Consider the following 576,716-nt stretch of genomic DNA (forward strand, 5'->3'; position numbering starts at 1 on the left):
TTTAGAAGGCAAATTAGGAGAATATCTTTATGGTATTCTAAGGGTAAAGGAGGGTTTTCTAGGCCAAAATATGAAAACATAAACCACAATGAAAAATTGAAAAATTCAATTTGGTTAAATATCTTTCAAAAGACACCAAATAAGGAGTAAAAAGAGGTAATAAAGATGAAAAAGGTATTTCAGCACATAAAATAAAATACCAAAAAGTACTAACATCCAGACTATATTAAAGTGTACTATCAATAAGAAAAAGACAGCATGGTCCAATAGAAAAAAGAATGAAAATAGGCACTTCATAAGAGAGCCTCAAATTCACTAGTGTTCATCCTTTTCTAACAATCAAGGAAATATATATTAATATTAAAATTATAATTTCCTACTCATTGGATGGGTGAAAATTTTAATTCTGATAAATGCAGATGGCAAGTGCATGGAATAATGAGCCCTCTAATCCACTGTAACTTGGAATAATGTAATTATGCAGAATATAACTTGGTGTAAACATTTTACAAACACTTTGGCATTACCTAGTAAAGCTAAAATGTGCATATCTGGAATCCATTCCTTATACTTCTGAGTATGTAACCTAGAGAAACTCTGCTATGTATGTTAAAGACATGTAGAAGGATTTCCTGTAGGCTTCCCTGGTGGCTCGGAGGTAAAGAATCCGCTTGCCAGTGCAGGAGGTACAGGTTCAATTTCTGGGTTGGGAAGATGCCCTAGAGAAGGCAGTGGAAACCCACTCCGGTATTCTTATCTGGGAAATCCCATGGACAGAAGAGCATGACAGGCTTAGTGACTAAACAACACAAAAAGAGACGAATATCCTAGCAGCATTGTTCCCGATAGCTCTGACTGGTGACCTTCCGAATGTCCATAAAGAGTAAAATAGACAGACTATGGCTTATTTGCTGCTAAGTCACTTCAGCCGTGTCCAACTCTCTGCAACCCCATAGACGGCATCTCACCAGGCTCCCCCGTCCCTGGGATTCTCCAAGCAAGAACACTGGAGAGGGTTGCCATTTCCTTCTCCAACACATGAAAGTGAAAAGTGAAAGTGAAGTCGCTCAGTTGTGTCTGACTCTTAGCGATCCCATGGACTGCAGCCCACCAGGCTCCTCCATCCATAGGATTTTCCAGGCAAGAGTACTGGAGTGGGCTGCCATTGCCTTCTCCAATGGCTTATTTATACAGTGGGAAAAACACAGCAGAGAAAACGATTGAACTACTATAACATGGACAATTCTCAAAAACAGAGTGATGATAAAAAATATAACAAAGCATGAAAATGTAGCAAAATAATCTAAGACTACAAATGGGATGATTCCATTTATGTAAAAAACCAAAAACTGGCCAAACCAAGTATTATACTCTAAGAGATGCATACACAGTTCGCAAATTATAAAGAAAAGCAACAGGGAGAGAAGGCAGGGCAACTGGAGAGAGGTCCACAGAAGCCCTAGGATACTTGATAATGTTCTGTTTCTTATTCTGGGCAGTGGTTACACATTTCACCATTATTTTAAACATTTACAGATAAAATTTATTCATTTATCTGTGGTACATCCTGCAATTAAATAAAAACTCTACTCTGTGGTATTATGGCAAAGATTAAAAAGATTAAATGGCCCACGACACACTCATGGTGCCAGGCATAAAAGTGATCAATATAATACGTGTGTAAATTTTTTTAAAAAAAGAATAAAATCATTCTTCCCTGAGCCTTGGCAAGGGTGGGGCCGGACGGCACAGAGGAGTCGGCTGTGAACAGCAGGGCAGTCTGCTGGGCCCCAAGTGAGCATGCAGAGCCTGGACATCGGCTGGAGCCCATCCAGTCCCTGAGGAGTCTGCCAAGTGAGGCAGGCAGACGCATTCCAGAGGATGGCATGTTTACAACCTCTTGGCCCAACACCACTGTCATAAAAGCAGCCAGCTAAAATGCCGTTCTTCTTATCTACAAATGAGCCCCAGGACATTACACCCTTCCTGGAAGAAAATACTGTTTTCTAAGAGAAGATGACCTGAAGTCTCTACAACTTCTCTCCACCCACCAGCCCTGTAGAGATTTTACAAGGAGTAATGTGACCACCTGGCGATGCTTTTCTACCTCACCATGGGTGTATGTGTGTGTGTTAGTTGCTCAGTCCTGTCTGACTCTTTGCTAGCCCATGGACTGTAGCCCAGCAGGCTCCTCTATCCATGGGTTTCTCCAGGCAAGAATACCAGAGTGGGTTGCCATTCCCTCCTCCAGGGAATCTTCCTGACATGGGAATCGAACCTGCATCTCCTGCATTGCAGGCCGATTCTTTACTGTCTGAGCCATCAGGGAAGGGAATCTCAGACACACTGGCTGGAGGCCAGGCCTCACTGTGAGCCCTCCAGGTCTTTTAACCAACGTTCAGTGAGCATTGATAACGTCAGGACACTTTGCTGGATGCATGGTGTTACGGGTTGAATTGTGTCCCCTTGAATGTTTTGCAGTTCTAACTCCAGTCCCTGTGAATGCAACCTTATTTGAAAATAGGGTCTTTGCATGTGATCAAGTTAAGATGAAGTCATGAGGGAGGGCGCTAATCCAAAGTGACTGGCTCCTTATAAAAGGGAAATTTGGACACAGAAAGACCAGTCACACAGGGAGAACGCCATGTGGAAATTAGTGTTCGGCTGCTACAAGCCAAGAGGCTACCAGAAGCTAGGAGAGAGCCTGGAGCAGATCCTCCCTTCATGCCTTCAGTGGGGCGTGGCCCTGCGCAGACCTTAAGCTCAGACTTCTAGCCTCCAGAACTGTGAGACAATATGTTTCTGTTGTTTAAGCCACCCAATTTGTGGTACAATATTTTGGTAACCTCAGGCTGTGCTGTGCTTAGTTGCTCAGTCGTGTCTGACTCTGCGACCCCATGGACTGTAGCCTGCAGGGCTCCCCTGTCCGTGGGGATTCTCCAGGCAAGAATACTGAAGTGGGTTGCCATGGCCTCCTCCAGGGGATCTTCCCAACCCAGGGATTGAACCCAGGTCTCCCACACTGCAGGTGGATTCTTTACTGCCTGAGCCACCAGGGAAGCACCAGGAAACTAATACAAATGGGCAGCCATGAAGATGAAAAGGATAGGACTTCCTGCCCTCATGGAGCTCACTGTCTCTAAGGGCATGGGAAGAAACAGTTGTATTTCAAGCCGAACGAAGTACATAAAATAACAAAAAGCAAGGACACTGTTCTGGTTGTGCAAGCTGGAGAGTAATGCCAACTGTAGAATGCAAGGTGAAGCTTCACACTTTGATTTGTTTATTCTTTTCCCCACATTTTCATTTATTCACAGGGAGCTGTCAATTATATTAATCAAAAGTATAAGCTTTGGAATCACAAGTTCAAATTTTGCTCACTTAGTTTTTAGTGATGTGATCCTGGGAATGTTATTTGTTGTTGTTATTATTCAGTCACTAAGTTGTGTCTGACTCTTTGCAGTCTTGTGGACTGCAGCACACCAGGCCTCCCTGTCCTTCACTACCTCCTGGAGTTGGCTCAAATTCATGTCCGATGAGTTGGTAATGCTATCTAACCATTTCACCATTTCTGTCGCCCCCTTCTCCTTTTTATATCTTCATTAAGGCTCTTTTTCCCCAATCTGTAAAATGAGGATAATCATACTTAAATCATAGAGTCATTATCTTTGTTAAATAAACAGTATATTGGAATCTATATATGCATATATCATATATATATATAATATGTATAAATATTTCAGTACAGTGCCTGACACACAGGAAGTGGCATAAATGGAGTTGATTATCTGCAGCAGAGGCATCAGCAGTTCTATTTATCCACAAAATTCATTGTGTCTGCTATGAGTCAGTCAACATGTTTGGGATACAAAAGTAAGGCAATTGTTCCTGCCTTCAAGGCGTTCACAGTCAAGCTCCTTCCTGTCACAGAGACAAATGTGGAAGCAAACAATTACAAAATAATAGAATAAGTAGTGGTAGAGGTAGATGTCAAGGGAGAACCAAATCTGGGGTGTCTCAGTGAGGGATCAGGGTAGAGGCAAAGAGGTGATGCTTGAGTTGGGCTCTGAAGGATGAGTAAGAGTGTGTTGAGGAGAAGGCCATTCCAAGGAGAAGGAAGGAGTGTGTACAAAGAAGCAGAAACAGGGAAGAATGGGCAACCACGTTTGGAGAAGGGCAAATTGTTTGGTACAATGGAAGCAGAGGAGCCTGGAGGTGATCGTGGAAAGATGGGCAGGGCCATGTTACAAAAGCTCTCTATGCCAGTCAAAGGAGTTTGGACTTACATCTCTAGGCAATGAGAGCTTTTGAGAGACTTTTTGTTTTTTAGTAATGGATGCTAAGTAAGGGTAAGCTTTTAGACATGGTCCTCTAGCATTAGTGAGAAGGTGAGAAAAGAGGCAGGGGAAACCAGTTAGGAGGTGATCATATTAGTCAAGACCACAAACTATGAAGACTAGCGCTGAGTCAGCAGTGGTGGGTGGGCTCGGGAAATGGGAGACAGTGTGAGCTGACATCTGTGATGCCTTGTGGCTGCCCTTCATTTTTTAAACACTCTTCCAATGCTTCGGGAATTTCCCAGGAAGCCTTCCTGACAGATGAGGAACAGGCATGTGATCTAGGCTTTGCCCATTAGTACCTGATTTTAAAAAAGAGGGACGTGAAGAAAGAGATAACAGGGAACACATTCTGCAGAGGAGAGTGGGGGCCACTGGGTTTTGAGAGACAGTGGTCCTAGCTATAATTTCCCACTCTGGAGTTTGTTGTGATCTTTGGGGCCTGGGTCAGCGGTGACAGGTTTCCTCTGGACAGCTTGGCAGGGTGATTTGGGCATTGCTCTTGTCTGCAAATCTGCCAAGTTGGACCTTCGGCCCTCCTGAAGACGCTGTGTGCTACCTGATAGTTTAGTAAGTGCTTTTTGATTTTTCTTAAAGCAGCTAGAGTGGATTCTGTTGTTTGTGACCAAGAACACAATCTGATACCAGCAGAAATGATGGGATTTGGTGATAGACTGGGGATGAGAGAAAGGGTGAAATCTAGAATGACACCCCGAATTCTGTCTTGAGGGCCTAGATGAATAGTAGTGCTGTCAATCATGCTTGGAAATGACAGGGGATGAATGGAAGGAATAGTGAGCTCAGTTTCCATGCTGAGTTTGAATTTCCTTTTGGACTTGTGGGTCGTGCACAGCAAGTTATATGGATCTGAGTATCAATGAGAAAGTCTAAAAACAAATTGTGGACTGGTTGTTGTTGTTTAGTCACTCTGTTGTGTCCAACTCTTTGTGACCCTATGGACTGTAGCAGCCAGGCTTCCCTGTCCTTCAGTATCTCCTGGAGTTTGCTCAAACTCACGTCCATTCAGTCGGTGATGTTGTCCAACCACCTTATCCTCTGTTGTCCTCTTCTCCTCCTGCCCTCAGTCCTTCCCAGCATCTGGGTCTTTTCCAATGAGTCAGTTCTTCACATCAGGTGGCCAAAGTATTGGAACTTCAGCTTCACCAAATCAGTCCTTCTTTATGGTCCAACACTCACATCCATACATGACTACTGGAAAAACCATAGCTTTAACTATACAGACTTTTGTTGGCAATGAGTCTGATGTCTCTGCTTTTTAATATGCTATCTTGGTTTGTCATAGCTTTTCTTCTAAGGAGCAAGCATCTTTTAATTTCATGGCTGCATTACCATCTTCAGTGATTTTAGAGTCCAAGAAAATAAAGTCAGTCACTGTTTCTATTGTTTCCCCATCTATTTGCCATGAAGTGATGGGACCAGATGCCATGATCTTAGTTTTTTGAAAGTTGAGTTTAAAGGCAGCTTTTTCACTTTCCTCTTTCACCTTCATCAAGAGGCTGTTTCTTTTTGCTTTCTGCCATTGGGGTGGTGCTATGTGCATATATGAGATTGTTGATATTTCTCCTGGCAATCTTTATATTCATTCAATAAATTAATATAAATTGAACACTTACAATCTACCAGGCACTGGGGAAGCACTTGTGAATAAGACAATTATGAAAGTTAGTCACAGAGTCGGATCCAACTCTGTGATCCCACAGACTGTAGCCTGACCTGCTCCTCTGTCCATGGAATTCTCCAGGCAAGAATTGAAGGGGGTTGCCATTTCCTTCTCCAGGGGATCTTCCTGACCCAGGGATTGAACCTGGATCTCCTGCAGATCCAGGTTCTGCAGGAGAGAATCTCCTAAGGCAGATTCTTTACCAACTGAGCCACTAGGGAAACAAGACCATTATAAAATTTAAAATTTATAATCTAATAGGATAAATAAAAATAAGTAAACATAAAATACGATTTTGGAGTGATAAATGTTCACAAAGAAAAACAGAGTAAAGCAAAGTGGTAAAGAATGATGGTTGGAGGTGGGGTTGGAACAGCTCTTTCAGAAAGGGTGTCCAGGAAGTTGTTTCTGAGGAGGTGCCATTAAAAGGAATTAGGGAGTAGGTCCTACAAAGGTTCGAAGACAAGGAGAAGCAATCTGAATGAAGCAGTGCAAAGGGAAGATAAGCATAGTGTGTTTTAGGGACAGCAAGAAGGACCATGTGAGCAGAGGAAATGAGCAAGAATAGAGGGATAGAGATTGCTCTTGGAGAGGTGGTCGGGGACTAGTCGTATGGAGTTTACATTGTTGACCATGTTGAGGGATTTGTATCTTATTCTAAGTTTGATGAGAAGCCATTAGAGAGTTCTGAGCAGGGAGTGAAATGATGTCACTTAAGCTTTTAATGACCACTGCTGCCATTTGGAGTAGAGTCTTCAGGAAACAAGGGCCAAAGAGGGTAGGTCAGATGCAAGGCGAATGCAGGAATCCAGGCAGAATGATGGCAGCTTAGACTCAAGAGGTGATGAGAATGACAGGGTGATGAAAAATGTTTGGATGCTGGATATCTTTAGAAAGTACAACCGATGGGACTTGCCAGTGGAATTGCTGTGGATATTAGGGAGAGAGAGATCTCAAATGACTCTCATGTTTTTGGCTTAAGGAATTAGGTGACCAGTGGTATGATTTAACAAGGTGGATGAGAGCCAGTTTGGGGAGCAGTGGTGTAAATCAAATATTTCATTTTGGACTTAAGTTGGCGACGTCTATTAGATATCAAAATGGAAAAGTTTGGGGCAAGAATGATCGATTTGGAAGTCATCATCTCAGAGACAGTATTTAGCCATCTCCCTTCCCTCTCTCCCCCATAAATCTCTTGCCAAATCCCCCCTGAAACCTTGAGGGAAGCCTCCTGTTGTGGGTGAGTTATGGGAGGAATCTTCATCGTTCCTCTCTGGCATAAGTCTTTTCCCAGAAGGTCTGTGCTGAGTCTACCACAAGTAAAATGTAGAAAATAGGAAAAACAGAAAACCAAGGCAAGAAATTTTAAAGAAAAGTACATTGCATTGGGTTGTTTCTGTTGTTCAGTCGCTGAGTCATGTCTGACTCTTTGCAACCCCATGGATTGCAGCACGCCAGGCACCTCTATCCACCTCTATCTCCCGGAGTCTGCTCAAATTCATGTTCATTGAGTCCGTGATTCTATCTAACCATCTCATCCTCTGCCTCCCCCTTCTCCTGTTGCCTGCAGTCTTTTCCAGCATCAGGGTCTTTTCCAATGAGTTGCCTCTTTGAGTCAGGTGGCCAAAGTATTGGAGCTTTAGCATCAGTCCTTCCAATGAATATTCATGGTTGACTTCCTTTAGGATTGACTGGTTTGATCATTACATTGCATTATGAGTTTTACATTTTTAAGTTGAGTGCATACATAATATATGTGTGCTACATGTTTTAGGCTTGAATCCTCTGTAAGGTAGCAACTGTTTTGTTTTGTGACTTCTTGAGAAGCAGCTTGGAGAAGTGGTTAAGATCACCGGCCTTGGAATCCCACTTCTTGTTCCAATTTAGAATGCATAATCTTGGTTTTGGTCTATAATCCCAATCTTGGTCTAGTTTGGATCCTTTCATATCCTTATCTATAACATGGAGATTATAATAGAACTACAGGTTTGGGGCTATTGTGGAGGTTAAATGACTCTGTAAAGCCCTTGGAGCGGTGCCCATGTTGAATGCATTCAGTAACCACTCAGTTCAGTTCAGTTCAGTTGCTCAGTCGTGTCCGACTCTTTGCGACCCCATGGATCCCAGCACACCAGGCCTCCTTGTCCATCACCATCTCCTGGAGTTCACCCAAACCCATGTCCACTGAGTCGGTGATGCCATCCAACCATCTCATCCTCTGTCATCCTCTTTTCCTCTCACCTTCAGTCTTTCCCAGCATCAGGGTCTTTTCCAATGAGTCAGCTCTTTACATCAGGTGGCCAAAGTATTGGAGTTTCAGCTTCAGCATCAGTCCTTCCAATGAACACCCAGGACTGGTCTCCTTTAGGATGGACTGTTTGGATCTCCTTATGTCCAAGGGACTCTCAAGAGTCTTTTCCAACACCACAGTTCAAAAGCATCAATTCTTCAGCACTCAGCTTTCTTTATAACCCAACTCTCACATCCATACATGACCACTGGAAAAACCATAGCCTTGACTAGACGGACCTTTGTTGGCAAAGTAATGTTTCTGCTTTTTAATATGCTGTCTATGTTGGTAACCACTAACTGTTAGTATTATGTGTTTTGTAGGAATGTAGGCCTGCTGTGAACCCCATGTAGGAAATGCTCAAGCACAGGCTAAAATACTCTTACTGTTAAAGTGTTGTAAGGGAATACAGTACTGGAATATGAGGGGACAAGGGTGTCTGGATCTAACATCATCTTAGATTATTTTCCATTCTATGAAATAATTCCTGTGCTGCCTGGGAGCATAATATGTGAACCTGAGGACAAAGAATGAGGCTGGTGAACCGGGAGCTTCTCAGGGCCCTTTCAATGCCACTGCCTTTCTTGAGACACTTGTCCTCATCTCAGGTGCCAGATGGCTGGTTGTGCTGCCTGCCTATGTGGGTTCCCTGCTTCTCCATTCCTCCTATTTAGTCAAGTCCCTTTGCCACATAACCCCTTTCTCTATCAGCTTGAGAGATAACCCATCTTGATTCTTCAGGTGAGTCTTTGATAGCTAACTGGCCGTAAGGATGCATCTTTCATCTTTCCTTTCAGGCAATATTTAGCATTTTAGCAAATACTACTATGATGAGGTTGCACAGGTGAATGAGATGGGCACACCAAGCCAGGGAGGGGATGGTAGAGCCCACAGTGGACAGTGTAGTGGGATTTGGACAAGTCCCTATGGTCCACCCTGCGGGAGTCCTTAGAAGAGTTATTCTAGAACGGATTGAATTCATCTAAACTCTAAGCTCTGAAGAATAGAAAATGAAGTTTGTACACCCAGTGCGTTTCACTATGCCTGTAGCAATGGGACTCTAATTTCTCTGGAGAGAATGGATAAGACCTTTCAGGCTAGTAACAAGGATAATAAAACTCTTTTGCAGCTATGTTTGAGTGCTGTGCTGCTATTCTGAGACAGGCACCATATACCTGTGCTTGTCTCAGAAAATCCAGGTCAGTATACGTGGTTTGCATTTTTTTAAAAAGAACATAATAGAGCCTAACCATAACAGTGCCTCCCGCAGGTGATTCCTTCCAGACGCAACTGGACAGGACAGCACTCTGCTCTGCCTCCCCCTCACTGAGACTGTGAGAGGGCTGGTCCGTGTCTCAGTATTTAATGGTGTGAGGGGTCTCACTAGGGGAAATGTCACCACTTTGAGTCTTTGTGTAAGTAAGTGAGCAGCCAAGAAAAAGCTCCCATCCTCTGTCTGAGAGGACTTGACAGCCAAGTGTGATGAATGGTTCCTGACCAGATCCTGAGTCAGGAATAAAAAACTGTCAGAGAGATTTTTCAACTATTGAAGAAAGTTGAATATGGATTGTATGTTAATTAGATCCTTACTATTTAGAGTCTGGGCACTGACCAGCAGTGGCAGCACCTGGAAGCGTGTTAGAACGCAGCTTCAACCTCAGGTTGTCTGTATGCGCATTAAAGGTTGAGAAGCATTCTATTAGAATATTAGATGATACTATTAAATCAGTTTAACACTTCTTTTTAAGAAGTTCTTTATTTTTAATTTTTAATTGAAGCATAATTAATTTTCGATATTGTGTTAGTTTCAAGTGTACAGCAAGGTGATTTAGTTATGCATATATTATTTTTCAGATGATTTTCCACCATAGGTTAGTATAAGATATGGAGTATTGTTTCCTGTACTATACAGTAGGCCTTGGCACTTACCTATTTTATGTAAGTAGTAGTATGTGGGAGCCTGGTGGGCTGCCGTCTTTGGGGTCGCATAGAGTCGGACACGACTGAAGCGGCTTAGCAGCTTCAGCAGTAGTATGTATATGTTAGTCCCAAACTTCTAATTTATGCCCCCCTCATCCCGTTTTATAACCATAAGTTTGTTTTCTATGTCTGTGAATCTATTTCTGTTTTGAAAATAAGTACATTGGTATTAGTTTTTTAGATTCCACAAATAAGTAATATCATATGATATTTGTCTTATTCTGACTTACTTCACTCAGTATGACAATCTCTAGGTCCATCCATGTTGCTGCAGATGGCATTATTTCATTCTTTTTTTATGACTGAACAGTATTACGTTTCTTGGTTGTGGTATTACTACGTCAGGGGAATGCTTCTGTGTGTGTGTGGAGGGGAGGAGCATCTGGGTCATCCAAGTAGCATTCAGAGGCATGTCCGCAACCCAGACCAAAGATGAAGCCTTCAAGGGAACTGGATCCTAGACTCTTGCGAGGCACCGTGGCTTGTTCTGCTAGAGCCGTTTAGAGTCTTTTACTAGATGGGATAGCCCAGACATGGAGATGGGTACTACACAGAGGAGAGAAGAATGATGGAGGCAGGCTACCCCCATGGGAAGAAATTCCAACCGCAGAGGCACTTGGGGATTCATTCCCAGTGTGTGACAAGGCAACGAGGTTAGGAGTTTGGGTGTGTCCCCTTAACTCAGTGGAGAATTTTTCCCCTGTGTTGGATGACACAGCTGAAAATTCCTTCCTTCATATGTTATAATTCCCTTTGGTTTTCCCCAACCCTTTTCTGAGGTCTGACAACACCCGTACAGTGCTGTGCATCAGTGCCCGGGGAGAAGAGACCTGACTTGTGTTCACAGCCCCCAGTGGAGGACTTTGCAGAGGGAGCAGTGTCCTTCCAGGGGGTGGGGGTCCCAGGGTTCCGAGCTGCATTTTTCAGAAGGGGAGGTGAGCTGCTGCCAGCTCCTGGGTCTCAGTTAAGTATCTCTGTCTCCTCTGCAGGTCTGAATTTTGTATTCAAGATTATTAACTTGGAGACCTTTTCTGTACTTGCCAAATCACATAAGGGAAGTGGTGAGGATGGACCTCCCCCAAGCCCCATATGTCTGTAGCTGTAGAGGATTTGATTCATGCTGGGCGTTTATTTCAAATAAAGACTAGCACAAATGGAAAAGATCTGAGAAACTGCCTCCTCCCATTGTTTCCAAATTCCACTCAGGTTTGGAACTTTTTTGAATAATTTTCATTTTGAAACTTGAAAAGGTAGAAGAATCCAGCCTCCTTCTGCTCGTAGGAGACATAGATAAGCATCTCCCACAAAGGTACACGATTATGTTACCCTTCTGGAATCCTGGTAGCCAATTCAAGTTGTTTTTGAAGCACAATGCTACCCATGAGGCCTAAACTAAAAGAACCAGACATTCCAGATTGACTCAAATAATTCCATTTTTTAAATGTAATGTTCTGGCACCTCTGTGATTTCCATATTTGTTCCAGTTTTCATCACACCCTGTGATATTGAATGGCAAGATCAAGAACAAAATGCTTCTCTGAATGACTCAGCTGCCTTCCTACCTTGTGGCTGTCAGGTGTAGAGCACAGTTTATCAGGAATTAGAGGAAAGCAAAATTTAGAATTTATTTCTCTTTGAGAATTTAGAGAATTGAGAATTTAGTTTTCTTTCAACAAATATAAAGAAGGTAAAATTTGTTATGTGGTTGTATGGGGAGGGAAAATCTCATTAGAAAATAAAAAACAAAGGAAGGAAATCCTCAATAGAAACTATGGATCTTTGATGACTTTTTCATTTCTGCATGATTTGAGATTTAGAAGAGCCAAGCTGAAACCTATTTTGTTCCTCACTCTATCTTATAATTCGAGGGGAAAATGACATTAGTAACTATTGGACCCTATTATTCTCCAATACCCAGTAATTTAGCTTTGCAGGCAAGTCACAATGCAAGTCACCCCAAGATAAGTCTGTTTCATTTCCTTTGGAACTGTTTGTAAACATTCAGAGCTCAGAACTGGGCTGTCCACGCCATGGTCCATGCAGCATGGCTGTGTTGTCTCTGACTCTACAGAACAAGAGTTTATACAGTTGAATTGGAAAACAGCTCTCCTGTGCTATGTCTAGTCCAGTCTGTGTAGGCCAGGCTTTATCAGTTTTGGGTACTCTGTGTGATAATTACTCCTTGCCAAACACACTTGTCTGAATTATTCCATGAAACAACTTGATAAATGGGTTTATCAAGCCCATTAAGTCTTGAAGAACTTAAATTAGTCCCAGATGACTCTCTCTCCAGTTAAAAAATGAATTTAAACAAAATCTGAATGTAAACATATTTTTAACTCAGTTCTATTTCAACCACTGAAGCACATTCTGGCAGTAAGCACTGTATCTATTTTTTTGGCATTTATGACTTTTGCGCTTGTTGGAAACAAACAAGATCTCAGGTGCCTATATCTATTTTTTATATTTATGACTCTTTTGTGTTTGTTGGAAATGAACACGTTCTTGATTTTTTTATCTGTAAAATAAAATAATAACAGCTGCTTCATAAGGATTTTAAGATGATTAAGATAGTAGACAAAGTGATTTCACAGTATGAGGTACATAGTGAATGTTTAATAAATTTAATTCCTTTAGTTCATGGTACATGTATAATGACTATCTGAAAATAGAGAGTTCCTAGGAAATTATTTCACAAGGTGAAATGGCAAAAAGTGAAAAAGCAATTACCTTAGGGCACATCTTGCTAAGGAGGCACAAAATAAATCAAGATATCCTCACAGACAGTTCAAAGCTGTGGCATTTTTTTTAATTGAAGTTTGGTTGATTTACAATATTGTGTTTGTTTTGGAAATACACCAAATGATTCAGTCATACATACATGTATTTCTCACTTTATTTTCCATTATAGGTTCTTAGAAGATACTGAATATAGTTCCCTGCTCTATACAGTAAACTCTGTTGCTTATCAGTTTTTTGTATAGTAGATGATATCTGTTAATGCCATGCTTCTAATTTTATCTCTCTCCCCATTTCCCCCCTTGTTAACCATAAGTTTGTTTTCTGCATCTATAAGTCTGTTTCTGACTGATATATAGATAAATATTATATGATGTAACTTATCTGTGGAATCTAAAGGATAATCCAGAAGCTATGGCATCTTGATGTTGAGATGCTGAGTGTAGTTTCTGGGGAAGGAGCTCGGCAGGGCCACTTCTCACCACTTGAGCTGGGTGCTACTTTTATCAGTCTCTGCAAGTCAGACACTGAAATGTATTTTTGCTTTTCACCTTTTTTCATAAAAGCAAAAAAATCCTCCTCAGATTTCTTTTAGCAAAAACAGGTACTAACTTAGGCCTTTTGTAAAAGTGAAATGATGTAAAGTCAAGTTTTGAAAAGTGGGTAAGACCTGCGTTAATATCCATTGGTTTTCAAATTAACATTTGTCTTTCATTGAAAAATAATGAGGTTTTTTTAAAAAATTCATTTATTTTATTTATTTTTGGCTGCTCTGGGTCTTCATTGCTGCACACGGGCTTCCTCTGGGTGTGGCAAGCAAGGGCTACACTTTGTTGCGGTGTATGGGTTTCTCGTTGTGGTGGCTTCTCTTGTTGCCGAGATGGGCTCTAGAATGTATGGGCCTCAGTAGTCGTGGGGCACGGGCTCAGTTTTCCTGTGGCACATGGGATCTTCCCAGACCAGGGATCAAACCTGTGTCCCCTGCACTGGCAGGTGGATTCTTAACCACTAGACCACCAGGGAAGCCCAATAATGAGTTTTAATGGCAATCAAGAGCTAATATTTTGTGCATTAGTTAAGTTTTAAAATTGAAGGCTGTTCCTGATCTGCTTTTAAAGCCCTCTGCTTCTCTGGTCCTATTCCACACCACTTCTTTCCTGCCTCCAACTCACCGGTCTGACAGAACCATGTACTAGTCCTGATACATTCCACAGTTTCTTTTCCACCTTTACTGAGATAAACTGACATGCAGCATTGTGTAAGTTTCAAGTGTATAACACGTTGACTTGATCACTTGTATATTGCAAAAATGCTTACCAGCACAGCATTGGGTAGGGTGTGCCACCTGCATCACGTCCTAAACGACCATTTCTTCTTTGCAGTGAGAACATGTAAGAGTCCCTCTCTCAGGAGCTTTAAAGGATGTAATACAGTATCATTAAATATGATCACCGTGCTATGCATTCGATCCTTGGAACTTTTAATGGCTTTACAACTAGAAGTTTGAACTCTTTGACCAACATTTCCCTCTCTCCTACCACCCCATGCCTCTGGTAACCAGTATTCTATTCTGTTTCTTTGAGTCTGAGTTTTAGAGTTCACACATATGTAATAATCAGATAGCATTTGTCTTTATCTGGCTTATTCTGACTTAATTTCATTTAGTATACTGCATTCAGGATCCATCCATGTTGCCATAAAGGATGGATCTTGAACGCAGTATGCTAAATGAATCCATTCTTCTTGTGGTTGAATTATATATATATACATACACATCTTCATATCCATTCATCTGTTGATGGACACAGGTTATTTCCATATCTTGGCTGTTGATTGTAAAATTTCTTTCTTTTTGCTTAATTTATTTAATTTTTACTTTTTTTGGCCACATGGTTTGGCTTGATTCAAACTAGGGATTGAATCTGTACCCTCTGCATTGGAAACACAGAGTCTTAACCACTGGACTGCCAGGGAAACCCCTGACTCCAGCCCCATAGTTGCTTATATCATTTTTCACCTGTCAGTTAACTTCTTCCCTAGTTTTCTTGATATGATCCTATTCTTCCTTTAAAGTAATCACATCTTTTCTTCTACAAAGTCATCTCTGATTTCCTTAGTACAAAAATAATCTCTTCCTTCTAGTCATTCTCATGGCATTGCATATTTTTAAAATAAAAATTTAAACATAGAATAGGATTAGATTTATAGAAAAGGTGTGAGGACCGTGTAGAGAATTCCATATTCCTCTTAGCTAGTGTCCCTTAACGTTTACACCCCACATTACTGTGGTACATTTGCCACAACTAATTAGCAGCATTGGTATACATACTGAGCACTTGCATCTATATTGTAACTGACTCGTAACTGTGAACTCCTTGAAGTCAGGCCCCGTGGCCATTAACTGTTCCATTTCTGTAATACGCACTGAGCCTGTTTCCCGCTGAGCACTGTGTGAGCGCCAGAACAATACGCGGCACATGAAAGCAGAGCTGTCCTCGCTCCTTTACTTGCCTACCTCAAGCAAAGCCCTCAGTTTGTCTGTTTATTTAAATCAACTTTTTGTTGGGGTAGAACATCCATGCCGAAAAATGCGATCATAAATTACAGAGCTCATTGGATTTCCACAAGCGAACACACTCATATAATTCACCCACATCTTCAAATAGAATATTTCCAGCACATTTTCTTTCCTCAGAAGTCCCCCGGTATACCCCTTCTGGTAACTGCTGCTTTCCATTTTTATGTCTGATATTGCCCTCAGTTTTATTTTAACAATGGATTCACAATCACAGTATCTTGGTATAACCCACTTTTATATTATCATATCCATGCAAAGTGGCTTGAATCTATCTATTAAAAAATTAACTGCTTGATTAAAGGAAGTACAATGAAGTAGCTTTCCCAACAGCCAAACAATGTCCATTGTCTTTGCAGTTTATATAGTTTCTGCATCAAGGTCCAGCTTATGGTTGGAAGTACCCACTCTGGCTGAAGGACAATTCCAGGCTGACAACATCAGTCAGGCCAGTGTAGGAAGTAGGACATAAAACCATTTTGGTTTCTGTTCCCTTAGAAACACATGGAACAAAATAGAGTTTGCCAAATGGAAATATACAAAACCACCGGGGAAATAAATGTTATTTTTAAGCTTCTAAGAGGCTATCACAAATAACTGGGAGGAGAGTGGAAAGAATTCAAAATGCAGGTGACCTTTTAACAGGCAGAACACAGCAGGGTCAGCAAGTGCCTAGAGAATGTTGTGACTTGGAGAAAGATTCTGAGAGCCCAGGCCAAGAGGGACTGACCTCACTGGACATGATGAGAAGTAACTGTGAAGGAGCTGGCTTTTCCCTAGTCCTGTGAGAGCCAGACAGCAAAAAGGAAACCATCCTCCAGAAATGGAAGCTTTGAAAACCACTGGCTACTAAAAGAGGACCAGATTTTGAGATCTGGGAGCTGGTGGGTTTGCTGCTGGAAGGCAGGTCTGGAGTGTTGCCCTCCAGAAAGCTGGTTCTCCTCTCCTCTCAGAGCAAGCACCATGGTGGTGGGTCTTAATGCTGCCAGTTGGTCAGTCTAGCTCTCCTCTCAGAGATAGCATTGAGGAAACGGACTACACTGGACACAGAGCTCTCGCATAAAGGGAAAGCGTCCCCAGACCAAGCAATGAGGGAGAGGGAAAGCCAGGGCTGCTCCTGGCTTTCCCCTGGGTTACAGACAGTCATGACCAGGCACGGCTGGGACCTGCAGTGTTCTGGTCCTCACACAACTAGTAGGGTGGTGTGCCCATTTACTAACTAGACTCACAAGTGACACAGTGCATAAAACCTGGGAGCAAGGGCCCTGGGAGGCTGAATTTACTCCCCAGCTGCCTTTGTCCCACTATCTCCTGCTCCTATCACGACTTGCAGGCAAGGTGACTTGCAGGAGGTAAAATAGAAGTAGGCTTATGCAGGAGCCCACAGAGAAGTTTTGGATGGCTCATGGGTTCTGCTTATCCCAGCTATCTGGAATCTTACAAAAACATTACACCAGTCTCTCATAAAATGGAGCAGGGACTTTCCAGAGGGCAGATCACAGCAGGGCAGTAAATGCAAGTGGTGATTCTCTCCCTTCACTTAGACCAGCTCTCCCACCTTTTTTTCTCTGATTTTATTATTATTTTTTTAAATAATACATTGGAGCTTGTGACCAACAGAATTAAAATAGATCATTTAATAACTGTTCTAAAAATAATCAAAAGATGCCTGCTCCTTAAAAGAAAAGCTATGACAAACCTAGACAGTGTATTAAAAAGCAGAGACATCACTTTGCAAACAAAGGTCTGTATAGTCAAAGCTGTGGTTTTTCCAGTAGTCATGTATGGATGTGAGAGTTGGACCTTAAAGAAGGCTGAGCACTGAAGAATTGACGCTTTCAAACTGTGGTGTTGGAGAAGACTCTTGAGAGTCCACTGGACAGCAAGGAGATCAAACCCGTCCATCCTAAAGGAAATCAGCCCTCAATATTCATTGGAAGGACTGATCAGTTCAGTTCAGTTCAGTCGCTCAGTCGTGTCTGACTCTTTGCAACCCCATGAATCGCAGCACGCCAGGCCTCCCTGTCCATCACCAACTCCCGGAGTTCACCCAAACTCAAGTCCATCGAGTCAGTGAGGCCATCCAGCCATCTCATCCTCTGTCGTCCCCTTCTCCTCCTGCCCCCAATCCCTCCCAGCATCACAGTCTTTTCCAGTGAGTTAACTCTTCGCATGAGGTGGCCAAAGTACTGGAGTTTCAGCTTTAGCATCATTCCTTCCAAAGAAATCCCAGGGCTGATCTCCTTCAGAATGGACTGGTTGGATCTCCTTGCAGTCCAAGGGACTCTCAAGAGTCTTCTCCAACACCACAGTTCAAAAGCATCAATTCTTCGGCGCTCAGCCTTCTTCACAGTCCAACTCTCACATCCATACATGACCACGGGAAAAACCATAGCCTTGACTAAACAGACCTTTGTTGGCAAAGTAATGTCTCTGCTTTTGAATATGCTATCTAGGTTGGTCATAACTTTCCTTCCAAGGAGTAAGTGTCTTTTAATTTCATGGCTGCAGTCACCATCTGCAGTGATTTTGGAGCCCCCCAAAATAAAGTCTGACACTGTTTCCACTGTTTCCCCATCTATTTTCCATGAAGTGATGGGACCAGATGCCATGATCTTCATTTTCTGAATGTTGAGCTTTAAGCCAACTTTTTCACTCTCCACTTTCACTTTCATCAATAGGCTTTTTAGTTCCTCTTCACTTTGTGCCATAAGGGTGGTGTCATCTGCATATCTGAGGTTATTGATATTTCTCCCAGCAATCTTGATTCCAGCTTGCGCTTCTTCCAGCCCAGCGTTTCTCATGATGTACTCGGCATATAAGTTAAATAAGCAGGGTGACAATATACAGCCTTGACGTACTCCTTTTCGTATTTGGAACCAGTCTGTTGGTCCATGTCCAGTTCTAACTGTTGCTTCCTGACCTGCATACAGGTTTCTCAAGAGGCAGGTCAGGTGGTCTGGTATTCCCATCTCTTTCAGAATTTTCCACAGTTTATTGTGATCCACACAAAGGCTTTGGCATAGTCAATAAGGCAGAAATAGACGTTTTTCTGGAACTCTCTTGCTTTTTTGATGATCCAGCGGATGTTGGCAATTTGGTCTCTGGTTCCTCTGCTTTTTCTAAAACCAACTTGAACATCTGGAAGTTCATGGCTCACGTATTGCTGAAGCCTGGCTTGGAGAATTTTGAGCATTATGCTGAGACTCTAATACTTTGGCCACCTGATGTGAAGAGCTGACTCACTGGAAAAGATGCTGATGCTGGGAAAGACTGAAGGCGGGAGAAGGGTGTGACAGAGGGTGAGATAGTTGGATGGCATCACTGACTCAGTGGACATAACTCTGAGCAAACTCTGGGAGATAGTGAAGGACAGGGAAGCCTGGCATGCTGCAGTCCACGGGGTCACAAAGAGTCAGACAGGAATTAGCGACTGATCAACAAAAAATAATTAACCCCTTATCTCCACAGGGAGTTTTCCCCATAGTTGCCATATTACTACCTTCTTGACCTCTCTTTCTCAGCGGAGTGGAGGCTGCATCCTCTTCTGTTGCCAGCCTCCATCTCCATTGCAAAGCCCTGTGACCTCTCACTTCACAGACACAGAAAGCTCATCCTGCAGCCAGCCCCCACCCTAGTTCCCCACCCTCAGCAATATGGAAAAGGGCGGATGTTTTCAAGTTCTCTCTCTTTAACATATACTGGATGAAATTCTTAGTTTGGGTTTGTATGTTTCACCAAAAACCAATCCCAGGCAGACATGAGAGGCTGCAGAGTTGGTCTACCTGTTACCTGGATTCCAGTAAAAGATGGAGGCATCCTGGTGGTGGTTTAGCCACTCAGTTGTGTCCGACTCTTGTGACCCCACGGACATCCCACGCCCATGGGATTCTCCAGGCAAGAATACTGGAGTGGGTTGCCATTGCCTTCTCCAGGGGACCTTCCCGACCCAGGGATTGAACCCGGGTGTCCTTCACTGCAGGCAGATACTTTACCAACTGAGCTATGAGGGAAGCCCCATCCTAGATGTCCATAAATAGAAATAATATTTTCGTATCTGAGAGTACATCCACTAAGGAGGTTCTAAAGGAGCTTTACAGAAATGTTGGCTAATCCAAGCACATGGACTGTATCTGCTCCCACATTAAGTTAAAAAAGATTCAAAATTATTTCCTTATAACACGACTGCAGCTGGGCAGTGTTTAACGCCTGAAAATCTATTGCAAAGAAAGACAAAAAAGGCTGGAAAGAAACGCATCAAAATGAACAGAGATGGAGCCCGCAGGGTGAGCCGTTGCCTGATTACCTTTTCTCTATAATTTTCCAGCCTTTGAAATGAGCATGTCCTACTTTTATAACTATGAAAAGAAGCACAGAAAGTCTTGAACTTTGCATTTAACCAGTGGGCCAAAGCAATAAAGAGCAGAGGCTCCGTGGCGGGGCACCCAGCGCTCCTCCGGGCCGCAGGGCGGAGTTGGCTACCACCGTCGGGGCGGGGCGGGGTCCCGGGACCGCCTGTGGGGCTCAGGACCCCGCTCTGCGCCGGAGCCTTCAGAGGGGAGCCTGTTTTATCTCTGCGCACCTATGACGTCACCCTAGGAAAACCAGAAAGCCCCGATTAATCACGAAGTCACGACTAATCCCTGAAAGGAATTCGGGTCGGGGTGAGATGAGAGGGTGCCCCAGACAGCGATGTCAGACGCTGCCGCGGGGGCCGCCGTCCGGACAGCCACGCCCCCTCCCCGGCAGGCTATGCGCATGCGCAGCAGCCCGCAGGTCGCTGGCCGGCCACCTGCTCCCTCCAGCCAGGCAGGTTTGCTCTGTACTAATACCGTGCTTGACCATCACCACGGTGCTGAGACAATGGTTTGGCCACCATCTGCAGTAGTATCAGAGCCCCAAAGCGTAAATTAAATCCTGGACCGTAACTGGAATTCACTTGGAGAGAGAGGCTTTTCTTATTTTTAAAGTATAGGGTTTTATAGCTACCTGCTTTAATGAGATCTGTATTAGAGTTCCATATTACTCATGACTTGATTTTTATTAAAATTGTTTTAACGATTTCCAACCATTGTTAGCCCGCTCCGTTAGCCAGTTGCTGGAGGATGGCCGGGCTCTAGGATCCAGAGTTAGGGTGCAGGCCTGTGTTCCCCAGGAGCCCTTGCGGGGAGGCACCGCAGCAAAAACAGAATGGGCACCTAGCAGCATTTCATGGAACAGGGCTGCGGATGCCTGGAGAGGCTTGCCAAAGGATGGTGAACCTTGGATGCTGACTGTTTTCCTTGGAGATGGTCCTCACACTGGTCTTGCTGAAAAGCTATGTCCTCTGGGAGAAAAAGTGATCAAAGGATTCTAGGGATTCTGGGATGTCAGTAAAGACATCAGATAGTGAAATATGTCGTTCTTATGAATGGCTTTGTAAAATCTTCTGAAAAGAATTCTGGGTGAGGTGACACACTCTTTTCAGGCCAGTCAAGCAAAGGGCTTGATGCATTTTAAGTGGGAAGCTACTGGACTCTGCTCAGGAGGCAGTGCTGGGAAGAGTGCCCAGGAGCACAGGGAGTGAGGGACACTTCCCTTTGCCTTCACAGCGTCTCATCTCACAGCAGACTCTTCCATGAACTTTCCTTGTGGGCAGTCTTGAAGGAGCTCCTACTGGAGTCCCTGCAGCTCAGTGCCCCAGCTCCTACACCCTGTGTGTGTTGTCTGGTTTATCAGGCACATGTTAAACTGTGAGCCATACTATGAACCACACCAGTGAGCAGGGTGTAGGCAAGTACCTGGAACTTGGGGATGAGTGGAGTTAGAGCTGGAGTTGGGGTCCACATGAGCAGCACTGGTACTCCTAAAAAATGCCCATAAGTGCAGACTGCCCTGCTGATTTGTTTTAATCACGTCAGGACTTGACACGATCTTTCTGTTTTCTTCTTTCCTTCTTCCTCTCTCTCTTCCTCCTTCCCTCTCTCCCTCCCTCCCTCTCACTCACACATACTCTCTTTCTCATTCACACACGCACTCCCTCACACACACACTCATACACTCACACACACACTTTCTTACACACATATACTCTTATTCACTGTCTCACACACACTCTGTCTCTCTCACACACTGTCTCATGCACACACACACTCTTTCACTCATTCTCTCACACAGTCTCTTTCTCACACACTCTCTCCCACACACACTTTGTCTCTTTCTCACTCACACACACACTTTCTCTTTGTCACACCCACTCACACTCTGTCTCTTTCTCACTCAGGCACTCTGTCTCTCACACACATTCTCTCATTCACACACACTCTCTCTCTCACACACACACACACACACTCTCTCTCTCTCTCTCACAACAGAGGTCTCACTAGGCTTGCTTTATGAACTTCACCAGCACGCTCAGTGCTGCATCACGTTAGATTGCCTTGGCAGGGAGACAGGTGTTTATCTGCTTTTGATCACTGTTGGAGTCTCAGGCCTTTAAATCTTTTGAACTTAGATCCATTGTTCCACACTGGCTGCTACTGATTCTACAACCCCAGTGCTTTCTTGATTATATTTATTTGGCTAAAAGGTGATGCCTTTTCTGCCTCTTGGACCCAAGGGGCTGGGGATGTGGAGGAGGGTTCCCAAGCCATAATCAGTAGCTTGAGTCCCTGTGACCTGTTTGGAGCTTATAGTCAACATCTAACTGGGTTCAGAAGTAGCAGTGGGTTTATGTAGCTCAGGAGAGATATGCCAGTTCAAAGGTGTGGGAGGAAAAGATAGGGATGTTTGGTGGCTACTAAAATCAGAGCTTCTTAAACTGAGGTTATCATCAGAATTACCCAGGAAACTTAAAATAGAGGCTTCCAGGGTTGGGAGTGGAGCAGACATCTGTGGTTTTCAAAGCTCTTGGCTGATTCTGATATCAGGTAAGGCAGGGCCCACTGGTTTGTGGGCTACTGTGAATGAGGGGTAGCACTCAGCTTAGGCAACACAGTGTTTCTGGGGGTGAGGCTTCTAATCAGAAATAATGAGGTTTTGGAGATATATTTAGCCCAGTTTTCCAAAATTAGCCTTACTGTTGGGGATGACCTTAAGACTTGGGACTCAGCTGAAGGGATCTGGGAAGAGGACCAAAGTACCTACCTCCTGAGTGATTAGGAGGCAAAGGTTTGCAGGTCCCTAAGCCTAAAGGAAAGGAGTTTGGCTTAGGTCAAAGAACCATCAGTCTTTTGAGGTAAACTGTATGTCCAAATTGCAGATGAGGAAACCAAAGCTCAGAGCAATTAGGTGAATCATCTAAGGATTCCCAGCTAGTTGGTGGCAGAGACAGCGTTTGACCTTTAGGCTGTTTGATTCCCAAATATGAGTTCTTTTGATGTCAGATTTCATTTCCCTTTTCAGAGGCCTTTTTAGTCCAAGAAGGGAGTTGAACATAAGTTGAAGAGTTGGGGTAGTGGAGGTGAGCAAAATTTAAGGAACGAATGATAGTGCTAAAAGACGCAAAGAGCGTTTATTTTGAAAACTCACAGTGGGGTTATTGTTTCAATTAGGTTCTCCATAGTGTGAGATTTTAGTATATCCATGATATCTTCAAATCAGCATGAGTATTAGGTAGGGGCATAATAAACCAAACCAGTGGAACCAAAGGATGCTTAGGTTCTAAATTTTAATAAACAATTATTCATACCTTTCCAGAATCACTTAAAAGGAAACTGGTATAACTTTGATAATACAGCCCTCACATTTTAGCAGTGTCTCTACAGTGCTCACCGTCTTGGTTTGAGAAGGAAGTCGGCAATGACTTGGAGACCATGCCATACTTGTAACATGGGCTTGAGAGTCCAGAGCGGGGAGAGTAAAGGAAATGACAAGGCACCCTTTGGAGGATGAGGACAGAAATCCATGTAGGAAAATAATCACACCTTGGGGATCATGAAGGGTCTGTAAGTACTACCGATTACTCACCAGTTGTAAGATCTCCCAGCATTAATCCATCTTGGCAGTGGGAAGGATGTTACCAAATGATTACATTGCCTGCTGGCTTCTTCCAAACTCCTGGCTGGAAAAAAAATGAGTGAATATTCACTCTGGATGATGGAATTGTTTCTTGTATAGAGTCTACCTCAAGGAGGTCCTTCAAACAAATAAACTGGGATTTGAAATTTTATTTTTTTGTTGACCACATTCCAACAAATTCTGAAGCATCTAAGTCGTATCCTGGAAGCAGTTTCCTTAAATTTAACCAGACTCATGTCAGGCCAATGACCACCGAGGTTATATTTTAGCTTTATATTTTAAATACTCTGGAAATGTCAAACTTGGCCCCATCATATTGGATGAGACAGAGGGAAAAAAAAACTTGGTTCTTGAAGGTGCTGCAACATTTTTAGGTCAATGTTTACTTAACTTCCAGCACATAACATGATTGAGAAAAAGTGCACTTGCAGAAAAACAAAATAAAAAATATTTTTCCCTCTATTTGTAGGAGATACTTTATTGAAAAGCAGTAAGGATAATGTGGGATAGAAGACAAGAGGAACTGCGTTCAGGTGCTAGAAGAATTCTTTGGCTACTATGGATTTTGAAATGGCTAGCCCTTCTTCAGGTGATACTTGATGGGATTGTCAGGGGCAAAAAAATAGCCCTGTTATTAACTAGCAAACCTCGGGAGACACTAAGTGTCTTGGATAAAGGAGAGAGAGAGGTAAGTGTGCCATTTTAGCATATTACTAACCCTTGTCAGCAGAGAGGAGGTTTTCTTTAAAGAGAGGCACTAAACACATTTTCACATTATACCTACAGAGAGGGTCCCCCGGAGCCAAAGGCAGGTTGCCATCCAGGAACATAGTATTCTCCCAGCTCAGCAGGTCATGAGGACCTCGTTCTTAAACCTGGGACTGTTGCCAGCTTGTGGAGAGACACTTTGGCTACTCATATAGCTCACAGGCCTGGGAAGAGTGTCTTTGTTCCACATCTTACTGGGTGGCCATGAAATTGTAGGCCTGGTGAAAAACCATCTTCCTCAAAGTGCTGCAGATGGTTGGGGGCCAGAGGCAGAGGGCTGTGGTCCCAAACGGTGATGCTCAGAAGCCTCTTTAGTTATCGTAGAGTCTGAACTTCCAGGCAGATCTATTTCTTGAACAAGCCATGGGCCTCTGCAGGTGAGATGGAACATCGGATGGCCCAAGTCATAAATGACTGTTTTGTCACTAAATCGGCTAGCTTGTGCCACAAGTTTTACAGGCAGACAAGTATTTGATGAGTATTCGTGGTGGGAAAGTGAGGTGGTACAGGCTAAGTCATGTGGAACAGGCAGCACTTTTAGCTTCCACCTGTTAAATGCCTTGGCTCTGAAGGCCATTTTATCTCAGGGAATATTTCAGACCCAGCATCTAAGGTCAGAGTTAAAAAAAAAAAAAAAAAAAAAAGGAGGAGCAGGACAAGAACTGCTGGTAGGAAAGGGAGAGTCAGGATTAAGAGGTGGGAGGAGAGAGTTCCAAGAAGGTAGTGTTAAAAACCCTGTGAAGTCAAGCCCCAACAAGGGTTCTCCTCCCAACCCCTGGTGTTGTTTGAACCAACAGAAAGAGACCAGGTTTGGTTCAGAAGCAAAGGAAAGCTGTCTTCTTTGATCAGAGGATGTAGAGGCAGATAGATGCTCAGGCTCTAGAGCACATGCCGTGGGATAAAAGAGGATCATTGGAAATGAATCTTCATTTTAACCTGTATCAGAAGGCAAGGGCTTTTTATAGTCTGAAAGTTCCTAAGGGTTTTCTTTTGTAATCCTAGCTTGTCCTAATTCTCTCCCATTCCCCATGGTTGCAGATGAGATTTGAAAGTGGCAGGAGAACGCTAAGTGGGAAAGAATCACTACTCAAGTCAAAACTACTTGAGTTACATATGAGACCCTTGATTGTTTCCAAAGCATCATTCAAAGCACAATAAAAGTAAGTTTGACTTTTAATTGTTACACCTTAGGTAATGAAGGGCCCCTAATAAGGTTCTCCCAATTTATTCTCATTCCTATATCCTTGGGGAAAAGATTTCTGAGAGTGAGTTGAGCTTAAGGCAAATGAAGCCATAGTACCAGGGGAAAAAATCCACTAATATTTCTTGTAGCAGATTTAGTACTGCCAGAAAAGGATACCTAAGGGATTATATGTAGAGAACAAACACGGTAATCTTGATGTTATGATGGGGGACATTTCACTGATTAACTTTTTGAATAGTTTGCTATCTACTAACTTTGAAGTATTTCTTACAAAAAGATGGCTGTGGGAAGGTTATATTCAAACACACCTGGATAAATCACCCATTGTTTTGGTGAACTCACCTGTTTTTTCTATCTGATAAGTTACCCAGCCTTGGAGCACTAGAAATACTTACCGAGATCATTAATTATATTTCCCATCATGGACACACTGTGTTCAGGAAGGGCTGTCGTGGCCACTGCTGGGAACTGAGAACAGACAAGCTGTCCCATTTGTCTTCTGCACTTCTAGCTTGATTGCATAGGTGTGCTTGACTTTATGCAGTTTCTGTGAAACATTCTGCATATCATAGAACACAGTGAATTTACTTAGGCACTTATTACATAAAGGAAGGACTAAGGGATGTGAAATAATTTTAATCTACGTTTTACCATTTTAAATTTGCATTTCCAATAGATGCATTTCATTCTCTAGCTTTCTGCTTTAGGGCAGCATCTAAGTCTGATTTTCAGGAAACAGGCATTAGAAGTGTTGGGGAAGTTTGTTAAAAATCTAACAGAAAAAGCAACAGATGCTTGGGCTCCCACCCCAGATCAACAGACTTGTCATTTCAGAGGTCTGGGAAATTGATTTTAACAAGCTTCCTGACCCTTCCACCTCCCCCATGGTGATTTGGAACACATCAATATATTTATGGTCTCACATTCTGTGTTGTTTCTCTGGTGGGGGAAGGAGGAAGGAGAGAGAGATGGGAGGGGAGAGAGGGAAAGAGAGAAATTCTCGGTTTTGCTCCAAACCATGGACAAAGAGAGAGTAACCTCTGTTGAAAGGAGGGCGGAGAAGGGGACGGCAGAGGATGAGATGGTTGGATGGCATCACCGATTCAATGGACATGGGTTTGAGCAAGCTCTGGCAGATGGTGAGGGACTGGGAGGCCTGGCGTGCTGCAGTCTGTGGGGTTGCAAAGAGTTGGACGCAACCACTGAACAACAACAACAAACCTCTGTTGATGGTTTCTTGCCTCCTGAAATGAACAAGGAAACAGTTGAAGAAATCCTGGGTGTTTTTGTAAAGGGCACGCGCTCGTTGGGTGGGCTGATAAACCTGGGGCTGAAAACATTTGAAACGGCAAATTTTCAAAACCATGAATATTTGGAATTTTTAAAAATAAATAGGAGCACACTATCACAGTTACCATAGTTTGAATCCTAGTAATTTAGAATTTGTGATTCTTTAGAGATAAATATAAACTTGATTCTTGTCAAATAAAATATTTGGAATTTTAAAAAATCTGCAGAATATCCAAACCAAGAGTCAGTGTTCCAAGGTTTCATAAATTAAGGATTTTAAAAGATATATAAATTCTTGAATTCAGCCATTAATTGTGCCTGTTAACAGGATTTTATAATGTTAACTAGGTAATATAGGTTATATTTATAATTTCTCTTAATCTCATCTAATTTAGTCATACCTCTATAGATCTTAGTTTACATTATATACTGTATAAAGGCAAATTACATCAAAATATTGTCTTTTTTGGCTGAAGTTGGGTCTACCTAACAGTCTTAATTTAGCATTCTCAATCCTTGCATGAAATTGGATTTGAAGGGAAATCATTTAGGTGGCTCTAAAAGGAATAGGGAGCGTTGCATAAGAGTTGTGTTTGTGGTCTCCAACCAAGTTCCCTCTGCCTGTGGGCCCAGCTCTGGCCTCTGGGTGGAGGTGCGTGGGGGAGGTCTCTCGGGGATTCCGTCTTGGTTCACTACTGTGGCGAGGCTGACGGCATGCTTTCCCAGGCCTGGAGGCTTCCAACCTTGGGGTGATGTGCAGTTTCACTCCCTTGTCTAGCCCATCATGACTTCCTGTTCTTTTTCTGTAATGTTTTTCAGATCCGCTCCTTCCTGTTTCTTTCCCCAGCCTGATTCTGGTCCAGGCTCTAATTACCTCACACACACCTGCACTCTACTCACATCCTCTTTCCTGTCTGCAACTTTTCCTCTCACCATATTTTTTTCTTCACATGGTTGTTAGAATCCTCTTCCTTAAGCATCCTTTCCATCACACGCCTCTCCCAGCAGCTCCCAGTTGCGTCAAATGCAAGCTCCAGTCCTCTCTCATTGCCCAGACCATTATCTCCTTGACAGCTGGACCCCACTCCAGCCAAACAAATGTCCTGACACGATGTCTATACAATGCTACAACATCTGGTTAATTCAGTCAACTCTGTCAGATCTTCAGTTAATCATCTGGATGTTTTGTCTACAGGACGCCAAACATCTGGATTGACTGAAGAAATCTATGCTGATAGAGTTTTTTTTTTTAAACTGAATTGACCAGATGTTTTGGCATCATGTAGACACATCACTGTCTCCTGCATTTGTCTTAATGGCTTGTCTGCATAACGTTCTCTCCACCTGCAACATGACCTGTCTCCTCAATGCCATGTTCTCCCTTCCTTCCAAATTATGGTCAGAATTCCCTCCGCCACAAAGCAGTTCTAGACTAATCCCACTAAACCACAGTCTGTGTTCATTCTAGCACTCACTTCATTTTTACACATATAACTCTTGTCAATTGAAGTCACTGTGTTGTGTCTTTCTTCTGGGCTGTTAGCCTTCTTTGGATTGTAACCCTATAGGTATACGAGAGGTGTACTGTAAAGCAGTCTGGTTTGTATAGCAAGAGGCGTGGTAGTCTAGTGACCAACTCAAAACTCTGGGTTCAGTCTTGTTTTAGATTTCAGCAAGCTGCTTTGCTTCATGTGTGACCTGGACACATTACTTAACTTTGCTAAGCTTCAAGTCTCCTCCTCATTTGTAAAATGAAGACAACAGTAGAGCCAATCTCATAGAGTTGTTTATAAGGATTAAAAGAGTTAATACAGATAAAGTACTTAGAAGAGTGTCTGGCATAAAGGAGGCATCCATTAAATGTTAGCTGTTATCATTATATGCTTTATAAAGCTTGGTTTTTGTGTTTATCCCTTCTTTTGACTGTGACAGGTAGGTAAGGCAGCTGATACTGTTCCCATGTGAGAGGAGAAAAGTGATATTAAGAGGTTATATTGTTTTTCTGTTAAATCAGTTGCATGTCTGAAGCCTTATACACATTACACGTCTGGCTTTCTACATATTACCTATTGGCCCTCGGCTCCCTCCCATCTCAGGAGTTAGAATATCGCTTTCTATAAAGAGCATGTACTCAAGGAAGCCATGTATGTTTTCCTACAGACCAGAGGTCTCTCCAAATGCTCTTTGGATCTGTGCCCACCTGTGACAAAGTATCTTATAGTAGAAAGAGAAAAGGACAATGTAGTAAGTTTTCCTAAAGTTAAATTTCTTCAAATGTTAGAGCTGTTACTGAACTGAAGTTATAACCTTCCTTCATTTTTAGTATAAAAATCTCCTAACTTTCTGAAATGATGGTAATCCAGTTCAGTTCAGTTGCTCAGTCGTGTCCGACTCCTTGCGACCCCATGAATTGCAGCACGCCAGGCCTCCCTGTCCATCACCATCTCCTGGAGTTCACCCAGACTCACGTCCATCGAGTCAGTGATGCCATCCAGCCATCTCATCCTCTGTCGTCCCTTTCTCCTCCTGCCCCCAATCCCTCCCAGCATCACAGTCTTTTCCAATGAGTCAACTCTTCGCATGAGGTGGCCAAAGTACTGGAGTTTCAAGGCTATGATGGTAATATTAAGTGATAAAATACAGATTAACACTATATAACGTTGGTCGCTCAGTCATGTCCAACTCGTTGCGACCCCATGGACTGTAGCCCGCCAGGCTGCTCTGTCCATGGGCTTCTCCAGGCAAGTATACTGGAATGTGTTGCCATTTCCTTCTCCAGGGCATCTTCCCAACCCAGGGACTGAACCTGGGTCTCCCACATTGCAGGCAGATTCTTTACTGTCTGAGCCACCAGGGAAGCCTCAGTACTATAATGGATCCTGTTTTTTTTTTTTTTTGGAGGGAGGGTTATTCATTCAACAAATATTAAGCGTCTGTGTTTGCTAGGCATGGTTCTAGGCACTGGATCAATAGTAAAACTGACCAAACTCCTTGTCCTCCTAGAGGGCATTCTGTGGTGGGAGATTATGATAAAAACAATTAACATCTGTAAAGCTTAATTTCTCATCTGTAAAATGGTAACAAGAGTTCGTACTTCCTCCATAGGGTTGTTTGTAAGAGTTAAATAAATCAATAAGGAAGAGTGCTTAGGAGTTTGTAGCGCCATTGAATATAACTACAGTGGGAGACGTAGAGAAACTGAGCATGCGGGGTGGGGATGGGTTGCAATTTTAAAGTTGAGTGGGTCACTGTAGGCCATAATGAGAAAAGGGCCATTTGAGCAGACTTGAAGGAGATGTGGGAGTTGGGTGTGGAGGACAAGAGGTCAGGCGGAGGAACTGGCTAGTGCACAGCGCCCGAGAGGACCGCATCCCGCTCGTTGGATGCAGCACCGCACACATGGTGTGGTCAGTGCAGTGACGAGGAGGAGTGTACTAAGCGGGGAGTCAGAGACTGAGGGAGGGGATGGTGGTCCTCCAGAGCCTTGTAGGCCATTGTGAGGCTGTGGGTGTTACTGTGAGTGAAATGGGGAGACGCTGACAGAAGTTGTAACAATATGACTTATGTTTAAAAGGGTTCACTCGGCTGCTGTGTTGTTAATAACTTTAGGGAAACAAGGGTGGAAGCAGGGAGACTGGTTATGGTGCTGTTATGGTGTCCACACGAACGCTGATGGTCCCTTTGACCAGGGTCGGTAACAGTGGGAAGTGGTAAAAAAATGGTGAAATTCTGGGTATATGTCAATGGTTGAGCCAACAGATTATCATAACAGACTGGATACAGGGTGTGAGATGAAGACAGGAATCCAAACTATTTGGCCTGAGCAACTAGAAAAGTCTCACTGCCAATGGGGAAGATGGGGGAAAGTGCAGGAGAAGCAGATCCAGGGGAAGAAGGGCTCAGAGGTGTAGACAGGTTCAGCGTTGGACATGTTGGCTTGATGACACATGAAATCCACAAGATGGACATTAGGAAACTTCACTCCGAAATGGACCCACACCTCACATGCACAACTTTTCTAAATTAATTTAAAAATCACTAATTGAATTTCTTGGTTGCTTGGGAGATAGTACCCATTCTTAACTACTGTATTCATTTACACCAATAATATAATAAAAGTTTAGAGCAGAGATCACATTCCTCTTACCCTAAATAAAATACTTCCTCAAAAATTGCAAATTAAAGAACAATTTAATATCTGTAAAGCTTAATTTCTCATCTGTAAAATGGTAACAAGAGTTCGTACTTCCTCCATAGGGTTGTTTGTAAGAGTTAAATAAATTAATAAGGAAGAGTGCTTAGGAGTTTGCAGTGCCATTGAATATAACTACAGTGGGAGATGTAGAGAAACTGAGAAACACATAATACAAAAAAAAAAGGTAGTTCACAAATTTTAAATTTATTCATAAGCAGTGAGAACTAGCCATAGAATAGATACTACTTTAGAGTAGTCATTTATTTTCTATACATGATGCCTTTCATTTCAAATATGTTTTCAATACATGATGCCCTTTGTTTCAAATATATTCTTATTAAAGCATTTGAATAACAAAGCTCCAATTATATTAATCAGAAAACAAATGAGAAAATCACATAAGAGTTTTCTGCTCTCAAAATTATCCTGATTATTAAAAAGTACTGGAACTGCAGCAATGATTATCATTTCTGGCATCATGGAATGAGAAAACAACAATATTCTAAAAGATTAAGAACACCTTCTTTTTGACTGGTGCTGTGAAGAAAGCCTTCAGAAGATGTTCTTACTGATCAAGTAATGTGAATTAATATCATGATCTAACCTTAAAGGAATAATCCCCAGCAGATGTGGAATAGAGAGACCTGATTCCTGTCTGCATTTCATTTAGAAGCTGGTGTTCTCTCCAGGTAGGATTCTCCAACCTTAGCCCAAAATATCTTCCAAAAAATTTAAATGATGAATTTCTACATTATCACTTACAGAAAATAATTCAAAGAAATGTAATTACATTTCCTTCTCCCTCTCCCTTTATTCTGTGAGATTTGGACTAAATTGAGGCAAAAAGATGAGCAGAGGGAAAAATAAATGTGAGCCAAGTGACTTCAGAAAACTCTCTCAGCAGATAACCTAAAGATGCAAACTCTTCATGAAAAGTATAGGGTGCAGATGTTGCTACAGTTTAGAGCTTCACCAAATTGTCTGAAGTAATCACATAAAAGAGAAATACCCCTGAAGACTGTCATCTTGGAAAAAAGGTTAAAAACCTTTGTGAGTTCTTTAGGGCCAGCGCAAGAGTTACTGTAGAAGTTCTTGTTTAGCAATGAAACAGAATGGGAGAAATAACCAGTTGTAGCCGAGAGCTACCTTTGGTGGCCTGAAATCAGCCACGGTGAGAGTATTTACACCACAGAAGTTGGCAAATGATGCAAATCAGGGCTTTGCTTGCCTTCTGTTTTTTACGGAGCCAGTTAAGCAGCACACCATTGAAAACTGCCCAGGGATTAGCACAGCCCTTAGAACCTGTGACAAAGATGTTCGAGTATGGCTTTGCAAGGAAGATTTTGAGGAATAATGACTATTCTTTCCACAAGCATACCTCTTATGTGGACTTTTAATACTCGACTTGTTAATATTGTTTTATTTCTCTAGGAATTTGGATTTCATTGAATCCTTATTAGAAAGGATTTCTCTAAAATATGGCTCCTATTTCGCCTTAATTAAAAGCTAAAAGAATGGAGATAAAATATATATGGGACAGGAAACCCTCCTGGTTTCTAGGAAGCAGAAGTGGTATCGCAGGATAAACCGTAGTCACTGGAAAGGCGTCAAAGCCATAGAGACACCAGACCTCCCTGTTTTTTTTTTGTTTTTTTTTTTTTTTGTGAATGACGGTGTCAAAGAATGTAACCCCTCTTAACTTCTCTACACCCAGTATATACAAATTGCTTATATAGATACAACCCTCAATGGTAACTCACTTCACACATCCATTTTCTTTCTTGTTATCACCAAGATTAAACAGCATGTTGGGGCAATATTCTGCATTTATCTAACCTTTTCACTCAGGCCACAGTGATACAACAGCACAGGTTTATGTACCTCACACGTCAGATCCTATCAAGAGACTTGGTAGTGACAGTTGATAAGGACACCATAGTTTATTGAACTGGTTCTAAAAACAACAGCAGCAAACCACTTATCTCCTCACACTTTTTTAATGACCTTGTTCTATGGCGTCCCTGTTTTTAGAGGCAGCAGACGTATTACTGACTGCGTGGCCTCGGAGCATACAGAGAGCTGCGGGCATGTGATAATGTACATTTTGCTATTATATCATTAAGAATTCTAGAGATCTGCATTTCTTCAGTTACCTACTGAGAAAGGGGAGGTCTAGAGTGAATTTTAACTTTCACCTTGCCATAAGCTTTAACCAATGTGAAAAAAATGGCTTGTCAGGAAAATGAGGAAAAAAAAAATTGCTGGGAGTTGCTTTTGTCTCTGCTCTCTACAATGTCCAGCATCACCAAAGACAGGGAACAAGAAGGCTACCAGACTTCACTGTTTCAGGATAACACATCCCTAGAGGATGCATATAGAGAAAAATAAGCCCAAATAAATGTAAAACTAGAATGAACTATAAAGGCTAATTTTCTTACATATTTTCTCTTTTTTCTTTGAATTCATTTTTTTCTTTTTCTGCAATTCGCATGGCCCAAACAGACTCTTGAGAGTCCCTTGGACTGCAAGGCAATCCAACCAGTCCATTCTAAAGGAGATCAGTCCTGGGTGTTCTCTAGAAGGACTGATGCTAAAGCTGAAACTCCCGTACTTTGGCCACCTCATGTGAAGAGTTGACTCATTGGACAAGACCCTGATGCTGGGAGGGGCTGGGGGCAGGAGGAGAAGGGGACGACAGAGGATGAGATGGCTGGATGGCATCACCAACTCGATGGACGTGAGTTTGAGTGAACTCCTGGAGTTGGTGATGGACAGGGAGGCCTGGCGTGCTGTGATTCATGGGGTCTCAAAGAGTCGGACACGACTGAGCAACTGAACTGAACTGAAACATGTTCCTGTGACATTTCCAAAGATTTTGCTATAAGCACATTTAATATCATATATAACAGTTTAACCATGTTCTTAAGCTTTTCAAAATTGCTATTGCTATTATTTGGTTAAGTTCAAAGTCAGTTTTATTATCATGGTGAAATTCTGATTAGATTCTAATCTCTGTAGAATTTCAGATCTTTCTGCTCCTTGCAGCTAAAGCAACATAAGGAGCACTCAGCCAACCTGTTTTAATTCTGTCATTCAGTTCTCTTTTTCAGCCTATAAATACTAGTCTTCCGGTTGCACCCCAGAGACCTGAGGTTCCTTCTGTTTTGGAGACAAAACCACACTGTTTTAGGTGGACACAGTCTTGGAGGAATGATAGAGAAAACCTATGGGGGTACTTCAATACAAACAGATCTAGTGGTAATACTTTTCAACAGTAACCAACAGAGACTTCGTGAGCTGAGAAAAGAGCCTTTTGCTTTGTGAACCTCTGTAATACAACTGCTGTTACAGTGATGAGGGAAAGACAGGGCACATTTCCAAACACTGGCTTATTTTTTGGTGACTTTGCATCTATTTCCCAGAAAACTTTTGTCATATCCCTCTCCTCTTTGAAACTTTCTCCTACTTCTGTGCAAAAAAGAAAGGGATTGTCCTTCTGTCTTCTCACCCCAGGTTCTAGATATGATCATAAAGAATAAATTATGAAATATTCCCGGCATACCAAAATGTATAGAGAAAAATATAGCGAGGATTGACTACCCAACATCTATCTTAATTAAACATTACAAACCTAAGTGAATCTCCCTGTGTATTCCTTTTGCCTCCTTAGAGGTAAACACTATTTTTTTGTTTTTATACTTTTGCTACATGTGTACATCCATAAATAGTATATAATCGTGAGTTGCACATTTTACATTTTTATATGGGAGGTTTCCTTTTCCTCACATTATTTTTAAGAGAAACTAATACACAGAGGTCTGGTTTATTGATCTTTACTGCTTACAAAGTTTTCCACAGCATGGATATACAATAACTTATTTAGTCTTTGGTTGATACTTCAATGTATATTTAGTACAGTTCCCTTGAGCAGTGTGTGAGAATTTCTTTAGGGGGCAGACCTAGGATTTGAAATTTTGGATCACTGGATATGAACATGTTAAACTTCACTAGATATTGCCAGTCTCAAAGACTGGATCACCAGCAGTGAAGCTGGAAGGTTGTTTAACAAGCTCTCTATGATCAGAGTTTCACATTCAGTCTAGATGGGGGCAGTGGTGGTGGGTAGTACGGCAAGACTTTGCTTTTCTGACGTGGCCGTACGTGAGGCTGCTGCTGCCACAGCTGTAGTGTCTGGGACTATGTTGTTGAGGAACTGCTGTCAAGAAAGCCTGCGTGTGTGTGCCGAGTTGCTTCAGTTGTGTCCAACTCTGTGCAGCCCCAAGGCCTGTAGCCTGCCGGGCTCCTCTATGGAAAACCAGGCAAGAATACTGGAGTGGGTTGCCACGCCCTCCTCCGAGGGACCTTCCCGACCCAGGGATTCTGCCCGCATCTCTCTACATCTCCTGCTTTGGCAGGCACATTCTTTATCGCTTCTGCCACCTGGTAGCTTCATAAAGAAAGCCTATTGGGTTCCACTTCAAAAGAGAGAACTGATGAGACACTCTGAAAATACGTAGCTGGTAAGGTTTTATTAGGTAACTGAGCGTTAACCTGTGGTAATAATTTTGGCATTCAGATTGTAGAAGATATTGACTAAGTAGATAATATAGAGTAAATAGTCAGCATGACCGATTGTCATAAAAGGCTAAATTCTTAATGAGTTCTGTTGCCAGGATGGGGCCTCTGTACATGCTCCTGCTGTTGCTGTGCTGAGAAGGGCAGGTGGATGGTGTCAGGCCATGGTCTGCAGTGAGCTTGGCTGATATTACGTGGTGTGGTCGTGTCTTGACTGCATTAAGCCCAGGTACTGACCTAGACGCAGGTGTCAACGTTCACTTAGGGGTTCCTGAAGATTTAAGGCTAGTAAGTCTTACTGACTTGGCTATTTTTAGATATTTATATGCAAAACAAACCTACCAATCTTTATATTACATAATTTAACAATTATATTTCAAAGATAGCAGAATGCCAAGGAGGTTTCCCTTAAATATTCTTCCTGTAAAACTTTTATAAAAAAATCTTGAAAACAAAGGCTTCACAGATTTTAGGGTAAAAAGATACAAACAGGCTTGCGTGGTCTGCAGATGGTTAATATGTAAACTGGAAGGAAAGTGATTTTATTTCAGATTTAGTAATACAAAAGGTCAATTAGAAAAAAGAAAAAAACATATACCAGTAGCCAAAAGCATTTGCTTACATCATTCCACAATTTACATAAGAAGATAATTGCTTTTCAAAACCAGACAACAGGTTCAAAAATACTTCTTTTCACACCCTTAAGTGATGCTGTTGGGAACAATGGCTATTATAAGGCCATTTATTGTGGGCACATTTCCAGCGAGTTCTGGTTATCATTACTCTCATTTTATCTTCTTTCTTTTTTCTCTCTCATCAGCTTTTTGCTTTCTTCCCTCCTCCTTTTATTCACTGGATTCCGAGGATCATAGATTTCAAATGTGTCTGAGTCTTGCATGCTTGCATCTTTAACTTTTCTGCTTTTATCCTCAAACTGAAGTACATGCGACATCCTAGAGTGGGAGAGAGATGGTTAACTGATTTTGGCATAAGAACTGAAAGAAGTTCTACACTACACTTGTCTTGGCATAATGAACCAAAAGGCTACAAAACATCAAGATGGGTTTATTGTTTACTGGTGCTTAAACCACATGGAAACCAACTTCTCAGAAAACACTTAAATTTGAAAAACATGTCTGGAGTTTGTTTTGTTGGTTTGTATTTCTAGTAGTGAGTCTCTGTGCTTCAGACTTCACTTGAGGTTCCTTCTCTAATGGGAGGTTAAGAGTTCTACCCAGAAGTCTTCCTTCAACTAAACTCAGAGAACATTCTGTCAGCTTCCTTTAAAGAGCACACTCACTGAGCCAGAGTGAGCCAGATTGCAAAGCAAAACCCTGACAGTAAACCAGCCCTATCTGATTTGTTTTGTTTGCAGTAGTTAAATGGGTCAAGTAGGGAATGTGTTCAGAAAATTCCTGTTCAAATGGTGTTATGACTCCCTTTTCTGGGGAGTTGCTGAGTTTTAAAAAAAATTTGTACAAAAAGAAACTGAGCTTTGGGCACAGATCCATGAATTAATTTCCTCCTCTTACTGTTGATTACAACAAATCTAACCACCCTGCTTCCCTACTTTATCAAATGCTTACTGGTCTTAAGGTATCAACATGTGCTTGAATCCTAAGTGGTCATAAGTTGGCCATGCTTAGCGGCACAGAACTGTGTAAGTGATTAGCTCTGCCCCCATTAGGAGGTGTTGGGAATAAATAGGGAAGTCCCAAACCAGATTCTAGGGCAGCTGAATAAATTTGGAAAGAAAAAAGTTCAGTTTTTTGATATATAAGTAAAACTACTAAGGCTTCTTTTTCTCAATAGATATTTAAGCAATTTTTAAAACAGGCATACCCAGCACTTTTCTTTATCACAGCAGATATGGCTAAATTGCCTAAAGGATTAACACTCCCCACATGTCAGCTGTAACTTTCAGATGAAATCCAAATATTATAGTGATTTCTTTTTCCCTCTATAAGCAGACTGGGCGATAGGTACTAGCAGAAATTCCCACACCCTTTCTTCCTGCAGTACCACAAATGCAGGGTGAAGTTTACTTGTGTTAAGAATTCCCATGGATATACTTAGATTTTTGACGAATTCTAAAAAGATTTTGTGAGCAAAATGAAATGTTACAATATTAGTGATACTACAACTGCAAAGAATTCAGTAGGGTTGACTGTCACAAGTTGACAAGCTATATATTACCACCATTCACACCTCTTCTTTCCCAGAAAAGCTTATTAGAATGCAATGAGTACAAGTGATATTATTATATGGATGACCTAGAGTCTAATTTTGGAGACAGCAATGGCACCCCACTCCAGTACTCTTGCCTGGAAAATCCCATGGACGGAGGAGCCTGGTGGGCTGCAGTCCATGGGGTCACAAAGAGTTGGACAGGACTGAGTGACTTCACTTTCACTTTTCACTTTTATGCATTGGAGAAGGAAGTGGCAGCCCACTCCAGTGTTCTTGCCTGGAGAGTCCCAGGGACAGAGAAGCCTTGTAGGAGGCCGTCTATGTCGCACAGAGTCGGACACGACTGAAGCGACTTAGCAGCAGCAGCAGCAGCAGCAGAGTCTAATTTACTAACTGAAGTAAAGCACATTTGCATTTCTGTACTTTACTATTAATATATTATTTGCATTAGATTTCATAACAGAGTCACACATGAGAACTGCTGATTTTTTATACTTTCATGGCTTTAACCTTGGAAACAGCCTTATTTAGAAAGTGCATTATAGGATTATTGCTTATTAGATGGAATCCTCCGAGTATGATTTTCTTATGCTTTCAATGTTCTACACTCTTTAAGTATTAGCATCTGAGAATAAAACAATCCTGAACTCCTAGCAAAGGGCAATTAGCCATGGTAGCAAGGGACCATTAGAACCAGACTGAAGTGATCAAACAGGATTTAATCAATTAATGATGGCCTGTGTAGGCCAAAATGATCAGTGGTAACTCATTTCAGTAAATATACCTCTGAAAAGCCAAAAAATCAACGACAGCCTCATGCTTTTGAAAGTTGGCCAGTCAGTGGCAGAACCACACCAGTGAACATGCTTCAGAAAGCCCGCCAATCAGTCACCAGCAGTCTCTCCTTAATAGTGGTGCTTCGGAGGTTGTGATCAACCCTGAGACCATCCCCAACCCCAAAACTCTGCATAAGGTTTGCAACCTCCTTTGCTCAGAGACTGTGCCTAAAAGCAAGCTCATTCTTTCTTAATATGCTTTTTTTCCCCAGATGCTGAGAGGTGGTCTTTTTCTTTTTCTTTGATACTCCTTACAATCTATGCAGCATTCCCTACAGAGTGTGCTCTTCAGAACACTGCTGAGGACTAGGGTTACAAGTGTGGCAAGACTATCCTGTTACAGGTCCTTGTCACACGCTATGGGGAGCCCAGACCCTAAGACTATACTTTGCTAAGTACGCAGCAGCTTTCCAAATGACTTGGGCTGAGGCTAAGCCCAAACCAGAAAATAGCTGGAATCATATTCCCTTTAAAACAATTTTATTCGATACTCCTATATTAATATAAGAATACAAACCCCACTATCCTAGTTAACTTAATACCTTTCCATATATACATTCTTCTATTTTAAAAATTAGTCCTTTCTCTGCCCCAAAAGACAGATGGTGTTTTTTTTGTTTTTTTTTTTGTATTATCTACTTCTAGTAGGGGTTGTCCATGTTTCAAAAATGACTTTATCAGAATTTGTCAAGTAAAACCATTACAAGGCACCCTCCTTTCTATGTCATGAGAGAATCTTACAACTATTGAATTTAGTTGGCTTTGGTGTTAAGAAATAAAATCTAGACATGTGAATAATAATACCACAAGAGTCCACAAAAAGAAACAGATTTTCCTACAAATCTGAAAAAACAGAAAGCTGTAAATTAAAGTAGCTGTCATTTTCAACTGTTTGTTTCATACACCACTGCACTAAACAAGGCCAACATTTTGATTAATAACAAACCTAAATCCAGAGGAAAGAAGGGGCTATCAGCTTACAAACTACTTCAGCTTTAATATTATACTATTTAGCATGGCTGGTTACTCAGCAATAATATTTAATCTTTAATCAAAATAAAAACATAATCAAAATGCTTCTCCCATTTATCTTTCAACATGCTTTGGTCACTTCATTTTAAAAAGCAAAACAAAACAATTACTATGATTTTCAGCATAATAAACTCCTGACCTGTGTGCCTTCATAAATCACAGACTGCATGAATTGAAAGCATGCCCACATTTTACAGTCTCCTATGAGAATACACACGCAGACTTATTATACAGACTTAATTCAAGTACATAAGGTCTGGTAGTTTATAGCCCTGTATGTACTAATAACTCAATACTATCCACTCTGTGGCTGCTCATAGAATTGGGCCAACAAGAGCAGTCAAGTTTTTGGAATTACACACATCATTTACATATGAAAATTTTAGAGCTTGTTCAGCTGAAGGCAAAGACAAATATTTAGTTCTCATTAATTAATAATTTTACATAAGATCAGATTCTCAAGGAAGAACATTGACTTTAGTGTTATAGAAATGTGGAGGCTTTCCATTTCTACAGAGGCTGCGTCTGACAGGTGTATGGTCAGGCCCTTCAAGATGGTGGGTCTCTTGCTTTCGATATAGTCCCTGCTTTACCACGTGACCCATCTTCCCGCTCAACCCCAGAGCCTCAACAGTACCCACTGCATGTGTGCCCCCGTCCCAGGTAGTGACTGTTCTAGTGCCGAGAGCAGAACCACTCCACCAAGCGAGGCCATCAAAGGGGAGCGTCTTGCCCCCTTGGCGACTGTTAACCTGAGGGGCTGGCAGAGACTTGCTCCTCTGCTGGTTCTCCTGTTAACTGGTGAGCCAGTCTGACATCAGTTTCCCCTGTAAATGGTAACCTCCTTCTCCCCCTTGGTAGCTAAGACTGCTGCTGCCTCCTGCCTGCCATCTGCCCGTGGGGTAGGGTGTCACTCCACGACCTTGTGCTTCTGACTGGTAAGATTCCCTGTACAGTACATCTTGGATGACTTTGTCACTGTTTCCAGGTTCTTTCTTTGGTCTCACGGGTGGGCAACTAAAAAGCTCACAGGCCAGTGGGGTGCGGCCCACAAACAGGTAAGTTTATTTTTCTTTTTTGTATGAGACTGTGTGGAATTATAAACAGAAGTAAGCTAGTGACTCTTCAAAAGGGACCTGGACCCTGACCAAACTGACATCTGTTTTTAAAGCCTCTTATATAATTGTGAACTAGATTAAGGTGTGACAGCCGTTCACATTCGTTGGGAAACGAGAGGCCCTTATTCTCAGACAGAGAGTAAGGAGTATTACATCACAAAATTCCAGTGTTCACAACTCATTTCTGACTGAAATGCATTTATGTTTAATATAATGTAAACAGCTATCTTTTTCATTAGAAATTCTATAAACCACTCTTTCCCATTACCAAGTCTCCCTAACATAGGAAATCACCACCCTACCCTGAGATTGTTGTAGGTGTCTGTACTATTTCTCCTTTTTCTAACCTCCAAAGGTTCTAAAATAATCTTTCTTATGTTGTTGTTGCTTAGTCACTAAGTCATGTCCAACCTTTTTGCGGCCCCGTGGACTATATAGCCTGCCAGGCTCCTCTGCCCATGGGATTTCCCAGGCAAGAATACTGGAGTGGGTTGCCATTTCCTTCTCCAGGGGGTCTTCCCAATCTAGGGATCCAACCCATGTCTCCTGCATTGCAGGCAGATTCTTTACTGTTGAACCACCAGTGAAGCCCTAATCTTTCTTTTTTTTTTTTTTTTTTTACATTTTATTTTTTTAATTATTTTTTTTAAATTTTATATTTTTAAACTTTACAATATTGTATTGGTTTTGCCAAATATCGAAATGAATCTGCCACAGGTATACATGTGTTCCCCATCCTGAACCCTCCTCCCTCCTCCCTCTCCATACCATCCCTCTGGGTCGTCCCAGTGCACCAGCCCCAAGCATCCAGTATCGTGCATCGAACCTGGACTGGCGACTCATTTCATACATGATATTATACATGTTTCAATGCCATTCTCCCAAATCTTCCCACCCTCTCCCTCTCCCACAGAGTCCATAAGACTGTTCTATACATCAGTGTCTCTTTTGCTGTCTCATATACAAGGTTATTGTTACCATCTTTCTAAATTCCATACATATGTGTTAGTATACCGTATTGGTGTTTTTCTTTCTGGCTTACTTCACCTAATCTTTCTTATACATTTTCTTTATAGCATATCCTTTGACCAGAAACTATCAGCTATTGGATTCCACTGAAATACCTTAGCCTGACCTTAAAACCCTTGGACAATGGGATCTTCCTATCTCACCAACTTTATTTTGTTTCTTTCATCAACTTTTCACCCGCTTACTTGAGTTTGAACATCAGTTATTTCAGACAGTTTGTCTTTTTCACAGCTAAGTTCTCTCTCTCTGCTGGGAATCAAAGCCTTTAGATCCTCTGTACTGGCCAGGCCCTCTGGCTGGAACTGGCTGGTTTGCTAAACTAACACTTAACCTCCTTTCATGGGCAGGGACTGTTTTTTATTTCTATGATAAACTTCTAAATGTCTAACAGGTTCTGCAGAAAGTCTGGGGCTCCGCACAAGCCCACCTTTTTGTGATCTCTCATAGCTCGGCTCACATTGATGGCTGCTTTTCCACTGCTCTCAGATCAGTGATGGCTCGTTTTTATTCCATGCAGACTGTGGTGGGAGCATGTCTTACGTTCTTTCCCATTTCCTATGGTACGGTACCTAATGTAGGTACCTGTAGAACTAGACAGGATTTCTTTTAAAACAGTGTTCCTCAAAGTCTAATCCCAGAGTTCTGCAACAAACATAGGTTGCACATTACAATCACTTGGGTAGTTTTTAAAACTATCAATGCCAGACCTCGTCATCCCAGGATGAGGCCTCAGCCTCAGTAATCTAAAATTTTTTTTCCTGGTGATTTAAAAATACAGCCAAAGTTAAGACCACAGCATTAAGTTTAAGAACCTTTACATGTTCAGACTGATTGATTTCATCAGCCATTTGTTCTGGTCCCTTCAGAGAACATTAAGAACAGCTGGTTCCTGATGACAAACTACTCACATACTTAAAGAATCTTAAGTGACTTCTGAGCCTATTTTAACTGAATAATCTCAAGTGTATCATCCATTTCTTAAATATAGTGTGAGGGAACGGCAAGGAGCTATGCTGAATTATTCATTCAACAAACACTGGAGCCTTTTTATGTGTGACACCTAGTGTCAGACACTAGGGAAATAAAGCCGAACATGACCCAGGCTCTGCTCTCCTGAAGTGAACAGCCTGTTAGGGGAGATGAACATACTGGCACCAGAACAAATGTACGTTTTGGAACTGTTTGCAGAGTGTGAGGCAACAGTAAGAAGAGCATCGTCTTACATAGCAGTCTATGAAGAGCTTTCATGTGTCTGGTATTATCTTCACAATAACTATATGGGGTAGGTGGGAAATATGTTATTCACCCAATTTAACAGGCAACCTGAGAGATCTGTGGTCAAGAAACTTGTAGCTGATAAGTAGTTGACAGGATGCTTGATTGAATGTCTTTAGAGGTAACAAACGTTCATCTTGTGAAGAAGTATTTAACTTTAGGAATAAATAAAAAGTTGATTCAGTGCTAAATCTAGTGAACAGGGTAAAAAAAAACTCAGATCAAGTAGTGCTTATTTCAGAATACAATATTTTGAAAAGGCAGCTATGCAGGATAGAGGGGCGGGCTGGGCGCCGCGGCCGCGGCCATGGAGAAGCTGCGGCGGGTCCTGAGCAGCCAGGACGACAGGAGCAGGGCCTGAGCGCGCAGGTCCTCGATGCCTCGACGCTTAGTTTCAACACCAGGCTGAAGTGGTTTGCCGTATGCTTCGTCAGTGGCATCTTCTCCTCCATCCTTGGAACTGGATTGCTGTGGCTCCCTGGAGGCATAAAGCTTTTTGCAGTGTTTTATACTTTTGGAAATATTGCTGCATTAGCCAGTACATGCTTTTAATGGGACCCGTGAAACAACTGAAGAAAATGTTTGAATCAATGAGATTGCTTGCAACAGTTATGCTTTTGTGTTTCGTGCTCACCCTGTGCGCTGCTCTTTGGTGGCATAAGAAGGGGCTGGCCGTATTTTGCATTTTGCAGTTCCTGTCGATGACCTGGTATAGTCTGTTGTACATCCCATATGCAAGGGATGCAGTAATTAAGTGCTGTTCTCTCCTGAGCTGAAAGCTGTTTGAAAAGAAGGAAACTGTTTGAAAAGACCTTTTGAAAGCTGATGTTCTGTTTTTGGTGCGATGTCCTTTTCCTGATACAGTGATCACTCCAGAACAACTGCCCTGACCATCTAAGACCATTTTGTGTACTGATAAAACTACGTACCCATTAAACTGTTAAATGCTTGTGACAGTAATTTCATTATGTGCCATTAATATGCTCTGTCAGAGACGAGGAGATTTTAATCATTGCCAAGTGTAAATGATTTTTAGCCAGTTTTAAAATCTTTTTTCTAAACAGCATTTGAGATGTGAATATTTAAGGATAAACCTACGCTGCAAGATATATTCAGCTTTTTTGGTGGTTTTTAAGGGTCTACATTTTGAAAATATCTTTTTAAAATAAAAACTTTAAATGTGAAAGCTTTTACTTTAAGCTAAACCGCTTTATTGTATATAATAAAAAATAATATATAAATCTTCATAATTTTGAAATAAACCCACACTTGGAAAAAATAAAAAAAAGAAAAAAGAAAAGGCAGCTATGAAGAGCCAAGAATGATAATATGTGCAGCTCCCAGGCTGGCCTTTAATGCCATTAGAAAAGAGGTTCCCAAAACGTCTTGAGCCATATGAGAGCCTCTTTGGGAAAAGGCACTTCTCTGTGAGGTGAACATTTGCCTTTTTTTTTTTTTAAAGGGGGCAGTTAATTTTCACCGGAAGTTTTTATGCCTTTATTGCCTTTTCTCACTCTTCTCTGAAATTAGTCCCAATTTCTCCATAATCTTCCTAAAATGAGGACCTCCATTGGGCTGGAGGTCCAAGAGGAGCAAGAGCCCAGGACCCCGGCCTGACCCTGAGGGAGTGGATGTCTGCAGTGCCACAGGCCCCGGCTGACCCTGTAGGCCGGATGTCTGGCAGTCTCCTCTCAGCCATCCAAAGTCCTAAGGAGTGCCTTGTGATTGATGATATCCGGGAGGTCTTTTCTATTACATATATATTTTTCAAAAATCAGATTTAGCCACAAAAACTGCCCCGTTCCCACTGTCTAAACAATAAAACCCAAATTTCTTATGTAGCCTCGATGACCCAGCTTTTGTTCCTCTCTAAGCTACTATGTCATCTTCACATCTTACGCTCCAGACATCCCGAATTACTTTCTGTTCCTCTGCAGAACCTGCTCTCCTGCCTCCTTGCCACCTCTGTATGGTGATATACTTCTCTCCCTGCTTCAACTGAGGTATCATCCCTCTGAGAACCAGTCCATGATTCCTCTCCTGCTCTTTTTCAGGAGGGTTAAGGTCCTCTTCCAAGCCTTTCAGCCTCCCTCACTAGACTGAAGAAAGTCTGTTTTATTGACTTCTGTACCAGCACAGTCACCAAGACTTCACAAAAAGGATGCCCTCAATAAATGCTAAATAAACACGTTTCTGGATAGCCAGTAACCTCTAAAAACCTGGCTTTATTCACCTTTCTCCTTGAGTATTAAAAGGTAATTCCAAATTTTATAGCAATTACAGTTGACCCTTGAAGGTTTGAAAATCACAGTCCACTTATATGCAGATTTTTTGCAGATACTTTAGCACTGTCTGATCTGTAGTTGGCTGATTGTGCAGATATGGAGCCACTTATTTAGAGGAACCAGGTATGTGGAGGGCCAACTATAAATTATAAGTGGATTTTGAACTGTACGAAGGGTGGGTGCCTTAAACCTCCACATTGCTCAAGTTTTAACTGAATGTTTGTAAGCCTTTCACTTTTCCAGATTAAGTAACAGTTTCAGAAGTATAGGTATTAACTCTTCTTTAAATGTTTGATGGAATTCACCTGTGAAGCCGTCTGGTCCTGGACTTTTATTGGGAGTTTTAAAACCACAGATTCAATTTCAGTACCTGTAATTTGGTCTGTTCATATTCTATTTCTTCCTGGTTTAATCTTGGGAGATTGTACCTTTCTAAGAATTTGCCCATTTCTTCTAGATTGTCTATTTTATTTGCATATAGTTGGTTGTAGTAGTCATTTATGGTCCTTTGTATTACTTTGGTGGCAGTTATAACTTTTTTTCATTTCTAGTTTTGTTCATATGGTCCCTCTCCCTTTTTTTCTTCATGAGTCCGGCTAAAGGTTTATCAATATTATCTTTTCAAAGAACTGGTTTTTAGTTTTGTAAATCCTTTCTATTTTTTTAAGTTTCTACTTATTTCTGCTCTGATCTTTATGATTTATTTCCTTCTACTAACTTTGGGTTTCATTTGTTCTTTTTCTCCTTGCTTTAGGTGTGAGTTTAGGCTGGTTGGGAGTTTTCTTTGGTTTCTAAGGTAAGCTTGTGTTGCTGTAAACTTCACTCTTACAACTGCTTTTGCTGCATCCCCTAGGCTTTGGATCATCACGTTTTCATTTTCATTTGTCTCCAGGTATTTTTTGATTTCCTCTTTGATTTCTTCAATGCTCCATTGGTTGTTTAATAGGATATTGCTTAGCTTCCATATTTGCATTTTTTTTGCTTTTATTTCCTTATATAGTCAATTTTTAATCTCATAGCATTGTAGTCGGAAAAGATGCTTTATGATTTCAAGTTTCTTAAATTTTGACAATTTCCATGGCTACTGGTTGGATGTTTTGTAGGATGCCCCATCACTGAAATTTGTCTGATTCATCTCATGAGAAGACTGGGCTTTGAGTTACTGGGATAAAGACCAAGATGTAAAGTGCAATTATCATTACATCATATCAAGGGTACATACTATCAACATGATTTATAATGCTGATATTGACCATGACCACATTGCAGAGGTAGTACTTGTCAAATTTCTCCACTGTAATCTTTTTTTTTTCCTTCTTTCCATGTTGAGTTCTTTGGAAGCAAGTTCACTATATGCAGTCCACAGCAAGGAGTGAAGAGTTATACTTACCTACTCTTTTTATTAAAATTTTTGTTTTCTAACTTGTTATTTCAGAAAAACGGTTGATTTTTGTGTATTTATTTTATATCTGGTAATAATACTGATTGCTTAGGACTGCTGGTAGATAGCTTTGGATTTTCTTAGATCTGCAAGTAACTTGTTTTCCTCCATTTCGTTTTATAGATAAGCAACTGAAGAAAAGCTATTAAGATTATTTACCAAACTGAAGCCTGATTTCCAGTTCATGCCTAGAAATCTGTCTCATTATGTCCAATACTTTTACAGGTACTTTTGCTTCTATAAAAAAAAGAAAGACTAAAATAACTTGTTGAGGATTTAGGTAACTATGCTAACAAACATTTGGTACTTATTACAACTTTAAGAAAGTACAAGTAGTATAAAAATTGCAAACTTTTAGATTTGCATCAAATGAATTAAAACTAGTTATATTAGGAATAATGAAATTATCAACCACAGATATCACAAATCTTTTTCTTTGAGTCTCAGTTCATTTTGGACACTTAAAAATATAACAGGCATTTTTGTTTAAATATTGACATTTTCTTATGATTCTCAGTTCAGTTCAGTCACTCAGTCTGAAATAACAAGTTAGAAAACAAAAATTTTAATAAAAAGAGTAGGGAAGTAAACTCTTCACTCCTTGGTGTGGACTGCATATAGTGAATTTGCTTCCAAATGATTCAACATGGAAAGCAGGAAAAAAAAAAAAAGATTAACTTTACAGTGAAGAAATCTGACACAACTTTGTGACTTTGTGACCCCATGGACTGCAGTAGGCCAGGCTTCCCTGTCCATCACCAACTCCTAGAGCTTGCTCAAACTCATGTCTATCAAGTCAGTGATGCCATCCAATCATCTCATCCTCTGTCATCCCCTTCTCCTCCTGCCTTCAGTCTTTCCCAGCATCAGGGTCTTTTCCAATGAGTCATTTCTCCCCATCAGGTGGCCAAAGTATTGGAGTTTCAGCTTCAACATCAGTCCTTCCAATGAATGCCCAGGACTGATCTCCTTTAGGATGGACTGGTTGGATCTCCTTGCAGTCCAAGGGACTCTCAAGAGTCTTCAACACCACAGTTCAAAAGCATCAATTCTTCGGCACTCAGCTTTCTTTATAGTCCAACTCTCACATCCATACATGCTGGTGCTGCTAAATCGCTTCAGTCGTGCCCAACTCTGTGTGACCCCATTGACGGCATGACTACTGAAAAAACCATAGCTTTGACTAGACGGACCTTTGTTGGCCAAGACCAAGATGTAAAGTGCAATTATCATTACATCATATCAAGGGTACATACGATCAACATGATTTCTAGAATAAATTTAAAAACATTAATTGGATAATACTAATTAGATGCTTTCATTTCTGCATTTTAACTCCAAAATGTAAAATTAAAGTTAAAACCTTATGAATTTTTTATTTTTAGGATTTAGTGCCATCACTAGTTACAAACAACTTATGGCTCTCGTTTTCACAAATGTTCAAAGCTTCTATAGGGATTATTAAGAAGTTAAAGGGTTAAAAAGTACCAGTTTTTAAAGTATCTTTTTTCAGTATGAAGTATATAGAGATCATAGTAATTCATAGGAAGAGACAGACAAAACATAAATGAGTCCAAAGACCGAAGTATGTATGTTTAAAAAGAATTCCTGGAAAATGAGGTCACTAGCATTCTTTATGAACAGCAGAGCAGGATGGCACAAGACAGATGCCTGAGAAACAGAAAAGACTAAAAAGCAAAAAAACTAGGAGGAAAAAAATGTAAGAAAACTCAAAGAGGGGTAGAGAAACAGTGACTAAAGGAAGCATAGAAAAATGCAGATAGAAATGTCCAAAACTCAAGAGTTTTGGAAACTGACAGAGGAGGAAAAATAGGAATAAGCAAAATATAGTAAAACAGAACACTAGGTAAACCAAGCAAAGAGGAAAATAGACGCTGGCCTTTGAAAAAGAAAACAAGGATGAAAGCCAGTGGGTTTTCTTTTGCTGTTCATTGTTCACATGGGAAAACTTCCTTTGTTCTGAGTTTTGAATGAATATTAGTATTTCTCCTTTAGTTTAGAATTCTGAAAAGCTGGCTTTAAAAATGTATTTTGTTTCCTTTAGTTGAAAAAGAGAAATTCCACAATATTATAGAGTGTCTTTAATAAATACTGCATATTGTTGAGGCAAATATAAAATATGTAACTTTTAAAATATATTCAGCAACATGGGAAAGCAGTTTCTTGGCTTTCTGGACTATCTAGCATGCTTCACACTCAACAGGACACAGGTGGAAAGATTTAAGAGGCTTTCCAGAATAAATCTGTAATATGTATTTTTACACTTGCCATGAGATTTAACCAACTGCTCAGGCAGTAACTTTAAAAAAATTATTTAATTGTAGGGTAATTGCTTTACAATATTGTGTTGGCTTCTGCCATGCATCAACACGAAACAGCCACAGGTATACACACGTCCCTTCCTCTTGAATCTCCTTCCCACCCCATTCCACGCCTCTAGGTTGTCACAGAGCATCAGATTTGAGCTTCACCATCATAGAGCAAATTTCCACTGGCTATCTAATTTTTATCTATACATGTGATGATGTATATGTTTCAGTGCTCCTCTCTTAGTTCTTCTCACCGTCTCCTTCCCTGCCCTGTGTCCACAAATCTGTTGTCTATTGTCTTTGTCTCCAAGGCTGCCCTGCAGATAGTTCATCAGTACCATCTTTCTAGATTCCACAATGGGTACATATTCAGTTTTGTCTGACTCTGTGACCCTTTGGACTATAGCCTCTCAGGCTCCTCTGTCCATGGGATTTTCCAGGCAAGAATATTGGAGTGGGTTACCATTTCCTTCTACAGGGGATCTTCCTGACCCAGGGATTGAATCCATGTCTTTTATGTCTCCTGCATTGCAGGAGGATTCTTTACCTGCTGAGCCATTCCATACATATATATGTGTGTAACATTTCAGTATGTCTCTTTTTGACTTACTTCACTATGTATAATAGGATCTACGTTCATCCACCTCATTAGAACTGACTCAAATGCATTCCTTTTTATGGCTGGATAATATTCCATTATGTATATGTACCATAACTTCTTTATCCATTCCTCTGTCCATAGACATCCAGGTTGCTTCCAAGCACTATTGTAAATAGTGCTGCAATGAACACTGGGGTATATGTATCTTCTTCAATTATGGTTTCCTCAGGGTATATGCCCAGTAGTGGGACTGATGGATCATACGGTAGTTCCATTCAGTTCAGTTCAGTTCAGTTGCTCAGTCGTGTCCGACTCTGTGCGACCCCATGAATTGCAGCACGCCAGGCCTCCCTGTCCATCACCAACTCCCAGAGTTCACCCAAACTCATATCCATCGAGTCAGTGATGCCATCCAGCCATCTCATCCTCTGTCATCCCCTTCTCCTCCTGCCCCCAATCCCTCCCAGCATCAGAGTCTTTTCCAATGAGTCAACTCTTCGCATGAGGTGGCCAAAGTACTGGAGTTTCAGCTTTAGCATCAGTCCTTCCAAAGAAATCCCAGGGCTGATCTCCTTCAGAATGGACTGGTTGGATCTCCTTGCAGTCCAAGGGACTCTCAAGAGTCTTCTCCAACACCACAGTTCAAAAGCATCAATTCTTCAGCGCTCAGCCTTCTTCACAGTCCAACTCTCACATCCATACATGACCACTGGAAAAACCATAGCTTTGACTAGACGGACCTTTGTTGGCAAAGTTATGTCTCTGCTTTTGAATATGCTATCTAGGTTGGTCATAACTTTCCAAGGAGTAAGGTAGTTTCATTCCTAGCTTTTTAAGGAATCTCCACACTGTTCTCCACAGTGGCTGGATCAATTTGCATTCCCATCAACAGTGCAAAAGTGTTCCCTTTTCTCCACACCCTCTTCAGCATTTATTGTTTATAGATTTTTTGATGATGACCATTCTGACCAATGTGAGGTGATACCTCACTGTAGTTTTGATTTGCATTTTTCTAATAATGAGCGATGTTGAGCATCTTTTCATGTGTTTTAATAGCCATCTGTATGCCTTCTTTGGAGAAATATCTATTTAGGTCTTCAGCCCACTTTTTTAATTGGGTTGTTTGTTTTTCTGGTATTGAGCTGAATGAGATACTTGTATATTTTGAAGACTAAACCTTTGTCAGTTGTTTCATTTTCAATTGTTTTCTCCCATTGTGAGGGTTGTCTTTTCATCTTATTTATTGTTTCCTTTGCTGTGCAAAAGCTTTAAGTTTAAATTAGATCCCATTTGATTATTTTTGTTTTTATTTCCATTACTCTCCGAGATGGGTCCTAGAGGATCTTGTTGTGATGCATATTGAAGAGCGTATATTTTCCTCTAAGTTTCTGGCCTTACATTTAAGTCTTTAATTCATTTTGAGTTTATTTTTGTGTATGGTGTTAGGAAGTGTCCTAGCTTCATTCTTTTGCATGTAGGTGTCCAGTTTTCCCAGCACCATTTATCGAAGAGGCTGTCTTTTCTCCATTGTATATTCTTGCCTTTGTAAAAGCTAAGGTGCCCATAGGTGTGTGGGTTTATCTCTGGGCTTTCTATCTTGTTCCATTGGTCTATATTTCTGTTTCTGTGCTACTACCATACTGCACTATCTTGATGACTTTAGCTGTGTAGTATAGTCTGAAGTCAGGCAGGCTGATTCCTCCAGTTCCATTTTTCTTTCTCAAGATTGCTTTGGCTATCTGGGGTCTTTTGGGTTTCCAGATAAACTGTAAAAGTTTTTGTTCTAGTTCTAAAATGTCATTGGTAGTTTGATAGAGACTGCACTGAATTTGTAGATTACTTTGGGTAGTACAGCCATTTTCACAATATTGATTCTTCCAAGCCAAGAATATAGTCTATCTCTCCATCTGTTTGTGTCATCTTGCCAATAACTTCTAATATATGGTCTGTGAACTAATAAAACATAGGGAAGAGGGCCTTTCCCAATCAAAAAGGCCTGGTAAGCAGCTGCGATACATGGCTATCTGCCTGTGTCAAGACAAATCCATGAACAAAGCAAACTTCTCTAATGTGATAGAAACTTATTTCGGAGCAGACATGAAAGCAGAGTAAACACAGAAGAGTCTTCTTCATCCAGAAGAAAAGGGCAGAAAAAGAGGTAACTTCAGGGATTGGACAGAAGGCTTATTACAATTTGAATAATCACCTTTCCAGGGTCAGCAACTCTGACAAAGACTTATTTATAAAAAACCATGTTGGTCTTCAGCAGCATTATTTATAGTCTTGTATAAAATGAACACTAAATAGGGAACCTGGTCTATAATCATATTCCTTCTCTCTTCATTTTATTACTGCCTTAGAACTTGGTTAAGAGGGAGAAATGGAAGGAAAACATTCACATTACACTGAGCTTATAATTGTATAATCTCCAAAATAATGATATTCTGCTTTATATTTAAATTGTATTTACCAGTGAAACCCCATCCCCTAATTTCTTTCCAGCACTGGCATCAAGGAAAAAAACCCCAACATTTCATTTATGAGGTAGTACGCTTTTACCATAAAAATATCAGATATCAATTTTTCTCAGAATATTAAGAATTACAATAAAAACTAAACACTGTAACTTGTGGGCTAATTAGGTAAAGGTCACAAAAACTGTCAAATATTATAGAAATGCTATAAATTCCAATCATCATCTCAATATACTGACAGTAGTCAAACATAGACAAATGAATTCTTAAAAATATCAGGGACAACACTGAATGAGAATAAAATACTTTCTGGAGCACTGATTGTTCCAGACACCGTGCTAAATCCTTCAAAACCAGTATTTCACTTAATCCACAGATATACCTATCAGAAAGGTACTCTTATTATACCCAATTTACACTTTAAGGAACAGTCTAAGAAAGGATATATAATTTGTCCAAGATCACACAGCTAGTAAACTTCCAAAGTAGCATTCAAAATCAGGTCTAACTTCAAACTCCATAATCAACCACTCTATTTATATTTTTAAGAAAAATTACAGATAAATCACAGGTACTTCTTGTTCAAGTTAAACAACATTTTGAGTAACCTGCTGAATTATAATTCTTCAAATAATATAGGGATTATAATAGTAGGGCCATGAATTTAACATTTTCCATGATCTAAAGATGGTCAGACAATTTTTGATCAAGAATTAAAGTCCTGAAGTCACTTGTCTGACCTAGTTACTACAGTTTGAAACAATATTGCCTTATTAGAAATATGAAAAATATGCATTGTTGAAATACAAAATCACAAACAAGGTAATGTTTTTGAAAACAAACAGAATCAAATCACTGAGTCAAACATGATTGGCTATTTCTGAAATCTACCACTTCCTAGCTATGAGATCTTGACCAAAGTTAGGTAACCTTTCTGTGCCTCAGATTCTTCCCATAGAATCTGGGCCTAAGAACAATATCAAACTTACAGGTTTAAAAAAGATAGGTGTTTTGAAAATATTCAATAAAAGTTAACTTCTTACTATGGTTTACTTCTACTTAGAAAAATAGCTCAAGCCCACTGTTTTATTTATCACGGTCAAGTGAACTATCTGAACACAAAGAACAGAACATTATTATTATATGTAACTTGATTATCCACTACTGCCAGAGAAGAAAAAGGGTATTAATAGTCCAAAATGTCAGGTGGTAGAAAGATTATTAGTGAATGTCTTTGGAAGTGAGTTCTGTGACTTGCGTTTATGCATGGCCACCCTAGATGCCCTTGGAGTTCACGCCTTATAAAACATGAGTGAGAACTGTCTGCCTTCTGCCTTTGTTGAGCCTTTGTGCTCAACTTTGTGTTCAGCACCACGGAGATGGAAAAATTCCGATCAAACTTCTCATAAAAACTTTTATATACCTATAATAGAAAATGGCAATCAAATATCCTAGATTTTGTTCTTTTTATTCCTCACACTACTTATTTTCTGCACGCAATCTTTTCCATTACTTTGAAGGGAGGGGGTTTGCCTAGGATTGGTTACTTCCTTCTTGGCTCTAGGGCCACAATTCAGGTAGTGGCCACCTGTTAAATAATGAGGGCTTTTTACTGATTTCATGGTCAACTGTCTTAAGGTTTCTCCAGGTGTGGTTAACTAAAACAAAATAAGAACGTAGCACACTAACCAGTTGTTTAAGCATTTACAGTAAAAATAAAAATGTTGAACAATAAAGTCCAACTTGCTTACCAAATATTAAATAGTATTACACTGCTACAGTATTGAGGTACTGACACAGGAATAGATAGAAAAATCCATGTACAATAATGAAGCTGATCCAAAAATGTACGTAAGACCTATTCCATCATAAAGGACATGTTTAATGTCGGTGGGGAAACATAGGACTATTCAATTGTGGAGATTAGTAATTTAGGGGAAAAAAGTTGTAACATTAACCTAATATAAAACACCAAATCAATTCCAGATAGATTAAAGATGTAAAATTAAAAATAAAACCATAAAATTACTCGAGAAAGATACAACTAGGTATTTATAATCCTGGGATTTTTAAAGGCCTAAAGATGAAACCGGGCAGAAAACATGGAGAAAAAGATTGGCAGATTTGGCAATGCAAATTTAAAACTCTTCAAAACAAAACAAAAACCTCTACAAACAAACTGTAAGGCAATAACAAACTCGTAAAAATATTTAAAGCAAATAATATCATTCTTAATATTTAAGAGCTTTTGTAAAACAATAAGAAATGTATAATCATCTTAGAGTATACAACTAACCATCACCAAAACAACAATGAAATATAAACGGCTAGTTAACATATTTAACAAGTTCACTTTACTGGTAAACAAAGAAACAGAAAATAATGCAGAGTAGAAACTGGCAAAGACTACTGTATCTGTTTCCTGGGATATACTACAGCACATACATAAATAATACCTAGAGTATGGAGAACCCAGCAACTTCATACACTGCTGTACAGGCATAGATGACTCAATTTTCTGGAATTCAATCCAGCAAAAGTGTCATCAAAGGCATACCTGAGCTGCCAGAAATCAGAGAGTGGTTGGGTGAGGTGACTGGCTGAAAAGGGGCATGAGGAAACTTTCTGGGGTATTGTATGTGTTCTGGATCTTGTTCTGGTGGTGTTTACAATGGCTGTATATAATTATTAAAATTCTAAAAATGAACAATTAGAACTGTGAATTTTTTAATCTGTAAAATATTCCTCAATTAAAATAAAAAAATGCATACCTGGCTCAGCAGTTTAAATTCCTTTAGCCTCAGAAATAACAGTGGATACACAAAATTTTAACTACTGGATTATTCACTGATGAAAGGCTTATAATAAAAAGGTGAGTGTTCTTAGTCTAGACAAAAGCATAGTGATGATTACCTGTGGGACATAAGATTAAAATGATTTTTTCTTTTCTTTTTCAATGTTTTATAATTCATTGTCCATGGGGTCACAAAGAGTCAGACATGACTGAGATCGACTGAATGACAAACAACAAAACTCTTTCTTATGAAAGAAAATGACACATTGTTTAAAACTGCCTTTAGAGAAATACAAACAAGACTATGTACAATTTATGTATAGTCTTTCCTTAAATTTTGCCTGAAATCCTACTACTTGGGTTTTTCTATCTTGCTTTAAGCATCATATAACTTCAGATATGGTTTGCTGAGAATTTCTTGATTGCCTGTGTACAATGGCAACTTCCAGTCTCTCATTTTCTACTGGCTTTATTGCTGTTTGAAACTACCATTGAGAAATGACTTTTTAACTACATTGTACTAATCCCAAGGACCTAAAAAGAAAAAAAAAATTATTTATTTATTTGGCTAAACTGGGTCTTAGTTGCAGCATGTGGGATCTAGTTCCCTGACCAGTGACTGAACCTGGGCCCCTTGCCCTCTGAGCTCGGAGTCCTAGCCGCTGGAGCACCAGGGAAGTCCCTTAAACTTACTATTCAATAGAAGTAAACTGCTTATGCCTATATAGTTTTCTTTGTTCCAAAATGCTGTCCGTTGTGGGGGGGGGGGGCGGGGGGGAGTTTCTGGAGAGAGTCTACAATCTATGACTGTGTATTCCCACTTTCCCCCTCTTTTTCTATGAATGCCATATTTGCATTAGCTGAACTCTGTCCACTTAAGCATTTTATAATCTGGATTCAGCTAAAGAACCTGCTTGACTATACTTATCCCCTTTTCTCAACAGATTTTAGAATAGAACCACTGAGCACTACTGGCCAATTTAATGACTATGTCTACATTCCTTCTAGGTCACAGATAACATAAGTAAATGAACATTTGCCTTTTCCTTATGTTATTTTTTCTTTGAGGTTATTACAATGAGAGGACTGTATAGCTAACATTTTGCCAGTTTATTTAGTTTGTGTTGTCTGGGTAATTTGGCAGGCTTTATCAATACTACCCTGGTACCAAGCACCCTCCTTCTCTCACACCTAACATTTCCCGAGCATTTCCTAAGAGTCAGGCAATCTGTTGACTACTTTACATTAATTAGCTCATTTAACTCTAATAATAACTCTGAGGTATGTATTGTCATCTCTATTTTACAGGTGAAGAAATTGAGGCTTGCAAGAGAGGCTGCTTGCTGCAGTCATTGTGAGAGGAGAGATTTGAACCAGGTGCTATAATTTAAAAGCCCACTGTATAATTAGGAAATGATTCAATATATGGCATTACAGACAGCCTCCATGAATGTATTTTTTTTTAAAGGAACATGGAAAGTATTCCAAAGATGAGAAGGGTGATACACTCTGTAACCAGCTCCAGAAGACAGATATTATTATTTGGAATCAAAAGTCTCTGAAAGTCATACTCATCCTACTAATTATTATGATTTCTTCTCATCCTGCAGATTATTACTTCATGTTCAAATGACTGTTGAGAGGAGCTGGTGTTCTGGAGGCAGGATGGGCTCTTAAGTGTGACTGACAGCTTCACTATTTATTACTGTGTGATCTTGGACAAATGATCTGTTTGAGCCTCAGTTTCTTCATTTATGGGATGAAAGTAATACTAACTATCTGATAGAGTTAGAAATAAATCCACCACAGTTGCTCTCTAACCTTAGAGTCTTATGAGGCTCTTGGGAGGTTTGAATGAGGGAAGATAGCAGGGTGCCTGAAATGTAGCACATGTAAATATTTGCTTTAAGAATGAATTAGTGGGATCCAGAGCCACCTTAATCTCCTACTACCAGTGTGTATGTATTTGTGTGCTCAGTCAGGTCTGACTCTTTGCAACCCCATGGACTGTAACCTGCCAGATTCCTCTGTCCATGGGATTTTCCAGGCAAGAATATTGGAGGGGGTTGCCGTTTCCTATTCCAGGGCATCTTCCCAACCCAGGGACTGAACCTGCACCTGTTGCATCTCCTGCATTGGCAGGTGGATTTTTTTGTTTTTTACCACTGTGCCACATGGGAAGTCCACTATCAGTAGAAGAGCAAAAACAAAAAACCATAAAAAGGATGTATACTTACTGATTGTCAGATATTTTGTGTAATCTTACTGATTAATCTGAATAACTGATAATTGGCTAAAAGTATACTTAACAAGTGGTTTTAAAAGAAATGAGATTTCACATTAAAGTAACCCTGAAGATATCTCAAAACAGAAAGTCTATGGAAACATAAACACTCCACAAGCAAAAAAAATAAATAAATAAAAATAAAAAACCACCCCAAAAACTGAATCTAGACAGACCTTACACCCTTCACAAAAATTAACTCAAAATTGATCATAGACCTAATGTAAAAAGTATAAAATGCCTAGGAGATAACATAGGAGAAAACCTACATGACAGTGGATATTTTAGATACAGTATCAAAGGTGTGATCTATGAAAAAAAATGTATAAGCTGGACTTCCATTAAAATTAAAATACTTCTGTGAAAGACAATGTCAAGTGAATGAGAAGACAAGCTACAAACTAGGAGAAAATATTTGCCCAAGATACATCTGATAGAGAACTGTTACTCAAAATATACAAAGAACTCATAAAACTCAACAATTAGAAAATTGATTTGTTTGCTAATTAAAAAGTGAGCAAAAAACCTTAGTATCCACCTTACCAACGTAGATATATAGATGGCAAATAGCAAACAAGATGATGATCAACATCACAGGTCATTGAGAAAGGTAAAAAGAAAGTGAAAGTGCTAGTTGCTCAGTTGTGCCCAACTCTTTGCGACCCTGTGGACTGCAGCCTGCCAGGCTCTTCTGTGCATGGAATTCTCTAGGCAAGAACAGTGGAGTGGGTAGCCATTCCCTTCTTCATGGATCTTCCCAACTCAGGGATTGGACCCAGGTCTCCTGCATTTCAGGCAGATTCTTTACCAGCTGAGCCACCAGGGAAGCTCTGGTGATCATGCAACAACTGGATACTACTCCACAGCTCAGTCAGTAAAGAATCCCTGCAATGCAGGAGACCTGGGTTCAATTCCTGGGTTAGGAAGATCCTCTGGAAAAGGAAATGGCAACCCACTCCAGTATTCTTGCCTGGGAAATCCCATGGACAGAGGAGCCTGGTAGGCTACAGTCCATGGGGTCACAAGGGTCAACACGACTTAGCAACTAAACCACCACCACACTTATCACAATGGCCAAAATCCAAAACACCACCAAATACTGCTGAAGACATAGAGCAGGGAATCCTATTCATTGCTGGTGAGAATACAAAATGAAACAACCACTCTGGAAGATAGTTTGGCAATTTCTTACAAAAATAAACGTACTCTTACCATACAATACAGCAATCAGGTTCCTTGGTATTTATCCAGAAACATGTCTACACAAAAACCTACACATAGAGGTTTATAGTACCTTTAATTGTAACTGTCAAAACTTGGAAGCAACCAAGATACCCTTTAGTAGGTAAATGGATAAATAAACTATGCTACATTTAGACAATGGAACATTATTCATTGTTAAAAAGAAAAGAGCTATAAAAAATATCAAAAGACATGGAAGAACTTTAAATATATACTGCTAAAATGAAAGAAAACTAGACATCAAATTGCCAACATTCCCTGGATCATGGAGAAAGCAAGGGAATTCCAGAAAAACATCTACGTCTGTTTCATTGACTATGCTAAAGCCTTTGAATTTGTGGATCACAACAAACTGGAAAATTCGTAACAAGAGATGGGAGTACCAGGCCACCTTACCTGTCTCCTGAGAAACCTGTATATGGGTCAAGAAGCAACAGTTAGCACTGGACGTGGAATAACTGACTGGTTCCAAATTGGGAAAGGAATATGGCAAGGCTGTATTTTGTCATCCTACTTATTTAACATACATGCAGAGTACATTAGGCAAAATGCCAGGCTGCATGAATCACAAGCTGGAATCAAGATTGCCAGGAGAAATACCAACAACTTCAGATATGCTAATGACACTCTAATGGCAGAGAGTGAAGAGGAACTAAAGAGCCTCTTGATGAAGATGAAAAAGGAGAGTGAAAAAGCTGACTTAAAAACTCAACATTCTCCATTGCTGCCCTGAAAATAAATTCATCAGTGCCATCTCTTCAGATTCCATATATATGTGTCAGTATACGATATTTATATTTCTCTTTCTGACTTACTTCAGACATACAGACCTGTGGGACACTGTAGGAGGAAGGGAGGGAGAAGGGGAGATGTATGGAGAGCGTAACATAGAAATTCACAATACCATATATAAAACAGATAGCCAATAGGAATTTGCTGTATGACTCAGGGAACTCAAACAGGGGCTCTGAAGCTGAAGCGTGGGTTGGGGAGGGAGATGGGAGGGAGTTCCGGGAGGGAGGGGACATGAATGTACCTATGGCTGATTCTTGTCGATGTAAGACAGAAAACCACAAAATTCTGTAAAGCAATTATCCTTCATTAAAAAATTAAAAAAACAAACTCAACTTTCAAAAAACTATGATCATAACATCTGGTCCCATCACTTCCTGGCAAACAGAAGGGGAAAAAGTGGAAGCAGTGACAGATATTATTTTCCTGGGCTCCAAAATCACTGTGGATGGTGACTGCATCCACAAAATAAAAGATACTTGCTCCATCCTTATGGCAGAAAGCGAAGAGGAACTAAAGAGCCTCTTGATGAAAGCCAGACATCCTCGAGTCCAAAGTCAAGTGGGCCTTAGGAAGCATCACTAAGAACAAACTAGTGGAGGTGATGGAATTCCAGTTGAGCTATTTTAAATCCTAAAAGATGATGCTGTGAAAGGGCTGCACTCAATATGCCAGCAAATTTGGAAAACTCAGCAGTGGCCACAGGACTGGAAAAGGTCAGTTTTCATTCCAATCCCAAAGAAGGGCAATGCTAAAGAATGTTCAAACTATTTGCACTCATCTCACATGCTAGCAAAGTAATGCTCAAAATTCTCCAAGACAGGCTTCAGCAATATGTGAACTGTGAACTTCCAGATGTTCAAGTTGGATTTAGAAAAGGCAGAGGAACCAGAGATGAAATTGCCAACATCCACTGGGTCACAGAAAAAGCAAGAGAATCCTTAAAAAAACATCTGCTTCATTTACTACTATAAAGCCTTTGACTGTGTGGATCACAACAAACTGTGGAAAATTCTTAAAGAGATGGGAATACCAGACCACTTTACCTGCTTCCTGAGAAACCTGTATGCAGGACCTGTTGCAAACTGGTTATCTGAAGAGGCTTTACAAATAGCTGAAGAAAGAAGAGAAGTGAAAATCAAGAGGGAAAGGGAAAGGTACTAAACACAGAGTTCCAAAGAATAACAAGGAGAGACCAGAAGGCCTTCTTCAATGAACAGTGCATAAAAATAGAGGAAAACAACAGAAGGGGAAAGTCTAGATCTCTCTTCAGGAAAACTGGAAATATCAAGGGAACATTTCACCTGAAGATGTGCACAGTAAAGGACAGAAACGGTAGAGACCTAGTAGACGCAGAAGAGATCAAGAAGAGATGGAAAGAATACACGGAAGAACTGTACAAAAAAGATCTTAATGAGCTGGATAACTACGATGGTTTAGTCAGTCACCCAGAGCCAGACATGCTGGAGAGTGAAGTCAAGTGGGCCTTAGGAAGCACTGCTGCCAATAAAGCTAGTGGAGGTGATGGAATTCCAGTGGAGCTATTCAAAAGCCTAAAGGATGATACTATCAAAGTGTTGCGCTCAATATTTCAGCAAATTTGGAAGACCCAGCAGTGGCCACAGGACTGGAAAAGGTCAGTTCTCATCCCAATTTCCACAAAGGGTAGTACTAAAGAATGTTCAAATTATCAGACAATCACACTCATCTCCCATGTTAGCAAGATCATGCTTAAAATCTTGGCGAACTAAGAACTTCCAGACAACCAAGCTGGGTTTAGAAAAGGCAGAGGAACCAGAGATCAAATTGCCAACACTTGCTGGATCACAGAGAAAGCAAAGGAATTCCAGAAAAACATCTACCTCTGTTTCATTGACTACGTGAAAGCCTTTGACTGTGTGGATCATAACCAACTGTGGAAAGCTCTCAGAGAGATGAGAATACCAGATCATCTTACCTGTCTCCTGAGAAACATGCATGGGTTGAGAAGCAACAGTTAGAACCCTGTATAGAACAACTGATAGGTTCTGGATTGAGAAAGGAGTACGACAGGGCTGTCTGCCGTCACTCTGTTTGTTTAACCTATACCCTGAGCACATCATGAGAAATGCCGGCCTGGATGTGTTACAGGCTGGAATCAAGATAGGCAGGAGAAACTCAACAGCCTCAAGAATGCAGATGATACCACTCTAATGGCAGAAAGCAAAGAGGAACTAAAGAGCCTCTTGAGGGTGAAGGAGGAGAGTGAAACAGCCGGGTTAAAACTAAATATGAAAAAAATAAGATCATGGCATCTGGCCCCATTACTTCATGGCAAACAGAAGGGGAAAAAGTGGAAGTAGTGACAGATTTCTTCTTCTTGGGCTCTAAAATCACTGTGGATGGTGACTTCAGCCATGAATCAGAAGATGATTGATTCTTGACAGGAAAACGATGACAAACCTAGACAGCATGTTGAAAAGCAGAGACATCACTTGGCTGACAAAGGTCTGTATAGTCAAGGCTATGGTCTTCCCAGTGGTCACATATGGTTGTGAGAGCTGGACCATAAAGAAGGCAGAGCACCAAAAAATTGATGCCTTTGAACAGTGGTGCTGGAGAAGACTCCTGAGAGTCCCTTGGACTGCAAGGATATCAAACCAGTCAATCTTACGGGAAATCAACCCTGAATACTCTTTGGAAGGACTGATGCTGAAGCTGAAGTTCCAGTATTTTGGTCATCTGATGAGAATAGCTGACTCACTGGAAAAGTCCCTGATGTTGGGAAAGATTAAGGGCAGAAGCAGGATGAGGGCGTCAGAGGATGACATGGCTGGATGGCATCACTGATGCAGTGGACATGAACTTAGACAAACTTCGGGAGATGGTGAAGGACAAGGAGGGCTGGTGTGCTGTGGTCCATGGGGTCGCAAAGAGTCGGACACGACTGGGTGACTGAACAAGAACAACAGTACCAAGTCTAGGTCAACGTGTTGGGCACATTTACTTCAGAAAGCACCACTTTGGTACCACTTGAGAACAAGGATCACAAACCAGGATCTGGAATAAAGCTTCCCAGGACCTACAGATTGGGTCATACCCTCTGATAAATGAGGACCACTGTGACACACACAACGACTAAAGGTGCTCGAACTCAGCAGTTCTCAAAATGTTGGGGGTCACTGTGCCTGCAATGTCAAAATTATTTTCTATGAATACTAAGACATTATTTATCCTAATTATTCTCATCCTCTCATGAACGTGCAGAGAAAATTTTCAGAGAACACATGATGTATTAGATCAAAACAGAGTGGAATGCAGATATGAGAACCAGCTCTTCCTGTTATGCTGGACATAAGAGATATGAAAAAATGTAAATAAATACCACTCTTTTCAGTTTTTTTGCGGCTGAGAATATAATTATTTTCTGCTTTGAAAATATAATTATTCTTCATAAAAGTACATTACTTACGTTAAATGTAATAGGTTCATTATTGTTATTTTGAAGTGATTTAAAATTTCTATTGTTAATTCCTAATAAGGTAAATATCAATAAATATATTTCACATAAACAAATGCTCTTTGGGGTCCTCAAAATTTTTTAAGAGTATAAAAGTGGCCCAGAGACCAATAGTTTGAGACCTGCAGTTCTACTTATCACTCAAGGGTAAAGATCTCTTAGGTGGCTAATCTGGGCTTTCATTAGCCTCATAGTCTCCTTATAGCTGCATCTGTGTTTGCCTACACCAACTTGGCTTCCCTGGAAGCTCAGCAGGTAAAGAATCTGCCTGCGATGCAGGAGACCCTGGTTTGATTCCTGGGTTGGGAAGATCTGCTGAAGAAGGGATATGCTACCCACTCCGGTATTCTTGGGCTTTTCTGATGGCTCAGCTGGTAAAGAATCCATCTGCAATCTGTGAGACCTGGGTTTGATCCCTGGGTTAGGAAGATCCCCTGGAGAAGGGAGTGGCTACCTACTCCAGTTTCTGGCCTAGAGAATTCCATGGACTTATAGTCCATGGGGTCGCAAAGAGACATACATGATTGAGTGACTTTCACTTTCAGACGGCTGAACAGATGGTGGAGTAGAAGGACTTGCCCTCATCTTATCTTGGAAGAAAAGCTTGCTCCTAGGAAGAAAAGCTATGACAAACCTAGACAGCATATTAAAAAACGGAGACATTAGTTTGCCGACAAAGGTCCCTATAGTCAAGGCTATGGTTTTTCCAGCAGTCATGTATGGATGTGAGAGCTGGACCCTAAAGAAAGCTCAGCACTAAAGAATTGATGCTTTTGAACTGTGGTGTTGGAGAAGACTCTTGAGAGACCCTAGGACTTCACGGAGATCAAACCAGTCAATCCTAAAGGAAAACAGTCCTGAACATTCATTGGAAAAACTGATGCTGAAGCGCCAATACTTTGGCCACCTGATGTGAAGAACTGACTCCTTAGAAAAAGCCCTGATGCTGGGAAAGATTGAAGGCAGGAAGAGGAGGGGGCAAGAGAGGATGAGATGGTTGGATGATATCACCGACTGGATGGACATGAGTTTGAGCAAGCTCTGGGAGTTGGTGATGGACAGGGAAGCCTGGCGTGCTGCAGTCCATGGGGTCGCAAAGAGTCATACATGACTGAGCGATGAACTGAACTAACACCAAGTTATTACCCTTGCCTGGCAATGTCCTGCTTGAAGTGGGGAATATAATTAAAATATTCATTTGTTGTCACAGCACCTTTCATTCAACACATGACCAAATCATACACAGTATGCATTACATTTGTAATTTAGTATTACATATAAAAGGTGTTTATAGCTTTGCTAGTACAAGGAATGAAATGAGGCTATATCCTTTAATGGTATCTTATAGTGAGGTCCAAATTGGTCTAACAGTTTCTAATCTTTTTTTAACATCTACATTATTAAATTTTCACTGTGTTGGATACTCAAGACAACTGGTACTTGTTGCTTCTACGCTATGCTAACGTGGTTCTCAGAACTCTAGTCTTTAGCAGAAACAAACTGTCTGGCTGATAGACAAAACTGATTTTTAATGCAAGCCAAAGTGTAACAATAAAATGGGAAAAAAATTCTAGATCCTAAAGTTCTAACACAAAGGATTATCTTGAAGACTTTTTCAGAACCAAGAACAAGGATACTTGGAGCTGACAATCTTGAGGAGTTATGCTGGAATATGTACCAGCTATTGATAAATTAAAAACAGAAGCAAACCAGACTGAGTATTTTTTAAAAGTTTACAAGGGAAAAGCATTTCTTCTGAAATGTTATACTCTTTCACTAAGCGTTGCAAAGTACCATAATTAATTCTTACAATTCTAACAGTCCTAAAAACAAGTCATAAAAAAGATATTTACTTAGGAGTATAAATTGGAATGACATTTTGCTAGGGCCACTTGAAAATATTTAGCAGAGTCTAACATGCATACCCACTGACTAAGCAACTCCAGTTTTAGAAATTTATCCTGAGAAAACTGGCAGTGACACAGATATAAGGATGTTCATTACAGTGCTGTGTATAATAATAAAAACTGGAAAGAGCCTAAACATCCAACAACAAGGAACTGACCAAGTAAAACGTGGTTCAGCATTTAAGGGAATACTATATGGCCACAATACAGAATACAAACAGAACATCATAAAGTTTTATATCACAAGGGAAAGTATTTATTATACATAGCTGAGGGGACAAAAAGCAAATTATAAGACTGTAGCATTATATAATCTCATTTCTGCTGAAATTATGCATAAGTATGTGGAAGGGCATATATACATGCATAAATTAATACCACTTGTTGTTGAGTTTGGGATCACAGGTGATTTACTTTACTTCTTTTGAGGAATCTATACTCTGGTTTTTCTACAGTGAATATCTTTTCCTTATATAATAAAATCTTTACTTGAGGTGGTGATGGTGGTTTAGCTGCTAAGTCATATCCAACTCTTGTGACCCCGTGAACTGTGGCCCGCCAGGCTCCTCTGTCCCTGGGATTCTCCAGGCAAGAATACTGGAGTGGGTTGCTATTTCCTTCTCCAATTTACTTAAGGCAACCATTGAATTGTTAGTGTTTTCCTATTCTTATATTATTGAATATTGTGTGTACTAAGGGAAAGTGGTGAAGGGAGAGAGAGAAGAAGAGAAAAAGGGATGAAGGCAGATAGATGTTTATACTGTTTATTATTTTATCATGTATATTTGTGTTTTTTTTTTAATTTTATTTTATTTTTAAACTTTACATAATTGTATTAGTTTTGCCACACATCAAAATGAATCCACCACAGGTATACATGTGTTCCCCATCTTGAACCCTCCTCCCCCCTCCCTCCCCATACCATCCCTCTGGGTTGTCCCAGTGCACCAGCCCCAAGCATCCAGTATCGTGCATCGAACCTGGACTGGCAACTCGTTTCATACCTGATATTTTACATGTTTCAATGCCATTCTCCCAAATCTTCCCACCCTCTCCCTCTCCCACAGAGTCCATAAGACTGTTCTATACATCAGTATCTCTTTTGCTGTCTTGTACACAGGGTTATTGTTACCATCTTTCTAAATTCCATATATATGCGTTAGTATTTGTTGTGAAGTGTTATGTTAACCATCTGGAAAGAAGTTTCAATGGAACACAGTAGTGAATAGGTAATGTTCACAAGACCGCAGTCTACTCTCATAGACTTAATTTTTCCCCTCCTCTTGGAATGCTAATTTTGTTGCATAAGGAGCAGGTGGCTTTCTGTTTTTTTATAAGTCTCCCTACTGCCTTGTCAGATACAACTCTCAAAACTTTTTTGGGAGCTAACCAAGCTTTATCTAACTAAACTCAAAATGGCATATGGACTTCATCTACATGGTCATACAAATCCTTTGGCTGATAACTCCTGCTATGTATCTAATTGGTTTTATAAAATCCATGTTTGAAGTTGGTTTCTATATCTAGAAGAGTGTGTGATGTTATGGGATGTAGGATGGGAAGAAGGAATGTCATGGCAAAGAGGTTCCTTTAGCGGCTACACTAGAATCTGGTGCCCATCACTGCCACTATCAAATATTGGCAGTCTATATCCCGACAAAGGAAGAATGCTAATCGTTCTGAGTGAAAAATTTCTATCACGCATTTCAGCTTAGATCTACTAATAACACTTTCTTAAATGCCTTGTTAGACAGTGAAATCTGGGAATAATTATCAAACACCATATACGGTGTTTACAATAGAATCATATTTCTTTTCTTTCTCTCCCTTTCCCACTTTTTTTTGCATAAGAAGTAGAACGCAGCTGAATGGTACCCAAATGTCTGTTGTATACCATGCCAATACAGCAGCTCGGCCAAAAATGCGAATAGAACAGTTTGCCAAGTAAAAGAAAACATAACAAATTGGTAATGGTTTCTATCTTGACAGAAAATGAAAATGATCCCTCAATGTGTGGTCACTCATGCGGACACATAAAAATGTCTCAGAAGCAATCATTTTACCTCAGCTGACAGGCCCTGACAGTGTAGCACAGCACTGGCTGGCTTTCACTCCTTAGAAAAGTGGCAAGCGTGGCCCACAGAACAGTCTGGGAACCACGTAATTTATGCATAACACACATGCATATGCCATGCACTCATAAGATTTGCTATAAATCATTCTGAATATAAGACATCTTTTCCTAGTGGAATATATTTTGTGAGAGATGATCTAAATCACCAGGGATTTGATAAAGCTGAACTGGTTCATACTGGTTTATTTATGATCAGAAGTGATGCCATTGCTTATCAGGTTACAAAATTTCAATAGTTTACACTGCAACAGAAAGGCGGTAGATAAGAGCCCCATATATTTTAATTAGATGTTAGATTAAAAAAAAATACAAAAAGTGTGTAGGTACATAGTGTAGACTTCTGACTTTCTGGTTGCTGCTGCTGCTAAGTCACTTCAATCGTGTCTGATTCTGTGCAACCCCATAGACGGCAACCTACCAGGCTCCCCCATCCCTGGAATTCTCCAGGCAAGAATGCTGGAGTGGGTTGCCATTTCCTTCTCCAATGCATGAAAGTGAAAAGTGAAAGTGAAGTCGCTCAGTCGTGTCCGACTCTTCGTGACCCCATGGACTGCAGCCCACCAGGCTCCTCCGTCCATGGGACTTTCCAGGCAAGAGTACTGGAGTGGGGTGCCATTGCCTTCTCCAGACTTTCTGGTTAGGTGACTCTAATTGGAAGCAGAAAGGAACCCCTTGAAGACCTGGCTATGGTTCCTTTATCCTAATGCCTCTTCCTTTACCACTTATTTTTGTTTCCTAGACGGAGAACTAGCCAATATCATTGACCTGTGATTATTCCCACCGCCACCCCCAATCTGGTGAAGTTTTCCCATTTGTTTTAACTTTCTAATGAGGGTGTTAGAATATTGATTGTATTGTGAAATCACATCAAAAATAAGAATGACCCTTTCAAAAACACTATTGATATCTGATGCTAATGAGGGATTCAAAATGAGAGGATATGGAACCAAGGGACTAGGAAGAACCTTGGGAAGTTAAATGGTCTTGCCAAGTTGAAAGTAAATTTGAATCCTGTGGGTTATGAGTTTCAAATGAAATTTCTGGGTTTAAATTTGTTGGTGACTTTCCTGTTCAATAAAAAAGGACTTAAATGGCTTATAAAAAGGTTAAAAAAACTTATTGGGCATCAAACTGCTCTTACAAAACACCATCTTGAGGAGTTAAGTGTAAATGAATCAGAAACACATGGATCATATTTCCTTAAAAAATGCATATGGATTCAAAAATAAGAGGAAGAGGACTTGGCAAAACACTTTTTTTGTGTGGTGGCTGAACCCGAAACATTTGCAAGATATTTTGAGACATTCAAGGAATCCAAAATAAAACTAAACCTGTCCAGTCATACAAAAAAACAGAGAGTTCTGTGCAATGTGCATTTATCTCTGTGGGTCACTCACCACTCACTGAGCCTTCACCTTTGGCAAAGAACTATGGGATGAGCCAGCTTCTGTCTTAAGCAACTTTGAATTTAAGTATAAGCAAATACACATAAGCAATAGAAACCTATTATAAGAGACTTAGGGTTTTACAAACATTTGGCATCATAACCCAAATCATACAGAAATTACAGACTGAGAAATACACAAGTGCTTTCATCCCATTCAACTCATCATCACCTGGTCCTTTTGATTAAAGTTAGATATAGTTGCAGAGTCTTACTTGCTTAAATGTTTTCTTAGCAAGTGTTTTTATGTCCTTTTAAATGTGTGTTCCAGCCCTCTTTCCTCCACCCTCTAGATTTGTGAGTGCTCAACAAATCTTGCTGACTGGTTTCCTGGAGCATGGGAGTGCTGAACAGTGTTTTGAAAGGGGGAGAGATGCTGTTTGGCAGAGGGGAGTAAGGCTAGATTCTGGGTTGGGGGGATGGCACACTGCGACAGTGCAGAGGCTCCAGAGAGTGAGTCATGTGTGGGGGTGACCACTGGCTTGCTTGCAGCAACCTGCCTGAGCCAGGGTGTCCTGGGAGGTGGAGGCAGTTAGGTGTGGGGAGGCCTAATATACTACATGTGAAGTCAACTGGAGGACAGGGGAGAATGATAAGAGAAAGCACAATTCTTTTTTTTTTTTCCCTCCAATATAGGATAAAGTGCTAAAGCACAGGACATTAATCTCTTTATTTCTTATCAGTGTCTTTTAAAACTGAAAAATATCCAAAGATAAAAATGAGTTAACTGTGTATGTATTGCTAGGATCCAGGAGATCATAAATTTGAAGAGGAACTTAGTAGGATTATGAAATGGACTAACGAGTTCTAAAGTGTTTGTGGGAAAGTGTAAAAAAATTAATGACTCGGAATCTTTTAAGACTGTTTTCTAGTTGTTAAACGTGAGTCTTATCTCTCCCATGATATTAGACAAGTATTTAGGGCAAGGATAGTGTCATATATTTCCTGTGTATATTCTACTGGATAATACAACAGTGGGAATACACAAAGCATTATGCTTACTGAACTGAAGTGGAGTAAAAGGAGGTTGAGACCATATAAGATGAGGATATAATTGAATGTAAAGTCTGAAAAAAAAGATGCTATAATAGAACTGTTTTAACAGTGTCTCTGCTCTGAGTCCATTTGTTCATAGTTAATATAAAGAAATCAAAGGCCTTACCATCCTTCATCATCTTCTACTTCTGTTTCAGAAATGTCATTTTCAGGAGTTTCAGCAATTGCTTGAGTGAGTTTAGATTTAAACTGGTTCAGCAGCGCAAGAGTCTGAAATAACAATTAGGACTGCTAAACTTCCTGATAAGGAGAAATATAATTTCAGAAGAGACACTTAAATTTAGTAGAAGAGAAAATATCCTTCCATAAAACAATTTTCTAACTTTGAAGGAAAATAATAAAACTGCCCTCCAATTATAACCATGATTAATATTTACAAACCTTGACATTGCCCTGTTTGTATTTGCACTGACATTTTCCCCCAGGAATATGTGACTATTTCTGATTTGGGGGATATAAACTTGTTTATATAGAAGACATTTAAACTTTAAAATGCATGCTTACTACGAGCTAAGTTTTTAGGGTACACAGGATAGGGAGGTATTAATACTTCACTAAGAAATGTGAAATCAAAAACAAAACACCAACAACAAACAGTACTTTTCACTGAACAAATTTCCAAAAATGTAAAGATGTCGATGTTGGGAAAGGTGAAATGAAAGAACACATTAATTGTTGGAAGGTGGGTAAACTGGAGTGACATCTTTGGAAAGTTTTTTATACGTATCAGAAACAATAAATGCTCGCTGCCTTTGATTCAGTAATTCCAATCCTGGGAATACATGTAGAAAAATAATCTGAAACACCAAAAATGGCTTATGCAAGAGATGTACATTGCAGCAACATTCATACAAGTGAAAAAGGAAATGTTAAATGTCTACTTATAAGAAAATAGATAAATTTGGTAAAAAGCAGTGAATGTGTGATTACACTATTATTAAAACTATATTCATGAAGTATTCTATTGTTAAGTGAAAGAAGTAGGATATAACCATCACGTTGAGTATATTTTTACAAAAAAGGGACCAGTCCTCTGATTTTTTTTTGACTCCCATGCCCTTTACAGGTAAGAGGAAACAACAAGTGCCTGAAATATTAATCATATTGTCTCCAGCTATACCTTAAGAATTTGTTTCAGAATTTGAGCAGAGAAATCAGAAAAAAAATTCTACAGTTTTAGAAGGTACATAATTGTGAAATGGGATAAAATACCACCTGTCTAAAAAAAAAATCAAGTTTCTAATTAAGACGATGGCACAGTGAAATCAGTACTGAAATACAGTTGGCCCCAAACAGCATAAGGGTGCCCGCCCTCTGAGCAGCTCAAAATCCGCCCTCTCTCTACTTCTGTGGTTATGCAACCATTCGTGGTTAGTCCAGGACTGTAGTATATATTTATTGAAAGAAATCTGAGTATAAGTGGACCCATGAAGTTCAAAGCTATGTTGCTCAAGGGCTAACCGTACTTACATTTACAAGGGAAAATGTGTAATAGTTCAATGTGTAAAAAACAGATATAATAGTCATGGTAACTTGGAGGCTCCAGAATTTATCTAAAATATCATTAAGACCACAGTTTATGAAAAAATTAAGTAGGTGTTGGTGGCCTAGAACCTAAGCTTGCTAAGACAGGTGGTGTCAAAATAACTAAAAGAAACAAAGGAAATTATTGTTAAAAAATGATAGGGAAAAGTGCCTTATATGTTTTTGTAAGATTTAATGCCTGCATAGACAATAGCTGAAAATATACACATTACCACAATGGCTGAATGAGATGAGTTTTAAGGTAAAACTATAAATTCCTGTAGAATATCCTCATAAGCATTTTAAGGGCTGCTAGTGAGTTAGGGTTTAGATATTTTATTTGTTTCTAAAGTAGTAATTAAAGGATTAAGCTCTTCAAACAATGTTAATAAAGAAAATATCCTTTGTTTTAAAACCTTATTCATTAAAAAAAACCCGTTCTGCCTACAAACTTTTATTGTATTTGCTTTATAATATGGAAAGAAATTATTGTAGAAATATTAGAAAACACAGACAAGCAAAATAAAAATATCTACTATCCCACCACTAAGAATTAGTAACCACTGTGGACATCTGGTATATATCCTACAGGGCTTCCTGTTTCTCTGTGTGTATATGTGTATGTGTTTATATATTTATATATTTCATAAACACATATCTCTACATGGATGTATCTACAAACATGTATCTCTATCACTTAAAAGCAAACCCCATCAATTTTTAATGGTGGGTTTTCACAAATTTGGAAATGTCTTCTCTGGGGACATAAATAAAAATGAAAACAAAGGAGACTTCTTAGTGGAATGATTTTAAAACTTCCTAGAAAATTACTAGACATGGATCTTATTCTTTTGAGGTGAAAGTGGCAAGACAGTCTGTTTTTAGAGCCAACTAATGTGATATTGGCATTTGCTCAGAGGAGAGCTGGGAATACGACAAGCAAAACACCTTTCTTTTTGTTGTTCAGTCGCCAAGTCATGCGTGACTCTTAGTGACTCCATGGACTACAGCAGACCAGGCTCCCCGGTTCTCTCTATCTCCTACCTAGAGTTTGCATCGATTCATGTCCACTGAGTCAGTGATGCTATCTAACCATCTTATCTCCTGCAGCCCCTCTTCTCCTTTTGCTGTCAGTCTTCCTCAGCATCAGGATCTTTTCCAATGAGTGGGCTCTTTGCATCAAGCAGTGAAAATACTGGAGCTTCAGCTTCAACATCAGTCCTTCCAGTGAATATTCAACATCAGTCCTTGCAGTGAATATTCAACATCAGTCCTTCCAGGGTTGATTTTCTTTAGGACTGACTGGTTTGATCTCTTTGCAGTCCAAGGGACTCTTAAGAGTCTTCTCCAGCACCACAGTTCAAAAGCATCAATTCTTTGGCACTCAGCCTTTTTTATTGTCCAGTTCTCACATCTATACATGACAACTGGAAAACCATACTTTTGACCATACAGACCATTGTTGGCAAAGTGATATCTCTGTTTTTTAATATGTTGTCTAGATTTGTCCTAGCCTTTCTTCCAAGGAGCAAGCTTCTTTTAATTTCATGGCTGCAGTCACTGTCCACAGTGATTTTGGAGCCCAAGAAAATAAAATTTTTTACTACTTCCACTTTTTCCCCTTCTATTTGCCATGAAGTGATGGGAGTGAATGCCATGATCTTCGTTTTTTGAATGCTGAGTTTCAAGCCAGCTTTTTCACTTTCCTCTTTTACTTTCATCAAAACTCTCTTTAGTTCCTCTTCACTTTATGCCATTAGAGTAATATCATCTGCATATCTGCAGTTGTTGATATTTCTCCCGGCAACCTTGATTCTAGCTTTAATTCATCCAGCATGGCATTTCATATGATGTATTCTGCATATAAGTTAAGTAAGCAAGGTGACAATATACAGTCTTGTTGTACTCATTTCCCAATTTTGAACCAGTCTGCTATTCCATGTAAGGTTCTAACTGTTGCTTCTTGACTTGCAAATAGGTTTCTCAGGAGACAAGTAAGGTGGTATTCCCAGACAAATAAGTCTGGTATTCCCAACTCTTTAAGAATTGTCCACAGCTTGTTGTGATCCACACGGTCAAAAGATTTAGTTTAGTCAATGAAGCAGAAGTAGATGTTTTTCTGGAACTTGCTTCCTTTCTCCATGATCCAATGAATGTTGGCAGTTTCATCTCTGGTTCCTCTGTCTCTTTGAAACCCAGCTTGTAAACCTAGAAGTTCCTGGTTCACATACTGCTGAAGCCTAGCTTGAAGGATTTTGAGCATTATCTTGCTAGCATGTGAAACGACTGCAAATGTGCAGTAGCTTGAACATTCTTTGGCATTGTCTTTCTTTGGGATTGGAATGAAAACTGACCTTTACCAGTCCCATGGCCACTGCTGAGTTCTCCAAATTTTCTAACATATTCAGTGCAGCATTTCACATTCAGCATACCAGTCAATTTTACAACATTATCTTTTAGGATTTGAAATAGCTCAGCTGGAATTCCATCATCTCCACTAGCTCTGTTTGTAGTAATGTTTCCTAAGGTCCACTTGACTTCACACTCCAGGATGTCCAGCTCTAGGTGAGTGACCATACTGTTGTGGTTCAGCTCAGCTCAGCTCAGTTCAGTCAGTCAGTTGTGTCCAACTCTTTGCAACACCATGGACTGCAGCATGCCAGGCTTTCATGTCCATTACCAACTCCCAGAGCTTGCTCAAACTCATGTCCATCAAGTTGGTGATGTCATCCCACCATCTCATCCTCTGTCATCCCCTTCTTCTCCTGCTTCAATCTTTCTCAGCATCAGGGTCTTTTCCAATAAGTCAGTTCTTCGCATTAGGTGGCCAAAGGATTGGAGCTTCAGCATCAGTCCTTCCAATGAATATTCAGGACTGATTTCTTTAGGATTGACTGGTTGGATCTCCTTGCTGTCCAACGGAATCTCAAGAGTCTTCTCCAACACCATAGTTCAAAAGCATCAATTCTTCAGCACTCAGCTTCTTTAAGGTCCAACTCTCACATCCATACATGACTACTGGAAAAATCATAGCTTTGACTAGACAGACCTTTGTTGGTAAAGTAGTATCTCTGATTTTTAGTATGCTGTCTAGGTTGGTGATGGCTTTTCTTCCAAGGAGCAAGCGTCTTTTAATTTCATGGCAGCAGTTACCATCTGCAGTGATTTTGGAGCCCATAAAAAGAAAGTCTGTCACTGTTTCCATTGTTTCCCCACCCATTTGCCATTAAGTGATGGGACCAGATGCCATGACCTTAGTTTTTTGAATGTTGAGTTTCAAGCCAGTTTTTTCACTCTCCTCTTTCACTTTCATCAAGAGGCTCTTTAGTTTCTCTTCGCTTTCTGCCATATGGGTGGTGTCATCTGCATATCTGAGGTTATTGATATTTCTCCTGGAATCAATCTTGATTCCATCTTGTGCTTCATCCAGTCAAGCATTTCGCATGATGTATCCTGCATATAAGTTAAAATAAGCAAAGTGACAATATACAACCTTGATGTACTCCTTTCACAATTTGGAACCAGTCCATTGTTCCATGTCCAGTTCTATATGTTGCTTCTTGACCTGCATACAGATTTCCAGAAGGCAGGTCAGGTGGTATGAGAGTATTCTCCACTAAGAATTGTCCACAGTTTGTGGTGATCCACACAGTCAAAGGCTTTAGAGTAGTCAATGAAGCAGAAGTAGATATTGTTTTGGGATTGTTTTTCTGTGATCCAGCGGATGTTGGCAATTTCAACATCTGAAATGGCTCCTCTGGCTCCTCTGCCTTTTCTAAACCCAGCTTGAGCACCTGGAAGGTCTCAGTTCACGTACTGTTGAAGCCTGTCTTGGAGAATTTTGAGCATTACTTTGCTAGCATGTGAGATGGGTGCAATTGTGTGGTAGTTTGAGCATTCTTTGGCATTGCCTTTCTTTGGGATTGGAATGTAAATTGACCTTTTCCAGTCCTGTGGCCACTGCTGACTTTTCCAAATTTGCTGGCATATTGAGTGCAGCACTTTCACAGCATCATCTTTTAGGATTTGAATTAGTTCAGCTGGGATTCCATCACCTCCCCTAGCTTTGTTTGTAGTGCTGCTTCCTAAAGCCCACTTGACTTCGCATTCCAGGATGTCTGAGGTGAGTGACCACACCATCATGATTATCTGGGTCATGAAGATCTTTTAGGTATAGTTCTTGTGTGTATTCTTGACACCTGTTCTTAATATCTTCTGCTTCTGTTAGGTCCATGCTGTTTCTGTCCTTTATTGAGCCCATCTTTGCATGAAATGTTCCCTTGGTATCTCTAATCTTCTTGAAGAGACCTCTAGTCTTTCCCATTCTATTGTGCTCCTTTATTTCTTTGCACTTATCTCTGAGAAAGTCTTTCCTATCTCTCCTTGCTATTCTTTGGAACTCTGCATTCAGATGGATATATCTTTCCTTTTCTCCTTTGCCTTTAGCTTCTTTTCTTTTCTCAGTTATTTGTAAAGCCTTCTCAGACAACCGTTTTGCTTTTTTGCATTTTCTTTTTGGGGATGGTCTTGATCACTGCCTCTTGTACAATGTTACAAACCTCTGCTCACAGTTCTTCAGGCACTCTCTCTATCCGATCTATCCCTTGAATCTATTTCTCACTTCCACTGTATAATTGCAAGGGATTTAATTTAGGTCATACCTGAATGGTCTAGTGGTTTTCCCTATTTTCTTCAATTTAAGTCTGAATTTGGCAATAAGGAGTTCATGATCTGAGTCACAGTCAGCTCCTGGTCTTGTTTTTGCTGACTGTATAGTGCTTCTCCATCTTCAGCTGCCAAGAATATAATCAGTCTGATTTCGGTATTGACCATCTGGTGATGTCCATTTGTAGAATCATCTCTTGTGCTGTTGTGGTTATCTGGTCATTAAGACATCTTTTTTTGTAGTTATCTGGGTCAGTAAGACATACACAGTTCTTCTGTGTATCTGTGCCCCCTTTTCTTAACCTCTTCTGCTTCTGTTAGGTCCTTGCCGATTATGTCCTTTATTGAGCCCATCTTTGCATGAAATGTTTCCTTGATGACTCCAATTTTCTCGAAGAGATCTCGAGTCTTTTCCATTCTATTGTTTTCCTCTATTTCTTTGCATTGTTCATTTACAAAGGCCTTATCTCTCTTTGCCATTCTCTGGAACTCTGCATTCGGTTGGCCTTTCTAAACATTTCCTATTTTCAAGATTGGACTTTCTCTAGTTGCATTTGAAAGGCAAGACAGATACTAGCCAAAAAAGCAGACACTGTGAAAAGAAATGGAAGAAAACAGGATCTGCATGGAGGTATTAATGTTTGGCATCCAGAGGAATCAGTCTTCTGGCTCCTGCAGGAGGAATAAAGGACTAACCACTAACCACATTCTCTTTAGCACAGAGTGAGCCTTCCAGCTGTGTTGATGAAGAAGATGTGTTGATGGCGCCTCCCCTGGTAGACCTTTTGCACACATGTGTATACATGGGTCTCTCAGATGGCCTTTGTTCCTCCAGTCCTGCCCCAGGTCCTCTACTCTCCATACAGCAACCAGGCTGGAGGGATTTTCCCAAACTGCAAATGGGATTATAATACCTTCTTTCTTCAATGTCTCCCCACTGCTTTTAGGGTAAATCTCAACTCCTTCATATAGCTCAAAAATATCGTGTGTGAACTGGCTCCTGCTCACCTGTCCAGCCTCATCTGTTTCTTTCTCTTAGTTTAAGTTCCAGTCATATTTAACATCTTTTCGTTCTTTGCAAAGAGGTTAAAGACTTCTCATATAGTATTCTTGTCTAGCCATGTATCTTCTTAGTAACCCTCAAGTTGACAAATCATTTTCTCAGGGAAGCCTTTCCGGATTCTTATGCCGTATTATGTGATACCTTTACATAATTTCCTATATCTAACCTGTCATAATGCTCATCCCCTTTTATTGGTATTACTTGTTTAACTGCCTTTTTTTTTTTCAGATAGCTCAGAGAAGATAGGGATGTTTCTGCCTTGTTTACCACCAACTACAGTGATTAGGACCTGGTAGAATTTTAATAATTATTTACTAGGAGGAAGAAAGAGAAATGCAAGAATAACAGTGATCCTTAACATCTTTTGCTAATACATTCAGAGGACTTTGTGACTCCATGAAAACAAGTTAATAAAGCACTTTTCTTAATTTCATTTGATGTGCCATTTCTTTTGAAAATTGCACATAAGTTAGTTCTCTGTAATTATAATTTCCTATACCTGAATTCTCGTTGAATTTTCCCTATGATTATTTTCACGCTAGGCACTGATGCGTGATCTTCCTTACCAGTAATTAGGTGTCATTTATAATACAGTTCCTGATTAGATTAATTTATTCAAACAGGCCTGGGCTTTTTAATTTACTTTTATTTTGCCTGTTTTATTTATATGCCTAAAATGATGTGTTCTCATATATATATGGCAGCACCAAATATAAGTAATTTTGGTCTACCCCCTATCTTTTCAACATAAAGGGCTGCTCAAGGGCTCTACCTCACCAAGTGCCAAGTGCTGCATGGTGCTGACCCCCAAGTTGTTGAGCTAACTTCCTATCTTTTTTATTCTTGATTTCTGACAATCTTCTTATATTATTAGCTAAAGATTCAGGAATTACTTTCAGTAAAGAGAGTTTTGCAATATTGTTTATGGTAGACGTTAACTAGCAGACCAAGTGCCTTATTTATAGGCAGTGTACTATTTCAAGCGAAGTTGGCTAGGCAGCAGGTGAGATGCTGAGCCCTTTATCATTTATAATTATGGTCTCATAATATTCACTTAGCAAAGATTCTATCTGAGTATCTGGTAATATGTGGTTTTACCAGGTTCCTGTGTTTAATTAGGGAGGACTTCCCTGGAGGCTCAGACGGAAAAGAATCTGCTGGCAATGAGGGAGACCTGGGTCAATTCCTGCGTCAGGAAGATCCCCTAGGATACCTAAGGTCTATAGCAGGTACCCATGATTTAAGGCATCCCAGGTGGCGCTAGTGGTAAAGAACCCACCTGCCAATGCGGAGACATAAAGAGACCTGAGATCAATCCCTGGATGAGGAAGATCCCCTGGAGGAGGGCATGGCAACCCACTCCAGTATTCCTGCCTAGAGAACCCCCTGGACAGGGGAGTCTGGCAGGCTACAGTGCATGGGGTCGCAAAGAGCCGGACATGACTGAAGTGACTTAGCATGCATGCACAAAGTTAAAACTTGAAAGTCACAGGCTTTATACCTTTCTATCTGGAAAGAACTCTATCATCTGGATCTTTGCTTGAATGGCCAAGGTCCTGGTCACCTCACCATATGTTATATATACTTTTTCATTTTTAAGACGTAATGTTTTCCCTCATGTATAATCAAAATAGGTTCTGTTAACAATTCCTGCATACAATTAAAAGGCAATGAATTGCATATGGATTTTGGTTTGTGAAGTTACCTGGTCTTCCCGGGAAGTTCCCGTCTTTGCCTGCTGCTTCCTCAAAGTTTCATACTTTTGCTTTTCTCGTCTGTATTCTGCAACAGCACCATCTGGAGCAGCCTCTTCCTCTGAGGAATAATAGACTAGTTTTAGAATAAACAGTAAAAAGGCTGTATGGATTCATACAGAAGTCTATGAATGTCTATTGCTGAAGAGGAGGTCAGAACCTGGGACTGGTTTTCCTCCATTTAAAAAAAGAAAACAAACAAACCAATAAACTCTACAAACTCCACAATGATTTCCTAGATTAGAAGGTGATTGATTTTAATTAAACAACCAATTTTAATGTCTTTATTTTATACTGTACTATTACAGTTATTCTCACTTGTAATTATTTGACTAAAACATCACCTATCTCACCTTTAAAATAAGATATTCCTAAAATTCAGCAATACCATTTCATATTATTCCTTTGCCTTATAAGATATAATCATTCAATATTGGTTGATTTTCCAATTACTTGCCATTTCTGCTCCCCTAGTTAAAACAATAACAAAACAACAACAAACAACTTCAATTTAATAGCATCATAAAATATAAATATATCTAACAAAAAATCAGGACAGTTGCCCAGAAGCAGATAAAAGTAACCTTTTCTAAATTAGAAATGAGAAAAAAAAAATTATGGATTTGATCCTGCAATAAATTCCATACAAAGATTAGTTAACATCTGGGTTCACAGAATACAGTGTTGCCTCAAAAAAAAAAAGGTACCAATATTTTACAATACATACATTTATATATATTAATGAAAATTTGTGACTTAAGAAAAAAAACCTATATCTTCTCATCTTTGGCTGACAAACCAAGATGAGCCAGTTGTAATCAAGAATATCACAAATGGTTCTAGTCAAACCTTGGTTTGTTGCTTGCCTCTTTGTTACCTAGTTTGAGAAGCATAATTAATGTGTAATATATTTATAATCAGCCATTTTGTTCAAGAGATTATCTAGTTAAAAAAATGTGTGAACTAAGAAAAAAGGGATCTTCTTATGGTTACCTGATATGATTTTGATGTCAAAGGTTACAAAGATTCAATTTTGTGGGATAGGAAGGTTCTGGAGATTTAAGGCACAGCATCATCTCACACACTAGTAAAGTAATGCTCAAAATTCTCCAAGTCAGGCTTCAGCAATACGTGAACCATGAACTTCCAGATGTTCAAGCTGGTTTTAGAAAAGGCAGAGGAACCAGAGATCAAATTGCCAACATCCGCTGGATCATGGAAAAAGCAAGAGAGTTCCAGATAAACATCTATTTCTGCTTTATTGACTATGCCAAAGCCTTTGACTGTGTGGATCACAATAAACTGTGGAAAATTCTGAAAGAGATGGGAATACCAGACCACCTGACCTGCCTCTTGAGAAATCTGTATGCAGGTCAGGAAGCAACAGTTAGAACTGGACATGGAATGACAGACTCGTTCCAAATAGGAAAAGGAGTATGTCAAGGCTGTATATTGTCACCCTGCTTATTTAACTTCTATGCAGAGTACATCATGAGAAACACTGGGCTGGAGGAAGCACAAGCTGGAATCAATATTGCTGGGAGAAATATCAATAACCTCAGATATGCAGATGACACCACCCTTATGGCACAAAGTGAAGAGGAACTAAAAAGCCTATTGATGAAAGTGAAAGTGGAGAGTGAAAAAGTTGGCTTAAAGCTCAACATTCAGAAAACTAAGATCATGGCATCTGGTCCCATCACTTCATGGAAATAGATGGGGAAACAGTGGAAACAGTGTCAAACTTTATTTTGGGGGGGCTCCAAAATCACTGCAGATGGTGATTGCAGCCATGAAATTAAAAGACACTTACTCCTTGAAAGGAAAGTTATGACCAACCTAGATAACATATTCAAAAGCAGAGACATTACTTTGCCAACAAAGGTCCATCTAGTCAAGGCTATGGTTTTTCCAGTGGTCACGTACAGATGTGAGAGTTGGACTGTGAAGAAAGCTGAGCGCCGAAGAATTGATGCTTTTGAACTGTGGTGTTGGAGAAGACTCTTGAGAGCCCCTTAGACTGCAAGGAGATCCAACCAGTCCATCCTAAAGGAGATCAGTCCTGGGATTTCTTTGGAAGGACTGATGCTAAAGCTGAAACTCCCAATACTTTGGCCACCTCATGTTAAGAGTTTATTCATTGGAAAAGACACTGATGCTGGGAGGGATTGGGGGCAGGAGGAGAAGGGGATGACAGAGGATGAGATGGCTGGATGGCATCACCGACTCGATGGACTTGAGTTTGGGTGAACTCCGGGAGTTGGTGATGGACAGGGGGGCCTGGCGTGCTGCAATTCATGGAGTTGCAGAGTCGGACATGACTGAGCAACTGAACTGAACTGAACTGATGGTAAATACAGTTAATAATACTGTATTGTATACCTATAATTTGCTAAGAAAGGTGATCACTACACATACGCAAACAAAGTGTAATGCTGTGAGGTGATGGATATATGTTAATTAGCTAGATTGTAGTTATCTGCTGCTGCTGCTAAGTTGCTTTAGTCGTGTCCGACTCTGCGCGACCCCATAGACAGCAGCCCACCAGGCTCCCCCATCCCTGGGATTCTCCAGGCAAGAACACTGGAGTGGGTTGCCATTTCCTTCTCCAATGCATGAAAGTGAAAAGTCAAAGTGAAGTCGCTCAGTCGTGTCTGACTCTCAGCGACCCCACAGACTGCAGCCCATCAGGCTCCTCTGTCCATGGGATTTTCCAGGCAAGAGTACTGGAGTTGGGTGCCACTGCCTTCTCCAAAACACTTCAACATGGTACACACAGCCAAACGCAATGATTATCTGCAACACACACCCGACTGAGTGAAAACATACAGTCAACTCTTGTATTTCCTAATGGGGCATATTATATCAGTATGAAGCACTTCTGTTTATAGTGTGATCAAATGTTCACAGCACATTCATTTTTCATGTTTTTATTCCTCAGTACTATACTCTGAGTAATTTCCTTAGCTTTACTTTAGTTCACTAATTCTCTGTTTCAGTTCAGTTCAGTCGCTCAGTCGTGTCCGACTCTTTGCGACCCCGTGAATCACAGCACGCCAGGCCTCCCTGTCCATCACCAACTCCCGGAGTTCACTCAGACTCATGTCCATCAAGTCGGTGATGCCATCCAGCCATCTCATCCTCTGTCGTCCCCTTCTCCTCCTGCCCCCAATCCCTCCCAACATCAGAGTCTTTTCCAATGAGTCAGCTCTTCGCATGAGGTGGCCAAAGTACTAGAGTTTCAGCTTTAGCATTATTCCCTCCAAAGAAATCCCAGGGCTGATCTCCTTCAGAATGGACTGGTTGGATCTCCTTGCAGTCCAAGGGACTCTCAAGAGTCTTCTCCAACACCACAGTTCAAAAGCATCAATTCTTCGGCACTAAGCCTTCTTCCCAGTCCAACTCTCACATCCATACATGACCACAGGAAAAACCATAGCCTTGACTAGATGGACTAATCAGTTTTAAGACATTAACTGAGTTGTTGATTTTAATAATCATATTTTAAAATTCTAGATATTCTATTTCCTTTTCAAATTGACCTATTTTTTTGGATGGCCTAAGTCTTTTATTATGATTTTTATATATTTAAAAACTTCTTTATCTTAAACACACTTGTTATGTTTTATCTTTTGGATTATTCTTGGAGTTGCTTTGTTATGGCTTCTGACTCTCTCCCCACAGTGGTTATTTCTCCATGCGTTTTCTAATTCTTGATTTTGAGTGTTCCTATAGCTAGAGCTGCATCTTCATCATGCTCCATAGGAATCCCTGGCACCCAGGATTGTGTCAGCATTCCTCCAGAGAGCTTCTGCATTTGTTTATACCAGGAAATTAAGGGGTTCCATTCGTGCACAGCCATTTTCCCTCAAGTTAATTTCCTGGCTTAGGATTTCTGTACCACATAGGTAGTGTACATTCAGACTTTATAGCTGTGCCTGGTAGAGGTTTAGAGTTTTGATTTTTTATGACAGACTTTTTTTTTTCCTTCCATATATAGTTTTGAAAACTGACGAGCTTCTTTGTGGACTTCGTGACCAGGAGGACAGTTTTTCTAGCTTCTTCTTCTGTTGATCCAGGACTGTATCTCTAAGTGTGATATTAAAACCGGAGCTTCTAGCTATCAGAGCCCACATCTGGTTTCAATATCCCTCTGGGCAACTGCTGTGTCAGTTTGAGCATTTAATGCTCTAGCTAGGCCTCCCCTTTGTTTCTGCTGCTGCTAAGTCACTTCAGTCGTGTCCGACTCTGTGTGACCCCATAGACGGCAGCCCACCAGGCTCCCCTGTCCCTGGGATTCTCAGGCAAGAGTACTGGAGTGGGTTGCCATTTCCTTCTCCAATGCATGAAAGTGAAAAGAGAAAGTGAAGTCGCTCAGTCGTGTCCGACTCTTAGCGACCTCATGGACTGCAGCCTACCAGGCTCCTCCGTCCATGGGATTTTCCAGGCAAGAGTCCTGGAGTGGGGTGCCATTCCGCCAACCCCGTCTCTGTCTCTTTCAAGCTTAGCTAAGTATTTATTTTTTAATTGGAGGATAACTGCTTTACAATGTTGCACTGGTTTCTGCCTTACAACGTCAATCAGCCTTCCTGAGCCTCCCTCTCACCCCGCCTCCACTCCACTCTCTGTATCAGCACAGCGAGCCGGGCTGCCTCCCTGTGTTGTACACAGCTTCCCACTAGCTGTCTATTTTACACACGGTAGTGTAAACATGTCCAAGCTACTCTCTCACTCTCTCCTTCCCATGTTGTGTCCATAAATCCATTCTCTATATTTGTGTCTCTATTCCTGCCCTGCAAATGGGTTCATCAGTACCATTTTTCTACATTCTGTATATATTTAGCTAAGATTTAAATTGGGCTGGATCATATTTTATCTAGCATTTCTATATATTTGGAGAAAGATGTTCTGTTTTAACTCAGTCCATGTGGCCAGAAGAAAAAGTAGCACATTCATGGTTTCTCTGGTGGCTCAGACGGTAAAGAATCTGCCTGCAATGTGGGAGACCTGGGTACGATCCCTCAGTTGGAAAGATCCCCTGGAGAACGGAACGGCTATCCACTCCAGTGTTCTGTCCTGGAGCATTCCATGGACAGAAGAGCCTAGCAGGCTATAGTCCTTGGGGTTGCAGAGAGTCAAATATGACTGAGCAACTTTCACTTTCACTTTGAATGTCCCAGAATAAGCAAAAATTGAGTAAATGACCGGATGATGTTAGTGACATAAAATTATCTAATAACATAGAAAAGGGGCATGAAAAAAAATCAGTTTCTTTAAGTACACAGTGCTCCACATCTAATACCTTTCTTAAAAATCTTAATATATGCTGGATAATTTATAAATAATAATGCAATATGACAACTATTTGTCATTAACTGAAATCTCAACAAAATGTATGCTAAATAACTAGGAATGAAGAATGGGGGAAAAAAGAACATTTACTACATACCTACTATATGTTAGGTACCATGCTACGGTTCTTTGACTCTCTATGAAGAAAGCATCTATAAACCTATTTTACAAATTAGGAAACAGGGTTAAGACCACGATTAGAATATACTAAAGCTGTAACTTGAACCCAAGTTTCTCTGGTACTAAAATCCCATACTGTGCCCTACTGTCTTCAATTAAAAGTTCAGTTCAAAAACAAAATTTAATGTGTTCCCATTGTATGCCTGGCTTTTCATTCTAGAAAGTAATGTAACAGGTAAAGTAAAAATAATATATGTAAAAATAGTTAAGAAATCAAGCCACTGATTATAAGTATTATGTTGCTGATTCTTGTTTAGAATATTAGCCACCAAGAGAGGGTTTAAAGCTTACCTATGCTATTGTTAGGGTGGCATTATCTATACTATCTTAGCGTAGGCATATCCTATGCTATTATTAGGAGCATACCTATGCTCCGAGAGGAGCTACCACACACCAGAGGTCAGGGGCAGCAGCCGAGAGGAGCAACCCCACATCCAAGGAGCAGCGGCACAGGAGGGCAGAGAGGAGTTACTCCACGTTCAAGGTCAGGAGGGGCGGCCATGAGGAGATACCCCTCTTCCAAGGTAAGGAGCAGCAGCTGCACTTTGCTGGAGCAGCCATGAAGAGATACCCCACGTCCAAGGTAAGAGAAACCCAAGTAAGACAGTAGGTATTGCGAGAGGGCATCAGAGGGCAGACACACTGAAACCATAATCACAGAAAGCTAGCCAATCTGATCACATGGACCACAGCCTTGTCTAACTCAATGAAACTAAGCCATGCCGTGTGGGGCCACCCAAGATGGGCGGGTCATGGTGGAGAGGTCTGACAGAATGTGGTCCACTGGAGAAGGGAATGGCAAACCACTTCAGTATTCTTGCCTTGAGAACCCCATGAACAGTATGAAAAGGCAAAATGTTAGGATACTGAAAGAGAACTCCCTGGGTCGGTAAGTGCCCAATATGCTACTGGAAATCAGTGGAGAAATAACTCCAGAAAGAATGAAGGGATGGAACCAAAGCAAAAACAATACCCAGTTGTGGATGTGACTGGTGATGGAAGCAAGGTCCGATGCTATAAAGAGCAATACTGCATAGGAACCTGGAATGTTAGGTCCATGAATCAAGGCAAATTGGAAGTGGTCAAACAAGAGATGGCAAGAGTGAACGTCAACATTCTAGGAATCAGTGAACTAAAATGGACTGGAATGGGTGAATTTAACTCAGATGACCATTAATCTACTACTGTGGGCAGGAATCCCTTAGAAGAAATGGAGTAGCCATCATGGTCAACAAAAGAGTCCGATATGCAGTACTTGGATGCAATCTCAAAAATGACAGAATGATCTCTGTTCGTTTCCAAGGCAAACCATTCAATATCACAGTAATCCAAGTCTATGCCCCAACCAGTAACGCTAAAGAAGCTGAAGTTGAACGGTTCTATGAAGACCTACAAGACCTTTTAGAACTAACACCCCAAAAAGATGTCCTTTTCATTAGAGGGGACTGGATTGCAAAAGTAGGAAGTCAAGAAACACCTGGAGTAACAGGCAAATTTGGCCTTGGAGTACAGAATGAAGCAGGGCAAAGGTTAATAGAGTTTTGCCAAGAGAACGCACTGGTCATAGCAAACACCCTCTTCCAACAACACAAGAGAAGATGCTACATATGGACATCACCATATGATCAACACTGAAATCAGATTGATTATATTCTTTGCAGCCAAAGATGGAGAAGCTATATACAGTCAGCAAAAACAAGACCGGGAACTGACTGTGGCTCAGATCATGAACTCCTTATTGCCAAATTCAGACTTAAATTGAAGAAAGTAGGGAAAACCACTGGACCATTCAGGTATGACCTAAATCAAATCCCTCATGATTATACAGTGGAAGTGAGAAATAGATTTAAGGGACTAGATTTGATAGACAGAGTGCCTGATGAACTATGGATGGAGGTTCGTGACATTGTACAGGAGACAGGGATCAAGACCATCCCCAAGAAAAAGAAATGTAAAAAAGCAAAATGGCTGTCTGAGGAGCCTTACAAATAACTGTGAAAAGAAGAGAAGCAAAAAGCAAAGGAGAAAAGGAAAGATATACGCATCTGAATGCAGAGTTCCAAAGAATAGCAAGGAGACATAAGAAAGCTTAACTCAGTGATCAATGCAAAGAAATAGAGGAAAACAACAGAATGGAAAGACTAGAGATCTCTTCAAGAAAATTAGAGATACCAAGGGAACATTTCATGCAAAGATGGGCTCGATAAAGGACAGAAATGGTATGGACCTAACAGAAGCAGAAGATATTAAGAAGAGGTGGCAGGACTACACAGAAGAACTGTACAAAAAAGAGCTTCATGACCCAGAATCACGATGGTGTGATAACTTACCTAGAGCCAGACATCCTGGAATGTGAAGTTAAGTGGGCCTTAGAAAGCATCACTACGAACAAAGCTAGTGGAGGTGATGGAATTCCAGTTGAACTATTTCAATCCTGAAAGACGATGCTGTGAAAGTGCTGCACTCAATATGCCAGCAAATTTGGAAAAGTCAGTAGTGGCCACAGGACTGGAAAAGGTCAGTTTTCATTCCAATCCCAAAGAAAGACAATGCCAAAGAATGCTCAAACTACTGCATAATTGCACTCATCTCACATGCTAGTAAAGTAATGCTCAAAATTCTCCAAGCCAGGCTTCAGCAATACGTGAACCATGAACCTCCAGATGTTCAAGCTGGTTTTAGAAAAGGCAGAGGAACCAGAGATCAAATTGCCAACATCCTCTGGATCATTGAAAAAGCGAGAGAGTTCCAGAAAAGCATTTATTTCTGCTTTATTGACTATGCCAAAGCCTTTGACTGTGTAGATCACAATAAACTGTGGAAAATTCTGAAAGAGATGGGAATACCCGATCACTTGACCTGCCTCTTGAGTAATCTGTATTCAGGTCAGGAAGCAACAGTTAGAACTGGACATGGAACGACAGACTGGTTCCAAATAGGAAAAGGAGTACGTCAAGGCTGTATATTGTCACCTGGCTTATTTAACTTATATGCAGAGTACATCATGAGAAATGCTGGGCTGGAGGAAGCACAAGCTGAAATCAAGATTGCTGGGAGAAATATCAATAACCTCAGATATGCAGATGACACCACCCTTATTGCACAAAGTGAAGAGGAACTAAAGAGCCTCTTGATGAATGTGAAAGAGGAAAGTGAAAAATTTGGCCTGAAGCTCAACATTCAGAAAACTAAGATCACGGCATATGGTCCCATCACTTCATAGCAAATAGATGGGGAAACAGTGGAAATAGCGTCAGACTTTATCTTTTTAGGTTCCAAAATCACTGCAGATGGTGACTGCAGCCATGAAATTAAAAGACGCTTACTCCTTGGAGGAAAGTTATGACCAACCTAGATAGCATATTCAAAAGCAGAGACATTACTTTGCCAACAAAGGTCCTTCTAGTCAAGGCTATGGTTTTTCCAGTGGTCATGTACGGATGTGAGAGTTGGACTGTGAAGAAAGCTGAGCGCTGACGAATTGATGCTTGTGAACTGTTTCATTGGAGAAGACTCTTGAGAGTCCCTTGGACTGCAAGGAGATCCAACCAGTCCATTCTAAAGGAAATCAGTCCTGGGTGTTCATTGGCAGGACTGATGTTGAAGCTGAAACTCCAGTACTTTGGCCACCTCATGGGAAGAGTTGACTCATTGGAAAAGACTCTGATGCTGGGAGGGATTGGGGGCAGGAGGAGAAGGCGACGACAGAGGATGAGATGGCTGGATGGCATCACTGACTCGATGGACATGAGTCTGAGTGAACTCTGGGAGTTGGTGATGGACAGGGAGGTCTGGCGTGCTGTGATTCATGGGGTCGCAAAGAGTCGGACACAACTGAGCGAGTGAACTGAACTGATGCTATTGTTGTTGTGTTAGTTGCTCAGGTGTGTCCAACTCTTTGTGTCCCCATGGACTGTAGCCTGTGAGGCTTCTCTGTCCTTGGGATTTCCCAGGCAAGAATACTGGAGTGGGTTGCCATTTCCTTCTCCAGGGGATCCTCCCAACCCAGGGATTGAACCTGGGTCTCCTGCATTGCAGGTGCATTCTTTACCCTCTGAACCACCAGGGAAGCCATTACTTGTGCTATAGTGTTAGCATGAAAAAAAGTGTGAAAGTGAAGTCACTCGGTTGTGCCTGACTCTTTACTACACCAAGGGCTATAGCCTGCCAGGCTCCTCCATCCATGTGATTTTCCAGGCAAGAATACTGGAGTGGTTTTCCATTTCCTTCTCCAGGGAAGCCTGCATAGTATTAGAATAACAAAATTTAAATATATTAGTGATCTCCAAAATAATATTAGAAAATATATTTAAAAGGGTTTGGTGACAAGAATGTCCAACAACACTATGACAATCAATTTACTATTAGAGCAGTAGTTTACTAGAGCACGAGAACTTAGCTAGTGTCCCATGTGGATTAGAAGCATAACTTGGGCTAAAACTTATGTTCTGACTCTGAGATTTGGTGACATTAATACTGCACTTTTCCTGCTGTGTGTTATAAAGAATGTCTCTAACTCTTCCCTAAGAACTAGTCAGAAACATAATCTTTGTTCCACTTGACTCTCTTCATTACAAAACTATTTTGTTCTGAGCAGAAAGGGGTGATGATTACTCAATTATTGGTTACTTAGCTAATGAACCAATGGTATCTGTCTACAAATCTCACTTCATAGATAAAAGGGCTTATACCTTCTACTGTCTCAGTACTAGAGTTCAGGCAGCTGAAAGCTTCAAGTAGGTGCATATTCATTCATTAAAAAAAAGTTTATTAAATGATTATTATGTCATAAACTGTTAATAAAGCTACTTATGATTTTAAATAGCCTTCCCCGATGGCTCAGTGGGTAATGAGCCATCCTGCTGTGCCTGCAATTCAGGAGACACAGGAGATGTAAGTTCAATTCCTGAATCAGGAAGATCCCTTGAAGAAGGAAATGGAAACCTACTCCAGTATACTTGACTGGAAAACTCCATGGACAGAGGAGCCTAGTGGGCTGCAAAGAGTTGGACACGACTAAGCAACTAAGCATGCACATGATTTTTAAATAGATCTAGACTATTTCAAGGAAATTTTTGAAAAATTCCCATAATAAAAACTTTTATATAAAGAAAGGTGATATGTTAGTGATAATAGTAAACAACATCTGAAAAGAAAAGGGACACACTTTAATGAATATGAATATGGAAAAATACCAAAGTTACTAACACCTAATTGTATCTCATCACACTGGAAGCTACAAAGTATGTTTTTATCAAATTTTATATATACCTTAAATTAATTCTAGGAAAAGCACCAGACTTGAAAATAGCTAACATGATGCAAAAAAAGGAAAATAATAAATAACATGATAGCTAACATTTCAAGTACTCACTAAGTGCCAGATACTGGTACCTTGAATTACTTGTTTAATCCTTATAAACAACACATTATTAACCTATTCTGCTGAGTGGGTTATAATTGGGGATTATAAACATGGGAATAAAAACCAGGCAGTCCAGCTCTAAAGTACAATCTCTTAACCAGTGTGGTTATTTTTTCTTCATGTCTGAAACTAAAGAAAACTTAGAAGAAGATATTCCAGTTTGACATAAAAAGGCATCATGTCACCATACTGGAAGTGTCCTGATGAAATATAAAGTCCTACCAATAAAGGTCTTGAATTCCTCCCAGACCATAATAAATAGGAATTGTGATATGCCGAACAGTGGGTCAATGAAAATAATTTCCATCTAGAAAGAGTCCTTTATGGCTTTTCTTGATTCCCCTTAATTAATCATATATTTCCCTCATTTGAATTTTTAAACACTTTGTAGCTCCTCACTTAACTATATCATAAATCTCTTTGTACTGCCCCTTCAGCTATAAACTCAAATGGCAGGGAGAGTGCCCTGTTTGTGGGCTAGTATATTCCCTGCATATAGTATGTATTCAATAGATAGAAGCTGAATGGACAAATAAACAGTGTGCTCATTTTTAGATCTTAAATTACAGCAGTGTCCATGGTTGCCTTGTAAGCTCTTGCTGGATGGAAGGCTCCTTGAGGGCCTTGTAGGGGCTTTGGGCCCCTAGTGTACAAACATTTTTTCAATAGATAGTTGCCTAATTAAGTTGAGTTGTAAGGAATTAGATAATTTCTATGCTTATTAACAGAGGTGAGAGGAGTAGAAGTCAACCTGAAGGCAGTTATCCCTCATGAAGCCCTTGAGCACTGAGCTTTCTGGGCAGAATCTCTGTAAGAGCTACAGCCAATCACTGAAGCTTTATACCATCTCCTTGAGGAGCTACTGGGGATAAACTGCATATCTTCCACCTCAGTCAAAATGCCTGTTTTTTTGGTTTATTAAGAAAATCCACTATAGAAATGATAACACTGGGAATATTCAGTGACATTAAAATGAGAGCTTATATGTAATATAGCCATAATTATAATCCACAATATTTATTTATTGTACTAATTTTGTTTTAAAGATAACTGAAACTGCTTAGATGGTATCTTTAAAAGGTGATAAGAAGAAAACTGGTTTATCCAATGAAACTGCTAATATAAAAACTAATTCACAATGAAGAATTTATTTAATGGAGTATCTACATTTATGAAGACTAGGCAGAAATTTAGGCAAAGACTGGGCTAAAAGTTTAATTTTTTTCTGTATTATGTGCTGAAGTAAGAAATCTACAACTTATTAATTTCATTTAACTAATTTTTATTTTCAGTATATTTTAAATTCTACAAATCAAACAATGCTGGCTCCATCTGGTGGGCAAAATAAGCCTCTAGAACTTCATGAAAATTAGTCAAAAGTGATTAAATAATTTAGGTACTATGTGAAATAATATGTTTCAATATTGAATACTACACATTGAGGTATGCCTCAACACTGAATGTTAAGTGGAATTATCTACACTTACACTGATGTAAAACATTTTTCTTTCTCTGTTGTTCATCCTAGCCTCATTTCATCATGTATTTTGGAGCTTAAAATAATTCTCCAAAGTAATATAGGACTACCTTCCTCTGTGTTTTTCTATCAGATGATTTAAGAAATATAAAGGCAACACATTATAATACAGTTAAATTTATCCACATTTTCAGACTGTTTTATATTTTCATTTGGAATATAACTATATATATATATATATATATACATTTTTTTTTTTTTCCCATTTAGGCACTTCCAGGAGGGGTGACTAGTGAATATATGACAGTTCATATCTAGGGGTCTATATGTTCATGTTCTACTAGCTATTAAATCTTAATTTTTAAATTTAGTACAAAAGGAATATGTGCAGAAACACAACACAAAATATCAACACTAAGAATTTAAACAGTAATAACTTGCTTATTTTACAGATGGGAAAACTGAGGTTCAGAGAGGTTAAATGGTTGTGCTAAGCTGAGAATATCAGAAACCAGATTTTCTGATAACCCAATGCTGTTTCCCCTATCTATACATTGCTATGTGTACTTTTTTTTTTGCAGTGCATAATCACTGCAGATGTATTTCATTATAGTCTAATAACCACTTTCATTTATATACAGTTGTCCCTCAGTATCTGTGGGGAACTGGTTCTAGGACCCTCAACATCCAGACTAAAATCCAAGGATGCTCAAGTTCCTTATATAAAATGATATAGTATTTGCATATAAATATGCATATCCTCCTATAACCTTTAAATTATCTCTAGATTACCTAAAACATTTTGTGTGCTAAGTTGCTTCAGTCGTGTCTGACTCTTTGCAACTCCACAGACTATAGCCTGCCATGCTCTTCTGTGGGATTCTCCAGGCAAGAATACTGGAGTGGGTTGCCATTCCCTTCTCCAGGGTGTCTTCCTGACCCAAGGACTGAACGAAACATGCATCTCTAACGTCTCCTGGATAGGCAGGCAGGTTCTTAGAACAATTAGTACACTGTAAATGCTATTGTAAATAACTGGTATACAGAAAATTCAAGTTTTGCTTTTTGAAACTTCCTGGAATTTTTAATCCCCCAATACAGTCTATTCTTAGTAATTTAAAAAACTTGTTTTTGAAAGTCTCATGTATGTTTAGTCACTCAGTTGTGTCTGACTCTTTGCAACCCCATGGACTGAAGCCCACCAGGCTCTTCCGTCCATGGGGGTTCTCCAGGCAAGAATACTGGAGTGGGTTGCCATGCCCTCTTCCAGGGGATCTTCCCAACCCAGGGGTCGAACCCAGGTCTGCCGCATTGCAGGTGGATTCTTTACCATCTAAGCCACCAGGAAAGCCCAAGAATACTGGAGTGGTAAGCTTAAGTTTCACTCCTTTCCAAATACGAAATTTTTTCTCTTTTTTTTTAGAGAGAGTATATTGATTGTCAAGTCTGTAATTCAAATAGCAGTCATGTTGGAAATAACTTATAGTCATACAGCACATAAATTAATTACCACAACACATATACTAAAAATCAATTCAAATAATGTTAAATTAACTTTTCTAGTAAATTAAGAGGTAAGAGAACATAGATTGGTAAAGACAGGTTCTGATTACTAAACGTTAAACTAGTGTTTAACATTTCAATTAGGCTTAATTGTCTTATATTTTACTAATAAAAGTTTTTAATTATATGACTATCTGATAAGCTTTTCATCAGATGCTTCTCCATTCTTATTAATAATGATCACAAGAAACAAATACAATATATAAATAGTTACTGAGAATTACTGATGGGCATAAACGACTTCTCTTCTGGGGGCTCCAGCTTCCCACCTGTTGGCTACAGCCTGTCCTCCTGTTCACTTTTACCTTATTCTGCCTCATATGGATCTCAGGACTAGCACATGGTTGACTGATGTTGCCTCCAGACCCCTCAACAGAACAACACTTTGTACTTCTCCAGATGGTATGACACACAATTCTTGTAATTTGATGGGCATTTTGACAACATCCCTATGTTGCCCTGTTATTCTGAATGTGGAAACTACAAATTATTAACACAAACTCTGTCGTAGCAATAAGAAAAAAAAACCTGAATATTTAAAAATAAAAAGATTTCATAAAGTAAATCAGTTCAGTTCAGTTCAGTTGCTCAGTCGTATCCAACTCTCTGCGACCCCATGAATCGCAGCATGCCAGGCCTCCCTGTCCATCACCAACTCCCGGAGTTCACTCAAACTCATGTCCATCGAGTCGGTGATGCCATCCAGCCATCTCATCCTCTGTCGTCCCCTTCTCCTCCTGCCCCCAATCCCTCCCAGCATCAGTCTTTTCCAATGAGTCAACTCTTCGCATGAGGTGGCCAAAGTACTGGAGTTTCAGCTTTAGCATCATTCCTTCCAAAGAACACCCAGGACTGATCTCCTTTAGAATGGACTGGTTGGATCTCAAAGAGGATACTAAAGAAATAACTGCTATCTAAAATCTCCTGAGGCCATGACTACCCTAGCAAATTCAACTGTGCAGAATAACTTAATTGCTAACAGTACTTAAAAGAGGATTCTATTATTTTGGAGCAAACTGATGAAGTACTTTTCTTCAAGTTAATTATGAGAGTTTCTAAACTGGTCGAAATCCTCCTTAAATCACTTCATGTGTGGTATGACAGTCTTCTTCCTGTCCTCTGTGTGACTGAGGAAACAAGCAATAAAGTGGCTGCTAAAATACAGCATGGCTACTACTACCAGCACCACCGCCAGTTTTTAGGACCTAGCTTGTCTGAGATGCTCATAACTCTGTGCCTGCTTTCTCACTTAAATTTGTGCTGTAACAACAGAAGTATGATCATCTCATACTCCTGTTGAAGTATAAAGAAACAGAGGTTCAGAAAGTTTAAATATGAAGAAACAGAGGTTCAGAGAGTTTAAGTAATTTGCCCATGGTTATATGACTAATAAATGATAGAGCAAGAATTTGAAATTAGGGCTGTTAGACTTCAAGGTCAACGCTTTTTCTAGCCTATTATATGGCAAACCGTCATGGTGGGGGCACCGTCACACATGAGAGTGAGGGAAAAGAAGACAGTTGTGATGTTGTAGAGCTTGTAGGCTGGAAAATGGATAAGACATACTCTTCAACTATGCGATGGTGCAAATGACATATGAAAGGTCCTGATAAAGTAATTATGAAATTTATGCAGAGGAGGGAGAGGGAAAAATTGGGTGGTGGAAGCGGAAGTGGACTGGGCCTTAAAGGAGTAATAATATTTAACCACAGCAGGTAGAAAAGACACCACAACCACAGCACGAAAGCAGCATTGCGCAGGATACACATGAGGAAGAGGAGTAATATTTTGGGGAAATGAAGAATGGGTAAATAAAATGGGGAATAAAGAAAATAAGTTAAAAACCTGATCATGAAAGGAATTTGAACTCCCCTAGGGGACGCAAGAAGGAAGCCACAGTTTATACCGTGCAGGTCACAAGTGTTTGTGAGCCTTTTAGAAAATGAAATGGAGTGTGCCGAACCACCATAGGCTGTTAAGTTGTTAGAACTCATTTCTAAGAAGCTTTTTAAAAGGTATTTTCTTATTATGGTACTAGTTTGAGTTAGTTGATAAAATTACAATCCCAAGTTTCCTGACATCCACACTTCCCTAAATCAAGGAAAACAATGCATTTCCCAAATTCAGGGATGAAGAGAGCAAAGGCAAGTGGGTAAGAGAGAGAAAGAGACAAAGAGAAACTGACTCCCCAAATCTTATAGGATTTTTCCCTAATTATTTTAGGAAGAAGCTTTGAAAAATATCCTGGAAAAATACGTTTTCCACATCTATCAGAATAATTTAATTTAAATGTGAAAATATGTGCCATTATTTGAAAGGACCATACTCGGTATTTCTGGCACTTCAGTGTCTCAGATTTTTTTTTTTACCTGCCTAGACTGTTGTATAATCTGGTTCAGATTTTATCCGTTCTTCCCAACCCCCATTTCTAATGATAGTTCTAACAAGGTATATTTAATGAAGTGAGAGTAGAAAAAAAGATGATCAAATTATGCTTCACCTGAAGTTGACTCTGTCCAAATATGCTTTCTGGAACCTGGGGTTAGAGGGTGAATTGGATGGGGGGCATTTTATTCAATCTTAGTGGTAATGCTATAAATTATAGGCCAGTCCTCTGTCTGCTGATTCTGGCTTCAAGCTAACAGGTCATATTGCTTGTGGCTTCTTTTGTTTTATTTTAAAAGGAAACAATGCTTTGCAGTTTTATAGTGGAAAGAATATTGGACAGAAGATCTGACTCCTCAAATCTACCGTTTAAGTTAGGGTGAATACTAAGTATCTTTAATACTGGTTTCTTCATTTGCAAAATGGGACACAATACTTGTTTAATCTACTTTAGTCACAGAACTAAGTGTAATGGGGCATGTGACAGGATTTTGTAAACTATTCATGTTATATAAATATGAGGTATTATTATTTGGCAGAGAATACAGAATACCACGTTTTATGCCTATAAGCTACTTTATAGTTATGGTTCCCTTCAAATGACTAAATCTCAGTTGAAGAAGCGAGGAACAGATACAATGTTTTTCATTCTATTAACATACTTGTTTGACTAAAAATATTTTTGTATATTAAATCATCTTTTCAAAGCACCAATAAAACTTACAATTGGAAGAAATGTAGAGAATCCTTGTGATGGGCATTATCAGAACAATTTATATTTTTCTAAATTTAAATGTTCAGGTAGTATTCTTGTTATGAGGTTTACCCATAATCCTGAATTTGCTTAAGAATAAGCAGTATCTGCTGGCATGCTGATAGGATGGAAAATGCTTTGCTACTCCTACCTTCTGAACAACAACTCCTATATTCAACCTGTTTTGTTGCTCAGTCCCTAAGTCGTGTCCGACTCCCTGCAACCCCATGGATTGCAGCACTCCAGGCTTCCCTGTCTTTCACTATTTCCTGGAGTTTGCCCAAATTCATGTCTACTGAGTCAGTGATGCTATCTAACCGTCTCATCCTCTGCCGTCCCCTTCTCCTCCTGCCCTCAATCTTTCAAAAGACCCAGCATCAGGGTCTTTTCCAGTGAGTTGGTTCTTTGCATCAGGTGGCCAAAGCACTGGAGCTTTAGCTTCAGCATCAGTCCTTCCAATGAATACTGAGGGTTGATTTCCTTTAGGATTGACTGGTTTGAATCCTACTGGTTTTCAAGTGAGACCAATTTCAACTCTCCAACTGGCTTGAGAGTTAAAAGGACTCTCAAGAGTCTTCTCCAACATCACAGTTCAGAACTATCAATTCTTTGGCACTCAGCCTTCTTTATGGTCCAACTCACACATCCGTACATGACTACTGGAAAAACTACAACTTTGACCTGTAGCTGACACTTACACAAATAGGGCTTTCCATGTGCCAGTTATTTTAAGTGCTTTGTGCATAATAACTCATTTAAATATAATAGGGAAGAAGCTGCCACTAGAAAGACAAGGGCATTACCTTTGGAAACCTACCATTTTGGAAAAAGCGGAAAACTGAAAAAGTACATGATGAGTGAATGTTGGTGAGCTCAAACTGAAAAGGGCACCAAAGTTAGATCCAACCTGTGAGTTCACTGAGGGCAGTGACTTTTCTGCTTTACTTGCTGATTTATGTCTAGAGCCTAAAACAGAGCCTGTATGTTTTCAGGCATTTGACAAATATTGTTCTAATGAATAAATTTTTTTTAAAAAGGAAAGTCATATTTCAGAGGAAAGTGGATTCTTAAAGAAAATAATTGAGAGTGGGAAATGGTAGTGTGTAAAAGCAGAGTAGGCTGAAAAACCAGTCCTCTTTGTCTCAAACCACGGAGAGCTGTAATCTTTAGGTGCTCTCTTAGGCTTGGTGTCGCTGAACATTTCTTATATGGTACCCACAGTCAAAAAACAATCAGGAAACCTAGGACATATAATACTCATCAAGGTAGTTTATCAACTAAAGTTAGTCTCTGAATTCTACAGTATAAAAACACATTTAATGGAGGAAATAAAATGATTTAGAAAGTACCTAAGTTTTCAAATGGTATTAATTAATCCTTTAATGAATAAGGATTATTTTGGTTTGTTTGTCTGATTAATTTCATAAACCGAAATCGTTACCAAAGCAATCTTACACTTTTTTTCTTGGTGAAGTGGAAAATTTCTCACCCTCTTATTTTGGATTAGAACATAATTACAGACACATTCTCACTGATTAATTTTTTTTAAATCTCTGGCTTAGTCACAAAAGAAAGTCAACACATTGAATGGACTGGGTTCAATATTTTGATTTAGCAACTTTACATTCTATTCCCAGCTTTGTCACTCACTGAAGTAAAGGCTTGAGTCAGCCTCACAAATGCTTTGTCTTTATTTTATTAGACGGTAAACTCAGTATTAATTACTATCGGCTTAAGAGTATATAAGGTAGTAAATTCATTACTGTGATATGCTTGTTAAAATACCTAGAAAAATGAGTGTGTGAATAATAGAAAAATAAACAAGCTAATCTTGAGAAATATTTCTGAGGAATTAAGTTGATTGGATTCTATCCCAGTAGTCTGCCCAGAGTCTTCACAAGATACCACAGACTAGGAAAGCCTTTGGCTGTAGTAGGATAAATATTACAACCCTTTTCTCTTCAACCACAACCAAACTGGTAAGAACACACATCATTTTCCTTCTGTATTGCTTAATATTGAACTCAGCGCAATAGGAAATAAAAGTGTGAGGGGCGTCTCCACGGGTTTTGTAGACGAGAAAGTACAAAGGACTTATTTTTCATGTTGTCTTCTTGTAGCAGACTCAGTCTGTCTCCTTAAATCACAGAAAATCCTGCAACTAAGATGTTTAGAAATGAACCAGAAAAGAGTGGTTAAGTAGGAAATTAATGCTGCTAATTCTCGGTTGGGGTTATTTGAAAAAAGTCCAAACTATAAGGGGGTTTCTAGAAAGTATTCTAATACCGCGTCTAACGTACACTGCCAAATAATAAACTTGACCCTTGAACAGTGTGGGCAGTTAGGAGTGCCAGTCCCCCAACAGTTAGAATTCTGAGTACAACTTTATAGTCGGTCCTCCATATCCGTGGTTCCACCTGTACAGATTCAACCAATCACACGCTGGATGCAGCCACGGAAAAAATAATGAATAAATAGAACTGTACAGTTTAAACCCTTGTTATTCTAGGGTCAACTGTAATAATAAAACTATAAATTTACAAAAATTATAGACTTTTATAGAATAAAAATTTTATTTAATATTCCTTCTTAGGTGTTCATATTATACATATATATAAATATATATATATATAATATAGGTGCTCAGTCACTAAGTTGTGTCTGATTCTTTGCATCCCCATGGACTATAGCCCATCAGGCTCCTCTGTCCATGGGATTTGCCAGGCAAGAATACTGGAGTGGATTGCTATTTCCTTCTCCAGGGGATCCTTCCAACCCAGGGATGGAACCTATGTCTCCTGTGTCTCTTGCTTTGGCAGGCAGATTCTTTACCACTGAGTCACCTGGGAAGCCCTCATATATACATACACACACACACACACACACACATATGTATATATGTGTCATATATATACATATGTGTCATATATATACACACACATATATATGTGTTTGTGTGTAGAGAGAGAGAAAGAAGACGAGTATAGATATTCTACTCTCACTAAGCCTTAAACTATCATAGTGAGGGACAAGATAAAAATGACTGCCTGAAAATTCCTTTCCACTTTATATTTCAGACACACAACTTCCAAGACAAGAAAAGGTGCCATATTTTCTCTTATTTCCATGTATTTGCATGCACTGTATCTTCTATCTAAAACACTGTTATTCAGCTAACTTACTCACCTGATCTAGTAGCCTCAAAAATCTGTAAAAGTAAGAGGTTTCCAGAATAAAGATGACCCACTGAGAGGTGGAAAAAAAAAAAAAAAGTAAGAATGCTGTTTTTATTTCATTCTATCTTTTAAACATTTTGGTATATGTTATATACAGTACCTACTGAATGAATATGCAGTAGCACCTACATGAGTCATAAAAAAATGACTTTAAAAACATATATATTGGAAGTGTTCATACTTTATAAGTGACTAAAATGTCCATTCAGTTGACAAATTAACAAAATGTGGATTAGCCATAAAATTGAAACCATAAAGAGGAATGAGTTACTTGATATATTCCACAATATAGATGAACCTTGAAAACATGATAAGTGAAAGAAACCAGTCACAAAAAGCCACATATTATATGACTCCATTCATATGAAATATCTTTAACAGAGAAGTCTATAAAGGCAGAAAGTAGATTAGTGGTTGTCTAGGTTTGGGGGAGGGGAGGCTGAGGTTGTCGCAGTCACTAGTAAAGACTATATCTTCTTTTAGACATGATGAAACTGTTCTAAAATTACAGTGATGTTTGAAGAGATTTATGAAAAAAATGCTATACTGGTAACTGGTAGTCTGTCTCTTTCATCTGCTAAAACTACAAACCCTATATCCTCACTGTACATCACAGATTAAAATACTTTTAAGGTGGCTTAAAGAATTAAAAGTATAAATAAAATAATCGAATAAACTATAGGAAGATATGGAGGAATACTTAAACCATCTTGATCAGACACCTGCGGAGTTTAAAAAAAAACTGACACTGGGTCTCCCTTCCTGAGCTTTAGAATTTTCAGGTGATTCTAATGTGCAGAAAAGTTTGAGGACCATAGGAAGTGATGAAGGAGAGATCACGAAAGGCATCTTAGAGAAATGGTCTGAAATAACAACTTGGGTATGGAGGCAATATCCACTACAAATAGAAATCATTTCAGGAAGAGGAAGTTGGATGGGAAATAGGTTGCTTTGCAGAAACATCAAGCCTGTGTGGAGCACAGAATCCACAGTGAGAGATGAGACTAGTGTGGCAGGCAAAGTTTAGTCCACGTGGAGCCTCGTATGGAATAAAAAGGGTTTCATCCTGTAGGAAATGAGACGCCATTAAAGAATTTTATGAAGGGGATTGACACATGATCAAGTTTGTGTTTAAGAAAGCCACACACAGAATGTATTGGCAGGATCTGAGATTAGCAACAGAGATCTGTTGGCAGCCTGTTAGCAGGTTGTTAAAATAGCCCAACAGAAAAAACCGTGGCTAAAATGGTCAGGGTAGGACATAAGGTGTGGACTTAAAACCTGCAGTAAAAGAGGTGGAATTTGCAAGAGAAATGTACAAAGAACAGATTCATTTTGAGGATATGGCAGTATTTTGAGATCTAAATCTAATTCTTTTCATTTAGGAAAAAAAAGGCAAACACTAATTCCTCACGGACACATGATAAATGATGTTTTTTTCTAAAAATACCTCTAGGTATCTAGACAATAAAACAGTTTCTAAAATAATTATCCTTGAGGTCATGGATTTCACATTCATTTTCAGAAATCTTAATTTGTTTATTTGCTAAGTAAAATAATGAATTTCCCTGAAGTTATAATTCTACATTTCCCAAATTTCTTAAAAGAAAAATCAAATCTTAAAAAGAAACGAAAACACCCACTAGGTAAAATTAAAGCCATTTTGTAAGGTACCATCAGCTCTAAAGTGAGATTTCAAAAGTCTTCCACAGTAGGTTGTTGATCACATTAAAGTTACGGGTTTTCAAAGTGACACTGTTTTTTGATCTTATTTCATCAAAATTATGTAGTATTCATGATTTCTCTGTCATATAGGTTACTTCATGTTTCTTCAAGGTTCTATAAATTATCAAATTAAACTACTTAACTCATGTTACAGAGATTAAACATAAGAATGTGCCCTTTTGTCCAGTTAGACCCATTTCTTCCTTTCTCTCTCAATGAGGAACCTTTTTTTTGATTTTAGTATTTCTCACTATTCTGAATGCCTCTAAATCTTATAGTTCAGTTCAGTTCAGTTCAGTCGCTCAGTCGTGTCCGACTCTCTGTGACTCCATGAACCGCAGCACGCCAGGCCTCCCTGTCCATCACCAATTCCCGGAGTTTACACACACTCATGTCCATCGAGTCGGTGATGCCATCCAGCCATCTCATCCTCTGTTGTCCCCTTCTCCTCCTGCCCCCAATTCCTCCCAGCATCAGAGTCTTTTCCAATGAGTCAACTCTTCCCATGAGGTGGCCAAAGTACTGGAGTTTCAGCTTCAACATCAGTCCTTCCAATGAACACCCAGGACTGATCTCCTTTAGAATGGACTGGTTGGATCTCCTTGCAGTCCAAGGGACTCTCAAGAGTCTTCTCCAACACCACAGTTCAAAAGCATCAATTCTTCGGCACTCAGCTTTCTTCACAGTCCAACTCTCACATCCATACATGACCACAGGAAAAACCATAGCCTTGACTAGAAGGACCTTTGTTGGCAAAGTAATGTCTCTGCTTTTGAATATGCTATCTAGGTTGGTCATAATTTTCCTTCCAAGGAGTAAGTGTCTTTTAATTTCATGGCTGCAGTCACCATCTGCAGTGATTTTGGAGCCCCAAAAAATAAAGTCTGACACTGTTTCCCCATCTATTTCCCATGAAGTGATGGGACCAGATGCCATAATCTTCGTTTTCTGAATGTTGAGCTTTAAGACAACTTTTTCACTCTCCACTTTCACTTTCATCAAGAGGCTTTTTAGTTCCTCTTCACTTTCTGCCATAAGAGTGGTGTCATCTGCATATCTGAGGTTATTGATAATTCTCCTGGCAATCTTGATTCCAGCTTGTGCTTCTATCAGCCCAGCATTTCTCATGATGTACTCTGCATATAAGTTAAATAAGACGGGTGACAATACACAGCCTTGACGTACTCCTTTTCCTATTTGGAACCAGTCTGTTGTTCCATGTCCAGTTCTTTTTTTTTTTTTTTTTTTAAATTTTATTTTATTTTTAAACTTTACATAACTGTATTAGTTTTGCCAAATATCAAAATGAATCCGCCACAGGTATACATGTGTTCCCCATCCTGAACCCTCCTCCCTCCTCCCTCCCCATTCCATCCCTCTGGGTCGTCCCAGTGCACCAGCCCCAAGCATCCAGTATCGTGCTTCGAACCTGGACTGGCAACTCGTTTCATACATGATATTTTACAAGTTTCAATGCCATTCTCCCAAATCTTCCCACCCTCTCCCTCTCCCACAGAGTCCATAAGACTGTTCTATACATCAGTGTCTCTTTTGCTGTCTCGTACACAGGGTTATTGTTACCATCTTTCTAAATTCCATATATATGCGTTAGTATACTGTATTGGTGTTTTTCTTTCTGGCTTACTTCACTCTGTATAATAGGCTCCAGTTTCATCCACCTCATTAGAACTGATTCAAATGTGTTCTTTTTAATGGCTGAATAATACTCCACTGTATATATGTACCACAGCTTTCTTATCCATTCATCTGCTGATGGACATCTAGGTTGCTTCCATGTCCTGGCTATTATAAACAGTGCTGCGATGAACATTGGGGTACACGTGTCTCTTTCCCTTCTGGTTTCCTCAGTGTGTATGCCCAGCAGTGGGATTGCTGGTCATAAGGCAGGTCTATTTCCAGTTTTTTAAGGAATCTCCACACTGTTCTCCATAGTGGCTGTACTAGTTTGCATTCCCACCAACAGTGTAAGAGGGTTCCCTTTTCTCCACACCCTCTCCAGCATTTATTGCTTGTAGACTTGTGGATCGCAGCCATTCTGACTGGTGTGAAATGGTACCTCATAGTGGTTTTGATTTGCATTTCTCTGATAATGAGTGATGTGGAGCATCTTTTCATGTGTTTGTTAGCCATCTGTATGTCTTCTTTGGAGAAATGTCTATTTAGTTCTTTGGCCCATTTTTTGATTGGGTCATTTATTTTTCTGGAGTTGAGCTGTAGGAGTTGCTTGTATATTCGCGAGATTAGTTGTTTGTCAGTTGCTTCATTTGCTATTATCTTCTCCCATTCTGAAGGCTGTCTTTTCACCTTGCTAATAGTTTCCTTTGATGTGCAGAAGCTTTTAAGGTTAATTAGGTCCCATTTGTTTATTTTTGCTTTTATTTCCAATATTCTGGGAGGTGGGTCATAGAGGATCCTGCTGTGATGTATGTCGGAGAGTGTTTTGCCTATGTTCTCCTCTAGGAGTTTTATAGTTTCTGGTCTTGCGTTTAGATCTTTAATCCATTTTGAGTTTATTTTTGTGTATGGTGCTAGAAAGTGTTCTAGTTTCATTATTTTACAAGTGGTTGACCAGAGTTCCCAGCACCACTTGTTAAAGAGATTGTCTTTAATCCATTGTATATTCTTGCCTCCTTTGTCAAAGATAAGGTGTCCATATGTGCGTGGATTTATCTCTGGGCTTTCTATTTTGTTCCATTGATCTATATTTCTGTCTTTGTGCCAGTACCATACTGTCTTGATAACTGTGGCTTTGTAGTAGAGCCTGAAGTCAGGTAGGTTGATTCCTCCAGTTCCATTCTTCTTTCTCAAGATTGCTTTGGCTATTCGAGGTTTTTTGTATTTCCATACAAATTGTGAAATTATTTGTTCTAGCTCTGTGAAGAATGCTGTTGGTAGCTTGATAGGGATTGCATTGAATCTATAGATTGCTTTGGGTAGTATACTCATTTTCACTATATTGATTCTTCCAATCCATGAACATGGTATATTTCTCCATCTGTTAGTGTCCTCTTTGATTTCTTTCACCAGTGTTTTATAGTTTTCTATATATAGGTCTTTAGTTTCTTTGTTGCTTCTTGACCTGCATACAGGTTTCTCAAGAGACAGGTCAGGTGGTCTGGTATTCCCATCTCTTTCAGAATTTTCCACAGTTTATAGTGATCCACACAGTGAAAGGCTTTGGCATAGTCAATAAGGCAGAAATAGATGTTTTTCTAGAACTCTCTTGCTTTTTCAATGATCCAGTGGATGTTGGCAATTTGATCTCTGGTTCCTCTGGCTTTTCTAAAACCAGCTCATCTGCACACCAAATTTAGCACTTGAAATATCTATTAATTGTGAATTCTGTTTAATTATGACTATTAATTATTAAATTGTCTATTAATTATAAAATATGTTTCTCATGAATAGTCTTGTTCTACCCAGCACAGGTTAGCTATTTTAGAACAGGGGGAAAGAATTTTGTGGAGTTTTCTTTTTCCTGGTTTCAGTTCAGTTCAGTCGCTCAGTCATGTCCTACTCTTTGCGACCCCATGAATCGCAGCACGCCAGGCCTCCCTGTCCATCACCAATTCCCGGAGTTCACTCAGACTCACGTCCATCGAGTCAGTGATGCCATTCAGCCATCTCATCCTCTGTCGTCCCCTTCTCTTCCTTCCCCCAATCCCTCCCAGCATGAGGGTCTTTTCCAATGAGTCAACTCTTCGCATGAGGTGGCCAAAGTACTGGAGTTTCAGCTTCAACATCAGTCCTTCCAATGAACACCCAGGACTGATCTCCTTCAGAATGGACTGGTTGGATCTCCTTGCAGTCTAAGGGACTCCCAAGAGTCTTCAACAATATCACAGTTTCTGGTTTAGCACAGCACTATTAGACATTTAGTCTAATGCACTGATGATGAACTTTTTAGACTGTGACTTAGCACAGGAAATAAGTTTTTCACCTTAATTCTATACACATGTTTGGTATACATAACTAACATATAAAACTGTATGTATAAGGTTGAACCATATGAAATCACTGGTATTCTATTGTTTTACCCACAAAAGAGGCAATTTCATATTGTTACTAAAATATAATGAAAAAAATAAAAATTTCATAAAACACTATTTACCCTTAATTACATGTGATGCACTCTGATGTTTTCTTGTTCATGCCATTCCATTAAACCAAAATGTTGATTAAGACACACTATTGATTTCATGACCCTCCCAAGTGAATTATCAACTACAGTTTGAAAACCCCTCCTCTAGCCTCTAACCTACTGTTCAGGCCTGCCTCTAGCATAAGACTTAGGCTTACAGGATAAAAAGATCTTGAGAGACTCACAAGTGGCCTAGGGCAGCAGGGTAAAGATGAAGCAGGTCAGAAAGCTGGTGCAATTGCCTGGAAGCTCTCTGTGCATCCCTGAGTACTTAGCAGAACTGGCAAGGACCATACAAAACAGACAGAATACAGAGATTGGAAAGCTTGATTAAATCCTTTCTGACTCGACACAACTAAACTGATCACGTAACCGGACTGTGATTCAGCATGGTTGACTGGTAATGTGCAGAAGGAGGGCTATCCCTTGGCACACAGTGATAACTTTATAAGGCTCTCTCCAAAGCCCTTTCCTGAATCCAAAAAAAAACTTTACGTGTAATGCCAGATTTTTCTTCCACAAGGAGAAGAGGCCCATAGGGAATAGCTCTGTCTGACACTTCTTTCCTTGCTTTTTAGAAGATCATCATTTTGTTGGATGAAATGAAACTTTCCATGCTGCATAACATGTTCTAAAAGTGAAGCTTATCCAGTTCTGTTAATAACGAGTGAAACAGTACAGATGATAACAGATTGCAGACATACTGCTTATATTCTGATTAGGCTTTTAGCTTATTAAAAATGATGTTTATACAAAGATCTTGTACAAAAGCTTAATTATTAACCATTTTGTCAATGAAAACCCAAAAACATGAGTTCTTATCCAAATGACTCAACTATTATCAGACAGATGCTGATATGTGCATGGGCAAGTGTCACTCTCAGCTCTAAGGCTTCAAGCAAGAGCACAGGCACTCAGGCTAACATGGGAGCAATGGGAATGCATTAACCTGCTCTTTGGTGCTTGAATCATGTGCATTCATACCACCCCCTCTCACCCTTTATGTTACCAGCAGCTTTATCTGATGGAACAGTGTTGACAGAACTTGAATTGGTGCCAGGCCTACTGATGAGAAAAGGTGGAACAGTCGCTGGCTGGAGGGAATGTTTCCTTTTTTGGAAGTAGCAGTAAGATGATATATGAAAAAATGGTTGAAATGGATTATCACAGTTTTCTGATATAAAAAAAAATGTTTTTAGTTTTTAGAAAACAAAGAATCAAAGAAAGTCAAATAAATGTTCAGTGTATACAATAAGGCACTAAAACACTGAGATGAAAAATATAAATCTAAAGGAAATAACACCTGGCCACATAGATAAGCATACTAGAACTGAACTGAGTTCTAGCTCATGCAAGACTGTTTGGTCCTTTTACTGTTTATCTCAGCAGATAAAGCATGACAATAGTAAAGATAAGAATGCCAAGTCCTAGTCAGTTGAGAGGCCTGACTACTCATCATGCCAATCAAAAACTACAGACCTATGATGCCAATATAAAAATCAGAGAGAAAAGAAATTTCCTGTCTAATTTTGGGAAGGAAGAAAAACCTGAAACAAGTAAGTTTTATAACTGTAAATGCTAATAATAATAAGAGCAAATAGCAGTTTTAATAATAAGTATCTTTTTTTTTTTTTTTTTTTTTGCTGCACTGCATAGCTTGCGGGATCTTAGTTCCCTGATTGGGGACTGAACCTGGGCCCTTGGGAGTGAAAGCTAACCAATGAACTGCCAGGGAATTCACAATAAGCATCTTAAACCCAGCACATTCTTAAGTTCCAGACCAAGAGAATGCTTTCATCTGCTCCATCCTGTAATCTCATGTTAGAACTTAAGTGCATTCACTGTGTCTTCTTCACTGAATAGTAATCCTAAATGTCCATCACTCTCTTCTCCACAAGTTTTGTAAAACTGAATATGCTTAATCACCATGCAATGATAATAATGGATAATGGCCCTGATGTCCACCAAAAGGAGTTGCAAAATTCAGAAATACATTTTGAAATGTCAAACAGGGAATAAATCACAATCAGGATAGCTTTAGTGTTGGATATTTTATTATATGCACTTATTCTATGTTATACATTATGTAACATGTACACATTTATGGTATATATGTATGTACATACACAGAGCTAGTCTACTAGTATCATGGCATATTTGAATACTGTAAATAATTCCTTCTAGGTGAAAAGTTTACAAATACCTTTTCCTCTAATGTCTAACAAAAAAAGGTGACAATTATGCCTGTTCACCTTACTTCACTGGTTAAAAATAACAACATTTGCTGAAACAGATGATTTCTCGTGGGGAAGTGAAGGGAAGGAGGTGGGCAAAATATGGAGGAATCTGAGAGCAAAGCCTATTGTGCATACTGTTATGTAAACAGTACACACTGACAGTAAATAAGATAATCAGTAACCAATGGACAAATTACTACAAAAGTCCTTTCATCCAAAATATAGAAAAGAATAGGCTCATATTAAATATTCAGTATTCCTGTTTTTTTCATTTTGAGACAACAGGCAAAGAAAAAGGTAGACTCATAATCACTTTTCTGAAGGTCAAGGCTCTCTTGGCTCGCAAGCATGACGCCTTATTCCACAAAATACCATACTAGATATTGACTCTTATGATTATACAGTGGAAGTGAGAAATAGATTCAAGGGATTACATATGATAGACAGAATGCCTGAAGAACTATGGATGGAGGTTCATGACACTGTATAGGAGGCAGGGATCAAGACCATCCCCAAGAAAAAGAAATGCAATAAGGCAAAATGCTTGTCTGATGAGGCCTTACAAATAGCTGAGAAGAGAAGAGAAGCAAAAGGCAAAGGAAAAAAGGAAAGATATATCCAACTGAATGCAGAGTTCCAAGAATAGCAAGGACAGATAAGAAAGCCTTCCTAAGTGATTAATGCAAAGAAATAGAGGAAAACAACAGAATGGGAAAGACTAGAGATCTCTTCAAGAAAATTAGAGATACCAAGGGACCATTTATTTCATGCAAAGATGGGCACAATAAAGGACAGAAATGGTATGGACCTACAGAAGCAGAAGATATTGAGAAGAGGTGGCAAGAATACACAGAACAACTATACAAAAAAGATCTTCATGACCCAGATAATCCTGATGGTGTGACCACATACCTAGAGCCAGACATACTGGAATGCAAAATGGACCTTAGGAAGCATGAGTGAGTGAGTGAGTGAAGTCGCTCAGTCATGTCTGACTCTTTGCGACCCCATGGACTGTAGCCTACCAGGCTCCTCTGTCCATGGGATTTTCCAGGCAATAGTCCAAGAGTGGATTGCCATTTCCTTCTCCAGGGGCTCTTCCCAACCCAGGGATCGAACCCGGGTCTCCCGCATTGTAGACAGATGCTTTACCATCTGAGCCACCAGGGAAGTCACTACAAACAAAGCTAGTGGAGGTGATGGAGTTAAGTTGAGCTATTTCAAATCCTGAAAGATGATGCTGTGAAAGTGCTGTCCTCAATATGCTAGCAAATTTGGAAAACTCAGCAGTGGCCACAGGACTGGAAAAGGTCAGTTTTCATTTCAATCCCAAAGAAAGGCAATGCCAAAGAATGTTCAAACTACAGCACAATTGTGCTCATCTCACATGCTAGCAAAGTAATGCTCAAAATTCTCCAAGACAGGCTTCAATAGTATGTGAACCGTGAACTTCCAGGTGTTCCAGCTGGATTTCGAAAAGGCAGATGGACCAGAGGTGAAATTGCCAACATCCGTTGGATCATGGAAAAAGCAAGAGAGTTCCAGAAAAAACATCTATTTCTGCTTTATTGACTATGCCAAAGCCTTTGACTGTGTGGATCACAATAAACTGTGGAAAATTCTTAAAGAGACGGGAATACCAGACCACCTTACCTGCCTCCTGAGAAACCTGTATGCAGGTCAAGAAGCAACAGTTAGAACTAGACATGGAACAATGGACTGGTTCCAAATCAGGAAAGGAGTACGTTAAAGCTGTATATTGTCACGCTGCTTATTTAACTTATATGAAGAGCACATCATGCAAAATACCTGACTGGATGAAGCACAAGCTGGAATCAATATTGCTGGGAGAAATATCAATAACCTTAGATATGTAGATGACACCACCTTTATGGCAGAAAGCGAAGAACTAATGAGCCTCTTGATGAAAGTGAAAGAGAAGAGTGAAAAAGTTGGCTTAAAACTCAACATTGAAAAAACAAAGATCATGGCATCTGGTCCTGTCACTTCATGGCAAATAGATGGGTAAACAGTGACAGACTTCATTTTTGGGGGCTCCAAAATCACTGCAGATGGTGACTGAAGCCATGAAATTAAAAGACGCTTGCTCCTTGGAAGAAAAGCTCCGACCAACCTAGACAGCATATTAAAAAGCAGAGACATTATTTTGCCAACGAAAGTCCCTCTAGTCAAAGCTATGGTTTTTCTAGTAGTCATGTACAGATGTGAGAGCTGGACTATAAAGAAAGCTGAGTGCTGAATTGATGCTTTTAAACTGTGGTGTTGGAGAAGACTCTTGAGAGTCCCTGGACAGCAAGGAGTTCAAACAAGTCAATCCTAAGGAAATCAGTCCTGAATATTCATTGGAAGGAGTGATGCTGAAGCAGAAACTCCAATTATCTGGCCACCTGATATGAAGAGCTGACTCACTGCTAAGACCCTGATGCTGGGAAAGATTGAAGGCGGGATGAGAAGGGGTTGACAGAGGATGAGATGGTTGGATGGCATCACTGACTCAATGGACACGAACTGGAGTAAACTCCGGGAGTTGGTGATGGAGAGGGAGGCCTGGTGTTCTGCAGTCCATGGGGTCACAAAGAGTCGGACACGTTGAGCGACTGAACCATGGAACGAGGACTGCAGTTGCTGCCAGGAAGTTTAGGTCCTACCAGTGTGTTGCTGCTCTTGGGGAAAAACAGGTTAACTTATCTGAGCCATAATTTCCTTGTGTCAACCTGTCCCACCTTCCTCTTGGGTTCTTGTAAGAGATTAAGGTGGAGGAGAAAAGGAAAAAGGCACTAAATTATTCACAAGTACAGGCTTGTGTTAGACACAGTTGATTGCCCAAGCAATAAGCCTACTCTTTTTTTTTTTGGCTAACAAAATCTAGACCTGTTTTGTCAATAGAATGCTTAGTAATGGAGGACAAATCATGACTGTTTAAGCCAGTTAGTTAATCTTTCTTTTTCCAAATATCGTTTTTTGAATATCTGTTGTTGTTCAGTCACTCAGTTGTGTTTGACTATTTGTGACCCCATAGACTGCAGCAGGCCAGGCTTCCCTGTCCTTCACTATCTCCCGGAGTTTGATCAAACTCATGTCCATTGAGTTGATGATGACATCCAACTATCTCATCCTGTCTTACTCCCTTCTCCTCCTGCCTTCAATCTTTCCAAGCACCAGGTCTTTTCCAAGGAGCCAGCTCTTGACATCAGGTGGCCAAAGCACTGGAGCTTTAGCTTCAGCATCAGTCCTCCCAAGAATATTCGGGGTTGATTTCCTTTAGGATTGACTTGTTTGATCTCCTTGTTGTATAAGGGACTCTCAAAGTGTTTTCTCCAGCACCACAGTTCAAAAGCATCAATTCTTCAGTGCTCAGCCTCCTTTGTGGTCCAACTCTCACATCCATACATGACTACTGGAAAAACCATAGCTTTGACTATATGGACCTTTGTTGGCAAACTGATGTCTCTGCTTTTGAATACAGTATCTAGGTTTGTCATAGCTTTCTGAAGGCCTACCACAAGCCAAACACTGTTCTAAGTGTTAGGAAAATAGTAAGGAAAACAGACAAAAATTCTGGTGGGAAAGACAGAAATCAATAAATAAGTAAAACATACAGTCTATCAGAAAGTGGTAAGATAGTTCAGAGAAGAAAGAAGTAGGGAAGAGCAGTTAGGAAGTGCCAAGTAAAGGTGGTCAAAGAAGGTCCCAGTGAGAGTATGATCTGATAGGTAAGGGGATGAGTCATTGGAAGCCTGGAGGAACTGCAGTCAAGACCAGGTACGAGCCCATACAATGGCCCTGTGGCAGGAAACAATCACCAACATGAACTCAGATCAACAAAGAGGCTGCTGTGCCTAGAACAGAATGAAGGAGAGGGAACTACGAGTAGGTGAAGTGAGACAGGTAAAAAGGAGGTGGGGGAACAGATGAGGCAGACCTTTGTAGGCAAACACTGAAGCTTTGGCTTTCAAGAAATCCATTGGTAGGTTTAAAAAAAAAAGGAGTGATAAGATCTGACTTACGCTTTGAAAAGACCATTCTGGTTAACATGTTGAAAACAGACTTTCAAAAGCAGAGAGGAGTTAAAAAACAACTGTACTAATTTAGGTAGGAGATGACTGTGGCTCCCACCAAGGTGGTAACCGTGGAAGCGGTCAGATTATATATCCTAGATTTGCTGACCAGATGGAAGGTATAAAAGAATGCGAGAAGTTAAAGATGATTCTAAAATTAACTGATATAGGGAAGATTTCAAGAGGAGTAGGTTTGGGATATAAATTAGGGGTTCAATTTGGGACAGGCTAAATTTAAGATAGTTACTACTACTTTTCGAATTATAAGTATATAGATGATATTTAAATCCATGAGACTTACAGCAAAGAAGTAAGGCTAGAAGAGAGAAGAAATTGAAGGCTAAGTAAAGGTGACTAAAAGAAGGGGAAGTGATCAACAGTGCAAAATGCTGGTGACAGATCACTTAAGAAGAGGGCTGAGCCGCTGACTTGCAAGGATGAAGTAAGTTTAAGAGGGAATGGCAGAAGAGGAATTGGAAATGGCAAGCATATACAGTCTTCCATGGAGTTTTTCTGGAAAGAGGAACACAGCTAAAGAGCATTAGCTAGAGGGAACTATGGGGATAAAAGTTTTTGTTTGTTCTTTAAATGGGGAAAACACTGCACATTTTCACGCTAATGGTAAATGATCCAGTAAAGAGGGAGCAGGATAGAAGGAAGAGAACTGTTGGAGTATATCTGCAAGTGGGCAAGAGGCAGCTCTGGGTAAGAGGTAGATCTGATAGATAGCATGCTTAAGAGGTAGATCTGATAGACAGAGTGCCTGAAGAACTATGGATGAAGGTTTGTAACACTGTATAGGAGGCAGTGGTCAAAACCATCCCTAAGAGGAAGAAATGCAAAAAGGCAAAATGATTGTCTGAGGAGGCCTTACAAATAGCTGAGAAAAGAAGAGAAGCAAAAGGCAAAGGAGAAAAGGAAAGATATCCATCTGAATGCAGAGTTCCAAAGAATAGCAAGGAGAGATAAGAAAGCCTTCCTAAGAGATCAATGCAAAGAAATAGAGGAAAACAATAGAATGGGAAAGACTAGAGATCTCTTCAAGAAAATTGGAGATACCAAGGGAACATTTCATGCAAAGATGGGCACAATAAAGGACAGAAACAGTATGAACCTAACAGAAGCAGAAGATATTAAGAATAGGTGGCAAAAATACACAGAAGAACTATACAAAAAAGATCTTAATGAGCCAGATAACTAGGATGGTGTGGTCACACATCTAGAGCCAGACATCCTGGAATGAGAAGTCAACTGGGCCTTAGGAAGCATCCTTAAGAACAAAGCTAGTGGAGGTGATGGAATTCCAGTTGAGCTATTTCAAATCCTAAAAGATGATGCTGTGAAAGTGCTGTCCTCAATATGCTAACAAATTTGGAAAACTCAGCAGTGGCCACAGGACTGGAAAAGGTCAGTTTTCATTTCAATCCCAAAGAAAGGCAATGCCAAAGAATGTTCAAACTATGGCACAATTGCACTCATCTCACACGCTAGGAAAGTAATGCTCAAAATTCTCCAAGACAGGCTTCAAAAGTATGTGAGCCAAGAACTTCCAGATATTCAAGCTGGATTTATAAAAGGCAGAGGAACCAGAGATGAAATTGCCAACATCTGTTGGATCACAGAAAAAGCAAGAGAATTCCAGAAAAACATCTACTTCTGCTTTATTGATTATGTTAGCCTTTGACGGCATGGATCACAACAATTGGAAAATTCTTAATGAGAAGAGAATACTCTCATATTACCTTACCTACCTCCTGAGAAATCTGTATGCAGGTAAAGAAGCAACAGTTAAAACTGGACAAAAAACAACGGACTAGTTCCAAATTGGGAAAGGAGTACGTCAAGGCTGTATACTGTCACCTTGCTTATTTAACTCACATGAAGAGTACATTGTGCAAAATACCTGACTGGATGAAGCCCAAGCTGGAATCAAGATTGCTGGAAGAAATATCAATATCCTCAGATATGCAGATGACACCACCCTTATAGCAGAAAGCAAAGAGGAACTAAAGAGCCTCTTGATGAAAGTGAAAGAGGAGAGTGAAAAAGCTGGCTTAAAACTCAACATTCAGAAAACTAACATTATGGCATCCAGTCCCATCACTTCATGGCAAATAGATGGGGAAACAATGGAAATAGTGACAGACTATTTTCTTGGGCTCCTAAATCACTGCAGATGGTGACTGCTGCCATGAACTTAAAGGATGCTTGCTCCTGGAAGAAAAGCTATGACCAACCTAGACAGCATATTAAAAAGCAGAGACATTACTTTGCTAACAAAGGTCCATCTAGTCAAAGTTATGGTTTTTCCAGTAGTCATGTATGGATGTGAGAGTTGGACCATAAAGAAAGCTGAGCACCAAAGAACTGATGTTTTTGAACTGTGGTGTTGGAGAAGACTCTTGAGGGTCCCTTGAACAGCAAGGAGATTAAACCAGCCAGTCCTAAAGGAAATCAGTTCTGAATATTCGTCGGAAGGACTGATGCTGAAGCTGAAGCTCCAATACTTTGATCACCTGATGCGAAGAACTGACTCACTGGAAAAGACCCTGATGCTGGGAAAGATTGAAGGCAGGAAGAGAAGGGTAAGACAGAGGATGAGATGGCTGGATGGCATCACCGACTGGATGGACATGACTTTGAGCAAGCTCCGTGAGTTGGTGATGGACATGGAAGCCTGGCGTGCTAGAGTCCATTGGGTTGCAAAGAGAGGACATAACTGAGCGGTTGAACTGAAGAGGCTGCAGGATCTAGTGCAGAAGTGGAGGAGTTGGTCTGGAGTATGAACAGCTACAGGGCGACAGGCAAGCAAATTGCACAGATACAGGTGTGTTGGTAGCTATGATGGTACACATTTTCTTCTAGTTGCTTATAGTAAAAAATCTCACTCCTCTTTGGTAGTGATTAGTCCTATAGGTCTAGTTTTGACCAATGGTATGCAAAGGGACATCTGGCAGGGGATTCTGGGAAAGATTTTCTTTCCCATAAACAGAAAGGTCCAAGATAAGAAAGGCCTTTTACATTTTCCCTTCCTTCTTACCTTGGATGCTATTTTATGAAGATATAATGCTTAGAGTTGGTGTGGACATCTTATTACTGTGATGGGAAATCCACTATGTATGTGCCGGTAACTTTGCAAATGTGTGTATACAGTAAGGTCCACTAGGGCAGAGGTCTTTTTCTGCTTCCCCCAACTCCAGTTTGATTGAGGTGTAATTGACAAAACTGTATGATACTTAGGGTGTACAGTGTGATGATTTGACCTATCTATACAGCAGGTCAGGAAGCAACAGTTAGAACTGGACATGGAACAACAGACTGGTTCCAAATAGGAAAAGGAGTACGTCAAGGCTGTATATTGTCACCCTGCTTATTTAACTTATATGCAGAGTACATCATGAGAAATGCTGGGCTGGAGGAAGCACAAGCTGGAATCAAGATTGCTGGGAGAAATATCAATAACCTCAGATATGCAGATGACACCACCCTTCTGGCAGAAAGTGAAGAGGAACTAAAGAGTCTCTTGATGAAAGTGAAAGAGGAGAGTGAAAAAGTTGGCTTAAAGCTCAACATTCAGAAAACGAAGATAATGGAATCTGGTCCCATCACTTCATGGGAAATAGATGGGGAAACAGTGTCAGACTTTATTTTTCTGGGCTCCAAAATCACTGCAGCCATGAAATTAAAAGACACTTACTCCTTGGAAGAAAAGTTATGACCAACCTAGATAGCATATTGAAAAGCGGAGACATTACTTTGCCAACAAAGGTCCGTCTAGTCAAAGCTGTGGTTTTTCCAGTGGTCATGTATGGATGTGCGAGTTGGACTGTGAAGAAAGCTGAGTGCCGAAGAATTGATGCTTTTGAACTGTGGTGTTGGAGAAGACTCTTGAGAGTCCTTTGGACTGCAAGGAGATCCAACCAGTCCATTCTGAAGGAGATCAGCCCTGGGATTTCTTTGGAAGGAATGATGCTAAAGCTGAAACTCCAGTACTTGGCCACCTCATGCGAAGAGTTGACTCATTGGGAAAGACTCTGATGCTGGGAGGGATTGGGGGCAGGAGGAGAAGGGGACGACAGAGGATGAGATGGCTGGATGGCATCACTGACTGGATGGACGTGAGTCTGGGTGAATTCCGGGAGTTGGTGATGGACAGGGAGGCCTGGCGTGCTGTGATTCGTGGGGTCGCAAAGAGTCAGACATGACTGAGCGACTAAACTGAACTGATACATTTTAAAAGGACTCCAGAGGTCTTCATTTTGTTACCTGGTGTATCCAAGGTGTCCAAAAAGAGTGTCTGGCACATAGTACACACTCAATACATATTTGTTAAATAAATGAAGTATTATCAAATGGGTCATGCTTTTAAGAAACTCACTGTATATTGATATATACTAGCAAATAAAGAAATAATTACACTCCTATGCTCTAAGTGGTATAATAGGGGAAAGCGCTAGATGTTAGCTAACCTTGATTCTGTAAGGAAATGAACTTCTTTGCAGATTGTGAAAATAAGATTCCACCATTTGAATGTTAATTAGAAAATGTTTTGCCTCATATGAATATTTTGATAATTTCTTTATAAAAATAAATTGAAAAGAAATTTATTTTATATAATCCTTATATTTTTCCTTAGTAAGACACAACTAGGGCCATGATCTAGGGGAACATTTGTTTTATTCATTAACTTCATTGTTCTCTCTTGTCTCCATCTTTTTTTTTTTGACCTAGGAATACAGTCACACTGATGAAGCACTTGACCACAGCTATCACCAGTTTTTATTGAAAAGCACACAGGATGCCCTGTTTTAAACATTTAAGAGGTTCAATGTCTGCTTTTTTCTTTAGAAGAGTTATATTTCTCTGTTCCATGCCAGCATGCTTTTTCCTCCTTTCATTTTTAGCAGATAAAGCATTATCTTTTTCTTCTGGAATCATTTCTGTGTACCTGAGTACAATCCTTTATTATACAATAGAAGATAAAGTATTTACAATTTTATTATAGGAGCACAGATGTGGCATTATATATACAGGAATAAATTAAAGCTGAAGTATCCAAAGCTTGGAATAAAGTCATATTTTTGCTGCTGAAGGCAAGAAAAATTATTTAGTCTACAGTAATGAGTAAGTAGCAGCAAAACAAATATTTGGTTGACTGTGGAAAGCCAATGTTTTCATTACTTGTTACAAGCATAAAAGCTAAAAACAGGCTGACCAAGCACATTCTAACAGCAAATAACACATGCATTCATCAATTCTCTTGTATATGTATTATAAAACTATGATTCCTAATTTCTGGATTTATATGTAATGGAGGCATAGTTGACTTTGCCTTAAATATAGTATATGCTATTATGCATATATGCATACATATATATTTATATTGTCCATTTATTTTTAAGATCGATTGCCAATTTTTTATTGGTAGAAGACACAACACTTCCTGCCCTTAAAAGTGCTTCCGTCTAGTACAATATACTTAGCATATTAACAAACTTGTTAATAAATTATTTATCTACACATGTAAATAACTCCTTTGATAATCTGCAAAATGGTCATATTTGCTGAATGCTTGCTATGTTAAGAAGTCTGTAATTGGTAATTTATATATATATTACTTAAATTGTTGTACCTAATTTATTTATTATATTCAGATCTTAAAGATAAGGAAACCGGCTCAGAAATAACTCACTTTTCCCCAAAGGTTGCCCATCCCCCAAATCAGAGTCACGAAGCCTGCATCTATCTGAGAATTCTGTAAAATCATATTCCTGACAGTACAGCAGGGACAAGCAAATAGTTCAAGTAAAGGACATTACATATAGTGCAACATACATACATTTATTCCTTCATGCAAAACTACAAACATATAGCATATGCAAATGTAACAAAATGTAACCTACAGGCAAATCAAAGTAAAAGATGTATAAAGAATCACTGTATTCTTGTTCCTTTTTCTAAGTTTAAAATTTTCAAAAGTAATCATTTCTTATGATTCGAATGCTTAATCCCTGTGATCTTTGGAAAATCAGTTTTTCTAGGCTTTAATAAAGAGATTTAATTCTGTTCAGCATATAGCCAATGAGCATCTCATTTCTAAAACCTCATGTCAGGTCCTACAGATCAGCTGGAGTAATGTTCTGAGTGTGATACCCAGACTGCACTTGCAGTATCAGCTTCACTTGAAAACGATAGAAACTCAAATTCTTCAGTTCCACCCTAGACCACTTATGCTCTACAGAACATAAGAGCAGTAATAGGGAATAAGATGCTAAACTGTTTGAAAGTAAGATTATGGAGAACAGCAGTAGATGATTTTACACTTTTTGGTACACAATAAGACACTACAGAAGGCTTGTGAGCAGAGGAATAATACAATAATTATATTAAGAAGATCACTCTAGTAGTAGTGCATAGAATGTATTACTTCTGGGAGATTCGGGAGGAAACAAGCACTGTTAAGTTTTTTCTAAGTGTGGCAAGAAAGATGTATTAAGAAGCTAAACTAGCCTATGGGACTAGAAGGGGACAGATGAGAGATTCCACAGTGGGTGAGTGTATAAGACCAGCTGATTGGCTGAATGTGGCACAGGCACAGGGTAAAGAACTGAGAGAAGAGGTGAAGAGGTAAGGGAGAGACGAAAGGGAGCAAAGGTTACTGAGATTTCACGCCTGGGTGGTTGATAGAAGAGTTTGGATCCAGATGAATTCAAGAAAACTTCCTATAGCTGGGCCTTTTAAAGGCCAAGATCCCAGCCTTATAATCCTATAAAAGCATGTTCTTCTAAACAGTGTCAAGTAAGGAAGTGGTGATTCCAGCCTTAAGATTCTATAAAGCATGTTCCTCTAAACAGTGTCATGTAAGGAAGTGCTTTTCAGACGTGCAGATTTTAGAGATCTAAAAACATTCCAAACAAACGTAATGGATGAGTTGCTTTTTAATTTCATAAATTAAGAACTCCAAAAAAAACCCCCCAAACTTCTTTTAGCTGTTGAGAGTGAAAGCTGGTAAAACTACTTTGGATAAAAATGTCAATATTCAGGGGAGGTGTTCACATTCTGCTGAACATGGCTTGTGTACTGGGTATTTGCTTCTCCCTCACTGCAGGCAGGGAAGCCATCAGGGAAGCCCCATTGCTAAGAACATACATCAGCTGAATCAGAGCTCTGACACCTTCTACTTACTGGATTTGGGACCTAGAGTTCAGTTTCTTCATCTGTGAAATGTAGATAATAACAGTGGCTACCTATTGTTGTGAGGATTAAATAAATTAATATGTATGAGGCACTGAGAACAGTGCCAGGCCCAGCGCATGCCAGTGGTAAACACTGCTGCCAATAGGATCATCAAGATGCTGACAACCTAGATGGAGCAATTCCATCCCAAGGCCTCACCGAGAGAAACTCTTACTTATGTGCACAGTAAATGCTTAAGGGTGTTTTCTGCAGAATGTTTAAAATAGAAAATATACGGAAAGAATGTCAAAGTCTATGAACAGGTATAAGCATTCAGTGAATACATCATGTAAAATGAATAAAGATGTAGTACATCTAAAAACAGACAAGTATGGAAAGCATAATGCTAAGTGAAAATATAAGGTGCTACGGGATACACAGCATTTGATAATGCTTATTTTAAGGGGCATACTAACAATATTATTATTTTTAATGACTATAAACAAATATATGTAGTAAAAGTTTAAAAATATGCACAGGAAGGAAACACACTTACTTCTGGGTGGTAGATACTTTTGAGGAGGGAGAGAAACTAAACTGCAGAGTACATATATATACAGATGACTTAATATATGTAAATTCACATTAAAAAACCCTCTAAAACAAGTGTGAAAAAAATATTCTGATTAGTTAGGTAAAATATAGGTTAAATCCTCGTACTTTTCTGTATTTTAAAAATATTTCATAAGGTAAAAGGGAAAAAGCAGAAGAAAAAATGGCATCCCATCAATTTGAGTAAATTTTCAAAACTCACATCTTAATGAAATGTAGAAGAATTAGAAAAGCTGAAGAATAATATAAAACATATTTTTATACAAAATCATCAATTTTTAACATTTTGCCACAGGTTTTATTATTTTCTCTCCCTTTGCATATATACATACATATTTTCCCTCAACCCCTTGAATGTAGTTTACCATGGCCCTTAATATTTCAGCTTGTAATTATTAGAACAAGGATGGAACTAAAGCATGATTATCAAATTCAGAAGATAAAAGTTGATGCAATACTTTAATACACCATCCACATTCCAATTTTGTCAAGTACCCAATAATGTCCTTTTTTAGCATTTTTTTCCTTTGTTTCAAGTGCCAGTCTAAGATCATGTACAGCATTTAGTTTAATGTCTCTTTACTCTCCTTAGCCTTTCTTTGTATTTTATACATGGACATTTTTGGAAGAATATAGGGCAGTTGTTCTTTTTAATAAACAAGTTTGGGTTTGTCTGATGCTCCCTTATTAGAATTCAGGCTAAAGCACCATATGAGGGACTTTTCATCCCTCTCAGGGTATCTTTAGGAGATACATGGTGCCCCTCACGGCTGCTGTTAATTCTGAAGAGCCAATCAAGGGCTTCCCTGGTGGCTCAGCTGGTGAAGAATCTCCCTGCAATGTGAGAAACCTGGGTTAGATCCCTGGGTTGGGAAGATGCCCTGGAGAAGGGAACAGCTACCCACTCCAGTATTCTGGCCTGGAGAATTCCATGGACTGTAAAGAGTCAGACATGACTGAGTGACTTTCACTTTCAATCAAGGTGTTATTTGATTTCTCTAGAGAGAAATAATGTATGTATTTCATATTGCAACTAATAAGCAATCAGTGGGAAGATACTTTAAGATCATGCAAATACATCGCTCTTCAGCAAACAGTCCCCGTACATTTAGTAGCCTTTGATAATTTTTAGCCAAACCCATCTTAACTATGAAAACTGTAATCTTTCAATTCTACCCCTCTCTGCACATCTACTGTTTGGCATCTTACTATAAGAAGACTTTCTTTTGCTTCTAAGTATTTATTTACTCATTTATAGCTTATGGACTCACAGATATTATTTTAAATTTCATTCCTGTTCTAAATTACTATTTTTTGCATTTTCTTTTTTTTAAAAAAATATTTATTTTTGGCTGTGCTGAGTCTTCACTGCTGTGCAAGGGCTTTCTCTAGTTGCAGTGTGAGGGCTTCTCACTGTAGGGCTTCTCTTGTGAATCCCAGGCTCTAGGCGCTCGGGCTTTGGTAGTTGTGACTCACGGACTCCAGAGCTTGGGCTCAGTCGCCCCTAGGCATGTGGCATTTTCCTGACCAGGGACAGAACCAATGTCCCTTGCATTGCAAGGCAGATTCTTAACCACTGGACCACCAGGGAAGCCCCATGTTTTTTGCCTTTTCTTATTAAGGTAAAAATCCACATAAAATTCACCATGTTTAAATGTATAAGTCAGTGATTTTTAGTACAATCACAATATTGTACAATCACCACCACTATATAATTCTAAAACAGTTCCATCACCCAAAAAAGATATGGTACTTTTTAGCAGAAACACTCTGAAAAGTGAGTCACAATTTTCACCACCCTGCAGCCCCTGGCAACCACTAATCTTTTTGTCTCTATGGATTTGCCTATTCTGGACACTCCATATAAATGGAATCATACTACGTGACCTTTTGTGTCTGGCTTCTTTCATTTAGCATAATGTTTTTAAGGTTCACCCATGATGCAGCGTGTGTCAGTACTTCATTCCTTTTTATGGTTGAATTACATTTCATTACCTGGATATACTATATTTTGTCAGGTTGTTTTTGTTTGGTTTGTTTCCACTTTTCAGCTATCATGAATAATACTGCTGTGAACAACTGTGTACAAGTTTTTGTTTGAACTCTTGTTTTCAATTCTTTTAGGTATGTACCTAGGAATGAGATTGATGGGTCATCTGGTAATTCAACGCTTAACTTTTTTGAGGAAGTGTTAAATTTTTTCTGCAGTGGCTGTACCGTTTTACAAGCCCACTGGCAATGTATAAGGGTTCCAATTTTTCCATATCCTTGCCAAAACTTCTTCCTTATTCCCTCCCTCTTTCCTTTCCTTCCTTTCTCTTAAAATTAAAGACATCCTAGTAGGTGTGGAATAGTACCTGACTGTGGTTTTGATTTGCATTTCCCTGATAGCTAGTGATATTGAGTATTTTTCATCTTATTGGCTGCCTGTGTATCTTCTTAGATTAAGTGTTTTGCCTATTTTTACATTGGGCTATTTACCTTTGTGTTCTTGAGTTGTATATCCTCAATTAGCTGCAGCTCAAATTATTCCACATTTGACCTGGGAGTAGGGAGGGGCCTTTCAAGATGCCCTCTATGACTTCTTGACGCTTGCGTAACAGGTGATCCAGGCTTGAGAATACTGCTTTTCTCCAAAAAGCTCTGGCTCCTCTCAGTGGGAAACAGTATTAGAAACCAATAACCGGGTGCTAGATGTGTTCATCGCTGTTGATTCTCTGCTTTCAGTTCTTTTTTAGCAATCATAGGTGGGAAATACACATATCTATGTGTGTGTATATATATATATGAAATTATGAGTTTATGCAAATTCAGTCCCTCTCCCAAAGTGTTTATCTTCCCTCTTTCTGTATTTTTTATTTCCTTTCTTCTCTGATGAGAATTCTGGCTCCCTACAACATCAACATATGCATTCATTTACTAAATCTCATTCATAAACAGCTTTATAATTAGTGGGTCTATAGAACAACAAAAATAAAACCTCCTAAGAAGAGTTCAAAATTTGCTGGCTAGTCTCATCTTCCCCTGAGACCAAACATAATATAGTCAAAATACCAAGTTCAAAGTTTGAATTAATTTTCTCTTTCTTTTATCCTTCATCAGTGTAATGTTATTCATTTGACTTATAGTTGGGTTTATTTGTGTCTGTTTACATTCAGTTTTAGTTTTTCTTTTTTCTTCCTATGCTTGCTGATTTAATTTAATTTTTAAAATACATAGAACATGAGTATATTTCCCAAAGTCAAAACCACACCAAAAGACAAACACAGAGCAGTATATTACTGCCTCCCCATCTCTTCTACCCATTCTTGCTCTCCTACTCCTTACAAACAACAAACTTCACTGTTTTCTAGCTTATCCATCCTATGCTTTTTTTTTTTTTTTTGCAAAAGTAAGGGTGTATGTGTATACTTATTTCCTCATTTTTCCCTCACATAAAAGTAAATATGTGGGAAATGCATAGCATATACTTAGTTTTTTCACTTATTTTCAAAGAATAAAAAAAAAAGTTTAAGACTCTAAAAAGGTATTTTCAAGGATTCCCCTGGGAAGGAAGTAGTAAATTATGAGTTTTCCCCTAGTAATCCCTTCTCAGCATTAGCTTTGCAACACAGAGATTGCTAAAAGAAAAACAAAACAACTTTGTGACAATTGAAAACAATATTGTCATTACCTATGATTATACTGGATATCTGGACTTTTAAATGTTTATTTTTGCTATGGAAGAGTAAAAAAATGTATTTCAGAGAAGCAACTGGCATGCCTGTGTTGTAAACCTGAAGAAGCAATAGTGATAAGAAAAAGACTCAAGTTCCTCAAGAGAATATGAGAACTGAAAAAAGGCAATGAGTATGGATGACTGTTGACTTTTAAAAGGACAATTTTTGCAGCCACTATGGAAAACAGTACAGAGGTTCCTTTAAAAACTAAAAATAAAGCTACCATCTGATCCAGTAAACCCACTTCTGGGCATATATCCAGAAAAGATAAAAATTTTAATTCGAAAAGATATGTGCACTGCAGTATTCACAGCAGCACTATTTACAATAGCCAAGACATGGAAGCAACCTAAGTGCCCAGCAACAGACAACTGGACCAAGAAGACGCGGTATATATACACAACGGATATTACTCAGCCATAAAAAAGGATGAAATATTGCCACTTGCAGCAACATGGATGGACCTAGAGATTATATTTACTATAGTATACATATTATACTAATGAAGTACATCAGATAGAAAAAGACAAATATATGATATTACTTATATGCGGAATCTAAAAAATAACACTAACGAATACAAAAATAAAAACAGACTCACAAACAGAAAACAAACTTATGGTTAACAAAAGGAAAAGGGAGGTGGGGAGGAATAAATTAGAAGTGTGGGATTAACAGGTTCAAATTACTACACATAAATAAGCAACAAGGATTTACAGTATAGCACAAGGAACTATATTCAATCTTGTAATTACCTATAATGGAAAATAATCTGGAAAGATATATATGTGTGTACATATATATACAAACTGAATCACATGCCGCATACCTGAAACTAACACGATATTATAAATAAACTATTTTTAAAGTTCTTAAAATGTTTGTCAGTCAGTTGTGTCCAACTCTGCGACTCCATGGACTGTAGCCTGCCAGGCTCCTCTGGTCCATGAGATTCTCCAGGCAAAAATGCTGGAGTGGGTTGCCATTCCCTTCTCCAGGGGATCTTCCCAACACAGGGATTGAACCTGGGTCTCCTGTATTGTAGGCAGATGCTTTACCATCTGAGCCACCAGGGAAGTCAATAATTCTATTTAATAAACTATACTTTTTTTTTTTTTAAGGACAATTTTTTTCATACAGTTGTAAAGTTAAGAACCTAGATCCCAAGAAATAATTAGAAGCCTTAAAAAGAGAAAGGATTTTTAAGATTGCTCCTTTCAGAAGTAGATTAACAGTGGAAAACAGGATTGGAAAGGAAATAACAAACTTCTTCTTCCACAGAAGAAACAAAGTTAAAACATCATCTTTAAGGTCAGGGGAGAAATGAGCAGATACCAAAGGGAAAAAAGCATATGGATGTGGAGAGACTTTTGCAGGAGAACAAGGACTGAGAAGATAAAAGTTCCTGAAGATCGTGGGGCTGGGAAGATAGGTGGTTAGCCTTAAAAAGAATTAGGGTCACCTTGTCATGAGTCAAAAGAGTCTGGAGAAATATGTGGGGAAACAAATCCTGTGATGGAGAGGAGTGGAGTTGAGGAAGCTCATATCAGATGGTCTTCTGAAGAGAGTAAAGATGAGGTAATCTGTGAAAAGTTGGGGCAGGGAGGCAGCGTTGACACTATGATGTGAGAACTGTGGAAAATGCTTGGCAGAGAGAGAGGCTACACGGAGAACTCAGAACAGAACGAACAATATAAATATGACAATCTCTGTACTGGAATTTATTCAGCTTTCAGTTTAATAATGTAAAGTACACTTACCTACATTAAAACCAGGAATGTCAATAACAAGTAAACTCTTTCAATTTTTCCCTATTTCAGTGGAACATTTGCCAGATACTAAATTGATGTGACTGCTCTGAAATTGCTGCCATCTTTTTATTATTGGACTAAAAATTTTAAGCTATCCCATAAAATCACAAACAGTATATCAACTCAACAAAGAGTTGAACTTTTAAAAATATGGCACTTGCTAAGTCTGCATTAGAAATATGCGTATTTGTGATTATATGCACACATTGTATTTACATGTTATTTTAAGCTTGTAGTAATAACTAAAGAATTCTCTTCACTATTATAAGTACTTAAAAGAATGAACTGATTTAAAGGTTAATGTTCAATAAACATTGCTTTTACACAGTAAAACACCATTCTTTGAGAACAGTTTTTAGGAATGTCTCGATTTTTAGAGCCAAAAAAAAAAGCTGACTGCTCATAAAATAAAATGGTGGTGAATCCCAGTTCAGAGAGAGATTAAAAAGTGAGAAAGTTAAAGAAACTGAAAAAACATTCTGTGAGATAACTCTGTGAAGCAAGTAGCATAATATGCTTTTTTCCTACTTTGTTTGAAGTCTGCCATATAATAATTTCCGTTCAACACTCCTCTTACAACGCAAACATTAAAAAAAAAACAAAAAACAAGCAAACTTGCTGGCAACTTAAAACTAGTAGAATTGTCACTGTTAGTCGCTTAGTAGTGTCTGACTTTTTGTGACCCCCATGGACTATAGCCTGCCAGGTTCCTCTCTCGTGGAATTCTCCATGCAAGAATACTGGACTGGGTCATTACCTAACATTATAAAGTATATTTGCTTCATTACTGCCTATCCCAACTCACCATTGCCTATCCCAACTCACCCCATGCCTAACTAGAATGTAAGTCCCCTGAGAACAGATACTTACCATTTTATTCTTTGTTTTCTCAAGAGCCTTGAATGTTTAGACTATAATAAGTACTCAATAAATATGGATTAAGAGACAAAAAATCTGGAGAAGGAAATGGCAACCCATTCCAGTATTGTTGCCTAGAGGATCGTGTGGATGGAAAAGCCTGGTGGGCCGCTGTCCATAGGGTCGCACGGAGTCAGATACGACTGAAACGACTTAGCATGTATACATGCATTGGAGAAGGAAATGGCAACCCATTCCAGTATTCTTGCCTTAAGAATCCCAGGGACAGAGGGGCCTGGTGGGCTGCCATCTATGAAGTTGCACAGAGTTGGACACGACTGAAGTGACTTAGCAACAGATAGAAAATCAAATATAGAATCCTAATGCATATAAAGGAAAATGTAATCGTAAGGAAAAAAGGTTTATATGATATAACATCAGCCCTGTGGATACTAGGAACTGACTATGTATTTGGTTTATTAGATCACTGCTAAATATCTACGATACAGTCAAGAGTATAAATTGCTTATTAAAGATTAACATTTTCTTTTGCATAAAATAAATGGTTTAAAGCTTATGTATATTTAATGAAATTATGTTTAATTAGATGAAAGAAATATTTATTGTTAGTCTTCAGTATACATGATATGGATTGATACAGAAGATTAATACAAGGCAGAATATGGTAAGTATAATAAGAAATTTACTGATATATCCAGGGAAATGTATTTTGAAATGTCTGAGGTGTGGAGCTAGAAATAGACTGGTGAACCAGCAACCGTATCTTTTGTGGGATTTTGATTCGAGTCTAAGGGAGTTTGGGAAAGGTTTGTAGGTGGAAGAGTGTTTGAGATGGGGCATGAAAGACAATAATTTCAGAGACTAAAATGGTGGAAGAATGGTGCAACAGAATTGTATAAGCAGTAAGCACTTTGACACAGACAAAGGGTGGAGGGTAGTCAAAGATCCCTGAGGGCGGCTGGGGGAGAAGATGGAATCTGGGGAAATAATGGAAGAAAAGACTTCAAATCTGTTTTACAGCAGATTCTGAGTGCATATAATTTTCTTGAGAACAGGATGGGCATAGAGCGAGAGTTTTTTTGGCTTAGCTTATCTGACTTAATCCTCTAGACAATCATGTGAGACTGGTATTATCATTGTGGTGGGCAAACTGCTCCCTGCACCCCTGAGTCCATGTGACTCTAAGGGAGCTGATTCTATCTATGGCGTGAGAAATGGCATGTGCTTCAGGACTGCTCAATTAAAGCCTTTAGTTCTACAACTACAGTAATCATTATAGTATCAGCAGCAATGAGGTGGTGTGAGATTTTTGTTGCGACCTCTGGGAAAAAGGCAAGCATCCTCTGTCCACTGGATTAGATTCAGGGAAGATATGGGGAGCTGATATGACTATTCAAACCCACGAGGGGGAAAACCTGAATGGCACAAATAAAGTGTGTATATGAGGACGGAGATGGGGATGTGAAAGCAGAATGAAAAGATGGAGACATAGAGAAATCAAGGTCTACCTGACATTATTTTAGCCTCTGATAAAGCTGTGCCTGAAATCAGTTCTATCTATAGCTCCAAAATACCAAGGGAATATTTCATGCAAAGATGGGCACAATAAAGGACAGAAACAATATAGACCTAACAGAAGCAGAAGATATTAAGAAAAAGTGGCAAGAATACATGGAAGAACTATACAAAAAGATTTTAATGACTCAGATAACCATGATGGTGTGATTACTCACCTAGAGCTAGACATTCTGCAGTGTGAAGTCAAATGGGCCTTAGGAAGCATCACTATGAACAAAGTTAGCAGAGGTGATGGAATTCTAGCTGAGCTATTTCAAATCCTAAAAGATGATGCTGTGAAAGTGCTGCCCTCAATATGCCAGCAAACTTGGAAAATTCAGTATTGGTCACAGGACTGGAAAAGGTCAGTTTTCATTCCAATCCCAAAGAAGGGCAATGCCAAAGAATGTTCAAACTATTGCACAATTGTGCTTATCTCACATGCTAGCAAAGTAATGTGCAAAATTCTCCAAGCAAGGCTTCAACAGTATGTGAATCAAGAACTTCCAGGTGTTCAAGCTGGATTTAGAAAAGGCAGAGAAACCAGAATTTAAATTGCCAACATCCAGTGGATCATAGACAAAGCAAGAAAGTTCCAGAAAAACATTGACTTCTGCCTTACTGACTAGGCCAATAGTCAACTGGAAAAGCCTTTGACTGTGCGGATCACAACAAACTGTGGAAAATTCTTCAAGAGATGGGAATACCAGATCACCTTACCTGCCTCCTGAGAACTCTGTATGCAGGTCAAGAAGCAACAGTTAAAACCAGACATGGAACCACGGACTGGTTCTAAATTGGGAAAGGAGTATGTCAAGGCTGTATATTGTTACCTTGTTTATTTAACTTACATGCAGAATACATCATTCGAAATGCCAGGCTGGATGAAGCACAAGCTGGAATCAAGATTGCTGGGAGAAATACCAATAACCTCAGATATGCGATGATACCACCCTTATGGCAGAAAGTGAAGAAGAACTGAGGAGCCTCTTGATGAAAATGAAAGAGAAGAGTGAAAAAGATGGCTTAAAACTCAACATTCAAAAAACTAAGATCATGGCATCCCATCCCATCACTTCATGGCAAATAGGTGGCGAAACAACAGAAACAGTGACAGACTGTATTTTCTTGGGCTCCAAAATCAATGCAGATGGTGACTGCAGTCATGAAATTAAGAGATGCTTGCTCCCTGGAAGAAAAGCTATGACCAACCTAGACAGCATATTCAAAAGCAGAGACATTACTTTGCCGACAATAGTTTGTCTAGTCAAAGCTGTGGTTTTTCTAGTAGTCATGTATAGATGTGAGAGTTGGACCATAAAAAAGTAGAGCACTGAAGAATTGATGCTTTGGAGCTGTGGTGTTGGAGAAGACTCTTGAGAGTCCCTTGGACAGCAAGGAGATCCAACCAGTCCATCCTAAAGGAAATTGGCTCTGAATATTGGAAGGACTAATTCTGAAGCTGAAGCTCCAATACTTTGGCTACCTGATGCAAAGAACGGACTCATTGGAAAAGACCCTAATGCTGGGAAAGAGTGAAAGCGGGAGGAGAAGGGGACGACAGAGGATGAGATGGTTGGATGGCATCACCGATTGGATGGACGTGAGTTTGAGTAAGCTCCAGGAGTTGGTGATGGACAGGGAAGCCTGGTATGCTGGAGTCCATGGGGTTGCAACGAGTTGGACATGACTGAGGGACTAAACTGAACTGCTAGCTCAAATATAAGCTTTTTAGAACGTCAATAAGCCTGATTAACTATTTGACACCGTAAGATTCCCAACTGATAGAATGTCATTTCCATTTTACAAAAGAAGAAACTGAAGGACAGAGAAAGTAAATAATTTGTCCAAGGTCACATAGGGCTTAAATAAATAGATTTATAGCTTAAATTCATATTTGATGGCTTCAGGCCCATGTTGCTAACTATGAATTTTTTATTTTGTATGTTTTCATATATATGTGTATATATGTCTAAAAAAGAGAGTGAGGAGAGAGAAAATCAGGATTTAACTTTAGTTTATTTTGGTATATAAAAATAATACCTGCTACTCAGTGAGCACACTATGCCTTTACCTAAAATTTCTCTAGGTGCCAATCATTACCAGCTTGTCCATATCTATGTCTAATGGGATCTCCTTGTCCACAAATGCAGCCCCTTCTATTAGCCTCAGAGGCTAGAGTCAGGGGCAGCATGTGACACATGCATGCTCCCAAGGGACTATGACTTGTGTAGCTACTCAAAATATGTGATAGGCCAATCAGGCTCCTTTCTTGAAAATATGGTGAGACTGAGCCAGTTGGTGGTAGGCAAAAAGATGTGCATATTCAGAGTTAGGATGGGCATTTATGATACCATGTGCAACACAGAATTCTACAGGAGATGAAAAAGAGAAGACTGAATAGAAAGAACAGTACAGGGCAGATGTAAAAGGAAAGGCAGACACACAAAGACGAAAGGAGACGGCATATCTCTAGGAGGTCAACTTCCGTTTCTGGTCATATTCTGTTCGGTTTCTATCTCTGGGTATTCATGAGATTCCACTGTATGCTTACAAAAATTTCCTTTTCACTTAAGCTAGCTTGAATGGTTCTTGATGCGTGAAACCAATAAAGTATAAACTAGAACAAAAGGTCATCCAACTGAATTATCACAGTGAATTACCCATGAAGTAAGGTATTTTCTAGATTTAAAAAAAAAAAAAAACTGGGGTTCAGCGAGTAGAAGTAAATTTCCTAAGAAAAGCAACTAATATGAGATGAAAGGACAGGTAAAGTGTGCAGGGCTGCCTGTGGGCCTCAGGAGGAAGGGCAAATAAGAGATGGAGGATGAGTCAAGAAGTGGAAGAAGCCAAAGATGATACTAAGATTTTTTAACTTGGATGACTGAAAGAACAGTGGTGCCATTAATAATACTAGTAGGAGAATTAGGTCAGGGGCTTATTTTTGTGGAGAAGAAAATACATTTAATTTTAGTCACTATTAGTTTTACATGGGTCTGAAGCTCAAAATTTTGGAATTATTTTAAGTAATTGACTTCGCTGAGGTCTTTGTAAAACTAAGTAAATCATCATATATATAGACAAAATTCAGTACTGCACAAGTACAAAGCTTTAAATTAAGAGATAAACACCATATTTAATCTTAAGAAGAGACTGCTTTAGATTTCTAGCCAGCTTTTACAGTGACAAATTTACTATACCCAAATGACAAAATGGAGCAACAAAATCAAAATGTAGTTATTTAGTTCTATATAGTCAACAGCATGTGTGCACACCCTCAAACAAACATTTATATCTCTAAAGGATATAATAATGTTTTAAACTGTACAGCAAAAATATATGGATATAATGAAAATGACTTGTTTTTATACCTTCCACTTCTCCATGGAACTTAAAGTTCTTTAACAGACATTATCTCACTGTTTTAAGAACTGTTATGAAACAATATGACATTTATACAACACTATTCATTCTCAATGATCCCAAAGGGCTTTACAAACCCTGGAAGAATGACTTTGCTCATGTTCAATACATAACCTCTGAGGGATGGAGGTGGGGTGGGTGGGAAGAAAAGTGGACAGGACTGTGGTGGGTATGCTGTGGAACAGAGCAGTAATATTAAACAACCATTTAAGAAAAGAAGCGAAAGACATCATTAGACTGAAACCAAGAAGAAACAAGCAGAAAAGATTCAAGGTAAGACTGCATTACACTTGTTAAATTAAAGAAAAATATTACTACCAACTGGTCTTATTTTCATATTTTAATCTTATTAGAATGACATATAGATATCTTCAAGATTTATTATTTAAAGACTTCTCTCCTCCTTCCCTCTTTTTTTGGACTGAGACTAGGATGCCGAAAAACAAACACTCAGCTGGAAAAACAGAAAGTGTTTTTTTGTTTGTTTTGAATTTACCAGGTGTATTAGTCAGGGTTCTCTAGAAAAGCAAAACCAATAGGATTATATGCAGTAAGACGTTTACTATAAGGAACTGGCTCACAAGATTATGGAGGCTACGGAGTTCCAAACCTGCAGTTGGCAAGCCTGAGATCCTGTCTGAGTCTGAAGGTCCAAGAACCAAGAGAGTTGATAGTTTAAGTTCTCATCTAAAAAAGTCACAGGTTTGAAACTGAAGAAGAGCTGATGTTTCAGTTTGATTCTGAAGGCAGGAAAAGACTAGTGTCCCAGCTCAAGGTAGTCTGGGCAGGAGTTTTCTCTTACTCTCAGGAAAGTAGGCCTTTTTGTTCTATTCAAGTCTAGAACTGATGGATGAGAGCCATCTACATACACTAGGGAGGGCAATCTCCTTTACTTCTCTACCAATTCAACTGCTAATGTCATCCAAAAACACCCTTACAGACACACTCAGAATAATGTTTGACCGAGTATCTGGGCAATTTGTGGCCCTTTAAAGTTGATACATAAAATTAAACATCACATCAGATTAAGGGCCTTTGTCCTTTCTATGACAAAATTAACAGAATTCAGCTTTCATATTACACATGCAGTCCATGTAATAATGCATATACAGAAGATACTGCCAGATGCCCTACTTGGAACAAGGAAATATGTTTTCCTGAGGTACTAACGCTGAAAGGCTACAGTACCTCAGTGTGGCCTCCTCTAGTCATAATCACACCAAGGGGACTACAGAAGATGGGTGGTACCTTGGTTGGGCACATGTGTGGAAGCAGAGGGGATTCAGGGGAAGAGCTGAACATCACAAAAAACTGCAGAACTAATCTCCCAGCACCAAGTCATATGCTTATGAGGGAACAGATCCAATTTTCTGGAGGAATGCGAACATAAGCCTTATAGGCAACTTTGACTATCCGTTTAGCTATGGTAAAAAGGGGAGAACATTCTAAAATACTAGCTGAGGTCCAGAACCTGAAGATAACCTTCCAACACACAGAAAATCCTCTACACTATTACTGCCGCTATCAGCACTGCCACCAGAGCTACCACCAAAGATACTGTATCCCTTACATGCTCAAACCTAACAATAAACAAATGAAGACACCCATTCACAGAGGACGAAACTGAGGTAAGAGAGGCCAAGTGTTGTAGGTATGCTTTTTGTTTGCCTAGTGTATTTCTGACCGCTTCCTCTGATAACAGATCCTGCCCCTGATGACAGAGTGACACACCAATCAATTGATGTCTGACTTCTGGCAGGTGGGTACACAAGAAAGCTAGAAAGAAGCTAGGGTGAGTCGTCTGGTGATAGATCCTGATAAGAATCCAAGACGTCCTGCATCCAATGCCTTTGGTCTTCTTGCCCTTCCTGAAGCTTGGCTATTCAGTGTGCTATCTCAGTATCCTATTCTGTGGTTTAAATTGTAGTTGGGTGAGACCAAGAACCTTAAGTAATACACAGATATACAACTTATCCAAGAGCAGGAGGTATCAGTGGAAGAGCTAATTCTCAAAACTAGATTCTTCTAACTTCAAAGGTTGTACTTTTAACCATGACACCTTTCTTGTCTTTCAAAATTGAAATCCTATAGTTTTATCTGCCACCAAAAGAAACTACAGCATTTTTCTGATCATGTATGTATCTTGGCTTCTTTAATAAACTTTTTGAAAACAGTTAACCTAACATGGAAAATCTTGTAAAATCACTCTGAAAAATACAATTTCATTTTATTGTTGAAAGGGCAAATCTTTAGTAGGCATATTTGAGTTGTGTTATTTGAATACTATATAAAAGAGACAGACAAAGTAAGAAAATGATACTTGAGCTGTATCTCAACCAGTGAGAAGAAATAAGAGCAAAACCGTCAAAAACCTTCATAAGTTGAAAACCACAGACCTTCTCCTGCAGGTTAATACAATGGAATACAGGTTAATACAATCAAATATTCAGATTCTGCTGTTTCTACAACTGTATGAAATGGGCTAGATGAATCTCTCTGAGTTTCAGTTTCCTTCTTTATAAAATGGGGATACTAATACCCATCTGTATAGGGTTGCTGTGTGATAACTAAACTCAGGTAAATAACATATAAAGCTTTCTAACATACAGCCTGGCACACGGTAAGCATATATGATATGGTAGCTGCTGTTACTGTTGTGGCTGTCATTAGACTGAGTCAGGTGAAGGTGGTTAGAGGACTGTCAGGACAAGGATGTTGAGAAGGGTACAGAAAAACTGTTGGAAACCAAAAGCACAGAAGTATCTAATGGATAGGAATTTTTAATTTGTTGTCAGTATCTCTTGGATATGCACATATGTGTGTGGGGGTGTAATCATATTTATTATAACACAGACATTGAAAAATTCCAGATGTCTGGTGCTGCTCTATCAAAATCCTAAAATTGAATTCATGTGAGTAGGTCTAGAACCTTATAGTGGACAGAAGTGGGAAGGATTTTGAGGAATTTGTTAATGAAAGCTTCAAAAATCCTGAAGGAACTGTTTGTAGAAGCACAATAATCTCTGAGAATACCACTGGTGAAGGGTTAAAGCAAAATGAGTGTACAAGTTCATAGAAACTCTATTCAAACAGTCAAGAAGTAGGAAAAACTCAAAGGGCCTCACAGGTGACCCAGTGGTAAAGAATCCGCCTGCTAATGCAGGAGACACAAGAGATGCAGGTTTGATCCCTGAGTCAGGAAGATCCCTTGGAGTAGGAAATGGCAACCCACTCCTGTATTCTTGCCTGGAGAATTCCATGGATAGAGGAGCCTGGCGGGTTACAGTCCAAAGGGTCACAAAGAGTTGAACACAACAGAGTGTGTGCGCGCACGCATGTGCACACACATGCGTGTGCACACACAGAGGAAAAAACTCAAAGGTCTGTCAACTGATTAGCAGATAAACAAATTATGGTATATCTACTCAATGGATTATTTAACTGTCAGTAAAAAGGAATAAACTACTGATACATGATACAATATGGATACCTTGAAAATACACTAAGGGAAAGAAGCCAGTCATAAAAAACTAAGGAAAAGATTTCTATATAAAAAATTCAAAAATGAAAAATAAGTAAGCTAAACTTCATCAAAATTTAAATTTTGTTTTTTGAAAAAAAAAAATTAAGAGAATGAAAAATTAAGTCACTATCTGTGAGAAAACATTTGCAAATCATATCTCTGATAAAGGACTTGTATCCAGCATATATAAAGAATGCAAAATCCAGTAAAAGATAACAATAATAAATGGGCAAAAGATTTAAATAGACTTTTCACTGTACTGATGGCAAACAAATATGAAAAGATGCTTAACATCATTATTAATTAGAGGAATGCAAATTAAACCACAAGGTAACATTACAAATTATTAGAATGACTCAAATTAAAAGTGACCATACCAGTGTTAATGAGGATGTGGAATAAGAGTGTATCTCACACATTACTTGTAGGAACGTAAAATGGCACAATTAGTTTGAGAAAGTTTGTACGTGAAGTGTGCTAGTTCTTTATGACCCCACGAACTGTACCCTGCTAGGCTCTTCTGTCCATGGAATTCTCCAGGCAAGAATACTGGACTGGGTTGCCATTCCCTCCTCAGATCTGCCTAACCTAGGATTAGAACCTGGGTCTCCTGCAATGCTGGCAGATTCTTTACCACCTAAGTCATCAGGGAAAACAGTTTGGCAATCTTTAAAAAGTTAAGCATACAAAACATAAACCTATTGCATGACCTAGTCATTCTACTTCCAGATATATATCCAAGAGAAATAAGACCATACAGCTATATAAAAACTCACAGTAAAAACAAAAACAAAAACCCTAGTGGCATATCTATATCATGCGCTACTTACTATTTAGTATAAAAGGAATAAATTACTGATACATAAAATAACATGGATAAATCTCAAAATACTTATGCTGAAAGAAGCCATGCCCCAAAAGGGTACATTATGTACAAAATATACAATTCTATTTAAATAAAATTCTAGAAAATACAAACTGCTTTATAGTGATAGGAAGAACTTGAGTGGTTGTCTGGGGATTCAGTTCAGTTCAGTCGCTCAGTCATGTCCGACTCTTTGCGACCCCATGGACTGCAGCACACCAGGCCTCCCTGTCCGTCACCAACTCCTGGAGTCTACCCAAACTCATGTCCATTGAGTTGGTGATGCCATTCACCTATCTCATCCTCTGTCATCCCCTTCTCCTCCTGCCTTCAATCTTTCCCAGCATCAGGGTCTTTTCCAAGGAGTCAGTTCTTCCCATCAGGTGGCCAAAGTACTGGAGTTTCAGCTTCAACATCAGTCTGGGGATTGGGGAGGGGATTATCAAGGGGCATGAAAACATACTGGACCTTGAAGAAAATATTATTCTGATTGTGGTGAAGGTTTCACAGGTATACTGTTGTTCAGTAGCTAAGTTGTGTCTGACTCTTTGTGAACCCCATGGACTACAGCCTGCAAGGTTCCTCTGTTCATGGAACTTTCCAGGCAAGAATACTGGAGTGAGTTGCCATCTCCTTCTCCAGGTATATACATATGTCAAAACATGTCAAACTATTAACTTTAAATTATTCCTTAATAAAGCTATTAAATTTTTTTCTGCATTCAAATTAATGTTTGTGGATTCTGTTTGTGACTGGGTCCTTTCTGATACCCACTCAATTTAAAGTAGCTCTCTGGTCAGTGTTTACACTACCCTGTTTTATATTACTCTCTTAGCTCTTACTATCTACTTTATTATTTGTTCATCTGTACTCTTCATTTTAGCATGTTAAAAATATTATCCTGAGTTTCCTTCACTCTTATTTTTCTCTTTCCCCTTACAAGTTATAGGATTATCCATTTAGATAGAAAAGTCAATTTCATTCATTCCTTCTGCAAATATTTGTTGAATACTTTTTATTTTGCGAGTCACTGTGTCAAGTACCAAGCATAGGGAAGGGATGAATCAGCTATGACTCCTGCCTGGCAGGGCACCCTTCCAACTATTGCTGTACTTTACTTCATTTTATGGTGAAATCTTAGTTCTCTCTCAAAATCTGGCTCAGATACTTGGTCAGGTTTTTTTCGACCAAATGGATTACTGCCTCTTTAGTTCTTCAGGCTTTGGTTTATATTATGTAACAGAATTTGCTGATTTTCTCCGTGAATTTATTCTCTCCTTTTATCTTTTAGTGACAGAACCAGCCCTCACCTCCCCAGTCCTAACCTTAAGTTCTAATCAGGCATTTGGCCACTCAACTATAGCTTTCTGAGAGCTGGGTATGGCCATGTGATTTCAGGACAATATGATATGGATAAAAGTGCTGTGTGCAACTTTTGGGTCAATTTTAAGATGAAGCCATTTGTCTGGTATTTGATTTTTCCTCTTCCCTCGTTAGAACACAGACATAAAGGTGAGCAATGTGGACAATGAAAAATCAAAATGAAAAGAAACTTGGTTCTTGAATCACTTGCTAGCCCTCAAGTGTTCACACATCGATGGTCTGCACGAGAGAAATAATCCCCAATTATTTCTCTGTGTTTTTGAGTCCCTGTCTGCTTCTCTCTCTCACTCTTTTTAATAGCAGCTTCTTTTGTAGCGAATAAAAGCAGCACTGTTAATAGAAACTTTCCCCTGTGGAACTCCTTGTACAAAGTAAGTAGATCTTATTTTCTCAGGATTGGAAGGACATCCAATAAACACCAAGTGACAAATGTCTAACACAATATCATCAAATCAATTTCCTCGTTATCTACCATGTATTATATAAAGGACTAAGAAGTTATGCCAGGAATAATTTATTATTGTAACCCTGTTTTAAAAACTATTTTGTTGATCCTGTTCTTTATTATTTCCTTTTTTCCACTTCATTGTGTTAATTTTGCCTGCTTCTTTTTCTTTTTTAAAGCTTCTTTACATGAGAAGCATTTTTAGTAATTTCCTAAAATAGTACAAGTTTCTGAAGCTATGATTTTCCTTCTAAGTACAGCGATAGACACATCAACATATTTGGAAATCATTAACTTCAGAATCAGTTGTTATTAATTCTTAACAACTGGATTTTGTCAGAGAAGGTAGGCTGTTTGAAAACAGTCAACTGAAACCTTTCTAACTTTCTTCAAGGGTGTTGGCAAAGACTGCATTCTGAAGCTGCTGGGTACAATATTCTCTATAGGTGTATTATATAAAGTAGGTTAACTGAGTACTCCAAATCTATAGTTTCATTAATTTTTCTATATGCTTTTAAAATCAGTTATTGAGAAAAATGTATTAAATTCTCCCACTATGATGAACTTATTTACTTATTATAGGTCTACCAATTTTTGCTTCATACATTTTGAGTTTGTGTTACTGGGTACACTCAGGTTTAGGACTGTTAAATCTTCCTGGAAAAGTAAATTGTTATTAGGTAGAGACTCTCTTTAATCATACATTTTGCCCTAAGAATTAGATTGTAAAATATAAGATGTTTCTCAGGTAAATAATACATGATTAAATTTCTTTTTTCAACCCAGTTTGACAATCTCGATCTTTTAAAGTAAAGTATTTGACTTTTTGCATTATTTCAGTATAATCACTAGTATATCTTTATTTTATGCCTACTATCTTATTTTGTACCATTATTTTTAATATCCTATCCAGGATGCACTTCTTTTTCTCTTTTTTCTTGCTTCCTTTTGGGTTCGATTTTTCCTTAATCCATCTTTTTTCTCTACCAGTTTGGTAGTTATTTTTCCATTCCTTTTATCAGTTTTCTTAAAAATATTAACATGTATATTTACTGTGTTCAAGTCTAAAAGTTAATTTGGGTCTTTATCTTCTTCCCAAATAAGAACCAATACAGGGACCATAGAATGCTTTTCCAAACTTCCTTATCTGCTCCTCAAACTTATATGCTATTGTTATTATGTATTTTAATTTTATTTTTATTGTTAACATAAGACATTATTGTTATTTTATTCATTCAATGTTTCTTCAGATGTACTCATATATTTATTACTTTCCACAGTCCTTTTTCTTTGCACTACAGATTTTCCATATGGGCTCACCTTTTGCCTAAAGTATGTCCTTTAGAATTTCTTTTAATGACGGTATGTAGGTAGCAAAGTCTCTCAGTTTTGAAGAACATTTTCCCTCAATACACTGAAGATTATATTCTTACGTCCTCACTTGTTGCTGTTGAAAAATCAGCTCTTCCTTTTTAAAAGATGTCTTTTCTCTACTGCTGCTTTTAAGATCTCTCTGTGATGAATGCTAGGAAGTATTAACTTGGTGTGTCTAGAACTGGATTTACTTTTATTTATCCTCTATTCATTTTTTTAAAAAAACTTTACTCTGTGAATTGATCTCTTTCATTAGTTAAAGAGAATTTTCAGCTATCATCTCTTCAAGTTTTGCCTTTGCTTTTTGATCTCTTCCTAGAATCTGATTACACATTTAGTAATTTTCTTTCTCTTCTAGGACTATCATTTGGGGCTGAATTTTACATAATGTTTTCAGATCTATCTTTCAGTTCACTAATGTTCTTTTAAGCTGTGTCTAATTTGCTAAAAACAAAAACAAAAACAAACCTCCTGAGTTTTTAATGTCAACAATTATATATTTTTTTCAAGGAAATTAACCTTGTTTGTTTTAAAATTTGTTTGTTCTTAATTTATCATTTCTTGAAATACGTTACATATACTTAACATTCAATGTCGGAATGAAGTCCCAAGAATCCGCTCCGGGGTCTGATTCTGTTCTCTGTTGTTTCTATCAGGTTTTTGACAGGATGCCTGGATTGGTGTGTGTCTGTTTGTGTTTTCATTCAAAACTACTCTATTTTCTTTTGAATTTTAAGAACAGGGGATGAAAGCAGGTTCCTCTTAAAAAGATTTATGCTTTCTTCTATCAGACTTAATGCGGGCACTAAGAATCCAGGACTATTCCCAACTACATTCTTCAATTGGCACTCCAAACTAATGGGAAGACTGCCTTGTGGCTAGACTTCCTAGTAAATGCTCTTGCCCCAAAATACTCTGTGACATGACTCAAGACAGGTAGTTTTCCTTGTAGTCTTCTGATGGGGGATAAGGTGATTTTGTTTATTTCTAATTCTCCCTGCCATTAAGGATGAGATCCTTTGGGCCCCCCCAACTACATTAGTCAGAAATAATTAATTAGACATTAGTCTTCTATTAGTCAGCCTCTGCCTTGAGAAGGGCTTGGGTTTTATGTTCTCTCTTGGTAAGACCTCAAAAAACAATGCTTCAGTTCACCCAGTTTAGCAAATGTCATTAGAGTTACAGTTAGACCTGGTGCCCCACTTACTTCTCTTACCTCACACCTTTACTTATTTACTGGTTTGAGTATTTCTTGGGGGCTTTTTTTTTTTAAAAGCTCATAGGAGCATATGAGAAGTTTTTTGTTTGTTTTTTTTTAATAGTATATCCAGGATTTTTAGTTGTTTTTAGCAGTAAGATCAGTTTGAGCTCAATCTGCTATGTTGTTAGAAATGAACATTTTCTACAACATTACAATTTTTGTCACTCATTCAAAAATCACATGTTTCAGTCTTTGAAAAGGCACAACAAGTATAATGATAAAGTGCTCTTTAAAGGACTCTAGATGTGTTGAGAAGATCTTAGAAACAATTATTAGCACTAAAGCCAAGGTGAGTTTTAATAAATAACAATTAAAAATTTACAGACTGTACCTACTCAAGATTGGATCAAACTGAAAAACAGAGGTGTAGACAGAGCACTGGACTGGAAACCAGGGGACCTCAGCCCCAGTCCTACTACTGGCCATGTGGCTTTGGGTAAGCCCCTTAACGGGCTGGCCTTTGGCTTCCTATGGGTTTCCTGGTGGCTCAGATGGCAAAGAATCTGCCTGCAGTGCAGGAGTCCCGGCTTCAATTCCTGGGTCGGGAAGATCCCCTGGAGAAGGGAATGGCTACCCCCTCCAGTATTCTTACCTGGAGAATTCCATGACAGAGGAGCCAGGTGGGCTATACAGACCATGGGGTGGCAGAGTCAGGCACGACTGAGTGACTAACTCTTTTGATTTGTTATATACAATGGAGGGGTAGGACTGGATGTTCCTCTCAGAACCAAACCTCTGTGACTGCACAGAGCTATGTGATGTAGAGTATACTCAACATAGAAGTTTCTGATGTCATGGCATTGCTTACGGCTAGCCTACTTTCACATTTTAAACATACTGCAGCATGTTTTTAAAAAGCTTACACACTGGTGAAGCCATTTAAAAACATCAATATAGACTACTTTTGTACTTCAAACAAATTCTTAATGATTCTTAATATTTTGACATCTTAGTTCTGAGAACTTCATTATTCTCTTTGTCCTATCTGGTATTTCAAAATTTTTAATGTAGCTATTAACATAATTTATGGATTATCTAGTTTTTGCATGAAAAATTACTATTACTCAAAAGCTGCATCTGAATAATCTGCCAGGAGTTTATGTGAAGAATTTTGAAAACAGAACCATTTAAAACTGTCAGCATATTGCATTAATCATTAAAAAAAAAAAAACTGACCTAATACCACACAGATTAAATTGTCCCAAGTAACTTTTAATGCAACATATTCACAGGTTTACACTATAAAGTTGTGAAAAGAATATCTTTTTCAAATTTGATTAAGTGCTGTAAGATGTTGAAGAAACTCAGCACTCAAATGAGTTATATGTTTGATGTCATTTTTGGCAAAGCCTCAGAAAATGTCACATAAAAGAAAAACATCTTACTTAAAATAAGGTCTTGACAGCAGTCTGGAATAGTTAACAACACCATTCCCAAATGGAATTGCTGGTTATAATCAAACTTTTAATGACGGTATTAGTTCCCGCTTCGAGAAAATTTAAATACCCAAACAAAACAAAATAAAATAACAATATGTGCACGCACACATACACAGCCCTCACCTCTTTTATTTTCTAATGTGGACAAATTTTTAATTATTTCAATTCAAGCTCCAAATATCTTGCAGATTTATCAATGGCCACTTGGGAAATGACAAGATGGCAATCTACCAGGCAATGTCAGTCTTCTTGCTTTAACTTATGAGAGGTATAAATAATTCCCATCAGCAGTGCAGATGGAGTCCCTCACATCTTCTAAACCCTAGAACTGATAACAGTGGGAAATTTTCATCTCTCATTTACATTTATACAGTCTTTATCATCTTCTAAAGTCTACACTATCAGATATGAGAGAATGAAGAGGAAGAAATGCCCCTAAAAGCAAGTTGTCCATTTAAAAGTTAACAGTCAATTCACTTGGAAAGTTTGAAAAATATATATATTACAAAAAAGATTATGATAAAATAAGATTATGGAAAACAATACACATGTGTTTCTGGCATGAAGATTAAAAAGTACAGAAAAATAAATATCACAAAGTTAACCATGGCTATCTTTGGAAGACATATTATGGAGTGGTCTTTCTTTTTCTCATTTATACTTTTCTATATTTCTGCTATCTTTGCAAAGGACATACATTACTTTTACAATTGGGAGAAATAACATACTTTTTTTTTCTTTTTAAAAAGAGACAGTTATGGCCAAAGGTTAATACTTACCTGAATCAATTAACAAACCTATATTTAAAGGGTTACGAATGGCATTGATATTAAAAAGGAAGACAGATTGCAGTTACTAAAAAAATAGCTTAAGGTTTTTGTCAAATTTCCAATATTGGAATTACGTCAATCACCAGGCAAAAAGAATGCTTATTAAAAAACTATATTAAGACAGCGAAGGGCAGCAAAGACGTATTCCTAATACACTGGTTTTTAAAAGTACCAAGAGATGAGAGTCCTAAGTAACTGCTAGGAGGTCTGCAAGATGGCACAGAATTCAAGAAAATAAAATTAAATATGCCCACAATGTATAATTTTAAAGCGCAACAAGATTTGTTCATGGTGGCTAGTGAAAAGTCTGAGAAGGACTGTCTAAAAAAGAATAGAGTTCACTATGGACTCACAAATTAAAGACAATCATCTCTTACTTTATAAAAAGATTGAATTCTTGGGCTAATTGTGAGGGTATGTACATCTTTATACTTGTTACATACTTTTAATTAAAAGTCTTTATTATTTTAAAAAGTATATTTTTGAAAAACATACTGTTAAAAATAAACATGATTTCTGGTACGTAAAGGTAGTAAACTGCATTCAATAAGATTTCACTTGACAGACTGTCCTGACTATAGAAGGAAGCTTCATTTTTCCAGGACTTCTAGGAAATGAAGGATTCCACACAATTAATTATTTCAGATAAAAAAAAATCTTATCTTTAGCTGATTAAAATAATTAAAAACAGTTTTTCAATCAAGTTAGAACCACTGCCCATTCTCTGCCTTATTAAATAGTAATAAACAACATCTAAACTTTTCTTAATGAATCAGGGTTATTAAAATGAGCATCAATAATTTGAATATTGACATACTTTCAAATATAGTGAAGTATCATCTATAGTAAATATGTCCATAACATTCCACTACCATCTTTTTGTATTTCCTTACTTAATGTAAAGTGTTCAGTATCAACTCTTACTGCTACCTGAATGGATGTCCCCAGCTGTATCTTTATCTCTCACTTTAAAAAATTTTATTTTCTTTTTAGTTCAATAAAATAGTAGGCTAGGAAGATCCACAGGGCAGTCCTGCTCTGGGTTTTCCTTTGCTTATTTATTTTCTAGTCCTTGAGATATACTTTACACAACATCAAATTTTCCCTTTTAAAGAGGACTGTCCCACACTTGTATTATTCTTTAACTTTTTTTGAAATGTAAAATCAGATAAACAATTGTTAGTACCACGCTCAAAGTAAGAATCTATAGACTATTACTGACGGTGGTACTGAGAGGCTTTCTATAAGTCAAGGGCAAATATACTTTCACTTTTCTGTGTAAATAACATTAAAAGTTAACAATACAGTAAGAGTAGACTATGGGAAAAATAGGTCTGATACTTCTAGCCTCCAAGAAAAAAAATGATGACTTAAGACTCCCTGAAGAGAGTTAACTGCTGTGGCAAACAGGACCAGTTTGCTCAGAGAGGAATTAATTATACATGGTATAAGGCACAACACAGAGCTAACATTCCACAATGGTTTCTGTTTCTTATAAAAACCAAGATTAAGCTAGTTTAACATAATATGTTAGAGAGATGAAAAGTAGTTAAAAAAAAAAAAACCACCACACTATATACTTTCCCAACCTATCAAGCCTGAAGGGCCTTAGTCTGACTTAATCCAGCATTAAAAAGACAGTTTGAAGAAACCTGAAATGGCCCAGTGCAATTTGAGAGGTACTAAGCACCTCAGGGATGTGTTTCATGAGGAGGCTTTAAAATTCTTTCTTGATTTACAAGCTCAGATTGCTCTTCCTCCTCTAATTTCTGGCACTAGTCATACAGCAGGTATTGTGTGCCTGGAACTTTGAAAAGAGGATCTGACACCTTATCTCCCTAAAGCTGATTAGATAATATGTCCAAACATGTATCTCTATGTGACTGTGTTCAGTTTGGTACTGGTTTTGATATGATGAAACTTAAAGAAATCTGGAAAGGACTTAGAGGCATAATTTAATGAAAAGGATTATATAGTTTATTAAAGAACTTGACAGAGCCAACCCAGGAAACCAACTCTATCTCCAATTAACTATCAATCTTACTTGAAATTTATTACCCCCTACAAAAATCCTATGCACAGGCCCGGATGATTTACAGTGGGACTAAAGAGACTCCCAGGCTGTAAACAGACTGTCCTGCAGTACATCTCTTTTGACACCGCCGGTATCTAAAGTAAAACACCACATTCCCTGTTTACTTAAATTGGGATGTTAGAGCCTACTGCAGATTCTGTATTCAACTAAGAAATGTAACTGTTTTGAATTTTAGAATCAAATTTCACATTACTATACAAATTCTCATTATATGACTATAATAGTGGCTTTATTCCTTCACATTCTAGTTCTCTAATTTACTGAAACCTTCTTTTATACATTATCTGAAGCCTTTAAAAACTAAATAGGTGGCAAAGCAATGGCAAAAATTATGAGGTTATATTTATGTAGTGCTCTTCTTCATACATAGAGGCATAATTACATCTGTTACCTGACCATATCTCTGTGATAGAAGAAAGAGCAGAACTTGAGCTTTACTGGGAAGACTTAAGGGAAAAATGGATGGCCCCATATTCAATTTTACTACATAGGGAAGCTTTTTACTACACTAGTGTTAAAAAAGATTTATACATTGACTCATTTATATGTACATGCTTTCATACTAGGACAGAGATGTTAAGAGGCTTCTGGTTTACAGATCAATATTCTTTTCTGGGGAACAGCTTTGTTGAGGCATAACTAGCATACAGACGAGCTGTGCATGCTTGAACATGCACAGTTTTATTGGTTGGACACGTGCATATACTCATGGCCACCATCACTACAATCAGGTAATATAAAAACGGCAATGTATTTAGAATGCTTAATTGTATGTGGCCCAAGGTATTTATCAATGTAAAAGGAACAATGACTTTTAATTATTTTATTTTCTGTCATAATGGAACTGAAGGAATTAATAAAGAATAAATACAGTAAAACATTAAAAAAGCAGACCTTATGTTAAGATTATATAAAATCTTATCTTAGATTTTCTATATGGAGAAACAGATGGATCCTGATTTCAAAGTAACTTGCCTCAGGTAATAGAATAGATTTAGAAGCAAAACTGGTTAAAATGAAAAAAGTGCAAGTTAAAGTACTAGTTACTCAGTCATGACCGACTGTTTGCAGCCCGCCTGCCCCTCTGCCCATGGAATTCTGCAGGCAAGAATACTGGAGTGGGTTGCCATTCCCTTCTCCAGGGGATCTTCCCAACCCGAGGGATCAAACCAGGGTTTCCCCCATTGCAAGCAGATTCTTTCCCGTCTGAGCCACCAGGAAAGCCCATGGTTAGAATATAAATTCCCAATTATCTATACAGATCTGGCTAAGGATCTAGCTCAGGAAATTCGACAGAGATGATAAAACTAAGGGAATTATTACTCCCTGATCAAAGGTGATTTCCTAAGATGACAGAAGCCCTGACGAGAGCACCGCAGCTACTAGAGCGCCTGCCTGCGCGGGAGACCTCCGTTCACACACGACAAAACTCGGGAAAGCAGAGCACAGACAAGCACGCAGGAGCTCCCCTGTTCTTATGGGTCTCTTGCCAAGTGCTTTTAGTGTGGAAGTAATGCATTAAATTCCAAAAGAAGGTGGCAGTAGTCAGCAAGTATTAGACTTGCCAAATCAATTCATAAAATCAGGAAATACCACTACTGGAAGCTTTACTTAAGAATGCAAATATGTAGTTCACACACACATACTTTTTAAGAAAGAATATAATTTTAAAAATACAACTGTGAAAACACAGTTAAGGAAAGCTCATTGTGAGATTTAATTTATGTCATATTTATATGAGCTATACTGATTAGAGTCTTTAATTCTAACACCGTATTAAAATCCATATTTTCAGTTTGTAAGTCTGGACAGAGAACAAAATAAAACCACGAATAACTATATTTCTCTTACAAATGTAAAATTATTATTTTTATATAGCACTGTAAATTTATTAAAGGTCTTCTGATTACCTAATTCGGAGAAAGCAATGGCACCCCACTCCACTACTTTTGCCTGGAAAATCCCATGGATGGAGGAGCCTGGTAGGCTGCAGTCCATGGGGTCGCGATGGATATAATATATTATTATACATATAATATAATATATATTATAATATATATAAATTTATATTAAATAATATATGATAAAAATAAATATTTTCATTTCAAATAAAAATAATTTTTATTATTTCAAAATAATAAAAAAATAAAAAAATTTTAGCTCATTTTTAGCCCATTCTGAGACTAAAAGAAAAATGACAGCAACCAAATGATCACAGTTTTAGAGAAGCTAATTTTAACTGTCTTTTAGATTTAGGGAAAATCCAGGTATTTCTAGATGATACAAGAAAAATTAAATTCAGAAAATTACCAATATAATTCTCTAATTACAGCATAAAAAGAGTTTTAATCTGGTTAACTTTCATATAAACAGACTGAAATAAGCTCCAGAAGACTCTTTTTTTTGTGTTAAGAAATCAATGTTTTAAGACTCAAATCTTTCTTTACCTAATTGTATTAAGTATTTCAAAGGCAGATAAATGACAACAGCACTGTTTACATCTAATATAAGTCTTAACCATACAGCTCTATTTCAGAAACTTCCTACTGCAGTTCTCTCACTTCTTTGAGATCATAAACTACAAAAGCAAGAACCATCCATTACCAACTTCACAGTACATCATGGACTTTGAGATGGAGTGTGGGAATAACAATTACTAGCTCAGAAAAGTAAATGGCAACCCACTCGTGTTCTTGCCTGGAGAATCTCAGGGACAGGGGAGCCTGGTGGGCTGCCGTCTCTGGGGTCGCAGAGTCGGACACGACTGAAGCGACTTAGCAGTAGCAGCAGCTCAGAAAAGAATAAAAAAATAAAGATCTTCCCAGTTAAAAGGAATTACTTTCATATATTTAATATGAGTGCTTTTTAATTATAAGAAACAATCTCCTGGGAAAATTATACACAAACTTAAAGCATCCTTATTGTACTTCTTCAAACCTCAATATTGCCAATATATCTTCTTTCTATTCTGGGTCACATTTTACCAATATGATCTAGTCACATATACAAGTTTATCCTTTTTTTAAAATTCAGTCTATAATTTGTGTCATTTGGATGAGTTAACTTTTTAATAATTTGTTTCATTCAAACATATTTTGGCAATTTCAAGCTCTTCATCAAGTACCTGCCTTTACTACAATAGTCATTGGGAACATGGTGCAAATCATCTAAGAACTTTGAGCTTTAGAGGCTTATGTGGTATAACTTGTGTTACTTAAAATAAATAATAATCACATGGTCAAATGCTGTACCACTGTTTGGTATTGGAATGTGTATTCTTTAAGGTTAGATGTTACATCTTATGCTTTGATTTATCTCCAGTCACTATTACAGAACCTAGTATCAATTGATAAAATTATTCATGCTTTCCAAAAGCATGAGAATACACAAGATACATGCACAAAGCAAATTTATTAAGCCAAATTTAGTGTACATTATTAAAGATAACAATTAAATTTCTGATCATGTTCACCAAATCTACAATGTATTTTACTATTATGAAGATAAGACAGATTTGAGGGTTCCAACTGCTATTTTGGAAACTGAACATTACATGTTTCATAGCTGAAATAGTTTAAAGATCTTCAGTGCAATAGCTTTTCTGAAGCTGTTCTAGCTTAATTAAAAAAAAAAAAAAAACACAGTACAATAAAGAAATATTTAACCTCTGTAAAAAGCAGGGTATTATTCTGATAAGCTTTTGATCATTTTTATCAATGTTTTAGATTTTCTGTACTTAAATAAGAGCAAAATAAATAAAAAACAGGAATTCGTATTTAATACTATTCAAACAATGTATGAATAATGTTTACACAAGTGCCAAATGTAGGGCCTAAACACTTTTATTAAATGTTTTAAAGGGTATGCAATGTTAAAAAAAAAAAAAAAAGAACACTCTATCCTGTGCACTTCTAGATATGTGCTATGACAACATAAGTTTTACCTGATGTTAAGTACTCTCTTTATTAAGGAACAGTAGTTATGATCACATTTGATTGAATGTCCTTCTCGGACAAAAGTCCTAAGTGAAACAATTTTATTTACTAACTAGCCAAAGTAATAAATACCACCACCACTCAATTCAGGAAGGAGAGAGGGAAGAAATACCAAGTGAAAATATAAGCTTGATAACCGTGCTTACCTTCACTTCTTTTTTCTGCTTGATTTGCGGAATTTTCTGCTTTCTTCTGTTTTGCTGCTAAGAGTTCCCGCTTTAATTGTCTTGCTTCTTTTCTGAGCTCTTCACTACAAATCAAAAACAATTGTATAAGTTTATAACAGACTGAGAAAGTTGTTTAGCAAAAAAACCTAAATCCAGTTGTCATGTACGGTAAGAAAACATGAATAATATAATTCATTTTGTTTCTGTGTATGTGTATTTATGGTATGGAAGTGAAATGAAGTGACAGTCACTCAGTTGTGTCCGACTCTGTGCAATCCCATGGACTGTAGCCTGCCAGGCTTCTCTGTCCATGGATTTCTCCAGGCAAGAATACTAAAATAGGTTGCCATTCCCTTCTCCAGGGGATCTTCCTGACCTAGGGATTGAACCTGGGTCTCCCTCACTACAGGCAGATTCTTTACCATCTGAACCACAGGGTGTGGAAACATACTTAAAAGATATATTAAAAGTTGTGATTTCACAAAAGCAATATATTGTGAAACTGAAGTCTCTCAGTTGTATCCAACTCTTTGTGACCCCATGGACTGTAGCCTACCAGGCTCCTCCGTCCATGGGATTTTCCAGGCAAGAATACTGGAGTGGGTTGTCATTTCCTTCTCCAGGAGATCTTCCCAACCCAGGGATTGAACCCAGGTCTCCCGCATTTCAGGCAAACGCTTTACTACAAAATATAGGGGCATTCCAGGTGGCACAGTGGTAAAGAATCCTCTTGCCAATACAGGAGACCCAGGAATGGCAGGTTCGATTCCTAGGTTGGGAAGATGCCCTGGAGAAGGAATTGGCAACCTACTCCAGATTCCTGCCTGAAAAATTCCATAAACAGAGGAGCCTGGTGGGCTCCTCCATAAGGTCGCAAAGAGCTGGACATGACTGAAGCAACTTAGCATGCACACAGGCATGTGCTATGAAATATAGCCCCCTTCAAGTATATCAAACAGCTGATGAGTGATAAATGAACCTTTGTTCTCCTTCTAATTTACTTTCAAATTTAACATTCTAAATTCAGTTTAATAATGCATGGAGATTCCAAATCAAAACAAACTTTTTAATATAAATACTATTCTCTAAACCTGGGCATACACAAAAAATATCTGACTTCAAAACTTATTGAATTCCTGAATTGGTACCAGTAACTACCACTTATCAAGCAATTATTACATGCTAGGAACAATGCTAAAATTTTTCTTAAACTCAATTCATTTCTAACCCTTTTTTATTACATGCTAGGAGCAATGCTACATTTTTTAAAAAACTCAATTAGTTTTTAAACCTTTTGATACCACAATTTGCCAAATAATTTCCTCTTCTGTGAAACCTATCAGGCTGAGATAGTTTGATAATTAATACAATCATATATCAAAGGCAAATGAAGATGTAAGTGCTGGCTTTACTGCAACACTTACATGTTATGTGACTGGTTTCTACAAGCCACTTTAGGGCAGGAGATTCAATTTCAAGCCTTGGAAACAATTATTAACTGCTCATGTCATGAACCCTGTGAGTCACTCGCAAATAGTTAAAACTATGCATTTTATATCTGTGAATGTCAGGCATTCACTCTATTTTCAACACGCTAGAGTGTGTCATGGAGACTGAGAACACTGTAGCCCAATTCTGGAAGTCTCTAAAGACTCTGGTTCTACGCTGATTCAGCCTTTAGTTCAGTTCAGCAGTTCAGTGCTCAGTCATGTCCGACTCTTTGTGACTCCATGGACTGCAGCACACCAGGCTTCCCTGTCCATTACCAACTCCTGGAGCCTACTCAAACTCATGTCCATCGCGGCGGTGACGCCATCCAACCATCTCATCCTCTGTCGTCCCCTTCTCCTCCCACCTTCAATCTTTCCCAGCATCAGGGTCTTTTCCAATGAGTCGTTCCTTCACAACAGGTGGCCCAAAGTACTGGAGTTTCAGCTTCAGCATCAGTCCTTCCAATGAATACCCAGGACTGATCTCCTCTAGGATGGACTGGTTGGATCTCCCTGCAGTCCAAGGGACTCTCAAGAGGCTTCTCCAACACCACAGTCCAAAAGCATCAATTCGTTGGCACTCAGCTTTTTTTATAGTCCAACTCTCACATTTATACATGACTACTGGAAAAACCATAGCTTTGACTAGATGGAACTTTGTTGGTAAAGTAATATCTCTGCTTTTTAACATGCTGTCTAGGTTGGTCATAGGTTTTCTTCCAAGGAGCAAGTGTCTTTTAATTTCATGGCTGCAGTTACCATCTCCAGTGATTTTGGCGCGCCCCCAAATAAAGCCTTTAGTGCTTCCTCCTAAACCCCAAGTCTCATATTTTTTTACTCCTGTTCTGTATTAGAGTCACCAAACTGATGGGTTTTATAATGTGTGTGATTCAGTTCTTTTCACTTTTTTCTGTATCAAACACACAGCCCTATTTGTATGTATCTGCATGACCTCCAAGGTCCTCAATTCTGAAACTTCCCTCTCTGATCACTATGCTTTTAGCTTTCTCAGTCTTTCATTCCTACTGAACTTAGGCTCACTCTTCTATGAATGAAAGCCAACTCCTTAATCACAGTTTATGGTCCGCCAGTGTTATTCTAACCCAATTGGCTCTCTGTGCATTCTGATGCTATGGTCAGTCATTTCCCCCATGTCCTCACCAGGACCCTTAATTTTCTTGTTCGTCCTGTTGGATACATCATAACCATCTAGAAGAATTGTTAAAACATGTTCAGGGAGACATATCTCCAGGAAATATGATTTCTTCAGATGTGAGACGTTGCCTGGGAATTTGCTCCTGTGCCAAGTTACCAAGGTGACTCTAACATGCTCTCAAGTCTGGGACCCAATGCATTAGGACCTTACTATAGAAATTATCTTCTCTTTCTTAACAACTTCAAGCACTTCTACTTACTGATCCTTTCATTCGGCCAACAGCATACTCAAATTTCCCTGTACTCTGCTCCAAACAAGAGATTATTATCTTTACAAGTGGACTCCTTGCCTGAAAGAACAGCTTATATACAGAGTCTAATTCATCAAGCTCTAAGTTCTTAATCGCTTGCAATCGATCCTTCTTGTACTCGACTGAAACTGGTTCTATATCAGTCAAATTCAATGGCCTTTTCTCAGTCCTCTTCTTCCTCTTTGGCCCTCCTATCATCCAAAGATATGAACTACTTCCTTCTGAAATTTTCTGCTAATCAGACTATGTACCACTTTAGAGTCCTGATTCTCCATTTCTCCTCTGAATTACTCTTTCTCTTCTCACACTGTAATTGTCGTTTTCCTCATTTCTATACCCTGTATGCTGGCATTTTATCTAATCTTATAAACTATCACTTTTATAATAGGATATTTCCAAATCTAGATGTCTCCCCCTACACTTCTATCTATTACAAATCTCTATGTAAATTAGTACTGTCCAACAGAAATATAAGCCAAGACACACATACAATTTTGTTTCCTAGCACATTTTAAAAACTGGTAAAAAGAAACAGGTTAATTTTAAAAACATATTTTATTTAGCTCAATAACTCAAAATATCCAAAGTATTATTATGTTAACATGGAATCAGTATAAGAATATTAATACACTATTTTACATTTTTTCTGTACTAACTCTTCTAAATGCAGTGTGTATTTCATACTTAGAGGACGTCTCAATTCAAACTAGTCACAGGTCAAGGGCTTAGATCCAGATGTAGTTTGAGGCTAGATGTTACAAGAATTACAAACTCTCTATGTCCAAACTCCAAATCATCTTTTCCCTGGTCAAATCTGTTCCTTTTCCTGAAGTCCCTATTTGATCATGAAACCGATTGTCTTCTAATGACCAAACTTTAAACTTCCCCTGGGACTGTTCACCCTCCCTTTCACTGAATCGCTGTCCAAGTATGTCATTTTCCGATCTCTCTCTCACATGCAACTGCTCTTCTTGACTCTCACCATCAATGCCTGGGTTAGGCTCTCATGATCTATTTCTCAGATAAATGTAATTACTTCCTATTTCTTGAAGTTATATGAAAACAGAAAATAGCAGCCACATCATTGCTCCATCCACTAAATACTAGCTTAAGTTTTTTTTTTTGGTAAATAATTCAGGAAATTCAGATGATATTTTCTGAAGACTAAGGTGAGGGAAGATTATTTTGAAAGCTGAAGAAGTGCTGCATGACAGCCAAACAAACTAGTTATCATGGTGATCTGAAGTATGCCAAGAATGAGGGACAATGAGAGTATAAACTATTGTAGAGCCAGTAAAGCAAAGATATCAAAAAGACTAACACAGATATTAAAGCACAGATATTAAAAAGATCAGAAAGTCCTGATTTAAAACCCAATTCCATTACTTATTGTCTGGAAGACCTGACAACAATTATTTAAGTTCTCTGAGATTCAGTTTCCTCAGCTATAAAATCAGAGTTAGGTATTTAAAATATTGGTCATTCAATACATTTTCAACAAATGATGGCTATTATTATTCAGTTCTGTTAAAAACAGTACCACAGTTAAGGTCTGTTTGTCAAGTAGGAATATTTTCTTATATTATTTATTATAAACAAATGCCACCTCTACTGCATATGAAGATCAACTCTGTTCATAATTTTTAAAAAGGGTAATAAATGTTTAATGCCAGATTCTAAAAATCTACTCTTAAATAGACAAAGATTGAGATATACTGCTGAAGTAGCCATAATAATAAACAAACTGAACAATGATGAATAAGAACTCAAAAAAGACAAAGAAAGAAAGAGGTTTTTGTCTATATACATAAAACTATGTTTCATTATACTGAATTTCTCAAGTAATTAAAAATTTACAACACTGTCAAAATCTTTCAAGACTATTCAAACAACACCATTTGTTAGTACACATGGAATCCATAACTCTTAGAATGAAGTACATGTTTTTAACCTAGTCTTTAGATAGCAGTCTAGTTTTAGGGGACCCAATCTTATATTCTATGGAATATAATTTTATCCATTGGTAACAGAATATATTTGAACCTGCAAAAAAAAGAATGAAAATTGTAAGCCTGGACTATATGTCACCTTACACTGCTTACAAAGCAAGAATACAAACTATGGGCTTGCTTGAGTCCAGGCAGCATCTGTTTGGCTTCCTCAGAGCCTAGTTTCCACTTGTATGATAAAATAAATACTTCTATAAGCTACTGTTAATTTTATGCTAATTAATTTTTTTCCTACTAGATCTCTAATTTGGATTCATTTTAATTTTAACATGGCTTTTATGACATCAGCATCAGCTAATTAGCCATCAGTTAATAATTCATCATATATATTTTTTAATTTGGTAAATCTGTATTATCAGTTCAGTTGAATTCGGTTGCTCAGTCGTGTCCAACTCTTTGCGACCCCATGAACCGCAGCATGCCAGGCCTCCCTGTCCATCATCAACTCCTGGAGTCCACCCAAACTCATGTCTATTGAGTCGGTGATGCCATCCAGCCATCTCATTCTCTGTCGTCCCCTTCTCCTCCTGCCCTCAATCTTTCCCAGCATCAGGGTCTTTTCCAACAAGTCAGCTCTTTGCATCAGGTGGCCAAAGTATTGGAGTTTCAGCTTCTACATCAGTCCCTCCAATGAACACCCAGGACTGATCTCCTCTAGGATGGACTGGTTGGATCTCCTTGCAGTCCAAAGGACCCTCAAGAGGCTTCTCCAACACCACACTTTAAAAGCATCAATTCTTCGGTGCTCAGCTTTCTTTATTGCCCAACTCTCACATCCATACATGACCACAGGAAAAACCATAGCCTTGACTAGACAGACCTTTGTTGACAAAGTAATGTCTCTGCTTTTGAATATGCTATCTAGGTTGGTCATAACTTTCCTTCCAAGGAGTAAGAGTCTTTTAATTTCATGGCTGCAATCACCATCTGCAGTGATTTTGGAGCCCAGAAAAATAAAGTCTGACACTGTTTTCACTGTTTCCCCATCTATCTGCCATGAAGTGATGGGACCGGATGCCATGATCTTCATTTTCTGAATGTTGAGCTTTAAGCCAACTTTTTCATTCTCCTCTTTCACTTTCATCAAGAGGCTCTTAGTTCTTCCTCACTTTCTGCCATAAGGGTGGTGTCATCTGCATATCTGAGGTTATTGATATTTCTCCCAGCAATCTTGATTCCAGCTTGTGCTTCCTCCAGTCCAGCGTTTCTCATGATGTACTCTGCAGAGAAGTTAAATAAGCAGGGTGACAATATACAGTCTTGATGTACTCCTTTTCCTATTTGGAACCAGTCTGTTGTTCCAGGTCCATTTCTAACTGTTGCTTCCTGACCTGCATACAAGTTTCTCAAGAGGCAGGTCAGGTGGTCTGGTATGCCCATCTCTTTCAGAATTTTCCAGTTTATTGTGATCCACACAGTGAAAGGCTTTGGCATAGTCAATAAAGCAGAAATAGATGTTTTTCTGGAACTCTCTTGCTTTTTTGATAATCCAATGGATGTTGGCAATTTGATCTCTGGTTCCTCTGCCTTTTCTAAAACCAGCATGAACATCTGGAAGTTCACGGTTCACATATTGCTGAAGCCTGGCTTGGAGAATTTTAAGCATTACTGTACTAGTGTGTCAGATGAGTGCAATTGTGTGGTAGTTTGAGCATTCTCTGGCATTGCCTTTCTTTGGGATTGGAATGAAAACTGACCTTTTCCAGTCCTGTGGCCACTGCTGAGTTTTCCATATTTGCTGTGCAGCACTTTCACAGCGTCATCTTATCTATAAATAGTGACTATATTCAGCCTATGTATTATAACAAGACCAATGCAAAGATTAATGATTAAAATAAAAGCACTATTAGGTGCTTAGGGCTTCCCTGGTAGCTCAGCTGGTAAAAAATCTGCCTGCAATATAGGAGACCCCAGTTCGATTCCTTGGTTGGGAAGATTCCCTGAGAAGGGACAGGCTACCCACCTCAGTACTGTTGGGCTTCCCTTGTGGCTCAGCTGGTAAAGAATCCGCCTGCAATGCGGGAGACCTGGGTTTGATCCCTGGGTTAGGAAAATATCCTGGAGAAGGGAACGGCTACCCACTCCAGTATTCTTGCCTGGAGAATTCCATGGACTGTATAGTCCATGGGGGTCACAAAGAGTCGAAAAAGACTGAGTGACTTTCACTTTCATTAGGTGCTTAGAACATGTGCTTAGTTGCTCAGTCATGTCTGACTCTTTGTGACCCCATGAACTGTAGCACACCAGGCTCCTTTGTCCATGGGGATTCTCTAGATCAGAATATTGGAGTGTGTAGCCATGCCCTCCTCCAGGGGATCTTCCCAACCCAGGGACTGAACCCAGGTCTCCTGCATTGCAGGTGATTCTTTACTGTCTGAGCCAGTAAACACCAGGGAGGCCCAAAGTGTTTGTCCCTCAGTCATATCTGACTCTTTGTGACCCCATGGTCTGTCCATGGAATTCTCTAAGCAACAATATTGGAGTGGGCTGTCATTTCCCTCTCCAGGGGATCTTTCAACCCAGGGATTGAACCCGGGTCTCCTGCAGGCAGATTCATTACCATCTGAGCTATGAGGGAATTTTTTCTTTTTTTAAATAAGAAAATATACTACAACCAATTCATGACTATTAAATTATATAAGCAATTTAAAGAATTAAAACTTTAAATAAAAATCAATGATTTTATGTAAAATGATATTAATTACTATACTGTTAAAGATATACTCTCTAATCTCATTGATGGATGTTGTCTTCATCTTAATGCCCATGTCCATTCCAAAAGATTAAATAAAACTTTTTTTTTTTTTCTGATCAACAGGGGAGTTAAAATTATTTTTATTTTTTTCTAATTTTTTTTTACATTGACCAAATCATCCAGTGCAAATTTTTACTTTTACCACTGGAAAAGAATCAAAACTCTTGCAATTTAACTTCATCCCCTTGCATTGTATGTTACATGCTATAAACTTAAGAATGATTATGTTTTCAGTGATTCCAACACCTCCATATGTCAGTGTATAATACCATAGACACATAGTTAAGAGAAAGAGAAATATATGAAAATAAAATTTAATAAGCAGTTTAAAACATCTAATACCATACATGCACATGTACATAACTCACTCCTGCTTTGAAGAGATATTAATAAAATGATATTGTATCCCCTAGAAAGAGGGACCCATCCATCACACAAAGTGTAGTTTGTGATTCTGTAGCAGTTTGGGGAAGCAGCTATCCACCCCAGCTATCCACACAACATCCCATTTGCTTCTATAACTGAGGTAAATAAAAAAAACTTTTGCATAAAAAAAAGAGACATGTTTCAGAAGACCTAGAACCAACATCATTATATGGTTACAGGAAAGCAATTAATTCTCTTCCTTTATCTCAGTTACATCATAATCTAAAAATAATCCGAGGAAGGTATAAATTAATATTTTTGAAATGGATAATCAACTATAAATGTAAAAAGTGATTGTACTCTGCATATCATTCTATTTCAATTCCTTTGGTTTTAGGATCTTAAGGCCCATTATCTAAAGAAATGGTGAGAGGTCTTAGACACAAAGAAGTTGAAGTGTAGAGATAGTAAGAGTTTTTTATTTTTTTCAATATTGCCTAAATCAATTACAATACTATAAACACGATACAGACATCCTAATTCTTTATGCAGTTTTCCCCTTAATATGTTTCCTGCCCACTGAATGAAAAGTACATTTAGACTTGAATACGTTATTTTTGAGCTGAGTATTTTTCATGCAACAGAACACACTATGAATAAGTAAGTAGGCAGTATGTTTACATTTTTATCAGACGGTTTGTATTACTTTATAAAAGGTAGAATTCTTGCAATTTTTAAATCATACAACTTTTCAGCTTGAGATTGACGATTTAATATGGCAATGATATGTATCCTGCATAATTTTCAGTCAGTTTTTATTTTTTCCCAGATGCTTTTCTCATTTTCTCCAGTTTCCAGGAATGTGCCTTAGGAAAATTTTGAGTTATATCTGTTCTTTTTACTTATGGCATGAGAAATATTATCTTACTATAAGGGTGGTGAACTCAAACACTGAACTCTAATATTCACTTTAAAAAAAAAAAAAGGTAAAATTATCAAGACCTGAGTACTTGACATGCTTTTGAAGAAAACTTTAATCTACAAAAATAAAATGGAATATGTATATATATCTTACATAAGATGGTAAATGAATTTGCTTAGAGACCTTGTTAAGCAAGCTGACCGCTAAACACATGTCCATTACAGATCATTGCTTCTTGGACCATGGATGTAGTATTTGCAGTTAGCTTAAGCCTCCTATTTCCCAACATCTGATAAGAATTCATAACACATGGAAATGATTGCAAGCTAAACAGTACAACCTTCATGGTTTTTAGTTTGTCGCTTTAATCACAAAGATACTGAATCTCTTTGTAATGAAACAACAGCTTGGCTGTTGATGAAATCATAAAATGGCCATAATGAAAGCCCATCCTAAGTATTAAAACTATAAATGTATGACATGATTTTTAGTATGGTATCATCAGCAAGAGCAGAAAGAGCAGAGATGCAGGTTAAACATGTATCAGGAAGTATAATATGCTATAGTTTATACATTAATTTTGAAAGTATATACAGGAAATAAAAAATCAAAATCAAATTAAATCACAGAACCCCTGATTTGTGTGTACAAAGTTCTGTTCTACCTGTTACTAGCAATATGGGCTTAGACAATTAAACTAACCAATGTAAATCTGTTTTCTCATCTTGAGAATTAAGGTAAAGTTGTAAGGAAGAAACATGATTCCATGGAAATTACTCAGTATACTTTTCATGGTGCTTGGCTCAGAATATGTGCCCAACATGAGTTTGCTTCTTCAATTACTATCATTCTTCTCCTCTCCAGTACTAACACTACTATTCTTACTATTTACGGATCAATTACTGACAAAATGAGATCTCAGGCTAACTGAAGAGTTTAAAAAGGCAAATCTTTCCATTTTTCTCATGGATACACAGCTTTTAAAAGCTTACTGATAAGTTTTGTGTGTGTGTGTCTGATGTACTGCTTGGATTAAATATCATATGCTCTGAAAATGAGGAATATAAAGTAGAAAAAACCCCTAAAAATTACTAAATTCTCACATCTTAATTGTGGTTACTAAACACTTGGAATGGAATCGCTTATTGTCATCCATTATAGTCTAGTCAAGAAGATAAGGAATAAACAAGTCAACAAGGAAATGTATATATGTATGTGTGTGTGTGTGTTTACACACTTACAATTTCTATGAGGGAGATTAACACAGAATCTACATTATTTTAGTCTAAATGATCCTAGACGTATCTATCAGAAGATAAAATTTAATCTGAGAGATAATGTTCCACGTGCCCTTTTATAATCTGTTATACCACTATGTAGGAAAAGAAAGACTATAATGCCTATCCATAGGTACATAATCCCTACCTATATGTACACTGAAATTTGAGAAGAAGAAAGAATTTAAATGCATCTGCAACTAGCCTTTAGACTTACAGTCATATTCCTTTCATATGAAAGATCACATTTATTTTTAAATAAAAAGTTTAGATATCTGATACAGATTGTCAACCTCCTTCATATCTTAGAAAATCTTATTGTCTATTCCAGAACAAACTAAACAAGAGTAAACCCTGCACTAAATCATAAAATATCCAGAATAAGCATAGGTGATAGTGTTATTCTGTCTAAATACCAAGTAAAAAATTCTAAATCAAACATGTTATTTCACAGGAAGAACTTGGCTTAGCCAGTATTTCAGAGAAGTGGAGTAAATCTGTTGTGGCAGAAGTTCGGTCTTTAGCCATATGTCTATTCCATAATCCAACTTTATAGAATGACATTAAATCAATATGAAAAACAAATGAGGTTTCTAATTCCAGTAAGGCAGAATACCAGGTAACCCAAAAACTCTCTTACAATCAAATACCTAGGAGGGCTGAATAACACACATTAAAAAAAAATACCTTTAAATGCATAGCTTAGCTCACTAAAAACCAAGGGGTTGAAAACCAAGGGGAAGACTAAAAACCAAAGAAGCACTGGTACTATTATTGAGACATTGAGTTATTCTACCTAGGAATGTGGGTTTAACATGGGGTTTTAATCATGAACTAGAACTCCTATACAAAAAGCTAAACATTCTCCACTCACTGGAAGGGTGGGAATAAACACATCAACTATAAAACAGAGAAAGGCTGCAATGAAGCTTGTCTGCCTCAGGTCTATGTGCATAAGTAGGCGTTCAAGCTAATGAATATTCTCAGGGTATCTAAGGAGTATTTTCAATTAAAATCACTAATATTGTATGGTACTCTAATGTACCTGCTTGAACTAAAGTGAAATCCTCTCTGAAATAAAGAATCTTTAATTAGATATCACAGAACTCTAAAAAGTTCTTAAAAAATCAGCTCTCAATAAAAAGAGTTCATAATATACAAGGAAACAAGGCATTGTTTGTAAGAATAAAAGGAACAATAAGTAATAGAACCTGACTCTCAAAACTTCAGAAACTGCAAAAATAAAACAAATATGTTTATTATATGAAAAGAATGAAAGAGAATAAAGAACTGAATATGAGATCTACAACAGTAACTGGAAAAAGAATAAAAATACTTTCAGTTCAGTTCAGTCGTTCAGTTGTGTCAGACTCTTTGAGACCCCATGAATTGCAGCACGCCAGGCCTCCCTGTTCAGCACCAACTCCCGGAGTTCACCCAAACTCATGTCCATCGAGTCGGTGATGCCATCCAGCCATCTCATCCTCTGTCCTCCCCTTCTCCTCCTGCCCCCAATCCCTCCCAGCATCAGAGTCTTTTCCAATGAGTCAACTCTTCGCATGAGGTAGCCAAAGTACTGGAGTTTCAGCTTTAGCATCAGTCCTTCCAAAGAAATCCCAGGGCTGATCTCCTTCAGAATGGACTGGTTGGATCTCCTTGCAGTCCAAGGGACTCTCAAGAGTCTTCTCCAACACCACACTTCAAAAGCATCAATTCTTCGGTGCTCAGCTTTCCTCACAGTCCAACTTTCACATCCATACATGACCATTGTAAAAACAATAGCCTTGACTAGACAGACTTTTGTTGGCAAAGTAATATCTCTGCTTTTTATTATCCTGTCTAGGTTGGTCATAACTTTCCTTCCAAGGAGTAAGCGTCTTTCAATTTCATGGCTGCAATCACCATCTGCAGTGATTTTGGAGCCCCCCAAAAATAAAGTTTGACACTGTTTCCACTGTTTCCCCATCTATTTCCCATGAAGTGATGGGACCAGATGCCATGATCTTCGTTTTCTGAATGTTGAGCTTTAAGCCAACTTTTTCACTCTCCTCTTTCACTTTCATCAAGAGTCTTTTTAGTTCCTCTTCACTTTCTACCATAGGGCTGGTGTCATCTGAATATCTGAGGTTATTGGTAATTCTCCTGGCAATCCTGATTCCAGCTTGTGCTTCTTCCAGCCCAGCGTTTCTCATGATGTACTCTGCATAGAAGTTAAATAAGCAGGGTGACAATATACAACCTTGACGTACTCCTTTTCCTATTTGGAACCAGTCTGTTGTTCTATGTCTAGTTCTAACTGTTGCTTCCTGATCTGTACATAGGTTTCTCAAGAAGCAGGTCAGGTGGTCTGATATGCCCATCTCTTTCAGAATTTTCCACAGTTTATTGTGAAATAATAATAAATTCATTCTTCTTAATATGTTCTGCTTCTGTTAGGTCCATACCATTTCTGTCCTTTACTGAGCCCATCTTTGCATGAAATGTTTCATTGGTATCTCTAATTTTCTTGAAGAGATCTCTAGTCTTTCCCATTCTGTTGTTTTCCTATATTTCTTTGCATTGATTGCTAAGGAACGCTTTCTTATCTCTCCTTGCTATTCTTTGGAACTCTTCATTCAGATGCTTATATCTTTCCTTTTCTCCTTTGCTTTTCGCTTCTCTTAATTTTTGGCCTTGGAGTATGGAATAAAGCAGGGCAAAGGCTAATAGAGTTTTCCTAAGAGAACACACTGGTCATAGCAAACACCCTCTTCCAACAACATAAGAGAAGACTCTATACATGGACATCACCAGATGGTCAACACTGAAATCAGATTGATTATATTCTTTGCAGCCAAAGATGGAGAAGCTCTATACAGTCAGCAAAAACAAGACCAGGAGCTGACTGTGGCTCAGATCATGAACTCCTTATTGCCAAATTCAGACTTAAATTGAAGAAAGTAGGGAAAACCACTAGACCATTCAGGTATGACCTAAATCAAATCCCTTATGATTATACAGTGGAAGTGAGAAATAGATTTAAGGGCCTAGATCTGATAGATAGAGTGCCTGATGAACTATGGAATGAGGTTCGTGACATTGTACAGGAGACAGGGATCAAGACCATCCCATGGAAAACAAAGGCAAAAAAGCAAAATGGCTGTCTGGGGAGGCCTTACAAATAGCTGTGAAAAGAAGAGAAGCGAAAAGCAAAGGAGAAAAGGAAAAATATAGGCATCTGAATGCAGAGTTCCAAAGAATAGCAAGAAGAGATAAGAAAGCCTTCTTCAGCGATCAATGCAAAGAAATAGAAGAAAACAACAGAAAGGGAAAGACTAGACATCTCTTCAGGAAAATTAGAGATACCAAGGGAACATTTCATGCAAAGATGGGCTCAATAAAGGACAGAAATGGTATGGACCTAACAGAAGCAGAGGATATTAAGAAGAGATGGCAAGAATACACAGAAGAACTGTACAGAAGAGATCTTCATGACCCAGATAATCATGATGATGTGATCACTGACCTAGAGCCAGACATCCTGGAATGTGAAGTCAAGTGGGCCTTAGAAAGCATCACTACAAACAAAGCTAGTGGAGGTGATGGAATTCCACTTAAGCTATTTCAAATCCTGAAAGATGATGCTGTGAAAGTGCTGCACTTAATATGCCAGCAAATTTGGAAAACTCAGCAGTGGCCACAGAACTGGAAAAGGTCAGTTTTCATTCCAATCCCAAAGAAAGGCAATGCCAAAGAATGCTCAAACTACCGCACAATTGCACTCATCTCACATGCTAATAAAGAAATGCTCAAAATTCTCCAAGCCTGGCTTCAGCAATATGTGAACCGTGAATTTCCTGATGTTCAAGCTGGTTTTAGAAAAGGCAGAGGAACTAGAGATCAAATTGCCAGCATCCGCTGGATCATGGAAAAAGCAAGAGAGTTCCAAAAAAACATCTATTTCCGCTTTATTGACTATGCCAAAGCCTTTGATTGTGTGGATCACAATAAACTGTGGACAATTCTGAAAGAGATGGGAATACCAGACCACCTGATCTGCCTCTTGAGAAATCTGTATGCAGGTCAGGAAGCAACAGTTAGAACTGGACATGGAACAACAGACTGGTTCCAAATAGGAAAAGGAGTACGTCAAGGCTGTATATTGTCACCCTGCTTATTTAACTTCTATGCAGAGTACATCATGAGAAACGCTGGGCTGGAAGAAGCACAACATGGAATCAAGATTGCCGGGAGAAATATCAAAAACCTCAGATATGCAGATGACACCACCCTTATGGCAGAAAGTGAAGAGTAACTAAAAAACCTCTTGATGAAAGTGAAAGTGGAGAGTGAAAAAGTTGGCTTAAAGCTCAACATTCAGAAAACGAAGATCATGGCATCTGGTCCCACCACTTCATGGGAAATAGATGTGGAAACAGTGTCAGAATTTATTTTTCGGGGCTCCAAAATCACTACAGATAGTGACTGCAGCCATGAAATTAAAAGACGCTTACTCCTTGGAAGGAAAGTTATGACCAACCTAGATAGCATATTCAAAAGCAGAGACATTACTTTGCCAACAAAGGTCCCTCTAGTCAAGGCTATGGTTTTTCCGGTGGTCATGTATGGATGTGAGAGTTGGACTGTGAAGAAGGCTGAGCACCAAAGAATTGATGCTTTTGAACTGTGGTGTTGGAGAAGACTCTTGAGAGTCCCTTGGACTGCAAGGAGATCCAACCAGTCCATTCTGAGGGAGATCGGTCCTGGGCGTTCTTTGGAAGGAATGATGCTAAAGCTGAAACTCCAGTACTTTGGCTACCTCATGAGAAGAGTTGACTCATTGGAGAAGACTCTGATGCTGGGAGGGATTAGGGGCAAGAGGAGAAGAGGAGGACAGAGGATGAGATGGCTGGATGGCATCACTGACTCGATGGACGTGAGTCTGAGTGAACTCTGGGAGTTGGTTATGGACAGGGAGGCCTGGTGTGCTGCGATTCATGGGGTCACAAAGAGTCGGACATGACTGAGTGACTGAATTGAACTGACTGAGTGCAACTATTCCAACAATGCTAAATAACAGGTCAAAGTTAACTTTGAGATATATTTCTACTAAGATACTGTCCACTAGGTCCTTACCATATTCTGGCATATGCCGTTGCATTGAATATAAATCAGAAGACAAACCAATTACAGGTAGACATTATATGAATGGGTCAGAAGGTAAGAGGAGTAATAGCAGCAGGAAGAAGAAAAGGACTGTGAAGCATTTAGTTGACCACACAGTCTGAGTCTACACTATGATGTGACTGCCAAAAATGGTTATGTTCACTAGGTCTAGGTGGTGCTAGGCGGTAAAGAACGTTCATGCCAATGCAGAAGACATAAGAGACATAGGTTCCACCCCTGGGTCGGGAAGATCCCCTGGAGAAGGGAATGGCAACCCAGTTTAGTATTTTTGCTTGGGGAATCTCATGGACAGAACAGCCTGGCAGGCTACAGTCCATGGGGTCACAAAGAGTCTGACACAACTGATATGACTTAGCACACAAGAGAAGTACAGTATTTACACCTTGTGTAACTGTTCTGCAGTCCTTGAATGTTCTTTTCTCTTTGCTCAGTCTTTGTTCTCTTTGCTCTTCAGCTTTTGAGGATTCTATTTCATATATCCTTTAGCTCAGAGATTCTTTCCTGAGTCCAGTCCGCTAACCAGCCCATCAAAGGCATTCTTCATTTCTCTTACAGTGTTTTTGGTCTATAGAATTTCTTTTTGGCTTGTTCTTAAGATTTTCATCTCTCTGTTAATGTTGTCTATTTTTCTTTCATGCTCTCTACTTTATCCATTAAAGCCTTAAGCATATTAATTGTAGCTGTGTCAAATTCTCAGTTTGATAATTCCAACATCCCTGCCATGTCTGGTTCTGATGTTTGCTTTACTTCTTTAACTTGTGTTTTTGCCTTTTGGTATGCCCTACACTTTTTTCTTGATAGCCAGATATTATGTACCAGTAAAAGGAATTGCTGTAAATACAACTTGAGTAATGGCATCTGGTCCCATCACTTCAAAGGAAATAGATGGGGAAACAGTGGAAACAGTGTCAAACTTTATTTTTTGGGGCTCCAAAATTACTGCTGATGGTGACTGCAACCATGAAATTAAAAGATGTTTACTCCCTGGAAGAAAAGTTATGACCAACCTAGATAGCATATTCAAAAGCAGAGACATTACTTTGCCAACAAAGGTTCATCTAGTCAAGGCTATGGTTTTTCCTGTGGTCATGTATGGATGTGAGATTTGGACTGTGAAGAAGGCTGAGTGCTGAAGAATTGATGCTTTTGAACTGTGGTGTTGGAGAAGACTCTTGAGAGTCCCTTGGACTGCAAGGAGATCCAACCAGTCCATTCTGAAGGAGATCAGCCCTGGGATTTCTTTGGAAGGAATGATGCTAAAGCTGAAACTCCAGTACTTTGGCCACCTCATGCGAAGAGTTGACTCATTGGAAAAGACTCTGATGCTGGGAGGGATTGGGGGCAGAAGAGAAGGGGAGGACAGAGGATGAGATGGCTGGATGGCATCACTGACTCGATGGATATGAGTCTGGGTGAACTCTGGGAGTTGGTGATGGACAGGGAGGCCTGGCGTGCTGCGATTCATGGGGTCGCAAAGAGTCGGACACGACTGAACGACCAAACTGAACTGAATGTAATAGTGAAGTATGGGGAAAGCGCGTGTGTCCTATGATTAGGTAAGTCTCTTAGTGATACTATGCCTCTGGATTGTGGAATATAGAAATTTGTCTTAGGTTTTTTCTCCTCCCTTAGGTAGGGACCCAGGATGGTTAGGATGGGCTGTAGCTGGGTGTTTCTATTCTCCAACACGGAGGGTTCGAGCCACCTGAAGCTGGCCATTTCCCTTCTCCCAGGTCCATTAAGCTCTGATAACCTGCAGCAAGTTGCTGCTGCTGGTGCTAAGTCGCTTCAGTCGAGTCCGACTCTGTGCGACCCCATAGATGGAAGCCCACTAGGTTTCCCCGTCCCTGGGGTTCTCCAGGCAAGAACACTGGAGTGGGTTGTCATTTCCTTCTCCAGTGCGTGAAAGTGAAAAGTGAAAGGGAAGTCGCTCAGTTGTGTCTCACTCTTAGTGACCCCATGGACCACAGCCTACCAGGCTCCTCCGTCTATGGGGTTTTCCAGGCAAGAGTACTGGAGTGGGGTGCCATTGCCTTCTTCTGCAGCAAGTTGAGGTCTAGTTAACTGGTTTTCCCTGAAGGAAAACAAAAAGAGTGCTCTGGCCTAAGTCAAAATGGTTCCTTTCTTCCTCCTCGTAAACGAAGGAGTAGAAATTTTATTTCTGTGATATTTACTATGAGGACCTAGTCAAGCATTCAAAAATAAATCTCACAATATTGTGCCCCCCACATGACCAGGTGCCCCTGGAGTTTTTAACTCTCAGACTTTTCCATGCTAAGCCTCCATCAATTTGTCAATTATATTTCAGGTTTCATATTCTAGCATTGGTTCCAATGCAATTTCTGCTTGTGCTCAGATAAACTGGCTCCCTGTATTCAACTATTTCTCTCTCTAATCTTGGCCGGCAGCAGTTTGCCCTGTGTCCTCACCTCTTTTAGTGACCCAAGTAGAGGGAAAGGAAGTTTAAATAGATAATTTTATTAAAAAAAGACTATTTTATTGTACTTGAATTTAACACAAAAATACTAAACAGAAGTAAACCAAGAAATTTCTAATTTTTATATAAATGTTTGGCTACCCACTCCAGTATTCTTGGACTTCCCTTGTGGCTCAGCTGGTAAAGAATCTGCCTCCAATGTGGGAGACCTGGGTTCTACTCCTGGGTTGGGAAGATCCCCTGGAGAAGGGAAAGGCCACCCACTCCAGTATTCTGGCCTGGAGAATTCCATGGACTACAGTCCATAGGGTTGCAAAGAGTCAGACACAACTGAGCGACTTTCACTTCTTTGTCTCAAGAGCTTTCTTAAGAAATGTCTCCATTTTACAGAAAAATGTTATGAAATTACTAAGAGAATAGAGTCATTTTTTAAACTACATGATTTAATTTTAGTTTATATTGATTAACATCCTGCCCTAAAGGTTGAGGAAATTAATATACTTAACATTTTTTTTCTACTTTTTCCTTCCTTCATTTTCCAATTTGGATTATGTTAGTGTTTTTAAATTGTCAAAGTCTACAGAATCTGTGCACAAAATTTTCAGAGTTGTATAGCCTTAGTTTTCTATTTAAATCGATTCATTGTTCGCCACCATCTCTTTTACTCCAGTACCTTTCTCTGGTCCTGAGTTCAAGAGATGGTTGAAATAAAGTTTACTTACTGTTAATGAGTCATTTCTGGATATTTTTCAGTGAGATGTCATTTTGGGCTTCCTATTTCCTCCTGTCTCTGATATACTGCCTTCATTTTTTATGAGCAGGCATCATTTTTACAAAAAATATATATAAAATATATATATATAAAAAGTTTAATAAGGTACATTTATCACAGTTTCTAACACTGAGTATACTATGTAGTATATACTAAATGAAAATAGTCATAAGTTAAGGGGAAAACAGTATCAGAATACTAATCCTGGAAACCACCAGAGGGAAGTGTGGAAGCTAGAAAAGAGCAGAAATTTTGTGAGAAGAAAGACATCTCAAATGTAGCACACAGGATAAAAATTACTAAGAAAAAGACATTATTTAAAATAATGTCTACCTAAAAAAAGATGAGGTCGTTTTAGTGAAGGTCATCCTTACTCAGTGACATAAAAGCTTTACACAAATTGTTTATTACAGATTTCCCATTTCCCCCAGTATTCTGAAGTCTGCTTTCCTGACATCAAAATGATTTCAACATTACATAAAAGAATGAAAATGTAAACAAGTGATTTTAAGTACAAAATGGACTATATGACTATATAAGGAAAAGAAATTGAGGCAAAAATTTTTCTGGCATTCAGCTGGACTTATTTATCAGTATGAATCAGAATTATATAAATTGGCTCCTAGAAAATCATCAGGTTTTATACAGTGTTCCACAAACGGACTTGCATGGAGGTGTTCCTCTCACATCACTGAAACTTTCCACATTTTAAGTTTAGGGACAATTGGCCCCGCCTTTCTTATAGCATGCAGAGATGCTGAGGTCTCAGTTTCATCTACAAGTCCACTTCACATGCCTCTGGAACCATTTACGTGGAAGACAAAAGTACAATGTGAGCTAGCATTTTCCTGGCTCCAAACTAGAACCAGGATAACTTTTTAGAGCTCAAATTTGATCTCATTGCTTCCATGTTACACAGCACCCCTTAATTCTCAAGGTCCATATTCATTAACTCTACTACAAGATTCTTCACGGTTTCAGCTCTGTTTTATTCCCCAGCTCCAGCTCTGGTGCCTCAGTCCCTATGTGCATCCCACACATTCTAAAATCTGACTACAGTAGTTCCTAGAATGTATCATAATCTTTGACATCTACTCCTCACGGCCTACAATACTCCTTCCTCTTACATCCTTCCTCCACATAACTCACATTTGTCCTCAGATCTCAGCTTTCATGCTGAGACTTCTGAACTCCTGATACTGGTACACAAGCTGCCTCTATTTTATCCTTACTGTCACACTTACCATACTGTATTTTAACTTCCTATTATTTCTTTGTAATCTCCATTAGTCCAATAAAATTGAGTCACTTCACTTTTACAAACCTAATAACTAGCATAGAATCTGACACATAAAGCAGTATTCAGCATTCAGAAAACACATCAAATTGAACCAAATTGCTGGTGGCATTAATTTTTCTTCAAAACTGCCTAACACAGCAATTTATCTTCATTTTGGATAGGTGAAAAAAGTACATTTAACACTAAAAAAATAATTTCTCTTAATTACTGACAACATGAATCAGTACTTCATCTGTGTACCCTTGAACTCAGCAATTCCAGGCATTCAATTAAGGGCTCCAAAGTGTTAAAGCACCTGGACCAATGCAAAAAAAAAAATGTTCTGGCTGTTAATTAAAACATCATTACAAATGGGAAGTGTCTACTTAAAATAATTAGACTATATAATATAGATTATATAATAAAGATAAAGAATCATTCAATTTATATAAAACCATGTGTTTGTGTGTGCATGCCAATCCGTGTTCAGTCGTGTCTGACTCTTTGCGATCCCAGGGACTACAGATTGCCAGGCTCCTCTGTCCATGGGATTCTCCAGGCAAGAATACTGGAGTGGGCTGCCATGTGAAAGATTTGAAAGTAAGTTTACCAAAATGAAAACAATAATTAGCTCTGTTACACTGTAATACCACATGACTTACTGATTTTTATAAACTCTCAATTTTGATTATAAGGAAAAATCTATTTCTATTAAAAAGAATAAAGCTTCTTTTTTAGGGGAATTATTTGAAATAATTTTCCCTGAACATCTTTGGTATGTATTATGCTTCATTGTTCCTTCCTTGATCTTCTTTAAAACAAAAAAAGAAGTAAAATTAAAAATTATAACTAAGAACTTAAATTTAATCAACTGAAACTTCTCTGATGTACAGTACTTTGAATGCATCATTCTGACCAATTTAAGAATCCATCTGTTAGAACTTTCTGATTTCCACAACAGTCACACTGCATAATCTCAGATATTTAAAGCTTATTAATAAAATATAATAGTACAGAAGAGAAGACAGAGTTTGGCATATTTGAATGCTTATACAATGTTTAGATTTTCTTATTTGTAAGACACATTCTACTATAGGGCATATTATAATTTGTACTAAGTAATAAATTGACTATCACACAATGGCATTATTGAGATTTTTAGAAAAGCTTTCTTAAAATTTTCATTGCAATTTTATTACCTGTCACTATGGATAAATAAACTTGCTGTACGAATTTTATAAAATTATGAACCCAATCGGAGAAGGCAATGGCACCCCACTACAGTACTCTTGCCTGGAAAATCCCAGGGACGGGGGAGCCTGGTGGGCTGCTGTCTATGGGGTCGCACAGAGTCGGACACGCCTGAAGTGACTTAGCAGCAACAGCAGCAGCATGAACCCAAATTACTCAAAACCTTTTGCTCAAATTTGATTTCACCTCTCAAAACTAAACATTTTGGGACCTACACTGAAATATGCTTCTGATCCACAGCCACTAAGAAGGTGTTTGGAGAATGAACATAAACCTTAATATTTTTTTAAAAGCTTCTTTCCTATCCTAAGAACCATGGGGGAAGGGAATGGAGGTTGGGGGAAGGAGCAAAAACCAAGACAATAAGGGGAAAAGAGGAAAAAAATACTAATACTTTTAATAGTAAAAAGTAAAGCTCTAAATTTAGGGGAAAAACCCACTAGTTTTCTTTCCTTTCTGGCTATATAATACACACAGTACAGTATGAAAGTATCACATATCCAATAGGCACTGAGCCACAGCAAAGGCTATCAATCTGTGTTTCCTGACTTTTGTAAAAACTCTCACCTACACCTGTGAGATTAATTAGTATGCAGATTCTCGACTTCTAGAACCCTGGCTGGTATTTAGCTGAAAACACGCTGCATCCTCAGAGCAGTAGTGTCTGGATGCAAGAACTGACTCACTTCCAGGCTATTGCTGCAAAAAAGGTCAGTTTTTCTTTTCTGCAAGTCGATGTAAACTTTACCTCTCTATGGGTTTCCCACTCTGTTACTACCTGGCAGACAAACAGGACCAAAAAACTTGCTTGAACTGTGCTAGACCAAGCAATCAGGAAAATAAGGACAAGATGTGAGCTAGAAAAAGCACTTTGGAAACTACTTGCACCTAATAAAAACATATTTTTAATTCAGCTTAATGTGAAATCCAAACTAGCTCAATCTAAAAGGAAAAGATGCTTTATTTATACTTATGTGAGTTTTTTATTTAGGCTTGATTCATGATTTATTAATAAAAGCTGCCATTTTATAGAATAAGGTGTACATTTGGCCATCACGTACCCCTCCTGCTTTACGTTAAACCAATATGAGATGTGTGGCAAGATTCAGTATTTGTCCTTCAGTTTAATTCAGTTCAGTCGCTCAGTCGTGTCTGACTCTTTGCGACTCCATGGACCACGGCACGCCAGGCCCCCTTTCCATCACCAACTCCTGGAGTTTACACAAACTCATGTTCATTGAGTTGGTGATGCCATCAAATCATCTCATCCTCTGTCATCCCCTTCTCCTCCTGCCCTCAATCTTTCCCAGCATCAGGGTCTTTTCAAAGAGTCAGCTTTTTGCATCAGGTGGCCAAAGTACTGGTGTTTCAGCTTCAACATCAATTCTTTCAATGAACACTCAGGAATGATCTCCTTTAGGATGAACTGGTTGGACCTCCTTGCAGTCGAAGGGACTTTCAAGAGTCTTCTCCAACATCACAGTTAAAAAGCATCGATTCTTCGGTGCTCAACTTTCTTTATAATCCAACTCTCACATCCATCCATGACTACTGGAAAAAACATAGCCTTGACTAGATGGACCTTTGTTGGTAAATTAATGTCTCTGCTTTTTAATATGCTGTCTAGGTTGGTCATAACTTTCCTTCCAAGGAGTAAGCGTCTTTTAATTCCATGGCTGCAGTCACCATCTGCAGTGATTTTGGAGCCCAGAAAAATAAAGTCAGCCACTGTTTCCACTGTTTCCCCATCTATTTGCCATGAAGTGATGGGACCAGATGCCATGATCTTAGTTTTCTGACGTTGAGCTTTAAGCCAACTTTTTCACTCTCCTCTTTCACTTTCATCAAGAGGCTCTTAGTTCTTCACTTTCTGCCATAAGAGTGGTGTCATCTGCATATCTGAGGTTATTGATATTTCTCCCGGCAATCTTGATTCCAATTTGTGTTTCTTGCAGCCAGCATTTCTCATGATGTACTCTGCATAGAAGTTAAATAAGCAGGGTGATAACATACAGCCTTGACGTACTCCTTTTCCAATATGGAACCAGTCTGTCGTTCCAGGTCCAGTTCTAATTGTTGGTTCCTGTACTGCATACAGATTTATCAAGAGGCAGGTCAGGTGGTCTGGTATACCCATCTCTTTCAGAATTTTCCACAGTTTATTGTGATCCATACAGTCAAAGGCTTTGGATTAGTCAATAAAGCAGAAATAGATGTTTTTCTGGAACTCTCTTGCTTTTTCAATGATCCAGAGGATGTTGGCAATTTGATCTCTGGTTCCTCTGCCTTTTCTAAAACCAGCTTGAACATCTGGAAGTTCATGTAGTGTTGAAGCCTGGCTTGGAGATTTTGAGCATTCTTTGGCACTGCCTTTCTTTGCATTTAGAATGAAAACTGCCCTTTTCCAGTCCTGTGGCCACTGTTGAATTGTCCAAATTTGCTGGCATACTGAGTGCGGCACTTTCATAGCATCATCTTTTAGGATTTGAAATCGCTCAAGTGGAATTCCATCACCTTCACTAGCTTTGTTTGTAGTGATGCTTCCTAAGGCCCACTTGACTTCACATTCGAGGATGTCTGGCTCTGGATGAGTGATCACACCATCATGGTTATCTGGGTCATGAAGTTCTTTTTTGTATACTTGTTCTGTGTATTCTTGCCACCTCTTCTTAATATCTTCTGCTTCTGTTAGGTCCATACTATTTCTGTCCTTTATTGAATCATCTTTGCATGAAATGTTTCCTTGGTATCTCTGATTTTCTTGAAGAGATGTCTAGTCTTTCCCATTCTTTTGTTTTCCTCTATTTCTTTGCACTGATCACTGAGGAAGGCTTTCTTATCTCTCCTTGCTATTCTTTGGAACTCTGCATTCAAATGGGTATATGTTTCTTTCTCTCCTTTGCTTTTAGCTTCTCTTCTTTTCACAGCTATACAATTGTAAGGTTTCCCCAGACAGCCATTTTGCTTTTTTGCATTTCTTTTTCTAGGGGATGGTCTTGATCCCTGTCTATTGTACAATGTCACAAACCTCCATCCACAGTTCATCGGGCACTCTGTCTATCAGATCTAGTCCCTTAAATCTATTTCTCACTTCCACTGTATAATCATAAGGGATTTGTTTTAGATCATACCTGAATGGTCTAGTGGTTTTCCCTACTTTCTTCAATTTAAGTCTGAATTTGGCAATAAGGAGTTCATGATCTGAGCCACAGTCAGCTGCTGGTCTTGCGTTTGCTAACTGTATAGAGCTTCTCCATCTTTGGCTGCAAAGAATATAATCAGTCTGATTTCAGTGTTGACCATCTGGTGATGCCCATGTGTAGCGTCTTCTCTTGTGTTGTTGGAGGAGGGTTTTGCTATGACCAGTGCCTTCTCTTGAGAAAATTCTATTAGCCTTTGCCCTGCTTCATTCTGTACTCCAAGGCCAAGTTTGCCTGTTACTCCAGGTGTTTCTTGACTTCCTTCTTTTGCATTCCAGTCCCCTATAATGAAAAGGACATCTTTTTTGGGTGTTAGTTCAAGGTCTTGTAGATCTTCATAGAACCATTCAACTTCAGCTTCTTCAGCATTATTGGTCGGGGCATAGACTTGGATTACCGTGACACTGAATGGTTTGCCTTGGAAATGAACAGAGATCATTCTATCGTTTTTGAGATTGCATCCAAATACTGCACTTCAGACTCTTTTGTTAACCCTGATGGCTACTCCATTTCTTCTAAGGGATTCCTGCCCACAGTAGTAGATATAATGGTCATCTGAATTAAATTCACCCATTCCAGTCCATTTTAGTTAGCTGATTCCTAGAATGTCGACGTTCACTCTTGCCATTTCCTGTTTTACCACTTCCAATTTGCCTTGATTCATGGACCTAACATTCCAGGTTCCTATGCAATATTGCTCTTTATAGCATCGGACCTTGCTTCTATCACCAGTCACATCCACAGCTGGGTATTCTTTTTGCTTTGGCTCCGTCCCTTCATTCTTTCTGGAGTCATTTCTCCACTCATCTCAGTAGCATATTGGGCACCTACCCACCTGGGGAGTTCATCTTTCAGTGTCCCATCTTTTTGCCTTTTCATACTGTTCATGGGGTTCTCAAGGTAAGAATACTGAAGTGGTTTGCCATTCGTTTTTTTCCAGTGGACCACATTTTGTATTTGTCCTTAATTTTGTCAATAAACTAAAATTTTCTCTAATGGAGTAAATTCATTAAAAAATTATAAGCAGTAAAGTAATATGATCAGAACTTCACACAGTTACTTTTATCTTTCTGTCTATTCCAAAATGTTCCAAGTGCTGTGCTAAGTACATCTATATACACTTTCGCCTTTAGACCTCACATCAAACCCTATAGAGGTTTTATTTTACAAGTGAAGACTGGACAGAGGGAATGCTATGGGGAATTGAACAGAGGGAATGATATATGCAAAGATAATGAGGCAAGAAACCACAAAATAAATGAAGTAACATTTCAGCTTACCTAAAAGATAGTGCACAATAACTTAAACTGCAAGTCTAAACCTGGGATAATAAAAATGACATATTTCATACATACTGCATTCTCAATGCCAAAAGAGTCTGACTGGACAGATAAGCTTAACGATCACTTAAGATAACAGTGGGGTCAGGTGGAAAGTGTTTTCAATGGAATCTAGTTTAAACAGTGGTTCTCAACTGTTAGCACACATCAGAATCACCTGAGGGATTTCTTAAAACAGACGCTGGTCTCTACTCCCATGCTCTCTGCTTCCTTAAGTCTGAGGTGGGGTCTGAGATTTCCATTTGCAACAAGTTCCTTGGGGAAGATGCTGCTGCTGGTCTGAGAACCATACTTTGAGAACAAATGGCTCATAGAAATGTCACATATGCAAATCTTCAATTTTGTTAATATTAGTTTAAATTTGAAAATAAATCTAAGTCAGTTATTGAATAGAACTAGTTGCTTTGTTGTTCCTCAGTCACTTAGTTGTGTCAGATTCTTTGCGGCCCTGTGAACTGTAGCATGCCAGGCTTCCCTGTCCATCACCAACTTCTGGAGCTTGCTCAAACTTACGTCCATTGCGTTGGTGATGCCATTCAACCATTTCATCTTCTGTCGCCCCCTTCTCCTCCTGCCTTCAGTCTTTCCCACCATCAGGGCCTTTTCCAATGAGTTGGCATTTTGCATCAGGTGGATCAAGTCTTGGAGCTTCAGCATCAGTCTTTCAATGAATATTCAGGGTTGATTTCTTTTAGGATTGACTGGTTTGATCTTGCTGTCCAAGGGACTCTCAGGAGTCTTCTCTAGCACCACAGTCCAAAAGCATCAATTCTTTGGCGCTCAGCCTTCTTTATGTTCCAACTCTCACAACTATACATGACTACTGGAAAAACCACAGCTTTGGCCATACAGACCTTTGTTGGCAAAGTGATATCTCTGCTTTTTAATACACTGTCTCAGTTTGTCATAAGTTTTCTTCTAAGGAGCAAGTGTCTTAAATTCATGGCTGCAGTCACCATCTGATGTCACTTTGGAGCCCAAGAAAATAAAGTCTGTCACTGTTTCCATTCTTTCCCCATTTATTTGCCATGAAATGATCTGATCAAACTTTAGTATTTATAGCTGGGACAAAAAAACTTCAGAGGCAACTGGGAAATGGAGGGTAAGTACATACATATAATTTTGCTCCCAGGTAAGGTCTTCAATAAACAAACTGAGATATTTTCCAGAGGCCAGAGGGAACACAGATTGCCTCTACATGCTTCATGCTCTTTCACTGTCACCGTTAACATGGAGAGCTTTCAGAATGGCTTTTCTAATATGTAGTTTAAAAGAAGGTAATACATTTGGAGTAGGGAGAGTAGTCTTCCAGAGTCTTGGTAATTTCTTGATGAATTTTCAACATTACCATTAGCTTTATAAATGTTACTGCCCCCTGGTTTTATGATGTGCATTCAGAACTGGCAGTATAATGCAAGTACTGGCTCAGAAGGATACAAATCTGGTACATGACACAGCAGTGAATGTCTACAACTAATGTTAAAAACAGAACAAAGAACAAAAACAAATGGGATCTGGAGGTATCTCCTAAAATACTTTCATTCTCTTCTCCCTTTGATAAGCTTCCCTAGTTCTGGGTGAGAGAAGGTTAGAGTTAGAGGTAAGTCCTAATGTTCTGCATTGAAAATAACCTCCAACACTCAATATACTATAGGAATCTTGACACGGGATCACTGTCATTCAGTAAGTTCACACATCAAGTGTACTTTATAAGTACTGGAATATTATCACTGAGAGTACCTTCTCATGTCCCACTGATTTGCAAAGTAATTCCTTATAATTCACACTGGAGGGCTCTGCTAATGCCTAACAAGGTTTTCTTTATCAGGACCCCTGACTTAGTCTGCAAATTTCGACTCTGCAATCTTATCACATATTTTAGATTCTGAGTAGCACTGCTTGCCCAGCTGTTAGGATTAAGTTAATGATAAATCACTGGCTGCTTTCTTAGATTTCATCTCCTCTCAATATCCACGTGAAAAGGGTGCTCATAAAATAGAAACTTATTCTTGTTAAAGTGCAAATTCACACTTTATAATCCTGAAAATTTGTAACATATCTATTTACAACAACATCAACAATACCAAAAGCAAGATTCAAATGTATTCCATTTATAAGTTCTATATGGTAAGTTCTGGAGAAGGAAATGGCAACCCACTCTAGTATTCTTGCCTGGGGAATTCCATGGACAAAGGAGCCTGGAGGGCTACAGTCCGTGGGGTTGCAAAGAGTCGGACACAACTGAGCGACTACACACACACACACACACACACACACACACACACACGGTAAGTTCAGAAGTTTTGCAGTCAGAAATATATATATATATGGGTTCAAATTCAGACTCAAAAGCTCATGATCTGTGTGACATTAGGGAAGTTTATATAAAATCCCTGACGCTGCTTCCAAGGAGTACTGGACCACAGTATTGCTGGGAATTCTCAACAAATGTTGATTCTTCTTTTTCCATTCTCAGACTAACCCAAACTGTTTCTCTTTTTTGCTAGAAGCTACTGAATTCTATTTATCCATAATTCTTAGGTTTGTGGAATGTTTATAAAGCACTTTAGTAGAAATATCTAAGTAAAAGTGTCATAGCTTTTCCAACACTCCTGCTCATATCTTGTGGTGAGTGACCAAAAGTGTGGGCTCTAATCTATTGAACACTCCACCTATCAAGAGCAGGATATATGTTTTACTCAAGTGCATATTAAACATTCTCAGGATAGACCATATACCAGGTCATGAAACAAGACTCAATGTAGTTGTTAAAAGAAGTGAAATCATACAAAGTATGTTTTCTGAACACATGGAATGAAATTAGAAATCAGTAACAAAGAGAAATTTGGAAAATTCACAAATATGTGGAAATAAACAAAGTAATCAATGAATCAAATTAGCCCCAGGCAAATTAAAGTTATTTGAGATTAATGGAAATGAAAATACAACAAATCCAAATTTGTGGGATACAGCTAAAATAATGTTCAGAAGGAAATTTACAACTGTAAATTAATAGTAAAAAAGATGTCAAATCAGTAATATAGAACTGGAAAAATAAAAGCAAACTAAAACCAAGCAGAGGAAGGAAATGATAAAGACTAGAGCACAAACTAATGAAATAGAAGATACAGAGAAAATCATCTAAGCCAAAAGTCAGTTATTAAAAAGATTAACAAAATTGACAAACCATTAGGTGGATTGACCAAGGGGAAAAAAGAGACAAAATTCAACTGATTGAAATCAGAAATGAAAAAGAGGCTATCACTACTGACTTCACAGAATTAAAAAGGACTATAAGGGAATGCTATGAACAATTGTACACCAACAAATTGGGTAACCTAGATGAAATGGACAAATTCCTAGAAAGACAAAAAATTACTGAAACCAAAACAAGAAGAAATAAAAATTGGAATAGACCTATAACAAGTAAAGAGACTGAATTAGTAATTGAAAAATTTCCCACAAAGTAAAACCCAGGATGGTTTCAATGGTGAATTCTTATAAACATTTAAAGAATATTGATTCTTTACAAACATTGCCAGAAAACAGAAGAGATAGGAACACTTTCTAACTCATTCTGTCTTACGCTGATACCAACACCAGACAAAACTATCACAAGAAAATTTCAGATCAAAATCTTGTGGATACAGATTCTAAAATCCTCAACAAAAGTAGCAGATAAAAAGAATTATAATTATGATCAAGCGAGATTTACCCCAGGAAAGCAAGGTTGGTTTACCATCTAAAAATCAACTACTGTAATATGCAACGTCATATTCCAATCAATGGAATAAAGGAAAAAAACCCATATTTTAATCTTAATAAATGCAGGAAAGCCATTTGAAAAATCTAGAACCCTTTCATGAAAAAAACACTTAACTAGAAATGTAAATGAACTTCAATCTGATAGTGTGTACATAAAACGTACACAACTATCATCACATCTAAAGGTTAAAGACTTAATGTCTCTCCCTAAGACCAGAAACAAGACTAAAATATCTGATCTTGCCCCTTCTATTCAATATTGTATTGGAGATTTAGCCATTAAAATTAAGAAAGAAAAAGAAATAGAAGACATCCAAATTGGAGGTGATGTAATTTTGCATAGAAAATCATAAGGAATCCATAAAAATAATATTAGAACTAATAAGCTCCACAAGACTGTAGGATACAAACATTCCCAAGTGGCACTAGTGGCAAAAAACCCACCTGCCAATGCACAACATGTAAGAACCATGCTGATCCCTAGGTGGGGAAGATCCCCTGGAGGAAGCAATGGCAACCCACTCCAGTATTCTTGCCTGGAAAATCCCATGGACAGCAGAGCCTGGTGGGCTACGGTCCATAGGGTCACAAAGAGTTGGACATGACTAAAGTGACCTATCATGCAAACATGCTATATATTAGCAATGAACAACTGAAAAATGAAGATAAAAAAAATCCCATTTATGCATCAAGAATAGACTACTAAGGAATAAATTTAACAAAAGAAGTACAAGGCCTGGATACTGAAAACTAGGAAACACTGTTCAGATAAATTAGTAATTATGTAAATAACTGGGAAAAACCTCCGAGATTCCTGCATCTGAAGATTCTTCATATTGATCTATAGATTGAACTCTATCCTTACCAAAAATGTAGGCTCTAGAGTCAGACTGCTGAGATTTAAATTCCAAGTCAGTCACTCACTAGCTATTTTCATTTGGATGCAGAGTTCCAAAGAATAGCAAGGAGAGATAAGAAAGCCTTCCTCAATGATCAATGCAAAGAAATAGAGGAAAACAAAAGAATGGGAAAGACTAGACATCTCTTCAAGAAAATCAGAGATACCAAGGGAACATTTCATGCAAAGATGATTCAATAAAGGACAGAAACAGTATGGACCTAACAGAAGCAGAAGATATTAAGAAGAGGTGGCAAGAATACACAAAACAAGTATACAAAAAAGAACTTCATGACCCAGATAACCATGATGGTGTGATCACTCATCCAGAGCCAGACATCCTCGAATGTGAAGTCAAGTGGGCCTTAGGAAGCATCACTACAAACAAAGCTAGTGAAGGTGATGGAATTCCACTTGAGCGATTTCAAATCCTAAAAGATGATGCTATGAAAGTGCCGCACTCAGTATGCCAGCAAATTTGGACAATTCAACAGTGGCCACAGGACTGGAAAAGGACAGTTTTCATTCCAAATGCACAGAAAGGCAATGCCAAAGACTGTTCAAACTAACGCACAATTGCACTTATCTCACACGCTAGCAAAGTAATGCTCAAAATTCTCCAAATCAGGCTTCAACAGTATCTGAACTGAGAACTTGCAGATATTCAAGCTGGATTTAGAAAAAGCAGAGGAACCAAAGAGCAAATTGCCAACATCCATTGGATCACAGAAAAAGCAAGACACTTCCAGAAAAACATCAACTTCTGCTTTATTGACTACGCCAAAGCCTTTGACTGTGTGGATCACAACAAACTATGGAAAAGTCTTAAAGAGACAGGAATACCAGATCACCTTACCTGCCTCCTGAGAAATTCGTATGCAGGTCAAGAAGCAACAGCAAGAACTGGACATGGAAGAACAGACCGGTTCCAAATCATGAAAGGAGCATGTCAAGGCTGTATACTGTCATTCTGCTTATTTAAATTATATGCCATGTGCATCAGGCAAAATGCTGGGCTGGATGAAGCATAAGTTGGAATCAATATTGCCAGGAGAAATATCAATAACTGCAGAAATGCAGATACACCACTCTTATGGCAAAAAGTGAAGAAGAACTAAAGAGCCTCGTGATGAAAGTGAAAAAGGAGAGTGAAAAACTTAGCTTAAAGCTCAACATTCTAAGATGGTGGCATCCAGTCCCATCTATGGCAAATAGATGGGGAAAATGGAAACAGTGGCAGACTGTATTTTCTTGGGCTCCAAAATCACTGCAGATGGTGACTGCAGCCATGAAATTAAAAGCGCTTGCTCCTAGGAAGAAAAGTTATGACCAGTCTAGACAGCATATTAAAAAGCAGAGACATTACTTTGCTGACAAAGGTCCATCTAGTCAAAGCTATGGTTTTTCCAGTAGTCATGTTTGGATGTGAGAGTTGGACTCTAAAAAAAGCTGAGCACTGAAGAATTGATGCTTTTGAACTGTGGTATTGGAGAAGACTCTGGAGAGTCCCTTGGACCGCAAGGAGATCAAACCAGTAAGTCCTAAAGGAAATCAGTCCTGAATATTCACTGGAAGGACTGATGCTGAACCTGAAACTCTATTACTTTGGCCACCTGATGCGAAGAGCTGACTCACTGGAAAAGACCCTGATACTGGGAAAGATTGAAGGCATGAGGAGAAGGGGACAACAGAGGATGAGATGGTTGGATGCATCACTGACTCAATGGACATGAGTTTGAGTTAGCTTCAGGAGTTGGTGATGGACAGGAAAGCCTGGTGTTCTGCATTCCATGGGGTCGCAAAGAGTCAGACATGACTGATTGAACTGAACTTGAACTGAAAGGTGGTTTAATTCCTAGGTCATGTCCAGCTCTTGTGACCCCATGAACTGTAGCCCACCAGGCTCCTCTTTTCATGGATTTCCCAGGAAGAATACTGCAGTGAGTTGCCATTTCCTTCTCCAGGGCACCTTCCCAATCCAGGGACTGAACCTGGGTCTCCTGCATTGCAGGCTGATTCTTTACCACCTGAGTCATCAGGGAAGCCCCTGGGGTAGGTAACTTAAATTTTCTAAGCCTCATTTCTTCAATTTGGAAATGAGATTAACAACAGTACCTGCTTCATAAGGATGTTCTGAATAATATATGAGATAATTATAAAGTGCTTTTTACTGCTTTAGCACACTGTAAGCCTTAAGTAAACATAAGCTAATATGATACTCTTAGCCTAGTAATTCTTTTCTGGTATTTTTTCCTATTTTGGACCATATAATAAGAATCAACCAGTGAATTATTTCCTCTTGTCATTTGCTACTTGGGAATTATACTTCTGGGGGTTCAAAAGTTAATGTGATAACTTGGAGATAAAAATCACTGGCCTTGGTCTCAACCACATATTCAAATTATACCAGCAAAGTTTGTGTACATACTGAAGTCTCAGAGAATGCAGGGCAGGGGCTTATCACCTGTTCCATGGATGAAAAAATTGATGCTCTTATTAAGAAAGCTTCTTGACAGACAGAAGATGGGACTTGAGACTTCTTGGTCTCAAGTTCCAAGAACTTAGAAATATTTGTTATTTATGTGTGTGATTATTTTAACCAAGTCTTTCTAACATACTTTGGTTATAATGACTTGTTTTGAGTTCCAAACATTTTAAATCCAGATTGACTTTCTTACAGTCACAATATATGACAGATGTATCTGGAAGACTTCAAAATAAGAGGAGCTTTTTAGAAAATGATTCTAAATGTACAATTCTGTTAAGATTAGTATTCCAACAAGATATTAACTATTCATGTTATCAGTATAAAAATCTATGAGTCATAAACAATACTCATAAAAAAGAAAGCCAAGACAAACAAACAAAAAACTCATTTGCCATCTCTAGAGGTGACTATTTGAGAAGGAAATGGCAACCCACTCCAGTATTCTTGCCTGGAGAATCCTGGGGGCAGAGGAGCCTGGTGGGCTGCTGTCCATGGGGTCACACAGAGTTGGTCACAACTGAAGTGACTTAGCATGCATGCATGCATTGGAAATGCAAATGGAAACCCACTCCACTGTTCTTGCCTGGAGAATCCCAGGGACAGAGGAGCCTGTTGGGCTGCCATCTATGGGGTTGCACAGAGTCGGACATGACTGAAGTGACTTAGCAGCAGCAGAGGTGATATTACACTTGTTGCTAGAAAGTTTGATAATGAAAGGAAGGAAATAAGGATTTATCCTGTCTTTAGTAACAACATCTCAAACTAACCAATAGCTTCAGCTAATGAGTGAAACCCCTTTTTTATAAAAGATGGCAAGCTAATAAATATAGAAAGAATGATAGAAAATCATTATTTTGTGACTTCTACTGAAGTAATGATTCAAGAAAAGAATTACCAATGGATATGAAAAACTTTACTAGATTACTTGAATACTAGATATTCATGTGATACCAAAGTATCACCTCATAGAGAATATGCCAGGAAAAACATAACTTTACAATACAGTAGGCTAGCTATAAGTACCTAAACTTACTTCATCAATCTTGAGGAAACAAGAGATAACCAGATATCACATCCAACTAAGGCCCCAGATACAGCAGAAAAGAATGAATGGTCCCTTTTGTACCCTGTCTAAACTTCTGATGAGTAGAATTAGTTTTTTGTCTTAGTCACTAGGTTTGGGAATAGTTCCACACAGAAACAGATAACTGAAACAGGATTCTACTGCTACTGCTACTGCTAAGTCACTTCAGTCGTGTCCGACTCTGTGCGACCCCATAGACGGCAGCCCACCAGGCTCGCCAGTCCCTGGGATTCTCCAGGCAAGAACACTGGAGTGGGTTGCCATTTCCTTCTCCAATGCATGAAAGTGAAAAGTGAAAGGGAAGTCGCTCAGTAGTGTCTGACTCCTAGTGACCCCATGGACTGCAGCCTACCAGGCTCCTCTATCCATGGGATTTGCCAGGCAAGAGTACCGGAGTGGGTTGCCATTGCCTTCTCCCTAAACAGGACTCCAGTATGGTGCAAAGTCATTTATATACTGATAACATACCAAGAGTACTCATAAGTTAGCAGTGATATTTTTTGAAGGAATTAACCATTATTAATCAGTCCAAATGGTGCCCACAAAGAGTTGGATCAAAATACCTGAGGTTAAGAGGAAATACAAATGTTTCTATTACAACAGTTTAAAACATACTATATTATACATGTAAAATACCCATTCAAAAATTTGACGTGAAGTTTTAAGCTATAAAGATTTATGCCGTTAATATTAACAACATTAAAAATAAAAAGACTCCAACGAGATCCTTGCACTGAACATACTCAAAATAAAGCACAGGCAAAGCATCCAAAGGCAAACACTGAAAATCAAGCCTTAAAACTTCAAACCTGGGCTAGCATTTTAGCCTTATCTGATGACACCCATCACACCATAGTGGTCTGCTTTAAAATTGCATGAAGGGTAGTTCATGGGGTGATATAGACACATAACCTCAACAGACAGGGCAGGCAAAAGCTCTATTTAGACAGATGTTAATGTCTGATGCTTTATTTATCATAAATGTTCATGATTTTTGCATTTTATTCATATTGAGGGTTTAAATACATTTAAAAATCTAGTATTATATTAATTTATAATTTTCACCAATAATATTTTAATTCATTTAAATATCAACAAATGATAAAACTGTTAAAATGTGACAGTTTATTAAAGTTAAGAATGTAATAATGGTAGGAAATATGACAAAGCAGTTAAATGCATGGTTATCTGAAATGAGACTACTTGATCTGGAATGCTGCTCTGCCACTTTTTAGTTTTTGGCCATGGCTGCTTAACTCAAAAGTAGGTCTATTCTTCAATATCTGCAAATCAATCAATGTAATACACCACATTAACAAATTGAAAAATGAAAGCCGTATGATTATCTCAATAGATGCAGAGACAGCCTTTGACAAAATTCAACATCCATTTATGATCAAAACCCTCCAGAAAGCATGAATAGAAGGAACATACCTCAACATAATAAAAGCTATATATGACAAGCCCACAGCAAACATTATCCTCAATGGTGAAAAACTGAAAACATTTCCCCTAAAGTCAGGAACAAGACAAGGGTGCCCACTCTCACCACTACTATTCAACATAGTTTTGGAAGTTTTGGCCACAGCAGTCAGAGCAGAAAAAGAAATAAAAGGAATCCAAATTGGAAAAGAAGAAGTAAAACTCTCACTGTTTGCAGATGACATGATCCTCTACAAAACCCTAAAGACTCCACCAGAAAATTACTAGAGCTAATCAATGAATACAATAAAGTTGCAGGATATAAAATCAACACACAGAAATCCCTTGCATTCCTACACACTACTAATGAGAAAATAGAAAGAGAAAGTAAGGAAACAATTCCATTCACCATTGCAATGAAAATAATAAAATACTTAGGAATATATCTACCTAAAGAAATAAAAGAACTATATATAGAAAACTATAAAACACTGGTGAAAGAAATCAAAGAGGACACTAATAGATGGAGAAATATACCATGTTCATGGATCGGAAGAATCAATACAGTGAAAATGAGTATATTACCCAAAGCAATCTATAGATTCAATGCAATCCCTATCAAGCTACCAAAGGTATTTTTCACAGAGCTAGAACAAACAATTTCACAATTTGTATGGAAATACAAAAAACCTCGAATAGCCAAAGCAATTTTGAGAAAGAAGAATGGAACTGGAGGAGTCACCCTGCCTGACTTCAGGCTCTACTACAAAGCCACAGTCATCAAGACAGTATGGTAGTGGCACAAAGACAGAAATATAGATCAATGGAACAAAATAGAAAGCCCAGAGATAAACCCACGCACCTATGGACACCTTATCTTTAACAAAGGAAGCAAGAATATAGAATGGAGAAAAGAATCTCTTTAACAAGTGGTGCTGGGAAAACTGGTCAACCACTTGTACAAGAATGAAACTAGAACACTTTCTAACACCATACACAAAAATAAACTCAAAATGGATTAAAGATCTAAATGTAAGACCAGAAACTATAAAACTCCTAGAGGAGAACATAGGCAAAACACTCTCTGACATACATCACAGCAGGATCCTCTATGACCCACCTCCCAGAATATTGGAAATAAAAGCAAAAATAAACAAATGGGACCTAATTAAAATTAAAAGTTTCTGAACAACAAAGGAAACTATAAGCGAGGTGAAAAGACAGCCTTCAGAATGGGAGAAAATAATAGCAAATGAAGCAACTGACAAAGAATTAATCTCAAAAATATACAAGCAACTCCTGCAGCTCAATTCCAGAATAAACAACCCAATCAAAAAATGGGCCAAAGAACTAAACAGACATTTCTCCAAAGAAGACATACAGATGGCTAACAAACACATGAAAAGATGCTCAACATCACTCATTATCAGAGAAATGCAAATCAAAACCACAATGAGGTACCATCTCACAATGGTCAGAATGGCTGCTATCAAAAAGTCTACAAACAATAAATGCTGGAGAGGGTGTGGAGAAAAGGGAACCCTCTTACACTGTTGGTGGGAATGCAAACTACTACAGCTACTATGGAGAACAGTGTGGAGATTCCTTAAAAAACTGGAAATAGAACTGCCATATGACCCAGCAATCCCACTGCTAGTCATACACACCAAGGAAACCAGAATTGAAAGAGACACGTGTACCCCAATGTTCATCGCAGCACTGTTTATAATAGCCAGGACATGGAAGCAACCTAGATGTCCATCAGCAGATGAATGGATAAGAAAGCTGTGGTACATATATACAATGGCGTATTACTCCGCCATTAAAAAGAATACATTTGAATCAGTTCTAATGAGGTGGATGAACCTGGAGCCTATTATACAGAGTGAAGTAAGCCAGAAAGAAAAACAGCAATACAGTATAATAATGCATATATATGGAATTTAGAAAGATGGTAAAGATAACCCTGTATGCGAGACAGCAAAAGAGACACAGATGTATAGAACAGTCTTATGGACTCTGTGGGAGAGGGTGAGCGTGGGATGATTTGGGAGAATGGCATTGAAACATGTATATTATTATATGTGAAACGAATCACCAGTCCAGGTTCGATGCATGATACAGGGTGCTCGGGGCTGGTGCACTGGGATGACCCAGAGGGCTGGGATGGGGAGGGAAGTGTGAGGAGGGTTCAGGATGGGGAACACGTGTACACCCATGGTGGATTCATGTCAATGTATCACAAAACCAATACAATATTGTAAAGTAAAAATAAATAAATAAATAAAGTTAAATTAAAAAAACAAAAACAAAAATAGGTCTAGTTATAGTAACTCTTGTAGGGTTGTGGAGAGGGTTTAATGAATTAACATGGAAGAGTGCATATATAACATGGTGCCAAATAAATATCTGTAATTGTTATTTACTTTACTGACAATAAAATGTTGATGCTACAGTTTCAAAATTCAAAATTAAATGAACAATAACATTGGATAGCATTACTGACTCAATGGACATGAATTTGAGCAAACTCTGGGAGATGGTGAAGGACAGGGAAGCCTGGCGTGTTGCAGTCCATGGGGTCAAAAAGAGTTGGACACATCTGGGCAATTGAATAACAAAGACGACTCTCTGGAAAAGGTCTCACCAAGAATAAGAAAATCAACATAAAGGACTCAGTATAGTCCCTGAGATAGAATAAGTACTTAACAACAAGCATAGAATCCTATCAGGAAAGGATCTTAAGGAATCATCTGATTCTGCTTCTAGAATGTGTTGCCTTCTTAATGCTCGAACACACAGCAGTACCTTCTTCAGACAAAGTCCCTGTAGAAACTTCATCATAGTTGATAGGTCTACTTGCCCCCACTTTAGTGATGTTGGTATTCTACTCTGAATTCTAATCATGTCCTATTCTTTTTCGAAATTTTTTTCTTTTCTATGAGATATAATTTAGATAAAGTGTAATGAACTGTATCTTAAGTGTATACAGTTTAATAAGTTTTGATAGATGTTTACACTGAGGTAACCCAAACTCTTGGAGAAGGAAATGGTAACCCACTCCAGTGTTCTTGCCTGGAGAATCCCATGGACGTAGAAGCCTGGTAGGCTGCAGTCCATGGGGTCGCACAGAGTTGGACACGACTGAAGCGACTTGGCGGCAGCAGCAACCCAAACTCTTAAAATGTTTCCATCATTTCAGAAGTTCCCTTGTACCCCTTTGCACATAATCTCTGCCACCCCCACCATCCCTGCGCACACCCACTGCTCTGGTTTTCTAACACCATATGTTAGATTGCCATGTTCTAATAATTCATACCAATGGAACTCACGCAGTACGTTCTCTTCGGTGTCAGGCTTCCTTCACTCAGAACAAAGCACTTTTTGAGATTCATAGAAAATACTATAGTGTGGATCAGTAATTTGTTTCTTTTTTATTGCTGAGTGGTAGTCCATCAAGAATATACACACTTTGTTCACCACTGATTGTGTTGATACAAATTTGGATTGCTTCTTGTTTTTGGCTGTTATAAATATAGCTATTATGAACACACCTGTACAAGTGTTTTTTTGTGGATAAATGCTTTCATTTCTCTTGGATAAACAACTGGCATGATGGAACACAGGGTATGTGCATGCTGAACTTTATTAAAAATTCTCAAATTGCTTGTCATATTTCATACTCCCACCAGTGACTAGTTTGCTGCATTTCTGCTAAACTTAACAGTTTTTCAGTCTTTTTTATTAGTCAATCCAGTGGGTGTTATCTCATAGTGGATTCATTTTGTTTCCTTTAAAATGATGTTGAACGTTTTTCCATGTGCTTACTGGTCATTTGTCTTCCTGTGAAATGTCTGTTCAAGTCCTTTCCTCATTTAAAAAACTATCTTCTTATTTTTGAATGGTAAGATTCTAGATACAAGTCTTTATCAAATATACATGTTGCAAATATTTCTCCAAATCTGTATCCACCTATTCATTTTTTTTAACAATATCCTTTGATATGCAGAAAATTTTAATTTTGTAGAAGTCCTTGTTATTCCTTTAAAGTGCAACTGATACTGAAATTATATAATGTGAAATCATAATTCTAATCATTATTTATTAAATCCAAAAGAAAATGCAATGAGGTCCAAGATGAATTTCCAGTACCACATCTGTCACTGACCTCTGGTCCACAATTTCCTCTATTATTTTGATACATTTGACCTGAGTGGCTTTCCATTTTTAAGGCTTTTTTCCCCCCTGACTTAATAAGGCTATTTTAAATCTAACCTCTAGTATTTTAGTAATGCTACCTTATGTGTACAAATATACTGAATATTAATTTGACTCCTTTTTTCAAAGTCAACAAATTAGATATTCACATGGATCAGGCACTCAATATACCCTCCAGGTTGCCAAAAAGTGCTAACAGTTCCTCTGTGGGTCTGATTCTTAAGTTACCTAACAGTAGGTCCCTGTCAAGGTATCCACTTTCATAGGCTTTGTATTGCTGGATCTTTTAAACCTGGTAGTCATCAAGTGAAACCCTGACTGAGTGTATTCTGCCCACACATAGGCATTTATCCTTGTCTCTATTTGGACAGTAGTAGAACACTAGTCAGTGAGAAAATGTAGTGAAAAAAAAAAGCACAATCTCAATATTTTAGGCAGTGATGAATAAACTGAATACTGAAATTTAAACTGACAATAAATAATAAATTGTTTTATTCTTTAAAACAATATATCACTCAGCTATTAACAACTTACTCAGAACTTAAGTAAGAGCTTACAATATCTCTAATCTGAGACTTTCTCAGAAAGAATGGACTGAAAAATGCACTGTCAACTGACACTTTTCTCTTTGCCAGTAAAATATTACTATTCTGTATAGGCTTTTACATATTTATAGATCTTTATCAACATACCTATATTTTCAACCTGGACTATTTACATTAGCTAACAGCATTTGGTCCATCACAAACTGTTATTATACAGAGATCATTTACAGAAATAAGAAAACAATGTATATTTGATTTTCAGAATTATTAAAAAAATGGAGTTGATTATACAAAAAGGCTGTGAAAAGGCAACTAATAAGTCCATTTCTACTGCCTCCAACTATCCCTTCAAACGTATATCTTTAACAATGTCTACCTCTTAAAACTACCACTGACTTAATATGATCTTTCTTCTAACGAATGTGATATCCCTGAATGAGCCAAGTCCCTAATTCTCCCTAGAATTACATGTTGCAATTAGAGCAATAAGAGAACCTCACAAACTTACCCCAAATATTGTTTTATTTCAGCAGGCACAAAAACTTGTTGAAAAGCTAAATGATTAAAAACTTAGATTAAAATCTAGAATACACACACACACACAACACACTAAATTTCTTTAAGTATGAAAGTGGTATAACAGCTTTCAAAATATATAGGAAATAGTTTCAAGAAAAAATTAAAAAGCTCTCTTTAAATTTTACTATAAATGCTTTATAATATTTCTTCCTATTAGGAAAACTATTTTTATTTGCTTTTGAAAATATGCTCTACAAACGCTTTAATTAAAGCATAAATATATAAACATTAACAAAAAAGTTAAAACAATTAGAACAAATCAATCATGTCTATAAGTACTGACATTAGGTGGTGTTATTCTTATTGTTTAACTGCTAAGACATGTCCGACTCTTTTGCGTACTCATGGACTATAGCCTGCCAGGCTCTGTCCACGGGACTTCCCAGGCAAGAATACTGGAGTGAGTTGCCATTTCCTTCTCCAGGGGATCTTCCTGAACTAGGGATCGAACCCAAGCTCCTGCATTGCAGGAGGATTCTTTACCATTGAGCCACTTGATATTAGGTGGTATGTGCACCTACTAAATTGGCTCATTACAGGACACATTTTGCTTTTTAAAGAGAATGTGAGGTATTTGTTTAAAAATTATTAATGTTGAAGACTTCAGTCATCTAAAAAACTACAAAATCTGCATTCAAAAAGAATAACCTAAAAACTTTTGGACTAAAGGGGATGGTGATGATAATAATTCCCTGTAAGCCAAGCTTCCTCCTGATAGCTAAATTTATGTTTGGCCTACTCTTATTACGGATTTCTTACAAATAGCCTTTTTCAGTCTTTGCTTCTCTCTTGGGGACCTAAAACAAGACTACATTAAATCAAGAAAAAGTTTTTTTCTATCAAAGTGAGCGTGAGTGAAAATGTCTGAATAAAAATGGTTACTCCCAAGTGTTCAGTCTGATAGTTACTCACACTTCCATACCCTTGTTTGCCTTGTTCTATTAAAATAGAAAGAAGAACCTGACAGAGCTTTCTGAAGAATCTTTTCGTGTTCAACCAAATATTATTTGTGAAATGGTCATGATGGAACACTATTTAAGTAGGTACATTATTACCACATTACTCCCAACTGCTCACTGTGTAGGCTTGCTTCAGTCATTATTCAATAAACATTTATCCCTGGGAGGTTAAAAGACGTTCCACTTGCTTGAGCCTCATAGTACTTGGTTTTGATTCATAAATAGAGTATAACTATACCTTACACATTTCTTATATTGCTCTCAAAGAAGCAATAAATTAATTGAAACCTCCTCATTTTAAACATAGACCAGAGCCCTGCTCTATGTCAACCCTAACTATACAAGGTGAAACAGCTACAAAGCACCTGCTTATTATGCCAAAATGTTCAGAAAAGATATATCTTTTCTACTTGCAAAAGTCTCAGAATGTTGATTTCACTCATTGCTAAGAAAATACTACTTAAAACACCCTTCTGCAATAATTACTTAGGAGTGAAAACTTTCAGCTCTCTTACTTCCTTATTTATTCCCAAACCACTTTTTTCAAATATGATAACAATCATAAATCTCTTTTTCAAAAGGCCAGCAACTGGTAATTGTTAGACCGTTAATACTAAGGTTACCAAGCATTTACTCAAGATAGCAAAAGTTTAAACATGACCACACTAACTATAAACTTGGCTCAGAGTACCAGTGATCTCATATCAGCCTGTAGGCACTGCAGGGGAAGAAAGGAGAAGAGAAAAACTAAACACTACAACTCCAAATGTAGTAAACCAGATTCTTTTCTTGACAAGATTCTTTAAAAAAAAAAAAACACACACACAACTCCAAAAACCTTAATTCCTAGATACAGTTAATAGTTTGCTTGTAGACTAATCAGTGTGTTTGTCTTTCACAAGTGTTATTTTAAAAGTGCTAGAATAAAAGAACGAAGCAGACTGCTAAAACCAGGAGATGGATTATGACCCTAAGCTTGGATATTGATAGGTATTTATGAGAATAACACATATAAGTTAACATCAGTGCTGAAAATTGGAATATTAATAGAGCAACAGCTATAAGAAGAACTAAGATGTGGCTTCCTTAGTCTATCCTGGAACAGAGAATATTGACTCTATTAATATTTTTTATCCAAGATCAACTTTATAAAATGAACATTTTATGAAAATATGAGTTTTCATCTCAAGCATGAATTTTTACAAAGTAGGTGCTATGTGTAGGGTATTGCACCAGGCACTGAAGTCAAAATTGTCAGTACTCCTCACTTCCATAAGAATGACTATTATCAAAAAAAAAAACCCCAAACAGAAAATAACAAGTGTTGGCAAGAATGTAAAGAAATCAGAACCCCTGTGCACTGTTGGTGGGAATGTAAGAGTTCAGCACTATGGAAAACAGTATGGCAGTTCTTCAAAAAACTAATAAGGGTAGAATGACCTTATGACCAAGCAATCCTACTTGTGGTTATATACCCCAAAGAACTGAAAGCAGGATCTCAAAGAGGTATTTACACACTTATTTTCCTAAAATAGCATTATTCACAATAGAAATCCAAGTGTCTGCTGATAGATTAATGGATAAACAAAATGTGGTACATAAATACAATGGAATATTATTCAGTCTTAAAAAAGAGGGAAACTCTGACACATCAAGGAACCTTGAGGGCATTAGGCTACGTGAAATGAGCCAGTCACAAAAAAACAACTACTGTGTGATACTACCAATAGGAGTCAAGGTTACAGAAACACAAAGTAGAAGGATGGTTGCCAGGAACTTGGGAGGAAGGGAAAATTGGGAACTATTTAATAGGTACAGACATTCAGTTTTGTAAGATCAAAAAGTTCTGGAAGTTGGTTATACAACATGAATCAAGTTAACTCTACTGAATTATACACTTAAAAGGGTTATGGTGGTAAATTTTATGCTCTGTTTTACCATATCTAAAATTTTTTTTTAAAAAGTGAGTTCCAAGAGAAGGAAAGGCAAAATTACATCAATACTTTGTGTAAGACAGTGCTCAATAAACTAAGTCAATTAACTTCTTGATGATATGCTGAAATAAGGACCAGAAGTTTTGCACTGCTTCCTCAGAAGAAAGCAGGGATTCACTGTTCGACTCAGTAGGAGCCTTAAAGTTCATTTCTTAAAAATGAAAAAGTTCACTCTCTCCCCATTCACACCCCTCCCCAGCACTTCTGGCAAAGGGCCGTTAACTTCCATTTGGACCACTGTAATGCTTTGTGATATGGCATATGTGTGTGCTTAGTTGCTTCAGACATGTCCAACTGTTTGTGACTCTGTGGACTGTAGCCTGCCAGGCTCCTCTGTCCTATTTTGAGCCTGGTCTACCTGTTACAGGACTTCCCTGGTGGCTCAGCTGGTAAAGAATCTGCCCACAATGGGGGGGATCCGGGTTCGATCCCTGGGTTGGGAAGATCCCCAGGAGAAGGGAAAGGCTACCCACTCCAGTACTCTGGCCTGGAGAATTCCACGGACTATATAGTCCTTGGGGTCGCAAAGAGTACAACTGAGTGACTTTCACTTACTATCTATTACAAAGTTTTTATTTATTGTTGAACCCAAAACTGCTTCCTAGTAACATTCATTCATTAGTTCTGGCTCCCGCCTTAGGAATTCTAGAGAGGACAGAAATAACCTAGTTCTTTCATATGAACATCTTTCAGTATAAAGGGGTTGGAGACAATGCCATAATACCATAGTCTCTAGTTTCTTTGCCTACAAGTTCATTAGCCCGTTGCCCTCAAGGATGGGTAATAGGACCCATATAATTCCAAGTCATTTTCTCTTAAAATAGAGTTCAAAATGTTCTAATTAGAAGTTCAAAGAAATGTTAGTTCATTTGAAATCATTTATAATTTTAGGTTTTCCTTCTATTTGGCAATGCAAGCCTTTAATCACCAACAGGGTTTTTTCTTCAGACCCTGAAACTCCATTTGGCTCTTTTGTCCTTCCTCCAAGTAGCTCCCAGGTATCTATAAATGCTGTCAGCAAAGTGCTTTAGCCCAAAGGTTGTGACAAAAGCACAATATCTTATTAGGAGCCATTTGCTTCGTTTTCGTTTGTGTTGGAGATTTTAGGTGTTCAGCACTTACACAATCTAAAGTGATTAAGAGGATTTTTGTCACTGTGATCATTGGGTTCATTTGTGTAAACAAGAACCAATACTAGGCATTAGTTTGCAGCCCATCTAAATTACTGAAGCACTCTAACCAATTACTTTTGCATTCCACTCTAAGGAAATCTCCTGTATTTCAGTACTAGTGAAAGTTTATTTCAGGAATTTAAAAAAGTAATTTAGGTAACATTATCATGTCTTCAAAATTATTCTGATGGACTATGCTGTCTAAACTATATTGATAGACTGTGCCATATACCAAAATAATTGCTTATAAACTTTTTGAAAAGTCTACCTTCATGTACTTAATTGAAATTCTATTAGCTTCTAAAAGGGTCGAAATTTACCTGAAAAGGGAAATAAAAATAAATTCAATAAATTAAATGCAATTAAATTCATATAATTAAAATTTATGTTTCTCAAAAATTTTCCAGTAAATTTTCTTTAAAAGAAGAAAAATCTATATAGGTACTTGAATGGCTACAACTACGTTTCCATTTTGATTTTCCAGTGCTATAAAAAGTTCTGCTAATATTGAGAAAGAGACAAGCAACTAATTTCCCTTGTAAAACACCTGTGACCTTTCTCAAATCAAAATCTATGAGTTCCTTTCATTTTCAACCTAGAAAACAAGGTTCTTCTCTTCTGACAGAATTCCTTACTGGGATAAAGGGTAAAAAGAAGACTGATTCCTGACATATTTCTCCTAGAATATGTCATTAATGGAGTCTGTTTGAGACTAAACTTGCAAATGAAATGTCTTTGTACTTTAAAATGTTTCAATATTGTTTATTTAGTGCTAAGATGCTAAAAAGAATGTTCTCTCATAAAAGTAGCAAAACTTTGATTCTGTTTTCTCTTGCACACAAAGCTATCTTCAACTTTTTTTATTGTGCTGAATTTGGAAGTCTATAAAAGGCTCTCTTTGTTTCCTGATAATATGTAGTAGTGGTCTTTCAAGAATCACAAAATAAATGAAAACAGCAGAAGCGTTAAAAAATCTTAGCAAGCTTCAGAGTTCTCTTCGAAGAAGTAAAACTAAGGTCTGGCAATAATATTTACTCTCTTCCTTTTTACTGACATATACAACTGACCGCCAATAGATGGAGGTTTTCTAAGAAATATCACCTCATAGAAACATGGATTCATCAAATAATTTCTGTACAAGACTTTGAAAAACTAAACTTCATAACATTAACATTAATGGAAATTGTTCTCATGTAAATGATCCCTTTAAAGTGAACCATTACAAAGAACTTGATGATTGAGATAGGGTTTATTGGCAAAGGCATTTTGGGATTAGGATTTGAGAAACTATACTAGAACTCAGCACCTGCTATGCGAAGGAGTTGTAGATTTAATTCTGTTGGCTGTTGGGAGCCATTAAAGAAATATGATCAAGAGGAGCTGACACGACTAGAACTGTGTTTTAGGAAAGTCACTCCATCAACACAGTAAAGGCCAGATGGAAGACTGAAGGCAGGGAAGCCAGCGGCCAGATGGAAGACTGAAGGCAGGGAAGCCAGCTAACTGCAATAACATAAGCCAAGGGCCAGCAGTATTTCTGTAAAGGACCAGATAGTAAATATTTTTGGCTTTATAGGCCACATGGTCTTGATCACAAGTACTCAACTCTGCCCTTGTGGTGTAAGGCAGCAACAGACAAAATGTGAACAAATGAGTGTGGCTGTGTTCTATTAAACCTTCTGCCAACTAAAGAATGGCGCTAGCCATCCGCTCTGCAAGGGTTGAGTCACTAGCCAGTGCAGTCGCTGACCTTCAACACACCCTGGAAGGAGTTCAGGGTGGAGATCAGGAATGAGGTACTCTGTGCTCTGGTGAAACTGGCAAAACAGGCCTTCAGATAGTTAGATATTTTCAGGAGAAAATTTTGTGAGTTAAATTTCTTGCATCCTCCCATATTTAGAAAAGCACTAAGATCATTAACAGAGGTATCTGTGCCTCGTGACTAGCAGAAACCTCTTACTGAGATGTATTTGGTTGCACGCATCCATTTGCCAAAACCACATATATGCTGACCTCCCGCCTTCCTTCTTCGGAGCAGTTCCTCAGACCTATCTGAGAGGCTGTCTCCTGGGATACAGTCCTCAGTAAGTCCTCAGTATAAATGAAACTCACAGCTCTCAAATTGTGTTTTTTATTTCAGTCAATACTTTCAGAAACAGGTGACTCACAAATAAGTGGCAGGATGGATTTAGTCTGTAAGCTGTAAATTTGCCAATCTCTGTTCTAAGTAAAAAATAAAAACTAGAACTTGGCAAGTACAGTGGCAATGAAGACATAAAGAAATCAATCTTAAGGATTTAAGTAGAAGATCTGGTAGGTTTTGGAGACTGACTAGATGTAGAGATAGATATGAGAGGAATAAGAGTCTAGGATGACATCCAAATTTCTAGTTTGGTCATCTAGGTGGGTAAGAACATAGTCACTGAGAGAGGGAATCTAGGATGGGAAGTAAATGTGGTAAGAATTACTGCCATTGTGCTGCTTTATATTATGCCTCCAAAGGTCTGTATAGTCAAAGCTATGGTTTTTCCAGTAGTCATGTACAGATGTGCGAGTTAGACCATAAAGAAGGCTGAGCACCGAAGAACTAATGTTTTTGAACTGTGGTGCTGGAGAAGACTCTTGAGAGTCTCTTGCACTGCAAGGAGATAAAATCAGTCAATCCTAAAGGAAATTGGCCCTGAATATATTCATTGGAAGGATTGATGCTGAAGCTCTAATACTTAGGCCACCTGATGAGAAGAGCTGACTCATTGGAAAAAGACCCTGATGCTGAAAAAGACTGAGGGCAGGAGGAGAAGGGGATGACAGAGGATGAGATGGTTGGATGGTATCACCAACTCAAGACATAAGTTTGAGCAAACTCCAAGAGACAGCAAAGGACAGGGAAGCCTGGCATGCTGTAGTCCATGGGGTTACAAAGAGTTGGATGTGACTTAGCAACTCAACTGATCAACAAGAACACTATGGCCAAAAGAAACATTCTCCAACATAAATCTGATCATGGCACTCCCCTGCTTAAAACTCAACAGCTCCCCAACAATGTATAAGTCCTTTTAGGATCTAACTCCTATCTGAAAGTGAAAGTGAAGTTGCTCAGTAGTGTCCAACTCTTTGCGACCCCATGGACTGTAGCCTGCCAGGCTCCTCCATCCACGGGATTTTCCAGGCAAGAATACTGGAGTGAGATGTATGGAGAGAATAACATGGAAACTTACATTACCATATGTAAAATAGATAGCCAATGGGAGTTTGCACTATGGCTCAGGAAACTCAAACAGAGGCTCTGTATCAACCTAGAGGGGTGGGGTGGGCAGGGAGATGGGAGGGAGGTTCAAAAGGGAGGGATATATGTATACCTATGGCTGATTCACATTGAGATTTGACAGAAAACAACAAAATTCTGTAAAGCAATTATCCTTCAATTAAAAAAAAAAGAAAAAAAATACTCAAGTGGGTTACCATTTCTTCCTCCAGGGAATCTTCCTGACCCAGGGACTGAACCTAGGTCTCCCTCATTGCAGGCAGACTTTTTATCATTTGAGCCACCAGAGAATCCCATCTTGTTGACAAATAATAACAAGCAATTATAGTAGCTGCCTGTTGCCTGATATAGCATACACCACTACCTTCAGCTGAAAAAAACCTGCTCCATAGAAAAACTTATAAATATTATGCCAAAATATGAACAGTTCTATACAGATCAGGAAAACTTTTTTAAACAAGTTTTTGTTTTCTGAAATGTCTTGAATTAGTACATATTACACCCCCCCTTTTTTTTTTTTAATGAAAAGTGAGAGAAAGTTAAAACACATACAAGAGCAACAACAAAAATTCGCTTTTCTGGCAACTCCTTCTGTTAAGTCCTTTCGAATGCTCCATCTTCGCATCTATACCCTTTCAGGACAGGGCTCTGGGGCAGTGGAGTCATTCCTCCCCATCTGGCTGTTCTCCGGAACAGCCTGCAGAGTTCAGTTCTCTGCTTGGCACACTCAGTTACTTGTTCCTACCACACTAACTCCCAGACCCAGACTGGAGATTTGGCTCAGGAGGGGGTAGGCCTGAAGGGCTATGTCCCTGGCAGGGAGCTCATCTGCAGGAGTTTCCTCCCAAAAAGAATCCTGTGAGATTAGGTCTAAGAAAATCTGTAATTTGCAGTCTTCTGGCCACAGATGGCCCTGCTCAGGCAGTTACCAGGCCTCTGGTAAGAAGTGTCAGGAATCCTCTTTGACTCTATCCCCTTTGGGCACTCAGTCGGCGCCATGTAGAGTTGCCATTTCTTCTTTCACAATCAACTTTCCCCCCATCTTCTCCTTTCTATGTTCTTTTCAAGTGCTTTAATCTTTCCTTTGTATAACTGCCCCAGATTCCTAACTGATCTTTTTGCCTCCAGTCTTCCACTGCTGTAATCCATCTTATGAGTGTAGCACTCAGAAACCTTAAATAGCCCTCCAAAGAAAGCTGAAACAGTCTGCCTCAGACTGCACTCCAGACTAGCACTTCTTTCCCCAGTATTTGTCCATGAAGATAGCAGGGTCTCTCCCAGCTCCCTCACCAGACCTTGTGTTTTCCTGCTTTTGGGTATTTTCTCAAATCCCCTCCAAAAAGGAGTGGCCTGTCTTTATCCCACTCAGTTTTTTTTTGTATTTTTTTATTGAAGTATAATTGGTTTACAGAATTTTGTTGTTTTCTGTCAAATCTCAACATGAATCAGCCATAGGTATATATATACCCCTCCCTTTTGAACCTCCCTCCCGTCTCCCTCCCCATCCACCCCTCTAGATTGAAACAGAGCCCCTGTTTGAGTTTCCTGAGCCATACAGCAAACTCCCGTTGGCTATCTCTTTTATATATGGTAATGTAAATTTCCATGTTACTCTTTCCATATATCTCACCATCTCCTCCCCCTCCCCATGTCTATAAGTCTATTCTCCACTGTTATCCTGTAAATAAATTCTTTAGTACCATTTTTCTAGATTCTGTATATATGTGTTAGGATACAATATTTATCTTTCTCTTTCTGACTCACTTCACTCTGTATAGTAGCTTCTAGGTTCATCCACCTCATCAGAACTAACTCAAATGCATTCCTTTTTATGGCTGAATAATATTCCATTGTGTATATGTACCAAACCTTCTTTATCCATTCATCTGTCGATGGACATCTAGGTAGCTTTCATGTTCTAGCTATTGTAAATAGTGCTGCAATGAACAATGGGATACATGTGTCTTTTTCAATTTTGGTTTCCTCAGTATCCCACTCAGTTTTTAAGGTCCAGCTAAATGCTATCTACTCTGTTAAGCTCTCCTTGTTCACAAGAGTCAACCTGAATTCTTTCCAACACTGCCTGTATAATAATACTTAACTCCCCAACTTCTGTCTCCTATGTCACTATACTACATTTTACTAAAGTTATTTTACCCTCATCTTCTTCATTATTGGAATCATCACAGAGATCAACATAATTCAACATACAGTAGATGAATGCTGAATTAATGTTTCTTCTCAACAAATGTTTTAAGGACCAAGACTTTGTCTTCACATCTCTAACCTCTGCACATCTAATTAAGGATCTGATGAAGGTACTTAATCGATATAAGTACTTCACTTTTTCACTCATTTAATAAATGTTTCCTGAGCACCCAGTGTATGTCAGGCACAGAGGTTAGGAGTTCACAAAGAGGACTGAACTAAAATTATAAAAATCGTCTGTGACATAGGAAGATGTGCCTGTGACACAAATCTCTTAAAATACTTGTAATTTGCTGAATGACGGGGTGATAGAAGTGTCTTATACAGAGCTCCTAAATTTCTTGGAACTTCCTGGGTGACAGGAGTATCTTTTGTTCTAATGAGATGATTGTTGGCGGGCTAACTGGACAGCCTCAGGATAGAGGCTGGCACCAGAAAGGTCAAACCATGATTAGAAGCTTGGAACTTTCAGCTTCACCCTCCATCTTCTAGGGAGGGAGGAGGAGCTGGAGATTGAGTTAATAATCATGCTTTTGTAATGAAACCTTCACAGAAACCTCTAAACTTCAGGTTTCGGAGATCTCACGGGTTGGTGAAAGCATCTATGCGCTCGGAGGGTTATACCCTCTAAACTCCATGAGGACAGAGGTGCCTGTGCTCAGGACCTTCCAGATCTCATGCGATGATGATCTCCTCTGGCAGTTCACCTGTATCCTTTAAAAATCCTTTATAACAAATCAGTAAACAAAAGTATTTCCCTGAGTTCTGTGGGCTGTTACAGCAAACTACTGAACCTGAGAGAGAGGTAAAAATGTGGGTGCCTCAGATTTGTAATGAAGTTGGACTCTCTGTGGGTAATCTTCAAACCCACAACTTGCAACTAGTATCTGGAATGGGGGAACAGTCTTGTGGGACTTTAGTGTAAAAAGGCTACAGCATAAGAAAATACATGACTGGGCAAGATGGAAGTTGGGGAGTAAGCATATATGAAACCTGTGGAATGTGTGCTAAGTCGAGGTATTAAGTATCAGAACTGAATTAAATTGTAGGACACCTAGTTAGTGTTGGTGGAGAATCGATTGCTGTGGAAAACCACACATTTGGTGTCAGAGGTGTGTGAGAAATAGTTTTTTCTTTTATGGTGCCATCTTGCATTATTTTGAAAGGTTATTTTCCTATTGAAGAAGAGAGAGACCAGGTAGCTTCTTTTCTTCTTGAGTCAAGTTTTCATAATATGAATCATTATTTTTCAAAAATACCCTAGGCACATATGACCACATCAAATCTGAGTATAAAAGAAATTCTAAACCGAAACAAATTATTGTATAAATTTGGTCCGTTTAGATTAGTATAGTTCTATTCCTTTTCTTTGATGCAAAAAATCAAGAGCTTACTAGGTTATTTTAAGATTCAAAGTTATAAATTTCAGGTTTAATACTTAGGAGGAAGTGGGTCTTCCAGAACACTTGTAAGTAAAGAGACAGAGGACACCTGTGTATTAACTCTGATTCCGCCCTCTGAATGAGAAAATGTCCTTGCTGACACTGAGTTTGGTTCAAGAACCAGGAGTCTGGTAATTATAAACATTCCCTTAAAAGGAAGCCCACAGATGGTCAGTTTAAGTTCTTCTGGAATAGTGATGAAAATGGAATAGCTCCCAGATCGTTAGTTCTTTTAGAAGAGTGAATCTAAAAGGGTAGTGACATAGAAATAAATGAACTTTTCCTAATTCAAGGATATTACCTTGCATGTACATTGTTATCAGCAACTGCTGATTCCTATTATGAGCTAAAAGAAGCTATGCTGAGATACGTTACATCTGCTTCTGCCCTGACTTTACTTCTGATAAGACACTGGATCTTTGGTTAATTAAATTAGGAACTAAAGCTAAAAAGCACACATGTATGTATATATGTTAACCTCCTGTCAATCTAAAACCCACCCAAAACACTGTACTTAATTTAGAGAAAAACTAAGACAGCTTTGACTAAATAAGTAATGTTACTTATATTACTCAGGAATAAATCAATTACATGACCAATAAGAATTGCAGAGAATGATCATTTGATAAATTGAAAATAGTCCTTCTAGAACAGATAGTTCTCCTACTCAGGAAACAAAATGTACATAATTCAGGAATCTCTAGGAAAAACATAGTAAGGCGCTTTTTGAGAGACACTTCAACTTTTTAGAAATGATACCTCAAAAGAGACAGAAAATGTCTTTTGACATTAAAAATGTCTTCCAAAGGAAATACTATTAAAAGTTTTCAACTTCAAAAATACTTTGAAAGGAAAAGAGTTCCTAGAACCAGCAACAACTACTTTAGATTTTATATTTTGGAACAAGTTCAGCAAAATTACACACTAAATAAGTTGTAAAGTTGTAAAACTAAATAAGAAAGATCCCTGTGAGCAGTTTTCAGGGTTTCTGTGTTTTTTTTTCAATGTCCAACATGGAAAAGAGTGGTAAACGGATTTTGTTGAGCCTGGATTTCTCTCTTATTGGTCTAGGCACAAGCTGTTTTGCTATACAGTAACAGATAAGACTAACATTAAACACGACTTCACTGAAACCTTTTCTGGTTTCCTTATGAAAAAGAGACTGATTAAAATCTCCTGAGTTCTGAAACCAAATTTGGCAGTTCAGTAGCCAAAGTAAGCAATGGAGTCACATTAAAAACTTATCAGTGTACAAAGTTCTTTTTAAAAGTTAACTAAAATAAAGTAAGCTATTGAAGATTTTAACATCTCTAAAATACCAGTCCCAACAATCAAAAATGTAGTTACATATGACAGAGATTATAATGGTGCTGTTTTACTCCAAAGGTATTAGAATTCCCTCCTGAAATAAAGTGAGCCTCTGATATATCTACTTCTATGTAAACAAAAAAAAAAAAAAATTAAAAAAAATTGTAAACCTTAAAAGCTAAACCTCATTCCAAAAGTGCAGAGGAAAGACAAATTTTCTGAGGCTTTCTCATTTTTACCTGAAAAAGTCTTGAGCTTGAATGACTTGAGAACTGCAATTAAGTACACCCACAACTGGCCCACTGCAGACATGAGTATTTGTTTGTAACATTTGGTGGGGATGAAGTGGCAAGCACAAAAGCCATCCTTTTGAAACTTTTCCTGGTGTATGGAAAATCTTAGTTTCTCATGTATGTAAACCAGTCCTGTAACTCAGATAAATACAACTTTTTTAGAATAGAAACATTACAGCAGCCTTGCTTTTCCTTAGCTAAACTTAGAATATTCAATGATGGGCACATTTTCTGGGCTCCACCTTCTGCAAACAAATTTAAAAGTAGTGAAAAGCAACCAAGGCTTTACATCACAGAATAACAGATTTGGGAACAGAAGACTGGAGAAATGTTACAAATAGTACAGTTACCCTTTTGGGTGATTTAAACAGTAAGATTTATGGTCTCTTTCTAGTCTAAATTTTAAACCATGGATTTTGTCAAAGGTTAGTACTAACTCACATCAAATTAGGCTTGATGTGAATGGGCAACTCACTCCTGACCACATACTAAAAGTAAGATGATTTGCCTTATTTTTTTTTAAAGGTCACATGTCTGGGACCACAGCAAACAGTATTACTATTAAAGGGAAAACTCCATGTGGTTCCAAGAATAGCAAAAACATCTTCACAGAGGAAACTCTTGATTAGCAATTGAATGAAAGTAAAAACATAACAGTTAAGTGAAATCTAAAAATAGAACATACCACACAATGCAATGTAAGCCCACAGCAAACAATCTGTGCTATTTGTGCCTGATTGTTTCAGATTCACTTCTTTTCTCCTTCCTGTCCATTGTCTTCTAGAACCACCAAGGAACATTAGATTACTTCAAAAGTGTAGGATTTATTTTTGAAACAAAAATGGTACCTCATTTTGAAACAAAATGGTACCTCAGCAATATTCAACTTAAGTCCTTTGCTGAAGGTTCACCAGATTCCACTATCATAAATCAATAAGAATAATATACTCTCAGTTGAATGCCTTAAATATTATGTCTTAAATATAATTAAAATAATTTGAATACAGTATTCAAATATTTGTTAAACTGGATGTAGGATATAATTTATAAACTAGTTTGCTTAACTCAAGATGGAAATACTTAATGAGGTAATTTACTATCTATTTTCATCAAAATTAAGCTGGCAAGTTTTAAATTTTTGTTTGGGTTTGATTGTCCACATTTCAACAGTACCAAGAATTAAGATAAGCTCACAAAGAAATAAGAGATCCAGAAGCAACATATATCAGGGCAAAATAAATCTTTTTTCCTTAGGCAAGAATACAGTGAATTCATGTTGATATATGGAAGAAACCAACACAACATTGTAAAACAATTATCCTCCAGTTAAAAACAGAGTCAAAAACAAGAAAAAAAGAACACAATGGTCTCTCTCATTAAAATTTTTTAAAAAATTTTTATGCAGTCCCAAAGGGTGCCCCCAAGATATTTTTTAATGACAAAGGAAAAATAGTAATTTTATAATAGAAAACCTGGGCCATACCACCTTGACGAAATAGTTAGGGATAGTACCATCAATAAAAAGATCTATGGGTATCCTGTACTCCTAATATGACACTTTTTGATACTCTTGCTTAAAATGAATAACCTCTGGCTACTTATGAGAAAACATCAAACAAACCCACAGTGAGGGGCATTACAAAACAGTTTATCAGAACTGTTAGGTAGTTAGAATAGGGAAAAGGAGTCCAAAATGGCAGTGGCTAAAAGACAAGGAAGAGAAAAGCCCATGAAAATAGAACAGAGGAAGGTCAAAGGAAGGTCCAAGGACCAGAGTGAGAACTTCAGGTAGGACAGCACTCTTGACTAAGACCAATTTGCATAGAGCAGGCCCAGGGGGAAGAAAAAAACATAAAAAGAGGAGCCAAAGGGCTCGCTCTCTCTCTCCCACGGGCTGGGGCGCTCTTCTCTTCGTGTCTTTGGATCAATGTGCCCTCATGCCTCAAGATGGATTTTCCTGCTATTTTCTAAATAAAATAGAGCTGTAACACTGATTTATCTAAGAGCTATAACACGGCCCATTCGAGACCAGAGAGCTATAACACAGTCTGTCCAAGACCCGAGAGCTGTGACACGCCGAGGGGGCTTTAACGTCCGTTGCTCCAAATCTTTGTTGTGAGGAGACAAAGAACTAAGGAGCATACACTCACCTGACAGAACCCTTCAAAAGTGTCAAGGTTATGAAAGACAAAATGAGGTAGAAGAACTCTTGAAAATTGGAGGAGGCTGAGGAGACACAGAACTAAATGCATTATGGGATTTTGGACTGGATCTGGTAACAGAAAAGGACATTAGCAGAAAAATAAATAAAATTCAAATAATGTCTGCAGTTTAGTTTTAAAAAATAATAAATCAAAAACTTAAATTTTTAATTTTAGGCAGGGCATACAACGTCTGAGCTATCTTCTCTGGCCCTCTCTAAGCCGTGGAAGGTCAAAGCCTAAGTACACTGTAGTGGATCATGAACTATTTGTTGAATGATTACATCAAAACTGAATTTTATCTGTGACACTGTTTTATAATGACCTGTTATGAATTTTAAGTTCCCTCTCTACTATAAGGTTCTTAATTTTTTATCTTCTATATAAAAACTAGATTTGAGACACAAAGATAAAACAGATATTTTAAATATCTGTTAAAAGTGTAAGTGAATACTGTTGAATGTCTGATTTTAAATAGAAACCTCTTCTATTGTAAGGATAACCACAGGCTATTAGAAATTCTTGAATTGGGATTATGTTTTTCTGAATGCAAATATATTGTGTTCATATGATTTTTTTTAAAAAATAGGATATACTGTATAGCACAGAGAATTACTGACATTATCTTGTAATAACCTATAATGGAGTATAATCTGCAAAAATAATCACTATGCTATACACATGAAACTGCATATTATAAATCAACTATACTTCAATAAATTAATATAAAGATATCCTATAAAACAAGTCACTAAAGAAGTCTGATTAATTTTGCTAGAGGCTAAAAATCCATAGAAGTTTAGAAGAAAAAATAAATCACTGAAAGACACTCCTATACAATGAAAAATGTTAATATAAAATCTAAGTTATACCAAAAACTGAACCATCAATTTATGGCAAACTATTCCTTCTAATAGAAATGAATCTGCATTACCTATATTTAGCGAGATAACATCATAGAGAAATATACAGCTATTTCCACTGCTAATTTACATAATGGAAAGTGGAAAAGTTTACTGTTTCCAAATCCCAAGCCAAAGCATATAATTATCTTTGCCAAACATTCAGCAATCTACAGGCTCTGAATGCATAAGATATCCATAGCCAGTATGACATCTGTTTTATGGACAAGCATGTAAATGGGAAGGAGGAACACAGATTTAGCCTATAATCCTTTAAAAATGTGATTTAGACTTTACATAGAAAACTGCTATTCATTTATTCAGTAACTTTTTGAAAAGTAAATTCTTAAATTACAATATTGGAAGATGTCTACTAGTCAAAGACACAAGGTTAATATATACTAAAGAAGTTGAGTGGAAATATCCTACTGTTAGAAAAGTTTCTTCATTCTACTATTTATGTGCCTGAAAGAGTAGTGTTTTATTTATCAAAATAAATAAAATTACTAGTAAATCTAAAAACCATAAGAAATTGCACATTTATTACAATGTTCTCCATTTCTGTTTTGTTAATTCAGGTTTTAAAAGAGTGTCTCTGTGCTGTTAAGAGGGGGACATATGCAGGCTCCAGAAACCGTCAGTTGTTTTGGCGGTGGGAGCTTGGGGAACTCCCAGAATTGCAAACTCTTTTCCTGTTCTACATCTGAATCCAAGGACAATCTTTAGAAACAATTCTTGCTTCACCAAATATGAAGCTTGCTTTTGGAGATGGCTCAGGGGAAAGGATTAAGAGCTTAGGTGTACACAAGTCTTGAAGCATAGTATAAGCAAATGACTGGGAAACTTTTGGACCCCAGGTATAGAATACATATGTGTCCTTGGAGTTTACGAAGAAACTTTAATTTCAATCAAAGCAAACAGCAGAAAATACAAAAAAGGGCATACATCAGTAAAAATCAAGCTAAGATATAAATGCTTGGAAATCTCTCCATTTTCCTTTTGAATGTGTCACTGCATTGAGTATTACCTTTTGGCCAGACTGAGAAGAGTGATTATCATCTAGTCTAACTTAGAGTGAAAGGCGTTTCATAGAACGCCAAAAACCAAATTATAAACATGAGGTTAAAACAAAATATAAAAGTATTCCAGACCTTTTGTAGGGTCTTAGCAAATTACATCAAAGTTGCCTTGTTTAAATAGAAAGTTCCTTTGTATTATGATATGTAGAAGAATACTAAGTTTGTAAGAGGAGACGTAATAGAACTTTATATAAGAGTTCATTTAAAGTTCGAATAAGAAAAGAACAAATGTTTGTTTCTGGTTATAAAGATGACAGAAAAAATTGTACTTATTACTCTTTTATGTAAACAGATGCAATTCGATAAATACTGAAAATTTTCAAAGAAATAATTTGATTTTACTTTCTTTAAAATTTGAATATAAATGATACAATATTATTTCCTTTAAAAAATGGCAAGGGGCAAATTTTGAGGTTGGTTCCCAAAAAAATTCACCATTGATTTTCCTCTATCTCATGTTCAGTGATACTAAACAAATTCATGTAACTGTTATTTACTATTCTAACAGAATAATTTCATTTGATGTGACTGATCATTAGCATAAAGGGTCCTGTTGGCCTCAAAAATACAGTTAAGCTAATTTTACATTTAATCAGAAGTTACAGCAAGTGTATTAAAAAAATACAGGCAATCAATAGCTTGTATATTCTGGATATATGATGAATTTAAATTAAGCAAAGACTAACTTTGACTATATTCAGAGACTCAACATTTTCCTCCTACATTGTGTAGCCAAGATGACAATTAGCCTCTTAGTACAAAGCTCTGAGTGAAGGCCATAGGAAAGACAGAATCAAAACTCTGAGTATGTCACAGAGCTAACAACTTTCAAGTAAAATCCAAGTTGCAAAAAATATATGAACTGAAAGCAAAAGCCTACATAAAGCAATACAAATGGTCGTTTAACTACAAGACTAGCCGAGTTGTGCTATTGTTTAACACTGAAGGCCAAAACAATTCACCAACCCCTTTAATACCACTGAAAACACCTCTTAAGGCCACTTAAGATGCAGAAGGAATCATCTCAAGAGCACACACTGATCAACTGATATTAAGAGAATCCACTTACAGCATATAAATGGAAGCATTTACTCCTCCATGACTGCTATCAAACAATCCAAAGAACGCTCTTCAAATTGAACCAATGTCAAAAAAATACATAAAGAACTGTCTCTGAGCATCTTCAGAACTAAAATGTGTCATCTATTTGGTTTAAGTATGAGCTGATTTGAAAGCAGTGAGATGAACCCGGAGTTTCCAAATATCCAGAATTAATGGAATACCTATATAAATCTGTAAAATATGAAAATATAATTTGCAAACCCATAGACTTACTCTATGCCAGGCAGTGGTATAAAAGCTTATATATATTAACTCATACCCTCCCACAAACCGTATAATATCACACTATTATAAATTCACTTTACAAATAAAGCTGAAGTAATTACTAGTTCTCGATCTCTAGATCTTATGGCTAGGCAGAGCCAGATGCATCTGAGTGTGCACGATGCCTTAAAACCACTACATGAGCAGTTCTCAAACTATGGTTCACAGACCTTGAAAAACTATAAAACCATGTGAAGAGTCTGTGACCTCAAAAGTATTTTAGTAATACTAGTAAGATGTGATTTTCCCTTTCCAATATGTTGACATCGGCTTTACTGATGGTACAAAAGTGACTGTAGGTAAAACTGCTGGAACCATGACATGATCAAGGCAGTGGCAGCACTAGGGTATAAGTCATTGTAATACTTGTCACTGCCAGGAACTCAGTGAAGAAAACATTTTTTAAACCAGCTTCACTTATGAATACCCTTGATGAAACAGTAAAAATTATTAATTTTATGAAACTTCAACCCTTGAGCACAATATTTTATGTGATGAAACTGAAGTATTGCATACAGCACTTTTTCTGCATATAGAAATGTAGCTGTTCTGAGGAAAAACATGCAGTTATTTGAATTGTGAGGTAAAACAGTTTTGTTTTTTCAAATAATATACCACTTTTATTTGAATGAACAACAGACAAACTGGTTATTCTGATCTGGGAACAAAGTGATACTTTTACTTCAAGGAAAAGGACTGAAGATGGTAAATTTGTTGACAATGATAAAATCTGAGTTTTCAAGGAAAAGAAATTGAATTTTAGAAAACTGAGAACCACACTATCACTATACTGGGAGACTCTGGAGATCAGTGACCATATTAATGAATGTGATTTTTTTTTTAAATTGCATGGCAAACTGTATCAACATTGGTAGATCTGCATTGACTAACTGGATCAACACTTTCCAAATAATCAACGCATAATATTAAAAAAATCATGCATGGTAAAAGATCCATTCAAGGTGCAAATTAAACCAATGGGTTTTAAAGTATAGTAGATTATGAAGGATCTACTGGTTTTACATTAACCTATAAAAAATTAATACTTCTTAAGTTTTGAAATATTATCAAAGAATAACCATAATTAACTGAAAGGGCTATTAAATACTCATCTCTACTCAAACCATATATCTGTGTGAGAACATATTTTCCTCCTATAATTTAACTAAAACAACACACAACAGACTCAGTAAAGAAGTAGACATGGGACTCCAGCTGCCCTCTATTGAGCCAGTCATTAAACAGATTTGTAAAAGTATAAAACAATTCTACTTTTCTAACTAAATGTTTTTTTTTTTAATTTAGGGAAATAGGCTTTTTTTTCCTAATGTGTTATTTATGTTAAAATAAAATGAAGTTGACTATTGCTATTTTAAATTTATATTAATAAATATTAAGTTCCTTGGGGTCCTCAATAAATTTTTAAGAATATAAAGGATTCTGAGACTAAAAGTTGAGAACTGCTACACAAAGCTGTACTGTCACTATTCTATATGTGTGAGTTTGTGTGTATCCATGTACACGTTAGGGGATACAGGGAAAACAATAGCCCTTGGCTGCTCCTATATTTGCTACCCAACTTCTAGAGCTTTGTTTTGGTTGTGAAGGATGATTCTCTATTTCCCTATGGGGAAGAGCGTGAACGGACCACAAACATGAAAATAATCTTAGCAACTGTAACTCTATAACTCAAGAAATTGTTATTCAGCATTAAAATAAAAGTAGTGTTCTAAGCAGAAAGTAGTAATAGTAATTAAGAAAGCTGTGAGGGTCAAATGGCCAGCAAAACTATATAAGCACTCCTGAATATTTGAAAAAACACAAAATTAAATGTGTGATTCACAAACAGATCATATTTATAAAGTAAGGCAAATACTTACACAAGCATAACATAATGCAATATACCATATGTTCAAATCTTATCCATCTCTGAAGATCTAGCTGAGATATAAGCCTCTTAAAATATGCCCTAAAGACATCAGATGCTAAATAGATTTTAACAAAAAATAGGTGAATAAACTGATTAAAATGATTCTCCTTCCACAGACCTGCCATTGAAATTATTGTCAGGATATATTTACAATTGTGCATATGCGCCTTACATGTAGTTCTAAAGGCATTTTATAGATTTTACACATACACACTAATGCATATGTATGCAAAGTTACATATTTATCCCTTAACATCTTTGTTTCCCTAGTGGCATTCCAAGAGATCCCAAATTAAATTTCCCAAATTAAGAAAAACCAATTACAAGTTATAGCCTGCTTCTACAGGAAAATTTTCTTCAATTCTAAATAAAAAAAACAAACAAAATTACAAATATGATCCATTTATGAATCAGTGAGCACCCTGACATTGAGCCAATAAATTCTAAAACTGGAAACTGACTGAATTTCCTGGACCCAACAAATAATCTAACAAAAAAAGAATGAAACATATGAGTCATAAAAGGTACAGGTGAGTCAGGTTTTTAGAAAACCCAAATCAAGAAAGGTAATTTTATTAGTCCTATTAACAGCTTAATTATTCTTTTGTAATCAAATTTATCTTAAACATCAGAATACTGAAAATCACACTTTCATTTCACACCATCACTGGGATTATCACTTGCCTAATTCATAGATCCAATATTCACTCATTCTTTCACAATGGCTGAATAATTTATTATATACCAGATGCCACTGGTAGAAGTTGTGACTAGTTCCTTAGGTGGTTTCCTGGCCTTTTGCTCGTGTGTACTATTTAGGGAGTAGAGGAAAAATAATGTGAAACTTACCAGCTGCTTCCAGAATTTAACATGTTGCAGTAGTCTGGTGAGTGGTTTGGAAGCTTTCAGAGGGAAGCACATGACAAAGTATGCCAAATTGACATTCAGGCTCACTGAAACTGCTTAGGTTGTCCCTAACAAATGATCTTGATCTAGTCACTTAACCTCTCAAAGTTTTATCTGCTAAATGAGGAAGCAGAATTGTAGCTCAGCTGGTAAAGAATCCACCTGCAACACAGGAGACCCTGGGTCAGGAAGATCTGCTGGAGAAGGGATAGGTTACCCACTCCAGTATTCTTGGGCTTCCCTGGAGGCTCAGCTGGTAAAGAATCTTCCTGCAATATGGGAGACCTGGGTTCGATCCCTGGGTTGGGAAGATCCCCTGGAGAAGGGAACAGCTGCCCACTCCAGTATTCTGGCCTGGAAAATTCCATGGGGTCGCAAAGAGTTGGACATGGCTGCACGACTTTCACTTTCGTGGATCCTCCAGTTTTAAACTTACATAGTTCTATTTAGGTGCTGTGAACATTTGGCTTAGAACTATTGAGACAGGAGATTATATGCTTCTTAGTAGGAAAATGAAAGTAGTATAAATGACTCATCCTAGCTATTTAAAAATGTACTATACATTATTCGTGTTTTCTTAAATTAAGAAACTAAACAGTAAAATGAAGAGTATTCAGAAAGAATCACTCGAAAGGTTCTGAAAATATATTAGAGAATATCATTCTAAGTACAAAGTTTCTTGAAAACAGAAAAAGAAACTATTATAACTGATGTAATTTTAATGACTATGATTTACTGACTGCTTACTAATTCACCTCATCATATAACAATCTGGTAAAAAAGATATTTTAATTCCTATTTGAAAATGAAGAAACTGAGGCTCAGATTAAATAATTCATCCAAAGACACTAAATTAAATAATGGCACCACTGATATTCTAATCTGGGTCTGTCTGACTATAAAGCAATACTCTTCCCACTATAACAACATCATGCATTTCAATTCCCACAAATGAGTATCTTTTTTATAGTCAAGCTTTAATTGCTAAGAGTAATGGGAAAAGGAACAACATGGAAAAATAAATCCCACACACACATGGTATCACACTTTATGACATGGAACGAATTCCAGTAAAACGAGTTCCAGGGCTGGGTGAGATTCTAGATCGGACGGCTTCTTAGGCCATTTTCCAAGTCTCGAATCTAAGCAGTCTTCTTCTTTCACTGAGGCTTAAATAGGTTATCTAATGCATTTTCCCACTCAGACATAAATGTATGATTTATATACATCAATCGTAGATTAATCACAAATAATAAGCACATGATTTCAAGAAGTAATAGTGGGGATCTTCTAAGAAAAGGATCCAAAAACTTGCTGTTTTAAAACTTTCTATTTTCTTTCATTGGGTTTGTTTAAAAGAAAAACATTGAAAACTCAAAAGACCATTCTAACCCGGGCTAATAATGCTTTCTTAAAGATAGGAGAAACTTGCTCCAAAGAAAAATATACTGATATGATTTTTCATTTCCATGAATTTTTCCTGTTCCTAGGGTACAGCAACAAAATTACCACACACACACAACACACACAGTATTCTGAAAAAATTAAGTAGGACAAATCCAAGAAAATTTACCAACTAAAAATTTATTCTTTTATAATCAAGAAGAAGCTGAGAAAGATTTCTAAGTATTATAAAAGTATTATATAAGATTAAATTGAAAGCAAAGACATGAAACCAACAGTTGTCTTATATTATGAACTACCGCAAATAATCAAGTAGTAAGAACTGCAGTTAAAATAACTATTAAGTTATTAATTGAAATAACTAATGAAGTAGAAAGTCAGAACTTATTACTCCATCTTTTAGTTTTTCAGAAATAGGATAATTTCCAAAAATCTGATAGGTCAATGAAATTTATAAGCTACCAGGTATAATTCAAACATTAAAAGGCATCTAAGGTCCCATCAAAAATCTTGGGATCATTTATAGAACATTCCAAACAACCACAGAAGGATACAAATTCAAGTTCACATGGAACCTAAGCCAAACACTGGACCAAAAACCAAGCCTCAATAAATGTTAAGGAACTGAAATCTTACAGAATATGTCCTCTAACCACAATGAAATCAATTTAGACATCAGTAACAGAAAAATATCTGGAAAATTCCCAGATATTTGAACAATAAACAGCACACTTCTAAATGACCCATAGGTCAAAAAAGAAACCACAAGGGAAATTAGGAAGTATTATGAACTGAATGAAATTGAAAGCACAATTGTTATCAGCCCAGGTTTGACCAGTCTTCCCTGGTGGCTCAGACAGTAAAGAATCTGCCTGTGATGCAGGAGACCTGGATTCGATCCCTGGGTCATTGATATCCCCTGAAGAAGGGAATGGCAACCCATTCCAGTATTCTTGCCTGGAGAATCCCATGGACAGAGGAGCCTGGCGGGCTATAGCCCATGGGGTTGCAAAGAGTCAGACACAACTGAGCAACTAAATTACTAGGTTTAACCAGAGAAACAGAACCAGTAGAATTTCTTCTTCAGGGAAGCCTCAGCTCTGCTCCTCAGCTTTTCAATTGATTGAATTAAGATTCCCAGATTATTTTGGATAATCTGCCTTCAATCACTGATTACTGATTTTAATAGTATCTACAGAATACCTTCACAACAACACCAACTGGAAACAGTGGCTGACTTTATTTTGGGGGGCTCCAAAATCACTGCAGATGGTGACTGCAGCCATGAAATTAAAAGACGCTTACTCCTTGGAAGGAAAGTTATGACCAAGCTAGACTGCATATTAAAAAGTAGAGACATTACTTTGCCAACAAAGGTCCATCAGTCAAGGCTATGGTTTTCCAGTGGTCATGTATGGATGTGAGAGTTGGACTGTAAAGAAAGCTGAGCGCCGAAGAATTGATGCTTTTGAAGTGTGGTGTTGGAGAAGACTCTTGAGAGTCCCTTGGACTGCAAGGAGATCCAACCAGTCCATCCTAGAGGAGATCAGTCCTGGGTGTTCATTGGAAGGACTGATGTTGAAACTGAAACTCCAATACTTTGGCCACCTGATGTGAAGAGCTGACTCATTGGAAAAGACCCTGATGCTTGGAAAGATTGAGGGTAGGAGGAGAAGGGGATGACAGAGAATAAGATGGCTGGATGGTATCATTGACTCAATGGACATGGGTTTGGATAAACTCCGGGAGTTGGTGATGGACAGGGAGGCCTGGTGTGCTGCGGTTCATGGGTTCACAAAGAGTTGGACACAACGAGCAACTGAACTGAAAGGTCTATAGCCTACCCAAGTTGATAGCTGATGAAACTGACAATCATAACAATATGTTAAAATCAGTGAGATCCAGAGAAGGTCATGCTTAGAGGGAACATTAGAGCTTTTTATAATAGAAAAGAAATTCCAAAATCAACTATCTCAGCTTCCAGAATAAAGAAGCTAAAAAAAAAACAAAAAACAAGACAATAACAACAACAAAGAACAGACAAGAAGAAAAAGAATGAGCAGATTAAATAGAAAGTAAGTAAAAGAAGGAAAGTGGAAAGCTACTTGATTTCAAAACTATTTTATATTATAAATCATGTAAATAGGTATCTCAAAGACTTTTAATCACATATGCAATGTGACAATTTGAAAAATTCTCAGTTTCAACTTCTCCTTGCTTACCATGCTCCAGATACAACTTTCACAGAAGTTGAAATGTGGATGCATCCTTGAAGGTAGAATGAAGTTCAAGCCCTTTGTTTTCAAGAAAAGACACCAAAGATCAAACAGCTAGGGAAAAGTTGAGCAAGGACTAGCACCTGATTTTTGAAACGGATTCCCAGAGTTCTTCCCATTGTAATTTGCAATCTCCCAGTTGCTTTACATGTCACTAAAAATCTGCCACATCTAGGCGACTATGCTACAGTAACCATCAGGAAAATTACCACCATATCTATCTGCTCATTTTCTTTTACTTCTTAAATTTATCCACAGGACAGCACATAAAACACCTTTATGCATATTCTTTCTGGAAAATCCCCTACAAAATAAACATATTTTTTCAGCTGAGAGATTAGAAAAAGGCACCTATTTTCTGGAGTCCAGGTGGCCCCTCACCAGTGCACAAGGCTTGAAGTGGAGCTCCAGCCAGATTCCAGCCCATGTTCACACTCTCTGGCTAAGTCCTCTTTTTCAGGTTACAATGGGTAAAACTGTATTCAGTAGTCCTACTTAATCATTTGCTACACTATCAAATGCACAAAATCAAGTAATGTCATTCCATAAAAATACGCCCTTCATAAATGAGTTGAATGTATATAAAACAAAATTAAAAAAAGGAAAAAACCACATTTTAAAACTCTTAAGCTGTATCTTAAAACTCTTGGCATACAGAAGTTCTAATATTATAAATATTCAAGGAGAATCTCAATGGTAAGAGTTAGACAGAAAAGTTTATTAACAATATTTCATTTTAAAAAGTGACATTTTATGTTTGTTTTATTTAGCTAGATTTGAAGTGTTTCTGTAAGTGCTATATTAAAAATCACATGGAAGGAAAAAATAAAGCAACATGTTTTCCTAAGCAATAAATGTCATCATTGCAAGGACATTTATCTTTCTAAAATAAAACAGTTGCATATACTAGCTAAAGTTAGAATTTTATCTTCTAAATTTGCTTCCTTAAGTGAACAAGTCCATAATCACATTTGTAGACACATGCTATTTTTGTTTTATGAAGTTGTCATTAAGTTTTTATTATAAACAGGATGTTCTCAAAAATAATACTTCCATTTTTATAAACATTTAAAATGAAACAAATGAAATAAAAATAGTAATTAACAATTTCAGTAAAACACATTATCTTAGAAGATTTCTTTTACTAGCAAAATTACTCCTACAATCCACTTACTGCAGTTTAGGTTCTGACTATTGGCAATATAAATGGCCTTAAAACACACCTTCAGGAAAACTAATTAACTTCATCTGACTTAACAATCAGAGAAGGCAATGGCACCCCACTCCAGTACTCTTGCCTGGAAAATCCCATGGACGGAGGAGCCTGGTAGGCTGCAGTCCATGGGGTCTCACAGAGTCGGACACAACTGAGCGACTTCACTTGCACTTTTCACTTTCATGCACTGGAGAAGAAAATGGCAACACACTCCAGTGTTCTTGCCTGGAGAATCCCAGGGACGGGGGAGCCTGGTGGGCTGCCGTCTATGGGGTTGCACAGAGTTGGACACGACTGAAGTGACTTAGCAGCAGCAGACTTAACAATATTTTACTTGGATTTTCTGTGTATTCAGAGTACTCTGTCTATACCATTTGGAACTTTTCAATGTATTACTTTCTTAAGTAATTTCATGTGCTCGTCATTTACAGAGCATGAATTAGGCAATAATCGCATCTGATGCAGACAGAGTACATGCTCGGTAGTCAACAGAGGGATGTAGGAGGTTAGACAACCAGGATGTTTATGAAGAACAGCAGTGACTAATTTTCTTTCTAGGCAGTCTTGGCTTGTCTCTCTACTTTGTCCCCATGGATCTCTTCTACCCTGTTGGTGTCATACCCTTTAAACACATACATCCCCTTAAACACTACTCTGGCTGCCATCCATGCTTAATAATTATTGTCGATTACCTGACAAATTAATTTTTCATTTTATTTTAAAATATGCCATGGTTGGAAGGAGTACCAAAAGGTGGGCTGTCCTATGCTCATTAAAGACAGGGTTGGATTGCAAGGTAGCAAAGGCACTTTAAACTCTATAGTCATGAGCCATCAATAGCATCATGTTTTAAAAGTGGTCTCACATGCAGTATTTCATCTGATCTGACCACAGTCCTACTGAGACAGGGAGGGCAGGTACTAATCACATTTTACAGGTGAAGAACAGATTCAGAAAAGTTGACTTGTTCAGATCTCACTTAGAGTAAACAAAGCAATTCAGTATTGTTTAAATTGTCATTAAATTTGAGTAACTTTCAATATGGGTTCTCTGGTGGTATGGAGTGAAGTGTGAAATGAAAGTCACTCATCGTATCAGACTCTTTGCAACCCCATGGACTATATGGTCCATGGGATTCTCTAGGCCATAATACTGGAGTGGGTAGCCTTTCCCTTCTCCAGGGGATCTTCCTGACTCAGAGACTGAACCTTCATCTTCTGAATTGGTAGGCAGATCCTTTACCACTGGCCACCAGGGAATTCCTATCTATATTTGATATCATATTTCAAATGATTCTGAGAATGTTTTGATCATTTGGAATTCTGAGGAAATTAAAGACACTTTCAGTCTAGAATGCTGTTGTTATTCTGCCAAGAAATACACAGAGGGAATACACAGAGGGAAGCCCTCTGCTGGCTTACTGGTAAAGAATATACCAGGAGGAGATGCAGGTTCGATCCCTGGGTTGGGAAGATCCCCTGGAGGAAATGGTAACCTACTCCAGTATTCTTGCTTGGGGAATTCCATGGACTGAGGAGCTTGGTGGGCTACAGTCATTGGGCTAGCAAAAGAGATGGACATTACTTAGTGACTAAATAACCAGAACTTTGATTATTCAAATAAAATTTTTAGCACAGTGCCAGAAATAAAACTTGTTTTTATCTTGCCATTAGGCAGATTCATATATTGCCTTAAACTGCTACCTCATTTACTATAGGCACTCATTTTCCAATTATAAAAAGTAAAATAAACATGACTACCAGCTATAGTAGTCTCACCAAACTCTCCTTTCCAAAAATGTATAAATCCAAAATTTACCTAACCTTAAATCTTTCAAACTGATATACTTTGGTTGAAAAAAAAGAAATTGATCTATGCTTATCTGTACATTTGAATTAATACAAAAGGCAAGCAAAAATGAGTTATATTTCCACTTTGCTGTCCTGGAAGGTACCTCATCTATCCTAAACTATCTTTCCAGCTTTATTTCCAACTATATCCTCTCCTCTAGACACAACAGATTGTTCCTCAAATACACTCTGTACTTTTCTCAGTTTCCTCTACTGGAAATGTCCTTTCCCACCCATTTCCTCTTATTCAAACTCTACCCCTTCTTCAAGGACTGGTATTAATGCTATCTACTTTACATACATGCAGACTTCCTGACCCCTAAGTCAGAATTAATCTCTCCCTCCTCCATGAGGCTACTGTACTTTCTCTGGACCTCTGTTTTATACTGAGTTCATTGTGTTTTATAGTTCATGGCTATATATCTGGCTCAGCTCAGAGCTTGTGGCAAGGGAGTATCTTTCTTTAGTTTTATACCTACCACATGCATACTGTAGATGTATGAAAAACTGTTTTTACCTAATGCAAATTACTTAGCAAACAGAACATTGTCTTAGATCAGGCTTTCATCATATCTCACTTGGACTTGGTCTAGTAAAGCAGTCTCCTGGTCAGTTTCCTCAACCTCTAATTCTGGCTTTCTCCACTGTATTTTCCATATTACTACCACAGTGGTCTAAGACAAAAACCTGATTATGTCCCTTTCTAAATTTACACTATTCCCCACTGTCTAAAGGAGATCTTGACATGACCCTAGCCTACTTCTCTTCCATTCTGCACTGTTAATTCATGCAGATGTGCATCCATGTTTACACATGTTTCCATATTCATCAGAACAGCAAATTCTCACCTATACCCTTGTAAGAACATCTACAAGATCCATCATTCTAACAGCTCATTCTTTATGCCTCATCTCAGGGGAGGTATAATATGGCAGTTGAGTTAAACATATCTGTGTTTAAATCTTAGATTGTCCTTACTTGGGAGAGTAATTCTGAGTAAGTTAAACTTTGCAAATACAATTGAGGGAAGACTGGAAAACTCTCTAGCTTCACCATTCTTTTCCTGCTCTCTTTGCAATACAACTCTGCTCTAGTGGTTAGATGGGCAACATCAACATTTACTGTAAAATACAAAAATAAGAGCCAGCATTAAAATCTAAGCTCTAGGTTCCTTGTCAGAAGAAGTATTTGCTTTACTTTAAAACAAATAAGATTTAAAAACAAATAAGCTGTACTCTTTGTTTTCTTCTAGCTCCTTATTCACTGTATACTAAAATATGAAGTAACAAAACAGAAAATTTCAAATTCTTTTCCAGCTACAATAGCTGTTCATCTCTGCAAGGATGTACATACTGTACATTTTCATACATGTTTGCCTCATATATCTTTGGTGAAGTCTGTTCAGATCTTTTGTCCATTTCTTAAATTGCTTTGTTTTCTTATTTTTGAGTTTTAAGAGTTCTTCATATACTCTGGATACACGTTTTTTTTATCAGAAATGTAATTTGGAAATATTGCTTCCCAGTCTATGGCTTGTCTTTTTATGACCCTAATAGCATTTTCTGCAGAGCCAAAGAATTTAAATTTATTAGTGTATTTCATGTTTTTTGTATCTTAAAAACTCATTATCAAATCCAAGTTCATATGGGTTTTTCTCCTTTGTTTTCTTTCAGAAGCTTAGAAGTTTTACATTTAGTTTTATGATTTTGAGTTAATTCCTATTTAAATGTGTGTATGTGTCAAGATTCACTTTTGGAGCATATCGAATTCTATTCTATTACCATTTGTTGAAAAGACTACCATTTCTCAATCAAATTGTCTTTGTACTTTTGTCAGAAATCAGAAAACTATATTTGTATGAATCTATTTCTGGGTGCTGTATTCTGTCCCATCAATCTCTCTCTACCCTTTAGCCATCTATTATTTCTTCCTCTTTAAGATTTAATAGGTATGCAATGCTCTAGATTTGGTAAACAGAATATGCTTAATTAAGTATCCCTTCTAGTTCAAGGTTCGTGTCCAATGTATTTTAGTTTGATTTATGAGTTTCTTTCCATCCTAAGAATAAAAAAATGGAAATCTAACAACAATAACAAAAAGTTGACCTAAGCAGAAATTGACTAATGTGTAGCAGAAAAGTAATGTTGTAGCATGCAATAATATACTAAGGCTAGGCAATTGTGCTACCTAGAAACCGGGAGTTTTTCAACATTAAAGGGCCCAGATGAGGTAAATCCCTTTGGCATAATCTTGTTTCATATTAGATTTATAGCTCTATAGTTGTTTTAATTGCTTGCACTTTGTTTTAACCCGGTTTAGATGCCAGATGTTCATCTATATTAAACTTCAACAGTTATAGTGCTATAAATAAAAAAGAGTAACTCAAAAATACATACATTACAAACATTCTTAAAATGTTACTTTAAAAACTTTTAAAAAGAACAAATTAATCTTCTCATACGCAAATATGCCTTATGTGCTTTTTGTGGTGGAACAGTCATTTATCAGTATTTTATGAAAAGTACCTTGAGTTAGTAGGAGCTTTTACACGTGGTAAAAGGCTATTACTTAAACTCCATGAATTAAGATAATTCTAACATTTCTCCATTTTATGGCTCTAGCACCAAAGACCCAAAGCAGTGATGCTGCATTAGACTGCAGCCCCACTCCAGAGGCCAAGGTCCTAGGTGTTTAATTTTTGTTGAAGGCTGTGTGTAAGTACTATAGCAGGTGTTATGTCTCTTTCTTCCTAGTGCAAACTGTTGCTATTCAGTGGCACAGCTTAGAAACAGGGTTAGCTCCACTGGGAGAAAGGTTCTTCTCACTTTGTCTCTCTACAGGAACCACTGTCTTCTGCAAACATCTGAGCTTAACATTGAAAAAGACAAATAATCTATATTTAAACCTGTTTTTAATCTTTTTACCTTTATTCATCTATACTTTCAATACATAGGAAAACATTAAGTAACATTTTTATCACTAGTTTACTAAAAAACTGTGAGCAAAGACTTAAATATTTACTAAAATGTAAACACATTTTGTTACAAAATTCATTGCATACCATACAGTATCACTTAAAACAATAAAAAGTATCATGATGAGCATAAAGTCAAGTAATTAATACTGATGATAACTCTGCAATGTTATCCTGGCCTTCAAATTCTGGGCTATTCTCCAGAAGCATCAAGATTAGACATTCTCACCTTCTATCACATGAAATATGCTTTCACAGGTCAGCCATAGATCTTTTTTCCTACATGACTAGGCAAGTACATACAAATTTCATCTAAAATTGAATCTTACCAAAGAGCAGCAAGGATATAAAATAGAGACTATAACACTCAAGTCTTTGTATGAGGCCTACATGATTATCTTTCTGAACTCTTTGAAGTCCAGCCAAGGGTTTTTCTTTTTAACTCCCTTACATAAAGCCCGACTTTAAGACATTTCAAGTTACTGTCAATACTGCGAACAAATAAGCACATCCAGAAATTTTCTATTAATCTGTAATGATTAATAAAATCATTGATAAAAAGGTAAATGCTTATCTAAAAGGAAAAAGAAACTGGCAGGAAGTCATTATATAACTTCTGAAGTTTAAGAAAACATTTTCTTAGGATCAAGAAAATCAAATATACAGCAAAGAACAAATCTAACTTCCTATCTGTTGAGTACATATATACCTTTGATCTAATGAATTTCTAGAACAAATTGAAAACACAAATTAAAAAGAAAGGATTTAATACTTAAGCTTGCATGCCGATTAATAACTGCCTTTGACCATAAGAAAAGTACTTTTCAGTAGGAACAGAATCCTATCCACTATCATATAATAAACTCGAGACTGTTTAAACAAGATAAATCTTTAAAGAAGCAGCTAAATCAACAATATAAATTTTAAAATGGAAAGCAAACTGTGCTGACATTACAAAATTTTCAATTAGTGATACCATAAAAATGTATTAAGAACCTTTAACAAAAAAATGAAGTAGAAGATAGGCTTATATTCACTTCCTTCCTGTCTATATTCCCACCTGAAAGGACCTACCCTATTAACAGCCCTGGAAGAAACAGGCTTACTATATTTATTGACTTACTGAAAAATAAATCAAATAGAAAATTACATTAAAAATCTCACATTAAGCCACTGAAGCTGTACTTCAAAGTAATACTGGGAAACCTATTTCAGGTTTGACACTCACATGAAAGTGAAAGTGTTAGTTGCTCAGTCGTGTCCAACTCTTTGCAATCCCATGGACTATAAGCCGCTGGGCTCCTCTGTCCAGGGAATTCTCCAGTTAAGAATACTGGAGTGGGTTGCCATTCCCTTCTCCAGGAGATCTTTCCAACCCAAGGATCGAACCCGGGTCTCCTGCATTGTAGGCAGATTCTTTACCATCTGAGCCACCAAGAAAGCCCTTAACACTCACATAGGTGCATTTGTATAGTACACACATTGAAATCAATATAAATGCACACTTACATTGAACAAACTGATACACATGGTATTGCGATATCTAAATAACAAAAACTAAGGAAGGAGAAGAGATCAAATTTTTCTAACACATCAAAATTGGCAAAAAGGAAAGAACTGTAGTGAATTCTGTGAGATTCTTCTTCAAAGTACATCTTTACTGAAGACTTTTATACCATGTCTACTCTTAAAAAGACAAGCTTAAATAAAGGCTAAGATTCAATAAGGCTAATAAAATAGAACAAAATCCACTTGCTTAGAAGATTAATGCTGATGAAACACTAAAGTAATCATTCTTAAAATTGTAGAACTTGTAGAAAAAGTGACTTTGGTGGGGAGAAGAAACCCTCTAACTCCCTAGAGTGCCCACTGTCTTCTACAAAATCTGAGCCTGAAAAGGACAGATAAGTTAGTTCCAAACTTGCTTTTTAAACTTGTTTAGTTTTATTCTCTGATGCTCCCAACACTGCAAAAACATTGAGTAATGTGTATTTTCATCACTAATTAACTAGCTTCAAAAACTGTGAGCAAATCGTATTAGACCTACTGCACGAGTTTTGTTTTTTTGTTTGCTTTTTTGAGGGGAGCAGGTCCTAGCATTTGTTGTTGTTTAGTTGCTAAGTTGTGTCCGACTCTTTTGTGACTTCGTGGACTATACTCACGAGGAGGACCATAGCTCCTCTGTCCATGGGACTTCCCAGGCAAGAATACTCTAGTGGGTTGCTATTTCCTTCTCCAAGGTCCTAGCATATGCATTTTGTAAAAACCAACCAAAGTTTAAAAATCTGTCCCCAGGTCATTTGGGTATGTGTCATCAGTAGGGACGGAGGCAATTATTTAAGCAGTGTGGTAGCCTCTCTGACAAGATGACACTTGAATAAGGAGCTGAATAACTACTAAGAGGAGGAACGGTTACTAAGAATATCTCAGAGAAGAAAGTTTCAAGCTGAGGCAACCCCAAGTGCAGAGGCTTGAAAGACGAATGAGCTTTACGTGTCTGGAACAGCAAGAAGGATAATATGCCAGGTGTGAAGTGAGCAACAAGAGTAAGGTGGCTAACAGCTTGGTAATAAGTGTAAGAAAGTGAGGACCAGAGAAGAGAGCGGGGTGGGGGGGGGGTTGCCTTCGCTAGAAGATGAATTCAGATGTAGATAAGTAGATTTTGTGGTGGGAAAATGAGAAAGTTCTCCCATTACTTCTGTTTCTGTAATGAAATAAGGAGCAAGATGATTCACCAAAAAGTAAGAGGAGGGATGGACATGTTGAGTGTTATTGATTGAGATAATTCTCTTCCAGGAACAACAAGAAAACCAACTAAGAAAATTATCTGAAATAATGAAGCAGCTATTCATTTCCTCCCTTCCCACATTCCCACCTTAGAGAATCTGGCCTACTCACAGCCCTGGAAGAAAGAGTCTTACACTATCAGCTAGACTTAGGATCTTCCACACTTAATAGAAAGCTATAACACACCTAGACACCCTACTAAAAAGCAAAAACATCACTTTGCCAACGAAGGTCCATATAGTCAAAGCTATGGTTTTACCAGTGGTCATGTATGGATGTGAGAGTTGGACCATAAAGAAGGCGGAGTACCGAAGAATTAATGCTTTCATATTGTGGTGAGGGAGAAAACTCTTGAGAGTCCCTTGGACAGCAAGAAGATCAAACCAGTCAATCCTATGGGAAATCAACCCTGAGTACTCACTGGAAGGACTGATGCTGAAGCTCCAATACTTCGGCCACCTGATGCAAAGATCCAACTCATTGGAAAAGACTGTGATGCTGGGAAAGATTGAAGGCAAGAAGGGGACGACAGAGGATGAGATGGTTGGATGGCATCACCAAGACTCGATGGACATAGGTTTCAGCAAGCTCAGGGAGTTGGTGATGGACATGGAAGTCTGGCATGCTACAGTCCATGGGGTTGCAAAGAGTTGGATACAACTGAGCAACTGAACTGATGTCTATTTTTGTGTTTTCTGCCAGGAGGAGGATGGATAAATTTATTACACAGGCACAGGTGTTTATGGCAATTCCTGGATAAAGCACAGAGGCTGTAGTAGATTTTGTTACTGTTTCTAAGCACTTGGTGAAAGGTTGATACTTTACCATGTGGACATCAGGCTTGGCTATATCACTTGCTCTGGCTAATAAAATGGTGAAGTGATATATGCCACTTCTAGGTAGAAGCTTTAAGAATATGATCCCTTGTCACTCTTTTCCCTCTACCATGCTTCTAAGAAAGAAGCTGTTCCTTCATCCTCTATCCCTGAATGAAAATGATAATGGAACAGATGTACAGATCTCACCAAGATGTAGCTAGAGCAAGAAATAAACATTAATTTTAAACCAGTGAGATTTGGGAATTGTTTGTTACTACAGCATAACCTAACCTAAACTGACTTATTTTTGTTCGGTTGCTCAGTCATCTCTGGCTCTGCAACTGACTTAAAAGGGGAAAGTGAAAGTTGCTTCATTCGTGTCCAGTTCTTTGCGACCCTATAGACTGTAGCCCACAAGGCTCCCCTGTCCATGGAATTCTCCAGGCAAGAATACTGGAGTGGGTTGCTGTGCCCTTCTCCAGGGGATCTTCTAGACCCAGAGATCAAATCCGGGTCTCCTGCATGCAGGCAGATTCTTTACCGTCTGAGCCACCAGGGGGAGCAATTAAATAAGAAACAATTCAGTAGTATGTTTGTGTGTTGAGACATCAATGTATAACAGAAAGGACTAATAGGAGAGAAACAATAGGAACATCCAGGGTTCCTGTCTCAATTCTTATCACACTACTTAGCCAATTATCCAAGCCAGAAAACAATCATCTGAAATATATCTTTTTCCTCCAAGTCTCCTACATCCAATCTATTACCTCCTTAATGTCTCTTGTATCTATCCTCACAGATACTATCTTAATTAGCCTCTTACTACCTTTCCCTTGCACTAATGTAAAAATCCACTAATTTGCCTTTCTGCTTCAGTCTCCTTCCTCTAATCCACTCCCTACATTTATACAGAGTAATACATATTCCTAAAACGATATTGCCACTTTGCCAGAAACATACCACATGAGGCACACTTCAGCTGGACACACATGAGTCAACCCTAGCCAACCCCTCTCCAGGCTCCATAAAGGTATCAAACCACTGCAGGTTCAGGTACAGGTTTTGCCACTTTTTGGCCACAAGTCACTTAACCTCTTCAAGTACAATTTTTTTTTTTTCTTTGTAAAATAAGAATCATAATGTTACTCACAGCTTTGTTCTCAGGATTAAATTAGAGAAATAAACTGAGTTGGCAAAATTTATTGCCTGGCCACACCGTAGAACAATAAACACATGTGGAATAAGAGAAAAAATCTCTGGCTGTGAAAACTTCACAGCTCTTATTGGCTTATCTAACTGTCTCCCTTTTCTAGAAACTAAGCAGCTTGAGAAGGGGCTGAGCCTTTCTCATCTGAGCATCCTGGGACCAAGCACAGTGCCTGGACTAAAGAGGAACTCAAAGTATTAAAGCTAAGTGATATCTGAAAGTGGATAACACACCCTGAATGGTTAGAGAGGGGAACAGAGAGAAAGGCTGAAGTCAGAGTGAATAAAATCATTAATAATCATATATCTTCCTCAAGTCCTTGTGTAACTGCATATGCTTTTAACTTTGTGCTAAACAAGAACTTGGCATCTTGGGTGGCTATTCTCTTCTGTATTTAACCAAACTACTCTTGCCAACTTCATTTACAGGTGAATTCACAAAGTCCTGATAAGGAAGGTAGGAAAGCAATGAATGTTTAAAAATTCTTCAGTGTGACTACACTGAACATTTCCTCAAATGCTGGATAACTTAAAAGAATGTTTTCCCGCACATAATCTCAATGCTACATTTCAAATGTATAATTCCACTGCCTATACACAATTGATACCACAAGATCAATAGAATGTAACTCTCAAGGGTAATACAAATCAATACATTCTAAAGAGATGCAATTACTTATTCTCTATTTTAACAGGAGAATCTCCCCCCATATGTACATTTCCCTGTTTTCTTTCTGTCATACAAAACCTAACTGTAAAAACAGCAGGGTGGTTGTATTTCTGAAGTGTATAAGTGAAGTTCAAGGACTTTTTTGGTTTTATTTTGAAAGTGATTCCTTGGATATGGATTAAGGTTATCAATAAGCTATCTGGGCATTTTTAAAGTGGTATTTTATTTCAAACTGCCCAAGAAACAGTTTTATCCAAATTCTTGCTATAAATACCCAAAAAGAAGAAAACTGGAAGCTCACCAGAAAAGTCAAATGATGGTATAGTTTATAACTATTTCATAATTTAAAAAATAACAGGTAAAGACAATATGATAAACCATCTAGTTCACATAAGGAGATTATACAACACTAATTTAGATGATTTGACAATGCTAAAATGTTATTTCTTTTAGAAAGTGGTTCCAAAAAATGGCCTATCTTACTAGCATTTGGGTGGAACTTATGAGATTGCTGTATTTGACCATTCTTGATCTACAAAAAAGGCAATTATATATTCAATCCTTTTTAATCCTGGTATTTTAAACTTTTCCTGAAATATACATTGCCTACTTAACATCTATAATATTTCACATGCACTTCCATTAGAACACATGCCATACTGAATTGTAATTAACTGTTTATAATTCTCACTCTTATGCTACAGTTGTGAACATTTGTGGGCAGAAACCATTTCTCCTTTGTTTTCATGTTCCTGGGGCCTGGCACTGTCTGGCATATAGCAGTTCTTGCACAGTAACTGACAATAAGAGAATAGAAGGATAGATTAAGAAAGAACATATAAAAAAGAAAAGTCAAGTTCTAGTAAAAGTTAGTATGCAAACTAGCTGCTACCAGAGTGCTCCAAAACTTAACATCTGATGTTAAACCCAAATATTTTCTGAAAATACAGTATTTAAACCACTACTACTCCGTACCAAAGAAATAACACTTGCAAATTTTCAGAGACCACTTATCCAGTATATCTTACATTTCTTTCTTTTCTTTTTTTACTCTCTGCTTCAGTACAATATCTTGGGGCAATAGAAGGTGAAAAGAAGAAGAAATGCTCTAACTGGTTAATTTCATTCCTTGCTTGCAAAAGTTCTGAGATCAGCAGGGGGACTTCTTAGAGATCATGGTTTTAATGATTTACATAGGATGGTTAGAATGTCTCTGGATTTCAATCTTTGTTACTGTATTATCTTTTAAATTCTGTACTATCATTTTTAAATGTGCATTATCTTTTAAATTTTTGAAATTTAAATATGACACTATCTTTTTGAATTCACTAAAGTAAACTTATGTACTGAAGACAGCTATGTACTTCCTCAAGTTTGATCATAAAGTCAGAGAAAACAGAATACAAAGTATATTAAGACTCAAAAACTTCCCTAAAGCTCAGGGAAAACATATTAATATTTTTCAGAAGGCCAGAAATATTGAGGAAATAAAAGTATTCAAAGTGCCATAAGAAAATGTGGTCACATATTTCAAATTCAACAAAAGGAGACTTACTGTGTAAGGCTAAAATTAGCAACAGCTTATTTGGGTGTTCACCCAGGCCAAAGGAGGTATTTCTGACTGTATTATCCCTTGTTTCATAATTTAAAGTTCAACTCATTAGTTTTCAAACTCAATTTAGATATTTATATCTAAATTTTTGATACTATCAGATAAGATAGTTCATATTCAGTCAACCTAACACAGCTTATGAATAGAACACAAATTAACTTGACTTTACCAAATAAGAGAACTGTTTTTATACAAAAGGAATAGTGCCACAGTTGACTTAATGTGACATAACACAGCTGACCAAACGAGAACCTCTGCAAACACCAAAACTAACATTACTCCAGTTAACCTTGAACAACTACTACAGAAACTAATAATGGCGATTTCAGGGTATGTGTCAAGATTTCTTTCATTTATATTTTAATTTGATGAAAATAATATAGAAGTAAGAGTAATCACAATAAAATTAGAGATGATAGAAATTACACAATAAAAGAAAGGATTTCCATGATGACTGTAATCAGCACAACAAACCATTGATTTCTGACTATCCAGTCTGCTTGTTACATCTGATTTTACTGTTTAGCCATTTATTATAAATCTATACACATATGCAAAAAAAGAAGTAGAGCAGACAACTCAACTTGGTTTATATGATTAACTTGCGGCAGCTGAGCTCCACCTACAGGCAACAAAAGGATACTTGAGAAAAAATTTTAAAACAGGACTTCGCAAAAGACAGGCTGCAATGCCTTTCAGTTAATCTTGAGTGCACATTAGAATAACCTGTGCTTTCTAAAACTTCTCATGGTCCAAACATTTTGATTGTCTTGATCGAGGCGGGGTGGGGAGTGGGGGGGGGGGGCGATTGTCCTCAGGTGATTCAAATATATGGAAAAGATTGAGATACTGATTTGGGTTTTTAACAGCACACATCTTAAAAAACATTAGGAAAACTCAGTATCATTCTGTTTCTTCTAAAATGACTTCCCACTATACTGACCCTTTTACTTTTTCAGAGATTAAATTGAGTTCCATTGATATTAATATTTTGTCTCTGTCAGACTGCAAAAAAGACTTGGAGGTGATGCAACATTTTTTTTTTTTTTTAAAGTCTAGTGCTTGGTGGGGATTACAGTTCTTAACCCTAACTGCACACTAGAATATATGGACAGATTTTACAAAGTATTATTGCCCTAAATTAATGTTATATTCTCAGAAGTTAGAAAAGTAGTTACTGTTAGGGAATAAAGGAAGAAATAACCAGAAAACGGCAAGAGGGAGAACTGTGGGTAATGGCAATTTTGTTTCTTGAACTGGGTGATGGGTATAGGGGTGTATTTGGTTTGTAAACATTCAGCAATATGTGCACTGTGAAATATAGTTCATACAGATAAATTCTGTATGTATATTATATTTAAATTGAAAGTTAAAATGTTAAAAAAGGATATGCTTAGACTTCACTTCAGACTAAATCATTCAGAATCGCTTGGAGTGGGATCTGGCTATCAATAGTTTTTCTTTTTAACATTTTTCCAGTGAATCTAATGTGGAGTCAGGAGGTGAAAACCACTCCCCTAATGAATCACAAATGCATTCATTCATTTATTCACCCACTCATTACACAAACTTTAATGACTAATTAATTACCATACACTTATTACATAAGACTCAGAGGACCTAAAGATAAAGAAGAAGATCTCTGAAGGAATTCACTCTAGGCAATGGATAGAAGGCAAACCAATAAATCTCATGTGATAAATCTCTTGTGATAAATACAAGTAAGTCACTTACAAGATCTACAGAAATGATTTGTCAATGAAGGATTCATTCCTTTCTATTGTTCATTCATTTACATAAATATTTGTGTCCTTATGCTATTTGACCACATATAAATGGACATAATCTCTGCCTTCAAGAAAATTACAGTATAAGGCCACACAAAGAAGAAATAGATGCTATAGGAATACCCTGGGAAACACCCTGGGGAGTCGGGAATTGCTGACCTTGGAGCTAAGATGATACAAACTTGAACTAGTCCAGTGGCACTGGTGGTAAAAATTACTCTTCCAGAGGAGTGCTTCTCAAACCTGAATATACAATCACTCTACTAAAATGCAGATTCTGATTTAAAAAGTGTGAGGTGGGGCTTGAAACTTGGCATTTCTATAAAGATCCCAAGTGAAACACAATTTAAGTGGCAAGTTCGTGAGGAGGATGGTTTTTAAGAGGGAAAAAGCAAAAAAATGCCAAATTCCACAACAGACACTAGGAAAAACAAAAACTGGAAAGTAGTCACTAGATGTATCAAATACATGGCCTTAGGGAGAGCAGTTTCAGGAGAGTGATGAAGGAAAAGCTGAATGATGTGTATTTAGAAATAAATGGGAACTAAGGTGGTGGGGACAGGGAATAAAATTAGTGGTTTTCTTTTTTTCACTCCTTAAGTCTATCCACAAGTTGAAGAAAGGCAAGAGTGAGAGAGAAAACTAAAAACAAAGGAAAGAGGATGGAATCATTTTCAATGGGTAGAGGGATTCCTACCTTAACAGTAGAAGAGGAGGAGATAAGAACTGATCTGAATAAACAGGGAAAAGAATATGAGTTGAAGAAGGTACTCCTGTTTCATAGAGCAGAAAGCCAGGTGATCTGATGAGAGAGAGTGAACCTGAGGTTGAAGGGGAGCACCAGCGGCTGGGTAATGAAGATGCACTGGAGGCACAGCTGAGGCTGGACTTGTCCCTGGCTGTGTGGTTCTGCACAGCAGCATTCAGTAGTCAAGGCAGAGGCTTAGAGGAAGTGGACTGGTTAAGAAAGAGACTATACACCGAGAAAAGGAAGGAAGCAAGAGACAGAGATCCTCAAGTCAGAATGAGTACATGAAAGAAAAGAAAGGAGAGAAGGTAATAAGAGCTTTGGATTTTTTTCCCCTCTTGAACCCCTAAGTATTTTTCAACAGAACAATTAGGAAAATATTCCACTCTGTAAATCTGCTAAAAATTATATTGTGAAATATCATTCCTCAGCTTAAATATTAAGTACTCAAGAAGTCTGCTTGTAGGTTTACCATCCAAAGTGATAAACAGCTTTAACAGATTCCAGATGTTTCTTTACCACAAATTTTCAGTAAAATCACACTTTGAATGGCTCTAGCATAAAAAGTTGATCAAGGCTAGTCTAGTCCTTGATCATACTGCTCAAATCAGAAAACGACTGAAGGATAATCGAGTACTTCAAACACATGCAGGTGAAAAGTTTGTATATACTAAAAGAATTGCTTTTTGAATAGATAATGATTTCACATTGACATCCTACAGGGCTGGCAACTATCTTATACCCATTATAATTTAACTTAGGCTGAGCAGGGATTTTCTTTTATTAATAAATACAATTATCCTTTTTTTAAACCACATTACAATTTTTAAAGACTCTTAGAAGTTTCCTTCTCTTTTAACATACAATTAACTTGAGACAAACTATAGTGAAGCTGGTTTAGCTGACCAAAACCGCTAATGATTTTGAAATTTTCTTCCCCTCAAAATAAGTGGTCATGAGACAATCATGGATGTTTCTAGACAAGAGAGAAAAACTGTATTTTCTCTCTGAAATTCTGTACTTTGTCCTGACCTCCTTATTTTTCTTTCATTTCTCTTTGTAGGGTAGGAGACACAGGATAAAGGAGGGACAAAGCAGGATGTGAATACTGAAAACTTGGGGGAAGAGAAGAATAGTTATAAATAGATGTTTTGTACTTACTATGGCAAGTTTTACCAAGTAAGTTTTATTTATTCTTACAGAAAATTCAACTTAGTTAAACTTTAAGTTATATTAATTATAGGGTATATAAGTATTTAAAATTGTATTAAGGCCAACAAAACAGAGTTGAGGACTTAAAAAGCACTTAAACATGACAAATATTTGGTTCATCTATTAAAAACTCAATGTATTTTTTGTAACATTAGAAAGCTAATCTTTTAGAAATCAGACTTAAACTGCAAAATTCAAACTTAAATTGAAGAAAGTAGGGAAAACCACTAGGCCATTCAGGTATGACATTAATCAAATCCCTTATGATTATACAGTGGAAGTGAGAAATAGATTCAAGGGATTAGATCTGATCAACAGAGTGCCTGAAGAACTATGGATGGAGGTTCATAACACTGTATAGGAGGCTGTGATCAAAGCCTCCTTAAGAAAAAGAAATGCAAAAAGGCAAAGTTGTCTGAGAAGGCCTTACAAATAGCTGAGAAGAGAAGCGAAAGGCAAAAGAGAAAAAGAAAGATACACCCATGTGAATGCAGAGTTCCAATGAACAGCAAGGAGAGATAAGACAGCCTTCCTAAGTGATCAATGCAAAGAAATAAAGAAAAACAACAGAATGGGAAAGACTAGAGATCTCTTCAAGAAAATTAGAGATACCAAGGGAACATTTCATGCAAAGATGGGTGCAATAAAGGACAGAAATGGGATGGACCTAACAGAAGCAGAAGATATTAAGAGGTGGCAAGAATACACAGAAGAACTATACAAAAAAGATCTTCATGACCCAGATAATCACAATAGTGTGATCACTCACCTAGAGTCAGACATCCTGGAATGCCAAGTCAAGAGAGCCTTAGGAAGCATCACTATGAAAATAGGTAGTGGAGGTGATGGAATTCCAGTTGATCTATTTCAATCCTAAAAGATGATGCTGTGAGAGTGCTGTACTAAATATGCCAGCAAATTTGGAAAACTCAGTAGTGGCCACAAGACTGGAAAAGGTCAGTTTTCATTCCAATCCCAAAGAAAGGCAATGCAATTAATGTTCAAACTTCTGCACAACTACACTCATCTCACACACTAGCAAAGTAATGCTCAAAGTTCTCCAAGCTAGGCTTCAATAGTATGTGAACTGAGAACTTCCAGATGTTCAAGCTGGATTTAGAAAAGGCAGAGGAACCAGAGATCAAATTGCCAACATCTGCTGGATCACAGAAAAAGCAAGAGAGTTCCAGAAAAAACATCTACTTTTGCATCATTAGCTATGCTAAAGCCTTTGACTGTGGATCAAAATAAACTGTGGAAAATTCTTAAACAGATATGAGTACCAGAGCACCTTACCTGCCTCCTGAGAAATCTGTATGCAGATCAAGAAGCAACAGTTAGAACCAGACATGGAAGAAAGGACTGGTTCCAAATTGGGAAACGAGTACCTCAAGGCTGTATATTGTCACCCTGCTTATTTAACTTATATGCAGAGTACATCATGAGAAATGCTGGGCTGGATGAAGCACAAGCTGGAATCAAGACTGCTGGGAGAAATATCAATACCCTCAGATATGGAGATGACACCAACCTTATGGCAGAAAGCGAAGAGGAACTAAAGAATCTCGTGATGAAACTGAAAGAGGAGAGTGAAAAAGCTGGCTTAAATCTCAACATTCAAAAAACAAAGATCATGGCATCTTGTCCCATCACTTCAAGGCAAATAGATGGGGAAAGAATGGAAACAGTGACAGACTTTCTTTTCTTGGGCTCCAAAATCACTGCAGATGGTGACTGCAGTCATGAAATTAAAAGACGCTTACTCCTTGGAAGAAAAGCTATGACCAATCTAGACAGCATATTAAAAAGCAGAGACATTACTTTGCCAACAAAGGTCCGTCTAGTCAAAGGTATGGTTTTTCCAGTAGTCATGCTGGATATGAGAGCTGGATCATAAAGAAAGCTGAGCATCAGAGAACTGATGGTTTTGAACTGTGGTATTGCAAAAGACTCTTGAGAGTCTCTTGGACTTCAAGGAAATCAAACCAGTCAGTCCTAAAGGAAATAGGTCCTGGATATTCATTGGAAGGACTGATACTGAAGTTGAAGCTCCAGTACTTAGGCTACCTGATGTGAAGAACTGACTCACTGGAAAAGACCCTGCTGCTAGGAAAAGACTGAAGGCAAGAGGAAAAGGGGATGACAGAGGATGAGATAGTTGGATGGCATCACTGACTCAACGGACATGAATTTGAGCAAGCTCCAGGAGTTGGTGATGGACAGGGAAGTCTATTGTGCTGCAGGCTATGGGGTTGCAAAGAGTTGGAACTGACTGAGTGACTGGACTGAAAGGAACTGAAAAATCAGGAAATGCATCTCCTGAATAAGAGAGAGAAATAAAGTATTCTTGATTATATTCATGATCATCCAACTAAAAGTTTGAGCTGATAAGAGGCCCGTCAACTCCACGGGCCTTATATAAGCATATATATGATCACTAAAATCTTCATCCAATAGTGGCCCAAAGTTAATCAACTATATTAAATTATTCAACAATGATTATTTGAGCATCAGGTGAATTTTGCCAGAAAAAGATATTTAAAGACTTCTAAGTACCATTTCTGAATGCAAAAGGTTATACTATCAGTGGAAATTTCTGGGCAAGTACTTTTCTGGTTACATAAAGAAAAAATTTAGAGATCTAAGTGATGATAATATGAAAATGTTTTTTATTTGTAGTTTTTCTGTGTGACGTTGAGAAACATAATAGAATAAAACAATGTTGTTTATAGGGAGTTACACCTATCTTACCCCCAACTGTAGGTCATTCAAAGAAAACAAACACTACCATTTTTTAAAGCTATATTATTTTATATGTGTAACAAAGTTGTAATAACAGAATTATAAAGGAGAGCTTTTCAATTAAGCTGAATTTCAGGAGAATAAAATGTTGAGTCACAAAATTTAACAAATCTTTAAAATGAGACATGTGCTGAGATTTATTTTATGATACCATCAAGGTTAGGAGGGGCAGACAGTATAAATCAGACTTGAAAAAATATTAAGAGTATTTTCAGGGCCACACCCTTCTTAGTCATTTTTGACAAATTTCACTCCCCTAAATCTGAGGACATTTTTTTGTTTTGTATAATGACTTAACTTATCTTGTTTGTTTTAAACAAATGCAGTCTTTCACATATAGCTAATATTTTGCTTACCTCAAATATAAAAAGAAAAAACTTAGAGGCTTTTAAAGAAGAGGTCAAAGAGAAATAAAGCAGAATTTGACTCTTAAGACCATTGATGTAAATAAAATTGGTCTATTTTCTTTTCGGCCTGAGTGGGATAATTTAGGACAACTGGTATATATATCAAACACTATGAAAACAACATTTTAGAAAGTAAGTTGAATAGAGGACTCAATCTTAATTTTAAATGAAGTATAAAAGACAGAAACTCTGATATTTCAACTGCTTGACTCACCTGCGGCTAACTGGTTTCTTCTCCACTTCACCCTCTCCAGCTCTCTTAACATTCTCACTTGTGTCCTTTTTTAACTTTTTTGCAATTCTTTCTCTCATCTGGTTCTTCTCATCACCATCAACATATTCATCATGCTCTGCACCTTCATATTCTCCATCCTGTAAAAAGTGAAATGTAGTATTTACTGGGCATTCCAATTTCTCCTTTCGCTTCCAGAGGTCTGTCTCAGACTCTCCTCACTGCATTTTAGGCCAGTTTTTTTTGTTTGTTTCATTTTGAACTAGTAAGGGCTCGAAGAATCTGCTACAGGTGGGAATACCCGCTGGGGTCTGCTCTAAGTATACCATAGCCCAGCAAGGGTTGCTGCTCAATCCACAACCAGTCCGTCTGTGCAGCTGACTGTGCTCCTGCTGGATCACCCCAACTTTTCTGTTGATCTGTTGTACATTCTTGTTCTTCCCCAGGAGGCAAGGTGGCTTCTGGAGGCAGTTGGCTAGCATACTGACCTCAACCACGTATTAATGCAAGTAAAAGAGGTGGAGGTAAAGAAGCTGATATTTCCTCCTACAAATTAAGACATAGCAATCACTCCTCTCTCAAAACCCTGCAATGAGTCCCCAACTCTACCAAGACACTATACAATCTGTAGCTCCTTGACATAATCTCCTACAATTCCAGGCCAGCAACATAGCCAACTCTGGAGTTGCTCTTCCTTCCAACCTGCAACTCTTATTTTATGAATCTGCGTTGCTCACTCTTTCATCTTCTTCAGGTCTCTGGTCAAATTTACCCTCTCAGTGCTCCTTCTCTTGATCACCCTAATAAAATGGCAGAAACACGCTCACCCACTGTGGTCTCTATTCCCCTTCCCTGTTTTTCCTCAAAACATTTATAACTCATTTGACATACTATATATTTTAATTATTTATATGATTATTGTCTCCAATGATCAAAGGAAAGGCTCCATAAGAGCTAAAACTCTGGACTGTTGTGCTTATTGCTAAATTGACAACTTGCAGAATAGCTCCCTGGATTAACAGAGAGAGAAGTGGAGAGAAAAAGGAAGAGAGAAGGAGGGAAGAGGGTAGAGAAGAAGGAAGAAACTACCCAAGTTGATCTTTTTCTCTTGTGATTCTCTGACCAGGTGAGTCTTGGTGAGGCAGGATTCTTAACTTGAAGCCTGTGGACCCTAGGGCAGTGGTTCTCAGGCTATAAAATGTGGATTGTTTCTAATCTCTGTAGATAGAAATTGTGAGTGTTTTCAGTGAGATGTTTAAGACTTTCTTTAGCTTTAAAATTTCATAACCATTGACCCAGGTCTTCCATGCATGGTCCTCAGGAGACAGAAAAAAATGCCATGCAAATTAGTAAAATTTTGTTTGTGGATGCAGTGTTTCCTGGGTCAGAGGTCCACCATTTTAGTGACTGCAAAGGATCTTGGGACACTAAACAGGTTAAAGATCACACACTATCCTTAGGTGACCTTACCCCTGCCAAGACCATAAGAACGTACGGATAATTTTACATCAGGCCTTGGTCCTACCTTCCAGATCCATATTAACGTTACACAGATGTCTCCAAGTTATCTGAATCACAAAATGTACATTATTAAGCACATTATTTTTCATCATTCTCCCCATTTGTCTTTTGTACCCATCTAACAAGCTGACCAAATCAGAAAGCTTATGGTTGTCTCCCTGAGAATAAGTCACCTCTTAGACCTCTTTCAAGTCTGTCTGTCTCCCATCTCACAGCTGTGATTTTCTATCAGCTCTCCTCTCAACAGGACTTCTCTGGTGGTTCAGATGGTAAAGTGTCTGCCTACAATGCGGGAGACCCAGGTTCCTGATCCCTGGGTCAGGAAGATGCTCTGGAGAAGGAAATGGTAACCCAGTCCAGTACTCTTGCTTGGAAAATCCCACAGATGGAGGACCATGGCAGGCTGCAGTCCATAGGATCGCAAAGAGTCGGACACGACTGAGCAACTTCACTTTCTTTCTTTATTTCTCCTCTCAACATAGCTCCCTGACAGTTCTCAATGAGTCCTGCCTATTTCTTCTAATTTTTCCCCTCTAACTTTGCCAACACGGATCTTCCTAAAATGCAAAGTTGACCACAGCACTCATCTTTTTAACTAATGCCCTTCAACTGTTTCTCATCATTTTTAGAATGAAATTTAAACTCCTCACCATAGTCTATGAAGCTCTCTACTCTTTGACTTCTCTCCACCTCTCCAACCTCACCATTCTCCTTCCTGTCACTAAGTTCTGGTCACTTTGGTCCATTTTCAGCTCCTGAAACACAACAAACTCTCTCCTACTTCAGAGCCTTTTATAGATGTGGCTCCCTCTAACCCTCTTCCCTCCTGCTCTCCTCACAGTGAGGTTCCTTCTCAAACTTTAACCTTAGTGTACTTCCTAAATAAGATATACTCTCTCCTAGTTACTATGTGTTGCTGCTGCTGCTAAGTCGCTTCAGTCATGTCCAACTCTGTGCGACCCCACAGATGGTAGTCCACCAGGCTCCCCCATCCCTGGGATTCTCCAGGCAAGAGTACTGGAGTGGGGTGCCATTGCCTTTTCCAGTGCATGAAAGTGCAAAGTGAAAGTGAAGTCGCTCAGTCAGGCCCGACTCTTAGCAACCCCATGGACTGCAGCCCACCAGGCTCCTCCGTCCACGGGATTTTCCAGGCAAGAGTATTGGAGTGGGGTGCCATTGCCTTCTCCAGTCACTATGTGTTAACATATGCTGTTCTCTAAGCTAGAGTGATCCCACCCTTTACCAGTTTCTTTCTCGAACTAGTTAACTCCTAATTCTCCTATAAGACACAACACAGCATCATCTCTTCCCAGAAGGTTCTCTTGACCAGGTTAGACAGTCATTCTTTCTCCATTACACACAGAGAAAATGCTGTCTTTTGAATATGATAATAGATGAAGCTGTGTTCTTGCATGGACAGTTATGTGTTTCCTTCTGTACAATGCACAGATCAATGAGTTTTTATATCAAGTGGCAAATGAATGACTTGAAAAACTTGATCTCTTACACATAAAGGAAATCTTGCCTTATCAGCTCTAATAGCCAGTACAAGTAATGCAAAGACGTCAAGACAGTTTTAAGAGAGAATGTTCTGAAATGTTTGTATGAAGAAGGAAACTACCATAAATGACTGATTCAAGCATTCCCCATATATCATATAGGATGTTACACATCAACATTTAAGCTTCTCATAATAAAACAAAATCAATGACATCTAAATTTTGAGTATTCATGTAACACTATGTGAGATGGAGAAAAAAACAGGCTAGAAATTCATATATAAGATTCTGATTTTATAGGAAAACAAATACATAAATTTACTATGAAGAAAATTCCAATACTGAAATACATAATTTATTTTCCAAATCTTTCAAAAATTTTTCAAATTTTTATATATTTATAAAAGATAATATATAGTACCTTTTAGGAAAAATAATCATTTGTAAAGATTTTGAATTTTCTATATACTGTTCAACTATATTTATACTAAAATTAAAACTCACATCATCTGAATCTTCTGCTGCATCCCCTTTCTCACTACAAAAAATAAGAAAAACAAATTTTAGCTTCAAAATGAAACTAGTAAAATTATTCAATTACCCAAAAATTTATATTTTGCTATGATTAATAGCTCAAAAATACTTCAACACAGGAATTTCAGAATGGCATCATAGAGCAAAGAGAAACATTCTGAAAGAAAGTTTTTTTTATAAACAGAATAGAAGGTATGCTCCATTAGCACAAATACAAATTCTCTAGAATTTTTTTTTTAAAAAGCAAATAACCAATAGTGCTATTTTTATGAACAAAAGGCTGCAGAAATTAATTTCTTCTATTGGCTTTATGTCTTCAGGCTGAAGAAGACAAGTCCTTCAAATACAAGTATGTTAAGAAGAGACTGTTTCAATGTACAATTTCTGAAAATGAGCTAAACTCAGTACCACAGTATTGTAGTCCACCTTTCAATCACTGGTCCAGTAAATCACATATAATTACATTTAACAGTCAGACATTTTCCCGTACCAAAGCGAAGCAACAAAAACAGTAAGACAGTTTTCTGGTAACTCCTGAAATATGTATGGAATAATACTCAGTGAACTGGTCCAAAATGTGGTGATTTCCTCACAAAACCCTTCAAATCTGATTTGCTTACTCATGATTCTGAGACAAAAATGATTAAAGAAGAAGATTAGTAAAAAAAACTTTGAATTAAACATTAAATCATTAAAGTGGACAGCTCTCTAGTGTTCAAACTACCCCAAGATTTAGAAGTTTAACAGGTAACTTTAATTAGCTCAACAAAGATAGATCGATAGCAAGAGAGTGAATGTGACCAGAGTGATTCTCTCTCCTTTATGCTAGTAGCTCTATTACCCCCATTACCAAAACACTTTAGTTTTTAGGTTGGGCTGACAAAATTTGACTTAATGAGAACTGACTGCTTCCTCACAAAGGGAGCCAGAAAATTATCTGAGCCAAAAAATAAGAGCTTAGCACCATACTAACCTTTCAACAGCTGGAACAGAGCTGAGATGTGGATCATCCTTAAGCAAGTCATGACTACTTTTGCTTTTCCCCTTCATGCTCTAGAAAGAAATGTACAATGTAATCATGAGTGGAGGAAAAAACAGTTTTCCCAAAGGACAAGTTAACACATTTACATATTATCTAGTACTGCTATTCTGTGATTAGTAAAAGATACATGTTCCTGAAAAATCTAAGTAGAAACAAAAGCTTTTTAAAATAGCAATCTTATTCTCCCATAGACTAAAATTATTATTTGAAAAGCATCTCTCCTTCAAAAAGTGTGACACAGCCTTAAAAACAAGTTTATTGATTACTATTTCCAAACACTAAACACTCTTTATGATTTCTTAGTTAATTTTTGATTGATATATTAAAACTCAGAAGACAAATCACAAGAGTAGTTTGAAATAAACACACACTATTATTCTTCAAATATACTGTGTATACTGCTGCTGCTGCTAAGTCACTTCAGTCGTTTCCGACTCTGTGCAACCCCATAGACGGCAGCCCACCAGGCTTCCCCGTCCCTGGGATTCTCCAGGCAAGAATACAGTAGTATAGTATTCTTGCACAGAACACTTTTAAAATGTACCCAAGCAACCAGATGAGAACATCTATAAAATACTACTTAGCATATGTAAAAGATCTTTTCATGTATGACTGCTCATTGGTGACCTAATATTAAATAACTTCAAAAGTCATATTCTCAGTAAATTTATACTTTAAATTTATATAAGACATTATAAGATAAGTAGAACTATTTAAAAACGGACAAAATAATGTCATTTTTGGCAGTAGGGATGGGCCTAGAAATTTGTAAAATAGACTAATAAGAACCTACTGTATAGCACAGAGAACTCTACTCAGCACTCTGTAATGACCTATATGTGAAAAGAATCTAAAAAAAGAGTGGATATATGTGTATGTATATCTGATTCACTTTGCTGTACACCTGAAACACTACACTATAAATCAAGTATATCCCAATAAAAATTAAAACAAGCTACAACCATTATTCTAATTTATTAAATATATACTTGTGTCAGGCACTGAGCTACAATACAATATTCCCACATCTCAATTCCTCTTGTCACCAAATCAAAGTAGTAAGGTAGCCATTATCAGCCCCATTTTACAGATAGAAAATAGACTTAGATTAAGTAATTCAGAAAGCTAGTGGTAGAAGATCTAGGATTTAAATCCTGGTCTATCTTACAATGATATATTCCATTTTTCTTTTCCTATAGGCCCCTATGGACCCAGAACAACTGGCCTGTTTCAGAGCTGCAGACTATTGTACAAGCTTCCTCACCACAAGGTGAGAAAACTTTAAATTCATACTTTCTATCTTAAGGTGGAAAGCTGCTTACCATTCCCATCCCTCAATTAATCATGTCTGAGTGACCAGTATGAGGTTAGAGTTGATAAGAAAAAAAGACAATTTCTATCTTGAAGGAAGTTTTTATTTTGAAAAATTCATTACAAAATGTGTTAACTGAAATTTTAAAATGTCAAATACAGAGAGGTGAAAAGACCTTTTCCCCTTTATCCTCATTCTTCACTGCTTAACAATTTTGAGAATAGGCTTCTAAATTTGACAGGCCTTACTTTGAAGCAGATGTATACTTTCTGAAATTTATTTCCATGATAAAAATAATCTATTTTAGAATTTTTCTGTATTAACATGGAGTACTCCACATTTTAAAGACCTAATCATTTTTTAGATGTCCATTTAAATATACTTATAGTCCAGTTTCACTAGGCAAAATAAAAACTTTTCTCAATTAAAGATACTATTATCTGTACTTTTAAAAAGTCACAGAATCTGATATGCAATTAATATATATTTCTAATTCCATAACCTTACGAAAACCAAGAAGTAATAAAAAGACAAACATCAAAGAATTACTTGATGTTTGTCTAACAATGTAAACTGTCCAAAAACTGAAGGTGGTATAATAGAAAGAACACAGGAAAAGAGGATAACAGTTAGACCAAAAGAATTTCAAAATCTAATAATCAGTAATTCTGTGGGCTTTAGGCCAAAACTTGTACCATTTAGGGAAAGAGAATGACCTCATCAGACTTCAGAACCTATGCCTAAAAACTGGAAATAATAATAATAGCAGTTTTGTTACATGAGATATGAGTACAAAAGTGAACAAATGAATATAAAATGACCTCAACTAGAATAAAACACAAGCATCTTATTTTCATGTTTTCCTTTCTAAAATTTCTTCCTTCTGCACCTCTAGCCATCACTGTTTATTTTCATTTACACTAAGAAATAGTTCCTTATCAATTCTCCCCATGTGCTTCCTTCATGGAGTCACAATTACAGACATAACAGCCAGAGGAGGCCTCAGACTCTCTAGTCCAGAAACAGATAATAGATCAGGAAATGAGAGTTGCACTAATACGTAAGAAGAGTAAGATTAGAATTCAGGTCTCCAGGTTCTTGGTCCATTAATAAGCTATACTATTCCATTTACTTGTAAATATTAGTTTATAAATGTTAGCTTAATTAACATTTTTTAAAAATGGGTTTTTGAACTTCCCCGATGGTCCAGTGGTAAAGAATCTGCCTGCCAAAACAGGCGACACAAGTTCAATCCCTGATTCAGGAAGATTCCACATGCGCTGCAAGTACTGAAGCCTGTGCACCCTATAGCCTGTGGTCCACAACAAGAGAAGCCAGCGCAATGAGAAGCCTGCACACTACAGCTAGAGAGCATCCCCGCCTGCAGCTGGAGAAAGTTCACACACTGCAACAGAGACCCAGTGCAGCCAAAAACAGATAAATAAAATTTCTTTAAAAATGGTTTCTTGTTTATCTCCTAAAACTTAAACCAGCTTAAAGGAAAAGAAGAAACTTGTCTTAACATTAACTTTATTTTATTTTTTTTGAACAGAACAAGGCGTTTTGATTTATTACTCAAAAATGGTTCATTTTTTATTTAGCTTTCTGACTCTGCGCTTGTGCTTTCAATACTTTCACAACAATCTTCTGCTCTTCAATAAGGAAAGCGCGCTTGATCCTGTCGCGGACACATTTAGCACACATGGAACCACCATAGGCTCGGCTGACGTGTTTCTTCGTTTTAGACAACCTCATGAGAACTTTTGGCCTCACGGCACGAACGCCTCTCAGTCGGCCTGGGCACACACCACATGCAGATTTTGGTGCTTTCCCAACCTTCTTGGTATAAAGGTAAACAATTCTATTACCAGGGGTTCGGGACAGCCTGGTTTTGTTAGAGGCTGTATTGTAGGACAGCCTACGCCGGTAGGTCAGACGCTGCACCATCCTGAATGCCTTTAGATACCGTGCCCCTAACATTAACTTTAAATAAGACTTCACAATAGAAGGAAACTGATTAATATGAATAATTATTACCATTTCAAATTTAAATTAATATTTTCAATTAAACTAGTAGAGAAATGTATGATCAAAAGCAATTTTTTAGATGTCCATTCCCACTATAGTAGACTTTGAATCCTGCAGGCCAAGAAAATAAATAGGAGATAGGCTCTAAGAGGGTAAAAATGAATTCAAATATTTCTTTCATGCCTATTCTTTCTGAGACCCATTTTAAGGTTCTTATTTATACCATCAATAATAATTTTAGAGAAAGAAGAAACACCAAATATACTTTAAAATAATTTTTGAAGACGTTACATAAAGGCAGCTGGCTCATTAATTGGTTTAGGGGCTGAAAAAAATACTAAATATATTTAGTGAGCACAACAGAAGAAGCTCCAAGGTAAATTCAAAACCATAAGCAAACCTGAAAATGGACATCAAAGGGGATTTGGGAAAGTTATATTATTATCTGCTACTTCTTATCAAGAGCACAGAGGCAGTGAAAGAGTGGGAACTAAATACAAGTAGAAAGAACGCAAGAGGCATAGTGGTCAAGAAGTTGGAAGGTCTGAGTGCCAATTTCTAACTACTTCAGTGTGATAGTTAATTTTATGCTATGTACCCAAGCTGTCTATTCAAACACCAGTCCAGATGGTGTTACAAAACTAAGTATTTTTTAAACATGTGATTAAACACTTAAATCAGTAGACTGAGTAAAGCAGATTATCCACCAAAATGTAGGTGGGCCTCATCTAATCAGCTGAAGGCCTTAAGAGTAAAGACTTTCCCAAGAAGAAGCAATCTGGCCTCAACACTGTAACACAAAAATTATGCCTGACTTTCTAGCCTACAGATTTTGGACTCAAGACTATCACAGTAACTCCTCCTTGAGTTTCCAACTTGCTGGCCTACTCTACTGATTTTAGACTTGCCAGCCCCCATAAACATACAAGCCAATTCCTAAAATTCAATCAATCTATCAGTCTCCATCTCTGCTTATATATATATATATATATATATATTAGTTTATATGATGAACCCTATTAACATTCTTGTGACCTTTAGTACAGAACCAGAAAACTTGACAGGAGGAAAAATCTTTAAGCCATTTAATCTAGTCTCCCACACAATGCAGGAATCTCCTTGACATCACTGACTAGTCAACCAGTATCTCCACACTGGAAAGGAGCTTAATAACTACACACATACATACATGAAAAATCACCCCTTTTTAAAGGAGTTCTGTAATTGGACAACTCTTTCTCTAATTGGAGAAAAAGAAAATCTATGTTTAATTTTCAACCATCCAACTAATCCTATTTCTACCTTCTAAAACTAAAAATGAACCATAAACAAGTGCTGTTAATAGGAATACTCCGCACAGTTTTGTTTAGATACAAATAGGTTGTAGGCAGGTAACAGCCCCTAAAGATGTCCACTTCCTGATCTTCAAAACTTGTGGGTAAGTTACTTAACTTGGCAGTAGGAATTCTGTAGGTAAATTAAGAATTTTGAGATGAGGAGATTATCCCAGATTATCAGGGTGGGTCCAAGGTAATCACAAATCTTTATAAGAAAGATGGAAGCAGGAAAGTCAGGGGCAGAATGATGAAAGATAAGAAAGTCTTGACCTGCCTTGACCTGCTATTGCTGGCTTTGAAGATGAAGAAGACATTAACCAAAGAATATAGGCAGTCTCTAGCAACTGGAAAAATAAGGGAATGGATTCTCTTCAGCTGCCAGAAGGAAGGCAGCCCTGCCAGTACCTCATTATCTAGGCCAGTGAAGCCTGTTTTGGATTTCTGGCCTCCAGAACTATAAAATACTAAATTTATTTTGCTTTGAATCATTAAGTTTATGGTAATTTGCTACAGCAGAAATACAAAGTGATTACAAATACATCAACATTTTTAAAAAGTGAAATATAAACAACTAGAAAGATAAGTAAATTAAAGTTTAATACAATTTAATGAGAAAAAACATTTTATAAAATAGACTGGGGAACTCCCTGCTGATCCAATGGTTAGGACTCCACATTTCAACTGCTGAGAGTGGGGCTCAATCCCTGGTCAGGGAACTAAGATCCCACAAGCCATGTGATAAAAAAAACTATTTAACATTTCCGACAGCCTCTGTACAAAACTTTCCAGGCTATGCCTAACCCACCTGGAAACTATAATCTCAAAGGATAAATGAGAGTAAGACAAAAATATTATCACTTTATTCTCAAAAGTGATATATTTATCAACATACATTTTTCTGGGTAAGAAAAAAGCTTTTTTTATAAATTTAGGTTCGAAATTAAAATGCTAACATATCTTGAAGAAAAAATACTGTGTATCAATATGAATGTGGCACAATTTAGTAACTATTTTCAAATTTAGCTATTAAGATATTTTTTTACTAGACCTACCATTTAACTTGCCTCGGGAAAACTACTCATCTGATCATAAGTTTTATTAGAAAAACATTTTCTGACATTCTTGTTTAAGCTATACACAAAAATTCAGAAGCAAACTTTACCAACATGGACATTTGAATGAAACTATTATTTAATAAAGCAATATAAAGGAGAGTATCTTCCAGATAAAAACCTTTCAAATATTTGAAGCCTAGGCTTACATTTTCAGTTAGATTTTATTTCGCCAATGTATATCCAGTTATTCAAGCATTCCCTGAGGAACATGTTTTTGGCATTATGCCCATCCTCCTCATGACCCTCCCTTCCTCTGGATACATCTAGTTTGTCAGTATCCTTAAAGGTGTTCAGAACTGAACAAAATGCTGCAAATGCAATCCCCCAAAATGCAAAGAATGTTAAATTCCTTATTCCAGAGACCTTACTCTTAATAATTCAATAAGGCTTACAGGCTATTAAGTCATACCTATTTAGCTGATTTCATTAAACTAAAGCACAGAATATACATGTACTCCTATTACATTTCAACTTACTAGTTCAAATAATTAGGCACAGGTTGACAACAAAGCACTCTTTGGGCAGAAGTATTCAATCAGCTCTAAATCCATCTGACTGTACTATCTCCCAGATCACATTTCCTCATGTTGTCCACAAGCATATCATTAGAGACTCCGACAATGTGCTTTCCTGAACTCAAGATACTTGTTATGGCATCCTCCTATCATGCAATCCTATCAAAAAGGAAATGAAGTCAGTCTGGCAAGTCACTTAACCAGAGTCTCAGTTTCTTCATCTATAAAGAAAGGAAGTTGGACTAGATCCCTTTGAGCTATAAAATTCTATTATTCTAAAAGAGATTTTATCAGGTAGTAGAAAGATACTGAAATAAATAATGAAAGAAAGCTAACCCTTGGGAGAGAGGCACCTTCTCATGAATATTGAGTGGGGTGAAGCAGTGTCTGTAATCCCACACTGATAATCCATAAACCAGGGGGACTCTATCTTATTTCTTCTTTCACATAAAGTAAAGCCTCAATTCAGACTTTACCAATTATTAACTTGTGATGTTAGGTTCTGGGATAAAGATTAACACTGTGGAGCCACTGAAAGAAAGAAACTTGATAAGCAAATGAATAATGAAACAATTATTTTCAAGCCCTCTAGAAATACTTAATTTCATGCAACCTCTGAAACTGCAAATTGCTCTTAGTCACTATAAAAGACACTGACTTTGGCTCTAGTTATCGATATTTAAAAACAGGCTAAATTTTTAAAAATATACCATTTGGTCACACTCTTCCAAAATTCAAGCTAGCCTTCCCTTTTCTGATCCAAGTTTCATTGTCCCTAAAAGGCAAAATGTATTTGAAGGCTGAAGAACAGTACAAAAGCAAAATAAACAAAATATATTTCTATTTCTGTTCTCCCTAGAATTTAGCTCTCTACAGAAATTTCCTCTTCTTTAAGCCAGTAAATGTCAACAATTTTTGGTGTTGTTGCTCTCTTTTCTCAAGCTAAACTTACCCATGATTCCATAATATGAATAGACAAAACAGCTAAATTCTGTATGCCAAAAGATTCTGCTCGTTGTTTCAAGACCCACTCACATATGGAGAATGAGTCGTTAGTGGGTCACGATGTACAGGTGTACACCCATGCTCTCCCAGGCTGCTCAAGCTACTATCAAGGACCCTGTGGGAGTGCACAGGAAGGGCCCTGGGCCAACTGTGCTGTGCTCATGACTTCCTACCTCAGGAAGCTGGTGAAGTTTCTCAGCAGCTCTCTACCTGAGTGCAGGGCAGCAGCTTCTGCATGATAATCATGATCATATTAGTGACTGATATTTTTTAGCTCTTTGAGAATAAAAGACAACTTCTAGAGTACATTGTTTAAGACATTTGATTTTCAAAACCACTTTTCAATTGCATGACCTATCAAATTAAGGATTATCTGTATCCTTATTTCACAGCTCTAAATGGTATCTATTATTTCCATGCTACATGCTACAAAGAGAAAAATGGAGGCTTAGAGAGACTTAAGTTATCCAAGCTGCTGCTGCTAAGTCGCTTCAGTTGTGTCCAACTCTGTATGACCCCATAGACAGCAGCCCACCAGGCTCCCCCGTCCCTGGGATTCTCCAGGCAAGAACACTGGAGTGGGTTGCCATTTCCTTCTCCAAGGCATGAAAGTGAAAAGTGAAAGTGAAGTCACTCAGTCGTGTCCGACTCTTCGCAACCCCATGGACTGCAGCCTACCAGGCTCCTCCCATGGGATTTTCCAGGCAAGAGTACTGGAGTGGGGTGCCATCACCTTCTCCATAGTCACAGACTATCTGTAAAAATGAAGTGCCAATATGAGTTTGTATGATCCCAAATCTATGCTATTTCTACTGCAACACACAGCCACTCAAAGATGACACAAAGTTTACTGTGAAGGAGCTCAGAGCCTAGGACCCTACAAAATTAATAAGGCAGAAATAAAAGGGTGTAATGTTTGAATACAGTTGAATACAATATTCAACAAGAGTAAAGTCATACATTTCTTGCATCATAAAGTAAAAAGAATGTGTTTAAAAGGAAAATACAAGAATCACAAGGTAGAAATTAGATCAGAAAAAGAAAAGATGAAGAAAAACTGGGAAAGACATTTAGAAAATATAGTATTCTACATGCTGAAGATAAATATGGCTCTGACATTGAGAAGTGGAATAAGCTATTACATGCAGAGGAAAAAAAACATGAACAAAGACACATAAAGGAAAATACAAGGCATATATGTAGAACAGCAAATAGTTCGGATCTGCTAACACAGTGTGTCCTACATTTTCCAGGTAAGATTTCTACTGAATTCATTAAAAATACAGATTCCTAGGTTTCTCCCCTAGAGATTTTGAATCAGTAGGTCTGAGATGGATATAGGAATTTAATTTTTTTAAAGTACTATAAGTGACTTTTTATTAGTGAGGAAGTTTAAGAAGCATTACCCTAAAGGACAGAGTTGGTAAAGAGGAGTCATGAAAGTAGAAGCCTGAAATAATAGGCCAAGGAACTTGGCTTTATTTTTATAGTCAACAAAGAGCAGCTATAGCATCTTTATCAGGCTTCAGGAAGACTATTCTGATAGCAATGAGTGGAAGGGATAAAAAGAGAAGGGAGATGAGGGATCAGTCTGCAGACTAGGGCAGCGGCACAGCCTAGAGATAATGAAGGCTGGAATAAGAGGAGTAGTAAAATAAATTAAAAATAAGATTTGAGATATGCCACAGATGAAAATTGGTAGACCTAATGCAACTAACTGGTTGTGCAAGGGAAAAAGTAAGAAAAACATCAGAATTAAATCTAAAATTCTTCTTTAGGGGACACTGATACCAAGGAATTAGAAAAAGAATTCACAGAACATGGAGAAGTTTGGGAAGAAAAGATAACGAATTAAGCCTTGGCTAGGGCTTGGGTAACTAGTGAGAAATTCTAATACAGAGATGTCTACTAGGCAGCTGGAGAAAAATAAGTCAGCCTAGAGATACAGATTTGAGAGTCAGAAACAAACAGTTGATAATTTTATCACATAGCACCCTCAATTAAAAAGTCGGACGAGAGAAATGTGATGGCACAATACTAGTTATTCTTCTTATTTGATAATGGACTGTGGGCTGCGATGTTCTTGGCAAGAAGGAAAGATTTTAACTGGTCTTTCTACAGTTTAAAGTGTTTTACACATTTAAAAGAAAACTTAAAAAGCAAGCTACAACTGTCCACAGTGGATTCTTTCACATTTCAACCTTCAGCAAACACAAATTGCTTTTGCAGTGGCCAGTTCACTATAATCAGTAGAAGTCAAAACATGTATTTTTTTTTTGTTTTTAAACTTTGTGCAAAAAGCAAGCAGCAGGAGGAAGATATGCTTTCAACATTTAAGACATGTTGTTACCAACAGAAAAAATTCAAACTAATTTCCTAGTAAAGTCAATCTCAGTAATTGTGCACAAATCTTACTTTAGACCAGAAATTTAATTCAACAAAAAGACTGACAGAAAAATTCCTTTTGACTACCTACTCTTGCTACATGGCTGCTAAACTAGTACCACCCAGGGCCCTGCAGAAGTTAGGAAAGGGCGGTGGGCTGACTGCACTGAGCCAGCTGTCCCTAACCCCAGAATGCTGTGCTATCAGTGAAAGTTTCTGCCAGCCATTTAAAAGGAGGCAGCTTTTGCAGTATTCAAAACCACACTAGATACTTTAATAGCTACAGAAACTCAAGTCAAAATTCAGATTCCATGACTCTTAACTGGACAAGAAACTTAGTATCTGAGTATTGATTTTGCCATTTATAAATCAGGAATAAAATCCATATGACATTATTATTATAAAGATTACATAAAATACATAGCACAGATAAGAAAAGAAATCATTACAATGAAGGATAATAAGTGCTTTGATGGCTCAGCTTTAGGAGGGAAGTACAGGCATTAAGAAGTTAACAATGAAACTAAATATTACAAAGGAAAAATAAAAATTAGTCAAATAAAGGAGAGCATACACTCCAAGCAAAAGAAAAAACAGGCCTGGGAAGATGCTGCAGAAGGCATGGATATACAAGGAAACTGGACATCTTCAGATAACATCAATGAAACGGAATCCTGGCAATTCTCAGATCTAACATTCGTGATTTTTTCCATTTACAAAAATACCTACAGGATCACGATATACAGTGAATCTTTCATTTTGATTAGGGACAAATGTGAATCATGAATAATATAAGACTAGTACACTGACATCTAAAGATGACTTCTCAGATTCCGGGCTGACAGAGTCAGTCAGTTCAGTTCTGTTCAGACGCTCAGTCATGTCCAACTCTTTGTGACCCCGTGAACTGCAGCACGCCAGGCCTCCCTGTCCATCACCAACTCCTGGAGTTTACTCAAACTCATGTCCATCGAGTTGGTGATGCCATCCAACCATCTCATCCTCTGTCGTCCCCTTCTCCTCCCACCTTCAATCTTTCCCAGCATCAGGGTCTTTTACAGTGAGTCAGTTCTTCGCATCAGGTGGCCAAAGTATTGGAGCTTCAGCTTCAACATCAGTCCTTCCAATGAATATTCAGGACTGATTTCCTTTAGGATGGACTGGTTGGATCTCCTTGCAGTCCAAGAGACTCTCAAGAATCTTCTCCAACACCACAGTTCAAAAGCATCAATTTTTCAGTGCTCAGCTTTCTTTATGGTCCAACTCTCACATCCATACATACTGGAAAAACCATAGCCTTGAGTAGATGGACCTTTGTTGGCAAAGTAATGTCTCTGCTTTTTAATATGCTGTCTAGGTTGGTCATAACTTTTCTTCCAAGGAGTAAGCATCTTTTAATTTCATGGCTGCAGTCACCATCAGCGTGATTTTGGAGGGCCCCGCCCCCAAAATAAAGTCTCTCACTGCTTCCATTGCTTCCCCTTCTATTGGCCATGAAGTGATGGGACCAGAAGCCATGTGCTTAATTTTCTGAATGTTGAGTTTTAAGCCGACTTTCCACTCTCCTCTTTCACATTCATCAAGAGCTCTTTAGTTCTTCTTCACTTTCTGCCATAAGGGTGGTGTCATCTGCATATCTGAGGTTATTGATATTTCTCCCTGCAATCTTGATTCCAGCTTGTGCTTCATCCAGTCCAGAGCTTCTCTTTACTCTGCATATAAGTTAAATAAGCAGGGTGACAATATACAGGCTTGAGGTACTCCTTTCCCAATTTGGAACCAGTCTGTTGTTCCATGTCCAGTTCTAACTGTTGCTTCCTGACCTGCATACAGATTTCTCAGGAAGCAGGTCAGGTGGTCTGGTATGCCCATCTCTTTCAGAATTTTCCACAGTTTATTTTAATCCACACAGTCAAAGGCTTTGGCATAGTCAATAAAGCAGAAATAGAATGTTTTTCTGGAACTCTCTTGCTTTTTCGATGATCCAGCGGATGTTGGCAATTTGATCTCTGGTTCCTCTGCCTTTTCTAAATCCAGCTTGAATATCTGGAAGTTCATGGTTCACGTACTGTTGAAGCCTGGCTTGGAGAATTTTGAGTATTACTTTGCTAGCGTGTGAGATGAGTGCAATTGTGCAGTAGTTTGAGCATTCTTTGGCATTACCTTTCTTTGGGATTGGAATGAAAACTGAGCTTTTCCAGTCCTGTGGCCACTGCTGAGTTTTCCAAATTTGCTGGCACATTGAGTGCAGCACTTTCACAGCATCATCTTTTAGGATTTGAAATAGCTCAACTGAAATTCCATCACCTCTACTAGCTTTGTTCAGAATGATGCTTCCTAAGGCCCACTTGACTTCACATTCCAGGATGTCTGGCTCTAGCTGAGTGATCATACCATCCTGGTTATCTGGATCATTAAGATCTTTTCCTTATTGTTCTATGTATTCTTTCCACCTCTTCTTAGTATCTTCTGCTTCTGTTAGGCCATACGATTTCTGTCCTTTATTGTGCCCATCTTTACATGAAATGTTCCACTGGTAGCTCTAATTTTCTTGAGATCTTTAGTCTTTCCCATTCTGTTGTTTTCCTCTATTTCTTTGCATTGATCACTGAGGAAGGCTTTCTTATCTCTCCTTGCTATTCTTTGAACTCTGCATTCAGGGTATATCTTTCCTTTTGTCCTTTGCCTTTCATTTCTCTTCTTTTCACAGCTATTTGTAAGGCCTTCTCAGACAACCATTTTGCCGTATTGCATTTATTTTTCTTGGGGATGGTCTTGATCCCTGCCTCCTGTGCAATGTTACAAACCTCCGTCCATAGTTATTCAGGCACTCTGTCTATCAGATCTAATCCCTTGAATCTATTTCTCACTTCCACTGTATAATCGTAAGGGATTTGATTTAGGTCATACCTGAATGGTCGAGTGGTTTTCCCTATTTTCTTCAATTTAAGTCTGAATTTGGCAATAAGGACTTCATGATCTGAGCCACAGCCAGCTCTTAGTCTTGTTATTGCTGACTGTACAGAGTTTCTCCATCTTTGCCTGCAAAGAATATAATCAGTCTGATTTCAGTATTGACCATCTGGTGAAGTCCATGTGTAGAGTCTTCTCTTGTATTGCTGGAAGAGGGTATTTGCTATGACCAGTGTGTTCTCTTGGCAAAACTCTATTAGCCTTTGCCCTGCTTGATTTTGTACTCCAAGGCCGGATTTGCCTGTTACTCCAGGTATTTCCTGACTTCCTACTTTTGCATTCCAGTCCCCTATAACGAAAAGGATATCTTTTTTAAGTGTTAGTTCTAGAAGGTCTTGTAGGTCTTCATAGAACCATTCAACTTCAGCTTCTTCAGCATTACTGGTCGGAGCATAGATTTGGATTACTGTGATATTGAACAGTTTGCCTTGGAAATGAACAGAGATGATTGTGTCATTTTTGAGACTGCATCCAAGTACTGCATTTCGGACTCTTTAGTTAACTATGATGGCTACTCCCTTTCTTCTAATGGATTCTTGTCCACAGTAGTAGATATAATGATCATCTGAGTTAATTTCACCCATTCCATTCCATTTTAGTTCGCTGATTGCTAAAATGTCGATGTTCACTCCTGCCATCTCCTGTTTGACCACTTCCAATTTGCCTTGATTCATGGAGTTAACATTCCAGGTTCCTATGCAATATTGCTCTTTACAGCATCGGACTTAACTTCCATCACCAGTCACATCCACAACTGGGTGTTGTTGTTGTTTTGGCTCCGTCTCTTCATTCTTTCTGAAGTTACTTCTCCACTCTTCTCCAGTAGCGTATTGGGTACCTACCCACCTGGGGAGTTCATCTTTCAGTATCCTATCTTTTTGCCTTTTCATACTGTTCATGGGGTTCTCAAGGCAAGAATACTGAAGTGATTTGCCATTCCCTTTTTCAGTGGAGCACGTTTTGTCAGAACTCTTCACCATGATCAGTTCACCTTGGGTGGCCCTACACAGCATGGCTCATAGTTTCACTGAGTTAGACAAGGCTGTGGTCCATGGGATCAGATTGGTTAGTTTTCTGTGATTGTGGTTTTTAGTCTGTCTGCCCTCTGATAGAGAAGGATAAGAGGGTACAGAGGCTTCCTGATGGGAGAGGTGACAGAATAGTTGGTGATATTGATAAGAAATTGAAAAAGGAAGTTATCATGTGAAAATGAATTTAGTTTTGATATCTAAAAATAGTGATGTTTCCTAAAGGCAACACAGAATGAGGGATAAGAGCCCAGGGGAAATATTTGGCTTTGTCTCCTACAGTTCAGAATGTTATTAACAGTATACAAGTGGTAATTGAATCTACAGTATTAAATAGATCAATCAAGGATACTGAAGACAGTTAAAGAAAAAAAATTATGACTAAATTCTTACTTACACATGCCCATTTTAATTCAGTTTTAATGCAAGAGGTATAAGTAGAGTGCTTACTGTGTGCCCAATAGCAGCTTACCAAACCAGGCTCAATGATGAGGGAAGCATGCAGATAAAGAAGTAAAGACAAGGGTAAAAATAAGGTGCTTTTAAGTTGATGCTATTGTCAGTGTTAGTAAGAAATAGGTGACTGTGTTAAGTGAGAAAGGCAGTACTAGGTTATAGAGTTTTAATTACATACTACAAAAAAGACTTTGAATCTTATCCTTTAGGTCTCAGTGTTCACTAACTGTCATGAAAGGATGAGATGAAAATCTAGGAGAGTAAAAATCCTTGAAGATGATTTTCTTGGGGCATATTTGTCAGAATCACTGCTTTAAACAATGGTACAGCACTGTAAGTGTTTCAGCAATGAGTACCGTGATGAAAGGGATATTGAGGAAAACCATACTTAAAGGCCTATGGGAAGCATTGGTGGGGTAAAGGCCAGGAAGCAATGTATAACCTGAGACGTGGATTTTATAGAGACAGCTGTAGGTTCAGCTCCCAGCTCTAGCAACTTACTAGGTATGTGACTTTGAGCAAATTACAACCTATTAATACTTAATTTACTCATAGGTAAAATGGAAATAACAATACCTACCTTACAGGGCTGTGATGGGAATTAATGAAAAGAATAAATATATATAAATTATATTAAAATGAATATAAGAGCTTTGGTCTGTCACTGTTTATTACAGTAATATTAATAACAAACCATCTAGTAATCCAATTAAACCAACAGCAATTAAAATCTGAATCACGACATTAAATCATTCTTTAACCCCAATTTGTAACTGATTTTTAAAATGCCAGATTAAAAAATGTATTTCAAATCATTTCAGAAGTTGCAAATATTACTGACCACACAAATCATTTTATGAATCGGTTCAATGAACATTTAAAATTTGCTGTAAAACATGTAAAACATGCTGTCCTATATATAGCAGTAGATACAAAAATGAGTGAGAATATAGACCCTAATCTCTTTTACAATTCTGAACAAAGGGCAAATTAAGAGTTTTACCTGACTAACTCGATTCACTTCCTCCTCTTCTTCCTCAGCTTCCTCTCCAAATGAAAGTAAACTAAAATTTCTATTGAAAAAGAAAGAAGGAAAAAAGAATGAAATAAAATTAGAAAGAAAAAGTTAAATGAAACTTATAAATATCCTATTTTCAAAGCAATAGGACACAATTTATAAGAAGAAACATTCTCTCAACAGACAATATTACTTAGTATTCAGGGGAAATACACTAAGGATATATATTTTTAGCATAACATTAAATGTTTAGTTCCAGATGTTTTATATATTGTTGTTGTTATTCAGTTGCAAAGTCATGTCTGACTCTGCTAACCCATGGACTGCAGCACACCAGGCTTCCCTGTCCTTCACTATCTTCTGGAGTTTGCCCAAATTCATGTCTATTGAGTTGGTGATGCTATGTAACCATCTCATCCTCTGCTGCCCCTTTCTCCTTTTGCTTCAATCTTTCCCATTTCACATACTAGACTAAACTAATGACCAAAAGCCTATCCCGAAAACTACCATTAAATACACTAAGTCCAGCATGACAGAAATAATTAAAGCTTTTTGTGGGTTTCCCAGGTGGCACGCACAGTAAAGAACCTGCATGTCAACGCAGGAAACATCAGAATCTCAGGTTCTATCCCCAGGTCTGAAGATCCCCCGGAGGAGAGCCCAGAACCCCACTCCAGTGTTCCTGCCTGGAGAATCCCGTGGACAGAGGAGCCTGGCGGGCTACAGTCCACAGGGTCGCAGAGTCGGACACGACTCAGCAACTCAGCAAAGCACAGCATATTATCAAATAAGGATTGCTAAAAAACTAATAAACATACAGCTCTGAGGGTACTATAAATGGGAAGCAATTTATCTAGTGTCTGCCAAAATAATTTCAATATTTTAAAATTAGTAAGTTACACAAAATTATGGGGGGAGGGCAACAAAGTTAGCTAAGCAAACAGTCCGTGGGAATAAAAAACTAACTTTTGTCTTTTTTGACCCTTCAGATTAATACATCAAAAGGAAGATAAATAGTAAGCTATTAAAACTCCTCTGAAATACTGGAAAAACAAAAGATCAGGCAATAAAAGGGGAATTTTCATTTCAAAATTTACTTAGATATAATCAGTAACTATCACATCACCCCTAACATATTTGCTATGAATTAAAAACAAAATATCCAACTTTTGGCTTTGCTGTCAAGATAAATCAGCGATGAAATATTATATCTCAATATAGTAACAGTTACTTTTCACCCAGATACAAATTAGTAAAAATAAATTAATACAAAATAAAAAGAAATCAAATAAATATATAGTTGTGTAAGAAGTTATTTTGCCACAAGATATCAACTGCCTATTAGAGTCTGGCTCATATTTGACAGTTGATAACAGCAACTTAACTTACATTATAGGATATCAAAGAAAGGAAATGAATATGTATTGAATACCTACACTTGAATACCTACACTATAGGGTATTTTCAAATTCCCCTTCTCATTTAAACTTTGTAATAAGCAGTTGCTATACTATAAATCTCCATTTTATAAGATGGGGAAACTGAAGCTCAAAGATCAGTAGACTTTGCTTCCTATAACTGCAGTAGGCAGGATTATACTTAAAGCTTTCTGAATCTGACACTTATATAAGTACAACAAAATCCCTAAAAAGGATTCTACAGTTCAGTAAAAGAGAAAGTTGAAATCTAACTCTCTGATACCTATTTTAATAAAACAGACAAAATTAATAATGTAAAGAATATTACTCACAGAAATACTGAAGAAATTTCTGTTATTAGAGAACTATCCTCAGGAATTAATCCAGAATACAGAAAGAACTTTATGTGTAAATATATTTATAATAAGGTTATTTTAATAACATCAAAAAAAGGAGTGAGAAAGTTAAATAATATTAACCATGCAGTCATTAAATCCTTCGTACTTTACTTTCTAACTTCTTTATCCTGAGCATGTATTATTGGAAAAACAAGTAAACAAACAAAAGTTTCAACAACTCATTTATATAAATAATTCTTGTGGTGGTCATAAATATTTATCTATTTATTAATAGATTTCATCAGACATCTCAGACAATACTTTTTTAGCTTAAGGTTTTAAGTTATACACTCTATTTGAATATACGAAATGTACATCTAGAAAAAGAAACACACACAGATAATTGAGACATACATACTGGTCCACACTGGCCTCCCCCTAATTACTAAATAATTATTACAGAAGGAAACAAAGTGAACTAAATAAATCAGTGTTGCTTTTCAAGTTGAGGAAAAAAATCTTTCTATTCTGATTACTTTGTGCCTTTGGGTTTCAATTTCTTTACTTCCTCCTCTGGTTTCTCTTTTTTCGGCTTTTTTATTTCCCTTGGAATGATGTCATCAAAAGGATTAAATAAAACCTACGAAAAGACATATTTTGAAAATATTACTCAATTTTTTTAATTTCACAAAAAAATAAAACCAATATTTAATTATGGTGCCATTAGTATCTATAATTTCTCCTCATAGAACCAGTATAATGATATATATACTTCCACTTACATGGCCTCATTGGATTCTCCCAGTAATCCAATGTGCTACTAAGGAAAAAATGTTTTATACTTATTTAACAAAAGGGAAAGACAGTCAAGAAAACAATATATAGTTAGAGAGACAAGCTCAGGTATTTTTTTTTTTAACTCAGGTATCCTTACTTCAAATCAAATGTTCTCAGGTCCTTGTTTTCTCAATGAAGGATCGCTCTTAAATTACCAAAGACAACACTTCACTGGGCTAAATAAACCTAATTCATCCAGCTTTTCACTATGGAGTTTTTCATTCATTGGATTATCAGCTTAAGTTTCATCCTCAAATTCAAAATCTTCCATTAAAAAAATTCTTAATCAGAAATTGTAACTAAATTACAGAGCTAAAATCCAAGTTGTGATGTTAATTTAGTATAAAGCCTTCACCTGATAACTGAACACAAATATTCAATTTCTTTTAAGTGACAAAGTAATATATCTCTAATAATCATGCTCATACCTCACAACTTCTTATTTTATGTGGATTTCGTGGTCTTTCTTCATCATCAATGTCTACTTCTGTCAGGCGTAGCATGTTATATACTGTATCCCCTGTAACCTATCAAATAAAAAAGGAAATTTAATTGAAAATTATTAAATTCATTCTTTGAAATCAGGGAGGACTTTTGAAAATATTTTTAAAGTAATTAAAAAGGCATTTCATATTGTTACATAAGATTATATGTATTAAACAGTGCAAATAAAGCAACATAATCCTAAGGGGAAAAGGTTTGACAAACTTTAATTCCTCAATAAGATTTTTGGGAAATTTCCAATATATACCTAATGTCAGTTTTTACTAAAAACACAATGCCAAGTAACTTCCTTCTGAATGACAACGTTTTGTTCAAACATTATAAACAAATTTAGACTTTAGAAGAGGGAAGAACAAGCAAATAATAAAAACAATGTGGTAAGTGCTTTGAAGACATTATCATGCTTAATCCTCAAAACATCCTAAAAGTAGGTACTATCATTATCTTTCTTCTCTAGATAAGAAAATTGAGGCTGAAAGAAGTTGTAGATCCGACAGTGATGGCCTTTCTGACTTCTAACTACTATGCTATACTTTGCCTCTACTGTGTGAGTTACATAACATCGGTTGTAAACAGTGGTGCAGAAGGACAAACTAAATATCATTTTATTAAATACTTATTTTTTTAAATAACAGGGAGGAAAATCCATGAGTGTCAGACAACCTGTGTTGGAGTGGCTCAAAAGTATTAAGCAACAATACTGCATTCCATGTTTTTGGCATGACTCCTTTCATTCAATATTTAAAAAACTAAAATAATACCAGTTTTCCAGTTGTGCTGTTTGTTTTTTTCCTTTTCATCGGCACAAAATCCAGTTTTGTCTGGGATGTGGGGAAACCCTTCTAACTGAACCAGCAGAGGGAGCTGATACACTAGTGATGCCTAATATGCCTAACACTTGGGGCGTCTGAGAGCATGTTCATGAAAAGGGAGAAGCAGGAGAAAAAACAACCCTGCAGAATCCCTTTAAAAGAAAACTATTGAAAATTCTATGGAAGTGACCATCTCTGATATGGTGTTAAATGTCAGCAGGATTAAATAGGTACTATTCAAAGTAATATTTCAGGTAAGCAGTTTAAATGTTAACACAACTTCCACTTTAAACTGAAGGGAATTCATTATTAACAAAATAAATTTTAAACTACTAAATGTTATTATCTAAATGTCTTTCTAAAAACATTAAAACATATCAGCTGAGTGACACAGCAGTTAATAATAACGATTAAAACAATTTTAGAAAAAATAAAAATTTTAAGTTAAAAATCAATGACTGGCCTGAAACACACACAGAAAAACTCAGGTGGTCCCTCACAGCTCATTATAACAGGAATATGGAGCATTTCACCATTTTTAGAAATAATAAATAAATATCCTAGGGAATATTTTTATGAAGGCAGCTCTTAGGTAAGTTGATCACATACATCATAGAAGCCCAAGATAACTGCATACAAACCTTTCCAAAGATGGTGTGCTTATTGTTAAGTTCATCAGCTCGACCCAGGGTAAAGAAAAACTGGCTGCCATTATCGTGAGGGCCAGCATTTGCCATGGCAACCAGTCCTCTACGATTAAAACGCAACCGTGAGTGGAATTCATCCTGAAGCATTTAAAAAAAAAAAAGATTTAGTGAATGTCCTCAGTTATAAGGCCCTTCATATTTCAGCTAACAAACAATGTCCCACACAACTTCTACTGATTTTCACATATAATCAAATCCAATATCTACAGTTCCTTCACTCTACTAATCTTGACTTTACTCACCTGTGTCTTCTAAATATACTCAAACACACATTTTTTGTGGAAAGTTGCCTACTTACACTGAGCAAGGGTACTCAAGGGGAATGGATTTCTGAGACATTTCCCTATTCTTCTCATCCCTCAGAGCCATCTAAGCTTTTAGTTCAGTTCAGTTCAGTTCAGTCACTCAGTCATGTCCAGCTCTTTGCAACCCCATGAACCTCAGCACAACAGGCCTCCCTGTCCATCACCAACTCCTGGAGTTCACCCAAACCCATGTCCATTGAGTCGGCGATGCCATCCAACCATCTCATCCTCTGTCGTCCCCTTCTCTTCTTGCCCTCAATCTTTCCCAGCATCAGGGTCTTTTCAAATAAGTCAGCTCTTCTCATCAGGTGGCCAAAGTACTGGAGTTTCAGCTTCAACATCAGTCCTTCCAATGAACACCCAGGACTGATCTCCTTTAGGATGGACTGGTTGGATCTCCTTGCAGTCCAAGGGACTCTCAAGAGTCTTCTCCAACACCACAGTTCGAAAGCATCAATTCTTCTGCGCTCACCAGTCCAACTCTCACATCTGTACATGACCACTGGAAAAACCACAGCCTTGACTAGACGGACCTTTGTTGACAAAGTAATGTCTCTGCTTTTTAATATGCTGTCTAGGTTGGTCATAACTTTCCTTCCAAGCTTTCAGAACCATCTATTTCTTTTTTCTCCAGGATAACTACTTTTGAGTCATTAAAGAGGCTTCAACGGGCTTCCCTTGTGGCTCAGTTGGTAAAGAATCTGCCTCCAATGCAGAAGACCCCAGTTTGATTCCTGGGTTGGGAAGATCTGCTGGAGAAGGGAAAGGCTACCCATTCCATATTCTGGCCTGGAGAATTCCATGGACTGTATAGTCTATGGGGTCACAAAGAGTCAGACACGACTGAGTAACTTTCACTATCACTTTAAAAAATAAGCCACATTATTAAATCTGAATTAATTGTTAGGGCTTCCCTGTAGCTTAGATGGTAAAATATCTGCCGGCAATGCAGCAGACCTGGGTTCGATCTTTGGGTTGTGAAGATCCTCTGGAGAAGGGAACGGCCACCCACTCCAGTATTCTGGCCTGGAAAATTCCATAGACTGTACGGTCCATGGGGTTGCAAAGAGTCGGACATGACTGTACAACTTCCACTTCACTTCAGGAGCTTCAACTATTCTCTTCTTGATCTTTTTCTGAATGTCATGAAACAACTGTTTTCTTATTTTAATTCAAAGAAGCTAGTGTGATTGTCTTAGGTGCTTTACTATGCTTTTTAAAGTTTTAAGTTGAAATTTCTTTGAACTGGGACTGGTTCCATTTGCCAGTTTTCAAAAAAAGCTGGAGCAAGCCATTCTAAGGTGGTTTTCTTGCTAGGGTAGGGCTACCTAACATTTATACCAGTCTCTTAGTTAATAGAAGACCTGATACTAGACTCACTTATAATATAAACATGTTTTATAATCAATGCTTTTCAGAAAGAAAGTTCTTTTCCTTTAATAAATTCTTCTCAAGAGATCTAAACTCAAAAGATCCTAACTCTGTACACTGTATTAAAAATGACCTAACTGAAAAATTTACCAGGCTTCCCTGGTGGCTCAGTGGTAAAGAATCCACCTGCCAATGAAGGAGACATAGGCTTGATCCCTGGTCCCGGGAAATTCCACATGCCATGGAGCAGCTGAGCCGGTGGGCCACAACTACCGCGCCTGTACTCTGGAGCCTGGCTACTGCACTGCTGAACCCATGCACTGAAAGGAAGAGAGCCCCCGCCCACCACAACTAGAGAAGAGCCCACACAGCAGCAAGACCCAGCACAGCCCAAATTAAATACAAGTAATTTAAAATTTTACCAACATAACTGTATTACCTGAATAAAATAAGCAAAAGTCTCAATTTAGAAAGGAATTGTCACAAAGAGCTATTCTGTTAACCAAATAATAAAGGAATGCTTCCTACCAGATGGAGGCTCTAAAATAATGAGATATCTCAATTTTGTAAAATATAAAATAGTCTAACAGTGACATTTGAGATTTTTAAAACTATTTCACATGCTCTAAAGGCCATTATCATATGAAAATTAAAGCAAACAGTTCAAGTATTTTTCTCAAGAGTCATATAGTAGCCCAGTATAAAATTAAAGGAAATTCCAGACAGTCAAATTCACATATTTTAAGAGCTACTAATGTTTACTAATAGAACATAATATTGATACCATAAGATTGATAAATAACCCAGCTTTTAGCCTTTACTTGAACCCACCATTATCCTTAATATCTTAAATATGACATTATCTCTCTCTTTTTAGATTTATGTTGGCAGTTAACAAAGCATTGACCTATTCTTGATTAAAACTTACATCCTTTTCTAACATTTTTTATGTTGCTTCTTTCTTCTATTTCCCCGTGTTATGGCATGCATTTTGTGATTTCTTATTAAGGCATCCAGTTTGTGCTACAAAGGTCTACTGTGTACAGTTTAAAATGAATTCTGCTCTGGACTGAATTATGTCCTCCTGGAGTTCATGTTGACACTCTAACCTCCAATGTGACTGTACTGAAGAGGAAAAGATACCAAAACGCTCTCTCTCCACCATGTAAAGACACAGTAGAAGCCAGCCATTTGCAAGCCAGCAAGAGAACCTTCACAGGTGGTGAATGCTAGTACCTTGATCTCAGACTTCTTAGCCTCCAGAACTATGAGAAATAAATTCCTACTGTTTAAACCACCCAGACAGAAGTACTTTGTTATAGAGGCTCAAGTAAATTAATATAAATTCTACGTATTGTTAAAATAAAATGTTTTAAAATCAGATGGTGTATGCAATGTTCTAGAAATGTTTTACATGTGCAAAGTTACAGAGATCAGATAGTCAGATATCAGGAAAAATGTTATACAGTCTTTTCTCTGATTCACATTATTCTCATTACCACCTTTAGCTCCACCTGAATTCAATCTAGCATAAAACTCTGTGATAAGACAACTCAGAAAGAAAGCTTAATGGGGTAAGTGCTGCACTTATTCTGTATAATCCTAAATATGTTATAGACCCAATTTTGCGTACTAATGTAAAATGCATTTTCTTCTGGGGCTCAATCATTTCAATTAAGCAATCCAAACTGACTTGAAAATAAATTGTAAAATCCAATCTCACCTTGAATGGGACTCCATAGATAGATTCTCCACCAGTCCCTGTGCCAGTAGGATCTCCCCCTTGGACTATAAAGCCAGGCACAACTCTATGAAATATGGTGTTGTCATAATATGCTGGAAGAAAATAAAAAAGAGTTTACCATTCTCTGTTATTTCAGCGTTAGTATTAAGAAATGCAACAGATTTCTGAATGTTAATCTTGTATCCTGCTACCTTGCTGAAATCATTTATCAGTTCTAATAGTTTTTGTGTGGAGTCTTTGGGGTTTTCCACATAAAGTACCATGCCATCTGCATATAATGACAATTTTACCTCTTCCTTTCCAATCTGGATAACTTTTATTTATTTTGCTTGTCTAACTGTTATGGCTAGGACTTCTAATACTATGTTGAATAAAAGTGATAAGAGTGGGTATCCCTGTCTTATTCCAAATTTTAGCAAGAAGGCTTTCAGTTTTTCACCATTGAGTATTATGCTGACTGTGGGTTTGTTACAAATAGCTTTTATTATGTTGAGATATTTTCCATCATACCCATTTTGGTGAGAGTTTTTATCATGAATTAATACTGAATTTTATCAAATGCTTTACTGAGATGACCATGTGGTTTTTGTCTTTCTTGTTGACAAAACAGTGCCTTTTAAAATCACATCAAAAAATAAAATAAAAATACCCAGGAATAAACCTGACCAAGGAGGTGAAAGACCTATACACTGAGAACTATAAATCACTGACAAAGAAAATCAGAAATGATTCAAAAAATGGAGATATCCCACACTTGTAGGTTAGAAGAATTAACATTGTTAAAGTGGCCATACTACCCAAACCAATCTAAACATTTAATGTGATCCCTATCAAATTATCTATGACATTTTTCACAAAACTAGATCAAGTAACCCTAAATTTATACGGAAACACAAAAGACCCCGAAATGCCAAAGCAATCCTGAGGAAAAAGAACAAAGGTAGAAGCATAACTATCTCAGACTTCAGACAATACTTCAAAGCCACAGTAATCAAAACATGTGGTGTTAGCACAAAAACAGACATATAGATCAATGGAATGGAATAGAAGGCCTAGAAGTAAATCTACACACTGTGGTCAATTATCTTCAACAAAGGAGGCAAGAATAAACAATGGACTCTGTGGGAGATGGAGAGGGTGGGATGATTTGGGAGAATGGCATTGAAACATGTATAATATCATATATGAAACGAGTCGCCAGTCCAGGTTCGATGCACAATAATGGATGCTTGGGGCTGGTGCACTGGGACGACCCAGAGGGATGGTACGGGGAGGGAGGAGGTTCAGGATGGGGAGCACGTGTATACCTGTGGCAGATTCATGTTGATATATGGCAAAACCAATACAATATTGTAAAGCTAAAAAATTTTTTAAAAAATTAAAAAAAAAAAAGAATAAACAATGGAGAAAAGACAGTCTCTTCAGAAAGTGGTATTAGGAAAGCTGGACAGCTGCATATAAATCAATGAACTTAGAAAACAAACTCAAAATGGCTTAAAGACTTAAATATAAGACATCACACAATGAAACTAGTAGAAGAGAACATAAGCAAAACTCTGACATATCCTAACAATGTTTATCTAAGTCAGTCTCCCAAAACAAACAAAAATACAAGCAAAAGTAAACAAATAGGACCTGGTCACTTATAAGCTTTTGAACAGCTAAGGAAACTGTAAACAAGATGAAAAGACAACCTACGGAATGAGACAGAATATTTGCAAAAGATGAGACTGACAAGGGATTAATTTCAAAAATATACAAACAGCTCATACAGCTTAATAGAACCAAACAACCCAATCAAAAATTGGGCATAAGATGTAAATAAACATTTCTTCAAAGAAGACATACAAATGGCCAACAAACACATAAAAGGAAGCTCAACATCACTAATTATTAGAGAAATGCAAACCAAAACCATAATGCGGTATCACATCACACCAGTCAGAATAGCCATCAAAAAGTCTACAAACAATAAATAGGTGTAAATGTAAATGTAATAAATGAGATAGTGTAGAGAAAAGGAAACCCTCTTACACTGTTGGTGGAAATGTAAACTGGTGCAGCCACTATGGAGAACAGTATGGAGGTTCCTTAAAAAACTAAAAATAGAGCTACCATGTGATCCAGCAATCCCACTCCTGTGCATATATCCAGAAAAGATAAAAACTCTAATTTGAAAAGATACACACAACCCCAATATTCATACAGCATTATTTACAATAGCCAAGACATGGAAGCAACCTAAGTGTCCATCGACAGATGGATGGGTAAAGATGTGGGAGATAGATATAGCAATATATATATATATATATCAGTTCAGTACAGTCGCTCAGTCATGTCCAATGCTTTGCGACCCCATGACGTGCAGTGCGCCAGGCGTGCTTGTCCATCACCAACTCCCGGAGTTCACTCAAACTCACGTCCATCGAGTCGGTGATGCCATCCAGCCATCTCATCCTCTGTTGTCCCCTTCTCCTCCTGCCCCCAATCCCTCCCAGCATCAGAGTCTTTTCCAATGAGTCAACTCTTCGCATGAGGTGGCCAAAGTACGGGAGTTTCAGCTTTAGCATCAGTCCTTCCAATGAACACCCAGGACTGATCTCCTTTAGGATGGACTGGTTGGATCTCCTTGCAGTCCAAGGGACTCTCAAGAGTCTTCTCCAACACCACACTTCAAAAGCATCAATTCTTCGGCACTCAGCCTTCTTCACAGTCCAACTCTCACATCCATACATGACCACTGGAAAAACCATAGCCTTGACTAGATGGACCTTTGTTGGCGAAATAATATCTCTGCTTTTCAATATGCTATCTAGGTTGGTCATAACTTTCCTTCCAAGGAATAAGCGTCTTTTAATTTCATGGCTGCAATCACCATCTGCAGTGATTTTGGAGCCCCAAAAAATAAAGTCTGGCACTGTTTCCCATGAAGTGATGGGACCAGATGCCATGATCTTCATTTTCTGAATGTTGAGCTTTAAGCCAACTTTTTCACTCTCCTTTCTCACTTTCATCAAGAGGCTTTTTAGTTCCTCTTCACTTTCTGCCATAAGGATGGTGTCATCTGCATATCTGAGGTTATTGATATTTCTCCTGGCAATCTCGATTCCAGCTTGTGCTTCTTCCAGCCCAGCGTTTCTCATGATGTACTCTGCATAAGAACTTAAATAAGCAGGGTGACAATATACAGCCTTGAGGTACTCCTTTTCCTATTTGGAACCAGTCTGTTGTTCCATGTCAAGTTCTAACTGTTGCTTCCTGACCTGCATATAGGTTTCTCAAGAGGCAGGTCAGGTGGTCTGGTATGCCTATCTCTTTCAGAATTTTCCACAGTTTATTATGATCCACACAGTCAAAGGCTTTGGCATAGTCAATAAAGCAGAAATCACACGTATATCAATAAATGAAATATTTCAATCAAAGAATGAAATAATGCTATTTGCAGCAACATGAATGGACTAAAGATTATCATATTAAGTGAAGTCAGAGAAAGACAAATATCATATATTATCACTTACATGGAGAATCTAAAAAATGATACAAATGAACTAATTTACAAAACAGAAATAGACTAGCAGACGTAGAAAACAAACTTACGGTTACCAAAGGGAAAAGGGGGTGGAGGAAGAGAGTTTGGGGACTTCCCTGGTGGCCTAGTGGTTGAGAATCTGCCAATGCAGGGGACATGGGTTCGATACCTGATCCAGGAAGATCCTACATGCCATGGGACATGCACCACAACTACTAAGCCTGCGCTCTGGAGCCCACAGGCTACAACTAGCAAAGCCCATGTGCCCTAGATTTCATGCCTCACAAAAGAGAAGCCACTGCAATGACAAGCCTACACACTGCAACTAGAGAGCAGCCCCTGTTTGCCTCAACTGGAGAAAGCCCACACACAGCAACGAAGACCCAGCACGGCCAAAACTGAATTAATTTGAAGAAAGAGCTTGTGATTAGCAGATACAAACCACTATAGAAAAAATAACAACAGGGATCAATGGATAACACAGGACAGTATTCAGTATCAGTATTCAGTATCCTGCAATAACCTATAATAGAAAAGAATCTGAATCTATTTACCTATATCTATATCACTTTGCTATATATCTGAAATTAATATACTTTAATAAAATGAAAATTTATCAATGCCTAAAACTAAGTGTATCTATAATTAGAGTTAACACAACTGGTCACAAGATTTTTTTTCCCCCAGAATGTTAAATAGGCTCCTAAACCAAAATCTTCTCTTCCCTGCTGCTGCTGCTGCTGCTAAGTCACTTCAGTCGTGTCCAACTCTATGCGACCCCATAGACGGCAGCCCACCAGGCTCCCCCGTCCCTGGGATTCTCTAGGCAAGAACACTGGAGTGGGTTGCCATTTCCTTCTCCAATGCATGAAAGTGAAAAGTGAAAGGGAAGTTGCACAGTTGTGTCCAACTCTTAGCGACCTCATGGACTCCAGCCTACCAGGCTCCTCTGTCCATGGGATTTTCCAGGCAAGAGTACCGGAGTGGGGTGCCATAGCCTTCTCTACTTACTATAAAATATCTAACACAGTTTCTACAGAAACCACAGTATTGGTTGTTTTGGATGTACTTCAAGGATTCTCTCAAACTCTGGATACAGTTTTCAAAATAAAAATTGAAGAGGTTTTGGTATAGATCTGTGGTTCTCAACTAGGTGTAGGAGGAGCAGCAATTTTTCTCTGTGGCACATATTTGTCAATGTCTGGAAATATCTGGCTGTCACACATGGGAGATGTTACTGGCATCTAGTAGGGAAAGGCCAGGGATACTTGTAAACATCCTACAAGGCACAACAAATCCCCACAACAAAGAATTACTAGCCCAAAATATCAATAGTGCTGGAGATTGAGAAACCTTCATAGAGATAAATAGCCTATTTCTTAATTCTCCCTCGTCTCCCCGCAGAAAATTAACTTACACAAACACTATACAAATCCAAAATATATCAAAATTACTCACCGACTGTAGGTCTGGCACCATCAGTGCACCCTTCTCAAGAAAAAGTCAATAAATAAAACGAGTAATCAACACAATATATAATTGAGTCACTGGAAAAGACTGATGCTGGGAAAGATTGAGGGCAGGAGGAGAAGGGGACAACAGAGGATGAGATGGTTGGATGGCATCACTGATTCAATGGACATGAGTTTGAGCAAGCTCCAGGAGTTGGTGATGGACAGGGAAGCCTGGTGTGCTGCAGTCCACGGGATCTCAATGAGACGGACATGACTTAGTGACTGAATAACAAATCAGACTCCCATTAAGTTTGCTAAATGACTGAAGATATTATTTATATTTATATATAAATACACTAAAAAACATATGAGATCATATATGATCCCTTAATTGATTGAGTTGGAGTCAATTATTGAGTGTAGTTATAATTTAATCACATGCTGATGACCAGAGATGGAACGAGCACAGTTCCCTAAAGACTTTACTGAGCTGCAGAACTTCTTGACACCAGATTTCTTATCAAAGAGAATGATAAATGTCTCCATTAATTAAATCATTTGAGTTGAATCTTCTATTATGTGAAACTGAACCAACCCAATTCATTCAACAACAAATACTTATCAAGTGCCTACTGTGGACCAGGCACTGTACTGATACAATTATTGACATAATCCATAAAATACCAATTACATGAGTACTTTGTGACACTTTATTAGCCAAAACATGACTATGGTTTACCATAATTCATAAAATACTATAATACTTTGGCTTGTTCACAGACACCCTTATAATTTTTCACATAAACAAGCTATAACTGGAAATAAAACTCACATTTTAAAAAAGTAACAACAAAGTAACAAGTAATCTAAAAACTGTATCCAGTTTGGAGGATGGATTGGAAGAAATAGAAAGGAAGATTAACTGATTTTTTTCCCCAATCCATTCTGAGTGAAGATCTGTTGCACTACATTCATAAGAACTTCCAAGTATAGATAAGTTCTCTTTGGCTACAAACAGAAATTGTAAAAACCAAGACGTCTAAAAGTATTTCTCCTGTATTCCTAAGTAACCATTTACTCTGATTTACAATGTGTATTTCAGTTAGGAATTGTAAGTCTTGCCTCTCGTTGGCTGTAACCTGAAAACTCAATTTTCTTAAAAAAAAATTTAAATAATTGATGTACAAGATTACAGTAGTTTCAGATGTACAACACAGGGATTCAATATTTGCATATATTGTGAAATGTTCACAGACAATAAATCTAGTTAACATCTACCACCACATAGTTACCAAATTTTTTTCTTGTGTTGAGAACTTGTAAGATATACTCTTTTAACAACTTCCAAATATGGAATAACTATAGTCAATATGCTGCACATATAATTTTCTAATTATGAAATCAACAATATAAATTACTCATAGTGCTATGCTGAAGATTAAATAATATGGAGGCAACCTATAAATTTTCAAGTTCAACACAAATATGAGATCAAACTTTAATATTTCCACTTAAATTCTACAAATCCATATTTAAATTTGAATATAAAACATACCCCAGCCTACTCAAAAAATAAAAATAATCAATTATGCCCATAATATGTAAGCAACAGTTTTTAGCACATGATCAGATTTACTTTTTCAAAGGATCACTTAAACTCCCGTAAGTTACAAGGCTGGATAGAGAGCAACTGTTGTCCAATCAAAACACAACTATGGCTTATCTGGAGACATACAGATTCAAGAATTCTCTAGAACAGGATCTATTAAGACTCCGCAATCTATTTGAGATGATGGAAGAGGGAAATGAAAGAGGTCTTTATTGTGTTTTCTCATTTTAAAATTACCCATCTTTCCTTTTCGTATTTCCTAGTAAGTCTTTCAGTGACGTTGGATTTTAACTTTAAACTTTTCTTTATTTTCCTAATTATATTCTTGTCGAACAAATGAAATTATTATAACATTATATATATTGAGTATAAATTTTCTATAGTTTCTCTACACTTTAATTTTGTATGCTATCATGCCTAAAATTCCAAATTTCCACATAATTTCTATATCCATTATTTCCACTTCCTTGTAATTTATTAATAATCACTGTTGAACTGTGCCTGCCTACCCACCTGCCAAAGCAGGAGACTAAAGAGACACGGGGTTCAATCCCTGAGTCAGGAAGATTCCCTGGAGTAGGACATGGCAACCCACTCCAATTTTTTTGCTTAGAGAATCTCGTAGACAGAAGAGCCTGGTGGCTATGGTCCATAGGGCTGCAAAGAGTCAGACATGACATTGAACTATGCACTTATAGCTTATCATGTGCTATAAAAGACCTTGCTGTTTGCAATGTTTGACATCCTTCTTAAATGTTTATGTATCATTCAATTAGTATTTTCAAGAGGTCTTACTATTTCATTACGTGTGTTCATAATAAACTCCTGAATTTTCTCCACTACTGAAAAAAGCAATTTACATGTACGTCAAACAGAAAATGAAGTTTCTATTTGGATGCTGAGTCTGCTATTGTCATTAAGTCTTGTATTTCTGGCTATAACAATGTATGGGTATAATAACATATTCTGACTAGTTATATTTCTGCTCAAGCACATATAGGAATTTACATTGCATTTTAAAATCATGTATATGTGTCTCTTTTAGAATTTGTGTGTGTGTTTACTTCTGCAAATATTATCTTTAATAACTTTTTACTTAAAACTCCTTTATGAGCTCTCTATTTTAGCCTCTTGGGTTTTTTTAAACAAATATTTTAATTTTGTAAAGATATTTCTTTTAACGTCTTACTATATACTTAAATGTTTGTAACTTCTAAAGAATTTAAAACTCTTGCTAAAGGAGGAAGAGGATAAAAGATAACTGATGAAGCATGGACACTGAGGAGACATGGCTGAAGTAAAATTTCAAAAGAGTTAACAGTCACATAAAGTATAAAAATTTTGATTTTCCTATTTACTTCTCTTTTTGCTCCCCACTTTGCTTTTCAAACCTAAAGTTTTATTTCTTCCTCATTTTTCAGAAGAATTAACCAAATTATCAAAGATAACAAGCTTCCCTTCTTCTTTAACCTACTTTTTAAACTTGTAATTTTTAAAAATTTTCACTCATTAAAAAAAAACTTTTTTGGTTACACCACATGGCATATGGGACCTCAGTTCCTCAACCAGCAGTCAAAACTGCACCCCTGCACTGGAAAGGCCCGATCTTAACCACTGGATCACCAGGGAATTCTTGAACGGTTTCACTCATTTTTGAGTGCTCACCTAACTATCTTGCAAAGATCTGAAATCCAAGATTAAGTCTGTGTAACTGTAAATCTTTTGTTTTCATAAAGACTAAAAACTACCCCCAGACACAGAAAGACAAATAGTTAATTTTTTCACTTTTGTGTGGAACCTAAAATAAAGTTCAACACACAGAAACAGAGTAGAATGATGGTTGCCAGAGGCTAGGGGGGGATGGGGAAAACTGGGAGATGATGGTCAAAAAGATATAAATTTTCAATTATAAGATGAGTAAGTTCTGGGGATCCAGTGCACAGCATGGTGATTATTGTATACTAGAAATTTTTATTAATAGTATTGTGTGTATTAGAAATGTATACATTTCATATTCTCACCACACACACACACACAAAGGTAACTATGTGAGGTAACAGATATGTTACTTGATTATGGAAATCATTTCATAATGTATACATTTATTAAATTACCACATTGTACACTATTTAAAAAATCATGTTGTACAACCTAAATGTATACAATTTTTGCCAATCATACTTCAATAAAACTGGAAAAAAAAAATAAGAACTTCTCTTTAACTGTGAACACCATTTTAGCTGAAGGCCGTATCTCAGGCTGTGCTCCCACTAGCTTGCGTTTATTCATTTGCTCTTTAATTTTGGAAACCATGGCCTTTTTTTTTTTTTTAAATATTGATATGACCATTATAAGATCTAGAATATTGTGACTTGTTTAAATCATATAGGCAGAGAATTAAAATGAGGCCCTCTGAATTAAATTTTTAAAACCCTGACTTTATTCATTTGGGAGCATCTTTATTTAAATTAGTTTTCTCAAGTTTCTTGTTAACCTTTGCAAAAATTCCATTTCACACCTTTTCAGTTAAAAGAATTGCTCTAGTTATTTTTTTATTATTTTCCTTGTCTTTTTTCTTTCTACTTGTATTCTCATAAATAGGGAAATAATTTTATTGATGTTGTGATTAAGTTTCATCATCACCTAACTTAAGAACCTTATTTCTTCTTTCATTGTTATATTATATCCAGATGTTTTCTGTTTCTTCTATTCACATGGTCATGGATTATAATTTACCATCTATTCTTTCTAATGTTTTTATACTTTCAATCCTCTGTAAAATTTGAGCTTAATATTCTTCAAACTTCTTTCCAGAAAAAAATCAGACTTTTCTATGTCTACTGTGTTTCTCAGCTCTGTAGACAGTTATTTGAGGCTTCTCTGACTGAACTACCTGTCTGACTCAATTTCCTTCCTGCCTGCCATAGTAATTATTAATAATGGTCTTTACAGATGTCTTATTTTCTCCTTTTCTTTTTTGTCAGCTCAATTTTTCTTTTCTTTTTTGAGGTGCTGAAGGAGGTTGTTTTGTTTTATTGTTTTGGTCTGGGTGTTTTTATTCTTTAGATCTTCCACTGGTAATAATTATCTATTTGGAGAGTTCTCACTGCATCCTACTACTGGTTATTCTGTTGTTTTCTTTCACATCTTGCTTTAGACTCAGAGCGTTGCTTTCTGATACCTTGACTAACCTTCTCTTTTCCTAAAAATCAGATATAATTTAGGACAATGATTTGCCACCACTGGAGATATCTGAAACTATATGCAATGTATACTGAAAGTCAACATGTTATAAATGTTAGGGATATTTAGCTCTAAAAGGGAATATTCTAAAGGGGAAAACACTCAAGTGAATGTAATTCTGTAAAGTTTGTTAAAAAGAAAGATAGTCACTTTATTACTCAAATCTAAGAGTTACTAGTGACATCGGTAATAGCATCACTGAATGTTGGATGGAAGGCTTTATGAAGCAAACAAAATTTTTAATACGCATGAAAAAGCAGATTGGGAATTCCCTGGTAGTCCAGTGGTTAGGATTTGGCACTTTCACTACTGGGGCCCCAGGTTTTACCCCGGCCCTGGTCAGGGAACTAACATCCCACAAGCCACACCACATGGCCAAAAAACAAAAGAACAAGTGGGTTAACTTGAACAGAAAAAGAAGGGAAGAGAAAGTATTCCAAAAACGCATGTGAGGATATGAGAAGATTTCAGGAAATGAAGGAGGTTATAAGTGGAAATGGGAAGGACCTGCTCAGGAAATAAAGGTAGTAGTCAACTGAGATCACATGGTTATTCAGTGCAATGAAAAATGAAGTTGGAAAACTAGGAAGCCAAGCTGCCTGAGGATTTAACTACCAGATGAATTAAACGTGAGGGTAAAGAGATCAAAGATAAGAAAATGGAAGACCAGGTAAGAGGCAATTACAATCACATGGGTAACAGTTAGGCAGTTTGGGGAAGAAACTGGTAAATTTGGTTTTATACTATTTGAATTGTAGCTGACAGTAGAAGATTTAAGTAGAAAAGTCCACCAGGCAATCAGATATGTAAATTAGAGTTCAAAAGAGGAGAAATGGTTGGAATTCTACATTTGATGGTTACATGGTTGGAAATTAGCTCAGTTGGTAAGGAATCCACCTGCAACGCAGGAGACCCCGGTTTGATTCCTGAGTGGGGAAGATCCGCTGGAGAAGGGATCAGCTACCCATTCCAGTATTCTTGGGCTTCCCTTGTGGCTCAGCTGGTGAAGAATCCACCAGCAATGCGGGAGACCTGGGTTCGATCCCTGGGTTTGGAAGATACCCTGCAGAAGGAAAAGGCTACCCACTCCAGTATTCCTGCCTGGAGAATTCCATGAACTATACAGTCCATGGGGTCTCAAAGAGTCGGACATAATGGAGTGACTTTCACAACTTTCACTTTCACTGGTTGGAAGTAACAATTAAAGAAAAAAGATAATACAGAACTAAAAGCATCTTAGGGAGTACCCACTTTTAGAGGATGAAAAAAAGAAGTGAGATAAATTTCTGTTAAAGATGCAGAGATTTACTGACTGGTGGCAGGGGGTTGGAGGGATTTTTATTTCCTCTCTCAATTTCCTGACACACAGCTCAAACCCACATTGCTTCTATCAACTCTGATCATTCATTACCACTATTTAACATGAGTCTTCAATGTTGTGGGAAAATACACTGCAATTTTTAAATTAACAAAATTTCTTTTACAGAATAAAATTCAAGAATTATGATTACCTTCCAAACAAAGCTGGATGAAATTTCTGCATGCTTTAGGAGCTTCTTTTGACCACAACTCTATATCAATATCTCCAGCTGTAGTTTTCAATAAAACCTGTAGAAAGCACATAAAATCATTATCGTTTTGCTTCATAATGAGTTTATTGGCTGTTCAACATAAAGTATTCACTACTGAATTTTCCATTTTAAAACAAACATGAGAAACTTTGCTTGGTTTCTGTTGTTATACTCAAAAACTTCAAATAATCAGTACAAGTTACTCTATTTCTATCTTTTAAATACTATTTTCAGAAATAATTTATGCTTTATGGAAAATTTAGCACAAATATTTTTTAATCACAGAAACAACTGCATTCATTTAAAAATCAATGCTGTAAACTTGCTTTAATTTTAAAAGTTTTCCATATCATTTCTTCCAATAAAATTGGTAAAGCAAATTAAGACATTAAAGAACAATGATCCCATGAAACTACAGCACTATAAGACGATTTTACAATTATTTTTTAACATATGAACAGTTGATCTCTTCACTCACAATCACGCCATTTCCAATTTACAAAGGAACATTCTTAATCCAATTCTGGGTTGTATATTAGGGACCAAACCTGTATCTCCTGTGTCTACTACGCTGGCAGGTGGATTCTTTACCACTGAGCCACCAGGGAAGCCTCTTAAAATTACTATCGACAGTAAATGAAATCCGTTGATAGTCTCCTTTCCACAGCTCATGAAGGCAGTTACTCCTTGGTGCAAGCAGCCATCTTGCAGGAACCAAAATCTCTACTGAGTCCACAGGTAGAAAAAGCTTATAACAATCTTATTAATAATTACAAACAACCAAAAAGAACAGAAAGCTCTAAATCTGAACACCCTGGCACAGCTGAATCCAACTGCTCTAGTATCACTTCCCCCACACACCCAGCCCTCAGCAGAACAGAGTCCACTGTCAATCGCTGATTAATGGTCCATGACATATGACCATCACCATCACTTTTGCTACAACTGCCTTTCAGTTTCTGCTTCAGAAGCCCAAATTACACTGCCATAATTTATATAACATTGATGAATGTATTGTATCTTTTTGGGCTTTTACTGGCTATATAGTTCTCTTATAATTATGCACCTGGGGGTGGAAGAGGAGACAACATCTATACTGTAGTAGATTTTAAAATGGTTTCCTTAACCCTTAAAGCACATGGACGCCACCAGATGGTCAACACCAAAATCAGATTGATTGCATTCTTTGCAGTCAAAGATGGAGAAACTCTATACAGTCAGCAAAAACAAGACCAGGAGCTGACTGTGGCTCAGATCATGAACTCCTTATTGCCAAATTCAGACTACCTCTGAGACATCACAGGTTTGGTTTCCCACCACTACAACAAAGTGAATATTGCAAAAAAGTGAGTCACATAAAGTTTTTGGTTTCTCAGTGCACAGAGAAGTTATGTTTACTCTATAATGTATGCAACAGCATTATGTCTGAAAAGACAAAGCGTAAACCTTAATTTTAAAATACTTTATTATTAAAAACTGCCAATCTACATGTAAGCCTTTAGTGAATCATAATCTTTTCACTGGTGGGGGCTTAAAATGTTGCAAGTATTACCCAAATGTGACCCAAAGACACAAAGTGAACAAATGCTGTTGGAAAAATGCTAAGAGGCTTGCTCTTATATGTATAAGTGCATCACTTTGCTGTCTACCTGAAGCTAACACAACACTGTACATCAACTATACTTCAATTAAAAAAAAAAAAAAAGAATAACTGAACAACCAAAATGGATCACTGAAGAAATCAAAGGAAAAAAAAATACCTAGGGACAAAAATACCACATATCAAACCTTATGGGGTACAAGGAAAGTGTTTTTAAGGGAGAAGGTCATAGCAATATGGGCCAAACTCAAGAAACAAAACAGTCCAAAACAATCTAACTTTATACCTAGATGAACTAGAAAAAGATGAACAAATGAAGTCAAAGTTAGAAGAAAGGAAATAATAAAGAACACAGTATAAATAAATGAAAGAGACTAAAAAACAATAGAAAAGATCAATGAAGCTAATGGCTAGCTCTTTGAAAAGAGAAAAAAAAAAACTGACAAAACTTTAGCCACACTCACAAAGAAAGAGAGCTCAAATAAATAAAATCAGAAATGAAACAGAAATTACAACTGATACCATACAAACACAAAGAAGCAAAGAGATACTCTGAACAATTATATGCCAACAAATTGGACAACCTAGAAAAAAAATGGATAAATTCCTAAAAACATACACTCTTCCATGAATGAATCATGAAAAAACAGAAAATCTAAATAGACAGATTACTAGTAAGGAGATCGAATCAGTAATCAAAAACTGCCAACAAACAAAAGCACAGGATCAGATGGCTTCACTGATGAATTTTTCTAAACATTCAAAGATTAAATATCTATCCTTTTTAAACTCATTTTACAAAGCTAGCATTACCCTGATACCAAAACCAAAGACACCACAAAATAAGAAATTACTAGAGCTAATCAATGAATATAGTAAAGCTGCAGGATATAAATTAACACATAGAGATCCCTTGCATTCCTATACACTAACAAGGAGAAAACAGAAAGAAATTAAGGAAACAATTCCATTCACCATTGCAACGAAAAGAATAAAGTACTTAGGAATAAATCTACCTAAAGAAACAAAAGACCTATATATAGAAAACTATAAAACACTGATGAAAGAAATCAAAGATCACAAAGATAGAGAAATATACCATGTTCATCAATATAGTGAAAATGAGTATACTACCCAAAGCAATCTATAGATTCAATGCAATCCCTATCAAGCTACCAATGGTACTTTTCACGGAACTAAAACAAATAATTTCACAATTTGTATGGAAATACAAAAAACCTCGAATAGCCAAAGCAATCTTGAGAAAGAAGAATGGAACTGGAGGAATCAACCTACCTGACTACAGACTATACTACAAAGCTACAGTCATCAAGACAATATGGTACTGGCACAAAGACAGAAATATAGATCAACGGAATAAAATAGAAAGCCCAGAGATAAATCCACGCACCTATGGACACCTTATCTTTGACAAAGGAGGCAAGAATATACAATGGAGAAAAGACAATCTCTTTAACAAGTGGTGCTGGGAAAACTGGTCAACCACTTGTAAAGGAATGAAACTAGAATACTCTCTAACACCAAACACAAAAATAAACTCAAATGGATTAAAGATCTAAACGTAAGACCAGAAACTATAAAACTCCTAGACAAAAATATAGGCAAAACACTCTCTGACGTAAATTACAGCAGGATCCTCCATGACCCACCTCCCAGAGTAATGGAAATAAAAGCAAAAATAAACAAATGGGACCTAATTAAACTTAAAAGCTTTTGCACAACAAAGGAAACTATAAGCAAGATGAAAAGACAGCCTTCAGAATGGGAGAAAATACTGGAAAAAGAAGCAACTGACAAAGAATTAATCTCAAAGATATACAAGCAGCTCCTGCAGCTCAATTCCAGAAAAATAAACGACCCAATCAAAAAATGGGCCAAAGAACTAAGCAGACAGTTCTCCAAAGAAGACATACAGATGGCTAACAAACACATGAAAAGATGCTCAACATCACTCATTATCAGAGAAATGCAAATCAAAACCACAATGAGGTACCATCTCACAATGGTTAGAATGGCTGCTATCAAAAAGTCTACAAGCAATAAATGCTGGAGAGGGTGTGGAGAAAAGGGAACCCTCTTAAACTGTTGGTGGGAATGCAAACTAGTACAGCCACTATGAAGAACAGTTTTTAAGGAGATTCCTTAAAAAACTGGAAGTAGAACTGCCATACGACCCAGCAATCCCACTGCTGGGCATACACACTGAGGAAACCAGAATTGAAAGAGACACATGTACCCCAATGTTCATTGCAGCCCTGTTTACAATAGCCAGGACATGGAAGCAACCTAGATGGTCAGCAGACAAATGGATAAGAAAGCTACATATACACAATGGAATATTACTCAGCCATTAAAAGAATGCATTTGAATCAGTTCTAATGAGGTGGATGAAACTGGAACCTATTATACAGAGTGAAGTAAGCCAGAAAGAAAAACACAAATATAGTATGTTGATGCATATATATGGAATTTAGAAAGATCGTATCGATGACCCTATATGCAAGATAGCAAAAGCGACACAGATGTAAAGAACAGTCTTTTGGACTTTGTGGGAGAAGGTGAGGGTGGGATGATTTGAGAGGGTAGCATTGAAAGATGTATATTATGTGAAGTGGATCGCCAGTCCAGGTTCGATGCATGAGACAGGGTGCTCAGGGCTGGTGCCCTGGGATGACCCTGGGGGATGGGATGGGGAGGGAGGTAGGAGGGGGGTTCTGGATGGGGAACACATGTGTACCTGAGGCTGATTCATGTCGATGTATGGCAAAAGCCACTACATTATTGTAAAGTAATTAGCCTCCAATTAAAATAAATTAATTAATTAGAAAAAAATAACAAAAACAACAACAAAAATAAAGGCCAGAAAGTAAAAGAAAAAAAAAAAGTTCATACTACCCAAATAATCTATACATTTAGTGTGAAAGTGAAGTCGCTTCAGTCGTGTCCGACCCTTAGTGACCCCATGGACTGCAGCCTACCAGGCTCATGCGTCCATGGGATTTTCCAGGCAAGAGTACTGGAGTGGGTTGCCATTTCCTTCTCCAATGCATGAAAGTGAAAAGTCAAAGTGAAGTCGCTCAGTCGTCTCCGACGCTTAGTGACCCCATCGACTGCACCCTACCAGGCTCCTCCATCCATGGGATTTTCCAGGCAAGAGTACTGGAGTGGGGTGCCATTTCCTTCTCCAACATTTAGTGTAATCCCTATCAAAACTCCAATGGCATTTTTCACAGAACTAGAACAAATAATCCTAAAATTTGTATGGAACCACCAAAGACCCCAAATGGACAAAGAAGCCTTGAGAAAGAATAACAAACCCAGAGGTATCATGCTCCCTGATTTCAAATTATACTACAAAACTACAGCAATCAAAACAGAATGGTATTGGTATACAAAACAGAGGCATAGATCAATGGAACAGAACAGAAAGCTCAGAAATAAGACTACACTTTCATGGTTAATTAGTTTACCATGGAGGCAAAAATGCATAATGCGGATAGGATACTCTCTTCAAAAATCTATCCTGGGAAAACTGAACAGCTGCAAGTAAAAGAGTGAAACTGGACCACTATCATATACTATATATAAAAATAAACTCAAAATGGACTCAAGACTTGAATGCAAAATCTGAAACCATAAACATTCCAGAATAAAAGAGATGCAGTAAGATGCTTACTCCTTGGAAGAAAAGTTATGACCAACCTAGATAGCATATTAAAAAGCAGAGACATTACTTTGCCAACAAAGGTCCCTCTAGTCAAGGCTATGGTTTTTCCAGTGGTCATGTATGGATGTGAGAGTTGGAATGTGAAGAAAGCTGAGCGCCGAAGAATTGATGCTTTTGAACTCTGGTGTTGGAGAAGACTCTTGAGAGTCCCTTGGACTGCAAGGAGATCCAACCAGTCCATTCTGAAGGAGATCAGTCCTGGGTGTTCTTTGGAAGGAATGATGCTAAAGCTGAAACTCCAGTACTTTGGCCACCTCATGCAAAGAGCTGACTCATTGGAAAAGACTCTGATGCTGGGAGGGATTGGGGGCAGGAGGAGAAGGGGATGACAGAGGATGAGATGGCTGGATGGCATCAATGACTCGATGGATGTGAGTTTGAGTGAACTCTGGGAGTTGGTGATGGACAGGGAGGCCTGGTGTGCTGCGATTCATGGGGTCGCAAAGAGTCAGACACGACTGAGCGACTGAACTGAACTGAACTGAACTGAAGAGCCTTTGGTAGTGGTCTTAGCAAGTTGCTTTTTTTTTTTGATCAGATTTCAAATCCAAGGGCAAAAAAGGTAAAAATAATGAAATGGGACAATATGAACAAACAAGCTTCTGCACAGCAAAGGAAACCATCAACAAAATGAAAACATAACCTACTGAATTGGGAGAAGATATTTGCACATTATATATCTGATAAAGGGTTAATCTCCAAAATATAAAGAGAACTTATTAACATATGTAACAAAAAAACTGTTTAAAAACCACATATAAGGATCTGAATACACATTTTTTCCAAAGAAGACATACAGATGAGCAACAGGCACATGAAAAGATGCTCAAAATCCCTAATCATAAGGTAAATGCAAATCAAAACCACAGTGAGGTATCACCTCACACCCAACAGAATGGTTATTATTAAAAAGATAAGAAATAACAAGCATTAGCAAAGATACGGAAGAAGGGAACATCTGTGAACTGTTGGTAGGAATATAAATTGGCATAGCCACTATGGAAAACACTGTGGAGGTGACTCAAAAAATTAAAAATGAACTACATACTAACCAGCAATTCTACTGTTGAATATTTATCCAAAGAAAAAGAAGACACTAACTAGAAAAGATATATGCACCCCTTCGTTCACTGCAGCATTATTTACAAAAGCTAGCAAATGAATTTGCAAAGTGATGCTCAAAATTCTCCAAGCCAGACTTCAACAGTGAGTGAATCAAGAATTTCCAGATGGTCAAGCTAGATTTAGAAAAGGCACAGGAACTAGATATCGAATTGCCAACATCCACTGGATCATCGAAAAAGCAAGAGAGTTCCAGAAAAACACCTACTTCTGCTTCATTGATTATGCTAAAGCCTTTGACTGCGTGGATCACACACATCAAGACTGCCGGGAGAAGTATCAATGACCTCAGATATGCAGATGACACCACCCTTATGGCAGAAAGTGAAGAACTAAAGAACCTCTTGATGATAGTGAAAGAGGAGAGTGAAAACGCTGGCTTAAAACTCAACATTCAAAAAAAGAAGATCATGGCATCTGGTCCCATCACCTTCTGGCAAATTGATGGGGAAACAATGGAAATAGTGACAGACGGTTTTCTTGGGCTCCAAAATCACTGCAGATGGTGACTGCAGCCATGAAATTAAAAGACGCTTGCTCCTTGGAAGAAAAGCTATGATCAACCTAGACAGCATATTAAAAAGCAGAGACATTACTTTGCCAACAAAGGTTTGTCTAGTCAAAGCTATGGTTCTGCCAGTAGTCACATACGGATGTGAGAGTTGGAATATAAACAAAGCTGAGCGCCAAAGAATTGATGTTTTCGAACTGTGGTGTTGGAGAAGACTTTTGAGAGTCCCTTGGACTGCAAGGAGATCAAAGCAGTCAGTCCTAAAGGAAATCAGTCCTGAATATTCATTTGAAGGACTGATGCTGAAGCTGAAGCTCCAATACTTTGGCCACCTGATGTGAAGAACTGACTCAATGGAAAAGACCCTGATGCTGGGAAAAGACTGAAGGCGGGAGAAGGGGATAACAGAGGATGAGATGGTTGGATGGCATCACCAACTTGATGGACATGAGTTTGAGCAAGTTCCTGGAGTTGGTGATGGACAGGGAAGCCTGGCATGCTGCAGTCCATGGGGTCGCAAAGAGTCTGACATGACTGAGTGACTGAACTGAACATATGGAAACTTAAGTGTCCACTGATGACTAAGTATAAAGAAGACACACACCAGAATACTACTCAGCCATAAAAAAGAAAGTAATATTCATGTGCTACAACATGGATGGAGCTTTAAGAGTATTATGCTAAAAGAACTCAGTCTGACATAGAAAGATAAATACCACGATTCCATTTGCATGTGGACTCTGAAACAGAAACAAATAAAACCCAGACTCTTAGATACAGAAAATAGTCTGGTGGTTGCCAGAGGTAAGAAACAGTGAAAATGGGTGGGAGGTGAGGGGTAGAATAGGTGAAGGGAATCAAGAGGTACAAACACCCAGTTGCATAATAAGTAAGTCACGGGGATGAAAAGTACAGCACAGAGAATACAGTCAATAAAATAGCATTAACTTTGTATGCTGACAAGTGATAACTAGACTTATTGTGGTGACTGACCATTTTGTAATGTTTCAAATGTTAAATCATGTTGCACACATGAAACTAATAATGTATATCACATATACCATACTTCAATAAAAAATAAAAATAGGGATAGTAATATCTTCATAGGTTTGTTGTGAGGACAAAATGAATTATTATACACAGACTGCTTAGAACAGTATCTGATAGAGTAAATGCTCAAAATATGGTCACTATAATTGTTGTAATTATTATTTTTATAAAAATTTTTGACAACAGTAAACTTATAAAAGTAAGTTTATACGGTAAAATCACATTATGGTTGGGTCACCTTTCTAACCAGGTTTTCTTAATCTTTTCATTGGTAAGCTACTGAATTAAAAAAGAAGGTACATTGCTCCTCCTTCGGCCATGCATTCCATTTGGCCTTAACTACTCTGTCATGTGTCATCACTTCATGGGAAATAGATGGGGAAAGAGTGGAAACAGCGTCAGACTTTATTTTTTTGGGCTCCAAAATCACTGCAGATGGTGATTGCAGCCATGAAATTAAAAGACGCTTACTCCTTGGAAGGAAAGTTATGACCAACCTAGATAGCATATTAAAAAGCAGAGACATTACTTTGCCAACAAAGGTCCCTCTAGTCAAGGCTATGGTTTTTCCAGTGATCATGTATGGATGTGAGAGTTGGACTGTGAAGAAAGCTGAGTGCCGAAGAATTGATGGTTTTGAACTGTGGTGTTGGAGAAGACTCTTGAGAGTCCCTTGGACTGCAAGGAGATCCAACCAGTCCATTCTGAAGGAGATCAGCCCTGGGATTTCTTTGGAAGGACTGATGCTAAAGCTGAAACTCCAGTACTTTGGCTACCTCATGCAAAGAGTTGACTCATTGGAAAAGACTCTGATGCTGGGAGGGATTGGGGGCAGGAGGAGAAGGGGATGACAGAGGATGAGATGGCTGGATGGCATCACTGACTCAATGGACGTGAGTCTGAATGAACTCCGGGAGTTGGTGATGGACAGGGAGGACTGGCATGCTTCGATTCATGGGGTCGCAAAGAGTCAGACACGACTGAGCGACTGAACTGAACTGAACTGAACTCTGTCATGTATCAGTGGCTCTTTTTCTTAACGCTTACAAGTAAGACAATACTGTGATAACGTTTCTTAAGAATAAAACATATGGGTTAATATAAAATGTAGATTAAATCATCATAATACATGGAAATTTCATTTTCAGTAGATAAGGAAATTTCTGTCAAGGGGTACTTTCTAAGTTGATACTACTCTTTGTAGAGAGAAATTTTGTCCCATTTATTTGGAATATCTCTGAATCCTTTTAGTATGTACCACTAAACAAACATTCATTGAGCAAACTTACTACATCTGCTTTCAATTCTTTCCAGGGCAAAATTATTTTCTTTTAATTTTTAATTGGAGGATAACTGCCTTACAATATTGTGTTGGCTTCTGCCATACATCAACATGAATCAATCATGGGTATACAGGTGTGCCCTCCCTCTTGAACCTCCTACCTTCCACCACATCCCACCCCTCTAGGTTGTCACATAGCACTGGTCTGAGTTCTCCACGCCAAAATTCTTGCCAAGCTGTCTATGGTACAGAATTTTGAAGCTTCAATTCGTTTTATTCTATAAAAAGTCCCAAACTGGTTTTGAAGGAAAACTTGGGCTATGCCTGATATTCTTTCTCAGTCCAATTCTGTTCAGAAGGACAATGTTTAACACAGTTTGCATACACTAATTTGCATGACTATTTCATCAATGTGTATTTCACTCAACTTAAGCTGTGATAATAGGGACAATGCTGGCTTTTCTTTCCACTCCCCAATTTCGCTGACAAAGCCCAGATCAAAAGATACTTCGTCCACGAAGACTTTCTCTACTTTCCCAGTTGCTAACTTCTCAGTAATATCATAGCAAATGCTCCTCTGTCCATTAGAACGCCTCCCAAACATACCATCCATATCATTAGGTTTTTCTTTACCTGCCTGTCTCTAGAACTAAAACCGTTAGCTCTTCTAGGGCAGCAACAGGTTTTATCCACCCATCTTTGTATTCCCCGCACCTGGTGCCTAGTAGGCATTCAATCAATAAGGAACTGTAGAACAAATGGAGAAATAGCGATCTCCAAGTTTAGCAAAAGAATGTCAATTTTTAAAACATACTTGGCTTTTTACCTACGACCCTAGAAAACGCATGCAGAGTTAGGCTGAAGTAAAACAAAAAACAGTAGGGCCAGGAGGTTGGTAGATGGAGAAATACTGTTGGTCCCACTTGAGGACTTTTTCAATTATGTGCTGAGAAGTGTCAGCATATGGCTTTCAATGCAATCCTGCTCAGAGACAGAGGTAAAGTTTTTGTAATCTCTTCCAACCCTACAACCCCAGAATTCCTTTAATCAATGAGGTATCGCTTTGGGGAGCCCAGGTACCCTAGGTGAGACTCACCTTCCCGTTCGTGGGAGGCTCCTGGATGTAAATGTTGCTCATTCTGGTCAGTACTCAGGAATCCGCTCCTAATGGGGATGAGAGCAAACCGCCGGTAACTAGAGCTGGCCACCTATCGGTACACTCTTCCTTAAATTGGGAAGTCGCGGAAAGCTCCAGCCTGTCAATATCCCGCAAGACAGTAGCACCACACCAAACAACTAGCTCTTCCCAAGCCTAGGTCCTCACGGACGCCGCCATGTTCCTCCCGGACCCGAGCACCGCTAATCCTGAAAAGGGGGATTCCAATGGCGTCCAGGGAATTGAGAAGAGACTATTAAACTCCTATAGATTAAGTTAACTTGTATTCCAATTTTTAAAACAACAGTTCGTAAGTCTTGGTGTTGTTTACTTCACTACACGCGTGTGCCCGTCTCATTCACCCCCTCGAAGCTGGCAGTAATGGTTCGCGCCGTGTGTGGTGTACAAAACGATTCCCCCGGAAACGGCATCAGCAGCCACTTGGTTCCGCAATCTCCAGGGGCTTTTAGGGCCTTCCGTTACTGTCAAACCCGGGTGCCGCGGCGGGGGTGGGAGAAAGACGGCCCCCTCGTTGGGTGTTGTCCTCGCGGCCAGCGGGAAGCGAGCGAACCCTCAGAAGCCTAGGGGTTCTGCGACCCCTCTTACCAACGCCATGGCAATTCCAGGTAAAGACCAACCGCAGGGGTTTGGGCGAGGGAGGGAGTAAGTAGGGTAGGTTAGTGTGCTCTGGGTTAAGGAGTAGCGCCCAAGGGTGGAGGCGTTAAAATGATCAGGTTCGTTAGGTTTACAAGAAAAATTTTACAGTCCAAAAATAAACTCTAAGGGAAAGAAAAGAAGAAAGAAACGATCTCCCCCGCAGCAGCCCAGCTCCCACTGCCCAAAATGGACTTACAGCGAAAGTATATATAGGGCGGAGTGGGGGAGGGGTGTTTGAGACAGACTCCTGTCTGTTGGCCTAGGAGGCATTTGGCCCAGAAAAACTAACCTCAACTTTAGTATGGTTTGAAAATAAAATTTGAGGTGGCAACACTTGGCGGACCCAAGTAGCCGAAGGCATTGTTTGCACTGGAAGTGTCAGGGCTGAAATGAGCCTCTGGGGTTCCACTTCTTTCTCTTCCTCTTACCTGTAGTAGCTGTGTGGTCCTGAACCCGTCTTTTTGCCCTTCTGGGCCTGTTTCTGCAACTGTTAAAACAAAAAACAAAAAACAGGGGGATGTGTTGATTTATACCTGTGGTTCCTTCCAGTTCTCCTTGCAGGAGCTATTTTGAGAAATATACACCACCACCACCCCTCCCCCACTCAAACATGTAACTTGGAGATTCACTGTATTTAGAAAAGACTCAGAATTGCAGTGGTTCAGAAGCCCTAACTTTGTTTTAAGCTCCCCTCCTCAGTATTATTTGATCACATTTGTTCTGTGGCAGCCTTTGCTGAACTCTGTTTTGCACATAGCTGTTATGCATGGGAAGCTTGTGCTGTTCTACCAACTGCAGTTTTGGGAGGATCACACTGGGCACTGTTGTCAGTTCAGTCGTGTCTGACTCTTTGCGACCCCATAGACTGCAGCATGCAGGCTTTCTGTCCATCACCAACTCTGGGAACTTGCTCAAACTCATGTCCATCGAGTTGGTGATGCCATCCAACCATCTCATCCTCTGTCATCCCCTTCTCCTGCCTTCAATCTTTCCCAGCATCAGGGTCTTTTCCAATGAGTCAGTTCTTCGCATCAGGTGCCCAGAGTATTGGAGTTTCAGCATCAGTGTCATTCCTTCCAATGAATACTCAGGATTGATTTCTTTTAGGATTGATTGGTTTGATCTCCTTGCAGTCCAAGGGACACTCTATAGAGTCTTCTGCAAGTTCAAAAGCCTCAATTCTTCGGCGCTCAGCTTTCCTTATAGCCCAACTCTCACATCCATACATGATTACTGGAAAAACCATAGCTTTGACTAGACGGACCTTTGTTGACAAAGTAATGTCTCTGCTTTTTAATATGCTGTCTAGGCTGGTCATAGCTTTTCTTCCAAGGAGCAAGTGTCTTTTAACTTCATGGCTGCAGTCACCATTTGCAGTGATTTTGGAGCCCAAGAAAAGAAAGTCTGTCACTGTTTCCATTGTTTCCCCATCAATTTGCCAGGAAGTGATGGGACCGGATGCCATGATCTTCTTTTTTTGAATGTTGAGTTTTAAGCCAGCTTTTTCACTCTCCTCTTTCACTGTCATCAAGAGGCTATTTAGTTCTTTGCTTTCTGCCATAAGGGTGGTGTCATCTGCATATCTGAGATTATTGATATTTCTCCTGGCAGTCTTGATTCCAGCTTGCACTTCATCCAGCACCATTTTGCATAATGTACTCTGCACGTAAGTTAAATAAGCAGGGTGACAATAAACAACCTTAACGCACTTCTTTCCCAATTTTGAACCAGTCTGTTCCATGTCTGTTTCTAAGTGTTGCTTCTTGACCTGCGTACCGGTTTCTCAGGAGGCAAGTAAGGTGGTCTCATATTCCCATCTCTTAAAGAATTTTCCACAGTTTGTTGTGATCCACACAAAGGCTTTAGCGTAGTCAATAAAGCAGAAGTAGATATTTTTCTGGAACTCTCTTGCTTTTTCGATGATCCAGTGGATGTTGGCAGTTTGATCTCTGGTTCCTCTGCCTTTTCTAAATCCAACTTGACCATCTGGAATTTCTCAGTTCATGCACATTGAACCCTGGCTTGGAGAATTTTGAGCATTACTTTGCTAGCGTGTGAGACCAGTGCAATTGTGTGGTAGTTCGAACATTCTTTGGCATTGCCTTTTTTGCAGATTGGAATGAAAACTGACCTTTTACAGTCCTGTGGCCACTGCTGAATTTTCCAAATTTGCTGGCATATTGAGTGCAACACTTTAACAGCATAATTTTTTAGGATTTGAAATAGCTCAACTGGAATTCCATCACCTCCACTAGGTTTGTTTGTAGTGATGCTTCATAAGGCCCACTTGACTTTGCATTCCAGGATGTCTGGCTCTAAGTGAGTGATCACACCATCATGGTTATCTGGGTCATTGACGTCATGTACAAGATGAAAGATACACTTATTCATAGACCTGACAATTTTTATTAAAGGCATATTGCATGCTAGGCTCTGTACTAGGCCCCGGGAATACAGTTGCCCTTCGCACAGGACTTACAATTTAGCAGTTAAAAGAAAGTACTAGAAAGTCAGACAGTGGTATGACAGGGAACACACACAGCCTTGAGAAGCACATAGAAAGGGCATCTAATAGGAGACTGGAGAGTTCAGAAGGACTTTCCAGAGGCTATGGCATTTAGGATGAGACCTGAAGAATTGTGAGAGGGGGAGTTATAGCCGGAGAGACCAGATATGCAAAGGAAGAGGAAATGTGTGAGAAGATGTGCCCTTTGGATGAAACTCAGAGTACTAACAGAGAGAAGTGAGAAATTAACTGGAGACAGAACAGTAGCTAACATTTACTAAGCATTTGCTGCATGTCAGATGTGTCAGACACTGTCTCAAGCATTGTATTTTCCTCTTATTTAACATTGGCACCCACAGTGTGAGATAGGTATTACAATTTCCATTCTTCAGTTCAGAATGCTGAGGGACAGAGAAGTCAAGTGAGTAGCTGAGACAGCTAGGAAGTGATGGGTCAGTGCGGTTCCTCGGGACCCTGTGTGCTTATCCATTTTGCCATGTTTTAGTATAATTACAAGGCAATTTCCCATTCATAGAGGATGTTTTAAGCCATGAGAAGGAGTTTGGATGTTTCCCTCAGGACCACAGGAAGAGATTTAAGGATTTTTAAACGTACTCACGTTTTGGAAAGTGCATCATGGCTGCACAGTAGATTAGAGGAGAGCTAGTTCGGAGGCAGAGTCACCAGTTCAGAGTAACTCTGGTAAGTTATGATGATGCCTCACCAGATGGCCTCAGTAAAAAAGACGAGAAGTAGATAGATTAGAGATATATTTCTGGTGGTAAAATCACTGATTGATTCATGGTAGGTGAGTAAGATTGGAAATGAGATACACCTGAGTTTCACCAATAGGCAGTTGGGTGGGGCTATTTCAGGCAACACCTGAGAAGGAACAGTTTTTAGCTAGATGATGTGTTCAGTTGGGTCTTGTGTTGAGGTGTAGTCATGGAATGGAAATATCTAATAGACACTAAGAGAGAAAATCTGTATCTTAGGAAGGAAAACAGAATCAAAGAACAATTTGGTGTCATCCACACACTTATAATAGGCCAGGGGAATGGAAGTCTTTGCCCAGGTGGAATGTGTAGAGTGCGAAGGGAAGGTCTGTGGGTGGAGCTTGGAGAATATCAATGTGTAAGGGGCCAGCGGAGAAAGTCCAATCTTCACAGTAGATTGCCTCGGCATCCTGATAAGCTGAGTCAGCTCTGGTGGCCTTTGCCACACACAGCTGCATCCTGAGTTGACCTGCTGCCACTGCTGGTTTCATTATTTGAGCAAGTGTTTTGAGCACCACTGTGGTATAGGCACAGTGGGGGACACGGTGTCACAGCCTGGTCCTCAGAAAACTTAGGTCAAGTAATGAAATGTAATGCACTGCTTAAGAAAGAGGACAAAAGTGATTAAAAAAAAAATCCTTATTGAAGTTCCCTTAAACTTAGACCAGAGTTATAGATATGTTAACCTTCTTTCAATTCAAAATAATACTTCAAAGTGTAATCATCCTAAATTGTACCATTAAGTTAGATGGTAAGACATAGGTAAACTGTTTAAACCCAGGAAAAAATTGAAATAATAAGCACGACAGCACTGTGAAAGCACAATGCAAGTGCCATTAGAAAATACAGAAAATGTGAAGGTAATTTCTTGGATGATTGATCCAGATAGTGTATTACACAAAAATAGGGCTCCAACGATTCTGATCATCAAAAAGGACAAGAATGCTCTTTTATTTTTAGGTATAATGCTCATACAGATGTTGTTGTTCAGTCGCTTAATCGTGTCTGACTCTTTGCGACCCCATGGACTGCAGCACACCAGACTTCCCTGTCCTTCACTGTCTCCTGGAGTTTGCTCAGATTCATGTCCATTGAGTCAGTGATGCCATCAAACCATCTCATCCTCTGCTGCCCTCTTCTACAGCATGGCGTTTTTTGGGTGGTCCTGCTAGTGATTATTACAAAGTATGACTATAAAGTATCAAGGTCAGTTTCCACAAATGATAATCAGCCTCACCTATTTTATGGTCACCTGCTTCAGCTGCTTTTCCATAGCAGTGTGTGTAACCATTCTGTAGGTGACACAATGAAATGTATACTTTGTTACTTAGTGAAATTATGGACTCAGAATTGTTATTAAGGAAAGGACATTGTAACACAATGAAACTCAGTGAAGTTGTGGTTTAGTCCCTAAATCTTGTCCAACTCTTGTGACCCCAGGTTCCTCTGTCTGTGGGATTTCTCAGGCTAGAATACTGGAGTGGCCTGCCATTTCTTCCTCCAGGGGATCTTCCCATCCCAGGGATTGAACCCACGTCTCCTGCACTGCAGGCAGCTTCTTTACCGCTGAGCCACCAGGGAAGCCACTAGTGAAGTTTGCTTTCTTTTGAAACTGCTTTTATCATTTACATTCTTACATTCATGTTAATAATTAACCATTCCCAGTGAAGAGTTACCTGGCAAAAGTGGCAATGTATATTATTGATGTAGGTAGCGGGAAAACTTTTCTACACCTTGAAGTTCATATGTACATAAAAATTTTGAATACTTCCATCGCCTCAGGAAGTTTCCTTGTGTCTCTGTCATTTCCCCCTACCCAGCAATCATTGTTTTGTTTTCTTTTGTCCTTTAATTTCTTTTCTTCTAGAGCATATCATGTTTCAGATAGGCTAACGACAATAGTTTCATAGCTGGCAATTGGGAGCTGTAGAAATTACCAATTCCCAACTGATGAAGTATTTTCTTAAGTTTATAACCTCAAAGCAGCAAAAATTTGTTGAGAACCTCCTAGCCACTCTACACCATGCTAGGCACTAAGTTGTATACAAAATGTAGCATGGCCCAAATCTGGAGAATCTGGCCTTTTTTGCTCCTGTAAGTTCCCTGGGAGGGGAAGGACTCCTTACCACTCAACCTCAGCAGAATTCTAGATTCAGAGGAAACCTGTTAACATATAATAATGCAAGATATAAAGACCTCTACAATTTGCTCCTAAAATCTTCAGTTAATGAAATTTTATTGAAAATCTGCAATATAGCTTCTCTGAAGAATTTGCAGGTGCAATCATTGCCTTTTGTCTACGAATACTTGCATGACAGCAACCCTTCTTACTGTTGGGTTGGGTTTGTTTGAGGGAGGTTTCTTGGTTTGGTTTTTGAGAAAGCAACTCATTCACATGTTTTAAATTTTAGAGATATAAAAGGTCTGTAGTGACATGTCTCTCACCCTTTCCCCCCTGGAGCCAGGACTGCTTTCTTCAGGTAACCAATATATATCCTTGCAGAGACATTTTTTACATGTCTGTATCTATTGATGTAATGTATATAAAATGTATATTATGTATAACTGTGCAGGGGTTTTCCTTCCTTTTATACAAATGGCAATGTACCATAAGCACTATTCTATAGTTTACTTTTTTCTTTCAGAGATCATTGCATATCATTAAGTAAACAACATCCTTATTCTTTTATACCAAAATTGATGACTAGGTTACTTCCACTGTTTTACTATTACAAATATGCTGCAGTGAATAACTTTGGGCATAAACCTGTATGCATTTGTGCAGGTAAATTGAGGATTAATTCCCAAATATGGATGTGCTGTATCAAAGGAGTATGTACTTCAGTGGTTCTGATAGATTTTGTCTGCTTACTTTCCATAGAGAGGGTACTGATTTATACTTGTACCAGCGATACACATATGTATATTCCCCGCCACGCTGTCTTCAACCTTATCAATTTCTGCTGTTCAGATAAGTGAAAATGGAATCCCAGGATAGATTTTAATGTACATTTCATTTATCATGAATAAGGCTGACAATCTGTCCATATGTTTCAGAGTTGTCTTTATTTCCTTTTCAGTGAACATTCTGTTCAGTTCCTTTGCCCATTTTTTCCCTGGTGGCTATTGGTCTTAATGATCTGGTGGGTTAGAGTAGGGATAACTGCCCTTTGTTGGTACTAGGAATTGCAAATATCTTTTCCCATTTTTTTTTTTTTAATGTGTATTTTGAGTTTGCTTTTGGTAGTCTTCACCATTCAGATTTTGTTATGTAGCCAGATTTCTGAGTTTTTATTTGATGGCTTTTGGATTGTAGGTCATGATTATTTAATGGCTTTTGGATTGTTGAAACATTTTGAGGGAAGCAGGGTTTATTATTCTCAAAATTTGAAGAGGAGTGAAACAGAGAACAGCATGGGAACCTAAGTGGGGAAATGGAAAACTTATCAGAGTCAGGGCCTCCCTTACAATCCTGCTGTTCAGTTTGACACAGATCTCGAGTACTAGTATATCAACAGAGTTGATCCAGACAGCAGAAATTGACTTGTTAATTTAGGCAGAAAAGGGAAGATAGGTTCCAGATAGAAGGTTCAAGAAAGATAGGTTCCCAGAAGATAGGTTCAAGGTTCCAGGTAGAAGCATTTAGTTGGCCAGATAGTCACGAAAATTATAGACAAATGAAGCTTGAAAACTTAATTTAACCAAAGGCTGATGAGGAAATAGCTGATGTGAAATTATTTAGAGTTCTTATTATACTTCCCTTTTGTGTAAAAATTACAACCTTATTAAAGAAGATGAACTGCTCTGAAAAAGTTTCATATTTTATTCATTCTAAAAATATGAGATACTTGAATGATGAGTTTTATCAACGTCTTTCATCAAAGATGAGTTAATTTCTGATATGTGCTGAGATGAGATGATTTCAAATCTGTCCATTTCAACGTCTTGAGTTTGCTGTAAGACAGATAACGGGGCATTTAGTACAGTTTTATTCAGTGTTATTCAGTGTCTATGGTTTCTATGGTAACAAACTTGACATTGACCTGGATTCTCTGAGCCTTTTTTTCAACATGCAGTTATTTCATAACAGAGAGCCTGATTTTATTATTAACCCAATTTCATTTCACAATTCTGCTACAGTGCCGCATATGTGTTTTTACACTCTGCAATAAAACCCACAGGTTTAAGGGGAGAAGAATGAGGTTGGGGCACCACACTCAAAAACTTCATCACTGGTACGTAAAAAATTATAGGAACCCATCTGCACATGTTAATTGGCTAAAAGATACATAAATACTGAAATAAGTAAGGCATTATGCCTTTTAAAAGACCTGAAGTTTGCTGTGGAAGTGGAATTCAGAAGAATTGCAGCTTGTGAGTTCTAAAGCAATGGTAGGAAGGTGATAATACACAACCGGATAGGTATGGATGCTGCTCTCAGCACACGTGGGGTGAACTGAGGTCACTAGAAATGTTTTGAGATGTGCCCATGTGTGTTTTGAGGCTCCAATCAACTGGATGCAGTTTTTTGTATTCACCTAGTCTATTTCATGGACACATTGCACTCCAATTGTTCCCTCTTAGATGCACTGGAACAAATTTATGTCTCAAAAATCAAGCATTGTAGTAGAACTGACTGTATTTTTGCTAGAACAACTCAGTAATGTGTATTTTAGCTGGAAATTAATATTTGGCTTTATAATATTAAAGAAATGGTTTGAAAATGACCTTTCTTTTAAAATTAGGTATATTATATTGCACTATGTAGCTTATTAAATTGGGATATCTCCATTTGAAGGATTTGAAAGTGAAACACCCTTCATTAAGGAAATAGAGTAATACTGTACTGGCCCTTTGATTGATTGATGGGAGCCCTTACTGGAGGTTAAAATCAGTTTGAAGTACATATACACACAGTAAAATATTATTCAGTCATAAAAAGGGATGCTACTCTGGTTTGTGCTACAGTATGGATGAACCATGAAAACTTAATGCTAGATACAATAAGCCAAGAGTGAAAGGATAGATATTGTATGATTCCACTTATATAAGATACCTAAAATAGGCAAATGCATAGAGACAGAAAGTAGAACAGAGATTACCAGGGGCTAAAGAGGGAGGGGGATGGACTATATTGTTTACTGGCTACAGTTACTGTTTGAGATGATAAGAATGAAGTTTTGGAAGTCATATAGTGGGGATGGTTGCATAACATTGTAAATGTACTTAACACCACTGAATTGTACACTTTGAAATGGTTAAGATTATAAATTTTTATATGTATTTTATCACAATAAAAATGTTACTTCATCTGATATTTGTATTTTCAACATTACTTGTGGGTACCACTAATTATACAGAGATATTGTAAATACTTATAAACATTGCTCAGACTGAGTATGTGACTAGTTTCCTTTCTCTTGTCAAAATTTGAGCGCCGATTTGAGATGTTCCTTCTAATACCTAGCAATTAAAGTATCTTTCTAAAATTTCACCAGTTCCTTTAAGAAAGTTAGAATTTCTTTTTCTTTTAAGGGTAAGCAGAAAAGCATTTGTTAACCTGAATGTTTACATATCTATCTAGTCAATTACTTTGTATTTGAGGGATAGGCCAAAGTACCCTGGAATTTCTTCTGCAGTGTTAGAGAATCCTTGAAATGTTGAAACTCTTGACTATCATACTGCATTTCTGTTGTGTTAGAGAAAAATATCTTCTGTTAAGTATTTGTCAAGGAAATAATTTGAGTGAATTAGCTTTTCCAGTTATTTCTAATAATTATAATAATTGAGCAGTACTCTAAGCTAGGTCAGGGGGGATTTCGGTTTTTTTTAAGAAATAAATTCTATTGCAGGTGGTTTTCTCAGCTTTTCCATGTGATGAAATGTTTGTTTTTACTTACTATATGTCTTCTAAAATGTTATCTAATTGTATTTCAGGTTGCAACAAGGACAGTGTCCGAGCAGGCTGTAAAAAATGTGGCTACCGTAAGTGCATTAAAGAATAGCATTTTGTGCAGTGAATCATTGCTTCTTTGGACCATGTGATTTAGCATCCTGATTTCAGGGCCTTGGACATAGTCCTTTAGCTCTGTTATTTGGCTCGGTTTTGCAGAAAATTCAGAAATCCCTCTGTACTAAATACGCACTTCTATTCCCTGCCATGGACCCAGTGACAGGTGGCTGTGTATCTGGTGACTAGCAAAGATGTTATGATGTACAAGTGGAGTAGATTTAGGAGCTTGGAGAAAATCTATTCCAGAAAAAACTATATAGATACTTAACCTTTTATTCCTTATCCCTGCAGATACTAGGTGAAGAGGTGATCAGTGGAAACTGTTTATGAAAGGTTTTCCTGTTGATTGAATTAACTCTTTACAAAGGTAAATTTGGTCTGGTGAAACCTTGATTTAAACAGCTCCATTATGATTAATGAAATGGAGTGGAAAAGTAAACTTCAGCATGTGCAATTATGCAATCTAAATTTGTACTTACGTACTGTAAACAAATATCATTTCTCTACATAAATGTGACAATTCCTAAAGCCTTGATAACAGCTCTCACAGTGGCATTACACTGTTTTCTAAGTTGTTTGGAGAAAATGCAAATGAACCTGGATTGTTGTTGATACTCTAGTTCATAGCAGAGTTATTTTATAACGGAATAAAGATGTTCTTGTATGGGAAAAAATTTTATTTTTTAAATCATGTAATAAGAGAATACTTGGGGTATGAATCTCCAAGAGAAGGGCTAAGAATAAAAGCATGCTGGGAGAACCAAGTCACATGCCTCTAAGCAACAACTGAAACCTGGCTCAGTTGAAGCTTGCTAACTAGCAAAAGTGGGCATGTAAGTATACATATCCTTCATATGAATAAAAACTCCTGAAGAATGTGTTTGCATGCAAGAAATGAGTACAATGACGTCTTTTCTGTTTTTTAAATTTGCTTATATTTATTTATACTTTATGTCTTTCAATCCTTGTTAATTTCATTTCTTTATTTAAGATTTAAGTTTAGGAGTGCATACATAAGGAGTAAGCCCACAGTGAAAAGCAGAGAAGACATACCTGAGTGAGGCTAGTGGTTCTGGGGAGAGGGTAGAGGGGTCAGCGAGTGGTCTGTGGGGGAAGGGCACACAGAGGATTAGTCAAGGTTCTGGTAACAGTCTGTTCCCTAACGTGAGAGGTGCAGCTATTTACTTTATTAATTCTCTTTCAACTGTAAGTATTCATTTTATATACTCTTCTCTAGTTTTCTCTATGTGTGATGCACTTAATAATAAATCTTGTTTGAATTTTTACATTAAAATTAAATTTTTATTTAATTCAATTCAATTTTATTTTATTTTATTTAATTATTCAATTAAATTTGAATTTTTACATTAAAATTAAGGAAGTTCTCTATATATAAATGCTATATTTACTTCAAAATCTAAAATGGATTTCCCAGTCTGTCTACTAATATCAGTTCTTCTCCTTCGACCTCTTTTAACTTAAGACTTGTAGGAAAGCTTAAAGTAAAGAGCTAGTCTGAGCCAGGTTCCAACAGTTTTAGTGGATGGGGGTGCTGTACAGCCACAGAGGGCTGAATAGGAGTGTGTGTTAGTTGCTCAGTTGTATCCAGCTCTTTGCGATCCCGTGGAATGTAGCCTGCCAGGCTCCTCTGTCCATGGAATTGTCCAGGCAAGAATACAGGAGTTGGGTAGCCATTATCTTATCCAGGGAATCTTCCCGACCTAGGAATCGAACCTGAGTCTCCCACATTGCAGGCAAATTCTTTATCACCTGAGCCACCAGGGAAGCCCAAAGGGGAGCCTAGGGGACTGCTACTTAGAAGCAGTGATAAGAAGTGGGGATCATGCTAATAATACTGAGGTAAGCTGTAGAGAGGCATCTTCAGGGAAGAGCCAGCTATCCCTTTAAAAAGTGGTAGAGGGAGCATTCTGAGCACAGTTGGTCCACAAGGGATTGCATGTTTCAGCAGCTGTCATAAAACGATTGGGGGATACAGGGGTGATGATTAGTTAAGTCAGAGGAACAGAAAGAGCAATGTATGGATGAGACTTCAGGAAAGTTACAGGAATACAGAGGCCTATACTTTTGGGTAGGAATAAAAATAATAGGGATGTGAAGTTTGGGGGGAATTAGCTGGGTTTAAGAATTCAGAAGTTTATAATGTAGCTCTTATGTTTTCAAAACTCAGGACCTAAGACAGAGACAGAGCTTGGTTAAATTCATTGCATTTCATTGCTAAAACAACCCTGTGAGGTAGGTAGATTTCATAGTCCCAAGAGGTGGCTAGGTGGTAAAGAATCTGCCTGCAAAGCAGGAGATGTAAGTTATATGCCCAGGTCAGGAAGATCCCCTGGAGAAGGAAATGGCAACCCGCTCCAGTATTCTTGCCTGGAAAATCCCATGGACAGAGGAGCCGGGCAGGTCACAGTCCATGGGATCACAAAGTCAGAGATGACTTAGTGATTGAGCACACACACACTTTTAGGAATATTCAAAACCATTGGTCTGGCACCTAGGTATAGCTTTTACACAGCTGGCAGTAACTAGCTGTGTGACTTTGGGCAAGTTACTTAACCACCCTGTGATTCAGTTTCCTGTCTGTAAAATGAGATTATAGTACTTATTTCCATAGACTTGTAAAGATGCAAGTTCTAGATCTATGCTTTGCCATAGTTGTTCTTCAAAAATCAAGAGGATTACTCTGTTGTTAAGTAGGAAGACTGGGAATTGAAATCTGGTTATTTGTAAGACTTTATACTATGCCATGGTATTTTTTTCCCCATTCAAAAAAATTGTGGTAAAATACATAAAACATAATTTGCCATTTTAACTCCTTTTAAGAGTACAATTCAGTGGCGCTAATTACATTCCCAGTATTGTACAACCAGCACTCTCAGTTACAATGCTTGTTCATCACACCAAACAAAAACTCTATAAACATCAAGCACTATCTACTACCTCCCCACTCCTCCCTTCTGCCAGACTCTGGTAACCTCTAATCTACTTTCTATTTCTATGAATTTGGTCATTCTATATATTTCATGTAAGTGGAATCATATATTTGTCCTTTTGTGTCTGGCTTATTTCACTTAGCCTAATGTTTTCAAAGTTTGTTCATGTTGTCGCAGATACCATAACGTCATTCCTCCTTATGACTGAATGATATTTCATTGTCTAGATATACCACATTTTCTTAATTCATTTATCTATTGATAGACACTTGGGTTATTTTTACCTTTTGGCTATTGTGAATAATGAGCAGTGAAAATTAATGTGTACACATCTGTTTGAGTCCCTGCTTTCGATTCTCTGGGTATATAACTAGGAGTGGGATGCTGGGTCGTGTATGTTGAGCTTCTTGAGTTGCCAAACTGTTTTCCACAGCAGCTCCATCATTTTATATTCCCACCAGAAATAGATCAATATAAGAGTTTCAGTTTCTCCACATTGTTGCCAATATTTATTTTCCTTTTTCCTATTATTTTTGAATTGTAGCCATCTCAGTAGATGTGATGTGGTAGCTCATGATTTTCATTTGCATTTCTTGAATGACTAATTATGTTGTGTATTTTTTCATGGTCTTATTGGCCATTTGTACGTCTTCTTTGGAGAAATGTCTGTTCAGTTTCTTAGCCCATTTTTTATTGGAGTTGTCTTTTTGTTCTTGAGTTGTGGGAATTGTATATATACTAAATGCTAAACCCTATCAAATATATAATTTGCAAATCTTCTCTTCCATTCTGTAGGTTGTCTTTTCACTTTCATAATTTCTTTGCACAAATGTTTTAAAATTTGATAAAATCCAACTTACCAGATTTATATTTTGTTATTTTGCTGTTAGTGTTTTACATGTAAGAATCCATTGCCAAATCCAAGTTAAAGAAGACTTACCCCATGCTTTCTTCTAAGACTTTTATGCTTTTAGTTCTTATATTGTAATGGTCTTTGATCCATTTTGAGTCAGTTTTTGCATATGATGTGAGGTGAGGAATTCAACTTCATTATTTTGCATGTGGAAATCCTGTTCTCGTAGCACTGTCTGTTGAAGAGACTATTCTTTCCCCACTGAATAGACCTAACAATTTTGTCAAAAAGCAATTGGCTATATACGTGTGGGTTTATTTCTGGACTATTTCATTGGTTTATGTGACTATCCTTATGACTATAGATCACCTTGTTTTGATTTCTATAGCTTTGTGGTAAGTTTTGAAATCAGGAAATATGAGTCTTCCACCTGTATTCTTTTTCACATTTTTGGGCTATTCAAGGCCTCTTGTATTGTTGCATAAATTTAAGGGTCTGTTTTTCCATTACTGAATAAGCCCCATTACTTTTCGCAATCAGCTGGAAGAAGCACAAGCTGGAATCAAGATTGCTGGGAGAAATATCAATAACCTCAGATATGCAGATGACACCACCTTTATGGCAGAAAGTGAAGAAGAACTAAAAAGCCTCTTGATGAAAGTGAAAGAGGAGAGTGAAAAAGTTGGCTTAAAGCTCAACATTCAGAAAACAAAGATCATGTCATCTGGTCCCATCACTTCGTGGCAAATAGATGGGGAAAGAGTGGAAACAGTATCAGACTTTGTTTTTTTGGGCTCCAAAATCACTGCAGATGGTGACTGCAGCCATGAAATGAAAAGACTCTTGCTCCTTGGAAGGAAAGTTATGACCAACCTAGATAGCATATTAAAAAGAAGAGACATTACTTTGCCAACAAAGGTCCGTCTAGTCAGGCTATGGTTTTTCCAGTGGTCATGTATGGATGTGAGAGTTGGACTGTGAAGAAAGCTGAGTGCCGAAGAATTGATGTTTTTGAAGTGTGGTGTTGGAGAAGACTCTTGAGAGTCCCTTGGACTGCAAGGAGATCCAACCAGTCCATCCTAAAGGAGATCAGTCCTGGGTGTTCATTGGAAGGACTGATGCTAAAGCTGAAACTCCAGTACTTTGGCGACCTCATGTGAAGAGCTGACTCATTGGAAAAGACCCTGATGCTGGGAGGGATTGGGGGCAAGAAGAGAAGGGGACGACAGAGGATGAGATGGCTGGATGGCATCACCGACTCAATGGACATGAGTTTGGGTGAACTCCGGGAGTTGGTGATGGACAGGGAAGCCTGGCATGCTGCAATTCATGGGGTCACAAAGAGTCAGACACAACTGAGCGACTGAACTGAACTGAGATGTTATAACTTTGAAATGTCTCTACATATCTGTGGTCAAAATTTAAGTTTCTGATCATCTAAGAATTTTTCTGCTCATTGTCTCCTGAGAGTCTATTTAGAAAAGACCTCATAAGAACTATATTTTGGAGTTAATTTCCTAAGTTTGTTCACTTATGTTCCCCAACTGGAAAAAAAAAAAAAAAAGGAAATTTTTTTGTAGCTTCATAAGCAGTGTGTGAACAGTATGAAAAGACAAAATGATAGGATACTGAAAGAGAAACTCCCTAGGTCAGTAGGTGCCCAATATGCTACTGGAGATCAGTGGAGAAATAACTCCAGAAAGAATGAAAGGATGGAGCCAAAGCACAGAGAATACCCAGCTGTGGATGTGACTGGTGATAGAAGCAAGGTCCGATGCTGTAAAGACCATTATTGCATAGGAACCTGGAATGTCAGGTCCATGAATCAAGGCAAATTGGAAGTGGTCAAACAAGAGATGGCAAGAGTGAATGTTGACATTCTAGGAATCAGTGAACTGAAATGGACTGGAATGGGTGAATTTAACTCAGATGACCATTATATCTACTACTGCGGGCAGGAATCCCTCAGAAGAAAGGGAGTAGCCATCGTGGTCGACAAAAGAGTCGGAAATGCAGTACTTGGATGCAATCTCAAAAACGACAGAATGATCTCTGTTCATTTCCGAGGCAAACCATTCAATATCAAGTAATCCAAGTCTATGCCTCAACCAGTAACTCTGAAGAAGCTGAAGTTGAATGGTTCTATGAAGACCTACAAGACCTTTTAGAACTAACATCCAAAAAAGATGTCCTTTTCATTATAGGGGACTGGAATGCAAAAGTAGGAAGTCAAGAAACACTGGGAGTAACAGGCAAATTTGGCCTTGGAATACAGAATGAAGCAGGGCAAACTCTAATAGAGTTTTGCCAAGAAAATGCAGTGGTCATAACAAACACCCACTTCCAACAACAAAAGAGAAGACTCTATACATGGACATCACCAGATGGTCAACACCAAAATCAGCTTGATTATATTCTTTGCAGCCTAAGATGGAGACGCTCTATACCGTCAGCAAAAACAAGACCAGGAGCTGACTGTGGCTCAGACCGTGAACTCCTTATTGCCAAATTCAGACTTAAATTGAAGAAAGTAGGGAAAACCACTAGACCATTCAGGTATGACCTAAATCAAATCCCTTATGATTATACAATGGAAGTGAGAAATAGATTTAAGGGCCTAGATCTGATAGATAGAGTGCCTGATGAACTATGGACGGAGGTTCGTGACATTGATAGGAGACAGGGATCAAGACCATCCCCATGGAAAAGAAATGCAAAAAAGCAAAATGGCTGTCTGGGGAGGCCTTACAAATAGCTGTGAAAAGAAGAGAAGCGAAAAGCAAAGAAGAAAAGGAAAGATATAAACATCTGAATGCAGAGTTCCAAAGAATAGCAAGAAGAGATAAGAAAGCATTCTTCAGCGATCAATGCAAAGAAATAGAGGAAAACAACAGAATGGGAAAGACTAGAGATCTCTTCAAGAAAATCAGAAATACCAAAGGAACATTTCATGCAAAGATGGGCTCGATAAAGGACAGAAATGGTATGGACCTAACAGAAGCAGAAGATATTAAGAAGAGGTGGCAAGAGTACACAGAAGAACTGTACAAAAAAGATCTTCACGACCCAGATAATCACGATGGTGTGATTGCTGACCTAGAGCCAGACATCCTGGAATGCGAAGTCAAGTGGGTTTAGAAAGCATCACTACGAACAAAGCTAGTGGAGGTGATAGAATTCCAGTTGAGCTATTCCAAATCCTGAAAGATGATGCTGTGAAAGTGCTGCACTCAATATGCCAGCAAATTTGGAAAACTCAGCAGTGGCCACAGGACTGGAAAAGGTCAGTTTTCATTCCAATCCCAAAGAAAGGCAATGCCAAAGAATGCTCAAACTACCACACAATTGCACTCATCTCACACACTAGTAAAGTAATGCTCAAAATTCTCCAAGCCAGGCTTCAGCAATATGTGAACTGTGAACTTCCTGATGTTCAAGCTGGATTTAGAAAAGGCAGAGGAACCAGAGATCAAATTGCTAACATCCGCTGGATCATGGAAAAAGCAAGAGAGTTCCAGAAAAACATCTATTTCTGCTTTATTGACTATGCCAAAGCCTTTGACTCTGTAGATCACAATAAACTGTGGAAAATTCTTCAAGAGATGGGAATTCCAGACCACCTGATCTGCCTCATGAGAAATCTGTATGCAGGTCAGGAAGCAACAGTTAGAACTGGACATGGAACAGACTGGTTCCAAATAGGAAAAGGAGTACGTCAAGGCTGTATATTGTCACCCTGTTTATTTAACTTATATGCAGAGTACATCATGAGAAACGCCGGACTGGAAGAAACACAAGCTGGAATCAAGATTGCCGGGAGAAATATCAATAACATCAGATATGCAGATGACACCACCCTTATGGCAGAAAGTGAAGAGGAACTAAAAAGCCTCTTGATGAAAGTGAAAGTAGAGAGTGAAAAAGTTGGCTTAAAGCTCAACATTCAGAAAACGAAGATCATGGCATCCGGTCCCATCACTTCTTGGGAAATAGATGGGGAAACAATGTCTTTATTTTTCTGGGCTCCAAAATCACTGCAGATGGTGACTGCAGCCATGAAATTAAAAGATGCTTACTCCTTGGAAGGAAAGTTATGACCAACCTAGATAGCATATTCAAAAGCAGAGACATTACTTTGCCAACAAAGGTCTGTCTAGTCAAGGCTATGGTTTTTCCTGTGGTCATGTATGGATGTGAGAGTTGGACTGTGAAGAAGGCTGAGCGCCGAAGAATTGATGCTTTTGAACTGTGGTATTGGAGAAGACGAGAGTCCCTTGGACTGCAAGGAGATCCAACCAGTCCATTCTGAAGGAGATCAGCCCTGGGATTTCTTTGGAAGGACTGATGCTAAAGCTGAAACTCCAGTACTTTTGCCACCTCATGCGAAGATTTGACTCATTGGAAAAGACTCTGATGCTGGGAGGGATTGGGGGCAGGAGGAGAAGGGGATGACAGAGGATGAGATGGCTGGATGGCATCACCGACTCGATGGACATGATTTTGGGTAAACTCCAGGAGTTGGTGAGGGACAGGGAGGCCTGGCATGCTGTGATTCATGGGGTCGGAAAGAGTCAGACACGACTGAGCGACTGATCTGATCTGAAGCAGTGTGTTGTCTTATCAGTTTAGGGTCAGTTTCATTAAAGCAAGGCCAGAAAAGGATGTGAGACAGACTGCTGCCAGTGTGGTTATTATTTAAGTAGTTTATTTATATTAAATAATAATGACAATGTAAGGTGTTTGGATGCCAAGCTAGTTTAAGTAAAAGAAAAATTGTATCATCAGAAATTCTGATCAAAATGGCCAACTAAACCAACATAGAAAGTCCTCTGTTTGGCTCCAAACACAGAGAGATGCTGGAGAAAAACATAGTAACAGCAAAAATAAAAATAAGCTAGCTCAAAAGAATAAAAGGAAAATTGCCACATGTTAGAAAGGAAAAGGTGCTCAAAGCCAGAGTAGGGAATGATAGCTGAAAACAATGAGGTTCACAGGCCTCCTGGGTAGACTTTTATGGAATACAGAATGAAGCTTTAGACTCCTGCAGGATCACAGCATGGCTGGAGTGAAGGCTGTTGGTTAAAGCCAGACTGCTCAAAAAAGCAGTGAAGTGGGAATTACAGAAGTTCCATTTACTGTCTAGGGGAAGTGATGAGAAAGTTTACTGTGTTTAACTTCCTATAAAACAATAATTAGAGGAAAAGGAATAATTCAGAAATGACAGCCCAAGCTTACACCATCTGTAGGTATGAGGAGTAAATTTACACTGCCTCCAATGAGGCAGAAACTAGCTTTCCAAGCTAAGAAATTAATGTGAAAAGGTAGTCTGTTATCACGTTAAAAATGTAAGTCCAGCTACATGCCATTATTAGTGAAACTACTTAGAAAACTGAAAACTACATAGAAAATTTCAAAATAAATGGATGGAGGAAAAAGTGCAAATAGATATTAGGTTGAATATTGTTGATATTCAACAGTTTTACTCATGAAAATGGTAATTTCATATGATTCAACTAATAATAACCAAAAGAGCAACTGGTACAGCAATTATAATATTAGACTTTTGAGGCAAGAGCAGTTCTAATCAACCAAGAAGATAAAATAATGATTTTGACTATACCTATTAATATAATCTCAAAGCATGTATAGCAAAAACTATTATAAGGAAAAATGGACAAATATATAGTGATAAAGGTACTTAAAAATTATACTATCAGAAATTATTACACAAGAAAGTAAGATGGAGGTTTGAAAACAAAATAAACATAAAAGCCTCTCTTCAACAAATAGTGATGTATTCTTTTAAAATACATTCCAAGTTTTTCCCCAGATTTAGTACAAGATAGGCCATAAAAGAAATCTTAGCAAATACTTAAACACTGATACCATACAGGCAAACACTAAAACACTGATTTACCATACAGATACTCTCCAATAACAGTGTAACACACTGAGAAATCAGGAAAAGCATAATTTGAAAGCTCTGTATGTTTGGAAACCGAAAAGAACATTTCTGAATGATTCATTTGGAAGGAAATCAAAACCAAGAAAATTTGTTTCCAGCAGTATGGCAGGCTGGACCCTGCTGTAAACAACTAAGAAACTAGTATAAAATATGCAGTACATATTAGATATATTAGTATGCTAGGAGAAAATACAGAATTCATGAATACTTAGAGACTAGCAACCAAAGGAAGCAGAAAGTCTAGGAGGTGTTGAGGGTATTTGCTGAACCCAGGGTTCTTGAACTTCTATTTTTGTGTATTGACTGAATTCAGGGAATAAGGCAAGGCTCAGGACCCAGCCCAAGATTGGTACTTTGCTAGGAGATGCTCTCATATGAGTCTAAGACTTCCAAAAGATTTTATCCTTGGGTAAGAGAGAAGTAGGAATAAATCCTAGAACAGAATTGTAGTGAATTGATAGTGGGTTGTGAAATAAATTATGTGGTTTCTATCAGCATTCATTTTTTTTGAATATCAAATGTCATAGTGCTTCAGGTGATTTTTGTTTTAATTTTTGTGAGTTAGTGTGTATTTGCATATGAACATATATATTAATACACTTGATTGCATTGTTATTTTTTATCATTAGTCAGTCCTAGTCAAAAAAATTTCAAAGTTACTGCCTTAGGCATATGTGCACATGTTTATACATTTCATCATTATTATAATAGCAAAATGCTAGAAGCAACCTAAGATCCTATCAGTAGTAGAAAGGGTAAACATTTTTATACAATGGAACATTATTCATCAGATAAAATGAGATAATTGCATCTACTGAGGTTCCTGACATTGTACAGGAGACAGGTATCAAGACCATCCCATGGAAAAGAAATGCAAAAAAGCAAAATGGCTGTCTGGAGAGGCCTTACAAATAGCTGTGAAAAGAAGAGAAGCGAAAAGCAAAGGAAAAAAGGAAAGATATAAGCATCTGAATGCAGAGTTCCAAAGAATAGCAAAAAGAGATAAGAAAACCTTCCTCAGCGATCAATGCAAAGAAATAGAGGAAAACAACAGAATGGGAAAGACTAGAGATCTCTTCAAGAAAATTAGAGATACCAAGGGAACATTTCACGCAAAGATGGGCTCGATAAAGGACAGAAATGGTATGGACCTAATAGAAGCAGAAGATATTAAGGAGAGGTGGCAAGAATACACAGAAGAACTGTACAAAAAAGATCTTCACAACCCAGATAATCACCATGGTATGAACACTCACCTAGAGCCAGACATCCTGGAATGTGAAGTCAAGTGGGCCTTAGAAAGCATCACTACGAACAAAGCTAGTGGAGGTGATGGAATTCCAGTTGAGCTCTTTCAAATACTGAAGATGATGCTGTGAAAGTGCTGCACTCAATATGCCAGCAAATTTGGAAAACCAGGCAATGGCCACAGGACTGGAAAAGGTCCGTTTTCATTCCGATCCCAAAGAAAGGCAATGCCAAAGAATGCTCAAACTACTGCACAATTGCACTCATCTCATACTCTAGTAAAGTAATGCTCAAAATTCTCCAAGCCAGGCTTCAGCAATACGTGAACCATGAACTCCCATATGTTCAAGCTGGATTTAGAAAAGGCAGAGGAACCAGAGATCAAATTGCCAGCATCCGCTGGATCATCGAAAAATCAAGAGTTCCAGAAAAACATCTATTTCTGTTTTAATGACTGCCAAAGCCCTTGACTGTGTGAATCACAATAAACTGTGGAAAATTCTGAAAGAGATGGGAATACCAGACCACCTAACCTGCCTCTTGAGAAACCTATATGCAGGTCAGGAAGCAACAGTTAGAACTGGACATGGAACAACAGACTGGTTCCAAATAGGAAAAGGAGTTCGTCAAGGCTGTATATTGTCACCCTGCTTATTTAACTTAATATGCAGAGTACATCATGACAAATGCTGGGCTGGAAGAAGCACAAGTTGGAATCAAGATTGCCGGGAGAAATATCAATAACCTCAGATATGCAGATGACACCACCCTTATGGCAGAAAATGAAGAACTAAAAAGCCTCTTGATGAGAGTGAAAGAGGAGAGTGAAAAAGTTGGTTTAAAGCTCAACATTCAGAAAATGAAGATCATGGCATCTGGTCCCATCACTTCATGGCAAATAGATGGGGAAAGAGTGGAAACAGTATCAGACTTTATTTTTCTGGGCTCCAAAATCACTGCAGATGGTGATTGCAGCCATGAAGTTAAAAGACTCTTACTCCTTGGAAGGAAAGTTATGACCAACCTAGATAGCATATTGAAAAGCAGAGACATTACTTTGCCAACAAAGGTCCATCTAGTCAAGGCTATTGTTTTTCCTGTGGTCATGTATGAATGCGAGAGTTGGACTGTGAAGAAAGCTGAGTGCTGAAGAATTGATGCTTTTGAACTGTGGTGTTGGAGAAGACTCTTGAGAGTCCCTTGAACTGCAAGGAGATCCAACCAGTCCATTCTGAAGGAGATCAGCCCTGGGATTTCTTTGGAAGGAATGATGCTAAAGCTGAAACTCTAGTACTTTGGCCACCTCATGCGAAGAGTTGACTCATTGGAAAAGACCCTGATGCTGGGAGGGATTGAGGGCAAGAGGAAAAGGGACGACAGAGGATGAGATGGCTGGATGGCATCACTGACTCAATGGACATAGTTTGAGTGAACTCCGGGAGTTGGTGATGGACAGGGAGGCCTGGCGTGGCGCGATTCACGGGGTTGCAAAGAGTCGGACACGGCTGAGCGACTGATCTGATGTGATCTGATGTTAGCATAGATGAATCACAAAACATAATATTGAATGGCAGAAAGTTACAGAATGATAGCTAAGTATAATTGAGTTTATGTTAAGAAATAATAATATGATGTTCTGAAAATATCGACACCAACTTCAGTATAACCTACTTCTGAATAAAAAGAAAATGGAATGGGTTTGGGGCAGGGTTCCAAGCCATGGTGCAAGCTCTCCAACTTAGTATGTGTGTGCACATGTGCAAGCCTTTCACTTAAAAAAAATTATAAGTGAATAAAGCAAAATGTTAACATGCAGGTGATAGGTACTTAGATATTAGTGATATCGTTTGGTCTCCAGGTGTTTATAAAGTTTGATTTTTTAATTGCATCATGCAATAAGTAGATAACTGTTGTAGTTTTCTTATAGGGAGAATCTTTAAGAACTGAATATTATTGTTAGAATTAAAATCATAAGTATTCTTTTGAACATGTTCAATTATTTTATTATGACACCTTTAGTTAGGTGAAAGCTGTGTAATGAAAATGTAATAGTAAGATGAGAAGCACATAGGTAGTGGAAAGGAATTAAATATAGGGGAAAGAAATTAAATATAAACTCTAAAGTTGAAAGTATTTACATTAATTGCGTATTCTAAAATCTATAAGATGTAACCAAAAAAATATTTATTGAATAAGAAGCCCTGTTAAAAATAGTTCTTTTTCATTCAGGTAAAGCAGATGACCCGTCACTGAATAAAAGTTAAAACTAAATATTGTATTATTAAATTGTAATTGTTGCTTAGTGGATAAACAAAGCAAAAAATATGTAATGTATCTGTAGTTTTGTCATTCATATTTCTTTGTTTTACTTAGCTGGTCACCTGACTTTTGAATGCCGCAATTTTCTCCGAGTAGATCCCAAAAGGGATATAGTTTTGGATGTCAGCAGCACAAGCAGTGAAGAGAGTGATGAAGAGAATGAGGAACTAAATAAACTGCAGGCATTACAAGAAAAAAGTAAGCAAAACTTTTTTTTCCCTCCAGCATTTAAGGTTGTTTCTAAATGTCCTGCTGTATTATGTCATCTTTATCTATCGTTCTATTATATTTGTCATTAAAATAGTTTGCATCTTACGTAAGAAGTATTGCATAGGTAAGGAAATAGGCTTAAACGTTGTCAGTAACTTGCCCAAAGTCAAACAATTGGTCAGTGATAGAACCAGCAGGCAAGTATGTTTCTGATTCTGCAACCCAGGTTTTATTGTGTTTTGTTCTGTTTTTCCGTCTCACTGGAATGTATCACATGGTACAAAGAGTCTAAAGGATTGGATCGTCAAATCACACTCATTAAAATCAGAGATCTTAGCAGTATCAAGTTTTAGTTGACCCTTGAACAACATGGATTTGAATTGCATGGGTTGACTTTCATAAAAATTTTTTCAGCATTACATACTAGAATAATAAACAAGCTGCAGTTGATGGAATTCACAGATTTAGAACCATGCATATGGAGAAACTGTGTATGTGGAAAGCCAACTATAAATTATAGTTGGATTTTGGACTGCAAAATTACAGAAAATTTATTTCCTCACAAAATTTATTTCCTAACCCCTGTGCCACTCAGGGGTCAGCTGTAACTTCATGTATGCAGATGACCATGTGGCATCGCAAAGCAGCAAGAGTTCTGGGACTACAGTACAACCTCCTAGGTTCCCACTCTGGCCACGGTTAATGTAAAAGGTTTCGACATTACTTACACAAAAGAAAGTGATTTTGGTCATGAAACACCTTAATTTTATGCCCAGATAGTTACATTTCCCAGGGATTATGGATTTATGCCCCCAAAATCCCTAGATTCCAGGATTATTTACCATAAACAGTCCTAGACCAACCAAGTACATTCAGCTATAAGCAGTCTATAAATAAGGATTCTTCTGCCAACAGCTTGATCATGGACTTCGAACTTTCAGAACTGTGAGGAAGTAAATTTCTATAATTTAACTATACACCACCTCCTCCCCACTCCCCCCAAAAAGGATTCTCTGGCCAGCAAATACTAGTAATTTATTTCCAGGAAATCTATCATTAGCATGTTTATAAAGAAATTTGACCAAGTTACCTTTTTTCTTTCCTGAGGCATCCTCCTTTCCCCTGCAAAAGAGAACAAATTGCAGACCAACTGTTTAACCATTTGTTTTCCATCTTGTGTATAAAATGACCTATCTTTGCAGTGGGATTTTTAAGGATAAAATATGATGCCATATGTGAAAATATTTTGTAAACTACAAAATGCCTTATTGGTAGTTGTCACACAGAAGCAAAATGCAGCTTATTTGAATATGGGTTTAAGCATGGAGTGAGACAGATACAAAAAGGTTAAACTTGTTTTTGGTCATAAGAGAACGATAAACACGTAAAATTTTTTAACCTTTCCATATAATGTCCAGTGAAGGTAAGTGGAAGAAGTCAAATGCCAGGGTACTGGGACAAGCCGAGAAGGCAGAAGAAGGGTGGCATCCCAAAGAAGGCAGGCGAGAGTGACAGGAAATGTGAGTCTGTATAACTGCAGTGATAGCTGCTTGAATATATATATATATTTTTTTTCTTTTGCTCCCTACTGAAACAACACTAATAATAGAAGAATTTTTTAAAGACCCAAATTCACAAGGACAAAGAAAACAAGAGTCAAAAAATTTGGGTTAGTGATAATGGACTCACACTTTAAGAGAGCTCAACCCTTTAACAGTGTGGAAAGCTGAGAAATAACCTGAGTATACACTCTAACTCAAGTATACAGTCTTGATAATGAGTATCTTTGGGTACCTCTGAAAGTGAGAATGTAAGGCTAAAAACAGGGATTGCTTAAAAGCTTGCAGTGGTTAATGCTCCGTTCACTTTCCCTACTCTGTGAAGCCCTGTCGTCTCAGTAGACTGCCACAGGTCTATTTTCTAGACAGGGTCAGATCAACAGTCTTTAAACTGGGACACACCAAACACAAATGAAGATATTTAAGTTAAAGGTTAGATACAGAATGGTGAGAGCCTTCTAACCATCTTCACCTATTGGTTCCCAGTCATATATCACTCAGGCAGAAGATCTGAAGATACATCCCTGGGAAATCTGACCACCCAAAGAAGAAAGAAATAAGGATATTGACATTAGAGATTCTTCAAAAACACGATCTCACCAGATGGCCAGTGAAGTCTGGTCTTCCAAGTTTCGCTTGCTAAAAGCTTCTGGTCAGCTTTTTAGACAGTGAAGAGTGCTAAATTTCTGCAGAAGGATTCTCACATGAAATATAGATTCCAAAACACAAACAAAAAATCAACTTGAGAAATACACAGTCTGTAGAGGGAGAAAACTTAGCAGAAATAATAAATATTTAGTTTCATAGAAAAGATATAGCACACATGAATATGAATAAAACCTACAAAGGGGCTTTTGAAAATTAAAAATTAAACAGATATGGAAAACTTGATAAAGTTGGAAGTAAAGTTGGAAAAAACAAAGAAGGCCAAAGTGAGAGAATGAAGATAGAACAATTGAAGGGTCATTCTTGAAAATACTTCATTCAAATGAATCCCAGAAAGAGAAGAAATAATTTCCAGATGAAAAGGTTTAACAAGTGCCAGGCACAATGTTTAAAATATCCCACACAAAGGTACACTATAATGAAACTTAATGTATGCTAGAAACCCAAAGATATAATCCAGACTTCCAGAGTTGAGAATAAGGCAGGTCATAGGTGAAGAATCAGGAGTTAGAATAGTTGTGTACATCTCTAACCAATATTGGAAGCTAGTAGAATGTGGATCATGCTTTTAATTGTTGAAGAAAAGTTATATCCAAGTTAGGATGATATACCCAACCATATTATTAATCAAATGTGGAAGTACAGTAAAGATATTGTCAGACATTCGAGTCTCAAAAAACAATTTACTTGTCACTTTTTCTCAGAAAACCTCTGGAATAAGTGTTCTACCAATGTAAGGGAATACACTGAATAAAGGAAGACAGGAATGTAGGGACTAGAAAAGATAAGAAGGGAAATTTGTAGCATGCTGGTAAGGAGATATTCCAGAAGGACGGCTGCACCAAAATGGAGAGTAGCCAAGCCCACATAGGAGCACAACAGAAGATTCTAGGAGAGAAAGCCTAAGATCATTAATCCCACAGGGATACTTTCTACCCCTTTCAGCTGTACTGCCCCATTTTAAGAAAGACAAATGCATAAGAGTTTAGAATTAGGAAGAATCTTTAGAACAAATAATTTAAAAACCTAGTTTTGTAGAACAGAAAATGAAAACAGGTGACTTTCCAAAGTCACTCACCGGTCACAGTAGAGCCAACATTTCTTGCCATGATCCAGGTTTCTTGCCTACTTGTCCTGTAGTATTTTCATTACAATGTGCTGCTCTCCTACCTTAGATGTCATCCAGTCTGTTTTTTCTTGACCTTTTTGTCCTTTATCACATCAATCTTGAAGGATAAACTACACTCCCATCATGAATAGTGGTTTGTTCTAGAGGTGATTTTTCAATCAGAAGACCAGGGACAGATCCACTCTGGGAGAAAGGGGAGGAAGTAGCATATAATAGCCTCCAGGACAGAGAGTAGTTGATGAAGCTTCATTATTAGCAAATCAGCTTTCTGGCTCAGATGGTAAAGAATCTGCCTGCAGTGCGGCAGGCCCAGGTTCGATCCCCAGGTCAAGAAGATCCCCTGGAGAAGGGAGTGGCTACCCACGCCTGTATCCTTTCCTGGAGAATGCCATGAACAGAAGAACTTGGTGCACTACAGTCCATGGGATCACAAAGAGCTAGTTGGTTACAACCAAGCGACTAACACACACACAAAGGGACCCATATTTATTTCATGATCACCAGATGGAGTCCCAGTGTTGTTCTTCAATCGTTAAGTCACATCTGACTCTTTGCTCTCCCATGGACTGCAGGACGCCAGGCTTCCCTGTCTTTCAGTACCTCCTAGAGTTTGCCCAAACTAATGTCCATTGAATCACTGATGTTATCTAACCATCTAATTCTCTGCCACTCCCGTCTCCTTTTGCCCTCCTCAATCTTTCCCAGCATCAGGGTCTTTTCCAATGAGTCAGCTCTTCTTATGATGGGGCCAAAGTATTGGAGCTTCAGCTTCAGCCCTTCCAATGAATATTCAAGGTTGATTTCCTTTAAGACTGACTGGTTTGATTTCCTGCTGTCCAGGGGACTCTCAAGAGTTTTCTCCAACACCACGTTTCGAAAGCATCAGTTCTTTGGTGCTCAACCTTCTTCATGGTCCAGGTCTCACATCCATACATGACTGCTGGAAAAACCATAATTTTGACTATATGGACCTTTGTCAGCAAAGTGATATCTCTGATTTTTAATATGGTGTCTAGGTTTGTCATGGCTTTTCTTCTGAGGAGCAAGCCTCTTTTAATTTCATGGCTGCAGTCACTATCTGCAGTGATTTTGGAGCCCAAGAAAACAAAATCCATTTTTTCCACCTTTTCCAATCTGTTTGCCATGAAGTCATGATCTTAGTTTTTTGAATGTTGAGTTTTCACTGTCTTCTTTCACTCTCATCAAGAGGCGCTCTAGTTCCTCTTTGCTTTCTGCCATTAGTGGTATCATCTGCATATCTGAGGTTTGATGTTTCTCCCAGCAATCTTGATTCCAACTTGTGAGTCATCCAGCCCTGCATTTCACATGATGTATTCTGCATGCAAGTTAAATAAGCAGAGTGACAATATACACCAAAAAAAAGATCTCCTTTTTAGCATAGTGGATTGGAATACAAAAGTAGGAAGTCGAGAGATATCTGGAGTAACAGGCAGATCTGGCCTTGGAGTACAAAATGGAACAGGGCAAAGACTAACAGAGTTTTGCCAAGAGAACATACTTGTCATAGCAGACACCCTCTTCCAACAACACAAGAGACAACTCTACACATGGACATCACCAGATGGTCATTACCAAAATCAGATCGATTATATTGATTATTTTCTTTGCAGCCTAAGGCAGAGAAGCTCTATACAGTCAGCAGAAATAAGACCTGGAGCTGACTATGGCTCAGATCACAAGCTCCTGATTAAAAAATTCAGACTTAAATTGAAGAAAGTAGGGGAACCCACTAGACCATTCAGATATGACAAACATCAAATCCCTTACAATTATACACTGGAGGTGACAAATAGATTGAAGGGATTAGGTCTGGTAGACGGAGTGCCTGAAGAAATATGGACAGAGGTTCATAAGGCTGTACGGGAGGTGGTGACCAAAACCATTCCCAAGAAAGAGAAATGCAAGAAGTCAAAGTGGTTGTCTGAGGAGGACTTACAAATAGCTGAGAAAAGAAGAGAAATGAAAGGCAAAGGTGAAAGGCAAAGATATACACAACTGAATGCAGAGTTCCAGAGAATAGCAAGGAGAGATAAGAAAGCCTTCTTAAGTGAACAGTGCAAAGGAATCCCAGTAACCCCTACCCAAATAAACCATAGATTGGGGTCTGAAGCACACAGAGGAAGGGAGTGTAGAGTCTGTGGTTGTTAGTTCCATTGATAATTTGATGATGATGTTCAAAATCTCTGAAAGGGTAAGTTCTCAGTGTGAGTGACTGACTGCATCCTTGACCTGCATCCTTTAAGTAATCCTAGGGGCTCCTTGAATTCTTCCTTAGTCCTTAGAGCTAGAGAAGATCTTATACTAACTCTCTTGAATATTTTAAGTTTTGGTTTTTTTTTAATGATATAATATAATTAAAATAGCCAGGAGAAAGCAAGTAGTTTTTAGTGTACTTATATCAGTCCTTTGTTAGATGCCTGGTTTACACATATTTTATCCCAATATGTAGCTTGTCTTTTCATCTTCTTAATAGGTGTTTCACTGAGCAATTGATTTTAATTTTTATAAAGTCCAATTTATTAATTTTTCCTCGTAGATTATGCTTTGCTTTCAAGTGTAACTTTTTACTTATCTCTTGTTCTCCTTTACTTTTTTCTAAAGTTTTTATAGTTTTATATTTTACATTAAGTCCTTCATCCATTTGAGTTGATTATTATATAAGATATGAAACTTAGAGCACTTAGTATTTTGTTTAATAATGAACAATTGTTCCAGCACTGTTCATTGAAAGGCTGCCTTTCCTTCATTGAATTGCTTTTGCCAAAAATAGTTGATGATATTTGTGTGGATTTGTTTCTGGATTGTCTGTAATGCTCCATTGATCTGTATGTCTATCCCTCCACCCATTCTTGATTAATGTAGCTAAAGATGGAGGGACTGAGTTTTTCTACTTTATTCTTCTTTTTCAAAATTATTTCAACTATTCTAGTTTCTTTTCCTTTCCATAAAAATTTTGGAATAATGTTTATATCTGCAAAGAATCTTGCTGGGATTTTGATACTCATTGCATTAAGCATGTTTATCAATTTGGGGAAAATTGACACCTTTACTATGTTGAGAATTCCAACCCACAAATATAATATGTCTCTATAATTATTTAGATCTTTGATTTCTTTTCTTATCACTGTTTAATTTTCAGCATATAAATCCTACATATTTTATTAGATTTATATCTATAAATATTTCTTTTTTGAAAAATTGTAAATGATGTTTTTTTCCATTGTCTGCATGTCCATTACAAGTATATAGAAATGCAGTTTATTTGTGTATGTTTATCTTTTATCCTTGTTGAACTCACTGATTATTTCTAGGAGTTTTTGGTAGATTCCTTGTAATTTTCTATGTAAACCATCATGTCATCTGCATATCAAAACAGTTTTACTTCTTCCATTTTGATTTGTAAGCCTTTTATTTCCCTTTCTTGACTTATTGTTGTGGCTAGAACTTAGAGTACTATATTGAGAAAGAGCAGTGAAGATGAATTATTAGCTGGATTCCAACCCTAGGGGACAGAAATATTCAGACCTTAGCAGTTAGCTGTCAGTTTTTTGTAGCCACTCTATATCAAGTTGAGGAAGTGTCCCTCCATTCCTACTTTGAAAGAATTTTTATCATGAATGGGTGTCAGATTTTGCCATATGCATTTTCTGTATCAGTTGATAGGATCCTACAGTTTTTCTTTAACCCGTTAATACAGTTCAGTTCAGTCGCTCAGCCATGTCTGACTCTTTGCGACCCCATGAATCACAGCATGCCAGGCCTCCCTATCCATCACCAGCTCCTGGAGTTCACCCAAACTCATGTGCATTGAGTTGGTGATGCCATCCAGCCATCTCATCCTCTGTCATCCCCTTCTCCTCCTGCCCCCAGTCCCTCTCAGCATCAGGGTCTTTTCCACTGAGTCAGCTCTTCACATGAGGGGGCCAAAGTATTGGAGTTTCAGCCTCACCATCAGTCCTTCCAATGAACACCCAGAACTGGTCTCCTTTAGGATGGACTGATTGGATCTCCTTGCAGTCCAAGGGACTTGTAAGATTCTTCTCCAACACCACAGTTCAAAAGCATCAATTCTTTGGCGCTCAGCTTTCTTCACAGCCCAGCTCTCAACATCCATACATGACCACTGGAAAAACCATAGCCTTGACTAGATGGACCTTTGTTGGCAAAATATTATCTCTGCTTTTTAATATGCTGTCTAGGTTGGTCATAACTTTCCTTCCAAGGAGTAAGCGTCTTTTAATTTCATGGCTGCAATCACCATCTGCAGTGATTTTGGAGCCCCCAAAAATAAAGTCTGACTCTGTTTCCACTGTTTCCCCATCTATTTCCCATGAAGTTATGGGACCAGATGCCATGATCTTAGTTTTCTGAATGTTGAGCTTTAAGCCAACTTTTTCACTCTCCACTTTCACTTTCATCAAGAGGCTTTTTAGTTCCTCTTCACTTTCTGCCATAAGGGTAGTGTCATCTGCATATCTGAAGTCATTGATATTTCTCCTGGCAATCTTGATTCCAGCTTGTGCTTCTTCCAGTCCAGCGTTTCTCATGATGTACTCTGCATAGAAGTTAAATAAGCAGGGTGACAATATACAGCCTTGAGGTACTCCTTTTCCTATTTGGAACCAGTTTGTTGTTTCATGTCCAGTTCTAACTGTTGCTTCCTGACCTATATACAGGTTTCTCAAGAGGCAGGTCGGATGGTCTGGTATTCCCATCTCTTTCAGAATTACTACAGTCGATTACATTAATTGATTTTTGAATATTTAGTCAGCCTAGCATACCTTGAATAAGTGACATTTTGTCATGGTGTATAATTTTTTAAAAATATTAAATACTGAAGTCTCTTTGCTAATGTTTTGTTAACAGTTATTTGCATCCATGTTCATGAGAGATGTTAGTCTTGTTTTCTAATTTTGTACTATTTTAATATGATTTTGGTATCAGAGTAACATTAGCTTTGTAGAATATTGAGAAGGGTTTCATTCTCTTCTGTTTGTTAGATAAGATTATATAAAATTTGTATTAACCCTTTAAATGTTTGGTACCACAGCCTCACAAGGGAGGAAGTCTGTGTTCTCCACTCAGTCTTTGATGATGTGGGTGGTGCAACATTTTTTTCTGTGGTGTTTGGCTGGAGAATGGCAATTATTATCTAAAAACTTCTTGTCACTATGCTGTCTCTTTTCTGGTCCTTCGACTAGAAAGAGCAGATTCTTGTTGGGGCATTTTTGTCTCCACCTGTTGACATTGCCAGGTTGCCAGATCTTAAGGCTGTACTGTATAAAGTAAAAAGATATTTCAGGGAACTCAGTACTGGGTCGTTTTCTAGATTATACGAGAACCCTAGCTAGTGTCTGCCTTTTCACCTTTCAGAGTCTTCTTATGCTTGTTTTTGTTATGTCTGGGATGTGTAGTTATACTTAATGAGAGGAATAGGAAAAATATGTCTACTTCATCTTCCTAGAAGCAATTCAACTGATTTTTTACAAAGGTGAAAAGGCAATTCTATGTAGAAAAAGTCTTTTCAGCAAATAGTGCTAGAATAAATGAATATTTTTAAAAGTGTTAAGTGAAATAAGTAAGTTGAAAAATATTGTATGTTACATTTTTCAGATGAGAAAAAACTTGAGACTTACACATAACTTTATTTTTATATGTGAATGTATGTTTATATTTAGTTATGTATAGAGAAAGGCTAGAAGAATACACACCAAATTGTGTATTTAAAAATCAAGCTAGAGAATAGTGTGTATTCTCTCCTTCCTAGATACTGACAACATAAATATTAATTGTTATTGTCCCATTACCCTAGGATTTCGTGATCCTAATTTTGCTTGAAAAGGAAAATTTTTTTAAGTTATACATGATTGTGTTGTTTCATTTCATAAGGCCTGAAATAGTACCCACCAAACTGTCAACCTAGATTAGGTATTAGAAATGAAATACTTGAAGTTTTTAGTAAATATACATAGTTGATTTGAAATTTATATTAAAGGTATAGTGTTTTTATTAGATTTTTAATGAGTAAAAATAATCAAGAAAGGGGACATTGTTACAAGAAAAGTGCAGATCCTGACCAGTGAAATTCACCAACCAACAACCAAATTTTTAAATGTATAAAATATTAATATCATATATTAATGGATATATATGGAATCTAGAAAAATGGTATGGATGAACCTATTTACAGGGCAACAGTAGACACAGATGTGGAGAACAGACATGGGCACACAGGGAAGAGGAGAGCATGGGGCAAATTGGAAGATTGAAATTGCCGAATGTGCACTGCCATGTGTAAAACAGATAGCTAATGGGAGCTGTGGCACGGTGCAGGGTGCTCAACCTCGGTGTTCTGTGGTGGCCTCAGTGGGTAGGGTGGGATGAGGGGTGGTGAGAGGAAGGCAAGGTATGTGTACATATAGCTAATTCACTTTGTTGTACCACACTGTAAAGCAGCTATACTCCAATTTTTTTAAAAAAATGCTTACATACCACAATAATATATGAACTGATGGTGACCTGATTCTTTTCCCTCAACACACAGGAATTAATGAAGAAGAGGAAAAGAAAAAAGCAAAAAGCAGAGAGAAAATCAAGTTGAAAAAAAAAAGGAAGAGGTATTTTTTAAACATTTTTTTTTTTAAATAGGACTGAATATAGGATGGATTAAAAAATTTTATTTTTCACATCACAGTCTTGTTAATTTAATATTAAAGAGAATTCGGTTGTTTCAGTAAAATAACAAAATCCTTCATGTCAGGATTCAAAAATAGAGTCAGCACTCAAATACCTTAAATTTTCTTTTTTGGAACAAATTAAGATATAAATAAATAACAGCCCCACTGCTTCTTTTATGTATTCTATTTGTGTTCTAGAATTTTTAAATTATGGAACATTAGTCAAGTTTTAATTTGGACATATGTTGAAATTCTTCACATACACATTTTGTCCTCATATATATGAAGTTGGGGCTTAAATATCAGTATTCTCAGAATATCATTAATTAATGAAACTAATTAATTGATTAATTGGATTTGTGTACCTATTTGTCATGCAAAAAATTCCTTCAGGTCTTTCAGAATTCTCAACTACCTATGATTTTTTTTTTTACTGTCAACTCTTTTGACAGCAACTGGTTACAGAAATTGATCCAAAGACTTAAGAGGCAACTTCTTCCTTGGTTCATGAGTGCACTTTCATTTATACCAGAATAAGCATGTACATAGGCACTATTTAAGGTATTTAGCAGGTAGTAATATCTAGCTTGGACCTTAGTTGTCTGACAGAGTAGGTTCTGCATGTCAGGTATTGTCTCTGTAGTTTTTGTGAAGTATGAACTATATAAACTCTAACACCTCGGCTAGTATACATATTGGAAGTTAACTCACTTTCAGGTGTTGAGAGTTAAATAACAATGTTTGTAAGAACTAATAAAGGAAGGTAGAGCTCAGTGTATCACGTAGTCTGATTAGTGTATTGTTTTGTTATTTGCGCTACTACAACATAATGGATTCCTTGTAGCAAAAGTGAGATTTTCTATTTTCTTCCAAATTTTCATATACTGAGTTTAGAGTAACATATTATTTACCTTGGGCTTCACAGTCCTCATTCAGACAAAGCCCAGAATTAAAAGAACTTTTCTAAGTACAGTTTTAGCAAAGATAATGCCACTTAATGTAGTTGCTATGCTAAAGTTTAACCTTCTGCCTTAAAAAAGAGAATCCAAGTCCAAAAAGGCAAAGAAAAAAGTATAGGCAGAGAAGCAGCTCTGGTCAGAACATAGAGGTCAAGAAGTTCTTGAAAACAGGAAAGCAGACAAGAGTTGAGAAAAACAGAACTGAAGAGAGTGCAAGAGAATACATGAGAAACTAGGCTCAGGAGAGAGCCAGAGTCTGAGAGGGTAAACAAGGAAAAGGAAGGAACACACTGTTACAGAAACCCAGGAGACTCAGGGCCCCTAATCAAGGGAGGCAGTCAAGGAATTCGCACAGCGAGACTCTGTACAGACGCAACCTTGTGGTCTCCTGGCTTTACTTTTCCTTCTCCTGTGTGTCTGTCAGATTTTCTTAGTTTGAGTTTTAACTTCCCATGTTTAGATCACTCATCTAACTCTGGGATACCTTTTTTATTATAAATTAACTCAGTTTCTGTTTTGTTCTACTTATTTGAGGTTTGGGTAACTCATTCTCATTTATTTAGATTATACATTTAAAATTATCCTTTTGTAGCTACTGAAAATTATTATGAAATGCAACTGTTCATCTGTATCACTCTGTATATAAAAGAATCAAGTACTTTAACTTGAAAAATAAAAAAGAAATAACAGAAGTGCTTTTATTTTGCCGATTTTCAGCTTTCATATATTTATATGGAGGTACAATTATAGCTCTTTTTATATTTTTGCATTCTTTGTGGCTCTTTTAAGAGAATAAACGAACAAGTTATTGTATATACAGTGAATTGTGTATATAATGAGAGTGTATAAAATGCCACTTTCTTTGCCTTATAAGAAAGACTTTGAAGGGTACACTGAAGGTACACAGGATGAGAAACTGAAAATCACAGAAAAATTATTTCATCCTTGCTGAATTTAAAACTCATAACTGGAATTGAGCAGAATAGAGATATTTATTTTGTTAGTTTCTCTGGCTAAGTGGCAAAAATTCTGATTACAGTATTTTAAGAGCATACAGATATAAAAGGCACATTTCATTTGAGTTTCTTTATACTCTCACCTTGTTCCAAGAAGGATTCAAAGCAGTCTGGATTCCATTTAAATGCACCCATCAGCCATAAATACAGTTATCAGTCAGTATGTATTATTACCCGTAGGTCTTATTCATCTAGTTCCACTGAAGAGGACACTTCAAAACAAAAGAAGCAAAAATACCAGAAGAAAGAAAAGAAAAAGGAGAAAAAGAGTAAGTCAAAAAAGGGGAAGCATCACAAAAAGGACAAAAAGAAGAGAAAAAAGGAAAAGCATTCCTCTGCCACTAACAGTTCTGAAATATCCAAAAAGTAACTGAGACTGGCCTGAGCTATTAAATTTAAAAATTTACTTTTGAAAATTATTTGACATTCTTTGAAATTTTCCATATAATTATGCTTTGCAATAAATCACAGCCATTTCCATATAGACATTTTTTCATATATAGGACCATTATTGTCTGACAATATTTTAATGTGCTATGATTATAGAGTATTGAATCAGTCTTATTACTTGATAGCCATGCCCCAAGTATGGATATCTGTGCAACAAAACTCATCATTTTTGGTATTCCTTTCTTTGTTAATGTTATTACTTCATAAGCTGATTGTAAATTGCTTTACTACAGTCAACACAGGCAATCTACCTAGCAGTAAATGAATATTGCTGGATTAAGTGTCCATCTTCCAGTGATAAAGTGAGGTAGGCTTGACGCTGAAAATTTTAAAAGCTTTATATCCTGTGATAATATATTACTATTAAGATAATGAAATTCTTCACTTAGATTTTTTTTTTTTTTTGGATGTCATAGGAGATGAAGCTGCTCTATTGGTCTTGACTAGAACTTTTTAAATGAATGGTGTCAGCAGGAATATGATAATGAAAATATTTATAACAAAATTTCACTGTTTTCTGAGATGCAAAGTTTCTAGTACCTGCCTCCTTCATTTTTGTAACAAAATATTTCTTCCTTGTTTAAAAAGACAAGTCTAGTTCAACCTATTTGTAAGTCTGGTAGAGATGATGCTGTGTTGGGCAGGATTTTTAGGACAGACTCCTGGGTTGTTTTACAAATGTGCCATATTGGCATGTCTTAAAGAGATACCTCAAACACAGAGTTTTTTATTTAGAAGGACAACAGCTAAATCTTCATTAGAACTGATTTTTATTGTATTCAGTATATAAATTTTATGAAGCTTGTTTCTATGAGTAATGTGGAAATTTTTTATAAATGTGAACATATATATTTATTTGTCTGAAATAATTTGTAGTTTTGAAGCAGGTTTCCATTGAATTTATGATTTCATAATATGACCAGTTTGGGGTGTTTCTCTTACTTCAGTCATAAATCTCAGGAGCAGTGACAAAAATTTAGGATTAAGAATTTTATTCTGTACTTTTTAAAATTTAAGAGCCAGGGAGTTACATCATGAAAGCCTTTATATAATAATGAAAATTTTGTATGAGTCAGCATTGTCAGACACATAGTAGTAGGTATAAATGTTTCTATATTTTTTTTTTAATTTCACAATGATCAGTGTTACTTACTTTGCTAAATACTCCAATATCCCTTACGTCCTATAAGTTAAATACTTTTCATTGTAGCAGCATCGAACGTCAGCTAGTTATCATGGCATAGCACCAAAGATTGCCGGGTACCTCACTGTGGGTGCAGTTACAAATTCTTAGCCTACATACGTAGCTGTAGCTGTATTCATAATGATGAAATCAGGTAACCTCCCAGCCTGGAAAGGTGTGCCGATTCTCCCTTCACCCAGCAGCCCTAGCCTGCATGAGCTCAGTAAGACTGGGAGAGCCTCATAGCTCCTCTGAGCAGTGCTTACCAGGCGCAGACTCTAGGGAAGCTACGTCCACATCCCTGCTCTAGCATTGCAGCCATGGATGCTGTCATACTTGTAGCTTTTCTATAACCCAGCTTAGCCCGGTGGCCTCCTTTAAAAGACCTCCACTTGTTTAAATGTGTTAGTCAGTTATTTGGAGAGAAACACAGAGCTGTTAGGTTTTCAAGGGTTTGTTTTGCCTTTGCTGTAGTTTATTTTTAAAAACAGTACTTTATGAAAATACAGTCCTTTGGTTATCAGGATAAAAAAAGTAAAAAAAAAAAAAAATTCCAACTTTAAAAAGATGATTAGAAAGTGCTACATGCAAATAGATGGTCTCATTGTACTGAGTATGTAACGTGGTTAAAAGTGATTATTGTAGTGACACAGAGTTAGTCCAGTTATTTGTAAGTTTTATTTTTGTTAATTGTAGAGACAATAAATTGGCTTGTCAGGTTTGTTTTTTGAATGGCGGTATACTCAGTGGCTCAGGAGAGTTGTATAAAATTCAGCCTTCATGAACTACTAGAGTTTGCAAATTAAAAGATTTTAATGTTGTGTAATTTTTTTACTCCCAGAAAAAAATCTTGGAATAGTTCTTGATTAAATTTCCCATAGTATGAGAATAGTTTATGAAAGATCTCACCTGAATAAAATACATTTGTTTTTACTAAAATAATTTCTACTAAAGTGATCTTGTTATTGTTATTAAGATTGGATGAAAATCTCACTAATATATTGTAGGAGTAAATTGGTGACATTTCCTCTCAGGCAATATGTAGCATAAGGAAAACTGAACTTGGTAGTAAAAAATCCAAAAATCCTAGTTATTCTGACTACTTATGTGACCTTCAACAAAGTCATTTACCTTCCCTGGGCTTTATGTCTTTCATCTATAAAATACTGTACCAAATTATCTCTGAGATCCCTTGTAATCCTTAATATATATGATTATCAATGTTTTAGTAAAATTTAAATGATATTATTTTAGAAATTATATTCATTTAGGAATATAAGTTATTATATTTAGGAATATGTTATTCATTTAGAAATGGCTGCAGATAAGCAGGTAGCATTCTGTAATGGTAAAGGTTGAATTTATCAATATAACTGTTAAACACATGTCACTTCAAAGCAGATAATTGACATTTGGTTCACATCCTTACCACTCAGTGTATGTCATTTTCACTAGATGCAGACAGAATTTAGTTTTAGATTTGTATCTGTAACCCAATTATCTGAACACTTTGAGACTATTGCTTTTGAGCTGATGGACCTACACCCTACCCAGTTCCCTGTTTCTTTTCTCCATATCATCTGTTGGCTAAAACCTCTCAGAGAGATCCCCAGTTTGTCACAGAATACGTATCTGTTTACATCTTTGGTTCTTTGAGGCTAAAACATCAGTAAGTAAAACAACTGTGTATCTGTATTTATGAGCCTCTCAAATTACATGCCTTAGGTTACCTTCAACTAGATTGATGAGTTATCATTAATAGTCTAGATAAATGCCATTGAGTCCTTTCTTCAGTAAACATTTATTGAGAACTTAGCATGGCAAACACTATGTTAAATAACCAGGGATACAGAGATTAATAAGACACGTTTGCTTCCCTGAAAGGAATTCAGAGTTTAGTTGGTAGGGGAATCAGCAAACTCATCATTAGGTATTAACTGCAGTAATTGGAAGACTTCAAGGAGTACCTAAGAGTCTGGAGAAGCCTAGAAAAAGTAATGCCTGAAGTACATTTTGATTGAGGATGAGGGTGGGAGTTAGAGCAATTCCTGACAGAATGAGTACTGTGAACAAAGCCCACAATGGACAAGGCTGGGGTGTGTATGTCAAGAATTACAAGCCTTTTGTAGGATAGGGGTGGTAAGAATCAAGACCACCATTCTAGGTTCTTGGGTACAAGAGAAAGAGGTTTTATGCTCCATGTTTGGGAGCTTGGACTTTATCTGTAAGCAAGAGACCCCACCAGAGAATTTTAAGAAAAGAAATCCTACAGTCCCTAGGGTGCAAAGAGTCAGACACAACTTAGTGACTGAACAGCGAACAAGAAAAGAAGTGACTTTTATTGGGGTTTGGTTCCATCCATTTCATAATCCAATTCACGGGTTTTAAAGGATGAACTTGCTTTCATCAGAAGCCCACATAAAGAATAATTTGAAATTTTGATTTTCTGTTATTTGGTGTCTTAGTCTAGGCCCACTTTCGTTTCTAAGTTCTGATTATTTCTAAAAGCTACAGTAACTTAAGTTTTCTGAAAAGCTACTGTCTTCTTTATCAGACCCATCCCCAGAATTACATGCATATGTACATAATTTGGAATGCTTTGCTTTTAGTTTTATTTTAGGTTATTTTTGACTGACAGAATATATTCGGTCATAATGTTAGTATTTTTGGTCAAAATAAATCATTTAAAATATATTTTTCAATGTACAGACTATCATAATTCAGTAAGCCTTCTTTTAATATTTTGTCTCAATATTGTGAGTATTATGAAGCACAGCTGCTTCAGAGTCACAGTGTCACGCATAGTTGGTCCACTCGGTGAGCCGTGTTGCTCTGTCTCAGGGTCCCTGGCTCAGCAGGGAGTGCTCCACAGACTCCAGCTGATACGAGTGCTGAGACTTGATTTTTCCTAGGCAGTTGGCATCCAAGAATAGTAGGGATTTTTTATGCCCCCTAAATGATACTTTCACTTGCAAAGCCCAGGGTCTTCAGACCTCATTTGTCTCCTCCTAATTCCTCCAAAATTTTGCAGAGTGCCAGAGAATTGGGTTGCCTCCCTGAGAGCACCACCCATGATGCATGCCCAACCCCAGCGTGCCTTTCCGAAAGGTTGGGAAGAGTCTGGGGAATCAGGAGAATTTTGATGGCCCTGCCCGTCTCTTTAAGTTTCCTGCTTATTCTTTATGGCCTCTGCTCTTGGCCTTAAGCAACAAAAGTAGACTAACCAGTGCCTTAACTAACTTTCTCTACTGAGATTTTCACCTGAGGCAACATCTAATTAGTAATATAACTATTATTAACTGTGTATCAAGATAGCCAATTGTCTGGGATTTTTTTTTTTTTTTCCATCAAAGCTGGATCTGAGATCAAGAACTACCCACAAACGCTTTATGTGCTTTCTCAAAAAATAAATGAAAATTCTTTGCTTTTATAACCACATAAAATGTCATTTTGTAGTGGAAATGTTTCAACTTTCAGACTTCACAAACACTCTAAGCAATTTTAATATTTAAACATTGGCAAAACTGTTCCTTTTGAGTTGGAAATGCAACACAGGCAGTAGGATGTTGCAATAATGACCTGGAATTACGCTGTCAACTTAGCCACATGTGGCTGCTGAAATGTAGATAAATTAAATGAAAAAGTATTTCTTCAGTTGCACTAACCACATTTCAAGTGCCCGGTGGCCACATATGGCTGGTGGCTACCTTGCCAGACAAGACAGATACAGAAGGAACATTTCCATCATCACATAAAAACCTCTAGTGGACAGTGCTAGAATTCCCAACTCTTGGTAGAAATTTTGACAGGCTGATGATCAAAAGTTTGTAACCCTGAGCTTTGCATGCCAGAGAGGAATAAAGCATTCCTTACCCGCCCCCTACCCTAACAGATGAGAGTGTATTTGGCACATCTTGAAAGGCTAGTCTTCCAACTACAGAAACTTTGTACACCACAGTGGATATGTTTAGCAGGGCCAGCTTAAAATTAATTCTTTTTTTTCCTATTGAATTCCATTATAGGACCAGGTCTCCATTCTTATAATAGAAATCATATTTATGAATAAAAATCTTTTAAAGCAGGTTTAATTTGCAGAAACTGTAGTTTTATTTCTAGATGTCTAAATGGTATTACTGCAGTAGACTTAGGCGGGACCAGAGAAGTAACTTGTTTGCTTTATAACTTTCATTCTAGAAATTCCTTAGGAACTTTATCAGTGAAGGATTTTTGTTATGATTATCCCTTGGTATACAGAAAATATTTATCATGCAGATTATACATGATATATTTTGTTATCGAATGTTAGTTTTTATAAAGGCAATAATACATTGTGTGGTCAGCAAATCCTCTAAAAAAGGCATGGGTTGATTTCTAAGAGACTTAAGAACATGCCACTTCTCGTTCATAAGGCCACCTCTCTGAGATTCAGCTTATCCAGTACCATCTCTTATAAAAATAACTGCTTCCAAGAATGAGAAACTTGTGAAATGCTGGTAATGTGACATAAACTTCTCATTGTTCCTCACTGACATAGGTGTGCTAATCTGTGTTACTGATAAATTCTATAATTTCTCCTGAAATGTTAGCATAATTTCATGTAATGTAGAAACACATTAATTAGCAAATAAAAGTAAACTTACTCACATGGAAATCTATTGGAAACCTGGTGGATATTTAATAAATTAACTGAATGATCAAAACTGCAACTGTGTCTGGCTTTGTGTGTGGCAAATTTTTGAAAAGTATTATTACAAACTGTATTTGAAGTGCACTCTTTATTTTTTTGCTTCATCTCCCCAGTGAGCTTTTATAACACAGGATTTTTAACAATAAGCAGTGTTGATCTGTGTCGTATCCATTGTTTTTTCTTGAATCATATCATCAGCCTCATAGAACGTTTCATTTGTTGAATTTGATGCTGCATTTGAACGGGGGGCTTTGCTTTTTCTATTTGAGTTGCCTGGAAATAAATACACAAAACAAAATGAAATAATTATTTGAACTTATGACATCAAATTTTACTTTAAAATGTGTCCTTAAAAAATAAACTTCTTAGAATATTAGAAATAAGATGTCCTCTAAGCACTGTGGATGAATCATTACAGAGTTGTTCTTGAGCATTTTCTCCTGAAGGTCAAATAAGGGAAATTTTTAGTAACAAAAGTAAGGATTTCGTTTCCATGCTTACCTTTCTTTCTCTACACTTCCATGAAGGAGACTACACTTTTGATCAGAAGGTAACAATTTCTGAGTTGCTTAGAAAAAGTGTGACTGTCCCTATGCATGAAGTGAACAAAGCTAAAGTCAGTCATAATTTACAACAATCTCAAGGCTTTGCCATTATAATCAATTTAGATGTAACATTTAAAAAGCGCATGTTTGTTCCACAATCCCATTCACTCAGTTTATGTAAATGAGCCCAGAATGCTCACGGGTGGAGGAATATGGATCTTTGCTCATCAGAAGTTAGACTAACAAGCTCATAGTGAAGAAATGGGTTATTTTAATCAGTGGACAATGTTAGAAAAATTAAGTGTGAAAGTAATATGTAATGTATTTCACCAATATATACAGATTTAAATATATTTTTAAAATTTACAAATATGTGAAAGCAGTGCAAGAAGTCACAGATGGTGCTGTTCACCAACCCCCTGTTGCAAAACCCACAGTCCACTTCACAAGCCACATTTATGTGACCCATCAGTGGCATGTTCTTTCCTTGGCTTCCTAGATGCCACCATTTCCTCGACTCACTCCGGTGTCACCATTGCTCCTTCCTGGTATCTCTTGTTGGTCCCTTTTCCTCTTCCAGGCATCTTGGGCTGGAGGAGGGCCTGCGATTGGCTCCTGTCGCTATCTCACTCCCTTATTAGTCTCAATTGCCCCACAGTTTTAAACACTATCTCTGCTGATCATCCCCAGATACATATCTCTAATCCATACCTCCCCTGAATTCTAGATTCAACTGCCTAGTTGCCATCTCCACTTGGGTATCTAATAGACTTCTCCAACTTAGTCCAAAACTGATATTTGGGGCATTCCCAGAAAAAAAAAAAAAGCTTCTTACAGTCTTCATCTTCTCAATTGCTGGCAACTCCATGAGTTTAGTTGCTCAGGACTAAAACCTCAGTCAGCCTTGCTCCTATTCTCTCAGCCCCACCACCAATTCATCTGACATCCTGTTGACTACACTTTTAAAATACATCCAGAATCAGACCACCTTCACTGCTACCACTGTTCGATTTTGAGCCCAGCACTCAGAGTAATCCTTTGAAACATAAAGCACATCCTCTACTCAGAACCCTTCATCTCACCCAAGTCTTTATAATGGCCTTCATGTTCTCATACACACACATTAATATCCCTGACTTCATCTTTTTCTACTTTGTCCTCTCATTCACTCTTACTCTCACCTCTTTGATCAGACTTTCATGAATGTTCTAGCCACGAGACCTTTGCACTGGCTATTCACTCTGGCATGCTCTTCCCTCAGATTATCTGTATGGTAACTCTTAATTTTAAATCCTTGCTCAAAAGTGACCTTTTCAATGGGACCTAAACACTGTATTTAAAATTACAACCTACATTCCCTCCATCCTATCCCCAATTCCTCCTGCTCTCTACTATTTTTCCCATAGTATTGATCTTCTAATATACTATATAATTTACCTTTTTATTTTGTTTATCATTTATTATCTGTCCCCTCTGTCTGAAATATAAGCACCACATGCCAGAGATCTGTTTTATTCATTGATGATGCAGGAAAATTGCCTTGCATGTAGCTAGTATTCAATCAGTTTGTTGAGTGAAATAATAAGATTGAAAGTGTGACACGGTAAAAAGTTATAAAGTTGTAGATTGCACAAGACAAGGCTGAAAGTCAACTGGGAAGAAATGTTTAGGACAAATGATTCATGTGTAATGTAACAGGGACTTACAAATCCATACGTAAGACATTAAAACCTCTTAGTTGGTAAAGAGATGGACAAAAGATATACTGCATCTCCACTAGTCAGAAAGACGTGTAAATTCAAAACATTATATAATACCATTTTTCATGTCTCAGGAGCAGATTAAAAGTATCTTTCTTGGCTAAGAGTAATCTATATTTACTATATTAGTAATTATATTTCCATCACAAAAATTCAGAAGAAAAGTAATAAAACCATATATGGTACCACTCAAGACCCCACATCTTAAACGTGATACTTTTAATATAAGCCCAGAGAATAATGCCATGCATGTTTCAGGTCAGTGGGCAACATGTGCTAGCTGTAGTGAGACATCATTTTTCAAGACTTATAAATAATATTGCCCCTTTGAGTGTTGGTCTATGAAATCAACCTGTAGTGGGGGATGTCCTGTTGGGCCCTAGGAAGCTGGGCTAATGGGACAGCCCAATGGGAATGTAAACTGGTACGTTTATTTTTTAAGTCTTGAATGTTCATACCTTGTGATTTTAACGTGAAGTTCCTAAGGAATCCATGAGAGATGAGCTCTAAAATTTATATATAAAGATACTCACTGATTATTTTCAATACCAAAAAAATGTAAGTACCTTAACAATAGTAGTGAAGTATGATGCAGTCATTTAATTTGAAAAAAGTGATTTCTAAGAAATTTTTAATTATATTGAATGTCCTGTTAATGTTATATTGAATACAACGTTAAGTGAGAAAAGGTGCGATACTGTCAAGCAATACGATAATAGTTCCTGCTCATATAGCATTTCCTCATAACAGTTTCTCCCTACTTAAAATCCTTTAGGATCAAATCTGAATTTCTTGTTTAGACGGAGGATCAGCCTTGCTTCCCTCTCCTGGCTCAGCTGGCCCCATCCCCTTCCTCGTATTTGGCATTTCAGACATACAGAAATACTGACTGACAGGCTCCCAGACTTGCCCTGCTTGCTTGCTTGCTTGCTTGCTTGCTTGCTGTCTGCCCCAAGCCTTTGCATGCTTCCAGCTGCCCGGTGTCCCTAACTCTCTTCTTTGCTTGAATAACTCTTACTTATCCTTTACATTTTAGAAAGTCTGCTCCAAAACTACCTAAAGGAGAAGGGAGACTCACTAGTCAAGAGATTTCACTATTAGAAGTAGCTTTTCTCTACTATCTGCCGTCTAGTCTGTCTTCTTATATGACTTTTTCACTTTCCCTCTTTAGATAAGTCTGAGCCTCACCTTTAAGTGAGTTCATACTGCCTGGCTTTGCCTATTTATAAGTAATTTATACGTAGACTGCTCTCTGGAGTCAGTGAGGACATCCTCCACTGTGGGTTGTTAAGGGGCAATGTTATTGGTAAGTTTTGAAGGATAATGTCTCACTCCAGCTCCCAGATCTTACCCATATGCCTGAAACATGCAGCATTCAAAAGTATCGTAAGTTTAAAATGTGGGGCCTACAATAGATGGACTTTATTTCATTACTTCTGAACTCATTCGTGTTAAATAAATTAATGTTCTATCTAAACATCCAATCATAATGTTTTGACTATATAATTTGATTTTTAAACAAAAAGATAATTGTTGTAATCACAACATTTTCTAGCCTGGCAAGTAGCTCTTGGCCCAATCAGCAAGCAAAATTGTTTAAGATAAATGTAGCTGGGGAAGCTGGCATGAAAATTTGATGACCTGATAGATTCTTGACTATTATTTGCAAGGTAGACCATAAAGAATATTTGAGATTCAAATGTAACTGCTAAAATCTTAAGTAATGAGATATATATACATATATATATGCATGTATATCCCATTACCTAAGTTTATATATATTTGTGTGTATATATATATATACACATACACACACATATATATATACACCCTTGAAACTATTTGCTTTATATACATTTGAAAAATAAAATGTTTGTAGGTTTATTTTTATTGGTTTAGCATCATTTGTATTCTACAGTATCACAGCAGGTAAAGTTTAAAAAGACCAAGGATTTAAAATATAAATTAGTTCCATATTATCTGGGAAGAATTTGTATCTGATATAAGCATTTCTTGTCTTTATTTGTTTATTATTTTTGGCTGTGCTAGGTCTTCGTTGCTAAGCAGGCTTTTCTTTAGTTGCGGAGAGTGGGGGCTACTCTCTAGCTGAGGTACGTGGGCTTCTCATTGCAGTGCCTCTCTTGTTGCAGAGCACGGGCTTAAGTGCGGGCTTCAGCAGTTGTGGTACATGGACTCAGTGGTTGCAGCTCCCAGGCTCTAGAGCACAGGCTCAGCAGCTGGGACACATGGGCTTAGTTGCTCCATGGTATGTGGGATCCTCCCGGACCAGGGATCAAACCCATGTCTCCTGCATTGGCAGGCAGATTCTTTACCGTTGAACCACCAGAGAAGCCCCTCTTTTCTTTTTGTTGAAGTATGGTTGATTTATATCATGTTAGTTTTAGGCATACAACATAGGGATTTAATATTTTTACAGATTATACTCCATTTAAAGTTGTTATAAATATTAGCTATATTCCCTATGCTATACAATATGTCCTTGTCACTTATTTATACGTAATAGTTTGTGCCTCTTACTCCTCTTCCCTCTCCAGCATTTCTTTAAACATCTAAATTTTAACCTTTTAGTCAAAACCCTGAAAGTCTGAAGACTGTAATGTTGGTTAATTCAAATCCATGTTTCCTAAGCTTTTTACACAGTTGCTGCTACTGCTACTGCTAAGTCGCTTCAGTCATGTCTGACTCTGTGTGACCCCATAGACGGCAGCCCACCAGGCTCGTCCGTCCCTGGGATTCTCCAGGCAAGAACACTGGAGTGGGTTGCCATTTCCTTCTCCAATGCATGAAAGTGAAAAGTGAAAGAGAAGTTGCTCAGTCATGTCCGACTCTTAGCGACCCCATGGACTGCAGCCTACCAGGCTCCTCCATCCATGGGATTTTCCAGGCAAGAGTACTGGAGTGGGGTGCCACTGCCTTCTCCAAATTCCTAATATTCTAGTGAGACATTCAAGTTGGTTTTTCAACCATCTTTCACATAAAAGAGTTTTTTGCTTTTTATGAGGATTAAACTCAGAAAGTTAATTCCTTAATTTGAGCTTCTCTCTAGGAATCCCTTAGTCTGGGGTTCTCTCTTAAGCCATCTCAGGAACTGTTAGCTTGTTTCCATTATGTTTTTTTCTGGAAACAACCGAAAGAATTTATCTAACCTATCTACTGCCCTCTTGAGATTTAAAGGCTTGCAAAACACATTCCAGCATTATAGATTTTCCTTCATCTAGGACTTGTAAAAACCCCCTGTTCCCCAGCCCTGGTTCATTATGTCCTTGGCTACTGGATCCTTTTAACCAATGCAGGTACAAAGATCACTTCTTAGACTGGCTCCTTAAGGGCAGGCAGTTCCACTAGCCAAACTGATTTGCTACATGAGAAAATAAAAGATTTTATATAAACACCATACTGACATCATTTGAAGCAAGAACTTTGATTAGGAAGTCAACACCCTGGTGTTCCCTCTCTTCCTGTAGCTTGTGTGTGTGTGTGTGCTAAGTCGCTTCAATCATGTCTGAGTCTGCAATGCTATGGACTGAAGCCTGCCAGCCTCCTCTATCCATGGGATTTCCCAGGCAAGAATACTGGAGTGGGTTGCCATTTCTTCCTTCAGGGGATCTTCCTGACCCAGGGATCAAACCTGCATCTTCTAAAAGTCAAAGGTGCTTTCAATATATATCCCTCTGGTAAGTTGGAGAAGGAAATGGCAACCCACTCCAGTGTTGTTGCCTGGAGAATCCCAGGGACGGGGCGGGGGCCTGGTGGGCTGCCGTCTATGGACCCGGTCGCACAGAGTCGGACACGACTGAAGCTACTTTGCAAGTTAGAGTAATTGGGCATATTATGGAAAAAACAACTGCAGTTAAGTGAGGCTGTGCTTGTAGTGATATCAGAGTCCAGCTAACTGCATCCCTTTGGAATGATTTTAAAAGAGAGATGAGAAAAATCTTATTTTTCCTAGTTTTCCTTTTCACCTTTTTGTAGTTTTCCTTTAATAAACAGAAACTACTTTCTTAACCAACAAAGAGATAAAACCAGCTGCCTCTTCTGTCACAAGGTCACAACATGGATTAAATTTTAAATAAGAAATCTGTAATACCACTGGGCTCTCAAGGGACTTGTTACACATAAAGGATTTTTCTTATTTAATTTCTTCTTTTCTTTACCTGAGTGCAGACTACAAAGATCCAACATCCCTGTGCTCTCCTGGGTTGACACTAGTTGTCCTTTCTGCTGCTCATGTCCCATTTTTATTCTTTTCTTCAGTCTGGTCAACAGCTCTAAATCTCAACCTTCCTTTAATCCTATGCCTCTCAGCCCATCATTTAAATTAAAGCTTTGGCCTTTGCCAAAATTTAAATTCAGTTCATCAAGCAAATCAAATTCACCATTTAAATCAAATTCATCAAAATCTTTTCACTTATCCTCATCACAAACTAGGCCCATTTTTTTTTCTACAATAGTTCAATTTTACATTCATTTTCAGAACCATTACTCAGAGGTCCATTTATCCTGAAACTTTTCTGTGAACTCTGCTTTTGCATGCCATTTGAAAATATCAAAAGAATGCTGGGCCCCACTGCAGGTCTTCGGGCTATCCGGCAGGACTGTAATTAAGCTTTTCTGCCACTGTCTGTGACCTCCCAGCTTCTGCATTACCAATCTGCTGCCCTGTAGCAGCCTCAGTGACAAATCAGCTGACTCACCTTATTGTTTAGTAGAAATCTCTCCCACCCAACTCATCTTGCATTTTCTTCTAGTGGAAACAAGCAATTTTAAATATGCACCCTAAAGGTGTTTTTTATTTACGAGGGGACATTTTTCCCTTCAAATTTAATACAGTGCACAGAACTGGAGAACTGGATCTGAGAAAAATGGTGAAGTGAGCAAAATTTGCCTAGTGATCTATTGACCTCTCCCTTCTTCAATGCTCTGCCTTCCCCTGGAGGACACATATGTATCTCATGAAAATACAGTTAACAATTCATTGTGAAAAAAATCTTAGACTTGCTTCAACAACAGTGAATGAATTCAGTTCTCTCCAGAAATGTTTTTTCTACCCTATTTTTTCCACAACTGGACTTTTTTTTTCTTTTCTGCATTGTTGGATTTTTTCAACCATAGATGACTGGCATAGCTCACAAAAGAATGTAGATTTATTATTATTAGATATAATAAAAAGATTTATATTAAATCTTTTAAATGAATTTTCAAAATGAGAGATTGGCTTCTATTTTGCTAATTGGTTCCAATATCAGCCAGCATTGCCTAACCCTGCTCCCTGAGGAGGACTCACAACTGCCAAAAGTAGCAGTAACTCTACTGAGCAATTTGATTTTCTACATTCTAGGAGCAAAAAGAGTTGCAGGAAATTGCGGATTCATTATTTTCAGTAGAAAGGTCCCTTCAGGAGACACAAGTGTCCTTTTCTGCCATTGAGTTCAAATGACCTCATCTTTTACTGAGGTCACAGTGAGTTCTTAAAATCTCTTTGAAACAAAGAATAGTATTTAAAAATAATTTGGCATCATAATTAGTAAGTGTTCTGAGCAGAATTTGGTTGAAGTATTAAGGCTACTAAGAAAAATAGCTTGCAAAGTTACCTATAAATTTAGTACAACCCATCAAAATACCACTTTATTTTTACAAACCTGACAGTGTGATTCAGAGGTTTACTTGGAATACTGAACATTACAAAAGAAGCCAGGAAATTTTGAAAAATCATAATGGGAAAGAAGAGAAAGTCATGTCTAATCAGATATTAAACCATCAGTCAGTTCAGTTCAGTCGCTCAGTCGTGTCCGACTCTTTGCGACCCCATGAATCGCAGCACTCCAGGCCTCCCTGTCCATCACCAACTCCCGGAGTTCACTCAAACTCACGTCCATCGAGTCGGTGATGCCATCCAGCCATCTCATCCTCTGTCGTCGCCTTCTTCTCCTGCCCCCAATCCCTCCAAGCATCAGAGTCTTTTTCAATGAGTCAACTCTTCACATGAGGTGGCCAAAGTACTGGAGTTTCAGCTTCAGCATCATTCCTTCCAAAGAACACCCAGGGCTGATCTTTAGAATGGACTGGTTGGATCTCCCCATATAGCTAGCTACAATAATTTTTAAAGTATATTACTGGCTTAAGAATAAACAGACTGATAAGTTTAACAGAACAGAATATCTAAAAACAGATCCCAGTATATATAATAATTTAGTTTATGGCAAAGGTGACATTTTAAATTGACAAGAGAAAAAGGTAGATCTCCCAGTGAATATTTGGACAATTGGCACATTATTTGTAAAATAAAAATAAAGGCAAATCCCTACTTCACACTTTACACAAAAATTTAATTCCAGGATTATTAAAGAAATGTATTAGAAGAAAATATAGGTGAATATCTTTATATCTTAGAGTGAGGGAAGAACTTCCTCCTGGAGTAGGAAATGGCAACCCACTCCAGTATTCTTACATGGAGAATCCCCATGGACAGAGGAGCCTGGCAGGCTGCAGTCCGTAGGGTCACATGAGTCGGACACGACTGAGCCACTAAGCACACAAGAACTTCCTGAGTATGAAACCAAAGGGAAACGACTTCCCTGGTGGTGCACTGGATAAGAGTCTGCCTGCCAATTCAGGAGACGGGTTCTGTCCCTGGTCCGAGAAGATCTGACATGCCACAGAGCAACCAAGCCCGTGGGCCACACCACTGAGCCCGCATGCTGCAACTACTGAAGCCCGTGAACCTGGAGCCTGTGCTCCACAACAGGAGAAGCGCCGCAGTGAGAAGCCCGAGCGCTGCGGCGAAGAGTAGCCCCCGCTCGCTGCGACTAGAGAAAGCCTACCGGCAGCAACGAAGACCCAGTGCAACCAAAACTACATTAATTAACTTTTTAAAAAGAAACTAAAGGGAGAAATCACAAAAGGAGAAACACACAGTTTAAAAATTGTCACATATAAAATTAAAAAGGCAACAACTATAAAAAATACATATGTAAAAAAAAAAATTAGTTACTGTATGGGAAGTTCCTATAAAGCAAAGAAAAATGAACAACCCCCTAGAAAAATGTGTATAAGAATATGAGCAACAATATACCATAAATAATGACAAATGAACATTAAAATTTCTGCCTTCACTCCTAATTAGATAAGTTTAAAAACACTACATGGTTTCCCTCAGTGAAATTAGTAAGATATATATCTTCTGAAATAAAAATACTCGTGAAACAGTGCTTCTCTAGAGGACAGCTAGCAACTTGTATCCAAACCCTTTTATTTGTACCAAATCTTTGTTCAGCAATTCCATTCCTAGGGATTTATGCTAGGAAAATACTTCAGTGTTCAATGCATATGTATAATATTAGTAGAAAAAAAATGGAAGCTAGTTCCAAGTCAATAATAAAGTATGATATACTCAGACTTGAGTTTCTAAACACCATTCCCAAATAAAATGAACCAGACTTCTTGGAGAAATAGCATACTTCAGGGCTGGCACAGGAAAAAGGAAAAGTACAGGAGGCTTGAGAACATTTTGTGACAAAGAAAAAAAAATGCTCAAAAAATGATGTACATATTTCAAAAGGATATACGACCCAATTTAAAGGGGCTCCCACAAGCCAAATCTGGGATAATTTATGAATCGGAATAAATAATGATAGTAATAGAGTATTTTAGAATAAAGATCTGAGTCCATACTGATATTAATAAATTAATAGATAAATAGGTGGAAAAGGGAAAGCTCTTCCTTGTAGTAGAATAACAACTAATAAACACAGAAGAAATGATGAGGCTAGAAAATCACTATATTATAGCTATCATAATAATTGGAAATTATCTTGTATTTTGAAATGAAAACATTTAGTCAAGAACCATGGGTAATAGTTGAAGGAGGAACAGGATGTTCTCATACCTCCCAACAAATTACTTGGTAATGGCAAAAAGTTTCAAAGACAAAGGAAAAAATGATTAAGGAAATATGATAACTAATTATAAGATGTAACTCTGGACTAGATCCTAGATAAGAAAAAAATAGCTACTTAAGGATATTGGCAAAATTTGAATATGAACTACAGATTAGATAATATTACTGTATAACTGTTACATTTCCTGACTTTGATAAATATACTGTGATTACCTAAAAAAAAATTCTTGTTCCTAAGAAACATACACTGAAATACTTATTGTTAAATAGCATGATATCTGCAAATTATTTTCAAATGGTTCAGAAAATATACATCAAAAGAAAGTCAATTTTGAAGGAAATGAGGCACAGTATTAACAATTAGTAAAGCTGAGAAAAGGTATACTACCTTTTCTATACTTTTCTTGCAACTTTTCTGGAAGTGTGAACTATGTCAAAATAAAAGAATAAAAATGCATAGCACTCCATCAAAGTACCAGAGAAGGCAATGGCAAGCCACTCCAGTACTCTTGCCTAGAAAATCCCATGGATGGAGGAGACTGGTGGGCTGCATTCCATGGGGTCGCTACGAGTAGGTCGTGACTGAGCGACTTCACTTTCACTTTTCACTTTCATGCATTGGAGAAGGAAATGGCAACCCACTCCAGTGTTCTTGCCTGGAGAATCCCAGGGACGGGGGAGCCTGGTGGGCTGCTGTCTATGGGGTTGCACAGAGTCGGACACAACTGAAGCGACTTAGCAGCAGCAGCCATCAAAGTAATAAAATGGAATCATTAAAAGTGGTGTTCATTGGCAAACACTGATGTCAATATTGTTCAGTGGAAAAAACCCCATGTAATAGGATTCATTTTTCCCCATTTTGTTATACATACGTGTATCTATAAATACATAGAAAAAACATCCGTGAAGGATATTCGCCGCTGTTAATATCTGTTACCTCTGTGTGGTGTGATCATGGATGAAGTTACTAGTTTTTCTGTATTTTTTAATTTTCCTAATAAGAAAGTGCATTAAGAGAAAGGTTTGTTGTTTTTTTGGGGGGGGGCACATAAGGATGCCTTCTAAGAAGAAATATAGCAAACCATTTTGAGCTGGTTCAAATCCTACTTTGCTCACAGGCAGAACAAATAATTGCATATGTGATTGTCAAATTTGTTTTGCTTTCTCGGTTTTCTAGATATAATTTCTGTTTCTCTTCTAGACAACCTGTGCCTTACTGCTGATTTGTTTACCCTTTTCCATTTATATTGCCTGCCTTTGAAAAAGAGACCATCAAATAATAGGTAATTGGAGTTGTCTATTATTCCTATACAACAATATTATTTTGTGTCAAGCAGCTCTACTCTCTGCTCTTCTCATTTTCATCAAAAACTCTGTTTCTAAGGACCCTCTCCTCGATTCTCCATCACACTTCACAACCCTAGAGTGTCAATGGATACTCAAAACCACAGGATGAATATATTTTATCTTCCAATAGCATCAATTTTGCTCATAAGTGTAAAGGATATGATATTATTGTTAGATAAAACAAGTCATTATATTTGCAATCAAAAATAACCATATTTAAAAAGTGTAATGGGCATCTTCAAATAATTTAAAGCTCATAAAGCAAGCCTTTCCAAGAAAACCTTGGAATTTTGGAGGTACCATTCCTTTGTTATCTACCTTTAAGAATTCTCCAATGGAAAAGTTTGAGAAGCAAGAATCTAACACAATCATCCCTTTAATTACTCCCCTGTTAACCATTAATTCCTCCACAATTTATGCCATGAGCCCTCATCCCAGGAGTGTCTACTCAGAAAGATGTCCTTCACACAGTCAACCTTTGCCCGGAACTCTTTGTCCTATACAGTACAATTTACAAACCACAGTATTCTTTTAAACATTAGCATTTGCTACAGGTGTAACTCAAAACACAAAAGTTAGAAAGAAGGAAGATGATTATGGGACACAATTTAAAGCCCAATCAATTGCTTAACAATAGTACTTCTGTACCAAGTGAGCCTGGAGGTAGCCAAATTAAACTCGACATGTAGTCAGAACCAGAGACCTGCTATTTTCAGGATCAATTCAAAGAAAGCCTTCAGTTGTATACATTAAAAATAATGAACCCCAAGAGAATAAAGATACCTTAAAGAAAAATCTTGGCAAAATAGTCCAAGATTAGACTCTTTTAGACTTGGACTATTGTTATAAAACAAAATTCAGCTGAGTGAATATGAAAACCTAGTTGGCTTTATCCAGCAATTCATGGATTGGGAGCATCCCACCTAGCAAGTAGAAGGGGGCTCTGAGATGATGCAGGCAATGAAAGATTTTATAGGAAAAGGGGGATAGGATAAGGAAATCATAAACAAAAGATTTTTTTCTGGTAAGGTCACCCTGTCCTGCAGTTTACCTCACTAGTATTGATCAGGAAATTCCAGACCAATAGGTTTAAAATTTCTCTCCTGGGAGAGACTGAAACTGCAGTTAGGTATAGAGTTTCGGTTTGCTGGTGGGAAGTCCCATGGACGGAGGAGCCTGGTAGGCTGCGGTCCATGGGGTCGCACAGAGTCCGACACGACTGACTGAAGCGACTTAGCAGTAGCAGTTAGCACAAGGTACTCCATTTTGGGCCTGTTTATTCTATAACACTACAGCCATTTATAGAAACAAAGAAACAAAAAAGTGCAGTGCCTTAAGTCAGCTTTAGTATGTGCACAATCTCAATTCTAAAAATTAAAATAATGGGAGGTTATATGTGGAATCTAAAAAGAAATGATACAAATGAACTTACAAAAGAGAAAGACTCCCAGACTTAGAGAAGAAACTTATGGTTGCCAACAGTGGGGAGTGGGGAAGGATGTGAGGAAAGGACAGGGAGTTTGGGATCAACTCTGCTCAGTGTTACATAATAGCCTGGATGTGAGGGAAGTTCGGGGGAGAATGGATACATGTATATGTGTGGCTGAGTCCCTTTGCTGTTCACCTGAAACTGTCACAACATTGTTAGTCAATCAGCTTGGTTGTGCTATGCTTAGTCCCGTCTGACTCTTTGCAACTCCATGGACTATAGACCGCCAAGCTCCTCTGTCCGTGGAGATTCTCCAGGCAAGAATACTGGAGTGGGTTGCCATGCCCTCCTCCAGGGGATCTTCCGAACCCAGGGATCAAACCCAGGTCTCCCGCACTGCAGGCGAGTTCTTTACCAGCTGAGCCACCAGGGAAGCCCAAGAATACGGGAGTGGGTAGCCTATCCCTTCTCCAGGGGATCTGCCCAACCCAGGAATCAAACTGGGGTCTCCTGCATTGCAGGCAGATCTTTACCAGCTGAGCTACCAGGGAAGCCCAATCAGCTATACCCCAACACAAAATTAAAACGTTAAAAAAAAATTAACATAATAGGAGGTTGAGTCTTAAGAACAGATGGTTTTGAAAGGAGTGGTAGGAACTTCCCTGGTGGTCTAGTGGTTAAGACTCCATACTTCCAGTTGGGAAACTAAGATCCCACATGCTGCCTGGCCAAAATTTATTTTTAAAAAACTAAAATTTTTTTTAAAAAAGGAAGGAGTGGTAACTGGTGAAATCAATTTTTCTCCAAGGTAGTTTTATTTGCTTGATTATAACACAAACATAATATTATGTTCCTAACCTTTAAAGGCATTCCTTAAACGGACTAAAGTCTTGTTTTCTTATGCTGGAACACCGGCATCTATCCCTGGTTGGGAGAATCATTGGAATGAAGCATGCATATTTAACAATAGGTACAGCATTGGTTTTTAATTATAACTTTGAAGAGTTACTTTCAAATATAAACTGCTTTCCCTTCCTATTCCAGTAACATTTGAATTACCTATTTTGTTTTCGACTCTCCACTATGTCTTATTTGGTTAATATCAACCAATGGGCCCCAAATCATCTCATTTAAAAGCAGCAGAAGGCAGTGGTTGTGTAAAATTTTGTCTTACCAAGAGTAATCACTCAGGAAAAGTGTATTGAATTAATTTGCTGACTTGATAAACTGTTTTTCAGATGATAAACTGTTTTTCAGAGGAGTGGAGTGTGAATAGTTCATTGCAAGCAAGTAGCCTCAACTTACTATGTAAGAAGTACATTAATGGATCTCCTTAGCTGAAGAGCCATAAGACTACAAGAAGGATCAACAAGCCAACTAATTCTGTCGCTGGGCTCTCAGAGCCAGCTTGAATAAAATTTTGGAGTAGTCCCTGAGATAGATCAGGAAAAAACAATCAATTTTTATTTAGCACAATGCATCATATAGAAGAGGCACTCAGTGAGTGTTTGATGACTGTAAAGGTGACAATAAACACGCTCTTTAATCGCCTGCGACAGAAGTGCAGTGGCACTTCATTAGTTCATTTGTTAGGTGTTCTAGGCGCTGTGTGCTCAGTCACTCAGTCGTGTGCAATTCTTTGTGACCCCATGGGCTGTAGCTTGCTAGGCTCCTCTGTCCATGGAATCTTGGGGGGCATGAATACTGGAGGGGATTGCCATTTCCTTCTCTAGGGGATCTTCCCGACCCAGGGATCAAACTGGTATCTCCTGTGTCTTCTGCATTGGCCGGTGGATTCTTACCACTGTGCCACTTGGAAAGCCCATTCTAGGCATTAGGGACACATAATGAGCAAGCAAGAGAAAAAGTCTTACTTTCCTGGAACTCTCTAGTTGGAATAGAGAAAAACTGGACAATAGATAGGTAAAATGCATAGTAAATTAGTGGTAAGTGCTTAGGAGAAAAATAAAGCAGGAAGGGGGCATGATATGTTGAAGTTAAAGATGCAGATTTAGTGATGGGGAAAGGTGACTTAGTAAAGATTTAAAGAAAGTGAAAGTGAGGGAAAAGCATTCCAGAGTACAGAGATGGCATGCGCCAAGGCCCTGAGGCAGGATTTTCAAGGAAGAGCAAAGATGCCAAGGTGGCTGGACATAAGATGCAAGAAATAAAGGTGGAAAGGGCAAACCCCCATACTTCACAGTTAGGGTCCATACATATAGGGCTCCATTCCTGTCTATTAAAAGATGGGAAGCAATTAGGATTTTGACCAGAGTAATGATGTAGCCTGACTCAGGCTCCCTCTGGTTTCTCTTTGGAGAATAGACAGCAGGAGAGAAAGATCAGGGCAGAAAGAGGAGCAATTTGTTTTGAAATGCAGAGTCTGAAATCTCTGGTTTTAACAAGCTCCCTAGGTGATTCTTACACACAATAAAATGTAAGGACTATAAATTGTCTAAGCAATTGAGACAAAAATTGATTTTACTATTTGATTATTTGATAATCACTAGTCCGCTGCTTCATGCTGCCTGTGGAGAAACGGAGTCTAAGCCATTGGACTAAATTCAGCTAACAACCTGTCAATTTGGCCATGTAATCTCTAAACAGTGCTGCAGAAAAAGAACTCCAAATGGATCTTGGCTTCTTGCTTTGTGACACAGGGCACCCTTTGAGATCCCTACAGAGAAGAAAACTAGAGCTAATGCAGTCATGCAGTGCTGGTGTATTTGAGAAGGTCAAAGAGTATGTACTCCATAAACATAAGTTTCTGGATTCAGCTAAAGTGGGACATACGGGAAGGAAATTTCTAAATTATTTTGAAGAGAGCTTTTCACTTTCTTTCAAATAGAAGTTAATAAGCACCTGTGTCTTGTTCTAAATATATATATAATATATACAGTCTAAATTTTTGCTAAATAATATTCAATATGTATATCAAAATGAAATTCATGATCACCACTTTTAAAATGGAATACCAGAGATGGGAATACCAGACCACCTTACCTGCCTCCTGAGAGATCTGTATGTGGATTAAGAAGCAACAGTTAGAACCAGACATGGAACAACAGACTGGTTCCAAATTGGGAAAGGAGTACGTCAAGGCTGTATAGTGTCACCCTATTTAACTTATATGCAAAGTACATCATGCAAAATGCTGGCCTGGATGAAGTGCAAGCTGGAATCAAGATTGCCAGGAGAAATATCAATAACCTCAGATACGCAGATGATACCACCTTTATGGCAGAAAGAGAAGAACTAAAGAGCCTCTTGATGAAAGTGAAAGAGGAGAGTGAAAAAGCTAGCTTAAAACTCAACATTCAAAAAACTAAGATCATGACATCCAGTCCCATCACTTCATGGCAAATAGATGGGAAAAAGGGAAACAGTGACAGACTATTTTTTTGGGCTCCAGAATCACTGCAGATGGTGACTGCAGCCATTAGATTAGAAGATGCTTGCTCCTTGGAAGAAAAGCTATGACCAACCTAGACAGCATATTAAAGAGCAGAGACATTACTTTGCCAACAAAGGTCCATATTGTTGGAGAAGACTCTTGAGAGTCCCTTGGGCTGCAAGGAGATTCAACCAGTCCATCCTAAAGGAAATCAGTCCTGAATGTTCACTGGAAGGACTGATGCTGAAGCTGAAGCTCCAATACTTTGGCCACCTGATGAACTTGACTCATTTGAAAAGACCCTTATGCTGGGAAAGATTGAAGCCAGGAGAAGAAGGGGTCGACAGAGGATGAGATGGTTGGGTGGCATCACTGAGTCGATGGACATGAGTTTAAGCAAGCTCCGGGAGTTGGTGATGGACAGGGAGGCCTGGCGTGCTGCAATGCATGGGGTCACAAAAAGTCGGACACGACTGAGCAACTGAACTGACTGAACTGACTTTTAAAATACACTAATAGAAATTTGTATTCACAAAAATTTTACGAGTTCTTTCTGATTGTTTCATAATAATAATGATTAGCGTGTACTGCACTTTATAATTAAGATAACAATGAGACTCAGTTCCAAAAACCTTATGTTTTAACATTTCTAATTTATGATTGCACTACATACACAAATATACACACACATACACATAGGGCTTAACTAGTTTGTGATCTATTCAAGAACAAAGACTTCCTTTTATTTATTTTTTAATTTCCTTTATCTGCCTCTGAATTCTGCATACAGTGGGCACACAGCTAATGCCTAACTGACCACTGACTAATCAGTTTAGAGCAATTCAATACTGATAATTAATTATCAGATGTTTTGTTCCTGTTTATTTGACTTCTTTGGCTCCATCAAAAAACAAAATTAAATAATTGAGGGACACCCAAATAAATTAAAGTGGATTTATTAGATCAATGTATTATTTTTCATGAGAACATTTACATCCTGCCACTATTTTTTCCTTGAGCACAATCTTTCAAAGGTGTTTAATCATTAAGACCTGCTGCTGCTGCTGCAGCTAAGTCATTTCAGTCGTGTCCGACTCTGTGCGGTCCCAGAGACAGCAACCCACCAGGCTCCCCCGTCCCTGGGATTCTCCAGGCAAGAACACTGGAATGGGTTGCCATTGCCTTCTCCAATGCATGAAAGTGAAAAGTGAAAGTGAAGTCACTCAGTCGTGTCCGACTCCTAGCGACCCCATGGACTGCAGCCTTCCAGGCTCCTCCATCCATGGGATTTAAGAGTACTGGAGTGGGGTGCCATTGCCTTCTCCGATTAAGACCTAATTCAACATAAATTTTTATAAAGACACATAATAAACTGAATTTTCAAAAAGTGTTCATTTTTAAGTATAATCTGCCACCCAGGCACAGGTTATTACTTTGAATAGAGTACAGGTAATTGGTTGCAAATAATGGCTACTGATTACCTTCTTGAGTGGAAACAGCCTCTAGGTGTTGAAGTTTAAGGCCAGTGTCTAATCTTTGAGGCTTTGTATACAGAAATAAGTAGCAAAGAACACAGATGCTGATGACAAACGCAAGTAAAACAAGGGCAGCAATTCCCAATCCAATCAGGGCACCAATGCTGAGGAAAACAGAAAAAAAACAATGTGACTGTCATGCAAACTGGTTTGCACATAAACTAAAGGTTTAAATATTGTTAGTTCTTATTTCAGTCATTCATAACCAAATTATATTTTACTATAAACAGCATATTATTGAGATCTACAGCTCACCTTTTTCTACCATCAAATTCTTACTGTACTTCTCTATACATTTGTATGTTAATATTACTATAGAATACCACATGAATTCATATTACAGGTAAAAGATCACACAGTTCTCTAGGGATGGTTCAAGAACATCTCAATCCAATAAACCTCTATTATTAATGTATTTTAGGGGAAAGATTAGGTTCACTAATAAAAGATGAATAGAAAAAATCTGTATGTGTTTAGTAGCTCAGTCTTGTCTGACTGTGACCCCATGGACTGTAGCCTTCCAGGCTCCTCTATCCATGGCATTTCCCAGGCAAGAATACTGGAACGGATAGCCATTCCCTTCTCCAGGGGATCTTCCTGACCCAGAGATTTCCTGCACTGCAGGTGGATTCTTTACCATCTGAGCCACCAGGGATCTACTTCTGCAAAAATACTGAAACGAATGCTTGCCAAAAGTGTGGAACTTTTATTTTGGAGATGTGTATGGGAGTTATCATGTATTAATATACAAAACCATAGCTATTACAATAGAGAAGAAAGTTTAATTAAAGGAAAGTAATATTTATGGAATTTATATAAAGTTCATGTTCAATCTGAAGTTTTCCTTTCTAAAAGAACATAACACCAATGGCTTCTAGCATTAAGGAAGAAATCTTTGTACTTTTCTCTAAAAATGCATTGTACATCTGATATTTGCTCAGCACTCAGTTTATAATCATTCCTCTTGATACAGTTATGTATAAGGCTAATCATTTGAGAAATAACACAGTTTTCACAAACTGGTAAACTTAATATTTTCAAATGGGAAAAGAAGCTTGGAAAAAAAAGAAAGTTGTCTTTAAAGACTAATATATAAAGACTAATATGTACTTTCATGAGCCCTATGTGTGTGGGGGTGTGTAAAGATATAAAATCAGATTTTAACTGCTCAAGAGTAGATACTTCTGTTGACTTTCCCATAGTAATCTGCACACTTAAAAATGTTTAATAGAGTATTTAGCTTGCAGTTAATGTTTCATAAATGGAAGTAAATAATAAGTGACTGATGATTGATCTGTTTGTAGTCACTGAAAAGTAATAATCATTGGAATAGTCATTGAAAAGTAATGGTCTTTTTCTTGATTATCTTCCTGGCTTGCCTTTCAGCTTCTGCTATTTCCCAGAGATTAGGGTGGTAAAAAATTTGACTTGTTCCAACAGGGAGGGAAGGGAGAATTTGACCAGAGATACTAGGCATGTCACTGCTTTGAGAGGAAGAACAGAATTGAAAGTGAAGGGCTAAATTCATCCCACTTACACTTGATGTTAGCAGATAAAGTCTCTTTGCCATTTAGAGGTTGTTTGCCTTCTGAGTCAAAGACATGAAGTCAGACTTCAAAAAATTTTTGTGCTTGTTTATTGCTAATCAGCCCAGTTCCCTTAGCCCTGCACACAAGTGTAGACTAGGTAATTTTCTGGTTAGAGTCAGTATAGAAAGTGAAGTCACTCAGTTGTGTCTGACTCTTTGCGACCGCATGTACTGTAACCTACCAGGATCCTCTGTCCATGGGATTTTCCAGGCAAGAGTACTGGAGTGGGTTGCCATTTCCTTCTCCAGGGGATCTTCCTGACCCAGTGATCGAACCTGGGTCTTCCACACTGCAGGCAGACGCTTTACTGTCTGAGTCACCAATGAGAGGCAGAGTCAGTATATAGTTAGACATTTAAATTAGAATTTGCCCTCACTTGGTGGCTGCTTCTGGCAACTACTCTTTCATGCTTGTTTGCACCAAAGCTGACTTTTGTAAATTCTATGTGTCAGGAAGGGTCAGGACTCTACACAGACATATGGGAACATAAGTCACTTAATTAATTATTTGCTTCACAAGGCAGCTAGGAGGCCAGACATCTGGAAAGATATCTGAAACAAGAACCCAGTTATTAAAAACATCTTCAAACTGAAAAAGTGACTCAGTCAATTAAAAGTAAAATCATCAACTTAATTGAATTCAATGACATAGTATGGGCTTTACATGTATTAATACACACTTTAAAAACCAGGTCACGTGATTTGAAGGAAAAATTAAAACAACATGGCACTTCTTTCTGTTATAAAAAGATATTCTTCATAATCCTAACAAACTGTGTCAGTGTCATAGTTCCACTTTCCAGAAATGTTGCTTTATGCATGCAAAAATATTCATTCCGATAAATAACTTACTGAACTCGAGTATAGCCTTGTGCAACACGTGTTATTTTCCTAGGTCCTGAAGGTTTCCCAAGGGAACCCCTAGAGCTTAGGGATTTATTTATAAGAGGAGAAGGGATGAGAATGGGGCCGAGAAAAGGGAGAGTTATCTTTCCCTCCCAGCACCACAGGGAAGTTTGCTTTTCGATCCCTGAGAAAAGGTCTGTAGCTGCTGTCACATTAATGAATTCTCCGACTCGACAACTTCGTTTACCTGGAGGTACACACCTGAACCTTTCTGCAGCAGTTACAGAATCTCAGAACAGATGCTAGTGACATTAGGGAAATTTTTCACAGTTGGACTGTTTTAAATTAGGGGAGAGAGCAAAGAATATGTGGGAACTGAAGCTCTAAATGCTTACCTCCCCATTGTGTTCTCATAGTTTAATAACTAAAGAAGAACCCCAGGATTACATTCCCAACTGATGCCATCAGTGGAAATGATTTTTATATTTCCCAGCAACAGAGCTGCATTGTCAGTGCTGAATGAAGACCCCAGCAAGCTAGTCATTCTTTTGTGCCTTCATAAACCTTTTGCAAGGTTTTCCATCCTCTGCTGCTTCTCACTCTTGAACTATTCAGGGATCTGAAAATGCCAGGCACTTTTCCAATTGAGTCTGACTTAAGAGTTGACAGTCTCTTCTCAGAGGTGCTGCCACCCTTATTAACACCTCCAAGGACTCAGAGCTGGGTTACGATGTCATTTTCCAAAAGGCCAGATAAGATCCCAGTGCAATACAGACTTCTTCCCCAAGTAGTAAGGATAAGCTGTCATTAATTTCTGAGATTTTGCCTATTAGGGCACAACCCTCCTTTGTAGTTGGACTTGGTAAGTAGGTATTCCTTTTGAGATTTTTTAGAAGCTTGCAATGCATTTTTTTTTTTAATGACTTTACTGCTCTAAGAAGTAACATTTAAAGTCATTTGCTGTGGTCTTGGCATGCGTGCCAAGTTCTGGACCATGCTAGGACACTGGGAGAAAAAGTACCCTTCCTCGTCCTTAGCAGAGTCAGCCTCTTTCCCTCTCCCAGACATTAGCTAATTTGTCAGAAACAATTTCTGGTGGTGCGGCAGTTCTTTCCTGTAACCCCAGCACCATGTTCCTTCTCCGGGCACAATGTAAGAATGAAGGTCTAAGTTTTCAATCCTTTGGAGTGGAGGGGAGGGAAAGCCCTTCATAATGAAAGTATCTGTGGGAATACCAATTGAATAAATTAATATTTAATTATTATAAAATTCCCATCACGGGGAAAAGAGGCCAGAAAGACACCACCTTTGGAAGTCCCGTCGTTTTCTAGCAATGGCCAAAGAGCTCAGATGTTGAGAAAGGGGGTGTCCTGCAAAGGTTCTTCGGTGTGTAATCATAGCAACTGAAACTCTTCCTCTCTGTGGATCTCCGGTTCTGTTCGGAGTTCGTGTGAGATCAACTCAAAGGGCAAATTATATGTATTTGTGCGCGCCCAAATACATACTCACACACACTTTTTTTTTCAAAGGATACAGCAAATTCCTCCTCAGCCACAAAGAGGCTTAAAATACTCAAATCCTTGGTTAACGCCTTAAAAATGAATCTGAAAAGAGCCCCTTTCCATTCAAATGCACCAAATACTCAAATCAAAAGGAGAATGAAAACCTCCTCAAGTTATCTGTGAGTCTGTCTGTGCCCCACGGAGCCGCGGACTTGGGACTGGTCCCCGGGCGAGGGAGAGAGGAGAGCAGAGCAGTCCGCTCGGTTGCGCCCAGGGCGAGTCGCCTGCGCTGCTTCCGCGCGCGCCTCGCTCTGGTCCCCGGGCTCACAACTCTAGAACCACAGCGCGACCTTCACCCGGACGACGGTGGCCACAAACGGGTTCTCGGCAGGGGCCTCACCCGCCCTTGGGGGCTCCTATCCCCTCACCCCGCGGAGGGATCCGAGCGTGTCGTGAGGACGCGGGCGCCCTCCCTCCTCCCGGCGTGGCACGGCTGGTAGCCTCCCCAGACCCCTGGCCGCAACCCCGGCCCTGCCCACCTGAGGCTCCACATGTAGCTGTGCTTGTAGGGGAAGTAGCTGCCCGGCTCGCTGCAGCAGTACTTGAGGTCGGCGAAGCCGCAGCAGTAGAGGAGGGTGGCCCCCTCGCCGCGCCGGGGGCACTGGAAGGGCTCCACGAAGCTGTGGTTGAGGCTGTAGTAACCGGAGCACACCCGACTGGCCTCGCTCATCGCGGGCGGCTGCGGGGCGGGGGCTCACGAAGCCCACCGATCTGCCCTGGCTGCACACGTCCCACCCGGCCCGGCCTCGCAGACCCCTGCGATCCGGAGCTGACTGCCTGGGCGGTCAGCCGTCGCGCGCCTCTTCTGCTCGCTCGCCTCCCTCTGTCCACATGGTGTCTGGTCGCTTTACTCGCGCTTCTCCCTCCCGCTACTGAGCGACTCGCTTATCTGCCGGTCTCCGGCCCTGTACACTTTCTCCCTCTCGCTTCGTCTGCCTGCTCACTTATCTCCACTTTCCCTCAATTCATGGAGCCCACTCTGCTCCATGCCAGCAAGAGATTGCCCCTGAAGGAAGCCGGGAGGTGTGGGACCGATTTGCCATCCCGACAGATGCGGCCAAAGGTGTGATTCTGTTTGCCCAGGGACAGGGCAGATGGGTTCCAGGCCAACAGAGCAGGGCTGGGGAGCGGGGTAGAGGGCGGATCAAGAGGCGCTGAACTACCGTGAGGGGCTGTTGAATAGGACCCCTTCTTTTTTCAGAAGTATGTGTAAGACATTAAAACCTACCGATTTAAATATCAAGGGCAAGGGACTTCTTTATGGTCCAGTGGTTGAGAATCCCCCTTTCAATGCAGGGTTCATCCTGCATTGAAAACATTGCAAACAGTTGGAACTCCCCATGGGCCTGCATCCTCAGTCACTCTGTCGTATCCGAGTCTTTGAGATCCCATGGACTATAGCCCGCCAGGCTCCTCTGTCCTTGGGAATCTCCAGGGCAAGAACACTAGAGGGGGTTGCCCTTTCCTTCTCCAGGAGATCTTCCCGGCCTCCAGATCGAACCTGCGGTCTCTTAGGCCTCCTGCATCGGCGGGCAGGTTCTTCCCCACTAGCCCCACCTGGGAAGCCCTAGATCCCACTCGCCACGGGGCAACTAAGCCCAAGCACCGCAACCACTGAGCATTCTGTATTAAGTTAAACTGAAAAAGGAAGGAAAGCAAGAGATTGAAGTAAAGAAACTGAGGACTTTTTACAGAGGCGGGCAGAAAGAGGAGGCAAAGGAAACAGGGAGAGAGGGAGAAACTTCATCCTTTTAAAGCATTACAGACATTTCTCTTGTTCTCTTTTTGTTTGGTATTCTCATTTTAGTGATTCATTTGTTGACCAAGATTTTAAAAATAACAGTAGTAATGGATGCTTTTGTAATAAGTCAAACAAAACTTTGATGTGTAAAAAGGAAAATATCAATAGCCTTAAAATGGGAGAGGAGGCGACTATTCGTAGAATTGCTGAGATAGGACATTGTTCTCTTCATTTTCCACTTCTTTCCTTCAACTGAGGGTTGATTGGGCACCAGAATCGTGAATTTTATCCTGTTGAATGCTGTATATTTTTGTATTCTCATAAGTATTCTTGAGCTTTGCTCTTTGATGGAGTTAAATTACTTGGAAACGTTACTGGACCTGGGACCCCTTCCAGGGCCTGAGAGCCGGCTCTTGTCTAACACTTGGAAATGAATTTTCCATGCAGACATACATACCAGCAAAGCAAGAGACTTTATTCAACCAGGCAGAGAGCGGCAGGGTAAAGGAACCCAAGAGAACTGCTCTGCCACTTGGCTCACAGTCTCAGGGTTTATGGTAATAGGGTTGGGTTTATGGTAATAGGGTTAGCTTTCTGGGTTGTCTCTGATCAATATCTTACTTGTACCTTGTAGTTGGTCCAACTCAAGGCCCTTCCTGATGGTGTGCGCATCTCTGAGCCAAGAATGATTCCAGCCTGAGGGTTTCTGGGAGGTTGACAGGACATATTATATGGACTGGCCTCTCCTTTCTCCTCTTGGCCCCTCCCACATTCTCCCAGTTAGTTTTCAGGGTAACACTGTGTTCCTTATTGGGACTGCCTGTTGTGAGACAACTCATGTAAGTGGTTATTATCATGCCCGGCCAAGGCAGGCTGCTTCAGTCCGTGATTCCCTAACAGAAACAGTTGGATTTTTTCAGGTTTGATTTTAAACTTTATTAGGCAGTACCAGAGCAGACTCGAGGACTAAACTGATGATTCTCTTCTTGTTGCAGATAAATGGGGTTAAAGTGGATGGTCATGTCCCAGGTCTCAGGCGAGCCCATGGGACAGGCTGCCAAGTGAAGGTCCTTGGCTTTGCACAGGAAGAAATTCAAGAGCGTGCCACAGGAAAGTGAAAGAAGGTTTATTTAGAGACATACACATTCCACATGCGACTCCTCTCAAAAGGCGAGAGTGGCCCTGGAGCATGGGGTCATCTCAGAAGTTGAGAGAAGTCATTTTAGATGGACTTGGACAAGGGATCGGACCTGATCCAAGCTAGCCAGTTAGATTCTCATTCCTGGAATTGAGGTTCTGTTGTGTGGACAGGGTGGACTAACAGTTTCACCTGCCTAACAGTAAACAAAGGAGGTTGCTACTATCAGGCCATCAGCCTTCACAGCCAACACTGAGACCTGAGGGAATGCAGGAAAGAAACAGAACACCCCGCCATCAAGCAGCTGGCCACTGCAGTCACCCCACGGGTGCGCCCTGAGGAGACTCAGGATGGAAACACAGGATACTGAGGTGCATATCAAAGGGATGCCTTCAATGAGCTCTAGACCTTCGCATCCTCCCAAACATAGAAAAGCACTAAATTCATTAACTTGAGATGTCTGCTGCTGCTACTGCTGCTAAGTCGCTTCAGTCGTGTCCGACTCTGTGCCACCCCAGAGACGGCAGCCCAGCAGGTTCCCCCATCCCTGGGATTCTCCAGGCAAGAACACTGGAGTGGGTTGCCATTTCCTTCTCCAATGCATGAAAGTGAAAGTGAAGTAGCTCTGTTGTGTCCGACTCCTAGCGACCCCATGGATTGCAGCCTACCAGGCTCCTCCATCCATGGGATTTTCCAGGCAAGAGTACTGGAATGGAACTCGAGATGTCTGGTTTTCTTTAATTAACAGTCATCTTTTGACTTTCCACCTACCTGGTTTTGTTACAAAACTCCTATATCACCTGGCTCCTCCCTTACCTCTTTAAAGCAATCCCTAAGAACAATCCAAGAGTCCTGTCTCCCTGGCTTGAAGTCCTCAGAAAACCTGCTGAATAAAACATAACTCTCAACTCACAGGTTGTGCATCTTTTGCAGTCGGCAACAGAAAGCCACAAGAAGCTAGTGTACAGGGAAGAGAAAAAAGAAGCACAGAGGAGCAGCAAAGAATGGTGGAAGTGGTACTGATGCCTTTGTAATTCTCGTTCAAGTCCTTTCCTGAGACCTGTGGCATTCCAACCATTGGTTTGGGTTTTTTTGTTTTTATTCCTTAAAGCCCTATTTTCTGGCTTAAATGCACTCAAGTTGGATTCTGTTACCTGCAAGGAAAGGGTTCTAACTCAAACAGCACATCTCCAGGCAAAGGTGAAGGGGAGAGGGCAGTTGAAAAGGAAAAAGTTCTTTAATCAGTGGAGCATATTCCCTTTAAAAGAGGAGCAAGAGCACCGAGGAGCAAGTCTACAACAAGTGGACTCTGCTTCTTGTTGTGTGAGAGGAGAAGAAATTTTGAGGTGAAAAGGAAGGAAGTTTTCTGAACACTGATACTGTCACAATACAATGTACAAAAATCTGCCTGGAGCATGAGACAACGAGGTGGAATTTGAGTGCTTGAGAGAAGGGGAAAGTGTGAGAGGGAACACTGGAAGCCATCGTGGGTGACAGGTGGAGTGGGACAGAAGGGTTGGGTGCATTGGGGCCCAGTTAATGATTAAAAATCACAGCTTGCTGGTGAAACCAATTCGTGGGTTCATGAGACTTCATCCACAAATGAACGTTCGATTGTTCAGGAGCGGGAGCCAAGCAATGGACAGCAGGATTTGTCAGGATGGTCCTCTGGAGCTGTGCTCTGGCACATTACCGCCTCTGCAATCACAGCTAGTGCCTTAGCCCTTTCCAACCCTCCAAATACACACAAAAGCTCACACTGAGGAGGGCGTGCCCAAACTGCTAGTCTCTACCAAGCTTAGAGTACATTGTGGCCTCTAAAGTTCCAGTAGGCAAAGGAACATTTTAATACAGGAAGCTCAAAGACTGTGTCAAGACTATGGCTCTCTAAAAGGTCCTACTGTGTAGCATAGAGAATTATATTCAATATCCTATGATAAACCATAATGGTAAAGAATATGAAAAAGAATATAGATACAAATATAGATATATATAACTAAAGGAGCTTCCCAGGTGGCGCTAGTGGTAAAGAAGCTACCTGCCAATACAGGAGACGTAAGAGACATGGATTAGAACCCTGGGTCAGGAAGATCACCTGGAGGAGAGCACGGCAACTGACTCCAGTCTTCTTGCCTGGAGAATCCCATGGACAGAGGAGCCTGGTGGGCTACAGTCCATAGGGTTGGAAAGAGTTGGACATGACTGAAGTGACTTAGCATGCATGCACACATGTATAACTAAATGACTTTGCTGTAAAGCAGAAATGAATACAACATTGCAAATCAAGTTTACTTCAATAAAGTAATTTTTTTTAAGTCTGTGGGTCTCAGTAATACCAATTCAGAAGATGCATATCCCCTGCTTGACTTGCCTGCTGTGTGATCCCGTATGAACCAGTCCGCAGCTCTCTGCCTCCAGGCATGAGGGGCTCTGGCAAGGAGTGGATGGGGCTGGCTAGGCACCAAAAGATAGCCATACATTACATCTTCTTTTAAAAAGTTTTATTCTATTAAAAAAAAACTTTTTGGCTGCACCGCATGGCTTGCAGGATCTTCGTCCCCCTACCAGGAATTGAAGCCGTGCCCCTGTGCAGTGGAAGTGCAGAGTCCTAACCCCTGGACCACCAGGGAATTCCCACTTTAATTTTCTTGTATATCACTGCTTCTCAACCAAGGTGGTACTCCCCTTTAGGGAGTCTTTAGGAAATATTCTGGAAATAAGAGGCTTTTTTTTTTTTGGTTGTCATGATGACTGTACACTACTGAGAGTGAGGGCTGTGAGTCAGCGATGCCAGACACTCTGGCAACCTGCAAAGGTACAGAAAAATGAAGAGCTGGCTGTGACTTTCAAACGTTTCACGGGACATTCTTGGAGATGAAAAACCTATTTATAATGATCTGTGCCTAGCACCTGTTCCCGTGTCACAAATGAATACCACATATTACTTAAATTTTCCAGGAATGTAACTACCATGTAAATTGAAGGAAGATTGTTGTTTGTTTTGTTTGGAACTTTACCAAGCGTTTTTCACTCTTTCAGAAGATCTCACATCAACAGTAATGTTGCTCCAAATTTTGTATTCGAATCACCAATACCATGAGCTTTCCATGTCAGCTCTCATTTGTACGGTCACACTTACAGCCACTGAAGCCCAGTATGGTAGAAACATTATGTCTTTTGGTATAGATGCACTTGATCATTTACAAGTGCCAATACATACTTTATTGTAAATCACCTTCCATTTATTTCTTCTTTACATAACAATAAAGGCATTATGTATAATTGTGTATGAAAGTTGCTCAGTTGTGTCCGACTCTTTGTGACCCCACGGAATTCTCCAGGCCAGAATACTGGAGTGGGTAGCCTTTCCCTTCTCCAGGGGATCTTCCCAACCCAGAGATCAAACCCAGGTCTCCCACATTGCAGGTGGATTCTTTACCAGCTGAATCACAAGGGAAGCCCAAGAATACTGGAGTGGGTATCCTATCCCTTCTCCAGCAAATCCTCCCCACCCAGGAATCAAACCAGGGTCTCCTGCATTGCAGGCGGATTCATGTACTAGTTTGTTAGGGCCACCATAGCTAAGAAGCACAGACTGGGGGGTTTAAACAACAGAGAAGTAGTTTTCTCACTGTTGTGAAGACTATGTCTGAGATCAAGGTGTTAGCAGGATTGTTTTCCTTTGAGGGCTGTGCAGGACGAATCTGCTCCAGTATCTTCACATTATCTTCCCTCCCTATGTATCTGGCTTCCCCCCGAAGAAGACATGCAGGGTAGAAACAGTAGCCAAACTTGTTACTGAACCCAAGTCTGGCTGCTCACTGCTCAAAAGCCATTAAAGAGGCCAAGTTGGTGAAAAGGAAAGTTTGCTTTATTTTAGATGCTGGCGACCCCAGGGGAGAGTGGACCCGGGTCAAAAGGCTGACTCTCTCCACAGGCAATCAATGGCTCAGAGCCTTTATAGGCTGACGGAGGGGACTACATGTAGAAACAGCACAGTCAGCTCTTAAATCATCTTGATATTGACCAGTGTCATCTTGGTTGTTTTAGGCACAGTTAATCTTCAGTTCTGGGTCAATTTGTTACCATTTCCTTGAGACCAGTTCTCAGAATTGTGGCAGCATGTGTCATGGCTACAGTCTGGTCATCATGTAGTTATCTTCTCCCATCTGCTGGGTGTTACAGTATCTAAAACAGCTCACAAGATATGGCTCAGAATATCTTCAAGAGCTCTTGAGAAGGAACGAAAGGTCCTTGACTATGCTTAAAGACTACATTATTATTATTTGGTCTCCTTTGACTGTTTTCCTTTGTTTCTACATTTTCTCACTTCTCTGATTAAACATACTCTTTGGCTAAAGTTTTTTCAGACAAAAGGCAGGCAGAGGACTTGGCCTGGGATGCGGGGGGGAGGGGGACAAGGACCCTAGGGTCCTGCTCCATTTCAAACTTAGAATTCACAATCTGATGTAGAAGGAAGTGTCATATTTTATCCAAAACCTGAACACACCTGGCAAGCTCTAGTCTACTCTGGCCCATGAAGAGGCTGAACAGGCTCATGGCTGATGGTCCAGTGGGCATGGCTGATCTACATCCTTCTTCTTTGGGATGAGCATCAGCATGTCAAGATAATTTGAAGAGCTTGTGCTCCTCACATGCAGACTATGACTGGACCAGTGAAAAGTTGTGAGTCCCAGCTAATCCCTGTGAAGACAAATAGCACTTCATCAGGAAGCGGCGGCTGTCCCCAACAAATGGTGCAGATGTTTCATCAAGAGCCTGTTATACAGAGTGAAGTAAGTCGGAAAGGAAAACACCAATACAGTATACTAATGCATACATATGGAATTTAGAAAGATGGTAATGATGACCCTATATGCGAGACAGCAAAAGAGACACAGATGTATAGAACAGTCTTTTGGACTCTGTGGGAGAAGGCGATGGGATGATTTGAGAGAATAGCATTGAAACATGTAAATTATCATATGTGAAACAGATCACCAGTTCAGGTTCGATGCATGAGACAGGGTGCTCAGGGCTGGTGCACTGGGATGACCCAGAAAGATGGGATGGGGAGGGAGGTGGGAGAGGGGTTCAGGATGGGGAACACATGTACACCCATGGCTGATTCATGTCAATGTATGGCAAAACCACTACAATATTGTAAAGTAACTAGCCTCCAATTAAAATAAATAATTTTTTTTTTTAAAGAGCCTGTTACACCACATGACATGCAGGACCTGAGCTGAGAGAAGGTTGGTTCCCAGTGTTTAGGAGCCTCCATCCTCCTTTTTGGTCCCTAGGGTGGGGCTGAAATGAGACAAGCTTATTGTATCATAACACAGCCCAGGGACTGGTTTCTGACCTTCCCCTTTCCCTGGGAGTCTCAGGATGTGGAGAGAAGGAAGTCTCTTCCTCATTTGAGGGGCTGGTTTGATTAGACTTTAATTTGCCAATATGTTATTTTCTAATTTTTAAGGAGTTTCTCTTACTACAGTAACCTAACCATTATTAACCTAATTAATTGTTTTGTTTGTTTTATCTTGTCCCACTCTTTTGCAACTCCATGAACTGTAGTCCACCATGCTCCCTCTGTCCATGGGATTTCCAAGACAAGAAAGAATACTGGAGTGGGTTGCCATTTTCTCCTCCAGGGGATCTTCCCGACCCAGGGATCAAACCTGCACCCACACTGGCAGGGGGGTTCTTTACCACTGAGCCACCAGGGAGGCACAGTAACCTACCTAATAGTCACTGTTTAAACTGCCCTCCCCTGTCCAAGAAGAGGGAAAAGGTTCTCATTCATTTAGCATTTACTATGACTGAGGGACTGTGATAAAGAGTTACTCATCGTTCCCCCTCCTCCAACATTAAAGTGGAACTTGTGATTTGTGTTTTGGTTGTCTGATATAAGAGACCAGACACTGGGAGAGGCACTGTCCAGACTGTTAAGGTTGGTGAGAATGGGTGGTCCAAGGGCAGGTAGGTCCCAGAGAGTGGCAGAAGTGGAATGGCCCCATGTGTCTGCACCGTTAGCTTTGGTTCATGGAACTAGTATGTGGTTCCCAAAGATAAACTTGATAGTCAGTCTACCAAGGCTCTGTTTAATTTGTATGGCTGGAGAAACTAGTCTCAACTAGTATTCAACTCGAAGATTCTGCCTCTCTTTCTCTCTCTCTCTCTGCTAGATTTTGTAATTTTGAGAATCAAGGACTGGGGATTGGCTCTACTCCTCTGAAAGTTTGATACCTCAGGGAGGAATGCTCCTATTAGGAGAAATGATCATGTTTTCTATACACTGGTATCTCAGACGGCCTCAGATCCCTCACACCCCCTGGGGAACATTCTTTCCTTGTTTTCCTCCTGGAATGAAGCATTCATGTTCTTTGGTTGCAATTTTGAGTGCTGCTATCTGCATTCAGATGTCCTCGGGAATCTCCCCGGGTAGGTGTAGGTGGGGTCACTGCACCCGTACCGGCGGTGGCAGCAGCGTTGGCAGCAGCTGCTTTGTGCAGGCGGCACAGGTGTCCTCACTGGAAAGAGGGCCGTCGTGGCAGTACAGGTGACCTCAGACGGCTCCAAGGCTTTCAGGGCCAGAAAAGATCTCTGAGGTGATAAACGCTAAAAGGGCTTATAGGCTGCAAAAATTAGCTGCCCCTCTGAATGCACCTATAAATAAATGCAGGTAATTTGGAAGATGGAAAATAACCTAAAATGCTGAAATAGTAGGTGGAGCTGAAGCAAAGAAATACTGTTATTTACTATTTATATAACATTATTTTATTCCCAGAATGGTTCAACCTGAGGAAACAGGCTGAGTAGTTTTCAAGCCTGGAACACTTTTAGTGACTACCAAGTTGGAGAGGGAAAAGATAACATTTTTGCCACTGTTATAGAAGACTTTCTGGTAGGAGAATTATCTGGAAAATGTATCTAGATCATAAGTTCTGTGATTGATTTACTTTATAAAATTTTGAAAATTTGACCACCTCCTCCCATGTTTTACCAGAAAAAAAAATAATCTAAGAATGCTTAGTTTTTAATGTAGAAAAAAACAAATGTTTAAGCATGTAATATGTCAGTCATGTTAGTTATGTTATAGCAATATTATATTATTATAACTGATATGAATTTAAAGCATGCAGGTAAAGAATCATTTTTTAAAATCAAATGAGGCAATTCCATGTGGTCCAGTGATTAACACTTGGTGTTTTCACTGGTTTGGGCCCAGGTTCAGCACAACCAAAAAAAAAAAAAAAGGCAAGGCAATCTGATGCAACTGATTTGGAAATTTAATAGTCTAGCTGATAGGAAATTTAATCTCAGTGTCTCCTTTATATTTTGGGAGGCCGTTTCCTCTTCTCCTGGTGGTACAAATGTCCTGGAGAGATTATGCAATTTCGAACAATTTCTGCACACCAAAAGTGGGCTGATGGGAACAGCCTGCTCGAGGTGCAGGCAGTAAGGGTGTGCATTTTTGTGGGTAATTAAGAATAATAATGCTGATTACAAGGTTACTTTTCGGTTGTCATCATGCAAGAGCAATTTTAAACACTCAGTGATAGATACTCTGTTATGAGAAAATCATCTTTGTGTGCATGAATTCTAAACAACTGCTGTGAATGTTGTTGAGTTTTTAGAATATATATCAAACTCCAAATTAGCTCTTATTCTTTAATAAATATGTTATTCTATGTGCATGAACTTCAATTAGAAGAAACTTCATTCAGTTCTTCCCTGCCCGCCACCCCCATTTTTGCCATGGGCCCAGCAGTCATACATGTTTGCTTAGTAATTAATTCCTAAATGTTAGGAACCACTTGAATGAATCCCTGTGGTGCTACGTATTCCTGCATTTAAACAGTAGATTTGATTCAAGAGAAGCAAAGATAACAAACTGATTATGCAGATGAAGAAATAAAACTTCAGATACTTCAGTTCTCCCATTCAATTGAACAACTTGGAATTTCTGTGTTTAAATTTTACCGCAGTGAATCAGAGAGTGTATGGTCAGGCCACTCGAGATGGCTATTCTCTCGCTGTCTGTCCCTCCCTTGCTCTACCAGTACCTGCTTCACCTACACCCTACTCACAAGACTGACCTTCCCACGTACCGGTCCCAGGCCCCAGCTGGTGATTGTTCTCATCAAAGGGGCAGTGAGGCTGTGCCCCTCCGCTGGTTTCCCTAGTAACTGATATTAATTCCCCCTGTTACTGGCAATCTCTCCTCCCCGCCCCGCCCCCCGCAACCCTCCGCTGGCAGGGAGAGCGCCACCACGTCATGTGCAGCCCACCCTCCCCTGCCATCCACCACCATCTGCCTGCACACCCTGGGGTGTCACTCCAGGCCGTTGCTTCAGAAATGTAAGCTCCCCCATCCATTAAACCACTGATGTCTCTGTGGCTGACTCCAAGCCCTTTCTTCAGTCTTGAAGCCAGGCAAGCACAGGCCTTCTAGGCTTCCAGGAGTGGGAGTGGGGGGCAGCCCAACAGAGCACAGCCTGTGATGCATAATATTATTGTTTGGGTTAGTGCCTTTTCATTCTTACATGAATGATCCTACCGCCTTTGCACAATAACTCTTAAACTGAAATTTTATATTTTAAACTGTTAACTTTTAAAACTAAGGAATAAGTCAAGAAAATAGTTATTTTTATGTGATGAATTATTTAAAAGTTTTGGCTTACGGAGGTAGAGATATCAAATAAATTATCTGCTCCTGGTATGAAATGTGCTATCTGTGCTCCTGCTCTGCTGTTCAGTCCATTGCAGATGCCGCTGCTCTTGTCAGTAGGGTCTGTTTATAGGGAACGAGTCTGCCCAACAAAGTCACCGGGACTGTTTCTGTGGCTCCTTTACATTCGTGCTCTGCTCATCAACAAAAGTCACTTTTCTGCCATGCTGTGGGGACCATTGAAAACTGCCATCCCCTTCCTCCAATTCCAGTCGGGCCAGTCCCCTTCCTCTTAATCCTTAATACCTCCCCCTCCCTGAATAATTCTGCTCTTTGCTTAGGTTTTTGAAAAAAAAAAAATCATAGCACAGTCCTGGGACAGAGAAAGCTCAACTTTCCTTTGTGTGTGTGTGTGTGTATCATTAGAAGATGCGTCAGGATGGAAACAGGGATTTAGAGTCATATATCTCATTATTTTGTCTTGAGACTATAGGAACATGAAACACGGCTAATTTTTCTCTTGGGTTATCTTGCCACATTAGTCAAGATTACTGGGCAATTGTATTTAAGCAGCAATTCTTGTGAGTACTATCAATTTAGAAAAAGAAAAAGATGGTATTTTTAGTACTCTTAAATCACACAAGCTAGAAATATTATATTCCACTTGAGTTGCCCAGTTTAGTAATTACAATTTAGCTTCATTCTGTGGGCTCTGGCAATGCCCATCGCTGATTGATTATATCATTGTCCTGTGGTCTTCTCAGTATACTATGTTATTGTGCTATAATGTGGGTGATAGTGTTACTTTGAAGATGACAAAAAATAAAATCACATTTTTGTAAGCCAGAATTCATTGATTAAACCATGGGGTGTTAACTGAGCATCCAGTTGTGCATAATGTTATGCAAGGTGCTCAACTCACCTACAGAAAGTTGGGGATTCTGCTTCAGGATACTTCTCAACACCACCTTCTGTTTTCCTTCAGAACGCAGTGGCTATTCAAATCAGATGGTTACTTTTTCTCATATGTATGTAAAAAACATGTTACTAATCCTCAGAAGTTATCCATGGAGATTATTTTATGTCTGCTGCACTCCGCAAGCAAAGGAAAGCTTTCTTTAATGGTAGGACTGGGAGCGCTGGGTGGATACCCCCAAACAGGCAAAGCACATCCTTCGTCTCTGACTCCAGGTTGTACCAAATTAATCATCACAACCAAATTCCTCTCCCTACTGACTACACCACCCATTCCTGAACCATAGTCAGTTTTCTCTGCAGCCTCTGTATGATCTCCTGTTTGGCACATAATAAACTCTCATGAAACGCTAGAGAGCTTATTATCCCTTTCTCTGCCTTTCCATTCCCTCTTGATCAATGAATGAATGAATGAGTGAACAATGAATTAATTCTTCTCTACTGCCAGCTAGATTTCCTTGTTCCATGGTCACATGGCACAACATGCCTACAGTCCCTGAATTTTTATATTTTGTGTTCAGGTATACTGAGAATGGGCTTCCCAGGTGGAGCTAGTGGTAAAGAACCCATCTGCCAACACAGGAGACATAAGAGATGCAAGTCAGATCCCTGGTTCAGGAAGGTCCCCTTGAGGAGAGCATGGCAACCCACGCCAGTATTCTTGCCTGGAGAATCCCATGGACAGAGGAGCCTGGTGGGCAGCAGTCCATAGAGTCTCAGAGTTGGACATCACTGAAGCAACTGAGCATGTGTACTGAGAATACTTCAGATCTGTTAATCTGAAAATTACATTCCTGGGAAGGTAAAGGTCCATCCTTTGTCTAATCTCTTAATATGCTGTTCAGATAGAGTCACTAAATTGCCCTGGTGGCCCCAGCTTGCAATAATAACATGGCTGTGGATGGAAGTGGGAATTAGTGAAGGATTTCTCTAAAGAAGGTTCTGGACAGAAATCCTAATAGCTTTCATCACTCTTATTAATAGCCTTGGTTCTGTCCCAGGTTTTGCCTGTTTCAGACTTGATATAGGGCCCACCCCTCCCTGGTGCCCATCCTGGGTGCTGTCAGTTGGCAGTCTCTCTACTAATGGCACTGGCTGCTCAGGCAGGAAGGTTCCCAGTGGAGAATGACTTCTCTACCTCTGTTTCTCCACCGACTGGGCTCCCCCTTCTCAGCTTCTGTGGCCATGTGTGCATGCTAAGTCGCTCCAGTCATGTCTGACTCTTTGCAACCCCATGGACTGTAGCCCGCCAGGCTAACTCTGTCCATGAAATTCTCCAGGCAAGAATACTGGCGTGGGTTGCCTGCCATCTTCCAGGGTCTATGGTAATAACTGAGTCAATTTGCTTCTAACCCCTCCACTTCTACTGCAGCTGGCCTTAATTCTTTGTATTCCTTCCAGCAGTGCCTCTCTGATTCCACCTTCTCTTGTTAGGCACTAGGAAAGTTTCCTTTTCCACTACTGGAGCTCAGGGGCTTGATCCTGAAACTGCTAGTGAAAACCTACATTCCGTTTCTTTGCAGAAATAGCTTTTGCCAGGGTTGAAGTAATGCTTGAGTACCGTACCTCTGGTGCATTTTGTATCAAGTAGGCTTTTTATAGGCTGACATGAGAGCCCAACTACAATTTATAACATCGATTCTGAAATGTTGTTCGTGTAGACTCAATTATTGTCTCAGAAGTAGATTTTTCTGGGGAACATAACCTGTTTGTACATTAGAAACTCTCTGATACTTCATATAATGTCTGGTCCATGTACTCTAACCTATTCCAAAGCACAGTGTGCATGCAGCTCCGTGTTCAGAACAAAGGTTCAAAAAAGGGCATCAAAGCAAGGCATAAATTGATGGTAATATCATACCTCAGGATTTATCAAAGAGGCATGGACACTGGAGTGGGTTGCCCTTCCCTACTCCAGAGGATCTTCCCCACTCAGAGATCGAACTCCAGTCTCTTGTGTCTCCTGCATTGACAGGCAGATTCCCACCTGGGGAACCCCAGGAGGCTCTAGAGGTAAACAATCTGTCTTCCAGTGCAGGAAATACAAGAGATGTGAGTTTAATTCCTGGGTTGGGAGGACCCCCAGAGTAGGAAATGGCAACCCACTCTGATATTCTTGCTTGAAATATCCCATGGACAGAGAAGCCTAGCAGGCTACGGTCCATGGGGTCGCAAAGAGTCAGGCATTACTGAGCACACACACACACATGGACACTGGAATTTGGAGTGTATGTGGAATGTATGAGTATTTGGAAAGGATTGCAGTTGGAAGGAGGAAAGAAGCCTTGGGTATTCAACCTGTCTAGTCAGGAGTGGCAAAAACTGGGGTGGGACCCAAGAAGGGGCTGGGAAGTGGTCACTGTCCATCATGGACCAGGGAAAATGTAGGATACATAGAGGTGGCGAATCCAGGGCAAGGATGGTAGCTGGAAGACAGAGGTGTAATTATCAAAGCACTTGACTCCAGGTGTTAAGACTGGGGACTCTAAGCAGGATCTCAAGAGGGAAGCAGGACCTTCAACTGGGAAAAATGAGAAGCTTGATCCTCGGAACTGAAATAAACCAGGAGGGGAAAGGAGAATGTGCTGGGGAGAAGAGATGTTTACTGAGGCACAAGAGCCCCATGGTCAGAATGTGGCATCAGAGCAAGGAATGGTGATGAGCTGCAAGCGAAGTCTAGATGCTATGCTGAATCTCCATATGCACCTGCACGTCCCCTGAGGAAAAGGAATGACTGGCAGATCTTTATTCCCAGTACAGTCCTAAGACCCAAGTACAAGGCATCCTGCGTTCCCTCCCATTGCCTAGCAACAGCCTAGGTAAACAGCCTTGAATACCAGAGTTGCCATAGTTTTTCTGTATCTATCTACTCTGCGACTAGGTACCTGGGGCCTGAAAGGAAGAAAGCAAAGCCCTAGTTGCTCACCCAAATACAAGTTAACTTGCAAATATGAGAAACTGGAAAAGACTCTGATGCTGGGAGGGATTGGGGGCAGGAGGAGAAGGGGACGACAGAGGATGAGATGGCTGGATGGCATCACTGACTCGATGGACGTGAGTCTGAGTGAACTCCGGGAGTTGGTGATGGATAGGGAGGCCTGGCGTGCTGCGATTCATGGGGTGGCAAAGAGTCGGACATGACTGAGCGACTGATCTGATCTGATGCTTTCAGTACAAGCTCCGAGAAGGGGGAATCAATGGAGACAGATTTCATGCTGAACCCAAAAAATGGATTAGGAGAGAGAGGGAGATGGGAAGAAGGACAGCCTAAGGATTCTGTATATTCCAGAACTATCAGAGACAGAAAGACAGGCAAAGAGAGTAAAAAATAAAATAAAATATCACATAAAGTTATTTTTAAATATTAGAGGACATGTTTTAAATGTCTAACCTTTCTAGTATGGAAATTTAATTCTGTCAAACAAAAGCATGTGGCTTGGCATTCAAAAAGCCTAAAAAAAGTCCCTGGATAAAAATGGTCATAGATGTTTCTCAATCACTGCAGTCTTTAAATGCCAACATTTAAAACTGTTGGGCATTTCTATTCTCTGGAAGGTAAGAACAAAGATGCAACAAATCAACCATCGTGTGACATAATGCCTCAGGCAGTTCTGGAAAGTCAAGGGTAGAGATTGCAGGTTCTTTTCCCTCCTGACAGCTTATCAAATGGATAACACTCTACCTCCAGTGATCAAGTCTGGGTCTGGAGGCACTATGCTGAGAAGACTAAAGAATTGAGAGTCCATGTGTCTGTGCATTAAAGCCCTTAAACTACGTATTCATTCACCAAAGACTGTTGGAAAATACATTTGCACGTTTTTCTTATTTTAAGTCAGTGATGCCAAATCTTTTATTATTAGGTGTGGCTGATACACCCACCTGAATCAACATTCTCATGCAAGTAAAAAACACATAGTAAAAAACATACATAGTTCTTTGGGTCTTTGTGGGTTTTTCAAATACTGTCATTATTTGCAGCCAAAGATGGAGAAGCTCTATACAGTCAGCAAAAACAAGACCGGGAGCTGACTGTGGCTCGGGTCATGAACTCCTTAGTGCCAAATTCAGACTGAATTGAAGAAGAAGAGAAAACCAGTAGACCATTCAGGTATGACCTAAATCAAATCCCTTATGACTATACAGTGGAAGTGAGAAATAGATTTAAGGAACTAGATCTGATAGACAGAATGCCTGATGAACTATGGATGGAGGTTCGTGACATTGTACAGGAGACGGGGATCAAGACCATCCCCAAGAAAAAGAAATGCAAAAAAGCAAAATGGCTGTCTGAGGAGTCTTACAAATAGCTGTGAAAAGAAGGAAAGTGGAAAGCAAAGGAGAAAAGGAAAGATATACCCATTTGAATGCAGAGTTCCAAAGAATAGCAAGGAGAAATAAGAAAACCTTCCTCAGCAATCAGTGCAAATAAATAGAGGGAAAAAATAGAATGGGAAAGACTAGAGATCTCTTCAAGAAAGTTAGTGATACCAAGGGAACATTTCATGCAAAGATGGGCTCGATAAAGGACAGAAATGGTATGGACCTAACAGAAGCAGAAGATATTAAGAAGAGGTGGCAAGAATACACAGGAGAACTGTACAAAAAAGATCTTCATGATCCAGATAATCAGGATGCTGTGATCACTCACCTAGAGCCAGATATCCTGGAATGTGAATTCAAATGGGCCTTAGGAAGCATCACTATGAACAAAGCTAGTGGAGGTGATGGAATTCCAGTTGAGCTATTGCAAATCCTGAAAGATGATGCTGTGAAAGTGCTGCACTCAATATGCCAACAAATTTGGAAAACTCAGCAGTGGCCACAGGACTGGAAAAGCTCAGTTTTCATTCCTATCCCAAAGAAAGGCAATGCCAAAGAATGCTCAAACTACCGCACAATTGCACTCATCTCATGCGCTGGTAAAATACTGCTCAAAATTCTCCAAGCCAGGCTTCAGCAATACGCGAACCTTGAACTTCCAGATGTTCAAGCTGGTTTTAGAAAAGGCAGAGGAACCAGAGATCAAATTGCCAACATCCGCTGGATTATCGAAAAAGCAAGAGAGTTCCAGAAAAACATCTATTTCTGCTTTCTCTATGCCAAAGCCTTTGACTGTATGGATCAGAATAAACTGTGGAAAATTCTGAAAAAGATGGGAATACCAGACCACCTGACCTGCCTCTTGAGAAACTTGTATGCAGGTCAGGAAGCAACGGTTAGAACTGGACATGGAACAACAGACTGGTTCCTAATAGGAAAAGGAATATGTCAAGGCTGTATATATAGCAGGGTGACATATATATATATATATATATATATATATGTCACCCTGCTATTTAACTTCTATGCAGAGTATATCATGAGAAATGCTGGGCTGGAAGAAGCACAAGCTGGAATCAAGATTTCCAGGAGAAATATCAATCACCTCAGATATGCAGATGACACCACCCTTATGGCAGAAAATGAAGAAGAACTGAAGAGCCTCTTGATGAAAGTGAAAGAGGAGAGTGAAAAAGTTGGCTTAAAGCTCAACGTCAGAAAACTAAGATCATGGCATCCAGTCCCATCACTTCATGGCAAATAGATAGGGGAACAGTGGAAACAGTGGCTGACTTTATTTTTCTGGGCTCCAAAATCACTGCAGATGGTGATTGCAGCCATGAAATTAAAAGATGCTTACTCCTTGGAAGGAAAGTTATGACCAACCTAGACAGCATATTAAAAAGCAGAGACATTACTTTGTCAACAAAGGGTCATCTAGTCAAGGCTATGGTTTTTCCAGTAGTCATGTATGGATGTGAGAGTTGGACTATAAAGAAAGCTGAGCACTGAAGAATTGGTGCTTTTGAACTGTGGCATTGGAGAAGACTCTTGAGAGTCCCTTGGACTGCAAGGAGATCCAACCAGTCCATCCTAAAGGAGATCAGTCCTGGGTGTTCATTGGAAGGATTGATGCTAAAGCTGAAACTCCAATACTTTGGACACCTGATGCGAAGAGCTGACTCATTGGAAAAGACCCTGATGCTGGGAAAGATTGGGGGCAGGAGGACAAGGGGATGACAGAGGATGAGATGGTTGGATGGCATCACCGACTCGATGGACATGGGTTTGGGTGGTTTCCGGGAGTTGGTGATGGACAGGGAGGCCCGGTGTGTTGTGATTCATGGGGTCGCATAGAGTCAGACATGACTGAGCAACTGAACTGATCATTATTTTGTTTGCACAAAAGAACTTTTACCATTTCACTCATCACTCGTGTTCAATGAGGTATATCTAAAAAGAAATCTTTCAGGTATCGTTAGTGCTGGTAAAAGTTGAAGCATGGAAGAGAGGCAGGAGAAGTAGCTGTCGGGAGACGAAAGGCAAAAAAGGTGGAAGAGGCTGAGGAGCTAGGAGTGAGAGGTTCATCAGGTATCTGGCTCTCAAGCCTCCCAGGCAGTCAGGGGCACAGATGTATGTCTGAAAAAAATGATTCAAAAACCGCTTGAAGTTTTGATTTCCCTTCTTGCAGTAGAATTATCACCTGACTACATTTTTTAATTTAAAAGTTTATTTTTTCAAGGAATTACTAAGATTTTTCTTTCCTGAGGAATCATCTAAGATTGTAACCAGTTTACTTTAAAATATTAGAAGAATTGTCCAATTTGTGTAGCTATCAGATCAAAAGTCCTTGTTCTCTTTGAAAACTGTAATTCAGGGAAAAAAAGCAATGCCAACTAAAATACTGTCTTTGGGTTTTATCTTTTAAGTTATATTTTATTCTCTATCAAAGTAAAGTCTATGGACAGTTCAAACCGCAAGTAGTACTAAAGGGCTTGTAATGGAAAACAGTAGTCCTTTTTCTGGTTTCCCTTTTATCTGCCCTGAACTCCTAGACCATATAATCCCACTTCCTGGAAGGACTCACTTACAATCGGCTTAGCTGTTAATTTTGATACTGTTTAATACTTTTCCCCATATTTAAAAACCATTATTTAAAACCATATATAATAAAAATTGGCTATTTTTTATTTATCCATGTCAGACATTATCTATGCATGCATGCATGCTAAGTCACTTCAGTCATGTCCAACTCTTTGCAACCCTATGGACTGTAGTCCACCAGGCTCCTCTGTCTGTGGGTTTATCCATGCAAGAATACTGAAGCAGGTTGCCATGCCCTCCTACAGGGGATCTTCCTGACCCAGGGATTGGACCTGCATCTCTTATGTCTCCTTCATTGGCAGGAGGGTTCTTACTGCTAGTGCCACCTGGGAAGCCCTATGTTTCTACTTTCTGATATAGATGATTTAACATTTAAAAAAATACATTCCTCCCCTCTTCCTCCTCTCCCAATATTGTTTTATCACCTTGTTTAGTCCGCCTTTACATTGTAATATTAATATTTATATAATTATGTTATAATTAATAAATAATTACTATCATTATTCCCTACTGAGGCAGATCATCTAATATGATTATACTTCTTGTACAATGTTTTATTCTCCTTGAAGCTCTTTTGTCCCTCATTTTATGTATCTCTTCCGTTTTTCTCCAAGTGCCAGGAGTTTGTATGTGTGTGTGTGTGTGCATGTCTTTCGTATTAAAATACTTCTTAAATGTTTGATAATCTTTGACTCTGTTCATATTGAAATGTGAAGTTGCTAAAAATCTGAATTGAAGTTCTGTGAGTTGTGTGGGTTTGCCATATTTGTGTTGGGAAAGCACTAAATGTCATTTGTGGAAGTCTTTTTTTTCCTTAGGGCATTCAGTTTTCCCAGAAAAGAATCTATGAATTTCTCGTGTGGAGGCTGAGGGTGGGAATGGGGACATGTGCGCATGTGCGTCTGCTCTTGTCCCGGCTGCTGGTGGTCTGGGCAGTGAATTGGGTGAAGGAGGCTGCGTATCCCACCATTTAGTGTGCAGATAGTCACTCAATTACCCTGTTTTTAAGACTCATGCCGCTCCTTCATGGGGGTGGATACCTGAGTTCTGTATCAGCCTGTGCCAGGCTCCCATACCTCTTCTTCCAGTGAGTGCTGTAAGGCCTTAGAGCAGAGTGTTTCTCACGCTTCTGGTTGGTAGGCCCTCTGCAGACCTGGGGTTATAGCCTCCTCTGCTTCTTCAATCCTCCACACTTTCCATTGAAATGACCGTATTTCATGGGGGATCCTATGTAAATAATTCATCATGAATGAAAAACACAATCCAAAGCCATTATAATATGTATTTTAAATAGGTGAAGTGTATAGTACAACAACCATCTACAGCTCAACAAAGCTATAAAGAAATAATTCCTACATCAAAAAATGGTGGAAAACAATTGAGCAGTACTTTTCTAATGAAATAAATTGGGAAGGTCTGTGTGTATGCATGCTGAGTTGCTTCAGCCATGTCCGACTTTTTCCAACCCGATGGACTGTAGCCCACCAGGCTTCTCTGTCCATGGGATTCTCTATGCAAGATTACTTGAGTGGGTTCCCATGCCCTCCTCTAGGGTATCTGCCAGATCCAGGGATTGAACCTGTGTCTCTTATGTCTCCTGCATTGGCAGGCGGGTCTTTACCCTAGCACCACCTGGGAAGCCCTGGGAAGGTCTAAATATGTGTACAAAATAATTTTAATTTTCTTTTCAAATGGGAGGTGGAAAAGAAAACAGTGAAAAGGCTACAGACAACAATCAACTTGGCAGCAATAAATAAATAATGTAAATCATAGAAACTATCAAATTTGAGTTTATAATTGACATGTAAAATGTAGGATAGCTGAGAAATAATACAGACATATATATCAATGAAAATTACTTTCTGTAAAAGTTCCATTCTCTGTAGAAATTACTCTCATAGGAATAATTCTGAAAGAAATTAAGGTTTAAAACAACAATAGCAGAATTACCCCCAAATCAAAATAGAGACAACTTCTGTAGTGAATGATGTTGGTAGCATACATACACATTGAAAATAAAAGACATCGCCACTTTTAAATTCCTGATTTAGTAGACTGTAACTTTAAATAACTACAGAAAATACATTTTAATAAGAAACTATGCTTATAAAAATATAATAAGAAATGCAATCTTGGATGCAGCATAAAGAAAATTGCAAACTGAGAGTCATGGTTTAAAAAAAGTCCATCTCTCATAAATATATGATTGGAATAAAGTTTAGAAAAGTCTTCTATCTCATATTACAAATAAAACTAGAAAATCAATAATGAGGCTTTTTTTTCCATCTTCAAAAACATTAATTAGGAGAACAGAAGGATCAAAAAAGATAAATATAGCAAAAGGATGCTAAAATGAGAGGAATATACATCTTAAAGGACAAAAGCCACAGGATCTCACATGTGAAATAATAACCTCCATGCATATATTATACATTAAGGACTTATTTACTATCTAAGACTAATTGCAGGTGATAATAGAATGGAATAATGATAGAATAATAGAAATAATAGAAATGGCTAATCTTACGATTTTAAGAACAGGCAGATAGAAAACTCTGACTTTCCTATCTTCACTCTTAGATAATGTCTCTGTTTCCTTCCACAGTGGCTTCTCTGGTGGCTCAAATGGCTTCCTTATTGGCTCAAATGGTCAGACACAAACAAGCGACTGACACTTTCCTTCCGCAATACCTTAAGTCTACCATTTTGATGCAGGCAAATTAGGTTCTTCAACCAAAATACTCACTGCTCTTTTAGTTTTGGGGAAATGATGAATAATTTACCAGTTTCTTGTGGCTAAGGTTACGAATTACCACAAATGGGACGTCTTAACCATAAAAGTTCACTCTCCCATGATATGCTAGAAGTCCGAATTCATGGTGTTGGCAGACCAAATATAAGAATGAGAGATGTTCCCAGTGTTCTTTTCACTTAAGAATTTGTACAAATTTTAGGAGCTCTGTGCCAGAAACTGGAGGCAGAGACCAAGATATATGTTTTCTATTATGTACACCAAAATAAGTTTCAGGTCCAAAGGCAGTCTTCAGAAAGTCTCCCCTCTTCTTTTGGGGAGGTCAGTCTTTTTCCATTAAGGTCTTCACTTATTGGATGAGGCCCACCCACATTACAGAGGGTACTGTTACATTCAATCTGTTATACTCAAAGTCCACTGATTTTAATGTTAATCTCGTCTAAAAAATACTTTCAGAGAACATCTAGAACAATGTTTGGTGAAGCATCCTGGTCATATGGTCTAGCTGACACTTAAAATGAACCATCTTGGTCATTTTTACCTTCGAGCCTCACATTGACTGAAACCATCAGATCTGCTCTGCAGTCTGAGAGTCTCCCTAGCAATTCTGATTTTTTCTGCCTTTCTTGTCACAGGTGTCAGATCAGAGTTGTGGCCCAGAATCTTCTCTTGCAATTCCTGCTTCCTTCTCCTATAATTTTCCAAGGTGTTGCCCTGTGCCTCCCCCAACAATTTACCTGCACCACTAACTAAAGTCCCTCAGGGTACTTTCTGAAGAAACTATGCTGACATACCACAGGTGGGGAATATTGACATAAACATTTGCAGACCTCTTTTTTAAAAAAATATTGATTTTATTTATTATTTATTTATTTGACTGAGCCGGTTCTTAGTTGCAGCATGTGGGATCCAGTCCCTTGACCAGAGATCGAAATTGGGCCCCCTGCATTAGCAGCAGAGTGTAGACTTCTTTTTTAAATACTCACTCCTGTTACTGGCTTCTGCATGTAGGAGAAAATTGATAATCTGATTGATCAGCTTGACATTTACTAGTTCTCCTTTGTTGTTGTTCAGTCGCTCAGTCGTGTCTGGCTCTTTGTGACCCCATGGACTGCAGCACGCCAGGCCTCCCTGTCCATCACCAAATCCAAAAGCCTGCTCAAACTGACGGAGAAGGCAATGGCACCCCATTCCAGTACTTTTGCCTGGAGAATCTCATGGACGGAGGAGCCTGGTAGGCTGCAGTCCCTGGGGTCGCTCAAAGTCAGACACGACTGAAGTGACTTAGCAGCAGCAGCTCAAACTGATGTCCACTGAGTCAGTGATGCTATCCACCATCTCATCCTCTGTCGTCCCCTTCTCCTCCTGCCTCCAATCTTTCCCAGCATCAGGGTCTTTTGAAATGAGTCAGTTCTTCGCATCAGGTGGCCGAAGTATTGGAGCTTCAGCTTCAGCATCAGTCCTTCAAAAGAATATTCAGGACTGATCTCCTTTAGGATGGACTGGTTGGATTTCCCTGCAGTCCAAAGGACTCTCAAGAGTCTTCTCCGACACCACAGTTCAAAAGCATCAATTCTTCCGTGCTCAGCTTTCTTTATGGTCCAAATCTCACATTCATACATGACTACTGGAAAAACCATAGCCTTGACTTAGACAGACCTTTGTTGGCAGAGTAATGTCTCTGCTTTTTAATATGCTGTCTAGGTTGGTCATAGCTTTTCTTCCAAGGAGCAAGCATCTTTTAACTTCATGGCTGCAGTCACCATCTGCAGTGATTTTGGAGCCCCCCAAAAATAAAGTCTGTCACTGTTTCCCCACCTATTTGCCATGAAGTGATATTTAACTTATATGCAGTGTACATCATGAGAAATGCTGGGCTGGAAGAAGCACAAGCTGGAATCAAGATTGCCAGGAGAAATATCAATAACCTCAGATATGCAAATAACACCACCCTTATGGCAGAAAGTGAAGAGGAACTAAAAAGCCTCTTGATGAAAGTGAAAGAGGAAAGTGAAAAAGTTGGCTTAAAGCTCAACATTCAGAAAACGAAGATCATGGCATCCGCTCCCATCACTTTGAAAGGTTGTTGTTGAACTAAAAAAGATGCCGGGATTCTTGGCCCCCGGAGGAGAAGAATTCAATCTGGGGCCAGAGACGAGGCTTGATCGTTCAGAGCTTTTGTGTAATAAAGTTTTATTAAAGTATAAAGGAGATAGAGAAAGCTTCTGACATAGGCATCAGAAGGAGGCAGAAAGAGTACCCCCCGCTGCTGGTCTTCAGCTGGATGTTATATAGTTACTAGCAGTCTGTTAATAAAGGAATGTCTTAAAACTCAGAATGGCACCAAGCCCCTCACCCATAAGAGGCATTTTGGGATAATCTTGGCACCAAATGGTTCATCCTGGGCCATAAAATGATTAACTTGAATCTTGTAGAAGGACAGATCACCGTACAAATAGTTTCATTTATATAGATTAGGGAAAAAATATCTGAGTATAACATGCTGGTTTGTCAAGTAGGTTCTGAGCCAAGAGGTGGAACCTCTTGACTTGAAGACAGAGTTTGGGGTAAATGCATAGTACATTAGCATAGCTTAAGATAAATATTGCCATAAGAGAAATGCATTAATTATCTCTAGGTTTGAGAATAGTTAACTTCATGTGAAACCAGGTGTCATTATGGCAACACAGTATTTTAAGAGAAATCTCCTTTTAAATTTGTATAGAGAAGGAAAAAATATCGCTAGTTTGTTTCCTCCTGCCTCTTAAGAGAGATGAAAATGTCTGACACTTGCAGGCTATTCCCTCTGTTTGGAGACCCCTGGCCTTCCTGCCTGTTACCCTCTCAACTTCATGAGAAATAGATGGGGAAAACAGTGGAGACAGTGTCAGACTTTGTTTTTCTTGGGCTCCAAAATCAATGCAGATAGTGATTGCAGCCATGAAATTAAAAGATGATTACTCTTTGGAAGGAAAGTTATGACCAACCTAGATAGCATATTAAAAAGCAGAGATATTACTTTGCCAACAAAGGTCCGTCTAGTCAAGGCTATGGTTTTTCCAGTGGTCTTGTATGGATGTGAGAGTTGTGAAGGAAGCTAAGCACCGAAAAATTGATGCTTTTGAACTGTGGTGTTGGAGAAGACTCTTGAGCGTCCCTTGGACTGCAAGGAGATCCAACCAGTCCATCCTAAAGGAGACCAGTCCTGGGTGTTCATTGGAAGGACTGATGCTGAGGCTGAAACTCCAATACTTTGGCCACCTCATGCGAAGAGTTGACTCATTGGAAAAGACCCTGATGCTGGGAGGGATTGGGGACATGAGGAGAAGGGGACGAGGATGAGATGGCTGGATGGTATCACCGACTCGATGCACGTGAGTTTGGGTGAACTCCAGGAGTTGGTGATGGACAGGGAGGCCTGGCGTGCTGTGTTTCATGGGGTTGCAAAGAGTCGGACACGACTGAGCGACTGAGCTGAACTGAACTGAACTGAACTAATGGGACCAGATGTCTTGATCTTATTTTCTGAATGTTGAGCTTTAAGCCAACGTTTTCACCCTGCTCTTTCACTTTCACCAAAAGGCTCTTTTGTTCTTCTTCACTTTCTGCCATAAGGGTGGTGTCATCTGCATATCTGAGGTTATTGATATTTCTCCCTGAAATCTTGATTCCAGCTTGTGCTTCATCCAGTCTGCCTGGATGAAATATATTATATTTTATATTTTAATAAATATAAACATTTTGTATATTATATAAATGTTTATTTTAATATATATAAAGTCAGTGATTTCAAGCTATTGTGTTTAAAACTTGCAAATATTCCATTTTCTAAAATCTCAGATATCATATTTCATCTCTGTCAAAAACATTTCAATTTGGCTCACTTTGTAATTGAGATTCTTGCTATTGAATTCAAAGAGTGAAACAGAAAACTTCTAAAATGAAATAATAAGTATGCTATTATTAACTCAGCAGGATAGCTATTCAGTTACATGATTGTGCTAAGTCCCTGAACACAGAGGGAAAAACATGAAAGGGATTTGGTAAACAACATGTTGCCTCTAAATATATCTGGGAACACTGATGTATGTCAAGCAGTTATATTTCTTATCTGAAAAAGACAATTTGAACAGTATGGGAGACACATTACGGAAGTTAATTTGAAGAAATTTTTTATTTCATTAATTTTTTTTAACCTCTTGCCTGCATATTCAAAGAAAAGCCAAGTGTTGCAAAGTTCTTTAAGACTATCAGGATAAAAAATTATCTTGACTATAATATTTGATTATTGGAGTTTATCATGTGTATGTGTGTGTGTGTGTGGTCTAACCTTCATATCCCAAGTGATTGCTAGCTCTTCTAACATTCATTTATCAATAGCTCAGCCTTCTGTTCTGTGACCTAATAGTCTAATTGCTATATAATGTGTGATTTAGGGTCAGAAAAATACAATATTCACAGTTACAAAGAAAAAACATTATTCAAACGATAAATTAAACCCTGTTGTTAGCTTGTCAAAGTGTCAATGGTGGTCAGTTGTCACATAATTTTCTATATTGAGATGCTCTGTGAATCACCCCTCCCCCAGGGACTTCAGTTATTCCTCTGTAAACTTTTAAAAGTTTTAGTACAAAGAGAATAGTTTAAATCGAATACAATTAATTTAATCGTCCATTCCTTTTCCTGCCCCTCCCCTCTCCCTTCCATTCCTTTTCTGTCCTGCAGTTATCACCCTACCCACAGCCTAGTGCTTAGACTACAGCACAGATTCCTAGCCAAGCTTCTTATTCCAGGTTTCTTTCTGTTTGGTTCATCTAATCACCTAGTGAAGTGCTCTCCCCTTACCCATAGAACTTGAAAAATGAGGGAAGCTTTGCCCTTAGGAAGAGTCCTATGAATGCTATGTGAGAGCAGAGACAGACAACATGAGCTAAAAGCAGGATCACTCCAAGACCTGCAGGAAACGTCCCCCTCTGAACCACTCAGAGTGGATTAACAACTCCAAAGAGTGTCTGGTACCAGATTGGAAGCCTGGAGGCTTCCAAAAGGGAGGTCCCAAGAGGCCATTGACAAAGTTCCCTTCCAAAGCTTGTGGTTTTACCAATCCAAAATGAGAGTTATGGGGAGCCCTGAGAAACTACCCCTGTCACACTGATGCCTGGGTTCCACTGCAAGAGATTCTGATTCATTTCACCTGGGGTGGCGCCCAGCCTCAGTATTTTTTAAACAGCTTTATTGAGATATCTTGGACACACACACACACACACACACACACACATATGTATGAATATATGGGCTTCCCAGGTGGCACTAGTGATAAAGAACCTGCCTTCCAATTCAGGAAATTTAAGAGATGTGGGTTCAGAACCACAATCCCATAGTGGCTAAAAGAAAACCACATTCAGAAAGTTAATCAGCATGAAAAAGCAGAAAGTTGTGTCCCAGGTGAAGGGACAAGGTAAAACTCCAGAAAAACAACTAAATGAAGTGGAGATAGGCAACCTTCCAGAAAAAGAATTCAGAATAATGTTAGTGAATGTGATTCAGGATCTCGGAAAAAAGAATGGAGGCAAAAATTGAGATGACACAAGGAATGTTTACTAAAGACCTACAGGAACTAAAGGACAAACAAAGAGAGATGAATAATACATTAGAAGGAATCCATAGTAGAATAACTGAGGTAGAAGCACAGATAAATGACCTGGAGGATAGAATGGTGGGACTCATTGCCACAGAAGAGAGTATAGAAAAAAGAATGAAAAGAAATGAAGTCAGCTTAAGAGACCTCTGGGACAACATTAAACTCATGAACATTCACATTATAGGTGCCCCAGAAGGAGAAGAGAGAGAGAAAGGACCTGAGAAAATATTTGAAGAGATAATACCTGAAAAATTCCCCAACATGGGAAAGGAAATAATCAACCAAGTCCAGGAAGCACAGAGAGTCCCAGGCCAGAAAAATCCAAGGAGAAACACACTGAGACACACAGTAATCAAAATTACAAAAATTACAGAGATAAAATTTTAAAAGCAACAAGGTAAAAACGACAAATAACTTACAAGGGAACTCCCATTAGGCTATCAGTGGATTTCTCAACAGAAACTCTACAAGCCAGAAGGGAATGGCATGACATATTTAAAGTGATGAAAGAGAAGAAACTATAACAAAGAATATTCTACACAGAAAGACTCTCCTTCAGATTTGATGGAGAAATTGAAAGCTTTCCAGACAAGCAAAAGTTGAAAGAATTCAGCACCACCAAACCAGCTTTACAACAAATGCTAAAGCAACTTCTTTAGGGAGAAAACGAGAAAGAAAAGCCCTACCTACAGAAAATAAACTCAAAACAGTTAAGAAACTGGTAATAGGATCATATATATTGATAATTACCTTAAATGTAAATGAATTAAATGCACCAACCAAAGGATATAGACTGGCTGAACAGAAAAAAACATGTGTATGTAGGCCATTTCCACTTACAACATCACTCTGCTTGACCCCCCAAACTGTATGTCATTATTTTATATTGTTAGGTTAATTATGTTTCCATTATGGCTTGCAAAAATTGTAATTATCTTTTATAATTTGTCTGGTTATTGATTGTGAAAACTGATAAACATTTTTTACTATTGTGATTATGTAAATATTACTCACTTAATATCATTGTATCGGAGAAGAAAATGGCACCCCACTCCAGTACTCTTGCCTGGAAAATCCCATGGATGGAGGAGCCTGGTAGGCTGCAGTCCATGGGGTCGCTAGGAGTCGGACACGACTGAGCGACTTCACTTTCCCTTTTCACTTTCATGCATTGGAGAAGGAAACGGCAACCCACTCCAGTGTTCTTGCCTGGAGAATCCCAGGGACAGGGGAGCCTGGTGGGCTGCTGTCTCTAGGGTCGCACAGAGTCGGACACGACTGAAGTGACTTAGCATAGCATAGCATAGCAATATCATTGTATAATGTTTGGTCAACAGAAAACTTATAGGATTCTATATCACCAAAACTACCTTTAACAGAAAAACCTGTAATCACTTTTAAAAATCCAGATGCACATCAGAATTATCTTGGAATTTTTTGAAAAATACAAATGCCCAGGTACTGAGTTTATTTTTTTGCCAGAGCTCCAGATATACTTCTTTTTTTCTTTTAATTTTATTTTATTTTTAAACTTTACATAATTGTATTAGTTTTGCCAAATATCAAAATGAATCCGCCACAGGTATACCCCCATTCCATCCTAGATATACTTCTAATGAGCAACCATGTTTAAAAAAAAACTGGACTATCTGAGTATCTTTTACTGTCATCTAGTTTGCTTCACTTTTTCTATTTTATATTCAGTGTTCCCATTTCATTTAGTGTATGTTTTCCAATTTCTCCATCTCTTTTTTGGTTTGATGTTCTTTCCTAAACCTCTATCAAGCATAGTAGAAAAGCTTTTGTATACTTATATGTAAATACTATGTATAATATATATATTAGAAAACTTATGAATTTTTGCCTAACTAAAATTTTATGACATTTTGATTGTTCTTGTTTGACTTAGTATGAATAGAATGCTAGATTTCTAATTAAAAATATAGATATGCAACAAGCAACAGAGGTTTACTGTATAGCACAGTGAGCTATAGTCAATATCTTGTAACCTATAATGGAAAATAATTTCAAAAATAACACATGTGTACATATGTAACTGAATCACACACACAAAAAAGAATTCTGCTTTCTGAAATTTAGTAATGTTTATCTTTTTGCCTGTTTTCCTAAATGCCCTATGGACATCTATTAACAATGTATGAGACACAAAATTTTAAATATATTTGTGTAGAATATGATTAATATCAATTAAATATAGATCTACTATATTTAAATTATTAATGACATCATTCAAGATGCTCCTATTATTTTTTTGGTAATCCCTTGAATCTATTTCTCACTTCCACTGTATAATCATAGGAGATTTGATTTAGGTCACATCTGGATGGTCTAGTGGTTTCCCCTATTTTCTTCAATTTAAGTCTGAATTTGGCAATAAGGAGTGTCTATATCCTGCAGCAAAATTAAATCTCTCTAAAGAGCAGTTTTGATTGTTACAATTCTTAAAAATCTGCCAGGACTTCCCTACCACCTTCCTGGTTGCAATCTACCTTTCCTTTCTTAGGACTTTCTAACCCTATGTTCCAGGCAAACTATATCTTATAAGCTCCATCTTTTCCTATCTCTTAATTTTAAGCTTAAACTGGTATCTTCATCTGGCACACTTCTACCCTCTTATCAATCCTCACCATCTTACCTGGGTAACTCATTTTAATGGTTAATTTATTTTCAATATGATCTCAGTCATTGCTGCCTTCTCCTCTCCCCCAGCCATAAACAAAATATTCCATTTTGATATGCCTTTATTAATACTATCTCAACTTGTTTTCTCATTCTAGAACTTTCTTTTGGCCCTTTCCACTAGTTAGCTTCAGATGTTCAAGCTGGATTTAGAAAAGGCAGAGGAACCAGAGTTCAAATTGCCAACATCCACTGAATCAAAGAAAAAGCAAGAGAGTTCCAGAAAAACATCTACTTCTGCTTTATTGACTATGCTAAAGCCTTTAATCATAGATCCCAACAAACTGTGGCAAATTCTCTAAGGATGGGAATACCAAACCACCTTACCTGCCTCCTAAGAAATCTGTATGCAGATCAAGAAGCAACAGTCAGAACTGGACGTGGAACAACAGACTGGTTCCAAATCGGGAAAGGAGTATGTCAAGGCTATATATTGTGCTTATTTAACTTATATGCAGAGTACATCATGCAAAATGGCAGGCTGGATAAAGCACACGCTGGAATCAAGATTGCCAGGAGAAGTATCAATGACCTCAGATATGCAGATGACACCACCCTTATGGCAGAAAGTGAAGAAGAACTAAAGAGCCTTTTGATGAAAGTGAAAAAGGAGAGTGAAAAAGTTGGCTTGAAGCTCAACATTCAGAAAACTAAGATCATGGCATCTGGTCCCATCACTTCATGGCAAATAGATGGGGAAACAGTGGAAACAGTGGCTGACTTTATTTTTCTGGGCTCCAAAATCACTGCAGATGGTGACTGCAGCCATGAAATTAAAAGACACATGCTCCTTGGAAGAAAAGCTATGAGCAACTTAGACAGCTTATTAAAAAGCAGAGAAATAACTGCCAACAAAGGTCTGTCTAGTCAGAGCTATGGTTTTTCCAGTAGTAATGTATGGATGTGAGAGTTGGACTACAAAGAAAGCTGAGTGCCAAAGAATTGATGCTTTTGAACTGTGTTGTTGGAGAAGACTCTTGAGAGTCCCTTGGACTGCAAGAAGGTCCAACCAGTCCATCCTAAAGGAGATCAGTCCTGAATATTCATTGGAAGGACTGATGCTGAAGCTGAAGTTCCAGTACTTTGGCCACCTGATGCGAAGAACTGACTCATTTCAAAAGACCCTGATTCTGGGAAAGATTGAAGGCAGGAGGAGAAGGGGATGACAAAGGATGAGATGGTTGGATGGTATCACCGACTCGATGAACATGATTTTGAGTAAACTCTGGGAGTTGGTGATGGACAGGGAGGCCTGGCGTGCTACAGTCCATGGGATCGCAAAGAGCCAGACATGAGTGAGTGACTGGACTGATGATGAACTAACTAGCTAGCTAGTTCCCACTCATACCTTCTTTAGGTTTGAACTTCAATCTTTTCCTGTAGGCAGTCTTTTTCTAACTCCCAGGCCTCAGTGAGATGCCCGGTATATGTCCCCATAACACTACCTACTCCCAACAATTATCACATTGCCATTACTTGCTTGGAGTCTATGATCCCTGCTAATAGTGAGTTCCATGAATATTTGACAAGTCTATCTTATTCACTGCTGAACATCAAGCCTCTAGAACAGTGCTTGGCACATAGGAGATGCTAAATATGTATATGCCAAATGGATGTTGAATGAATTCAGTTTTAATTTAACACATTTTATTAAGTACCTATAAACACCAGACAATGTTCTAGGTACTTGAGATATGTGAGTGAATAAAGAAGAGAAAGACCCCTTCCCTCATGGAGCTCAGATTCTAGCAGGGAAAGATAGACAATATACTTGTAAATAAGTAAGTTATATAGTAGCTTAAAGGAGAAGGCAATGGCACCCCACTCCAGTACTCTTGCCTGGAAAATCCCATGAGCTGAGGAGCCTGGTAGGCTGCAGTCCATGGGGTCGCTAAGAGTTGGACACGACTGAGCGACTTCACTTTCACTTTTCACTTTCATGCATTGGAGAAGGAAATGGCAACCCACTCTGGTGTTTTTGCCTGGAGAATCCCAGGGCCGGGGGAGCCTGGTGGGCTGCCGTCTCTGGGGTCGCACAGAGTCGGACACGACTGAAGCAACTTAGCAGCAGCAGCAGCAGCATAGTAGCTTAAATGGTGCTAAGTGCTATGAAAAAATGAAAAAGTAAAGTAAAATTAAACTGGGAAAGTAAAATAATAATGAAGTATGAAGAAAAATGGAGGTGCATAATTTGCAGTATTAAATAAGGCAGTCAGGGTAGGTCCCGTTGTAATTGCACCACTTGGGCACAGATTTGAAGGTACAGAGATTTAGTCATGCAGACATCTGGGGAAAGAGTTTTCCAGGCAAAGGGATGGCCAGTGAAAAGGTCCTGAGAATTCCTGGTGTGTTGGGGAAATTTTTAGGGCAGAGAGGGCAAGGGAGAGAATGGTGGGAGAGGAGTCATCATCCAGGGCCCTTTTGACCATCTGTAAGGACTTTAACTTTTATGTGAATGAAAAAGTAAGCCGCTGAAGGGTTTTGAGCAGTTCTGACATGATCTGACTTTTGTTTTAAAATAATTACTCTGGCATCTAGTTTAATAATACACTACAGAGAAGGAGGGCAAACACAGTAGAGATATCAGTTAAAAACTAAGAAAACCTGGGAATTACCTAGTGGTCCAGTGGTCAGGACTCTGCACCTTCACTCCTGAGGGCTTGGGTTCAATCTCTGATTGCCAGTAAAAACCCGTAAGCTGTGCAGCATGGCACAAAAAAGATGGTAGGAGAACCTGAGAGGACCAAGTTAATTGGACCAGTGTGGTAGCAGTGGAGACAGTGAAAAGTGGTGAAATTTTGGATATTTTTTAGAAAAGGTAGAGCCCACAGGATTTCCTGACAGATTGCATGCAGGATGTGAGACAAAGAGAGGGATCACAGTTGACTTCAAGGTATTTAGCCTGGGCAAATTGAAGGATAGAGTAGCCAGAAGCTAAGAAGGGCAAGTTGTGGGTTAAATAGAATTATTTAGTTTTGGAGGGTGAGGGTAGATCAGGACTTCAGTTTCAATATATAAACATGCTGGATATAAGATGTTTATTAGACATTCAAGTAGGGTGTCATGAATCCACTTGGATTTATGAGTATCAAGTCCAGAAGAGAGCGCTAGGTTGGAGAACAAATTTGGGAGTCATCAGCAAGAAGGTACTATTTAGAGTCATAAGCCTAGATGAGATCATCAAGGGGGTAAGGGTAGATCGAGAAGAGGACCAACAACTAGGTTCTGAGACACTTGAATCAGAAAGAAATCTAAAAGATGGTGAGGCAACAAAGGATACAAAGAGAGACCAGAGAGAGGAGATACAATCCAAGAGAGTGTGTTATCTTAGAAACCAAGGGAAGACAGAAATTTGGGGGGAATGATGAATTGTAACAAGTGCTGCTAATAAATCAGATAAGGACTTAGAACTGGCCATTAGATTTAGCAGTTGGTCACAGATGACATTTTTGGAAAAGTGGTATGGGAAAGAACCTTTTTAGAGTGGATTAAGAAGAAAATGTACCCACTCCAGTGTTCTTGCCTGGAGAATCCCAGGGACAGGGGAGCCTGGTGGGCTGCCATCTCTGGGGTCACACAGAGTCGGACACGACTGAAGGGACTTAGAAGCAGCAGCAGCAGCAAGAAGAAAATGTGGAGAAGGAAATGGCAACCCACTCCAGTATTCTTGCCTGGAGAATCCCAGGGATGGGGGAGCCTGGTGGGCTGCTGTCTATGGGGTCGCACAGAATCGGACACGACTTAGCAGCAGCAAGAAGAAAATGGGAGGAGAGAAATTTGAGGATGAGGATGAAAGAATGTATGTCCTTTACCACACTCTACCTTTTTTTTTTTTTTTTTTGGCCACACAATGGATGGCTTGCAGAATCTTAGTTCCCCAACCAGGAATCTAACCCAGACCGCTGGCAGTGAGCATGTCTGAGGGAATAGGTTTAGCAAGTAATGCATGAAGATGTGAAAAGCTGGACAATTAGAAAGTAGCAGGAGAAGACACTGGGCATCTGCCTGGGTATAGAGGGAGGGGAGGAAGAATTATAAAGGAAATGGAGGGGAACACCAAAAAATAAGGTACAACCTAATTTGACCCTTTACTATTCCTTCAGTCAATAAGTCAACAAACACTGGTCTGCTGCAGCTGCTCACTGACACTGTACCAGGTCCCACAGCAGCCCTGCCGCTGCCAGAGACACGGCTTCTTCCCGTCTTCAAGGAGTTTCTTTTGTACGGGAGACAAGATGAAGACAACACAATGATAACAAGTGGTAGAATGTGATGGGAATTTCCTGGTGGTCCAGTGGTTAGGGTTTAGAGCTTTCATTAGGGAAGGCTATGGGGATAGGAACAGGATAGCTAACCTGATAAAAGAACTCAACTTGGAAATCTACTATTTTATGGGGCTTTTAATGGGTAACATCCACCAAAAAACAAAAAAATTCCAGTGGAGGATAGTAAAGGTGAGTGGGGGCCAGATCTCAGTACAAGGAAAAGAACTTGAAATATGAAAGTGTATTTTTTGGCTGCAATCCAAAAGTCTACAAGCAATAAATGCTGGAGAGGGTGTGGAGAAAAGGGAACCCTCTTACAGTGTTGGTGGGAATGCAAACTAGTACAGCCACTATGGAGAACAGTGTGGAGATTCCTTAAAAAACTACAAATAGAACTGCCTTATGACCCAGCAATCCCACTACTGGGCATACACACCGAGGAAACCAGAATTGAAAGAGACACGTGTACCCCAATGTTCATTGCAGCAGGACATGGAAGCAACCTAGATGTCCATCAGCAGAAGAATGGATAAGAAAGCTGTGTTACATATACACAATGGAGTATTACTCAGCCATTAAAAAGAATACATTTGAATCAGTTCTAATGAGGTGGATGAAACTGGAGCCTATTATACAGAGTGAAGTAAGCCAGAAAGAAAAACACCAATACAGTATACTAACGCATACATATGGAATTTAGAAAGATGGTAACGACAACCCTGTATGCGAGACAGCAAAAGAGACACAGATGTATAAAACAGTCTTTTGGACTCTGTGGGAGAGGGAGGCGGGGGATGATTTGGGAGAATGGCATTGAAACATGTAAAATATCATATAAGAAATGAATCATCAGTCCAGGTTTGATGCAGGATACAGGATGCTCGGGGCTGGTGCACTGGGATGACCCAGAGGGATGGTACGGGGACAGAGGTGGGAGGGGGGTTCAGGATAGGGAACATGTGTACACCTGTGGCAGATTCATGTTGATGTATGGCAAAACCAATACAATATTGTAAAGTAAAAATAAATAAACTGATGTCAAAAAAAAAAACCCCAAACTATTCCTGAGACCAATGTAAAAAAAAAGTGTATTTTTTAATTTAATCTGTATTACAAACATCTGTTTCTAATGGCATCAGCTGTTTCTAATAGAATAAGAAAGCAAACCAAAGTAAATCAAGGCACAACAGACCTTTCTTAATTGCCTTCTCACGGTATTAGCTTTTATTTTATTAGTTGTAAAATAGTATTAATTTTTTTTTCAAATGAGTCCTGGACTTATCTGTCTATTGGTTTAATGTACTTTCTTCAAATTACTTCCTGGAATGTGTTGATTTTAGGTTGTCATATAATCCTTAATTTGGGAGTATAGAATTTGGATGGCTGGATTTCATTCGTTCATTTATTTAAGGAAAACATATATGCCAGACACTGTAGCATTAACAACAAAACCAAAAACAAAACAAAAACAATAAAAAATATATTTAAAGCAAAGGCCAGATAATGTCCCTTTAAGAATTAGCAGCTGCTGTTGTCCATTAAAGTAGACAGGCTAAAACTAACCAGAGGTTTCCTCCTGTTCCTTTCCTAAGCTCTCCTTTGCAATTATGAAATACCTTTCAACTGTGTCCTCAAACATTTATACGAATGTATTTTGAATAATTGAGTCCTCAATAGATAGGTGCTATATTGCTATTGCAAATGAAAACATTAAAGTACAAAGAAGGAAATTGACTTCATTTAAGTTACTTGACAACCAATGTGCCAAACAGCCCAAGCAACAGAATTATCCAGGCATGGAGTCTGAGAGCAGTTTGATAAACACCTTTTACCATGTTGAAGGTAAGAATTGTATTAATTCAATAAAGCAAATTATTTCCACAGGGAAAAAGCACATGGGAACTGTACCGAGAACATTTCTGTCATCTGGGTATCTTATTTTTCCCAGGAAATTAGTAAAAAGTCACCCCGTGATTTTTCCTTGGTTTACAAAGATGGCTTGGAAGCCAGGATCAGTATCTGGGGGTGAAGGACAGGTCTCGGTAAGGTGAAAGGAGTGTAATCTGAAAGCAACTTGGTCATCAAAGAACATAAGTATATATGTTATAAATTCATTCATATTTGAATCAAAGGAAAGCAGAAAGAAAATGAAGTAAATAAAGGTAATGAATTTATTCAGGAAATAAAAGGATTATCAGCTCAGCGAAGTTTAGTAGTCACTGTTCAGCTTATACCTGAAACTCCATGTGGTTTAGGCAAGGCTACACCAGCTGTCACAATTCAAACTTGCTCCTGTATTATTCAGGCAGTTTTGCAATAAAATTCAGAGTTAAATTGAGCTAGCCTTTTCCATTTCCCTTTGCAGCCCTTCCCCCAACAATCAAGCTATCATAACAACAAAATAAAACCAAACAGTATCTCAGTAAGAACATTTTATGAGTTTCCCCTCTGTCATTATTCTCTTTTGGCTGAGCGATCTTTTTTTTTGACAACAGAGTATTTATCTCTTTGTAATGCCTAGATCCGCGATGCCATCCACTGTGGTAATAATTTAGCTGGATAAAAGACATGAAGTCCATTTTGCAAGTCAATTTGTAATTTTTGCATTTTAAACTATTTTTCCTCTTCCTCAAAATCCATTTCAGATGAGATTGACTAATAAAATACTAAAGTTTAGAAACCTGAATAAAATGTAATTTAATAGCTTTGAATATTGTGAAGAGAGAGTTTTAAAATTATAAGCTTAGAAACAGCAGATAAAATAATACAGAAAATATTGACAGATTCTCATATACATAAATAGAAATATTTGCACATAAATAACAGAACAGAAAAAGAGTTACAATCTCTATTTCATAGAGAGCTTGTGGAGGAAAATTCCATTGTGATGGGATCATCAGATTTTCCATTATTGCTCTTATCATACCATAACAATCTTTTATAATATACTTTAAAAAGTCCTCAAAGTCAGTCAAAATAAATGGACAAATCATAAACCAGAATAAATCATAGAAGGCTAAATAAATGAGGAAAGAAAGCTTTAAAAAGGTAAATGAACAAATGCCATGAATAGCCAAATTCTCATGAGAAGAAATCCGTGGACTCAATAAACATATTGGAAAAAATTTCAACTTCATTGGTGAACAAAGAAATGCAAATAAATCAGTAAAATGTACTTTTGCCATACTGAATTAGAAAAATATATAGTTATTAAACATATTGCTGGCAAGGATAGAAGTTAGTGGACACTATGGTACATTCTGGGCTTCCCAGGTGACACTCTTGGTAAGAACCTGCCTGCCAATGCACGAGATGTAAGAGATGCAGGTTCAATCCCTGGATCAGGAAGATCCCCTGGAGGAGGGCCTGCAACCCTTTCCAGTATTCTTGCCTGGAGAATCCCATGGACAGAGGATCCTGGCAGGCTACAGTGCATAGGGTTGCAAAGAATCAGACATGACTGAAGCAACTTAGCACACACACATGGTACATTCTAGTGGTTGTACAAATTGCTTCATTATTTTTGTAGCCTATCTTGAGTCCCAATGCTGCATCCACTATAGATCAAGAGCTATAAAAATGTCTTGTTTCTGCTTTCTGTCAAGATGGTAGACAAGCTTGGGCCGCAGTCTCCTACCCTCAAAAGCCACTCTGGAGTAACTATAGAAGGGAGGTATGGATTCCAAGAACCAACACCATCTGCAATATTAACCAGTGGAGAATCCACTGAGGATCCTTGTCTCAATCAATTATTATAATAAGAGCTGCAAAATGTTGATTTCCTCTATCATTTCATCTATATTTATTAGCTACAGTCTTTTGTAAAGGGGAGTTTTCCTTCTTTCTTTCAAGTATAGCTATGGACTTCTGGGTGTTACAGTCGTTGTCATAATTATTCTCTTAATGCTCAAATTATTCCAAATTTAACCAGTGAAAGTCCCTGTAAGTTAGCACCTATGTCCCTTTGACATAATCTGATTAATTTCTGAGCACTTCTTTGGTTTGTAGGACAAGAGGTCCCAGGTTCACCTTGAATTTTCCCTGCCCTTGAACTGGAATCAGCAAATTTCCAAGATGTGCTTTCCCTTTTAGTGGGGAATGGTATCTAGAAACTCATTTGGCACAGCTAAGTCTTTAGTGATGAAATGTCAGGCATTGCTGTCTGTTTTTTGCAAGGAGCTTTTTGGAATAGGCATGCCCTTCTGACAGTTCCAATCATACTGTGTATAGCACTGCATATAACGTTGTTCCTCAAAGGTACAAGGTGGTCTTCAGGCCAGACACCTTCCTGGAGCTTCAGGGAGCTGGGTAGAATTGAAAAGGGGTGATTAGAGCAGAATCTTCCATCTTAGTTTCAACCTCAGCACCCTAAAATAAAAATGACTTTAGGAAAGAATTATGGCAATTATTACCCCCAACTTTTCTACCTCATCTGGGTCATTGAATAGACACAGTCCAAAGCTAAAACTTCTTCCAGATGTCTTCTTTATTTCCTGACTTAGCCCACCTATAGAATTCGCTATATTCTAAGGCAAATTACATAAGAGGCTTATTTGTTTAAGTGCCTTACTAGTCTCCAGGCCTCAGACTAAACTGGAATAAATTCTTCCCTTGTCTTAACAGGAGAATGTGGAACACCCAGTCACTGACCACAAACGTGTGTGGTTTATATGAACTCAATGGATCAAAAATACCAATGTCTCTATTGTTGTTCATTCGTGTCCAACTCTTTGCAACCCCATGGACTGCAGCACACCAGGCTTCCCTGTCCTTCACCATCTCCTGGAGCTTACTCAAACTCATGTCCATTGAGTCAGTGATGCCATTCAACCATCTTGTCCTCTGTCTCCCCTTCTCCTCCTGCCTTCAATCTTTCCCAGCATCAGGGTCTTTTCTAATGAGTTGACCCTTTGCATCAGGCAGCCAAAGTATTGGAGTTTCAGCTTCAGTGTCAGTCCTCCTAATGAATATTCAGGATTGATTTCCTTTAGGATTGACTGGTTTGATCTCCTTGCAGTCCAAGGGACTCTCAAGAGTCTTCTCCAACACCACAGTTCAAAAGCATAAATTTTTCAGCATTCAGCCTTCTTTATGGTCCAACTCACATCCATACATGACTTCTGAAAAAACCATAGCTTTGACTATACAGACCTTTGTTGGCAAAGTAATGTCTTATCATACCCAGTTTAATTTTCCACCTTGAGCTTTCTTGCTCCAGCCATGCTGAGTGGACAGCAGGGGACAGTACTCCTCTGACCCTTTGAAGAGTGGACTGGACTAAAGATATTCACTTTAGCCTGTCAGATTTCTCTTTAGGATTTGAACCAAGAGACCTAGAGGGAGGTTTCAGTCATCAGTGGTCTAATGTGGAATTGGGCCAATAGCCATGTATAATGTGAGAAAGTAAAGAAGGATGACTGAGAGTCCATGATACATGGACCAATCTGGAGAAAGAATCAGGGGTGAAGGAGGCCACACTATTGCTAAGAAACAGAGAGCTTCTGACATTCCAGCTCTCTGTGTCATCCCTTGTTCTTGGAGTCAGTGAAGTTTCTGTATCCTTGACATTAACTTCTCTCTTTAGTAGAATTAATTTGTTCCTTGCAATTGACAATCTTGGCTCTAATACCATATAATTGTGCACATCTTTTTTTGTTATAGGGAAACATTGTGTTTTGGGTTATTTTATTTGCAGTTATCAAATGAATAGGATGTTGCTAAATATTTGCACAGGAAAAAACTGCAGTATAAAATATTAAAAGAACATAACTTCTACTTCTTTGGTAAGAGCAATCAATGTTTTGTGAATCTATGCCTCTAGCAAGCCAACCAATCAGAACCTAGTGATGTCTTGATCCCATGTAAACCTCACACATGTGTCTAGTTATGTTATCAGGATTTGGTGATTCAACCTTGGTAGCACCTATTGTGGAAAAAAGCACCACTCATACATCAAGAACAGTAAATGTTTGTAGCTAGTGAGTTATATTAAAATAAAAATATGAAATATGATATAAGTATGGAGAGGAGACATTTTGAAATAAGTTAGGGAAGGAAAAAGATGGAAAAGAAAGTGACTGGCAGAGTGCAATCTGGTGTATGTTTGATCATCTCCTGGGTCTGGATAGCTCCTGAGCTGTCTCAGTCAGCTTCAGACCCAGGTGTCAGGATGGTAAATTCTACCATGGACGTCATAGAAGATGCTATTGTTGTGCACCCACCTCAGCCTCTTCATTATACTGATAACACCCAGCCCCCAGCTCCTTTACCTGTCGATTGGTAACAGCTCACAGGTGCACCCTTCTCCTGAGAACTGCCTTTTGCTAACAAAAGCACCTGACCTGGAAATGCTTGGGAAGTTATACCCTCCTCTGAAGGGTGGCTCATGGTTAATGTCTGACTGATAGGCAGCTCCATCAGCCAGTGTACTTGCTCCAGAGTTGCCTGTGGGATGAACCCACATCTTTGCCTGGATTTTCCCCTGGTCCCCAGCCTGCTGTCCTCACTCATCTACAGGTTTCCCCTGAAGGCATTCTTTCAATAAAACGCTTGATCAGTAATTTCCATCTCAGTTGTATTTCTGCTGCTGCTGCTGCTGCTAAGTCGCGTCAGTCGTGTCTGACTCTGTGCGATCCCATAGACGGCAGCCCACCAGGCTCCCCTGTCCCTGGGATTCTCCAGGCAAGAACACTGGAGTGGGTTGCCATTGCCTTCTCCAATGCCTGAAAGTGAAAAGTGAAAGTGAAGTCACTCAGTCGTGTCTGACTCTTAGCGGCCCCATGGACTGCAGCCTACCAGGCTCCTCCGTCCATGGGATTTTCCAGGCAAGAGTACTGGAGTGGGGTGCCATCGCCTTCTCCGAGTTGTATTTCTAGTGGATCCAATTTAAGATATCGTATGTATGTGCTCAGTCGCTCAGTCATGTCCAATTCTTTGTGACCCCGTGGACTGCAGCCCAGCAACTCCTCTGTCCATGGAATTTTCTAGGCAAGAATACTGGCGTGGGTTGCCGTTTCCTACTCCAGGGGATCTTTCCGATCCAGGGATTGAACCCGCATCTCTTGTGTCTCCTGCATTGGCAGGCAGATTCTTTACCACTGGGCCACTGGGGAAGCCCAATTTAAGACATCAGCTAACATTTAACTTGATTAAGCAGAGATGGTCTTCCACTTTGCTACTGTCTATAGATGTGCTAGCAAGTCGATGAAGGAATAACTAATCAGGCTGATCCTTTCATACTTAGTTACAGGTTTCCTCTGTGAGGAGATTCCTCTCCCTCTTACCATCTATGTTTACCATTTAGCACCTGGCACCAGAGTTGTCTTCAGAGTTCTCTTCATGTCTTTGTTTAGGAAAATGCCTTAATGAGCTGTTTGGGGGTGGAGGAGAGATCCTGGGGGCATGCATTTAAAGAGGAAGATGAAACAAAAAGACAGACAAGTTGATCTGTATAAGAGTAAACAAAGATTTTATATCGGGGTTAATCTGAAAGGACAGAGGACTGGGGGGAAAGGAGTGAGAAATTTGGAAGGAAGACTGATGAAGGAAGAAAACTCCCAGTAGTGGAGGAACCAAAAGATCTTTAAGGCCAAGGGTGTCTAATATTCAATAATAACAAGTTGTGTTATGAAGTAAACTCCTCATAACTCTAAATCTTCAGTATAAATTTAATTTGCCAGAACAACCTTGTGAGCTGGTGATGCAGGAAATAAAATGTCAGGGCAGTAAATATGCCAACCCCAGAGTCATCCCTTTGCTGACATCTGCAAGCGGTAACTACATCCTTTGAAAGGGGCAATAAGCCAGGTGTCCTGGTAGCAAGAAGCGGTAAAGTGAACGGTGGCTCACGGGGCACTAACTGAGGTAGGAATAGCTGCAGCATGAAACTGACTCAGGGCGGGGAGGAGACAAAGCGTCTTTTCTCCCCAACAAACTAGAAGAAAGTGACTTAGATGCACACACAGCACACACACACACACAGACACACCCCTAGAGGGTGCCTACTATTGTGAACTCAGTCTTTAATGAAATTCTGGCAGAGCGGAACACAAAGCATTTAAATTTGTAACACAGTTACATAACCTTTGCTTTCATTCTGTTTTTTTTTTTCACCAGAATAGACAACATCAGAGCCTGTTAGTGCTGTTCTTGGGAAGACTAAGTGCTTTTAGAAAGTGTACCCTGGAATAAACAAAGATAAGCACAATCTGGTAACTAAAAATATTTTCCTAAGAGGGAAAGTATGTACCTTTCCTTTCCCCCTTCTCAGAATCCCACTGATTTTTTCATATTCCAGCCCAAGTACCCTTCTTCCTGATCTGTTCCCAGTCTGCAACGATTTCTTCCCTCTTTGAGCACTCTGGAACTTACAGTTTGAAGTGTTCTTAAATTAATATTAAATTTTACCATGGTTCGTAGTGTTATACCAATCAGGACTCATCTTGGGAAATACAGAGACGTATAACCGGCAGAATTTCAAAATATCTATGGGCCACATGGGATTTCTCACATCGAGAAAGTCAATCCATGTACCAGGGCAACCAAACCAATTTCAGAGTAAGAGTTTCCAAATGACTTTGTAAGCTCCCAAAATATAACAACAACTAATACTTGTATAATGTGCCATGTGCATCTTCTTTACACATGTTAATTCATTTAATTTTAGTTGTGATCCTATACATACTGCTCTTATCTGCATTTTACAGACAACTAAAGCATTGGGCTGCTAAATAGCTTATCTAAGGAAGTAGAAGAACCAAGATTGAACCCAAGCAGCCTATCCTTAACTGGTAAGCCATACTGCCTGATGTACACTTTTTTAAATCCTGGTCTACCAATTCCATTCTTCTCCCAACAAAACACCACAACCACTCGTATGACAAAGCTGTTGAGGGTAGACGAAAGGGAACACGATTGATAAATGCAGCTTTGTTTAAAGTTTATCTTTCCCTTTCACCTGCAGTGCTGTGACGGAGCATCTGTTTGTTTGGCGTTTCTTTTGTCTGACCCATCACCCACTGAATTATTTTATCATAAGTGTAGCAGCTTCAAGAGTTACTGTAAGGGCACAGACTAGAGTGAGTTCCAGATTCTACGTGACCTTATTCACCTCGGTCTGAGCTGTTTAATTTGCATTCAAGAGATGTGACAAGAGTCTTTTTTTTAAAGGTGACAGTTGGTCACCTAGTACTCTAGACTCAATGTGAATAAACTGTAAAAATTCACCTCCATCTTTTTGTGTCTAAGGTGTTTTGTGTGTAAAACACTTGTGTGGTATATTCCTTTTATTACTTCTATAAATAAAACTATATTCTTACTGTCAAAGAAAGAGGATAAGGAAAACCTATATTCGTTCCCTCTGTCCTGGGACATCTCCAACTCTGTAAGTTCTGGAGCTCTTGGTGTTTCTAATTTTTAACAAAAAAATTTATGCATTCATAAATACTAAAGGATCTAGGCCTTTGCGGTATATTTTATTGCTCCACATCAACTTCAAAAGTCTTAAATGTTTATCAGATAGGTGCTGAAATGGGTCCCAGGTCCAGAAACCTAGGACCTCTTTATTAAAGTAATTATTCTGACCTAGTTGTTGCAAAGGACAAGGCAGATATGTGCACATTCAGTCCTTGAAGAGCTCTTTTGGCAACAGATGGAGAAAGAGAATTTTTTAAATTTACCCTGAGTTTACCAATTTTACATTCATCTCTGGTGAATAAAATTGACTTGTATGTTGAGTATATAATTGTTTGTATGTCTTTTTTTCCCCTCACTGGATTGAATAACTGAAGAGCAAGACTCAGTCTCTGTATCTACCACATTACTTTGCCCAGTGCCTCATACCCTAAAGTTATTGAAATTGGACTAAATATGTTAGGCACATGTTGAATCTGTCAAGGTTAGAGCAGGAAATGGAAGAGAAGTCAAGAAGATGAATCAAAGGAGAAATAAAAGAAATTTAAAGAAAGGGCTACATACAAAACTGTGGGTTAAGGGAAGGTGGTGAAGCACACGGGGGCTGAGACGAACAGGTAGCAGTCACTTCCTCTGGGTCTGAAAAAAGCAAGGAAAGGGAGCAGCTGCTGGAATCTGGCAACTGTAGAAAAAAGGCTGCTTCCCAGGTGACGCTAGTGGTAAAGAACCTGCCCGCCAATGCAGGAGACATGAGACGTGGGTTCAATCCCTGGGTCTGAAAGATCCCTGGAGAAGGGCATGGCAGTCCACTCCAGTGTTCTTGCCTGGAGAATCCCAGGGACAGAGGAGCCTGGTGAGCTACAGTCTACGGGGTTGCACAGTTGGACACAACTGAAGCGACTTTGCACACAGGCTGACTAGCAAGAGGTGCATGTTGGGTGGGGGAGGACATAATCTCTGCCAAACTGTGAGCTGGCAGAGAGAGAAAGGAAAAGAGTAAGGGCAGATGGAGAAAATACCTGGATCTTTTTCTCTTCCCAAGATCAGATATCCTGGAAGGGCTCCCATTGGCTGAGCCAAGCGGAAGCCAATAGACAGAAGATAAAGTGAATTGTAAACCGAAAGGGAACATGGAGAGTATGCAGTACTTATATACCAAAGTTCACTCATTCAACACCCACTGATTACTTAGCATGTAAGAAAGCACTGCACTCAGAAATGTGAGAGAAACATATAAAATTAGCATAATTCCTAGGGAAAGTGGTTATTTACATTTAAAAAATGATTTATGATAGACTGTAGCTAAAAAAAAAAAAATCTATTTTTAAAGTGTTCCCTTCAATAGTATAAGCACATGGTTAAAATGGGCTTGTGATGGAAAGTTGCAGTTCACTTCCTCATATAACTTTCTTCTCAGAGAAAAAGTCTGTTGAATTCCATGGTAATCTACACATCTCCAAAAATGTGCTTATACTGAAATTTTGATTGATCAGCTGTAGACACTGTTAACTTACTTCAGGAAAACAGTCCCAGAGAAAAGACTTCCATTTAATAATAGACTCAAACCCCATCTCTACGGCTGGATCACTACACAGTCACTAGTGAAGGTAACTAGTGGAGAATTTCCACCTAGGTGTGCAGAACCTCCACATAGGTGTGCAGAACCTCCAATCAGCTCCTCAGCATCTTCTTTAAAATTTAATTTTTTGAAGTATTAATAATTCATGGATATCTTTAAAATCAATTAGCATTACAACTAGTATAATGGGGGGGGGGGGGGGGAGTTCTTGTTCCCTGGACTATTCCATCTCTTTTTCTTCTCCACAGAGGTACTATTTTCAAACCTTTTGGCTGTTTCTTTCAGTATTTATCTCTATATTTCTACACATATTCTGGTAACATTTTGACTTATATATATAAAAATATTCAGAGTAGTTATATAAGTAAAATCATGTTTATGAAATCTTTAACCTTTGCTTTATTTATTTTTTTTAGTCTTTATTTCATTTGCTTTTTAACTCCAATTTCTCCACACCTCTGGATGAGGTTCCCAGATGAAAATTCAGTGCCTTAAAAATTAACCAATTGTAAGAGGACATAAAGAATGTGTCCTAATGCCCATAAGTATTTAATAGATATACTCTTGAGACACACATAAACCACAATGCCAAACTGATTTTAAGTTCATTTAAGGAAATTTTAAGAAACTTACCACAGTTTTCCCTCAGAATCTGAGGGAGATAAGTTCCAGGTCCCCCATGGATAGCAAGCTCCTTGGATGCTCAAGTCCCTTACATATAATGGCACAGGACAGCTGGTCCTTGGTATTTGTGGGGTCTGTGTCTGTGGATTTGAGGGGGCTGACTGTGTATGAATCTTCATCAAAAATTATTTTATTTTCAGATCCCTTTTCAATATACATATGCCTTATTCCTTCTACCCCAATATCATATTCACTTTAAAAATACCTTCATATTCAATTTATGGCTTACTGTGACACAAAGATAATTTCTTTATTTTCTTGTCTTGCATTTTGTAAGATATTTCCCTCTTAAGTGAATTAGTTTCTGCTTCTGTTATCTCATTTGGATCCTAAATTTATTCCCCACCCCCAGAAATAGCCAATATGCTAGATCTGTATTCTTTGTTCAGCAAATTTGTAAGAAGAATATTATGTTCCAATGTTGATTTTCCAAAGAACCAATTCAGTTCCATTTCTGAATACCATCTCTCCCCATCATTACAGAGGTTTTTCTGAAAGCATTCTTTCTACTAAGTGATTCGGTGTGGTGTCTATTTTGAGCATATGAGCAAGTGCAATTATTTCTAAACCTGATCACAGTGTTAAAGTTACAATAGAAAATTCCATTCAGTTCCATAAATCTTTATTAGAATATATGTTGATGTCTTCATCACTGAATGAAGGGATGAAATATCAGACACAACACCTCAGTTCAAGAAATGTATGGTATTTGGAGTGACACATACATGAAATAAGTAAAATGTGAAATGAATGGAGTGAGAGCCAAAATGAATAATGCAGGCAAGCATCCAGAAAATAGATCATCGTGAAGTAGTTGATGCAGGGTTTCGTGAGATTGTTGAGATGAGAGAGCCTTGAAAACAGAGGGATTGAGCAGAAGGTAGGCATGTTGGGACAGTGGGAATAAGAGACAGTTGTGGCAGAAGTAATATGTGGAATGTGGGAGACAGTGATGGCACCTACTTGCCTATATTGTGTTGGAGTAGGGAGAGCTAGAATCAAAATGACTAGGCAGGGAGAGCTTGCCTTCCATGTTGTGGATTATGACAGTGGATGATTTTTTAAAAATCGTTATTTCTTATTTGCTTATTTAGGTGTGCTGAGTCTTAGTTGCAGCACACAGGATATTCAATCTTTTTTGCGGCAATGGGATCTTTTTTAACGGCTTTTGGTTATGGCATGTGGGATCTAGTTCCCCAACCAGGGATTGATCCCAGCCTTTTGCGTTGGGAGCACAGTCTTAGCCGCTGGACCACCGGCAAGTCCTGACAGTGGATGGTTTTAATTGTAATGGTGTCTTACTACAGATGCTCGCAGGGACACAAAAGTCTCAACTTATGCAAAGTAAACCTTGGAAAAAATGTTGCATACCAGCACCAACAAAGCTTATCAATGAGAAGGAATTCTAGGTGGAGTGGAACTACACAGTGGTTTGAAGTAAGAACAATTATCTGGAAGTGAGCCTAAGGCGTGCAAGTCCCCATTGAGAGCTGAAAATCTGTAGATTTTGATGAGTGTGAGTGCCGGTTGCTTCAGGGTTATTTTTTATCATTCAACCTCCCATTCATCCTCCCTATCCCATTTTCCTCCTTCCAGCTCTTGCAGTCCCATCTTGTCTGTAAGTGTTCTGGAAAGACCAGCACTGTATTTGGAGAGCCAGTCACACCAGGTTTGTGACAGTTGTACATGGTTCATAGATTTCATGTTTATGCCAAAATGATCAAGCTGCAGGTGCTGATAGGAAAGCAATATAAATGTATTTTAAAGCGTTTCCAACTAGTGCAGAATTTGAGGTAAGACAGCAGAGAGTCAAAATAAGCATAATGGGAGTGGGGATTTTCTCTGTGTGTCTGTGTGTTTTAAACCAGTAGGCTGAAACAGATCAATTCACTGAACAGCAATTTATCAAAAGATTAGTTGACTAAAAAAAAAAAAACAATTTGCTAAGCAACAGTTTGCCAAACTGTGATTTATGGACTAGTAATTAGCTGATTGAATAATTCGTCAAAAGACTTATTTGCTGAATTAGCAAAATGTCATTCTATTAACTATTACAGCAGAATGGCATATTTGCTCATTCTATTCATAACGGTGCAAAAAAAATGTGGCTATTTTATTTTTCAACAAAAATCCAGTCTTGTAAGCACCCTTCCCACCCCCGTTTTTGCCCTACTGAGTATTATGTGTGGGTGTGTGTATGTGAGTGTGTATCCAGGGGAATGCAAATTAAGGATTTATCATTATATTCTGACTTCAAGCGTTTCCTTTTAGTTTATGCCTTTTCAGTAACTGTTTGTTCTTTCACCATTCTCCTTGTCCCTGACAAAGATGGCTTCTGAGGTCGTGGTTTTTGTGTTCTTGTGGCAATCACATGGAGAAGGAAATGGCAACCCACTCTAGTATTCTTGCTGGGATAATCCCATGGACAGAGAAGCCTGGCGGGCTACATGGGGTCCCAAAGAGTCGGACACAACTAAAGCAACTGAGCATGTGGCAATAGCAGAGGGAGGGGAGAGGACTCTGATCTGTGAGTGGATCCTTGTCCTTCTGTGGAGAGAGTGTTCCTTGTCTATCTGTCCCTGCTCTCTCTGCTGGCTCCCATTGCTGAAGTTTCTGGAGAAGTCGTGGTCTGGTTTCTCTCGGGGTAGTCTTGTCTGTCAGCTGCTGTGGATGTTGCATGGTTTGCTTGAGATCTGGCCATGAACTCCCCTTTGGTCTTGACCTGGGTCATGGTCCTGAGACATGGCTCTCAATAAGATGACCTGGAGAAGCTCACCAGCCAGCAATGTTAACTCCTTTGTGCTCTGCCCACAAGCCACATGGGCGCTACTAGCAACTTTTCATGCCACCTAGAGCTGAGAAAGTCTAGGAAGCCCCCCAATACCATGTCATCCCATAACCTTTCCAATTTTACTCTAAAGCAGCTGCCTTGAGTTGCTAAGAGTGCCGCGCACATCGTTGGGCCCCTACATTGTGCCCTGCAAGGGTCCTTAGGAGCCTCTGTGAAGTCTTGTAGCTTTCTTCTCAGCTTATATTCACTGTGATACCAGTGCAGAGATCAGTTAGCAAATATCTCAAGTCTTGCTTTTTTTACTTCTGTTCTTTGTCTTTCTCCGTTATCTCACGGAGGCTGAAAGGGGCCAGATTTCTACTTCTTGTTGGCCTGTTAGAACTTCCCTTCCATCATGCCTTCTGCCTGAGAGGGCTTCCTCCTTCTCCTCCTTTTGTAGGGGCTATAATGACAGGCTGGCTCCCTGCATGATTGCTTAATTTACTGGGGAGAAGAGAGAAGAGAAATATATTTTCAGCTCATATTTTAAAAATTTCATGTGTATGCCTTTCTTCCCTGATCTTCTTCCTCTTCACCACAGTTGGATCTAGGGCTGCCTGCCTACTGTGGGGAGAAAACAGGAATTACAGTTAGACTCCCAGAGGATACATAGAGGGTGGGTGGCTGACATGGGATCGAGTCAGGAGAGAGGAACATGTGGCCCAAGCCAGGCTGAGGAGGAACCCAAGCAAATGCATCAGCCACAGACTTCATGCATCCATACCACCAGTGTGATGGGAAGGAATCCATTGCTGAGAAGGTCCTAGGTCCCCACAAGGACATACGTCTATATGCCATCTTGGGGAGGGGCGAATGGGGGCATCTTTTTTTTCTTATTTATTTTTGGCTGTACTGCATCTTCCTTGCTGCATGTGGGCTTTCTCTAGTTGCACCAAGCAGAGGCTACTCTTCGTTGGGGTGCTTGGGCTTCTCACTGCACTGGCTTCTCTTGTTGCAGAGTACCAGCTCTAGGCATGCGGGCTTCAGTAATTGTAATGCTTGGGCTTGGTTGTTCTGTGGCATGTGGGATCTTCCCGGACCAGGGATTGAACCCATGTCCTCTGCATTGGCAGGAGAATTAATAACCACTGGACCAATAGGGAAGCCCTGGGTCAGGGCATCTGAGAAGCAGAATTTCCCTTTAAGCACTATTGATACTGAAAAGAAATTGTTGAGGCTGAAGAGATTAAGATATTTCAGTGCAAGTGAAGATTAGAAAAATAGAAAAGCTACATTTACTTTTCATATTTGAATTTTAGTTTAAGTAAATCTGTGGAACTACTTGAAAAGTTTATAGCAATTCACTTTTCACAGAAACTCAGTGTTCTGTGGGTATTCTTTTACAATATTATTTTTTTGGGTATTTTTACTATTAAGTATTGTACAGGTCACAAATGTGAAGTTTTGTTTGTTTGTTTGTTTGTTTCATTTTGTTTTCAATGATAGGGTTGGTTTCTTTGGTTCAAAGAATTTTCCACCATCTTCTGGCTTTCCACATCCACTTAATCAACTTTGCTTTCTGGAGTAGGACGGAATGAGGCAGAGCTGCAGGTGTGTGCAGGGAACTGGGTCTGGGGATGTTTTCCCACATTTATGTGTGCCCTCTGCCTCCTGTATTCACACTCACACGCACACTCACCCTTTCTGCTTCAACTCCTAATACACTTGATTTTGCTTTCATTTTCCCAGGGGTATGTTATTCTTCACATATCCAAGATAAAGGGTAATGAAAGACCAATCACTTGTGTATCACACATTAAACATTGCTGAATTGTTGAAGTATCTGAAAGGGGAAAGAACGTGCTTTTGCTTTATGTTGCATTGGAGGAAAATAGAGGAAGATCTTTTACTTCCACCCACAGTATTTTTCAGCTCCTGTTCTCTGCCGCCCGCTCTCAAACAGCAGCCTCTGAAGAGAAGATGAAAACTTCAAGAAAGTTTGAACCAAGCTGAGACCAGGAGTGACCAAAGTGGAAAATGATGCCACAATGGGCTGAGCTGATGTGTCTGGAATCAATAAGAGTGAATCCAGAGGTTATGTCTTATCTAGGAAACAGCAAAAAAAAAAAAAAAAAAATTATTTTCCCAAACAAAACACGACACTGAATTACAATTTCACTAATTTTTATTGAAGAGTACTAAGTGGGAGGCAATGTTTTGGGCACTGCTTAGCAGAGCTTACAGAATTATTGGATAACCACCAGGTAACCAGTGGACAAGGTGATTCAGGGCACTGGTTACCAGCAGCCCTGGTTTGTTTGGGACCAGGGGGATTCCTAGGACATAGGGCTTTCAGTGCTAAAATGAAAACCAATAAAAAGGCAAACCAGGATGAGTTGGTCACCCTCCTTATCAAGGCAACTTTATAGCTTCAGTGATTAACTTCTATGATTTTAACCTCAAACTTTTTCTGGATCATAATAACCCGTGATGTTTAAAGTAAATTATGAATCTGTAGATGTTTGCTTTTCACTAAGCAGAGGTGTGTAGGAAAAAATTCTGGTCTTTGGAAAACTGATTCTGTTGCTTTACTAGCTGACTGACTCTAAACTAGTCATGATTAATCTCCAAACTTCGTGATATAAAATGAAAATAACCGTCATACAGGTTTGTAAGCAAAGTAATTCATGTGATGATGTTTTGCATATTTTAAAGTACTATGCAGATGTGTGATATGATTTACTTGGAGATGGAGTCCTGTAGAAAAACAATAATAGAAAACAAAATTTCTATTTTTCTTAGTCTCTCATGATGAAGTTTTCACCTAAAATGTTTTATAATTTAGCAGGGCTAAAAATATTTGAAGCTATTAATACAACAGAGCACAAAGTATTATTGTACTGCCATCTTTGGGACATATTTTGAACTACAGTTTTGTGTAGTTAAATTGTTTTTCAAAAGCAATGTAGTTATGTTTTAAAAGTATCAGCAACAGTGAGTATGGTCACTGGTGTAGAACTTGAAGGCTTTTTAGCTCCTAGGCCAACTATAAGATATTGAGTCAACAATGATTCAGATCAGTTCAGTTCAGTTCAGTCGCTCAGTCGTGTCCGACTCTTTGCGACCCCATGAATCACAGCACGCCAGGCCTCCCTGTCCATCATCAACTCCCAGAGTTCACTCAGACTCACGTCCATCGAGTCAGTGATGCCATCCAGCCATCTCATCCTCTGTCGTCCCCTTCTCCTTCTGCCCCCAATCCCTCCCAGCATCAGTCTTTTCCAATGAGTCAACTCGTCGAATGAGGTGGCCAAAGTACTGGGCTTTCAGCTTTAGCATCATTCTTTCCAAAGAAATCCCAGGGCTGATCTCCTTCAGAATGGACTGGTTGGATCTCCTTGCAGGCCAAGGGACTCTCAAGAGTCTTCTCCAACACCACAGCTCAAAAAGCATCAATTCTTCAGCGCTCAGTTTTCTTCACAGTCCAACTCTCACATCCATACATGACCACTGGAAAAACCATAGCCTTGACTAGACGGACCTTTGTTGGCAAAGTGATTAGCACCTGTCAAAGAGTTATGACTGACGCTGGTTTCCTGGAATGATTAGCTGGTAAAGCTGGAAGGGACATTAGAAGTCAGTTTTTGCAGATGGCTTCCTGTCTGCAGCCCCCAAACTCAGGAATTTAGCAATAGGAAGATTTTACCCCTGGGAAGTGCCCTGGAGGATGGGATAGCAGTCTCTGGCACAAAGGAAAGACATTGACATCCAGATTCTACATGTATATATCATCTATGTATCTATTTGTGAATGAATGAAGGAACGAAACTCTTGGTGTTAGGGTCGATTCCTCACTGACCCTGGCTCTATCTGAATTGAGTAAGGGTGGAAATCAGAAAATCAGCCTTGGAGTCTCTTAGGGAGTATGTGTGCTGGCCCGAGGGGAACTTTGTGGGGGTGATGAGAATGGTTTTCTGTCTTCATCTAGTGGTGATCACATTTTGGTGTATATAAACATACAGAGTCATCAAGCAGTACACATAAGGTTTGTACAGATTTTACTTTATGTAAATCATGGCTCAATAAGATGCTGTTAAAATCTCTTTTCCTTACCTTAATTTTCCACCAATTAAAATTCCCTTTGGGTTTGTTAGTTCTTATTGTATAACATTCTGGTGGGTTGGTGGCAGGGGTTAAGTCAGCCTGGAGTATGTTAGGTTTAGTATGTTAAGAAGCAGAAGCGGGTAGGAAATTTCTGAAGACAGCTCGTCTCCACTTTGTAACTTTACTCAGGAATCAGGGGGTGGCAACTGCTTCAGATATCACAAAAGGAACATCTCCACCTACTCCTTGCCTGTCCTGGATGGTACAGGCTGGAGAAGAAACACAGCTGTGCTAATTTAGTCTCATATTACATTTATCGCCATAAATCTCAAGTGAAGTGTGAAAGTCACTCAGCTGTGTCTGACTCTTTGCAACCCCATGGAGTGTACAATTCATGGAATTCTCTAGGCCAGAATACTGGAGTAGGTAGACTTTCCCTTCTCCAGGGGATCTTCCCAGGGATCGACCCAGGTCTCCCACATTGCAGGCAGATTCTTTACCAGATGAGCCACAACCGTCTGAAAATCCTTGCAATCCTATTACATTTAGTGAGTAAATTTGCTGTCCTACTTCCTAAAATTATTCATCTGTTAACCCTCTCTTCCTCTTCAAACAAACCACACTCTCTCAGCTCAGACCTTGTTTCGTATTTCACAGAGAAAAGAGAAAAGCAGTCAGGGAAGAAATGCCTCATCTTCCCATCACCAAGTCAAGCAAACTATCTGGATCCATATTCAGTCTGTCTTTGCTCCTCTTTCAATGCGTCCATGGTTATCAATGAGGGCTATAGGTAGAATTTAAAAAATGCTGATGCCCAGATCTCACTCTCAGAGGGTCTTAATTAATTAATCCAGTATGGAACATTCCTTTTTTTTTTAATTCTCAAGAGATTCTAATATATAGATGGAATTTAGAACCAAGAGTTTAGAATGTTCAAGTTCTTGTAAGTTGGCAACTCCTCTGCTTACACAATGGCTCCCACTCTTTTTCCTCGCTTCAAAACTTTTGTCTTTCACATATCTCCTTTTCCTAGATGATCTATTTTTCTCTCTGCTAGAAAAATCCCATCAGTATATGTGTGCTAAGTTGCCTCAGTTGTGTCTGACTCTTTGCAACCCTTTGGCTTCTCTGTCCATGGGATTTTCACAAGAATACTGGAGTGGGTTGCCATGCCCTCCTCCAGGGGATCTTGCTGACCCAGGGATCAAATCCTTGTCTCCAGCATCTCTTGCATTGGCAGGTGGGTTCTTTACCACTAGCACCACCCATATAAATAGGTCCTGACATCTTCTATCTTAACCACAATCTCAACTCCACTTTTCCCTCTATCTGCTCCCTTTATAGCAAAACTCCTTCGCATAATTGTTTATGTTTATGCTCTCTGTTCTAAAACCATCAATTTTCTAATTAACCTACTTTTGTTTCTGTCATTTGCTGTTGAAAGCCTCAATATCCTACATGTTGGCGTGTTCAATGACTTTCAACTTTGTCTTCTTTCACTTTTCAGTCATATTTAGCACAATTGATTTTTCTCAAACACCCTTTCTCTAGGGGATGGAGTTGTCAGTCTCACATTGGTCCAGGCATACCCACCACAATCCTCTTCCCTTGTCCTTGCTAGGGCTTCTTTTTAGACTCCTTTGCTAGTTCCTCCTCTCCTTTTCAAGCTCTAAGCCCCAGCCCACCCTCCTGGCTCATCCCTGTCCCTGATCTTCTCCAGACACCCTGTTTCCCAGGGTAACCTCCTAAGTGTGTGCTTAGTCGCTCAGTCATGTCTGATCTTTGGGATCCCACAGACCATAGCCCACCAGACTCCTCTGGCCAAGGGATTCTCCAGGCAAGAATACTGGAGTGGGTAGCCCTTTCCTTCTCCAGGGAATCTTCCCAACCCAGGGATCGAACCCAGGTCTCCCACATTGCAGGTAGATTCTTTACTGTCTGAGCCACCAGGGAAGCCTCTGAGTTTTTTGGCTGCACTGCACAGCATGTGGGATGTTAGTTCCCTGACCAGGGATCAAACCTGCACCCTCTGCATTGGAAGCAGGGAGTCTTAACTACTGGACCAGCAGAGAAGTCCAGGGTAACCTCATCCAGTCCCAGATGTGGGTGTCTCACGCATGAGTATTTCTTGAACTCTCATTTCTTTCCTAAGAGCCAGCCTCATACTCAGTTGCCTCCTCAACATCTCAATTTGGATATCAAATAAACATATCAATCCTTATTTTTCTACACCATCCCAATGTTGAAAACCTAGTAACTGGCACCTGAGGTGTTAAAAATCATAATTTTTAGCAGCAGGCTCTTCCTTTCCCCTTCACTCCATTTCCAATTAATAAGCAAATTCAGATACTTTCTGAATATTGTCACTTCTCTCCATCTCCTATTGTTACCAGCCTGATCCATGCCACCATACTCTCTTCCCTCAGCTATTTTAATACTCTCTGCTGCCATTCCTGCTTTACAGACTATTCTTACACAGCAGCCAATGACTCTTTAAAATTGTAAATATATATAGAATTTAGAAAGATGGTAACAATAACCCTGTATATGAGAGACACTGATGTATAGAACAGTCTTTTGGACTCTGTGGAAGAGGGAGAGGGTGGGATGATTTGGAAGAATGGCATTGAAACATGTATAATACCATATATGAAACGAGTCGCCAGTCCAGGTTCGATGCATGATACTGGATGCTTGGGGCTGGTGCACTGGGATGACCCAGAGGGATGGTACGGGGAGGGAGGAGGGAGGAGGGTTCAGGATGGGGAACACATGTATACCTGTGGTGGATTCATGTTGATATATGGCAAAACCAATACAATATTGTAAAGTTAAAAAATTTTTTTAAAAGTAAAAAAAAAAAATGTAAATCAGATCATATTTCTCCCAAACTCAACCATTCCCCTGTCCCCTCCCACGAGGGCTGCCCACAAACCTTGGAATCAAATTCACATCCCTTTAACACAACCTACAAAACCTCCTGTTTCCTCCCATTCTCACCATTTTCTCTTTCATTCACTCCACTACAGCCACTTGTGTTTATATCTGTCCCTCAAAAGGCCCAACTTGTTTCTGCCTCAGGGTCATCACTCTTGTTTGTCCTTTTGCCGGGCGAGTTCTTCCTAGAGATCTTTGTAGGTCTCGCTTTTTTTCACCTTGTCCTGGAGTCTGCCTCAAAGTCATCTCTGGGAGAAATCCTTCCTTAGTCCCCCAGCGGAGGACAGAGCGAGAGGATTTCTTGATGTTGCTCACTGCTGTGTTCCCTAAGGCCTGGAACAAAGGAGGTTCTCAGGGACTATTTGTTGAAGAAATGAATGTTTTGTGCTGCCTTTAGCATGAAAGCCTCAGTGTATCAACTATAGGATATAATATACAAAGTAACTCTATCTGTAGGAACCACATGACTGATGTGAAGGAAGTTTAATAAAAGGACTTATAAACTATGGACAAGGCATAGGGAAACCACAAGATCGTGGTGTACTGGCAGTGAGAACGTGTTACCAAAGCTATGGAGCGGGGCCTAGAGAGGCTGCATGGGGGGATCATCTTCTAGGATGATGGCCATGGTTTCTCATGAAGCATGGTTACAGGGAGGGCTTCCCTGGTGGCTCAGTCGGTAAAGATTCTGCCTGTATTGCAGGAGACCTGGGTTCAATCCCTGGGTCGGGAAAATCCCCTGGAGAAGGAAATGGCAACCCACTCCAGTATTCTTGCCTGGAGAATCCCATGGACAGAGGAGCCTGGTGGGCTACAGTCCATGAGGTAGCAAAGAGCCGGACAGGACTTAGTGACTATCACTTCACTTCATGATTACAGGGAGAGAAAGACTTGACTAAAAACCTAGCTTATCTATTAGCATTGGCAATTCCATTACAAATAACTGACATTCTGATTTATGTACGAATTCTTATGAACTTAATGTGATCCTTAAAGTGTTAATTTGATTCTCCTGAGACTTTGCTGACAGGTTTTGAAGTTGCAAGACTGAGAGCTAGAACCCCAGACTGAGGTAAATTCAGGAAAGAAATGACTGACACTTCAGCAGATTTTCTAAAGTTATGCATAGTGGGTATATATACATACAGTAAAATACACTTTTTTGGTGAGTATTTCTGAATTTTGACAAGACATACACAGTCAGGTAACCACCACAATCAAGATGTAGAACGTCTCACTTACCGTTCGAGTCTCCTCATGCTCGGTCATAAATCAATTGCCCGTCTTTCCCTCCAGCCCCCAGTGACTACTGCTCTGTTTTTATTCCTATACATTTGCCTTCTCCAAATGTCATGTAAATGGAAGTATTGAGTATCCATTTGAATCTGGCTTCTTTCACTTAGCCTAATGCATTTGAGATTTATCCATATTGTTGTAAGTACCATTCATTTTTATTTTTAATTTTTTGAGATGTAATTGATATAAAACATTATATGAATATTAAGTGTACAATGGACATTTGAGTTGTTTCCAGATTTTGGCTATTATAGATCAGAGCCATTATAAGCTTTCGCATACAAGTTTTTGAGTGAACATGTTTTCAGTTGAGTAAATGTTTTGGAGTGGGGTTAGAGGGAAGGTAAGTATATGATTTATCCTAATGACAAAGTACCATACTATTCTCCAAAGTGGAGGTGCCATTTTGCGTACCCATCAGCAATGCACCAGATCAGTTCACTCGCGTCCGACTCTTTGAGACCCCATGATTTGCAGCACGCCAGGCCTCCCTGTCCATCACCAACTCCCGGAGTTCACTCAAACTCACGTCCATCGAGTTGGTGATGCCATCCAGCCATCTCATCCTCTGTCGTCCCCTTCTCCTCTTGCCCCCAATCCCTCCCAGCATCAGAGTCTTTTCCAATGAGTCAGCTCTTCGCATGAGGTGGCCAAAGTACTGGAGTTTCAGCTTCAGCACCAGTCCTTCCAATGAACACCCAGGACTGATCTCCTTTAGAATGGACTGGTTGGATCTACTTGCAGTCCGAGGGACTCTCAAGAGTCTTCTCCAACACCACAGTTCAAAAGCATCAATTCTTCGGCGCTCAGCCTTCTTCACAGTCCAACTCTCACATCCATACATGACCACTGGAAAAACCATAGCCTTGACTAGACGGACCTTTGTAGGAAAAGTTATGTCTCTGCGTTTTAATATGCCATCTAGGTTGGTCATAACTTTCCTTCCAAGGAGTAAGTGTCTTTTAATTTCATGGCTGCAGTCACCATCTGCAGTGATTTTGGAGCCCCAAAAAATAAAGTCTGGCACTGTTTCCGCTGTTTCCCCAGAGTTCCAAATGCCCCATATCCTTGTACACACTTTGTGTAGATATGGTTGTTTGTTTGTTTTTTCCCATGCCCCAACCCCTCTTCTAATAGGTGTGTGTTAGTCTCTCAGTTGTGTCTGACTCTTTGCAACTGCATAGACTATAGCCTGCCAGGCTCCTCTGTCCATGGGATTCTCCAGGCAAGAATACTGGAGTGGGTTGCCATGTTCTTCTCCAGGGAATCTTCCCAACCCAGGGATTGAACCCTGGTATCCTGCATTGCAGGCAGATACTTTATCATTTGAGCCACCAAGGAAGCCCTTTCTAATAGGTACATAGTGTGATCTCATTGTAGTTTTATTTTGCATTTTCTCAATGACTGATAATTCTTTTTGTATGTTTATTAGCCATCTGTGTATCTTCTTGGATGAAATGCTTCATCAATCTTTTGCTTGTTTTTAAAAATTGTATTATTTTTATCAAAGTTCAAGACTGTGTGTGTGTGTGTGTGTGTGTATATATATATATATATATGTATATATACATATTCTGGATATCAAACTTTCATCAGATGTGTATCTTATACTTTCTCCCAGTCTGTGGTTTGATTTTTATTTGTTAAACAAAATCTTGCAAGGAACAGAAATTTTAAATTTTGATTAATTCCAATATATCAATGTTTCTCCCGTGGTTTGTGCTCTTTGTGTCCTATCTAAGAAATCTTTGCCTATTTCTTTTTTATTCTTTGCTTCACTGACTGGGACCACTGGTACACTTGAAAAAAAAAATAAGACCTTTACTGAGATCTAACTCACATACCATACAATTTATCCATTTGAAGTACAGAGTTCAATGGTTGTTAGTGTATTCTCAAAGTTGTGCAGTTATCTTCACCACAATCAATTTTAGAACATTTTCATCATTCTCAAAAGAAGCCCCATAGCCATAAGCAGTCACTCCTCATGTCCCCCCCAGCTGCTGCCTCTAGATAACCAGCAATAGCTTCCCTGTCTGTATAGACTTACCTATTCTGGACATATCATATAAATGAAATCATATAATATGTGGTCTTTTGTGACTAGGTTCTTTCACTTAGTTTATGTTTTCAACATTTATGCATGTTGTAGTATGTATCAGTATTTCATTTTGTTTTACTGCCAAAGATATTTCATGATATGGATATACCACATTTTATTCATCCATTCATCGGTGCCAGGCACTGTGATAGAGGCTTGGAGTTCATCATGAATGATGCTGATACGAATGTTTGTTTGCGGATTTTTTTGTGGACATTTGTTTCCTGTTAGGCATATACCTAGGAGTGAAATTTCTGGGTCATATGGTAGCATTACGTTTAAACTTTTGAGCAACAGCTATACTGTTTTCTAAAACAGCTGTACCATTTTAATTTCCCACCAGCAATGCACTACTTTTCCAGTTTCTTACAACCTAACCAATTTGTTATTTTCTATCTTATAGCTTCAGTACAATTTTGGTAAGACTAAATATTCTCACCTGTTTCTTCTTCTTAAAAGAATTGTTCTTGGTAAAGAATGGTAAATTCAGTTATTTACCATTAAGCATGATGTTAATTGTAGTTTTGTGGGGTTTTTTTGTAGATGCCCCTTATCCTTTTGAGAAAATTTCTTTTAGTTCCCAGCTTGCTGAGAGGTTTTTTGGTTTGTTTAATTATGAATGTATGGTGAGTTTTATCAAATGCTTTTCCCCTTATCTATTGAGATTATCATATGATTTTTCTTCTTTGATTTCTTGATGTTTCAAGATAGTTTCTTCAAACATTGATTATTTTTTTTCTTTTTTCTCTTCCTTCTCAATTGATTCTTGAGAACTGAACTAATCATGCATTCCTGAGACAATAGCCTTGGTCCACTTATATTATCTTTGATTTTGTAGTGCTTTCTTAAATAATTATTTCGAATTTTTATTTCAGCAATTGATTTGAATTTCATTAGCTCCTCTTTACTCCCTAATTTTTTCCTTTTTCAGAATATCCTATATTTGTTTGATGAAGATGCAATATTTTCTCAAATTTATTTGAGTATAATTAGAACTATTTGTTTTCTCTAGTGTTATTGTTTCTAATTTGTTTATTTATTTGATGATAGTCTTTCTCTTTTAAGTTGTAAACTACTCTCAATGTCCGATGAGCCTTGCTTGTCTATTCCTGACTAACAATGCGTAGCCATTGTTACTGGCTGCTGAGTGGTGAAGTGAAGTGACGTTGCTCAGTCGTGTCTGACTCTGTGACCCCATGAACTGCGTAGCCTGCCAGGCTCCTCTGTCCATGGGATTTTCCAGGCAAGAATACTGGAAATGGGTTGCCATTTCCTTCTTCAGGGGATCTTCCCAACCTAGGGGTTGAACCCAGGTCTCCTGCATTGCAGGCAGACTTCTTACCGGCTGACGAATGGCTTCATTCCAGCGTGGTTTCTAACATTAGAATTTTGTGGCAAAATCATTTTTGAACTATTCATCTCATTGCCCTTTACCACTGTGCCCATTTCTAGAACTGTTCATTGCCGTAACAATAATCTTTTTTATATTAATGAGGCAAAACTACTGTATGTTTAGGAAGAACCCAATCTTCCAGTTTATTTTCTAAGTCTCTTACTTTTTATTTGGGCTTCCCTTGTGGCTCAGTTGTAAAGAATTCGCCTGCAATGCGGGAGACCTGGGTTTGATCCCTGGGTTGGGAAGATACCCTGGAGAAGGGAAAGGCTACCCACTCCATATTCTGGCCTGGAGAATACAGTCCATGGGGTTGCAAAGAGTTGGACATGACTGAGTGACTTTCACTCACTCACTCACCTTTTATTTGAAGGTGGCTCCTGCTCTATAACAAGTCATACAGTTTTCCCAGGTCAGTGGCAAACTCACCATAGCAACAGCTAGCAAAAGTATTACTAAAATTTCATATAGATAAAAATTTGGAGAACTAGGCAATTGCACCAGTGTTCTAGAAACTTGTGTGTGCAGAAATCCCTTTTAAATCTATGAGAAAATAAAATATAGAAGTAATTTCTAGGGCAAGTGGGGAAGCAACAAGTACAGAGGGCTGCTGGTGGAAGGGTCAAGCCCAGCTCAGGTGTCACGGTTGGGGTTCTGAACATTTACCACAAGGTGAATGGTGGTCCCACACTACCCCTAACTTGGGGTAAAAATGCCTCTCTCTACCATAAGTAGAATAAATTCTTATAGAGATAAGAGATGAAATAGAACCCTCAGAGATAAATGATGTACTGTATTAGGAGATGTAGCTTTAACAGAAGAGTAGAGAGGATTTTAAAAGATGGAATTAGATTGGAACAAATCCTTTATGAGAAAGCTTTTCTGAAAGATGTTAGTTCAGTTCAGTCACTCAGGCATGTTTGACTCTTTGCGACCCCATAGGCTGCAGCATGCCAGACTTCCCTGTCCATCACCAACTCCCAGAGCATGCTCAAACTCATGTCCATCAAGTCAGTAATGTTATCCCACCATCCCATAGTCTGTCGTCCCCTTCTCCCCTGCCTTCACTCTTTCCCAGCATCAGGATCTCAAACAAGTCAGCTTTTCACATCAGGTGGCCCAAGAATTGCAGCTTCAGCTTCAGCATCAGTCCTTCCAATGAATATTCAGGATTGATTTCCTTTAGGAATGACTGGTTTGATCTCTTTGCAGTTCAAGGGAATCTCAAGAGTCTTCTCCAACACCACAGTTCAAAAGCATCAGTTCTTCAGTGCTCAGCTTTCTTTATGGTCCAACTCTCACATCCATACATGACTACTGGAAAAACCATAGCTTTGATTAGATAGACTTTTGTCAGGAAAATAATGTCTCTGCTTTTTAATATGCTGTCTAGGTTGGTGATAGCTTTTCTTCCAAGGAGCAAGTATCTTTTAATTTCATGGCTGCAGTCACCATCTGCAGTGATTTTGGACCCAAGAAAATAAAGTCTGTCACTGTTTCTATTGTTTCTCCATCTATTTGCCATGCAGTGATGGGACTGGATGCCATGATCTTAGTGTTTTGAATGTTGAGTTTTAAGTCAGTATTTTCGCTGTCCTCTTTCACTTTCATCAAGAGTCTTTTTAGTTTCTCTTTGTTTCCTGCCATAAGGGTAGTGTCATCTGCATATCTGAGGTTATTGATATTTCTCTTAGCAATCTTGATTTTAGCTTATATTTCTTGCCAGGAGGTCCATACTGGCATTTCTGATGATGTTCTCTGCATATAAGTTAAACAAGCAGGGTGACAATATACAGCCTTGACGTACTCCTTTCCCTATTTAGAACCAGTTGGTTTTTCCATGTCCAGTTCCAACTGTTGCTTCTTGACCTGTGTACAGATTTCTCAGGAGGCAGATAAAATGGTTTGGTAGTCCCATCTCTTTAAGAATTTTCCACAGTTTGTTGTGATCCACACAATCAAAGGCTTTGGTGTAGTCAATAAAGCATAAGTCAATGTTTTTCTGGAACTCTCTTGCTTTTTCGATGATCCAACGGACATTGGCAATTTGATCTCTGTTTCTTCTGTCTTTTCTAAATGCAGCTTGGACATCTGGAAGTTCACGGTTCACGTATTGCTGAAGCCTGGCTTGGTGAATTTTGAGCATTACTTTACTAGCGTGTGAGATGAGTGCAATTGTGTGGTAGTTTGAGCATTCTTTGGCATTGTCTTTCTTAGGGATTGGAATGAAAATTGACCTTTTCCTGTCCTGTGGCAACTGCTGAGTTTTCCAAATTTGCTGGCATATTGAGTGCAACACTTTCACAGCATCATCTTTTAGTATTTGAAATAGCTCAACTGGAATTCCGTTACCTCCACTAGCTTTGTTCACAGTGATGCTTCCTAAGTCCTCCTTGGCTTCGAATTCTAGGATGTCTGGCTCTAGGCGAGTGATCACACTATCATGGTTATCTGGGTTGTCATGGTTATCAAGATCTTTTTTCTACAGTTGTTCTGTGTATTCTTGGCACCTTTTCTTAATATCTTCTGCTTCTGTTAGGTCCATACTGTTTCTGTCCTTCATTGTGCCCATCTCTGCATGAAATGTTCCCTTGGTATCTCTAACTTTCTTGAAGAGACCGCTAGTCTTTCCCATTCTATTGTTTTCCTCTATTTCTTTGCACTTATCACTGAGGAAGGCTTTCTTGTTATTCTTTGCAACTCTGCAGTCAGATGGGTATATCTTTCCTTTTCTTCTTTGCCTTTTCTGTCTTCCCTGTCATATGCAGTGGACGTGTTTGTGAAAGCTTTTCCTTAGGCACATAATTTCACCTTACAGGTGAGGTTACCAAAACACAGTGAACTGGGATCATGTAGAATGAGACTGTGGTCACGCAGGAAGGAGCTAGAACAAAAACCGTATACTGTGAAGCCAAACCTCGGAGTACTCTCCACTGAACTGTTTCTTTCACTGAGTGATATCATGGAGACTTTCACCCTGTGGAGTTTTGTAGAAATTTCTTTCATATAAAAGTTTCTCTTACAGAATCAGAAAGTAACAGCCGAGTCCCAAGCACAGTAAGCTTATAACATAATAATGCTATTTTTGACACCTGTATTAATTTATTGTTTTGCATTATTTTTTTCCTGACACGTATTGATGAAGACAGATTAAAAAACTTAGAAAAACACATAGTTAAATAAATCTTTGGGACAATCTCAGCCTCACTGTTGATGGGAAAATGGTAGGTGCCAATTAGAGAGTAAAATTCTCTAAGGAAAACCCAGGGTGGAGAAATGATTGTTTTGTTAACTGAAAAGATATCCATTTGTTTGATATGCCAGATGACAAGACAGTAATATTAACAAACCACTTATTCAAAAGAGTTATTCAAGGACGGCTATGTGCTGGGCACTCTTCTGGCACATTGTGATCAATATCAGACAATAAACCCTGCCCTCATGAAGCTTACATTTTACAAGAAGATATGAGGAAAATAAGTAAATATTAGAAGCTGATAAGCTCTCTGGAGGAGAATAAATCAAGGAAGGAAGCTGAAGAGTGCTGAGCTTCCTATTTTAAACAGGGAAATCATGTAAGACCCCAGTGAAAGGTGACTCTGGAAGACATGATACCTTGCCCGATCGCCTTTCCTGGGCCATTTACCTTCCTCCGATGGCTGCTGACGGTTCACAGAGAACTGTCCGCAGCTGATGACCTACCTTTCTCCAGGGGCTATTCTGCACAGTTCCCTTGTCAGGTGGCCCACACCAGTGACTGAGGAATATGAGGGTACGACGCTGGACTTCTTCCCTCAGAGGGCACCATTAGGCAATGCAGATCAAGCTCCAGACCGTCTGTCTCCCACGCCCAACAGCCTAGATTTTACCTGAGGCAACATCCTTACTTCCCTCTTTCCTGTCCTGCTTCCTTCTCTCCCTCCTAGATTTTTCCCAAAGAGCTTTCAATCAAATACTTTAGGAGTCCAGGAGTGTGGGGAGGTGGTGCTGAGATACGCCATCCCTTAAAAAAAAAAAAGTCATATGCACACAAATCCTTATTTTTGGATCCATTTCTTTGAAACCTACCTGAAGACTTTGGGTACTAGAAGTAGTCCTAGGAAACTGACTCTAAGGATGGGATTACTCACCAGACAGATAGCAGTGACGTTCCTGCCCTGATGGTAGGTGGAACACTGCATTGGCGATGTTGTAGTGATGCGATGGCTAAGACCTTCTCCTCATGAATTTGGACAGGATATAAGTAGGGGGGTTGCCAGCCCATGGTTTCCTTTGTAGTTCAGTTGCTAAGTCATGTCTGACTCTTTGTGACCCCATGGACAATAGCCTACCAAACTTCTTTGTTCCTGGGGTTTGTCAGGAAAGAGTACTGGTGAGGTTTATCATTTCCTTCTCCAGGGGATCTTCCCAACCCAGGGATTGAACCCATGTCTCTTATGTCTCCTGTATTAGCAGGCAGATTCTTTGCCACTGAGCCACAAGCAGTTTCCCTGGCTTGGGAGAAATAGCAATTAGGAGAGCTGTGGAAAAGGTATAAGAAGTCTGAAGAGGGATCAGGATTCCAGAGACACTGTGACTTCCCAATGAGAATTACTATTTTTGTCTTCCCTACAACAAATTAACTATCCTTAAAAGTCCCCAGCAGAGACTTTTTTGTGGGGCTAGTGAAGAGGAATCCCTAATGCCAACCATTAAGCGAACTGAGATACATATGCACTATTATAAGTCATGCCATATTGTTATGGACTTTTATCTAACAATGAGAACATAGATGATAGAACTCTGTTACTCACAATGTAATATTATTACTTAGCAGTTGTGAACTGGGGTATAGTCCAACTCTGTGTCCTCAGATGACCTTTCAGAATCCAGCTTCTCTACCTCTAATAGACTTTCCACATCTATAGCACTCTGTGTTCTCATTTATAATATTTACTTTAATCATCGAGTGGTTGGGTACCCAAGGTTTAGCATAAATCCATGTCCACAGATGGCTTTTTGAAACCAGGCTTCTCTATCTCTAGAAGGCCTTACCACATCTCACAACAGCATAGTCTAATGCTGTTGATCTGAGCATTCTTTCTAGAGAAGATCACATTTGCCCACTAAGTTGATGCCATCACGTTACCTGCACTTAGTGAGCAAAAGTGCTGAGTACTCTGAATGCCTTGGTAAGTAACACACATGAACTTCAGAGGGTGGGAGATAAGACTCACCAATATTAAGAGGCCTGCACATCAGTGACTTTTTAGGAGTCCTATGGTCAGGGGATGCTGGGCTATCCCATCTCAGGTGACAACAAGTTATTGTCCCTTGCATCTTGAGAAAGAAATGTCAGGCTTGGTTGGCCTCATCAGGCCTTGGAAGCAGTGTATTTCACACTTGGCAATTTCACACTTGACCCATTTATTGGATAATGTTAAGAGATCTAGCTTTAAGTGGGTTCCAGAGCAGACAGGGGCTTTGCAGTGGGTTTAGGCTTCAGCCTAAGTAGCTTTGTCACTTAGGCCATAACTGGTAAAGGCTTTCTGGGTAAAAAGGATGGTATTAAGACTCTGGCAAACTCCAATAAGAGAGTCAAGGCATGGATGCTTAGGATTCTAGAGCAAGGGCATGCTATTGGCAGCAGAGAATGGTACAGTATTCAGAAAGCAGCTCCTGGAAGAGATGGAGGCTATAAATGGGTCCAACAACATTGGTTTTGTGGTAGACAGAATAGCAGCTCCCCAAAGGTGTTCGCTGGATGAAGCACAAGCTGGAATCAAGATTGCCAGGAGACATATCAATAACCTCAGATATGCAAATAACACCACCCTTATGGCAGAAAGCGAAGAACTAAAGAGCCTCTTGATGAAAGTGAAAGAGGAGAGTGAAAAAGTTGGCTTAAAGCTCAACATTCAGAAAACGAAGATCATGGCATTTGGTCCCATCACTTCATGGCAAATAGATGGGGAAACATCTGACTTTATTTTTTGGGCTCCAAAATCACTGCGGATGGTGACTGCAGCCATGAAATTAAAAAATGCTTATTCCTCGGAAGGAAAGTTATGACCAACCTAGATAGTATATTAAAAAGCAGAGACATTACTTTGCCAACAAAGGTCTGTCTAGTCAAGGCTATGATTTTTACAGTAGTCAGGTATGGATTGAGAGTTGGACTATAAAGAAAGCTGGGCACCAAAGAATTGATGCTTTTGAACTGTGGTGTTGGAGAAGACTCTTGAGAGTCCCTTTGACTGCAAGGAGATCCAACCAGGCAATCCTAAAGGAAATCAACCCTGAATATTCACTGGAAGGACTGAGTCTGAAACTGAAGCTCCAATACTTTGGCCACCTGAGCCAACTCATTGGAAAAGACCCTGATGCTGGGAAAGATTGAGGGCAGGAGGAGAAGGGGATGACAGAATATGAGATGGTTAGATAGCATCACTGATTCAATGGACATGAGTTTGAGCAAGCTCTGGGAGATAGTGGAGGACAGAGGAGCCTGATATGCTACAGTTCACGGGGTCACAAAGAGTTTGATACAACTTAGCAACTGAACAACAACAAAAAGGCTCCACTTAATAGCAAAGGAGGTGCATCAGTGACATGATTAGGATCCACTCTTCCTACATATACTCCATCAAACAGAAGCTGCCATCCCAATAGTGTGGTGGCATGGTCTCTCAAGGGAGTGGAGACCTTGCAGCATTCGGTTTACTATACTCAGGTGCGCTATATTTCTTAACTAAGTCATCACCTTTTGGTTCTGAGTCGCAAATGCAATGCCTGAACACACATGAATACAAATAGCTGTTGTTGTTTAGTTGATAAGTTGTGTCCAACTGTTTGTGACTCCATGAACTGCAGTGTGCAAAGCTTTCCTATCCTTGGTTATCTCCCAGAGTTTGTTCAAACTCATGTCCTTTAAGTCAGTGATGATATTCAATCATTTCATCCTCTGTTGCCCTTTTCTGCCCTCAATCTTTCCCAGCAGCAGGGTCCTTCCAATGAGTCAGCTCTTCGCATCAAGTGGCCAAAGTATTGGCGCTTCAGCTTCAGCATCAGTCCTTCCAGTGAATATTCAGAGTTGATTTCCTTTAGAATTGACTGGTTTGATCTCCCTGCAGTCCAAGGGACTCTCAAGAGTCCCCTCCAGCACTAAAATTAAAAAACATCAGTTCTTCAGCATTCAACCTTCTTTATGGTTCACCTTTCACATTCGTACATGACTACTGGAAAAACCATAGCTTTGACAATAGGGACCTTTGTCAGCAAAGTGATGTCTCTGCTTTTTAATACACTGTCTAGATCTGACATAGCTTTTCTTCCAAGAAGCAAATGTCTTCTAATTTCATGGCTGCAGTCACCACCCACAATGGTTTTGGAGCCCAATAAAGGAAAATCTGTCACTGTTTCCACTTTTTCCCCATCTATTTGCCACGAGTGATGGGATCAGATACCGTGATCTTAATTTTTTGAATGTTGAGTTTTAAACCAGCTTTTTTACTCTCCTTTTTCACCTTCGTCAAGAGATTCTTGAGTTACTCTTCACTTTCTGCTCTAGAGTGGTATTATTTGCATATCTAAGGTTGTTGATATTTCTCCCGGCAATCTTGATTCCAGCTTGTGATTCATTGAGCAGGGCATTTTGCATGATGTGCTCTACATAGAAATTAAATAAGTAAGGTGACAATATGCAGCCTTGACCTACTCCTTTCCCAACTTTGAACTAGTCCGTTGTTGCTTCTTGACCTGCATACAGGTTTTGCAGAATGCAGGTAAGGTAGTCTGGTGTTCCCATCTCTTTAAGAATTTTCCACAGTTTGTTATGATCCACACAGTCAAAGGCTTTTGCTTAGTCAATGAAGAAGAAGTAGATGTTTTTCTGGAATTCCCTTGCTTTCTCTATGATCTAGCTGATGTTAGCAATTTGATCTCTGGTTCCTGTGTCTTTTCTAAACCCAGCTTCTACATCTGGAGGTCCTCAGTTCATGTACTATTGAAGCCTAACATGAAGGATTTTGAGCATACCCTTACCAGCATGTGAAATGAGTGCAATTGTACAGTAGTTTAAACATTCTTTGGCATTGTCATTCTTTGGCATTGCCCTTCTTTGGGATTGGAATGAAAACTGACCTTTTCCAGTCCTGTGCCCACTGCTGAGTTTTCCAAATTTGCTGACATAATTGAGTGCAGTACTTTGACAGCATCATCTTTTGGGATTTGAAATAGCTCGGCTGAAATTCCATCACCTCCACTAGCTTTGTTCCTGGTAATGCTTCCTGAGACCCACTTAACTTCACACTCCAGAATGTCTGGCTCTAGGTGAGTGACCACACCATTGTGGTTATCTGGGTCATTAAGACTTTTCTTGTATAGTTTTTCTGTGTATTCTTACTACCTCTTCTTAATCTCTTCTGCTTCTGCTAGGTCCTTGCCATTTCTGTCCTTTATTGTGCCCCTCCTTGTGTGAAATGTTCCCTTGATATCTCCAGTTTCTCAAAGAGATCTCTATGCTATGCTATGCTAAGTCACTTCAGTCGTGTCCGACTCTGTGCGACCCCATAGACGGCAGCCCATCAGGCTCCTCCGTCCATGGGATTTTCCAAGCAAGAGTACTGGAGTCGGGTGCCATTGCATTCTCCAAAAGAGATCTCTAGTCTTTCCCATTCTATTGCATTCTTTCCCTTTCTTTTGCATATTGGTATATCTTTCCCTTTCTCCCTTGCCTTTCACTTCTTTTCTTTTCTCATTTATTTGTAAAGCTTCATCAGACAACATTACCTTCTTTTTCTTTGGGATGGTTTTGGTCACCACCTCCTGTACAATGTTTTGAACCCTCATCAGTTCCTCAGGCACTCTGTCTACCAGATCTAATCCCCAGAATCTGTTTATCACCTCCACTCTGTAATCATAAGGGATTTGATTTAGGCCACATCTGAATGGCCAGGTGATTTTGCCTACTTTATTCAATTTAAGCCTGAATTTTGCAATAAGGAGCTGATGATCTGAGCCACAGCTCAAGGTCTTTTTTTGCTGACTGTATAGAGCTTCTCTGTCTTTGGCTGCAAAGAACATAATCCATCTTATTTTTGTATCGATTATCTGGTGATGTCCATGTGTAGAGTCATCTCTTGTGTTGTTGGAGGAGGGTGTTTGCTATGACCAGGGTATTCTCTTAACAAAACTCTGTTAGCCATTGCTCTACCTCATTTTGTACTCCAAGGTCAAACTTTCCTGTTACTCCAGGTATCTCTTTACTTCCTACATTTGCATTCCAATCCCCTATGATGAAAAGGACTTTTTTTTTTTTTTTTTTTTTTGGTGTTAGTTCTAGAAGGTTTTGTAGACCCTCATGGAACCATTCAACTTCAGCTTCTTCAACATAAGTGATTTGGGCATAGACTTGGATTACTGTGATGTCAAATGCTTTACCTTGGAAACGAACCAAGACCATTCTGTTGTTTTTGAGATTGCACCTATGTAATGTGTTTCTGACTCTTTTGTTGACTATGAGGGTTACTCCATTTCTTCTAAGAGATTCTTGCCCACAGTAGTAGATATAATGGTCATCTGAATTAAATTCGCCCATTCTCATCCATTTTAGTTCACCGATTCCTAAGATGTCAATGTTCACTCTTGCCATCTCCTGCTTGACCATGTCCAATTTACCTTGGTTCATGGACCCAATATTCCAGGTTTCTATGTAATATTGTTCTTTATAGCATCAGACTTTCACTACCAGACACATCCCCAGCTGAGTGTCATTTCTGCTTTGGCCAAATTGGGCTATGAAGTTTTGCTTCATCCACCATATTCACCAGACCTCTCACCAGCCGACTACCACTTCTTCAAGCATCTCAACAACTTTTTGCAGGGAAAACACTTCCACAACCAGCAGAAGGCAGAAAATGCTTTCTAAGAGTTTGTTGAATCCCACAGCAAGGATTTTTCTGCTTCAGGCATAAGCAAACTTATTTCTCATTGGCAAAAATGTGTTGATTGTCATGGGTTTTATTTTAACTAATAAAGATGTGTTTGAGCCTAGTTTTAATAGTTTAAGGCTCACAGTCCAAAACAGCAATTACCTTTTCACAATCTAATATTTGGGGGGTCTAGAATCTGTGTCTAGAGGTTCTGGGTCACAAGGCAGAGTCCCACAAAACTTTAAACTACCACTGCTACCTGGTCACTTTAGGTTCCTCATGCCAGGAAACTATTAGGTGAATAAAGGAGTTACTATGCTGACAGAGATTACTGGCCCTAATCGTCATGAGGAAAGAGGGCTTCTGTAACACAGTGAGGCACAGAGGAGCATGTTTGACACTTAGATGACTAGGTCATCTCTTGGATGCTCATGGGTTTTTCAGGTTTATCTATAAATGGGCAAGTACGACAACCATACTCTATGGAAGGGTCACCAGAGTCTCAGACCACTAGGACTGAGGGTCTGGTTCATCATACCAGGCACTTCAGAAGTGCCAGACTAGGATGAAGGAAATCTAGGATCGGTGGTTGGGAAGAGAGGTCATCAGCAGCTGCTACATAAAAATTGGGATCACCTGCCTAAGTGGGGGCTATGCTTTGTGCACTGTATCTCTTTTTGTATATGTGAGTTGTGACAACAGAATACAGAAGCAGCTAAAACTGGATGGCGTAGATCAATGTGAGAAGCAACTGGATCTGAGCAGAGCAGAGGATGAACTGTAGTAGATGCTGGGGTGCCTGCCTACATTTGTTTTCCTGAACCACAGCATCCATCACTCAGCTTCTGTGAATGTCGACCGCTAATGGCAGTATGCACTTTTAAACCTAGATTTATTTGTTCATTCAGCACTGCTGCTGCTAAGTCGCTTCAGTTGTGTCTGACTCTGTGCGACCCCATAGATGTCAGCCCACCAGGCTCCTCTGTCCCTGGGATTCTCCAGGCAAGACCACTGGAGCGGGTTGCCATTTCCTTCTCCAGTGCATGAAAGTGAAAAGTGAAAGTGAGGTCACTCAGTCGTGTCCGACTCTTAGCAACCCCATGGACTGTAGCCTACCAGGCTCCTCTGTCCATGGGATTCTCCAGGCAAGAGTACTGGAATGGGGTGCCATTCCTTCTCCGTCATTCAGCATTATGATGGTTTTATTCTTTCATCTACTTATGAATAGCTGTAACGAAGGTCATTTCTTTTTTTGCTGTATAGTATTCAATTGTATCAGTGTAATACAATTCATTTTTCCATTCTTCTGTTGATCGATTCTTTTGCTTAATTGTTTATAGGTTTTGGCTATTACAGACAATCCCACTATGGATATTCTTTTAACCATCTTTGAATACAGACACATGTATTTCTCTTGAGTCTCTCCTAGGAGTGAAACTATTGGATCATAGGGTACACGTATGTTCCACAATAGCAGATAATGTTAAACAGTTTTCCAACATAGTTTGCATTTTGTTAGGAACTATTTCACAACTCTGTGGGCATGAAGATATTATCCTATATTCTGGAAGCTTTATTGTTTTTTAAATTAATTTATTTTCTAATTGAAGGATAATTGCTTTACAGGATTTTGTTGTTTTCTGACAAATATCAACATGAATCAGACATAAGTTTACATATGTCTCCTCCCTCTTGAACCTCCCTCCTATTTCCCTCTGCATCCCACCCCTCCAAGTTGTTACAGAGTCCTTTACTTTTAGATCAATAATCAACTTGGAATGAGGTAAGAGTGAAGTTTAATTTTTTTGCAAATGGAAATCAATTGACCATTTGGCAAAAAAGCACTATTTATTTCAAAGATTTCCCTTTGTTGTTCCACAACACAGTATCATGCAATGTTTGATTGGTTTGACTTTTCTCATAAAAGAGCTTTAATTCTAAGGAAATAATTGGACAGTTATTTGGTTGAAGCTTTTGTAATACTGATATATTATTTCCATTTCACTCTCAGGAAACTGAGGCTTACAGAAGGTAACTAATTTGGTGAGCAAGTTCTTCTAGACAAAGATTCACATTATTAATGCCTTCAATGAGACAGAAATTAATTAGTTAAGCATAACAGTGTGAGACAGGTAATCTCTGCTAAAGCTCTCTGTCATTGTCTTGTGGTGTCCAACTCTGGATCCAAGACAGTTGTTTCAGCTCCCACCCTCATGCTTTCCTCTCAGCTTAGTGGGAAGGGAGACATGCCCCTTATTTTAGGAATGTTACCTTTAAATTGGCTTCCCTGATAACTTAGTTGCTAAAGAATCTGCCTGCAATACAGGAGATCCCGGTTGGATTCCTGGGTCAGGAAGATCCGTTGGAGAAGGGATAGGCTACCCACTCCAGTATTCTCGGGCTTCCCTTGTGGTTCAGCTGGTAAAGAATCTGCCTGCAATGTGGGAGACCTAGGTTCGTTCCCTGGGTTGGAAAGACACCTTGGAGAAGGGAAAGGCTATCTACTCCAGTATTCTGGCCTAGAGAATTGCACAATTTCATTCAGAAGCTATTGGCCAAAATTTAGTGATACTGCCACACCCATAACCAAGGGATCCTGGGAAATGAAGTATTTAAGTAGCCAGTGTCTTCCTGAAATTTGGGATCTCTAGAAAACAGGTTTTGGAACTGCTAGCCATAGCTGGGGGTACTTTGTTGCAGCCCATCTGATATTCAGACAAAAGTCTGTAACTCTAGGATATACTGCACAATCCTTGACAACTAGCTGAACTCAAACTTCAGATGTGTATCATCTCCTTTTATTAGAAAATAAAATTACTTAACTCACTTCCACTTAATTCCCCCACCCCCGCTTCTGTTCTGTTCTTCTTCTCTCTTTCCTGCCCACCCCACTTTGTCTGCCTATCTCTCTCTTTTCTCTTCAAAAGTTACGGTACCCTGTTATTTCCTCTCCATGTCTCCACTGCCTACATTTTGATGACAGGAACATGTCAAGGGGGTGGGGTGAGGGGGTGCATAGGATCGCTGCAAGTGGTGAATCACAAAGTCTCTCACTTTTTCATTCTTTTTTTTTTAAACTTTAATTATTAGTTTTTATTACACAAGTAATACATATTCATTGTAGAAAAATTAGAAAACACAGAAAAGCAAAAAGAAAAAATAATCACCCATAATCCCACTACCCATAAATAACTACTATTAACATTTTAGTGTATGTCCTTCTAGCTTTTTATGCATATATATCAATATATATACATACATAGATATATTTATATATATTTTCTTTTTTTTTTTACAAATATTGTGTCATACTATACACACTGTTTTAGAATATGTTTTTAATTTAATATATATTGTGAACATTATTATTTATTCCCTGAAAAAATTATACAGTTACTACATGCTCATTGTGAAAAAGTCAGAAATAACAGATATGCAAAAAAAAAAAAAAAAATATATATAGTTGCTCCAGATCTCACCTCCCAGAGATAAATGCTGTTAACATTTTAGCAAATATCTTTTCAGACTCTTTAATGCACATATATATGTAAGTATATTTTTAAAATGGGATGATGCTATAGATATTCTTCTCTGTTTTCATTTAACAATATAATTCCATAAATATATGTATGGTGCTTCCTCTTAATTGGTGCACAGTATTCCACTGATAGGATATACCATATTTAATCAATCTTATTCTGTGGGTTTATTTACAATTTTTCCCATTCTTCCAAATAAGTATTCTTTCTTGCATATTTCTTGAATAATAAATGACTACATCTTAGGTCATTTTTTCTGAACTTTTTCAGAAGAATTTCCCTACAGTGGAATTACTTGGTATAGGTGAAAAATATACTGCCCAATTATTTTCCAGAAAGGTAGAATCAGTTTACATACATGTTGCTCTGTAAGAGGATGTTCACTTCTAGATTTCCTTGCTGTCCCTGGAAACATTCATTTGTTATATTCTTGCCTTTCTGATACATTAAAAAAGAGTATATCATAATAGCTTACATTTTTGATTACTAGTCTATTCAAATATTTTCATATTATTAGTGCATTATTTTAATTTATGGTACATTGCCAGTTTGTATGCTTGGCTCAATTTTCTACTGGAAAGTTTGATTCTTTTTGAGTCATAAAATGTCATTTATTCATGCATTCATTATTCACTCATTCCATAAATATGTTTTCACTATTTGCTTTTGTGTTTAGCACTGTGCTGAGGATATAAGAATAAGCAAAATAGACATGGTCACTGCCTTCTGGAACTTCAGTTTAGTGGGGACAGACAATTAAACAAGCAATAATGAAAAAAGTACAATAAGGAAAAGAAAAAAATGGGAACACTTGGCTGGGGAGGAAGTTGTAGATCATGAAGACTTGCCAAAGGTAGTGGAATTTAAGCTCTTGGTATTTATTAGACATCTGTACTCTTTGTTGCATATATTTAAAATTTTGCTTTCTCTTAATCTGATTTTTTTTTTTTACTTTATAGGAATTTTGCATTTTTAATTGGTCAAACCCATCCATCTTTTCCTTTGGTGTTTCTTGCTTCACTATAATGCTTAGAAAAGCTCCCCTCCTACCACCCCACACACACTAAAATTATATCATATTCATCAATACTGCCAGTTTATTTATGTGCTTTAACATTTAAATATTTACTTCATTTAGAATTTATTTTGATGACAGTTTTGAGGTATGGATCTAATATATCCCTCAACAAATGGCTAACCATTTCTCCCAATATAATGTACTTAATAAACCAACCTTTTCTCATAGATTTGAAATGACACCTTTGTAATGTACTCAGTTCTTTTATGTTCTAGGGTTTATAACTTGGCTTTATATTTAATATTAATGGTTTATTCTGGACCATCTCTCATTCTTTCGGTAGTTACCTGAAAGTTGAGCATTCTGCATTTGGTGATGTTCTAGAACACAAAGAAATGATAGACATTGCTAAGGTATGTGTGTAGGTGGGTGAGAAGTTATTCGGGATGGATATCCTTAATTCTTTCAATTTTGAGACTTCCGGAGGCTGAAATCCCACATGGGATCATTGTTAATCTGGCCAATTTGTTGGCTGTCTAAAATTAATTAAATGCTTTTATGCTCTGTATAAAGCTTAGATTCCAGTAGGTGGCAGTATTGCCAAACAGTAAGTATCCAAACTTGTAGGTGCCCTGAGGAACAAAATGATCTGGCAGGATTTTAGAATTGCTCCAAGAGCTTTCATTAGAGGAGGCATCAGGGCTGTGCTACTTTTAAAGCTCTTCTTTGTACCCTTGAACAATGGCACAATCAGAAGTGTGCACTGGATCTGTTCCTAGACGCATGCAAAAAACAGAAGTGGACTGATTTTTAAAAGTGGCGCCTACTGTGGGCTTTCTTCATACACCTCAACCAAAAGTGCCTTTGGGCCCAGCCAATGACTGAGTCAAAGCCTGGAAATGTGGTTTTAAACAACGTGATTGTGGTGGGATTCAAGTGATTTTTATTTTCTTTGTATTTGGTGGTATTTTTCAGATTTCCCACAAAGAACATGCACTGTCTGTAATCTGAAAAAAAAAAAAAAAAAAAAAAAAATCAACACAGGGTATTAAAAATAGGGTGGTGAAATGGGTGGTTCGTGTGCCAGAGAAACTTTATATCCTTTTTTGTTTCAAGCATATGTGCAAATGAAACAAAATGAGTTCAGTGGGCTCTCCTTATCCCTAGAGATCAGCTCAGTGTTATTGCTAATCTGGAAGCAAATTACCAGCAGGAAACAGAGACAGTTATCTCATGGAACTACACCTGAGAAAGTCCTTTGGTAGGTAACAGGGGAGTGGGGTCAGCTCCTACTAAGATGCACTGGCATACCTAATAGGAGATGGCGAATTACCCATTGCAACTCTGAGCCAGGGTAGGTTATAGGGACTTTGAGCACTAAATTTAATTTTAGGACCTGCTATAGTGAAGGAAGATCTATAAATCTTGGAGTATGTCCACAGGAACTACAAAATTGATCCAAGGCTGGGAAACAGGCACTATGAATAAAAGATAAGGTGGCTGAATTTATTTATCTTAGATATGGAAAGCCTAGCTGGGGAATTAAGACAAATCCCCATCTCCATAAATAGCGACTATAGCCCTCCCCAGACATGGAGGTGAGACCTGAATTTATTAACAGTCTTCAGTTGTACAGAGGACAATTGCACGGAAGGTGTTACTTTCACACTGAGACTAAGGCGAGAGTGAGCACAAATTAACCAAGCAGAAGTGATTTAGGTCAGGCATTTAGAAGAAGGTGCTGAACACCAAGACTGGACTTATCTGTTAATAACTGTACATGGATTAGTAAGAACTAGATTGAAGCTAAGGGTTCAATATAGTAGAAGGTGGGAGAGGGCAGAAATGGCAGCTGAGAGCATGCCAGAGTAGGCTCCTTCATAATTTCTAAAACAATGGACCTGAAGTGAATTAAACTTCAGGAGATAAAAATGAACTGCATTCAGGAAAGGATATTAAGCTTGAATCAAACCAGATGTGTGAAAATTGGGGTTTGCAGACCATGGAAATCTGGGAGTGGTTACCTGTTTTGCAAAGGAGCAGTCATCCTAGGAGTCTTTCAATAGCATATTCTAACAACTGTTTTATAAGTATTTGATTTAGAAAATTGTGATTTTTCTTGTATAACTTTCAAGGGTATGTCTTGACATGAAGCTAGTCATACTTATAACCATGTATCAGTTGCCAACTCATTGGAACACATCTCTGGACTCCAAGAATAAGGCCAATAACCAGCTGGTGTGATCTAAATAGAGACATGCGTAGTCTTTTGAGATCTCTTCCAACTTTTCAATCCTTTCACTTTCAATTAAAAAAACTGGAAGACACTTCCAAGGATAATTTCCATAACAGCAGATATTAGGTTGAACTATATGAAGTTGCCATTTTTAGGTCAAAAACAGTCAAATATCAGCAATTTCATATAATTCAACCTAATATGATAATTATTCCAGTAGTTCGTCTCTACCTCTTTCCCTCTTCACTGAAGCTACTAAAACCTTGGGTATATTTAGTTTTTTAGGTCAAAATGTTGGTGGATGTATAAATGCCTGTGCACATAAATGCTGAGAAATTATAGGGTTGGTATTAAATTTGTGTCTTGGATAAACCACGGATAGCTCATCCTTTTATTGTGCTGGATTCTGGGCCTTTTGTCTGACTTTAGGAATTTTCAGACTATGGAAAACAAGAAAAGAAGTTCAAAGGCTTGATCTTTCAACCCATGGGAAATTCTGCCTGGGAAATGGGCCAAAGGAAGAACAAGGGAAAATATAACAAAATCTGTACCATGTTACAAGTTTAGTGGAGGAAGAGCACAACAAAGCTGTGAGCAGAAAAACAAAGCATGTGGCTTCCTTCTTTCTAGAATAGAGTATTGCTTAATGTGTCCTGCTTGTAAGATTCTAAGCATAAGACAAGACACCAAGTACACGTTGGAAAAGTCTTATCTGCATAGTTATCTAAAATGAGACAAGCTTAGCTTAACTAAAAAGATTTTATTAACAATGTAAAATGTTAAGTATTTTTACGATCTGAGCTAAATCCAGCATGCCCTATAAGATTTAACACTATGCTGATAATGCAGACATCATGCTTCAATTTCAATTAGAACAAAATGTGATAATATTCAATTTTACATTGGAGGGTAATTGTATATGTTACTACACCATTTCCTAACTGGATTACTTCATTCTCCAAGAAGCTGAAAAAGACACCATTGGATCGAAAGGAAATTAGTTGCCCATATGCACTGTATTAAAGAATTAGGATTATTGTGTATTTACAAAATTTAAATACTTTTCATATACGGTTTTTGTTGCATTGTAAATTAAGACATTTTTCTGTTGAAGCTCTTAGTCTGACAGAATGGAAGACTAAACATAAATGAGTGCAGAGAAAGCAATAGGTTGAGGTGGTATATATTTGATTATAATATTATTTCTAATATTGGTTGGATTTTGAACAGTTTTGCAGTTTTAAATAGATTTCTATGTTTAAAGACTCTCATATGTGATCAGTTGTTTACATAGATCAGCAAGAGCTACAGATATACTATTATACATGAAATAATTTTTCTCTGTATAATACACTTAAAAATTCTTTAAATAATTTAAAAATCATAATTCTTGCATCTGTCATGGTGTGGTTTGGAGCAGACATGTGCAATGTCAGCTTTAAAAATCCTTTTAAAAACAGACTGCTTTTTGAATCTGGTTTTTTTTTTTTTTTTCCTTGACAGCAGCTGCTTTCAAATGTAAAATCATTTCAAAGGCCTGCGAGAGGTGGATAAAAGTAATAAGGAAGCTTAGAAAACATAGTCAAAAGCCAATGACTGTGGTTCAGCTGTCTGGAGGTCCTCGGGTTCAGTGATATTTTCAGGTCTTCCCAGTGGTGGCTTCCGGGAGGAATCGCCTAGCTTGAGACGAGACAGCACAGCCCAAAGAACCTTCTCTTCCGTCTTCTAACCAGGGGGTAGGGAGTTAGATTTAGAAGGCTGCTGTCATCTGTGATGGGATAGAATGTACAGGTTGAGTGAGGTACAGACAAAACAACTGTTTTTTAAGGATTGGTCTTAAAAATCCACAGTCCTTCAAATCCAAGTTTCTCAACTTCAGTTTCGTTGACATTTTTGGACCAGATCATCCTTTATCGTTAGGAGCTGTCCTGAGCATTGTAGGATATCCAGCAACATCTCTGGCCTCTACTCACTAGATGCCAGTAGCATTTCCCTACCAATTGTGAGAACTGCAAATGTCCCCAGATACGGCCACATGTTCCTGGGGCGGGGGCGAAAGTGAAGCCAATAGCCACAGCTGAGAACCACTGCTTACAGTTAAACGGCCTAGAGGCAGTCTTTCACTTGGGCAATGTATCCTTCTGAGAAAGAGCCTGTGTTTTGGAATAAAATTGGCTTCTTTTCTATAGTTTACTGCTTACTAATCCTGTGACTTTGAACATATCACTTAAGCTCATTAAGCTTCATATTCCCCATATGTAAAATACGGTTTAATAATACTTACCCTAGGTGAGAGCTAAATGAAATACTCTATTAAAACATTTAGCTTGGTTGGTGACTTGGGTGCCTAGCATAGAGGAGAGACTTATTATTAATAATAATATAGCTATGATGAACTATTTTTCCTTTACATAGGACCTTGTTTTACCTCAGTTCACTCACTTTATGCCTCAGGAAGAGGTTTCAACTATTTCTTGTTGAGTGTTTCCCTAGCACTTTTTATAGCCAGGCATCTGAATACAAAGGCTTTTGGAGAAGGCTGTCAGCTGCTAAATTCACCAGTTCTGGCCTGAAATTTTTAGTACAATGACAAGTAGAGAAACAAAGAAACAAACCTGTAAACCAAATCCAGTTTAATGAGTTGGGTTTTGGGGAAATAGTGCAATTCAACAGAGAAAGTGAGTAGAAACGGCCTGTTGGAGTGGAACTGGCCAGTATGAGTCCCAGAGGCTGGAGGAGGACCACAGGGAAAGAGCCTGTAAACGGTCAAGTAGGGCAGTGCTAGGATATGGTCAGAATGGAATTAGGGGCAAAAAAATGGCTGGCTGGCTCTGGGAAACATTTTGAAAAATTCATTTGGCTGTATTGAGTCTTAGTTGTTGCATGCCGGGTCTTCACTGCAGCACACAGGATTTCTGTTGTGGCTCATGGGCTCTCTAGTTGTGGCGTGTGGGCTTAGCTCCTCCATGGCAGTGGGATCCTAGTTCCCTGATGGGGATTGAACCCACATCTTCTGCATTGCAAGGTGAATTCTTAACCACTGAACCAACAGGGTAGTCCCTCTGGAACTCTTTTAAACCTAAGCTTTGTCAGGACCACTTGCACTGCTCTCCAAGAACAAAGCTAAGATGTTCCCCTCCTTTCTCCATGCTAATCTTGAAGATGCAGGACCCTGGGAAAGAGCCCAGAATCGGGAGTGAGATGAAGAGATGGATATAGTGAAGAATGTGCCCCAGTTGAATAAAACTGGCTTGTAGCTGACGGTTGGTTTTCTCGATAACTCAGCCTGGAGTGCCGCAAAGATTCGGACACGGCTGAGCAATTGAACAAAAACAACAAGACACTCAGGAAACTGTCAGGAAAAAAACTGAGTCCTGGCTTCCTGGTCCTCTTCCATAAATTGTCATCCAAGTGCCCTGGCTTTTCTCTCCCCAGCCCCCAAGGCTCCCATGTGTCATGCTTGTTTGTACATTAGCATCACCCACCGAGCTGACAGTGTTCCTTGGAATGCTGCACTATGGTACACATTTAGATGGAACTAGAGTAGCAAGTTGGAGGCAGGAAAGGAGACAGGCGCCCTAGCTGGGCACATCAGATTAATCAAACACAGCCTTCTCCCCACAGTCACCACAGATTACAGTCCTCTCTTAAAACCCACACTCTGCTAATGTGGAGAAAAACAGGACTTTCTTTGTCTTTTTTCAGATTGAAAAATAATTCACTATAGTCTGGATGTCAACATTTTGAGACTAAAAATGGGACATCTCTTTTTTTAAACAGTTAAACTTGCCCCAAATAGTTTAAGATGCTGAAAGCAATGTCAAATCCTATATATAAGCCTAATTTCTCAGCAGAATCTCTCAGAGATGAATCATGATATATCTGGAGCAGAAAGAAATGATAACCATATTCTCTCATCATTTTTAGGGCTCTCACTTCTTTAGCCACCAAATGATCAGTGAACTTAACCTAACTGGATATGGCAAAGATACAGCAGACCCTGAAGGTTTTGTTATCTCTTTGAATGCTGACCACGCTCCCTGAAACTCAAGTTCAACTGAAAGTCAACATGTCCTTGGAATAGATGCACCAAAACTATGAAGATACTGATAGGAAAGGAAATTTTTATTTCTTTGAGACTTAGAGATCTATTTTCTGAATTCCCATTTATTTCCTGAATTTCCTATATGTTTGCCTTTCTCCAAACATTTAAGAAATTTGGGAGTGACCTCACTGGTATTTATATATTATAAAAAGCAATTCTTGATATGTATCGTTCCCACTATATGGGGAAATGTCTACATACATTGGTCTGTTGTATTTACAAAGAAAGTGTGCATATGTGTGCTGTGGCATGTGTGTTCTGTGGTGGTATATTTGCTTCCATTTCCTCTTTTTTATGTATTAAAAGCACACAGCTATCATACACAGGGATTATGAGATTTGTATCAAGACTGACCTTTGTATCTGTGCATTCATTACAGTGAATCAAAAAACCTCTGTGCTATTGAAATTCTCCTCATTCACCCTTCTTTTCATATATATATATATATATAAAACATTCACTCGTGAGTGCTATAGACACACGCGCACACACATATGTATATAGCATTCACAAGTGAATAGGATGTGTTAGAATTGATGAGAAAGTGCTCAGATGTTAAGCGAAGGACAGGCTGCCTAATAAGAATGACTGCTGGTGTGGGGCATCTTTGTTGAGCATTTGTGACACCTTTGCCAGCCCAGAGCTTGTCTGATCATCACCTAGGGCTGAGGTGACACTAAAGCTTAAAAAATTCTTGGCAGAAATTCAGAGCAGCTTTCTACCCTGTAGGAAGCTGACACCTGCAAGTAAATGCTGAAACTCACCAAGCAGTAAGTCTGCCTGGAATGATCTGAAATGAATTCAATGCCAAGGAAAGATGTCTTTCCACATTGACTGAAATCCTGACTTCGAAGTGAGGGGCTGTCAACAGAATGTGAGCAAAATGGGTGTTTCCCCACTTATTCTCAACTTTCTGAGCTAATCCATCTGAACTTGGGACATCTTTTATTTTTATTGCTAATGTTTGAGAATTTTATGTTGTCTTTTTTCCAAAGTGCATACTCTCAAAGAACTGTAACCTAGGACAGTTTTAAATTTGAAAATAAAAAGTGAGAAAGGGAAGAGGAAGGAGGAAAGCATAGCAGAAAGTGAAAGCACAGGAGAGTAGGGTATTCAGTCATCAGTAAATTCAAAATCCAGTCATTTGATGATTAATTTTTGGGTGCTTCTAGAGCCAGGAACACTGAAATCCCCTAAGGTACAATAATACCATTTCAAATTACATTTGCCAATAAAAGATTTTTTACATAAATGATGTGTTAGAAACAGAGGGCATACAAATGAGGCTTGCAAATAATAAACTGATGTTTGAGTTTAAAGCTATGTTCTCTAAGTCAAGAGGAGTGCTTATGATGAAACTGCAGTTGGAAACTTCTATTCTGGAAAAAAAAAAGAGATCTTCATCTAATTCCAGGGTTCCCAAACATGGGCAGCATCAGTTTCATCTGAGGGCTTGTTAAAGCACAGATTGCCGGCCCCACCTCCAGAGTTTCTGAATCAGTAGGTCTGGGGTGGGGCCAGACAATCTGCATTTCTTACAAGTTCCCAGACCTGCTGATACTTCTGGTCCTGAGACCACACTTTGAGAACCACTGAATTATCAAAGGCCTATAAACTGCAAGGCTCTATGTCAGGTGCTGAGGGTAACACCAGATGGGTCCTAAGAGAAAGGTGACCCTTGGCTTCAGGGATCTTGGTTTGAGTAACTAGGAGGCTTCATTAGAAATGCCATTGGAGAGATACAAATAGAATGCTGTGAGAATTCTCAGAGGGAAATTACTCCCATCTTGTAAAGAGAACATTTGCGGAAGATTCCCAGGGCCTTGGTGTTCATGCTAGGGCAAAAGGGATGGGGAGAACTTGGACATTTGGTGAAGTAGGGGGCATGCGTTCTGGATGAAGAGAGCAGTGTGAACAAAGATGTGGAGGTCAAGGCAGCCTGAACTGGGTCCAAGTAAACAGTCCAGTCTGGCTGGAATGAAAGGCATATGAAGAAGGGTTAGTGTAAAACAGAACTACTGAGAATTCCCTGAATAAGGCCATATACCTTCTCTCGCCTCCCTGACTTTACATATTCCATCTCCTTTTATCCAGAAAAGTCTTTTCTGATTGCTCTATGCTTCTACCTTCATGCCTGCATTCATTCTATAAACAAGTGCTATAGCCCTTGGGTTTCCCTGATAGCTCAGTTGGTAAAGAATCCACCTGCAGTGAAGACCTGGGTTTGATCCCTGGGTTAGGAAGATCCCCTGGAGAAGGGATAGGCTACCTATTCCAGTATTCTTGGGCTTCCCTTGTGGCTCAGCTGGTAAAGAATCCTCCTGCAATGTGGAAGACCTGGGTTCAATCCCTGGGTTGGGAAGATACCCTGGAGAAGGGAAAGGCTTCCCACTCCAGTATCCTGGACTGGAGAATTCCATGGACTGTCCATGGGGTTGCAAAGAGTCTGACATGACTGAGTGACTTTCACTTTCACAGCCCTTGGAACATTGTCTGTTTCCAACCCTGTGCATCCACAATTCTATAAGCAACTCTTTATGAGACAATAAATTTACCCTTGCTGTTCAACTCTTCATCTCTCACTCACTCCTCAACCCTCCTTAATTAGGCTTTGTGCATGCCCCCAATTCCAAGAAAGCTGATTCTGGCCATCTCACCAGTGACTCCTTTGTTGCTAAATCCTATGGGTAATTTCAGTTCTTATTTAGCTGAACTGCCCCACACTATGAGCCATTTTTTCCTTGCAACTTTCTTATTCCAGTATGCTGAGCTTTATATCAGTTTTTTTGTAAACTCGTCTTCTTTTCCCTCAAAACTTAAATTTTGGTATTTCAGAGCTCTTCTCTGTATACTCTCTGGGGGTGGTCTCAAGTATTTTCAGGCTTCAATTACCAACATGCTGCTTGTGTTTACATCTGAATTTCCTGCCCTTCCAGCCCCCATGTCTCACACCAACATAAGGCATGTACATCCACCACAAACTCTGAGCACTGGTCTTAGAGTGTCCCCACAATCAGAACTCCATCTGTCCTGTGCTCTACATCTGCTGGTACTGCTCTGCTCTACCTTAGTGATGGGTACCATCATTCCCTCTGCTTTCCAAATCTGAACTCAGGTTTCATCCTTGATTCTGCTTTGCTAACATATTTCAGCCAACTGGCCATATCCTCTTCTCCAAGCCCCTGGCTTTAGGTCAGATCATAAGCATTTCTTACCTGGCTTATTGTACTTGCCTACTAACTGAACCCCTCCAGTGACCCCAGGATAAAGTCCAAACATCTTAATATGAAATAAAGTGGTCTTAATGACATAGCCCCCTTACCTCTCTAGTCTCTCTCTGAAGTCTCTTTTCTAACCACTTTCCCAATTAATGAAGTACTTGTAGTTCATCAAAATCCCCTGCTCTGTCATCTCCCCAGATGTCTTCACACATTTGGAATTTTCTGCCTAGACTGTCTTCTTTCCATCTTTTTCTTTGGCTAATTCTGATTTATCATAAATAAAAATCTCAGCTCACACACTTTGCAAAAAGCAATTCTCAATGACTCCCATCTCCTCCATCCCCATTTATAACTAAAACCTGACTAGGCGAGAATCCAGTATGCCCTCGTAGCATCCTTTGCTGACTATTATGGCACTGTTGCATTTAAACATTTTTTTTTTTGTCTTTCCAATACTGTGTGTGTTTCCAGAATTCATGTGCCATCCCCTGAGGGCTCTATCACAATCTCTGCAAGGGATGGCTATGCCATTTGAAAAAGCTTCCCAGGTGATTCTCATTCCCATTTTGTCCTGTGGAGATGGAGAGCCTCTAGGGCAGTGATACCCAATCTTTTTGGCACCAGGGGCCAGTTTCGTGGAAGACACTTTTTCCACAGACTGGGGTGGGATAGTATCAGGAAGATTCAAGAGCATTACATCTATTGTGCACTTTATTTCTATTATTATTACATCAGCTCCACCTCAAATCACCAGGCCTTAGATCCCAGAGGTTAGGGACCCCTGCTTTAGGAATAGAGAGATCCCCAGCACCTGGCACATCATGGGTGACCATCACATGTTGGATGATGGTGGGGACAAAGAATGCTGAGGTGAGAAATCTATTTTTCCTTCGACAATGTGTAGACACTTAAAATTTGTGAGTAGAGGCTCAACATAATTAGAGTAATGTACTAAGAAACTGATGTATGATCAGTGATGAGTGGATTAGATTGGAGGGGAGAGAGAGGGGCATAGCATACATCACACTGAATCCTGGGCAAAATGTTGTACAGATTGCAAAGAATCTGGGATAACTGGTAAAACTGCCCAGAGTGATATTCAGACACCAGTTTGAAGCACAGAAAGTCTTTAAATGAGGCGCTGGGGAAGGGCCAACAAGGTCATCTCTAGGCTAGCAGGTGGCATAACAGCTCAATGTCCTTCAGCTCCATGCCAGAGAACTCAACCATGGCCAGGTTGGTTCCGGTTATGCACATTCACACCAGGGTGGAGCAGGGCTGTAGAGAATGGGGGACCTGTTCCTAGACCTGGTTTAGCCTGGAGCAGGACTGTCCACAGGTGGTGCAATGGTAAAGAAACTGCCTGCCAATGTAGAAGACACAAGAGATGCTGGTTTGATCCCTGGGTTGGGAGGATCCCTTGGAGTAGAAAATGGTGACCTGCTATAGTATATGCCTGGAAGATTCCACAGACAGGAGAGCCTGGCAGGCTACAGCCCACAGGGTCACAAAGGTCGGACATGATTGAGGGGTTGAGTGTGTGCACGCATGTACGTGCGCACTCACACACACACACACACACACACACACACACGACTGTCTGCAGGAGAGGACCCATTCTAGAACAACTGCAAGTCCTGACTGATCCACTCGAGACTGACTCTAATGCGTGGTACCACCAACCGAATTTTAGGCAAAAGTAAATGTACTGACAACACAGCACAGGATTCGTGAAGTCAGAATTTTGGAAAAGGTGAAACTGTCTTTCAGGCTTAATTTACTTCTGCGATGCTTTGTTTGATTACAGCCTGCATTTAGAAGATGCTTGTCCTTCACTTTCCCATCTCCTTTTAGCCTTTGTCAGTAACCTTGTGGGCTCTCCACAGGTGGTTCCATTTGTAATCCATTTGACACAGCAAGACTCTCATAATTAATGAAGCTCCCTACAGAACTGTCAGTGACCCAGAATGTAGGACAGGAGAGGCGCTGAAGCAGAGGAAAGGACAGCAGGTTGAGAGCCAGGAGATGGGGAGGCTGTGAGGAGCTGGGGCAGAGCAAGGCAGGCTCCCTCTTCTTCTGCGCACCTTTGTCTCCAGTCTTAAACAAAGTATGGGAAGGTAAAGGCCCCATCTTAAATGAAGGCATAATCATTAACCATTACAATGCCTGCTCTTGGCCACTTTTGCTTGTCACTGAAAGTCAATTTACAGCATATTGTTGCTAAATCAAGTTTTGATTGTGGTGGGAAGGGGAGATGGCAGGATTAAATCTCGAAATGTTAAAATCAACAGGAAGAGTTTCTGAGTTGAGGGACAGGATAGGGTCTGGAAGGGCTTCCCTGGTGGCTCAAATGGTAAAGAATCTGCTTGCAATGCAGGAGACCTGGGTTCTATCCCTTGGTCAGGAAAATCCCCTGGAGAAGGTAATGGCTACCTATTCCAGTATTCTGCCTGGAGAATCCCATGGACAGAGCAGCCTGGTGAGTTACGGTCCATGGGGTTGCAAAGAGTTGGACACACCTGAGCAACTAACGCACACACACACGTATGGTGTTTGGAGAGCAGGGCAATCAAAGCAGTTCCAGAGTGGGTCCCCACATACTTGCCTGGCAGGATTTCTACATGGTCAGGATTTGAGTAGGGAAACAGGGCAGTATCTTATTCCTTTTTATCTCTGCTTCAAACACACATGTAAATGGAATAAAAAGAGAAAAGAAAGACACAGACAGAAGGAAAACAGATGGCTTTCTATAGTGCTTTTCATCCAGTTAGAATTATGTTTTGAAAATAAGGTCCTACAGAAAAGAACTGGAATACATTTTTCCACATGTCATCCCACACTATTTTCTGCTTAGATGAGACCTGGATAATAAAAAGATTAAACAGGGTTCCAAGAAGATAATGGGACAGCCCCTATGCTCTACCTTGGTGTATGCAGTCAGAGACAGGAATCTGGCTGATTTCCTCATTAAAATGGTGCCCTATGCCTCTGCTAACAGAGAAGGCAATGGCACCCCACTCCAGTACTCTTGCCTGGAAAATCCCATGGATGGAGGAGCCTGGTGGGCTGCAGTCCATGGGGTTGCTAAGAGTCGGACATGACCGAGCAACTTCACTTTCATTTTTCACTTTCATGCCTTGGAGAAAGAAATGGCAACCCACTCCAGTGTGATTGCCTGGAGAATCCCAGGGACAGAGGAGCCTAGTGGGCTGCTGTCTATGGGGTTGCACAGAGTCGGACACGACTGAAACAACTTAGCAGCAGCAGCAGCAGCAGCCTCTGCTAAAACATGTTCCCAGAGTGACTCCCAGATACCTTCTCTCCTTCCTTTAGGCCTTCTCAGACCCCTGGTGGAGACTCACATCCCTGCTTCTCCACTGCTCACTCCCAGTGTGGTCAGTCAAGTCCTACTCTTTGGAGGCCAGGTTCCTCTGTCCTTGGAATTCTCCAGGCAAGAATGCTGGAGTGGGTAGCCATTCCCTTCTCCAGGGGATCTTCCCGACCCAGGGATCGAACATGGGTCTCCTGCATTGCGGGCACAGTCTTTACCATCTGAGCCACTGATTTCTGTTCTGGGTGTGTTTAATGAGCCCTCCATCATACTGTGAGGCCTGATTAAACATGCCCAGAATAGAGATGCATCTTCATGTGCTAAGGGTTCCCTTTTCTCCCCCAAATGAAGAAACCTTAATTTCCCATAAGACTTCACCTGAATTTTAAAAATTATTTTAGTATATGTATGACTGAGTCCCTTCGCTGTTCACCTGAAACTACCACAACACTGTTAACTGGCTACACCCCAAATCAAAATTAAAAGCTTAAAGTTGGAAAAAACTTATTTTAAAATCATACAGCATTACTCCCTCCTGAAGAAGACCTTCTATCTCCTAGCTTTTTCCTTTTCATGTCCCAAATGGATTTAGGATTCAAGTCCTGGGTGTCCCTTGTTCGGATTTTTTTCCTTTTCGCTGACAGTATCAATCATTCACTACTATTATTATATTTTAAAAATGTATTTAAAATTCTAGTTATTTTTTCTGCTTATAAAAGTAATAAAGTTATACAAAAGATTTCTATTATATTATACTTTTATGATTATAAAAATGTCCTAAATGAAGAAAATAAAATATCTGTTCTTCCAATAATGCCTAATTCAAAAACTTTTGGATGAACTTTTATTAATTATAGGGGGAATGTTTAAGATATAGGCTACATGGAATCCATGAAATTCAGCCTGGGGGGGTTGTCATTCTTCTAAGCAAGTACAAGAGGAAGCCCACATGCTGTTGGTGGGGGTACTTGCTCTACAGATTAAGAAGCTGAGGATAGGTTCAGAGATGAGCCCCAAATCCAGTCTCAGGGATCAGTATTCTAGAGAGCAGGTTCAAGGTCAACTTTTCATGGGCTCAAGGTCAACTTTTCATGGACGTTACACACAGTGGCTTCAGAGTGAATGGAAGTTGGGGTTATTCTATTTGATGATGATTTGGAGTTTTCCTGAGCTAGGTTGGTGGGCCAGCTGGTAAATAATAATAATAACAGTATACTGCACTTGTTGAGCGCTTCCTCTCTGTAAGGTTAGTAGCAGGCATGTGATAAGCATTTTTTCATTGAATCTTCACAACAACTCTCTGAAGTAGATCATCTGATCTCTTTTTCGGGGATGAGGAAACATATATGTTCAGAAGGGAAACAACTTCTTCCAGGAAAATGGCAGAGCCAGCATGGTAACCCAAGGCTAGCTGAAACCATGCTGACATCTAGCAGCAAACTTGCATGCTGTGTCCACAGGGCCCTCGTCACCACCGTGAGTTGGAGTAAAACACTGCTTTCTTAGAACCTTACAAGGCCTCTCAAGCACAACCCACAGCCAAAGGCAGTAAGCCTGGGTCAACAGGCCCTTCAGGGGGTCCTTGCAGCTACCTGATGCACCGCATCTCCTGCCTCTTATTTTCCAACACCCGCCCCCCTCCCTTGCAGCTCGGGTCACACCGCACTCTTCTGTCTGTGCTCTCACCTCCACCTCTCCGCCTTCTGCCACACGGCTCCCTCAGCCAAGCTGCGCTCCAGCTCTGAGGCCAAATCCTCTCCCTCCTCGCTCAGAGGCAACCTGCCCTCCCTCCTGCTGAGGCTGTGCTCAGCGAAAACAGGAGGGGGATCTTTCCTTCTTCTACAAACCCTTTCCCCACCCTGGGTGTACCACTCTCTGAAGCGGATGCTTCACTTAAGATTGCTCTTGGCCACATGTGCTTGGTGAAAGTGATTATTACTAGCCCTTTGTACGTATCTTCAGACTCTGGGGCTGCAAAGTTGGGTGCAGGTTGAACAAACATTTACTGTTTAGGCTGGCTTTTACTCTACTGTGTTCCAAGCATTTCTCTAGGTACTGAAGACAAAACAGTTAATGGAAGCATACAGAGACCCTTCCCTCACAGAACTAACATCCTAGTGAATATCCCCTTTCCCTCTCTGTGTTAGAGTGTATACTCCCATAGGATAGTTCTGGAGACACACTGCCTGGGATCACATCCCAGACTTCCTACTTATAGTCTGTTTGGCCTTGGCCAAGTTAGCCAGCCTGTGTCTCAGTCTCCTGTAAATTGGGAAATGTGAATAGCATTTCCTTCAAACACGTTATTAGAATTAAAGAAGTTAATACAGTTAATAAACCTAAGATATTTAGACTAGTGGCTGTGACAGTGTAATTTATATATGTTTGATCTTCGACCTATTCCTGGCACAGAGCTACTAAAACTCTTGGAATGTCCTTAGAGAGCCATAAAGATGTCTTTTGTTAGTTTAATAATGCGATTTTGGGAAAACACCCGAGGACAGTGTTTTCCTGAGTCAGGAAAACACCTGGCTCCTAGGAGAACCAACTCTGTGATTGGAGGGTTAGAACTTTCCATCCCATCTCTGACTTTCAGGGAGGGGGAGGGGTTGGAGGTTGAACTAATTGCCAATGGCCAATGATTTAATCAATCATGCCCGTGTTTAGGAAGTTGCCAGAAAAACCCAAAAGAAAAGGGTTTGGAGAGCTTCTGAGACTGGGAAGATGGCCCTCCTGAAGAGGGCATGGAATTTCTGCACCCTTTCCCCACACCTTGCCCACCCTTCTGCCATCTGGCTGCTCCTGAGTTAATATCCTGTAATAAGTCAGTGAACTGGTAGGTAAAATCTCTCTCTGAGTTCTGTGAGCTGCTCTAGTGAACTAATTAAACCTACAGTGGGGCTCATTGGACGCTCCGATCTAGCTAGATGTACAGAAGCTCAGGTGACAGCTTGGGCTTGGGACTGGGGTCTAAAGTTGGAGGGGGGAGACAGTTTTTTAGGACTACTGAACCCTTCACCTGTGGAATCTGATGCCATCTCCAGTAAGTGTCAGAAATCAGTTGAGCTGCAGGACACCCAAGTAGTGTCTGATAATTGCTTGGGGATGTGGAAAACGCCCCCACACCTTGGAACTGGATACAAAATCACAGTGGCAAGATATGTTAATTACTACTGTTAGTTTGTTTAGATAACATGTGGATGGCAGAGCATTTCCTTTGGAGGTGTTCTTAAGTCTCTTCCACTATAAACTTTAAAGAAAAATTTTTTTATTTTGACTGGGTCTTTGTGGTTGCTGCACGGGCTTTTCTCGTCATGGCAAGTGGGGGCTACTTTTCCTTGTGGTACACAGGCTTTTCTCATTGTCATGACATCTTCTGTTGCCAAGCAAAGGCTCTAGGGCATGTGGGCTCAGTAGTTGCCACTCCTGGGTTCTAGAATATAGGCTCTGCAGTTGTGACTCACAGGCTTAGTTGCTCTGCAGCAAGGGGGATCCTCCCTGACCAGGGATAGAACCCGGTCTCCTGCATTGGCAGGTGAATTCTTTACCACTGAGCCACTGGGGAAGCTGGCTGTAAACTTCTTAAAGACCAGGGCCGAGTCTTCAGCCCTTCTGTGTTTGCCACACCCGGTGCAGTGCTCTTCACAGGGTAACAATGAATACATGCTCTCGACTGACGGGGCCAGAGAAGGAGGTGTCTGTTATCAGAGTGTTTCTCAGCGCCCCTCAGAACAAAACTGCTTTCACCTGATAAACTATTCTCTCTTATCTTCTCAAGGGAAGACAAATGTACACTCGATGCCTTCCATTGCTTGTGTAAAAAACACTTGCTTTCATTTCTCAAGAAACAAGACCCAAGGTTATCGTGTGAAAAACATCCTCTGCTTCAAAAAGAAATGACAAGACTCACCTTGATTTTTCAGTGGTAAAGGCATAGTTTCCCTGAGTTTGCTTAAAAGGTTTTTCATTTCTCGCATGTCTCTGTAAAATTGATAAAAAGAAAAAATAATCAGCTGTAAATTTTGGAAATGCAATCTCCAACTGTCTGTTCTATGACACAACTGAAGGACAAAGTCTGTGCCTAAGTGTACCCGTTTGAGCCTCCAGTAGGCAAATAATTGCATTTATTTTGCTTTTATAAGAAGAAGAAGAAGAAAAAGCTGAGTTGGGTTGGCTCTGAAGGAATTAGAACTACTCTGACAAACATTTCCACAGGGCATTCTGCTAGTAGGAGCCCTCCATCTCTGCCTTTAGTTGGACTTGGCTGAGATGAGAGACGAGCCTCTGGTAACGAGGATAGTACTTCAATTTCCAAGGGCAGGTGAAGGACACCCAACTAGGACACCAGGGGTACCCTGGGGAAAGGTGAGGCTGGGCAATGCTGTTCTCATCAGGTCCCAGTGCGGTCCTAGCTGTGGGTTCACTCCCTGTCGTCCCTCATTACTCAGAGATTCAGAGTAACACAGGTGTTAAGCATTTCCAAGGGTCAACACATTAAATTGACTTGGAATATTTTTACAAAGCCCTCCCAGTAATTTTAAAGTGCAGCCCAGTTTGAAACCCACAGATCTCTTAGGGTAAAGTGATAGGGAGAAGCAAGGAAGCCCTCTCCCGTAACAGGTCTACTGTGCCTACTTCTCCCACTCGCTCCCATCTCCTTTGACCAGAATCTGGATTTTGAGGCTGAAATGAAATACTGCCAATGCTGAGGGGTGGACTCTCCTATTATTATTATCCGCCATAGCTTGCTCTCTGACAAGCTTATAAGACTTGATTAGTGTTTCTGTTCAAGGTTTCTGAAAAGGAAAATGGCTTTGCTGATGGACTATACCCTGACCAGGGCACTCTGGCAGGTTTTTCTTCCTGGGAATAGAGCAAAGCATTTTCTACTTTATAAATTAAGAGAAATCACTCCCTCATCATTTGTCTATAGTTCTATCAAATCATGCCAACCAGCTTTATTGTTTGAATTGTTGGATTTCCAAGCTTATACAAAGTCCAAGTTTTATTAATAGCACATAATTGCCACATGCTTCAATTTTCTATAAACACAGAAATTTGGTAATTAGCTTTAGAATTATATTACAATCTGAAAGTAAAACCACAATGGCTATAAATGCCACTGTGTGTTACATTTCTAAAAATAAAAAAATAAAATGTTCATTATCTTGTCAATGACTCAACCCCACACACACAGAGCTCTCGGTGGAATTGCCCAGCGTTCATTCAGCTGCTCCACGTTGGCTCTGGGGACATCAGTAGCAAAGAACAAGAAAGCAATGTGAAGGCCAGTAAAGAAGGGGCTGATGCCTCTGCCTCGAAGAATGGAATTTTTAGCATCAAGATGTGATTATGATTATATTATTATTGCTTCCTTTTCCCAAGTGAAATAGAATCACTGTAGAATCTCTTCTTCCCAAGAAAGAAACCGTCTGGCCTTGAGCTACTGCTTGTAAAGACAAATGCATTAACACGCTTTGACCACTAAGGGGCCATCAGCTAAATCCCAGGAGAGGTAGAGAAGCCAGCTCTTCAGAAAACTGTGAACTAGATAGATGCCTCAGCTCCCGACTGGCCACTAAATAGGCCATCCCATACACCTGAAATCTGAAGATATCTTTGCACGATTTTGAGTTATTCTCCCTGAAACAAATGGAAATGTTGGGACCCAGCCTGGTGAGTGAGCAGTGATGGGTATATAGATTCGACTTTCTTGCTTCCCAAGGAAGCACTCGGTCTGCATCTCCATGGAGATGCAAGGCTGATGGAGTGGGATAAGCAGAGGCTGGGAGCCCACGTCTCCTGGCAGTTCTGCTGCCATTCTGTAGATGGATTTGGACTCCTTACTGTCTCTCATCTTGGTTTACCGAGAGCTCTGTTTTCTGATTCTAAAAGAAAAATAATGTCAACCCTCTGTAGCCCCTAAGTATTAATTGGAGGAGGACTGGCAGTCTATTTAGGGTAACTTCCCACTTACCTCTCAGTGTTCTCAATGTCTGTGGAAACCTGCCAGGAATGTTGCTGAATATCTACAGGGGATGGCGAGGAGTCCTCGAGAGCAGGTGTTTCAGCACACTCCTCAATTTTGCAATCCAGGCTCTTGCTTCCCCCTCCAGGCTCCTTTCCTAAGGGAGTGGGTGTTGGTAAAAAGAAGGGCATAAGAAATCATAAATGCAAATTCTATACCCAAGGTATCATTGCAGACTTTGGCTATGCTTTGAGCCGAATGCTCCATTAACCCTAAAAGCTTTTATTAATATTTATTTTATTATTATTATTATTTATTTATTTTGGCTGTGCTGGGTCTTTGTTGCTACACATGGGTTTTCTCTAGTTGTGGCCGGCAGGGGCTACTCTTCGTTGCAGAGGGCAGGCTTCTCATTGTGGTGGCTTCAGTTTGTTGAGGATGGGCTCTAGGTTTGCCAGCTTCAGAAGCTGTGGTGCACAGGCTTAGCTGCTCCGTGGCATGTGGAATCTTCTTGGGGCAGGGATTAAACCTGTGTCCCTTGCATTGGCAGGAGGATTTTTAACAGCTGGATCACCAGGGAAGCCCCCCCAAAACTTTCTGAATACTAAAGTGATTTGTGTGTGTGTGAGTAGCGCATTTTCACAACATTCTGGGACAGGTATCTTGAGGTCAATTCAACCTGAAGTAAGGGCCCTGCTTTTGATGGAGTGTTGGTGAGTGAAATCAGATTAGCTCAGGAGAAGGGGAGTTAGCCTGCAAAGTCATGCTGCTCTTTGGTCCTCAGATGCAGGGCCAGAAGCAGGTGACACCCAGCAGGAGGAACGGGAGCCCCTGGTGCTCTCTCTGATTCTGACACCAGCTCTGTGGGCCTGAGGGTGCAGTCGAGATTACGGACCTGCCTTCCGTTTCATTGGCTCTCCAGCCTCCTCCAGTGTATCCTCTGTGAGGAGAGCGCCCAGTCTCGGGATCCAGCCGTACTCTGCTGAGACCCTCAGTGTCATCGGCTGAAGCGCCTTGCACTGAGTAGCTGGCCATAGCAGTGCGTTGCCAGAGCTCTAAGACTTGTACTCACCGTGACTGATCTGAAGGGAATAAACCAAATGCTTTCTGGAAACAAATCTCCAAATTGGTTAAGCCATCAATTCCTATGAAATTACATGGGAGGTATAGCCTGTGGCCCAGGTGTCCTCTGTTAATGCCTTTTATTCTGCCTTGAACATCTGTGTATCTGCAAGGAGGTATCTTGCTATCATGAGAAGGGCCTGTGAGGCTCAAGAACAGGATTTGAAACCTGGCCTTTACAGTTGTTCAGTTATTCATTCATTCACTCACAAATGTTTCCCGAGTGTCGGCTAAGTATCAGATACTGGGCTTGATGCTAGAGATACAGAAGTGAGAGCAAGACATAGTCTTTGCTTCATGGAGCTTAAAGTGCTGGAGATAGACAAATTAAAAAATTACAAATAATTACAAAGCTGTTGTATAATATGATGTAATCTGGCAAAAAGTGGGTAGCTATATTGTTTCACTCTTTCAATGAGTTTTATTTGCATTATGTAACTATAGCTCTAGACTGGTTGTCAAGAAATCGTTACAGACTGTATCACTGAATGTTCATGAGATAGCAGCTCCACCTGGTTACCTCTTAGCTCAGTTTGCTTAATCATCATGTAATTGTTTTTGCATGTTAAAAAAAACCCAAAATAAAAAAACACTTAAGAAAAGGCAGGCTGTTACGGTAAAATCTAATGGGGATCTTTTCCCTTGGGTTCCTGTTTGAAGGGGTCTACTATACTTTTACTTTTCACTTTCCTGCATTGGAGAAGGAAATGGCAACCCACTCCAGTGTTCTTGCCTGGAGAATCCCAGGGATGGGGGAGCCTGGTGGGCTGCCGTCTATGGGGTCGCACAGAGTCGGACATGACTGAAGCGACTTAGCAGCAGCAGCAAAAATTTTATCCCCATCATTTCTAACCCATGAGGTAGCAACACAAAGAGAAAGAGACAAGCAATTAACTGGTAATTGTGTACCATTCATCAGCCTATAGTAGAAATGGACCTGTGAATATTCAGCCAAAGCACAAACACAAGTTTACTGGTGAAATTTTTGTTCCTTTTGTGTATACTTTATGCACACTGATCCTGGGTGATTTAATTGCTTTTTCCAGTTTTATGGTATTTCTGTTGGTAGAGATTAATTAAGTACATAATTTAGCATACTACCATTTCCCAGTTGGAAGGCACTGACTTCTTAGCATTTGCACTCATCTCCTGGCAGAGTGCACAAGTGCAGTCCATGCGGCACCTACTTCTGAGCATTCAGCCTTGGGATGTGAATCTGAGCAATGGTGGCTAATACTTGAGTGAGAGACAAAACAGGGTGTGTCCCCCCCAAAACAGCCCAAAGCTCTAAAGGAGAGGCCCATCTGAAAGCAAGCATGGCTCCTGTTCTGCTCCTTTGGTGCTGAAATCTGTGGAGAATGGAGTATGGTTTGGGCAGCAAATTGGAGACCCAGAAGATTCACACAGATTCTCTGTTTTATGGGCTCTGCTTGGCGTGGGACCACTGTAGGCCTTGTCCTGTGGTCAGGACTAGAGAGCCCAAAGCTTTCCTTCGTGGGAACAGGGGAGAACTCAAGGTAGCGTGATGGTAGGACTTAAAGTCCTTCCTCTGCCTCCTTCATACATTCACCTCTTACACACGAAGGCTTATATGGACTCCAGTCCACAGTGACTTTGTTTACTCTTACTGCCTGTGCTAATTCTACTTACATAAGGCAAATACATTCTATAACTTTTTCAAAGTAACATAACTACTCATGTATTCCTGAAACAGGCCTATGAGCTTGCAATGCCAAGTACACCCTCCTTTCCCTCAGTTTTCAGAGCTTAGGTCTAATTCTGCTAATGCAGATGAACAAGAATGGAAAACCTGGATGCTGGACCTGCAGTTTGGTGCTTTCTGTCAGCTCACAAAATCTCTGCAGAAGTTTGATCATGCTATATCTTCTCTAGCTGGCACATCATAAAAGACAGGAGACTGGAGTGGTTTTCAATTTCAGAACATGTATTCAGATCAAAACTGCCCTCATTTACTGAGAGCACTGACTGGACATTGGGCATCCTTCCCACTGCAGTCCCTATGTATTGCCTTCAGAGAACTTACCACTGTTAGAAAGTCTGTTATGTATTTGCTAACTAGTTTATTATTTGCTTGCCCCAATCCTACTCTAATCACTCATCTCCAGACTGGATATGTAAAGTCCGTAAGGCCAGGAATTTATCTGTTTTCTTCAGTTCTGTAAGTCCAGTACCAAGGATGAAGTCTTACACATTGGACAATTTCAATAGATGTATGGCATTAAAAAAGGCAATTATATATGTTATACAACTTTCTTCACCATGTCATCATGGTTAGAGACACTTTCATGTTAGTGCATTCTGATTTATTTCATGCTTTTTAATGGATGCATAGTATTCCCCAACAAGGAATTGACATCGTAATTCTTCCCTTTCTTTACCAAATGCCAGTGTTTGTACAGGACAGATCCTTTAATATAGAAAACTGGGACAAAGTACACGTATTCACATTTTGTACTTTAATACATATTGCCAAACTGGCTTCTGAAAAGGCTATGCTAATTTTTTTTTGGTGGGGGTGTTGGGTCTTTGCTGTGGTGCGCAGGTTTTCTTGTTGTGGAGGATGGGCTTTGCTGTCCCACAACATGTGGGATCTTAGTTCCCCAACCAAGGTTTGAACCTGCATTCCCTAAATTGGAAGGCAGAGTCTTTACCATGGACTACCAAGGAAGTTGCAGCCTATGCTCATTTACATTTTGCTTCCACCAACTCTGAATGAGAGAATCCATTTCCATACACTTTTGCCAGAACTTTTAATTATCAATATTTAATTTTTGCTTATTTGATGGGGGAAAATAGAATTTTTCATTGAAGTTCTTTTCCCCTCTCTTTTATTACTACTGAGATTAAATTTGGATCATTGAAAAAGCAAGAGAGTTCCAGAAAAATATCTACTTCTGCTTTACTGACTATGCCAAAGCCTTTGCCTATGTGGACCACAACAAACTGTGGAAAATTCTTAAAGAGATGGGACTACCAGACCACCTGACTTGTCTCTTGAGAAATCTGTATGCAGGTCAAGAAGCAGCAGTTAGAAATAGACATGGAACAACAGACTGGTTCCAAATACGGAAAGGAGTATGTCAAGGCTTTATGTTGTCACCCTGCTTATTTAACTTAAATGCAGAGTACATCATGAGAAACGCTGGGCTGGATGAAGCACAAGCTGGAATCAGGATTTCCAGGAGAAATATCAGTAACCTCAGATATGCATATGACACCACCCTTATGGCAGAAAGTGAAGAGGAACTAAAAAGCCTCTTGATGAAAGTGAAAGAAGAGAGTAAAAAAGTTGGCTTAAAGCTCAACATTCAGAAAACGAAGATCATGGCATCTGGTCCCATCACTTCATGGCAAATAGATGGGGAAACAGGGAAAACAGTGGCTGACTTTCTTTTCTTGGGCTGCAAAATCACTGCAGATGGTGACTGCAGCCATGAAATTAAAAGATGCTTACTCCTTGGGAGAAAAGTTATGACCAACCTAGACAGTATATTAAAAAGTAATGTGACTTTGCCAACAAAGGTCCGCCTAGTCAGAGCTATGGTTTTTCCAGTGGTCATGTATGAATGTGACAGTTGGACTATAAAGAAAGCTGAGTGCCGAAGAATTGATGCTTTTGAATTGTGGTGTTGGAGAAGACTCTTGAGGGTTCCTTGGACAGCAAGGAGATCCAACCAGTCCATCCTAAAGGAAATCAGTCCTGAATATTCAATGGAAGGGCTGGTATTGATGCTGAAATGCCAATACTTTGGCCACCTGATGCAAAGAACTGACTCATTTGAAAAGACCCTGATGTTGGGAAAGATTGAAGGCAGGAGGAGAAGGGAATGACAGAGGATGAGATGGTTGGATGGCATCACCGACTCAATGGACATGATTTTGAGTAAACTCTGGGAGTTGGTGATGGACAGGGAGGCCTGACGTGCTGCAGTCCATGGGGTTGCAAAGAGTTGGACACAACTGAGCAACTGAACTGAGATTAAATTTAATATTTTTTTGTAAATTAATTGGCTACCTGTATTCATTCCTTCTTTACATTTTCTGTTCATATCGCTTGGCTGTCTTGCTGATTTGAAAGAGTTCTATCTCCATGATAGATAATGATAATTTCCACCGCAAGTGAAACTATAAATTACTAGTATCTGAAACTTGGAACTTTAGCAAAAGATGACTCATTGATTACTTTTTCAGTACTGTCTAGGTTTCATGGTTTATTAAAAGATTTTGCTTTCCTTGAGTCTGGTAATTTATTTGTCCTTGAAAATCATTCACTAATTACATTTTTAATAGTATAGTTTTCTATTGTAACTGTTTCTAATCTCTAATGCTGCATATTGATGGCTGACAATTTCTTTGTATACCACTGCTTCTTGGATTTTGTATCTTCCTCTTTCCTGGATTCATTTTAATTTTTCTGGAATATATGTTTGACTATTTCAGAGGAGATCTTTGAATACAAAATTTCTTAGTCTTCATATTACTGAAAATACTTTTTGCTTCTCTCTCTGTACTTGCACTTAAATTCTAATTGGCTGGATATAAAAATCTATGTTCTAAGTTTCTTTCAGAACTTGGCTGATATTGTTCTCTTTCTTCTATATATATCCAAGGATGCTATGTATGTACACTGTTTATGGCCTTCTGAAAGATTTTTATCTTTAAACAATTGAGTTATGAAATGGTTTCTAAATATGTCTAGATATGAGTACTTCATACATTACTCCTTTTTTGGCATTTGACTTGCATTTGCAGTCTATTTTCTCCAGTTATTTTATAATGAAAATTTTCAAACCTATAGCAAACTTCCAGAATAATTCAATGAACATCCAAATATTCTAGTTTCACCAATTGTTAATATTTAGACCTATTTTTCTTTTTTTAACTTATTTTTTAATTGGAGGAAAATTGCTTTACAGTGTTGTTGGTTTAGCCATATTTTTCTTTTGTCTCTCTCCCTCTCTGTCTGTGTGTGTGTATATATATATATATATGCGCACATATATAGATTTCACATATAAGATTATGTATATAATTTATGTATATGTACAGTGTTTATAATTTTTGACGGGCCATGTAAAAGTTACAGACATTAATGATATTTCATCCCAAATACTTCAACATATATCTCCTAAAGAACATTTTCCTATAGAATCTTAAAACCATTATCACATGAAAAACTTTATTTAACTTTAAGTAAATCCATGATTCGATTCAATTTGATGCAATACTATTACTTAATAGATGGGCTTCCCTGGTGGCTCAGATGGTAAAGAATCTGCTTGCAATGCAGGAGATCCCAGTTGGATCTCTGGGTCGGGAAGATCCCCTGGAGAAGGAAATGGCAACCCATTCTACCATTCTTGCCTGGAAAATTCCATGGACAGAGGAGCCTGGCAGGCTACAGCCCATGGGGTCGCAAAGAGTCAGATACAATGAGCAACTAACACTTTCACTTTATTATTTAAAATATATATCTAAATTTTCCAGTTTTCCAAATATTCCACAATATCCAGTTTTTCCAGTAATGTCATTTATAGCTTTCTTTTTACATTGAAGGATTCAATTAAGGATTATGCACCACATTTATCTGTCATGTTTCTTTATTCTCTTTTAATCTAGAACAGACTCCTGGTCTTTTTTCATCCTTCATGATGTTGATATTTTTGAACAGAGGGTCCAGGCCAGTTGTTTTAAAGAATGTCTTTAAATATAGAATTGTCTGATTATTTCCATAAGTCTAGATTCAGAGTAAACACTTTTAACGAGAATATTATAGAAGCAATACTGTGTCCTTTTTAGTGCATTGCATTAGAAAGCACACAAGTGTTCGTTCCATTATTAATGAGGTTAGTTAAGTACTGATAGCGTGGTTAAGGTTATTTCTTTCAGCATTTATAGGTGGGGGAATCCTTTCCCCTTTGTAATTATTGAGTAATATGTGGAGTGATTTATTGAGATGTTATAGCCTTCTCAATTTAAATATTTCTTCCATTAGGTTTGGGGAAAGCTTTTCTATTTGTTGATTATCTATTTATTTTTTCTCAGTTCTATCAGAATTCCTATTTCATGTTAGAGTCTCTGGATCGTACTTGTCCCCTATATTCTAAATTCACTGTGGGGACTGAATTCTGGGAGAGCAACTTGACTTGACCTTTCAGGTCACTGTTTTATGGGTTTCTGTTTGTTTTGGCTGCACTGCAAAGCATGTGGGATTTCGTTTCCTGACCAGGGACCAAACCAATACTCCCTGCATTGGAAGCCCAAAGTCTTAACCACGAGTCCCTATTTTAAGCCCTATTTTAATTTTTAAGTATTTCCATTATAATGATTGTTAAGAACTGTGAAGGGTCTGAATTTCCTCTATGTGTGTTAACCTGCCACAATCTCATGGGTACTGGAAAGAGACACAAGACTCCTAGGTTAGAGACAAAGACAACTTTGTACACAAAACAGGAATAGAGTAGCAGCATTTGTGTTAATTTCTTGAGACACCAGAAGGGTGTCTCATACCTCCACACACACAGGAGATAAGAGCCCTAAAATTAAGGATCCAAAGTCTTCTATGAGAAGACTTGATAGAAGAGACAAGCCTTTGGTAAGAAGGCATGTCTGCCCTTTGCTTCAGAGGGAAATATTTTCATTATACTGAATTGTAAGCATGCCTTGCTCTGGAGGGAGACACAGTCTCTCTTTTTCAAGACATTTACTAAATAAACATCCTTGAAAAGATAGTGTAAAACAAAGGCAGTCAGTATCTCACTTTGCAAGATATGCAGACATGCAAGAGATTGAAAAACTGTCTCCCAACACTAATTAAACCATCTACTGAAATTTTATTTGATAGATAACACTTTCATTTCCAGCAAAACTGATAGATTCCTTACTGCTGTCATGACTGTTTCTGAGGTGTGACAGACCTAAAACAAATCTCTCTGAGACTATTTATTACATTTATATTTTAAATTCTTCATCTGTTTCTACTTAAAATCTTTTCACCGAGCATTAGCTGTTTGCATATTGCCATTTGGTACATCCCTTTCAAGGTGTGGGTTTTTCTGTTTGCCTGTCATTTTGATGAGCGTCCTTCTTCTGGTGACTGGAAAAGGAGCAGGTGTTTGGCTGGACAAGGCGTGTCTACAGCTTGTCTTCTGGGTGCTTCTCATCTCCATTGACAAGCTGACCTGGGTACACATCTTATTTCTTGGGTCCCCTGTTTGCTTGGAGTTTCTTGTTTACAAGTTCTACTCCAAAGAGATAGGTGGAACAATTTAGCCTGAGAAAAAACGCTGCGGTTTTGTGCTCCCCTTCCTGTTCCACAGCTGCCCTCATGGAGGATCCCAGTTATTTCACCCTCTGTTCTGCTTTGCCGCCCAGACCTGACACTCACAGCAGGTGTCCTGAGTAACTGAGGCAAGCAATGCCTATCTCAGTTACTCAGTGTGGGGTAGTCCAGCTCTTCCTGAATGCAATTTCAAACATTTATTTCCCTGACAGCATTTCCAGAAATCCTTCCTGTGATCTGCATTTGTTGACTCTTAGGTTGAAGTATCTCTGGAATCGATTTTATTTTTGTAGTATTTTTCTCCTGCATGAATTTCTTTTGTTTCTCCTTGAGTTTCTTATCGGCTCTGGCTTCCTTTCCTCATTTATATCCACTAATCCAATCTCCATTGCTTTTGAGCTTTGAGAAATTCCTCAATTTCTGGTTTCTTGAAATCATCCTTCCTTGTTTTTCAGGGCCATAGGAGACTGTTTTGTGTTTGCCGACCTCTATTTTTTTTTCCTCTTCCTCCTTTTTTTTTTTTTTTTCCCTGTGTGACAGAGTTTTGGCAAATGAATTCTGAGTAAGAATGATGTATGCTTCTTCCAGATGAGCTTCTAAGAATCCTCCCGTAGAAACCCTTATGCTTTCTTTTCTCCCCTGACCATTGGATGGATGTGGGGAATGGAAAGAACAAAAGGGCCCAGCCCACCCCAGCTCTGGGGTTGGACTCTGACATGGGTAAATAGTGAACTCTCTTGTTCTAATCCGTTGAGATTTGGTGTTGTTTCATATAGTTGGTACCCTACCCTGACAAATTCAAGAACTAATATGGATTTATTCTGTTCATTGTATCTTTTGCTGGTACTAATTCAGTCCAACATCTCTGGACAAGCTTCTTTTTCTCCAGGTACACTCCCTCTCTTTCAACAACAGAATGAAAGCACATTCCTTTTGCTTATTCAATAATTATTAAATGAAAGTAATGGTGAACACACTCAAGATGATCAATTCTAGAGAGGACAACAGACAACAGATCAGATGTCTACCCCTCAATTTAACATGTGCCTGGGGAACACACTGGGTGGGCAGAGGTCCAGCCATGGAGAGCCAGGGAAAGCTCTCTGCAGGGAAGTCCCATCTAAGTTCAAACTCAAAGAAAGCGTAGGGGTAGACTATGTGAAAGGGTGGTTGTGGGATAGGGTAGGGTGGACAATATGTTACAGGCAGAGGGAGCAACTGGAAAGAACTTCCGAATTCAGGTTCCTCAAAGTAGTTCAAGATTCCTTGAGTGTGGCCAGCAGGGTTTGGGGGGCATGTGGGGTGGGGTGGCTGGTTAGAGATGAGGTTGGAGAGGCTAGATGTTCTTTTGAGTCCCATCAGAAAGTCAGCAGGGGAGTGCCCCACACACCTGGACAGTGGCAGATCTGAGTTCTGCATCCCCAGCTTCCCCTCTTTGACCAGGGATCCTTGGAAGGAGCACCTCAGATGGTGTCTGTGCTGCTCACGGGAAAAGGGTCAGGCTGCTTCCAGATGGTAACTTCAAGTCAAAGTTTTACTTTGCCCAAGAGTGACTATGCATTTAAAATCATTTTTTTTTAATTATGAAATGAAAAACTCTGTCCCCTGAAAAATCAATTTCAGGCCTCAGTGAACAAGTATTTTCTCAGGGAGTAGATGGAGGGAGGGGAGAAGGAGAGCCTTTAGAGCACCTTAAAATCACTGTAAGCTGGCTTCACCCTGTCGAGAACCAAGACATCAAAAAGTTGGCCACTTTCCTCAGGGCTGTGCAAAGCTTTTGGCCTTCAGCTCCTTTGGGATTTCCATGTATTTTTAGCCTGTTTATGGATACTATAACAGGCATGTTTGAGAAAAAGTTAAAGGAAACCACCCATGAAGCACATACCAGTTGGTTATTCTTATATTCGTGAGAAATGGTCAGTTGTTGAGGAGGAATAAAAACACGTCTGACTGTGGGGCAGCCTCAAAAGTCCCACAGAGCTCCTTCCACCTCCCAAGTTCTAGGACTGCACTAGCCCCAGAAGACTGGGCTGGGGTCTTTTATGTAGAGTGGTGGCCCCTTTATCACCCTCCACTCTGGAGACCTCTTTCCTACTCCTGATCTCACTTCTCCCATTCTCTTTCTTCTCTTACTATTTCCTCTCTTCCCTCCCCTCCCCTCCTTGCTGCCACTCCGTCTTCAGCCTAGAGTGACGGTAGAAAGCACTGCCATAGCGTCCCCTTGGAGGCCCTGAGTTTGGCTTCTGATGTCCACCGTAGTCAACTTTATTCATTTGTGTGAATTTCCCTAGGAATCAAAACAAAACAAACTAATTTTCTCTGAGCAAATATTATATCACCGCACTATCATTTCCTGATGGCAGGGGCAAATTCCTCATGTCCTCTGTGCTCCAGACACATTATCTGCTATGATACTGTATCTAGGGAAGGCTCCTGGGATGGTTTTTGTACTGACTGTGAGCAACTAAATGAACACAGCTTACAGGAGATGTGTGGAAGCTTATCCACATGGTTACGCTTGTTCTCATGCATTTTCATAAATGGTAGAAGCTTTGTAACTCCATGCACTGTGAAAAGGAGTGGGGAAGTGTAGGCTGTTAAGTAATTCGCTTTTATCCTTGCATTTCCAAAAAGCATATAATTTAAATAAAAATAAGTTATATTAATTCAGTTAGTTGTTTACCTGTATTAAGAAATAGTTTCAAAGGCTCTTCTACATTGTGGTGAGATATTCATAGTGCCATAAAACATACAGTGGAAAAATAATACTTATACCATAAACAGAGCTCTTTTCTTGCCCATACACTGGGAAATGAACATTTTCCAATTTAGAGAAGAGACAGAGCTAGCTCCCGCTTCCCAGCCCCTCCCACTTCCCTATGTCCTCTGTACTCCTTATGACACTAGAGTAGTAGTGCCCCCAGAGTCATAGTCATCTTGGTGGTTCTCCTAGCTGCATGGAGGAAGCAGAATAACAGGACACTGGAGACAACAGAAACACGTTTGAGGGAGGTCCCTGTGAGGCTTTCATTGCTCCATTTCCAGCCCCTAAGGTAGAGCAGAATAATGTACAGGAGGTATCAACTGTGTAGTTAATTAACTTCAACTTTCCCAGAATGAGTATCATAGCTAAAATCATGCTCCCTTTGTATCACATGAAAGCTTCATTTGATTTTTCTAAATATAAGCATTTCCTAGGCAGAATTAAACTTCTTTACCCAAATCAAAATATTTTGTAAATCATTAAGTGATTGACGGAGTTCACATGCCCTCCCATCTTAGAAGTAACTCTGTGAACTTCTTTTGGTAATAAAATGCACAATGAATTTTAGCAGTTCATTAAACATGGTGTCTTGAAATATGCACACCAATCATTAAGTCAGATCTGAGAACAAATTCAGCTCATAGTGCTATGCTATGCTATGCTATGCTAAGTCACTTCAGTTGTGTCCGACTCTGTGTGACCTCATAGACGGCAGCCCACCAGGCTCCCCCGTCCCTGGGATTCTCCAGGCAAGAACACTGGAGTGGGTTGCCATTGCCTTCTCCAATGCATGAAAGTGAAAAGTGAAAGTGAAGTCGCTCAGTCGTGTCTGACTCTTAGCTACCCCATGGACTGCAGCCTACCAGGCTCCTCCGTCCATGGGATTTTCCAGGCAAGAGTACTGGAGTGGGGTGCCATTGCCTTCTCCAGCTGATAGTGCTAGTCTAGTATTTTTTGTTTCTCCGTTTGATATGTTCTCTTGCCTTTCTCCAAGGTAGCTTAGTGGGTAATGATTTGGTGTGGTAGAACAATCACAAGCTTTGTGGAGGGGATGAATGTGTTAGGTGACCCTGGACGAGTTACCTCTTTGTGCCTCAGCTTCTCCATCTGTAAAATGGGAAAAACAATATTTGAGTATGAAATAAGATGGCATGGATAAAGCACCTGGCAAGTAGAATGTACACAACAAATGGAAGCTGTGATCATTGTTATTTTCCTAGTCCTCAGCTGACATCTACTTTGAGTAAAGGTGATGAATATGGTGTCCTGCTCCCTGTTTGGTATTTAAGACAAGGAGACAGAATAATAGATGGTGTTAGACTGCCCTTAGATTCCAGAGGTTGTTTATATTTATGTTCTTCAAATAGTACAAACTTGTTCTGGTCTTGGGTCCTTTGCATTAGATACAAATGTTTATGAAGTTGTGTCCTTCTTGTCATTAAATCTCAGATTAAGTTCTGTCTCCTCAGAGTTTTGATCACCCCTTCTAAAATGGTCACCCAGTCATGGTTACTTTCTATTACATTACCTATTCTATTTTAATTATTGACATTGTAATTATTAGTGTTTGGGATTTTTAGAACTTTCTTCCCCTTCTATTTCTCTGCATGAGACTATATACTCAACAAGAACACAGATCTACCTCTGTAGTCCTGATAATTTCAGTCTCCCAGTACCTTGCATATGATAGGTGCTCAATAAATATTTGTTCAAAGGACAAATGCATGTGTCCACCCATAATTTGAATCATAATCTATTTTAAGATTTATCCTGCTTTATTTCTTCTAACCTAATGTTCTATTTCAGTATCAATTGCCTCATTACATTGGAAAGTAAGGCTTGCAGCTCTATTCTATTTCTGTCTTTATGTTGCCTGTTTCTTTTATTGGTGTGGGTCATTTTCTTTACATTCCTTAATAGGAGATGGAATACCCAAGAGTCTTTATTGCTCATATGCTAGTCTTTGTCTTGAGCTTATCCTGTTTTTGCTGGATGGATGGCTGTTCATTAATTTCTTATTAGAGCAGCTTGATCTCTCAACTCCCACTAGATTTTGAATTAAGAATTTTTAACTTTCAGCATTTCTCTCTTCCTTTTTGTGATTACATTTCCTCTGAATTTTTTCTATCTGTGTATATCCTAGTGGCACAATACAGGGGAAGAATCCATTTTATCTTAGATCTTAAGAGGAGGAAGGGAGGGTGGTATACCTCAAACGACCTGGGGAAAATTTGACTGTAAGCGATGGCAGAGGGTTGGAGCAGAGTCAGAGAAAGTGCTTGACAGAGTGAGGAGAAATGAGCATAAAAAACGGAAAGAGCAAGTTCACATGTAAAGGGAGCTTGCACTGGAGTGTTCTCTCATCTCTGCTTCTTCCAGAATGGGAATGTTGTAAAAACTGACTAACTGGGAGTAGAATGGGAGAGAGGAAAGCTGTGGGCAAAACAGCAGAATTGTTGAACTCTCTTAGAAACCTGGCTTCGCTTTCTGCCACTGGAGTGAATGAATCCTGAGGTCTCATTTTATCTGGTGTCAGGAAACAGGCATTAATGGTCAATGTGATACATGGATTCAGTTGTGGGAAAAGATTTCCTACCTAATTAACTGTGAAGAAGTGAGAGCAATTATTTTTTGCCATAAACATAGAAATTAGACTTTGTCAAATGATAGTGCAATCTACAACTTAAAACTGTTAGAATATTAGGCCTAAAATTATTCCTATCTGTCATATTCTCATAACAGTTTTTCAGAACCACACGTATATAGCATAATCTAATAGCCTTTATTAAATGTGTGTTTTTACCTCATATTTCTGTAATTTACTTTAATTTTGTTGGCCATGAAATAGGACAATCATCTTAGTACTATTTGTCTTCATTTTTGGCAACAGCCTGATCTTGTAAGTATAAAAGATTCCCAAGTAGATTGTACCAATCAGACTTATGAGACAGCAAAAATTTAGAAACATGGGGTATGCAGAAAGCATGAAGAGCCACTGAATATATTGTTAATGAAGGATACTTATAATTTGCTTAATTGAGAGAGAAGGACAATCTTCATTATTAAATTCAAGCTCCCTGCAGAAGCTTTAAAATGATTTGAGGCTTGGTTTTTCCCAGAAACAAACTGTACTCCTCGCCCCTGCAGTAACCTTGTGTGCCCTTTTCCTCCAAAGAGTAAACACATGACCACTCAATACAATAGTAAAACTAAATGTGATATACAATCCTTTCTGGACTTCTGGCAGCAGTCAGAGAGGTAATTAGAAATAAAAATAAACTTAAAGTACAGATAACTGCAAAATAATTTGGCTTCAGAATCTAATCACAACAAAAAATTGACCAGACTCTCTCATATAGAGCCAAAATAATGACTCAATTGCAATTCTCTTTTTTCCCGCCTTGATGAAATAGAATAAATAAGACAAGTGGCCAACCTGTAATAAGAAATTAGCAGGAAGAAGAAATTAGCTAACCTAATAGTTACCAAAATACAAATTTTTACTATAGCATTAAAACAAACATACCAGAAAGAGATTCTAAGCATAAAGAGATTGAATGTTATAGACTAGAATGGCAATCACCATTCCCCTAAGATTCTGAGGACTACACTCATCCCTCAGTATCTGTATGGGTGGGGAGGTGGGGTGGTTGGTTTCAGGACATACCCTGGACACCAAAATCCATGGATGCTCAAGTCCCATAGTCAGTCATCTGTATCCGTGGTTCCACCTCCATGGATCCAAACAGCCACAGATTGTAAGCATAGTGCTTGGTCTGCCATTGTTTGAATCCAGAAGGGTCAAATGTATTTTATTTCAGGAAGGGACTTTGTGAGATCGCCTAGACCCTTCCTAGCCCAAGGCCACACTAGAGCTATCACTATTTGGATAAAGAGTGTATTTTCTGGCATCTTAAATCTTGGTGGACAAATTTCTTTCTAGTGTTGAAAAAGAAGAAAGCATACAGCATGTATGTACTTAGATGAGTAAGAATAGCCGGGTAAGAGTTTGGAAGTTTCCATTTTTATACATACAATGGGGTTATTTCCTTTTGTTTTAAAGGGTAGCTAAATGGTTATCCATCTTCACTGTGTTTCAGAATCACCTGGAGTGCCCCCAGATTCTGATTCACTGGGTCCTGGGCAGGATCCATGCATCTCCATGTTTATCCTGGATAATTTTGTAGCACATTTTCTAAGGATTTACATTCTAAGTAGTACTTTAGGAGAATAAAATAGAAATCCAAATGGAGACTTAATCCTACAAAGAGGAGAAATCAAAGATGCTCTTTTAAGAGTTTTACTTAGATGGTAAGATGTTAGAGCAGGGAGCAGGGGCTTATATTTTTAAAGGAAGAAGCAGAGAAGAGCACCAATCAGAGACTGACAGTGAAGACAGGAGGCAGTGCAGGTCAGATGAAATGATCAGTTAAGAATCTATGTGTTTTTTATTATCATGGAAGAAATAAAAAAGGAAATCAAAATATGCATAGAAGCAATGAAAATATGACAACCCAAAACCTATGGGATTCAGTAAAAGCAGTGCTAAGAGGAGGGTTCGTAAGCTTACCTCAAGAAACAAGAGAAAAATCAAATAACCTAACTTTACACATAAAGAATCTAGAAAAAGAAAAAATGAAGAACCCAAAACTTAGTAGAATGAAAGAAACAATAAAAATCAGAGCAGAAATAAGTGAAAAATAAACAAAAAGACCAAAACAAAAATAAACAAAACTAAAATCTGGTTCTTTGAGAAGATAAATAAAATAGACAAACCATTAGCCAGACTCATCAAGAAAAAAAGGGAGAAGAATCAAATCAACAAAATTAGGAATGAAAATGGAGAAATCACAACAGACAAATAGAAATACAAAGGATCATAAGAGACTACTATCAGCAAATATATGCCAATAAAATGGACAACTTGGAAGAAATGGATGAATTCTTAGAAAAATATAACCTTCCAAATCTGAACCAGGAAGAAATAAAAAATCTTTATAGACCCATCACAAGAATGGAAATTGAAATTTTAATAAAAAATCTTCCAACAAACAAAAGCCCAGGACCAGATGGCTTCATAGGTGAATTCTACCAAAAATTTAGAGAAGAGCTAAAACCTATCCTACTCAAACTCTTCCAGAAAATTGTATAGGAAGGTAAACTCCCAAATTCATTCTATGAGGCCACCATCACCCTAATACCAAAACCAGACAAAGATGCCACAAATAAAGAAAACTATAGGCCAATATCACTGATGAACATGTATGTAAAAATCCTTTAAAAAATTCTAGCAAACAGAATCCAACAACATATTAAAAAGATCATACATCATGGTCAAATGGGCTTTGTCCCAGGGATGCAAGAAAACTTTTTAATATCTGCAAATCAATCAATGTAATACACCACAATAACAAATTGGAAGATAAAAACCATATGATTATCTCAATAGATGCATAAAAAGCCTTTGACAAAATTCAACACCCATTTATGATAAAAACTCTCCAGAAAGCAGGCATAGAAGGAACATACCTCAACATGATAAAAGCCATATGTGATAAACCCATAGCAAACATTATCCTCAATGGGAAAAAATTGAAAGCATATCCCCTACATATCAGGAACAAGACAAGGGTGTCCACTCTCACCACTACTATTCAACATACTTTTGGAAGTTTTAGCCACAGCAATCACAGAAGAAAAAGAAAGAAAAGGAATCCAGATTGGAAAAGAAGAAGTAAGACTCTCACTGTTTGCAGATGACATGATTCGCTACATAGAAAACCCTAAAGACACCACCAGAAAATTACTAGAGCTAATCAATGAATATAGTAAAGTGTTAGGATATAAAATTAACACACAGAAATCCCTTGCATTCCTATACATTAACAATGAGAAAACAGAGAAATTAATGAAACAATCCCATTCAAAGAAAAGAATAAAATATACAATGGAGAAAAGACAATCTCTTTAACAAGCAGTGCTGGGGAAAGTGGTCAACCACCTGTAAAGAATGAAACTAGGACGCTGTCTAATACCATACAGAAAAATAAACTCAAAATGGATTAAAGATCTAAATAAGACCAGAAACTATAAAACTCCTAGAGGAAAACATAGGCAGAGCACTCTCCGACATAAATCACAGTGAGATCCTCTATGACCGACCTCTCAGTAATGGAAATAAAAGCAAAAATAAGCAGATGGGACCTAATTAAACTTAAAAGCTTTTGTACAACAAAGGAAACTATAAGCAAGGTGAAAAGACAGCCTTCAGAATGGGAGAAAATAATAGCAAACAAAGCAACTGACAAAGAATTAATCTAAAAAATATACAAGCAGCTCATGCAGCTCAATACCAGAAAAACAAACGACCCAATCAAAAAATGGGCCAAAGAACTAAACTGACATTTCTCCAAAGACATACAGATGGCTAACAAGCACATGAAAAGATGCTCAACATCACTCATTATCAGAGAAATGCAAATCAAAACCACAATGAGGTACCATTTCACAATGGTCAGAATGGCTGCTATCAAAAAGTCTATAAACAATACATGCTGGAGAGGGTGTGGAGAAAAGGGAACCCTCTTACACTGTTGGTGGGAATGCAATCTAGTACAGCCACTATGGAGAACAGTGTGTGTGAGTGTGTTAATTGCTCAGTTGTGTCTGACTCTTTGTGACCCCATGGACTGTAGCCCACCAGACACCTCTGTCTATGGGATTCTCCAGGCAAGAATACTGGAGTAGGTTGCCATTTCCTTCTCCGAGAACAGTGTGGAGATTCCTTAAAAAACTGGAAATAGAATGGCCATACAACCCAGCAATCCCACTGCTGGGCATACACACCGAGGAAACCAGAGTTGATAGAGACATGTGGACCCCAGTGTTCATCACAGCACTGTTTACAATAGTTAGGACATGGAAGCAACCTAGATGTCCAGAGGCAGACAAATGGATAAGAAAATTGTGGTACATATACACAATGGAATATTACTCAGCTATTAAAAAGAACACATTTGAATCAGTTCTAATGAGGTGGATGAAACTGGAGCCTATTGTACAGAGTGAAGTAAGTTAGAAATAAAAACACCAATACAGTATATTAACACATATATATGGAATTTAGAAAGATGGTAACGACCCTATGTGCAAGACAGCAAAAGAGACACAGATATAAAGAACAGACTTTTGGACTCTATGGGAGAAGGCAAGGGTGGGATGATTTTAGAGACTAGCATTGAAACTTGTATATTACCATATATGAAATAGATGACCAGTCCAAGTTCGATGTATGAAGCAGGACACTCAAAGCCAGTACACTGGAACAACCCAGAGGGATGGGATGGGAAGGGAAGGGAACTAATCTGTTGTGGGAGAAATTCTCTCTATGTATATGTGATGACTGAAACTGTTGGAATCAGTTTCTAAATGTGGGAGAAAGCAGCTTGAGGGTTAACACCAACAACCAGGAGAAGGCAGAGCATCGCTCAGAATGGAATTCAGAAGTCTGATCAAACCATGCTGAAGCTACTTCCATCTCTGCAGGTTTCAGTCCTTTAGGCCAATATAGTCTCTTCATAAGTTTAAACCAGAGGATGAGATTTTCAGTCACTAATATGCCTCCCTATTGTTTATTGAGTTCCCCCTATTTTTAAATCTTTGGGGCACAATTTGTGATTTGTTATCTTGCAATCAAATACATTTAGGGGCATAGCAGCAATTTTGGATAGCATTTACTACCCTAGTTAGATCATTATATAGTTTTGCTGCCCACACTGATTCTAGCAAAAATCATGTTCACGAGTGGTAAAATAATAAATCTGAGAACTGTTTCTACCACAATTTCTGTTCAAGATAATCAGGGTTGTTATGCATTTTGATAGTACTGATACAGGCTTCTTTTATTTATTTCAAATATTTCCTGAACATATTCGAACTGTGTGTAGGCAGCGTCTGCCTACAATGCAGGAGACCCAGGTTTGATCACTGGGTCAGGAAGATCCCCTGGAGAAGGAAATGGCAACCCACTCCAGTATTCTTGCCTGGAAAATCCCATGGACAGAGGAGAGTGGTAGGCTACATTCCATGGGGTCGCAGAGAGTAGGACACGACTGAGCAACTTCACTTTCACTTTTCACTTTTCAAACATATGGTACTTATTGGCCTTTGCAAAATATAAGTTTTGGTTTAAAATTTTCACTGTTTATGGCAATATATTAAATGGAGATACCTTTTCGATGAAATTGAAGAGACCCCAGCAGGCATATAGATTTTAGCATTTCTGTTGTGTACATTTCTAAGCAGCATTGCAGCTGAATGTAGAGCCGACAGATTTCTGGATGGATCTCACCATCTTCTGGGCTGCAACAGAATGAAGGAGAAAGCTGTGAACATTCTCAAGATTTCACTCATCAGCCATTTGTCTCAGTTCTGAGAGGGGAAAATGCTCACTAAAGATTTCTAAAGCCTTGAATCTAAAATATAGGACTTTTTGCTTTCAAACCAATAACCAATATCACAGTTCTTATATAAGTGTCTTTCTGACTAACAGCTCTTAATATTTTTCCCCTTTAGCAGCAGATTTCTGCTAGGAGCTTAAAAACATAAATGTTTTAAGTAATTGAAAATATCAGACATTTTCAATTTAAATATTGGAACAAATTTCCAAAATATATTTAAACCATAAGACTATCCTAATCTGTAAGACTAGATTTAAAACTCTTATTTTTGTAGAAACTAACGAAGAGGTATTCAATTACCAGTTAGAGGATAGCTCTTCAATATTAAGGCCCTAGGATAATATGGTTAGAGAGCCAAGATAGAAATTATTTTTATCAAGGTCTTTTGTCTCAGTCTAAAGGACATCCCTTTATTGTTTGCTATGGTTAATTTATGAAAGGCTAAGTGTTTTTATTGAAAAAAATGAAAAATGTATGAAAAATGAAATGTAATAAAATTCTGATAATTTTGCTTCATGATCTAATTCTAAATAAATACTAAATTTATGCTCTCAAATTTATTTGAAGCCTTGAGCCTTTCTCTATTAACTATGGTAAAATATACAAATGTGAACATGATAAAACATGAAGTTATCACTTTTGTTTTTTGAGAGGACAGAAACTAGTTGTGGATAGGACACTATTTTATATGTTACTAAAATAGCGTGTATTGAATAAAGCAAACTAAATAAAAGGGATACAGTTTAGAGCTAGATTATAAATGGAAGAAGCCTAAAAGTGAACTCTGTCAAATACCCTAGGGTATCTTTACTTCTATTTCCATTCATTTAAAATGCAATGAAATCTGACTAAGCAATGCAGCATTTGGATTTGATTCCTTTGTAAAGTGGTCAGTGACAAAATAGCAGGGGCAATTATCAGAAAAAAAAAAAAGGTGACTTCATTTTTATATAAGTTCTGGAATCACACTAAATAGAATTTGTATTTACACAGCAATTTACTGTAATAATGTTTTCATTTTCAATATTTATTTAGTAGATGAGCCAGCATTTATCTAACTATACGGCTTATGTAACACAGAAAAATGCAAAATCCTTTGCCTGAGTATGAATGATGCCTGCAAAATTATTCTATGTCTTTCCTGTGTCAGAACAAAGGACTTCATAAAAGCTTACATGCAAAATTTGGCTTTATCTGAAAAATATGAGCTTACATTACTTTCTCGTTTGTGTCTCATGGGTCCAGCCCTAGGCCAACATTGGAAGCAAGTGTATCTCTGGCAAAAGTCCCAGATTTTCTTGCAGAGCTTCTTCCCACAGGTGCTTTCTACCCTCAAGCTGTCCTTCTGCTTCCTGGAGCTTTCCCCCATGCCGACACACACACACACACAGACACACACACCCCCATACCCATCCACCCACCCACACACACACCCACCACCTCATTATTTCATATTAACTCCAGCCTTTCCAAATGTCTGTGTCCCCTCTCCTCCCCTCATGGCCCTGCTAGACTCTGAAGGAATAATGGGCATCAATGGTTCATATAATAGAAAGTGATCCTGGTATATTACCTGCTAATACACTAATTTTGATAGAAAAATTTGAAGATAATGTCTTATCCCAAAGAGAAGCTAGAGCAAAAATGTTCTATGGCAGGTAGGTCTTTTCTGTTCTGCTTCATCATTTGAATTATAGCTATTTGTTTTCACCTATGCATAATGTTGGCCCTGGTGGCTTGTATGCAGATTAAAAAAAAAACTGCAATGAGTATGTGGTATGTAGTATACATTTGATGACTGGGGAAATTAACAGTACAATATTATTCCAAGCCACAGAATATTATTTTCTTCTTCTTTTTTTTTAGAATATTATTTTCAAAAGTACAAAATATGTGCTTTGTGGTTTCATTCCAAAAATATGCAAATTTCATATATAGATGATGTTTTATGTAATTTAAACAAATGATTACTGTATTAGCATATCTTAAGAGCCAATAAGTTTTATTATTTTACAGCTAGATGGTGAGAGACAATGTATCAAGGAGTTCTGAAAAAAAAAGACATCAGAATAGAGATTAAAATGCCTAATTCATATCATTTCCTTGGATGCAATGGTCTCTGTAATGGTCTCCTTAATGGTATCTGTAACCAATGGTGAGTCTCGAAACTATGGAACCATTTTACCCTTCCTAAATGTTATGGGAATGATGCTGAGGCTGAAACTCCAACACTTTGGCCACCTCATGTGAAGAGTTGACTCACTGGAAAAGAATCTGATGTTGGGAGGGATTGGGGGCAGGAGAAGGGGACGATAGAGGATGAGATGGCTGGATGGCATCACTGACTCGATGGACGTGAGTCTGAGTGAACTCCGGGAGTTGGTGCTGGACAGGGAGGCCTGGTGTGCTGCGATTCATGGGGTCACAAAGAGTGGGACACAACTGAGCGACTGCACTGAACTGAACTGAAATGTTATGGGAGGAAACTGAATGGATGCTACCAGAAATATAGTCAGGCTAACAAAAATTAATTGATACTAAAGTTGCATTATAAATTTCCTACTTAAAAATTCTTATATATGCTCATAGATCATCCTTTAATATCTTGATAACTGAAGTATAAAGAAAAAAAATAGTCAAAGATCAGTGGACAATTTATCTTTTATGTTAGTATTTCCCAATGCTTTGACTAGACTACATTAGCTTCAGGTCTTGTACAGTTTCTTTCTCCTACTTTGTTTATTTATTTTTGGATATCCTGGGTCTTCATTGCTTTGGGGGCTTTTCTCTAGTTGCGGTACATAGACTTCACATCATGGTGGCTTTCTTGTTGCAGAGCGTGGGCTCTAGAGTACTTGGGCCTCAGTGGTTGTGGCACGTGGGCTCAGTAGCTGCAGTTCCCGGGCTCTAGAGCACAGGCTCAGTAGTTGTGGCACATGGGCTTAGTTGCTCCACGGCACGTGGGATCTTCCTGGACCAGGGATCAAACCAGTGTCTTCTGCATTGGCAAGTGGATTCTTTACCACTGAGCCACCAGGGAAGCCGTATTTCTCCTACTTTAGAGCTCTAAGCTGTGTTGCTGCTATTGATTACTAAAGTTCATTAAAAGAAAAATTGTCAAACGGGTTATAATAATATGTCTAATATGATCAGTGCACTGAAATTCATTTTTGGGAAACATTAAGAGTATTTAGGTTATTTTTGTAACAAGTGAGCAAGAGTTAGAACTTGAAAATGGAAGAAAAGTCAAGAAGACAGCAATGTAAAGGCTTGAAACTCACTAGGAATAAATTAGAAGGCCCATAGAGAATTTTACATGAAACAAAATTAGACCTACATACTTCCTCTAGGAACTGACAAAACTTACAGGTAACTTTACCACATGTGATTGATGCTTAGTCTAAAACTATTTACTCATGTTATTCAAGTTTAAGTCTATGAGAGTCAATCTGAGGCACATTTAATTGTGAAAGAAATTTTATAAGGTGTGATTATTTTTCTACTGAGCATAAATCAAGAACTAACCTTGTTTTGATTAATTTGAAAGCCTAAGTATTAATAGAAAACCACTCTAAAATGAACTTAAATGATATTCAGTGTTTAGAGCTCAAGTTGAATTTAAAAAACTTTAAAAATAACCACCAATTTATGAAACTTCAATCAGCTTGAGAATCAGGATTTAGTGTCTTAATATGAGGACTTAAGAGAAGTGAACTGGCGTAGTAACAGGCGGACAAGAATATAGACATTGCCTAAGTCACCCGTTGATCGTGGAAACACTCTCTATTACGGATAGTCTTGTTTTATAACTCAAAAGTAATATGATGAACACCTGTTTGAATGGTTAAAATTAAGAAGACTGACAAAACCAAATCTCGTACATTATTAGTAGGAGTTAAAATTTTGAAAAGAGTTCTGTAATTTTCTTAAAAAACTAAACATATACCTTCCTATGACCTGATAATTCCACTTCTAGGTATTTACCCAAGAGAAATGAAAACCTATTCACAAAAAGATATTTTTAAGAGTGTTCAGAGTAGTTTTATTTAAAATAACTAAATACTAGAAATAGCCTGGGTGTCTGTCAAGAGGAAAGTGGATAAAGAAACTAGACTTTCATACATCAACTATACTTCAGTTTAAAAAAAAAAAACTAGAATATTCCTACAGTAGACGAATACTTGATAATTAAGAGGAGTAAATTCCTGATACACAAAACAACACAGATGAATCTCAAACACATAATTTGTTTTTTCACTTTAAAAATTTTATTTTTAATTGAAGGATAACTACTTTACAATATTTTGTTGCTTTTTGCCATATGTCAACATAAACCAGCCATAGGTATACATACGTCCCCTCCATCTTGAATCTCCTTTCCACCTTCTACCATATCCCACCCCTCTAGGTTGCCACAGAGCACGAGTTTGAGATTCCTGTGTCATACAGAAAATTCCCACTGGATATCTATTTTACATATGGTAATATATATGTTTCTGTGCTTCTCTCTCACTTTGTTCCACCCTCTCCTTCTATAACTGTGTGCAGAAGTTTGTTTTCTATGCCTGCATCTTCACTGCTGCCTTGCAAATAGGTTCATCAGTACTATCTGCCTAGATTCCATATATATATTATGCATTAATATATGATATTCACTGTTCTCTTTCCGTCTTACTTCAGTCTATATAATAGGCTCCAGATTCATCTACCACATTAGAACTGACTCAAATGCATTCCTTTGTATGGCTAAGTAATATTCCATAGTATATATGTACCACAGCTTCTTTATCCATTCATTTGTTGATGGATATCTAGGTTGCTTCCATGTCCTAGCTATTGTAAATAGTGTTGCAGTGAACATCGGGGTACATGTGTGCTTTTCAATTATGCCAAACACAATTCTGAGTGAGAAAATCCTTATACAAAAGAGTAAATACTGCATGACTCCATTTATATGAAGTTCTAGAACAGATAAAACTAATCCATAGTGACAGGTATTAGAACCATGGTGGGGAGGGTATTGACTGGGAATGGGCATAAGAGAGGGAACTTTCTAGAGTGAGTGTAATATTTCATATATAGATGAAAGTTTGAGTTACACGGGTATATACATTTGGCAGAGGAACCAGGGATCAAATTGCCAACATAGGCTGGATCACAGAAAAAGCAAGGGAATTCCAAAAACACATCTACTTCAATTCATTGATAATGCTAAAGCCTTTGACTTTGTGGATCACAACAAACTGTGGAATATTCTTAAAGAGATGGGAATACCAGACCACTTTTCCTGCCTCCTGAGAAACCTGTATGCAGGACAAGAAGCAACAGTTAGAACCTGAGATGGAAAAATGGACTGGTACAAAATTGGGAAAGGAGTACATCAAGGCTATATATTGTCACCCTGCTTATTTAACTTCTATGCAGAATACATCATGAGAAATGCTGGGCTAGATGAATCAATCGCAAGCTGGAATCAAGACTGCCAAAAGAAATACCAACAACCTCAAATTTGCAGATGATACCACTTTAATTGCAGCAAGTGAAGAGGAACCAAAGAGCCTCTTGATGAAAGTGAGAGAGTGAAAAAGCTGGCTTAAAACTTAACATTCAAAAAACTAAGATCATGGCATCTGGTCCTATACTTCATGGCAAATAGATGGGGAAAATGTGGAAACAGTGTCAGATTTCATTTTCTTGGGCTCCAATATCAATGTGGACAGTGACTGCAGCCATGAAATTAAAAGATGCTGGCTCCTTGGAAGAATAAATATGTCAAATCTAGACAGTGTTTTAAAAAGCAGAGACATCACTTTGCCGACAAAGATCCCTCTTGCCTGGAAAATCCCATGAACGGAGGAGCCTAGAAGGCTACAGTCCATGGGGTCGCTGAGGGTCTGACACGACTGAGCAACTTCACTTTCAATTTTCACTTTCATGCTTTGGAGAAGGAAATGGCAACCCACTCCAGTGTTCTTGCCTGGAGAATCCCAGGGATGGGGGAGCCTGGTGGGCTGCCGTCTATGGGGTCGCACAGAGTCGGACACGACTGAAGTGACTTAGCAGCAGCAAAGCTATAGTTCTTCCAGTAGTCATGTATGGATGTGAGAGTTGGACCATAAAGAAGGCTGAGTGCTGAAGAACTGATCCTTTCAAACTATGGTGCTGAAGAAGATTTTTGAGAGTCCCTTGTACTGCAAGATCAAACAGTCCATCCTAAAGGAAATCAGTGCTGAATATTCATTGGAAGGACTGATGCTGAAGCTGAAGCTCCAATACTTTGGCCATCTGATGTGAAGAGCTGACTCATTAGAAAAGACCCTGAGGCTGGGATAGATTGAGGGCAAGAGGAGAAGGGGACGACAGAATATGAGATGGTTGGATAGCATCACTAACTCAAAGGACATGAGTTTGAGCAAACTCAGGGAGATAGTGATGGACAGAGGAGCCTGGCTGCTGCAGTTTATGGGGTCGCAAAGAGTTAGGCACGACTTAGCGACTGAACAACAACAACGCATTTGACAAAACTTATTGAATGGTACACTTGAGATTTGGGCATTTATTTGATCATATGCAAATTTTAAACTTTAAAAAAAGAACTATAGGCAATGATATTTCATAAAAGAGAGTATAGATGAGTTTAAATTTGTCCTGAAGCTTTTGTAACATGTACCTGGAAAGTATGACTTAAGTGTAAAGAATGAGAAAATCTTAGTCAGATTTTCAGTATATTAAAAAACACTTATTCCTTAATTTTTTCAGTATATTAAAAAACATTTATTCCTTAATTTTTTCAGTATATTAAAAAACATTTTTTCCTTAATTGTGTATAAAGATGTTTTAAAGCATGTTTGACACGAAAGTTGTTATTAAGATGACTTTAAGTTATAAGCATTCTTTTACATATTGTGAAAGTGAAGTGAAAGTGAAAGTCGCTCAGTCATGTCCAACTCTTTGAGACCCCGTGGACTATACAGTCCATGGAAGTCTCCAGGCCAGAATACTGGAGTGGGCAGTCTTTCCCTTCTCCAGGGTATCTTCTCAACCCAGGGATGGAACCCAGGTGTCCTGCATTGCAGGCAGATTCTTTACCAGCTGAGCCACAAGGGAAGCATGTACTTCCACTCTTTCATCTTTTTCAACCCTTTCAATTGATGCTTAATTAATAAATGAAATTAAAAAAATAGAACCATAGGCAAATATTGAACCCCACTTAATAGTAAGCATGCTGAAGCATTTAGGTGTAAAGTTTTCTGATGTCTGCAACTTCAGAAAAAATATAGATTATGGATGGAGGAATGAATATACAGACAGACGTATGGTAAACAAGTACAACTTAACGGTAGAATCTGGATGGTGGGCATTTACTTGATGTCCAAGGATTTACGGTTCCCCTAATAGTTACCTGGAGTAAACCGAACAAAACAACTGGGAAGCTTTACAACTAGTAAGGTCAAGTTCAGGAGTTAGCACACTGGGGACTGTGGTTATGAAATGACTTGACTCTGCATCTGTCTGCTCTTTTGCCAGACTTTGGTGTTCTGTGCAGCTGCTAATAGCTTCTTAAAAACCAGCAAAATTTGTTATTTTAAAGTCTGTCTCTCATGTAGTGGTTTATATATTTATCAATAGATGAAGGCAGCAAGACATAATAAAAGGAAAATGGATTCTGGAGTCAGAAAACAATTGTAAATATAGACTTCATTATTTAGAGTTGTGATCATAGGAAAATCACTTTAAGTTCTTCAATACTCAGTTTCCTTAGCTGTGAAATGGGCATGTGTGCTTGTTCTTGTTGTTCAGTGGTATCTGACTCTTTGTGTCCATGGAATTCTCCAGGTAAGAATACTGGAGTGGGTTGCCATGCCCTCCTCCAGGGGATCTTCCCAAGCCAGGGATTGAACCCAGATCTCCTGCATTGCAGACGGATTCTTTACCATCTGAGCCAACAGGGAAGCGTAGCTACTTATGATTGAAGTATCTTAAGGTTGGTGCAAGGATCAAATGAGAACATGGTGGGAAAATAAGTAAAAACTGTGAAGGACTGTTGGAAGTTGGCTGCAATCCATCTGAACACATCAAATTTGTCTACTTAGCCTTATGCTTGTGTATAGTCTTTGGTATTAAAACTTCTCTGCCATTCAACAGCATTCTTTCTTTGTTTACAGCTCCCAAACATGGAACTGCAGGAGACTTTGGTTAAATAAACATGCCATTAGGCTGAGAAAGAAAGGTGTGACCCCACTGACAACCCCTCAGCATATCACAGACTTTGGTGATGACAGGTACACACTTGGAGTTTGTCAGGTAGCAGAGATGGAAACCAGAACTGCTGCTGCAGCAAATACATCAGAGTCGTTCTCGGAGTCAACTTTGTTGTTGGCTATTAATTCAAATGGCAAGGAAAGACTCAGGAAGCCAAATAGCATGAGGGAAAGGGATGATAATCTTCGCTTTATTTTTCAGAGCAAATAATTAAGGAGGAAAGGGATTAACTGGCTTACCCTAGGATACTGATCTCAAAATACCTGCAATGGTTTCCCCTCAGATAGATTCCGCTTAACAAGGATATATCCTAATGCTGTGCCAAATTCAGTGATGGTTTCAGAGGCCAGCCTTTGTACACTTACGCCTTCTCTTCGTGAAGGACACTTCTCAAGGTGGCTCCATGAGTTAACATCATCAATGAATAGTCAGAGGGCAGAGAGGGCACAAGGGTGTATATGTTGGTGTGTGTGTGTGTGTGTGTGTGTGTGACCTAGTTTTTAGTTTGGGTTTCAAATTCTTAAACATAATTATAGGGTCTATGCAAGTTCATAAACAGAACAGATGGCATGTACCTACTAAATGACTATAGTCTTTCACACCAAAATAAGCCCTGCAATAGAAAGAGGAGCCCAGTGAATCAGAAGAACAGGAACAAGATATTTTTCAAGTTATCTCTATATGTAATAATTGACTCTCCCTTTTGTCTCCATTTTTCTCATAATCTTCCTTTAGTGATTTTTTTTTTTTCTGAAACTTGTGCTTTAGGTGACAACCTCCTGTATTTTCTTCATAGACAGTCATAGCAAGTTTGGTTCTCCCCCACCCCAGAAGCCTTTGAAGAAGTAATTGTAATTCCCTCGCTTCTCAGCATGTTAATTTCATGGGACCATATGGCTCTGGGACTTTCTCACCACTGAACACAAATCTGGATCAAATTTTGCCCTGGAGCTATACAGGTTCAGTCAGAAAGGAAACTTGACTTTTAAAAGCAAGGTGAAAACCTGCAGTGCAACAGTATTATCTTTTGGTAGCTGCCTTGAGTACTGTATGCAAAGCAACGGGTCTCAGAGGGGCAGCACTTTTTATGATTTAGCACTATATTCTGGTCTTCATCTCCCTGTTGTTTTTGGTTTACCCTCTGGCAGGACCTTTGACATTTCCCCATGACCCAGTTGAGAGATTGATAAATAGTGAGTAGCACTACCAAGCAGCTTGTTCATTTTTTCCATTTAAAGAATAAAACTTATATTTAAACACACACAAAAAATTGAGAGCCATTATTTTTCTGACATTGTGATACTTGAAATAAGACTAAAAATACTACTATTGAATTGTAAATCATCTTTTATTTATCTTAAATGGTACTGTTTAAGGCATTACTGAGAAGAGCTGGGAATAGGTGGTGACCTTTGTGGTGATGCTGAAAGGCCTTTCTGGGCATGTCCCAGGGCATCTGAGGTTGAAGGAGTTAATGGGCTGAACATCATAACTTTTTTTTCTTGATACTTGAAACTCATGCTTATTGATCGGAGAAAACTGACATTTACAAGGCACTGTTCCTTCCATTTTCAGAATAAAATATCTTATTCTGTCTTGGCCTCTTCTCCCACCCTTCTATCCTTTTTGGCTTGCGAGTCTTTTGATCTTTCCATTTTCCCTGATTCTTTCAGTGTTTTTCCTCTTTAAGATCTCTAGTTGGGAGACATGTGGGGTCTGCAAACAGCTCTTTAGGCCTTGGCTTACCAGGTCTTGTGGTTCTTACAGTTACCAGATAGAAGCCTGTGGCTGGTGGAGTCTGAGTTTTAGATTCTTGAATCTTTGCTGAGATGATAATCAGCACCATGGGTTACTGGGATAGGCTAGTAGTAGTCAGTGGGATAGGCTACAACCAGCCCTATCCCACTGACTATGGCAAGGATCAGTTTATTTTATACACACACACACACACACACACACACACATGCCCTGGGGGATAAAATGGCAACCCACTCCAGCCCATGGACAGAGGAGCCTGGTGCATTAAGAGTTGGACACAACTTAGTGACTGAACAATAAAGGCACACACATATATACCTAGAATTTTTTGTTGTTCCGTCACTAAGTCATGTCCGACTCTATGACCCCAGGGACTGCAGCATGCCAGGCCTCCCTGTCCCTAACTATCTCCTAGAGTTTGCCCAAGTTCATGTCCATTGAATCAGTGATGTTATTCAACCATCTCATCCTCTGCTGCCCCTTTCTCCTTTTGCCTTCAATCTTTCCCAGAACCAGGATCTTTTCCAAAGAGTTGGCTGTTTACACCAGGTTGCCAAAGTATTGGAGCTTTAGCATCAGTCCTTCCAATGAATACTCAGTGTTGATTTCCTTTAGGATTGACTTATTTGATCTCCTTGCTGTCCAAGGGACTCTCAAGGGTCTTCTCCAGTGCCACAATTCAAAGCATCAATTCTTTAGCTCTCATAGTTACATTTATATTTAAATTAAGGAAACATATATATGCTTTTACACTTTAATTAGAAAATATTATTTTTGCATCAAAATCAAGGTTTTCAACCTTTAATGCTTATTATTTTCACATGATAGCAATGATCTTCAAAGGTCAGTTATCATTCAGTGATCATGTGTTAAACTGGAAAGAATTCAGCTCATTAATTTTCATTATATTCAAAGTCTGGGTCAGTAATTGCTGCAAGTGGTTAATTCCTGCCTTTATCCACTGGAATTTTAGAGTTCAACATACTAAACTGTTGGTTTATCTAAATGGCATTTTGCCCTTCATTCCTAGTTATGTCATTAACCTTGGTGAAGCTATATTTCTTTTTAGCTAAAGTTATAGGCTTCATGAATATTACCAAAACAATGCTATGACTTTAAAACAACCTAAGATAACTGGGATGACCAAGTTCAACTCATTCAGTTAATCCAAAAGAGAGTTTTTGATTTAAAAAAAGAGAAATCTCCCCATCTTATTTAACTGGACAGCACAAAATGTTAATACTTTAATATCTGATGATGACAATTCAGTATAGTTACATACACTAATGTGTCTAGTTACAGAGTTAATAAGTCCATTGTGGTTTGGCCTCCTCTTATGTGTGAGAGACTATTTATATAGAGCGATGGCCTGAGGGGTGACAAAAGAGCACGGGAGTCCAAACTACAGTCTACACAGGCCTGAAATCCTTTTTTTTTTTCTTCTTCTTTTTTTTAGTCTCACGAAATGATTAAACCAGGAAGACTCTTTGGGGAAGGTTTAGGAAAAGGGTAGAAAGATGGCGTCTGTTTATCATACAAATAACACTGGCAAATACATAAGAGTTTCTTGTTTGTGCCAGAGCTTCGGTGCTGCCAGTTTAGCTCTCTGGCTCATTTTTCAGCTTGCATGAGGATTTTGAGAAGAGTTAGAACTTTTTTAGCATTTTGCAGTCTACTTGTCCAACTTCAGACTCCTACCCAATGCTAGAGGTTCTTTAAATACTATACCTAATGGGATTCTGTCGTGTTATTCTGTCTTTCCATTGGCACGCAATGATAACTTGTATTTTTTGCAGAACTCTCAAAAGATGACACTTCACGCCAATATGGAAATGTGCATTTCTAAGACAGATGTAACAGCTATTTTCTACAAAAAGGCAAAAGCTTTATGCAAACAGAAGAGACCAGTATCTGTACACATGGAAAAATCTCACATTCCATTATGAGTACCCCCCTCCCCCCGGACTATAAATTCCTTGAGGCTAGAAAGTTTATCTTATTTATCTTTATATCTTCCAGCACTTAACAGATCATCGGGAACATAGTAAGTTCTCAATTAAGCAGTACCCCAAGGCAGTTTTAAAAAGTAGCACCTAGATGATAAGAAGCTGAAGGCTGGAATTTCAGCACTGGTTCTGCCATCACCAGCTTCATTTCACAATTAGAGATCATTTTCTTAAGAATTTCTTGTCTTGCAGCCTTCTTTTTTCCTTTAAGCTGTTTTTAATACATTTTAACACACATTTTATGTAGGTAAGTAAAAAAGGAAAAGATGACTTATAGTAAGACCAGAGGTATCCATTATTAATGTTTTGGTATATTTCCTTCCAGATTAATATCCCTAAGAGCCAGAAGTCCTATCCATTATTTCTCTTTGTCAAGCACCTAATGGGCTTCCCTGGTGGCTCAGTGGTAAAGAATCTGCCTGCGATGCAGGAGATGTGGGTTTGATCCCTGGGTCAGGAAGATTCACTGGGGAAGATAATGGCAACCCACCACAGTATTCTTGCCTGAGAAACCCCATGGACAGAGGAGCCTGGCGGGCTATGGTTCATGGTGTTGCAAAACAAACAAGCAAGCACATAGCAGAGTGCCTGGCTCATTCACAGCTCTCAATCCATGTTTGCTGATATGAAGCAAACTGGATGCTGGAGGCTGACCATGTGAGTCCATGTGCTACCTGGAGTGTTCTCATAGGGGCAAGGCTAATAATTTCAGAGTGGTCAAGTCAGTGAAGGAGAATGTGGGTAGTAAAACTACTGTAATAAAGTGGACTCTGTAGTCAGAGGAGGAGTAGAGCTCACTTTACTACAGTAGTTCATGTTTTTTTAAAGAAGGAAAAATATTAACATAAAGGCCACATTCCAGCCTCCATATAAAGCATAAGTGGTCCTGCATCAAACAGTTCTGGGTTTAGATCCTGATTTCATTACTTGTAACTATGTGATCTTGGACAACTTTCTGAACCTCTCAGTGCTTTAAAAACTGAATTAGGATGGTAATACCTAATTGTGGCTCAAACAGTAAAGAATCTGCCTGCAATGCAGGAGACCTGGGTTCAATCCCTGGGTCGGGAAGATCCCCTGGAGGAGGAAATGGCAGCTCACTCCAGTGTTCTTGCCTGGAGAAATCACCTGGACAGAAGAGACTGACAGGCTACAGTCCATGGTGTTGCAAAGAGTCGGACACAACGGAGCAACTAACACACCTAATCTACAGCATTATTGAAAAGATTTAAGTGAAATAATATATGGGAGTTATATGGTCATAACAAGTACAGATAAATAAGGGAAGTATTCCAGGGAAGCAGTTCTGCACATACTGCCTAGACATCTTTACAATTTTGTTACAGGTTTTTTTCCTATTAATAATTCAAATAATATTTATCCATTTCTTTCTATTAACAAAAGGTGGAGCTGGGGGATAAAAAGGAAAGCATTACTTTTTAAAAAAGAGTTCATAGAAACCCCCATTATTATCCTATGGTGTTTTTATTTGATGATAACATATTGTGAAGTCTCCTCTAAGACACATTAATTTCTCTGAACAGTGACAGAAAACCTGCAGTCTTTTATTTCTTCCTTGATGTGGTATCATTTTATTGCCATCAAGTTTTCAACTTAATGGCTCCGTGGTGGAGATCTAGATGTAATTTTTTTTTTCTTTCTTAATGATGAAGTATAATGTGCCATTAGGTGAAACAGAAGAAAAGGACTCTGCACCCCTGCCAATAGTTAGCTCAAGAACAGAAATAGCTCTTCCAGGCAGACAGACAGATGGGCAGGAGGAGAGAGTGATTAACAAATCTTTAGGTCAGTCTCTCCAATAGAGGCATTACTTTAAATTTTCAAAATAGTATGAATTATGTAAGATCATTAACCTTTAGCTAGGAAGAAACACTGGGTTGTAGGCTTCACTGTCACAGGGTAGGAATTCACTTTATTATTTCTTGGCATTTGATTACAAAGTGCAATAAAATGGAACATTTACTGGGGGGTTGCTGGTTGCCCGATATCATGCCAAGCACTTAGATCTCATTTAATTGTCCCAATAGTCTATGAGGTACTTACTGTGTCCTTATCCTTAATTTACCAATAGAAGGAAATGAGGCTTAAGAGAGGTTAAGGAACTTCCTCAAGGTCACATAATTAGTAAACAGAGTGATAAGACTCAAATCTGTATTTATGCTTTTAACTGCTTCATATTACCAGCACTGAGTGCTCAGGAACCAAACTGTATTTATATCTTTGTCACTGGTCTCACGCATTGTTATCGCAATCATATTTTATGTAAAATATTATGCTAGGAGTGAAATAATTTTTTTCTACATTTTCTTTGTTCAGCCCCTAAATTGTTGTAACTTGTTGGCTCTACTCCTAGTTCTTCAGTTTTTCCATTTATAATAAATGCACCGTGATATTTTCTGCTTTGCTCACAGAAATGCATAACATAATAGGAGCATAAGTGTACAAGACAGGAGGCATGCCAGGCTAGCGCAAGCTGGTATATGTGGGGGCGCGGGGGGAACCGCCAGGGAGTTCTGTGTGTCCCCTAACCCCCAGGGGTCACTCCACCTAAGCAGAGCAAAGAGAGTGGGGAAAGGGCATGTTAAATATTGCATATAGAATCCTCTTTCTGGATTCCTGTGCTCTTTCCTGACACACAAAAATGGATGGACTGGCAGGGGTGGGGTGAGGTGATAGGAGATGCCCTTGATGCTGTTCAGGGGCCGTCACTATTCTCTTATTTTGCTCATAGAGAAGGAAAAAGGCTCCAGCATGCAACGCAGAGCCCTCTTTTTACCACATTACTGGAAATGTGAGAGCTCTCTGCACAGGAGGAGAAATGAACACTATAAATTATTTGCAAAGCATTTCAGAAGTGAGCAGTGAGATAAATATATTAATGCAAATATATGACATTGTTGATGGCTAGTGGCTCAGTTGACTTAGACCATAAGAATTTTAAAAAGTTATACTTAAACAAGCAGTCTTCACACTTTGCATACCATGCATCCCTAGCTATAAAAAAATTAAGCATGCACTCTTACTGTACATACATTTGTTGATAAATGATACATTAATGTATTAATGTACTGGGTATATTAAAATATAAAGAAATCAAGATTAGAAAAAGAGATCATAAAATATAAAGTTATAATATTTTCCTTCAGATCATCTAGCATACACTTTGAAGCCCAGAGGGTAAGCCCAGAGGTTCTCAAACTTTAATGTGCATTTGAATCAATTGAAAGGCTTATTAAACCACAGAAAGCTGGGCTTCATCCCTAGAGGTTGGGTTGGGGCCTGATCACTTGATTTCTAATAAGTTCCCAGCTGATCCAGGAAACACACTTTGAGAAGCAACGGGTTAACCTAAGACAGCCTTACTCTTTAGGGAAAGTATCCAGTGTCCAAAGAAAGAAGCAGTAATGATGTTGGCCAATGGTAAGGCTGATATTTAAAGCAGATGACCCTATAGGGTACCCCCAAATCATAACACTCAGCCATGGAGCTGATTACATTAAGCCAAAGAGAAGCTTCAATAAACATGTAAGTACATTCCAAGCCCACAGAAAGAAAAATGTTTTCAGATAATATTCCAGATACACATTAAGGAATCCAAACCCACATCTTAGCTCAAAATTAAGCAGATGGAAGGCCATGGGAGGTCCCAGGACTGCAGTGATACAGCACCCCACATGGCAAGCACCCCTGAGAAGCCAAACATGGCTTGGCAGATTCTTCTGAGAGGCCTCCTGGAGGGTGTGCATTCAAGTTGCAAATCCTGTTTGGTTGGCTCTCCAGGTTTTACTGGGCAAGGTTTTATCCTAATTTTAAAAACATCCTGTTTTAAAAGTTTGGCTTCATTTTGGCCTTCTTTCCTTTCTTATCTTTGAACTCATGTCGCAACACTCTTAATATGAACTGACATTTTATTGCAAATCAAAGGAAATGCAGCGACTTTACAAATTAGTGTATGAGTTAGTGAAGCACTCAAATGCTGAGACGACTGGAAAGTGAAACAATTCTGATCAAAGGCAAGGAGGATAACCTCTGCCTCTTGCTCATGTGGAAGCTAGTGGGAAAGGTAGGGAACACACAAAAGTATGTTCCAGCTCACATTACTAATATCCCAGAGATTCATAACAGAAACCCAACATGCCTATGGCTGATGAAAACTGCTTGAGAGACAGGAAGCTGCAGCATGGACTGGGGCCTGCAGTTTCAGTACAAAGTAAAAATACAGCTTCTATCTGTCCTCACAAAAGGTAAAAATCCTGGTTGTGCTCTCTGGACCTACTGCAAAGAGCACTTGCATGAGGGTGGGGAACATTCCTCAGTGGAGTGTAACAGGGAAACCGGAAATCCAGCCAGGAAATGGAAGAATAGAAGCCTGGCTGACATGAAGACACAGGGAAAGGACCAGTGGGGACAACTCTGTTTGGAAACTTAACTACCTTTCACTGGTGGAAGGCTATGCATGTTGGCTGTTAAAGCGGCAGTGAAACATGGAATACAGCCCATTCTTTCCCAGGGGTTTGGGTGGACAGGAATTAACTTCTACTTCATTTTTACATGACCGTTTCTCTCTGTCTTGTTTTTGCTTTTTATAGACACTGCTGGTCCTCTTTGTAAAGAATGTTATTCCCTTCCCGAGTTGATATCTTTGACTAGTGTGTGCTTAAGTTACATTTCTAAACATGAATATGTGAAGTCTCTGAGTGATATACACACATTCATCTCCCTTTACTGTGAAGTATGAAAGGCAATTTCTGCTGCAATTTAAACATGCTGTCTAATTAAGGATACAAATCTTGAAATGTTTATGTTTTTTCACCATTCTATCCTTGCTTCTTACACACACACACAGGGACACACAGAGATTTCAGGTCAGGCATGCAGTGTTCTACCAGAAAGGAACAATGTCAAAAATAATAGCAAGAACAAAGAAAAAGAATCACTCAGTCTACATGGAGCCAAGATGAAGATTTAGTCAGAAGTTGTCAGGCAATTTCCCCAAGCATCAAGCAATATTACATTTGTTTGTTCTTTGAAAATGAGAAAACAGTATTATGACAATGTTAAAATCATTTTTAGATGAAAAACAAATTATTCTCAAATCCCACATCTTACTGTATCTAACTTAACTTTTGTGACAAATTCCCCAAACTTTGACTATCTAGATTTTTGCTTTTACTCATTTAAAATAATCATAGGCCAATTTTGTGTTCCTTTCTTTTTTTAAAACATCATTTTATCATAAACATTTTCTCATGTTAAATAATTTCAACACAGTAATGAGGGAAAAATTTGAGTAGGAAACTCACAGAAGAGGAAATACAAAAGTACAATAAATCCTTTAAAAGTCCTCAACCTCATTAGTAATCAGGAAAATGCTAATTTAAATCAGTGAGCTCTATTAATTTATACCCATTAGATAGAAAAATAAAAGTCTGAAAATACCAAGTGTTTAAGAGGAATTGGAGCAGTGTGCAAGTAGCAATGGGAGACTCATTGGAGAACAATTCGGCATCAAGTACAAGGAAAGTGTTACATATTCAACCAACCATCAATTCTCCTATGACTGTCTTCTAGAGTGGCATTGTTCTTCAGAACTTCCTGCAATGATGGAAATAGCCTTCTGGGCTGAAAGGTGTGGTAGCCAGTCAGTTCATGTGGCTGCTGAGCCCCTGAAGTAGACTAGTGTGGCTGAGGAACTGAACTTTTAATTTTTAAAAAATGTTATTGATGCATAATTGATTTACAATGTTGTATTAATTTCTGCTTTACAGCAAAGTGATTCAATTATACCACATATACATTCTTTCTCATACTCTTTTCCACTAAGGTTTATCACAGAATATTGAGTACAGTTCCCTGTGCTATACATTAGGGCCTTGTTGTTTATCCATCCTGAATACAATAGTTGACATCTTCTAATCCCAAACTCCCAACCCTTCCTGAATTTTTAATTTTAATTATGTAAATCTAAATTTCTATGCTTCCAGCATTATTATAAGCATACCAATTTCACCACTGAACTACCAAAACTGGATGTAATCATTTTTTGACATTTTGCTAATTTACAGTGTGCAAAACTCTATATATCATTTTACCATGTGCTTTTTCAACTATTATATTAGCAGAGTTGAATATTTTCCTTTGATTTTGCTCATTGCAATTATGTGTTTATGCCCTTTGCCCATTTTTGGCTGAAGTCTTCGCTATAAATCCCATGCAATATGTTTCATTTCTTCTGGCCACAGTTCCTACTAAATTTATATATTCTTTTTTTTTCCCCTAATTTGTATCTCCTAGAATTTCAGTACGATTTTTCCATTGTATTTTTAAATAAGCATTAAAATATTTCTGCATTTTTACTTACAGTTTCTTGTTTGAGGTTTAACACAACTTTAGTTAAAATTAACAGATTCGACTGTATAAAACTAGTATTAAAACAAAGAAGGATGCAAACAGTGATTGCACCGAGCCAAAAGACAAATATGTTTGTATAACATACGAAGCTCATTCAATTCACGAGGAAGCAATCCACTGAGAGGTGTTGCAAGATTTTTTTGCTTATTTGCTGAGTGTCTATGATTTGCTATACATTTTATTTCATTAGCATCTGGCCTCAATTTTTGTTGTGGAGAAACCCGCTTTCAGCTTAATTGTAGTTCCTCTGTAGGTAAGGTCTTCTCTTGCTGGTTGTTCATAAGGTCTTCCTTTTCCCATGGGATCCTATGGTACCACTCCAATCTATTTCCTCTTCCTAATACTTCTACTAGAAATATATTGGGCCATCTCATTCTAGCCTTAATATCTTAACACTCTTTTGTATTTTCTGTACTTTTCTCTGTTGCGTTCTTGTCATTTTCCTTAGATCCTCTCTGCTTATCTCTTTTTAGCTGTATATCATCTATGCATTAGGTTTTCATTTTAAGGATCATATTTTTCATTTCTGGAATGATTTCTTTTACAAATATACTCGGTCTTTCTACATACCCTCTTTTGTCCCATGTTTTTAATTTCTTTTTGTACCTTTAATGATTTAAGACATGCTTACTCTAAGTCATTATCAGATAATGCTATTAACTAAAGTTCTTGGAGGGTTAAAACCCTACTATTTATTTTGCATGTTACGCTACCTTTGTGAGGTTCTTTGTGTCTTACAATTTAAACCTGTGATCTCATTTTCCACAGGACTTTGTAGATTCCTGAAAAATATTGCTTTTGGACTACAATAGTAGTGTAAAATGTAGTTATAATTTCTTAGGAGAACAAGTCACGTAAACATCCCAGTTATCTTCTTGTTTTGGGGGTACATTTTCCTTGGACTACCTTTTCACTAAACATGTAGCCCTTTTGAGTATTTTAGTTTTTACCAGAATCCCAATAGGAAGCAAATGGATGGTTTGAGAAGCATTTATTTACATAGGATTGATTAAAATAAAAAGGTGTGGGTGGTAAATGGGAACTTAAGGCTGACTGCAGAGCACCACTCATCAGCACTAAGTCGAGAGGAGAGAGAGGTTCTTGGGACCTGAGAGAGTGGTACAGTGCAGCTTCCTTGGATAGAACAGGTGACTTGGTTTTATGGGACACAGCCAGTTCAACAGCAGCAGCAGCCAGTTCAAAACGACCTCATAGGGAGGGAAACAGGAGAATAGATACCTTGATTTCACCTTTCTCCAGGTTTTTGCCAGGGTTCCCTGTTGACTAAGCTCAACTAGAAGACACGGAGCAAGGGAGGCCAGTGATACAGGTGTAAAAGAGTGAATCTGGAGGATCAAAGAGTAGACTTTCAGCTCATGACTTTCTAGGTGGATATCTCATTTCTAATTCCTGTCCCCATAAAACTATCAAACTGCAAGCTCCTTGATAATGGAACTAGCAAACTCCCCCAGGAAACCCATCAGATCAGTCCATGCTACCTACCACCCTACTTGTAATTCTTTCTTAATTTTTTGACCCTGGAGATCTCTCTGACTTTCTTGTGCTCTCAGACATTTAAAAGGGTGTTTGTCATATTTTAAACATCTTATCTGACGCTTTAGAGTTGTCTAGCCCTGTGCAAGAAACTGTGTTTTCTAACACAGAAGACACAAATTATCTCACCCGATCTTATATATAGTCTCTGTCATTATTAACATTTTAAAGATGAAGAAACCAAGTTTGGGTTACTTTCTCAGGGGTCACAGAACTACTAAGCTTCAGACTAGAACACTGCCTCCAGAATCCAGGCTGTTTCTATGACAGGAAACACTGGATACAGGCATGCTGTGTGGCTGCTGTTTCGAAAACAGGAAGAAAAGAAGGGAGGGTGGGAAAGATAGAGGAAGGGAGGAAAGTTTATAAATTCAGCTAATACTAGGTCATCTGTAAGACTAACTGTGAAGCTCCAAAAAGAGAAGACCAAAAAAAGAAAAAAGAGTGTCAGAGAGTCATTAATATAAGAACTAGCATTAAAGTGTTATGTTTACAGGTTTTAATTTGACATTGATTCTTCCATGGAATCCATCATTAAGAGACTATGAATCCTGATCATTTATTTCTCTTTGAACAATGAGACTTGAAACAAAAATACTCTGATTTAAAATTATCTGAGTACCATTACCATGTTACTTCAAAACAGAATTAAAAGGCTCCAAATAAAATAGTCAACAGACACGTTAAAAGAAAAAAAGCAACATTTAAAAGTCTAGAAAAATCCTCAGTTTAAATTCAGACCCAAGTGAGAGAAGTTGATGTAGAGCACAGAGAAGAAATTCTGATTCCTGATTATGTTGAATCAGGTCACATAGCTGCCTCATGCATAGAAGAAATTAATAGTGAAGAAATTAAAACTTAATAATCAGAAATTCTGATTCCTGATTATGTTGAGTCAGGTCACATAACTGCTTCATGTGGAGAAGAAATTAAAAATGAAGAATATTAGGCCAATTATATTTTAAAATTTTCATTTTGCAAAAGCAAAGAAAAATCCTGCTTCTTTGAGAAATTAATGCAAAGACAAAAAAATAAGGGCAGGAGGGAAGATTTTAAAAAAAAGGAAAAGAAAAAGGACCCCTGCCCCACCTCCTGGAATGCAGTAAAATACATTCTACATGAAAGGCCAAATAGTCCAAAAATGTCAGGAGTATGGATAGCTAATATAGGCTTAAAACTGAATTAATTTTGGAAGGCTATTCAGAAAATACTGCTTAGGAAAAGTAATCAGAATTGATAGAAAAAAGGGAGTTAAAAATAAGAAAAAGGAAAATTTCTGATATGTATACATTAAAATATAATCTGGGGAACTTCTATTTAGGGAGTATACTTTTTATATTAGACCACATTATCAATATTTTGTGATCATCAAAAGCATAGTTTATAGTGTGTGGAGGTAATTTGCTTTAAGGCATACTTTAAAATAAGGAAATTGAATTCTGTAGATAAGAGATGAAGAGATGCTTAGACTAAAAACCAAAATACTTGACAAAGGTCCATATTCAGATTCTGAGTCAAGAGAAAAGATCAAGCTTGTAAGATATCAGACATGGAGATACTAACTTGATACTGCTGAGCACACTAATAAACTTAATATGAGGATGTCAGGTTAAATACATTTTACTACTATGTTGGCCAAAGGGGGCACGTTCTAGAATGAGAGTGACAGATGGAAAGCTCAATACAGAGACTAGATGGTAAAGACTGGGGTTTCAACAAAAAAAAACATCATTTCAGTGAGCATTTGGTTTGAGAAATTGCTGATATGATTTTCCTCTCATCTAATTGCATTGGAAAATATTATTTTGATAGGTTTAGACTGCTTCATGTTTAATATATTTAAAAGTGTGTTTGTTTTATAAGATGAGGAATGTTCAAATTATGGTCTGAATGTTAGTGAAAGCATTAGTCACTTAGTCGTGTCTGACTCTCTGAGATCCTGTGGACTATAGGGCCCACCAGGCTCCTCTGTCCATGGCATACTCCAGTCAAGAATACTGGCTGGCTTATTATACTTAACATAATGTCCTCTAGGTTCATCAATGTTATTGTAAATGGCAGAATTTCCTTCTTTCTTTCTTGATGCTGAATAATATTCCTTTATGTGTGTGTGTGTGTGTGTTTATACTAAGTGTTAGTTGCTCAGTTGTGTCTGACTCTTTGCGACCCCATGAACTGTAGACCACCGGGCTCCTCTGTCCATGGAATTCTCCAGGCAAGAATTCTGGAGTTGGGTTGCCATTTCCTTCTTTAGGGGATCATTCTGACCCATGAATCAAACCCAGGTCTCCTGTACTGCAGGCAGATTCTTTACCGTCTGAGCCACTGGGGAAGCCCCATATGTGTATATATGATAAGTAATGTTACATGTCACATTTTCTTTATCTGTTCATGCATCCATAGATAATTAGATTATTTCCACGTCTTTTGATACTAGCCATAGTAACAGATGTAAAGTGATATCTCATCATGATTTTGATTTGTCTTTCTCTGATGAAAAATAATGCTGAGACATTTCTCAAAAAGAGACATACAAATGGCCAACAGGCACTATATGAAAGGCAGGAATACTTTTAAGGCTTTTAATAAATGTTGCTAAATAGACATCCATCAACTTTAAACTGATTCATGTTCTCTACCAGCTATTTATGATAATATAGATTTATAATTTTTTGATCTTGACAACCTAATTTTCATTTCTTTGATTACCAAGAAATTAGAAAATGTTTCCGTAAGTTTTCTGATCACTTCTCCTTTCATTATTTGTAATTTTGCATCCTTTGCTTAGTTTATTCACAAAGTATTTTTATTTTTTACTAATTTGTTAAAGTCATAAAAGTAAGTTATTATCTTATTTCAAAAACATTTGTTGAAAATATTTTTCTCAGTATATTTTTCTTAGTATGTTTTCCCTTTAATTGCAAAATAAACAGCTATAGAAATTAAGAAATTAACTTTATAGTTAATACAAAGCATTCTTAATAGTATCTAATAATGTTTTCAAATTTTGTCAATAGTTTTTAAAAACTTAAAAAAAAATTTAAACCAGGAATAAGTGAGGGCTTATCATACAGGTTAGGTCTTTTTTGTCTCTTTTTAATCTACAACAGTCCCTTATCTTTTTTCTCCCACAACACTGACATTTTTGAAGAGACCAGAACAGCTGTCCAGTAAAATGTTTCACATTCTGAATGTGTCTATTACTATGTGATACTATTTTACTCACATATACAAATTTAAAACTTTAAAATTTTTAAATGTGTCAAACATTTTACATGTGGTCTTGGCTTTCGTATCATTTTTAGAAAGGCCTTTCCCATTACAATTATATGAAAGTGTATCTCTATTATTTTCCAGTACTTTTATCAAGTTTTACACTTAAATCTGTAACCCTTCTTATTTTGGTAAAATTTTGAACAGATTCCTTAATAGATCTACCATGACACTTGAGAAAATTAAGTAAATTATTAGGTGATGATATTGACAACCAATCCTGTGTGTAATACTAACATGAACAAGCTTTTATGTAAAGCAACCATAAATCATACAGGTAATGTTATTTAAGTGTCATACAGTTATTTTCTTTGTCAGGTTTCAGATATTGAATCAAATAGAAACCGCATCAAAGAGAGGGGAAGATTGTGATTACAAAATAATCAGTATTCAATTTTATGTCCACCATTTATTCTATTTCATTATTTTCCCCCCAAAAGACTCACTAGTATTCTTCAAAATAGCAGAGTCTATAATTCTGATCATAGTGAGTGATGATTTCAAATATAGTTCATTTAAATGAAAATGAGGAAACAGAGCCATTATCTCCAAACTTACTACTTATACAGAATGTAAATTGGAATTGATGTATCAGTGAATAATTTCTATCATCACAGAAACCACTCTGTTCTTACTAGTACATTGGATGGCAATATTTCCAACATCTTCATAATTAGGACTAAGATTCTTTCTGACAGGATTTTCCTGATCATTATGTTATAATTTAGCTAACTTTAAAGGAGAATTAAATTACTTTTTTCTTATGAAACATCCTGACTTATGTTTACATGTTTTTAATATTAGATTTGGTTTACTGAGGGGCAGTAGCCAATGATGGGAAATACTTAAGATAAAATGCTTTGCAATTTTTATGAGTACCAGCTGAGAAGCTGTGGTTTGTAACCTCAGGAAACCTGACTTTCAAAATGTCTGCTCACCAGAAAGCTAAAATTAAAAAGACAGCCAATACCTAGCTTTGGTGAGAGGAATTTCTATATGTTGATCTTGGGAGTGTGATTGGTACTACCCCCTTTCAAGAAATACATGGCTCTATTTACTCAAGCTAAATACACACCTAGTCTATGATCTGGCATTTACTCTTCAGCATTTCCCCAAGAGAATGGAAAATGTATGTCTACCAAAACATATACAAGAATATTCGTAGCAGCTTTATTCATAATAGCCCCACACTGGAAAGTGGATAAACCGTGGTACATTCCTACCATGTAATATTATACTCAATTTAAGAAATTCGTCCTACATGCAACACATGGATACATATCACAGATATGCTGTATGATTTCATTTGCATGAACTCTAAGAACTGATAAAAGTAATCAATGGTGATACCTACAATAGTGGTTATTTAGCATTGGGGGAATGAGGTTGAGTGAGAAAAGGTATGAGGGGAATTTTTGGGGTGCTGGGAATGTTCTACTTGCCGATGTAGATGGTGGTTCACAGGTGTATTCACATGTAGGAACTGCATAAACTATACACTTAAGATGAGTGTATTAACTCACTGTTCCACCTCATATGACAAAAAATTCTGTTGTTACTGTAGAAAGTTAGAATAAATATATTGAAGGTTCTTCCAGCTTAAAAGAATTCTTCATCCCGTGTCCCCTTCCAGTACCTGCCTCTCTCTGTCCTTCCCTTTACAGTCAAAGTTCCTTCAAAGATGTGTGTATTCACTTTATTTCTAATCTCTCAACCACTTGATTTAATCACTCTCCTCCCCCTACCCCATCACCCTTTCCAAGGTCCCTACTATTCCTGCTATCAAATCGAATGGACTATTTTCCATGATTTTATGACCTCTCTGGAGCATTCCCCATTCTTGGTTTCCTTTCCCTTGACACCCTCATCCTTGCTCCTGTTATGCTGTTTCACTTGGTTTCACTCCTACCTCTCAGGGTGTTGCTTGTTAGTCCCTGTTCTGGCTCTTCTATCTGTCTGTCCTTAATTTTGATGTCCCTCAAGATCCTGCCCAGGCAATCAGTTCAGTTCAGTTGCTCAGTCGTGTCCGACTCTTTGTGAGCCCATGAATCGCAGCACAGGACAGCCAGGCCTCCCTGTCCATCACCAACTCCCGGAGTTCACTCAGACTCACGTCCATCGAGTTAGTGATGCCATCCAGCCATCCCATCCTCTGTTGTTCCCTTCTCCTCCTGCCCCCAATCCCTCCCAGCATCAGAGTTTTTCCCAATGAGTCAACTCTTCGCATGAGGTGGCCAAAGTACTGGAGTTTCAGCTTTAGCATCATTCCTTCCAAAGAAATCCTAGGGCTGATCTCCTTCAGAATGCACTGGTTGGATCTCTTTGCAGTCCAAGGGACTCTCAAGAGTCTTCTCCAACACCACAGTTCAAAAGTATCAATTCTTCGGCACTCAGCTTTCTTCACAGTCCAACTCTCACATCCATACATGACCACAGGAAAAACCATAGCCTTGACTAGACGGACCTTTGTTGGAAAAGTAATGTCTCTGCTTTTGAATATGCTATCTAGGTTGGTCATAACTTTCCTTGCAAGGAGTAAGCGTCTTTTAATTTCATGGCTGCAGTCACCATCTGCAGTGATTTTGGAGCCCAGAAAAATAAAGTCTGACACTGTTTCCACTGTTTCCCCATCTATTTCCCATGAAGTGATGGGACCAGATGCCATGATATTCATTTTCTGAATGTTGAGCTTTAAGCCAACTTTTTAACTCTCTTCTTTCACTTCCATAAGAGGCTTTTTAGTTCCTCTTCACTTTCTGCCATAAGGGTGGTGTCATCTGCATATCTGAGGTTATTGATATTTCTCCTGGCAATCTTGATTCCAGCTTGTACTTTCTCCAGCCCAGCGTTTCTCATGATGTACTCTGCATAGAAGTTAAATAAGGGGGGTGACAATATACAGCCTTGACGTCCTCCTTTTCCTATTTGGAACCAGTCTGTTGTTCCATGTCCAGTTCTAACTGTTGCTTCCTGACCTGCATACAGGTTTCTCAAGAGGCAAGTCATCTCACATTATATTATACACTCTTCATGACCCACCTTACCTGTCCCCACTACTTCCATTTATATTTGTAATGTTTACTTTCAGCCGAGTCCACTTACTGAAGTCCAGGTTCACGTATCTAACAGCCATTAGGCATTTCCATTTTGATTTCCCAAAGGTGCTCCTAGTTTGACCCTGCCCTCAAATCTTTCCCTCCTGTATTCCCTACCTCAATGAATGATACCCCTGATCAATCATATGACCAAGCCAGAATTTTATGGGTTATTCTTAATGCATTCCCCTTTCTTTCCTCAGATGCTGTTAACCACTTTGATTCTATCTTTTGAGTTATACTCAGTTTCCTCTGCTTATTTCCATTTCACTACATTAACAGAGTTCAGTTTAACATCGCTACATAAACCACACTAACATCTTCCTAAATTTAGACCCCCTTCCAAGTTATTCTCCACAGTTGGGCCAAAGTGAACTTTCCACAAGTACTCTGTGAGAACTGTTCCATATATATGTATAATTGACAGATTCATGAGAGGGGATGAGCTCCACATCCTTCCACATATTGATCCAGCCCCCTACCTCCAGAGTAAACTTTCTAAAATGCCAACTTGATCATATTATTCCTTGCTTAAAACTCTTCAATGGCTCCCCATTACCTTTAGGATAAAATTCAACTGCTTATATGGCTTACAACATGGTTCTAGATTACGTTTTCAGTCTAATCTCTCTCCTGCTCATTGATTACTACACTACAGCCTTATATTAAAACTACTTTCAGTTCTAAGATGTGACATCATTTCTTGCATCTCAGGGCCTTTGCACCTGCTCTTCCACTGGAAGCCACACTTTTCTCATTTATCCTCTCCAACTGCTATACTTACTTAGTCTCAGATAGCAACATAATTTTCTTTGGCAGATTCTCCCTAAAATCCCTAACTTGCATTAAGTGCCATCCATCCCTGTGAGATACAATACACCCTATGTTTACCCCTCAGATGACATGTGTGTTACTGAAATATCATCACCTGTTAGAGGCTCTCCATCTCCCACTGCAGAGTAAGCAGGGGCTCTGACCTGTTCACTTTTGTGCCCCAGTGCCTGATACAGTGCCTGACACATTGGCTTCATACTTGTTAAATGAAGGGTAAGTCAACCATTTAAAAAGTACTACATATTAAACATTATTAGTGTATACACATAATTGTGCTACTAACGGAAGTAGTAGAGAGTCAGGGGTGTCTGAAGCATTATCTTTTTCACATTCATGAAAGCGGAACCATATTTAAAAGTTTTTTTTTTTTTTTTCACATATTCAAAGTCTACCTGTTGTACAGAGATACCAAAGACTTTGCTTACAGAAATTAAACTCGGAACTTACAAATAGTGATTGAAGACCATGACTTAAAGGCCTCTGCCCTCCCCTCTTCTCTGTTCTTGACAGGAGGCATAGAGGGAGGACCCTTTTCTCCACCCTCCACACCTGTCATGTTTGTTTAGCACGGACCTCCTGGCAACAATTCCTCTCCTTGCTCCACCCGTGCAGCTCCTACAGATCTGGCATTTTCCTTCATGACCCTGCTTCCCTAGACACAGTAATTAACAGAGGTGGACAGCAGACGTAAGTTGTTTCATCATAGAATCCATTGCCTGCCCCCAGCTGATTAACTGAGGGATGGGAGCAAGTCTGTTCTTTATCTGGGATTTTTTTCTTTTACACTTTCTCTCCAGGTGGAGGAAGCTGGTCTTGAGTGAGGGGATGAACTCCTCATGGTGTTTAAGTTCTGGATCCAATTATTCTGAAAGTTATTCTTGAATGGACAGGGACGTCCCTATCCTTCCTACATCTGACTTCAACTCTTTCATAGTTATTGCACCAATTAATTTTCTTTTTGGCATAAACTAGTCTACTGCTGGTTTCTGTCTCTTGTAGTTGAAAGAATTTTGTCTGATTTACAGTGAAATGTTTCTGTCTTTGCTGAAACTACCACAAGGAAGCTCCCCAAACATCTCACAATCTGGCTAAGTAATCAATACACAAACTATAGATAATACGGTTCTAGTCTACCAGCAGACGTTTTTCCTAGAATAAACCTTGTATTGTGTGCATGCCCACAGAGTGACTCCTCCTCCATTTTACTTGTCCAGAGGGTGACCCTTTGAGAAAAATTCTAGTCATTGCCCTATTTTTGGCTCTAAAATGATGATTATTTTCAATGTGTTTTTCTGCTATGTGTTAATTCTCCTCAGTTGTCTAGTACTTTTATACTAAAGCTTCTTATGCAAAGTAAATAGGATGGGAAGTCCTTTGGTCACAGTTATAAAGGTCTTTGAGTATTTGGTCACACTTAAGTAGACTTTCTATGTTTTAAGACATGTTCTCTTGCAAGAGTTATATTTTTCTAGATATATCATATGCACTCAAAGCATATTATGACATTCCAATGTGGGGATGTGCCTCCTGTTATGGATCAGAAATAGGACATCAGTGAAAGGACTTCCACATGGAAGGAGATGTCTGGAATGAGATACAGGAATTCTCCCCAAACACTGACTTCAGAGCTGTCCGAGGCCATACGGGGATGGGCGTGTACAAGAGACAAGCATCACATGCTTAATAACTTTGTGTTTATTTTTTCAGTTCCTTTTTTTATATTATAGTTTATTAACTATGTTGTGTTAGTTTCAGGTGTACAGCAAAGTGATTCACTTATACATATAAATGCATCTATTCTTTGTCAAATTTGTTTCCCATTTAAGTTATCACAGAGTACTGAGCAGCGGTCCCTGTGCTATATACAATGTCCTTGTTGCTTATCTATTTTAAATATAGCAGTGTGTACATGTCAATCCCAAACTCCCAATCTGTCCCTCCCTGCCACCCTTCCCTCCTGGTAACCATAAGTTTGTTCTCTAAGTCTGTGAGTCTGTTTCTGTTTTGCAAATAAGTTCATTTGTATAATTTTTTTTTAGATTCTGCATATAAATGATATCATATGAGGTTTGTTTTTCTCTGTCTGACTTCCTTCACTTGATAGATGATAATCTCCAGGTCCATCCATGTTGCTGCAAATGGCATGATTTCATTCTTTTTAAAGGCTGACTAATTTTCCATTGTATATATGTGCCACATCTTCTTTATCCATTCATCTGTTGATGGACATGTAGGTTACTTGATGTCTTGACTATTGTAAATAATGCTGCTATGAACACTAGGGTGCATGTATCTTTTTTGAATTATGGTTTTCTCCAGATACATGCCCAGGAGTGGGCTTGCTGAGTCATATGGTAGCTCTATTTTTAGTTTCTTAAGGAAGCTCCATACTGTTCTCCATAGTAGCTGTACCACTTTGCATTCCCACCAACACTATAGGAGAGCTGTCTTTTCTTCACATTCTCTCCAGCATTTATTTATTGTTTGTAGGCTTTTTGATGATGACCATTCTGACTGTTGTGAAGCGATATCTCATTGTAGTTTTGATTTGCATTATTCATTAATTTTTTGTGATGAAAATGTGATGTTATAGATGCTGATGAATTCTAGTGGTAAAATTCAGAGTATTCAATTCATGGTGCTGGAAGAAACATGTAAATTGGATACAAAAGTAATTGTGTATGTTAGCTTTTAGTGGTAAATCAAGTGATGCTCACATGGGAAGTAAAGAGTTAACAGTGGGTCTGGGATTCCTGCCCTCCTTATTAGGGGAAAGCGATTGACCTCAGCCAGAGCTACTTATAAACATGCTAATGGTATTTATTAGTAGAAAGATACCCAAGAGTCCCTATCTAAAATACTAACATTTTTTGGCAGCATAGACCTGGGCTGTCTAGACTGTGAATTATAAATAAACCAGCAGTTTATGGCTTGATGGGGGCATGGCTGGCTAGAGATTGGGAAGTAGTCATATGAGCATTTTCTAACTAAAAAAATGTAAAACTGGGAACCCCAAAATAAAAATGATGGTTGTGTGTGTGTGTGTGTGTGTGTGTGTAAGAACAGCATGTTCACATAAATTGTTTAGAACTCAGTTGTTAATCTGAAACCAAAACATATCCTAATGCAGGAAAAAGGGGCAGTTCTGGGAAGCTGCATCTGATGGACTCAGGCTTTTCCAAAGGTGAATAGGCATCGTCTGTGATGGGTTTTTGACAGAACCCTGTGTATAACTTGTAAAGCTTGGCTTTGGGTAAGATGTGTGATACACAGGGGTCCACTCTGACCTTTCAACTCTTTGGCTAACATATCATCTGAATACAAGAGATAAGAAGCTGCTGGTGAATGTGGCATATTAGAAGAGAGAAAGAGTATAAATTATTTATTAAAATAGTGCTATGAAAATTGGTTAATATTTAGAAATAAATGGATGCCTACTATAGATTATATACTAGAACAAGAAGTAAAAAGGAAAAAATCATTTAAAAATAGAATGAACAGAAAAATACATGAAAATATTTCTGATTTTGACTTAGGAAAGCTCTTTATAAGTAAAAAAAAAAAATCAAAAGATGAACTAGCAGAGAAAAGATTGACAAAGAATAAACTAAGGAACTGTATTTGCACTACATCTGACAAAGAGAATGAGATACTATTTTCAAATGAGATACACTGGCCACGCTTTAAGAGTAAGTTAACATCCTTCTGCTGCTGCTGCTGCTAAGTCGCTTCAGTCATGTCCGACTCTGTGCGACCCCATAGGCGGCAGCCCACCAGGCTCCCCCGTCCCTGGGATTCTCCAGGCAAGAACACTGGAGTGGGTTGCCATTTCCTTCTCCAATGCAGGAAAGTGAAAAGTGAAAGTGAAGTCGCTCAGTCGTATCCGACTCTTAGCGACCCCATGGACTGCAGCCCACCAGGCTCCTCCGTCCATGGGATTTTCCAGGCAAGAGTACTGGAGTGGGGTGCTATTGCCTTCTTCTGGTGGGAAGTAAATATGGTAGCCCCTGGGGAGAGAATGTGCTGTGAGCAGTGCAGCAAGCTCAAGGCCTCTGGCTGTTCTACTTATGGGGTCCACCCAGGTGTGTATGCAGCGCCACATTCTGCAGAGCTCCCTGTTGGTGACTGAGCACAGTGGGCCACTAGAACCCAGCCACTCCTTCCAGTGCAGGACTTCTTTGCTCAGGGGCTGCTCATGGACCTGGCTAAGACTTTTCCAGTGCTGCACTGCAATCTGAGGCTCTGCTCACCCATTCCTACTTCCCTCCACACTTCTTTCATAGGTGTCAGTCCTGCTGAAATCTTTTCCTTTGTACTTCTGCTCTTGCTCCCTTGTGTGTGTGTTAGTCGCTTAGTCGTGTTTAATTCTTTGCAACCCCATGGACCATAGTCAACTAGGCTCCTCTGTTCATGGGGATTCTCCAGGCAAGAATACTGGAGTGGGTTGCCATGCCCTCCTCCAGGGGGTTTTCAGACCCAGGGATCAAACTGCATCTCTTATGTCTCCTACATTGGCAGGCAGGTTCTTTACCACTAGCACCACCTGGGAACCCCTGTGCTCCTTTACCCTTCACAAATGTCTTCGCCAATAAATATCTGGCACACCTAACTTTATCTTAGTGTCTGCTTCCCAGACAATCTGAAGAAAATCACTTAGTACAATCTTTCTGGAAGTCATTATAGTAATACTCTTTGACCCACATTTCACCTCTAGAAATTGACACTAAGGAAATTAAGAGATATATTTGTAAATTTTATGACAGATTATTTGACAGTATTATTTATAACTGGCAAAAAATGGAAAATAAACTAATCATAAAGGATTGGATACATTATATCCTATAAAATGGTATACATGGTCTTAACTTTAAAGATATGGGATATAACTTATTAGACTTGTTAATGTAAAAAAATTTATAAGTGGTAAAATTTTATTAAATATGTAGACAAAAGAACAACGTATATATTCAAGATATATTTGTCCTTTTTTATTTAATTTCTAAATTCTGCAATGAACATATTATGGTAAAAATACTTATCATTTAACTTATATAGTACAGTTATAGGCATTTAGAAAACAAGAAAAATACTAAAACATAATTAGCAGTTATTCTTTGATGATATTTGAGTAATTTTATTTCTTCTTTACTCTCCTGAATTTTTCAAAATTTTCTAATATTATAAATAATCATTAAAATTAGATTTGACTGATTTTTTAAAACAATGCAAATCAACTTAAAATGGAGCTTGAACAATTAGACATCTGTGTTCAAAAATATAAACTCAGCCTATTCATCATACTTTTTACAAAACTTAGCTCAAGATGGATCACAGACCTTTATATAAAACATAAAACTGCAAAAGTTTTAAAAGAAAACACAGGAGAAAGTCCTTGTTCTTTTGGATTAGACAAAGAGGTTTTAAACAAGGCAACATCATGATTCATAAAAGGTTGATAAATTGAAGCTCATCAATAATTTTTTTAGATTGTTCTGTGAAAGACACTGTTGCTGCTGCTGCTGCTAAGTCGGTTCAGTCGTGTCCGACTCTTCGCAACCCCACGGACTGCAGCCTACCAGGCTCCTCCATCCATGGGATTTTCCAGGCAACAGTACTGGAGTGGGGTGCCATTGCCTTCTCCAGAAAAACACTGTTAAGAAATTGAAAATACAAACCTCAGACTGAAAAAAAATGTTTTCAAATTACGCACCTGACAAGAGACACTTATTCAGAAAATACAAAGAACTCTCAAAATTCAACATTTAGAAAACAAATGACTAAAATAACAAAAATTAAGCAAAATACTTAACCAGACACTTCACTGAAGATGAGATATGGATGAAAAGTAAACACATAAAAAGATGCTCAATATCCTTAGTCATTGCTGCTAAGTCACTTCAGTCGTGTCTGACTCTGTGTGACCCCATAGATGGCAGCCCACCAGGCTCCCCCGTCCCTGGGATTCTCCAGGCAAGAACACTGGAGTGGGTTGCCATTTCCTTCTCCAATGCATGAAAGTGAAAAGTGAAAGTGAAGTCGCTCAGTCGTATCTGACTCTTCGTGACTCCATGGACTGCAGCCTACGAGGCTCCTCCATCCATGGGATTTGCCAGGCAAGAGTACTGGAGTGGGGTGCCATTGCCTTCACCTATCCTTAGTCATTAGGGAAATTCAAATTAACAACATGAAATACCTCTATATGCTTTTAGAATGGCTAAAACAAATAAAAGCTAACAATACTACATGCTGGCAAGGAGGCACAGAGATTGCTATTCATACTGGCTGGAGTGCAAAATAGTACAGTCATTTGGGAAAACAGTTTGGCAGCGTCTTACAAAGCTAAATACATAATACATCATTGTCATGTGACCCAGACTTTCTACTCCTTGGTATTTACTGCAAATAAATGAAAATTATGTTTTCCCCAGAACCTGTATGTGAATGATTGCAGCAGTTTTATTCAGAAACACCCAAACTGGAAATAATCCAAATGTTCTTCACTTAGTTGATCAATAAATAAATGGTGGTATGTCTGTACGATGGAACACTACTGAGCGATAAAAAGGAATGACCATTCAATGACATGGATGATGTTCAAGTAGAATCAGGCAGAATCTCAGAGGAGTGAAAGAAGCCAGAGTTAAAAGATCACATGCTACGTGATTCTATTTATACGACATTTGACAAAGGCAATAATAGAGGGACAAAGAACAGATCAATGTTTGCCAAGGTGCTGGGGATTCCCAGAGGAACTGACTGTGAAAGGCAGCATGAGAGAATGCTTTGGAGTGATGGAACTCTTCTGTATCTTTAAAGAAACTTTATTTATTTATTTGGCTGCACCAGGTCTTAGTTGCAGCATGCAGGATCTAGTTTCCTGAGCAGGGATTGAACCTGGGACCCTTGCACTGAGAACTCAGAATCCTAGCCAACTGGACCACCAGGGAAGTCCCAACTCTTCTGTATCTTGATGTTGGTGGTGCTTAAATAACTGTATGCATTTGTCAAAACTTATAAAAATGTACAACAAAAAAGAAAATTTTACTCCCTGTGGTGTTGGAGAAGACTCTTTCTTCAGAGTCCCTTGGACTGCAAGGAGATCCAACCAGTCCATCCTAAAGGAGATCAGTCCTGGGTGTTCATTGGCAGGACTGATGCTGAAGCTGAAACTCCAGTACTTTGGCCACCTCATGGGAAGAGTTGACTCATTGGAAAAGACCCTAATAGTGGGAGGGATTGGAGGCAGGAGGAGAAGGGGATGACAGAGGATGAGATGGCTGGATGGCATCACCGACTCAATGGACATGAGTTTGAGTGAACTCCAGGAGTTGGTGATGGACCGGGAGGCCTGGCGTGCTGTGATTCATGGGGTTGCAAAAAGTCGGACATGACTGAGTGACTGAACTGAAGCTAAATAAATTTTCAAAAGATAAAAATTAAGTCGGGGCAATAAAGTGGAAATGTTTGGAAAATGTTAACTGTTGAAGCTGAAAAAAAAATTTTTTTTAATTAAAACTGATATAAATTAAAATTAGCTGTATGTATGGTTGAGGTTAAATAATGCATATTAATTAGGTTTATCAACCCTTAAAATTCATAAATCCACATGAAAACATGTTAAAGCAGAAGGAAAGAGGAGCTTTATAATTAATCAGTTGAGACAGTTATGTCCAAGGCTGTGATTTCCCTCCCTTCCCTTCATCTCTCACACTTCTCATGTGGCTGCCATCAGGCATTTAACACAAAGTGAAACTTCCCTGTGGGTCTTCATGTACCAGGCTTTGAATAGTCTATCAGAAAGCTTAGAATAGCAGTTTGACAGACCAGGCAGAGATAGTCTTTATATGATCATCTCTCTTATGGATTCTTGATAAAAGTCAAGAGTCTAACACTAAAATATTTCTGTGAGGGAATATCCATCATAATCTAGATCAAAATGGTAGCTTTTCTGGGGATCTGACTTGACCCAGGGATAGAACTGAGAGAAATTCATGGCTAACCTACTTCTAGGATATCTCTCTTGAATATAAATGATTTAGCCAAGCTTCTAGTGAGAAGTACAGCTCAGAGACTCCAAAATCCCTAGCAGGTACAGTAAAAGCTCTCTTATCCAGTGTTGCTGAGACTGATAATTGGGTGACCAGTACGTCAGCTCTAATTCTATATCTTAAATTGTTATTTTAAGCTGAGACATACATTTATGGTCACCCACCAGTTTTCTGATGAAATGCTAAGGTTTTCTTTTTGAATGTGGATTCATTGATCAGTGTTCTCCATTTGACAAAACCCCACACCCATAATAATCATCTCCAATTTCTACTTTCAATTTAAGTGCAGCAAGAACTTAAATACTTGTGATTCACACCAAGTGCAAAATCCTCCTAAAATTTTATGATTATTGTTCCTAGTGTTTTACAGTTGTCTTGTTCACGCCTACTTTGATAGTAATTTTTTCTCACGAGCTCACTTTTATGGTCCCTTTCTAAGGTATACAACTACTTAATTTGTATGTTAACAGGTCTCTTTTGCCCCTCCTATCTCACCAGTTTACAAAGTTAAAATTATAGCATAAACATGTTTGGAAACCAGCATAACTGACTCTTGATAAGCATATAACTCAACTGGATGGGGGTGTGCAGAAGTCCATAGCATGTATTTGATGGTTTCCAATGTGGGCATTTTGGGCTCAGTGGTAAAGAATCTGCCTGCCAATGCAGGAGACACAGGAGACATGGTTTAGATCCCTAGTTTAAGATCCTCTGGAATAGGAAATGGCAACCTAGTCCAGAGCTACAGTCCATGGGGTCACAAAAGAGTCGGACATGACTTAGAAACTAAAAAGAACAACAACAGTGTGGGCGTTAGGAGGTTTTACAGAAGAAACGGAGAGCTTCCCTTAATCCAGCAGGCTTAAGAAAGTGAAGGTCAGCTGGAAGGATACCTACAGTAGCTGAGGTGTAGCTGTTCTGTGTTGTTGGTTGACAGATGACATGTATGCTTCATATACATTTTGTTTTGAAATGTGAAGTGTCTTATATATATTCCTTGCTTTGGTGAAAAATCAACCCCTCTCTGAACAAAGATAAACTGCAGGAAGAAGTACAAACAGGTTTAAGATTTTCATACTACTACTACAACCTATTTGGATTTTTCTAAACTGTGAATGTACATGGCAATAAACACCAGAAGGAACATAATCATCCTGGTTAACACAATTTTTTTTTTCATGTTCTCCTCTCTGAGGATATCTAATGCTCACAAGGTCCCTCTGAGAATTTTCTTATTTCTCTATTCCCTCACTGTGATCATCATGTCCTGCTACCATTGAGGTTTGCCCACAGAAATCAGAAATACCTTGTTTTTACTGCTATGACTATAGGTTTCTGTCTTTAAATGTGGCCCTGTTCCAAGATTATGAGCATCCTTTTGGCTGTTCCTTGATATTTAATGAGGATATCCCCTACATGAAGAGGATATTAGGACTCCAATTCTGAAAGCCTGCTATACAGGGCAAGACTATTTTGATTTTGAGAGTTACACATTATTCTTTTCTGCAAAATATAGACTTGGTATCTCCACAGTATTTTTTTCAATTACGACTGCACCCCAAAGGTTTGTCTAAATGGATACCCCAGGCAATTAAGTCTCTGGCTCTTTTTTATGTTATACATTTTGATTCTGAGACTTTCTTCCAAAAGACTAGATTTTCACCTTTTAAAACACTGATATTGGTGTTGGCAAGACCATTTAATCTCCATAAAGGAAGAAGCGTTCATTCCTATCTGCTAGAGAAGGAGGGCGAAACATCTAGTTCAGTTTTAGACAGAAATGAATAGGAATTTGAGGATGTCTTACTTTGTGTTATTTAATATCTAAGTTATGTTTGACAGCTTTTTTGTCATTTAATGATCAGCTTTTATTTATAGCTTTTAAGCTGACCATGTGTTTTGCTCTTTGATTGTGATGGTGAGCTGGAGAGATGAGCCTGGTAGGAAGCATCTCTTCAGAAGCTATTCACTCTTGGGGTGAGAGCAGAATCAATCCTATCCCAAGCATTCATTCAGGTTTTTTTGCAGCATTATGCCCACCAGGGGATGCACTGAATATATGGCACTGAGACTGGGATCAGGCATCTGATGTATTCACCTACCCTGAAAGAGAAATGTGCACACTGGAGTGGGTTTCTTTACGGTCTAAATCAGGATGGTGATAAATACATGCTTCTAAGGCACAGGAAAACTTCTTGGCACCCATGTCAATAGCTATTGTTTCCATTTCCTCACCTCCTGTTTCCTCTTCAACCCTCCAATCTGGACTTCTGTCCCTACCACTCTGCCAGCTGCTCACATCAAGGTCACCAAGAACCTCTCTCTCACGAAATCCCCTGCTTCTCTTACTTGACATTTCAGTAGCAGTTGACACAACAATCACATCTTGCATCTTTAAAAAAAAAATATTTGTTTATGTATTTACTTGGCTGTGCTGGGACTTAGATGCCGCAGGCGAATCTTTAGTCTCAACATGCAAACTCTTAGTTGCGGCATGTGGGATCTACTTCTTCAACTTGGGATCGAACCTGGGCCCCCTGAATTGTGAGTGCAGAGTTTTAGCCACTGGACCAGCAGGAAAGTCCCCACACCTTCCATCTTGAGACACTTTTTATCTTGAGTCAAACCCTAAATTCCTGGCTCCTCCTCAGTCATGTTGCCTGGGTCTCTCCTTTCTTTCTAAACATGCTCAGCCCGGAGTTCTCTTCTGTTGTCTATTTACATTACCTCTCTAAGTGAACTCATCCAGTCCCAAAGTTTTAAATACCACCTCCATGCCAATGATTTCCAAATTTAAATTTATAGCCCTGACCTTTCCTCTGAGCTCCAGGCTTGTTCCAATGGACATTAGCTTCTAATGGATATTAATGGATGCCTAAAGGAATCTCAAAGTTATTATGTTCAAACAGAGCTTTTCATTTTTTGCTCTCTCATTCCCCGAAGTGTGCCTCACCTAGACCTCCCTGTTTCCTGTCAAGGCGTTCCCATCCGGTCAGCTGCTCAGGCCAAAGACAAAGGACTCCTGTTTGACTCTTTTCCTTTCATCTCCCACCTCCATGTCACCCTCTCCAACCTTCAGTCCATCTGGAAATCCTTCTGCCTTCACCTCTAAAATAAGCCACTCCTACCTGAGCAACTGATTTTTCTCTTGCCCTCTAAAGTCTTCTCCCACATATTTAAAAACACAAATCTCATTCTCCAGTGGCTTTTCACTGCAGTTTTGAATCAAATCCACTCCTATCTGTTACCTCATGAGGCCTTGCTGGGTTGGCTTCTAGCTCCCTCCTTGACCTTACCTGGCCCTGCTTTTCCACCCTCTCCGGTCTGTCAGATTCTAGAACTCGCCAAGCTTCTTCTTGCCTCAGGGTTTTGGCACTTTCTTCTCCTCCCGCCCGAAATGCTCTGCCCCAGATCTTTGCAGGGCTAGTTCCTCTTACTATTCAAATCTCATCTCAAATATCACCCCCAAAGAGAGGACTTCCCTGACCACCCAAACCAGCTGCCTTCCCCTTGCCCTGGATGTGACACGCTCGTCCTGTTATCCTTTTATATTATCATCTTTTTACAGGTACCACTTTTCTAACTATCTTGCCTGTTATCTTATTTGTCACAAGTCTCCTCTATAAATTCCATGAGGGTGTAGCACTGTATCACATCTACTTTATTTCCTGAGGTATCCCTGCTGCCTGGTACACAGGTGCTCAGTAAATCTTTGTTGAAAGAGTAACTGTAGTTCAGAAATAGGTGTGAGAAACAGATCGGAGTAACCTCCAACTCTTACTTGGGGCAGTTTTACTGCAGTGTGTTAAATTACAAAGAGGCCTAAAGCTTTGAATGGGTGTGAGATTTTTCTTAATATCCAGACCTCTTGAAGGTATATAATTTCATTTATAAAAGAAAATTTCAGGTGATGATCTCCTTATTTAACTCCTTAACCTGCCACTTTTAAGGTCCGTGGTTCTCAATGTTGGTTGCCTGCTGGAATCACCTGGCTGGCTTGAGTCTCACGCATAGAGATGCTGATATGGATGTGTGTTGTAGCCTTAGCATCAGTGGTTATTAAAAGCTTTCCAGGTGATTCTAGTATGCGACCAAAGTTGAGAATCCTTGTTCTAGGAGATATTTTTGGACTTCATGAAATGTTTTTCCAAAGCCCATGAAATCTGAAAAATAGAGCCATCTAGTATGTGAGGTTTCCACAGCTTTTTATTCATTAATACAACCATGGTAGAAAATGCCTATTTTATCCTGGTTGAGTTTCAGTATCACCAACAACAACAGTCTCCCTAAAGCTGAGAAGGCAACAAAAAGAATGCATTTCAGAAGCAGTAAGAAGAGAACTGAATTCAGGTAGGAGATGATGTTCCACGCAAGAGATAAGAAATGAAGGGGTTACATATGTGGTTCAATGGAGAAACTGGTATGATTGGACCATTTCAACTGATGGAAGAGTTCTCAAGGATGACAACCAGGGGATACTCGGGCAGGAGGAGAGATTAACTGGTAACAGCGGTGTCTTGGGGCAATGACACAGGAGCAGTGGTCTCTATTTCAATCAGTATGTGTATAGGATGAAGCTATGAGAAAAGAGATCCAGAGACACAAGAGCCAAGAACAATCCTGGGGGGGGGGGTTGTCTGATAAAATCAGTGATTCAGGCTGCAGCAGAGGCTGACGCAATAGCAGACGTGAGACAAACCCCCAGCTACTCAAACGTACCAGAGCAGAATGGCCTGGAAAGGAAGGGTGTAGGGTCTGGGAGGGTCAGACTCCTCGAAGAAGGTCGGATGTGGACTAAAGGTAAGAGCAGTGCCACTGGGACTGGAGAACAGAGAAATTTTGTTTCATTATTTCTAGAGGTATTTCAGCAGCTGATGCTTTTACTTTGTGAAGTAGGAGACTAGATCATCACTCTTTTTACTCATTGTTTTTAAATGGAAATGGCCTTCCGAATAGTTAGAAAAGCAAACACAGACGCTCTAACAATTCAACTTCCTGAAACAAAAGGTTATTATTTTGACACTTGAAAAGGTATTTACACAATTTCTTCTAAGAGTAAATGCTCTTTATAAAGCCCATTCTGCCTCTCTCTGCTTTACAGATGAAGCCCCATTGTTCTAGGGAGTGCTTTCTGTTTTGGTTTATAAAAAACAGACATGGGGCTGATACAACCCAGGTTCAGCTTCAGGAAAAAAGGATATTGCAACAAATTGTGGTAGTGCTTGCATGGTTTAGATAAAGATTTAAACAATGATAACATTAAGTCATTACACACCTCTTTCCATTTACGGCTCCAGCTCCATTTTTATCATCAAAATTAGCCTGACTTTTAGTATAAACTTGTCTTGGGTGAGCTCCTTTCTTTAATTTTTCTGAAAGGCAATGAGCATGCCCAAAAGATTTATGAAACAATTTTCAAGACCTAAGTTTCTCTCTAAAAACAGCACTTAACCAGTAAGGAATTTTTATACTTTAGCTGTGTGGATATGTACATAGCAAGAAAAGGGGTGGGGAGGGGGGTACCTAACAGGTAGGAAACCAGGGATAGAACAGGAGGTGAATTTCCAAGATGATGCACATTTTAAACACTGTCTAACCATATTAGTCTCTTTACTACCCCAATGTTGTCACTACAGGGATTCTGTAAATTACCTACGTCCCCTATGTGGTTTGAAAAATGAGACTATCTCTAATTCTTACATTGCAACATACTTACACAGGGACTCAAATTCATACATGCAAGAACAGGCCCATCACACACAGGGACAAACAAGATCTATTTTTAAAGGGTGTATGAATCTTTCATTTTGAAATCCCAGAACGGGGTACTGGAAGCCTCAGTGCCTAGTACACACAGAAGTGCATGATAAATATAGGCAGAATGACTGAATGAACAAGGAGGGCATTTCCAGAGTATGGCTGACAGCAGCCGTGACCCTGCTGCTTGGGGTGACTCTTTATGCAGTGGAGCTGGACTGGAACACTAAGGAGAGTGTAAACCCACAGACCTCCGAACTCGGGAGATGGCAGATAACAAACTCCCCAGGTGCAGAGTCCTGGTTTCTTCTCATTCTTCTCAAATTGATGTCTCCAATGACTTTTGAGTCATGATCCACAAATTTTTTTAATTAAAAAAATGAATGTAGGTATTTTTATAATAGCTTGTAATTTCCTTAGGAACCTGTCTTATGAGGTTTTTTCCCCTAACACTGCAGGACAATAGAAAAATACACATACATCTTTTAAACCACTGTTGTTTTGCAGGAGACATTAGTCCTTTCTTTTATTGTTCAACATTCAACCTGTCTTACCTAGTAAGAGATTCCCCATTATCAGTGGTGCTGAGGGGTCACAATGTCCTGCTTCCCATTATGGAAGCTGATGCAGGGCAGTCACTCTCCCTTTACTCCCTGCAGCCAGGGTGCTAGCAGCAGATGAGCAGTTGGGCAATCTTTCCAGGTCTCTGAAACTCAAGTGTGACCCAAGAGGAAGGGGTGATTAGGCCTCATTTGGGGCAGCAGTGTCCGTCAGTGGCATTAGCCAAGGCAACATCCTGGCCGGCCTGTTTTTGATATGTAGCCCACACAGTCTCCTCGGTTTACATCTATTTTCCACACCCTCCCTCACACTACTGATTGTATGATCTCCCCATCAACATTCCAAAATATCCTTCTATTTGCTTAAGATGTCCAGAGCAAGCTGCTCTTGCTTGCAACAAAAACCCAAATTGATATAATTACTGATCAATAACAGAATAGTTCCTGGCAGTTATTAAAAAATGAAGAGGGAAGCAAAAATGATAAATTATCAAGTAAGTTTGAACCACATTCAGATATTATTTATGTTCTTCCAATGGTGGCACCAGAGGAAGTCTAGTGGCCTGTGAGTCAAGAGGTCATGAGTTTAAGAACTGACCTTGCCATTTACTATGTGACCTTGGGTAAAACACTTAATCTCTAAGAATCTCCATTTCCTCACCTACAGCACAAGAATAAATCCATCACATAGGTATGTTCTAAGGACAATAGGAGACTATTTTTATCATTAAAGGAGTATTAAATCTTAAAGCTATTTTTATCACTCCAGGCAAACAAAATCTCTTCTATAGAATCTCATCTTGTCCACCAGTTCAGTTCAGTCGCTCAGTTGTATCTGACTCCTTGTGACTCCATGGACTGCAGCATGCCAGGCTTCCCTGTCCATCACCAACTCCTGCTCATAATCCACATCTATTACCTATTTCCTCGTTTCTTCTTTGGCTTCAAATTCTTGTTCAAAAAATACTTTATATTATTACTTCCAGTGTAAGCAATAAAGCAAAAACTAAGTTAAAAATATGAGTGGATGACTTCCTTGTTTCTTAGTTCAACAGCTGAGTTTATATTTGACCCAACTGAGGCCACTCTCCTACTGAAAAACATATAGCTACTGCTAAGTCACTTTAGTCGTGTCTGACTCTGTGTGACCTCATAGACAGCAGCCCACCAGGCTTCCCCGTCCTTGGGATTCTCCAGGCAAGAACACTGGAGTGGGTTGCCATTTCCTTCTCCAATGCATGAATGTGAAAAGTGAAAGTGAAATCGCTCAGTTGTGTCCGACTCTGTGTGATCCCATGGACTGCCGCCTACCAGGCTCCTCTGTCCATGGGATTTGCCAGGCAAGAATACTGGAGTGGGGTGCCATGCTCAAACCATAGTTTGTTTGCCTGTTGATCATCACATCCTTCAAAGCTACTGTTTGAACTTTGGCTTCTACCTAAAATTTGTGACTGAAACATGTTTTCCCAGTTTCTTGATGTCATTTAGTATAGAATTAAAGTCCTGCCCATGGAAGCTCTTAAGTGGATACAAATGGAAGCTTTCTGGCCATGTACTGCAGGCACAGCTAAAAGAAGACTGTGAAAACTGAGGCAGAAAAAGGGAGGTGGTGTGATGCTGGCCTAGCAAGGATTACAGTCTGAAATATGGTCATTGGTCTTAGATGATGTAACATAAATTGTTTCTGGGCAGCTGATGTAACTCTTCCAGCTGAGGGCAGGAAAAAGAGGGGAAGAAGAGAGGGTCCCATGTTGGGGCTCCCCCCATTGCCAAAGCCTGGGAACATCCCCTTGAGGAAAAAGGAAGGGAGACACCTTTTGTTTGCTTGGTGAACCCTTTGTCTATGCCAGTTGTTGTCAAACTTATCTATGCATCTGAATCCCCTGGGGATATTTAATAAATCCTGGAGCCCAGGCCATCCCCTCTACCCCTTAATCAGAACCGTTGAGAATGAGACCCAATCCCTAATATATTTTGAAGCTTCCCAGGTGATTCCAGTTGGCAACACTGGAATCCAGTGTGGGAACCACTGGCCTATGTTGTTCTCAGATCCTGTTTATGTTAATAAAGCTTGTGAATTGCAACCATCGATGTCAAAGTTTCTTTTTTCCCATTCCTCTCCTATTCTTAGTTCTCGTGAACTTTGAGTCTGACAGCAAAAAGGTACACTCATTATATTTTATGCTCCAGGTACACTCATTATATTTTATGCATATATATTGTTTTGTACTGAAAACATTTCTAAAAGCCTAATCACTTTTATAATAGAAAAATATTTGCCTTAAACCCAAAGTCATTTTCTAATGTGACTGCATTTATCAGTGGCTCATCATTTCTCTAAGGCATTTTTTTCTGAAATGAAATACTCTATTCTTGGTGTCAAATCACAGAGGAATTATTCCTGAGTGCTTGAAATAATACTCTTTTTTTAGTACTGAAATGGCAGAAAAAATACATTTTCTAATCAAAATATAATCTTCGAAACTATTTTTATCATTCCCCTCCCAAATTGTTAAAGCTATAAGCTTGTACAATTCTATTTTTCCGGATTGCAACGAAAGTCCTACCAATATCACAAGGTGTTTTTAGTTAAGGAATTTAGGAAAAAGGAATAATAATAATAGCTGGCACTTAGGAGGTATTTGACATTTTGCTTCATGTCTTACCTTCATCACATCATTTAATTCTCACAGATATCATAACTCTTACTTTTTGCAGAAGTGGAAACTGAGGCACACGGGGGACGCGGAGGCTGTGAGGTCACGTCACACACTTGGTAAGTGCCTAAGTTATTTTCTTCACAGAGGCATGTGTGAATGAACAGAAATTTATAGAGCAGTTGTGTGCAGAAAGGTGCACTAACTCCTTGCACTGATGTCTCTCATTTTATCTTTATAACCACTGACATACAGGCAAAAATATGACAGGATGCTCTAGGGAAGAAGCACAGATCAAAAGCCTCCTGGCTGTCTCTCCTCCTGACTTTCTCGCCCCTGCTTCCTCTCTAATTATTCTTTCCAGTGAAACGGGGGCAGTCCCGCCAGGACACAGAACAAATACTGCCGGAGAAATGCTTTCTCCTACTTTTTTTCTCTAGATCAGTAGTTCCAAATCAGGAAAATGAACGAGTCTACAGCAGTTTTGAAGGTAACCTAGAGGACAAGCAAAGCTTCAGGTGTTTTTTGTTTTTTGTTTTTTCCCTCTAGCTGCCCAGTGACTAGAAGAACCACCACATAGACATATATGCTTATTTTTGAGATTATTCTACAAGTATGATCAAGGTGTATATTTAAGACGACGTATGAGTCAATTTTCCCCTTTTAATGTTTAATACAGGATAGTTAGAAAATACACACATATATATAAAAGAGAAAATGAAAATAATTTACCCAGAAAGGAAAAATTATGAAATTTTGGTGCATATCTTTGCAATTACATCTAGCTGTATAATTTTTTAAAAATATTTCTTTGGCTGCTCCAGGTCTTAGTTGTAGCACTGGAGATCTTCAATCTTTGGCGCAACATGCAGGGTCTTTAGTTGTGTCCTGTGGGATCTATTCATCCCAGGGATCCTTGACCCAGGGATCAAACCTGGACTCCCTGCATTGAGAGTACAGAGTCTTAGCCACTGAACCACCAGGGAAGTCCCTAGCTATATAATTTTCTTTTCTTTTTTTTTTTTTTCAGATATGGGTCATCCTGTAAAACTGTTTTATAATCTGTTTTTTCCACTTACTGTCATTTTCAAGGTTTGCACAGTATTCTAGCCTCTAGGTATATTGTTATTTATTTAATTAATCTTCTACTGAATATTTAGATCACTCCTATTTTTTTAACCATGACAAGTGATTCTATAATGTACAGATACACATTTTTGCAGCTTAAAGGAAACTTGAAAGAAAAAGAAAGTGAAAGTGTTAGTCTCTCAGTCATGTCTGACTCTTTGAGACCCCATGGACTGTAGCCCACCAGGCTCCTCTGTTCATGAGATTTCCTAGGCAAAAATAAGGGAGTGGGTTGTCATCCCCTTCTCCAGGGGATCTTCCTGACCAGGGATTGAATCTGCCTCTCCAGCATTACAGGTAGATTCTTTACCGTCTGAGCCACAAGGGAAGCCCAAAGGAAACTTAGAAATGATATAAAAACCACAGTCTAGAGTAGTCAACGGATTAATCAAAATTACTCAGTTGAAAGCTTGGCTGAAATTGATTACCAATATGGACCTCATTCCTCTATACCAGAGGTTCTCAACCCTGCAGACAATTTTAAAAATATTATGTTTGGGCCTCACCTCCACACATTCTGATGTAATCAATCTGGGGTGTGGAATCCAGCTATCAGTATGTTCAAAAACTCCTCCAGGAAGTCTAACACGCAGCAGAGTCTGATCCCCTGCTCAGCACCATGGGGCTTCTGGAATTAAGAGCACACAGTCAGGTGTCCTGGGATCCTCTCAGCAGTCACTCCTGCCCGTTATTATTATCCCTCCTGTTAAAGGGGGAACACGAACACTCCTACAATTAATTATTCTTCTTGAGCTAATAGCACTCGAGTGTTACTCTGGTGATTTCTTAGTCAATTTTCATGGGATATTTGGTCTTGAGAGCTGAAAGACCAGTGCATACTTTCATAACTGCTCAGATTTTAGAGAGCTTTGAATGTTTGTTTTAGAGCCAGTACAGGGGAAAGGCAAATGAGCAGCTGCAGCTGGAGGGAAATCTGAGTGTCTTTGGCTTTTCACCACGTGTATGCACAGCTACAAGGCCCTTTAGCATTAGCCCCGAGATCACAAAGGCTCTGATTCCTCCACCTGCCTGGTTGTTTGGTTGCACCCCCAGCATCTCCAGGAACTCTGGGGTGGTGTTTCTGGAAACTACTGGTAGAGTGTTTAAATAGCCCCATTAAAGTTATTCACTCACGCAGTAAGCTGGCCTGAGACTTCGCTGCCCCAGGTCCCAACTGTCCCACACAGGTGCCAACTGAACGAGAGCCGGCCACCAATGCCATTGCCTCTTCCTGGTGGCAGTGGAGTTGGAAACGGACTGTAACCTGAGGCTGGGGAAAGTGAAGCTCGCCTCACCCCTCCAGGTCAGAGACTGAAAAGTTAGAAAAGGACTGTTCACTATGTCTTATGTTTATTCGAAGAAACATCTGGAAGCAAAGTCAGTTGAGCTGTGCAGCTCTAGCATTTACTGATTTAGCTTTCAGTTCACAGCCACAGGTTCTATCCCAAGGCCTGGGAGGGAAAGTGTTCAGGGAGCATGCTATACATAGAATACTACTCTTAGAAATTACAGAAAAGTGCCAGCTTCCTTCTTCCTTATGGTGGATTTGTTCCTGGGGCCTCCCTGCTGTCCTGAATATGATGTGGATTCCTCAGCTCTGTATAATACATCAGAACAGCAACTGAAAGGAACGGAGGACATCCAAATGGAGCAGACACATGTCTGTTTATAAGAGAAAAGAATCTGCCTGGTCTCAGGTCTGGTTATCCAGAAATTCCTTAGAGACAAATAACAGGATGACTGGGGAGTGGTACCTGGGGGTGGTGGACAGGATCATGGACTAGAAGGCAGAAGACCCGGCTTCTCAATTTACTCCTGTCACTCGCAGGCTGTGTGGTCAAAGATAAGTCACTTCACCTCTCAGAGCTTTAATTTCCTTATCTATAAAACAGGGATAATATTTCCAGCTCACAAAGGTATAAAAAGGATTAAGTGACTTACTATTTGTGGCAGCACTTTGCATCCTGCAAAGCACCCGATATCCATACGGACAGGGCTTCTGTTTACTCAGTGAAGGATGAGTGCACCTCTCAGGGGCCACTGTAGCTCCACGAAATCAAGGAATGTTAGACAGTACCCACTTTAGGTCTACAGGCAGAGGCCCAAAGAACCCCTGCAATGGTAGGGAGGGGAACTGTCTTTATAAGACCACTTGGGAAGTCCCTCTAGCTGTTCTTCCAGTTGCTTGAAGGAGGGGCGGCATGGGTAGGGGGAAGGGCAAGAGAAGCATGGATGATCTACTGAGGCTGTCCCTTCCATCTTAAGTCTGGAAGGGACATGTTGTTGAGTAAAAGAAAATACCTGATGTAGGTTCCACAGTCTTAAGCAGAGAAAACTGATCAGAGAATTACACCCTTTGCTGGTAATTCAGAAATAGCTGTCTAGAAATAGCCTTGACTCTTTCGTGCAAATTGACATTTGTCTGTATTTGTATACGGCATCCTTTTATAGTTAAATCCGAATAGCTACTAAATCATATAAATAATAAGAAATCAGGTTAAGAGAGTATTTCCCCCCCCCCCCCCACTTAGGATCTCATTTAGCTAAAGTAAAATATGTATGTCCTATATTTAGCTTTCATGTGGAACTCAGACTCTGCTAGATATCTGACAGGCTATTTGTCTTGATCTTGATCCTAATAAGATCAATGGCTCCTGTTTGATACAAAAGAGTAATGGTGTGAGCTAGATGATAATGTAAATAATTGTCTTGGCAAAAGAGAGCATCTTTCAAGCAATGTGACTTCAGGATACATGTACAAATATTATAATCTCTTTCCTTAGGTTGAATTCTAAAAATGTTTAACATATTCCTAAGGCTAATGCCAAGAGTTGACTTATTGGAAAAGACTCTGATGCTGGGAGGGATTGGGGGCAGGAGGAGAAGGGGATGACAGAGGATGAGATGGCTGGATGGCATCACCGACTCAATGGACGCAAGTTTGAGTGAACTCTGGCAGATGGTGATGGACACGCAGGCCTGGTGTGCTGCGATTCATGGGGTCACAAAGAGTCGGACACGACTGAGCAACCGAACTAAACTGAAGGCTAATTAAATATGTTTGACCTTCATTAACTAACAATTCAAGGCCAAAATATACATCTATGTTTTTCCTATATTTGCTAGGGTTTTTTTAGGTTTCATTTTGTTTAATGAGGTGACAGGTATTAGTGAGTTTTAATACTCTACACAGAAAGCAACAAAGAAATTAAGAAGGTGATACAGTTACTAACACATATACAAAATGGTCACACGTCCTGGCATCTCTCTAATTGTTCATATCCAACCTTCTGTAAATATTCTGAGCAAGCAAGCAGGTGATAATTAATAGAGGTAGCCACTCATGGCTGAGGGCCACTTTCACTCAGCAGACTTTTCTGTTAGCCAACATTTAAAAATTGTGATATTTCACAGACAAACATGAATTCATGGATTCTCTTTTTAAAAAGCCACAAACATGGCACATTTGGCCCACCTTTCTGCATGGGAATCAGTAATCAGCGGAGTCTGGTAGCAGCCTGCCTTAGACCCACTGGTGTGGACGCTCCATTGGCCCCCTCCCCTTTCCCCCACCACTTCACTTTTTCACATCGCCTCTCTGGCCCCTGATGGATCTGAGTTTGGAGAGTTGATTTGCACAACTGCCTCCAACCTTACAACTGCATGTTCCCTTTTCTTTTCCCTTTAGCTTCATTCCTTTATCCCTCGGCAGTGCCAGCTCCTTAATCAGCACAGTTCCCAAAGAACTAATTACTTCCTCCTTCTTCATTTTCTTTCCTCTTTTCCAGCTGAATCATTCTCCTTTCTTGCCTCTTTCCCCCTCACATCCCACAGAATTTCTTTCTCTGAAGTTGGAGATTGTCTTTATAACGGTGAAGCATGAAAAGCAAGACTTCCCCCAAATGAACTGGGATGACTTGTCTTTAGGAAAGATTACACCTAAACAGACATTTTAACTTGTTTCACATTTTCACATCAAATCCACGATGGTGCCTGTACAATAACCTAATAGGAAAATTTCGAGAATCATTTAAAGCTACTCTGAACAGACTTGGTAGCTTAAAACATATTTCATCCTCAGAAAACAAAAAGATTGAATCCATGAATATAAAAACAGTTGAGAAGGCTTGTTTTCTGGAGGGAACATTTGCTGAGTGATTTTGCATTATGGTGCATGCTGTGGCCTAAAATAATCTGAGCAGTTTCCTCATTATTCAATGATGGTACAGTACGCAAACAGATGCAGCCATTTGAGCTCAAACTTCAGATAGTAAGAAAACAGGGTTTATGACAAAAAACGTTCATGAAAGTCACCCAGCTTGGAAGATACAGCCATCTCCTTCAAACCCTGTCATCCTCCATGTAGTGACTCTGAGGTGAGGGGTGGCTGGGTCCTGATTCCTGAGCACATGCTGATGGACAGGGACCACCTCAACTCGCCCCTCTCACTATGCACAGAGAGAAGTCTCCTCAGATGTCCACAGGTGATCCTCCACAGCTGCTCTTGGAGAATTCTGAATTCTGGGCCTTTCAGCCCTCTGCCATGGTCAAAGCAACTGACCCAGTATAATGATGACCTTTATGTGTCAACTTGACTCAACCCCAGGATGCCCAGGCATGTGGTGAAACCCTGTTTCTGGCTGTTTCTGGAAGAGATTAGCATTTGCATTGGCACAGAGTAAAGCAGGAGGCCATCCCCAGTGTGGGTGGGTACCATTTAATCCCCTGAGGGTCCAAACAGAACAAAACAGTGAAAGAAGGTTGAATTCTCTCTCTGAATGCTAAGCTAGGACATTAGTCCCCTCCTGCCCTCAGACTAGGACTCACATCATTGTTTCCCCTGCTTCTCGGGTGTTTGGACTCTGAGTGAATTAGACCACCACTTTCCTGGGTCTCCAGCTTGCAGATGGCAAATTGTGGGACTGCTCTGCCTCCGTAATTGTGTGAGCCTCGTTCTATATTACCTCCTCCCCCCCACACCTGATTGTTTCTGTTTCTTTGGAGAATCCTAATATGCCCCACACTAGGGAGAGATCTGTCACTCACTTCTCAGTAGGGTGAGTGTTTCTCTCTTCCACCGTGAGCATATTTGTGCTCATCTAAGCTACACATCCCCAAATCACAACCACAGAAAGATCCTGACCATTACCATCTGCCTCATCTGGTGCCTGTAGGAATGAACACTCAATTGTGGCCCTCAGATGGAAGGTCTTCCTATTTTTGAGCAGGACCCAGATGAGGACCATCACAAAACCAAAACAAATAGATTTTTATAAAAGTGCTAGTAAGAACAAGAATAAGAGTCTTAAGATGACTTATCCTTGACTCACTTCCCCAAAACTCACTTCTGACCACATCTTCTTCTTACAGACATCAGTGCATTTTTTTCAAATAATCCCCCCTTGAACAGAAATAATGACTAAGCCCCCAAATGTTTAAAGTGTGTGACTTAAGAAACATGAATTATACATGATTATACACCAGAGGTAATTTTAGGAATTAATCTGTTTTCTACCTAAATTTTTCCTACATCAGAAATATTTTGGTGAGGGCAAGGGGGAATCATTTATTCTTTGATTCTAAGACAGGTAGGAATTTTCATAGTAATGGAATAATAGGAATATGATATTGAAGATTAAAAAATCAGAAATTGTCTGTTTACTGATAATGAATATCTGAGAGAGGAAAAAACTGTCAGTTTCACATAATTCCTGAGCTCAGGGAGTGGATGGCAAGAACAGAAATAAGAATTCCAAGCCACGGACTTGTTCAATGCAGGATTGACACAAATCATCAATTTCTTTAAAAAAATGCAGTATCTGTAAAGTATACCAAAATGAGGTATGTCTGCATACAAAAAGGGAGAAAACTTCCAAGCCAAATTTGATGTTTCAAAATGGGACCCAGTAAGGGAATAACAGGGCCTAAAACTTAGAGCCTGAAGCTCTGAGAAGTTATCCGTCTGGTCGAAATCTGGAAATCCCATGAAGGGGCTGATTTAGATAATTACTGTGTATTCCAATTTTAAACTTCATTTGTGGGGAAAGCAGGAGCTCTTTTGGGTTTATTGACAAGAAGGGATTTGGGTATTTTAAGAAGTGATGTTTTGAGACTGGTCTGGTAATCTCTTCCCATTCTTGTCACCTGTGAGTCCTTCCCATCTTTTTACCCAGCCTCTATGGTACTTTCCTGAGTGGTCCTATCATCCATCAACCAGTGGGAAGCTCTTTTCTGAGCCTCTCCTCAAAAGTGGTGAGTGGGCACCACTCCTCACCCTTATCTGCAGTTCTCTCCCCACTCCTGTGCTCACTGATGTGTTGACGTGGAGCTGGGTGGCCGGTGTCACTGTGATACTAGAGTGTCCCCTCCTCCAATGTGCTCTGCTGAGAAGAAGCACGTGGTTTCTTGAAATCCAGAATTCAGCCGGCCTCAACCTGGTCCAATATTTCTAAGACTTGAGTAGGGAAACAGACCAGAAAAGGGGTGCCCAAGGATGGAGCAATTTGAGGTAGACCCAGTATGGAGAGAGGAAGTCTGAAAAATTTGGAGCCCAGAGAGAAATGCTGAGGCCTCGAGAATGCAGAGCTGAGATCCATTCACATTCCACTGGCGGCTTCAGCAAGGCCATAATTTTGTTATTTTTTTTCCTGCCTGCTTGTTTTCTTCTCTTACTAGCTGAGGAAACCTTAAAAACCCTCAAGTCAGCTGTGTGCTGGCTGAAGAGGTCCTTGTGCTGAAGTGAGTCCAGGGAAGCAGAGAGACTCTGAGTGGAAATAACACTTTGTAACAGTGGAAGGGAAGGAAGGCAGGTCGGCCAATCCTGGGGCCACTCGGAGAAAGAAAGGAGCTGCCTGGGGAAACAAAATAGCCCCGTGTAGTGTCAAAATAAAGACTCAGGCACTAGAAAGACCTGAGTTTAAACTCCAACTCTGCCCAATATCTTGACCAAATACCTCAACTTGTTGAACTAAATGTACTACCAAATGGAAATTCTAAAAATATTTAGCATTATGGGTGCTCTGGGGAGCTTCCAGGTGAGGTGTGGAAGCTCTAGCACAGGGGTCCCCCACTCCTGTGTTAGGAACCAGGCTGCACAGCAGGAGATGAGTGGTGGGTGAGCAAGTGAAGCTTCATCTGTATTTACAGCTACTCCCCAATCACTCGCATCACCCCTGAGCCCTGCCTCCTTTCAGATCAGTGGCAGCATTAGGTTTCTTATAGGAATTCAAACCCTACTATGAACCGTGCATGCCAGGGGTCTAGGTTGTAAACTCCTTATGAGAACCATCCAGAAACTATCCTTCCCCTCCACCACCAGGGTCCATGAAAAAAATCACCTTCCACAGAACAGATCCCTGGTGCCAAAAATGTTGGGGACTACTGGTCTAATCTCAAGAGTCAGCCTTGGAGTCTTATTGGCTATGAATGGGACCACGATCTTGGAACCACAAGGGCCAAGTCACTTGAACCACAGGAATCACCAGGACCACTGTTCTGACATGCTTGAACTTGTGAAAGAATCCCAGCTCCCACCTACCTAATTCACAGTGGGCTCTATGATTAGGCTGGTCTCTGCTACTCATAGGTACAAGGATTTCTTAGCCAAAATAGCTCACTTTAAGATATTATCTCACTGGGTTCTAAGTAAATATTATTTCAGATGAACTCATTTAATCATGGAATAATATAGGCAAAGGGGTACAGCACGCAGTTGGTTCTCAGCACAGTGAAACTCCTATTTCTGTTTCTCCTTGGCTCAAGACACACAAACGGTGTCTTTTCAAGTTTACTCACAGAAGAAACCTCAAAGACACACGAAAGAGGAAGGGCTTTACTCCTTGCATCCAAAGCTCTGTCTAGGTGACATCCTGCCCTTAATGAAGTAGTCTTTCCTGGCTACACCCACACAAGCTGAGCTGACTGCCACCTCCTTTGTGCCTCTCCTACTATCTACATATTTCTATCGTTGCGGTGATCCCACTATTTTGCAATGATTTGTTTACATGTCTGCTTGTTTACACAGATGCTAGGCAATAAGCTCCTTGAAGGGCAGGCAATGTGTTGTATTTATTTTTTTACCTCCAGAGACTTGCACAGTGGCCAGCCCATAGTAGGTATTCAATATTTAAGGAAGAAATGGAAGGACTAATAAGCCAAGAAGGAAATGGGCAGGAAGGAGGGGTAGATGCTAGGGGATCTCCTCCCCAACGGAGTGAAAAAGTTGGCTTAAAGCTCAACATTCAGAAAACTAAGATCATGGCATCCGGTCCCATCACTTCATGGCAAATAAATGGGGAAACAGTGGAAACAGTGTCAGACTTTATTTTGGGGGGCTCCAAAATCACTGCAGATGGTGACTGCAGCCATGAAAATAAAAGACGCTTACTCCTTGGAAGGAAAGTTATGACCAACCTAGATAGCATATTCAAAAGCAGAGACATTACTTTGCCAACAAAGGTCCGTCTAGTCAAGGTTATGGTTTTTCCAGTGGTCATGTATGGATGTGAGAGTTGGACTGTGAAAAAAGCTGAGCACCGAAGAATTGATGCTTTTGAACTGTGGTGTGGGAGAAGACTCTTGAGAGTCCCTTGGACTGCAAGGAGATCCAACCAGTCCATTCTGAAGGAGATCAGCCCTGGGATTTCTTTGGAAGGACGGATGCTAAAGCTGAAACTCCAGTACTTTGGCCACCTCATGTGAAGAGTTGACTCCTTGGAAAAGACTCTGATGCTGAGAGGGATTGGGGGCAAGAGGAGAAGGGGATGACAAAGGATGAAATGGCTGGATGGCATCACTGACTCCATGGGTGTGAGTCTGAGTGAACTCCAGGAGTTGGTGATGCACAGGGAGGCCTGGCATGCTGCAATTCATGGGGTCGCAAAGAGTCGGACACAACTGAGCGACTGAACTGAACTGAACTGAACACCCCTTTCCTTACTTCTCACATCCAAGCGCCCTACCCTTCCTGTCTCCCTAGTCTTGCTAAAGTTCCCCTATCCTGGGCCTCAGGAAGCATCACTTTGGCTTACAGATTGGGAAATTTTTGTCCTCACTAGACAGCTAATATGGACAGAGATGTATGTAAGTCACAGCATGAAAGTCATATGATTTATTCCTGGCCAACAGGATGTTCATGGAAGTTGTTATGTGAGACTTTTGACAAAGCTTGCTATTCATTTATTTATTTTTAATTAATTATTTATTTGGCTGTGCTGGGCACGTGGGATCTTTAGTTGCAGCATGTAGAATCTTTTTATTTTTTTTCTTTAGTTTCGACTAGTGGAATGTTTGGAGAAGGCAGTGGCACCCCACTCCAGTACTCTTGCCTGGAAAATCCCATGGATGGAGGAGCCTGGTGGGCTGCAGTCCATGAGGTTGCCAAGAGTCGGACACGACTGAGTGACTTCACTTTGACTTTTCACTTTCATGCATTGGAGAAGGAAATGGCAACCCACTCCAGTATTCTTGCCTGGAAAATCGGAGGGACGGGAGAGCCTGGTGGGCTGCCATCCGTGGTGTCGCACAGAGTCGGACACGACTGAAGTGACTTAGCAGCAGCAGCTGCAACGGTGGAATGTTTAGTTGTGGTTTGTGAACTCTTAGCTGCAGCAGGTGGGATCTAGCTCCTTGACCCGGGATTGAACCTGGACCCCTTGCATTCAGGGAAGCCCCCTGAAAAAGCTCTTTTTAAAAGAGACACAGTTATCTATGTCTTTGCCTTTGCTCTCTGTCCTTCCTACTTGGAAGCATGGAGAGAATTTCTGGAGCTGAAGCACCAATCTTGGAACTTAGAGGAAAAGGCCCAATTATAGAAATCTCAGGCCTGATACCGTTAAATCATGAACCAATGTGTGCTATCCCCTATCACTGGGTTTATAATTATGCAAGAAAATAAACCTGTATCTATGAAAGTCACAGAAATTCAGCCTATGTTACTTGCAGCTGAAGTCAATTCCAAACTGATCATCTAGTCTTCTTTCTTTCCCTCAGACATGCCAAGGTCAGTTCATTTTAGAACCTTTACACTTGCTATTCCTTCCGCCTGAAATGTTTTTCTCTTAGCTCATCACATGACTTCTCAAAGTCAGATATCAAGTTAGAATGTCACCTTCTCAGATGTCACCACACTGCACCCATCATTCTTTAATAATATCATCCTATTTTATTTTTTCCACTGCTTTTATCACTCTCTGAAATGCTCTCTCCTTTGCTTGTTTCTTTTTGTCTTTGTCCATTCAGGTTGCTATAACAAAATACCACAGACTGGGTGGCTTAGAAACAAAGAAAGAAAGTGAAGTTGCTCAGTCGTGTCCAACTCTTTGCGACCCCATGGACTGCAGCCCACCAGGCTCTTCCGTCCATGGGATTTTCCAGGCAAGAACATTGGAGTCGGGTGCCATTTCACAGAAATGTATTTCTCACAGTTTTGGAGATGGAAATATGAGATCAAGGCACAAAAAGGCCCTGTTTGGTGAGAGCCTTCTTCCTGGCTCATAGCCAGTGCCCTCTCTGTGTTTTCTCACTGGCGGAAGGGGTGAGGGATATTTCTGGAGCCTTCTTTATTAGCACGCTAATCCCATACATGAGGGCTCCATCCTATGGCTTCAGTATCTCCCAAGGACCCACCTACTGGTGTCATAACACTGGGCATTAGAATTTCAACATAATAAATTTTGTGGGGACACAAAATTTTAGACTATAGCTCTTCTTGATCATCCCTAACCATGAATGCAGGGACCTTCTCTATTTTTTCAGAACTGCTGTATTTCTGGCACCTAGAAAAGCACGTGGCATATGGATGCTCTATGAATAGGTCCCCAGAAAGGAAGATGACTTCCAGAGTTGGAAATGAATATGTTTCCTCACCGAAGATACTGTCACATGTGTTGAATAGGTTTATAGTTTAGGAAATTATGGGTTAAATACCATTTATGTCCCGACTGCTGTATATAACACCATTTACATGAGATAATGAGTTTCAAGTTCAGTTTCTCTTAATGAACTTACAATGTTGATCACAGATCATCTTGAAGCTTATACCTACCTCCCTACCTTTTATTTCTAATATAGCTCATCAGATTTTAGCTCCTTGATGGAATTTTTTTCTTTGATTTAAAATAAAGTTTAGAAGGTAGGATGAATTGAGACAGTAGCACTGATGTATATACGCTGCTGCTGCTGCTGCTGCTGCTAAGTCGCTTTAGTCGTGTCCAACTCTGTGCAACCCCATAGACGGCAGCCCACCAGGCTCCCCCATCCCTGGGATTCTCCAGGCAAGAACACTGGAGTGGGTTGCCACTTCCTTCTCCAATGCATGAAAGTGAAAAGTCAAAGTGAAGTCACTCAGTCGTGTCCGACTCTCAGAGACCATGTGTAAAATAGCTTGTGAGAAGCAGCTGTATAGCGCAGGGAACTCAGCTCAGTGCTCTGTGTTGACCTAGAATGCTGGGGTGGGGGTGGGGAGGCTCAAGAGGGAGAGGATATATAGCTGATTCATGTTTTTGTATAGTAGAAACTAATACAATATTGTAAAGCAATGATTCTCCAATTAAGAATAAATTTAAAAAATAAAGTTTAGGTCTATTTTTTTTTAAACCCACTCCATTTCTGGTAGATTTTTAAAAATTGATTTCTTGAATGCCACTACTTATCCTCCTTGTAGGCCTTATCCTATTTCACATCCTGCTGTGTGAAAATTATACTCAAACCCTTTCAAAGGCACCTTGCCTAACTTCCTGTCCTCCCAAGTGGTTCCTGAACCTTTAATCTTTTTCATGGGTCCATTTAAAAGCAGAAGAAATATTCTTATTCACTTTGGGACCCTCTGATCCACTCTGAATTTCTGTGCAAGGAGAATGGCAGACAATGAGACTGCAAGTAAGACCTTGACATTTAGGAGAGTAAATTATTTCTTTTAATAGATGGAATGGGATTTTTCATCTAGAAACCATAGATGCAGACTTGATAGAATGGGGCAATCCCGCTACACACCCTTAAGGACTAAAAGGCAGACTAGTCTGAATAAGCAAAGTATTTACAAATTAAATGGTAAAAGTTAAGTCCAGGAATACAGACTGGGGACAGAGGTCATGTGTTGTTTCCCTATATTTGTTCTCTCTCTTTTCCTTAGTGTTAAAGTCCTTCTTTTATTTAAGGTGGCAAGGATAAGAGAATCCTTTTCCTTGTCTCCCTCACAGTGAGATGTGGCCACATGATGCAGTTCTGGAAGAAGTTCTGTTTCGGTCTGCTTAAAAAGAGAGGACCCAGCTGGGAAGTGGCCTTTCGCCTTCAACCTTTCTTCTGGTCTGGAACTGGGACTCATGGCTGGAGCTCCTGTTGTAATCTCACATCATAAAGTGAAATTGATGGAAGCCATAAACAACGGGCAACAGGAACGCTCACTTGTGAGCCAGCATGCTATGCTAAGTCACTTCAGTCGTGTCCGATTCTGTGCGACCTCATAGACGGCAGCCCACCAGGCTCCCCCGTCCCTGGGACACTCCAGGCAAGAACACTGGAGTGGGTTGCCATTTCCTTCTCCAATGCATGAAAGTGAAAAGGGAAAGTGAAGTCGCTCAGCCGTGTCCGACTCTTCACAACCCCATGGACTGCAGCCCACCAGGCTCCTCCATCCATGGGATTTTCCAGGCAAGAGCACTGGAGTGGGGTGCCATTGCCTTCTTTGGTGAGCCAGCATACCAGTTCTAAACTGGCCATTCTAGGGCTTCTTTTCTGTGACAGAATAAACCCTGGTGTCTTTAAGCAACTGCCACTTTGAATTTTTGTGTTCAGTGTAGCCAAATGTAATCCATTTTTATACAAATGTTCACATAGCGAGCTTTAAAAAAATATCCCAATGCCTAGGCTGCCTCCTGGATCATCTAAATCAGAAACTCTAGGGATGGAATTCAAGCATCAGCAATTTTTTAAAGCTTCCCCGGTGACTACAGTGCGCAGCCCAGGTTGAGAATCCCTGCTTCAGGCTGACAGGCCTTATTTTCAGCATGTTCAAGAATCTCTTGGGGGATGGGGTGGTGCTTGTTAAAAAAGTTGGATTTCCAGGCCTCATTCCCTAGAACTTTGGTTCTGTCAGTCTGAGGGCACCCCACATGATTCTGAGACAGGTTAATGCATGAATCCCATTTGAAGAAACACTGCTTTTTAGGCAATGGAGCATCTTTGAAAGTTTTAAAGCAAGGAAGTGACAAGATTAGAGGAGAGTTTTAGCAGGATTAGTCTGGATCTAGTGAGAAACTGAAAAGAAGAGGTGAGAGACTAATGGTGAGGAGACCATCTGGAATAGTTGATGGCCTGAGGGGACTTGAGTCTGAACTAAGTGGGTGGCCACATAAATGGGGTGAAAAAGAGATACAACAGATGTTGGAAAAGATAAAACAGCACAGGACTTAATAACTGACAGAATAAAACTGTGGGAGACTTTGAGATACTTATTTTTAGTAACTGAAGAATACCCTAGGGGTTTGATGCCTTCTGGGTTAGTATGCATCCCCCCCTACAACACACACACTTTGGCTCAAACTCAGTTAAATAGCTGTAGATTGTTAGCTTACTATTTATCTACACCTGCAAATGTTAAGTTGATTTTTGTTAACCTATTGTAACTAGAGTTTTCCATTGGATTGGAAACATTATTTGCTAAAGCAGCACTTCTTTTTAAGATTAGACACATTATTCTAACAGGAATCTATTTCATAAATTTTAGTATTTATAAGTATATATAATATATGTATGAACAAGCAATATACATATGTATATATATGTATATAGACAAGCAATTAAATGGTTTTCAGGAAGTTTTCACTTTTTAAAAAAAAGTCATGTCTTCTAGAGCAGAGGAAATAAAAGAACTGTCTGGTGGTTTAGTTACTGCTCTGGAGTTTGCTTTATATAGGTATCTTTTTGGATGAGACACATCTAAACTTTCAAGGGCTAAGTGTTTACAAATGGTTTTTAAAAAATAATCTCAGTAGAAAATGGTTGTTTAACTACTCAACATAAAGTCACCAAACAGATGTTAGGATGATATTTATCAAATAACCTGAAACATGATTACCTTCTGAGTAATTCTAAAATATAGAGTGCCCACTAATTTCTCATAAGAATGAACATCTATGCCTCAGAAATTGATCTTAAGTGTGTTCTTCAAGTTCTCTCATTTAAAAACCAATATATTGGTTTTATAGTTATAAACCAGAAAAAAATAGTCAAATATAATAGAAATATAAAATATAAGCTAATGTATTTGCTCATTTTTTCCCCTAAAGTCTGTATCAAGACACAGTTTTTTCCCTCTTATTAAAGTTTAGTTGATTTTTAAATTGAAGTATATGACACAATGCCTTTTAAGAATAGATTTAAAAGTACCAAGTACACTTAATGAACAAACAAGGTGCACATTTCCTCATGAGCTTGGCACCTGGTATAAACATGAAATAAACACAGACTTGCTCTCTTGCACTTCACAGAATAAATAATAAAGTGATGAGGAGTTTTCTAAAGGTTGTTTTAGATTTAATTTTCTCTCTAAATTGAAACATCTATTAGAAAGCTTTAACAAGGTAAAAGTCCTTCAGTTCAGTTCAGCGAGTGCTCAGTCGTGTCCGACTCTCTGCGACCCCATGAATCGCAGCACGCCAGGCCTCCCTGTCCATCACCAACTCCCGGAGTTCATTCAAACTCATGTCCATTGAGTCGGTGATGCTATCCAGCCATCTCATCCTCTGCTTCCCCTTCTCCTCCTGCCCCCAATCCCTTCCAGCATCAGAGTCTTTTCCAATGAGTCAACTCTTTGCATGAGGTGGCCAAAGTACTGGAGTTTCAGCTTTAGCATCTTTCCTTCCAAAGAACACCCTGGGCTGATCTCCTAAAGAATGGACTGGTTGGATCTCCTTGCAGTCCAAGGGACTCTCAAGAGTCTTCTCCAACATCACAGTTCAAAAGCATCAATTCTTTGGCGCTCAGCTTTCTTCACAGTCCAACTCTCCCATCCTTACATGACTACTGGAAAAACCATAGCCTTGACTAGACGGACCTTTGTTGGCAAAGTAATGTCTCTGCTTTTTAATATACTATCTAGGTTGGTCATAACTTTCCTTCCAAGGAGTAAGAATCTTTGAATTTCATGGCTGCAATCACCATCTGCAGTGATTTTGGAGTCCCAAAAAATAACGTCTGCCACCGTTTCCACTGTTTCCCCATCTATTTCCATGAAGTGATGGGACCAGATGCCATGATCTTAGTTTTCTGAATGTAGAGCTTTAAGCCAACTTTTTCACTCTCCTCTAAGTCATTAGGTCTGTTCAAAAATAAAAAGGCTAAACCTCAATAGGCAATGGGAGACATGTGTCTAGACTCCCTATCACACCTGGTATGGTTAGTAAGAATAACACTCTTCTTTAATTGGGTATGAGTCAGTCCTTTGTCACTTGCTCCTGAGTACAGTATCAGTCCCACTGAGGGCCACAACCTACTCCCAGCCATGCAGACCCGAGAAAGTGAGTGTCCTATATGTGGACTGTCAGGTGCCTAATATTCAATGTATTAATTACTACTTCCCCCTGATATTTTTTTCTGCAGTTGATTTTGCTCCACCTTCAGACATCAGTAATTAAATCGGTTAGAGCAAAGTGCTAACCATACTGGGGATTCTTTGTGAACACATACATCCATTTCATACAAAAAGTATCCTATTTCATGATCACAAATCCCACCCCAATATGAGCTGCAGTGCTGCAAATGATAAAACACTGGGTGCTGGGAAGTGCAAAGATGTCCAGAAAGTATGCAGATTGCTGTTGCTGTTCAGTCACTAAGTTGGATCCGACTCTTTGTGACCCCGTGGACTATAACACACCAGGTTCCTCTGTCCTCCACTATCTTTGCAGATAGTGTTGGGCAAAACTCCATCCCCACCACGCAAAACAACCCAGAGTCTGTATTCTACTGCAGATGGGGGAAGGAAATTTGCTGTGGGTTGAATTACCCTTCTGTGTCCACACCCCTCCTCCCAAATTCATATGTTGAAATCCTGACACCCAGGATCTCAGAATGTGACCTTATCTGGAAATACGTTGGTGCAGGTGCAATCAGTAAAGTTAGCATGAGGTCATAGTGAGTGAGTGAGTGAGGGAGGTCGCTCAGTCGTGTCCGACTCTCTGCGACCCCGTGGACTGTAGCCTACCAGGCTCCTCTGTCCATGGGATTCTCCAGGCAAGAATACTGGAGTGGGTTGCCATTTCCTTCTCCAAAGGAAAATGTACAGTAGAGTGGCCCCCAAATTCAGTATTACTGATGTCTTATAAACAGGAAAATCTGGACACACGTACATCAACACAGAGAAGATCGTGTGGAGTTGGAGGCAGAGATATTTCAATAAGCCAAGAAATACCAAAGATTGCCAGCAAACCACTAGAAGCTAGATAAAGAAACAGTCTTCACAGGGCACTAGCCTTGCCTTGATCTTGGGCCTCCAGTCCTGTGAGAAAAGAACTTTTCATAGTTTAAGCTACTCAGGTTGTGGTACTTTGTTACTATAGTCCTAGAAAAGTAACACTGAATTGTCATTATCTTAGATGGATAGCATATTCTTTTGGTGCAGATATAACTCACCTTTCACTATCTGACCAGTGAGAGGCGGATTCGTTTTGATGTTTGGCAAAACTAATACAGTGTTTCAGGTTTAAAAATAAAATAAAATTAAAAAAAAAAATTAAAACCCCAGCATCTTTAATAGGAAGAAAACATAAAGGACAGTGTGGGTGACCTGGCGTGACTACAAACTAGGCTTCTTTTACTACACCCCAGGCCTCCTCTATAATGTGGATCAAAGAAAGCTGAGTTAGCTGCCTCCATAGTCACCAAACACCCCTTCTGCTTTCTCACCAAACACTCCTTCCGCTCTCCATCACCCCACATAATCACTGCCCCCTCAGGCAAGGTGCTGAAAGGAAGCACCCTGACTAAGCTGCAGTTGTGGAGTTTCCCTCTCCCATCTCAGTATCCTAGCAAACAAGACAGGAAATGGACACACAGGGAGATGGGAAAAAAAGAGCAGGAAAGTCAAACAAGAATCAAACACAACTAAAATAGACCAAAAAAGAAGAAAAGACACGAGGAGAGATACAAGGAGAAAAACATAGGCCTGGCTGGTCAGGAAAACAATTGCTGAAGGGAAAACCCTAAAATCTGTGAATACAGACCCCTAGGATAATCATGATATTGTTTCCGGAAGCCATTAGGAGATTAAGATTCTTCTTGTGATCACAGTGCGTTCACATCCTAACATTATTTCTGGAATTCAATCATAAAACTTCTGGCATGTGCTTATTTTTTTTTTTAATCGCTCAGTTCTGTAGAGAAAATCTATGTGATTCTACATGAATTAACATAGAACATTAGAATGATAAAGCCAGATGACTCAGAAATCATTCAATTCAATTTTTGAGGTGTACAGAGAATTTAACAGTCTCGTCCAATGTCACACAGCTTATACCAGAGTTAGGCTAAAAGATTTTGTAAATATTATGATTTATGAAGAATCTAGGTTGATTTATATGAAGAAAATAATCTTAAACCTAACTACTTTTGAAACTTCACATCTCCATAGTGTTTTTAACACATTATAGAAGAGGTCTTTCGATAACCATCTGGGAAATTTCAGCCTAGAAAGTTTTTCAGAAATAAAGTAAGAAGCCTAGGTAAACAAAAATTTATTCCAGATGGAATATTTGAAAACTATTTGATGGATACATATTTTTTATATAAATGTATCTGACCACCTGAATTTTAAATGTTTTGTTAATAATTACAGTAAAACTGCTGCTGCTAAGTCGCTTCAGTCGTGTCCGACTCTGTGAGCCCCATAGACGGCAGCCCACCAGGCTCCCCCGTCCCTGGGATTCTCCAATGGAATGGGTTGCCATTTCCTTCTCCAACAGTAACATTAATATGAACTTAATACTAGTATTTTCTGGATGCTAGGCAGTCTTCTAAGTATGTTACTTTACTTACTTAAGTAAAGTAACATACTTCTAAGTATGTTACTTAATTCTCAGAATACTGTATGATTTGGTCCCATTATTCATCAGCCCTATTTTGCTGATTAAGAAATTGAGGCAGAGAGACAATATCTTTGCCCAAGGTCACACTATTTGTGAGTAGTAAGGCTGAGATTTGAACAATGGCAGTCTCACTCCAAAGTCTATGTACTTAGCCACCACACCAGACTGCCATTTACCACCCTGTGAAGCAATTGGCATATCAGTTCCCATGTATCCCTAGTAAGTGGTGAATCCAGGATTTTATCCAGGCTCAGATGGTAAAGAATCAGTCTGCAATGCAGGAGACCTGGGGTCGATCCCTGGGTTGGGAAGATCCCCTGGAGGAGGGCATTGACAACCCACTCCAGTATTCTTGCCTAGAGAACCCCCATGGACAGAGAAGCCTTGCAGGCTATAGTCCATGGGGTTGCAAACAGTTGGACATGGCTGAGTGACTAATCATACAATCTGATTTAGAGTCAGTGCTCTTTCCTATGACAGCTATACTGCCTTTCATAGTAGCATACTCAAACCTCGCTTTCACTCTCATCAGCAGCCACTAACAGAAGGTTGTGGTGTGAAGACCCAGAGCAACACAGACACCATAGAAACATATAGGACAAGGACTCCTAATCACCAACCCACCAGCCACAGCATAAACTAGAGGGTTTGCTAGAGGATATTGTCTCTTCTGGTCCTCCTAGCTCATGCTCTTTTGTCTTCACTCTCAGGAGATGAATGTGGTTGATGGAACAGACACTAGACCAGGGAGCATGAGGCCGGGGTTGCATCCTTGGAGCAACCTGGGAAGGGCAGAGTGCCACTGCCAGGGTAGGCATCACCCAGCTGGCTCCCTAAGTCCTCTCAACTAACTCAGGAGTAAGCATGACAACTAGTTTACAAATGAGGGAACTGAGATTCAGAGGGTTAAGTAATTCCATCAAGATCAGCAAATATGGTATTCAGCGCAGGTCTGCCTGACTATAAAATCCTCATACACACTCATATGACCAAGTTGCTTCTAAAGTCACTTTAAATCCTCCAAAACTCAGGTTCTGTAAATATAAAAGGGAGGATATTTTGCTAACTCAGTATTCTCAGTATCATGGAGCCCTAGGGATTCTTCAAAGGTGTCTCAGAAGTCATTTTTGGAAGGAAGTTCAAGGAGACAGGGCCCAGAAAGCCAGCTACCCCTGATGGGTGCACATGTGTATACATGCATGCACGTACTCATAGATACACAGAAACACCGAGCAAGGCCCCGCTTAGCTTTAACACCTAGGAGAAGATCAGCATGGCGAAGGTACAGTAAAGAAAGAAAAGGCTGTACCCAAACGTCTGCTGATCTAAATACAATTTGAGAAAGTGTTTCCCTTGTGTCTGTGAAGAAGGTCTGCTTACCCAGGGCCAGCTAGTGAGAACCACACGGAATCTTCTTCTCTTGTGGTCACCATTCCTTGAGGACTTCAATTGGTCAGGGATAGAAGCCATATAGCATTTGTGGCTTAATTCTTTTTTTTTTTTTTTTTTAACTTTTAACCCAAACTATATTCCTCCCCAGAGAAACAAATTGGTGCTTAGATGATCACTATCAGGCAGGCATCTTGATGCATGCATGGAGAGCCAAGCTTACCTTCGTCCCATCTCTGTAGCTCATATCACTTTCACTAAAAACTACATATGTTGAAAAGAATAAACCCAACGAAAGGCAAGTGTTAATCATGGTAACAGTGATCACACCTTTTTAAAAATACTTATTGAGGTATCCTTTACATACTGTAAAATTCACTCATTGTAAGTGGGCAAGTCATTGATTTTCAGAAAACATACAGTTGACAACTATCACCCTAATTCAAATTTGGATTATTTCCATCACTCCCAAGGATGCCTCAAGCTCATTTGCACTTACTCTCTGTTCCCACCCTAGGAAACCACTAATATACTTTCTGTTTCTTATAGATTTGCTTTCTCTGAGCATTTCACTTAAATGGAATCATATAATATGTGGTATTTTCTGACTGTCTTCTTTCATTTTATGTACCCTTTTGGAAGTTCATCTCTTGAGCATGTCTTAGTATTTCGTTCCTTTCTACCTGACATCTTTCTGAATGGCAGCATTATATGGAGGAAAGATCATGGTTTTCAGAAGCATGCAAACCCGGGCCCGATTCAAGTACCACTTTTTAGTTGTGTGACTGGGCAATTTGCTCAACCTCCCTGAAACCAATTTGTCGAATAAAGATACTAATCCGTCCCTCAGAGGATTATTCTGTCAATTAAATGGATTGTACCAGCAGACAATGGGCACTCAAGAAATCTAGTCTTTCTGTCTACATTCCCCAGGAATCATTGCTTTTCTTACCCCTGCATCCAATTGTAAAGTGAATCCTTCAGCCTCCCTACCAACCTTCACAGGAAGCCTGAAATGAAAGCCTGCATAACCAGCAATATCAGGAATAGAATTCCACCCAGGGGAATCACATCCTTCATTAATGGGGTCCAGATGGTGATGGGTTTAAGGGATTTTCCTCAATTATCTTGCTGTCATTTTTCAGAAAGGTTAAACTCTATCTCATTATTTTAAGGAGGAAAATGTTTCAAATTCTACACCAGAACATTCAATAGAGTTGACCTTACTTTTGCAAGGCTCTAAGAACAACCCGTTTTCCCACGAATCCTTATAAACCTGCCCCAGTAACATTCCTCAAATAACATGTAAGCAAGTAGTGAATGGCTATAATTCCCTGAATTAATAAAATTCACCTCAAATCCTCAAAACTTAACTGGTACCCGATAGTTGCAGACTCTTTCTTTCCTAAACCTTTAGAAGTGTGTGTAGCAGAACAGACTAAACTGACCTCCTTGTTCATTTCTCCAGTACCTCTTATCTGATTAGAACATGTTCTCAATTTGAAGTCCAGTTCAAAGGAATCCTGGATATAAACCCACCATAAACTGTTACACACACAGTTTACAAATATGCAGTTCCTTAGCTCTGAGCATAAAACTGTCTGTTCTAAACCTGTTTTTTCTTCTGAACCATTGCTTCTTTATAGACTTTAAGCCACCATGATTCCCTTTTGTGTTTCTGATTGTTTTTCTCTCTTCTTCTCTGATACTTTTCACAGCTGCATTTCCTCCCCCAAATCCTTAAACATTTAGATTCACTCGCAGATTCACTTCTTGTTAAGTATAGTATAACAGACAAAACAGAAAAGGACAATAATGTTCAATACTGCTACTAAATTAGGTTTGTAACATTTTATATGTCTCTCACTTCAAGGAGATTAGTAGAGTGTATCATTTTTCATCATGAAATATAAACAAGTTGTCAAATGTAAACTAGTTATTAAGAGAGGTGACATACAGCTTTCTAATCTTTATATACCAATAACTGTCACCATATTTATTAATGGCACTAAAGATAAAATGATTCTTTCAAAAAAGTAAATCGGATATAATTCCTATAAGTTATCAATCTACAACTTTAGCACAAGAGTCTAACTAGAACTTCTACTGTGATATAATCATACTGATAAAGACAAACATATAAAGGCTAAATCCAGACTGAATGAAACACTTAAATCAATGTACCTGCATAAAGATTCCTGTGTTTCCTTGCTCTTTGTACTTATCTGAAATAGGAACTGTTAACAAAATCCACAATTAAATTTTCCCCCACTATTGAGAGATCAGGAGGAAGTGAGTATGGTCTCAGGAGAGAAGTTTTCACTCACTGTCTTATCACCTAAAATAGGCATGAGAATCCATAAATGTGATAAAAAAGAATTAAAAATAATTGAGGAAGGGAGCAAAAGCAGCTTAAAATTAGTTATATTTGTGAATTTCCCCAATCCTGAAAAAGTTTTTCTCAAATTCAAATTTCCCTTTCATACACTACAGTGAAGGGAGTAATTTATATCCAAGACTTTATTTTAGGGATCTTATTTTAAATGGTATCATAGGAATTTGACTCATGGTATAAATAGTTTAGTAAATCTGGGATTTAGCAAAGATTTTTGTGCAGTACATGTTTAGTAGCAGATGACAAAATAATCTTGAGGCATGATGGTTTAACTTCACTTTGGTGCAAAAACATCTTAAGCCTCAAATTCCAAAATGTGGCCAGCATACTGAAAGTTAATTTTGTAAAAAAAAAAAAAAAAGACACTTAATGACCCAAATATTCAATACATATACAAAAATCACACAACTTTTGGATTATAATTTGGCCTATAGTTTGTTCATAGCTCTCTAGACAATCCTGATCTCTTAAAACCTCACATTTGCAGCAATCATCTCTGAGGCTTTGATCACTCTCAATATCCATTGTGTGCCAGCATTCACACATCATATACATGAATTACCAAATAATGCCAAGAGGCTCCTACCCGGAGATGGCAGCAAGTTTTTGGTGTGCCTGGCGGGCCATTTCACAGCCTTTGGTTCTTGTCTTGTGCATTTCCGCTCGGAGAGAGGGGCAGCTGACCGAGACATCCCCAATGGAAATGACCAGTTCTCGGTACACGGCCACTTGCGTGTTGAACTCTTGCACAAGCTGGAAAAGAAGTGAGTTTCTTTCATAAGACATTTATCAACAGAAAGTTTGCTATTTTTTCCTACCTAAACAGAGGCTTACACTGACCCCCGAGCCACCTCAAATATCCTGCAAAAGAGCCTACAGAGTGTTTAAAGACTGGGACACAAAGATTGTTCTCTTTGTCCAAGGCAAGTGTTTATTTTTCATCCCTAAGTCTGGTCATGGAAGTTCTATTTCCAGACCTACTTGCTCCCATCCGTTCAGACTCAAGTTTCTGACGATCGAGAGCATATTTGGAGAGCTACCATGCCACTCCCGGGTCACCAGAGAGTGATGCTGGCAACTCTCGCATAGAATGTTCCCCTCTACTACAGCTGGGATGTGAATTTGAATTGGCCTGTGGATTTCAAAAGGCCGAAGGTGGGTTGTATTAGGCAATCCGTTCACTTCCTGCCAGACCACTGAACAGTTCAGGCTCTGGTGTCTGACAGGAAGACCCGCCACAGCCTCTGCGCTGGAACCTTCGTCCCCTCCGCAGAGCCCTGTGCGTCCTGTTTGGGTTTGTTTGCTCCTCTCTCCCCACAATACAGCACTCTTACCTTCCTAACCCCTCCCTCCCTGGTGAGCCAGCCAGTTCACCGAGTCTTTCGTATTTGCCATTCTCCGAGGGGTTAGAAGGATGACCTACAACCGCTGCCCCCAAGACTCTCTCCGCGGCACTTCTTGGCGGGTCCATGACGACCCAGGTGTCACCCCGAATCTGGGGGACTGCAGATTTTAAAATAGTGCATGTGCACGTGATCGGCATGGAGGAGATGAGGGTGGCGGAGTGGCTGGCACTCAGGCGAACGATTAACAGACACGATTCCCCCACATCTCCAAAGGGAAAAGAAAAAAAAGAAAAAAAGGAGACGCATTTTCCACCTACCATCTTGCAATCGTCCAGGGCTCGTTGGCTTTTGTGGGCGCTCTCGGAGCCGCTGCCCCTGCGATCCCAGTCCCCGCTCTGCAGCGGGGGCTTGCTGATCTGGAAGATTGAGGAGCGGGTGGACCGGCTGGGGCGCTTTTTGCGCCCATTCGGTGCAGAACTCATGCATACACATCCACCAAGCCGAAGCCGCTGGTGCAGTGCGCCCCGGCGCGGGCGGCCCGGTCGTTGCCCTGCGAGCCGCCGCCGAGCAGCCGGAGCTGGGACTCGAGGCGCGGCGCTCACAGGGTTGGGGCTGACTGCGCGGGTGGGTAACCTTCAGCTTGAAGGAGAGCCGGGGAAGCGCTGGCTGTGCCGTGCAGCATCGCTTCCACTAGAAGCGAGGAAGGGGCTCGGTCAAGTTCTGCTCAGCAACACTGCCGGCCCTGTCCCGGGAGCTGGGCGCTGGCGCGGGCTCGCACCGCTTTCCGCTCGGCATGGATCGCAAGGCTGGGCGAGAAGGAACACGCCGCCCGGCGGTTCCGAGTTTCCATTCAGATGGACAGTTTTCAAAAGCCTGCGCTGCCAGGTGGAGGGGGGCAGGGGGTGGGGGTGCAGCGGGGAGAGTGTCGCTCTAGCTTCGGGTGTCTTCCCACGGCGGCGGCGCTCCCCTCCCTCCCCAGTCACCAGGCCTGGAAGGGCTGGCTGTCCCCGAAGCAGGCAATTGGTTCTAATCCGCTGTCTTGATCCCTCGTCTCCACGGGGCTCGCCTGTTTGAGGATCCCAAATGAATCCGTGGCGGGACTGGCAGACGCAGGGAATCAGTCCGGCTGACGTGGTTCGCGGCCCGGCGCATCGATAGGATGGGAATACTAATGTGATCCGTCCATACAACCCCCTTCCCCCTCCAGGGCTTATGCACTTATCCAATCAAATCCCCGGGAACATCAATTGCAATATTACTTCATCGGCTCTATTATTAGAAACGAAAAGTGTCATCAGAGTGGAGCACATTGCCACATGCTGGGACCTAAACCCAGATTCCAGATCAACCAGTGTGGGCTTTGAGGCCCTCGCCGCCAGAGACATTCTGGGGCCACAAATGAGCAGAACCCATCGAGGAAGAAGTGAGGTTTTTACCTCAGAAGGAAGATCTCTTGATAACAGTATTTTAAAATAGCTTTGTTTCCCTGGGTTTTGTTGTGTTTTTGTTTTTGTCTTTTTCAGCATGTGCAGGGAGGGAAACCAGCAGCAGTGGGAGCAGAAGGCAAGAGGCCTTCAGTCAAACTGGTCCTCCAGCCATCCCATCCCATCTTAACTAGTGAAATTTCTGGTCTTCCGTTCCAGAGGCTTAGTACCCAGCTCTGAGAGTTTCCCAGTGGAGGTCTGAACAAGAGCCAACAGGCCTCCCTGGACACTGGAAAGGCTCAGTTCTCCTCTGTGGATCTCAGTGACTCAGAGGCCAAAGGAGGTGGCTCATGAAAGGGGTGCCCTGGAGTGAGTTCCTTGGCCATTTAAGTTCACCCTTAGCACTGACTTCCTAAGATTCTTCTGGAAGGAAGAGAGCTAGTGTGGGCATTCAACTCCAGTGCTCTGAGAATGCTTGTTCCCATGAACGGTTTGTTTGGAGGGGACAGATAAAGAAGTCTGTCACAGGGGAACTAGTTATGTGTTAAAAAACCTAATGAAGAACAAAACGGAAGTTTCTAGTCAGTCTCTTATGGGGTTATAGAGAGTATACAGAGAGGGAGAGTCAGAAATAGCCAGAAAGACTAATACCCTAAGGAGATGTTTCTAGATTTTTTTTTTTTTTTTTTGCAGGATGGATAAACATAACAGGGTAGTATAATAAGAAAGATATTTATTTTTTGTCCTCAGTTCCTGATGCAGAGCTCTTAAAACTCCTGTTATTTCCTCAGTGATAAGGGTGATACGGGGCTTCCTAGGTGAGACTGGTGGTAAAGAATCTACCTGCCAATACAGGAGATCTAAAAGACGTGGGTTTGATCCCTGGGTCAGGAAAATCTTCTGGAGAAGGAAATGGAAACCCACTCCAGGATTCTTGCCTGGAGAATTCCAGGGACAAGGAGCCTGGTGGGCTATGATCCATAGGGTGACAAAAAGTTAGACATGACTGAAGTGACTTAGCATACGTGCAAAGGTGATAGGAGCCCCTTGTCACCAGAAAGACCAGGCTTTGATTAGGCATTTGGAACTTTCAGCACCATCTCCCAGCTTCCACAGAAGGGAGAGAGGCTGGAGACTGATTTAATCACAAAGAGCCAATAATGTAATCAATCATGCCTACATAATGAAACCTCCATTAAAACCCCTAAACGATGGGGTTCAGGGAGCTTCTGTGTTGGTGAAGACATGGAGTTGCTGGGAAGGTGGCATACTCAGAGGGGGCATGGCATCTCCACCTCCCCACTCCCATACTTTACATACCTTACCCTACACATCTCTTTCTGAGTCATAATCTTTATGATAAACTGGTAAGTAAAGTGCATTCCTAAGTGCTGCGAGTCATGCTACCAAATTATCAAATCTGAGAGGGGTTTGTGGGAACTCTTGAATTTGTAGCCAAGTTGGACAGAAGTTAACTGCTGCTAACTTGGGGTATTGAATTTGTAGAGCACTCAGTTGATTTTGGAGAGTTGGAGAAATAGTGTTGAAAAAGAATCCACATATTTGTTTGGAGAGGAAAAAACTCTCACAGGGAATATTCAGCTGCATTTGCATTGTTATTAAGTCACTAAGTCATGTCCGACTCTTTGAGACCTCGTGGACTGCAGCACTCCAGGCTCCTCTGTCCTACACTTTCTCCTTGAGTTTGCTCAGATTCACGTCCATTGAGTCAGTGATGCTATCTAACCATCTTATTCTCTGCCGCCCTTTTCTACTTTTGTCTTCAATCTTTCCCATCATTACGGTCTTTTCCAATGAATTGACTTCACATTAGGTGGCCAAAGTATTGAGCTTTAGCAACAGTCCTTCCAGCCTTCACAAAAGATTGAAAATCAGTTTTCCCTAAGGCAGAGTCAAGGAGAGAAGCCTCAGCCCCCACCCCAGACTTTGTGTGCAGCAGCTGTCTTCCAGGTGTTTAGATGGTCAGAGACCAGGGTGAAGGGATTGCCTCTTGGATGAGTCTCCACAAAGATAGGAAGATAAAGAGATTAATTCTTAGCCAACTCTGACTGTTCCTTGTGCCCCCCAGTCTCAATTTTCTCTCTACTTCCTCTGTGTAGGGAGGAGGGAGTGGAGAGCACATTAGAGATTTTGGTGAAATTTTCTGGGATCTGGTGAATGGTTGAGATGCTGAAGAAAGGTACAAGGAGGTGAAGGAAGGATAGATAATATTCATTTGTAAATTCAGTTTAGATCAGTTCAGTTGCTCAGTCATGTCTGACTCTTTGTGACCCCATGGACTGCAGCACACCAGGCTTCCCTGTCCATCACCAACTCTGGGAGCTTGCTCAAACTCATGTCCATCTAGCTGGTGATGCCATCCAACCATCTCATCCTCTGTCATCCCCTTCTCTTCCTGCCTTCAATCTTTCCCAGCATAAAGGTCTTTTCCAATGAGTCAGTTCTTCGCATCAGGTGGCCAAAGTATTGGAGCTTTAGCTTTCAGCATCAGTCCTTCCAATGAATAGTCAGGACTGATTTCCTTTAGGATTGACTGATTTGATCTCCTTGCAGTCCAAGGGTCTCTCAAGAGTCTTCTCCAACACCACAGTTCAAAAGCATCAATTCTTAAGCTCTCAGCTTTCTTTATGGTCCAACTCTCATATCCATACATGACTAGTGGAAAAACCATAGCTTTGACTAGAGGGACATTTGTCAGCAAAATGATGTCTCTGCTTTTTAATATGCTGTCTAGGTTGGTCATGGCTTTTCTTCCGAGGAGCAAGTGTCTTTTAATTTCATGGCTGCAGTTACCATCTGCAGTGTTTTTGGAGCCCAGGAAAAGAAAGTCTTTTACTGTAGCCATTCTTTCTTCATCTATTTGTCATGAAGTAATGGGACCAGATGCCATGATATTTGTTTTTAGTATGTTGAGTTTTAAGCCAGAGTTTTCGCTCTTCTCTTTCACTTTCATCAAGAGGTTCTTTAGTTCCTCTTCACTTTCTGCCATAAGGGTGGTGTCTCTGCATATCTGAGGTTATTGATATTTCTCCCGGCAATCTTGTTCCAGCTTGGGCTTCATCCAGCCTGGCATTTCGCATGATGTACTCTGTATATAAGTTAAATAAGCAGAGTGACAATATACAGCCTTGACATACTCATTTTCCAATTTGGAACCAGTCCATTTTTCCATGTTCAGTTCTAACTGTTGCTTCTTGACCTGCATACAGATTTCTCAAAAGGCAGGTCAGGTGGCCTGGTGTTCCCATCTCTTGAAGAATTTTCCACTTTGTTGTGATCCACACAGTCTAACCTGGAGAAGGAAATGGCAACCCACTCCAGTATTCTTGCCTGGAGAATCTCATGGACAGAGGAGCCTGGCAGGAAATAGTCCATGAGGTTGCTGGAGTCAGACACGACTTAGCCACTAAAGAACACAGTCAAAGGCTTTGGCGTAGTCAACAAAGCAGAAGTAGATGTTTTTCTAGAACTCTCTTGATTTTCTTTGATCTAATGGCTATTGGCAATTTGATCTCTGGCTCCTCTGCCTTTTCTAAATCCAACTTAAACATCTGCAAGTTCTCGGTTCACATACTATTGAAGCCTCGCTTGGAGAATTTTGAGAATTACTTTGCTAGTGTGAGATGAGTGCAATTGTGCAATAGTTTTAGTATTCTTTGGCATTGCCTTTCTTTGGGATTGGAATGAAAACTGACCTTTTCCAGTCCTATGGCCACTGCTGAGTTTTCCAAATTTGCTGGCATATTGAGTGCAGCACTTTCACAGCATCATCTTTTAGGATTTGGAATAGCTCAACTGGAATTCCATCACCTCCACTAGCTTTGTTTGCAGTGATGCTTCCTAAGGCCCACTTGACTTCACATTCCAGGATGTCTGGCTCTAGGCAAGTGATCACGCCATCATGGTTAATTGGGTCATTAAGATCCTTTCTATATAGTTGTGTGTATTCTTGTGCCACCTCTTCTTAATATCTTCTGCTTCTGTTAGGCCCATATGGTTTCTGTCCTTTATTGTGCCCTTCTTTGCTCAGAATGTTTTTGAAGAGATCTCTAGTCTTCCCCATTCTATTGTTTTCCTCTATTTCTTTGCATTGATCACTGAGGAAGGCTTTCTTATCTCTCCTGGCTATTCTTTGGAACTCTGTATTCAGATGGATATATCTTTCCTTTTCTCCTCTTTGTGTTACCACTACATACCTCTCTGCTCACTACCAAACTTAAAGAAAAGTCTATTCTAATCCAAGGTTGGTGGTGATTTCAAGAACTAAAGGAAAAGGGACTGCATTTTAAGGTGTGTGGACCTTGGATAGAGGATAGAGCAAACTGGAGGTGAGTCTTCTGGAAATCTTTTGCCACCACTCTGCTATTTCATCCCCTGTCCCTGCAGGAAGGTACTGCCACCAGATTTGAGCATCTCCAAGCTCCTCAGTATTGGGTTTCTACTCCAGATACAACCATCTGGTTTCTACTCCCCCCCGCTGCTTCTGCCTAGAGACCATTTCAACAAATTAAAAGAAAAAAGGCAACACAGTTGCACTGCCCTGTTTCTACGCTGGATTTTTCGCTGGAGGTACAGGGAGGGGATGAATGGGTCAAACTCTGTGGCACATCAGAAGGACTACAGATTCAAAAACCCACTGGGGGATTAAGCAGAAATTGTCCTGTGTAGGTGCCCCTTGGCCCTCTCAGATACATAGCCCAAGGCACTTTCCTGAGAGGGAAGGAAAATAGCATCAATCCCAGAGCTGTCTCTCCCGGGGACAAATGCTGTAGTCAGAATAGCTGCAGGCAGGCTTAGTTCCCTCACCTTCCCCCACATTCAAAACAGCATGAATTTACATTCCTGGGGCTGTCTGACTGCCAGATAGAAGGGTAGAGTGTAGTTGGAAGTCCCACAAACAAGGGAACTTTTTCTAGTTATCTAGACCCAATTTCGGCGCAATCCTGATAATGGGTCCTCAGTAGCTGTCTAGCTTTGATCTAACTCACATCCTAGATTCATTCCAGTGTAAGATCCATCTTATGTTTCATGTTCTCTCTATGGTAATTTTACAGAATTTGTTTTGATTTAGAATAGAGAATTAAAAAAAAAAAAGAGTATTAGTGTGAATATGAACAACTGGTGTGTGTGTGAAAGTCGCTTAGTTGTGTCTGACTCTTTGCGACCCCATGGACTATACAGTCCAGGGAATTCTCCAGGCCAGAATACTGGAGTATAGCCTTTCCCATTCTATTGTTTCCCTTCTCTAGGGGACCTTCCCAACCCAGGGATCAAACCCAGGTTTCCTATATTGCAGGCGGATTCTTTACCATCTGAATAACTGGTAAGTTTCTTCAAATGGATGCTATAAGAAACCACATTGAGACCCAAAGATGCTCATTCAACTTGGGCTGGTCAAAGATGAAAAAGGACCTTTTTGGTGTGGATCTGTGACAGAGGTGAAGAAAAATATATTGAATACTGAACCCTGAGAAATTGAAAAGATCTGAAGGAAATGATCAAGCTATTTTCTATTAGGGTCAAAAGAGATCCTGTTATTATGAAGAATTCAGTGAATAAACTATTTAATAAATGGTTTATTTCCACTAAAATCAGGAGAAAGTGCAATATATTGGAATACTTATTTACTAATTTCACAAAATTTTTTGAGTGTTTTTATTAGGTGCAGATCCATGTTTTATTGATCCTAAAGCTTATATAATTGGGGGGCCTTCTTTGAGAAAAAGAATTCAAAAAATTAAAATAAAAATTAGATATATGGTCTTGGGAGGAGCCTGTACAATTTGAGGTTCCCTGAAATTAGGCTTTGTTGCCTTCATGGTAGGGGCTTCCCAGGTGGCTCAGTGGTAAAGAATCTACCAATGCAGGAGACACTGGAGACTTGGGTTCGATCTCTGGGTTGGGAAGATCCCCTGGTGGAGGAAATGGCAATACTCTAGTATTCTTGCCTAGAAAATCCCATGGTCAGTGAAGCCTGAAGGGCTACAGTGCATGGGGTCACAGAGAGATATACATGACTTAGCAACTGAGCACACACACACCCCTTTATAGTAAATTGCCACATTTGTTTCTTATATGCACAGTGGGCATCTGGTGTTTTGCCTCTTCTGATTTTATTTTCCTTTTTCTGCTAATAGCATCTTAAATTTCCTTTGAGAAAACCTGTCTTCTCTCACTTTTTGTCACATGGCTCTTGGGTGGGCGTATGACTCCAACCTGATCAAGAAGAGTACTACATTCTAGTCCACAAATAATTGGTTTATCAATGGGTATGAAATCTAAGCTGAAGTAGTGAACTGTAGATCTTGGGACTTTCTCTAGAACTATTATGTTGAAACATATGAAATTGCCATTACTCAACCATTTTTTACCTACATAAATGACAACTTTATATATTTCAACATAATATTAAGAGTTTCCCTGGGGCTGCTGAGGTGATGGGATGAAAGCCTGTAGCTTCTGGGGACTGCTTTTGCTGCTTATGATCGACAAACTCCCTGAGAGCCAACCCAGAGAACATCAGAATGCAGAGATGGAGAAAGACAGATTTCTGGGGGAGTGGGCAAGGATAATTGACATCCAACATTATAGTGGTTTCAGGTGTACAAAATACTGATTCAATATTTATATATATATTGCAAAATGATCACCGAAACAAGTCTATAGATCTTCTTCAGCTTACTGCAATGGGGTTACTTCCCAATAAACCCATTGAAAGTTGAAAATATCATGTGAAAATGCATTTAATATGCTTAACCTACCGAACATCACAGCTTAGCCTAGCCTACCTTAAATGTGCTCAGAACACTTATATTAGCCTACAGTTGGGCAAAATCCTCTAACACATAGCCTATTTTACAATAAACTATTGACTATCTCATGTAATTTATCACATACTGTACTGAAAGTGAAAAACAGAATGATTGTGTGTGTACAGGGTGGTTGTGAGTATATTGGTTCTTTTTTCTTGTGGTAGTGTGGCTAACTAGGAGCTACTGGTACCTGGCATAATAAGTGAGTATCATACTGCATATCAGCTAGCCTAGAAAAAGTAAAAAAAAAAAAATTGTCCTTCAAACCATCTTGAGTCAGGACCATCTATAGTTAACATCCATCAACATACATAGTTACCTGTTAATTTTTCTTGTGATGAAAACTTTTAAGATTTATTCTCTTAATGACTTTAAAATATGCAATACAGTATTATTAGGTATGGCTACCATGCTGTACATTATATCCCCTTGACTTATTACTGGAAATTTGGACCTTTTGACTTCCTTTACCCATTTTACACACACCTCCCACCCCTCAATTCTGGTAACCACCCATCTGTTCTTTATATCTATGAGCTGGGCTTTTTCTTTTCTTTCTTTCTTTTTTTAAGATTCCACAAATAAGTGAGATTATATAGCATTTGTCTTTTTCTGTCTGATTTATTTCACTATCTCTCAAGGTCCATCCATGTTGTTGCAAATGGCAAGATTTCATCCTTTTTATGGCTGAATAGTATTCCTTTGTGAGTGTGTCTCTGTGTGTGTATACCACAATTTCTTTAACCATTCATCTATTGATGAACATACATAGGTTCCATGTCTCAACTATCTTAAATAATGCTGCAGTGTACATGGGGATGCACATGTCTTTTCTAGTTAATGTTTTTGTTTTCTTCAGATACATATCCAAAGGTAGAATTGCTGGATCATATGGCAGTTCTCGGAGAAGGCAATGGCACCCCACTCCAGTACTCTTGCTTGGAAAATTCCATGGATGGAGGAGCCTGTTAGGCTGCAATCCATGGGGTTGCTAAGAGTCGGACACGACTGAGTGACTTCACTTTCACTTTTCACTTTCATGCATTGGAGAAGGAAATGGCAGCCCACTCCAGTGTTCTTGCCTGGAGAATCCCAGGGACGGGGGAGCCTGGTGGGCTGCCGTCTATGGGGTTGCACAGAGTCGGACACGACTAAAGTGACTTAGCATAGCATGGTAGTTCTATTTGAATTTTTTGAGGAACGTCCAAACTGTTTTCCACAGTGCCTGCACCAGTTTACATTCTCACCAAGAATGCACAAAAGTTCCATTTTCTCCACATCCATCCTCACCGTCTCTTGTTATTTCTTGTCTTTTCTATAACAGCCATTCTGATAGGCATGAAGAGATATCTCATTGTGGCTTTATCTCATTTTAGATTTCTCTGATGATTAATGATGCAAAAAAACTTTTCATGTACTATTGACCATCTGTATATCTTCTTTGGAAAAATGTCTATTCAGGTCTCCTTCACACTTTTAATTGGATTTTAAAAATCAATTTATTTCCTTTTGCTAATAAATTGTATGACTTCTTAATATATTTTGGATATTAACCACTTATTAGATATATCATTTACAAATATTTTCTTCCATCCAGTAGGTTGCTTTTTCATTTCATTGATGGTTTCCACTGTCATGCAGAAGATTTTCAGTCTTATATCATCGCATCTATTTATTTATTTACTTTTGCTGTCAAACCTGAAAAATAATTGCCAAGACAGATAACAAGGAATTGATGCCTTTGTTTTCTTCTACGGGTTTTATGGTTTCAGGTCTTAAGTTCAAATCTTTGATCAATTTTGAATTAATTTTTAGATATGGTATAAAATAGTGGTCCAATTTCATTCTTTTGGATGTTGCTGTCCAGTGTTCTCAACAACATTTAATTTAGAGAGACTGTCCTGGTCCCATAATGTATTTTTGACTGCTTTGTTATAAATTAACTTATTATATATGTGTAGATTTATTGTAGGGCTCTTTATTCTGTTCTGTTGATCTTTGCATCTGTTTTTATGCCAATACCATATTTTTTTATTACTACAGCTTTGCAATGTAGTTTGAAATCAGGGAACATGATGCCTCCAGCTTTGTTTCTTTCTCAAGGTTTCTTTGGTTATTCAAGGTCGTTTATGGTTTTATACAAATTTTAGGATTATTTGTTCTATTTCTGTGAAAAACGCCATTGGAATATTGACAGCAATTGCATTGAATCTGTAGATTGCTTTGGATAATAGAAAACTTTAGCAGTATAAATTCTTCCAATCTATGAGTACAAAATATCTTTCCATGTATTTGTGTCTTCCTCAATTTTTTTCATCAGTGTTTTACAGTCTTCAGTGTAAATAGGTCTTTCAGGTTCTTGGTTAAATTTGTTGCTAGATAATTTATATTTATTTTTATTTTGATGCAATTTCAGAGAGATTGATCCTTAACAATATTATTTCAGCACATGGATCCAATTTTGCCTTAAGTCAAAGTATACTTACAATTTCAGTTAGGTGAATCAAATCCCTTTTAAATTTAGTTAGTTTGAGTTACTGCCATTTGCAACCAAAAGAGTCCTGCTTAATATGATACATAAAGAATAATTTTGCACAAGTGGAAAATATATCAAATCAATTCATTATCTAATACTTAGTGTTCACTATGAGCAAGATGGTATGTTAAAGACTAGAGAGAATACAATAAAAGATATGATTCCTTCTATGGTACTTAAACACACACACATGAAATCATGAAGAATAAAATATATATTAGTGTTTTCTTTTTAGGAGGGAGTGAGATAGAAAAGAATAGCCTTATGGCTTTGCCAGGAGATGGGGGCCATAGTGGGATAATGCCCTAAAAACTGTATCCCAACCTGGAGAGGGTAGTGAGGAATTTTATAGTAAAGTTCAAAGAGGGCATGATCAACTCATGGATTCTTTTGATTGCTTAATGGCAAGGTAAGTGGGAGTCAGCATCATCAAATTCTGGTTCCAGCCAGTCTGGGTTCTATGTGCTTGGGGGAAGCATACTTAACTTCTCCCACTCACTGTGGGCTTCATTGTTATTTGCCTTTGGAAAGGGAAGCCAGCCCTCATTTTCTAGCTATTGACAATCAGTCAACTTTCTTCACTACAACTCAGTATCAGTAGATTGGCGAGCCTATCCAAATTTGGTTTGGTAACAAGGGACTACTCCTGTCTGGACTCACTGAGGCTCAGGTTCTTTGTGTCTCAGCACAGAAAGAATTCAGTGAGAGACAAAGTGATAGGTAAGAAATTGATTTATTTAGAGAGAAACACAATCCACAGACAGAATGTGGGCCATCTCAGAAGGCAAGAGAGGCCTGGTGTTATTTTCTGATGTATATAAATACCTCAAGGGATGGGGTCAAGAGATGGGATCGACCTCTCTATAGGCTGGAGTTATTAGAAAAGGCTATATGTTGGAGTTGCATCCTGATAGTAATGCATCAGGATGCATCTCTATCATATACTCTAATGGTAGCCATTCCCTTCTCCAGGAGATCCTCCCAACCCTGGGATTGAACCTGGATCTACTGCATTGTGGGCAGATTCTTTACTATCTGAGCCACAAGGGCCCTTATACACGATAGGGGTGCTTCTTGAGTTAGGGATATGTAGAATCTGGATAGATAAAGAAGCAGGGAGAGCTCTTCAAGGGTTGGCTAGTAGTAGAGGAAAGGCACAAGAGAGGAGAGAAGTACATGAAGAGCCTGACCTGGATGTAAAAGAAGAAAGAGAGGCTAACATGAAAAGTGCTGTGGGTGAGGTCACAGAAATAGAATAAATGACTCGGTTCAGGAAAAGAAGGACGATGGTAGGTGAGAAGCAGAGCAAACAGTTTTCTTTGGATGACAGTAATGTACATGATTTGAGGCCCCGTTGGGAAGCAGATACACCAAAGGACAAATCCGATGCCTACCACTGCCTTCCTATACTTTTAAAGGAATGGACTTTAAAAGTTAACTCCAGTGTTCTGAGGAATTGATGATGCAAATTATGGGCAGAGTGGGAGTTAGTGTTAGCTAAATAGGAAATGGTTCACATTACTTAGACCTTTTAGAGCAAAAAAGAGGAGTTTCATCTTTAATGTTTGGTTGGATAAGATCTTGGACAAAAGAGGACCACTGCCATTTCTTGATTATGTGAATTATAATATGAGGCAAGTAATGCTTTAAGAAAATTAATTTGGCAGTGATCGGTAGGATGCTATGGAATGAAGAGGTAGTGAAGCCATTTATTAGGCTATTACCATAATACAAGAGGACAAGGTGCCTGAGTGTGCCAGTAACAATCAGGAAGAAACTTTAAACTGTTTTCAGGTAAGTCCTCAGAAAAGGACTGACTAGAAAATAATAGAAACTGTTCAATGTAAAAAGAAATAGGAATTTCAATATCTCATGGAGATAACAAAACCCACTGACAGTCATCCCTGAAATGTGTATCTAACTGTGACTCTATGAGCTGTTCCTGCTTTGCATGCACAGAGGACATACACTCACTGGCCAGACTCTTTGTCCATGGATTCTATTGGGACCTCCTTCCCATTGACTACACCTCTTTCCGTGGCTCTGGCTTGTTTTTTATCTGCACCTTACTAAAGCTAGATGCTAAATCGGCCACTGCTTTTCTGGTCCCTCCAACCTTGTCTGCAGTGGCCATTCCTTCCGACACAACTTGGTTCTTTTAAGGACACTTCTGGGCCAGCCAAGTACGCTGAAACATGCACTGGAGAAACACTGCAGTGGACAGGCCGTGTCTGCAGAGCCAGTTCCTTAACTGACCTTCGACCCAGGTCATTTCTGGCCATTCCGTTTCCTGCTTTGCTTCCTTCTCGGCTTCTTCTTTGCTCTATCATTCTCTCTTTCATTCTCTCTTCCCGTCTCTCCCTGTCTCTCTAATAATCACACAACTAACACAACTGTGACTTTTTCTTCTGCTAAACATAATGCATATCCAGATAGGGATAAAGTCCTCTTTGTCCACCATCCCAGCCTCAGTTCTCTCCTTCCTCCCCAGAAATAATCCTCCTAATAATTTAGCTGTGCGGATCTTCTATCACACAACTGTATATTTACATGTGCCTGAAAAAAAATGTAGTATCTTAGTGTTGTTTATATATATGTGTGTGTTTTATAGAAATTATATGTTGTATGCCTCATTCTGCAACATGCCTTTTTTTTTCCTATTCAACATTATGTCTTTGTAGAGGCTCCTGTATTCGTGCACCTCTCCTTCAATCCTGAACTTCTGCATGGTGTTCTGAATAATAGAAATATCACAGTTTACTAAATCATTCCCTAGTTGGAACATTTAGATTATTTCTAATATTTTAATATTATCAACAATGCTGCAATAAAATTGTAAGCAAGCCCTCTTCTTCATGTGTGAGTAAATATTTAATTAGTTATATGAAGAAGAGAATTGCTGGGTCATAGAATATGTATATTTATATTTGTAAGAGACATTCTGAAATGTCTTTTCAAAGTGGCCATATCAAGTTATATGGTATGCTATCTAGTTATGAAAGTACCTGCTTTCCCACAAACTGGTCAGTTTGATATCATTAAACTTTTAAATTTGTGTGAATTTGACTTTCTCTCTTGATGCTATATTCTTACCTCTCCACCTTCCAGTCTCTCTTCCCAGGATTTCACTGATTTAGTCCCCCTTAAAAAAGAATCTCTGTAGACAGACACTCTATAGCCTGGTTATGATTCCCTCCACACATTCATATACCACTCTTCTACCCATCATGGTCCCAGGACTCCTGCTCACATAAGTAGCCCTGAGTGGGTCAGTCTATCTGTGAAGGGTGGGCTTCCAAATTGCTTACTGTTAGGGAAAATAGGTAGGTCAGGGATGAGAGAAAAGAGTAAAAGGTGAATTCACATTTCCTAGTCTGAAAAACTGTAAACTGGAGCTTTTCCTGATAAATTTGAATAATTAAAGATATGAGGGCTAGAGATGAAAATTTAGAAGTTAGAAGCAAAGAAAGGTCAGGGAAGTCTTGAGAATGATGTGTGTCCAGGAAGTAGTAAGTATAGAAAACGAAAAAGGGAGAGGGATGATTAAATCTCAAGACATGTCATCAGATAAGAGACGGGATACAGGAAAGAGACAGCAGAGGGATAGAGAAGGGACTGCCGGAAGACAGCGAGAAACCGCTGGATGCAGTTTGACTCATGTGTCAAACTCACATCAAGCATGACGGGCAAAGTCAAGGTGTGAGCTGCCTGTTGTCCCAGAGGGACTTAGAGAAATACTTTTTGGCACGAAGAGGTCATTGTGGAAAGTTGTGTAAATCTAAGGAACAAAAGGAACAAAACCTAAATTGTAAATGAGCAAAGAGGGTGAGACATGGAAGAAGCAGGCAGGGACCATAAGTATGATGGGAAGGACAGAGATAGGACAGTTGTTACAGTATGGCAGATTCTGATAAGTATGTGGTTACCTTTTAAAGGATGTGTTTGGAAAGGCTTCCCTGGTAGCTCAGTTGTTAAAGAATTTGCCTGCAAACAGGAGACCCCAATTCGATTACTGGGTCAGGAAGATCTGCAGGAGAAGGGATAGGCTATCCACTCCAGTATTCTGGCCTGGGGAATTCCATCGACTGTATAGTCCATGAGGTGGCAAAAAGTCAGACACAACTGAGCAACTTTCACTTTGGAAGAAAAAGGTAAAACCAGTGGGTAAGCACTGGTTTTAATAAAAGTTGCATTAACAGAAAGACATAATTACAGAAAAAGGTATCAGAGGAGAGAAGAATATAGTCTACCATGCAAAGGAATGGAAAGCTACAGATTTTTCTGCAAATGAAAACAGTGTGGATAATCTTTCCTAGAGTCTTTAATAGGAATTCCAGTGTTGCTGATCTCAGTTTAACACTGAAAATAAAATCCATGTTTAAAGTATTTAGGTCCTTAGGATAGGTTAATAAAATAATCTCTTGAATAAATAAAGGCTACAAAATAACACCATTAGATGGCTCTGAGTATTGAGGCATTTGAACTCTTGCGTTTTCAATCTAATTACTGAAATTCTGATGTATTGGTGGGTGGTAAAGGACATTCAGAGTCTCCCACTAGGAAGGCCAGCTCAAAATCTCACTTGTATTTTTTTCTCCAAGGTTGGTTCTGGAAGAAGATACTACAGTTCCTTACAATTACCTGTTCTGAAGGCAATGGCACCCCACTCCAGTACTCTTGCCTGGAAAATCCCATGGATAGAGGAGCTGGGAAGGCTGGAGTCCATGGGGTCACTGAGGGTCGGACACGACTGAGCGACTTCCCTTTCACTTTTCACTTTCATGCATTGGAGAAGGCAATGGCAACCCACTCCAGTGTTCTTGCCTGGAGAATCCCAGGGACGGGGGAGCCTGGTGGGCTGCCGCCTATGGGGTCGCACAGAGTCGGACACGACTGAAGCGAATTAGCAGTAGCAGCAAGCAACAAACTTTGCAGTCAGGGCATTGTTCTTTCTGCATATTCTAAATTTTTTCCTGGAGCAATTTAATTTCATTTCCTTAGTGAATATAGGAAATACAGAGCATTTGGTGCCAGACTGGAAGTAAGATGGATGAGTTAAAATAAAAACTCCTTTTCCAAAATATGATGTAGCTAAATCTTTTAGACTCTGACAGAAATGGGGAGAGAATTAGGTTGAGAGAGTATCCCTTAACTCCAAGGCATAGAAGGTCTCGGATTTTTCCTCCCTGAAGGAATTGGGGAATAAGAGGGTGCTTCCAGGGAAGGTAAGATGGAGATTTCTACATCAGACTAGGATAGATTCCAGCCCCTCCCACCTGGTTTGTTCTGCCCTCGGTCCCTTCCTGTGGAAGTTGGAAGGACGAATCTGATGTCTCTCTTCTGATTGTCTGGCAGGAGGAGAGAGTGTTTGACTTCCAGTCTGGCAGCAAATGCAGTTGCAGTACCTCTGGCTCATTCAAAACTGCCAGTGCAGACTCCATCACTACTTCTACTGACTCGCTGCCCGACCAAGGGTACAACGAGGCCGCCATCCTCTTTATAGGAACCCTTACCTTCTTAAAGAGTCATATCAGGCCACCTATCAGGTTTTTTCCTTCCAGGCAAAAATAATTCAGTTCCCGCATCCTTCCCTCAAAGATGTATACAAACATTTTTTAAACTTCAAAATAATTGAAACTAATTTCTATAATAAGGCCTCTAATAATAGTGTGCTTAAAGTAAAAGTCATTTCTTATACCTTCGTATTATAGCTAATACATTGAGGCTCTAACTACTGCTTTTAAAATTAAATAACTGCTTTAATAATCTATGTGATCCAAATGACAGGAAATCATTCTCACCTTATATGATGATATTAGTAAGAGAAAATTTGTAGCAATAGACTTTTAAATCAGGCCAAAAAAAAGGCATTAAATAGATAAGACAGAAATAAAGGTTGTTAACCAGAAATCTTAAAAGGAAAGACCTTTGTTTTAGTGCTTGACTGTTTTTTTGTGTGTGCATTAAAAGGAGCTAATGATTCTCTCCCTTTTATAAATCACATCTTCCTTGTTAATCTATAATTATAATTGCAATGAAAATTACTAAAAAGTTCTTAGATAAATAGACTGGGAAGGACTCCACATCTGGAGGAATTGTCTGAATCTGCACAGTCAAGGGTATAGTGAGGAAGAAGAAACTGGTAGAGAATGATTGATAGATGATCCTTCATTATAAGACTAAAAGACAACAGAGACGTTCAGCTTTGTACAATACGCTGAAAGCATCATCAACAAAACCTTACTGGATGTCTGGTGTTTTTAGACTCTCAGAGACATCCAAACATATATTTAAGATGGCAAGTGCTAAACGTCAAATCTCATGCCTGGCAGGGAGGGATTCCCAGAATCTTGGTAGTATTGGCTGACAGAGAAGAGGAAGAAGAAAGTCTAGACAGGAATTGGAAACAGGAGAACTGATCTTTGGTGGGGAACTATCTGTTAATTACATTGTGTCCGAAGAGGCAGGACAATGTTGGTATAATTAGTATTACCCCAAGTGTTCATGGAGGTCTAACTTAGTGGGGTCATGTTAAAAAATATGACTGATGTACCTACTAGTTGCTGGGGATGCAAAGACAAATAAGGCAAATCCCTGCCAAAGAGAAATTTATAACAACAGAAGTGGAAATGATAATATACAGGGTGGCAGAACCATCTGTAAAAGAAGTCTGTTGTTAGTGAGCCTCCCAACAGACAGGGAACATGGAAGGAGGCTGACAAGAGCTCAAAAACCTGGGAGATCATACAGAAGTGGACTGAAATATAGAGCTGGATTCCATTTTCTAGAAGGAACTGGAGAGCTGAAGAAAAATTTGAAGCAGAAGTTCAGTGATATGGGTGATGCCAACAGTCTCGGACACAGACAAAGGCTGTAATTCAATGAACACATTGGTATACGAACATATCCACACCAGGGTGAATGAAAAATATTGCCTGCTGCATCATTAAATAAGGGATGTTGCAGCCATCAAGTCATGACATTACAGTTGTCCCTGTAGGATGCCTGCCACCTGGCAGTCAACTGCTACAGCCACTCCTAGCAGAGCACCCTGAGAAAACCCAGGGTGAGAAAGGACATGATCCTGGCCACAGATAGCTGAGAGGCATATCAAAGGAAGGATTTCAGTGATTCCAGACTCTTGCATCTTTCATATATAGAAAAGCGATAAATTCCTTGAGATATATGTTTCTTTTTTTAATTAACAGTAATCTTTTAATTTTACAAGTATTTGGTCTTCGTTGGAAAGACCCCCATATACCCTGGCTCTCCTCCCACTTCCTCTTTGGAATAGTCTCTCAGAGTGATAGGAGATGCAGTGTCCTGGGCTTAATTAAGTCTTCAGTTTTGTCTGCTGAGTAAAACATAACTCTCAACTTTTAGGCTGTACATTTTTTTTTCCTCCAGATGACACCAGGTATCTAGCCTTGGCCAACGAGACTGATTTTATTTTTTTATTATTTTTTAATTTTTGGCTGTGATGGGTCTTTATTGCAGTGCTCAGGCTCTTTGTTGTGGCATGAAATCTTCTCTAGTTATAGTGCATGGTCTCTCTAGCTGTGGCAGGGGGCTCAGTAGTTGCAGCACATGGGCCTAGTTACCCCGCGGCATGCGGGATCTTAGTTCCCAGACAAAGGTCGAACATAGTCCCCTGCATTGGAAGACGAATTCTTTACCACTGGACCATGAGGGAAGTTCCAAGACTGATTTTATTTTTTATTTTTTTAACCTTTTTATTTTATATTGGAGTATAGCCAATTAACAATGTTGTGGAATAGTTTCAAGTGAAGAGCAAAGGGACTCCGCCATACATATACATGTATCCATTTTCCCCTAAACTCCCCTCCCATCCAGGCTGCCATGTAATATTGAGTTCCCTGTGCTATACAGTAGGACCTTGTTGGTTATCTGTTTTAAATATAGCAGTGAGTACAGGCCAAGACTGTTTTAGATCTGGAGACTTCTTGTGTACTACCTGTCTTAGAGAGGAGTGTCTTGGAAGCTGGCAGTAGAGCTGAACTGGTTCATGACACGTAATTTGACTACAGCTGGGGAAGAGGGGTGCTCAAATTTATTACTAAAAGAATAGTGGGACCAATTGCCCATAGAGGAAGGAGCCAGCAGACTGCTGAATTTGTAAAGAAAATTTGGGGGAATAGATGAAATTTAAGGTCTTTCAGTCTTGAAGAAAAAGGATGGGGCTTAGATAGGGAGAAGAAATGGGGAAAGCATTCAAGGCAGGGGAATTGGTATAAACAAAAGCACAAGAAGGGGTTCAAATGCACACAGTATGTATGGGAATGATAAGTACATCAGCTTGGCTGGATCAGAGGGTTTGTATAAGCAAATAATAATCAAGTAGATTGGAAAAGTGGGTTGGAGCCAGATTGTAAAAGACCCTGAAATACCATGCTAAGTATTTTGGACTGCATCCTATAAACAATAGAGAAAATTGATATTATTTTTCAGTTTGGAGTGGAAGTCTAGTAATATTTTGAGAAGGTTAATCTGGTATCAGTGTATGGAATGGGTAAGGTAGAGGTTAGAATGAGAAAGAGTGTTGCCATTAAGATAGTGGAGCCTGGGATTCCATAGAAGTGGTGGAAAGGAACGAGGAGCTGTAAGAGGCATTACAAAGGAAGACTTTATAGGAGGTATTAAGAATGCCTCCACAATTTTATAGTCAGGAGGATGAATAATGATGAAACCATGCCTGAAATCTCAAACTCCAGAGGAGAAGCTGGTTTCATGGGAAAATAATTAGCTTAGATTTACATGTGTTAAACTGAGGTGATAATAATACAGGTCATTATAAATGCCAGGCCTGAAACTCAGTAAAGAAATTATGGTTTAAGTTGTATGTCTGAGAATCCTCCTAACAGAAGTGAAAGTTTAAGCCTGGAGAATAAATGATTCTCCAGGAAAATGTGTAGAACACTGACTCTCCACCCAGGCCATGTATTATAGTCACCGGTGCAGTGGAGCAGATGTTTCTGCTTGCCCCCTCTTGTGCTCACAGAAGACCTCTGTTCCTTTTAGGAGCTGTCTCTGCTTCTCTCCCTGTGATTCTGTTTGTGCGCAGGGGAAGGCAACAATTATGGGATCTTCTCTTCTCCATCATAAAGGAGAGCCTGCAACCCAATACAGACAATCAGAGCATCTAGTTTCTAATCCTAGTGACTGGTCCAAAGGTAGGGACATGACCCAGCGCCATCTTAGTACTTAGCTTGTTGCTGCTAAGTCGCTTCAGTCGTGTCCGACTCTATGCGACCCCATAGACGGCAGCCCACCAGATCCCTCCGTCCTTGGGATTCTCCAGGCAAGAACACTGGAGTGGGTTGCCATTTCCTTCTCCAATGCATGAAAGTGAAAAGTGAAAGTGAAGTTACACAGCCGTATCCAACTCTTAGCAACCCCATGGACTGCAGCCTACCAGGCTCCTCTGTCCATGGGATTTTCCAGGCGAGAGTACTGGAGTGGGGTGCCATTGCCTTCTCCCAGATTTTCTTTTAAACATCCTCAAAAAGTACTGACAACTCTGCCAAAAAATGGCCAAGTATGATAACCAATATTTTTGCAGTATTTCATGTTCTCTAAAGGTAGCCCAAGGTAAAGTGGGCCCGACTATTTCTCTGTAACCACTAACTGTGGATGATGAGAACCAGAAGCTTCCTATGTTCCGCTCTTCCACCACGTAAAGAAAGCCTGCCTGACAATGAAGCCACCTCATAGGGAAGCAAAGGTGGTCCTAATGACATCATTTGAATCCCTAGAACAAGGAGTTCTTGCATGTAGTCCTACCACATATCTGCTAACATGACCACTTCATTTATATGCCATCATATCACACTGGGCACAGTAATCCAAGTCTATGCTCTGACCAGTAACGCTAAAGAAGCTGAAGTTGAATGGTTCTATGAAGACCTACAAGACCTCCTAGAACTAATGCCCCAAAAAGATGTCCTTCTCATTATAGGGAACTGGAAAGCAAAAGTAGGAAGTCAAGAGATACCTGCAGTAACAGGCAAATTTGGCCTTGGAGTACAGAATGAAGCAGGGCAAAGGCTAACAGAGTTTTGCAAGATAACGCACTGGTCATAGCAAACACCCGCTTCCAACAACACAAGACTCTATACATGGATATCACTAGATGGTCAATACTGATATCAGATTGATTATGTTCTTTGCAGCCAGAATGGAGAAGCTCTATACAGTCAGCAAAAACAAGACCAGGAGCTGACTGTGGCTCAGATCATGAACTCCTTATTGCCAAATTCAGACTTAAATTGAAGAAAGTAGGGAAAAACCACTAGACCATTCAGGTATGACTTAACAACTCCCTTATGGTTATACAGTGGAAGTGAGAAATAGATTTAAGGAATTAGATCTGATAGAGTGCCTGAAGAACTATGAACAGGGGTTCATGACATTGTACAGGAGGTAGGGATCAAGACCATCCCCAAGAAAAAATGCAAAAAGGCAAAATGGTTGTCTGAGAAGGCCTTACAAATAGCTGTGAAAAGAAGAGAAACTAAAGGCAAAGGAGAAAAGGAAAGATATTCCCATTTGAACGCAGAGTTCCAAAGAATAGCAAGGAGATAAGAAAGCCTTCTTCAGTGATCAATGCAAAGAAATAAAGGAAAACAATAGAATGGGAAAGACTATAGATCTCTTCAAGAAAATTAGAAATACCAAGGGAACATTTCATGCAAAGATCGGTCAATAAAGGACAGAAATGGTATGGGCCTAATAGAAGCAGAAGATATTAAGAAGAGGTGGCAAGAATACACAGAAGAACTATACAAAAAAGATCTTCATGACCCAGATAATCACAATGGTGTGATCACTCACCTACAGCCAGATGTCCTGGAATGTGAAGTCAAGTGGGCCTTAGGAAATATCACTATGAACAAAGCTGGTGGAGGTGATTAAATTCCAGTTGAGCTATTTCAAATCCTAACAGATGATGCTGTGAAAGTGCTGCACTCAATATGCCAGCAAATTTGGAAAACTCAGCAGTGGCCACAGGACTGGAAAAGGTCAGTTTTCATTCCAATCCCAAAGAATGGCAATGCCAAAGAGTGTTCAAACTACCACACAATTGCACTCATCTCATATGCTAGCAAAGTAATGCTCAAAATTCTCCAAGACAGGCTTCAACAGTACATGAACCATGAACTTCCTGATGTTCAAGCTGGATTTAGAAAAGGCAGAGGATCCAGAGATCAAATTGCCAACATCTACTGGATCATCGAAAAAGCAAGAGAGTGCCAGAAAAACATCTATTTCTGCTTTATTGACTACGCCAAAGCCTTTGACTGTGTGGATCACAGCAAACTGTGGAAAATTCTGAAAGAGATGGGAATATCAGACCACCTACCTGCCTCCTGAGAAATCTGTATGCAGGTCAAGAAGCAACAGTTAGAACTGGACATGGAACCACAGACTGGTTCCAAATAAGGAAAGGAGTACGTCAAGGCTGTATGTTGTCACCCTGCTTATTTAACTTATATGCAGAGTACATCATGAGAAATGCTGGACTGGAAGACACACAAGCTGGAATCACGATTGCCAGGAGAAATATCAATAACCTCAGGTATGCAGATGACACCACCCTTAATGGCAGAAAGTGAAGAGGAACTAAAAAGCCTCTTGATGAAAGTGAAAGAGGAGAGTGAAAAAGTTAGCTTAAAACTCAACATTCAGAAAACTAAGATCATGGCATCCGGTCTGACCACTTAATGGCAAATAGATGGAGAAACAATGGAAACAGTGAGAGACTTTATTTTTTTGAGCTCCCAAAACACTGCAGATGGTAATTGCAGCCATGAAATTAAAAGACACTTGCTTCTTGGAAGAAAAGCTGTGACCAACCTAGGCAGCATATGAAAAAGCAGAGACATTGCTTTTACCAAGAGGTCTGTCTAGTCAAAGCTATGGTTTTTCCAGTAGTCACTTATGTATGTGAGAGCTGGACTATAAGGAAAGCTGAGTGCTGAAGAATTGATGCTTTTGAACTGCGGTGCTGGAGTAGACTCTTGAGAGTCCCTTGGACTGCAAGGAAATCCAATCAGTCAATCCTAAAGGAAATTAGTCCTGAATATTCATTGGAATATTCAATGTTGGAATACTGATGCTGAAGCTGAAACTCCAATTCTTTGGCCACCTGATGCGAGGAACCGACTCATTGGAAAAGACCCTGATGCTGGGAAAGATTGAAGGCAGGAGGAGAAGGGGACAAAAGAGGATAAGATGATTGGATGGCATCACTGACACAATGGACATGAGTTTGAGTAGGCTCCAGGAGTTAGTGACGGACTGGGAAGCCTGGGGTGCTGCAGTCCATGAGGTCACAAAGAGTTGGACACAGCTGAGTGACTGAACTGAACTGGCCTGATCACACTGTGGAGGCGGGTTGAGTGGGAGAGCACTGACAAGGGCTGCCTAACACTAACTGGCTGAGTCACTTTTGGTTGTTTCCGTCTTTGTAATGAAGGAATAGTTCTGTGTTTTGATTGCAGTGGTAGTTACACAAAACTACTCATGTGATAAAATGACGGCTCCATACACACTCATTGTGCCAATGTCAGTCTCCTGGTTTTGATACTGCGCTATGGTTATTTAAAATGTAAACGAACTGTGGGAGACTGAGCAAAAGGAAGCTTTTCAACTTTCTGTAAATCCACAATTCCGCCTATATCTTTTAAACTATTTGTAAATCTATAATAATTTCAAAGTAAAAATCTTTAAAAATTGCTGCTTATGGGAGACATTTAAATATAAAGATATAGAAAAGTGAAAAGTCTAAAAGTTAAAGCTGAGAAAATATATTCCATGCAAATAATAACAAAAATTAAGTTAACAGATTTGTTACTGTCAGAAATAAGTAGATTTTAAAATAAGACTCATCTCACATGCTAGTAAAGTAATGCTCAAAATTCTCCAAGCCAGGCTTCAGCAATATGTGAACCGTGAACTTCCTGATGTTCAAGCTGGTTTTAGAAAAGGCAGAGGAACCAGAGATCAAATTGCCAACATCTGCTGGATCATGGAAAAAGCAAGAGAGTTCCAGAAAAACATCTATTTCTGCTTTCTTGACTATGCCAAAGCCTTTGACTGTGTGGAGCACAATAAACTGTGGAAAATTCTGAAAGAGATGGGAATACCAGACCACCTGACCTGCCTCTTGAGAAATGTGTATGCAGGTCAGGAAGCAACAGTTAGAACTGGACATGGAACAACAGACTGGTGCCAAATAGGAAAAGGAGTACATCAAAGCTATATATTGTCACCCTGCTTATTTAACTTATATGCAGAGTACATCATGAGAAACACTGGACTGGAAGAAGCACAAGCTGGAATCCAGATTGCCAGGAGAAATATTAATGACCTCAGATATGCAGATGACACCACCCTTATGGCAGAAAGTGAAGAGGAACTAAAAAGCCTTTTGATGAAAGTAAAAGTGGAGAGTGAAAAAGTTGGCTTAAAGCTCAACATTCAGAAAACGAAGATCATGGCATCAGGTTCCATCACTTCATGGGAAATAGATGGGGAAACAGTGGAAACAGTGTCAGACTTTATTTTGGGGGGCTCCAGAATCACTGCAGATGGGGATTGCAGCCATGAAATTAAAAGACGCTTACTCCTTGGAAGGAAAGTTATGACCAACCTAGATAACATTTTCAAAAGCAGAGACATTACTTTGCCAACAAAGGTCCATCTAGTCAAGGCTATGGTTTTTCCAGTGGTCATGTATGAATGTGAGAGTTGGACTGTGAAGAAGGCTGAGCGCCGAAGAATTGATGCTTTTGAACTGTGGTATTGGAGAAGACTCTTGAGAGTCCCTTGGACTGCAAGGAGATCCAACCAGTCCATTCTAAAGGAGATCAGCCCTGGGATTTCTTTGGAAGGAATGATGCTAAAGCTGAAACTCCAGTACTTTGGCCACCTCATGCGAAGAGTTGACTCATTGGAAAAGACTCTGATGCTGGGAGGGATTAGGGGCAGGAGAAGGGGAAGACAGAGGATGAGATGGCTTGATGGCATCACTGACTCGATGGACGTGAGTCTGAGTGAACTCCAGGAGTTGGTGATGGACAGGGAGGCCTGGCCTGCTGCGATTCATGGGGTCGCAGAGAGTCGGACACCACTGAGCGACTGAACTGAACTGAACTGACTGAAGTAGTTAAGAAGCCCATTCACACTGCTCTCACTGACCACCCTCTCGTCCTATGCCCAATGTTCCTAAACAGGGAGACTTTATAATAAGTATGTTGTTCAATATCAACTTTAACAGAAAGCAATATAAGTTTGAAAATGCATTTAAAGGTGACTACTAACAGAATTGAAAATTTCAAAAATATTGGAAATTTAAAGTATTAAGGAAGAGGGGAAACTTCTAGTAAGTGGCTATGAAGTGACCTTATTATGTGAACCACTCAAAAGATAATAATTATAATAACTGGATACAATATTTTGAAATGTCATGAATTAATAGTACTGGAAAGCATTGGAAACAGAAGCCATAAAAATGTTTTCTCTTGCAAAAACTGCAACTGGATGGGGTAATTGCAAGGTTATGACTTGACCTGAGAAGGACTTGGCCTGAAGGTTCTTCCTAAACCCCAAAGCAATAGAGCTGGGAAATCACAGATGCAAACCACAGCCTCACTAGTTAAAGTGCCAGATCAGACTTCAGAGTTGAAAAAGCAGCTGGAAATATAAGGAGATAGTCTGAGTGGGACAATAATAAAGAGTAAAACCCAAAATCTAAATTCCTATGTGTGTGCTCAGTAGCTTCAGTTATGTCCAACCCTCTGATCCTACAGACTGTAGCCCACTAGGCTCCTCTGTCCATGGTATTCTCCAAGAAAGAATACTGGAGTGTGTTGCCATGCCCTCCTCTAAGGGATCTTCCCAACCTGGAGACTGAATCTGCATCACTTATGTGGGTCTCTTATGTGGGTCTCTTACATGGGTCTCACGTCTCCTGCATTGGTACGTGAGTTCTTTACTGCTAATGCCACCTGGGAAGCCCTAAATTCCTGGGTGACATTTAAACCTATGTATGGTGTTCAGGGGACACAGCAAAAAAAAAAAAAAAAAAAAAAAGGAAACTTGAAAAAATAGAGTTTACCAGGGTAAAAGAGTTGTGAATTTCTGTCTTTTTTTTTCCTTTTTTTTTTTTTTTTTAATCAAATGCATTTCCCAACTGTGTGCAGTTTGGGCAAGATAAAGCTGAAAATTTAGGATTTGAAATGTTAGAGAACAGAGTCTGAGAACTATAGATTATTTTGAAATGGGGGTGTGAGTTTCCTGGAAACAAGAAAACTTTAGAGTGAGTCCTCAAATATAAGGCTAATATCTATCCAAATCCTTGGATGAACTGAAATGATACAGGCAGATAAACACAACAAAATTCTAAGTCACTACATATTATTATATAGATTATATAGGGTCTAGTTTCCAACCAAATATTACTAGATGTGCAAAGAAGCAGAAAAGTGTGACCCATACTAAGAAAAATTAGGAGTCAATAAAAAAGCAACTTCAAGTGGGTCCAGATGTTGGCCTAGCAGACCAAGACTTCAAAGCAACTACTATAAATATATTCACAGAATGAAACGAAAATATGTCCAGTGAACTAAAAATAAATGTTCTTGGTCATGTTTGTTTGGCAGTTTTGATCCTTTCAGTTTCTATGTAAATTTTAGAATTAGTTTGTCAATTTCTGCAAAAGAGCTTGTAGGTTTTTTGATAGGGATTATACAGAAACTGTAGATCAATTTGATATCAATTTTGAGTCTTCAAATCTATGAACATGGGATGTTCCGTTCCATTCACACTTGTGCTTCTGAATCCTTGAGTTCTGCACCTATGAATTCAACCAACTGGGGTTTGAAAATATATGAAAGAAAATTCAGAAAGTTCTAAAAATCAAGACCTGAATTTGTCAGGAACTGGCAACTGTTCACACTGTCTTTAAATTGTGTTACAACTATTTACAAAGGCTTTATATTGTATTTCAGATCAGATCAGATCAGATCAGTCGCTCAGTCGTGTCCGACTCTTTGCGACCCCATGAATCGCAGCACGCCAGGCCTCCCTGTCCATCACCAACTCCCGGAGTTCACTCAGACTCATGTCCATCGAGTCAGTGATGCCATCCAGCCATCTCATCCTCTGTCGTCCCCTTCTCTTCTTGCCCCCAGTCCCTCCCAGCATCAGAGTCTTTTCCAATGAGTCAACTCTTCACATGAGGTGGCCAAAGTACTGGAGTTTCAGCTTTAACATCATTCCTTCCAAAGAAATCCCAGGGCTGATCTCCTTTAGAATGGACCGTTGGATCTCCTTGCAGTCCAAGGGGCTCTCAAGAGTCTTCTCCAACACCACAGTTCAAAAGCATCAATTCTTCGGCACTCAGCCTTCTTCATAGTCCGACTCTCACATCCATACATGACCACTGGAAAAACCATGGCCTTGACTAGACGAACCTTTGTTGGCAAAGTAATGTCTCTGGTTTTGAACATGCTATCTAGGTTGGTCATAACTTTCCTTCCAAGGAGTAAGCGTCTTTTAATTTCATGGCTGCAGTCACCATCTGCAGTGATTTTGGAGCCCAGAAAAATAAAATCTGACACTGTTTCCCTATCTATTTGCCAGGAAGTGATGGGACTGGATGCCATGATCTTCATTTTCTGAATGTTGAGCTTTAAGCCAACTTTTCACTCTCCACTTTCACTTTCATCAAGAGGCTTTTTAGTTCCTCTTCACTTTCTGCCATAAGGGTGGTGTTATCTGCATATTTGAGGTTATTGATATTTCTCCTGGCAATCTTGATTCCAGCTTGTGTTTCTTCCTGCCCAGCGTTTCTCATAATGTACTCTGCATATAAGTTAAATAAACAGGGTGACAATATACAGCCTTGACATGCTCCTTTTCCTATTTGGCACCAGTCTGTTGTTCCATGTCCAGTTCTAACTGTTGCTTCCTGACCTGCATACACATTTCTCAAGAGGCAGATCAGGTGGTCTGGTATTCCCATCTCTTTCAGAATTTTCCACAGTTGATTGTGCTCCACAAAGTCAAAGGCTTTGGCATAGTCAAGAAAGCAGAAATAGATGTTTTTCTGGAACTCTCTTGCTTTTTCCATGATCCAGTGGATGTTGGCAATTTGATCTCTGGTTCCTCTGCCTTTTCTAAAACCAGCTTGAACATCAGGAAGTTCACGGTTCACATATTGCTGAAGCCTGGCTTGGAGAATTTTGAGCATTACTTTACTAGTGTGTGAGATTTAGATGTTATTAATAATCTTGAGATGATTTAAAGAATGTGGGATGATGTGTGTAGGCTATGAGCTTCCCTGGTGGCTCAGCTGTTAATGAATCCACTTGGAGCGTAGGAGACCCAGGTTCGATTCCTGGATAGGGAAGATCCCATGGAGAAGTGAACATGCAAATACTATACCATTTATATATGGGATTTGAGTAAACCCAGTTTTGGTATCTGAAACCAGGCCCTAGAACCAATCCCCTGAAAACACTGGGAGATGCCTATATTAAGATCTTTAATTTTTCTCAAAAATCTTTTGTAATTTTTACTGTAGAAGTCTCCCACTCCTTCTGTTAATTTTATTCCTAAATGTTTTGTTCTTTTTGATATTATTACATGTGGAGCTGTATTCATTTCATTTCAGACTGATTATTGGTAGTATGTAAGATTGATTTTTGTAAATTGATCTTGGAACCTATGGTTTTGCAGAATGCCTTTAATAGTTCGAATAATATTTTTTTGGTATGTGGATGCTTGAGAATTTTCTATATACCAGATCGTATCATTTGCGGTACAGAGAGTTTTATTTCTTTCCTTACAATCTGGATGTCTTTTTTTTTGTACTTGCTTGTACTGGCTAAAACATTCAATTCAATGATGGATAGAAATGATGAAAGTAGATAATCTTGCCTTTTCCTAATCTTACAGGGAAAGCATTTATACTTTTACCATGAAGTACAATAATAACTATAAGCTTTATAGTGTTTCCCTTTATCAAGTTAAGGAAGTTTTTTTTTTTTTTTCTATTTCTCATTTGTTGAGAATGGGCAATGGACTTTGTAAAATGCTTTTTCTGTGTCTACTGGGGTGATCATGTGAATTTTGTCGTTTTTTCATCTAATCTACCGTATTACAATACATTCATTATTTTCTCCATTGCACTCTTTCTTCTCTTGCTCCTTTCTCCTTTTATTTTTCTTATAGTGTTTTCTGGGAACTTTAATGGTCTGTTAATTAGTGGCAGTGATAAGAGTCAGCTTTATCTTATTTATGACCTTACAGGAAACTTTTAAAGTTGGCTTACCACATAAATTTTTGCTGTTGGTTCACCAAGCAGAGATAGGTCCCTTTATTGCTTAAACTTTTAACAATAAATATGACTTAACTTTATCAAATACTTTTGTATCATTTGCCACGAACATGTCAGTTTTATATTTCAATGTATTAATGTGGTGAATTACACTAATAGATTTTGCTGATGCTAAACCATCCTTACATTCTTAGGACAAAATCAAAATGATGTCTTTTTGAAATGTAGTTTTGGAGTTAGTTATTTCTGAAAGTAATTTTAGACCCACATTCACAAGTAATATGAATAGTATACAAGTGTTTCTTTTTCTACTGTTACCTGGTTTTGGCATCGTGATTACAGTAGCTTCAGGCAATTAGCTGAGCACCTTTGTGTAACTCAGCTGTTAAATATTCTTGGCCTATATCTTTATTTCTTTGGCCACCATTTCAATTTCTTTAATGTTCGCTTACTTTGTTCAAGTTTTATTTTATCAAATTTATCACTTTGTATTCTTCTAGATATATCCATTTAATCCAGGTTCAACTGAGCAAATGACCAAGTGGCAAAATTCCAATATTCCTCGGTTGTGGCACCGAGGGAGGGGTGTTTTATTGAATAACTGTCATTTATAATAACTGTTGTAAAATGTAATTCAGTATAAGCATTAGTTTCTCTCTTTCTCCACTCTCAAAGGGAATGTCAGAGTCGGCCAGGATGGAATACAGCATTTCAGTGTTGTAACACTAGATATGATAGAGAAGTATAAACTAAAGTATGAAGAGGTAAGTCAGAAATTGTAAAGTGACTCGATTCTAAGTAAATGCAAAGAAAGGAAAAGCACACTCGGACTGTGGTAAACGCAGAAAAGGGCTTGAAGGAAGGACCGGAATAAGAGCAGGGGGAAATGAAAGCATTGGTGAAGTTTCCCTGAAGGCAGAAGTGAAGAAGTGAAGCCGCTCAGTTGTGTCCGACTCTTTGTGACCCCATGGACTGCAGCCTACAAGGCTCCTCTGTCCATGGAATTTTCCAGGCAAGAGTACTGGAGTGGGTTGTCATTTTCCTCTCCAGGGGATCTTTCTGACCCACGGCTCGAACCCAGGTCTCCCGCATTGCAGGCAGACGCTTTACCGTCTGAGCCACCAGGGAAGCCCCCTGTGTTTATTCAGTTTAGTCCCAGGTCCACTCACAGGTGCCTAGAGAGAGAGACGTGTCTGACTCTTTCAGTTCAGTTCAGTTCGCTCAGTTGTGTCCGACTCTTTGCGACCCCATGAATTGCCGCACGCCAGGCCTCCCTGTCCATCACCAACTCCCGGAGTTCACTCAGACTCACGTCCATCAAGTCAGTGATGCCATCCAGCCATCTCATCCTCTGTCGTCCCCTTCTCCTCCTGCCCCCAATCCCTCCCAGCATCAGAGTCTTTTCCAATGAGTCAACTCTTCGCATGAGATGGCCAAAGTACTGGAGTTTCAGCTTTAGCATCATTCCTTCCAAAGAAATCCCAGGGCTGATCTCCTTCAGAATGGACTGGTTGGATCTCCTTGCAGTCCAAGGGACTCTCAAGAGTCTTCTCCAACACCACAGTTCAAAAGCATCAATTCTTTGGCGCTCAGCTTTCTTCACAGTCCAACTCTCACATCCATACATGACCACAGGAAAAACCATAGCCTTGACTAGATGTACCTTTGTTGGCAAAGTAATGTCTCTGCTTTTGAATATGCTATCTAGACTGGTCATAACTTTCCTTCCAAGGAGTAAGCGTCTTTTAATTTCATGGCTGCAATCACCATCTGCAGTGATTTTGGAGCCCAGAAAAATCAAGTCTGCCACTGTTTCCACTGTTTCCCCATCTATTTGTCAGGAAGTTGATGGGACCGGATGCCATGATCTTAGTTTTCTGAATGTTGAGCTTTAAGCCAACTTTTTCACTCTCCTCTTTCACTTTTTAGTTCCTCTTCATTTTCTGCCATAACGGTGGTGTCATCTGCATATCTGAGGTCATTGATATTTCTCCTGGCAATCTGGATTCCAGCTTGTGCTTCTTCCAGTCCAGTGTTTTTCATGATGTATTCTGCATGTAAGTTAAATAAGCAGGGTAACAATATACAGTCCTGACGTACCCCTTTTCCTATTTGGAACCAGTCTGTTGTTCCATGTCCAGTTCTAACTGTTGCTTCCTGACCTGCATATATGTTTCTCAAGAGGCAGGTCAGGTGGTCTGGTATTCCCATCTCTTTCAGAATTTTCCACAGTTTATTGTGATCCACACAGTCAAAGGCTTTGGCATAGTCAATAAAGCAGAAATAGATGTTTTTCTGGAACTCTCTTGCTTTTTTCATGATCCAGCAGATGTTGGCAATTTGATCTCTGGTTCCTCTGCCGACTCTTTGTGAACCCATAAATTGTAGCCCACCAGGCTCCTCTGTCCATGGGATTCTCCAGGCAAGAACACTGGAGTAGGTTGTTATTTCCTTCTCCAGGGGATCTTCCCAACCCACGGATCCAACTGGAGTCTCTAGCGTCTCCTGCACTGGCAGGCAGGTTTTTTTTTTAACCACTGCGCCACCTGGGGGCATTTAATTGTGCTGTTTTTGGGTAAATTGAAGGCTGTGGGAGTGACTGAGAGAGCGATCACGCCAGCACTTTTCTATTAATGTTTTTATGTGATCTTAGACAAGGGCTTACGTTTCATGTGCCGATTTTATTGTTTGTAAAAAGAGAATGACTTTTTCCCCCAATCAGGACTGAAAAAGGTAAGTTATGCAAAGCATTTGTCCCTGTGCCTAGTTTGTTTAAGCACTTAATAATTGCCAGTTAGAAAGTTTTCCCTCTTCTCTATTATAAAATTACCAGTGGCCAGTGAGACATCTATAACTACTAGCAGGAAACTTTTTTCCTGTAGCACATCTTTTCTTCCTCCTTTGCCAAGACTGTTACAATCCAGTAACTCCTTGAGAAGAAAAGCCTACTCTTTAAATTCTGTGGTTTCTATATGAAAACTTACCATATGTTGTCATACTGGCCATTTTAAAGGCCCCTGCTGCTACTGCTGCTGAGTTGCTTCAGTCGTGTCCGACTCTGTGCGACCTCATAGACAGCAGCCCACCAGGCTCCCCCGTCCCTGGGATTCTCCAGTCAAGAACACTGGCGTGGGTTGCCATTTCCTTCTCCAATGCATGAAAGTGAAAGTGAAAGTGAAGCTGCTCAGTCGTGTCCGACTCTTTGTGACCCCATGGATTGCAGCCCACCAGGCTCCTCTGCCCATGGAGTTTTCCAGGCAAGAGCACTGGAGTGGGGTGCCATTGCCTTCTCCGTTAGAGGCCCCTACCTCCCCCTTTCTAAGAGCAGGCTAATCTGCTCACATGTTTTCAGTGAAGACAGTCTAGCCCTGGACTCTCTGGGCTGTATACTCGGAATTGTATGTTGAGGATCAGGTAAGAATTTATGATTTTCTTTAAGAACTACAGTGTTTTCACATCAGAATGTAACCTACTCAGAGCAGGGATTTTGTTTCTCTATCATTTTATTCTTAGCTCCTATAATACAACAGTACCTGGAAGGAAGTAATACTGAATAAAAGTACTTTCTATTTAATATCAGCCATTGCTTTATTTCATTTGTAACAATAAACTTTAAAATTTACTCTTTTTCTGTAGATTTTCCTTGCTTTTTGTAACCTTAGCAGTTTTCAGATGTTCTCATCAGGTATTCTGTAAAATATTTCTTGGGGTTTTTCTGTTTTCCTCATGATTAGACTGGGTTTATAAATTTGGGGTGGAGGGCTTCTCAGGTGGGAATAGTGGTACAGTATCCGCCTGCCAATGCAGGAGACAGAAGATGCAGATTCAATCCCTGGGTCAGAAAGAGTCTCTGGAGGAGGGCATGGCAACCCACTCCAGTATTCTTGCCTGGAGAATCCCATGGACAGAGGAGCCTGGCGGGTTACAGTCCATAGGGTCACAAAGAGTTAGACACGAGTGAAGCGAATTAGCATGTACGCATGAAATTTTGGAAAGAAGACCATAGAGGTAAACTGCCATTTTCATCACATCACATCGTGAGTGTGTGACTTATCACTGTTGATACTGACTTTTGTCAAGTTTCTCTTCTGTAAAGTTATTCCACCTCCCATACCCCAAACTACACTCTTTGGAAAGTAGTCACTATGTGCAGCTCACACTTAATGAGCTGGTGGGGGGTACTAGTTATACTCGACTTTGAGCGTGATGCACCTACATAAATTTTTTGGAGTACTTCGGCATGGGAGATTTGGGTCTTTTATTTAGACAGTTAGTATTACATTTGTTTCTTAGAACTGCTGCAACCATGTACCATAAACTGAATGGCTTAAAATCATAGAAATGTATTCTTTCACAGTTGTGGAGACTAGAAATCTGAAATCAAGTTGCTGGGATTGGTTCCCTCCATGGGCTCTGAGGAAGAGTCTGCTCCACTCCTCTCTTCTAGCTTCTGATGTTGGCTGGAAATCCCTGGTATCCTTTGGTTGTACGTGTATCATCCCAATCTCTGGCTCTGTCTTCACAAGGCATTGTAACCTTTGTCTCTATGCCCAAATTTCCCTTGCCTTTGGGGAACCCCAGTCATTGCATCAGGGCCTACACTAATGATCTCATCTTAACTTAATTATATCTGCATTAAAAAAAAAACAAAACCCAAAAAACCTGTGGCTTGAATCCATTTCACCTGCCTTCACTAATGGTTGTTTTAGGACTTGTGCCCACCAAGTTGCATGCAACCTAAACAGCATATTTGTGTGCTCAGTCATGTCCAACTCTTTGTGACTCTATGGACTCTAGCCTGCCAGGCTCCTCTGTTCTTCGGATTTTCCAGGCAAGAATACTGGAGTGGGTTGCCATTCCCTCCTCCAGGGGAATCTTCCTGACCAAGGGATCAAACCCATGTCTCCTGTATCTCCTGCATTGCAGGCGGATTCCTTAGGATTGCTTGAATTATTTTCCAGGAACTTTGCCTAGTTCAGCTGAGCTGAATCAGCTGTGTCTAGTTGAAGCTGAGCTGGTTAAGACTGGTTAGAACCACCAACCCTTCAACTGGGCATGCGTGAATATCTGGCTCTTGACCTCTGCCCTGAGAATGTGCAGAGGCCCCTAGCCATGTTGCACTCGTGCAGGACGATAACTGCACCTTTTCCGAATACCTTTCCCCACACCTCAGACCGTCTTACTGCTTTATTTAGTATCCTATAAATACCTCTCGCCCACCCCCACCTCCAGCTCCTTACTTCCCGGAGGCAGATTTGAGATGTGTTTTCTGTTTCTGAACTTGGCTGTCGGGTAAGTAAACCCTCTCTTCTCTGCGAAACTTGGTGTCTCGGCGTATTGGCTTGTTGTGTATCCGATACAATGAACCTGGTTTGTAACGTTATTTCCATGTAAGTTCACCCTCACAGATCTGAGTGAAGTGAGGTAGTGTAAGACATGTGGCTGTTCATGAGAAATTATCTCAAGCGGAGGAATCACAGGAGTAAAGGTTCTGAAGGAGGAGTGTACTGAGAGTGTTCCAGGACTCTTAGGAGTTGACTGTGGCTACAGCAGGGTGAGCAATGGGATGAGGATGTAAGTAAGACCAGAGAGGTGGGCGAGATCAGACTCTATAAAACTGTGAAGGCCGTGTTGACAATTGTGTATTTTACTTGGAATGAGGTGGGAAGCCACTGGAAGGTTTAAGTAGAGAAATGATCCAATCTGACTTCAACTTTATTTGGCTTCTAATTTTTAATTTTTTGTTGACATATACTTGATGTACAAAATGAGTTTCAGATATACTGCATAATGATTGGATGTTTGCATGCATTATACAATGATTACCATAAGTCTAGTAACCTTCTGTCCCCATACAGTTATTACAATATTATTGACCCTGTTCCTCATGGTATATGTTATATCTCCATGACTTACTATATAGCTGGAAGTTTCGCCTCTTAATCCCCTTTACTTCCCGCACTGGCAACCACCTCTTTGTTTTCTATACATCTGCTTCTGTTTTTATTTGGATTTGTTTTGCTTTTACAATTTCACATGTAAGTGAAATCATACGGTATTTGTCTTTCTCTGACTTGAAGTTCACTTAGCATAATACTTCTAGACCCATGTTGTCAAGAATGGCAAGATTTTTTAAAACGTTTATATTGGAGTATAGTAGACTAACAATGGAGTGTTTGTTAAGGTGTACAACATACAGCAAAATGATTCAACTATACCCAGAAAGGTATGCATTCTTTACAAATTCTTTTTCCAGTTAGGTTATCCCAGAATATTGTGTAGAGTTCCCTGTGCTATACAGTAGGTCCTTGTTAGTTATCTGTTTTAAATATATTAATAGAAGTATATACCTGTCGAATCCAAACTCCCGATCGGTCCTCCCCTACCCTTTCCCTCTGGTAACCATAAGTTTGTTCTCTAAATCTTTGAGTGTTTCTGTTTTGTAAATATGTTCACTTTTATCATCTTTTTAGATTCTGTATATAAATTATATCATATGATATTTGTCTTTCTCTGGCTGGCTGACTTCACTCAGCATGATGATCTCCAGGTCCATCCGTGTTGCTGCTAATTATTTCAGAGACTAGCAAGATTTCATTTTTTTTCATGGCTGAGTAATACTTTTTGTGCATATATATATATAAAACATCATCTTTATCCGTTTGTCTATTGATACTTAGCTTGCTTCAATATCTTGGCTATTGTAAATATGTTGTAATGAATCTTAGAGTGCATATGTCTTTTTGAATTAGTATTTTTATTTTTTCAGATAAATACCTACAAGTGGAATTTCTGGATTGTATGGCAGTTCAGTTTTTAGATTTTGAGGAAGCTTCATGCTATTTTGCATAGTGGTGACACGAATTTACATTCCTACCAACAGTGTAGGAGGATTCCCTTTTCTTCACACCCTCTCCAGTGTTTATAGTTTGTAGATTTTTTCGATGATGGCCATTCTGCTCAGTGTTAGGTGATACTTCATTGTAGTTTTGATTTGCATTTCTCTAATAATTAGTGATGCTGAGCATATTTTCATGTGCTTTTTGGCCAACTGTATGTCTTCAAAAAAATGTTATGATGTACAATGTTGTATTAGTCATCTGTATGTCTTCTTTGGAGAAGTGTCTATTTAGATCTTCTGCACATTTTTTGATTGGGTTGTTTGTGTTTCATATTGATTTGAATGAGATGTTTGCATATTTTGGAGACTAATCCCTTGTTGGTTGCTTCATTTGCATATATTTTCTCCCATTCTGGGGCTTGTCTTTTTATTTTGTTTTTGCTCCCCATGCAAAAATTTTTAAGTTTAATTAGGTCACATTTAAAAATTTTTCCTTTTATTCTCATTACTCTAGGAGGTGTATTCAAAAAGATATTGCTGGATGCTTGGGGCTGGTGCACTGGGACAACCCAGAGGGATGGAATGGGGAGGGAGGAGGGAGGAGGGTTCAGGATGGGGAACACATGTATACCTGTGGCGGATTCATTTTGATATTTGACAAAACTAATACAATTATGTAAAATTTAAAAACAAAATAAAATTTAAAAAAAATTAAAAAAAAAACAAAAAGATATTGCTGTGATTTATGTCAGAGTGTTTTATCTATGTTTTTCTGTAAGAGTTTAATAGCGTCTGGTCTTAACATTTAGGTCTTTAATCCCATTTAAGTTTATTTTTTTGTATGGTGTTAGAGAACATTCCAATTTCATTCTTCATTGTGGTTTTGATTTGCATTTCCATGATGATTAGTGATGTTGAGTATGTTTTCAAGTATCTGTTGGTCATCGGTAAGTCTTCTTTGAAAAAATGTCAAGTCCTCTGCCCATTTCTAAAATCAGGTTGTTTTTTTGAATGCTAATTTGTCTGAATAATTTATATGTTTTGTATATTAACCCCTTATATACAGTTTACAAATAACTTTTCCCATTCTTTAGGCTGGTTTATGTTTTGTGGATAGTTTCCTTCATTCTGCAAAAGGTTTTTAGTTTGATGTAGTCCATTTGCTTATTTTTGTTTCCCTTGCTTGAAGAGATAAATCCCAAAAACATTGCCAAAAGATGTCAAAGAGCCTCTGCCTATGTTGTCTCCTGGTAGTTTTGTGATTTCAGGCCTTATGTCTACATATTTAGTCCATTTTGAGTTTATTTTTCTATATGGTGTGAGAAGGTAGTCCAGTTTGACTCTACCACTTGTGATTGTCCAGTTTCTCCAACACTATTTATTGAAGAGGATATCTTTTCCCTGTTGTATATTATTTCATCCTTTGTCATAAATTTTGTAATATTTGCTTTATGTATTTAGATATTCTTACATTGAGGATATATATATAAATATATTTGCAGTTGCAAGATCTCCTTGTTGAATTTATCCCTTTATCATTATGTAATGTTCTTCTTTGTCTCTTGTTAGTCTTTGATTTAAAATATATTTTGTCTGATCTGAGTATTGCTACCCCCACTTCTTTTCCATTTGCATGGAATAGCTTTTTCCATCCCCTCATTTTCAGTTCACGTGTGTCTTTAGATCTGAAGTGAGTCTCTTGTAGGCAGCATATATATGGTTCTTGTTGTTTTAATACCAATCAGCCACTCTGTGACTTTTGATTGGATAATTGAGTCCCTTTATAGTTTGAGTGATTATTGATATGTACTCATTGCCATTTTTTCCCATTGTTTAATGATTGCTTTTGTAGTTCGTTTTTGTTCTTTTTCTTCTCTTTCCTTGTGGTATGACTAGTTTTTGTGTTATATTTGGGTTCCTTTTCTTTTATGGATTCCTTTTCCCTTTTGTGTTTATCTATTGTAGATTTTTGGTTACCATGAGGTTTATATCGACATATATAAGTTGATAGATTCTAACAACTCTGCATTTTTATTCCTCCCACTACCATATTTAATCTTTTTGACAACATATTTCATATCTCTTTGCTTTGTGTATCCCTTAACTACATATCAAGGATATAGATGATTTTATTACTTTTTTATTTTAATTTTTATTAGATTTATAAGTGATTAATATACTGCCTTTTGTATATTGGGCTTCCCTGGTGGCTCAGATAGTAAAGAATACACCTGCAATGCAGGAGACCTGGATTTGATCCCTGGGTTGGGAAGATCCTCTGGAGAAGGAAATGGCAACTCACTCCAATATACTTGCCTGGAGAACCCCATGAATGGGAAGCCTGGCAGGCAATAGTCCATGGGGTTGCAAAGAGTCAGGCATGACTAAGTGACTTCACTTTCTTTCACTTTCTTTTTGTTTATTTGCCTTTACCAGTGAGATTTTTTTCCTTTTTAACTTTATATTTCTAGTTGTGGACTTCCCCCCCTATTTAGAAAGTCCCTTTAAATTTCTTTTAAAGCTGATTTTGTGGTGTTAAATTCATTTAACTTTTGCTCGTCTTTAAAACTCTAGCCTTCAAATCTGAATGATAACCTTCCCTTGTATTCATGGTTGTAGGATTTTCCATTTCCTCACTTTGAATATATTGTGCCACTCCTTTCTGGTCTACAAACTTTCCGCTGAAAAGTCAGCTGAGAGTCTTATGGGAGTTCCCTTGTACATAACTAGTTTCATTTCTCTTGCTGCTTTTAAAACTGTCTTTTAATTTTTGCTATTTTAATTATAATGTGTCTTGAACTTCTTTGGGTTCATCTTGTTTGAGACTCTCTTTTTCCTGGTCCTGGATGTCTTCTTCCCATGTAAGGGAAATTTTCAACCATTACTACTTCAGTTAATCTCTTTGACCCTTTTTCTTCTTCTGGTACCCCTACAATGTGAATGTTAGTATGCTTGATGGCCTTCCCTGGCGGCTCAGCAGCATAGAATCCATCTGCAATTGCAGGAGCCACAGGAGACATGGACTAGATTCCTGGGTCGGGAAGATCCCCTGGAGGAGGGCTTGGCAACCCATTCCAGCATTCTTTCCTGGGAAATCCCATGGACAGAGAAGCCTACCAGGCTACCGTCCATAGGGTCACAAAGAGTCAGACATGCCTGAAGCAACTTAGCGTGCACCTGTACACACAGTATGCTTGATGTTGTCTCAAAAGTCTCTTAAACTATCCTTATTTAACTTTTTTTTTCCTTTTTTTTTGTTCAACTTGAATGATTTCTATTACTCTTGTCTTCTGTTTGCTAATCCATTCTTTTGTAACATGTAATCTGTTATTTCTTTCTAGTGTATTTTTTTTTTTACTTCAGTTATTGTATTCTTCAGCTCTGTTAGGTTCTTTTAAAATAATTTCTCTTTTAAACTGGAGCCTATTATACAGAGTGAAGTAAGCCAGAAAGAAAAACACCAACATGACGACAGAGGATGAGATGGTTGGATGGCATCATTGACTCTATGGACATGGGTTTGGGTGGTCTCTGGGAGTTGGTGATGGACAAGGAGACCTGGCATGCTGCGATTCATGGGGTCACAGAGTCGGACACAACTGAACGACTGAACTGAACTGAAAGCATAGTTCATGGATCTTTGGACGGCTCTTTGAGCTCCTTTGGGAGATTTTCAAAGCCAAAACTATTTTCATAAGTCTTAATACATGTTATTTGCTTTCTTCACTCTAATTTTCTCCAAGTGTATGGAGTGTGAAAAGTTCATTGATATGGTCCTGGATATCATATTGCAATTGATTGTTAGGAAACTATTCCTGGTTATGTTCTGATGTGGTATCGAAGAAAATATCCACAATTATCTGGAAAATTTGTTGAAATAACTTTCCAGTTACCTGACAGTTTGAGGCCAGATTTTCTTTACATACTTGAACCAAAGTGATCTACTCCAGTACATTGAATGCAGCAGTAGATATGAAACTTCAGCTGTCCCTGTTAAGATAGACATTAAGATGATTTTCAGAAATTTACTCCTCTTGCATTTTTTTTTGTTTGTTTGTTTTTGAAAATATATTCTTCATAAAAATACATGCAATGTGTTTGTTAAATGAACTTCTGTGTGTGTATATGTGTGTGTGTGTGTGTATGTGTATAAATTTCTCAGTTTTAATTTCCAATGTGGTAATTATAGGTATAATTCATGCAAAAAAAGGTTTTGGGGGTCCTCAATAGTTTTTGTGTAAAAGAGTCTTGATACTAAAAAGTTTAAGGCCCTCTGATATAGATTATAAATTGTCAGCAGCAATGGCAGGGTCTGTTTTTATTCATCTTTGTGTCTCCAGGAACTAGCAGTATGTAACAATTTATAAATTCTTTTAAAATTATTTATCTCATATATTCTATTTTTGTATCTATAACCTATCCTTAACCTTTGTATCTATAACCTATCCTTAACCTGTTTTTTAGTCCTGTATTCTGATCATCCTGTTAAACCATTCCACTTTGATGTCTCTTAGAATAGTATGTTTTATATGTCAGATCAAACTCATCACCAGAATATCTCTTCCTCTTTTTGCTTTCTTATAATATATTGAAAGTTAGTGTTAGTCATTCAGTCGTGTCCAACTCTTTTTGACCCCTTGGACTGTAGCCCGCCAGGCTCCTCTGTCCATGGAATTCTCCAGGCAAGAATACTGGAGTGGGTAGCCATTTTCACATCTCCAGGGGATTTTTCGGACCTAGGGATTGAACCCAGGTCTCCCACATTGCAGTTGAATTCTTTACCATCTGAGTCACCAGGGAAGCCACTAATATATTGATTTTTATCCCAAATATTTTTTATGGCTTTTCCAAAGAGTAGAACTGTAGATATTGCATGCTGTTATAGATTTTTCTTATACCAGCTTCTTTTATGAGGGGTTCACAAGTTTTTTGTACATCAGAATCACCTGGAGGGTTTGTTAAAACTGATTTTGTGTTTCTGATTCTGTAGGCCTGGGATGGGACCTGAGAATTCAGATTTCGAGCAACTGATACTGATAACCCGAGGGCATACTTTGGGAACTGTTGACATATATCATTTTAGCTGGAGTACTCACCAATCATCACATATGCCCTGTGTTTCCTTACTGTATATATAGTTTGCTCATATGCTTACTCTGTGCTTATGCAATTCCTGTCTATTCAAGACTCAGTCCAAATCTTTTGGCTTTCACTATTTTAAATATAACTCTGGGAGTCCGCTGAACTCCTGTACTACTCAGTTTTTGTATTTACATTTTTTTTTTTTAAACTGCCTTGCATAGTGCATATAGAGGCTTCCCAGGTGGCTCCGTTGTAAAGAATCTGCCTGCCAGGAGAAGATGTGGGTTCGATCCCTGGGTCAGGAAGATCCCCTGGAGAAGGCAGTGGCAACCCACTCCAGTGTTCTTGCCTGGGAAACCCCCGCAGAGGCGCTTGGCAGGTTACAATCTGTGGTGTCACAAAAGTGTCAGACATGACTCAGTGACTAAACAACAACATCGTACATATATAGGATTTTCAATTGTCTTTTCCTTTTTTAAAAAACGTGAGGTATTAAATATATTAAAGTACATAAATCTTAAGTGTGGAGTGCAATGATTTTTTCTAATGTAATCAACACCTAAATAAAACTATAAAATATTTCAGAAATGTTCTACATAACTCCCTTCAGACATGTACCACTGACTCATTCCCTTCAGTCACATACCACTGTTCTTTTTATCACTGTAGATCATACAGTATGTACTCTTACTGTTTGACCTCTTTTGTTCAACATTGTTTTTTTGAGATTCCGCCATGTTATTGCATGTATTCGTAATTTGTTCTTTTTTTATTGCTGAGTTTTATTTCAATGTATGAACATATTGTATGTAATTAATTTATCTGTTCTACATTGAATGTCAGATATGGGTTGTTTCTAGTATTTGCTGTCATAAAATTACTGTCATCAACATTCTTGTATAATTTTTTTTAGTGGACTGAAATACTCATTTCTGTTGGGTGTATGCCCAGGAGTGCAATTTTCGTGTCACATATAGGCATATGTATATCTTCACTTGATGCTGCCAAATATTTTCCCAAAATAGTTTTACCAGCTGTTTCCATCAGTAATGTATGAGAGTTTTAATTGTTCCACATTCCTGCCATTTGGTATTATCTATTTAATTTTAGCATTGTGGGTAAAATTTTTACCATATTGAACATTTTTCCTTATGTTTACTGGCCAATTGCATTTGTTCTTTAAGATTTTTTGTTTTTTATTTTTACCCATTAAAAAACAGGGTTGTTTTTCTTTTTTCTCATTGATTTATAAGGGTAGTTCTTAATATGTTTGGATATGATTCTATCCTTGAACATAGGCTTTGAAGTTATCTCATCTTGCCTTTTCACTCTTTTAATGTTGTACTTTGATCAAAAGATGTTTTTAATTTAAATGAAGAACAATTTATCAGTGTATTTTTTATGGTTAGTATTTTTTTCTGCTCTGCTTAAGAAGTTTTTACTCCAAGGTTATGGAGATATTTTTTCTATGGTTTCTTCTAGAAGATTTTTGTTTTGGTTTGTACACTAGATCTATGATCCACCTTCAATTAACTTGTAAATGGTTGAGGTCGGGGTCATCGTTTCTCCTTATATCATTCATATGTATTTATAATTATATTCATATTGATAAATGATTCTTTAGTTGTATGCTCCAGTACCTTTATTTAAAGGCGTGTCTTTTTCCACTCTAAATTGCAGTTCGTGTCTTGGTAATAAATCAAGTGACTCTGCCTGTGCATCTAGTGTGTGTGCGGGCGTGCCTATTTCTGTACTCTGTTCTCCTCCATGAAGGCAATTCTATACTCTCTTAATTACCTTAGCTTTATAATACATATTCATGCCCAGTAGTGTAAGGCCTTCAGTTTTCCTGTTCTTCTATATTTTCTTGGCCAATTTAGGACTTTTGTGTATCATGTAAATTTTATATAGAAATTTTATGGGCAGTTTTTACCCAAAAGTGTTTCTACCCCCAAACCCCTTCATTCCTAGTTTGCTGATTTTTTTTTTTTAGTGATGAATGGCTATTGAAATATATTACATGTTTTTTTCCCATACCTTTTTAGATAGGTGTTAGAAGTCTCAGGTTTTATCCTTTATCTGGTTAATGTGGTGAAGTCATATTGATTTGCTCCTGAATATTAAGCCATCCTCTCCTTCCTGGTGTAAACCCTACTTGGATATTATAGCCTATTCTTATTTATAACCAATTTATTTGCATTCAATCTGCTAATATTTGTCTAAGTTTCTTGTGCCCATACTCAAGAGGGATGTGCTCTGTGTGTGCTGAGTTGCTACAGTCATGTCCGACTTTTCGCAATCCTGTGGACGATAGCTGCCAGGTTCCTCTGTCCATGGAATTCTCCAAGCAAGAATACCGGAGTGGGTTCTCATTCCCTTCTCCAGGGCATCTTCCTGACCCAGGGATTGAACCTGCATCTCTTATGTCTCCTGCACTGGTAGGCGTGTCCTTTACACTGGCATGTAACTTTCTTTCTTTTTTAAAATGTATTTCAGGTTTGGGTATGAATATAATGCTGACCTTATAAATTGATTTGGAAATTGTTACTCTTTTTCTCTGGAAGAGTGTGTGTAAGAGTAGTAATGTTTTCCTTAAAAATGTTTTGAAGAACTTAAGAGTGGAAATCTTGGACTAGACTTTTTATTGTTATAGTTCTTGAGAAGTTTTAAGTTATTGTTTCAATTTCTTCAATAGGTACAAGAATATTCAGAATTTATATATTTTTGTGTCATTTTTGATAGGTTGTATATTTCAAAAGTTTTTTATCTAAACTTTTAAGTTTATTGATAGAAGTATTTATATTTTATCTTTTTAACATCTGTAGGATCTATAGGGATGCCCTCTTTTTATATTTCTGTTATTCATAATTTGTGGCTTTTCTCCCCTGTTTTTTCTTAATCAGTCTTGCTAGGGTTTTTATTAATTAAAAAATTAAAATTTTAATGAGTAAATTCTAGGGTATTTTTAGTTGTACATTTTCTTTTTCTTTTGTTTATTTTTCTCTTATATATAGTTTTTTTCTTGCAGCTTACTTTGTCATTTGTCTTTAGTTTTTTTGAATTGGAAACATTATGTATTTTTCAATATTTATATTTTTTCATTTTATTCATCTTCAGTTATAAATCACCATCTAAGCAGTACTTTAGCTACATTTTACAAGCTCTAACATATTGGTTTTTCATTGCTATTTGCTTAAATTTCATTGTAGGTTTTTTTTTCTTTGACCTATAAACTAAATCAGATTTGTGTTGCCTAATTTCTAAACTTTTAGAATTTTCTAGTTCTTTTTATTTTTGGTGCTGCTAAGTTCCTTCAGTCGTGGCCGACTCTGTGTGACCCCATAGACGGCAGCCCACCAGGCTCCCCCATCCCTGGGATTCTCCAGGCAAGAACACTGGAGTGGGTTGTCATTGCCTTCTCCAATGCAGGAAAGTGAAAAGTAAAAGTGAATTCGCTCAGTCATGTTCGACTCTTAGCGACCCCATGGACTTCAGCCTACGAGGCTCCTCTGTCCCTGGGATTCTCCAGGCAAGAGCACTGGAGTGGGTTGCCATTGCCTTCTCCAATATTATTTTTGAGTGCTTCTTAAATTTCGTTATGGTCAGAGAGCATACTTTGTATGTTACAGTATTGTGAAATGTTTAATACTTGTTTTATGATCCAGTATACATGGACATCACCAGATGGTCAACACCGAAATCAGATTGATTATATTCTTTGCAGCCAAAGATGGAGAAGCTCTATACAGTCAGCAAAAACAAGACCAGGAGCTGACTGTGGCTCAGACCATGAACTCCTTATTGCCAAATTCAGACTTAAACTGAAGAAAGTAGGGAAAACCACTAGACCATTCAGATATGACCTAAATCAAATCCCTCATGATTATACAGTGGAAGTGAGAAATAGATTTAAGGGACTAGATCTGATAGATAGAGTGCCTGATGAACTATGGAATGAGGTTCGTGACATTGTACAGGAGACAGGGATCAAGACCATTCCCATAGAAAAGAAATGCAAAAAAGCAAAATGGCTGTCTGGGGAGGCCTTACAAATAGCTGTGAAAAGAAGAGAAGTGAAAAGCAAAGGAGAAAAGTAAAGGTATAAGCATCTGAAAACAGAGTTCCAAAGAATAGCAAGAAGAGATAAGAAAGCCTTCTTCAGCGATCAATGCAAAGAAATAGAGGAAAACAACAGAATGGGAAAGACTAGGGATCTCTTCAAGAAAATCAGAGATACCAAAGGAACATTTCATGCAAAGATGAGCTCGATAAAGGACAGAAATGGTATGGACCTAACAGAAGCAGAAGATATTAAGAAGAGATGGCAAGAATACACAGAAGAACTATACAAAAAGATCTTCACAATCCAGATAATCACGATGGTGTGAACACCGACCTAGAGCCAGACATCCTGGAATGTGAAGTCAAGTGGGCCTTAGAAAGCATCACTACGAACAAAGCTAGTGGAGGTGATGGAATTCCAGTTGAGCTATTCCAAATCCTGAAAGATGATGCTATGAAAGTGCTGCACTCAATATGCCAACAAATTTGGAAAACTCAGCAGTGGCCACAGGACTGGAAAAGGTCAGTTTTCATTCCAATCCCAAAGAAAGGCAATGCCAAAGAGTGCTCAAACTACTGCACAATTGCACTCATCTCACACCCTAGTAAAGTAATGCTCAAAATTCTCCAAGCCAGGCTTCAGCAATATGTGAACCGTGAACTTCCTGATGTTCAAGCTGGTTTTAGAAAAGGGAGAGGAACCAGAGATCAAATTGCCAACATCCGCTGTATCATGGAAAAAGCAAGAGAGTTGCAGAAAAACATCTATTTCTGCTTTATTGACTATGCCAAAGCCTTTGACTGTGTGGATCACAATATACTGTGGAAAATTCTGAAACAGATGGGAATACCAGACCACCTGATCTGCCTCTTGAGAAATTTGTATGCAGGTCAGGAAGCAACAGTTAAAAGTGGACATGGAACAACAGACTGGTTCCAAATAGGAAAAGGAGTACGTCAAGGCTGTATATTGTTACCCTGTTTATTTAACTTATATGCAGAGTACATCATGAGAAACGCTGGACTGGAAGAAACACAAGCTGGACTCAAGATTGCTGGGAGAAATATCAATAACCTCAGATATGCAGATGACACCACCCTTATGGCAGAAAGTGAAGAGGAACTCAAAAGCCTCTTGATGAAAGTGAAAGTGGAGAGTGAGACAGTTGGCTTAAAGCTCAACATTCAGAAAACAAAGATCATGGCATCCGGTCCCACCACTTCATGGGAAATAGATGGGGAAACAGTGGAAACAGTGGCAGACTTTATTTTTCTGGGCTCCAAAATCACTACAGATGGTGACTGCAGCCATGAAATTAAAAGACGCTTACTCCTTGGAAGAAAAGTTATGACCAACCTAGATAGTATATTCAAAAGCAGAGACATTACTTTGCCAACAAAGGTTCGTCTAGTCAAGGCTATGGTTTTTCCTGTGGTCATGTATGGTTGTGAGAGTTGGACTGTGAAGAAGGCTGAGTGCCGAAGAATTGATGCTTTTGAACTGTGGTGTTGGAGAAGACTCTTGAGAGTCCCTTGGACTGCAGGGAGATCGAACCAGTGCATTCTGAAGGAGATCAGCCCTGGGATTTCTTTGGAAGGAATGATGCTGAAGCTGAAACTCCAGTACTTTGGCCACCTCATGTGAAGAGTTGACTCACTGGAAAAGACTCTGATGCTGGGAGGGATTGGGGGCAGGAGGAGAAGGGGACGACAGAGGATGAGATGGCTGGATGGCATCACTGGCTCGATGGACGTGAGTCTGAGTGAACTCCAGGAGTTGGTGATGGACAGGGAGGCCTGATGTGCTGTGATTCATGGGGTCGCAAAGAGTCGGACACAACTGAGCGACTGATCTGATCTGATCTGATATGGACTATTTTGTCAAATGATTGATTATCCCCTCAAGCAGAAATATATTGTTATTGAGTGCAGTATCCTAAATGTCAGTTTTGTCAAGTTGCTTCGTCATGTTCTTCAAATGTTTTATATCATCATTGATTTTTTTTGTTTGCTTATTCTATCAGATACTGATAGATGTCTTAACATTAAAAAAAAATTTAGATGTAATAGACATGACATTATATTAGTTTCAGGGATACAACATGATTTGATACTTACATATGTTGCAAAATAATCATCAAAGTTGGTCTAGCTAACATTCATCACCATACATAATTAACACATT

At 39.0% G+C, this 576,716-nt stretch overlaps 5 protein-coding genes, 2 long non-coding RNA genes and 1 pseudogene across 12 annotated transcripts; 4 read left to right on the top strand and 4 right to left on the bottom strand.

Annotated features, from left to right (window-relative positions):
* The first annotated feature begins 2,228 nt into the window (after window positions 1-2,228).
* On the top strand, window positions 2,229-29,331 carry LOC123330527. Its single transcript, XR_006546494.2, has 3 exons — window positions 2,229-4,907; window positions 23,348-23,527; window positions 24,070-29,331. It is a non-coding gene; the product is annotated as an uncharacterized LOC123330527 (long non-coding RNA).
* Window positions 29,332-36,145: 6,814 nt separating this feature from the next.
* CWC27 (CWC27 spliceosome associated cyclophilin) lies at window positions 36,146-286,891 on the bottom strand. 6 transcript variants are annotated; one of them, XM_045163649.1, is made up of 16 exons: window positions 286,767-286,891; window positions 284,070-284,128; window positions 282,925-282,992; window positions 272,456-272,552; window positions 261,089-261,201; window positions 257,624-257,767; window positions 256,095-256,193; window positions 255,366-255,469; window positions 253,059-253,128; window positions 237,833-237,912; window positions 236,830-236,863; window positions 233,288-233,445; window positions 147,510-147,613; window positions 78,353-78,462; window positions 69,502-69,605; window positions 36,146-36,585 (listed from the first exon to the last, which is right to left on the bottom strand). In XM_045163649.1, exons 3-16 carry the CDS (start codon window positions 282,964-282,966, stop codon window positions 36,423-36,425), a joined length of 1,422 nt encoding a protein of 473 aa, XP_045019584.1. In that variant the 5' UTR covers window positions 282,967-282,992; window positions 284,070-284,128; window positions 286,767-286,891; the 3' UTR covers window positions 36,146-36,422. The 6 variants fall into 6 exon arrangements, with proteins under 6 accessions (XP_045019584.1, XP_006074193.3, XP_045019585.1 ...); XM_006074131.4 differs by lacking the exons at window positions 284,070-284,128; window positions 286,767-286,891 and having other exon boundaries at window positions 282,925-283,300; XM_045163650.1 differs by lacking the exons at window positions 69,502-69,605; window positions 284,070-284,128; window positions 286,767-286,891 and having other exon boundaries at window positions 36,551-36,585; window positions 282,925-283,300.
* LOC123330578 lies at window positions 41,758-44,298 on the top strand (annotated as a pseudogene).
* On the bottom strand, window positions 240,775-241,205 carry LOC102399846 (60S ribosomal protein L34). The gene has a single exon (XM_044932482.2). The coding sequence runs from the start codon at window positions 241,191-241,193 to the stop codon at window positions 240,807-240,809; it is 387 nt and encodes a 128-aa protein (XP_044788417.1). The 5' UTR covers window positions 241,194-241,205; the 3' UTR covers window positions 240,775-240,806.
* Window positions 283,412-324,848, top strand: SREK1IP1 (SREK1 interacting protein 1). The gene is made up of 5 exons (XM_006074133.4): window positions 283,412-283,610; window positions 292,861-292,908; window positions 306,327-306,470; window positions 316,402-316,474; window positions 318,690-324,848. Exons 1-5 carry the CDS (start codon window positions 283,598-283,600, stop codon window positions 318,877-318,879), a joined length of 468 nt encoding a protein of 155 aa, XP_006074195.3. The 5' UTR covers window positions 283,412-283,597; the 3' UTR covers window positions 318,880-324,848.
* A 117-nt stretch (window positions 324,849-324,965) lies between these two features.
* On the bottom strand, window positions 324,966-347,554 carry SHISAL2B (shisa like 2B). Its single transcript, XM_006074134.4, has 3 exons — window positions 347,233-347,554; window positions 342,704-342,861; window positions 324,966-325,102 (listed from the first exon to the last, which is right to left on the bottom strand). The coding sequence occupies exons 1-3, from the start codon at window positions 347,421-347,423 to the stop codon at window positions 324,966-324,968; spliced, it is 486 nt and encodes a 161-aa protein (XP_006074196.2). The 5' UTR covers window positions 347,424-347,554.
* Window positions 347,555-425,287: 77,733 nt separating this feature from the next.
* LOC102398570 (regulator of G protein signaling 7 binding protein) lies at window positions 425,288-530,503 on the bottom strand. The gene is made up of 6 exons (XM_044932394.2): window positions 529,707-530,503; window positions 528,630-528,796; window positions 460,587-460,717; window positions 441,177-441,324; window positions 439,110-439,180; window positions 425,288-426,310 (listed from the first exon to the last, which is right to left on the bottom strand). The coding sequence occupies exons 1-6, from the start codon at window positions 529,869-529,871 to the stop codon at window positions 426,219-426,221; spliced, it is 774 nt and encodes a 257-aa protein (XP_044788329.2). The 5' UTR covers window positions 529,872-530,503; the 3' UTR covers window positions 425,288-426,218.
* Window positions 437,922-518,702, top strand: LOC123330523. The gene is made up of 4 exons (XR_006546482.2): window positions 437,922-438,035; window positions 488,540-488,716; window positions 505,113-505,170; window positions 518,377-518,702. It is a non-coding gene; the product is annotated as an uncharacterized LOC123330523 (long non-coding RNA).
* Window positions 530,504-576,716: the final 46,213 nt, after the last annotated feature.

The sequence above is a fragment of the Bubalus bubalis genome, chromosome 19, assembly GCF_019923935.1.
Source record: "Bubalus bubalis isolate 160015118507 breed Murrah chromosome 19, NDDB_SH_1, whole genome shotgun sequence".
Lineage (NCBI taxonomy): Eukaryota > Metazoa > Chordata > Mammalia > Artiodactyla > Bovidae > Bubalus > Bubalus bubalis.

What these genes read in the sequence shown, in the direction of transcription:
- LOC102399846 (XM_044932482.2), bottom strand. Translation starts at nt 241,193, where the DNA reads ATGTTAGGGGCACGGTATCTAAAGGCATTCAGGATGGTGCAGCGTCTG.
- CWC27 (XM_045163649.1), bottom strand. Translation starts at nt 282,966, where the DNA reads ATGAGCAACATTTACATCCAGGAGCCTCCCACGAACGGGAAG. An exon ending in AGCACACCATCTTTGGAAAG is followed by an intron (nt 256,194 to 257,623) that starts GTTTGTATGCAG and finishes TTTATTTGATAG; the next exon opens with GTTACAGGGGATACAGTATA. An exon ending in AAGTGAATCGAGTTAGTCAG is followed by an intron (nt 237,913 to 253,058) that starts GTAAAACTCTTA and finishes ATTTCTTTCTAG; the next exon opens with AGCATGAAGGGGAAAAGCAA.
- SREK1IP1 (XM_006074133.4), top strand. An exon ending in CTGTAAAAAATGTGGCTACC is followed by an intron (nt 292,909 to 306,326) that starts GTAAGTGCATTA and finishes TGTTTTACTTAG; the next exon opens with CTGGTCACCTGACTTTTGAA. An exon ending in GCAGGCATTACAAGAAAAAA is followed by an intron (nt 306,471 to 316,401) that starts GTAAGCAAAACT and finishes CTCAACACACAG; the next exon opens with GAATTAATGAAGAAGAGGAA.
- SHISAL2B (XM_006074134.4), bottom strand. Translation starts at nt 347,423, where the DNA reads ATGAGCGAGGCCAGTCGGGTGTGCTCCGGTTACTACAGCCTCAACCAC. An exon ending in AGCTACATGTGGAGCCTCAG is followed by an intron (nt 342,862 to 347,232) that starts GTGGGCAGGGCC and finishes TGTTTTCCTCAG; the next exon opens with CATTGGTGCCCTGATTGGAT. An exon ending in GGCTGTTTCCACTCAAGAAG is followed by an intron (nt 325,103 to 342,703) that starts GTAATCAGTAGC and finishes ATTTATTTCCAG; the next exon opens with GCAACTCAAATAGAAAAAGC.
- LOC102398570 (XM_044932394.2), bottom strand. Translation starts at nt 529,871, where the DNA reads ATGAGTTCTGCACCGAATGGGCGCAAAAAGCGCCCCAGCCGGTCCACC. An exon ending in CCCTGGACGATTGCAAGATG is followed by an intron (nt 528,797 to 529,706) that starts GTAGGTGGAAAA and finishes CTTCTTTTCCAG; the next exon opens with CTTGTGCAAGAGTTCAACAC. An exon ending in TTTACCACTGAAAAATCAAG is followed by an intron (nt 426,311 to 439,109) that starts GTGAGTCTTGTC and finishes ATCCCATCACAG; the next exon opens with ATGACAGCAGCCTTCTAAAT.